Source organism: Prionailurus bengalensis, chromosome F2 (assembly GCF_016509475.1).
Source record: "Prionailurus bengalensis isolate Pbe53 chromosome F2, Fcat_Pben_1.1_paternal_pri, whole genome shotgun sequence".
Taxonomy (NCBI): domain Eukaryota; kingdom Metazoa; phylum Chordata; class Mammalia; order Carnivora; family Felidae; genus Prionailurus; species Prionailurus bengalensis.
In genome coordinates, this window is record NC_057353.1 from 52435784 (window position 1) to 53012499 (window position 576716).

Genomic DNA, 576716 nt, shown 5'->3' on the forward strand with positions numbered 1-576716 from the left:
ATGCTGCTGTGAACATTCATAATTTGTATAAATCTGTATAAATATACACAAGTATTTCTCTAGGATATATGTCTTATGAGTGAACTAGGTATTATAGAGTTAATACAAGTTCATTTCAACATTACTAGGTGAGGCCCAATTATCTTCCAAAGAAATTCACTCTATTAATATATGCAGCCATGTAAAGGGAAATTCCTTTTGCTTTATAATCTCATCAATACTTGGTTGACATTTAAAATTTTTGTAAATCTGGTTCGTGTGAAATTTTATTTCACTATCAGCAAAGTTGAGTGTTTTTTCACATTTCTCTAGGTCACGTATGTTTCCAGTGAAATGTCTGTCCATGTCTTCGGTCATTTTTCTCTCTCAGTTGTCTCTTCCTTATATACTTATAGAAATATTTGCAGCTTGTGTAGATTCTTGTTTAAGAAATTCTTCCCTAGGGGCACATGGGTAGCTCAGTCGGTTGAGCATCTGACTTCAGCTCAGGTCACAATTTCACAGTTTGTGGATTCAAGCCCGTGTTGGGCTCTGTGCTGACAGCTCAGAGCCTGAAGCCTACTTCTGATTCTGTGTCTTTATCTTCCTCTGCCCCTTCCCCACTTGGGCTCTGTTTCTCAAAAATAAATAAACACTGGGGTGCCTAGGTGACTCAGTCAGTTAAGCAACCAACTTTGGCTCAGGTCATGACCTCATGGTTTTCGGGTTTGAGCCCCACGTTGGGCTCCATACTGACAGCTTAGAGTCTGGAGCCTGCTTTGGGTTCTGTGTCTCCCTCTCTCTCTGCCCCTCCCTTGCTGGCTCTCTCTCTCTCTCAAAAATAAATTTAAAAAAACATTAAGTTTTTTTAAATAAAAAAATAATAAATAAATGTTAAAAAAATAAAAAAAGAACTTCTTCCCTAAATACAGCTTATAAAATTATTATTCTAGATATTTTCTAGAATTTTTAAAGTTTTGTCTTTCAGATTTCAGTTATGATTTAATCCATTTGGAATTGTTTTGTGTATATTGACAGGCGGAGATCCATATCCACTTTCCCCACGTAGATATTTGTTTCAGTACAATGTACTGAATAGTAGTCCTTCCTTTTTCCATTTATCTACAGTGTATCTCTGTCCTGCACCCGTTTCCATGGATTTCATGTCATTTTTTAGCCCTCTGTTCGGTTTCATTAGAAAATGTGTACAACGTTCTTTTACTATCACTCTGTCTCATTCACTATAGCTTTCCCTCTAGCTAATTCTTCAGGAAGGTTTTACTTCTTGGCCCTTTTCAAATAAATTTAGCATTCATCAAAGAAAAGTCCCATTAAATTTTAATTGGGTTTTATACAAATTTATAGATTAAATAGAATTGAAATTAATGTCTGTAAGCTACTGTGTCATATTCCATAAGTGTGTTATATCTTTCCACTTATGTAGGCCTTCCTAAAAAAAAGTTTGATAAATTTGTCCAAAATAGTCTTATAGATCATTTAGTAGATTTATCCTAGGGGCTTTATATTTTGTTGTCTAATATTTTCTTTCTGGTGTAAGAAAGTACATCGGACTTCTGTAATAATTGTATATCATTCTTGCTAATATCTCCAATTAATTATTGTAATAATTTGTCCACTTAGAATTTTGGGTTTTCTGTGTGTACAAACTCAGAATCCAAAAAAAAATATATCATTTATTCTTTTCAAATCCTTGTGTATTTAATTTGTTTTATATTCTTGTGTAGTCCAATGATTTTTCTTTGTTACTAAAAAGTGTGTGTGTGTGTGTGTGTGTGTGTGTGTTTGTTTTGTTTGTTTGTTTGTTTTTGGTTTTGTTTGGTAATAATGTGAACCAAAATATCAAGGCTATAGTATTTGGAAGAAAAATTTGAATAACAGATCAAAGTTATCAAATTATCGTAGGATTATTCAAAGTTCTTCTTTTTATATTTATATTTTTATGACAATTTTGGCACTTTTTAAATCTAGGAATTTATTTTACCTCAATTTCCAATATTTTGACTAAAAGTTGTTTTTAATATCTTATGTCTTTGCTTCATCTCTAATTATGCCACCTCTAATTTATTATTATGAAAAAATGACCAGTTTTAAGGACTTTAAATTTTCAATATTATTTCTTCTTGGACACATAAGTACTAATATCTTAAAGATTTATTTCTTGCTTTTCATTTCTAAAACTGGATTTGGATAGACAACTATGTGTATAAAGATGTTTGAAATTTGTTTTGAAATGATATATGGATTTATAAATTATACATAAAAAGTAGTAATTATATATAATTCTTACTATATATATATGTGTGTATATATATATATATATATATATATACACTTTATTTATATTGGCAAGGAATATGTATTTGCAACAGTGAGTCCAGTGGTCTGCATATGTCTATTAAATCAGTCTTGCTAATTGTGTTCAAATTTGTTATAGTCTTAGCAATGTCTTTTATCTGCTTGCATATCAATCCTGAGAACGAAGTAATAAAAGTAGGGGTAAAAGGGGAGAAAATTCTGCACATTCTGTGGCTATTGAAAATGAATTGGAGGGCTCCTGGAGGGCTCAATTAGTTAAGCGTCAGACTTAGGCTCATAGTTTCGTCAGCGCAGAGCCTGCTTCTGATCCTCTGTCCCTTTCTCTCTAAAACAAATAAACATTAAAAAAAATGAATTTGAACACATCATAAATGCCGTTCACAGATGGTGTCAGGTAAACCACAAGTGGAAAACTGTAATATTGCTTGGTAAATTTTGGTTCAGAATCTATTGGTTCAAGATGAAGTTGGGAAAGTTAGATCCAGATGGGCAGAGGAGTGTCAGGTTCAGCTGATGACATTTCCCAACACTTCCTTGAGCAAGCCATACATGTGTGTGCTTAGAGAGGAGCTCGTGGCTTTTCAAAGAAACCTATTTTGGGGGTAGACTTCCAGCTGGCGGAGCAAATAATAATTCACTCTCCACATGCTCGGCTAATGGACATTTTCAAGGCTTTCTGCACTCTGTCGTGCTCTGGAGTTAGGAACCTGGGCTTGAAGATTTGACTGTTGATGTGTGTGGCCATGTAACATATTCCTGGGCTTGTCTCATCTGTTTCTGGCAGAGCTCAGTTGGAAAGCTAGTCTCTAAATTCTAAAGGGAAAGCAATGCAAGAGCTAGCTTTAAGTGTTCTTTGGAGATTTTTTAAAAGGGCATTTATATGTAATTTTCTGTATTGGTAAAATACACATTTCAAATGTAAAAGGGGACAGAGCTAAATTTGTCACTATTTATTGAGATTTTAGTCTAATTTTATGTAAACTTTAGAACATGCCCTGGGGTAGTATTTAGTCCTGATAAAAATGTATTTGACTGTTACTATCTAATTTAAAGGATGCCTAAAAAATATAAGCTAGAACAATAGGCTTCAATACATAATGAGTAAGCAATTTCTTTTTCTATTCTTAATTCATATTTCTTTTTTTGTATACTTGTAGACAACATATAGCTGTCTTGTTTTTCTTTAAGTGTAGTTGACACACAATGTTACATTGGTTTCAGGCGTACAACTTAGTGATTTGACAACTCTATACATTATGCTGTGTTCACCACAAGTATAGCTACCGTCTGTCCCATTACATTGCTATTACAATATCATTGGTTGTATTCCTTATGCTCTGCTTTTTATTTCCATGACTTACTCATTCCACAACTGGAAGCCTGTATCTCCCACTCCCCTTCACCCATTTTTCTCAATTCCCCACTTCCCTCCCCTCTGGAGACCATCGGTTTGTTCTCTGTATTTACAGTTCTGATTCTGCATTTTGTTTATTAATTTTTTAGATGTCATTTATGAGTGGAATCATATGGTATTTGTCTTTCTCAGTCTGAGTTATTTCACCTAGTGCAACTCTCTAAGTCCATCCACGTTATCTCAAATGGCATGATCTCATTCTTTTTATGGCTGAGTAAACAATATTCCATTGTGTGTGTATACCACATTTTCCTTATCCATTCATCTATTGATAGATACTTAGGTTGCTTCCATGTCTCAGCTATTGTAAAAATAATGCTGCAGTAAACATAGGGGTGCATATATCTTTTCAAGTTAGTGTTTTAGTTTTCCCTGGGTAAATACCCAATAGTGGAATTATTGGATCATATAATATTTCTATTTTTAATTTTTTGAGGGAACTCCATACTGTTTTCCACAGTGGCTGTACAATTTACATTCTCACTGATAGTGCACAAGGGTTCCTTTTTTTTCCACATCCTTACCAACATTTGCTATTTCTCCTTGATTTTAGCCATTGTGACAGGTGTGAAGTGATCTCTCATTGTGGCTTTGATTTGCCTGATTAGTAATGATAAACATCTTTTTGAGAATCTCTTAGACATTTGTAGGTCTTCTTTGGAAAAATGCCTTTTTAGATCCTCTGCCCCATTTTTAATTGGATTGGAGGTTTTTTGGTGTTGAGTTGTATAAGTTCTTTATGTATTTTGGATATTACCCCCTTATTGGATATATCATTTGCAAATGTCTTCTCCTATTCAGCGGTTTGCCTTCTTGTTGTGTTGATGGTTTCCTTTGCTGTGCAGGGACTTTTTATTATTTCCTTGTCATCTAATATACAAATCTACATGTTGATGATCTTAAAGATGAATATTTTAAAACCCACTCACTGAAAACAGGATAGGAAAATTAACCAGTGCATGCTATATAATGCTGTCCAGAGTGATTGGTGTTAATGTCCTCAAATATCACTTTTGCCATGTCTCATTTGAACCTCTGAAGTTTAGATCCATCTAATGCTCATAAAAGTATAAGCTTAGGCTTTTAGACTTGAGTTCTTAGCTGACAAATGACCTAAAACATGTGAAACAGCATTCTTTGATATGTGAGCTATGGAATATTAGCATCTAGGAATATTCACACATGTTAACTACTTACAAAAATTTCAGGTTTTAAATAGCTTGGGGAAATTCTGGATTAAACATATCTAAATGGGATTCTTTATTGAAATTCTATAATGTTCTGAAATGTCCTGTGGCTCTAGATAGCATTCAGGCAATATTTTATCCAGTCCCTACTGTGTGCCAGGAACAGCATCATGTTTTGCTCAAAGAAATGTCAGCAAATCAGGCATGGTTTCTGTCCTCACAGAGTTTTTAAAGTAATGGGAAGAGAGAGATTAATAAAGACATAAATATCTAGATTGCAATAAATTGTATTATGCTATGAAGAGAAAGAATAAGATGCCATAAACATCTTGATACCCATGAACAAGGGTATCAATTTAATTGGAGGGTGGATTTAGGAAAGGAAGTGAGATTTAAGATGAAGCACAAATAAGAAAAATTAGCCAGATAAAGAGGGGCATTCCAGGCAGAGTGAACAGCAAATCCAAAGGCTTGAGGCAAAAGAAAATTTGCTACACAGGAGGAAGAAAAGGCCAATGTGGCCAGAGTACAGGAAATAAGAGGCCCAAGGTGAAGCAGAAGAAATAATGAAGGGTAGATTCACATGGAATCTTAGAGGCTGTACAAAAGATGATTTTTATTTTAAGTACAAAGGATTCTGATGAGGGAACTGGTGTTAAAATAGTATTTTCTTAAAGAAAAATATAGCATCATATTTACCTTTCCCCAACTGTATTTGACCACAGAAAACTTTTGATGAGAAATTTCCTGGTAGCAGTATCTTTGGAAAACATATTGCCAATACTTTTAGAAATCCCACCCTAACCAAGGATTGTGTGCTCAGATTGTAAGTATCAGAAAACAGCAAAAGAGACTTTGCCAGTTCAAATACATTTATCAGTATCAGAAACATTCAGAAGTAGGGTCACCAACATGGATGGATTTGGGGCTCAAATGTTAAGAGGACTCAGTTTCTCTATCTTCATCTATCAGACCTTCCTGTCCCTGTTTCGGTTGTATTCTGAGGCCCAATAAAATGACCTCAGAAGCTGCAAGATTTTCCACTGTGGTGGCAAGGTGGCTGAATCATCTCCTTACATGCTCCCAGACTGCATACTAGTGGAAAAGGAGCCTCTTTCACAACATTCCCCTGAAATCCACTGCCTCTCGCTACCTCTCCCTGAAACGCTCCTCTGGGAACCAATGACCAGAGTAACCTTCGTAATATGATATGTGCACAGTTTAGGCCTAGGTAATCTGCAGCCTTGACTATTTGGATTCCCAGACATAAATCTAGTATGGATACTATGGGAAGGGACAATGCTGGGGAGGTGAAGAGCAAAACCCCAGTATGGATTTTTTTTTAATTTATTGTTTTCAATTATGTGGATATAATCATGGTTAAAATAATCATGTTCTATTTCTTGTTAAAAGTACAAAAAGGAAATGCAATCAAGTGTCTAAAAGAGCATGGAAAAAATGTGCTGTTTGTTGTTTCTGGGTGGTTATAAAAAGTAGAAAAATTATGGAATAATGAAATAGGATACTTCTGTTATTACTACTACTGACAATTCACCACTATGACTTGTTTATTTATTTTTCTTTTGGTCCTTTCCATCTACATGAAAATTATTCTACCTAGACTAGTAAATTATTCAATAAATAATGTCATGTACTTCATTTAAATTATTGTCTGTAGCCCTTCCATTGTGTGCTTCTAAGAACTATACCTTTCACTATAAGCACATTCTTATATGTGTATGCATACACACACACACACACACACACACACACTCACACACTCACATATAATATATACGTGTGTACCTATAATATACATGCCTTTACAAAAATATAAATCTTGAGGATCATAAAAGATGATTTTATGGTTAGATTCTTTAATCAAAATGTTCTCTAGAGTACTTTTAAGATAGTAATAACTATTGGAATTTATAAGAGGCAGTCCAACTCCTGAGCATGTAAAATAAATTTTAGGAGTATAAAAGGGAAAAAAATGCTCTTCTATGAGAAGATAATATGGCCTGAGTGATCAAAATAGACTGAGATAAACTGTGGAGCCTGCATAAAAACTACAGGTCACAGAAAAGCTATGACCCTTACGACATCAACTAGGAACATATTTTTAGTCTTACAGATGGTGGTTAACACTTCTGGTCATTTATACTTTGTTCCTCATTTTATGACTATCGTCTAAAAATAGTTGGGGCCATAACGGGGCAGGAATTGTCAAAGAGAGCCTTATGGATGAAATGAGACTTTGGGGGGGTTTTTTAAAAGGAGGTCCTAGAAGTGTGTGGTAGAGAATCCCAGTAGGAAGTCAAATAGAGAGGAAAAGAGTTTGGCAAATACTATCTAACTGTTCCCACATCAGTAACAGGTTCTATTTCCTTCACATCCCAAGAATGATCCCATAAAAAACTCTTAAGCATTTCCAGACTATTAGACAATCAAGGCTAGATTATACTTTCTGATTTCATTCTGGGTATTTGTGTTCCTCTAAATTCTCCTCTCATCCTAGAGAAAGAATAGAACTAAACTGCCTTCAGAAGCAAAGAGAAAGGCAAATAGGCTTTGTAAAGTCCTTTTGAATTTGGTGCTTAGGTACAGCAGTTTGAAAGCATGTGGGTTTTAAGCATAAATATTATATAAATGTACTTTTATACCTAGAAGTCAGTGAGTATTAAAATAGTATATAATATATCCATCAGTTGTCCTGTGACATTTCTTTTTTTTGGTTGATGTACTCTTGTAAAAGTCCAAATTTACAAGAGTTTATCCCTGAAATCCAAAATTTGCAAATGTTAATTCCTAAATCTTTAGATTTAGGAATCTAAAGTATCTTTAGACTTTGTAACTAAAGGGATTAGTTAACAACAATTGTCACATGGCTCCATGAAGTAAATAAAGCATCTTCGCAAATTCTATAAGAATTATTTTATTAATGTAACTTTTGTAATTATTTCCTAAATTATACATTATGCATGATATTCTGCTAATATAATGCAATGCTTGTAAGAATTAAGATATTAATTCAAATTACACATATAAATAAGGGTCTATTTTCTAAGTGATTCCTGAAAAATTAAGTATTATGCCATGTTGGCTTAGTCAGTAGAGCATACAACTTTTGATCTCAGGGTGGTGAGTTCAAGCCCCATGCTGGGAGTAGAGATTACTTAAAAAAGTTTAAAAATTCAAATGATAGATTCTTGCATTCATATATGAAAGAACACTGCCATATATATATGTTCATCAAATTAAATTATGCTAAGGTGTTACATTAGTGTAAAAATGTTGTTTAACAGACATTAGCATATTAAAACTTTGACAATGCCATATACCATAAATAATCAGATATTATTAGCTAATATCAGTGCTAATTTTTTTTAGGGAAGATTTTCCCATTAGGCTAATATCCATGAATCTAGTTGTTTAGAAACATGGCATTTTTTTAGCTTTATTGAGGTATAATTAACAAATAGGCATTGTATATATTTAAGGTCTACAACTTGATTTTTTAAAAATTTGTTTAATGTTTATTTTTGAAGGAGATACAGAGTGCAAGCAGGGGAGGGGCAGAGAGAGAGGGAGACACAGAATCCAAAGCAGGCTCCAGGCTCCAAGCTGTCAGAACAAGCCTGACACAGGGCTCAAACCCACGGACCGCAAGATCATGACCTGAGCAGAAGTTGGACGCTTAACAGACTGAGCCACCCAGGCACCCCTTGATGTTTTGATATATGTATGTATTGTGAAATTAACACTACACTCAAGCAATTAGTATATCTATTACCTCACACATTTACCTTTTTCTTCCTTTCTTTCTTCTATGGTGAGAACATGTAAGTTCTACTCTCTTAGCAAATTTTAAGTATACAATACAGTTATTGTTTATTATAGTCATCATGTGGTATCTTATAAGAAGAAAACAACAGCAATGTTTTGTTTAGTATCCCATTTTGCATTGAACACATACATGAAGATGTTAATCTGCCACATTATATTGTTTGTTTACCTGCTTCTAGATTCTACATATAAGTGAGATCACATAGTCCTTGTCTTTCTCTGACTTATTTCATTTAGCATAATGCCCTCAAGGTCCATCTATGTTGTCATAAGTGCCACATTAATTTGTAAAACATGCAAACTAGGAGGGGATTATGATGAAAGCTGACTTATATGATGGCTAAATTCACATTAAAGTAAAACTCAAGAACTCCAATTTTTTCTCTTAATTTATGTGGTAACGTGGGTAGCCTCTTAAAAACATAGGCTGGGGGCTAGAACATTCCCTTTAGTTCATCTTCCTTGGCTTCACAAATAGGTGAAACAGAAAAGGTGTATCCTTGTCCAGGTTACCTCCTCTACCTTTTAAGATTCTACATGGCATGTTCTATTCAGCTTTCTTCACAATTTCTGTCCCAGCCTGGGCTCTGTCTTCTAATTTCTATCAGCCACGATATAACTAATTCCTCCTACTTTCAGTAAAACACCTTTTCTACACACATGGCATGGAAATGGGCTTACCCACCCATCATCCAGTTCCCAGAGTCCTCAAACTAGCTGTCTTGGTGTGAAATCAAAGGAAACTCAGCAAAGATTGAACAGTGAACTTTGCTTTCAGGGTTGTCACCCCCATCCAGTCTCCAAATGCACTAAATCATGCTACCTTATCACACACAAAAAAATCACAAAACCCCAAGGTAAATTTTATTATTTCTAAGTGCTGATGTTTTTTCTCTTCAGGATCTACATTGCTCATTTCTTCCTCTCCACCTTCATTAATTAAAGTGTGCTTATCTCCCATCTTGATTACTATAGTTTACTTTTTAAAAATTCAAATTCTGGTATCAGCCCATTAAATTTAATTATCAGTCTTTTCATTTTGGAAAACACAACATCCTCCATTTTGGAATCTTGCACTGTTTCCAATTACCCTTTTCAATAAATTCTATTTTTCTAAAATTATGATGGATACACTAAAGAGTGCTTTTATGAGATATAGCTTTGTAAAAGAAGTTTTTACAAAGAATTGGTTAGGATTCTTCCCGCTGTGACAGATAAAAATAATTAAAATTGTCTTAAGTGTAAAAAAAAACTTCTTGCATGGCTAGATCAAGGGGCTCAAATAATAGCAACTGAACTCCATCTTATTCTATTCTAGTTTCACTTTGGCTTTCTTCTGTGTTAGCTCAAGTCTCAGAAAGACTCTCTTCTTGGCAGTTGCTAACAACTTCAACTTACAATTTATCTTTTCAACATTCTACTCAATGATTCCAACAGATGTCTTAAAATTGAGTTTGATTGGCTGCTATTGGGACACATGCTTATTCTTGAGCCCATCACCATGGCCAGGCAACGTCAGTACTCTAATTGGCTATATCTTGGTTACGTGCCACCCCTTGGATCCAAGGATAGAGACATCTTCTATAGAACCTCATGGACTGCAGTAGAAAAGAGGCAGCTTTTAAAAAATTAGAGTATTATTCTGCTAATTCAAAAACAATAAATATGAACTATGAGAGGAGGAAAAAGATACAGGTATTGTGTCAATAGGAAGTAGTATATGTAAAGTATAAATAACTAATCATGAAGCTCAGTACATCATGACATAAATATATCTGATCTTAGACAGTCATCATAGGGTAATCCTTATTTTTTTCAAATACATGATATTTAGGCTTATTTGGAGAATCACCAAAAAGTAGATGAAAGGAGCGGCATTAGGCCCTCTCTACAAGTGTTCTTTTTTTTCCCCTTCAGGAAACTTTCATTGATCTTTTTCTGCCTAGAAATGGGCAAAAGTGGCAAAATATCTCAAAGGCACAGGCAAAGTCATAATAAGTCCCAAACTGTCATCAAACTCTTTATTATTATATATTTTTTGGCTGCCTCCACCTGAAAATATCTTTCAAAAGTGTCATTAATGGGATATTTAGCTTCTTAATATTATGCACTAATAATAAGGAACTTATGAAAGAAAAATGAATAGCAAAGATAAATGATTACAATCTGTAATTTAAATCTCCTTCAGGTAAGATTGTTGCCCCTAAACTAAAAGCAAGTGAAATTCACAGTCATGTGCAGCATCTGCTTTTTCTGAAGTCAGATACAATCAGCAAAGTTATAATCAGGGTGGACTGGTAAAGGTACCTACTCTTATTGAAGAACAGTGCTCCAGACCCAGACACAACTATATCCTGTGGAGAAAGACCTGGATCATGAGTGGTGATGGTGAAAAAGAAATATCCAACTTAGTTTAGGAAGAACATTAGTCTGTAAGTCTAGAAACCTGGCTTCTGATCCTGATTTATTAATTGGCTATGTGATATTAGCTAAGGACTTTGTCTATCTTGGCTTCAGTTTTCTCATTTTTAAAATGCGTGTGTGTGTGTGTGTGTGTGTGTGTGATTTCTGTATTCTAAATTTACTTCTAAGTACCAAAATCCTATAATCCATTAGGATGAGGAGAGATAAAGGTACACGGACCAGATAAGCACTTTTGAGAACCTATAGGTTGTATCAGTGGCAGTTGCTGTGTTGCTAAAAACATATAGCAGAAGGGTTCCACGCCTGGAAATAGAATGGCATCAACAACAATGGCAGCCAGGATGACCAAGAATGACTCAGGGAGAAGGGAGCTCTCCCTCCCCAATACATTTATCCCAACATGAGCAGAGACAGAGGGACAGGGTTGGAGAACGCTGGTGATTTTCATAGCCACCTGTGAAACTCCTTTCCTAGAAACTAAATTAATTGTTCCTTCCTACAACTAATCCCTTCCACCAACAGGATTATAACAAAGAGGAACCTGTCTTCAGTTACTGGACCAGCTATGGGCTCATGAGCCAAACTGGACTAGCAGAGCTTTCCCTCAGAGATTTGGATATGGAATGTAAAGAGGTAAGTAATTTTCCCTTCTTGAATGGCTGACCTTATAACCCTTGGGAGATGTTAATGGTCATAGCATCCACCACATGGCCAAGATAGGGGGAATCAACTAGAGAGGAAGAGAGAAGGATCAAGTGGAGATTCAGAAATGTGAATAGATGCGGGACAGAGAGATTCCTGCTAGCTGTGAAGTTCCTCTTCTAATTCTTCCTGAGACCCAGTGGCATTCTTGTCCTGGGGTTCTGTGAGACACCCCAGTATTATTTTAAATTACTATTAAAAATTGTTTTTTCCCCCTAACTTGAATTAGTTCTGACTCTTACCAGCTTGGGAGGGAGCTAAATATGTGTTTGATTGTAAGTTAAGCCTTTAATATTTCCAGTAACTATTGGGTTTTTCTATTGATGAATTACTAGATATTAGGCATTAAGTATAGATTATCTTCTTTAATGTCCCTAAATTCTTTGAAGTAGGCAATATTATACCCTTTGAATAGATGAATAAACTGAGGGTTAGAAGATATTTCTAACTCACCCTAAGTTAGGCAGCTATTAAGTGGCAAGACTGCTTTCAAAGAGACTTTCATTAGTTGGATTCTAATTCCAATCAGTTTAGCCTCCAGCTCTTGCTTTTAACAATTATTTCATAAGATTAGGTAAGATGTGGGTTGCTAGTAGGAAATCTGAGATAGAGAAATTGTATGAAGTACTAATTTTCCTAATTCTGTCTAATTTCCCAAGAAAGGAAATCAATATGGTTTTGAATCAGGAATGGAGATATGAGGAGAAAATGGTCAGTGTTTAGGGAAGCCTGGTATCAAAGTTTATCTTGTTATGTCAGATTCTGTAATTCTAAAAATTGTAGACTTCATGGAACTGTTAAGGAAAGGAAATTATGTAAGAGTTAGTCATTTAGAAGGGAAGCCTGTGCACCATTGGCTGGTATTTACCAGTGCAAGAGGTCAAAAGCTACCACTTCAAGCATTAATGTGGATTCTCCCTCAATGAATTTCTCCCAGGCTGTAGGACCTTATAATTTTTTTCAAGTCCAGCAATGTTGCCTTCATAAGTATTTTTAATCACAAACATTCAGTTGGCCACAAACACATTCCTGTACAATTCCTTCATCTGTGTCTTCTAAAGAGTGAACTGAACTGTTAACTTACTTTTAAACAAAACTGAATAGTTGAAATGTCTGACTGCTTCCTATCAGTATAAAAATATGAATTTGTACAACAGCTGCAACTCATTTCAGTAGGATTAAGTTTTACCCAAAGAAGGACAAAAAAAAAGTTGTCTGTAACAAGGGAAGACTAATGTTCTCAATGGAAAGAAATGAATATACCCACAGCTTTTTAATGTTGGTTAACATAAAAATGGCTTTGAAGATTAAATGAGAAACATCCTTTCTATTATTATTAATCATATTTCCTGATGATTAGTAGTGTCAGATCATAAAAATTGTAAAATTATTAGGGAGTAGGATTTGAAGTACACTACACAAGTTCAATAGCAGTAACTATAAAGTAGCTGATCAAACTTTATAAAATGTCATGCTGCTTCATAAGGAATGATAAAAATATGCCTTTGAGGTCTTTCTTCACTGAGAGCCTTTGCAGTCTTTCTCCATGAATGAACTAATTGGTATCTTTTCAACCGACCAAAGTTATATGACAATATTAAATAGATGTAAAATATTTTATAAGCGCTCATAATTCACCACTGCAAATTAACAATTCCCAAGCATGCATGGTGCTGTAGCAATTAAAGGAGTGAGGCTGGACCTCTCGCGGCTAATATCTGGGCTGAGTCACAGATTCCATGGTCAATACTTACTTTTTAAAGTCATATCTTGGCATTCTCAGCTCACCTAGAGATGATCAGTTTCTTAGTAGCCAACTTGTTTATCAAATCATTCAATAAGTCATTCAGGAAGCAAGGCACAGAGGCCGAAAGAAATGAATCAAGAACCAGGTGCCAGGTGTGAACCTTACTCAGCTCTTCCACTTGGGCATATGGCTTACCCATCATGTAGCTTAGCTTCATGGTTGGTCAAATGGAGATAATTCTAATTCCAACCTCATGGGATTCTTATGAAAATTAGAAAAAAATAAATAATTATAAAATCTCTAGGACAGTGCCTGGTATAGCAAGCACTATGTAATTTTTGAGCATAAAAATGAAAATCATTGATTACTTCTGCAGTATTTATTAGATGCCTTCCAAAGGTCAGGCACTATGGGTTGCTTAAGACTGATAAGGTACCTGTCCTCATGGAGTTTACATTCTAGTTGGAGGAGCGAGAGAATAAAAAAGTAAGTAAACAACTAAATAGACAAGTCTATTTCAGATACAGATTATTTTCATGAAAAAAATAAAATAAACTGGGTGCTGAAGTAAGATTTGAGGTGGGGACATGGGGAACAGATTTGGTCAGAGAATCTTTCTTTAATATTTGAGCCAGGACCTGAAGGATGAGGAGTGAGCCATGTGAAGCACAGAGAGGAGAGCCAGAAGCATGAGGAGGACAACTTAGTACATGTGGACTTTCATTAGAAAAGGTTAAGAGCACAGGAAGAAGTTGGACAGTCAGGCAAAATGCTGACAATATATCACCTGGCAGGTCATGCTAAGGAGTTTCAATTTGATTTTTACTTTTAAAGAGAATTTATTTCCATTATGGCTCCTTTCATTTCAAGTGAATAAATTTCACTTAAACAATAGAAAAAATATTGCCTACAATCAAGATATATTCAAGGGATAAATCTGATCCAGGCAGAATTGGATCTTCAAGACCTTCAATAATGACTTCAGGAGACTGTTTCTCCATTTCTTTCTTTCTCTGCTTGGGTTCCTCTCTCAAGCAAGGTTTTTGCCTTAACACGGAAGATGGCCATTAGCATCTCCCCTACCAACATCTGCTTTTCAGTAACTGTAATGAAAATACCTCAAGATAACTCACTGTTCTGGATTGTCATGAACTCATTTTGGAACCAATCACTTTGACTCCGATCTGCTGTGCCTGAGTGACTTTCCTACCTCTAGAGCCAGGGGGTGGGTCAGTCTCAGAGAGAGAGAATGAAGACGAGGGCTTTCACAAAGGAAAATTAATGTGCCCTTAGCAGAATAAGAATGTGATGGTAAGGTAAACACAGAGGTAAGCAGGTAAACACAGAAGATCTCTGTCAGATATTTGACTGATGTCACTAAAATGTATTTCATCTCTATTCTTTATGTTTTGGCATCTATCTCCACTGGTATCTGGGGTGAAGTCAAGTTCCCATCTGTTGCTGCAGGTGCAGGGCCGTGCATACTGCATCCTTTTAGCTCCTAAGAGAAGTTGACCTTCTCTGGGACACTTCTGTACCCTTCGGAGGACCAGAAAAACTTTCTGATTCTCTCTGATCCCACAAAAACTTGGAGAAGGCACATCCAGCCCTTCTGCCTAGACACTGTAGTGCTGTCTACACTTCAGCTACAACCGCCCCTGGTGTCAGGGTCACAAGAAGGTTTCATGCCTCCGTAGGCTCCCTCAGAGCCTGGGAATATATGATCTGCCCTGTGATCTTACTAAACCTCTGCTGGAACTGGGACAATATGGAGAAGATGGCATGAAGTGCTCGGCACAGAACTACCCAACCTGTGTTCTTACTGCTCTTTTGCATGCTTTGCTTTTCCTGCCTCAGTCCTGATTTCTCAAAGCAAATTTAGGGTAAAAAACAAACAAACAAACAAACAAACACAACAACGACAACCCAACTCTCATATGCATTCTTTTCAACTCTATCGGTTATATACACCAGTCTGAATTTCATTAATAAAAAGTCAGGGTTTGGGAACTCAAAAATCCTTTATCACACCCTATACCCTTTGCTTAGCATTTTTTTAAAAGTTTATTCCTTTATTTTGAGAGAGAGAGAGAGAGAGAGAGAGAGAGAAAGAGAGCACGAGTCAGGGAGGGGCAGAGAGAGAGGGAGACACAGAATCCCAAGCAGGCTCCACACCATCAGTGCAGAGCCGGATGTGGGGCTCCAACCCATGAACTGTGAGATCACGACCTGAGCCTAAATCAACAGTTGGATGCTTAACTGACTGAGCCACCCAGGTGCCCTAACATTTTTACAAGTTTCCTTTTGTTCTTTGAGAATTGACTTCTCTTTTCCCTGTTGAGTGTGACTTCCCTTTCCCAAGGCAGTGAGCCTAATCCATACATGTGGATGTCTGAATGCTCTTCTATTGATAAAACCACCGTGTGCTCCAAATCCATTGTCAGTCTTCCTGGGAGAGAGATGGATGTACATGGACCGAGTTAGTGTTTCTGAACCCCATTTTCCAGGTGACTACTTACCTTGTTTATATCTTTCCTAAGAATTTCCAAGATCTCTTCCAATAAACAATATAAAATTCAGGTTTTGAATGTAAGCTACAAAAATGTACTGTGGCTATTTTAAGCAAAAGCGTTTACTTGGATCACATCTGGGGCTCACAGATGGAACAGCATACAGCAAGAATTTAGGTAGCTTGTCAATCCTACAGTGGGAAAGAATAACTTCTGGCGATGACTCATATCTTTGCATCATTTACTCAGGTCCAGGGAGAGAGTATCTCATTGGCCTGGCTTAGATCACATTACACCCACTGCATGCACAGGGCCATGGAGAGGGTTTATCGCTTCCCTGTGACTCTTTAATAGAAAGCAGAAGCTACTTCCCACCAAGATTATACACAATGGGGAAAGGACAACTCCTAGAATGGAAATCAAGATGCGATGAAGAATGAGAACTAGGGTGCCTGGGTGGCTAAGTTGGTTAAGCGTCCAACTCTTGATCTTGGCTCAGGTCATGATCTCACTGTTCATGGGATCAAGCCCCACATCGGGCTCTGCATGAGCCTGCTTGGGATTCTCTCTCTGTCTCTCTCTCTCTCTTTCTTTCTCTCTGCCCCTCTCTGGCTTGCAAGCACACATGCTCTCTCTCTTTCTGTCTCTCAAAATAAATACACAAACTTAAAAAAACAAACAAATAAGAATGAGAAGAACTCCTAGTCAGGTACAATAACTAGGCTGTCTGCCACAACTCTATGATTCTATATTTTATATATACTATTACCTAGGGCTAGAGATATCATTAAGGTACTATTAGAGAATACTAATATAGCCTGTTTCTAAAGATCAAAAACAGAAGAACAATCTTTATCCAAATCCTTCCATCCAGAAAGAATTTCTTAGACAATTTACTTTATTCCTCTTCCTATGCAAAGCTTTAGTTGTGCTATATTATTTGCATAGGGGAAGAGAACACAGCATTGATATTCAGCTCCTCTGCCGAACTGGACAATTCCTTTCTACTAACAAATAGAAAATAAATGAACATAAGAAACCTAGTTTAGAGAGAAGTCAAGGGATATAGAAAGAGGAGGGTAAGAGAAGGAGAAAGAGAGTGTGGGGTGTGAGAAGGAAAGGAAAAGAATTCCATTGACAACAATGCTTCAGCAGCAGCTTTAAGAGGAAGACAACACATGAATCATTATCATTAACTGAAGGAATCTCTTTTGTTTTTCCTCATCCTTCTTCATGCCTACCTCCTTCTCCGATTTGCCTCTCTTTACCTCTCTCTCTTCAATTTTATTTTGAGACCAGTACCCACTCTCTGGTATCTGCTATTGGCAAAAGACTCATGAGGTAACTTCTACAATCTTAACTATACTCTCACGGAAACGATTACCACAAAATGACAATTTAACCATTCAACTAAAAATAAAAATACCACATAGGGATTTCTAGGACTTTGTTTTCTCTTTCCCCTAAAACTTCTGGAATCACCTTTAATTTGTTCATTGGAGTCAATTTGTAAGTATTTCCCATACACAGCTGACTTACAGCTTTGGCTTTTTGTCATGGTAGTGTGGAAAAATATAGTTTAGTGTAAATTTAAACTACAGTTCTATGTAAACTTGCCCACAAATGCATTTCCACTAAATCTGGACAGCCTATACCCAATGGTGAGAAACATGTAGAACTCTGTTTCCCTAGCTTTAATGATTTTTTAAACAGAAGATTCCTTTAGATCGTAATTGGATGTAGACCAACAAATTCATTCACCCAGCTCAGTGAATATCAGATAGTTATGGCATTGGATTGGCTACATGTTTTTGATAGGATAAGTTGTATGGCTTCTTGTGATTCAAGTTGTATGACTTTTAATAAAAATAAAAGTAATCACTATTATCATTTATAATTATTGAATACTCTCTTCTAGCAACTGCACTCAGTACTTTAAATGTGGTGTTTCATCTAATTCTTATGACTACCTTATGAGATTATACATTACGATATGTACTGAGATATGTGTTATCATTGTTATTTTATAGGTCTCATAAACAGCTTATAAGTGGTGGGCCAAGCCTTCCAATCAAAGCATGCTTATTCAAGATCCCATTAGGCATTGCATAATCTTGAAAGTGATGAACTGGAATGTTAATTTGGGTAAGGGATGCTTTATCAAATTTAGCTTTGTAACCAGAATGTAAACTCATGAGACTGATGATAGCACTCCAATATATAATGAGTTGTTTTGTTGGAGGAAAGGCTTTTGCTAAGTTCACCAAGACACTCTTAGTGTATGATTGTTTTACTTTCTTCACAGTGTTTTCCAGTTTGAATGTAAGTTGAAGTGAGCAAGGATTTAGCATATATTTTGTAGCTATTTTCAGAGCATCTTAAAGACTGACCCATGAGAAGTGTTCAGTGAATATTCATGGGATGTTTAAGTTACATATTATATCTCAGCCATAAAAATAAGCACTGCATCAGATATCCAGATGAAATGAAAATCAGGCCACGGTCCCCTGGGTACTATAATCTGATTTCCAAGTTCTTTCCTTGATATATTTATTTGTATATTTGTGGACATTGTATCTATGTGTGTGTTTGTGTACTAATGGAGGATTAATGAACTTTTTTTTTTTTTTTTTTTTTTACCTTGGTATATCATACTGGTCTTGTTGCTGTTCCTTCACAGTTAGGTGGTTTTCCATCTTCCCTCCCTTCTCCAAGTCTAGCTACACAGTGCATCCTTGAACCATTACCTTACAGCAGCACTACGCTTATTCCCCATCCCTAACACCATTCATTCACAGGGTCAAAGTTCTGGTCCACAAACCCTTCCCTCTAGGAAGTTCAATGCCTGTGAAAGAACTTGCAATAAACCAGACCTGCTAGGATGGTCAGGTCCAGTAAGATGACAATGGAAAGTAGCAGCTTGTTGGTTGTCACTTTTCTGGACATTGAACGGAGAATCTTTCGACTTTTGCTCAAGTTTTCACTTGTGTTTACAAGCCTACTCTTAGTACGCTCCAATGGATCACATTGCTCACCCAGCTCTTCTATGATTTCTGAGCCAATCTAGTCAGTCTCTGTGGCAATCCGATAAGAACACTCAGTACTCTGGGTGGCCTGGTTCAGGCTATCAGTGCCTTACAGAAGCAATGCCCTTTGAGACTGTAGCTGATTTATATGCTCATTCTCTACAGCGTATGTACCATATTTCATGTCTCCTCAGCCCCCAGGTGTGGCTGTCAGAGGTGTGCTTCTCACTTCCCGATGGAGTTTAGCAAGGTCTTTCCAGTAGGTTCCAAGCTTAGACATCATAGGGTTACAGAAAGACAGAGGTGCATAATGTCGTTCCTCTTCCATCTCTGCCAACATTTCATTTGCTTCCTGTTGCTTTTCATCAAAATCTCTGATCAGCTTTTTCTTTTCTTCTGCCCCTGCTGTCCCCAGGAGCTGCTCTGGCACACCTTGCAGGTCTTCATGGAGGCAGCAGAAGATCTGGTGAAGTTTCTCGAAATGCTCCGAGAAGGCAGCAGAGGTGGCCATGTTGCAGGCCACACTCAAGTATCACCCACCGAGATTTTGGGCACTGGGCCTGCTCCTATCCCGGCGGTCAGCCACGCAGTCTCGCAGGTATCATTGCTGGAGATGAGGTGCTTCTGGGCCACGGCCGGGTCCTCTGAACTTCTATATCTGTGGAGAATACTCAGAGTATTTCCTCCAGCCTTAGTAGCATGAGTCTGAAAATGTGTCACAGACAAATATTTAAAGCCTGAATTGCCTTTGAATATTATTTAAAAGGACAACATGTTAAGGTAATTAAAAATATGAACCCTTAGTCTAGCAGCCTAGGTTAAAATCTCTGTAAATTCTAATTTTATAATTACTTATTATATTATGATTCTCATATGAGCATTAGAAAATTCTTTCCTTGGATTACAATGCTAATATGCTTTGTATCTTTTTCTGTCTTATTGTACTGGCTAGATCCTCCAGCTACTGTTGCATAGAAGCAGTAATAGCTAGAATCTTTGTCCTGTTCTTGATTTTAAAGGGAGTGTTTTAAAATAAATTATAATTGTTACTGTATATTTTTTGTTAGATTTTCATTACTACTTGTGCCGGTTAGCAATTCCTTTTTTCTCAGCTCTAAGCGTACACTTTTTTGCCTGCTCTGTGAAAATGGAGATGGGTCCTTTAAATATTTTTCCTTTGACAATGGTCATGAGTTAAACCTTAACAGTACAGGGCTTTAGAGAGAGATAAGGCAGGAGGTTATCCTTCCTGGCCCTCTTTTCTATCTCCTTGAGCAGCTGTTATGAAATCTCTTTTCATTCTCTCTGCCTTTGCCTTAGATCTCCACCATCTTTAATTTGGGTTCTAACAAAGGATTCTGTCTGGCCTTACCCAAATTGTTTCTTCCCTTAGCCATATAGCTATTCAAGTTAACACCTAAACTTTTTTAAAAATATATTTATTTATTTTTGAGAGACAGAGCGAGACAGAGCACAAGTGGGGGATGGGCAAAGAGAGGTTGGGGGGTGGGGAGGGAGGGAAACAGAATCCAAAGCAGGCTCCAGGCTCTGAGCTGTCAGCACAGAGCTCAACGCAAACTGCAAGATCATGACTTGAGACGACATCCAATGCTTAACTGACTGAGCCACCCAGGAGCCCCTCAAGTTAACATTCTAAAACAATATCTTCAGACAGTCTACTGTTCTCTAACATGATGATATTCTTGAAAATTTACCAAAGTCAAATATGTGCAAGCCACCAATGGAATTATGTATTATAAGGAAAATCTCTCCCTAGAGGACTAAAAATTCATCCCAAATTCCTAATTACAGTTCACCTTCTAGAAAGGGTTGCTATAATTTTATAAATAACATATCATGCATGTCCTTTCACTTTATTTTTTTCCTTCCTAATTATGAATGTAGTCAATAAGCTTAGGTTTAGCCTAATGAGTCCCATCTTTATCTCAAGTTTATTAAGTTGATGAGATCTTTGCTCATTGTCTCTAATCTCAGAACTTTTTTGCGGTAATATTTGCATGTAAAGTAAGAAGTGAAAGGCAATAAAACTACAATTTTGTTTAAATTTCTGTGCTAAGATGCTGACATGAATTCAGTGAGCAAGCACTACCATCAAAAGGTAACATACCAGATGGGGTACAAACATACATTTAGAACATGAAAAAGCAACTTTAGGGTTTTCGAACATACTGTCTGAAAGTGAGTGTTGTTTAAAAATATTAAAATGGTCAAGGGCTCTATTTACAAAAACTCTTGGTGTTTCTTCCTTCCCTTAAAAAGACATCTAAACTTTTAAGCATGCTATTCCATATCACCTAAAATCCCAGCTTATTTTCAAGCTAGAGCACTCACTGTTTCCCCTCTTCTGTTACTCTGTGCGCCCTCACCATTCTCACGTGTGCTTGGTGTTCATGCTATTTCTATAGTCATGTCTTGCTGCCAGTCTGGCTGTACCATCTCATCTTCTCTTTCAAAGTCACACTAATTTTGCCAAACCTCTTGGACAGACTAACTCTGACGTGAATCCTCTCCCTTCTCCCTTAAGCATCCCCAGAACAAATAATTTCTCCTCTATGTTCCCACAATAGTCTGATTTTTTTTTAAACTATCACCTTCTGATTGGCAATAACTATACCAGCAGGGGTATAGTGTAAGTCACATCTCCTTTTCATATTTCAGTTAAATAAAATTAAACAGTTTGAGTCATCCTTTAACCTCTTCCAACAATTTCCTCTTGTTCCCAGGGTCTATATTCTAGAACAATTTTGAGAATACTAAAAGTTCTAATAACCATTGACCCTTAATGTACTACTCACAATGGGCACTCTGCATATATTAATGTATTTGGTTATGACAATATCTATAGGTAGATATTAGTATAATACTTATTTGACACAAAAGGAAACTGAGGTACAGAATGGTCACACAGCTGGCCTTTCATGGCCTGGGTGCATCACTTTGAGCCTTATGGAGAGCAAAGCCATAGGCAAAAGGTGATGAAACTGGTTTTGTGAGTGATTCTGAAAACCAGGGCAGCACAGGCAGCTTTTGGGCACAGGTAACATGGTGAGACACTGCTGAGTGGATCTCATCCTGGCTTCAGTCCAGTGAGGATTCAGGGAAAGGCAGTGGCTCATCTATCTTGGAGCATCCTGTTTGGGCAGCACTAGAAGCCAGCACTCTCAACACGTGTGTAGACCTTGCCCTGGTGTATAGAGCAGCACTGATGGTGTATAGAGCAGGCTTCAGGCTCAGAGGATACTGATGAAGGAAAGCCCTGGGGTGTTAAATATTTGGGGGCGATCTCTCTGGGGACATGAAGAAGTAACTGGGTGAGACTTCGATAAACTGCACATCCTCCCTTATGAGGGGCTGGGCCAGAGCCGCTGAAATCTGTATTGTTATGATTTTTTTAAGTTTATTTATTTATTTTAAGAGAGACAGAGAGAGAGAGAGAGTAGGGGAGGGGCAGAGTGAGAGAAGGACACAGAGAATCCCAAGCAGGCTCTGCACTGTCAGTGCAGACCCCGACAGAGGGCCAAACGCACAAAACCATGAGATCATGACCCAGACGCTCAATCAACTGAGCCACCCAGGCACTTCTGTATTGTTATGATTAATGAGACTCCAAAGTGCTTATGGTTTTGTGAAACCCAGAACCACCTTGCATATACAAGTGATCTTATCTAGCATCCACAATTAACTTTCAAAATATGCATTATTATCATTTCTATCTTAGATGTTTAAGAAACTGGAATTCAGAGATTCTTGTAAGTTGCAGAGCTGGGGTTCAAACTGTTTCAGACTCTAAAGTTCAAGTTGCCCCTACTGTACATCATAACTGTCTTCCTGTTGACGATGAAAAAAGAAAATATTGTTGTGTCTTCTGTTTGACATATACATACAAAGCATTCCTTTTTCAGTGCTTGGCATTTCTCATGACCTAGAAGTTAGAATTCATTGATATTTTTATAAAATGAAATCCCCAGTGACGAGTTTTGTCCTCATCCAAGGTAGATAAACCTCAGTATGCTGCTACAATGTGATGATTCTCAATGTGGTTTTCTTTAGAAAATGTGAGTTCAGATGTAGCCATCACTTTTAATGTATGAAGAAATGCTTACGTATACCACAGTCATTCACTATCAGCTCATATTGCATCCAGATAAAAGCAAGACCTTCCCTTCCCCACAGTACACAGTTCAGCCTCACACAAGTATGTTTTTAATGTTTACGACACAATGTGTTTCCCAAGTCATTTTCTTCCTCATAAATCTGTACATTATCCTACTTAAGCAATTCTTTGAACATCTTCCTTTATTAAAAAAATAAAAATAAAATTGTGTCTCAGTCACAAAAAGGAGAGAGGGTATTATAAATCAGTAGAAATATAACCCAATCAGGGGATTCTGTATTCAGGTAGATTCAATTCTTATCAGTTCTGATGGAATGATACATTTGATTTTTATCATAGGGAATGCGATCATGCAGTAGGTTTAATTCTGAATAATTTGTGATACTCTAATTCAGAGGAAACTTCAATTCATTCCAAAGAAAGGGAGTGTGCCGTTGCTTATAGACAAAGTTAACAGTTTCACTGAGAACCTGAGTTCAATTGTTTGTCGATTCCATGTGACTCAGGGACGCAAATTGATTCATTTGGACACCCCAGCTAAGGCTGTCAGTGTTTCCCAGTGTGGGCAATTTTAATAGCTTGTTTTTCTCTCAGTCTGAATGATGTGTCAAGTTGTGAACTGATGCCCTCCTTCCCTTCTTGTACCTAATTCTGACTGGCTAATAATCAGCAATGTTTCAGAAAATAAAGCCTTGATAGAGTTAAGAATTTAAATCCCCATGCTACACAAGTAAGCTTTTTATTGGAATGCACAAATGTGACACATTTAATTGATTTAATTTATATTAACATATGTGTATTAAAATTTTCTTAAGTTTATTTATTTACTTTGGAAGAAAGAGAGTACAAGCAGGGAAGGGGCAGAAAGAGAGGGAGAGGGAGGATCCCAAGCAGGCTCCGTGCTGTCAGCACAGAGACAGATGCAGGGCTTGAACTCATGGACTGTGAGATCATGAACTGAGCCAAAATCAAGAGTCATCTACTTAACCGATTGAGCCACCCAGGAGCCCCAATTTTTAAACACTGTATGTATAAGCAGGATGTGAGAAACAACCAAAAAAAAAAAAAAAAAAAAACTATGTCTAGGAGTCAGTCCCTTAAAGCTATGCAAAGTTTCCAAACTAACTGCCTGAAGGAAAATCTAGACTATATTTTGCCAAGAATGTTTCCCTCTAGTATTTTAACCCCAATAAATTCTATGTGTCTCAGAAAATGAATCCATTCTTTTCTTGCATCTTTAATTTGTTGATGTTCATGACTTTCTACATTTTAATTTTAATCAAAGTATGAAATAAAACATTAGTTCCAAAAAGATACACTGTGAGTTTTGTACTCGGTTTGAATCCAAATAGGTTGTTTTGAATATTTGAGGTTTTTCTTCCCTTTTAACAATCATGAATAAACTACTGTTCTTGCACAATGTGGAAGATTAAACGATAAAATTTGGAAGTAAACTTCATAATGGAATAACAATGAAAACTCATGAGGGTTGTAGTGATGCTAAGACCATGGTATTTCATTGAAATGGTTGTTCTTAGCAATTGACATGTCACTGCTTTTGAGGCTGGTGTGTGGGCGGCCAACTGACTGCTGAAGACTTAGCCAACAGTTGGAATATCTTAGGCTGGAAAAATGTGTTGAAACTAATCTTCAAGTCAGCATTAGAATCTGAAAACCTTGCAAAATGAATGCCTGTCGTATTCTCTTAGCTAGGAATGCATTACCCTACGATACTCCCACCACTCCTGCCACACACTCATTTCCAGACCGTCGAACTCTTTTTGTATTTCTAAATCCACCTCAAATACCACCATCCCCACAAACTGCGCCCTCATGTTCTTTCTCCTCCTCCGCACTTTAAAGTCAGTTCTCTTCTGTAAATGCTCAGATTATTACCTGTGTCTTTCTTGAGGCAGATTTACTCCTCTTTATTATGGCCATCTGAATCTATGCCTTCTTTCCTCTACTTGATTCTAAAAGCTCTCCCAGTTTAGGTTCATTATCTGATTCATCTCCAACTTCTTCATAGACCTTAGGGAGTGCTCTACACCGGCCAGGAATAACAATGCAGACAGTTTACATTTATTGGGAGTTTATGATGTGCCAATAGGTCTGAAAACTTCCATTTAATCCTTTAAAACACATACAAGACAGGTACTATTATTATTTCTATTTTACAAGTATGAGACTTGAGACTTCAAGAGAATGAATAACTGGTAAATATTTCAACACAGGACCCAAACCCAGGTGGTGTGACCTCAGGGAAGGTGCCCCAAGAAAGGGGAGGGGGCACTAAGTCAGAAAAAAATGAATTTACCAAGTAATTGCCAAAAACAATACAGAGGCAAACATTATGTGTTCCAATCTTCTACCATAAGAACATTCAAATAATCTGATTCCCACCTTTCATGCTCTAGCCCTTTCCAAACAATTACAAAAGCAGAAGTGCATAATTTCCCTCCATCCACAGTTTTCTGGTCAGTTTTATTTTAATCTGGAACAGCCAGGACTTAAATTCAGGAACACTAAAGCCCAAAGCTTGGTATTAGCAATGCTACACTAGGTTCTCTAACCGCTCAAGTGTTTATCTTCCACTTCTTGTGGTCATTAAAACTCATTTTCACTGTGTCCCTCGGCTCCCCTGCTGACCAAGTCCTAGAACCTCTTCCTTTCAAGCCTGTTTCTCCATATTCTTAGGCTTCTGATTACTCTCCCAACCTATTGTTGTCAAGGTCAAACAAGTCACTTTTTCACCTTTTCCCTCAAGGTCAAACTTTTAGGCCCTGCAACATTCTTGCTGCTCCTCTCTGTGCCCTCTTCAAGTTACGCACACATGACATTAATATTAAGTGACTGCTTTGAGTTATTCAATTGTTGATCTAATAACTGTCATGTGCATTTTTCTGAAAACAATAGTTGCAAGATCGCACAGGCTGATTTGGTAACTCTGCTGTCATGTGCATGAATACAAAATAAACATAAGGGAGCAGATGAGAGTGAGGGAAAGCAACTGCCAGCTGGAACTTCAGAAAAGAATGATGTTCCATAACCTCAAGACCCACTGAGCACAATTGAACCGTATCTCTTTTTGGCAATATATTAAAGATACGTGAAATATTGTGGTTTCCCTCTGCCTCCTCCTATACTTTGGGGGTATATGGAACAGATCTAGTGCATAATGGTGAGCAGCCTAGTAACTTTGGTTGCATGGTACTTTGAGTTAGAGTGTAGCTTAGAACTATTTCTGGCATTTTCTTCCTATTGAGATTCATAATGGCATAGCAACAGCCATGCTGGATACACATTTCTTCTTTGTTCCAGTATTTCTGTACTTACTCTATAGAAATGGCCCAACATGATTTGCCTTATACACAGGGCATACAGATTTTATGAGGTTATTGTGTATAGCTTCAGTAGTGATCTCATTTTTTAAGTTAGCCTCTGTTAAAATACATAGGAGTAAAGAATTTCAACATTTTCTTACACACACCATAAAATACAATGCCATTTCCTCCCATACTCTTAAGAGTTTTTCCAACAGAAAGAGTATATAAAAGGAAGCTGAAAAACCATCAAGTAATACAAGTCTTACTGTTATAACTTACTATTATTATCATAGTTATTATTATTATTTTTATTATTAGGCAGAGAAATAGTTATCACTAGCATTGTCTTACCACATTTTGGAATTTGAAAATTTAACCTGCTTATTTGGGTGATGAGTTTTTGTAAGGAGTCTCACCTAATTATGTATTCAAGCCCATCTTTTTTTTTTTTAATTTTTTTTCAACGTTTTTATTTATTTTTGGGACAGAGAGAGACAGAGCATGAACGGGGGAGGGGCAGAGAGAGAGGGAGACACAGAATCGGAAACAGGCTCCAGGCTCTGAGCCATCAGCCCAGAGCCTGACGCGGGGCTCGAACTCACAGACCGTGAGATTGTGACTTGGCTGAAGTCGGACGCTTAACCGACTGCGCCACCCAGGCGCCTCTTCAAGCCCATCTTTAATAGCTTATTATTCTTGATCCATGTATAATTTAAATACGTCCCTGCATTTCCCCCTTTTGGCTTTGATTCTATCCTGCTCTCTTAACTCTGTGTGTCTCTCAGCCCTAAGGCTGCCTCACTTTGCAACACTTCTTAAACTTTAATGTGTATACAAATCACCTAGGGATCTCATTAAAGGCCCCATTCCTTGTGGTCTCAAGATTCTGTGTTTCTAATAAGCTCTCAGGTGATGCTGATGCTGCTGGTTCTGTGGACAACACTGAACAGAGAACAACTTTATGTTTAAAAAGTTCTCAATTAGACCCATATAAGAGGTATCCTTGATTTTTCTCTCTTCCTAAATGCACAACTAATCATTCATTGGTTCAACAAATATTTATTGAAGCCCACTGTGTGCCAGGTAAATCAAACTCTCTTCATTCTAATGCAGAGTAACCTATTTTTTCATGTCCACTGCTACTAGCACTCACATTCAATACTACAATTATCTCTCTTCTGCACTTTTGCAATAGCTGCTGAATACATCTCTACATACATCCTTTATTCCTTTGTCAGTTCATTTCCTTTAACTAGCAAACAAAAAAAAAGATTTAAAAAATCTATTTCTAATGGTAGCATTCCAATGTATCTAATACTTCAAAACCTTCCCAATGATTTTTAAAATCCCAAAGTTTTAAGATAAAAAGTCAGCAAGATCCTGGTTACCTTCATCTGTCATCACTTCCCTTTTGGCTTTTGATGTTCCAGACATTTTGGCACTTTTCACTTGCTAAATTTGCTAAGCTTCTTTCATTCCCAAGTCCTTTGCACATGCTGTTCCTTTGCCTGGAATGCTCTTCCTCTCCTTCTTTATCTAATAACTATATACCCTTCAGAAATTAGAGTAATGTCACTTCATCAAAGAACCCTCATTTGATCTTCCAGCATGTCCGGATATCCTGTTACAAGTTCTTTTAACGCCACCTATTCCTTTGGGTGGGGGCACTTTTCATAGACAGAATTACATAATTAAATATGCAAATTAGCCTGCTTCCTCTGGTAACCAGTTGCACAGGGGCATGGGTCCTGTCTTTTTTAAATTTCTATTCGTCTAGTTCTTAGCACAGTGCCTGGCAAATAGTTGATGTCAACAAATACTTAATAAATGAAATGATAAAAAAAAAAATAGAAAGAACTTGGAACATTCTGGTCCATCTGGATCCCTCTGTTAAAAACAGAAGTAGTTTGCCAATTTTCAAAAAACAGTCTATAACAAAATACACATCATAAAAATGTTATCTAGTTTCTTAGACATATTCATTTGGTGTTTCAGTGTCTTCTAGTGCTTCCATATCATTTATATGGTGTCCAATTTCCTCTAAAGTTCATGAGATGACTAATAGAAAACTTAAATTATTTGCATATGAAAAAAAACCCAACTGTTTATCTATTTGAGAAGTGTTTAATGTACTGCCACATACAACCTCCTACTGCTTCATAAATTGTTTCTGATGACACGCAGTCTTTGGATATGGTGAATTATTATATGTGTTTAAGTATCCTTTGTCAAAAAGGAAGATGGATCTCTGGGAGCTACATCCCAGAAAATCTTTGTAATTACATTATTTGGGTATTTTTAAAAGCTATGGTCTCATCTTTTCTCTGGTTGATAAATTTTGTTTGTACAAATATGTGTGGAATCTATTTCTTGAAGTCCTGCCACCACCTTGGGGCATAAGGGAACAGAAATAGAGGGGTTCCTGATAATGATCCTTGAGTCCTTCATGCCCCTAGATATTTAGGATCATAAACACACTGGTCTAGGAGGTCTCTACAATCTCTTTAGAAAGTGTTATTTTAGAAATATTTTTAGGTCTGGAGAGTCATCCTTAACTTTCTGAAATCAGTGGGGAAGCAAAAATAATTTTGGAAAATCCACCTATCCATCTTTTGCATAGTGAACAGGACAATAATTCAAATTGGTGAACTGGAGTAATAATATAGCTTGTGGCTTAGTTAACATATCTTCTGAAGACATCTCTCTGTTCCTGCCTGACCTTAGACATCTCAAGCAATGATCTCAGCCCTCCCTAGGCTGACACGCTGTGTATGTCAAAAGTGATGAGTCAGCTCTATTTTAAGCCCTGAATGGAGTGGGGCTTATACTTTTCAGGTCCACAGTGGGCTCCAGGCCAGCGGCAGCTGTCTGCTCAGCGGGTTTCAGCCTGCTGCTCAGTGCAGACTGACTTTGAGCCCTTGGCAGGGACGAATGAGATCCCTGTACTTATAGGAAAATGCTTTTGTCTACTCTCTTTTTGTTGCTGTTGTTTTACAGTCCAAGTTGCATTTAATAGACATCAGGAAAAAGCTGTTCCATCCTCAGTAGCAGTGGAAACAGTCATTCTCACTGGTACATTGTACCAACACAGCTTCACAGAAGGTCATGGAACTCCTGAACCAACCCACAGGATGATGGTAGGTGTTCTGTAATTGAGGGGATCTCAGCACACATCACCACAGGGTTATCTCAGCCATATTCTGGCTCGAACTCTTACTCACCTTCTCATATGTACACGTCTAATCTTACCTCATTCCTGAAGGTTTGATAATGTGGATATAATAAGCATTCTTTTCACTGTCTTTTTCTTCTAATAAACTGTGCTCCAGTTTTGTCCTTGATTTTCATTAATCATTTGAGTAAACCCACCTAATCTTGTAGCTGAGTTTCCCAATTTATAAACAGAGTAGATAGTTAAGGTAAACAGTTTATGAGTGAGTCAAGAGGCTTAGTTAGTTCTTACAGAGTATCTGATGACTTTTATTTTTGTGGCATTTTGGACATTCTCCTCTTATTTTCCTTTGCTTCCTTAAGTCAAATCCCATAGTTCTATCCCTAAAGAATCCTGGGATATGCTTATGTCACCTCATCCTGTCTGCTTAGGTTCTGGGAAAAATTAAGGGTTTAAAACGACCCACAGAAAATCAACCTCTCACCCTTATTCTCTCTCCTGTCCTTTACTGTTCCCATTTACTTCTCTTATCTTTTCATTTCACTGTGAAGTCTTCTCTTCATTAACTTATTTAACAACATTATGCTGAGGCTTCCCATGTTTCAGAGGCTATACTAGATACTAGGGATGCAATAATGAACAAGACAGAACTTCTCCCTGACTAGTTTACATTCCAGTGAGGAAAACCAACAGTACACATGTGACAAAAGCCATAATCAAGAGAGTAATGGGTTGCTGTTATATATCCTAATGGAGACAGGTTCCTTTCTAGCTGAAGCAAAAGCACTCTACCTAGTATTCAGGAGAGTTTTCTCTGAAGAGTTGGATTTAAGACAAGATCTAAAGAATGAGACCAACTTGAACATGCAAAGAACTTGGGAGAAACATTTTGGGCAGAGGGAAAGGATGAGAACAGAAAAGAGTTTGTGGTATTTTAGAAATTGACTGAAATCCAGCATAGCTGGAGGGTAACACAGAGTGTCCCCAGTTGAGCTAGATGAAGGAGGCTGGGGTCAGATCACATGAGAGCTCTATAGGTCATAGCAAACTCATGAAGAACAATGTTAGACTCATTGTGATATCTCTCTGTGAGAGCTCTGGAGGTTGCCTGGAAAAACCAGGGGATAATTTCAAGGAAATCATCTGCTTAGTAGATTAGGTATAGACATGTTCAGCCTGGACCTGGAATGAGGGTCAGGGGAGAAACTCAAAAAAGTCCATTTTCAGGACCATAGTCCACAAAGAAGTATCCAGAAGAACCAGTGTTCTCATTTTCAAGAGTACATTGTAATAATGTAATATATACAGTGTTGTATACTTCAGAACTTAGAATGTCTTCTCTCTGTAATTTCCAGGCCATACTTGCATGCACTAGGTTGACTACTTATCTCCACATTCTAGACCTATTTATCAGACATCCAGTTTGGGCAGACCAAATTTCAGGCAAATTTGGCTGAGTACATCCTACTTGAATACAAAAACAACCTCAGGAAACTCCTTTTAGCTTTACATTGTCATGGTTCTTTTCTATGTGGATGCCTACTGAGTTTGTACTTTGTACAATATCCCACATCTGCTAGTATTTTACTTTTTAAAAAATCTTAATAAGCTTTCATCACCCTTCCAGGTTACAGGTTAAAACGTGATCATTTGATTCCTAAATATCCTCTTCTACTTGTTTTTTTGTTGGAGGATTACCATCAAGCTGTAAACTCCTAATACTCTGGTAATAGTTTTAGAAATTTAAAATACAAATGCACTTCTGCATTATTTTCCAACATAGCATTTTTTTCAATGCTACTTAAAATGAACAGTTTAACTGACTTCCTTAGGCTCTTTGAATAATAGGTTGAGCCAAAGGTGAAATAATATCTTATTATTTGCATTATTATATTTCAGAGCACGGGGTAACTCTGTGGAGAAGTAGGAAAGGCCCATATAAAGGACCCAGATGGTGGGATACCATATGTTCTATGTCTTAGTATGAGAAACAGCTCAAGCAAGTAAACTATTCCCAGACATTTATTACATAGCCCAGGTTTGGAATAATTATTATGCTTCTGGCAAGAGACAAAGGTGGAAAATGGAAATTTAAGTAGAGTTACCATTAAAGGAATTATTGCATTCTTTTCTGAACATAATCACCTGTAAGTGGAAAAGTAATGGTTCCATATGTTGTGTTCTTTATTGATTTCTGTTAGATATTTGCACTTACTTGACCCAAGTGTAGGTATAGGATGTTGCTAACCTAGATATTCTTGAGAAGTTAATAAAAATCAAGTGGTTATTGATAATAGAACAGTATGTTTAGACTATGTAGCTCTATTTCAAAATAGGAGCTAATATTTAATATAATAGAAACTAATATTTCAAAAACTATAAATAGAATAATTTTGTTAAAATATCTAAAAACATGTCCTCCCTCTAGTATCTATACAATTTTCAAACAAATTGACACACATTTTGCCCACACAGTACACATGATGGAAACAATTTTGTTTTATCACTTCTGAATGTATATGGCAATCCTCTTTTTCATCGTGTTTCTTTTTTTTTTCTTTTTCTTGAGAGAGAGCATGAGCGAGCAAGGGGAAGAGAGAGAGAGAGGGAGAGAGGGAGAGAGGGAGAGAGGGAGAGAGACTGAGGAGCCCAATGCGGGGCTCCTGCTCACTTGAGCAGGGGCTCGAACTCATGAACTGTGAGATTACGACCTGAGCTGTATGCTTAACTGACTGCACCACCCAGGCACCCCTTTCATGGCATTTCTTAATACAAAGTCACTATTTTTGAGCTGGCATTTCAATATCCCACTGATGTTATTTCTTTATTTACAAAAACTTTTCTTCTCTCACTGAGACCACCTAGTTTGTCTGAATAGATTTTTTATGGCCCAGATGAAGATTGTACAGGATGACAGTCCTTTGATTAATGAAAATATTAGTTTTTTTAAAATTCAGAATTCAGAAATTCTGAAATTAGTAAATGAACCAAGACTGACTCCAGCAAATACCGTATTTTAGTTGAATTTCACCAACAAAGTACAGCTTGCATCTGTTAGCATAAAAATACAGTGACCTAGAAGAGACAGCTACTCACAAGTCCAAAGAAAAAACTGCCACCAAACAACTCTATGCATAAACCAAGGCTCTCTTGGCATTGATATTACAATGCATGATACTTGGAAAGAATCAAATATTTATTCCACATTTTCTGTGTGAATTTTATCTTAATATATACAGCTAGCTAGTGAAGGAAAATTTTTATTTGAGAATAATACAAACTAATCAACTTAAGAAAGAAAATCACCTAAATATATTCTTGAAAAATAAAACAAAAAACAAACAAAAAAACAAACAACAACAACAACAACAAAAGAAAACAATTGGAACTCAGGCCAAAGTGTCAAGATTTATATCCAGCTAATAACTTTAAAACTATTCTCTATGACAATTTCAAACACATTAAGGTCTCCTTGTTTTCAGGATGGAAATTCAGACCCAGACAAGTAAAAGGACCTGGCTCATGTCATGCAGGGATCCAGCGGCTTTTTTCACACTACAATCATAAGCTACATCTCTTAAATCCTAGTCTTTTAAGATAACAAACTGCTTGCTGTTTTGGTGCTCTTCTACGACACTAGAAGAAGAATGTCCCTTTGGGTAACAAGGCCGATGAGTCATTACATGGCTGTTGTCTTTATTTTAATTTTCTTAGGAGAAGGAGCCTGAAAATGAAACAGAGTGAGCAAACACTCTGAGGTCTTCCTCCCAAGACTTTTTTCAAGGGGACATTTACAGAAGTCCATGTTAGCAGTATGTCCAGTGGTCAGAATCATGACTACCCAGTCAGTTTAAGCAAAACCATTGGCTCTTTATAATTAGGGGGGTCTGCGGGAAGAGAGAGTCTCTAACACATTCTTCCCAGGCTTTGCCCCATAACTCTCCATGGCCTAATGCTCAGAAAGGAGGAAAAGTATGAGGAAAACAAACAGAGACAGACCTTCTTTGTGCATTGGCTCTCGGCCTGCCAAATCAGCTGGCTGGACGCAGAGGTAATTTCCTTAGTGTTTGCGGCCTTACGCTGACTTCTGCATGGGGAAGTTGGGCAATATTTATTGTTGAATGGGGCCCTGGGAGATTATTCTTGGAAGGAACAACCTCTGTGAACCTTTGTGTGTTGACTGAAAAATCTCTTCTAGCCAGGGTTTCACAAACTAGATGTGATTCCTTCCTTCCAATACAAAAATGACTAGAAAACAAAAATTTTTCAAGTTTAGAAATCCAGTCATATAGATGTGGTTTTTTCTTACTCAAGGAGATTTACCTCTAGAGTACTGAGTTAGGAAAGTATAGAAACAGGGAGAAACTTTAGGATACCATGAGCTGCTCTCTAGAATTTTGTGAACCTCTGAGATGTAAAAATATCTATTTACTCATTGTTAATTTACAGAGCATTTTTTTTGAGCTTCCTTTACACGTAGAGTCATGGGTCAGTTACTAGAAGGGACACAAAAATGAATGAAACATAGCCTTTGACATTAAGGTGCTTACGTAATTCACCATCTTCCAAAAGATAATAAAGTCAATCAATCACAAGAATAAATGAACCATCTGCTATCAATATTAGTCTTATTTAAATATTCCATTAAGCGTCATAAAATAGTCATTCAAATACTCTTACTCTCCTTAAGTTAGTGTCTGAGAATAGGGAGAAGGAGGGGCTGAACACGAAACCTTAAGTTAATAAGAAGGGCCAGGCCCTCAGGCTCAGTGTTATATGTCATGCTGGGCTCTAGGACAATGCTCCTCATCCAGCTGTGTACCCAGTCCTCTTGTCATTTGCAGCTGAAGTCTGCAGCTGGTAAGATTCATGAGCTGGTCTTTCTCATTGTGGTCAGGGCTGAGAAGCCATCGCTGGCAAATGAGCCTCATACTGACTTGTGCTTATGTACAGACCTTTCAGGGTTTAGCTCATCTGACCTTGAGCCTTGCAGTTTGCTCAGTAAGTCATGTGGTCAAACCAGTATGACAAGCTCCCCAGCCAGAATCTCATTTGCTCTAAAACCCAGGGTTACACCAAAACATTAAACTTTGGAGACTTCTTCCACTTGACCTCCTAGCATTGCCAGCTTGCTGTGGCCACTGCCCATCTTGGTGACTGGGAGATGTTTTAGACGTGATATCTTTCTAGGAGTCTTAATGTAGAGAGAGAAAAGCTCTTCTTTGCCTTCAGTGTTTCCCTCACCTCTATGGAATGTTCTCTCCTTTTCACCACAGAGAGGACATCAGAAGATACCTGTCTGACTAACATCCATTTTCCCCTACTCTTTCCCACAAATTTCCTAGACTTGAAAAGGGCTTGGCATTTCTTTTTTTTTTTTTTTTACATTTATTGATTTATTTTTGAGAGAAAGAGCACAAGAAGAGAAGAGAGAGAGGGAGAGAGAGAGAGAGAGAGAGAGAGAGAGAGAGAGAGAGAGAGAATCCCCAGTAGGCTCTGCTTGGGCTCAAACTCATGAACCATGAGATAATGACCTGAGCCAAAACCAATAGTTGGACACTTAACCCATTGAGCCACTCAGACACCGCACTGGGCATTTCTTCTATTTCCCCCAGATCTTATCTTTTCTTTACATTCATTTGCTTCAGATGGAGCATCCCCTCCACAAAATAGTGAGTCCCTTGAGCATACTTTTTATAACCTCAAAGGGCAAAAAAGGCTCTATGGAACTGGAACATTCTATTCTCATAACAACAGTCTCAGAGGTCAGGTAGCATCCTATTCTTTCTCTTCATAATATCCAAATGAAGGCTGAGGTTAATGGATATTTTGGGTAAGTGAGGCTGGAGCGCTTGTATTCAGAAAGGCAAAAGGAAAAGCATATTGATAATGCTTAAGGCATTACCCTGTTTATGATTATTATACTTATTATTTGGACTTGTCTTAGCCATTTCCCCATACAGTCCCAAAGGACTGATGCGTCGATCCTCATGTGAAGAGCTCTCCAGAATTGAGTAAAACCTAGCTTATTTTCCAGTATAATCTCTATGAAGCAGTGATATCAGAAGCTTTTAACAACTACTTGTGATGATGAGAAGTAGTGTCAGAAACTTCTCTAATGACAGAAGCCACTCTTAGGTACATTCAGTAGAGCCCTTGATGTAAATTAGTTGCCTCAGGACAGATAATACAGGCTGGCAAAGCCTTCCTTTGGTGCCCATCAACCTATGGCCAAACCCCAGAGGAGTGAAGGTGAAGTGCTGCTTTAAGGTTCATTAACCAGGAGAAGGCAGTGAAGAAGGAGAAACTGAGAGAGGCCAGATCCCAGGTTAGGGATCACATGTGTGATACTCTGCCCAGGACTTCCAGTGCTGTTCTGGAAGAATGTGAGAGGGTCTAAGTCCTTAAACATCAGTGACAGATTGGAAAACTTGGAGGTGGGGGAAGAAAATTTCACAGAGTGCTTCTTACCTTTTTCTCTTCTCTTTCCCTTCACTTAGGCCTGGGAAAAGTGATGGACACTTATTAGATCACAATGGAAATGACTACATCCATAACATTACTATTTAAAGCATTTTATTTTCTCAGTTTATATCGCTGGTTTAGCCTCATTTTTTAAGAATTAAGTGTTGTTCATTTTATTATTCTTTTCTTTTATTTGTAAGCATAAAATCATTCATGGGTCAAAGAGTTCTAAAGCTCATCTGGTTTCCCGATAACAGTAAAAGATACTGATAATGCCTCTTAGAGGTATTATCATAATGGTGTTAAAATAGAAGTCTTGCTGTTCCCTCTGCCTAGAAACCTCTTTCCTTCTATTCATTACACATTGCACTTCCTCATATTCTACTTCTCCACTTCTCAAACCCAACAGTTACATTTAAATCAGATCCCTATTATGTTTTCTCACTGCATCTTCTTCTTTTCTTACTTAGCACTTATCTTGATTTGTAATTATAAACTTATTGTGCTATTTATTATTTTTAAAATTTGAAACAATAGTTCATTCTTCAGAGAACCAAGAAGGGAAGGGATAAAGAGACCTTCATCATAGATGGCACGTGGTAGCTAGGGACCTGAGAAGAGCACAAAGACAGTGGTTCACATCTGGCCATTTCAGAACACTTGCCTCTTGGGGTTTACATAGAGGCCCCAGGTTCTTTTCAGCACTTCCTTCCCAGGACTTGCTGAGAGCCTGTATTCATGATCATTACTCTCCCATCCAACTACCAATTTGTTCTTCATCAATATCTCTTGCTTCCTCCACAACATCCTCTGCCTGAGACTCATCCCCAGAGAATTAGATTGGGGCCTGTGTTGGGCGGGGGCGGGGGGGTGGATTTCCAGCTGGTTGGGAAGGAACAGATAATGGAAGAATGGTGGGAAGGACATTATAAGCCACTGAAGAACTGAAGTACCATAGAAAATGTATTTCTGGAGTTCCAACTTGGATCACCAGATGTATACTTTTTCTCTAAACACATGGTTGTGTGGATCTAAAGTAATAGTAGAAAAATTAGAGCCAGTGAGTTTAAAAACATGCCTGTGGTATGCAGCAGATTGGGAATTGAACCTTGGCCAACTGATTCCAAGGTGCATGAGCTTCCTGTTGTATCAGCTGCTTGGTGTTCACAGCTCAGCATCAAGATTGACTTTAATGCAACTGTATTTCTGATACTGTGCTCAGGAGCAACAGTGAGCTCTTTGCTTGTTTTTTGTTTGTTTGTTTGTTTGTTCTTGTTTTCTTATTTTTTGTTTTTTATGACCAAGCCCCTATTCTACCTTTTTTATTTGCTCCAGTACACCTGTGCAATAAGAAGCTTTCCTATCAGTAACAGTGGCCTGTTAAAACAGAGTCGAGGCTGGATGGGGGCAGAGTAATTGTGTAATTTGAAAATGGCTTGTTCTTACTTCAAGCATGTTCTGATCTAGACTTCTGGGGGTGGGAGGGGAGTGATCCCTTACCATTTTGGGGAATGCTTTTAAGGTCCTTTGATTTCAGAAGCAGGGCCACTTGTGCTTTACTCCTGGATTTGTAAGCCTCCTTATTATTCCAGTTTCTCTAGCACCTGCGTTCTTTGTGGTATCAGAGATTTATTTCTGAACCTATCTCCCCTGGTACATGTTATAGCTATACTTTACAGGTCCTGACTGCTTTTCTTCCTATACTTTTGTGGGTTGCTTACTTCACATCCCTTTCCACCACCTTCTTGGTGCTCTGCTTGGCCTCTCCTCTTATAATCCCAGGACATGCTGGCACTGTGATTTCCTCACTAACTGAAATGTCTGCCAGCTGTTTACCATGAATCTTTGGCACATCTGTGTAGATCCCCCTCTCTTTTTTTATTTTTAAATAAGCCTCAGAGGACATCCCTGTGGTCTGTCTGGTCACTGGGTCTCCATCATTCTAACCACACTGCCATTTGTCTGGGCCTCCCCAGATATCCACACAATTGTCTCTTGTTCTCTATTGTTAACTTGAACCTTCTTTTTATAGCTTCACCATGGATGAATGAGCTTTTAAAAAGAGAAGTGTGTCTTCCTTACGTACATTTTTATATGGATTCTTGTTTTATAGTCCCTGAATGGGTTGATTTGTTCAGGAAAACACAATAGAGCACAGATGTTTAGGCCAAGTATGCTTGGTAAGTGGTATTCTCGACAGGATGCTTTTAGGCATATGAGTATTCACAACAAAAGGAGGACATGTTGCCCTTTGGGAAGGTTTTACTTTTTCTCAGTCTTGTCAAAAGTTGTATCCATAAACTAAATTGGTGGAATATTTATTGAAAAATATCACTAGTAAAATGTATGAGTCTACATATTAAAGCTTATAAAGCCACTTTCATAAAAATAATAAACCTTTTCAAGGCTGGTATCACCAAACATTCTCCACTAGGTTAGGACCTGTTGGCTCATATTCTTACTCAGAGGAATCTATATTGTTTTTGTCTCTGAGCCACTGAGAATGGTTCTGTTGTGCTGTTACTGGGTGGGACCTTTGTCAAATACCTACTTGGTGGAATTCACTGAGGATAAAAACATTGTCTGTGAGACTGCTTTTGAGAAATCTTTGTGGTAACTGTGGCCATAGCAATTACCTAAAACAAAACTGGTAACTGATTTCCTTTCCCTTCCTCAAAGTAGATATAGGCTAACAGTATACTCTGAGGATTTTACAATGAGTAATTATGTTTTTTTTTAATTTTTTAATCTTTTAATGATTTTATTTATAAAGGAAAGACTCACATAGAAGCTGATAAAACAGGCAGAACATTTTCATTTAGTACCAAAAAACACTCGTGTTTCATGTGAAGAGGTTTTAAATACCCGAACCTTTGGACTATCGTTTTGCTGACAATACCTGATTATCAGGTATTATATAGATAGTAGAGATAGATAGATAGATAGAAAGATAGATAGATAGATAGATAGATAGATAGATAGATAGATAGACAGATATACTGTCGAGATAGATAATAGATAGATGATGGATGGATGGATGGATGGATAGATAGCTTCAAATTTCAGTGAATTGATAGGGTTAAATACATTCTTTGTGCTCTTTCAGAGAAGTTCAGGATAAGGTCACATCTGAAATATGAGCCCTCTTGCATTTTAGAAAAAATGCCAGTTTGGAATTTCCATATTTAAGACACCCCTACCCCCACCAATAAAATATAGGTTATATGATTCTAAAGTTTTCAGTTAGAAAGTTTTTCTTTCATGGCAGAAGAAAACTACAAGTTATTATAGCCCATGATGTGTATTTAGGGAGAATGTGGGATAACACATAATTTTGACTTATTTCTAGACTAAATTAATATGATCATATATTATTTTATACCACAAGAGAAAAATTATTTTCTTATAAAAGCTGATTTCTCTCTCAAATGAATTGGACTATTAGTTATTTTGACCAATATTTTCTATGAATACCACTACTAGCCAGATATTTTAAAGAAAGAATAAAGTCACATTTGTCACTAGTCCTATCTCAAATTAATAAGTAGGTAACTTGCAGGGTATGTGCTGTGTTTTCATTGCCTGTTGGCTTGAATGGGGGGGGGGCAAATCGACAGTAACTATGCATCTACACAGCTGACTTAGAAGCATGTAGTCATTAGAACACTCTAGGTTAAGTTGTATAGACAGGTCCACCACTAAGGACTAACTAAATATAGCTGCCCTCTTGAAGGAAAGAAGTGGAGGCTTGTGTAGGAGCATTTAAATAGGTGAGAATGTTGTCTCAGAAAGACTCAAGAACTAAGATCCTAAATTAATAACGAAGTATGTGCTTTAGAGGGCACATACAGGTGCCCGCCTACTAAGGAATATTTAAGAGATTAGTCACCATAAACTTACTCAAGATGCATTCAGCTGTTCTCATTCAAACAGGTCAAGTGACTCATTCAAACCCATCAAGTGAATTGAAAGATGTGCATCCTGGATGAAGGAAAATTGAAGTCTCTAATACATAATATCATAGTTCCTAAAGTGTTTTGGTTTATAAAGAAAAAAAGGTGGGGGCAGGGAGGACAGCCCAGCCCAGCCCACTGGAATTAGAATCTTAAGCATAGCTACTTAGGAGAGAGTTTACCAGTAAAAAGTAAATTGATGAGCTACCCACTAATGGGCTCTGCCAGACCTCTAAGGAGAGGTGCATCTTATAGACGGGGTAGTGCTCCCGCAGCCAGTGTGAGGGGAGTCACTCCCCAGGAAGCGCCCCGTGAACCAAAGGGGACTGACAATAATTTTCAGAACTGTGATCTCTAGGATAATTCTCTTTGTTCCTATTTTTTTTTCTTTGTCATATCAAAAACCAAATAGACGCTCTGCTAGTAAATCTGACTATGTATAAATTCTTCAGATAATAAAAAATATGTTTGGCTACAATAAAACAGTGGAAAACACATTAAATACAATTACTTGCAGCAAATATTGACGGCTGTTATATTATATTATGTAAAGGACTCATAAAAATAGTAAGAAAGCCTCAAGAGTCTCAACAGACATATGTACAAAATGTATAATAACCAACATATATTGAGAGAATGGAAATGTTGTCAACATTGGGAATAATAATATAAATGAAGGTGATTATGCAATGCTATTTTCTTCTGGTGGAAAACAAAAGGGATATTCTGGCCCCACTAATTGCAGCACAGAAGAGTGATGAATAAAAAATGTTATCCTAGAAATCAATTTCTCAATTCTTGTCAAGAAAAGTAAAGGAGTAATCTCCTTTGGCCTACTAATTTTACTTCTAGAAACCTGCCTAAAAAGAGAAATAGTAATAAAGGCAAAAAAAAGTTATATGTAACCATATTCACTGAATCTGACAGATCTGTGGTCACCCTAGCCCCTTCCCTGACTATTTCTATGACTTTGAGAGTTATTGCTCTCTGAGTAAGCCTCAGTTTTGTTTTCTATAAAACATGATAAGAAGCTCTACCTCATTCAGTTGTGAGTACTGAGATGGATTATGAAGTTCTGAGTTCATGTGCTCAGTAAATGACAGCAATAAAACATCACTAATACACCTCTAGCCATAGGAAATGACTGTTAAGTTAATTTGATAGATCAAATTGATAGAATAGTATGTGCCTATTAATATTGACATTTATAAAGAATATGGAATAATTCATAAAATTATCTTAGACTGTTAGTAAAATATATCCAACTGCACAAAGGTGGTGATTTCTAATGCTTAAATAAAAAGAAAGGAAGAAGAAAAAGAAAAAAGGACGGAAGGAAGGAAGGGCAAATGTAGGTAATCAAGTCTAGAAAAATGTCCTGGAAAGAGATATATCAAAATGTTAGCAACAGTTATTTGTGTTGGGACAAAGACTTTTTTTCCTTGTAGAGCTGAAAATTATTGAATAAAAGATTTACTTCTAACATGGCATTGTGAGGAGCTCTGCAGATCTGCTCCCCATAGAATGACTATAACTAATGAAAATGATAAAGAGACAACAATTTAAAATCCCTGCAAATATTCCTGAGGGCATAGAGCTAAGGAAAAAAAATTACTCAGGAAAATGTATTAAATTTCTGTAATACAGTGAAGCTCTGTGGTGCTTGAGTATGACTCGCTCCCTCCCCCCTGCCCCAGCTCAATGCAACAGAAGCTCTAGTTTGGGTCAGTGTAGCCAAGAACGTGAATTTCTTGCTTCCTCTCTCCCTGTCCCCCATGTCTCCCTTGAGGGCTATGGTAACTCAAGTCGGGTAGGACAACAACACTTCTCATCCCCTTCAGCTTTGTGTTACAGAGGCCGTATTCTAGGTGAGTGAGGCTGACAGGCTGAGGGGAGGAGGCTTCTCCCCTCATAGGGGTGGAGGCTCTATTCCAGGTACTTCTGGAGAAGTATTGGGGGCCCCGATTCACCACACTTCAGCTCAGCTGTATGGCAGAGGTTCCACTGTGGGAGAGTTGACTGGTTGAAAAGTTGAGAAGACTAGATGCTACTGTCTCTGCTAAGTGACCTGCTCACAAAGCAGACTATAACTCCAGCCCTGGGGGAGAAGCTCAGAGATTCTTCCCAAGGAGGGGAGAGGTAGGTCATTGTAACAATGAGCTTCAAAGCTCTCCCTAAGGAAATGACTTTCTTTAGAATAGACTATGGGAGGTTCAGCCTAATGGCATGCTGGAAAACCATGGAGATTTAGATGGTAAGATCTAAGAGTGGGGTGGTAGCTCCATGAAATCAACAGACTAAATCCTCAGCCACCTAGTTCAAAGAGAGAAGCGGGAAAAAAGAAAAAAGACAACTAAGAAGAGCACTCCTGGGATCCAGAACAAACCTCAAAGCCTGGCCTCAAAATGTACCCCTTCAAAGAGACATCTGAATTTAATTAGGCCAGACTGCAGAGCAGTTTATGACCCAGAGAATTTTTGAAAACAATAGAGCAATCAGATAGCAGTGAGTGGAAGCTAAGAGCTGGGCGTGATACCAAAAGATACCAAAAGAGGCAGGTAGCTTAAAACAAATCAGGGAAAAAGGCAAAGACCTTGCTAAAACTACTGTCATAGTAGGGAGCTGCGTATGATCAAGATTTACCCTCTGAGACGCCAACATCCAGAGATTTCATACTGAGAGGGATATCAACTTCTGTCCAATACGTCACTAAACAAATAAATAAGCAAACAACTACAACAGTAAGCCTGGCAGCAGGGGGGTTGAGGGGTGTAGAATCCAGAGCCATTAATGTAGAAGTTCTAAAACGTCAAATTTTTAACAAAAAAAATTATGAGAAATGCAAAGAAACCAGAAAGTGAAGCAAAAGAAATTGCCTGTAAGAAGGCTCAGGTGTCAGACTTAACAGACAAAGTTTTAAAGCAGCTATTATAAACATTTTCAAGGATTAAAGGGAGTCATGATTAAAGAAAAAAATATGATGTCAATGTCTCATCAAGTAGAGAATATCCATAAAGAGACAGCCATTCTCAAAAGAACCTATGGAAATTCAGACTATAATAGCCGAAATGAAAAATTCACATGAGGGGCTCAATAGTAGATTTGAACGGGCAGAAAAAAGAATCAGAAAACTTGAGGATGAATTGGTAGAGATTATGTAATCTGAAGAAAAAGGAACACACTCTCAGGAGAATGCAGGCTACCACTAAGCTCACTCATGGGTGGAGGGCCAAAATGAGAGGGAGCAGAAAGGTTAGAGAAAAGAATCAAAGAAAACTATCCAAAATCTGATGAAAAACATTAATCTATATACCTAAGAAACTCAAAGAATTCCCAATAAGATACACAGAAAGAGATCCACACTCAGACATGTTATAGAGCAAATAACGAAAGCCAAAGATGAACAGAGAATCTTAAAAGAGAAAAACAACCCATCACATATGACAGAAAGATATCAACAGATGATTTCCTGTTAGAGACAATGGAGGCCAGAAGCAGTAGGATGATATTAAAATTTCTGGAAAAATAAAAGTTACAAGAATCGTATACCCAGCAAACTCTTTAAAAAGTGAGGGCAATATAAAGGCATACCAAGACAAACAAAACCTAAAAAAAATTATTGCTAGCAGACCTACCTTGTAAGAAATACTAATGGAAGTTCTTTGAGCTCAAAGCAAGTGACTCCAGACAGTAAGTAATTCAACCCATGTGAAAAAACAGAGCTCTAATAAAGGTAATTATGTAGCTAATTACAAAAGACAGTAAAAATGACATATTTCCTCCACTGTCTTCTTTTAATTGAGCTAAAAAGCAATCACATAAAAATGTATATAATTGTTATTGGCTTATGGCATAAGGAACCAAAATATATTTTACAATAACAGCAGGAAGAAGGTGGGTAGGAATCAAGGTATAATATAGTAAGGAAATGACATCAGATAAACTGGAATCCATAGAAAGAAGTAAAGAGATAAAGAAATAGTAAATAAGAGAATATAACAAATTACATAAATATACACTAGTTCTACTTTCTTCTCTCAGCTTCTTAAGAAGTCATAAAATAACATAAGGGAATAGGTATGAAAACGTGTTGTTGGCTTACAAAATATAGAGATGGAGGAAATACTAGCACAAAAAAAAGGGGAAGAAGGAAAAGAGCTACCTAGGGTAACAAGGCAGTTATTTATACTAACTTGAATGAAGTTAGTGTAAATCTGAAGTAGATTCTAATAAGTTTAGGTATATACGATTAAGTCCTAAAGTAACCACTAAGAAATAACCACAAAAATAGTGAACATACCATTAAAGTAATTATGAGTAAATCTTTGTGACGTGGGTGAGGCAAAGACTTCTTAGATGTGACACCAAAAAAGTATAGGCAACAAAAGAAAGAATAGATAAATTGGCTTTCATTAAAATTAAAACCTTTTCAAAAATTTATTTATTTATTTTTATTATTTTGTGTAAGTAGGCTCCCAGTGTGGAGCCCAATGCAGGGCTTAAACTCAGGACCCTGAGATCAAGACCTGTGCTGAGATCAAGAGTTGGATGCTTAACTGACTGAGCCACTGAGGTGCCCCTAAAACCTTTTGTTTTTTAAAGTGTACCATCAAGTATGTCAAAAGATAACCCACACAATGCAAGAAAATATTGCATTGATAAATAACTTGTGTTTAGAATACATAAAGAACTCTTACAACTCAATAATAAAAAACAAACTTTTTATCAATCAAAAATGGGCAAAGGAATTGAATAGACTTTTTCCAAAGAAAATATGCAAATAGCCAATAAGTGTATCAAAAGATGCTCAACATCATTAGCCATCATGGAAATGCAGACACAGGCAAAACCATAACGAGATACCACTTCATACCCACTAGGATGGATTTAATTAAAAATTCAAATAATAATAAGTGACGATGAGGATGTGAAGAAATTAGAACACTCATTCATTGCTGTTGGGGATGGAAAACGATGGAAAATAGTCTGGTAGTTCCTCAAACGTTCAAACAGAGTTACTATATCACTCAGCAATTCGATTCCTAGAAATACACCTAAAAGAATGCAAACATATGTCCTCACAAAAACTGCTACGTGAATGTCCCTAGCAGCATTACTCATAATAGCCCCAAAGTAGAAACAACCCAAAAGTCCGTCATCTAATAAATGACAAACAAAATAGGTATACACACACACACACACACACACACACACACACACACACACACGTATGTGTGATATATGATTCAATTTACATGAAATGTCCAGAACAGGCTAATCTACTGAGTCAGAAATTAGATTAATGGTTACCTGGGTTGGGGGCACCGGGGTGGCTCTGTCAGTTAAAAAGCCTAACTCTTGATTTTGGCTCAGGTCATGATCTCACGGTTGTGAGTTCAAGCCCCACATCAGGCTCTGCACTGTGGAGACTGCTTGGGATTCTCCCTCTCCCCCTCTCTCTGACGCTCCCTTGCGCTCACATGCATTCTCTCTCTCTCTCCCTCTCTCTCAAAATAAATAAATAAACTTAAAAAAAGTGGTTACTTGGGATGGTAAAGTTGGTGCAAAATGAGGAGTCCCTGCTAATACCTGTGGGGTTTCCTTTAGGGTATGAAAATGCCCTAAAATTTATTGTGGTGATGGTTGTGCAACTCTGGGTATACTAAAAACCATTGGACTGTACACTTTAAACGGGTGAACTATACGGTATGTGAATGTTACATATCCATAAAACTGTTATATTGAAATTAGCAAATGAAATGTATTGAATAAATGCAGCCCTTATAACAAAATGTACACAAATGCACAAACACACAATACATGTTTCCCTGTTGAAATACACGATTTTATAAGGTTCTTCTAAAGGGTCATACCATATTTCTAGGGGAATATTAAACAAAGAAAAAAATAAAGGTTTTTATAGTGATAAATCGAATATAATCAAGTAGCAAAAAGTGAAGAGACTTTAAGAATGAGGAGTAAGTGGTGAGATCAGGTTTTGCCATGTTTGGGGAAACATTACTCTGGAGAAGATAAAACTTGATAGAATCCTTAATGGAGGGGTATTTTATTAAGTAGCAAATATCCCATGGATAAACACGTTTTGTTTTACAAGGCTCTTTCTCTTTAGTAGCTGCTATTTTGTCAGGCACTTTTCAAGGTGTTTTACATACATCATCATTCATTCTCACACAACAAATTTTACAAATGAGAATATGAGAGCTTTGTAAAGAGGTAACTTCCAATTTTCATACAAGGAGTACAGGATGGAATAAAGACTAGAATTCAGGAATGCTTATATCATTCTATGTTGATGACTGTAACTGAAAACTCTGTGGGTTTTCAAACACATTTTATTAAAATGCTTTTTGCACATTATTTGATTCAAATGAAAAGGAGAGAACTGAAATTTGGGAAGTCATTAATTCATGAATAAATCCTAAGATTCCAAGGAAAATTCCCAAGGCTCTTCAAATATTAAGCCTTAAAACTATAGCACCTTAGGTCACATTAATAACTTTTCCAAGTGAAAGTAATGCATTTTTTTAGTTCTTCTTGGATAGGTATCATCAACAATTTTTTATTGCTCATTCAATTATTTAAAAAATGATTCCTTGAGACCAGTCAATGGAAAACTCTTGTTCATATTTATGAAAATCTTAAGGGATTGTTTCTCTCTCAGACTGGAGAGTATAACATATTAAGTAGTTTGTGAGCTGAATACATTAGAGCAGTGTCCTTTATATAAATGAAATGTCTTAATGTAAACAGTATATATAATGTACTATAATACTGCACTAACCTTTGTATCCTTAAAGAAGAAAAACATCAGGCCGATGAAGATTTTAAAAAATTATTCAAATGTTTATTTTTGTGCAGAAAAAGGATTGTTTTCTCCTGTTGGAGGAGTAAACCAGTAATAGAATTTTGACAAGAAGATTTGTGTGATTCCAATTATAATTTAGGTCCCAAAGTAGTACATGTATTGGTCATAACCTCCTGCTTGTGTGAGCTGGTTAGAATTCCTTCCAGTGGAATTCCTGATGAGGTCGTCCCTCTGCAAACATCTCTTCACCAGCATGTGGTACTAAGATACCTCCAGTTTTATTCAGATAGTTTCAGATTTGGATAGGACCATGCTGATTAGAGGGGAGAGTTGGGTGTGCTCCAGTTAGAATAGCCAAACCTTAAATAGACTAGAACATTACCTTTAGGTATTAATTAATTTAATGTGTTACAAGTTTATAGAATTGGATCCATTCACCTCCCCCCCAAAAGAACCCCAAACAATTCCCAGACAGGCAAAATGCCCAACATGTCTTTGAGAACAGACATGTACATTACATGACAACTGTTTATGTCTTCTGATATAAGGGGGGAGATCATTTGGCTTTGGAATCTGGCAGTGACATGTTCTCTCTGGCCAGCAGAGCAGATATATTGTGGATTAAGATGAAAGGCAAAAAGAGTGAAAGGTAGATCATAGGAAGCAATCACAGGGTGATGATAAATCAGAGCAGGAAATGCTTATTTAGATAAATGAGACACATTAAAGGCTAAAACGTCATTTGTGGGAATCCCCATCCAAAAAAGGATTTTAAACTCTAGAATAGATTGAGATAAAAGCCCAGCTGGCGTTTTAAAATGCATGGTCACATAATTACAGTCCCAAACCTCTTATTTGAAAAAAATCTTATGTAAGAGAGAGAACGTTAATTAAAACCCCTCCCACATCCACACCAAAATAAATGCTATTGAAAAGCCTAACACCGAAGACATCCCTGCATTTGCTTCTTATCTGTAAAAATCACAATAAAAATACTTGCCTGTTTGAACTGTGACCTCTGAGATTTTTTTCCAAGTTAGTTTTTACAATTCTAAGTAAGATATACTTACTGTAAATTCGAGGTGTCACATTTAGCAGGAGCATGTGAATTTTAATAAGTAATTAAGAGGCTTCAATACCCAAAGGGATGAATCTCTAAGGGTTAGCTAACATGCAATCTGACAGGTTTGTAACAGACATACTTGGCGTGTGGTGGGGGGGAAGCCTTCCCACAACCCTTAAATCATACTGCCATTTTCCAAAGCAAATTCTAATAAAGAATTCACAAGCTTAGCTGCCCATTACAATCTGGGGAGCTTTAAACAATCCTGATGTCTAGGTACATCTCAGATCAATTAAATCAAGATCTCTGGTGATGGGACGTGTACTTCAACATATTTTAAAGCTCCTGAGGGGATTTCATTGTGAGTCACGATAAGCACCACTGCCTCTTGCCTTCATGTTGTGGAGGAGAAAAGAGACTCTCCTAAGCTAAATGATTGAGTTTAGCTTAAGGAGACTGATAAAGCCAGGACAAAAGCCTCAGTCTCCCAACTCTCCATCTTATTATTTCCACTACACTCCATCTTTCTGTCTCTCCTTGTTTCACATGGTCACCTCTGATTGACCTGCCTGTGATTTGAATTTCAGAAACTCCATTAGTAGTAACAAGGCTGTGAACAGCCTCTCCCAGGATAATTTTTGTATATTCCTTTCCTTGTTACAGGCATTACTTTCCTAGTAATGCTTGCCAGTTTAGAGGTGACCCAACTTCTTTCATCTTATTGATGAGAAAATTGATCACCAGAGAAGTTGAGTGACTGGCCTGGGGTCATTTAATCCCAGAAAAGAGCAAAGTCCAGAACTGAAATTGCTTAACATTTCATCCAAGTTCTTCCACTCTTCTAAGACTCCAACTTTGAGGATGGAAGTGTCCTGAAGGAAACACTTGTACTCTTCATCGAGAAGCCAACACTTTTGGGAGCACCTGGGTGGCTTAGTCAGTTAAGCCTCAGACTCTTGGTCTTGGCTCAGATCATGATCTTATGGTTTGTGGTTTTGAGCCTTACATTGGGCTCTGCACTGACAGCGCGGGACCTACTCAGGATTCTCTCTCTCCCCCTCTCTCTCAAAATAAACTTAAAAGAAAAAAAAGAAGAAGAAGAAGAAGCTAACACATTTGTCCCAAGAGTAGAGAAGCTGAACGAGGACCAGGAAGGTGATGTATTTGCACAAGCATCTTTTTAGGTGAGAGGAGAGCCCAAGATGCTGCTGCAGCTGCACAGGTGAGTCTTACATCCTGGCTCAGCTGCTCAGGAGCAGCAAGTCAGTCCACAGTTTCCTCCATGTGGGTTTCACATCAACCTTACAGGCTCCAGTTTTTCCTTGCTTTTCCTTGTGTCTGTCCTCCTTACACACGGCCCTATGGTTGAGTTTGCATTTCCACTGTACTCAATACTAACAATACTCAGACTTTCCAGTAACCTTTTCTTGATACCATTTTGACCATTTTTATGATTTGCTATGCCTTTGATTTCCATGATTTTTCCACCTCCTCAAGTCTGTTTATTACTAATGTTTTCATTTGTGCTGTTTCTTCTTCTTTTTTCCTGTGTCACACTTCTTTTTTATTATTAATTTAAATTCAAGTTACTTAATATACAGTGCGGTCTTGGTTTCAGGAGTGGAACCCAGTGATTCATCACTTACTATGACACTTAGTGCTCATCCCAAGTGCCTTTCTTAATGCCCATCACCCCTTTACCCCACCCCAAACTCACCTCCCTTCCATTAACACTCAGCTTGTTCTCTGTATTTAAGTCTCATGGTTTGCCTCCCTGTTTTTATTGTATTTTCCTTCCCTTCCCCTATATTCATCTATTGTGTTTCTCAAATTCCACATATGAGTGTAATCATATAATATCTGTCTTTCATGCTGCTGTTTATTATTTAAGATTTTAACTCTTGGGGCTCCTGGGTGGCTCAGTCGGTTAAGTGACCGGCCTCAGTTCAGGTCATGATCTCAAGGTTTGTGAGTTCGAGTCCCACATCGAGCTCTCTGCTGTCATCACAGAGCCTGTTTTGGATCCTCTATCCCCTCTCTCTCTCTCTGCCCCTCCCCTGCTGCGGGCTCTTTCTCTCTCTCAAAAATAAATAAACATTTAAAAATGAAAGATTTTAATCCCTGAGTTTAGAATGCAACCACTCTTACACCTCTTCTTATCTATATGATTAAGACAGAGTTAGGAATGTAGGAGAATCTCACTTAAAAACTGTCGAAATGAATAGATCTTTAATGAAGGTCCAGTGTTCATATGTTACTGTGCTTGTTCAGTTGGAAGAAGGCTGTCAACTTGCCTTTCTGCATGTGCTTTAAACAGAGCAATAGCATTTTGTATTTAGGTCATCTTCTTAACACCCAGAGACCTGGCTGGTAATTTTGTTAACTAGTTGTAGAAAGACAACTCCCACATATCCACTCTGCAAACTTTTATAGCACAGTATTTCTGAAAAAGAATACTTTATACCAAATGACTGAATATTAAAGAATCATTGTCTTTGAATAATTTATTTTAGTCTTCTATTTTTAGAGCAACATCAGTTATCAGTTTTCAAAAATGTGTATTATGATAATATATTATAGGACATACTTTTGTTAGCCTTGCTTTTGAAGTCTAAGGTGATAGACTTGATTTTAAAAGTCAAAACCTGCAAATGATGGTCTCTTTACACTTACAATCAATGTTTACAGATGCTTATATAATTGCTCTGTATATTTTTAAATAGGGAAATTATGTTACATTTCTGATCATAAAAGAGTATACAAAATTTAAAAACTTGACACTTGAAAAAAATAACTTCCCCTGTAAAGATACAAAAATTTTTATTTCAGTATAAATATATGTATGATTACATGGATAGAGACTTATTCTATATGTAAATTTTTATAATCTGCTCAATTTTTACTAAAAGGTACAAAAATTTTACATTAAAGCATGATTTTTAACACCACATAATATTTTATTCCATGAGTATAACCGATTAATCTCCTATTGTAGGAAATTTGATTACAAGGAATGGTTTAGCAAAGTCTCCTTGTTCATCAGTCTCTTTGCCCATGATTTTAATAATCATCTCAGGGTAAACATTTTAAGGTGAAGGTACTTAAAATAAATGAGCATTTGAAAACTCTTGATACATCCTTCCTGCTTTTTCTTAGAAAGGGTATACCAATTATATTTCCATCAATAATCTATCCTCTTTTTTTATTTTGCCAAGTGGATAAGCCCAAATTATAATTATTATTTTAATTTTTATTTCCTCAAACCTATAGTTGCAAGGACAATACATATTTTTATTCCTTGAGATAACTTCTGGTTTAATGAAAGATGCAATTCTTTTCATTAAACTTTATCAGGTTTCTTTTATATACAAGTAACTAGTGATAGCAAACACTGTTTTCAGAAGAGTAAAAAAGAGCATAATTTTGAAATGAAATGAAACCCAAGGAGGTAGGAAAATAGCAGAACAATTATCCTTTCCCTATCCAAAATCATGGTGGACAGGGAGGAGTGAGATTAGCTTAAGTGGGGATTAAATTGCTCTGGATATCAAATGGAGAGTAAGACTGTGCTAACAGCTTTGGCTGGAACTCTGCAAGTGTTAGATGTTATAATTGACAGGGCAGCAAGCCAAACATTATACATCCAAGACTGATAAAGGATGTTAGAGCAGAAACTGGAGAAGTCAGTCGATATTTTCACAACTTTGTTGAGCTCAAAATGAGATCCCTGAAGACAAAGATGATGATTAACATAAATCCATTATGATAAAAAGGGGGAAGGGCTGGTAAATTACTCAGAAACTATACATCGGTCTATTCTAATCACATTTGGGAGAGATATTGTACAAGTCTTTTGAGCAGTCCAATAGAGCTATACTTAGCAAGCCCAGGGTTTGATGGAGACCAGCCCCATGCTCTCATTCCTTGGCTCATCACAATTCTTTGAGGATATCATTATTTTGAAGGTGCTAAGCTATTTTCAGAAAAGAGGAAGCATAGAGTGTGTGTTCTTATTGCTTTGAATGGAACTCAGCTTGTTTGCTTGGCTTTGGAGCTGATACTGTCTATTGAGAGGAGACTTCCTTTATAATCATATACAAGCTGTGAATGATTTGGTTTCTGCAGGAGTGGTCTGTATGAGGAAATTCTTTTTAACTCTTTAAAATTCTGGTGAGAAAAATCTTCCTCCAACCAAGGGAATTGTTCTTCTATAAAAAAAAAGATTTGAGAACATGACAGTTTTGACAAGAGTGGGCTAATCTGGCAAATGCATAAGGTTGTTTGTGGCCAGTCCAAACCTTCAGCTTCTCCAATATCTCTGGGGACTGCTGAGAGAAAGAATAGGTTGAAGTCTTGATTATTGCCCAAAGTTCAAAGCAGGGGAAAGAAAACACAAGAGAGGGGAAGATTTAAATGGCAGAAGAGAGGTAACATTATAACCAATAACTCTCATAGAAAGGCATCCAAGGACAGTGCTCTCCTACCCACTTTTCACTCTCTGTTTGAGTCTTTCTTACAACTGATGTCCCCTGGGCACACAAAACTGGGCAGAAAATTTCTGTGTCAATTAGTTGCTTGATATTTCTTTTCTGACATACAAGAAAATAACCAGACAACAACCTATCAATTACTGCTTTAGACATGGCCAAAAATAAAGGAGCACAACACATGTAATTAATTATCAAGTATTCAGTCAGAGTGAAGACTTATTATGAAAAGAAATGTTAATAATCTGCCTGAGATAGTAGGTGCACTCTGCTATTCCATGGACCTATGCTTGGCCAATCTAGCAACCCTTTCAGAAACAAAACAAAACAAAACAAAACAAAACAAAACAAAACAAAACAAAACATTATTTAAAGATTTAAGTTACTATCTTTATCCAGGAATCGATCTGGATTGCATCTATTATAGATTTTCTGTCCTAGTTTGGATATAATTCCCTGTAATCCAGACCTCGTGGTTGTGAAATTAAATAGCTATAAAACATTTATAAGTCTGCTGAATAATCCACCCTGTCTGGGAAACTGTTTCCTGCCTTTGGTTGCATCTCTGAAACAATGACCAGGGCATCCTTAGACAGAATCTACTGCCCTGGCTTGACGGGCACCGGTGCATGTCCAGATGGCCACCCCTAATTTATATTTATTTTAGGAAACTAGGGATGATATAATTCCATTTTACTGAGCCACAGTCCCAGTTGTGGGAGATCATTGAGATCAAATGTACTGGCCTAGAACAAGCTTTGGCAAAGCCTCTTGGAAGAACATGTCTTTTCTGTCCTATGTGAGCATGTTTCCAAGATAATTCCTTAGTTCAAATGGGGTCATCCAACCGTAACTCATCATGGTAGTTTCTTTTAATAACCCAAACCTACCTTTTATCTGAATATGCCTAGATCTGAGTTCCTCATGTAGTTTAAATATTTTATAATGGATAAAATAATTATGGTCACTGTGCAAAACCTTATATCAACCACCCTGTGTCATAATGGTCAAGAGGTGACATAGCAGGTAAGAAAGGGGAGAAGAGGATTTGGCAAGATCGCTATACTCCCCATTAAATCAATAATGAAAGACTTGAGGGTCAATTCAGAAGCAGAGGAGCATAGTTCAACAAGAATGTTTCCACAATTAGGCAAAGTAAGCAACTATGCATGTTTAATTGCCACAAACATTCTTCACTATCTCAGCATGGAGAATTGGTTTTCCTATCTTCATACTTTCACATGACATTTCTTCCTATGCTATGTCTTAAACTAAACATTATCTCACTAGATTGTCATGTATTTCTTACAACACTACTGAATTATAACCAATTTGAGGGCAAGCACAAGTCCTCAGAGAGCCTGCCACAGTGCTTTGCAAGTGGCAAACTTTCATTAAAAACTGTTTGCTCTCTCACTGGCAAAATTTAATGGATATCAGATAGCTCATCCTACTCTGGCATGCATTTAAGTATTTTCCAATCTAAATACATTTTCCATCCTCAACACCAGTTAAATCACTTGATTTCCTAACAATAAGGCTTCATTTCATTAGGCTTGGAAGTTTTCTTCATCTTTATATCCCATTAAAAACTAAAACACACCTAGACAGAATGAGCCTAAGCTCTCCCCTATATCAATGGATGCCTGCTTTCTCAAGGTATTTCTCTTTCAGGTCTTTGCTTTCTAGTATATTCTTTATCTTATATCTAGAGAAGGGAACCAGGAGATAATATGGATATTTTATTTACTCTTGCGTGGAACAAAAAACTAGTTGCCAGTTTGTATTAGTTTATTAAGTCAAAGAATTTTATTCCAACTCTTCTTGAATTTCTTAACTTGTTAGAGGCAAGTACCTGTTGATTGAAAACCAAGTTCTACTTAGCCATGTCTAGGTTGAGTCGTTTCACTTAGGCCCAGAGTTGCTTATTAGCATAGCTAGCTTAAATAGTGAGTAGCTGAACCCTACTTTCCCTGAAAGCCTTCACCACTTAAACTACCATGGTGTTCCTTTCTGGTATTTGGGCAAAATGACATTAATTTTTATAAAACCCACGAAGAACAAAAGATTAGACAAAATAGTTATGGTCTATATACCCCTATTATGCATAAATATTCAGTGTTTGAAAGAAAACATAAAATTTCACAATTTTCAAAAATTCAACTCTGTCTTAATCCACAAGGGAAATGTCAGGATTGCAACAGAGGAGGAGACCTGTTTCTAATTGAGGAAGCCCTGCCCTGCTTACCAGCCCTGCTGTCTGTGGATCTGAAGCCTTTTAAAGTTTGGGGAAATTCACTCCCTTGCTCCTCACTTCTTTATGAAGTCTTTGAATGTTCTTCACTCCTTTCTGGCTCTTTCAAGAATAATTAGTACCCTCATCAATTTCCCTGCCCTTGCCCATTTGACAAACAAGTGCCATTTGAGTGAAATGTTTGCATTCTTTACTGAGCAGAATTTGGGGGCAGTTCCTAATTTGATAGATTTCGCAGCAGTGATGCTCCCAAGAGAGTCATAAATGAATCTGTGGTAATTCAAGCAGGTTTTGACGACCAACAGTGTTGTGTTACATCTTTGAATTGGCCTTTCATTTCAGTGATTAACAGGTGTGGTGCAGGAAGGCTTGGTTTCAGCTCCACTTAATTCAACAGGCTGCTTCTGCTTTGCTACTAGTCTAAGAAACAAGAATACCAGACTTCCAGAAGAGTAACTAGACTTCCATATCTAGATTGTTTCAGGAATAACTTAGCTAGAAAAATCTAACACATAGCACCAAGCAGGCACAATTCCCCAGCTCTTTCTTTTTGCAATTTTATAAATAGAGTAACTTCTCTCAAGCTCTGTGTCTAAACTAAAAATCCTTTTTCTATCAGAATTACATAATAAATTATGATTGTTAATCAATAAGATCAATCCTGAATTATCAGCCTAAGGATGAGCCATTTTCCTGAATTTCTTCCCTTTTCTTTCCAAGTGCCTGCCCTTGGGCAATATCATTCCAGATTGTTCCTATTTGGATTGATAATTAGAAAGGAGAGTGGTAGGATGTACCATGTAACAGTAATTCATGTTACTGTTTGTTTTCAACACAAACAGTTGGTTAGGGGATTAACAGAGAATTTGTGAAGGGATAAGGCAACTTTACTAAGAAGTTTTCCCAAATGGATTGATGTCCCCTTGCTCATCAGCATGTGGGAAGCATCTACTGTATACTGAGTATTTCAGTTGGCTGTGGGTGAAATACTCAGGAAAAACCACATTGTTTTTGCCTTTTTGAGAATGACATGTGGGAAAAAAAAAAGTCGTACCAACAGCTAAATGTGTCAGGAAACTAAAAATAAAGGGAATGAGATCTTGGTACTGAAACTGTCAGGAAAAGGTTTTCTGACCTGAGGCAAGTGAAAGGAAGGGCATTGAAGGCAAGGGCACAGAAGCAAGAAAGATCAAGTATGTCCACTGAAAATGTAAGGCTGAGTTCACTGCAAATGCTGAGAACTAGGGCATCATTCAAGGGGCTAGGGAACCAGTTATTCTCAGGTTAGGAATAATGGAATTTGTAGGGAGAGAGAAAATCTAGTTTCTCAATCAGAAAACTGATGCAGAGAAAACTTTTGTGTATGTCATTACTGCAATCTGAATTAGATTTAATAGTCAGTATTAGTTTAAGCTCACTTATGAAAGAACTTGAGACAAACAAGCATTAATAATAATATGAATAATCAAGGAAATGCTGAAAATACACTAACTTTGGTTGGAATTGACATTAGTTAAAACAGATTGAAATTAATGAATTAGCTTGAGTTCTAGGTAACCTCAAATATTATTTCCAAAGTCACTCTAGCTATCCACGTTTCCAAGTGATTCACTTTAAATAATTATGAAGCAAAATTATTACCCGAGATGTGATCAAACCCAGACATCTAAGACAGGAAACCTACAGAGCAGGTTATTAACATATTCCTTATCATGACTCTTAAGACCCTGGAAAAATAAGGGCTTCTTATTCACAAGTTTATGGATTTCCCTGGAACCAAGGATGACCTTGTAATCCCTTCAGTCAGTCTTCAGAGAGATCTCACCAACAACATAAGTGTTTGAAAGCAGACTTGTCATTATAAGATCTGGACTTAAAGTTGAGATTTATGATGAGTACCATATTCATGATATGTACTGCAGTGTGAATTAGGCTTTGATACAGTTTGACATTCACTGGAGGACATTTTAAAGGCAAAACTTGGCTTTAGTTTTAGTCAATGGTTTCTTCGTTATCTAAAACAGAAGAAAGCATTTATCAATGCATCAATCAAAGTTTCAGATGTCTCCAGAACATAAAATTATTTAAGGGGACTCAGGGGAGCCATTGCAAACTGTCTACCTAAAATGACTTCAATGTTATTTTTAATTTTAATGTGAATACTAAAGTTATCTGATTATAGCAACTTTGTGTTATACTTACACAAGAACAGATTCATGACCCTGCTTTCAAGCTGAGTTTAAACCTTAGAGAGATTCCCAAGTATAAATAAAACATTGTAATCAATACCACCCTTTTGACAAAACTCTGGGAAATAAATTAGAAATTCCATTCTTCTAAGATGAAACATAAACTAACAAGATTTTCTAAATGTAGGGTACATGATATATTTTGGCTGCATCCTCAGTGTTGTTTTCAAAACACGGAAATTATAACTATAGCATTTTGAATTAAGAACACTGCATATTTTGGAACCACTAGGAATACTTCCATGTGCTACTACTTTTTACGCATTATTTTCATGTGAATTAATACATTATACCAATATTTATTTAGTACCTATTATGCATCAAAGACCATGATAAATGCTAGAACACAAAAAAGAAAAGGGAGGGAAAACTAACGTTGCAACTGTCTATTCTCCCATCATCTCAAGGTATTCCTTCCAAGTTCTTACAGTGTTTGGCCCATGATTTTTTGTTTTCCCATACAATCTAAAAAGTTCCAGTTAAATGTATCAATGATTAACCTAGGTTCATTATTAGTGGAAAGTTAAAAATAATCAGTATATCTCCCTATCTTTTTAAGATTGGTGTTGCAAGTAGGATGCTTCAGTGAATTCTTGATCTTTGGTGGATAAGCATCTTAAAATAGTTTCTAAACTCAAGAAAAAGTTTGCACTAGACTTCAGATGTCATAAAAGAAAGCATAGCGCTAATAAAGAGAATGAAGGGGTTGAAGGTAACCAATGTTTATCTCGATTCCAGGAGTCCAAAAGAAGAAGACAAAGAATGCAAATAAGGATACACATGTGGCTAACCCTGAAGCCATTCATTTTTTAAAGAGTTTATAAAATCCTGTAGACAAATGGTGTGAACATGTGTGTGAATTAATCATGTTAGAGTCTTTGACAGCCACATTTTGTGTGGACAGAAAAAACAATCCAAATCAAATGGACAAAAGAAAAGGGAGATCAGTATTAGCATAATTCCTCCATGTGGCTAGCAAGGCATGGATTTCACCTTTTATGATAAATGTGGATATTTTGTAAATATTATCGACAAAGTACAGAAGACAAAAATGAACCAAGAGAAATACAGTGACCTCCGCACTGGCTGTCTATGACAATTGCAGGGCTGTGAAGCTCATACTACAAATGAAGACAAGCAAGATAGGAATGTGGCCTTGGGGGAGACAGCAAGCATTATGTTTATCCATATGATGATAGGTTTGCAGGCTGTTAAACATGTGGGCAAAAACATCTGAAAGCTTAAAGTGCAGGTCTGGACAGGAGGAGTAGTAAGGTTGGCTTAGAAAGGTAGATCTGGGAACGATCTGCAAAATGACGCTATTGTAGCTGGGCGAGCGTAGGGGTCTGCCAGGGAGAGGGAGGTCTGGGCGCCACGTAATCCAGGAGCAGAGCCAAGTTGGAGCTGGTCCCAGACACAGATAGAGGGGGGGTCTGAGGTGGGAATGTTGAGGGTACTTTACTCCTGTCTGGAGTTTCAAGATTTTGTATCTGTACTAATCCTGCCTCTCTCTATGATTAGAGGGTTTGCAATTCAGAAGCTTAAAACTACCAAAAAAAAAAAAAAGTTAAAGCAAAGAGAAGAAAAATGTTTGTAAAAATGGGGACAAGCAAACATAATGGTGTAATGATGATGTTTCCATAGAGAAAACACGGTGAGGATGGGCAAATAGAATGTCCACCAAAGACGTTTAGGTTACTTTAATTTTTAAAATTTTAGGTAATTTGCTACAATGCCTTACTGTGCCACTTAAAATGTATGTTTGATTCAGGTTTTAGCTGTACTTGTTTTCATTGACATGGACTGATATTATGGATCAGTACTTGAGAATCTAATTACTCTGTGCAAAGCACCTTGCTGATTTCCTGGGTAGCACAGATGACTTTGAGGAGCTGGGGTTGGCAGTCTGGCTGAAAAGCTAAGATGGATAAAGAAACATTGAGCAGGAGTCGGAAATATGCACAGTTGAGGAGTAAAGTGTGAGTTACAAGTCAATTGCCGTTATCGAACTTCACAATTGGCAGGATCCGTGCAGGCTAGAGAAATACGGGGAGGGTCCAAGGAAGAGGATTCTGAGCTGGGATTTGAAGGATGGGTAGGGTTTGTGACTGGACAGGGATGGAGAAAGGCAGTAGTATTATTGGTATGAAAAATGGCATATTTTTGGAAAGATAACCAGGCTCTCAAACATAAACAAGTTATGTTTAAAGGATGTGGTAACAGAAGTTATCTGGATGAAAAAGAATTTGGAGAGCTGGGATGAGGAGTTCAGATTTTAAGCTACATTTAGGTGACTTTCCTTTATGCTAGATGGTGAGGTCAAATTGAGGCTGCTAAGGATCCTGATATACAGGACCAGTGGAGCCTAGAAGAAGTGAAAGAGAGATACGTGTCCTTTCCCGCACCACAGCTAATGTAGAGCCAGCTGTGCCCAAACTCCATTCGCCGCAGTGGAAATGTTTCTCTGCATCAGCAGCTAAGAGCTGGTCCCAGCACCGCCCAACAATCCTTACCTCTTCTTATCTTTGAGAGGCTATTAGCTGTAATTCTAACACTTGGTCAAACCAAAGCCTTATGCTTAAGACTTGGCAATTGTAGAGTTTAAGTATGTTAAACGAAAGCTAGAAATTTAGCTCCTAGCACACAATGCTCTACAGGATAAATGGCAACAAACGGGGGATGTGGATTCTTATTTCCCTGAAACCAGCATACTCTAATTTCTCTACCCCACCTTGGATTTTCTTTCCACAACTTGAATGCTATTATGTTCTTTATTTTTTAAAACTGTTTCTGGCTATGATCAGCAGCGGTGGTTTACAAAGTGGGATCCTTTGAGCAGCATCACCTGGGAACTTGTTAGAAAAGTACACTCTTGTACCCCACCCCAGGGCTGCTTAATCAGAAATTCTGTAAGTGGGGCCCAGCAATCTGTGTTTTAAATAGCCATCCAGGTGATTCTCCTGATGGTAAAGTAGAGAACTACTCACCTTTAGGATTCAGTGATGGTTCCTTAGAATATCATACAAGGCTCTTTAAGGTCCACTTCTTAACCTACTTCTCCAGCCATGTTCAGCCTTTGCCCTGTCCTGCAACCCAGCACGGACACTGAGCACAAGTGTATTACAGACACATGCATAATTTTCATTCTCCTAACCAAACTCCTTTTTTTTAATGTTTATTTATTATTTTTGAGACAGAGAGAGACAGGGCATCAACGGGGGAGGGTCAGAGAGAGGGAGACACAGAATCTGAAATAGGCTCCAGGCTCTGAGCACAGAGCCAACGCGGGTCTCGAACTCATGGACCGCGAGATCACGACCTGAGCCGAAGTCGACGCTTAACCGACTGAGCCACCCAGGCGCCCCACCCAAACTCCTTCTTAAATGCTTGCTATCACTTCACTCAGTTTGGTAAAGCCTTACTTTTATTTTCTTCTTTTTTTTCTTAATTTTAGAAAGAGCAAGCATGAGCAGGAAGAGGGGCAGAGGGAGCATGGGAAAAAAGGAAAGAGAGAGAGAGAGAGAGAGAGAGAGAGAGAGAGAGAGAGAAAGAGAGAGAGAATCTTAAGCAGACTCCACTTTCAGCTCAGAGCCAGAAACCGGGCTCCATTCCAGGACTCTGGGATCAGGACCTGAGCTCAGATCAAGAGTTGGACACTCAACTGACTGAGCCACCCAGGTGCCCCCAGACCTTTTTTATTTTAGGGAGGGAGAGAGAGAGACAAACCCCACTTTTCAAGTACACCCTCAACATCTTCTGGCTGTGGCCAGCAGTTACTCCCTCCTCTAGTCCTAAAGCCCTTTGTTTACCCTACTAATATAGTAATTATCACAATGAATTGAATGCTCTGCTTATGTGTCTGTCAAGGTTAAGGACAAAATCTTATTTCATTCAACTCTGAATACTTACCCACATCAGAGAGTCAGGACACTCGGATTCTAATCCCAGTTCTGCTGACCAACGAGTGCTGTTGGGCAGAGGGCTTGACCCTCTGTTGTCCTGCCCTGATTTCTGCATCTGTGAAATGAGGGGGCCAGGTTAAATAATCCCCAGGAGGTTTAACATTAGAAACCAGCATTTCTAACAAGCCGTCAGGTGATTGTTATGCACTCTGAAGTTTGAGAACCACTGCTGATTGGCCTCCCTACCTATAAACATTGAAAAACCTCCAGCTGTGTAGTTAAGAAAATTTTTATCTCCCTTTACTTTTGCCACTGAATTCCTACGGGACCAGCACACCATAGAGTAGACCAGCCCAGGTTTTGTCCCTGCCATCAGCTGAGAACTCACCTGCAGGAATTTTCTCCTACTTTTGTCTTTGGAGGCCTAGCAAAGAGCTTAGCTGGAAACTCCTTAAAGTTATGAATCACTTGCAGGGATGCTTGGGTGCCTTGTTGGTTAAGCGTCAGATTTTAGTTCAGGGCATGATCTCGTGGTTTGTGAGTTCGAGCCCCGCATCAGGCTCTGTTGCTGACAGCTCAGAGCCTGGAACCTGCTTCGGATTCTGTGTCTCCTTCTTTCTCTGCCCTTCCCCTGCTCATGCCCTGTCTCTCTCACAAAAAATAAACAAACATTAAAAAAAATTTAAGGAAAAAGTTACCAGCCACTTGGAGAAGCCGCTGAAGTAAGGCCTGGGAAAGAAGCAAGAAATTAAAAAAATAATAATAATAAATACTTTGGACAATTTTCTGTTTGTTTGACTAAACAAATTAAAGAAATGATTTAATAAATCAATAATCATACATTCAAATAATAAAATTAGTTCCCAATTGGAGATAAAATGGCATAGCCTCTCCAGCCCCAGCAGCTCATGAGGCAGTTACATGTTACGGTTTTTGTAAAGTGGTAAACATCCAGGAATGTGTATATATGGACTATAAGTGTATTCTTTTTCTTATCAGCAGTGGCTGCCTCAGTGGCAGAGACAGACCACCCACAGACCCTTGAAGCTGCAGGTTGCTACCAGCAATGATTTGGTTAACCTTTGATTAAACATAGGAATGTAAAGCACGAAAAGGTCTGGAGCCTGACACAACCCTTTGACACCATGCTGTCTGCCATTAATGATAATCCACCATTAGATGTTCAGCTTTGAAAATGAAATTAGACGACTTCAGTTTTCAGCCCTAACCCTGCTGTACTGTCAGCTGAACCCTGCTGTGTTTGGAGACTTCCTGATTTACTGCTTTGCCTTTTAACTATTTTCAGGCAAATGGGAGTTGGGGGCAGGGTAAAAGAGTCCAGGGATCAAGTGAGTACAAACAAGGCATCTCAACTACCATCAAGGGAAGCGACTTTCTGCTTAGATAAGTCACCGGGTCAAAAGAGGTTTATTCCCACAGTTGATTTAATATTCCTTTTTTTTTTTCTTTTTCAAGCTAGGTGTAAGAATTTCCTTGCTGAGACATCATGCAAGAAATATTCAGTATCCTTTTTCACTTCCTTTTAAAAACAAGAGCAATAATGTCAGCGTTCCATGGGATCCCTCCTATGTCTCAAAGGTTCTTTTCCTTGTAACAATATATCGGCGTATCTGAAGGCTTCACATCTCATTTCACATGCAATGTGGTGTTCAGTGCAGAGTACAATGTATGTGTAAGTGCTCATTGAATGAACAAATGACTGAATCTGCCTCTTAGTTCAATAGCTGTGGTTTTCACATAAAAGCAACTTTTAGACAAGAAGTGAAATTATAGGCAGTTGACCCATACCTCTTCCGGTTAACAGCTGACTTGATATTCTTAGGTTCATAGGTTCACCTTTTTTTTTTTTTTTTTTTTTTTTTTGGCTCTTGAGTCTATGGCCATTCCTCTTCGCTTCCCTCTGCCTGCCATAGCTTTTTGCCCAATTGGACTTGGAAAACCCTCTCAGCAACTGCTTTGGTGGACTCCTGGGATTTCAACGTCAAGAGATTCCTACTTCCATCTCCACCTTGTAGAACCCTTCAGGGAGCTGTGCAATCCAACTCCCCTGTTCCCTGAGAGGAGAGAGATTTGGGCATCATCCTGTATCTAAGTAGGTGAAAAGTGTTAGAAATTTTATTTTACATAGCATGTTTACTATGAAACAGGCACACCATTTTATGTACTTCATAAGTATTAATTTATTTAACTTTCAGAGCAACATAAGAGGTAAGTACTATTATTAGCTCTGTTTCAAAATGAGGAAATTGAGACACAGGGAGCTACATGACTTACCCAAGGTCACTCAGGTAATGAATGGCAGAGTTGGGGTTCAAATCCCTTACACTCCAACTGCAAGATCTGTGCTCATAGCCATTGTACTTTGCTGGCTGGCCGCCTAACTCCATCTGGTTTTTCTCAAAGAAACTTAAGTTACAGATAAATGATAATGTAATGATATCATTAAATATCATTAATCATAAAAATAGGATAGTTTTATTAACAATAGTGGGAAAAAAAGAATTTCTCCTATTATTTGAGGGTATGGTCCATGTTCTGGTATATGTTATGCCAGACACAATTTTGATATTCATGTTAGAATGTTATTCCTGTTATTTTTACTATGATACATAGGCACTATAAAATCAATATTTTTTTCTTTTTAATTTTTATATTATATGTATAATATGACATATCATTTTATATTATATGTATAATATAGCATAAAATTTTATCTTCCTTTTTTCATACATTCAATTCTGTGCACAATTCCGTGGCATTTTCACAATGTTTGCAACCATCACTGCTATCTAAGATTTTTCATGACCCCAAATACATACTATGTATCTGTTATGCAATAATTCCCCATTATTCCTTCTGTAACTTCTAATATACTTTCTGTCTCCATGAAATTGCCTACTCTAGATATTTCATGTAAATAGAATCCTTTTGTGTCCTTTTATGTCTGGCCTATTTCAGTTAGCATATTTTCAAAGTTCATCTACAATGTAGCAGAACTTCATTCTTTTTGTGACTGAATAATATTCCATTGTGTGTATATACCACATTTTGTCTATCCATTCATCTGCTGATAGCTACTTGGGGTGTTCTGGCCACTCTTTGGCTATTGTGAATAATGCCTCAATAAACATTGATATATGTGTTTCTGCTGGAGTCTCCGTTTTTTTAATTCTTTTAGAATTGTTAGGTTATATGGTAGTTCTGTTAAGCTTTTTGACTGTTTTCAATATCAGCTGCGCAAGTTTATATCCTCATCAGTAATGTAGAAGGGTTCCAATTTTTCTACATTGTCAGCAACACTTGTTATTTTCTGGATTTTGTTTAATTATAGTCGTCCTAGTAGGTGTGAAGTGCTATCTCATTGCGCTTTTGATTTGCATATCCCTAATGATTAATAGTGTTGAAATCTTTTGAAGTTCTTATTGGTAATTTATACATTGATATGTCTTTCAAGAAATATCTATTCAAGTCTTTTGTATGTTTCTTTAATCACATTGCTTGTCTTTCTGTTGTTGAGTTGTATGTATTCTTTACACCTTCTGGGTATTAAACCTTTGCTAAATTTATGATTTTCAGATATTTCTTTTATTCTGAGGGGTTATCTTTTTACTTCTTCATATTATCTTTTGATGCACAAAAGGTTTTAATTTTAATGAAGTCCAATTTACCTATTTTTTTCTTTTGTTGCCTATATATCCAGAATTATCTTTAAGGAACAATTGCCAAGTCAAAGGTCATGAAGATTTGCCCTATATTTTATTTTTAGAGTTTTAGAGTTTTAGCTCTTGCATTGAGGTTTTAATCCATTTTGGGATAATTTTTTTATATTTGGTAGAAGGTAAGAGTCCAACTCCATTCTTTTACATGTGGACATCCATTTTTCCCAGCCCTATATATTGAAGGGACTATTCTTTCACCATGGCAAACTTTGTAAAAAATTATTTGACCGAATATGCAAGGGTTTATTTCTGGGCTCTCTATTGTATTCTGTTAGTCTATATGTCTATCCTTATGGCAGATCACACTGTTTTCATTAATGTAGAAAATGATATTTATAACTATATTCTAATCAGCCACAGTAAGATTTGGTCAGCAGCTTTGTATAGGTAGATCATTTGTGTTCCATTAAACACAGTTCAATTAATTAGAGCTAATTACTGTAAACATGTAATTCCAATACTAGAGAATTGGATCTAACTAATATCCAGTTTCCTTTTCATTCCAGCAATCTGAAGATTTCAAGGGTTATATGACTCATTCTAGCCAATAGACCCTAAGCAGACCTGATGGGTGTCATCTCTAGGCCAAACATGAAAGAGTAGCCATGAGATTTTGTGGCTCTCTTCCTCTATGACAACCAATGATATATGGGGCAGCTATATGGAGTCCAGCCTGTGTCCTTGAGTGACTATGTGGGCAGAGACCCTCCCGTACCTCTATCCTATCTTAGGTGTCCTGTGATGGACAAGTAGCATGTATGACTTTACCTTGTGATAAAGTACAGGGATTTGGAGGAATGTTTGCTAAAATAGCACAGGTATTCCCAGGGTGTGTTCCCTTGACCAAGAGCATCCGACTTATTAAGGAACTTATCAGAAGTACAAATTCTCAAGCCCCACTCCAGAATACTCGGTCACAATCTCTCAGCCTGGGGCCCAGCAATCTATATACTAAAAATCCCTCCTGGATATTCCTGTGCAAGCTTAAGCTTGAGTACCACTGCAATAGCATAATCTAGCCTCTCCTGTCTAATACTTTGTGATTTTTTTTAACTTGTTGAATAAGTATAGGAAATGTGTATAGGAAATGGTAAAAGTAAAAGTGTAACTGCACGTTTTTTCATCATGATCTACTACCACCTTAGTCAGGGTGTATTGAGTTTAGCTGCAGTATAGGGCATGTGAGGGGAGTAACAGGAAAGAAGCCTTTCCTGGAATGAAAGTTTGGGCCACATCAAGCATGATATAGGCACAATCATTGTTCACTATTTGGTGATTCCCTTCCTCTGCCCTTCAGCTCCTCGGTACCTCTTGATTGGGCCATTGCAGAACCCCCCTAACTCTCTCGTCTGTGTTCAGTATTTCTCTACTCTAGTCCCACTACATTAAATCTGCATTAACCTTTCAGAAGTTCAGGTTTGATTGCATTATTTTTAACAGCTTTCTTGTGATGTAATTCATATCTAGGAACTTGGATTTAAGTGAGGGTTTCCACTATTACCAGAACTGATAATAAAGGTTCACCTTGGCTAAACTGTTTGCACAAAGAATGTGGTTTATGCTAAACTCCTGCTTTCCTTTTGTCTGGTATTTTTTTTTCAATGTTTATTCATTTTTGAGAGAGAGAGACAGAGCGTGAGTGAGGGGGAGACAAAGAGAGAGGGAGACACAGAATCTGAAGCAGCCTCCAGGCCCTGAGCTGTCAGCACAAAGCCTGATGCAGGGCTCGAACCCACAAACCATGAGATCATGACCTGAGCAGAAGTTGGACGCTTAACAGACAGAGCCACCCAGGCGTCTCTCCTGCTTTCCTTTTGGGATTCTGAAATTTTCATCCATGCTAGGCAGAGTGCCCAGGTGACGAGTCTCCGGTAAAAACCAAAGTCTCTAAAGAGCTTCCCTGCTAAACATCTTTTCACATGTCACCACAATCTGCAGTGAAAGGAATAATAAATCCTGTGTGACTCCACTGGGAAAGGACTCTTGGAAACTTACACCTGCTTTCCTCTGGGCCTCACCTCATTCACCTTTTGTTTTGCTGATTTTAATTGGTCACCTTGCACTGAACTATAAATCAAGCCTTGAGTACAACTGTATGCTGAGCCCTTTGATTTGTCGTAGTGAATTGTGGAACTGAGGGCAGTTTTGAGGGCCCCCAACATAACCTCCGAATGGTAGCTCCCACTAATTTCTAAGTAATTGCTCTATTGTTTTTGACAATGCCCTCAGGCATAAATTGTTCCACTGTTTCATCCAACTTCTCAGCCACACCTGCCTGGAGTAGAGCTCCCCTTACGCTGATTAGCAGCAGGAGTAGGTTGTGACTAATATGCCACAGACTCTTACTGTTCTTACTAAGAGCTCATAGAGTTTATTGAATAAATATTTCCCCATTTAATATTTCCAGAGACATGTGGTTTTTAAATTGTTATTTATAATTTTTACAATTTTCATGATTTAAATGGTTGCTTCACTGGGGAAGTATTCCCTGAGCTCCTCGGACCATCATTCTCAAAGCCCCGTTTCTGATCATACCGCTATTATATACAAAATTGTCAAAGGCTCTCTATTTCCTACTAAAATGAAATCTATATTCCTTAGCTTGATTTTCAAGGTCCTGTATGATTTGTGTCCATAGGGTATCACCATCACCATGACAGAAAAGTCTGGTGTTCCTGGGTATATCCCACACTGTTCACTGCCAAAACCTTCATCTCCTTTCATACCATAACATATATTCATGTTCTTCATCATGTCCATATAAATACCCCTTTTTGGATTGTTTTCTAATTTTCCAGCTCAAGTTGCCCCTCCCTAAAAACCTGTGTTAGAATTTAAAGACACCAATCACTTCACCTTTTTCTAATTTTCCATAAGTATTAAGAGATACCACCATTCATTGCAGATAGACAACATCTGCCATGTACTAGGCCCTCTGGAAACATTTCTTGTTCCATGAACAAGTGGCCAAACAAGAACAAGTCATGGTGGAAAGGGTGTCAAATGTCAAGACATTACCATTTAAAGCCTCGGTGGCTCAGTTGTTTGGGCATCCTATTTCAGCTCAGGTCATGATCTAGAGGTTCATGAGTTCGAGCCCCACATCAGGGTCTGTGCTGACAGCTCAGAGCCTGAAGCCTGCTTCGGATTCTGTGTGTCTCTCTCTGTCTTCTTCTCCCTGTCTGAAAAATAAATAAACATTAAAAAACAAACTAAAGAGCGCTTTCTCACACAGATGTCCCATTTGCTAGCCCCAGCAGCAGTTAGTCAAGGTTGTGGCTATTACTCCCATGAGGAAATTAGGGCTTTGAAGTTTAAGATTCCTACCTAAGATCATACTGAGATCCTGAGTAGCCATTGCAGATCTGAGTTTAAAGCCTGTGCTCTTTAAGAACCAAACTCTTTCTGTAATGAAAGGGATCAGGAAAGAAAGTGCCTTCTACCACTGAGCCTGCTTGTTTTTCAATTAGAAAGGAATAAGGGCCATTTAACAATAAGGACAAAAAGATAAAGGAACTCCTTTCTGACATTTTTGCTTAGATATCTAAAATGTAAACTTAAGGCTTCAGTAATGAATGTTGGTTATATAAAAGATAGGAACAAAGTAGGTCTATTCTGCACAAAAATGTTCTGTGCTAACTCAACCACATGGCCATTTTATTACAGTGACTATGTTGTTTTGAAAAATAACTCATTCCACTGGAGATGAAAGATAAGTGACTACAGCATGTGGAGCAAAAAGGGGAACTTTTGTTGTATGTATGAGCAAGGCTAAGGTCGGGCAAGAGGGGCCGGAAGAAAAGAATTTGAGAAGGAATTAACTTCTGGGTGATGGTGCATGCTATTTAAAATGACAATTTGCCACCTTTTTTTTTAGTCACTGAATCACCTGTGTAGTCATTCACTCACAGCTAGTTTACTGCCAAAAATGTCCTGCTTAATTGATGCTCAACAGATTTTGTTCACAACCACACTTGGCATTGTCTGATTCCTCCATTTAGATGGGAAGTTATCAACAGAGAGACTTTTTTTTGGAGGTATTAATTAAGGGGTTGAAAACTGTATCTTTAGCAGGCATGTTGGACAGAACCAATATCAACACAGTACCCTCTACTACAAATCCTGAATCTTCAGCATCACTTTGCCCATCTTTAAAATGGGCATTACATTGCTATGTATGTATTTTCCTAAAGATTAAAAAAAACTATGTATTTCTAGCAAAATGCCTGATGCAATATGTAATCAAGAAGGTTCTTCTTGTCTGCCTTGCTTTTTCATGACCATTGCACTCTAGAGGTGGTCCTAGATCCCCTGGTTGGTTTCACCAAAATAAATAAGAACATATACAAAAGATTATTGATGATGCAACCATATCAAGGGGGCTTGAATTTCCCCATCATTCACTTATTTTAATCATGTCACTATAGTGGTGGTTGGGAGTGGGTGAGTTGTGAAGGAAACCTGAAATAGTGTATTTACAGATCATAAAAATAATAGATGACTTATCCTGTGTATTTTCCAGTTTGAAAAATATTTTCATGTATGTAGTCTCACTTCCTTCTCCCAAGCATGATGATGTAGATGTGCTTATCTTCATTTTACAAATAAAGAGACTGAAGTTCAGAGAGGACCAAAAGTGTGAGAATGAAAATGTTCACAAGGGTGATCAAGTTTTCTATGGAGGAAAAAGAAGTGGTCATCTTATAATATCTTGTAGAAAGAAATATTGCAATAGATAGGTGACTGTAGATTAGGAATGAGGTGTTATATTTATGCTTAGGGGTAATGAACAAAACTTATTTTGGGACTATACTTGTGATTATGTAACTTCTCACCTCTGGTATAAGATATCTTTCTTTTTATTTTTTACTTTTTTCATTTGAGAGAGAGAGAGAGAGAGAGAGAAAGCACATGAGAGGGAGAGAGGGGCAAAGGATGAGAGAGAGAGAGAATCTTCAGCAGGATCCATGCTCAGTATGGAGCCCGACATGGGGTTTGATCCCATGACACTGGATCATGACCTGAGCTGAAATCAAGAGTTGGTCACTCAACAACTGAGCCACCCATGCACCCCAATTATCTTTTTGAAAATAATTTTCATACTCTTTTTGTTCTTGTTTCTTTAGAATGTCTGATGAATATACATCACATTTTGTACTGAAAACATATACACTTTCATTTATCATCCTTATGAAAAGCAATTACTGGAAACAACAAAGAATTTGGAGTGGTATTTAAAACTTGTATTTTATTGACCATTTTCTCAATTTTGCTTCACTTTTTTTTTTTAATGTTTATTTTTGAGAGAGACAGAGCATGAACAGGAAGGGGCAGAGAGAGAGGGAGACACAGAAACGGAAGCAGGCTCCAGGCTCTGAGCTGTCAGCACAGAGCCTGATGTGGGGCTCGAACTCACAGCTGTGAGACCATGACCTGGGCTGAAGTAGGACACTTAACCGACTGAGCCACCCAGACCCCCCAACTTTGTTTCACTTTTAATGAAGAGGTTGAAGAGTCCAATGACTAGGTTGAAATACCATATTTTGTGCATATATTTTTATTCATTTTGTCTTAATTTTAAAGCTCTCAAATATTTTAACTTCCTGATGCATTATTTCCATTCTCTATTATTTGATGATGGCCAATACTCCTGTGACTTCTTTCCAGTCAAAACAAAAGGTGTGTAAAAATAGGTACTTATTTTTAGTAACCAATTTGTTTTCACAAACATAAAAATATTTCAATGAGAAAGTACTTAAGAACCAAAATAGATGAGCTACAGAAAATAAATAAATAAAAACAACTTAGGCATATCTGAGTTTTGGAGAAATAAAATAATGTGAATGGCTTGGATTATAGTCTTCTATACTAATAATTGGATTATTTGGATGAAATGTTTTCTTCACATTATTATTATATTACTATTATTATTATCATTATTTAATTAGCATAAAACACATAATTTTAGAATGCATGGCTATAGACAAAAGAGATTTAACATGAACTTAATAGTTTTATTCTTCCCTGGAAATATACATTAAATTGTAATCCAGGTTCATTTTAGAGAAAATTTAAATCTTGATTTATTTGTAGTTTGATTCTTGCTAAAAGATTGAAACCCTTTTTAAAAAATTGTTGTCTCTGATAACATTGCCCAGAACACTTGCTGAAGATAAACACAATGGAATCAACACCGTAATATGATATTTCCTCATGGAATACCAAGCTTATCCCTCGTGGGACACAAAACCCATAATCAACTGGCAGGGTTGTGAAGGTCTTTCTCACACACTAGATTGATCTGATAATCCATACCATGTTTGGACATATTTTATGCATTACAACTTATATTCTTTTGCTTCCATGGCAACTGATGGCTTTGTAAACTTTCAAAACACTAGGAAAAGAAACATATTGGCAGAATGCTTAGGTTTTCATTTTTTCCATAATATAGAAAAAGTGAGATACTCAGCAACTAACTGTGATGATGTGACAAGAGATTATTTAATTATTCTTGACATGCTCCTATGTAGCCAAGAAGTAATCTTAACTTTGTTAAAGGCCTGCATTGATTTAAAAACAAACTCAAATACAAAAATTTATTTTTCTTATTTAATAAAATAATAGGGTTTTCAACCCAACAGCACGCATGTGAAGTATATATACTGTTTTGGTACAACCTTGGAAATAAAACATTGCAATGTTGAGTATCCAAATGGATTTGAGTTTTCAATCATTGTGTTTTAATGGTAGAAAGTTGGCTATTTAAAAATCTCAAGTTTCTTAAATCTATTTGAGAAAATTTAGTTAAATATTTGCAGGTTTTGGTTAAAACATTTTAGTTTTCTTAATTGGCTAATGATTTCCATTGAGATAGGTCAGGGGTTGGTAAAAACTATGGCGTATGAGCCAAATCCAGCCTTTTGACGTTTTTGTGCTTGTGATCTAAGAATGGTATTTGTATTTTTAAATGGTTGGAAAAATGTTAAAGAATAATATTTCATAATGTGAAAATTATCTGAAATTTACGTTTTGGTGTTTAAAAGTAAAGTTTTATTGGAACATAGTTATGCCCATTTATTTACATATAGTCTAAAGCTTCTTTTGCAGTATAATAGCAGAACTGAGTAATTGGGACAGAGATCATATGGCCCTTATAGCTGAAAATATTCATTATATGGCTCTTTACAGAAAATGTTTGCCGACCCCAGAGATAGTTACCTCTAAATCCCAGATGGCTACTGAAATGCACACATAGACACACACACAGACACACACACAGACACACACAGACACACAATGCACCCTGAGTATGTGCCAAGTGAAAATGTCTTCATTCAAAACACTTTGATTCATGAGAAATATCATTTCAGATTTTAGATAGTCTTTTTAAGTTTAAAAATTATTAGGAAAACTATCTTTACCTTGAAGATGATTAGTTAAAAACAACAACAACAACTAAAGGCAGCATATCGTGCAGATGTAAATCCCATGGATTAAATGTATTTAAATCCTGGGGTCACCAATTGATTGCAGTGGTTTAGGAAGCATTCATATTCTCCTTCCTTATTCCCTATGGACTAAGCATCAACATTAGACTGAAGCATCAGCATAGTCATTATTTGGACATTTGCTGCCCATATAGTTTTTTCAGTGTTGCGTTGGATTATTACTGAAAAATGATAGAATCTAGAGTTGATTTTAATAATTTGTATTATCTTGACTGTAAATCCAAGTTTATGTTACCTAAGAGTCTCATGCCTAATTGACATCATACGTCTATGATGTGATAGAACGTATCCAACATATTTTACACACTGATTTGTATTTCCCAGAGAAAGAGAGGTCAACTAAAGTTTGCTTTCAAACTGTGAAGAATTCTGGGGAGGGCAAGCTGTGGAGGAGATAAAAGGAATAGGCCAAAAGATTTAGGCTCCTTAGTCCTTGCCCCCTTCAGCTAGAGTACTTTTTCCCTTTTTTTCTGATATTGCAGGTCTTTATGAGCATTTATAATGCTTCTACTGTTGCTAAATGCAGTGGCTTTGGACTGTGTCAGTGAAGCTTGACTAGAACTACATTTTCCAGATTCTCCTTCCCTGAGTGGTTCCAGATTAGGGCTGGCTGCAAGAGAAGGTTGGTGTAGATCTGGCAGGTAAATGCAGAGGTATCATCATACTCTGAAGTTCAGTGGAGGGGCCATCACATATATACTGTCACTGATCCACCAGATTACCTTATTCGTAGGGCACAACAACTGGTTCCATAGCTTCTTCAGCTTTTCCATGTTCTCTGTTGGTCCTGATGCAACTCTGCTGTTGCATAGTATATATGCTTCACATGTGGTGCAGTGGGGTGGCTTCTTCTACAGGTCATCCACATCACCACTGCTGGAGGTGGTAAGAAGTGGAGGTGAATTCCACTTTGACCTCATGGGTTTCTGTCGTCCTTGAGGGTCTGTTAGTCCGTGCTCTCCCTGCTTCATGTTTAGGATTCTTCCCAGATGCTGATTCTGCTGACCTACAGCCATTTCAGACCCACTACCCAACAGATGCATTAGCCTTCCATAAACTGCTCTACAACTCACATCTTGGGATATGGTATCATACTGAAAATAAGCCCCTTAGTCCACATCACTCAAAGAGGTTTGCTTCCCTAATGGAACCGTAATAGTTATTCTGAAAGGGTTTGAAAGCTACTCATTATCCATACATATTGTTTCATAAGTGAAGAAACTGCAGTCCAGGGAAAATGGCAGCAGTGGTAGTCATCGTCCTTACAGTGGTAGTAGTAGTAATAGTAGTAAACATTTACCTGGTGCTTATTTATTACATACTTGAACACCTCAGTCCTGAGCCTCATTATAACTCTAACCTAATCTTCATTATGACCCTTTGAGTTAGGGTTACTGTTTTCCCCATTTTAAAGGCAAAGAAAACTGAAGCATTAGAAGATGTAAATGTAAGGCTTGAGGTCACAGGTATTTCAATGGTGGAGTTGGAATTTGAATGAAAGCAGTTTGACTCATTTCAAGTTCTTTTTTTTTTTAATTTTTTTTTAACGTTTTTATTTTTGAGACAGAGAGAGGCAGAGCATGAACGGGGGAAGGTCAGAGAGAGAGGGAGACACAGAATCGGAAGCAGGCTCCAGGCTCTGGGCCATCATCAGCCCAGAGCCCAACGCGGGGCTCGAACTCACGGAACGTGAGATTGTGACCTGAGCTGAAGTCGGACGCTTAACCGACTGAGCCACCCAGGCGCCCCTCATTTCAAGTTCTTAATCATAGTTTATCTTTGATGGTAGAGTTTTATAGAAATGTGATGAAAAAGAAAAATTTTCCAGCTCTATATTTTCCTAAGGAATTGCTTAAATAATTTGCAAATATTTTTTGAGTACTTACCATAGGATTTGTTCTAGCAAGCAAGAGAAATATAGTGCCTGCCCAGATGGAGCCAATATATATTTTGCTATACCTGCATTTGTGATATGGGGATTGTGCTCCTGTTTGAGGACACATTTCTATCTACATCTCTTACTCTCTCTATATCTACGTGTGGTTATATTTCATTTCATTCAAAACATAAATATATTAGAGGGGATTTGAAGAAAAGCATGGGCATTTAGATCAAATGTATGGAAAAGCAAAAAATAAACATTGTAATTTCCAAAATATTTAAAATAGAATTGCTATTCGTAAAATTATAATAATGTGACATGAAAATTACAAAACACATACTTTAGGAAGAAAATTATTTAAGCCCATTTCATAATCCACAAATTAATAGACAGGTCAAATATGTACTGGAGTTGACCATATGTTATGAATACACAACAGTGGTAGAAACTCTTTAGACACTTAGACCTTTTGGAGAACCCTGGTAGTGGTCACTGTAGATTCTTGGTAACATGCATAATTGACTATAAACTAGAGCCAGTAGTAACCCTGGTTCTAGTATGAACTCTGTAATCCAAGAATTGCCTTTCCAGAAAGCTCAAACTTCTGTAACAAGTTGTTACCAAAAGTGTGCCTTTCTTTGCTTGTGAAGAACAAGAAGGACTTATGGCAAAGGCATATCAAGTAACAAAGAGCATTTTTGCCTAACATGTCAAGTGGGTGGGCATCCCTCTGGGGACCAGTGATGGAAAAAGGCATCTAGGCAGGAGGGGGCCACTCCTGGATTCTGGCTATATTACCTTCTTGGCTTGAGAGGTGGTTCTGAAAAAACTGTTAACCTTTTTCTCACAAATAAGTCAGCAGAAGCTCATGGTCAATGTGTCTAGGGATATAAACTCTGGAAAAAAGTGGATTAATCTATTGAATTCTGCTAAACTATTTTTTGTGATACATGACATTCTTAGCTTACAAAGGATCACCATTTAGGTTAACATTGTAACTTCTCTTTTTGAGACCCTTTACTTTCAGGCCTCATTTCTATACTTAGAAAAGTCACCCAATCTTTAGCAATCTTTAGCAATTTTTTTCTTCAGAATCCTATCTTAAAAAGGTTTTGCAGAATATTGGAGTGTCCCAGGCATGGTGTTTGTTTGCTTGGTTCTGTGGCTCTCTGTGGCCTGAATGCTCAGTTCTTTTTGTCTTCTCTTTGCTGGATGTGCTCTGTTGACACAGATGATGATACATTCTCCTCCCTTAGATGGTGGGGGTGGGGGAGAAGTTCTCACTTATCAGGGTTAGTGTTGAAAACTAGCTCCCCTGTTGCATAGCACCATGCAAGGATTTTTGGGTAACACCATTACAGTCAGGTCAGGGGCACCACTGCTAAGCAACTTCACACCCACTATCATGTGGGATTTGGGATTTGGGGACTTGCTTATCTGTATTTCACTCCTATGGCTGTTGAAGGCATTAGAAACAATAAGATAAGCCAAAATATAGCACATCTATGAGGATCAAAATACTGGTTGTACTATAGATAACATATTTCACAATATGTGGCATTTTCTTAAATGTGTTCTAGGGAGCATGAGATTTTAGACTTTTGAATAATAGCTCAATGCAAAAAGAGTTTGATACTGGGAAATGCTGCATGGTTTAACTACCTCCTGGAAAATTACAACTATGCTAGCATATTAAAGGTAAATAATTCTGCAATAAATATGCCTACTTATTTTTTTCCAGTATTTCTAGTATTTACTTGAACATAGACTTCCTTGTACTTATCAAATCCATTTTTCATTTCTAAGGTGACATTGAATGAAAAGCAAAGTGCAGAACTGCATTATTGATTGTGTTCACATGGAAAAAGAAAATGGACATCTGTTTGTACCTAAAAATGTAAGGACAGGAAGGGTCAATGAAGCATTATAACATAGATTCATGCCCCGTTTCATCTCAGGGTTAACAAAGTGCAGCTATTGAAAGTCTTTGCAGACCTCAAAGACTCAGACTCCTTGAGTGTGAGGGATACAATTAAGCATCTCATTGAGTGGTGGCTTAAGACTGTGCTCTGAGGGTCTTTTGGGGCCTCCTTGGTGCTTGTGAAGGAAATTGCTGGGTCTCTTCAGTGACTGCTTCTCCTACTCTGCCAGGCCTGAGCAAGATTGTACTTCACAGTCATCTCACTGTTGGCTGGGCAATGTGACCAGAACAGAAGTGTGAACAGAAGTGACAGACTTCACTTCCGGGTAAAGAATAAACTCTATCCAATTATCTAGTCTCTTTCTTCCCCTGTCCTCACAACCAAGAAGTCAAAGAATTTTTGTAGGTAAATCAGTGAGATGGAAGAGACTCCTTTAACTTGGGTCTCTGAGTGACCAATCCACTACCTCCATTTTCCCACATCTCTTCACCCCCACTTCTGTATCTTAGACATGTAGCATGAGCAAGAAACTCTTGTTGACTGAAGTGACTGAGAATTTGAGACTGCTTGTTACTGCAACATAACGAACCCTCTGTTAAGTGTGTGTGTGTGTGTGTGTGTGTGTGTCTGTGTGTCTGTGTGTCTGTGTGTCTGTGTGTGTTGTAGAAATAAGATAGCCCAGGCCTCCCCATTATGTTTACTCCCTCTTTAAATTTCCTACTCTTCCCTACTATAATCAGAGAAGACATATGATGATTTGTTTACTAGGCTTTTAAAATGTATTTTCTTTTTTAATAAAATGTTTATTTATTTTGAGCAAGAGAGAAAGCATAGTAGGGGAGGGGTAGAGAGAGAGGGAGAGAGAGAATCCAAAGCAGGCTCTGTGCTCAGTGCTGAGCCTGATGTGGGGTGTGATCCCACAAACTGTGAGATCATGACTGGGTGGAAATCCAGAGTGAGACACTTAACCAACTGAGCCACCCAGGTGCCTCCTAAAATGTATTTTCTTAAAGAATTCAATTGTTAGAAATATTGAAAATCACTGTTAAACATCACCCTTATTTTATATATAAGAATACTGAAAAAACACTGAAGTGAACAACTCAATAAAATTACTTTAGACTTGGTGGAAGCAGAAGTAGAACTCGGACTCTTGTTGTGTTTTATTTTATTTTAAGTTTGTTTTACTTGTTTGCACTGTAGAGTTGAGAGTTAATTATTTAAAAAATTAAAAATAACACAGAATAATAGAAGAATAAAAATAGTATCTATCGGCTTACCACCCAAAGGCAAGCACTCTTGTATTTCTTTATGATGTTTTAAATTAATAACAATAGCAATAATCATCTGTATTTATTGAGTCCTCCCAGATGTCAAACACCCAGCAGTTACAGGCAAGGCTTTTGGAGTCTGTCTGGTCAGCATCCACACTCCTACATCTTTCAGTTGTGTGACCTTGCTCAACCCGCTGTATATCAGATTCCTCATCTTTAAAATGAGGAATTTACTATGGTTTTATGAAGATTAATTTTAAAATATATATAAAATATTAACCCTTGGAAGAGTGCCTGGATTATTTTATTCACTCAATAAATGTTAGCCATTTTACTTTTCATTTTCCCCCAGTTAATGCTCAGATCAAGCATACATAATAGGTATTACTATCTTTCTTTTATAGATAATGTAAGGGAAGGCTAGGAAAATTAGTAAAGTTAGTAATTTCTCACAGTCACAGAGCCAACAGGCAGTAAAATCTTATCTCAGAACATACTCTCTTGATTATTATAATACAAAAATATGCCATTTTTGTGCATCATTAGTTAAAGCACATAACAGGTATTTCTGTTTCTGATTTTTTCAGTATTATAAATAATATCCTGTATACAGTGAGTGTTACTATGAATTAAATACCCTCTTAATAAAAAATTTTGTGTGTTTGGATAATTGTTCCTTAAGATAGACAACCAGCAATGAGGTGCATTAGTAAAACAATGTTGTTTCTTTAGATTCTTGATTCATACTCCTAAGATACTGTCTAAAATTGTTTTACCAAGCCTACCTGTTGTAAATAAGGATGTGCTCTTAGAAAAAAATATATATTTGCATTTCAGACTTAAAAAGAGCTGTGAAGGTGGTTAATTACATAGGTTAAAAAAGGGGGATTTCGTTTTAATTTGGAGTGTTTCACTGTGCATTCTTCAACCAGCAACATTTTATTTACAGTGATATTGTATGTGATCAGGTGCTCAAACTGAAGTATTACATGGTCCAGAGCCACTCTTTCATTGAAGCAGACATTTAAACTTTTTTGGAAGTTTATTTATTTTGAGAGAGAAAGAAAAAGAGAGTGAGCGAGGGGCAGAGGAAGAGGGAGAGAGAATCCCAAGTAGGCTCTGCACTGTCAGGGTAGAACCCTCTGGGGGCTGGAAGTCACGAACCATGAGATCATGACCTGAGCCGAAATCAAGAGTTGGGTGCTTAACTGACCGAGCCATTCAGGTGCCCCTAATTGAAGCAGACATTTAAAGTCATGTTTCTCTGTGGCTCTGACCTTTGCCATCTCTTGTCCTCACTACTTTCACTCCAGGAGAAGTCATCCTCCCCTGAGACTTTCCATTGCTATCCTGCTGATATCCACATCACCCTGTCTCCAAGCCTGCAACCTAGATATTTCTTCTGAGCACCACCAAGAATCTACACATGTTCTGAAAAATGCCAGCTGATTATTGCTTGTGCACACTGACCTCAAACTGTCCAATGTCTCATTCATCTCCTTACCTCCAGACCAGTTCCTTTTATTCTGTTCTGTATGTGATGATTTGATGATTGAAAAAACATCTATCAGATTGCTCAAACCTGAGATTAGTATTTTTTTTGAGTTCTCTCTTTTCCTCACACTCCCAGGACTTGGGTTCTGGGATCCTAAACGTCTCTCATTCCATCCCTTCTCTGCACCCCAACTGCAATTGCCACAGGTATCATCCCTTGACCTGAGTCAATAGACTCTGGTCTCTCTGCCTTCTGTATACTTCCCACTCAGCTCAATCTTTGCACTGCTTCCAAAATGACATAATGCCCATCTTACCATACCACCTCCCATTTAAAAATTAATGAGGGGCTCTTGGGTGGCTCAGGCGGTTCAGCATCCGACTTCGGCTCAGGTCATGATCTCACAGTTTAAGAGTTCAAGCCCCGCATCAGGGTCTGTGCTGACAGCTCAGAGCCTGGAGCCTGCTTCAGATTCTCTGTCTCCCTCTCTCTGCCCCTCCCCCCTCTCAAAAATAAATAAACATTAAAAATTAATGAAGAGTTCTCTACTTTGCTTATGTGATGAGACCCAATTTTCATAATCTGTAAGGGAGATGTCCATCTCCAGCATCACTTTTTGCTACCTCTGCACCCCCTTTTCCCTCTCCCACATGCATTTTGCTAGAGCAATAGTTCTGAAATCTGGCTGTACATTAGAATTACCTTAGAAGCTTTAAACGAAGACCAATGCCAAGTCCCCATGCCCAGATCCTGTGATTTAATTGAGTTCAGGTGAAACTTGGACATTGGTATTTTTCTATAACCCATCAAGAGATTCTAATTTACTACCAGAATGAGATCCAGTTCTTATCAATTCTCCCAATTCTCTCTCTCTTTTTTTTTTTCATCTTGTTTTTCTGCCAGGGATAGCCTTGCTTCTCATTTCAATCTTGAAAACTTCTATTCATTTCGAAGTACTTAGTTGAAATTAGTCATGATACTGAGAGGGGAGAGAGACTAAGAGTGATCCCTCATACCTGTCTTGCCTCCTCCATATTTTTTTTCTTGTGAACAAATGACATTTTATCAATTTTGTATGAAGTGCTGTACAAATACAACTTCAAGTCAGCCACTTGTGACCAGATTGTCCTAGGCAGCTATTCCAAAGCCATTGGTTCAGGTGTTACAACCTCAGTGAAATCTTTTCTCTCCCTAGGGTAGAGGGACTGCCCCCTTGCTGTAGGTATACATGGCACCTTGCATTCTGGCAGCTCTTTGATAACTTTTGTTACCATGCTGGACAACAACTCCTCATTTGCATGTTTCTAGAGCCACTGGATGCTACAGAATTCTAAGGTAGCTTAGTTAGGGGTGTCTGGTTGGCTCAGTTGGTTAAGCATCCGACTCTTGATTTCAGCTCGTGTCATGATCTCACAGTTGTGAGATCGAGCCCATGTTGGGCTCTGAGTTGAGCATGGAGCCTGCTTGGGATTCTCATTCTCTGCCCCTCTCTTTCTCATGCTTTCTCTTTCTCTCTCAAAATAAGTAAATAAACATTAAAAAAAAAAAGAAGGATCTTAGTCATCTTCGTGTTTCTATAGTCTGGCGTAGTGTCTGACTATATAATAGGTACTGAATAAGTGTTTATCCAGTGAAAACTTTGATAACCACCCCAGCTGCTGCCAGTCAACTACTACAAGGTCTGCAGATCTCTTGGGAACTTAGGTAGGTGAAGATCGAGTCATAAGGAAATAACTCTCTGACCTCTTGAATCTTGGCTTACCTACCAAGTTCACCTTAGGTCTGTGTTGTATTTGTATTATCAATCTTTATTTGAAAATATTTGCAGTGTATCTGGAAAAAAATCCTTTCCATGTGTTAGTGAAATTGTTTCAACCCTTAAAACATTGATTTCTGCTTCTGAAGTATGGACTATATGCTTACTCCATTCTTTCTGTAGTTCAGGAGTTTTGGATTTATAATAAGTTCAGGATGTGCATCTCTCCAGTTTCTTTACATCTAAATAAATCAAATTAATGAAAAGCCATTATTTACTGTGTGTTTAATAAGGCTTATAGTCTTTAAACTGGGATAGTCAGAAAAATCTAATTTATTTCTGCCTTTCTTAAGGGAAAATGTGATCCTTTGTCTTAGTTAGCTTGTAAGAATGTTTCTGTATTTTATAATTTGAACATGACTGCAAATGTTTGTTTGTTGGTTGACAATCCTTATATTTGACCCAGTGCACTCTGATAAGCCCTGATTAAGCAACAATTTTCATCTTGGGTTGGGGGCGTTAAGAAAAAGAATAGTAATGGTACTAGTAGTCGCATACTAAATGCCTACTATGGACCAAAAAATGAGCTGTGTGTATGCAGTACATTGTCTTATTTAATACTTTACCAGTGGAGTTGAAATAAATGATGTTATTTCTCAGTGTCACATACCTGCTAAGCCATGGAGCTGGTGTTGCATGAATGAACTGGACACAAAGCTGGACTCCCTGAAAGTCTGCCAGATATATGACCAATGCATAGAAGCAAGGTGCTGCACCCTTCTTACCTGTGGGTGTAAGCTGCTGAATATACCCAAGAGGTGGCTCCACAGAGGTCTCAAAGCCACCTCTCCCCCAGTCCCTGTAACCATGAGTCACGCAATGCAAGAAGGTGCCCAGAAGGTGCCCAGAAGGTACCTGAGCTTTTCCACCACCAAAATATTTCCTGGTGCTTTTGTATTGATTATTTGCATAGTAAGAAATAAGATGATAAAGAGATTTTTTTAAGACATTATATGAATCATTGCACCTGATAAGTTTGACTTTTGTATCTTTGCATTCTGAGAAGTGTTCTCTTTCAGCTGAGAATGTGGAGAACTTGTGGTTACCAACTAAGGGCTGTGTTTGTTGAAAGCTCATCCTAAAGGCAGAACATAGAGTGTATAGAAAATTATGAGAGGAAATTTTAGATTCAGAGCTAGTTTCCTTGTAATAAATTATACTTTTAGGGTTTTTGGATATATTATTTAGTTTACTAATTTTTAAAAATACTCTTAATGTGTATCATCTTAATTCCACATGGATGCCTGTCCTGTCATGTCTTGTCCACTTCTGTTCAGGATGTTCAAGAAAAACCATTATTAACATTTTCAAGAAAACTTAAGTTTCTGAGTGTTAGTGATTCTGCAAAATCAGGAATTTGTCTTTGACAGTCACACATTTGGTGGCATTTACTTGCTTTAGCAAATAACATGTCATCTATTATGTTAACACTGGAGAGCTGTGCATGTTTAGTGATTTTCTGATGACTGGGGGCAGGGCTAAAAGCACTGTGTATGGACTCATAGCATGGGCTTTATTTTCATTAAAAGTGGACTCATTCTCCCAAGGGAAATAATTTTATAGCACTCTGTACACAAGAAGATGAAATGCCTTTCATTTATCAAAAAGTTTTCCCCCAAGACAGCTTGATTTCTGTAACTAGTGTAATAATTATTCTTTTGTTTAAACATTACACTATCAAAGAAACTGAACCACATTTCCCAAGGATGAGTAATTGTTTGATAAAGATATTAGTGAAGAATTTTTCTCTCTTCCCCACTTTCCCTCCCTTCTTTCCACTCTCTTCTTTGGGGGGAGGGGTCTAGTGTCTGAAATTCTCATCAAGTGCATTCTATCTATGAACACCTACGAATGCATGAAGCACAATGTATACCCAAAATCATGCTTACTGCCTTACATCCCAAGCTTATAATTTAAAAGAAAATTTAAATTCAGTCCATACCAACAACGATAAGAGCAACAACAAGAAGTAATTGTATTTTGGCAATACAGTATCAGCATATCCTTTATCTGTGTTATTAAACAACTTCAAATCATTCTGTTTCTTGTGGTACTCTCTCCCTCTAAAATTAAACACACATGAAAGACACCTGGGTTTGAATTCTGAAATGCAATGCAAACCAGATGGATTTTATTGAAAATGTGGTCCTCGGCTCTTATGCTGAAGTGGAAAGTTGATTTTTTTAAAAAAATGACATCTACAAATACACACTTAAAAGGCAGCTTTAGTTGGTTAGATGTTAGGGCTTTTGGGGTTTTGGCCTATTCCAAAAAGTTGTCCTATAGAGTATGTGGCCTCTTACATTGGAAAATAATAAATATAGCTCCTATTGAGACATAGCATTTAAAAGTACAAAAAGAATTTACTATTTCCTAAGTTTTGAGAGAGTTTTGAGAGAGAGTTTATGCTTTAGCATAATAATTCAAGTCATAAAGTGGCAGGGAAATGTTGATCTTCACTTTTGTTTTTCAGATTAATTATATAATTAAAGTACTCTAAATTATAATACTGACTTATTTGTCAGTGCCTATTTTGTGCCAAGCCCTGGTATCTAATGGTAAACAACAGATTTGGTTCTTACCTTCATGCAGCTTAGGTGTTGTGAAACTATTTTATTCATTCCTTACAAACAAACAAATAAATCAAGAATCAATGAGTCCAAGACAGGAAAACTAACACATCTCAGATATTAACTGTACCAGGACTGAGCTAGAATTTTCCCTTCTTATTTAAACTTACCAATAATCCTTAACGTAGTTACTATTATCCTCATTTTATAGATGGGAAAATGAAGGCTCAGGGAGGTGAAGTAACTTGCTCAACTAGTAAATCAGTAAATGGCAGACTGAGCACTTGAATCCAGGTCTGATTCTGTCTTTTGACATCTCTGCTGAGTTTAGTGTTCTCTCTGCTTTATAGAATTTTAATTCAGCAGGCCAAATTTCCTTTCCTCAGTGTCACTAAGGGATTTAACTTCATCCAAAGAAATAGTATAGTGCAGTTCACAAAATATCAGAGTGAAAATATGGAAATCGGCACTCCCAATAATATCATAGGCCATTAGATCTTGGATACTTTTTCTTGGACTCTCATCATAGACAAGTGAGTAAATGTACCCAACAGATTTTTTCAAATAAAAGTCCATAATATAGGAGGAACTGGGGTTTTTCTTTTAAATTTAGAAAAGGGGCCAATATTTAACTTTCATTTTCATTGTTTTGACTTGAATATAGTCAGGCTGAGGTCTTTCCTGGGTAAGATGGGACATTGTGAAAGTTTCCAATCATTTCTATTTTTTCCTCCAGAGATATTCTCGGTGGTGGCTCAACTCCTTCCAGGCCAACTAACACATAACTTAAAGCTGTTTTTTCTTTTTCTTTTTTTTCTTTTTCACATACTTCCTAAATTCTCTGTTTAGCCTACTTGCCAAGTCCTTTCTAGGTTTTCTTTTGAATATCTCTAATGATAGGAGTTTCATTATCTTTTGAAAGAGGTCATTCCATCTGTGTTTAGTTCTAATGATCAGGTTATTTTTCCTTAAAATCTGACAATGCACAAGTAGTTCCCAGGTACAGACATATTTAATTCCTATTCTAGGCGACAAGCATTCGGATCTATCCTATATGACACAGCTGATTTGTCTCTCTTGTGACAGCTGTTCATATTGACAGCTGATTAAAACTAACTCTCTAGATCTCTAGATGTTACTCCTGTTGAATATCCCCAGTTTCTTCATTTGCCCCTGGAATAACAGAACTTTGAGTTTCTTCACTTGAAACGATGGTACGAGAACTAAGCCCCACAATCTTAATGTAATTATACCAAATAAATCATATAGCAAATCTAAACCCTTTCCCTTATTGTAATATAGTCACTGGATTTCTATAAATAAGGTCTAAGTTTATATTAGTTTATTCTGGAAGCTGCTTCTTAATTTTGGCTGAGATTGAGTTTACTCTCAACTCAAAAGCCTGTGGTTTTGAAACTTATGCTGTATTTCAATTCACAGCATACCTTCAATGTTGCTCTTTGGTTGTTTACTGTCTAACTTTACTTCCCTTTTATATTGTCTTTTTTCCCTACTTGCTTTTACATTTAAAAAATTTTATTTTAGCTTTCTCTAGCTTTATTATGATAGCCCTAGTTATCAATTTATGGTCTTTCAAAAATTTAAACATTTATATCTATCATTAGTTTTGTAACTTTGTCTTCAAAATTTGCCTCTCCCATACAATCTGAATTTTCTGTTTCTGATTGTTTAATATGACATGTTAGACTACTTCACTGTATCTTCTATGTCTCATTACCTTTCTTTTATATTTGTGTTGTGTTGTATTCTGAGTATTTTATTCAGGTCTGCATTTATTTAAATGAGATTTTTTTAAAAAAAATTAACATTTATTCATTTTTGAGAGACAAAGACAGAGTGTGAACAGGGGAGGACAGAGAGAGAGGGAGACACAGAATCTGAAGCAGGCTCCAGGCTCTGAGCTGTCAGCACAGAGCCCGACACGGGGCTCGAACCCACACCTGAGTTGAGGTTGGACACTTAACCGACAGAGCCACCCAGGTGCCCCAATTGAGATATTTTTAAGATTTGAGCTTGAATATGGACATATCCAGGGATATCTAGGGATACAAGTTTGTAAACTACTGTTTGTACCTTTTGATCCAAGAACTCCACTTTTAAAAGCTCATATAAGTGTGTAAAGATTTGGGTGTAAGAAAGTTTAATTCAGCATTATATATAAACAATCTGAATTTCGATCTATAGAAAATTAGTAAATAGATACTAACTAATGTAATAGATTGTTATGCAACTGCTAACATGAATTAAGTGTGTATACACATTTCTTTTCCTTTCCTTTCCTTTCCTTTCCTTTCCTTTCCTTTCCTTTCCTTCCTTCTATATATAAAAATATATATTCATATTTATAAATATTTGTTGGTATATAACATATCAAGCACTCTGCCAAGCATATTTACTTCTTTTAGACAAATTTAGAATTTGAAATTATTGACACATTCATCCCTTGTGTATTAGAAAATCACCATCATCTTTCCTGCATATCAAAACTGGTCAGATTACTGAATTATAAAATCCTTATTTTGACCATTTCTCAAATTTTTTAAGCATCTCCTTTTATTATGGCAAGATACAAAAGCATTTGTTACTTACTTTTTGCCTTGTGACATTCATCAACATCCAGGTTTAAGAATCAGGGAGGAGACCAACTTGAATTAAGAAAAATTGTTGCTGTGAGCCACATAAAGTCTTTGGTTTGAGGGTTTCCTTCCATTCACACTTCTTCAATGTATCATCAAGAGCTCGAGTTAAAGATAAAATTTAAACTGAGTTTTGCCAAATCTGAAGAGAGAAGTGGAAATGCTTTCTAGGAAATAGGTTTTTTGTAGTGATTAAGTTTGATTTCCCTTAGAACAATGCTGCATCTGACTATACTTCGGTGAGATATCAAAGAGCTGAGAAGGTAAAAAGTGCTTCTTTGGTTACTGTGCATTTTCAGCTATGTCGTGTCTTCCAAAGGTCTCCAAGCCCTGCTGGATATTACTGAAGGTCCCTGGAAGACCATCCAGAAGATATGTATCTCCTAAGCTTTTCTATTAAATTCCTGGAACACAATAGGACCATTGTTTTGCAGTCATTATTTTGGTTCTACTCATTCCTAGATAATATGCAAGGTGTCAGTCTGAAACCACACATCTTTGTATTATATATAACTCTTCACCTTTGGTGGCGCTTCTGCTCCCCCTCTGCATTCCGTGAAGATTAATCATTTCGCTCACCCCAGTTGGATTCCATTGTTTTTGAAAGCTTGGTGTGAGGATATTGTCCTTTGGAGTCTCCTGGATGATATTTAGAAAACAGTGAGCATATTATTTTAGGTAACCTGTGCCTAGGAAGTCCAGAGAGTTTACCTCTTTTTAGAAGTCATCTAATATATAAAAATTTGTGTCTTTTAATATATATGAATTTCTTAAGACATGGGACCCTTTACAATCAATTCATCATTGTTTTAGGTATGTAAACCAATCTGAATAGATAGAAATGAGGGGCCTACATAAAAATTAATGTTATATTATTTTTCTTATAGTTGGTTGGTCTAGGTTTCCTGACTGCTACTGAATTAGGATTCAGAAAAAAAAACAACAAAATTGCGTGATTTCAGAATCAAGTTTACCTGAGGTAATGTTTACAAACAAAATTGGTGCACCCATTCTGACTGATGTGAATGCTGAAACTAAATTCTCATACACTCCACAGACTAAAACTAACTAATGTTTGCCAGGAGGGATTGATAGTTTAGCTAAACTACCCTGTGAAGCAATGGGAATTGTTTATATGGTTGAATATCTGACCCAATACATATAAATAAAATCAGTATTTTTTCCCTTCTAAACTGAGAAGGCTATAAAACTTAATATAATTAGGTCCACTGTGCTTAAACACTTTACATGATTTATTTTATTTTATCCTTGTTATAACCCTAAATGGGAGGAACTAATACTGTTAGCTCCATTTTGCAGATGAGAACTGAGGCGTGGAAAGTTTAACTAACAGGCTCGAGGACACCCAGCTACTACGTAAGAAATCTGTTACTAAAACGGAGATCTCAACCAGTGCTAGAATCCAAGCTCCGAACCATTATAATACCTTTTCAGTATCCTCACCTTTCACACATTAGGTGAGTATGATGCCGTCTGGTCTGGAAACTCAAATTTCCAGAAAGTTACAAAACTTGTCTGGAGAATTCAAGTTTGAAGCTCAATCCTAATCCATCTGAAATAGTAAAGATTTTTTTTTTTTAAGGCAAGCGGCTCATAATAGTGGTTCACAGTAGAAATCATAAGGGTGTCACAGGTCAACAGTGACTGAGGAGAATTTCAGAGATGCTTGTACTAGGTCTGGTTCTAATTTGTAGTTCATTGTGAAGAATACTAAACACAGACAGGCACTCAAGATTAAATGAAAAAAGAAAAGGCCATTTTATCCAATGGAAACCTTTTAAAAATTGTCCTGAATAAATTGTTGCATACCTCACAATTTTCTCCTGGTGTTTATTACAGGATGTTGCCAAAGTTTGCCTATTTGGTGCCCAGCCAAAAGTTTCACAATTTCCCTCTGATCTGAAAACATTCTTGTCATATTTTCTTTTGAGTCATCAACTTTTCCAGACATCACACAGTTGAGTCAATTAAAATAAAGTTAATTGGTATTTTAGTCCTTTGTCAAATTAAATCATTCCATATGGACGGGTTTGCAGATTGCTGGAGATGTGTTTTGGGAAGGTGAGAGTTCAGAGGTGAAGGCCAAGAAACTGTTTTACTCCTTTGGAAATAATAGGTGACCTCTTTTTAAAAATAAGAAATGTCATTTTAAAATAATCTAGATGCCAATCCTTGGAAAAGTAATCTCTTGAGTTTTGCAGGGTTTTACTTAAGAGTGCCCACAGAGGAACACATGTAAAACAGATCATCATAGAGAAATCATCCTGAAAGATTGTTCTCGTTCATAAATGTTTATCATATTATTTTATTCGTTGCATTCCTTATTTAATTCTTAAAATACACATTTGGAACTTGAGCTACTACATGGTGAGTTTATGTAACTTTAGTTAAAAATATTCATATGTTCAAATAACTTCATAACCTTTCTTACAAACCCTCTTGAAGGGTTCTCTGAATTTCTTTAGATGGTTCTGGGACCAGAAATGCTTATAGTTTCACTATGTTCTTTTCTTCATTAAAATAGTAGGCTGCACTGGTAATTGTTATTTTGACAACTTATTAACAGCAAATCTTCCATTTATTATATATACCATGTATGTGGTGCTTGAATGTGAAATAAATTTATATATATATATATATATAACTCAACCTTTATAATAGCTTTATGAGGAAACTGAGGTCCAGACAGTTTAGGTAATTTGCTCAAAGTCCCATAGCTTTAAGTGGAAGGGATTCATTCCTTTCTCTGCATGTGAAAACATTGTCTTACAAAAGCTCATCTATTTACCTTAGATATAGTTCTTAGTATAGGCATAGAAATGATTTAAAAAGAGGATCACTTGGTAGTGAGAATTAACTGGAAGTTTTATCAATATAGAGACATAGCCACGCAAGTGACCCCTATGAAAATAAAAGAAGCTTACAGAATGAGAGGTTTTTTTAAGTTTATTTATTTATTTTGAGAGAGAGGGAGAGAGAAAGAGAGAGAGAGAGAGAGAGAGAGAGAGAGAATGTGGGGGAGTGGCAGACAGAGAGGGAGAAAGTGAATTCCAAGTAGGCTCCATGCTGTCAGCACAGAGCCTGATGTGCGGTTTGATCTCACGAACTATGAGATCATGACCTGAGCAGAAATCAAGAGTTGGATGTTTGACTGAGCCACCCAGCCTCCCTAGAATGGAAGTTTTTCTTTTTTCTTTTTTAAATCATGGTGCCTGTCCTGGTGGCAAATGAGAGGTGTCTCTAGGTGCAATAGGAAATGTGTCAAAAAGGAGGTGGCAGTCGTGAGAGAACACCGAGGAGCAGTTCCTGAATCAAGAAGCATTCATCTTTTGCCAGAATTCCATTCCAATGGATTATTTTTATTCTGATCATCACTTAGGAATTTTTGGCACCATGTTTTTAAAAGAAGTGTAACTCCACTGCTACTAGATTCTGTACCAACAGAAGAACTTTACTATCGTTAGGAACATTTTATGCTTAAAATTTTTTTCTCCATGGAATTCACCTGTAAAGATTGTTTATTTATTTATTTATTTATTTATTTATTAATTGGTTATATATTTTTTTAAATTTTTTTAACGTTTATTTATTTTTGAGACAGAGAAAGACAGCATGAACAGGGGAGGGGCAGAGAGAGAGGGAGACACAGAATCTGAAACAGGCTCCAGGCTCTGAGCTGTCAGCACAGAGCCCGACATGGGGCTCGAACTCACAGGCCGTGAGATCATGACCTGAGCCGAAGTTGGATGCTCAACCGACTGAGCCACCCAGGCGCCCCTATAATTGGTTATATTTTTATTTATTTACCTTTCTAAAATTTTCCTCAGAATGATATGCTGGAGAGAATGTATACCTTTGACTGGTGGACGTTCTGGAATAAGACTTAGGATGATATTTGATGTATGGTCTGTGCCAGAGTGGTGTCAGTGACAGGAAAGAGGTGTAGAGTATCATGATCCAGCAATAGCTCTCATCATAAAGCAAAGAAAAATGAGATAATTTTACAGAATTAAATTAGATTACATTGCTTTCTGCTCAAAACCTTCCACTGCTTCCCACAGCACCTGGAATAAAACCTCAATCCTTAACACACACTATCCACACCTACAGGGTAGGGTGCTACAGACCTCTGCAGCCCAGTGACCTCTCCCAGCCCTCAACAAACTCCATGTTGACCTCTGCTCTTTCCCTAGCATGCTAAGTGCATGCTAGCCTCTGGGCCTTTTTATTTGCAGTCTCCTCATCTAGGACACTCTGTCCTCGGCGCCTTTGCCTAATTCACTGTTCACATTAAAGTCCTCTCTATGTCTGATCACTTTCCAAAATGGCCTCCTCATCCCCTGCCCATTCATTCTGACATCCTACCCTGCTTCATTTTCTTAATAGCATCTTTAGTTATCATTAAATTATTTATGTACTAATTAATCTCCCCCAGAAAAATACAAAGTCAGTGATGTAGAGGATGTATGGGTCTTGTGATCAGCCTAGGATTGTACCAGCTACGCAGCATTTACTTACTGCATTTGTTAATAAACAAAGAAAGAAAGAAATGCTGCAGGAGAGGGCTTCTAACTACTTTTTCACACTTGCATTGGGCTCGCCCTCTCCATCTCCATCTCTGTGCTTTAGATAGGGCCTAAGAGAAAGAAAGATTGCCTCTCAACAACCTAATAATTGCCTTCTAAGTCAGTACTTCCTCTCCAGGGTTTTTGACATGAGACTGTCCTCTGTCCAGAGGAAACATCATCCCAAATAATACATTTTTTTTATTATCCATGACAACTTCCTGAAACTATTTTTCTAACTTATTGCTAGGCTCCTCCAGCTTCACTTCCTACAGTACTGGACTGGGCTTTGCTACTGTTCTGCCTTGTTTATGTTCAGATTTCCTGAAATAATTCAGGGTGGTCTGCTATTTGCCCCGTCTCCACTAAAATGTTAATATGGTTACCTCCTCTCCCCAAGGTCAAAGTCTCCTTGAGTGCCATCCACACACCTATCCAGATATATATATATAGATATATAGATATATAGATATATAGATATATATATATACACACACACACACACACTCGTATTCGAGGCCTTTTTCATTTTTTTTAAAATTTTTGTTAGCATTTGTTCATTTTTTGATAGAGAGACAGTGTGAGTGGGGGAGGGGCAGAGAGATAGACACACAGAATCCGAAGCAGGCTCCAGGCTCGACAGCACAGAGCCTGACGCAGGGCTCGAACTCAAGAACCATGAGATCACGACCTGAGCTGAAGTTGGACGCTTAACCGACTGAGCCACCCAGGCGCCCCAAACGCCTTCTTATAATGCTAGTACAATTATCGATTCTGTTTTTGGAACACATTTAATTAGTGCTTTGGTTCTCAGACAATCTTGTCTTTCTAGACTGAGTATTCCACCAATCCTAGCATGCTTGCTCAGTGATGTATATTAACCTCTGGTTGGGGATGACCCTTTCACTTATCATTGGTTACTCTTAATTTTTGAGGTATCCTCCCAAAAACGTAGGAACAGCGTTTCTTTCTACTTCCTTGTTCGAGAGTTTCAGTCTGCTCTTTGGAAACAGGGCTCTAATTCCCACTCATTAGTGTATGGAGAGGAAGTAAGAGACTGCATGCAAACAGAGCCTAGGAAATTTGCCTCAGCATCCCAGCAACCTTGGATGGAAATGATGGACGAGCTCAGTATGTTGCAATTAGCACTCAGGGTATGAAGGAATCAGGGACAAGACCTCAGTATTGCAGAAAAATAAAAATGCTTGAGTGAATTGAGTGAATTTACTTACTAATGTACCATTCAACTTCATAGCAGAGTGACCAGCATGATATTGAGGGTTTGACACAGGGTGACCGAACTGAATTGTTCATTCCTTGTCATAAAATGTTTACTTTGTTTTTAGCTATCCATGGTGCCACTACAACATTTTCCACACAGTGGGTACTCTATAAATATTGACCGGCTGGAATTTGGAATTTCAAGTGTCATAACGTAGGGGGTTATTGCCTTCTTAAAATTGCATCTGTGAACTGCAAATGTAGCTAATAGCTAAAATTGGATCTCTGCCTTGAAACATTTCCATTCAGCTTCTGGTCCAAGTTACACAGCAAACCCTCAATGTAGAAATTATCCTTTTCTCTCTCTCTCTTTTTTAAATAGCCCCAACTCTATTATTTAAGGCCAATAAATAGTGGTTAATAATAGAGAAGTCTTAAATTTCAGGCATGTTTCTAGAGACTAACCTTAATGATATTATTAAGTGGAGGCAAAGACATATTATTTGTTTTAGTCCTAGTCATTAAATATCCAAGGGAAGCACACATATCATGCCCCAGTAATGGTTTTGTTTGGTTTGATGCTTGTTTCCTTAAATGTAGAAAATGGCACTGAGAATAGTAACATAAGTCTTTTTTTTTTTTTTTTACGGTTACAGTTTACCTTTTAAATATAGCAGATCTTTAACTAAGATTTCAAATGCTTGGATAAAGTCTATTTTTTAAGAATCATGATAAAATATATCTCACCTTAATGAAACTGGTATTATTAATTAAACACTGATAGATCTATAATCAATCTCATTAAAAGGAGAGGGACATGAACTTTAGATAATGAACTAAATGCAGTAAACTAGAGAAAATGTCCTCCTTTGAAAGAGTAAGAATATATGTAGCTTAATCAAAATCTAGTAGTTCAGTTCTTTTTAACTCTACAAACAGTTTTTTAGCTTGTGCCTAACACTGAACTTCAATCTAGGTTTACAAACATGAATATAAGCTGGTCCCCCCTGGGAGCACTTACCGGAGAGAAGATTGGTTTCACAGTAGGAGTCATTTACCAGACTTATCCAAGACAAGCCTTGATTACAGGGAGAAATATTACAACTTCTACTTCTGTTGATAACATTTAAAAATTTGAAAAGAATAAAGAATACATTAGTAAAATACAAAATTCAAAGATATCCAATGTAAGGAAATTAAGACTTACTAATTATCTCCATGGCCTCTGGTGCCTTGCTTGACTCTCACATTTAGTATGAGAAATTTTGGGGGAAATAGTCAGAACATAAAAACAAATATCTATACCTTTGTTTATTGCTTAAAGCTGCGAGACACTCAACCATACTTTGCAAAATTTACTAAATAAAACAATCAATGTTTAAAGGATGTTTTTTTGAGGTTTGTTACTTAATAATGAAAAACAGAAAGCCAAATGCCTTTAAGGATATGCTTATTCTTCCTGCCACAACAAAAATGGCTACAGTAATACACAGAAAATAACATGAAAATGTAGTTACATATTTAAATGCATGCCTTTGTCATAAAATCATCCAAAGATGAACAAGATTGATACAGATGGATAGACTTGAGTATTAGAAAGAAGCCACCCAACTTGGGAATTTTGCAATGCTGTTGGAGGAAAGCACAAATGTTGCTAACATGTCTCAGCTGACAGTATTTTCTAAATTCTAGTTCAATAATGAAATACACAAAGAAATACTTATTTTTGTAAACCACCAAAAGAAAGATGTAGCAAAGATGATGCACTCTCAGCAGAATATTATTTTGTCAATAAAAGCAATGTTTTGTGGAAATAATTGTGAAGTGCAACCACTGATGAAGCAGCTGCTCTCCCGGAATTTCCCAGAAGGATTCCAATGCAATATTGAGCAGAAAACACTTTTTTAAATCCTTCATAGGTAAGCGATTTAGGCAAAAGGGTACATAAACGCAGAAATGTTTGGTACATAAACTCTTAAAGAATACCTTCTATATAAAAGCAAGACATCTGAGATACAGCAGAATCTTCAAAATACTATGTAGTGAGATAGGGAGCGGTCATGAAAATCTTTCTGTATAAGCACGGCACAATTAGAGAGACTTAATACTTTAAAGGAACTTTTCAAGAATGTTGGACTTAAGTGGACTTAAAGCTAATCTACACATTTATCCTACATAAAAGAGTATTCTAAATTTGTTGATGATAAATGGATATCACTAACATAACTAATGGATTATTTTTAAAAATCACACCCTTATTCTAAAAAAGTTGAAATTCAAAGAAAATTTTGTTATGGAAAAATCATTTTATTTTTATTTATTGTTGAGAGAGAGAGAGAGAGAGAGTGAGTTGGGGAGGGGCATAGAGAGAGAGGGAGACACAGAATCTGAAGCAGGGTCCAGGCTCTCAGGTGTCAGCACAGAACCCAACACTGGGCTCAAACTCATGAATTGTGAGATCATGACCTGAGGCAAAGTCAGATGCTTAACAGACTGAGCCACCCAGGTGCTCCGGAAAAATCATTTTAAATAAGGATGCTAAGAGGAGTGCCTGGGTGGCTCAGTTGGTGAGTGTCTGACTCTTGATTTTGGCTCAGGTCATAATCCCAGGGTCACAGGATTGAGCCCCATGTCACGCACTATTCTTAGCATGGAGTCTGCTTGAGATTCTCTCTCTCTCTCACTCTCTCTGCCCCTCTCCCCCACTTGTGCATTGTCTGTCTGTCTGTCTCTCTCTCTCTCTCAAATAAAAAAAATAAAATAAAAAAAATAAAGATGCTAAGAGATTTTTCCAGGTTCAATAATAACAAAATGATATTTTGTTTCTGAAAGTGGTAATTACCAGTGTGTTTACTCTGAAACATTAATATCTGAATTAAAGAAAAATATATTGGAAACTTTTTTCCACCTGTTAAGAATCTTACAAATAAAAAGTTATTGTGGGATTTGAATCCATTTATTAAAATAGTCAAAGGTATTATTTTTTGCCAGAAAAAAATGACCTCATGAGGAAGATGAAAAGTCACTAGCCAAATTTCAACAAAAATATTTGCATAACTTATAAATGGGGTTGAAAATGCGTTTATTAGGTAAGCCTGCTTTTTGATGCCTTTGTAATAACATTGGACTTGCATATCTTTTTAAGATTTCTCTTTAAGGGGCACCTGGGTGGCTTCTTTGGTTAAGCGTCTGACTTTGGCTCAGGTCATGATCTCATGGTCTGTGAGTTCAAGCCCTGCATCAGGCTCTGTGTGGACAGCTCAGAGCCTGGAGTCTGCTTTGGATTCTGTGTCTCCCTCTCTCTCTGCCCCTCCCCCACTTGCACTCTATGTGTGTGTCTCTCTCTCTCACAAAAATAAATAAATGTTAAAAAAAATTAAAAATAACTTAAACAGATTTATCTTTCAAATTTCCCTGATTGTCTTATAAGTTTGTTCATTTCAAAAGGGATCCATCCAGTAGGGGCACCTAGGTGTTAAGGTGCCCAGTTAAGACTTTGACTCTTGATTTTAGCTCAGGTCACCATCTCATGGTTTGTGAGTTTGAGCCCTGCATCGGGCTCTGCTCTGACAGTGCAGAGCCTACTTGGGATTCTCTTTCTCTCTCTCTCTCTCTCTCTCTGCCCCTACTCTGCTTGCATTCTATCTCTCGTTCAACAGAATAAAAATAAATTTTTTAAAAAAATTATAAAATTAAAAAAAGAATCAAAAGGGATCCTGTTAGCTAGTAGTTAGATCTACAGGCTGGATCAGATTCAGGTTTGCCTTTTGGTAAGAATGTTTGATAAACAATATGATTCAATCAGTAGTCACATGATATTTAGTTCTTTATTTTTATAGACATTAACAGCCATTGCTTAGATCTACTAGTTCATTAGGGGATGCAAAATGGTGATATTGTAAGTCTATCATTTTATAAACAGAAGTATTTACATCAACTATTTGGTTATCCTGAGGAAAAGTTTGTTGAAGATAGGCGGGATAAATGCCAGACTCTTTCCCTTCATTTACTAGTTTTCAACATGATGATTTTGCTCCCTAGTATTGCCTGCAGTATCATATACATAAAGCATATGATATACCAAATATATGGATACGCATATACACACAGGCATGTGAACAGAAGAGAACTAGATCAACAGGATGGACTAAAAGTTCAATAGAATTAGAATACAGAGTGTCAGAGAGGGAGAGAAATGCTGAGATTCTTTCAACAAATATATTTTTGGATGTGCAGCAAGGTTAAGCTTTGTGCTAAATTTAAAGAATATGGCAATTAATGAACAAAATTCTTTCTCTCAGGAAGTTCATGATCTAGTGAGGAAGAAAGACAATCACAAGCAAGTAGCTATAATACCTTGTATTAGGTGTTTCTATAGATTTAAAAGTATTATAGACTCATGGGCACAGGGATAAGGTCACTGTGGATCAAAGAAGATATAATAAAATAAGTAATGTTTGAGTAAATTCTTAAAGAATATTTTGGGATTTTTAATAGCCCTGGACACAGGGCAGAAAATGGAAGGCATTCCGGACAGCAGGACCCAAATGCACAAAGATACAGGACTTGGGACAGGGGAAATTTCTGTGTTTGAGGAATCAAATTAAAACAGTTTGGCTGGGATATATTTCTGGTCCAGTTCCCAGCCCTCCAACATCCCAGGACCAGATGAAGACGATTGGGATAGGGAGAATGGGTGCCTCAGGGGTCAATGATATGGAGAGTGACTGGAGATGTGGTCTTCATGAGCTTGGTTCTCCATAAATCTCTTGGACCATTATATCTGCTGGGGTAGGACAGCCCCCAAAATGACTGAACTGATTTTCTTGCTGATCTGATGGGGTTTGAAGATAAAATTAAGGTGATTTAAAACATATAGTGTGTTGTATATTATTACAATATAAACTATTGTGATATTCCTTGCTTGCTTGCAAGTGTGAAATTGAGATTTATACCCGTAATAGATACTTAAATTATCTCATTTGATTCTCACAGTGATACTGCAAAAAAAAAAAAAGCAGATAAAGATTATGATTATCCATGCTTAATAACTGAGGAAATAATTTCAGAGAGGGTAAGAGAATTTCCAGGGAAAATATATCAGTGCGAGGTCACTGGTCTAGATCTTCTGTATATATATACATATATATATATATATGTATATATATATACACACACACACATACATACACACACACGTACACATATGTATATATACATACATACATATACATATATGTATATATACATATAGGTTGAGGCATTTATCTACAGATATGTCATCTGTTGAAGATTGTTTCTTGAGTTATTAACCATATATGACAATGTGTCACTGCACATGAACCATTTCCAAAGGCCTAGATCTTTTTCCTGATAAGCAGAGTATTATTATACCCTTGGTTTATCACAAATGGTAAGCAGAATTCTGTGGTGGCCCCAAAGATTCCCTGTTCTTATTGTACTTACTCTATATAATCTCCCAGACTGTGAATGCGATGGATTTCACTCTTGTCTCTGACATCTAGTACCCGATTTAAAGGGCTCCTGTGATTATGTCAAGCCCATACAGACAATATGCTTTGAGAGCAGCCAGGAGCTGAGTATGGCCTCCAGCTCACATCCAGCAAGGAAACAGAACTTCGGTTCTACAATCTTGAGAACTTAATTCTGCCAACAATGAGCTTGGGAGGGGATCCCCAGCTCTAGATGAGAAAGCAGCTTACGGAAGCCTTGATTTGGACCTGTGAGACTCTGAGCAGAAAGTTCAGTGCAATAATGCAAAAGGATATAACAGTCTGAAATAAATATTTTTATAAAATATTTCTTGGAGAAAATAAATAAGGTCTTTATGTTAGAAAACAATAAAACATACTAAAATATTTTAAGCCAAATAGATGTTTCCCACTGAAAGAGTAATGCTGAAAACCAACTTGGGTTTGCATGTAATCACGTCTCAGAATATGAAAGACTGAGTTATGCGGTTTACAGGACTAAGAATGTGGTGGGTCTATATAGCTGGGAAGGAATAAGGATGGAGCAACAGAAAGTTGGCAGGGAAAGGGGTGGAGCAGTGAGAAATGCTGAAATGGAAGACTAGAGGAATAGGGTGGGCGTAGGCCACTGGCTTGGATCTGGGCTGATGCAACCACTACATATAGGGTACATTTAAATTGAAGACACACTAAAGAAATTGGCTGACTCCCTTAATCTAAATACTCTGAGGTTACAGTAGAGGAAGCATTCTCTCCGGAGGAAGAACAGTAATACTTGGCTATTCTAATTCATTTCCCTTCAGATTCACCTCCCCCTCAGAGAACTTCCCAGTCCCCATAGCCAACCCCAAAGTTGCCTCAGGGAAGATCATTTTTCACTATTCTGCTCTAACACAGAGGGGGCATATATCCTTCTCTCAGTTACTTATAGTATATATTTGATTCTGGCCTGGCATATTTAACAAAACCACACAAAAGGAAGCATAATGGTAACAGAGATAAAATATAACTCATAACTGGTAACTACATGAGAGATCACAAGCTCCATCTGTCCTCATAGAAACTCCTCTGTGATTGCTTTTATTCAAATGGACTTTACCTTGTTGGAGGCATCTGTTTCTCAAGAATGTACCTTGACACATGTAGACTTTGCTTGGTTTTGATTCTGCCAGAGGTAGAGCATGAGAAAAGGATTCAAGGGCAAGTAGTTTATTCAGGAGGGGATTCCAGGAAATACCGGTAAAGGATTAGAGATAAGACATGGAAGAGAATAAGTCCATAAATTGTGTGCTATCAAGCTAGTTGCCTGTGTGAGCAACTGGAGCTCATTTCTACTGGGGAATCTGAGCAGGTGTATTCTACACCTCAGAGTCATTTCAATCGAGGTGAAAAGAAGCGGAGGCATTTATCTGCAAGTACCTATCATCTGTTGAAGTCTGTTTCTTGAGACATTAATTATCCCTTAGTTTTAGCTTGCCGCATCCAGGTGCTGAGCATGCTCTCTTGGCCAGCAAACAAACAAACATGAAAGCAAACAAAACATCTCTTTGCTGGATTGTCACAGTAAACATCTTTTCCTTTGTTGAGGTCAATACGGAGAGGCACCAATAGTGTTTGCTATAAGACTTCTCAGAATCTTAAGGCTCAGTGACAGTCAATAAACAAATTTCTACAGATCCTTGTCTACCCAGGCACCCTCTCCAAGTGGCTCATTCCCACTCCTAACCAGAAGTCTCACAAAAGCACTACATCAAAACAAGAGAGACCACAGGGGAGTCTTCTTTTTGTGTAATAATGGAAATCCCTGAGTCCCTCTCTCCCCCTTTCACAGGCCAAAGAAAGGCTGTCATCCTGCTCTCTGGCTCTTCCCTCCTGGAGGGAAATACTTAGACTGGTATTGCTGCTCTCTGAGCCCTAGACTCACTGTTAATCACTAGTTTGGACATAGGCAGTTCAAAGATTATCAAATGGTTTGTTATGCTAGGATTCAGTGCTTGTTTCCTGGTTTTCCTTAAACTTTAAACAAAATATCTTTAATTTTGAAGAAATGTAATCCACATGATTCTCATTTGTATATAAATAATCTGATGTTCTTTTTACATGAGCTCTTTGATGTTTGGGGAAAAATGTGTCTTCATAATCTTCTTGTTGAAAGCAGGAAAGCATTTTTCTTAAAATATAAACTCTCAGGGAAAAAATGATTTGGTGGATCCTTTTGAATTCCTGCTGTTTTCATTCATGTGTCATGTATCCATCCATCCACCCATCCACCCACCCAATGAACAAACCTTTACTTACAACCAAATAAAATAAGTCACAGAACAAGAACTCAAGGAGTTCATAATCTGGAATGGAAAAAGACCGTGCAAATAACCTGTGCTTAATTGTGATTCAAAAAATATTCTAGGTAGTGTTAGGTCCTACGAACACAAAACTAAGTTTGATACCTGACCCCAAATGCTCTTGATCTGGAGCAAGAACAAGTATGTTAGCAGTTGACTGGAACACAAGTCAAACTGTAAAAATCCTGCAATATAAGTAGAAGTAAGATGCTGTGGCAGCACAGCGGAAGGGTGAGTAATTGAGTTTATGGGAATTTGGGTCGCCTTTAAAGAGGAGGCAATGTTTCCTGGGTGTGAACATTCACAGGCACAAATGGTGTTGGCTGAACTAGACACTAGAAGGTGCAAAGAAACCTGGGTGTGGCAGTGTGAAGGTGTTACACTAAGTGGTGCTATGCATTACACCATTTTTATACATATAGAAATCACTGGAAAGAGTGGATTAGTCTCTTCACATTCATGATTTCCCATCTCAGTTAAGTCTTTAACAGTGCTTGGTAAAGTTGTAACTCTTCTGGACAGTTAGTTCTTCCATTATGTTAAGTGGTTTTTCCAGACCTATCTTCAAACACTATTTAATTGAACTGCCTATACTCTCATAAAGCTTCCTTTTCTTCCACTTCCTTTATAAAACAGGCCATTAGGTGGCTGTTCCTCCTATGGCATTTCATTCCCTCCTCACCTCTTCTCTTAGAAGAAGGAATAATTCTCCTACTCAGATTCAGCTTCCTCTCACCCCTCTGTTCTTCTTCTTAAGTTTATCTGTCTTGAGAAAGAGAGAGAGAGACAGAGAGAGAGAGAATACCAAGCAGGCTCCGCATTGTCAGCCCAGAGCCTGACGTGGGGCTTAATCTTGTGAAACATGAGATCATGACATGAGTTGAGATCAAGAGTCGGATGTTTAGCTGACTGAGCCACCCAGGCACCCCTTACCCCTTCTATTCTTAACTCCAGATCCTTAGCTATCTCAAAGTACTTGCCCCATCAAGGACTTTTCCACTCCTCCTTTCAGCTCCTCCTTTAGCTCTTTTTCCTTAGCCTTAAAATTCTTTCACACACCTCTCATCCTAAAAACCATCCCTATCCTTGTCCTTGTCCTTCTAGTTCCCTCCCTATCTCCTTCCATTTTCATCCATTTCCTTGGAAGTATTTTCTAATCCAAAGTTTCTCAAACTTTAATATCCATAAATCACTTGAGGATCTTGTTAAGATGAAGGTTCTAATTCAGTAGTCTGGGATGGGGCCTGAGATCCTGCACCTCAACCTAGTCCCCAATCTGTAATGCTGCTATAGAGAGGTCATTCTACATAGCAAAGGTCTAAACTCTAGTTCCCCTTATGTCTTTATCTACCATTTATTCAGAACCCTCTTACCCTCTGGCTTCTAACCTCTAAACCTCTAATGCCCCCCATAAAAAATCACCAGTTCACCCTGGAATGCCAAACCCAATGGACACTTTGCAGTCATAGTACCTCCCACCCTCTTTGGGGAGTTAAGCATCCCTGACTGTTAATGCAATCTACTATGATGTTATTCGCTCCTGGTGTCTCTTTTGTCTAACCACAATTTCTCATCTTCTTTTTGAATTCTCCCTGTTTACCTGCTGTTTAAAATGTTTATGTTCCATCCAGTTTATATTTTACTGTATACTCTCTTGAAACAATCTCATCTAGTAATTTTAATTTCTGCCTGGATACTATAGAGTCCCAAATCTTCCTTTTCAGTCCTGATCGACCTCAGACTCATATATCCAATTGCAAAACTTGAATCATTAGCATCTCAAGTTCAACATGTAAAATTAACTCATTAGCTACTCTTCAAAACCTGTGATTCCTCTTTTGGACATCTGTACCACCTTCTATTTAATTAATCAGGACAAAGATATGAAATGACCTTCATCTCTTCCCCACCTTCCATCCAATCATTAAATTTTTTGGATTTTTTTCCTTAGTATCTCTCAAAATCCAACTTCTTCAGTCCATTCCTACTGCCACTGCTGTATAGATCAGGTCTTTCTTCTCAACAGGCTTATAGAATAGCATCTTCACTGATTCAAACTTCTCTGGTCTTACTCCCTTTCAATTCCTACTAATTGCGGCACATTTAGTCTTCCTAAAGTGTGTAAAACCCTGCACTGTCTCCCTTTAACAAGAAAATAAAGCCTAAGCTTAAGAACATGACTTAAAGTCCTTCCTTATCTGGCCCTATCTCCAGCCTCATCTCCTGCTTACCCTTCCCTCAAAGAAACTTTATAGTCCATTCATACTGAACCACTTGGAGTTCCCCATAACTCCGTGCTTTCTGACATTTTTATGCTTTTGTAGTTCCTCTGTCTCTCTGTAAACTCCCAGTAAACTTTCAAAATAAAGCTCAGATGCCATCTTTTGTGAAATCGATTATGTGAATTCAGAGAGGCCTACATGTTTCTTTTAATTTTAAAAACATGTATATATAAAATTTACTATTGAGCTATAGTTACTCATTTTTGTCTTTACACACTAATCATTATTATACACAGCTATCCCACAACACAACCTTCAGTGGACTTAATCACTCCTGTTTCAGTCTTCTTTTTGTAGCTTAATCCTATTAATTAAAATTTTTCTGCCTAATCCTTCATCTGGATGCTAGTAATGATCCAGTATATTTGTTAAATATAATTCCCATTCTATCATTAAATTACAGCTATAAAATAATTTCCCAAAGGAAGAGCTTATATAAGTATAATCCAGCATCTCATTATGACTATTATGGTTGTACCTTTCCTAATGGAAATATTTAAGTTAATTTAGAACCTGAATAATGTCTTCTCTAACCTTTTATACCACTGTTTTGATGCTTACACATTGTATTACAATTCATACAAATGAATATTCCTTGATTATAATTTCTTTTAAATCCATTTTTAACTTAAAATGTTTTAGCACCCCCCCCCCCCACTTTTCTTTTGTTTGATTCTGGTTCTTTACAGCATATCTGGGAAGCCAATGTGTATTTACTAAAAAAAAAAAAAAAAGATTGTATATAAGAGAAACTTAGGGTAGTTGTAGTTCTGTGGCAAAATTAGCTGATAGTGGTACCTTTCTGCTTCCCACCATCACATCATGAACATCAATTCCCCATGGAGGCCAAGATAGAATGGATGGATGGTCAGGAGGCACACTGGTCTTATGAGTGGATGAAGTAGGAGCTTGCCTGTAAAAGAGGATATCAGGAGTCATTCTGCCCTCCATGAAAATAAGATAAAATAAAATATACTTTCACATTTCTCATCAAAATGAGAGTTAATATGGCAGAGTTTGCAATTGTTTTTCCTTGATTAAAAGGCAAAGCCCTGGGAGTTATTAAACCTGAACCATTATCTGTTATTTCAGGTGAGTCTGTTGGTTTCTTTTTTGAAAGAATGCAAGAGATGTAACGACTTAACGTCAATATTTCCTAGGAATTTTTTCATTATGTTTACCTTTATTTGTATGTTCAATTTTAATTTTAACCTCAATGGCTGATATCAAGTAAGAAATCAATACAGTAATGATCAGAAGAATTCATAAGAATGTATTGACCTTAAGTTAGACAAGACAATGCTTATTCAAGGAGCAAAATCCCAAAGGTTAAATCCATATATCTAAATTCAAAATTGTCTTACACTAAAATAACAATAGCAAATGTGTAATAAAGGTAAATAATTACTACTCAATAGCACATTTCTTATATTTACATAATTTAAAGTTAAAAGAAACACATAGACCTCTTTCAATCTACACGATAAAAATGCTCCAGCAAAGTTGGTAATGAAGTAAATTTCTGAGCTGACTAAAATTATAAATTATAAATTTGGACATCTTTTTTTTTTTCTGGAAGAAAATGAGCTAAGTTTAAAGTCTGCAAATGGCTTAAGATCTTAAATGGCTTAAGATAGTGGTCAAATCTACAGGTATTGGATTTTGTATAGATAGAAGGGATTTCTTCATCTTTCAGAGCAATTCAGTTCCATTGAACAAATAACAAGAGTCTAACAGGTACTGTGGGGAATTAAAAAAGTGAGTAGGAGACAGCTTCTTATAAAACAGTAGAAAAGAGAAAACAAAGCTCAAGCAAAATGTGTTAAAAGCTTGGTGAGTGGAGAGAGGGTGATGATTATTAGAAGACATCAGAAAAAGTATCAGGAAGGAACTAAAATTTTGATGCACCATGGAGGACTGTTAGAACATTTGCCCATCTGAAGGAAGAGAACATAATTTTGGGGAGTGGTTCTGAAACCTTAGGATTCACAAAAATCTTGTGTGTCGAGAGGTTGGTTATTTCATTCTGTATTAGTTAGTTATGGCTACAATGATGTTTAATAAAACACCCAAAAATGTAGTGGCTTAAAACCACCATCCCTTAATGTCTCTTATGATTATTCTGGGCAGTTCCGCTCATCTGAGCCGGGTTCAGTTGATCTCACCTGAGATCCCTCACGTATCTGGTGTCATGTGGTGGGTCAGGTGGGGGCTGTTGGGACTAGGGGCAGGGGTCTCCGCTGGTACTTGCTTCCTGTGATCTCCAAATTTCCTTTAAGTTACCCTGGGCTTTTTCACCTTGAGAAGTAGGCTGAAGCTGAATGACTCTTGAGACCTTCCCTCAAAAGTGACATATAGGCACTTCTGCATTCTATGGGCTAGTGCAAGTCTCAAGCCAGCCATTTAGGAAGTAGACTCCACCTTTTTATGGGATGAACTGCAAAGTCACATTGTAAGGGCAGGAGTAGAGAAAGGGGAATGGTAGTGGTCATACTTGTAGTTAGTCTACCACAGAGGCTTCTTCATTTTGATTGAAATATGGAGTAGGTGGAGTGAAGTTATCTGGAGATGTAGGCTCGGGTTAACCTGACATATTTATTTCAAATTTAGGCAGTAGTGAGGAAACACTGAAGGGTTTTGGGCTGGGGAGAAACATTCAGAAGTCTGGCTCTAAGAATAAGCTTATGTGGATATGGGTAAATAGAAGCAGAAAATGGGAGAAAGGATATGTTTTTCAATCATGTAGATGGAAGTTAATAAATGTTCAAATCAGTGTGGTGTTAATGGGTGCAGAATCAAGGGCAAAGTAAGAAACTTCCTTCTAAGGAGACTGACCTTATTAAGACCACTGATAGGATTACAGGCATGATGGGCTGGTAGCACCTCCTTATGCTTTCCCTTTTATTCCATTCTCAAATATTCAACACATCTCCCATTATTCCAGTTCAGAGCTCCCAGAATTTATTGTCAGTTGTTATATGATAATATGGCATTCATAACTGGTAGAACATACAACCATACAGAGATGTGGGACTGAGACCCATTGTTTTGATCTAACATTCTAATGGAGCTAAACTTTCTTATCACATCCCAGACTGGAAGTTTTTCAGAGATTGAGGGATTAGTTAATTTAGTAGTTTTTTTTTTTCTCCCAGTGATTCCATACTTCTATAGATCTCTAATTTTAAAATTTGTAAAACATTTATTGAAAATGAGATGAGGTTGCATGAATACATTTTCAGTTTTATTTAAAATCAAATAAATCTGTGACTGATGTGAGAAAAATGGTCTAGAAACCACATAAAGTTTAATGAGATAAAAACATAAAGACAAGATCCTAATACCTAATTATTTTATCTTGAAATAATTAAAATGTAAAGGATACTCATATTAAATAGTTGCACAGCTGTAAGCATTACACAGTACACATAATGAAGTCATAAAACATTTTATACTGCTTTATTATAAATAATTGGAAACAATATTTCATTTTTTCAAACCCAGATAACAAAACAGTAAATATCATGCTTTCTTTTTTTTTTTCATTATTTCATTTTATTTTTGTAATATGAGTTGGGAAATAGTATTTATCAAAAGACTGGTAACAAAAATTTGTAGGAACACAAAAGAACAAAACACTCACTTTCATTCACTTAAATGAAAACAATCAAGAAGGACTTTAGAGGGAGAGGCTGAACAGTGCTATGAAGGAGTCACCAAGAACTGAACAACTGCATAATATGGAAGAATGTCACTTGTGAGGCAAAACGAGGTTGTTACAGATGCATAAACATGAAGACTTGATGGCAAATTTAAAAAATATTTTCCTAAAAATGGAATAGCTTTATTCTCTCAAATAGAGGAAATCTATATTGTTGCCTTGAACAAGCTTATTTTTCTACGAAAGGACAGTTATATGTATTTCAGTTTTCTTACCTCATAATAACTCACATTTTGATAAAAATGCTTCACTACTGTAACCTTGAACACTTAGAGGCAGTGTTTATTTTTGATAAAATACTGTACTAAATTCAAATTGCCACAAAAACTTGTGCCCCCCAAATTCACTTAAGATAGATTATCCCATAGGAATATTTTCATTGAGAGAATTATAGTAGCTAGAAGTCACAATTTTTTAGATAACTGATTAATTTTCTCTTTTGGGGTGTTTTCCTTATGTTTAATACAGAATTTTGACAATTTTATCCACTAAATAATTTTTTAAAAATCAGAAGTTGCTTATGAAAACAGAGCCTGAGAGAGAAAAACGTGAAGAAATAATGTAAAATAGTATAGTAGATTTCTTTCAAAACTTGTGTTTGTTTGCTTCAATGAAGGACAATCTTGCATATTCCAGATTAAACAGCTATTAGGTTTACCATGGATATAAACATGCTACGTACAATGGTATTTATAATTCTTCTTTTATTTTTATAGACTTCAAAGTGTATCTCTCCTAGAAACTGGAACAGGGTGAATCTGGAAAACATGTTTCACTTAATTAGCAAAAATTAAATTAGCATGAAATAACAGAATGAAGAATTGAAATGGTGATTTTAAAAATAATGAAGTTACACTTAAGTGTACACATGCAAGAAGATATTGTAAAATGAACTGTTCCAGTTTATTTGGTTTTACTCCAACTGAATACACTCTAAAATACTGGTTTCATGTATAATATCAAAGGAAATATTAAATGCATGTATATTATTTTAAGAGCTTGACGGTATATTTCACATTCTTTAAATTTTACTCACGCTATAAATATATTTATATGTCACTCAGTTTTTAAAGCAAATGAAAACTGTAGCATGGGGGGTAATTTTTTGCTTTATATGTCCATACTTGATCATGTCTATTTCTTTTCTGAAAACTGTATCAAAAAATCAGAGTAAATGGAGCATGTTTCTAACTCACACTATTATTCTTCATGCACTACAAGTCATTATGGTTTACCAAAATGGAATTTACATCTGAAGATGGGTTAACTGAAATCAACTAGTAAGTATGACTTAAGAGTTAGGCTTCTGAAATCCATTAACATTTAACCAACTTAGAGGGCAATGCTATTATTCTTAAACTTTTATCAAAATTGTGCAAAAGTATAAACTGATTTTTAGTAGGTTTGCATAGAAATAACACCATTTCACTTGTGTGATACATCTTTTCCAAAGGATTACGGCAGGCCTGTTTGTATTTTTCATGTATATTCTTTCTTTGTTGTTGTTCATTTCCCTCCTTCTCCCTTCTCCTCCTCTTCCTATACCTTCTCTCCTTCTTCTTCTCCTTCTCCTTCTTCCTCTTCCTCCTCCTCCTCTTCCTCTTCTTCTTCTTCTTCTTCTTCTTCTTCTTCTTCTTCTTCTTCTTTTTCTTCAGTTTTTATATGAAATTAACCATATTTATCATCTGGCTACCATAGTTCTAAAATAAGATCCAGTAGTAGTTTGAAGCACAGTGAACTGAGCAGTTTCTTCCCTTTTTAAAACATGATGGTGAGTGGCATTCCCCACAGTCAAGATTTATGAACACGATTAATTCCATCTAGAGACTTCTGTGAACTCTAAAGGCTCCAAGTCCACAGTCAAGAACCTTGGTGACTTCACATAAATGCCACTTGTGGCTGGAAGGGAGACAATATTGTTTGCTTCAGAAGTTTTCAAGCAGTTTCTTATCTGGTAGCTTCAGATTTTTTTTTTTTGTTGTTGTTGCTTTTATGACTCCTTTCGACATTATGCCTTCAAAAGTCCAAAGGTCGAATCATCATAGTTGTGGAACGTAAGGAGTAACTGGGCCCTTTGAAGTAGTGCCACTTTATCCCATTCAGTTTTCCATGGTTTTGTCCAGCAGTATAGAACATTCCATTTAGATTGGATGGGCCACAAGCATCAAACCACCAGCCTGAAAAATTAGTTAATAATGAAAGAGAAAAGAAGGAGAAGAAACAATTATAAATAAATTGAACATCTGGCATTAGTGGAATTAACCAAGGTGGAATTCATTTATACTTTTTATGACCATTTGCAAATACGAGGCATTCAACAAAAAGCTTCTGGGTAGTGCAACTGTTTTAAGCGACATCCAATTTAGGCAATGTATGAGTAGAGAGGAAAGCTTCCATGGAAACCAAGCTTCAGGGTCACTCCATTGGGACTCATTTCCCATTGTAATGATGGGAAACTTCTGGGATTCAAGATAAGATCTATTTCAGACCTAGATTTATATGTAGGGCAAGTAAAATGCAGATACCCTTAGTCATTCCATGTTAAGCTTGTTATTAGGACTAGAACAATAATTAGTGAGGAAGTTCAGAAGCTTTGACAACTGATAGCTACATAGAGTGAAAGAAATGTTCTCCATCTACTTCATATTTTTGCCAACAACTGGCCCTCAGCTGCTTCTGAAACTAATTGGATACTGGGCAATGACTATGATGCACAAATTGAATTTGAATTACTATGTTCTTCCTATATTTTACAGCAATATGGGAAGTGTTCATCAATAGTAGCCATACAGTGTCTATACAGCAGTATTTTTTTTTTCTGTGATTGTTCAAGCTCTTTCAAAACTTATTAAAAAGAAAAACAACTTGATGAGCAACATGGAGATCCTATGCTTGTATAGTTCTCTGTAAGGGTAACTTAGTAATTTATTTTTTTAATGAATTAAGTTCTTAGATTTTTAGATAAAACATAGTACTTTTTCTCTGTCTCCTGAAGTAACACTACTGAAATCTTTAGGGAGAGATCTATGCCAGAGACATTCTGGCATATTTTTATTTGGATACAGCTGACCTCCCTTTGATTACAGAGTTATACCTAAGGGACTAATAGCTAAAGAAAGAGAAAGCTGTACAACTGATGTTTAACTGATGTTAACTTGTGTATAACACAGGCATCATTTTGCAGAAACTTTAGAAAAAGTTAAATTGAGAAAAGCTTGTTCTCATTTTTCAATTTTGGAAGATGAATACAGCAAGGTTGTGTTTATAAAGTCATACTAGAGACATAGCAAGCTGTATTAACCACAGTGCATATTAGAGAAGAATAAGGTATGTCTTGAATTTGGAAATACTGTATTCAATGCTATTTTTCCAACTGTATGCAGACAACATAGATGTTAACGCAGTCAAAACATGAGAAACGAGAAAGTTCTTGTTTGGCAAGGAAGGAAGAACTGTAAAATTCCACATTTTTTTTCTTAAGATTAATTCCTTTAAATTTTTTTGATAAATACAACTAGTAAAAATATGTTATTTGTATTACAAAAAGCATTCTAATATTAGGGAATGCATTTACCCTAAACACTCTCAAAACACCAAATGAAACCCAACTTGATTGCTCCAGTGTTTCAACTTTCTCCTCCTTTTCTCTGACCTTCTTGATGCATTCTTCCATCATGTTAATGATCCTTTCATAGTGTTTCAAATATCCACCATGGTCTCTGAAGGAAAGGCAGCTACTCTATTATTAGGAACTTCTATGAATCATAGAATGATCCTCCAAGTTACATTAGGTATTCGAGGTAAAAGTATGTATTTTTCTTTGGTTTAGAGAAAGTCACAAGAGTTCTGGACAACTGTGGGAAGGCAGAAGTCTGTTTCCAACAGCAGCCTGGCAATAAAGGGCACAGGCTGAAGGGTAGATTCATTAGGAAATTTTGGATGAGTTTAGCAAAGACACAAGAAACAGTAGGGGCATGTGAGAGAATCAGACAAATTGATCTTCTATATTTTTTCTGATGAGTAAAGGAGGGTAATATTTGTGGTAAGGGGAATGGCATTTTGGATATCTTGAAAGAAGACCATATGGCTGGGTCATAGTTAACATGAGAAAATAGCAGCCTCAAGCTGAGAAGGTCAGAAGATCAAATCACAGTCTTTTATCCAATATCCTAAGAACAATGTAAAGGCATGGTCTATTTACAGGCCTACCTCATGTACTTAGCACAATACCTAACAGTTTGCTTAACAAATGACTGGGGGAGTGACTATAAGCTTACTGACAGATTGGCTGTTTTTGACTATTTCTCCTTGTAAATTTTCAGAGTCTGAAGTAGTTTAGTTTACTAAAAAGTTATATTTGATAGACACAATATATAACATCCATGCCTACTGTGTTCGTTCATTCATTCTTTATTTATTCCTTCAATATGTAATTATTGTGACTGTTGTTAACACAATACTCAACAAGACAGAAGTGGTCCCTCCCTTCATGGAACTTACTTCTTATGTGAGGAACAGACAAAAAGCAAGCGAATAAGTAAAATACTTACGATACTTCATGATTTAAAAAAAAGAAGAAGAAAGAAAAGAATCAAGGAGCTATGAAGGAGAATAAAAGGAGACCTACTTGACTTTTCACATTCACAGAACAAGCTGGTATTTAATGAGATCTGAAGGATGAGAGGGAGGCAGCCATGTGAAGATGTGGAAAGACTCTTTTAAGCTGAGTATAGCACATGCCAATGTTCTGAGGAAGAAAGAGAGCTTGACATGTTTAGAAACTAAAAGAACATCAGTGTAGCTTGTTCACTAGAACATAGTGAACACGGGGGAAACTCTCAGGAAATAAAGGTAAAGAAACAGGCAGTCTTGGTGGAAAGTTGAACAACGTTCATGGAAAACTTTAGAGTTTATCCAGTCTACTTGTCCATCATCAGATGAATAAGCAAAACATTCTCTCGAAATAGGAACCAATATTTAACCAAGGGAACCAGATCTATCAGGCTGAATGTTTAATCAAATATTATTGAGAACCTTCATTCTGTAACTATGGTCTGCCAAAGTCATCCTGAGCATATGTGGCAGAATGATGAAGGGGAAAAAAATGATTTTAGAATCAAGTCAACAAATATTAACCAACAGAAAGATATAGAGGTCAGGGTTGAATAAAACAATAAATCCTGTCTTCAAAGACTGCACAGTTTTGTTCATGGGAGAGACAATAAACTGCTTAACAATGAGGTGAGGGTTGTTAAACAGAGAAGAAGGAAATCTACGGATACAGAGGCAGAATGTCCTGTCAGTGGGTCCACAAAGTTGACTTATTTACCACCTGAGCTGTGTCCTGAGAATGAATGTGAATTCACTGAACAGAAAGAAATTCTGAACACAGGATGTACCCTGAGAGAGTAGGAGAGAGTGTCTGTCAGCAGCCTGGCCTGACTGGACTGCCAGTGGGTAAGGGGTTAGACAACAAAAGGCTAGCAAAATAAATAGGAGAGAGAACACAGAGGTTTTTATTTTATTTTCAGAAATTTTCTTGTGGGCAATGGAAAGCCTATAGTGTACCAGACAAGAAATTAGAAGACCCAGACTTTGATGCTGATGGCACCAGTTAATAACCAAGAGATCCTAAGCAGTAATAATAATGATATTTGATATTTATAAAATAGTTAATATACATTAGGGACTATGCTATAGTATTTATATGCATTCTCTTATTTCATCCTTCAAACAACCTGAGTTGATGTGGCAAGTACTGTAATAAAGACACTGATGCCTAGCAGTAAGGAGATGGTTCCAAGGTCATGGTCACTTAGTTCCTCATCCATAAGATGTGGTTTATAATGTCTGGCCAACCATTTTCCCAGCATAGTCGTATGGCCCAAATAAGATGACACATTGACTATTCGGCCCTGTAGAATCCTAAATAAGTGCTTAGTGTAAGTTATGTGGAAAGGAAGATGGAAGGTTTAGGGTAGGAACACAAAGGACTACATCTTGTGGGGCAGGCACCATAATGATTTAATAATAAAGACCAGGTCATCAGTGCCAACATATCTCCTTATTTGCTTGGTAGGGTCTCTACCAAATGAGTAAGTTGTGCAATGTTTGCATTGTAAAAAAAATGGCATTTAAGTAACTAACATGATTTGAACAATTGTTTTCAGTGATTTCTTTTGACATCATGTTGAAACCAAAGACCTTAATGTATTTGACGCTTTATCTTAAGACCAGTGGGCCATGCACATAATGGACTATCACAGAGCAGTTGATGATAATAAAGATGACGGGGGCGCCTGGGTGGCGCAGTCGGTTAAGCGTCCAACTTCAGCCAGGTCACAATCTCGCGGTCCGGGAGTTCGAGCCCCGCGTCAGGCTCTGGGCTGATGGCTCAGAGCCTGGAGCCTGTTCCCGATTCTGTGTCTCCCTCTCTCTCTGCCCCTCCCCCGTTCATGCTCTGTCTCTCTCTGTCCCAAAAATAAATAAACGTTGAAAAAAAATAAAAAAAATAAAAAAAAAATAAAGATGACGAATTAAGATGGCACGACACAAAAAGAAAGGGTGATTATTTCTCAGGACAATTTTTGTTGCAGTGTCCTTTATAAGATATTCTGAACTACAAGGAAACAAAAATAGTTATTTGTGTGCAAGTAAGTATTCCATTTCCTCTGACACATGCAGTAAAACAACAAAGGAATTTCTACTTTCTACTTTTCTTTGAAAAAATTGAACATGGCCAGCTCTTTTAAACATAAATCCTGAAAAGACAAGGTTTTAAAGCATGATTATAGAAAACAGGCAAAAATATAGTGGAGTCCTTGTTACTCATATGTACTCCTTGGCATTCATAGATAATCCTGTGTGCTCCTGGGTAACCAGTACCTATGTAAATTTGCATGGAATGAAGGTGTTCTTTGTGAACATATAGAGAGTATGCCTGGGTTTGCAGTTCCTCTCTGATAAGATACCAAGTAGCTGAATAATATTATATGTGCTTTACAATCTTGGGGAAATATTAACTCTGTGTGCCTAGGAATAACAAATGCGCAATATGCTAAAGAAGTTAATCTAGGAAAGACACTTTAAGCTTTAAAGAACGCAGTGATGCAAGCAAAGGACAGAAGAAACCAGCAGTGTCCATCTGCTGTTGGGACAACTGATAAAATGTCTCAAATGTTTTAAGATTGGCAACTGCTGGGTTGTACGTTGCCAAGCATTTTTCTTTATAACCTGTAACCTCATGTATATTTTAATAAGAAATCTGAGATGCATGTTTCTAATTCATTTACACTTAACTCATTAAAATTTAGCTTTGTCTTAACTATGCCTGGCTCTCCGGCCTTTAAAAATCATTCCAGTCTTTTATCTTTGAAGCAGAAAACTCACATTTTATCACCAATAAATAAAACGTTGCCCAGAAAGTAGGAATTTGATTCTAAACTTTGTACTCAGGAAGTTCAAATTTATTTGAAAATCAGGAAACCTAACTCTCAAATTCTTCTGATCCTAAACAAAATGTCTCTCAACACTTCCTTTCTAAGGTAAAAAGTACAACAAACTGTAAAGATATATCTCTTCTTATGGGTTTCTTTCATTCATTTTCAATGCATACATTCTAGTCAGCAATGCACAAAAGAACTTGCACAGAACATAAGAGTTCCTCTCTTGCTAACTAAGAATGAGGCTGCACAAAACTGATGGTGCCATTTTTCATTATGAAAATCACTTACTGAGTTCACGTGCACAAACTTGGCCTTATCCATAGGTAGCCTCAAGGAGTAGCACGCAAAGGACCTTTCCTAGATGTCTGTGTTCTCTCTGTCACCTCATACTATATCCCTCTCAGGCCAAGGACTTGGCTTTTTTTCCCTTTCTCTTCTTTTTGTTCCAAAGATGAAAAGTTGTTGATCCTGGCCAGTGATCTTGAATTCACTGAAAACCTTTAGGTATTCTCTTACTGTCTCTTCCCTCCCTTGCACCTCATTTCACTTGTAAGGTTTAAATGAGGAAATCCCTGCTAACGCGCTGCAAACAGTAAAATAGAGAGATACCTGTTGCCTTTGAATGCCACTCATTTTAACAAAGGCCGGAGAAGGAGCAGATAAAGTGATGGCTTATCTGGAGGTTGTGTTCAAATCTTACCTCTAGTGCTAATTCTGTGACCTTTGGTAAATTATCTAATGTTTCTGTATCTCACTTCTTGCCAAAAGCATTACTGTGGTGCTGATTTCAAAGGGTTTTTAGAAGTGTCCTGTAAGTTATTAAATATAAACCATTTAAGATAATGCAACAATGCCTGTTCATATGAGTGCAGTAATATTTGCTATATTATTATGAGAGTAAAATAACACAAAAGTCAGCGTTTGATGATTTCTCATGCATTGTCAATTATTAACCTTCGGTGGCAGACTTGTACTATGGGACTATCAGTTCTGGTTCACTTTTTTTTTTTTTTCCAAATTTACCACTTGAAAGACATTTTCTGATATTCTCTGCTTTTCTTTTCCCAATAAGCAAAAATTTCCTTCAGAAAACAGGAATATAAATTTGTACTTAGAAATGTTCATATTTACTTGGAAGACAGGAATCTAACAAATTTTTCCAGTTCTCGAGCTTAGTCTTCTGGGGTTTAGTTATTCTTAAAATTTAGTCCCAATTCTCATATCTTCTATTCATCAAATTGTTTCATGTGTGTGCCTGCAAATACATATGTATACTTATGTATTTTAAACCTCAGTTCAAGCAACAGTCACATTCAGACTCACACTGATTTACTTTTATGCCTTCTCACTGGGATCATTTGTGACTTTGTAATGCCCTTTCAGAGCCTGTGATAAAGTATTCATTCACTCGACCGATATTTATTGAGCACCTACTATGTGCCAGGCACTGTGCTAGGCACTCAGTATACAGTAGTAGACAGCACAGAGTCTCTGCAACACACATTTTGTGGAACATTTTGTGTACTGGATACGTACAAATGAGAAATTGCTTTGAAATAAAGTAATGCAATGTAGATTTCTGTGGTCAACCTTAAATTATCCATATGGATCTTTTCCCTCAACATTTTTGCCTTAAAACCTAGGGAATGCCACTTATCTGGCAATGCTTAGCACATCCTTCCTGGATTATTAAAAACTCTAAGATGATTATATTTTCCCAAAGATCTTGTCACTCAGCGTCATTTGCCAGTTGGAGAAGCTGCTAATTTCTTTCATTTTCTTTGTCTTCAAGATTATATAGCAGGCAATATCAACTCTTTCTGCAAGCATTTATCAACTCTGCTGTTAGCATCTGGGAAGTTGTAGGGTGTACTAAGAAATTTATGTGTATGGCTTTATCCTGTCTTTTAAGGGCTGAACTGAGAAATATCCTTTGTTAGCTTTAGCAAAGTCTTGTCTGTCGTCTGACATAGTTTATGCGTGGGAAAAGAGATCAGAGTTTCTACCACAACAGATTCTTTCTGTAGAAGGTTAGGTCACATTTTTACATAGTTTTTATATTATACACTAAATGTGGAAACTGTGTTGAAAGAAAAGTAAGGTAAGGAACAGAATGTAAAACAATACCATGTTTTGTTTTGTCAGCAACCTTTAGTAATTGTAGTTCCTAATAGTCTTTTAGAAAGACTATTTGAAGAATGCTAATTTAGTACTAAAGACCTCGTTTTCTTGAAATGTAATATTCGCTTTGAATGTGACAATCTAAGTTGTTCCTTTTCAGAATTCTGGAGTCAGAAGATTTTTACATATTTGTTTTTATATACAATAAATCCCTATAAAACAAAAGCATGCATTGAATGAGATTACATTTTCATTTTCTTAATGTTAAATAGTAGATAAAACTGTTAAGTTTAAAAGAAATTGATTCCTTTCTTTGGGCTCAGGAAGGCACAAAACAAACTGTCCTACAGGACTGAAAATATTGCCTACAATCATCTCTTAATTTGGTCCCTCCCAATACTGAAGTATATGGATTTTTCACAATATCCTACATATAGGAGGAAACCTAAGGAGAAAACTTACAAATTTTCCTAAGGTCAGTTCCATCATAGAACAAAGACATTTCTGGCTTATAAATCTGGGCTGATAAATCACCTTTATTTAACTATTAATTAAAAGGGCAGTTGCACAGAAGCAACTGTATGGGGCAATTTTGACCTTGAAATATATATTCTGGTCCCAGAAGAAATCTGTAACAAAACATGAAAAATTTTCAACATTTACATTGGATGGAAAAATTGCTGGCTTTCTGGTAAGGTAGAAACAAGTACATATACTTCTGGGAAAGGAGGTATAAAGCATTGTGGTATCTATTTCTATTGATGTAAATGTACTTTCTCAGCCCATTACACCTCCTTTCCACTCTACACTATACTATGAATCACAACCCATGCACTGAAAAATAATATCACATGGTTTTCCTTACATCAGCCACAGTGAGTACATGGAATAATAGAATCACAGAACCAGAAGAAAGTAGAGACTTTCTTGTCTAGACCCTCAACTGCAGGAACATGCATAAGTAAGCTCTTTTAGATAAAATAGGTTTATATTCTCTTCTTGAAGACATCCACCACTAGAAATGAACAATCCTCCCTGGCAGCATTTGATCCCTGGACACTCCATCTAAAGTTACTTCCCCTTTCTCCAACAATTCCATCACGTTATATTTTGCCTCTGAAACTGGTTATGGTTTGAAATTGTTATTTATTGCTTACTCTTTTGTTGATGGTCTCCCTCAATAGATGCAAGTTCTATTCTGTCTTGCTCATTTCTCTAAGAGTAGTTGATCTGTAATAGTTACTTGTTAAAAATATGTTAAATTGATAGAAGAAAGTTAAGAAGTTAGGATATTGGGAAAGAATAAAGAAAGATCAAAATGTTCTACTTTATGCCTAACTGAAATACCTTCTGCTTTCAATTAAGCTCATCTCTTGTTGTTCAATCTCTGTCATATAAAGGTGGCAATGATACCACATTTGCCAACCCAAATCCCTGCACGTACTTGCACAAAACTATTTAGGACAGTTAGTGGGCGATAAATCTTACTCTACCCTTAATTTCTTTCAGAAGAAACAAAGGAAAAATTTTGTAAATAAACAAGATGAAATAAAACTTTAATTGATGGTGACAGAAAACTATGAATTATTAGCTTCAAAGACTATAAAATCTTATTGCTTAAAGGAAACTATTTAAAATAGGCAGCAAGTTCAAATACAAATTAAAAAAGAAAGGAAAAACCATTAGATGAAGAAAATGGTTCTAAGGGAAACTATGACAGAATAAATACTGGTAGTGGGGAGTAGCTAAGTAGGACCTAAAGTTCCAGGCAATACTCAAGTTACCTGGACTGTCATTGACATTCATCCTTATGCTCTCCAGTTCTTAGCCATCTAAATTCCACATTTTAGCTTTGCAGAGTGAATAGGTTTGCAAGGCCTGGATTCCTTCAAAAGGATATTTGATAGGGTAATGGCGTTTATTACAAAAACACATTTAGTTAGACTATTCCAGCCCAAGCAATAAGTGGAAATTTTCTCTCCCCAACATATGTGTTTATTGGTGAGTAAGAAGCAGGTCCAGGAATGATTATGGATGAAAGAACATGACAAAGTTCAATCATTTGAAGCAGAAATAAAATCATAAATCTGAGCAATGAAATTTTCTCACCAACAACCAAGAGGTGCATTTTCCTCTTTGCTTAGCTCTATATTTCTCATTATTATGACAGAAATATGAACATATTGGAATGCTCTTCTAAGGCAACATTTGAAATATTTTACTGTTGTTCTTTCAGGCATTGCATTTATTTGGTAAGAAAAGCTATCTGTAAAAATAGACATGGAGAAAATGAAGCACATTTCAATATTAAAATGAACAGCAAACTAGACAATCAAAGTCCTTTTGTCTCTGTATAATGTTGTTGACAATTCCATTTATGGGATCAGGGAAGTAATGAAAATTTTTTTTTCTTTCAGGAAAACAGTTTAAAACCTAACCTGTGGGTACCAATCTAAATTTTAACACCTGTTTTCGGGAGGGGGTCATAAAGTTACATATAGAGGACTTTTACCTATTTGATGAGGTTGCATATGATGCCAGAATAGCATTTTAAAGTTTAAGGAGGAGGATATGATAGAAGAAGAATCATAACAGGTTGGCTTTGATAATACTAGAGTTGGTCCCATGTTGAAATGATGTTAATGTAAGTGTGGTGGAGGGGGGGGTCAATGGGATGTGATTTGGTGGTGGTAATAATGGAGGACATGGGGATGGGATGAAGGTGGAAAGATTTCTGTAAAACCACCCCTCCCTATTCTTCCATGCTCTGTTAACTGATGACAAAGTGTCAACCTAATGATCCATTTCACTGGCTTCAAAATTTGAACATGATTTCAAGGGTTACAAAATGTTCATTTATTCATGTGCCATATTTTTAATTGAGTTCCTGTGTGCCACATCTACTGTGCTGGGTGTTAAATATAAAATGGTAAGCATTAACTTGCTTTTATTTTCCTTATGTACAAAGTGGAGATAGAGTTTGTCTCCCTGCTTATCTCACACAGCTGGTTTGGCATTCAACTAAGGGAGTACAATCTATGCAATAACATATACTAATATATAATAATGGATTTCGAGGCTTTTTTTTTTCCTTACTGTCAATGAAAACATGGTTTGTTGTAGATTAACACAGAAGGAGAACCAGGAAAGCTGAGGGTTGGAGTGACTGCTATTCCATTCAGAGAGAGAAAGAACAAAAAAACTGAGAAGAGAAGCACTGGAAAAAGTTTTCCTTTACAGTTTTGCTGGGTGCCAACTCCTTCCTTGCCAGAACCTATAGCTTGACTTGAGCTACCTTGCTTGCCATTGGGTTTCAGTCACATGTTTCTCAAACTTCAGCCAGTCATGCATCAACTTCACAGATTTTTGCTATCATCCATTTATAATTTTTATTAATATTTAATTTTTTCTTTAAATCAATAATTTGTTATAGATCAAATATTGTGAATACTTTAAAAATGCAAAGATTATATAATTCTTTTAAAGAAGAAAACAGTACCACTTGCTACAATAAAAGGGAGATATAAAACCCAATACAATTAACAAGATCACTTTATTCACTTCTAGGTAGGTTCCATTGTCTAACCAAGGCCCTGAGCCTGAGGCCTAAGGGTTTTCTCCTTCTTTGCTCTAAAGATTATTGAATGATTATCGAGTAACTGTTCAAGAAGTATTATAGATACACTAGCACCAAACTGAGAATTTCTCTTTTGACACAATCAGAAGGCTCAAAGACAATGAGAAGGTTAAAAAAGGATTTATCTTTCTTACTCAGTGATATAGTATTATTTAATGGTATCTCTTAGACCAGCTCAAATGTCTTGCAGAAGTCAATACCATACATTGAAAAGCCCTAGTGTTGCTGGTCCGAATTTTATAACTTTAGATCTCAGTACACTTCTTTATTCTTCTTATTCCATTTCAATAGAATGGTCAATGAACTGTACTACATAGTTGCAAAATACTTTGTAAGAAGGTGGTGTTTTTGTTTCTTTGTTTGTTTTTTGTTGGCTTTCCTGTGTATGCTGAATTCCCAAATTGTTACCCATTCCACTATGGGTATCATTATGATTATTTAGAAGGTAGAATAACTGGCACTTTAAGAAGCTAAAGAATTTTTTCAGAACCAAGCTTAGCATGCCCCCTTTACAGACAATGGGGGAGGAGGCAAACTTATAAATATGCTAGCAATGTCTTGCACGAGAACACATGGTAAATTAGTGGGCAAAACAAAATGATCTCTAGGGACTTGCTCTTAAGTTTCCTGACCAGAAGATCACAGTCCTTTCTCATAGATAAGAAACTTCAAGCCTCAAACCAATGAAACATAACTTAGAGAATGGCCCCATAGGACTTACCTCCTGTTAGCATGAGGGCACATTTGCACATACAGTTGTCATTATCTGCATCTTTAGTGCTGAAATCAGCACCATGTAAGATCAGGCTGCTCTGTTTTCCTGCTGTCCCAGTGTGACCCTTTAAATACAACCTGAAGTTAAAAAAAGGAAAAAGATAAGCTATTCAACAGAATTACAGAACCCGTAAGACCAGTTTGTTGAATGTTTGCCTTTTTCATTATTTCCTCCTTTCTTTGCACTCAGCCCTTTTAACAAACTACTGCAAGACCCAATCTAGAAGGGAGGGAGGGAGACAGGGAGGAAGGGAGGGAGGGAGGGAGGGAGACAGAGAGAGAGAAAGAACGAAAGAAAGAAAGAAAGAAAGAAAGAAAGAAAGAGAAAGAAAGAAAAGGGAGGAGAAAGGGGAAGGAGAGAGAAAGAAAGAAAGAAAGAAAGAAAGAAAGAAAGAAAGAAAGAAAATAAAGAGAAAGAAAGGAAGAAAGAAAGAAAGAGGAGGGGGGAGAAAGGGGAAGAAGAAAGAAAGAAAGAAAGAAAGAAAGAAAGAAAGAAAGAAAGAAAGAAAGAAAGAAAAAAAGAAAGAAAGAAAGAAAAGGAAGAAAAGGAAGATTCCAAATGACAGATAGCAAAATTCTTGTGTGTTTGGTGTTTTTTCACAATGCATACTCAAACTCATATGGTTCTGATAGTACAGGATCCACAAAAGGAAAATGGGTTGATTTTACTACAAGTATTAATCTCCAAAGAAAAAAATGCCTTGTAGAGTGCCATTACAGCATACAACTATGTTAATGTTAAGCAGTGATGATGTGTACACATTATTCTTAACAGCAATACTAATAATAATTGTCATTGATTGAGACTTGCTCTGTGCCAAAAAATCTGCTAAATGCTTTCCATTTATTCTTTAATTTACTTTTATATTAAATCTGTGATCTAAGCATCAATATACCAATTTTGCATTCCAAGATTTAGAGAAGATAAATAAGCTGGAATCTGGCTATGTTTGACTTTAAAATCCAAGTTCTTAATCATTATACATTCCCTGAAGAAATGTTTGTTGAGCACATATTACATACCAGGAATTATTCTAAGCACTTAAGATATACCAAAGGGCCATGCCATTAAGGGGCTTATATTCTAGAAGTATCCCTAAAATTAAGTTCAAAATGCCAACTGTTTAACCTCAAATATGGCATTCTTCAAAGAACCTAACCTACCTTACTCTCTAGAAACATTTCTTATATAAAATTTAAATTAACGTATATCCGAGGCTCTGCAACAGTTGTACATATAAAAAATCATCTGGTTATTTGTGAAAAAGGCCTTTTCACTAGGACTGGGAATTTATGTTCTCAATTAGTATCTGATTACTCTTTGCAGACTGAAGAATACTAGCCTATAATTCAAAAACTAGTGGATAAATCACAGTTGATGCCTAATGTAATTAGTTCTCTGATGTCTGGTCATTTCCTACTGACCCTATATATATTGTTTTATATCCATCTGGGCAATTGGAACAAATGCACACTTGCTCAGGTCCTTCAGTGGTTCCTCGGGGCTCAGAATAGCTACACTCAGGTTGTCAGGTTGTCAATTTGATATACAAGGTCTTCTCTAGTTGACCCTCTACCTTCTTTCCAACTCTACCTAACATGGTTCCTCAGTTCTCATTCATCAAAATCATCTAGGAATATTCTTTTCATATCCACGTGTATTACCACTTCTGTACCTGAGTCTTATTTATAAATCTTATCCACTCACAATATAGTTAATATCTCTGTATGAGGGAGACACTACTGGGACTTAGGCCAGCTCTGAACAAATGTTACATTATTATTAAACAGAAATAATATGAGGGGCACCTGGGTGACTTAGTCAGTTAAGCATCTGACTCTTGATTTCGGCTCAGGTCATGCTCTCATGGTTTGTGAAATCGATCCCACATCAGGCTCCCTGCTGACAGCACAGAACCGGTTTGGGATTCTCTCTCTCCTTCTTTCTCTCTGCCCTTCCCCCACTCATGTTTTCTCTCTCTCTCAAAATAAATATTTAAAAAAATAATACAGATCAATTAATATTTGGATTTTCATTCTTTGATACCTATATTTGACTTGGGTTTGCACCTAAGTATATGTAAAGGTCCACTTATTATTTTGCAAGGTTGATATTAATTTTAGAAAATAACAGTAATGTTATATGGTTGTGTGAAAACATTTTACAGATATTCTGCAGAGATGTTTGAGTCAGAGCAAAATATACAATTAAGCCCTACTCAAATTTTGTTGTTTTCAATGATTAATAGAACCTAGTGTTAATAGTAGGTTGGGGGAAGCTTCTAAAGGTAAATTCTCATATATAAGTCTGTATTTTAAAACTCTGAGGGGCCAGCTAAAAATCACTGGTGACAAAAATTGTAGATTTTTTTTAAAATTTATTTTTGAGTAGAGAGAGAGGGAGACAGAGTGTAAGCAGGGGAAGGGCAGAGACAGAGGGAGACACAGAATCTGAAGCAGGCTCCAGGTTCTGAGCTATCAGCACAGAGCCCAACACCGGGCTTGAACTGATGAACCATGAGATCCCAACCCGAGCAGAAGCCAGATGCTTAACCTACTGAGCCACCCAGGCACCCCAAGAATTGTAGAATTTTTTATTAAAAAAATTTTTTTTTCAACGTTTATTTATTTTTTTGGGGACAGAGAGAGACAGAGCATGAACGGGGGAGGGGCAGAGAGAGAGGGAGACACAGAATCAGAAACAGGCTTCAGGCTCTGAGCCATCAGCCCAGAGCCTGACGCGGGGCTCGAACTCCGGGACCGCGAGATCGTGACCTGGCTGAAGTTGGACGCTTAACCGACTGCGCCACCCAGGCGCCCCATGAATTGTAGAATTTTTTAAATGTGGATTTACATTTCAGGTTGTAGACAGCCCACTTGGAGGCGGGTTTCATCAGGGGAAAGTAAGGTTGAGAGGTCACCAGTTGGAGCCTGGGACAAGTTACCTGTGTGAATTCACAACCTTCCAGATTTGATCACTTTCTCAGCCTTTCAGAGATAGCCACGCACTCTCAAAGCTAAGAGAGACTCTTGTTAGCTCACCACTTACACTCAAAATGGGAACATTGTGGAATCCAGGCTCACATTTTTCTTAGAGTTTCACACAGAAAGCCAAAATATAATTGGAAAGTTGCTTGTTTAGTGAACACAGAATCAGTTGGGGGAAGAAGATGAATGATTCCAAAATTATGTGGCTACAACTGCAGGCCTAAAATCTCCTACTCCACTGGGACTGGGTGAGTTTTGCCCACAGGTGCTCTTGGATGAGCCATGCTAAATTCCAACTCTGATTCTTGGCTTCTCTATGATTAGTGATGACTTTCCTTCTTTTTTCAAAAGGTAAGTCAATACCAGTATCCTGTTAGTAGCTCTAAGCTCACCGATGGGGCTAGAGATTCCAGAACATGATAATTTTCTACACTATCATTTGCAGGTAACTTGAGCACCAATGTTCTATTGATATTAAGTAAGTGACTGCTATGTGCTGGATATAGTTTATACTTTTATCCTTTCACAAGAGGGTTGCAGTTTAAGCCTCATAGTTTACAATGGTTTCTTTGTGTTAACATGGCAATAGGAACGCCCAATTATAAATTTAGGAAGTAGAGAAAAGCAAAAAGAAGAAAATAGAAAGTAACACAAATCTCATCTCTGAATATAACTACTCTTGACATTATGGTTTATGTGCATTTAGTCTTTTCCTTGTTTTCCCCTTCCAAATTGAAAATATTTATTTTAAAATATATATGTACTATCTGATCATATTATAAAAATTTTGAACAATGCACATAAAGTTGTTGCCCACAGGCTTGCCTCAACTACCTGTCTAGAAGTAATCACTTACATTAGTTTTGCACCTTCCAAAATAGTTTCTTTTCATGTATAAATACAAACTGTACTCTACATATTTCTTTATACCATGCTTTCCACACATAATTTTATAACCATTTTTTCATGCTATTACATATCCTTCTCCACCTTCATTTGGAGCTATTGTATGACTATACCATCAGTTGTTACAAGTTTAAGGACACCTTCATATATCTCTAAATATGTATGCAAGCATATAAAGGGTAGAATAAACATCAACGATGTCTTCCTGACTTTTGCCTCTACAAACTACATTATTGCTATATGTTAGAGTCTGTAAGTAAAAAGAAACATTTTTGCAGATCCTTTTAATCAACATCAAAAGGTCAGTCTTCTAGTCCTGGCAGTTCTTCTGTATTAGAAAAGTTTTACAACTGGTCTCACTGCCTTGAATCTTGCTCCTTCCCCTTTGCCCTAAAATCCATGCTCTGTAAGGCTCATTCAAAAACCTGCATCTCATTATTCTTCTACTCTGGTTAAAATCCCTCAGTTGTTCTCCCAACACATGAAAGATAATGTCCAAATGCCTTATTGTGGTTTACAAAGGCTTGGAAGATCTTGCCATCCTCTATTTTTTCCCATGCCACCTAACCCCAATTACTTTACCCCTCAAATCAACATATTCTCATTTCTGTGCACATTTCCATGTGTTGACCCCATTCCTAGAAGGCCCATTGTGCATTATACGCATATATTAAATCACTGTGTTATACACCTGAACCTAATATGATGTTATATGTCAATTATATCTCAATGAAAAAGAAATAAAAGTGAAAAGATCAACATTTAGAGGATTTTCACTGTACAAGACTGAGTTAAACCTGCAATTTATATATAGTAGTATTCACTGTGTCTGAGTCTATATCCTTAGCATGTCACAGGGGAAAGTTCTAGGGAAGAGGCACCATGGAGAGTCATTTTCTTGCACTGAGAAACAGGGATGGTGTTTCATAAAAATATGTTTCTCACCACTATTTTAAGAAATTTACAAATGAGGACAACTATGCTTCTGTGGAATCCCACAAGGATTCTGGGAGCAACTGTGTAGTCAAGGGTAGGTCATCTGAACAGTTAAGCGGCTCAATCTTTCTTAGCAACTATTTAGCTAGTACAGAACAGCAATTATTGACCCAAAGCCAACACTCTTAGCTAGTTATCTGATACAGGCAAACTAAGAGCTGGCCATTCACCAACACCAAGTATTTTTTTCTAATTAGATAAGGAAACTTATTTAAATTGAGGTTCAAACAGAATATTTAGGTGGTTCTTTTATACAGTGGTTCTAATTTCTGAAGTCTTTATGTATAGTTTAACTAACCATGGCTTTCTCTTCTATGTTAATGATACTTCACTTTACAAAAGAGAAGTCAATATACAGAAGGGCCAAAGTTGGCCTTGCATATGAATGTAGTGAAAGGAAAATTGAAGTGTGAGTCATTATAAAGAATACTCCCCCAAAATAACACCATGGGAATCCTGGACATTTATTTCTTATGTTCAGCCAGTGTAGATGTGGTTTTCATGAAGGATGATGTGTTAGGAGATAAAAACCAAACATTATTCCAGAGTAAAGTATTTGGCTTAGGGACAGAAATATGGAAGATGAAAAAAAAGCACTAAAAAACCCCCCAAAACCCAAAATGAAAATAAACAAAAACACCTAAAATAACACAAAAACTCCAAAGAACATGATTAGATATGAATAAAACGGTAGCCACTGAGTAAAATGATGGTATTCATCCTTTTAAACCCATTTTTCCTAATTAATGAGGATAAAGCCCCCACATTTCTTAGCATGATTTGGTCAGTGGCTGTACAGAATGTCAGCATTATGATTGTTTTCAATTAGCGTCTTTTTAAATGTTTATTTATTTTGAGAGGGAGACAGGGAGAGAGAGATTGAATGTGCATGACTGTGGAGGGGCAGAGACAGAGGAAAGAGAGAATCAGAGAGAATCCCAAGCAGACACAGGGATTGATCTCATCACCTTGAGATCACAACCTGAGCCAAAACCAAGAGTCGGATGCTTAACCAGCTGAGCCACCCAGGCGGCCCTCAATAAGCATCTGAAGGAAAAATGAAACAGACAGGTGCATGTTGAAATTAGTCACTACTCCCTAGTCATCTGAGATGGTTCTCTAGTCATCCTCAATGAACACATAGTTATCCCTTTTCCTTCACTTATAGAAATTTAAATAACCAGAAAGGCTAAATTGTATTTCTTAATAAATGTAGGACAATAGCAAGTTCTATTATTAAATAAAAGACTTCAAAATATACTTATGGATCATACAAATGATTCTATAACTTACTTTTCTTTAAAATAGGCAGCCCAATGTCATGAAGTTGGTTTCTCACTAATTTTATCTACTTAAGAGACTCCTATGCTTCTTCCATTTTTACATCTTTACGGTATTCAGGAAGTCAAGAGGCTCTTTCATTACCCAAGGCAGTGGGAGTTGTATGTATGACAAATTGAAGTTTGGCCTTGGCTCTTTAAAACAGTAGAAAGACTCTCAGATATCTGAACTCTAAGGTCTTTCGAACTGACAAGCTGAGCAGATCTCATGCAGCAGATTTCTCTGAGCTCTCTCTGCAAGAGCTCAGAGCTCTTGCCCTGCCACCATATGGAACTAGTTTGTCTTCCTCACAATCACTTGAAGAAAATGCAAAATGACCTCCATGGTTTTCTTTCAAAGCCTGGTAACAATGACTCAATCTGACTGAGTTTCCCAACATTGCTCTCTCCCAGTTCCTCCTGCTCCAGGGCTGTCTCAGCTCTAACTTCCCTCCTTTCCTTATGGAAAGAGCTGGGCACCATTAGCAAAGAGACTAGCAGAGCATGTCTTTTAGATGGAGTGTAAATGATACAGGTGGCATCTTCTGCTGAAAATAAAGACAATGTATCTCTCGTCAAAACATATATAGAGAAAAGAGCTTTTGTTTTAGGCTTCTAGCAAGATTAAGCATTTGTTTGGTGTTATGAAGACATCGTTGGGAAGTATACAAATAATTAGTATTGTTGGAAAAAGGGTGAGAGAAAAACTCAGAAGACGCTAAACTGTTCAAAAAATTAGTGGAAGAGATAAGCTTTGGAGGATATGGAGGACATGGACTTTTGGAGAGGATGAAGAGGATATTTTCAGTAAAGGGGTTGTGACGGGTACCTGGGTGGCTCAGTCCAGTAAGTGTCTGACTCTTGGTTTCAGCTCAGGTCATGAACTCACAGTTTTTGGGTTCAAGCCCCACATTGGGCTCTGCGCTGGCAGCAAGGAGTCTGCTTGGGATAATCTCTCTCTTCTCCTCTTTCTCTGCCCCTTCCCTGCTCAAGCTCTCTCTCTCTCTCAAAATACACATTTAGAAATAAATAAATAAATAAATAAATAAATAAATAAATAAATAAATAGGGGTTGTGAAATCCATAGCACAATTTTAACATAAAAAAAAGATAAGAAAGAAAAAGGTTTTCATCAGTCATTTGAATGTGCTGGGAATATCAAGTGAAAAGACAGACAATGAAGTTATTTGGATACTAAACATTTAAGATAGATTTTATTCCTTTTATTATATTAGTATTTGAAGCTGAAACTCTTTATGTTTTAAATGCCCTTTTGTTAAGTATATAAAGTTCTAGTGGAAATTACTAAGTCTGGAAACCCTGAGATACAGGAAAGAATATAAATTTATCTTACCACAAGGGGAGACTTGAGTCCTATATTATATATATACACATATATATGTGTGTGTGTGTGTGTGTGTGTGTGTGTGTGTGTGTGTGTGTATATTCTATCTTTTTTTCAAAATAGTATTTTTGAGATAAACATTTTATTCTGTCTAGTTCAGGACTGTCTAGTGTATCTTGTTCTTTTAAATGATGAGAGCTTTACTGTTTTGGTACCTTTCTCCCTATCTTCACAATTCCAAAATGAGCCAATCTTCAAGACAAGCACAAATATTGCAGAGGATGCTTCCTCTCTTCCTTCTCCTCTAACTTGTCATTCCATAGATAAATTGCTTCTCTTGTGGCACATCTCATTTTGCCTACTGTAGTATTATTACCTACATGTGTGCTTTCTCTTCCTTACCATATTATAAGCCAGCCATCTTTATAAACTCCATATACTATAAACACAACAGGCATACAATAAATATTTGAGTCAATTATGAACTAAGTTAAAATTGTTTAGAATTTAAGTTTTACCCATTCAAGATATGGCTTACATGTAATAACATTTTAACTATAATTTAATTATGTTTTACAATTCAAGCCCCCTGGGCATTTATTTTCTGATGTGAAATTTGCCCAATATTAATGACTTTAATAATCTGATGAAATTATATTGGGATACTGCTATAATGAGGATGTAATTCATTTGTATCTGTTGATATTTGAAGAAATAGCTCATGAAATAACCCATTAAAATAAATACTGGGGAGTCCATATGAGAAATGAGACCATTGAGTTTACAAAGGGACCTATATCTGTACACGTGTCTCTATCACATAATTCCCTCTGGAACCTAGATATTCACTTAGAAATCTGTTTCAAAAGCTTTACCTTAGGGTTCCTGGGTGGCTTAGTCGGCATCCGACTCTTGATTTTGCCTCAGGTTGTGATTTCATGGTTCATGGGTTTGAGCCCTGCATTGGGCTCTGCACTGACAGCACACAGCCTGCCTGCTTGGGATTCTCTCTCTCTCCCTCTCTCTGTCCCTGCCCCACTTGTTCTCTCTCTCTCTCTCTCTCTCTCTCTCTCTCTCATCTCTATCTCTCTACAAATAGATAAATAAACTTAAAAATTAAAAAAAATCTTCACCTTGTTTGTTAGAGGACAGAAGGTTTGTTTTCCAATGTTGGATCTAGGGCTGCAATCTCTGTTGGAGGAGGCTCTATGAAGTCAGTGTCATTATGTACAACACTGTTTTTCAAATGTTGGAGCTATATTGTCTTACTCCATAAGTGAACATAATTATTTATTTGTTTGCAAGAGCCTGTCAAGGAGTATGTGAGACAATGATAGGAAAATATCTAAAAAAAGTCAGTCCACGTATGAAAATATAAGTGAATACATCCTACAATAGACAGCTGCATGGCGATGACCTACATTCATAGATATAAATCTATATGTAGCAGGAAAAGTTCAAAAGAAGTTTCAAAAGAAAAGAGGGTGCAAGTAGGGTGATTAAAAACCTAGTAATGTGAAGTTTGACTCGCCAAAAATGAAGACTATGACAGAGATTTAAATATGCTTAAAAAGACATAAAGATCAAACAGCTATAGGTGGTGTGGTACAAAATATGAATGAAGAAAATGGATAACAATAAAGTCATTAGTAAAAATTCTTTCTTTCCTTTCTCTCCTCATACTCCACACACACACACACACACACACACACACACACACACACACACACACACAAATGGATAAATAAAATATTCGCTTCTGAAGAGTAAGATTATGTCATGTACATGTGTGCCTCCAGAATTAGAATAACAGAATAGAGTTCGGAACTTAACTTTCTGGATTTGCAACCTAGGTAATCTTTGTGATCCTCAGTTGCCTCGTCTGTAAAATGGCTCTAAAAATTATTATGTTCTTTTAATACTGTCCTGAAGATTAAATGAGGTGATACATAGAAAATCCTTAAAGGATTGTTACAACTTAGGGAATCAAACTTCCCTAACCAATAACCATAAAATACACAGTAGCTCAGGAAACATAAGTTATATGAATAAATCTAAATTAAATTAAAATATATATGATATTGATAGATATACATAAACATATGGAGAGTGATGAAAATAACGAGACAGAGATGCAGCTAATTAAAGACGTGCATGTAGGTAGTAAGCTGGAGAAATTAAAATGAAATTTTCTCAAATTCATAAGGTGCCATTTCCTTTGAAAATTATTCTCGTTCTATATAGAGCAAGCAGAATACTAAGTACAAAGGACAAGAAACTTGCTGACTAACTACTTAGTTTAAGGTCTATATTATTTTTTTAACATTTATCTATTTTTGAGAGAGAGAGAGAGAGAGAGAGAGAGAGAGAGAGAGAGAGCATGAGTGGGGAAGGAGCAGAGAGAGAGGGAGACACAGAATCTGAAGCAGGCTCCAGGCTCTGAGCTGTCAGCACAGAGCCCAACGTGGGGTTGAACTCACAAACCATGAGATCATGACCTGAGCCGAAGTCAGACACTTAACCTACTGAGCCACCCCGGCACTCCAGGTCTATATTATTTTTAACCCAGATGCCTGAATAATGATCCTTTAGTTCAAATGTTTATTTATAAATTAAAATTTCAACTTTTTGAGAATCTTATGTTTCTTTTGACATAATAGGGTGCTTTATTGGCTGAATCCAGCATGTGATTTTTTTCCCCTTTCTTTACTCATAATTGATACTGGGGAAAAAATCCCTGAAAATGATCACCCATAGCAACTCATCCTGTAATTGTCAACCTTCCTCCCCAACAGCTCTCTTCATCATATTCAATCTTCCTGAATTGGTGTCATTTGTTCTTAGATGGAATTGGATTATTGAGTAATTGGCAGCATTGCTGTATATCAAACTAACCATTAAGCTAAGAAGGAGTGTGTTATCTTATTTGCTTCTTAAGCCTCAGATGCCCTGAGGTAGCTGTTATTTATTTTTGATCATGTTTAGTGGAAGATGTGTAAGTGAAAAATGTTTGAGATAGTGTTGGTCATGGGAATCTGTGCTCTGATTGAGAACGATAAATTTCCAGTTTTATTTGTTCTCTGTTTCTGATTGGTTTTCATTATACATGCATAAATTGCATGGTAAGTTTCCACCTATTTGTTTTCACAGCATACATTTTAATGTCTCTCCCTTGATTTGCAAATATTAATATAATGCAGAACTCTGTAAAAATGTGTTTATCAGCCACCCAAATCTCCTCAAGGTCTTCACACTGGAAACACTGTTACCAGCTATCCCGGTTCCAAAGTCCAGTAAAATACAGTTTTCAAAGTTTCTCAATGGCATGAAGGTTGCCTGTGTTCAAAACTCAGGAGAAATTCTTCCTGTAAGGAAAATAGAGAACTAGCACACTGTTATTTCTGTGCCTCTTCATAGTGCTGAGAGAGTACACTCTATTCTGTACATGTAAAGATAATTTTCATGAAGTTTGTGACCATGAAACCATACTTTCCAAAGTTCATAAATACACACTGTACTCATTCTCTAGTTTTAGTTCTAAATACAGCAAAGTTCTTCCAGTATTCCTCCCCTTTTCTAAGAATATGTAGAAAAAAATGAGTGCCAAATGAATTATATGGCACTAAGACCTCTCTAAAAAAATACAAACAGTCCCTTAAACATACTTCAATTCCCCTGGGGTCATGTGTGGCTGACAGAGTCAGCTCTCCATGAGTGGATCACTGACTGGACACCCTTCTTGTGCCCAAAAGACCATGGCCATCTAAAAGAGTTTATGGGTTTGCTTTTTTCCCCCCTAAATTAAGTCGAGACCTTGTAAAACTTGTGATTGAAACTGGTGATTTTTTTAGCATAAGCAAGTTCAAGGGAGGTAGGTTTGTTCTCATTTTAATGTCTGTTTAAAGAGCAGCAAGAAACTTTCTTTCCAGCATCCCCTAGGGGAAGACAGAGGGGAAAGGGTGAGTAGAATGCTGAAAGCCATTGAGAGGCATTGTCTGAGGTTTCTTTGCAAAGAGGAAATACTTTCTCTTGTTGTACTTGGATAATGTGTTGCTATAAGTTCTACAAATAAGGCTCCAGTGTGCATAAGCAGATTCTTCTGTTGACCAAAATCATCAGTGTGCTTATTTCTCTTCAAAATTAGTATAAGATAGTATCCAAACTCCTTATCATGGAACATGGCCTTCTGTTTTCTGTAGCACAGTGAACTCCCACATATGAGATACTTGCTATTTTCTAACTGGTGCAGGCTCTCTCCCATCTCTGGGTCTTTGTCCATGTTGCCTCTTTGGCTGGAATCTTATGACCTTTCTGCTTCTGCCATCATCCCCCATACTTTCTCCTTGAACACCTACTCATATTTCACAAATCCCCAAGGATTTCCTCTGTGAAGCCTTTCCTTGTACCCTTTAATCTCCTCCAATGTATCTCATCCATCCTCAACCCCAGCTGAATAGACCACTTTTCTTTATTACCCAACTAGAGTCTAATTCCAAGTGTTCTTACCCCTGGACTTTGAGTGTGGAGTTGAATCACACAGAAATATAAACAAAATTCAGTTTTTTCAGTTATTCTGGGGAGAAGATCCATAGTGCCATCATTTTTTTAAAAAGGTCCATGATTCTTTGATTAAAAAAATAAAGACATGCTACAACATACTGCAGCTGCAACTTTTGTTTGAAGCCAGCTATATCATGTTTTCTTCTATCTTCTAAACTATCAGCACCACAAGACCAGCAAGGATGGTGTCTCCTCTTAGAGTCATTAAAGTTTTAGTTCTGCATCAACATCACCTGGGTGGAGTTGGTAACACTGACAGATCTAAGATCAGAATCTCTGGATATGGAACCCAGAAATCTACACTTTAAACAAACACCCTAGTTGACTATATGCACACCCTAGTTGACTATATGCACACTCTATATGCAACTAAATAGTATCAGGGAAATATTAGCAACATGATAAATTTTTGATGACTAGCTGGCTCGACAAATAAATGAATGCAGACTCTGATTTCAAAATAATTATAGTAACTTTTAAGAGAGTAGTTTTAGTGAAGTTATATAGATTAAAGCAAAATTATACTCAGTTAAGAAATGAACAGAATAATAATGTATATTAGACAACTACATCTTTAAAATTATTGTTTTTAAAGGAAATATTGACTTGATGTTTCTCATAATTAGAGTATCTTCTGGATTAGAAGATGTCAAAGAAACATACACCATTCAGATGTAATTCTTCTGCTAGGAACACAGGGTGTACTTTAAGAATCAGATTATAAATAGGTACCAACTATTCATTTGATCTTTAATCACATCTATTATTTTTAAAGCAGAGTTCATTGAAATAGTTCTTTTATAACAATGATGTGACCTTCAAATTTGTATATAATGATCAGACTTAGAAAGTTCTCTCTACAATTGATTAAGAAGGTATGTGAGGGAAAGGAAGTTGAAGCCTAAATATGAATAAAACTAAAATCTTTATGCAGCTATTTAGTTGAATTTCTAACTGAGCCAGGTAATAAAATAGTACTTTTGATTCTTTCAATAGAGAATAAGCATATCAGCATAAACACTGGCCTTTGTTTGTTAGCACCAAGAGACATATCTAAGCACTTTGCAGATATTTTAAATATTTAGCTGAATACTTTATTTAATATTAAAGCTGAATGTTATGATGCTACTATTAAACAAGATTTGTAGTTGATGCATTTAATGTTGATATTTATTGATACTTGGCATAATTATTTATAATGCTTTTACGATGTTTATGATTGAAATGGGTAAAGACTCTTAGAAAAGAAATAAATCATCTAGAGAGAAAAAATTATAAGTTACAGAGTAATAAATATTTTATACTTTAATTGTCACAATTTTGAAGTTTCTACTCAAAAAGTATAATTAACTAAATCTTGTAATTTTCATTAAGCTCTCATTCATCCATGATGAATTCTATAAAATCAATGTTTACTGACACCTAGTGGCAGTTATCAAAATTGTAGGCAGAGAACCTAGTTCTTGTAGCCAAAAAAACTACCTATCAGTGTCAACAACACAGTATCCTTTTTCAAGATCAGTTGGCCTACAAAACAAGGTACGTTGTCTTTCTATTTTGTTAATATCGTATTTCATTTGCTTGGCATCATGCAATACAGAAATTCTTGCACATCATTTACAGGTAAAGAAAACAAAACAAAACAAAACAGAAGAGCCTAGAGCTGAATAGATCAGGGAAATGAATCTCATCCAAGCAACAAACCAAAACCTAAAGGACATAGCACTTTATGAAAGTCTTACACGGAAATTGGCATATGCCGTCACTCTAAACCATAAACGTCTGAGGGCAGGAATTTTGACTTGTTGATCTCTGATTTCCAGCATCTAGATCAATAAATGCCAAATAGTAGCCAGTTGTCTGTTGAATGAACAACAACCAAAAATCCTTGTTGATATGTCTTTCATATATTTATTAGACAGCGCTTCCTTTCCAGTCACATGTCAAACCTTGTGGAGAGATCCCTGCACTCCTAGAGGGGGCAATCTAGGGAAGAGCCAAATAATAGTCAATTACAATCCAGTGTAATAAGGAGTCTGATAAAGATATGCACAGAGCACAGTGACAGCAGAAAGAAAGGAGTTCTTATCCAATGTAGGAAGCATAGCTCTTCAGATCAAGCTGAGGCTTGAAGGATAATGAAAATCAAGTCAGCCACAGAGTTTTGAAGCTCTTAAAGAATAGGGGTTGAGTTCTGTGGGTTTTGTTTCACTCATAATGCCTTGCATATTGTTGTTGTTCATATTTATTGAATGAAATTGATCAAAACACTGAGTGAAAAAAAAATTGACTGAAATGTGAAAGACCATTTCAAATGAGCTGCCCTCAGAAGCTATCATTAGCTACCAGTCCTAAATCTCTTCCATATTACGAGTTGTGTGGCTATCCTCTTTGCTCTTAGCATTATGCTTTGTTCCTGTCCCCTTATACTCCATGCTTAGGCAAAAGCTAATAACCATTTACATCAATCTAACCATAGACCTAGCAAGACATACCGGGTCTCATTTATGAGGCTTAATATATGCTATTCCCTCTTCTATCTCCAATTTTGACTATTTTTCTAGCTAATTCCAATTTGCCATTTGTATGTCAACTTAGGCTACCCTGTGGAAGTCTTCTCAGCTTCCCAAATTGGTTAGATCCCCCTATTCATGCCATACTTGTCTTTATTGGTGAACTCACTGTGTTCACGGTATTGTAACTGCCTGTTTGTCTATTATCTGCTCCTTCCCCTATCCTCATCACACATGTGTAGGCACATGTGTAAACACACATACATATCTGACTGCTGAAATCCCTGTGGATATTTTATCCTAGGATAGCACATACTAGAACATAACAAATATTTTATTCCTTGAAAACAGAGCTTTCATCTTTTCAGTAGTGGACAGCACTAGGAGGACTCCCAGTAGTGGGATCACAGGTCATCTCTCTAGACTATTTCCTTGAGGCAGAGCTAGCTCTGCTTCTAACAACTCTCACCAACCTAGAAGTTTCTAGAATAGCAATTGTCTGAATCCCAGCATTAGTTTTTCTAGAGCAGGAATCCTCTGGGAATCTTAGACCTAACAGGACTGGAACATTTGTTTTGTTGGCTTAGAAAAATCCAGGACTCTAGAAACTGGCATTAATCTACTTTAATAAAATCAAGGGATTTTCCTGACCATTAGAAGACCTGGAGAGGTACAAAGTGACTTTGTAAGATCATTCCTTTCTCCTTATGAATATTTTGTCTCGGTCAGAGTATAAAATACAAATTATGTTGAGTAAAACATTTTTTTTCTCTGTTTCAGGAAGGAACTATAACAAAAATTGTAGTCTAAATATAGTAAGATAACTCCCACATTGGAGACATTATTTGGAAATACAAATAAAATGACTTAAAGCCTTGAGTTTGCAATCTAGGCTAAAAATTCAAGAGGGTAGAAACAGCCAGAGGATTCCCTATTTTTTTTTCTACCTTGATCAGTCCAGAAGTGCTGTAAAAAATAACTTTCTTCTTGGTATTTCAACACATCTGCTACTGGTTCTAGCCAGGACTGTATAGCCCAGAGGATCAGAGAAATGAAAAACATTTCACTACAGAGAGTAAAACAAGTTTTGCAATACCTACAAAAATGCAGGGCTTAAATTTATGTGGGAGGCTCTAGAGAATTCTTTTCACTCTACACTAATTTGTCCTTGAAATACATACATGACATGGGAGTATTTTAATGATAAAAAAAAATAAGATTTTGGAATTGAAAAGATTTCATTCTTACCTTCTTATTTTACTTCTGAGGACCTGAGACTTGGAAAAGTGAAGTAACTTGTCCAAGGTCATTCAGGAAATAACTACAGATCCAAGGCTAGAATTCATGGCTCTTAATTCCCAATACAAGGCTTTACCCATTACATCAAACTCTTCCCCAATAAAGATGTTGGCCAAAAGTAAATTTTGTGCAGAAAGATATTTAATGGCTAAATTATTTTTAAGGGTTTTTTTTGACAATTTTTTCCCCAAACATTCCATTCATCTCTTCATGTGGAATCTCTTCAGAACAAGGCTTTAACCTGAAGGTATCATTCATCCCCAACAAATTACATGGAGATAATAAAATATGGAGAATATTCTTAAACTGTGCATCAATATTATAGTAAGATTGTAATTATAAGATGAAAATTATAAATGGTTAAACATTATCATTCATACTTTATTAATAGAGATTTTCTGTTGGTTCAAAGAGGGGTTACCTTTAAGCTTGTCATTATACTATCCGTGATAAAGGATTTAATAATCCAGTTAATACCATGGTAAGATAAAAGAATTAACTTTAGGGAACAAAGTGTAACCAAGAGTAGAAAAAAAATTAACATGTAAAATCACTTGTGTAATAAAACATGTTCGATAAACTGTGCCTTTCTAACAAGGCTGAAATTTTTTCATGTAATTTTCTTTTTATTCATATACATTAAAGTAGCACAACTAAATTTTCTCCAATTGGTAAATCTTTACTTTTTTAGCTATAATAATATAATACAACACTTTTTAAACTATGCTTTACAAACATCTGAGGTACTAGCAATGAAAGGGCCAAAAGGATATTGTAGTAGGCCCCCACACTTTAACCAAAATGGATACGCTTTATGGGTTTTATACATTATATTTTGTAAGAATTTTCTTTAAGAGATTACATATTCCATTGCAAAAATGAAAACAAAACCTTAAGTGAATTAAACTTAGCCAAACCAATAATGGGACAAATTAACTCTTTGTACCTTTGGATGTGATAAAATGGGAAGTACATAATATTGTTTATACAGCATTCTCACCAAAAAGATTTAATTTGAATCTCATCAGGAAGAAATAATAAGGTGAATCCAGAAAGAGACATTTCTGAGGAACACTGACTGGGATTTTTTAAAAATATTTATGGTAGGTATGTGGTAGACTATTCTAAGTAAAAGTTGACTGAAGAGATCACAGATGAAATAAGTGAACCTGGACTGGGTCTTGAAGCCAAATTAACAAACAGACAAAAATCCCAATCAGTAAAACATTTCTGGGACAGTGGAATATGGATTTCAATACAGAATATAATTAATTTTCTTATCAAAACCAGTAATAAATTTCTTGGGTGTGATGCAAATTGAAAAAAAAATATGTAAATTTTTTTATAGTTGCATGGCATTTAAATTTGTCCAATACAAAGTATGTTTGCATACTCTTTTTGCTTGGATCTCCATAACAAATGGTGAGGATGATAGGAGAGAGGGCATTATTCCCACTTAAAGATGACAGAACTGAGGTATTAAAGTAACATGTAAATTGCCCGCGTTATATAGCTAGATTAAACTACTGTCAACTTGGTTAATCTGGGAACTATGTTTCCCAGGATATCCCTCCTTGTTCACCAAAAGAGGACTTGGTGTGAGATTTGGAAGGTGGGAGGAAGCAGAGGCCTGAATCTGACCATCAGCCAATATGGAAGAGATGCCTGTCAGTTCCCAGCTTGTCCTTTTCCACTCTGCATCCAGCCTGCCTTCCCATGCTGTCAACAGTCCCAGACCTGTCAACGGATGCTTGATTGGTAGCATAGCTACCCTGAAGTGACATAGTTCCTTAGATCTCCCCCTTTGTGGTCCTCCTCTGGTGGCTGGACATGTTTGTTTTCTTGGATTTCCCTGCAAGCTCCAGCTGGTCCACTGCTATGCTGGGACCTTCACCTTTCAGACCTTCACTATCCCAGTTCATCTCACAGTTGTGCAAGGTGTAATCTGTATAACAAATCTCTTATTTCCACAGTGCTTATCATAGCTCTGTTTTTCTGAACACGGATACAACCAACCTGGTTTTGTGGACATGGAAGCCAGACTTCACTATTTAATAGCTTCCACATCTTCTGATTCCTATTCCAAAACACTTTCCAATAGATCACAGTATCTCGCCACACCCACAATTAATCTGTTATTTAATTTTTTTTAATGTTTATTTATTATTGAGAGACAGAGAGAGGCAGAGCGTGAGCAGGGGAGGGGCAGAGAGAGAGGGAGACACAGAATCTGAAGCAGGTTCCAGGCTCTGAGCTGTCAGCACAGAGCTCGACGTGGGGCTCGAACTCACAAACTGTGAGATCATAACCTGAGCTGAAGTTGGACGCTTAACTAACTGAGCCACCCAGGTGCCCCAATTAATCTGTTATTTTTAAAGCATTTGTTGTGGTGGGGGTAGTTGTGTATTTGCTTTTTAAACTCCGAGTATTAGGGCCATCAAAGTTTTCATGAGAACTAAAAGGTCACTGTAAGCCCTAAACTGATGTTTCCAGCAATTTGATATTTCCTCTTACTGAAGTATTTATTAGAGAGACCAAATTTATCAAAGAAATAAAGGGGCATAAAATAAAAAAGAAATATATACAGAAAAGTAATTCCATTCTAGAAAACAATTTTTGAGCTGCAACTTTACAAAAACTTAATTTATAGGACAGAAAATTGAGAATAAGAGATAAGATAATGCCCATGAACATTCAAATTATTAAAGACAGAAATAGAATCAGAAGAAACAAATTTTATCTGTTAGAATATGTGCTTTGAGTGTATTTAGTTCTAGAAATTGGCTTCTGTATTTCCCTTTATTGAGGGATGGCCATATGGTGCACACTTATGATATTGAACCTCAAATAACTTCTACTCATCTCAGTACCTGTGACCGTGTACCATGCCTATTTTTTTCAAGTGAAAACAAGGTGTCTGATGCATAGTATCTGCTCACCAAATATTAGTTATTAACTATCACTTAACATTTTTGCTAACTTAGATATATTATCTTGAATTTTGATGAAAATGGTTCCTATTCTCAAGAAGCTTAGAAATAGTAGAAAAGGGAAACAAGCACAGTTATTTAATAAATACTTGTTAATGACTTATAATAGAATGTGGATACTGGATAGTTCGTCACAGACCCATTAGGGATCTATGGGAGCACAAAACATCCAAACTGGCCTATGTGAAGATGATGCATTTCTCGAGGAGATCAGTGTAGGGAGATTTATAAAGGAGGGCTCTCAGGATCAATCCCCATGGCAGAATGAAGAAAGCAATACTGAACAGAGAGAGGATGAATTCACACACAGTTACTGTAGAGGGCTTGGCTAATCCCAAGTGGAATTCTGAACCTGGGATGGCCCTTCAGAATTGTCCCAAACTGGGGCAAGGGGTCCTTTATATACTCCTGTATTGACTAGTCATTGGATGCAATCTGTCTGCAGGACAGTGACCTCGGGTGATGTGACTTTCTTCAGCCACAGGCAATGCTCAGGCAGGGGACCCTGGCTACAGGCTGTAAACCCGCAACATTCCTGGAAGGTGAGAGAAGGAGCACTATAGTTCCGAAGGGAGGCTAGGAGTGAGTTCATCACAACACATACCATAACATGTATTGGGGAAAACTTCCTGATATAAAGGAGAATCTTATGGGTTTATAAGATGTATCTAAGTCAAGTTTATATGTGTGGGTGCCAATATAACATAACCAGAGACACAGAAGGTTTAGGGAAATTGCAAGTAGTTTCTGGAACATAATCATAATGAGGAGTATCTGGTCAGGTGAGGTTTCTGGGAGAGTGTATTAGTGAAAGCTGATAGTTGTTGGGAAAGTGTATTACTGACAGACTTTAATCTGTAGATATTTGAACATTGATGAAATATATGAAGGAGGGCAGAAACCAAAGTCAGATTATCTTTTAGAAAAACCATTCCCAACAATAGTGTGGATGATATATTTGAGAGCATCAAGATTGGAGGCAGGAAAGCTGTACAATAGTTTGGGTGTTAGATGATGAGGACCTGAATAATACTACCTCTCTAGAGGAAGTATTTAATAATTTCACATTAATTGTGTGTTATTTTACATGATGTGTTTATCATGACACTCTCACATTATTTTTTCCTTATATATATTCTCCTGGGTTCCATAGATTTTATTTTCTATCTGAGAAAATCATTTGGGAGTTTCCTTAGAGAATAAAAGGAAAGTGTGTGTATTCTATGTACATTTGTAAGCTTATGTATCCATTCAACAACACTTACTTTTATCAGTTTGTGTCCAGAGCATGAGAAAAAAATTTTAAACTTAGATTTATACATTATGACCACAGCTATTATAAGTTTCCAAAATAAAATTTGTTAAGATAGAATACTTAAAAAAAAAACAACTGTCAAAAAATCATCTGAATTTAATTTGGAGGAGGAAGAAATATTGAAAAATTAAAAAAAATAAACCAAAATCCTAATATGAATTCCATAGTTCTGTTTTTAGTTGATATTTACTTGAGTTTGAGCAGGTCAGTTGACCAAAGCCTCGTTTCCTTCATATTTAAAATGTGTCTAGTAATACCTACCTCAAAACTTCAGTGTGAAGACTGAATCCTTAAAGTGTTAAAAACCATTTCATAAATTATAAAACACTACACAAATGGTAGTGTTAATCCTTTTAATGAATTATCACTGAAATTAAGAAATTCCTTCTTAATTCAGAAGAAAGAGAAATAAGTGGATGAGAAGCAGAGGCAAAGTCGGACTTCTGGGCTCTAACTTCAGGCCACACCTGGTGTTATTGGACTTGAGTGAGTGATGACACAGGTGGGGAGGGGAGTCACAAGGGTGTACTCCCTTTTCAGGCTTCTGTCTGATTTTCTTCGAAAGAGTAAATAGGACCATTTCATAGTGTGCTTATATTAAGCAAGCTTTCACCAGAAAAGGCATTACGTTTTAATGAATTCTAATTTCCCATTTGATGCCAATATGAATCTTATACTCAACTGCATGAGAAGGTGATGGTTACAGACTTATTTTCTGCTGGGTCCTGCCGAGAGAGAGGGCCAGAGTCACCAACTTTACTACAGCAGTGTGCCTATCAAGGTTCACAATTCTCTCAAGAAAGAAAAATGGGGATCCCAGAGTGCATGCCTTACTCTATCTGGGAAGACTTGCTTTTCAATCATAAATCTGCATCATATGGATGAAGATCAGAATCATACATCATAGGGACAGGAAATGATCAATGAGGGCAGTGGGGCATTCTAAGAGGAAGTAAGTGCTCCTTCCTCACACAGATGCCAGAATGACATTCATACCATGCACCCTGAAGCCTACTTTGGTTGCTGACAATCTTCCTAAACCTGTCCATGCACTCTTTGTCTTAACACCACCCCAGCCTCACAAGCACATGTGTATGCATGCAAACACACACACACACACACACACACACACACACACACACACACCTACAAAGAACTGAGAGACATTTTGGAAAGGAACCAAAGCAAATTCTCCAGGAGCCTAGAAAAAGACTAGACTAATTATTTGCTAGTCCTATTGTCAAGCTGTCTGACATTAGCCAAGTTCCATATAGTTTCAAGTTTCAGGTCAAAACATTTACATAAGAGTACCCCTGATGTTTTACAGTGGTTTCTCTTGTTATAAAACTCCCCAAATATTGACCTCCTTGGAAACACATCTTCTTACACTCCATTGCATTTTATAAATGTCTCTTCTTTGGTTTCTTGAGTTGTCATTAGGTACACCCTCACTACCCTCCCATGAGATGATGAAAACTCTTTAGATCTATTTCTTATCCCACTGTTGTGACATCATCACTGTTTGTTTAAAAAAAACGATCCTTATGTCTCTAAGGATCCAATCCCCTACATAATCCATTAAAATAAAATGAGATATGTTCATCAAAAGGTTGTGGATTCAAACCCTTAAAGAATAGCATGTCTCAGAAAGACACAAGCAGCAGAAACCGTGGAATTATAAGAGGGCCACACAGGTTGGAAAAACAGCAGAAGGCTTTAGTTGCTATCACTGCATTTTGCTTGAAGCTATGTGCCAACCCTTTAATGCACACAATCACGTTTCCAAGACTGAGGTAGAGTAGCTACAATATGGAGAGTTAAAAATCACTGCAACACTAATTTGCTGATTATGAAACTGTCACACGCAATTATTAAGGGTTTATATGTGCCAAGTATTGCATTAATAGGTAGTGATATAAAAGTAATGGAAATATGTTCCCTGTTGTCAAGGAATGCCAGCCAGTTATTTAGTGACCTAGCTAGTTACAAAGCTGGACTGTGAGGTCTAGGAGACTAGAGACCTTATCACCGAATGCAAAATTACCAGTGCCTGGTAGGGTTCCTAGAACATAGAAGTAACACAATAAGGTTTGGGGAATGAATTTATCATCCTGCATTACTTGCTTAGCCATCTTTTAATTTTTTTTTTTTTTTTTTTTTGGACAGCGTACAAGCTGCTGAAAAAAAAATCAGGATGTTAACAAGAAAGTGTAGAATTTGTCAATTTGTACATCTACAATGATGTATTGTGTACATTGATGCCATTATTTGAATTTATTCTTGCCTTTACATTATTTTCCAAAAAATTCTAAATTATGCCTCACCTTATCTTTTACGTAAGTCATATAAAAACATAAACTTATACCTCCTCTTTGTCACTTTCAAAATAATGTGAAAAAATAACAATTTAAGAAAGGTGAATAAAATGTAAGTAGAAAATCATAGAAAGGAGTACTTATTCCAAGCCACTGACTTTGAGTCAATTCTCTGCCATCAGTTTTATAGGTATGAATTCACTGCACCTATTTCACCACAATAACAGCAATAAAAACCACAACAACAATACTATTGTGCTTGACTTAATTCTTCATCCTCTAGTATCTGAGCCAACATCAAAATAGTCTGTGAAAATTCAAATTTAAAGCTTTTACGAAGCCTTTACTGAGATTTTTGTATCCCTACCAAAGGCCTAGATGACCTAATTCTCATTCTGAAGGATGGCTCTCATCACTCTGTCTTTCACATCTTTCCCCTGAAACTAGTCAGTGGCGAGGCCCAGGACAGTTGGGCCCTAAGTCGAAGGAGGACTTACCTGTAGTTTTGCTTTTCATTTCCTATGTGGAATCGGTCGTATTGTGAATAGGCTCGGTTTCCTTCCCAGTCCATTAGCTCGATTCTTAGTGTGTACTGTCTCTGACTGGTTATGGCAAAAATAAACTCATTCCCCAGCCAGTATTCACCAGAGGGATTTCCAAACCCCTACAAAAGAAGATAGAGATGCAGCGGTTACTTCAGACAAAACCTCTTATCATGTTCAGTGTTAACTATATTCTAAATAATAATAAAACTTTCTTTAAAGGGAAAGACATTTTTCACACTTTTTTCCAATTAGTGACTCAATACTTTTCTGCTACATTTCTCTCCATTGAGCCTTATGTCTAATTCTTATTACAGTAAAGGCTGATATTCAAATCTGTATAGGTCAGATGATTTCAGATTAAATGCATCTGGTTAATAGGTTTCACCAGTAAACACTTCTCAGTCACAGACTGCTTTTGGAAATGTTTCTAAAATACTAGTTAATGGAACATTTTGAACATAATTCAAACGTTTTCAATGAATACTATCAGGATATTCTTGGACAAGATATTTAACAATATTATTATTGTTTTTGTTGTTGTTGCTGTTATTATTTTTCAGGAGTCAAATTATACTCAGATAATAACTTAAACATATTACTAGACCTTTGACTTTTCTAGCTTTAACATTTTCATTTTTAAATGTTAATAAGCAAACCTGTAAACCCAGGACTGGAATCATTTAAATGCTCTCTCGTTATGGATTTGGGTTTTGAGGCAGAAGGTTGACATGTAAGAGCTAGTGAGTGAGCCTAGCTGGCTGCTTTGCACCTGAATCTCAACATGGCTCTTATTTTCGTTAGGGCAATTCCATCCACGGATGTTAAATGTTCAAAAATAGTTTCTTTGTGGGTTAAAAAAAAGAAGTGGTCCCCCAAGGAAAGCCAACTTTCAATGTTGGTGATGTGAAACTACTGACATTCTAGATTAGGATATTCAGTTTTCGAATCCTCAAAAAGTATTCTTTGGCAACGCTTGAAGTTTAATGTAATTCTTGAACTGCATGTTTGTCTTACTGACCAAACCGTGAGCTCCTTGAGGACAGAAGCTGTGCTATATCTGTGAAGCCTCAAAGACTACAGAGTGTTAGCATACACCCAGTACTCCATATGCTTTATTGAAGTTTGAAGAAGGGAGGGAAGGAGGGAGGAAAACACTATAGCATTTAATAATGACATTCAGAGAAGTAATTAAACATAATTCTTGGAGTGGAGGCTCTGAGCACTGCTGTGGAGAGCAGTGGAACTACCAAGGCGAGGGCTGAGCCCCATGCAGAGACCCTGCACATCCAGGAAGAAAGCTCTGTGCTGCAGGCCAAGTTGAAAGGAGAGGCTTTCGCCATTGAGATGAAGGTGGAGCTCCAGTGGGTACAGGAAGTGCGAGAGCTAGAACTGGTCTGTCCCTGGGCCCAGCTGGAGCTGGAGGTGAACAAGGCCCAGCAGACAGCTGAATCGAGGTTAAGTTCAAGCAGATTACAGCGGCCCTGGGCCCCGGCACCATCAGGGACCTTGTTGTGGCTGGGCCAGAGATGCAGGTAAAACTGCTCCAGAGCCTGGGCCTGAAATCAACACTCATCACAGTCAGCTCCACTCGCATCAACCTCTTCAACACAGCCTTGGCTCTTCTGGGGCTAGGGTCTGAAGCCCAGCACCCAGGCCAAAAGGGAGCCTGTATGCCCAGCTCCGAAGAGGGCTTGCTTCTCTGGTATCCTCCTGCCCCTGAAGCTCCTGGAGACAACATGCTGTGCCTTAGCTCGTACTGCACTGACAAAACACTTCTGAGCATTTAAAAACAAAACAAACAAAATAAACAAAAAACAAACAAAAACAACATAATTCTTGTTGTTTAAAGTGCCCACTGAATCATGATCACTGGAGCTCTGGCTGAAAAAAAAAAAATTCCTGGCTGCACAGAGAATCAAAATATTTGAGAACCAGCCCCATGGATCTATGTCCAAACAACCTCCCCATTTGTCCCATGCACGTTGAAATCTGAAAGACAAACCTCCAGGATAGCAGGATATACACCCTGATGTTTCAGAAAGAAACATTCTGTTAACGGAGGCAATCATTTATAAAGGTTTTACTTTTAAGAAGTGTGACGGTAGTACTGAGATAATCACAGCAATTCTCATTTTCCCAATACAGACGATAAAATCTGAAAATCTTGTTTTTTTCTTCAAATTTAATGTATATCAACTTTATAGAATTATAACTATAGTAGAAGTATTCTTAACAGATTTCTCCTTTAACAAACTTAACACACTCCTTCTTTGAAATATATTGATTGCCACACCTGCGGGGCTCAGTTTAAGTGCCAGACTCCTGATTTTGGCTCAGGTCGTGATCTTATGGTTCATGAGTTTGAGCCCTGCATCGGGCTCTATGCGGACAGTGCAGAGACTGTTTGGGATTATCTCTCTCCCTCTCTCTGCCCTTCCCCTGCTTGTGTGTGCTCTCTCTTTCTCTCTCAAAATAAATGAACTTAAAATATATAAGTTTATGTATGCATGTGTGTGTGTGTGTGTGTGTGTGCGCGCGTGTATGCCCAGAGGATACTAAATGCATTAAATGCATTTGTGTGCTACTGTCTCTGCCAATTGAGTTACTTACTAAACGTCAGTAGTGTTGGGTCCCCAAACCATTTATGCCTGTTCTGTTATTGTTCTGATAAGATTTATAATGTTATGTAAATAAGTTCAGTATTAGTGGGAAAAGAGCCATTTGTTTTGTTCTGTTTTGTTTTTGATAAAACCTAATTTAAATATTAGGTTTGCTCAATAAAAGCAAATCACTAAAAAAATGCTTTAGAGTTATGTTTGTTACATTACTCCAAAAGATTAGAAAAATAATAAAACATTAGAAGATTTTAACTTATGTTGCTTTGCAGGTGTCTTATTTGCTCTAGTGAAAACAAAACACAAAACAAAAACAAAAACAAAAAAACAGAAGGTAGCACTTTGATGCATTTAATTATGGGAAAGTTCTAAAAAAGAACCACTGACCCACAATTCCAGACTCTGGCCCTACATTTTCAATAATGTGCAAATGAATATATAATTTTATACTTAAAATTAAAACAAAATTCATTAACATATAGAAGCACACTTTTAAGATTATTCCCAAATTTAACTTAGTTTTTAATTAACTCAACACTCTTCATTCAAGTTGTACTGGTATATGCTCCCCTGAAGCATATATTCTCCCCTGAGGTCCTGTAGCTCAGAGCAAAGATATAGGACCCCCAGAAGTCAGTATTCCAGTACTCCCTTGCTTCTCTGTTTCCGAGATGCACAAGTCATACTTTGCCAAAGTTCCACAGTGGCAGAGAATATCAGAGCAATTTAGGATGTGCTAAGAATTTTACACATTTTCGTGGCAGCAAGGCTACATACCAGAAAGAAGAGTGAAGCTTACCTTCTCCAATGAATAAGCAAAGCAAAAAGCTACAGGGCACTGAAAGTCAAAGAATTAGCACATTCTCAGTTGCAGCAGCCACTGGGAGGAGAAAGAAGACTGCTGGGATTTTTCCTTGCATTTTCTTCTCAGCTTAGACGCGTCAACTCTCTAGCCACTTGAGGATTCCCTCTGGTGCGCAGTTAGAAGGGATTCAGCAATTATACTAAATGTGAATAAGGAAGCTGGGAATGATGAAGTGTTAAGTTTTAGGTCACATATTTCCATGCTGCTGAAAGCACTGCAGGGATAAAACTGCTCAGCTTCCCTAGGGAAAAAGGGCAGTGATCTCCAGTGAGCCTCAAAAACAGATTAGTGTCATTACTATGAGAGCCTCTGTCCCCAGCGTGGCACGCAGTCTTGTACCTCCTCTGAGTGGAGCTTAACATCCCTTCCTAAACAGTTTGCTTTTTCTGAGTGAAAAGAGAAGAAGAAGCAACTGAAAGGAAAACAACAAAATTTGATTTTATAAATAAAAATTCTATTCCATGCACCTTGCCAGATAAACTGTCTAAACATGGTGCATGGTGGGAACAAGATGTTCGGCTACAATGAATCAAAATGACTGTTAGAGAGGGAGGGTAGGGAGGGAACTTTCTAAAAGCTAAGGGCAGCCATGCAGAAAACACTGTTTCATCATGAAGATGAAAAATAAGTCAAAGAAGGGAAAATGGGTTCCCACATTAGTAAACTGTCTATTGCATAGTTTATCAGGCAGACTACAGATCTAATGACTAGAAATAAAGGCTTAGCTTTGATTAAATATCTTCTACTCCCTATCTCTGCTCCAATTTGAAGCACTGCTCTGCCTCATATTTGCTGTGGAACCTCCGATTATTAGTTTTTAGCCTCAGTTTCCTTATCTGCAAAACAGGGATTAAAAATGTTGTTTCCATATATAAGGTTGTGAGAGAGAAATAATATACTGAAAGCATTTAGCTCAATGCTGACACATGAGAACAACAAAAATCTACTTGTTGTTATTATAGTTAAAGGATATATCACAATACATAGTAATGTTCTGTTTACTTGCCTCTCTCCACCAGACTGTGAGCTATTTGAGGAGAAGCAGGTTTCATTCTACTCTGTATGCAAAAGGGAACAAAAACAATCCGGGACTATGTCTTAGCCTGGAAATGAATAAGGGGATACTGAAACAATTATTTAAAAGGTTTTTAGATGCTAGGGACTACTGTATTCTTACAGCAAGTTGAGTGTTAGTTTATATAAATAAGTACTGTCATTTTAGTCCAAGAATTATTAAATAAGAAATTAGGGGTGCCTGGGTGGCTCAGTCAGTTAAGTGTCCGAATCCTGACTTCAGCTCAGGTCATGATCTCATGGTTCATGGGATCAAGCCCCGTTTCAGGCTCCACACTGACAGCACAGAACCTGTATAGGATTCCCTCTCTCCTCTCTCTCTCTCTCTCAGCCCCTCCCCAGTTTGCGTGTGCTCTGTCTCAAAATAAGTAAATAAACATTTTTAAAAATAAAGAAAAAATAAATAAGAAATTAAAACCAACTGGTTGACGCTGGTTGACATAAACCAAAGTGTAGACTACTCTCTTATTTTTACTTCTGCTTCCTAATGGAGAGAGAAGCTGTGTCCTCCAACTGTCCCTTAGTCCTAGTTCTTTTCATCTCTTTCTGTCTATATCTCATAAGTTTTAAGAACTGCAAAAGAGGTAATTTTTGAGATTTTAAACTCATGCCAATAAATTCATAGCTCTGACAGTTGCTTTCAACCAGGAGTGCATATCAGAACCAGCTGTGGAGCTTTTTAAAAATAAAGATGACTTAGTTCCCACATGGAGGTTCTGACTCAATATGTCTGGGGTGTGCTTAGAGATATGTATGCTTTTGAAAGGTTCCATGGATGAGTCTGCTTTGTACCATAGGTGGGGAATCATATAATTATGATGTGGAACAGCTATTCTGAATGCAAATGAGGAAGAATATAGTAACCAGATGAAATTATCTGAGTGGTACACAGGAAAGAGAGAGGCATAAAACCTCATCTTCATATGGAGCTCCACACCAGGAGACACAATTTGATAATGTATTATGGGACTGTCCTTGAAAAAAAAGTATGTTGATCCCTAAAATATAGAGATGGCCACATCCAAAAAAACCAGGCTCATACTTTATCATACACATACCGGATTACCATAGGTCTATATTTTACTCCCAAGAACCTGTAACATCTGTATAAATAAAAATAAAAGCTTATACAAATGTTAGTGCTAACACTAAAAAAGCAGCAAGTCTTTATCAAAAGAATAAAAAATGGTAATAAAAATCCGACAATGCTAGGTCATATCTTTTCATGGAAACTATTATGTTTAGTTACTTCAATCACAATCACATGTAAAATTTCAGATAGATTGTTAATCAATATTCTTCCTCTTTTAGCCCTTTAATGAAAGGCAAAAACAGACACTGGAATTTAACCTAATCTAATACTTAAAGTCGGCCTTAAAAACTGCATATTGTTAAAAAAAAAATACACACAGAGGAAAGATCAATATTCATTAATTTTGGCCAAGACCTGCAGAAATATTCAGTTTTGGTTGTATGTTCCCAAGTTAATAAAATAATTGTCTCTATACTTTGTTGCTTTTTTTTTTTTTTTGTCGGATAATGCTTCTAGGAAGTGTTGACTTTCTATAGCTGAAACACAATTGAAACCAGACACAGTCGATGTATTTTATGGGTTTCATCTTTTTTCCATACAAATGATTAAAGAAAACAGATATGAAGGCAGGGTTACTGATCTATGGCTTTTCAGAGGTGCTTTCATACACAATTCAATCATGTATCTCTTCCTGTAACTGCTGAGACATTCATCCCAAGAAAGATCAAAAGAATGATTTACTTCAACATTTTAAATTTCTTATATATATTTTTCTCTTTTTAATGTGAAGATGTTAAAAAGCAGTTGAAAATATGTTCTTAATTTCTTTCCAGAAACAAAGAGCTCTAAGAAGGTATGGTGCTCAAAGAACTCCCAGAAGGTATGGTGCTCAGACCGAATATTTGTGTCAGTAGGAAGTTCTGTTTATGGGGGTAATTGTTTTCAATACAAAGCCAGGTTGTCTCCAGGGCGTTAGTCACTACCTTCCATAAAGTTAGGCCACTAGAGTACTATTTGGAATTCCAAGCTGACTGGGCTTTATATATGCAAAAGTACTGCTGATAAGTGCCATTGCTGGAGGCCACTGAATGGTATCCTCCTGGCTTGAAAGAGTTAAAATGGTTCCCTAAGTGCCTCATTAAAAAGGCCCACTGCAGACTTCCCTCTCTGCAAACATCTTTACAAATCCATAAACCAGATTTTGCTGAATCCCCTCATAAGGAAGGTTAAGTGAAAACAAAGCTCAGGTAAAAGGCTTTTGTAGGCTTAAAGCCAATGTTAAGAATCAAATAAGTTGCAAATCTTCCCTGGTGAGAGAGGTTTAAAAATAATAAATTACAATATGAATTTGTAATTCATGTGCTGATAATTTTAACATATTGTTCTGGAAACCTTATGAGGCAAAAGGCAGCCCATAGATATCAACCAGAATAAAGGGAAGGAGAGAGGCAAGGCAGAAAGGAAGGCAGGATGAAATTTTATTTCTGTACTCAGCACTCAAGAAAGAGGTGAAGCATCTTAGTGTATAACAGGAGACTCGTGAAGATTGAGGAGGAGGTGGGGCATGCCAAGAAGTTTGTGTTTTCCCAAAGGATCCAACACCCTAGCAGCCAGTTCTTCTGATGTTAGGAACAGAAGTGGGTGTGACTGAGAAGAGTTGGCGGAAGGAACCTACATCCACTCTTGTTGGGAGTCCTTATTTTGTCCAGAGGTAAAAATCTCTGGAGGAAAACAATGGGAACACTTTCTACCATGTGTTTTGGTGAAAGTTAACCAAGTTGTGACATGTGATGAATTCTCTCAATTAAAACAAAAAATCAGTCAGACTCATTTTTGCCAAAATGTTTCAGATTTTGGCACTTCTCTCAATTTTCTGACCATGTTGAATTGACACTCAGCTGATAAATTGTTCTAGTTTGAATGAAATAGGATAGTCTTTGTATTTAAAAAAAGGGGGGGAGGGGTAAACTTCCCCAAAGCTATAATTAAAGAATAATTCAGTCTCAGTCAAACATCAAAAAAACGTTGCTTAAAATACATAAATACTTATAAGACATGAATCATTGCCATACTTCAGGTCAGTCTGTCTTACTTAATGTGTCTAGTTTGCCAAGGCAGCAGGTGCTTACAAATAATAATTCAGCATTATGGAAAGTCACCATGATGATCACTTTATATTCATTTTTCTATTATCATTGATATTAATAATAATGTTTTTCAGATTTGCCTGAACCTGTATCTACAGTCTGATTCTCAGATGACTTCTTCACATTCCGTTTTAGTGGTTTAAATAATCCTGAGATAAGATAGTTTGCAAAATAGTATTTTTGGCAAGTAAAAATTTTGCACTCTTTGATGTCTTATTCTTGGGTACTAACTACTGTTTATTGAAAATGTAGTATGTCAAGTGTTTTATTTATATCTAATCCTCACAACATCCCTGCAAAGCAGGTGAGGTATTATCATTAATGTCCCCTTTTAACTGGTGAGTAAGTTAGGTATAGGTTAAACGATTTGCCAAAAACACTCCATTTGCAAATGGCAGGGTGAAGATTCAAACTGTTGATATAGACATAATGCAAGGCCCCTTTTTTTGAGAATTTAGATGAAATGTTTCCCATATGTTCTTAGAATCACATAAGTAGAAAGAGACCTTGAAGTGGAACTAATATTCTCTGTTATAATCTGGTGATTTACATTCTACTGGAGTGTTTCCACTGAAGAGAGGTCTTCACCACTTAATAGGCAGTCCATTCATGTTGGAAAGAATCATCAGAGACTTTTGTTCATACTCAGTCAAATTTTGCCTCTCTGGAATGTTCTTCCACTCATTATGGGGCTTCCTTCTTTAAAGCAGTGTTAAAATTTAGATTCTAACTCAGGGATGGAGCTTGAGATGCTGCATTTCTCAGAAGCTCCCAGACAATGCTAGTGCTGCTGGTTTCTGGACCACAACACATGGTAAGGAGCAGGCTACCTCCACCCAGTCAATTTAAATAGCTATCAGACAGTTTATACCTAAATGTTTTGCTTTCCCTTCAGGTTACAGCCCCATCCATTCAGTGCTTGCACCTTATAGGATAAGTTCACTTGTTCGAAATCCACAAGAATTTAAAGCATTATTAATGATGTAATCAGGCTACAGTAGACACCAGTGAGTCTGCATTTTTTGAGACTATAAACTATTAAATAGACTGAGCACACTGGTCTTGGTTTTTAATAGCTAGCAACACAAAATGAGCTTATAGTCAGGTAAATCTATCCATCCGTTAAATACCAGGTTCTTAAGCTAATTTGTCACTTTCATCCTATACGCTTACTTAATTTTGTGTATTTTTGGTCTAGGTGGAAGACTACATTTATCTCTGTAGAATTCTATCTTGTTGGCTGTAGCTTTCCTTTCTATCTTGAATTCATGCTTTTTTGAAGACATTAAGGTTCCAACTTTATATAACTCTAAACTTTATTAACCTACATTCAGAGTATTCAACTATGTATCTGATAATAAATATAGTAGACACAGAGACACCACAAGAGATGCCCTTCATTTATTCAAATCATTTTAACTGTCATTTGACCAACTATGAACCTACTAATGTGTACAGTGTGATGTCTATTAGCTACAGTTTTCACACATTTTCTATAAGAATATTAAGACAGAGCTTAGACTCATACATTTCTCTTCACCTTTTCTTTAACCTTCTGAGAGGGGAATTTGTCAAAAGTTAGTCAAAACAAGAATTACCCAGAACATTTAGATGTAAATTATGGAATTAGTCCATAAATGGAAGCCTCTTCCATTATTGCATCTTGACATTCTGTCAGCAGATTTTAATAGTTAATTTAGTAGGCATTGACTCTATGACTATTGGATTGTGCATTATTTAAAGTATCTACTATAGGAGCGCCTGGGTGGCTCAGTTGGTTGAGTGTCTGACTTTGGCTCAGGTCATGATCTCACGGTTCTTGAGTTGGAGCCCCAGATCGGGCTCTGTGCTGACAGTGTAGAGCCTGGAGCCTGCTTTGGATTCTGTGTCTCCCTCTCTCTCTGCTCCTCCCCCCCCCCCCCCCTCTCTCTCTCTCTCTCTCTCTCTCTCTCTCTCTCTCTCAAAAATAAAGATTAAAAAAATATAAACTATTTACTATATTATCTTCAAAAAGTTGATCTCCCAACTTGCTGACTTTCCTCTTAAAATGGAGACAGTTAATAGGTTTGATATAAAAAATGAATAAGAATTTATGTATAGGGCTGTGTCATATTAAGCATTAGAAAGATTAGCTACGATGATAGTGATGGTGACCAGTGATGTCTGCTATAATTCTGGAGACCCCAGTGAACCATGCTTCACAGTTCACACCCTTGTGTACTCCTTGAATCTTGAATGTACACTGGCCCTCTCATTAACTCTAACCAAAGGAAGCAGTAGAAGTGATACAGTACCATTTCTGGGTCTAATAAACCTTAAAAAGATTTATTTTTGTTCTTGAGGGATGCCAACTGTCACATAAGAAGTCTGATAACCCTGGATCACCATACTGGGAGAAGCCCAACCCAGCCACATGGAGGAGCTCTTAGTCAACACCCAGCAACAACTTGCCAGCTACATGAGTGAGGCCACTGGAAGTACCTCTCCATAATCCAGAGCCATGCACACCTCCTTTGACCTGGATCATGTACTCAACCTGGGTCTGAGTTCTAGCTTTCCCCACCCTCATTCAACCAGGAACAAATCCAGATAATACATAACAGTTCACCAAATAATTTCAGTAATACATTTTTCTTTCTGATGCACATATGGAAATCATTTACTGAAAATGATTTATGAGTGTTTTGTGTTTAATAAAAATAATGTGACTAATGTATCATTTTATTTTTAAAATAACTGAAAAAACACCTAAAAGTACAAGGGCTTATCACACAGTGTAGTGAAGGTAACCTCATGATAAAACATCAAAAAACTAAGTTCCTCCATCTTACCATTTTATAATCTTTCCAACCTCTTTGGAAATCCAGACTTCCATCTTCGCGATGTTGTATTACGGTCCAACCTCCCCCATTAAGATCCATATTGCAAAATACCTAATAGAGATAGGGAAAACAAAGTCAAGTGAAAATTATGTCTGCTTTAAAGAAAAGAGCATCAAATATGTTTCAAAACCAGAAATAGGATAGGTAGGCCCACAGATAAATTAAATAAAAATTACTATGTGAAAAATCTTGGTTTAGATATCTTATTGGGTATTTAGTTTTATATTAGAATTGTTTCTGATTACGTTCCATCATATTACTTAAATTGCCTGTAAAAATTTAAATCAGTGAGCTTAAAATTGTCTCAGTGTCAGATTATAAAAAAATTTTTAAGAAGTTTTATCTTGAATGGTAATAGGCACTTATGTATGTTCAATTTTAAAAAATGCTATCTAGGTTTCTAAAATTACAGACCACTTTATTGCCAAAACATAAGACTCAGAATTCTTAAATATTTAATTAATTGAAATGGTAATAATAATAATAATAATAATAATAATTTTGAAAAGATAATTAAAAATCATATATATTTAGCTATTACATATTTCATTGCACATTAACTCCTGTATAGTTACATACTACAATCATTAGTCTTGATGGTTCAGTATTACATTAGAGGCAAAATTTGGTCCACAGCATATGGAGAACATATTATTTGCTTAAACTTTTGTCATGAACAATAATAGGAGAATATGACATACTATATTCCTTTTGAGTGTGACAAGCATTTCTTCCCCCTGTGGAAAGTTAGCCAATGCTATCAAAGACTTATACTCATTTCAATTACTCTAAAACAATAGTATTTATTTAGAAATTGATTCATTTCCCCCAGAGTCCACCCAGGGAGAGAAACATATCTGTAACAGGATTATCTTCAGAGAGTAATCACTGTAATTGATGTAGTAGGGATGTGGCAGTTTGATTATTCAAGGTCCTAGACATGGAGAACACCATTCCCCTGGCAGTTGACTGCTAATGCATTGTGGAGTCTGGCTAAAGGTATAGATATGATGCAACAGTGGCAGACAGGCTGTGTGGGCACAGTGCTAAGTCTGAGTAAAGGAAAAACCTCAAGCGTTTTCCCTGAAGCCCTCAGTCTGGAGCACAAATGGCTAAGGGGTATGAAAACAATGGCAACAACTGTCATTCAAAGGACAAATTGTCCATGTACTTCCTCAGAGTGAAAGGAACTACGAGACAGTTGCCTCTTTGGGAGCATATAAATTAAGCAAACTGCTCTCCAGAGGGTTCTTCCTCTAATTTCACAACAGTCACCCATCAGTGTATCTTTATTGTCCCTAGGAATTGACCCACATCCAAGATTATAAATTGAAATTCCACTCCCTGTCCCAAGGTTCCCCTTCTACTAATCCCTTAACCAATCTGTACCCACTCTTTGGCCTCAACCCAACCTCTAGCTACTCTTTCCTCCTCCCCAATTCTAACTGATTCATTCACTTAGTTTTTACTCAAACAGCATTTTGGGGCATTGATTCTGTGTTACACTTGGGTATACTATGATGAAGAAAAACTGGATCTTGTCCTCAAAATGCCTAGACGTTTCAATAGTGATTGTTCCTGTAGGCTTATGGAGATGTAGGAGTTCATAATTTTCAACTCTAGTGACCTGAAGAAGATACAGACAGTGATATAAATGAACAATTTAAGTGGAGAGCTAACATACAAGAAAAGACACATAGAATTTGAGGTAGCATAGTCACCCAAAGGGAGGGGGTGGTTTAATGAACAGCTGCAAACGATCTAGTGGAGGTTGACCACAAGGATAAGAATATGGATAAGAGACTAAAGGAATAAGAAAGCAATCACCAATAACAATAGCATGCTTGCTGTTTAGTGCTAGATAATTTAAACACTATATACGTATTTTCTAACTTATCTCACAATAATGACATAGATATGATTATTATCTCTATTTTTCAGATGAAAAAAAAACAGTGCTTAGAGTGTTTCACTAACTTACTTATGGCTATTATTAATAAGAAGTACTGGATCTAGGATTTGAACCTCATGTCTACCTAATTCAAAATTATACTGGGAGTAATCTGCTTAAAAGCAGTGGCTAAGAGCATGGAAATGGATTATTTGAAGAAGTAAAAGGTGGAAAAACATGTATATGTGGGGAAGGAGAAGGATCCAAGAATGGGTTGATGGAGGTAAAATACATCAATAACCTTTAGGTAGGCAGGGACTTCATCTTATTTGTCACTGTCTCCACTGCCTAGAACAGGGCCTAGCCTATAGCATGTACTAAATGAGTATCTGTTGAATAAATGAAGATGCAAGAAGGAAAGATAAAATAGGAAAACCTGATCCACAGAATGCAGTGAAAGTTGGGGATAGATTTTGATTCGGGGAAGTGATCCACTTAATCAAAATATTCCAGAGAAGTCAAGAGAAATAAGGATTAAGAAAATGCACACTTAAATTTAAAATGAAGGAGTCATTTGTGACCTTGAGGAGACAACTGCAGGATTCCAATGATAATAAAATCCAGATGGCACAGGTTAAAGAAGGCATAGGTGGTGATTCAAGTGGCCAAGGTGGAATTTTACTGATGATATTTAATAAGAGTAATTGAAAGTGTCAAGGAAACATTTCGCTAGAGGAAACTAGTGTCATTTGTTTCTTTTTTTTTAAATTTTTAATGTTTATTTATTTTTGACAGAGAGAAAGAGTGGGAGAGGGGCAGAGAGAGAGGAAGACACACAATCCGAAGCAAGCTCCAGGCTCTGAGCTGTCAGCACAGAGCCCGACGCGGGGCTCGAACTCACAAACCACGAGATCATGACCTGAGCCGAAGTTGGACACTCAACCGGCTGAGCCACCCAGGCACCCCTAGTGTCATTTGTTTCTTAATTAAAGTTTTACCCTGCCTTAATTGGTTTACCCTGCCAGAATTTTTTCCAGATTTTTATTTTTTAATGGACACTGATTGCCTGGAAGTTTGCTAAACTGTGTTTGCAAACTTGTATACTCAGGGAAAGGAATAACTACATTTGTAAATATATGTTGAGTAGAGAAAACTATTCTTCACAGTTTTGTTATTACTATTATCTATGTTATTAAAAGCCTAGACAAAGTTTTAAAATCATTCACAAATTTTAGACAAAGAAATTTCCTTTTAAACAAATGTATTCAGTAACTTGAGAATGTTAAGATGTTCTACAAGCACTTCTTAGATAAAGACCAGAGAGAGTCAGAGCTACATGGAGAGAGAGAGGTTACTCAGGCAGATTACCAGGTTGGAAGCTGAGGTGCAGAGAAGGTAACAGGTTGGACATATGCTCCACAATTCTTATCCTGACTTAATAATAACAGCAATGATAATAGTTGCCTTTGTGGACTATGATCACAATAGAGATGAATAACATATTGGTTAGGGGCTGGGACCTGGATGCCAAATTGCCTGTGTTCAAATCTCCACTCTTTTCTCTCTATCGCTTAGATCTTTGCAAAGACTAAATGAGTCAGTGCATGTAGAATTTTTCAAATAGTGCCTGGCACATAATAGGCTTTGTCATTACTCTCATCTCATAGATGTATTTTACATAGGAGATAGTATGTGTTTACATTATGCATTATATAATCTGTATAATATCTTACATATTACAGCACATATTTTCTGTAATATCTTACATATTATACTATAGTTTACTATTATAATTACCATTGCATATAATTTGTTTATAATAAGAATAATATGAAATGTACAAAGTCAAACCCATGGCAGTTCAATAAATTGTCCTTATGATTGCCAGCTTAATAATATGTTATATTAATATAGTTTATATATTTTATATACTTATAATATAGTAATATAATATCTAATATAAATACAATCATATTGACACCACTAATTTTTGAGCATGCTACTTTTTATTAAATATCTATTTAAGCAGTTGGATTCACTATAGCCAAAAAAAACCAAAAAAAACACAAAAAAAACCCACCAAACATGTTATTTCTAGTCAGAAGAAAAACAAAAAAGCCTATGCTTAACAGATGAAGGAAGTTTAAGAAAATAGGTGGTTGATTTCAAAAGATTTGACATGAAAGGACTTGAAAAGTTCACTCGCCAATATTGTGTGGTCTGTGCTATCTGGTGGTGTCCTTCCTGGAGACAAGGGCCCTACTACATTTACAATGCCTGTTGTATTTATTGATCATATGACTTGGGCTTAACTCTATCCAAGAAAAGATTGAACTGGCTTCTATCCCAGGCAAGGTCAAAGCTTTCAAGCATTAAATACCTTTTAACATAATACAGAGATTTAAACCCAAACAAAAAAAGGAAATTTGATTCACATAGTTCTTATGGTTTTATGCTCCATACAAGTTGGAATGATTAGGCTTGAGGATGTTAATTATTTTTCCATAAACTTAAATAAAAAAAGGCTCAACACATTTGCTATGGTCCTTTCCCAAGAATTAGGGGACTTATAATTCAGAAACAAATTTTTAATATTTTACAATAAGCAGAGTTATGATTTAATGGTTTGGTTTTTTGGATTAAACTAAACTGGCTATAAAGAATTTAGTTTTAGAAACTCATGAAATGAAAGGAAAAATCCTACTTCCTACTACTATGCATTGAAGATAATTCAGAGAGAAAAATAACCACAGTCATTAGAAACACAAAAGTAAAAAATAAATACATGAATGATCTGATCCTTGTATTTTATCTGCTTGAAAAATTAAATAGTCCTAGGAAACTGCCTTTGACTTCTACATCTCATTTGAAAAGATAATACTGATCTTTGCAGACATTATTTCTTGGAAGGGAGTGATGTCCGAAAAATAACTATAAAACAGTTCTGTATGCTTGCAACTCTTACTCTGCCTAAAAGATGAACACTTTGTAATAGTTTGTGTCAACTGCCTAATAGCTCAATTTTGTTGATTGGTCCATATCCCATATCTTACATATATGAACTTTTTGTTTTATTTTTATAGGCTGGCCTTAAGTTTCTAACCCTTGCTAGAGCTAGAGTTTCTGCAAGCATTACAATAAGCAAAGATTGTGCCAAGCATATCCAAAGGTAGCACTGAATTTTAGATCTACAAAGCACAATCTACTCAGAAGAGTGAACATCTGATGCATTTTCCAAGCATTTTTATAGAGAATTCCAATGATTTATATCAACATAGGAGAAGAAAGTGAGATTATAAGGTAGAAAGGAGCAGGGTGGCTTATAATCAGAACATGAATCAATTTTACGATAATAAACCCTCTCCTGTGTCACTCACATAGGTTCATATTTAAAAAATATAAATGGTGCAACTTTAGTCACCAAGAAAACAAACAAAATTATCTTACTTAGCTCCCTCTCCGCTGTACTCCCCTCCGCCGCCCCCCCCCCCCCCACCGCCCCCAAGAGATACTGTGTGGAGTTGATGCCTTTATTACAAAGCCTGTGTTCGATACTTACTATGTGATTTGGGCAAGTTATTTTTCTAAAATAGGGACAACGGGAGCACCTATCCCATAGAGTTATCAAAAAGAGTCAACAAATGAGTTTTTACATCTAAAGTGCTTAGAATAGACCTGGCAAACTGTGAATGCATTTGAATTCCTGTATTGACCAGCTTCTAAATTATACTAGGGAAAAGTCATACAATAATTTTTCTTACTAATGCCATGCTAAATGAGATTTTAAAAAATTGCTATGTATGAAAAAGCACAGGTTTATCAATCTAAAGTTTCCATAATAGAACTGCATTAGTACTTGTGAGAGGACCTGTGATCATAAAGGGGAAAGAATAAAACAAAGGAAGGAACACCCAAGTCAAGAAGAAAGCCGAAGTCTTTCTCCTTTCTGTTCAGTGATCGCTTTCTCTCACTATGCTCTGCTATTTCCAATAAAACTAAAATCTCATGATAGTCCTGACCAGACAACATGTGAACTTCCTTCCTCTGGGGCTGTCTCCACAGTGATAAAAATTTGCCTCTTATACGTTTATACTGATATTATTGTCAACCTGCTCAGGCTATTATTTTTTCTTAGGCCCAAACCTTAAAGCTTGACTAAGCAGATATTTGGCACTTGTGAATTTAATATTTTAGATGTAATTTATTCAGGAACAACCCTGAAGCTCCATCACATGCAAAATCCACCATTTTGCAGAGGTGTAGGTTGAAATCATGCTATCCTGATGAAACCAACACAGAAGTCAGCCAGTGAACTAGTGAACTGAATTCTCCAACCCACTCTTTTATGTAAATATTAAAAGCAAATTTGTTCAAGATTATGAGTTAAGATAGTATATTTTTCTTCCGTCCTAACAGGAGCAGTGATTCTGAAACAGCCTGTGCATCATTTGTATCTCAAACTGGTGGTAGTTATACATGAATTAAAATACATGAAATGATCAAAACTTTATTTGTAATGTCCTCTCTGCCAAAACCCAGGGCCATGTGACAGTACTGGGTGATAGAGTGAAAAGGATTCTGAAAGTGTGAATGTTAATCTAAAAACCTTAAAACTTGTTTTATTTTTATATTCATTTATGTCATAGAATCATTAGATGTCTAAAGGAAGGTCACTTAATATTTTTAGATAACTTTATTGTTATAGTCAAATTCTATTTTAGTGGAACTGACAATAATTTGGGGATTCTTTCAGGTCTTGGGGAATACTGTAGGTAAATTATAGAGTATTTCTGTTAGCTCCACTCCTCTCTCCCAGGACAGTTTCTGATACACTTAAACACTACTATGGATGGTGTGTGAGTATGTGGGTGTGTATACATGTGTAAATTCAATACCAATTGAATTTACGCTTAAGTATTCTTTTAAGATATCAGCAAGTATAGTAAGAAGGCTTCATTATCATAAGATCCAAAGGATTCAAAATGTTTCCCTTTACAATAAGTTACCCTCTTCTCTTTACTACCAGAGTCACCATTGTACCTTCACAGTTTTTTTCCCCCTTTTAATCCATGGAGCACTTAATTTAAGTGAGGTTTTGCACAGAAGCCCCAAATGAAAAACAGGTGAAACTAAACTTCTTTGGTGGGTGGCCCAGGTAGCAATGTATGGAACTCCCCCCCCCCCACCCTTCCTCATTATAGAACAGCATGAAAGGACTCTTTTAGAAGAATTTTTTTCTGAGGAAATGGAAAAAAAAAACAAAAAACACTGAGCTAACTTAAACCACTAATCCTTACTGAAATGAGGAGAGACAGGATGTTGGGAGAGTCCAGACTCTGCTCTTGACAATGATGTAACATCTGGCACACTGGTCTCTAAGATGCATTTCTTTCACCCATCGAAAGAGACTAATAATCAAGAAGACTAAATTAGACTGACTTACTGTATACTACATGGAAGTGTTGGTATTATCATCAGAAGGTCATTTATTCATTCATTCAAACACATATTTACTGAAGACTTGCTATGTGCCAGACACTGTGCTGGGTCCCAGAAAATCAAAGACACAGTCCTTGCCTTGTAGAACCCTGCTGGTGAGAAAGTCATTCAAAGCTGCTTGAGGGAATTAGGAAAGGCCTTCTAAGAACACTTGCTCAGTATCCACAGGAAATGAGGACATGGGACTGGTAATTTAGGTGGGGCAAAGAGAAGAGGAAAGTTGTTTCATCTTTTGAGCATGGAACATTACAAAGGCAGGTGGTCTTCCTGGAGCTTTGGGTCCCTCTTGGCACCTTGGGCTACATAAAGCTTTTACATGTCAAAGAGCATGGCTCTCCTCAAGGCTCTCCTCAAGGCTCTCCATATATTCTGCTTCAGACTGTCTCAATCCCTACATCTCCACAGTATGTTGTAATTATCTGTGTAACTGTCTGTCTTCACCACTACAGTGGGATCTGTTTGTTCTATATTGTGTCCCTAGGCAGGGACTGATGAATGACACTCACTGAATATGTATTGAGTGAAGGAATGGATGGATGATTTAATGAATAAATAGGGGAAAAGCATATATAAAGGAGATATGACAGCAGGAACATAGTGTTTGCTTCAAAGTTTACTTTGGATCTTATTCAACATACTGATGAATCCTATCATCCAACCTACTCTTTTAGGTAAACATGAAAAGCAAATCCTATCAAGATTGTGAGTTAAGATAGAATACGTTTCTCCCACCCTAATAGGAGCAATGATTCTGCAAACAGTTATATGACCCTGGCTCCCCCTCTACAAGTATCTGGACTGTATATGATATGTGCCATCTGGGTCCTTGGGACTTTGAAGATTGCTCCTAACTCTTCTCCATGTACTTGAAGTGCATACTACTTCAACATGTAATCTATGCAAGGCAAGCATTTATGAGCAATGGGACATCCCAGAAATGAACAGAGGATAAATAGAAAACTTTGTGAAAGAGGGACAGGAGGTGTGGGGTTGGGGGAGGTCTGTACAATAGGGTTTTCATCTTTTATGGACCTGGCAAACAGTATCTTTGGGAGAAAAGAGCTCAGGCATATATATTTTCAGTTTAACAAGCCCACAAATCAATCTGATTATTCAGCAATTCAACTAGGATCTGCTTTACATCTCGTAAACAAACACTTCTGGTTTTACCTTTTTGGGTTCTGGCATATTATTAATATAAATAGTGTAGATTCCACTTTTATTAAAACCAGCTTGATATACATCTGCACAGTCTCTAAATGGTTTCTCTTCCTCTTTTTTTCCTCCCTTTAGTAAAACTGCAAAAAAAAAAAAAATTGCAATATGTGAACAAGAATATCAGTACCATTAGTACCCAAATGGACTCCAACTATAACTAAGCAAGCCTTTATTTCCTCCAAACAAATGTCAATATTGCATTTACTGACAAATAAATCACAAAGACAATAATAGATCTGACCTGACTCACAAAATTACAAAAGTAATGGAAAAATCTGTAGAGCCATTTCTAACTGAACACTTTTTAATATTTTGTTTAATTCCTTAAATCCTGTTTTTCTCTATAACTTCTAAAACATCAATTCAAGGGACAAATGACGTGATCGTGTAACACCTCTAACTGGCAATAATTATGTCAATTTTCTTGCAAAATTTCTAAAATGTTCTCACCTACATTTCATAGGAAACTTTTAAAAAATGCTAGAGCATTTTTGGAGGAGGAAGAGATAAAGATCACAAATTCAAACATAAAAATACAGTATGGAGGTTTAAAATGCTAAAGTAGGCAGTATTGTTTTTCTGTGGCTTTAGACTGATAAGCTCCTAGAAATTTTTATTAAAATTTTTTTTTAAATAATTAGATTTAGAAAGTAGAAAAGAGCCTCTAACTTTATTTACCTAGAAACAAAAGGGAACCGAACTTTGGTTTTTATATAATGCCTGAAGTTAAGCTATCAGGCCAATAAAACACAAATAAAAGAACACAAATGAGTAAGTTTTGAAATGAACTTATATAGGGGAAGAGTTCAGTGAAGGGTGGAAGTCAAATGGAAAAGGAAATTTAATTAGAGACGCTCTCCTGAGAACTTAAGTTTATTCATTGAACTTCATCCATTATGAAGTTCTCATTAGTGAAATAAAAATACAAAAATGACTCATATTTAGTAGTCCTTTGCTAAAGATACACATGGCATATGTATAAAATATTTATAATTAGTATTTTCTAATAAATATATATGTTAGTAATTTGTTGCATTAACCCCTCCAAGAAGTTTTTTTAGGATTATCTTATCATCTTGACCTTAAAGTCTCATGTTATTTAATAAATACCTGCTTTCAATCACTTTGAGTCACGATGGCCTTTTATACTGAGAATATCAAAGGTATATTATTTAACAATGTTTTAAAATTGATTTTACATGCTCTAACAATCTAAAACACTAGCCTGATTTAAATGTAAGATGCATGAGGTTATTAATTGATAGGTAATTTATAGGTAATGTACTAATTTATAGGTAATTATAGGTGATTAATTAGGAAGTCTAAATTGGTGCAAAGAATGACTATCTCAGTATAAATACTTCAAACTTTCAAAAATAATTATATTTAAAGGAAATAAAACATCCACTCAGATACACTACCATAACAAAAATACAGAATTATAACTTTTAATAGTGTCACGGTTTTCTGTATAGCTCATATCTGTGCTAATGGTTTTGCCTACTTACATAAATAATTACAGCTGCAGTATCAACACAGAATAAGTAATCAGAAGACTACACATTCATTTGACAGTGAAGAAGCACTGCACAGAATGTATGCAAATAGCAATTTTAAAATGAATATATAAATGCTTGTTCAAAAGCCCTCTTTAATTGTAATGGGTGTGTTGATGGGTTATGTGAAGGTAATATTCTGAAAAACATCAACACAGTTCATTTGTGCTTGCTTATTTTAAGTTAATGGACTACTAAACAAAACCTTCCTAAATTCTAAATGTTTAATCTGTTGAAAAAAGTTGAAAATAACCAAATTAGATGCAAAAAAAGGGGGGGGATGTAAAGAAATGCCAAAAAAATTTAAGCTCCTTTGTGAAGATGAACACAGGAAGATGTGGTCAAGAGGAATTCAACGGTAAACCCAGTTTTCTTTTTTGGGTAAGAAATGGAGAAAGTCACTTATCTAAGGAGAAAATGCTTCTCTTACTGAATAGACCACTTCCTGCTCTCCCTTATTTAGTTATGCAGTGAGAATATGCACCCTTCCCACTTCTCTGTCATCCACTCCTCTTTTCTTTTCCATTTCAGGAAGATGTTGGTGAAGAGGCCCTTGTGTGGGAAAAGGGAAACCCACACACGTTTTCAATAACAGAGAAAAAAGAAAAACGTTGAGTATTACTTTATTTTTCCGGAAACTAATCGTATAAAAGTGATGTCCAAACCGTGAATATAAGTCTTATAACTGGAAAAATGCTTTGAGTATTCCACCATAAAAGGTACAGATAGTACTATGGTTATACTGTGGAGTTCTTGTTGCAATGGCAACATAACCTTATGAAGATATTTCATTTTCTTGAAATATGGTTTGGCATTTTTGAAAAATAGAAACACATTCTTTGCAGAAGAAATAGTCATTCTTTCCAGAAAAATTGGACTTCTTGTATTTAATTACTTATTAATTAGTAAATATTATGCTTGAAAGCTCGATCCAGGCCATAGTTTAGAGTATTGAAGGATTTAAAATCAGTTTAAAAGCTCTGTTCACAGCTCTCCTTTGACATTTGTACTATATACTATCGTTTGGAAAAGGTCCCTTCTATAAACTACAAAGTGGAGCAGTTATACATGTCTCCGAGGCAAGTGTATGAATTATGTTACTCAGAACAGAGTGACTGAATTATATTAAGAACTCAAGAAGTGGTAGTTATTATTAATGTTACAGTAATAATAATAATATGATTAATGGGCAACACTATATTATTATTCTCTCTTATAGAAGGGACACTAGCAGGCTGGGAAAGGCCACCAAGTCTAGCCAATGGAGTAGTGATCTTCCACCCTCAAATCCAACATTATAGCTGCCCAAGTATTAGGGAGTTACAATTGATTGGTTACATTAGGATTATATTGAACTGGCCTCTCCTTGTCAGAGTTGGCTAACTGGTTTATTTTATTCATCGACTGCATCACATCATACTATTGCTAAAGTCTTAAAAAAAAAAAAAACAGGTAATCTAATCTTGCTGCATATACAAACTTCCTCTGAACAGTTAAAATTTAAAGATTATTTCAGATGAAATGTATTTAATAACCCATTGTTAATAAAGGTTTTAATTCCATAACTTTAATTTGCATGACTAATTATTTTCTTTGTTAATTACTAGAGATGTACAGCTACATATTATAAAACTGGGCACATAGTAAACATTTTAAAACACAGGAAAACAATAAAAAGATGAATTTAATGAACATTACAAGTGTCAGAACTAAGGATACATTTTTATAGGAGATCTTAAGTTTCAAAAAATTAATAAAATTAATAAAAAATAAATTAATAATAAAATTAATAAAAATAGAAGATGATATCTGGAGGAATTCATGGTAAGTGACAAGAGATGGATATGGAAAACATGGTGGCGGAGGATATAACAAGCATCAACTGGACAGAGCCAGGGGGAGTGAACTGGAAACCTTATTGAGGTGTTAATCTATCTGTCAGAGTAGTTTAAATTTTTTATAATAACAGACTGGTTTAAAAGCATGAATTAAAAAATTAATCTTTATATCTAAAAGTTCCCTCTTTGATCACACGCTATTTTCTTTTCCTCTTCCATTCCTTAATTCTTAATGAGTCTGTCTTTCCACTAATTGAGTCTGGAGGCCCACCATTACTATCAGTCCCTACTAAGCCTTCCTTGCTTTCCTTTCTTCCTAACTTCTATCACAAAGTCAGGCATTACAAACAGTTCAGGTGGAATTCATGGTGCTCTCCACCCACTGTCCTCTCCTCTACTAATCCCTTGCATGGATAAATTCCAACTCAAGGAAGGGCATTTTTTCATTCTCTCATCCCTGCTTCCAGATGGCAAACACTAAAATGAGGCTATTTAATGACATCCAAATGCATGTTTTCTAAACGCAGCTATGTTCTCCATGCTGCTCATTCAAACCCTTGGTCCTTTCTAATAGATTTTCTATTATACTTCCTGAAAAGTGTACTTCAGTCCTTTCCACTTTTCCAAGGCTAAATCTTACTTCTATCATCTCTCATTCTTTATATATGACTTTGTTTTATGGTTTACTAAGAAGACCAAAGTCATTTGATATTTCCTCCACCTTATTCACCCATACTACAGAAGCCGGCTTTGCCTATCTTTTCCCTTGCCTTTTGTGTTGATCTCTCTTGGTCCCTTTACTATTCTCTAATTGTCCTTTCCCTTTCATCTTGAGTTCCCTTCCTCTCTTCACCTACCATATAGATATTGACTAAGATTCTACTCTCAGATCTCTATTTCTTATACATTTGCTCTTTTTGTAGCTATCTGTCATGGCTTCAAACTTCTACATAAAAGCTTTCTAAGATACAAGCATTTTGACATTGTATGTTTGCATCTCTCTTGACCTCCAGATCCATATTTCTATTTGTCTATTGGGCAGCTCCTACTGCTACCTCAACTTTCATTTGCTTAATGTTGCTTAATATTTCCTTCCAAATTCTGTGTTCTCTCTTTTCCTTACTAGTCCCACTACTCTCCCTTAGCTGCCATCAGTTAAAAAATAATGAAAGCCTAAATATAAAACAAATAGACTATGGCTTTTTAATTGGTTTTTCGATTTAAAAGCTTGCCTCCTGTCCCCTCTTAGTTTAATCTATGCTATATTAATTTACTCAACAAATATTGATTGAACATCTTCTATGTGCATGACTTTTCCTAGACAGTAAAGATACAAACATAAGAAAACCACAATCTTCTCTTAACGTAATCACAGTGTGATGGGAGAAAGACCCACAAGACCTACTATACATAGTAGGTCTTTCATTAGTAGGTCTTCCATGAAAACTCATGATAGCTGTATCCATGATTAGTACTTTCCATGTGGAGGAGAACTCAATTCAAGCTACCTTAAGCAAAAATTTAATTTATTCAATCATGAACAATCTAGAACCGAGTTTTAGGTAAAGCATAACCAGGTTTCAAAGAATGTGAACAGGAACTGGTTTCGCGCCTTTTTTTTTTCTTTTTGACTCAGTTGATGACTCTCTACCTGGTCACAAGATGACTAGCAACAGCTTCTAGAGCTATAATGTTAGCAGCTTAACTACAGCACCAAAGAGAGATAATGCACAATTTTTATTTTGGATATATGTGTCAAATTCATTGGGAATATTTAGGGAGAATATATTCTATCTGTAAACTTGGGAAAGGCTGTCCAGAAGAGATAACAGTTGAGTGAATAAAACATGTAAAACATTTATCTGAACTTAATTTTAAAAGCCTGGTATGGCAATTCAAAGACTTTATGCACACCAATATCAGCAAATAAATCTAGAAAGTCTCAGGAAAGAATCATTATTCATTCTTTTCATTTAGCCTTATCTCTATAGGCTAATCTCCATGATCTAAAGGGAAAGAATAGGAACACAAGCAGGTGCATGTATGTCTTTCACCAGCCAACATTCAGTCAATAAGACACCTGAGACCGTGATTGTAGCAACTGTTGACTTTATCTGGCTCTGCCTTTTATTTGCCCAATGAATTTCAATCCAGATGGCATGTCTGCCACTGGGCTGACTGGAGGGAAGAACCATAAAGCTTAGGAGGAGGGTCATTTCAATTCAGATGAACCCTCAAGAAAAAACTTCCTGGAATGTGGAATTGGTAATTCTGAGTCACAGGAAACCTAGTACAGAACACAGAAGGCAATTAGCCTTTGCTACCAAAAACAATGTAAAAAGCAGAAGGCCTTGATTCTACTAATTTCCTAATAAGTTGCTTTAAATGGATAAATTCTTTATTCCTTTAAAATCTTAGCTGTGGCTAATGATTCCTACCTCTAGTATTTAGCAAACATCAGAATATATGTGGATCAAGTTATTGGTTTAAGGATAATCCTCATGTTACTTATTAGACCATCATCACTACAGAGAGCACAGTACAGGAACTGACCCTAAATCCATACATTTTCAATGTGACAGGTTACTGAAGTTAACTGAGCATATGGATAAGTAAATCACCATATCTGATAAGGTGCAAACAAGCAAACAACTGATTGATTAGATTCTATTCTTTTCAGCCAGGTGTGTGGGCATCTCATGGAAAAGCCATTTGAAGACGCTCTCTAGATTCCTAACTTATTTGAAAGGACTTTTAGAAATAAGAGAAGATAATATCTTACATTTCTAGGGTGTGGAAAATTAAAAGGTTTACAGGCAATACTCAACATTTCAATATTGTGTGGGTGGGTATGAAGGTGAGCAAAACTTACCAGTGACTCTATAAATACATATCACATGTGTATAGCTACTTAAATACATAAAAGCTTGAGGCTTCTGAACTGAAAATTTCCAAGTTGGCACTTTACTTTATATAAAAGATATGCATATGAACCTAAATATCTGGGGGTTGACATCTCAGCATGATTGTTTAACCTACAAAAATGGCAATTACATACAGTTTAATGTAGAATATTTATATTATATGTATTTATGTGTATATATGTACTATATAGAGTACACCTGAAGTCTTTGGGTAAGTAGCTAAAAGCTTCTTTTTAAAAAAATCTACTATTCTTTTCCCCACAGTCCCTCTAATCCTGGTGTAAGAGAACACTTGAACATCATTCACTTGCTACATTATAATTTTAACTAAAGTTTTTGTTAAAAATTTTTTTCTAAAAAAAAACCCCTATTCTATGTATGTGTATATTTTGTAGATAACTAGCCATCATCTTCTTGGTGGAACTATAATAATCATGATCATAATAAAATCAATTGGCATACTAGTATTAGTAACTAGCCCACTTACTATGTGTTCAACTCTGAATTTTGTGAGCCAAATATGTTTTATATGCTTTGTTTCATTAGTCGTCATAAATACCTCATGCGGTATATTTTTTTTTTGAAAGGAGGAAAGCTAAGTTTACCTCCTTCTTTTTTTTTTTAACGTTTTATTTATTTTTGAGACAGAGAGAGACAGAGCATGAACAGGGAAGGGGCAGAGAGAGAGGGAGGGGAGACACAGAATCAGAAGCAGGCTCCAGGCTCTGAGCCATCAGCCCAGAGCCTGATGCGGGGCTCGAACTCACGGACCGTGAGATCGTGATCTGAGCCGAAGTCGGATGCTTAACCGACTGAGCCACCCAGGCGCCCCCCTCATGCAGTATATTTATCAATATGTTGTATATATGAGGAAACTGAGGCTCAGAGATGCTTTCTAACTTAGCCAAAACTTCTAAGTAGTGAGATTCTTTAACTATAAAGCTAAGAATCTTAACTACTTCTTACTGGCCCCTGGAGTGAAGTCAAACTCAAATAGGACTCCAGTGACTCATCTGTCACAGAGTCCCCAGCAATACCTATCTCAGCTGACAAGGTCATATCCAGGGTCTTGGGTAAATCAGGATAGGCCTTAATTCTGGATGGCTACAGACTCTTCTCATGGAAGCAAGAAGTACTGGAAGAGTGACAGGGGGCAGAAAAGACAAGAAAGAAGAAAAACTGTTGAGAAGAGAAGAAAGGAACAGATAGCAGAATTATCTGTGAGATGGGAATTCTCAGCAGAAATGCGGAGCACTGGTGGCCCACAAATTCAGAAGCTAACAGAGGATTAGGAAATAAGAGTTGCCTGAGCAGTTACATTGGATTTCATAATATCTATATCCTAAAAATTGTGCTGACCAAAGTCTACCTCCATTAGTCTTAGACACTATTCTCACAAGCCTAGTTACTTGATCTTCTAGCCTCTGAACTATTTGCTGAAGTGACAAGTATAAAGGACGCGCTAGTGGGGAAAGGGAGAGTAAGCATATGTGTGGGTGTTTGTGTGGGAGTGTGTTTGTGTTCATCTTCTAGAATAAGGCATGAAGACAACAACAACAAAAATGATAATCAAAAGGGTTTTTGTGTGTAGGAGGAAGAGACAGTAATCTTAAAAGTGGGCAAAAATAAGAAATGAGAAGAGTTTGGGCAGTGTACGAGGGACATACTTTTTCAATGGCATTGTATTATGATGTAAATTAAGTCATGCTGAATATAATGAATTAAATTATTAAAAGCTTTGGTTTTATTCAATTTTTTATGAAAAAGGAGAAGATGAAAACAATGCAGAAAATTTACTATCACAATATTTTTTAATTTTCTTAACATTTTACTACTTAATGAGGTACATTTTAATTATCTGGAGAATATATTACCCATACGTATAATTATAGGCATGTACATTTTTAATAATATTGAGGTGTACGCATAAAGTGCATAAACTGTTAAATCTATGTGGACATGCAAACCACCTTATGCCATAAGTAGATTGCTAATTTTATGGTATTTTTTTAGTGTAGAATAATGAAGCATCAAGCTAATTCTACATATTTGTACTCTAGTTTGATTAGTGTATTTAAAAATTTCCAATGCTCTTCTAATGTGAAATGACTCATATATATATATATATATATATATATGAATGTATATTTAATGCATATACATATGTATATATATACACATACATACACGTGTGTGTGTGTGTGTGTGTGTGTGTGTGTGTATATATATATATATATATATATGAGTGTATATTTAATGCATATTACCCTTAACATATCAAAGAATGGGGAAAAAAAAGAATAGAAATTTGAAAAGGGATTTACACACAACCTTTGTTTAAACAAGCAATACTCATTTTTCACAAAAATTATTTCTGTGTTACCCTTTTGGGCACCCTGATGGGCAGTTATAAGTGCTACATGACCCTTGCCATTTGTTCAGAAGGTCATTCCATTAACAAAAATATGTCAGGTGTTTCATGTGTGTTAATTTCCCATGTAATATTTTTGGCCTGACTGGAATATATTGGTTTTGAACAAAAGATTTCTCATGCATGTGGGAAAGCTTAAAGGGCATCTTTTGTGTTTTGTTTTAAGTAGACAAATAAGTAATTTCAGCAAAAGTCATTAAAAATGGACTGAAAGTCCTTGGGCAATGCTGTAAAATGGAAAGCAGTTGCCAGATGCTTTTGAAAACTGACACACAAAAAAACCCCACGACACAACACCAAAACACTTCAAGTTTTAAACAAATAAAGACTGACTGCCACCAGAGGTATGTCACTTCGATTCTTACTCTTATGGTAAAATATACTTGAAAAATAATACTTGATTGCCATGCTAAGGTTGTATTCTGAAGTTGGGATTTCCCTAGTCATCAGATGTGATACAAAACCAAGAGAAGAAACGGAATGATTGATATGAGTCATAAAATGTGTGGATTTGTCTAGGCCATCAAACACTAAGGTGTGTGGTACTTTTATATGAAGCAACCTGGCAGCAGAGCTGGGGCTAGAACTCAGATGCCCTGATTCCTATTCCTTCTAGACCACCATGCCTTGCCCTCTAAATGTCATATGTCACAGCGGATCCAAGACACTGGTTAGGTAACCATCTCAGTCTAAGGTAACCTAACTCTAGGGAGATGAGCTGGAGGATTAATTATGGTTGGGATTCAGTTTACTTGTGCATTTGTAAGTGTGTATATGAGGCCACAACAACGGGACAAACTTCCTTTAGAACCAAATCTCCACTTAAAATTAAACCCAAAGTTCAAATTCACTACTCTAAAGGAACTCATGCTTGCTATGAAAACAGAATGTTCACAACTTAAAATAATTATGAGTATATGCAAAGACACAAAAAACACACATATTAAAAGAGGTTTGGCTTGGGGCACCTGGGTGGCTCAGTTGGTTAAGCATCCAACTCTTGATTTTGGCTCAGGTCATGATCTCAGGGTCATGAGATCAAGCCCCGTGTCGAGATCTGCACTGATAGCGAGGATTCTGCTTGGGATTCTCTCTCTCCCCCACTCTTTGCCCCTCCCCCACTCATATTTTTTTTCTTTCTCTCTCTCTTTCTGTCTCTCTAAATAAATAAATAAATAAATAAATAAATAAATAAATAAAAAGAAAAAGAGGTCTGGCTTAATTGGTATTTAATTTAATTATTTAACTTTATCATAAGTTCATTAAAAAGATACATGGCTCTTAGTAGGTCACATATTAATGTGATTCGTCACAGGAGATGGTCCCACTCAGAATGTGAACATCCAAGCCAGTAGTAAGATGAGATTCCAGTGTATTTAATTATGATGTTGATATTCTTTAGTTGAAAATAAATGACAAGCTCCAATAGGAAACTAAAAATGTTTTTTATCAATAGTTTTAAAGGTTCTTTAAATGCTAAAAATCAATATTATTTTGTTTATATGTATTTAAGCTTAACTGTATAGTTGTTGTATTTCTCAGGTTTTATTTCATCTTTCTCCCTTCTTAAAGCTGAAGACATTTCATGAGGGTTTCACTGTATGGTTGATGTGATGCATACGTACTAAATTATGTTAATAAATTTTTTTTCTCTCTCTCCAGGTAATTATAGGTATCACTTGTACTCAGCGTTAAGTACCATAGCTTATCTATAAGTAACCACTGCTCTATTACATCCCTAGACTCAGGAAATACTTGTTCAGTTCAACTTGAGTGTGGATGAGTCCAGGAAATGACTTAGTTGGAATTCTATTAAAAATATTTTGTGCTTCGAGGCATCTAGGTTGCTCAGACAGTTAAGCATCTGACTTTTGATTTCAGCTCAGGTCATGATCTCCCAGTCGTGAGTTTGAACCCCACATCGGGCTCTGCACTGACAGTGCAGAGCCTGCTTGGGATTCTCTCTCTCTCTGACCCTCTCCTGATTATGTGCATGTGTGCTCTCTCTCTCTCTCTCTCTTTCAAAATAAATAAACTTAAAAAAATATTTTCTGCTTCTTTGCTTTAATCAATCAGATCATAAAAGCAGAAGAGAAGAAGAAATGGAGTTTACTCAAGTCGAAATGTTGGAACATCAAGGCAACACTTTTGTGCGTGCGTGTGTGTGTGTGATAGTTCAGTTTCTGAAGCTGAAACTCTAATTCCAAAAGAGAATTAACCACAAAATTTCAAGTCTCCCCCAAAAGATGTGGTTTTGAAATGATTCATGGGAGAGGTCAAAGGCTGTACTATTTTTTATTTTGCTATCATGAGTTTCACTATCTGCTATTCACGCAATTTTTTTTTCCACAGAAATTACAACTTTTCAAAAGGCAGATAACATGCTCCATCAAAAAGGAGAAATATACCATTTCCAAAAATAAACAGTCACTTTCCCCTTAAAGCCACTGGGTTTTATGAAAGGAAGTGCTAGAAAGTGTGGTTCATTTTAAGGAAATTGTAAATGTTTGACATATAATTTTCTGTCAAGATAAAGCATTTCCCTCATTAAATGGGAACAAGTGCTCACTGTGGTGTTCAGCAGATGACTTCCTGTATTTTTCTTTCTCTTTCTACCTAATGTTAAATTGTGCATTACAAGTAGTCAACGAAAACCCAAATATTTTACTCAGTCAATGAAAATGATATATTCTATTTTTATCAATGTTTATATAAGTGACATTCAAAAAGTTTTAATTTCCTCCCATTGCTTGTGATGTTTTTAGAATCATTCTTAACTCAAGGGACTTGCAGGAGTTCAAACTATCTCATCCCTTGACTGAATGATTTACTTCACAAACTCAATAGACACTACACGGGAGGTAAATTCCTTTCAGATGGTAGAATTATTCTGTTCTGAGAACAGAACCAAATGTCTCCTCAGCACTGGGAAAGAAATAAATGCCTCATTTCCCCTTTTCAGAAGGCCAGAGGACTGAAAATAATGATCAGAAGTTCCATACCACGGCAATCAGCCTCTGGGAAAGATATTTTAAACAAAATAATTTAGATCACTTAAAAATTTATAGTATCCATCATTATGTCTTTCACATGATGTGAAAGAAGTTTTTTTATATATTTTTATTTTTTATTTTAATGAGCTGCATGAGAAGCTCCTTATAATTTGAAATTTGCGCTTCATATTAGGGACCTAAACAAACATGCGCACGTCTCTCGGTATTTAAGTTTCTTTTACTCCTCTCTGTCCTGTGTACATCCCAACAGACACTGCTCCCTGTCCTTTCACGGGCCAGTCTGCTGGGTGTGGGCAGATAATATTTTTTTGCTTTCACTTCTTCTTGCTCATGTTAATTTATTTTTTAAAGTGTATTTATTTATTTTGAGAGAGAGAAAGAGAGAGAGGGGGAGGAAAAGGGAGAGAGAGGGGAAGGTGAGGAGAGAGAGAATGCTAAGCACATGCAGAACCCAATGTGGGGCTTGAACTCAAAAAACCATGAAATCATGACCTTAGCGCAGGTCAAGAGTCAGACAGCCAAGCATCCCAGGCTCTTGCCCATGCAATTGAGCCATACATGCAACCAAACTCTCCCTATAGGAAGCCACATTCCACATCTCAGTTTAAGTTCACGTCTCAGTCTGCCTTTTTTTTTTTTTTTTTGGCCTTTCTGCTTATTTGCCATTAAGACAAGACATTTCATAGCAGTCTTGTCTCTCTGCCATAACACTGTTCACTACTGTTTTTTTCCTCCCTAATTCTGTTTTCTTTTTGGTCTCTTTTTGGCCATCCCTTACAGAACTCTCAATTTTCTCTCTTTGATTTTACATTCTTATGATTTTAAACTGGGTTCATAATCTTACCATGTAAATTCTCTGAAATTACACATAAGCTTGTGCCTGAGTGTTTGCACTAAGTGAGAAGGAATGGTAGGCTAGTTTTTATCAGATTCTCTAGTGGATCTACAACCCCCCAAATGGTTGAGTCATTGCTTTATATGCACTTTTAATGATTTCATTTGCTGCACGGACTTACCACGTTGTGAGGACACAGCAGTCTATGCAGTCATCCAGATTTCACTCTTGAATTCCATATTCCTATTTCTCTGACTTCCAGATTCTAATTTTCCCATAGTCACCTCAGTCAATATGCCCCAAACTAAACTCATTATGTTTCCCCCTTATACCTGATTCTCTTTACATGTTGCTGATTTTAAGGAATGTCATCAACATCCCATCAGTTACTCAAAGTAGAAAATTAAAAGTTATATTTGACTCTATTTCTAATAGGTCTTTATTTCTTGTTGATTCTGATTCTTTTTGTTCACAAATTTCCCCTCCATCTGTCTTTCCATTTTCCCCCTTTGAATCTGACTTCATTATTTCTCTCCTAGGGGATCCTTTTGAGACTCGGATGAAAACCACTATCAATTCTTTCTCTTCCCTCCCCATCATAGTATATTAGATAACATACAGGCTCGAGAATCAGACTCTGGGTTCAAATCTCAGCTTGCTCGTTTGCTAGCAGTGTGATAATTAGAAATTATTTACCTCTCTATGCTTAGTCTCCTTATCTGTCAAATAAAGCTAATAAGGGCACATGCTTAAAGAGCTGTTACCAGAACTGAATGAGTTAATATATGCAAAGGGCTCAGAAGGTTGTATTTACTCTCCAAATATTTGCTAATATTTAAAAAATGGCAAACACACCTATCTGGTCCTTCTACTTCCAAGCTTACCAACTCTCCAATACATTCTTCCTACAATGTGACTTGGGTAATTTTTCTAAAATGCAAATATCAATATTGTCCTCATATATTAGCATGACCCCCTTTTGCTTTCAGAGAAAAAGAAATGCAGCTTCCTTGATCTCCTTCAGTTTACTTCTCTAATTCCACATTTCACTGTCTTCCTGGCTTTGATTCTGAGATTTAGGCTACGCATTTAGGTATGGGATGAACCATAGTAGTTACCTCATACTGTTATTGTGGGGACTAAGTTAATACACTTAAGAGTTTAAGCAATGCCTGAATCATAGTAAGCACTCAACAACATCTTTAAGACTGTAGATGCTGTATTCTGCCCTCATCATGTCTCTGTCATGATTTTAATGTTTCTCTTGTATATTTCACTAGTGTCCTGGCATGTTGGCCTCACCTCTACCAAACGTTTATGAAATGTCATTCTGTGTTTATCTGTCTCTCTCCCCACCAAATTCTAGTTTCCTTGACGCTAAGGACTGAATTACATCTTTTCTCTCTACCCAGTGGTCCAAACCCCATCTGCTATATAACAAGAACTCAAAAAATATTTGTTAAATAGAAATGGATGAGAGGAATATTCTTATACCCAGAAGGGAATAAGAAACATAACAGTTGCTGTATAACTATTTTTAAGTGAATGGATAAATTTACTAATCGTACCTTGGTATAGCAGAAGTATGCTCCAAGCTGATTTAGACAGTAAGAAAACCAGCCCATGGTGGAGGGTGGAGGCTAAATACTATTTTCTTTTTTACCCTCTTTCTTTTTTAGTGCACTGTTACAAATTAAATTCTTGGTCACATAATATGTTTCCCTTGTGTGTGCTCAATGTATGTGGCGATGGTTTAATCACTTCTGAACAGAAATATGAATGGTGAATGTCTGACAGTCACAGCCCCTGACTATCCTTCCCAAAAGAATGCAAAGCCTTGTTTCCATGCCATTATCAATGTAAACTTTTTAAGTCCAGCAATAACTGTGAATTGCCAAAACCATGAAGCAATCAGCTAAGTTTTGACGCTATGATAACATTGAGGGCAATATTTTTTTAGTGGGTAATGTTTCTAAGAATAAATGTGACCAAATGTCTGCAGACAAAGGTAAGACAAAAAAAAGTATCTTACCCAGAAGACTTACAAAATGGATGCAATTCAGTTTGAAATGATTATTTGCCTAAAACACCACTATTGCCTGTTTGGAAAAAGAAGAGGACAGGTTGGTGAATTATTTAAGAAAATGTGTTTGTCAAAAATTGTACTTAGCTTAAATGCATCTTATGACATTAGATATTTTAGTAGGAAAAGTTCTGTGAAATTAAACAAAAATAATCCCTATGTGCAAAGATGGATTAACAATTCCTGGGCCGAACACGTTTGGGGAAATGATAAATTTCCAGCCGGCACTTCCTAAGAATGTTTTTATCATGCAACTTTAGTGAGTTTTAAGCACTTTAGAAGCCATAAAAATAAAACTAACTATAATTTTTTCAGCATTTACTATGGATGGGCACTGATACTATATGTTTTATAAAAATGTCTTTTAATTTACTATAAACTCATCAGGTATGCATTATGATCCCCTTTTAGACAAGAAAACAAAAGCTAAAAGAAAGAGTTTGGATGATTCTCAACTCTTGAGCATTGTGTTCAGACAATTTCCATGAAAGAAATTTTGCTTATAGATAGCACTTAATAAATTTGTGTTTAACTGAATCTTGTTACTTGGAAGAGAAAGAAAGAACTAAAGTTTAATGAGTCAACTATGTCATGTGCTGTTTGCCTTTACATGCAGTACCTAACTTAATCCTTTCCCTATCACTAAGAAGTACACACAATTATCCTGACTTTACAAAATGATGAAACACCTCATAAAGGTTAAATTAGTTGCCGATGACAGAGAAAATGCACTATAAATTTCTTCTCTTACTTTGTAGTGATATGTTCAGGCCGTCTCCAGAAGTGACTGGGCCAAGTTGGAAACAGAGGACCCTTAAAGTCAATTAAACATTTTGGCTTTTTTATCATTAACACAGCTCATGAGGATTTTGGAAAAGCTTTCAGAATTCTCTTTGAATTTTTAAAATATATATTTTTAAAAATTTATGCATTTATTGTGATATATTGATTTAGATGTACATGCATATATTTAAATTTAAAAGTAGAATATTTGCATATAATCCTTTGATAAATAATAAATCCATTTGATAAATAAGTTGTTGGTCACAAAAGTTGGGAAAGGGTTTACTTATATGTTTTAGAATTAAAATGAAAAAAAAATCATTTTAGTGACTGATATTTAATCCAGTATTATGATATATGCATCATTTAAAATTTTATATTCACCATAACTGAAGACTAAGGCACCAGTGAAAATGAAGATATGCAGAGAATTAAAATATTGATGGATACCTCAATAAGAGGCATTTCCATTTTGTGTCATCTATGAGTCCTTAAATGATCAAATATTTAGTTAGAATGCTTAACTACAGAATTAAAACAAAGATTAGCAAGAAGCAAATAAAACCGATGGTTATAAGAGCACAGAACCCATTGGAAAAATTGGCCAATAGAGTTACATGAGGATCACAAGTCCTATAATTAAATTGGAATTCATTTTAGGATTGTATCATTAAAAGGAAAATAAATATCAAGAAAAGTATTAGACAAGTTGTCTCTATTATTTTTATTTGTTTTGGATATGCTATATGACAAAAGAGATATAGTTACTTTTCTTCTACCCTGAGTGTATGTGATGGGTAGCATCTATTAGGATCATAATTGTTTAATAAATGTTTCTCGAACAGATGTTTGGTTGCCTGACGTTGCACCCAAACTCCAAACCCAGCCAGGAATTTTACTTTTGCAGTCACTCCCACCCATGCCTCTAAAAGTTTAACAACATATTTGTTAGACAAATACTCAGAAAAGAAGTGAAATTATGATAAGCAGGCAGACATATGAGCTCTGTGAGAATCACCAGGGCTTGATATTTCTAACATCATGGAAAAAAAAAGAAAGAAATACTCAACTCCATGTGCTTTAAGTCTCAGGATGATAAGAAAAATATGTTTTCAATGTTCCCCCTAATGTATTCAGTTCAATATGAGAATAGATATGTCTCATATTAATACTTAATTTCTAAATACTCATGAGCTCTATTAAAATTCTCTGGCAAAATCATACCATGCTTTCTTTCCAGTGGACTCTAATTCAAGGTTTTGGCAGGCGCTGACTGATTAGCAGGTTTTTTCCTTCCCAATCACATTTCTGAGTACACCCAAATGGAGCTCTGGGAACTTACTGTTTAAATATATTCCTTACAAAGTATAGGAAGGACTTGTTTAGACTATCTAAAGGAGATAGAATTCAAGGTAATGGAGTGTAATAGAGAAATGTGAAATGTCTTTAAAACAAGATCACTTCAGATGGAATTATCATCTATATTCATATCTATACATGAAAGCATGGAATAGAGCTAATTTTTCATATAACTCAAGCCCACTGTTAAATTAAAGGAGTCTGTGTACTGCATATGCACACTGAACCACCATGTGAATGGTCACATAAGCCACAGTTTAGTGACAGCCATAGCTTTCAGATGGAAGTGGTCTCTTTCACTCATCACTATTTACGATTCTTTGCATCTTCACTCAGGGAAAGGCTGATTAGCGAAGAACCACTACAGAAGATGATTTTAAGCTTCAAACTTTGAAGAGCCCTCCTGAGGCTAGGGAGAGGATCTGCGTGAAGTGGATGAGCACACCCAGAGGCATTCATTCAATAATCGTTGGGTGGGGCTGGGCAAATGGATAAATATTTTCTGAAGACACATAGGCCTAAATATTGTCAATGGTCAAATGGCTCCAGATATTCCAATCATATTAAAAATTTGTATTTCCAACATCTGAAACTAATATAACTATATATGTTAACTATACTGGAATTAAAACAATTGCACTTCCATTGTCACAAAGACACCCCAGAATAAATATGCCTGGATGTTCTGGTTAGGTCTTCTCCACACAGGACTAAACATAAGTTATCTTAATAAAAGCCTTTAACAATAAAGATTCTTTCTCCTTCACAATAGTTATTGGTAACTTTTATATCTCCTTTTCCCTGCAGGCGACTCCTCTTTCTCCCCCTCCACAAAAGAAATATTTAACATTAGCTTTAATATGGGAATCTTCCTGAAACTCTCCCCAGGACTCTGAATCAACCTTGAATATTGGCTAATTTCTGCCCCTATATTTAAATGTCTACCACCATGACATCAAATATTTATCCACGACAGTATTTCAGATTTTATCTAAGAGCAAGCAAGAAAGAAAAAACCAGCACATTCTTTTAGTGAATATATTGTGAATTCACAAATTCGAGCTTATGAATACATTCTCTGAAGTTAAAAAATGAGAAAATTGTGAGTGCAAATTTCATGAAATGCTTCTGAGACTAATGTTCTTTTTACTGCTTTTATACAGCAATCAATACAACCAAGAAAGTTATATTGGATATTTACTTGCTCCATGTTAAATCAAGTATCTACTATGCCACACTGAAGAAATTCTTACCACCTTCTTTAGTGCAAAGGCTGACGAGGTTATGCACAGTATCCATCAGTTCCAGCTGCTGCTTCTGAAGGACACTATTATTGTTGGTGGCTCTGTTCAATTGTTTCTCCAGTTCCTGAATAATGTATGTTTGACGAGTAACCAAGACTTGAAGATTCTCTCTCTCTTCTTTTAAGGTGTCCAACTCTTCCTTGTGCTTTCCCTCCATTTCTAAGATTTTATGTTCTAATAAACTACAAGGAAATAAAGACATGCCAATTTAAAAACAGTATACAGAAATGTGATTCAACTAGTTCCTGAGTTTATTTAAAGTCAGCAATTTTAGTTAGGTACGTCACAGTAGAAATATTTTATAAATGAGAGACTCAGACTATATATAAAATAAATATTTAATGCATATATTAAATTAGGACTTATATATATAACATATCAAATGAAGAATTACTAGACCATTTGTTGTCAGAGTAACGTCAGTTTCTTAAATATAATTCATTTCCTAGGGTATATCTCATATCCAAGGTAGCGGACTTGAACCCAAACGATCAGAGTCTGTAAAAGTTACAGTTCAACATTCATTAAGAAAATAGGTCCAATGAGAAACTGATAGAATAGTTCAGGAAAAAATATGAACAAAATATAGAAACTATTTTTTTAAATTTACTTTTCATTCATCTAGGATTCTCAAAATATTAACAATGATTAAATTTCACAATAGTTCTGTTGGGGCTAGGTAACAGTATATTGATGCAGAAACCACAGGACCAGAAAGTAAGCTATGTAAAATCAAGTGAGTTAGATTTCTTGGGATTTTTGATGCCTGGTCCTGCATCATAACCGCAGCTTATTTTGTCTCTCAACTTAAGTTTCAGAATGAGGCCTAAAAGCACCACAAGTTCACAGATCACTGCATAAATGGTTCTAAAAGGAAGACCACAGGCTGGTGGCATGGTTTTACAAAAAGACTTGGAATTTTGCTCAGGGTGATGTAATCTTCAACTGAGAAACCTCCTCTCACAACTCTTCAAAAGATACTCCCCTTGCATATTGCACATTAAAAATGATAGAAAATGCAGAAGCACTCTTGGATCCTAGCAACCAACTGTAAATAAAAAGTATTTACATTTTATAGAGTGTATAATATACTAAGATTCCTCAGAGGAAATCCTTATTCTTTCTCAGTTCCATAATCAGAAAGTCCAACTAGCCCTTCGTTTACAAGGTGTTATTCAAATGTAACATACCAGACTGGGCACTTATTTACCTTGGAGAAATGTAGCACTGAATCATTCCTATAAGTTTTCAAAAAGGGGACTCCAGGGAATGTTTTACATGTAATACTTAAAATCATAAAACAGAGCCTGTTAGAAGAGCCAAATTTTCCTACTTGATGTTCTAGGGGACAAGTTGGAATATCTGATTAGCCTGTACACAGATTAACAAGTGTGGAGAAAACTGCTCTTGGGCATTCTGGATCATTGCCAACAAACCTGTCTTCCAAGAAAATGTGCCTCAGAATATGACAGGCATGTTGCCTATTATACCAAGCCTGAAAAATACTGGGATGCTTCTATTCATATCACCCTACTAATTTACGACACCTTGGGTAGCATGTCCAGATTCACATGTGAAAATTTCCACTGAGAACCATTTGGGGTAGCTCTGTGACTTGTGCAAGATAAGAAAAGCCGTGTCTCTAGGCTCATTTTCAGTTTACTTTTTAATTATTTTTGTTTATTCTAGGGGTAATGATCAGATACAAGATGCTCATAATATAAAATCAGTTAACTTACAAAAAAAATTGTCTTTTAAATTCACAAAGGTTATAGTATACTGCCAAGAAAACTGTTATAGTATACTGCCAAGAATTGGCTGTTAAAATGATAATAATGTAGGGGTGCTTGGGCGGCTCAGTCGGTTAAGTGTCCGACTTCAACTCAGGTCATGATCTCGCAGTCTGTGAGTTTGAGCCCTGTGTCGGGCTCTGTGCTGACAGCTTGGAGCATGGAGTCTGCTTCAGATTCTTTGTAAACCCCCCTCAAAAATAAACACTAAATTTAAAAAAAGTAAAAGTTAAAATGATAATAATATAAAGATCAAAATTTGGATGATATAGTCATATAATACTGGATAAAAATCTGAATTGCCATTTTGTTTCTAAAAACAGATGAGCATTGGCCTTTCATTTTTCCTAATCAGTAGGTAACATTCAGGTTTAGAAAATATCATGCTATAGTTATAACTTGTATTTATTACTTGTTAAGTGCCAATAGTGTTCTCAGCACGATGTAAAACATAAAATGATGCCATTCCTACTCTAGGGAGTTATTTTTAGAGAGAATACATCAAATAAAACAACAGCAGCTGTAAGAAACTTCCATGTCAGACATAATGTTATTTTGGGGGGGGGGAGTTTTACACCAATGTTTCAATGTTTGTCTACTTCTTTTGATGTGCTCCCTATTTAAGAGAATATATACTTAAAGATGGTTACTAACTGAAATGTCAGTAAAGGAATTTTGTTTGTTTATTTGTTTTGTTTTTCAGGATAGTTCGGAAGGAGCTGAGAATTTAAAGTTGATCAAAGAATTCCTGTTGCCAAAGGAAACAACTCTGGGCACAGGTTTATGGAAGAAAAGGCCTGAATTTTCTGAGTAAAAAGAATATCCACTTAACACATTGGAAAAAAAAACATTCATTTTCACAATTCACTGAACAACCTTTACTGCACCATGACTACCAGGTATCAAAAGAAATCAACATAGCCTGTCATCTTAAAATAGATATTTATGCAAAGTATAGATGGAACTGCTCACAGAAGTAGGAACCCTGTTCTGAATCACAGACACCTCACAGGATTTGGAATGGAATATATGCAGGAAAAAATAATATGCATGAAACTACAGGCAAACTGGAAACATGTCACATTGCTTCAGTTCACCATCTCTTCCAGCCATTTTCTCATCTCATTTCTTCACTTGGAGTTCCTTTAGCAACTTTTACACTGTAGGAATTGCTAATTTTATTAAGTATATCCTTTATGTTAATTATAACTTTTTAGACTTCTTCAGGCAGGACTGATCTCCTCTTGGCCCTTCCGTTTTCTCTGACACTGCTCATCCCTTACTTCCATCTTCTCTTCATGTTTGGCTTCCAAAAAAACCCTATTCTATTTCCTTTGATACTTCTCATCCATTAGTTATTTACTTGGGAAGTCAGCCCCTTCTTCTCATCATTCCAAACTGGTTTGAATCCAAAACTTTCTTGCCAGAAAAATTCACATGCCATCTCTATTTATAAAATTTTTTTTTCAACGTTTATTTATTTTTGGGACAGAGAGAGACAGAGCATGAACGGGGGAGGGGCAGAGAGAGAGGGAGACACAGAATCGGAAACAGGCTCCAGGCTCTGAGCCATCAGCCCAGAGCCTGACGCGGGGCTCGAACTCACAGACCGCGAGATCGTGACCTGGCTGAAGTCGGATGCTTAACCGACTGCGCCACTCAGGCGCCCCGCCATCTCTATTTATTAATCACATTCTTGTAATATACCATTATAACTGGGTAGCACTTTAAAACCCTTCTCCTTTGATTCTTAAAGCAATATAGAGATTCAGACTTAGTAGATATTACAAGTCCCAGTTAGTATGAATCTAAATATCTTATCCAAAAATTGTCCTCTTGTGGTGTCAGAACCAAGATAAAAAGCCATGTCTTATAACTTGTCAGACTAGAAATGTGCCCACGACATCCCAGTGCTATGAACGCTAGCATGAGAGTCGCTCCACTTTGATTTGGTATAATCAAATATATCTAATATACCTGCTTCTTCCACCCATTTATATTTTATCAGGAATCAAGGCATTACTTTAACATCTCCTTAGCTCCATCTGGTTATTCTGGGAGCTTGTCTTTCACAATATTTCAACCTACCAATCTTTTACATGCATAAAAACAAAGTTTCTTTGTCAAGCCAGTTTTTTTTAAATCTGAACTGAGATTTTCTTAAACACCACTCTGCCTTAACCGCTTTGCCATTAAATTTAATTTTATCCAGTTTTGTCCTGAAGATTTTTACTGGTTCTCTTACATTTTCCCTCTCCGTATCAGTTGGGAGAGGTCACTTCAGCTAGATATAGAGACCTCTATAAATGAAGGCTGATGTGAAGGACAACATTACAGCTCTAGTGTCTTAAAATTAAATAGCCAAAGTAGTTATAATTCTCCCTGATGATGGCCTGGGGCAACGAGTTTAGTTTACACACAAAGGCATAATCCGAAACGTGGATGCTGATTCTACACTCCAGTACACTGTGTTCTAGAGTGCATTCAGTATGTTTTTATCAGGTGTTCACTTGTTAAGAATCCCTCTGTCAAGTTTTGGGGAAGCCTAGATTAAATAAACAGTTTTTATCATGACACATGTTTTAGGATGCGTGTTCCACGAAATAACAATTTACGAAACTGTGTACCTAAATCTATACAAATAGAGCTAGAAATCTGAAGACAGAGTTTCTCACAGGATTTTCAGTACTTCCTGTTTCCCATCTTTCTAGAAGCACTTTGAGAAGACACATGCATAAAATTTTGGCACTTAACTTCTAGTTTAAGGCAGAGGTGCACTTTAATGAAGAATAAAATAAACAAAATAATCTAGGTCTTGAACTTCAGTAAAAGGTTCTAATTGAGTATATACAAAACTTTATTTGAAGATTTTGGTTGACTTCTTTCCATTTCCACAGTCGGCCTCCTCCAACATGTCTTATTGGATATATTTCAGATCATTGAACACATCTTGAAACTTTCACAGAAAAAGCTCTCCCTTTCAAATTGTTTCCCACAATAGAGTTCTTAACATAGCAGCCAATGAATTCACAGTGGTGACAGTTGCCTAAGCTCAATGTGTGTAAAGATAGTCCTAAAACAAGGAGGAAGATGTTGAAAATATAGAAACCTTCTCATTTTTATCTGTCTGAAACTGCTCACAGATGTTTCCATTTTTTAATTGTTTTTAATATGTAAGGTGTCAACATGTGTTGCAAATATGGGTTTTAAAGATCAATTTTTTCCCCTTCCAAACAAGAGTACAGTGAGTACAGGTTAAATTTATACTTAAAATTTTTAACTTGAACACAGCACATTTTCTCTTAAAATATAAAGCCAAATGTTGCTGTAATTCAAACGTGGAGCAGAATCATAGATTACTACAAGTAAACATTGGCAAATATTTTTTTTGGGGGGTAAATAAAAATAAACTAAATATGTGTGGAAGTCAGAAAGCAAGATAAAAATACAAATGGATACACTGTAAAATGTAAAAATGTAATACTTCTATAAAAAAATGCCCAATAAGTGACAAACCACAGAAACACATCTTTGCCACATATATGACAAAGTTTTAATATCCATTGAAGGGCTTGCATGAGTTAATGAAACAAAGATAAACAATGAAATAGACAAAAAGGAAACATACATGAATACGCTAGTCATAGAAGAAGAAATGCAAGTGGTCAAAAAACATGAAAAGGTGTACAACCTAACTTTTCAAGTAGGCAAGATTAATAAAATGGTTAGCAAGGCTTGGGAAATTAGAAAGCCCATGCACACTTGGGGAGAATATAAAATTTGGAGATAATTTGTCAATATGTATGAAAATTTTAAATAATCACATAAAAATTCTAATAAATTTTAAATTATAGTGTATCTATACCTAGGAATGAGAGACATGTGTATATAGTTATATGTGTAATATATCCATGATAAATTTTTATAAAGTAGAAATAAACCCAGCATTTAAAAAGTAGTTACAATCTATACACATATGTATTCATCATTTCAGTACGTATTTATGCATGTGTGTGACTGGATATGAGTGTGTGTCTGTGTAAACACACAATAAATATTCACACATGTATATCCTAGTATATTCATAGAAAAAGTCTGGAAGAAAAAGTCCCCAACTTAATCTGTTACTGATGATTCTCTGCAGTAAGTGGTAATGGTGGAGAAGTATGGAATTAGAGAGGCTTGGCCTTTAATTGTATACTTTTGTATATAATTTAATGTTTAGATCAAGTCTGTGTTACTTTTTTATTAATCAGAGAGATGTGTTAAAAAGTCATGAGTCTAGAATGGTCTGGCAAGATGTTATCTAAAAGTTTAAAACTTGGAGGGCACTTGGGTGGCTCAGTCAGCTAAGCATCTGACTTTGGCTCAGGTCATTATCTCACAGTTTGTGAGCTTGAGCCCCATATTGGGCTCTGTGCTGACAGCTCAGAGCCTGGAGCCTGCTTCAGATTCTGTGTCTCCCTCTCTCTCTGCCCTTCCCCTGCTCATGGTCTGTATCTCTCAAAAAGTAAATAAACGTTTAAAAAAAGATATTTAAAACTTGGGCTGAATTAGCAAACGTCAAAATGTGGACTGATAACCTTGGGAGCCGTGCAGTGGGCTTTTGAGGATGCAGAGTAGCAGTGTAAACACCATCTCTATTTTATTTATGTTAAGGACTGTTAATGTATTTACAATATTTAATATAAACTAGGTGGTTTGTGTTTTCCATCAAAAATATTTTTTAGTTTTTGTTTTGTGTGTGTCTGTGTGTGTGTATGTGTGTGTACAGAGATAAATGACATTTGTTGGGATAGAACTACCGGGACATTTGCCAGTTCATCATTCATTCAACGTTCAAAATGCACTTAATACTATATATACAATGTGTAGAGAATTGTGCCTGGGAGCATGAAGACAAAGATAAATAAAATATAATCTCTGTGTTCCAGAAGGTCACAGCCCAATAGTAGAGAGACAGATAAACATACACACACACACACACACACACACACACACACACACACATACAAGCACACATATACACACATATTACAGTGTGATGGGTTAAGTGAAATCATGGGAGAAAACAATGTACAGTGTTATCATATAAGTTGTAATGACTGAATATATCAGGTAGAGTCAGAGAAGGGTTCTTAGGGAAGTTAACATCTGCACTGAGTTTTAAAGGGTGAAAGGGAGTTTGTGAGTTGAATAAAGAACCGCAGAGCATTTCAGACAAATCAAAACATCAGATGAAATAACTTCAAGACTTACAGTGTGATACTAACAACTTGCATGATTAAACACTTGTTATGTGTGTCTGGCACTTCTCAGTGCTTTATATGCATTAACTCAATTAATCCTCACATCAATTCCATGTGCTATTATTATCATCATCCCAGTGTTAGAAATTAGGAAACCAAAGTACAATGAGTTTAAGTAACTTGCCCAAAGTCACAGAAATAGTATGTGGCAGAGTTGGTTATAATACAAAAATGGAAAAACAAAACCTAGGCAGTCTGGCCTCAGAGTTCATGTTTTCAGCCATCCGACCATACTTTCTGAAATATAAGATTTGAATAAGTAAGGCTACAAAATTAGGATAATAATGATCATGGACTGTGTTCAGTGCTAAAAAACTTGAACTCTCTTCAGTTAGTTACAGAGAATCAATATGGGATTAGGTAGATGCTATATAGAGATTAAAAAGTTGGGCTGAATTAGTGTTGGGGACCTAAAAAGAGTGAAAAATCATCTGACTTGCATTTTAGAAAGAAGACTTTGGCAGAGCTCTGTATGATCAATTTGAGAGACATAAGGCTTAAAGCACAGAGGTCTCTGCAATGACCGAGACAAAAAATAATGGGAGTTGGACTTAAGACACAGTCAGTGGCAATAAAATGAACAAGACAGATGAAGAAAAAAATATTTAGGGGATGGGACTGAAAGCATCAACAGTCACTGTGAGTTGTGAGGAATCAGGGAAAGGAAAAAAATAAGATTACCCTTGGATTTTCAGTTTGATTCTGAATTCTATTTCACTCTAAAATCCTAAAATTAATGAAATTGAAGTTTTTAAAAATGCTATATGCCATTAAATTCATTTTCTAAATACATGAATAGACACCTCTCCAAGGAAGACATCCACATGGCTGACACATGAAAAAATGCTCAACATCACTCATCATCAGGGAAATACAAATCAAAACCACAAAGAGATACCACCTCACACCTGTCAGAATGGCTAACATTAACAACGCAGGCAACAACAGATGTTGGTGAGGATGTGGAGAAAGAGGATCTCTTTTGCATTGTTGGTGGCAATGCAGGCTGGAGCAGCCACTCTGGAAAACAGTATGGAGGTTCCTCAAAAAACTAAAAATAGAACCCAGCAATTGCACTACTAGGCATTTATCCAAGGGATACAGGTGTGCTGTTTTGAAGGGACACATGCACCCCCATGTTTATAGCAGCACTATCAACAATAGGCAAAGTATGGAAAGAGCCCAAATGTCCACCAATGGATGAATGAATAAAGAAGATGTGGTGTATATATACAATGGAGATTACTAGGCAATCAAAAAGAATGAAATTTTGCCATTTGCAACTACGTGGATGGAACTGGAGGGTATTATGCTAAGTGAAATTAGTCAGTCAGAGAAAGACAAAAATCATGTCACTTCACTCATATGAGGACTTTAAGAGACAAAGCAGATGAACATAAGGGAAGGGAAACAAAAATAATATAAAAACAGGGAGGGGACAAAAGAGATTCATAAATATGGAGAACAAACTGAGGGTTACTGGAGGGGTTGTGGGAGGAGGGATGGGCTAAATGGGTAAGGGGCATTAAGCAATCTACTCCTGAAATCATTGTTGCACTATATGCTAACTAATTTGGATGTAAATTAAAAAAAAATAAAAAATAAAATTAAAAAAAAAACAGGAGTGGAGGAAAAAAATGTTCCATTCAATCAATCTGTAGGTATTCCATTTACAAGGTACAGAACAGAGTAATATAAATTGAAATGCTTTTTATTGATCCCTACTATACACAACTAATATAATTCAGCCTAATCTAATGCTAGAAGTTAGCAGGATTTTACCTTAGTATTTTGTAAAGAACTTATCAAATGGAAGATGGCTTTAATTTAAAGACTGACTTAACTTTTCATTTCTTTAAGCATCTTCAGGATTAAAATCAATATTTTATTATGCCATGACAGTAGTTTGTTTGTAAGATATAATTTAGTATCTTGAAAGTACACACATTTCAATCACTTAAAATTAGTTAACTTAGTAACTTCCCATAAATTCCAGCTAGAAGATAGATGAGGCTTGTCAAATCAGTTCAGTTAATTCCCAAGGTAAAATAAATACTTTATATTTCCTACTCCAGTATTAGCAGGAATAAATAATGATCTATATAGGAATAGGCCAAAACAACTGGCTTACCCCTTTCTTTAAACTTATATCTGTTTGTATTAAGAGGATACTTGACAGCCACATCAATTAGTCTTGAGGCTGCATCATGTTGAAAAAATATTTTTATAATATTTAAGACAGGAAATCATTATGGACTTGAACCCTAATTTTGCCATAAACTAGCTGTTTGGTCATGGACAAGTAAACCTGACCTTTGTGAACTTCCCTTTCTATATAAAATAGAAATAATAATAGATACTCTGCAGAATTAGTTGGTGGATTAGCAGTAATGTAGGTAAAGCACCTGGCACAGATGTTTGCCTGATATTAGGTAGGTAGCAGATAGTTTTGATAAAATTATCTTGGAGTGTCCATCACATGTGCAGTTTCACGTCACTGGATGGGTGTTACCAGAAATTTCCCTAATATTCACTCTATATATTCAACACAAGTATCAGGAAAGCCCCAGTACTGCATATTTGTGTACATAAGATGCTCCTTTCCCTTCCTATGTACCCTCCTGGTCAGGCAGAATAATTTCTTCTGGAATAACTTTTTGCCTGGCTCTGCTCCCACCTTGGAAAAAGTTGGGGTTAAGACAGAGATGGACAGGTGTCTTGAAACCCAATCAGTTTACCAAACTTCTAGATCAAAATATTCAGTTATATATTTGGTTCAGCTCTAAGGATTTGAACTATGATATCTTTCCCCATCCATCTCTCTTTTCTATGGTCTTGAGTTGACTTGACAGGAAATATACTAGAGGAATCTAATAAAAGTTGACAATTACATGTTCCACTTTGTGATCCAGCCCTCTATGTGCAAGGTAAACATTAATAATTTCTTGGGTTCTTGGTTGATAATTTCAATTACATGGGCCAATTACTCATCTCTTACTTCCAAATGCTCTTTCCTTGAGGTAAGGAACAAAACCATTGTAAGATTAGGATAGCATCCAACAAAAGAAAAAAAAATTCCTAAAGAAAGCAAACTGGAAGCTTTTTGGAGTCACCCCCTACTAGACTGTTAGGAAAACAAACAGTAGAGCAAATGTTGCTAATCCTATTCTTGCTTTGTGCCTTTGGCCATTTAGTGGATAAAGAAGTGAATCTAATGAGCCCCCAAATCCTTTTTCAACCCTACAAGTGATGCATTTAATTTGTCAGGATGTAAATCAGCAGGACCTCTCAGCATGATTGTGTAGTATAATCCCGTCCATAAAATATTCCTCCTTGTTCTGCCAAAGAAGTGGTGGACCCTCATAAGGGCCAGCTCACCGACTTGGCAGCTGAGGCCCCATCACACTCAAAGCTGGTAAGTCACACACCCAGACACAACCCCTGACATTCCATGGGGAGGAAGCAAAGCTTAATTTAGATAATCCCCTTTGCAAAGTGTATTAGCTGATCCAAACCAGACCTGGCCAACTAAAGGCATGTTGTTCCTACATTTCAGACATGCCTAAATGTAGAAATAGCTTTTTGCTACATTTGGAGGATTAAGATTTATTTAAGGAATAGGTAGGGATAATCAATAAGCTTCTTTAAAAATATATAAACAGCTTCACGTATGACTTTGACCTTCAATCCACTTAAATGGTGTTGGGGGGCGGGTAGTAATTCTTTGTTGCTCTAGAAAGTGCTGAGCAGAGTTCCTATAATTTCATTTCACATAGGGAAATAAACAATAACAATAAACACAACAGGGGAAGTATGCTGTACATCACAAAAGGATATTTTTTTAAATAAAGTAAAGCACATTTTACTTTAAGTGGTTCATAGAAGACTATACCTGGTTTAAGAACAAATATTCCACCAACCCTCCGCTAAACACATTTGACCCTTCAACACGAAGACACAGATTACTACAGAGATACAGCAATGTCAGGAGATAGGGCACACTGATAGAAAAATGCCTTCAGGAACCACAGGTGAAGTAATGCTATACTTGAGTGTCAAAGAGAGAGAGAGAGAGAGAGAGAGAGAGAGAGGAGTGCAGAGTAGGAGGAAAGGATGCATGTAAGTTTTTTCAGGCATGAGCACAGAGAAATTTCAAGTTAAAACCTAAATCCCTGAATTCATTGTGAAATAGTTATATTTCTGGAAAAAGGAATTGTTACAACTCTGAGAAAACCATCATTAGCAATAAGTGTTGTGATCTGTAATATAAGAAGGCCTGAATTTTCCTTAGAAATTAGAATTTAATAAGGGGAAAAAATCCATCAGCAGAAGGCAGGTATGTGCTGGGGATAAGGAGCCTCCTCTGAGAGGCTGTGGCCCAGGACAAGCCTCTTTTACTTGGCCTGAAGCAGAGGTCTTTCAAGTGCTTGAACCTTGACTCAGCTTTACCAATGGAATAGAGAGAACAGCTTGTAAGCAGGTTCCCTTCAACAGACAATTTCATGGTGAGAATTCCATAGTAGGAAATGATACTACGTGCCATATCAAGAATTATGATGGAAAAACAAAAAACCCCAAATGATTTGGAAATAAGATAGAAGGGATATATTTAAGAAAAAAGAAAAAGAAAGAAGAAGAAAAGAAAAAGAAGAAGAAAAAGGAAAAGAAAGAATGTATATGAGAAGAAAAGAGGGAAAGAGAAAGAGGCAGAGCCACCTAGAGAGAAGGAGAGGGAGAGAGAGAGAGAGAGCTGAGTACAGTGACACTTAAGGGACAGCAGTTGTTTTTGTAGTTAAGAGTGAGACCTTTTAGTCCTCCTGGGTTTTTTTATGGTATCCTGACAGCTCAAGTGTCAGATGCGGACCAAGAGATAATACACATATCAGCAGGGGAAGAACTGAAGAATGCAGATTCATACTGACAACTTTTTAAAAGATAAATCATATATGGTAACATACTTAGTGAGAGACTGAAAGCACCCTAGGTTACACCTTAAAACGAAATACCATGCAATTATTAAGAATGATACTAGATGAATATTTATTCATGAGAAAAGATATCTGTTTCCAAAGAAAGCAGGCTGAAAAACAGTGTGTATAGCATGACACAGCTTTCCACAAAAAATATATGTTTTTATATAACATATAGCAACATATGCAGCTTTCTCAATGTGTCAGGATTGTGGTTTTTCATTTTATTTTGTGTACTTTCTCCTTTTTCTACATTAAGGGTCTGTTATTTACGTAATTATAAAAACAACTGAAAAATAAGGTAAAAACTTCATTTTACTTATCCATTCCTAGACAAAGCTTTCACAGTAGCATACTGAAATACATGACTATAAGGGGGTTCACTTTTAGCAACCAAATTAAAGCATGGTGGGACCCTAAAACCGAGGGATGGTTGAAGTAAAATATACCTGCTACATGTATATGTCTGGTTACTGTGAAACAGCAGGAGAATAAATGGTACTTTTCAGCAGGATTTTCAATTCCAAAACATTTCATTATGCAACCAGTTCAGGGTCAAGTCCTGTCAAGTTTATTTATAGTTATACAGTTTACCCCGTGACACAGTACAAAGATAAATAAATGTAAAACTTAGAAATACAAGTCATAGAGTATGCATGACCCCTTTCAGACTCTAAATCAACAGCCAGGTTTATCTTCTTCATGTATAAGTTCCACTGTAATTGTTGTCACTAAGGGCTACTTTTAGTGTATAGTTAGGGAATCTTTCAAGGCTGCAGATAGTGGTATTGAAAGACCATGTGCTACAGTGGAAAGAGCAGGGCTAGGAAGAAAGAAACCTGAATTACATTCCCAGCTGTGCCACCAGCAAGCTGTGTAACCTTGGACAAATCACTCACTTCCACTAAGTGTATCCCCTCATCTGTAAAGTAAGAGAACCAGCAGTCCTCGTAGGTAACTTCCTGGTGAGAAACATGATGGAAACTCTAGTTCTAATGACACAAGGTATTGAACTAGTTTCTAGAAATACAATGGTTTTAAACCCAATATAATGGACAAAAACTGAAACGTCTTCAAGCCATCCAAATATCCAGAAGCCACTTAACAAGCAATGCATTTGTCCTACAGAGGTCATTGCTTTGATTGAATTATCCATCATGAATGCCAATAACTTCAAAATGATATAGTCTATATGCCATCCCACCTCTGGGGTGATCTTTAAGTCCCATTTCACTTACCTGAGATGATTCACAGGTTATAAAACACATCTATAAAACTAAATAAATTATTATATCCAGAGTAAATAACTTTAAATGGGGAAAAGGCCGGGGGGTGGGGGGGGGTGGGGGGAGTGGTGAGCAACTCTTAAATCAGCTTTACACGTAAATAATTTTCTGGGAAAAATAAAATCTGCTTCTCTCTAGTGCAAGATCTGTGAATTCAACAATCTTGTAGTTTTATGAAAGTTTAAGGGCAGATAGAGTGACAATTCAAGTTATAGAGTTTCAGAGACTACTTTTTTCCTCTATTGCTACAGATTTCATCCTGCTAAAAACTGTCACTATTTTGTGTCACTGAATTCAATCATAGAATCAATTTTTGTGGATATGGTAGAATTTGCACAACTAAACATTAGATAAATTAGTGCTAAAAGTTATAAAAAGCAAATGTTTCAAGAGTGTAAGCAACAGTATTATTCTTCTTATATTGCCTCTATATTTCCATTTTTGCAAACCACCTCAATCTTTTTTTTTAAGTCTTGACAGAAAGGTGAAGGATAAAAATAAGTACACCTGTAAATATTTGGAATACAACAATCCTCACCTGTTTTTCTCATGAATCTTTAAGATTTCATTTGTCTGTTGAAGAAGCTGCTTCTCTAGCTTGTATGTTGATAATGAATTCTCTAGCAGTTGTATTTCAAGCCGAGAAGTTTGATTTAGTACCTCAAGATAAAAGATAAAAGATAAAAACATTTCAAACTTCAATCACAAAGACTGAAAAGAAGTTTTAGTTTTTCATTTAGCTGTGTTTCCTTTTAAAATGATACTTCTTCCAGAATAATTAATTAAATGGTCTACATTCTACTAATTAATGTTTTACAATGTGTCCTAATCATTGTATTCATTCGAGACTGAGGTTGCAGTTGAATGAGAAAATTGAATTGTTAAATCCATGTTCATATATAAATGTTCATGTCCTGAATCCCTAGGATATTATTCTATTGTGCTGCTTGCCTCCAATATTTATATGATGAGAATTATTATAAAGTCTTAGATATTGTGTACAACAATTAATAGCTAATAGGCAAGTAAAATTTGCCTGCTTCGATCCCTTACCTTAAAAAAATTAATTATAAATGTGTAAACAGCTCTTGACATAGTTTAGACAGATTCATGACTACAAAGTTATTGAATAACTATCATATTAGGTCATGCCAGCCCTTCCAGATATCATGTCATTTTAGGGACATGGGCACATAACACACTAAGGAAGAATTGCTACCTTCACTTTATAAATGAGGAAATTAAGGTTCAGAGAGAGGCCAAAACTGATGTAGGAACCAAGGGAAGGACTGGGTTCTGAACCCAGATAGTGTGACTCTAATTTTAATGTTCTACACAGAACACTAAGAGGTTTAGTTAAACCATCTTGGGTCTTCATCGGAGCAAATGAAGGGACCAGGAACCCAGATTGCACTGAAGACAGACTATAGTATTCTTTTCAACTGCACTACACTGGGTACTCTAGAAAATATAAATGTTCAACTTATCTTGAATCATCAAGACTCATGTTGCTAGTCAGGCTTTAATATAACATGAGTCTGTGAGTCATAAGCCCAAAGGCTTTGGGTTCATTCTCCAAAAAAACACATCACACACTTCAATCCTATAAGATGCCTTCAAAACTGTGCCACTGTCTTTATTCCTCCCTATCTCTGTTGTGTCCACCCCTTCTACCTGAGTCGTCTCTAAGGGAGGTAAACAAAGCAAGGAAAAAAAAAGTATAATTAGCTTAAAAGCTTCCTATGTCATTTGAAAATTTAAAACCATCACACTTTTCTTACTGGGTGGCTCAGTTAGGTAAGCACCCAGGTCTTGGTTTCGGCTCAGGTTATGATCTCACAGTTTGTGGAGGTTTGTGGGTTCAAGTACCATGTCGGGCTCTGCACTAACAGCATGGAGACTGCTTGAGATTCTCTCTTTCCCTCTCTCTCTCTCCCCCTCACCAACTTGTGCTCTCTCTCTCTCTCTCTCTGTCTCTCAGAATTAAAAAAAAAAAAAAAAAAACTTAAAAAAAAAAAAAGAATTACTTTTTGAAAGGGACCTGGAAATCCTTCTGGAGGGTCAATATCAATCTATAGGTCCTCCTCTAAAAATGACACTATTAGAGCTTTCCTCCTTTTCTGTAGCAGGTCTAAACCTGGGATTACATCAGATGCACATAACCTTTTCAAAACATACTGATACGACCAGGGTTAGACTTGGGCTATGAGAGGTTGTGGGGGAAGGGGATGGATTTGCAAGAGAGGAGGACAAGAACTAGGGAGAGATGAGAGAGGCAATTTTCTCAGTTGTAAAATTTAAGCAGATGTCAAGAAATTCAGTAATCAAGATAATATTTTAATGCAACATTTTGAAAGATCAAAATTAGTGCAAAAATATCCATGCTGAACATAGTATAATTTTAAAATAAAGACAGGATCTGCCTCTGCACATGTGTTATTTCATTTTGCATGACTTGATTCCACTCTCCTCACCTAGGTCTCAGTCCCATGGTGGGGGAGGGGTGACATGTTGGATGGTGAAGGAGTGGGCAAGAAAATAGCAAGATGGGGCATTTGTGCTTTAAAAAAGTTCGAAGTTTCAGGGCACCTTGGTGACTCAGTCGATTGAGCAACCAACTTTGGCTCAGGTCATGTTCTCGACGTTCATGAGTCCGAGCCTAGTTGGGCTCGCTGCTGTCAGCATGAAGCTCACTTTGGATCCTCTGTCCCCTCCTCTCTCTGCACCTCCTCCACTTGTGCTCTCTCTCTCTCAAAAATAAATAAACAACAAAAAGTTTGAAGTTTCTATGATTCATTCATAAAATTGTCATAAATATAGATCTGAAAGCCAATCTAAAAGTTACTACTATTAATCAATACTTATGGAGTGTTTTAGAGTTAAAAAAAAAATATTTTCCTCTACTGAGTCACTTCATTTGAGGAAAAACAGGAGCAAGAGGAACTGGGATTTGAGGACAGAGTTCAAAGCAGCCCAGAGGAGAGAATGGTAGAGAATGTAAGGATTGGGGATACACACAATTTAATTTTGAACTGGTAAACATATTTTTTCTATGCAAGTTTTTTGTTTATTAGCTAGAATTAATATATAATATATATTATTATACATATAATTATATATAATACTATATATAGTATAGTAATAATACTATAATACTATGTATAGTATTATATTAATACTATATTATATATAGTAGAGTAATAATTACATAATTTATATATAATGTATATAGTATAGTAATACTATACTATATATTATTATACTATACTATACTATACTAATTATTAGACACAGTATAGTATTATTATTATAATATATTATAATATAATATATAATTATTATATGATATATTATATAATTATATTATTATATATTATAATATATAGTATATAATATATTATATAATATATTATTATATACAGTATAGTATTATTACTGTAATATATTATATATTATAATATATATATACTGAGAGAACACTGAGAAGAGAATTGAGCTATCTAAAATTAAAAATGAAGTTGTCTATACGTAAGTCTGGAGACTATAACAGTTCCTAATTTTTCTCCACTTTGTCCTACCTCCAGTCAGTTTGCTACATAACACCAGAATGAACTTTTTAAAAACGTAAGTCACCTTATGTCATCACCAATGTTAAATCTGTTAATTGCTTCTCTTTGCAATGTGAATAAATTCCGAAGTTCTTAGCCTGGCCCACATGGTCCTATGTGATCAGAATACTACTTACTTCTCAGATCTCATCCTGCCATTCCCTTTCTTGTTTTATTATGCTGTAACCACATTGTCCTTCTTCTTGCCACCCCAACATGCCAAATTCATTGCTACCTCAGGGTCTTTGCATTTGCAGTTGCCCACCATATCCCAGATGCATGGCTGATTTCTTATCAATCAATTCTTCCTTATGGAGGCCCTTCCTGGCAACTGTTTGAAATATAACTCCCCATCATCCTCTATCAAGTCACCCTTGTTTTATTGGCTTTATAAAATCATCACTATTGGAAATTATCTTCTGTTCGCTCATTTGCTGTTTCTCTACCCCCAGGAGGATGTCAGTTACACAGAGACAGGACTACTCCATCTGGAGCCCTCCAAACTGCCAGTGCCCAGCATGGGTGGCATATTGGCACAGTCAGAGCTATTTGTTGGATGATATACTAGACAATGGACAGTGAGTTATTTTTCAAGTTGGGTCATTGTCAGGGAGAGGGTAGCAGGCCATGTGAATGTTAAGTGGGCCTTCAATGATAACAATCTAAAATCTAAATCTAAAGAAGCATCTGAATATAAGAGAAGGAGAGGGACAGATTTCAAATCTCACTTAGTCCAGGCTAGGTGTCAGGTCATCTCAGGTCACTCCTGAGAACAAATGCCAATCCCTTCTCTTATTTTCCCATCACTTTGACCAAATAACCACTTTATTTCAATTCTCTCCACTGATGTATTAACACAGGCCTACAGTTCAAAAACGAGCTACCATGAGAATTGTACAAGAAACTATGATAAATTGGCTACTTTCTTGCCATGTGTCTGTGAAACTTGCTGCTTAGCAATAATCTAAGTGTTCCATTAAAATGACTAAGACATTTCATTTTGTTTAGCCTAAACATATTCCAATGTACATCTAGAAAGAAAGAAAGAAAGAAAGAAAGAAAGAAAGAAAGAAAGAAAGAAAGAAAGAAAGAAGGGAAGGAAGGAAGGAAGGAAGGAAGGAAGGAAGGAAGGAGGGAGGGGTATCTTCCTTATGTAAGACATAAGACTTGAAACTGAGAAGTTATGAACTCTAAAATGTTAGTTCTTTCATTGAAAAATAAAAATTTTTAAATAAAAATTACTAGTTTTGCAACCAAAGTGAGTTAGAGAATTTCAGCCAGCTTCCCTTTAATACTTTTAAGAGTGCCTCTGATCTTGCTTAAAAGGAAAATCTCCCACAAAAGAACATTTCCTTCTTAGCATGTTAGCTTTGAAATCAGCTTTGTTTGTAGTTTATACTTCTTTTTACTTTAATTTTGTTTTTCAAATGAAAAATGTAACACAAAATATGACGTCTTGATAATTAGATTTTTACAATGGAATAAAGGCTGCTATGTGTTCAAGGAATCAGAAGATCACCATTTTAAAACTTGGTGAAAGAATTTATTTGGTCAATAGTGGGCAGTGTGACAAAGTACCCCCTCCAGGTTATCTGCTACTTTCCAAAGGGAAAGTAGACAACTAAGATGGCGAGACATGGATGCTTCTACCCTGAGTTAAAATAGCATCACTGAGAGTGCGGCAAGCTGGCATTTGTGCTTCCAGATAATAGGGAGTGGTGAGTAATTCTACAAAGAACTCCCACCGCAGTGTTCAACTCAATCTGATTGAGCCTTTAGCTTCCAGTTTAAAGGAACCGTTAGAATGAATAAGTTAAAATGCATCACAAAGAAATACTCAGAGAAGTTCAGAATATGGGACACTCTACAAAAACAATGGGCCCGGTGTCTTAAAAACCTGAAGAAAAAAAAATCGAAAGAGTGCTCCAAATTAAAAGGGACTATATTACATCTTAAAAAAAAATAAAACACCTATGAAAATTTTTGTAGAACAATCGAGGAAATTTGAAGGTGAAAATTAGCTAATCTTAGAGAGTTACTGTTACTCTTAGTCATGATAATGTTACTGAATTAATACTATCTAATTGTTATCTGTAATATTTTATATTTTATTTATATTATATATAAATAGCACAAGGAAAATCTCATTGGGTTATGGAGTTTAGTACAGACAGTGCATATATTACAGAGCTAATGCACAGAGGAGTCAGAATGGAACCCAGGTAGTTTGTCTCCGGAGTCTGACTTCTTTCCTACAGGCTCATGTAGCTGTATACAAGCAGCTTCACTCTGGCTAAGAAAGGTACCTTCCCTCAGTCAATAGAGTCATGGCTATTGAAATTGTTTCTTTCAAATCACCATGACATCCACATCTTCTGCTTGTCATGGCTAATGATATCTGATTTCTCTCCTCTCCCCACTCCAACACTAAACTAGCACTATGAAGCAGGAAAGTGGCCAAATTTCTCATGCTTCTTAGAGTATACAGAAAATGCTGTCATCCAATGTTCTTAGTTGGTCAGAGTAACTTTGCAGTAGAGTGCTTCTATTCAAAGTCCTATTCTGACTCATCAGCTATTTATGGGTATAAAGAATAATCAACATATAATCTTTAGGACACTACCTTTGATTTTAGGAGCACTGGGCCGAAATCTACAGAAATTAAGGGACTAGTATTAGTTAATATAATCATTTGACAAGCATTTATTGAGAACCTACTGTGTACCAAGTGATGTTATAAAAAGAGCAGTGAACAAGACAGAGAAAATCCTTGCTCTCTAGAAATTTGTATCCTAGTACAAGGGGTGGTCAGCTTTTTCTATAAAGGGACAGATAATAAATATATTGGTGGGCTATATGGTTTCTGGTACAACTACTCAACTCAAATTTATTGGGAAAGCATCCATACACAACATATACATGAATGAGTGTAGCTGTATTCAATAAAAACTTTATTTATAAAAGGAGCTGGCAACTCAAATTTGACCTGTGGGTCATAGTTCACTGAGACCTCTTCAAATGGGTTATCAAATACTTTTTCCAGACCTTGTGAGAAAGTTAATTACCAGGGTATTTTTCTTGGATGACCCATTAGCAAATTCATTTTACTGCCATTTTAACTAGGCCAAGGTTAAATATTTATTCAACTATCTCTCTTCAGTTGAAGAGATCCAGTGGCTCAACTTTGAGAGCTGCCTTCTCAAACCTATTTCTGTCTAGAGACTGATGCTCATTGACTAATCTGTTCCTGAACTGGCTTAAACTTGCAATTGTACAACTGAAGTCCAAACAACAGGTGTATGACCTCTGACAAGCAGATGACAAAATGAGATTACACATATAAGAAATTTATTAGGGGGAATGCCTGTAAAGGAAAGTTGGGAAGAAGACAGAGGTGTCTAGGAGCACCTTCTGACTAGGATGCAGGTCTAATCACAGTGAAGAAGAAAGGGAAGGAAAGAAGATTGAGTGGAAATCTTGGCCTCCAGGGAAGCTGTGAGAAAGTTCAGCAAGGCTGAGGGAGAGCCCTTAGCCAAAGTCATGTGTCAGTGGAGTCCAACAGCTCCCAGGGGCAGGTCTGACTAAGTATTGCTACTACAGCGTTTCACTGGGAATTGTGCCTTCTGCATCAACATAGTGATGGATTTCAGAGTACAGCAGCTGGGGTCATTGGTCAATGAAACCCCCACAGTAGGAGACTGGAAAGATGCATTTTTATGGCAATAAGAAATGGCTTCATAGCTAACTTATTTGATGGAAAGTTAAGGAAGAAATGGTTTAGACAAGTTTTGCCACATTAACTCAATTAAGCTACCTGAGGATAACGGTTGCTTTACTTATTGTATTCTATACAGTACCTATTAAAACCTCTTGCATTAAGAAGACACTCAAAATATACCTTTTAAAATTTGGTTAAATTCCATTCCTAAGACTATGGTTCCTATATAAATAATTGGAAATTAAAGGAAACATAGGCTAAGTGTCTAAGGAACTGCCCTATAGTTAGTTACACAGCCAGCAAATGGCAAGGATAACACTGGATTCTAGGATCACATGAGACAATGTGCAGGCACAAGGCAAAATGGCAATAATTGGTGGTGCCATCAGCAGCAGCAGAACAGCAACAGCAGCAGTATCCTTATCATTTATAGAAAACTTTCAGCTGCTACTATTAGGTTCACATTACTTTCATCTTTTCTGATTTCCATCTTACCCTCTGCTTGGGCCCATTTAGTTTCTACAACCTTAAAGAGAGAAAGGAACCTTGAGAGAGGCAGAATAGACACAAAGGGAGCCAGTAAGGCATGTAGACTGTGATGCCAGATTTCCTGGGGTAAAATTTTTGCTCTAACATTTACCACTAGTTGTTTCACTCAGGACAAGTTGCTTCACCTCTCTGGATTTCAGTTCCCACATCTTTACTATATTTTTTTCTAATTTTTAAATTTTATTTAAATTTATTTAAATTCTATTTTATTTAAATTTAATTTTTAAATTTAGTTTACATATATTGTAATAATGATTTCAGGAATACAGTTTAGTGATTCATCACTTACATATAAGGGATGATGGTGGTACCTACCCCACAGGATTTTTTTTTAATTATTAAGTAGCTAATATATGTAAAATTGCTTAGAACAGAGCCAAACACCTATTAAGAGAGGTGAATGCTAATACAGTTTGTCTACTAGTGTACCTCTAATCAAAATAGGCCCATGGGAGAAGTCAGAAATAGACTTCCACTACAGGAAGGGACATGAATAATGTCTGAAACTAACTCCTTCATAGTGCACACTTGGAAAGAGGAACTGGAAGTAAAGGAGATATTGGTACAAACTGATAACAGAGTGAGAAAAATACTACAGGCTAGGCTGAAGAGGAAGGTACGGGCATGGTGTTGGCACCTGATTCTCACCACTGTGGCTAGCAGGGTCATTTAGACGTGCTCATTATCTATTTCTTTTCTGATTACGGTGCTTGTTAAACACATAAGTATTTTTAATTGCCATTACAGTAAAACCATGTTTCTGCCACCTTTTGTTAAGTTCTGGAAGGTCTAGACAGCGGACTAGAAAGCAGTAAGTTACTTGTCTTTATACCATTATCATGTAAAAGTTAGAACACTAAAATATGTTGCAAAACCATTGATATAAGTTCCTAAAATAACTGAGAACCTGAAGTCAGTGTAGGAAAAGTAGCACTTACCAATGTGAAACAAAGGAGAATTAACATGGAACAAAAACATAGGAGCATACTTGGATAGCCCAAAGGGTCTATTCGTTTATAAATGCTGATTATTAAAGAATAGAATGCATTTAGATTAAGAAACAATTTAGGATTCATTCTGCAAACTTGCCCCTGCATCTGTACTTCAGTGCACTTGAATGGCTATGTCTAAGTAGAACAAACAAGGCCTGTTGCAAAGGTTCAACAGAGCACCACATGTGTACACATTCACATGAAAACAGCTTTACAGTAGCACAATTAGAAGACATTAAAATGAATATGAAGGGGTACCCAGTTGGCTCAATCAGTTAAGTGTTCAACTCCTGCTCGGGTCAAGATCTCACAGTTTGTGGGTCTGGCTGTGCACTGACAGCATGAAGCCTGCTTGGGATTCTCTATCCCTCCCCCACTCATGTTTCCTCTCTCACAAAATAAATAAATTAATAAATTTAAAAAAATAAACAAAATGCAAATGAAAAGAACTCCCAGGATTTACTTAAGGTAGAACATAGTTGGTCTGAGCTTCTGTCTTCCTTCTCTACCTTTCTCATCACAAGTTCTGATAGATTTGTGATTTTTAAGATATTTTGCAGGTTTTAGCTATCTTGAAATTCTTCTTGGAGTAACTAATAAACTTTAATTGGCCTTTAATGACTCTTTAGTTTTAGCTGTTCCCTGTAAGGCCATTTTTTTCCTACAAATTTTCTGTACTATTTTCCATAAAGTACATATTTTTTAGCCTTAAGGATGCAGAACAAGTTTTTATCTCTTAAAATCTAATGTACAATTTGTACATTAAGATGCTGACAATGGGACTCCCCCCCCCCACACCGCCACCACAACTCCAACTTCTAGGTAGAAAATGAGTAAAAATAACTCAGAAGGATTTGGGGGATGGAAAAAAATAAAACACTGCCATGTAAGTCATTAAAACTCATAAATGTATAAAAATTTCAAATATTCACTCAAGTATGGTTGTGTCAAGTATGGTTGTGTTGTTTCAGTTTCTGAATATACAGAATGCTTTGTAGGAGAAGGTGAGTATTCTGTTCTAAAAAAAAAAGCAAGAGAAAATACTCTCATATTATTTATACCATAAGAAGCCAATGTTCATATCGCCATACTTGTTTAGTATGATAATAAATGATTATATAAAGTCTCATACTTTTTAGTTATAACATGTAGCTTCCCCTTCCCCATCCCCTATAGTTATCTGATAATAGTGTGCAGCAAAAAATACTTTCCAAAGCCCATGTGGTTTACTGCTCCAATGTAATCCACATTTAAGTTCTTATTTAATTAGTTTAATTATTAGTACTACTAATCCAGAGAGATAAAAAAAGGAAAGGAATGAGAGTGCCGATTCAACTCACTAGCTGTATCAGTGTGAAAAAATTGCTCAAAATTTCTGACCTCTTGTCTGCTTTGAATGGTTTTCATAAATATTATTTGTACATGGGAAAGCTGTTTGTATAACATATAATGCTCCATCCAGATAAATTGTCATTGTTATTTATCTTTAAATATCATTATATGATCTGTGATGTCATTAACAGAAACAAAATAAAATGGAAATAAGGTTGCATCTTATTTTTTAATTTATATTGTTAAAATAATTAAATAAGGAGACTATTAGACTGAGGTGGCTCTAATGCCTCAGTAACCTACATTAAGTAAATCAAAGCCTAAGCCAGAGTCAGTGCATCTGAATCGAAGAAAATGAAAATTGAGAACAACCAATCACAAACAGCCAGCTAGGCTTCCTGAAGGCCACTGCTTGGGCTCTCATCAATCAAATAATTTCCTTGATTTGCTTCCACATCTTCTCTGTTACAACCTTTCCTGTAGCTCCCACAGTGGAATGTTCCTAACCACTTTTAGCTAAACGCTGCTCAATTTCAATTGATGTATGCGCAAATAAACTCTTGACAATTCAATGTGCCTCAGTTTATCTTTTAAGAATTTATTTCAGCTTCAATTCCAGAAATCAACTACACTAGGATAGAATCATCCCCTGGGTTTCAGAATAGTAATGGGAACAACTACTTCCATGGTTAAAATGGGACCAAGAAATCATCTTCAAATCATCAAAAAAGATTTTCACTGGGGCGCCTGGGTGGCGCAGTCGGTTGGGCGTCCGACTTCAGCCAGGTCACGATCTCACGGTCCGGGAGTTCGAGCCCCGCGTCAGGCTCTGGGCTGATGGCTCAGAGCCTGGAGCCTGTTTCCGATTCTGTGTCTCCCTCTCTCTCTGCCCCTCCCCCGTTCATGCTCTGTCTCTCTCTGTCCCCAAAAAAATAAATAAACGTTGAAAAAAAAAAAAAAAGATTTTCACTGAACTGTAATAGTAGGTTTGTGACAGTGCTGACTAAAGGGCATTTTACTGATCTGTACTGAAATAAGTATGATTGTACATAAAGAAGTATGTTGTTGTCCATGGCACTATATATATATATATATATATATATATATATATATATATATAACTACACATTGCTGCTAAGTTAATTTTGGTTTTCCTGTGTATCTACTGAACGCATAAATACTCTGCAGGTGCCATATGGCTAGTGTATTATCAGAGGCGAAACAAGACAGGTCAAAAATGTACATCAAAGGCACCAATTTGACCCAAATGGTTATTTTGTTTGACACATATCATATCATAGTTGGTAGCTGCAGTGTTTATTTGAATTTAAATGCTGATTAAGTCCTTTGCCAGTCCTGTTTTTGCAAACACACACAAAGCTACATCTACCAACCTTCATTAAATCAAAAGAAACATGCATAGCATGTCAGGCAGTCATTGTTGTTATTACCAATAAACAAAAATGTGTATGTTTCCCCAATCTCAGTGGTTGAAATGTGCTCTGTGTTTATGGAGTATGCTAAAGGGGAAAAAATTCTGCTCAGTTAAGAGTTTGTCGACTCTGGCCCAGGGGTGTACCTGGGTCTCAACATCTGTCAGCTTTCTGGTCTGTTCTGCGGTCTGAGAGAGAAGGCTGGTTCCTATCTCGAGCATGGTGGCCGTGTGGTTCTGGACTGCATTCTGCTGTATCTGGGCCATCTCCGACTTCATATTTTCCACAATGTAATTCTCAATCTGCAAGAGATAAAGGACAAAACATACTACATTATAAGCAAAGCTTCTCAGTTGGAGCATGTAATATTTACAATGACAAAACAAGACACAGCTGGCAAATCAGCCATCTGGCAGGGATCCTCTGCATTTCTGGGAGTTGGGAAATGGGAGCAGAGTACACAGGGACCCAGTTGCTAACAAACTCCTTATATACTGATACATATATATAATCCTCACAATCATAATGAAAATTTGCACTTGGATAGTGCTTTCTTATTTTCTACAACTCCTTCAATCCTTACTGCAAAGATGTGAGTGAGGTACAGATGGCCTCATTGTTTTGTGTGATTTGTTTTGGTTTGCTTTTATTTATGGCTGAGGAAACAGAATCAGACAAGGTCAATGATGAGCCCAAGGTCACCCAGCAAGAATGCAGCAGCCTTAGCACGATCATTTAAACCTAAATCTTGGTTCTCTGGTCTTTCAATAGACCACATTGACTACCGGTCTCAGAAAAACTCAGCCTCCTGCTTTCATTCATGTAATGAAAAGTAAAAGACCATGCTGGGTTAGGGGAATTACACAAGCAGTGGGAGGAGGGTGGGTGCCCCAAACACAAGCTTTTAAGAGAATAGTCAAGTATAGGCAACAGTATACAAAATGAGCTGCAGAGCCACGGAATGAGCTAAAACCATTCTCAGTGCTCCTTTGAAAGCTAAAAAAATAAAAAATAAAAAAAGCAGAGAAGCACTGAAAGTATAAGCTATAAAGCAGCATTTGCCCTCCTTGCCTTGGGTAACATTTAGTCCTCTATGGTGCCATCTTAGGGAATACAATGGTTGTAAAGTAAATTATACCACAGGGGTCAGGAGGAATTCCTAAGTGACACTCTGAGAGAGGTTGTTAGACACCTGAGAGAATAAAGCTAAGTATAACCACGCTTGAAAAACACAGAAGAGGCCTGCACCTCCCTGTCAGTGCACTTAATTCTCCCCCACCACTGTGTGGTGACTACATTTTATTACCCAATTACACATATGGGGAAACTGCATCCCAGAGAAGTCAGGTCCAAGGCCACACACCACAAAAACAGCCAGACTTGGATTTGAACGCTGAAGTCCTTAACTTTCATACCAACACTCTTAACCACTCGATAGTTCTGCCAAGTTGTTCTTCATAACCCGGGTTCCAAATCATTAACAGCTACGTGATTTTTACTGATTTAGTGAACCATAATGCATCCACTATTTTATAATCCATAGTAATATTATTGTCATGTAATAAATAAAGTCTAAACCTAAATTCCCCTTTGTGCAACTCTGGCAGTTCACTTTCTAACACCGTCTCTTGCTTATTTCTATTTATCAAACATAAATCTGCCCCAAGATAAAGAAAATGAAAGGTTAGAATCAAAGCTCTTATTGTTATTAATAAATTCTGACTATGTTCTTGGTCAATATAAAGTAACTCCCCTTCATCCTTTATTCCCAAAATTAGAGGTAGAGGAAAAAAAAAATTCAACTTACAAACATTTATTATAAAACAAATATAACATTGATAGGTTAGAATAGCTATCCAGAAACTATCTTGACAAAATGTAAGGTCTAAACGAAGCCACATCTAACCTTGGCTTTATTCCAATTGAACTAACATATTTGAACAACAATGGAAAGGTAGTGGAAAGGTAGGTCGGAGTATCAGGCATCTGTTGTCTTGGATTCTGCATCATGTTTTCCTTTTCCTCATAACATCCTTTAACTCTCTTTTTGGAAATTATGAATGAATATACTCTCAAAAATGGCAGGTAAATCTTGATCATGGAGGTGATTACCTGACATTTACAGCTGACATTTATCGATTGTCTACTATGTGGTAGGTATTGAACTAAGTACTTTCTTTTTATAACAGCACTTAAACCTTACAAGTTTATATGGTATGTATTGTTATAGCTGCTTTATAGGTTAGACTATTGAGACCTACAAAATCCACAGCAATTTTCCCAAGAAAAATAATAACTCAACTCCCAACGCCAAAACCCATGTTCTCAATCTCTAACCTATTCAGCTAAGTACTATTTAATTACTCTGCATATTATTGTGTAGTTCTTCGACCTTGTATGTTTATCAAAGCTACATGGGAAGCATTTTTTAAATGCAGATGAAGGTACAAGACAACAGAACACTGAGTCAGAATTTTCATGGGTATATACTAGACAACTATGTATTTTACATGCCTCCCAATGTAATTCTAATTCAGGCAAAGACCAGTGCTTCTCAAAGTGTGGTCCACAGAAGAATTACCTATATGAGATCTGTTTGTGAACAATGTGACGTGAAATGAGGAAACTGTGTCAGAAAGCAAATCACCTATGTTGCTAAGCACACTATTACTACGTGTATGTGTGTATGTGCATATAAATATAGGAGCAAGACTTTCTCAATGAAGAAAGTGATGCTGTAATGCTTTAATTTACATTCTGGAATTCTGGAGCAAGCTTCTTAACTTGTTTGCAAAACGACAACTTCCTTGAGTAGCAGTCATTTAGACTACTGAATTTATTCAATGTCAAATTCCCTGCTTATCAAGAAAGCTCAAATAATAACTTGGTTTCCTATGTAGATTTCTCTACTGAGAGAGAACTCACTCAGCATGAGCTTCAATATAGATCTCTGTGATAATTATACATCAGTTTTTTGGTTGTTTGTTTATTTTAAGTAGCCTCTATGCCCAACATGGGGCTTGAACTCACAACCCCAAGATCAAGAGGTGTTTCCTCTACCAACTGAGCTAGCAGGCATCCCTATACACCAACTTCTTATGCAGTTGGTTAGTGGGAGTTATTTCCCAGAGCTCAACTTGCTCTGGGTGTAATACAGTTATGTGTTTCAGTCTCCAATAAAGGAGGACACCCTCTGGCACATAGTGACTACATCAAGGATCAGCTGCTTTGTGACTCTCTCTATGTTAGCTCTTATCTCTCTATTCTGTACTACTATGCTTTTTTTTTAACTGTAAAAGGTAACACCAGCAAAGCAAAATAACTGCTTTATGTAAGCATTCATCACAGTCTTCAAATTCTGCTGACCCTACTGTAAAAATATGTAAAAAACCTATACTAAAATTCTTATTTGGGCTGCTGTGATGAGTAACATGAATATAACTCTAGTTAATTATTTTTTAATTAAGTGGGGCTGCTTTCTGTAGGAGTAACTGCCTTTTAATACAAACGATAATGGCACATTTAAGTAGCAAAAACCAGATGTAGTTGATTTAAAGGCTGAGGAGGGAGGCAGAAGTCAAATATACAATGTATGATTAATAAGGAGGGCTACTTTCATCTTATCTCTCAACATTCCTCTGTAGATGTATAACTGTGAAATCCATCTTGATGTGTCATATCAGCCAGGTTCTGAAAAAATTTGTAACAAATTTGATTGTCCTCATATTTTCCCTACTGGTTTTAAAAACATGTTCACAGACTATGATGGCTACTTCAAGTTTTAATATTTTAGGAACATCTAAGATGTCAGTTTTAAGCTTACAAGTTGCTGACCGCAAGACCTGATAGATTATAAAGTAGGAGACTCCCAATTTGAATCATAAAATTATTTGACTATACTGCCATTCTCAGTGTCTGACTCTAGGTAAAGTACTGGCCAAAAAGCCAGCATGAGAAGGTACAATGGCATTAGAAATGAGATAATGAACAATAAATAATGTGTAAGCAAATAAATAATGTTACATTTGGTGATTTAGTGTTTACAAAAAGCTTTCATAGACATTGTCTGACTTGATTCTTATGCCAACCCTACATGCAGTGTATTGACTCTATTTTATGGTTTAAGAAATAGGGCTCAGAGGCCTTAGGTGACTTAATGGAGATAAAAGGAACAACTCAACTCTACCTTCTGATGTTCCACTAGCCTCAGAGTTGCGGGAACTGCTCTGTTGTTGGACTGGCTGGTTGACTGATTGGTGAATGAACGATTGATCGCATTTTTAGCCAGCTCACTGAGAATTAATTTACTCATTCCTTTGAGGAAAACATGCATCATGAGAGGGTGATTACTTCACTCCGCTTCACCATATTGGAGGCCAAGTTTATTTGAAGGGAGTTGAGAGGCTCTAGGGCCAGTTATGTGGGAAGTTCACTTTGCTAGCATTTTTAATACAATTGGTCATTAAAAATCCTTTCCTCAGCTCCTACCTTTTTTTCTTAGTATGTAGTTTATAACATATTTGTTTCCTTCCACCCATTACGTTTCTTGCAAGCTATTCTAAAATATAACAAAGAGAATAACAACAACAACAACAACAACATGTTAAGCCCCTACTAAGGTTGGGTATGTACCAGGTTTTTATAAACATGTGGCTCACTGACTCCTTATAACAGTCCAGGCACTGTATTATGTGTCCTTATTTCACTGAAAAGGAAACAAGCTCTGGAAAGTTAAGTCTATGATCACACAATGAGTCAGTGAAATAACTGGTATGTTGCTTTGAAAGAGGCTAGATGACCCCGCAGGTTGTGCCTAATTCTAAAGAATAGTCAGTTATCAAGCACAAGAAAACTACCATCAATGTCATAGGCAAATTCCAGTAACACATAATATTCATTCAGGGAATACATAAAACAGAACAGATGGGGAGAAACTTGTTCAAGGACAGATAATTTTTCATTTTTTTAATTTAATCATTTTCACACGGATTGGTGACTGTAACATTCTGGGAAATGTTATAGGGGGTAAGAAAGCAAATATACAGTCAGCTGTGCGACAAGTTGCATTAATAAACAGAGAAAAATATTTTTAAGAAGTCAAGATTATCAGTCATTTGTAGTTCAGTCATAAATCATTTGCCCATGTCTTTTGCCCAATGACTAGCAGAGAATTAATGCTATTATTTTCCATGATGAGACAGAGTTTTGAGAGAGCTTTCTTACCGGGTCTTCAAAATTCTTGCTGCTTTGTGTTCATGAGAACTAAAATCTGTGTGATATTATGACATGCTTGCATATGAAATTCATTCTCTATCATTTCACTTCAAGGGCTCTCTTAAATAACAGCATATCTTAAAGCACAAAGAATAGAATTTCTCCTTGTAATTCTTAAGGAAAAAAACACATTTTAAGCCCTATAAAAATTGACAAAGTCATTGTTCACTTAAAATATGTTGTTGATTAAGTGGACTCTCATTGAATGTTGGTGCATATGGTATTACTCAGTTATGGCAAAACAACCGTGAAATAAAGTAAAAGGGTAAATATGGAAAAGCAATAAAAAGGTAAAACAATGCAAAAAATGCCTTAAATGTTGATAGTTTTATCTAATATCATTGTTTCATAAATCAGTGGCAATACTGAAAATGCAACTATATCTAGGTTTATGGTTTTATTAAAAAGATGCCTGAGGCCAAATATATTATTTGCAAGAATTTCTATTATTAGATCTCCCAGTATATTGCTTCTTTTACCACATGGCAAAGTATAATTGTCTTTTTAGACAACAGATCTATTTAGCAGCCATTCGAAATAGTTTCTGTGCTGATATGTATGACATGAATCCCATTTCTCATTTTGGTATCTAAAGGAGCTATTTATGGAAGAAAGAAACCATTAGAATCAGTGAGCTGGAAGAGACATTAAATATCATGAACTTCCAAAATCTCATTTTACAGATGTGGTGACTGAGGTTCAAAGAGTTATAGAAAACAAGGTGAAACAACTAATTAATGTCAGATGCCAGGCCATGTCCACTCAATGTGTGGGAAACTTAGACTTACATCATCAGGTTGGGTCAACAATAATGGCTGCCAGTATTATATCACCCCACATTTCCCAATACAGTTGGTAAATACTCTGATGGAATTTACCTCTGACTACATTTCTTCATGTAAATATTATTATCTCTGTTTGACAGGGAGAAGCTCTGAGCTATTGAGAATAATGTGAGGGTATGTTTGTTATATCACCTGCAAAAGAATAGTAGCAATATCCCCACTAAGGTTTAGAGAGAAGCTAAGTTATAAAGGGCACCTCAGAATATCCCATATGAACAAATTCTTCTACAATAATTTTTCTTGGCTCTGATTTTTAAAAAAAAATTTTTTGTAACATTTATTTATTTTTGAGACAGAGAGAGACAGAGCATGAACGGGGGAGGGTCAGAGAGAGAGGGAGACACAGAATCTGAAACAGGCTCCAGGCTCTGAGTGGTCAGCACAGAGCCCAACGCGGGGCTCGAACTCATGGACCACGAGATCATGCCCTGAGCCGAAGTCGGCTGCTTAACCGACTGAGCCACCCAGGCGCCCCAGCTCTGACTTTTTTAAAGACCACATTTTTGTGGTTGCTGCAAGTGGTCAGTCACATATAGGATCCAGAGTTGGGTCAAGAGCCAGGAAAGTCATTCTCTCTTCATATATAAAGAAACGCGATATTTCCTACGCCGAAACACACTTTACTAGCCTGGCATCTCTCTTTTACACTCACCTTCACTTACACTCACCTTACACCCAAAAAAATTCAGAGTGATGAAATTTTAAAAACATTTGTAAGTGTCTACTTAATATTTCCCTTTACATGTTTTTAAAAGTAGTTGGTATATAAAAAGCACACTCAGTCAGGAGTGAGGTTATCTAGATTTTAATCCAGGTACTGTTGTTGATTTACTCCATAAACTTGGGCAAGTTACTTAAATAATTTGAGTTTTAGATCTTCATCTATGAAATGAAAGTCTGGATTAGATTATTTATAATGCTCAAAGCTCTCAAATTACTTGATTTAAAATTTCCCTTATAAAGTAACAGAGTATTCAAGATTTTAATTTTAATTTACCAAAAATTGAAATATGGTTGTATATATCTACATCTATAAAATATATAATACATATCCTTAATGGCAATTAGGAAACAATCATATAGGAACACAATACAAAAGTCTTGGATCATGTCTCTATAGCAGGCACATATGTTTTAATATAAAAAGTTAGAATTTCTGATTTCCTTAATCCCCAGGCACCATTCTGTCTAAAATATTTTCCTTGCTTGTCTTTCACCAAAAAACCTGGCTTTCTTCCTAGGTTTCTTATATTAATGAATGGCACCACTACCACCTACCCATTCATCCAAGCCACAGGGAGTCATCTTTTCTTTTCCTTGCCTTCATTTTCAACAATCAATCAGCACCAGACTGTGTTGCTTCTGTATCCTGAAGAGTGCCTAGATCCACCCCTCTCTCCACTTCCCTTTTTTCCTACCACATCTCTGTATCCTCACAGGCACTAACTCAGGTCAGACTCTTGTCATGTTTCTTCTGGATTTGTTTTGGCCCTATAACTGGTCTCCTGACTCCAGACTTCCTCCAGTCCATCATCCATGGCATAACCAGAGGGATCGATCTAAAACATTAATTTGTCGTCATCACGACACTGCTTAAACTCGATTTCCAACCGTTTCCACTACCTGCAGATAAAGTCACAACCCCTTAATCAGCATAGAAGAATCTGATCTGGATTCGGCTTCCCTCTCCTTTGCACTGTATGCTCCAGACGCATCAAATTATTTTTCCAAGCACACATTTTCTTCTGCTTCCATGCCTTTGCATATGACTTTGCTCTGATTGACATGTTCCTTTTCTACTTCACCTTCCCTTTTCATAGGCTAGGTCTTGTTTTTCAAAACTAAGTTCATGCTTTTCCTCCTCAAGGCAACTTTTCACGACTCTCCTCTCTGTAATATCCTTCCTTTGTATACTTCACTTCTAAAGCATCCTGTGCTTTTTTTTTATATATAATAGCACTGTCTCCAGTACACCACTAGCTCCTTGAGGGCAAACAACTGCTCAGCTTAAATAGAGTAAATTTATTTTAATTTATTTTTAAGTTAGCTCTATGCCCAGGGTCGGGAGTGAACTCATGACTCCAAGAGCTCCATGCTCTACGGACAGAGTCAGCCAGGTGCCTTTAAGTAATTTAAATAAATTCAAATAATGCATGAATGAATGAACTTGTATATGAAAATACTAACAGCCCCCAATTGTGAGCTTAGCCTAGTTACATTTGTTCCTGAAAGTATGAAAATCACATTAACAATTATTAATGATGCCTCTCTGAATATCAATGGGACCAATGTAAATGATGCAAAAGTAGACAGATCTGAAGACATATATCTTCATTTACTGAACCACATAATCCCATCTTTTCTTATTGTTCCTTCCTTACTTTTTCTTTTCTCAATCATCTTGTTATAGGTAATTATTTAAAGTAAGTAAAATCCAGCAAACACAATGGAAACTAAAATGTTTTAATCACTGAGCTATACAATGAAAGCAAAAGAATGTATAAAACTTGATTCTGGTGACTAAGACTAACTATAATACAAGTATGTTACAAGTACTAGAATAAAGGTACAAATGTCCTGCCCACCTGCCTGTCTGATGGGGTAGGATGAAGGAAGAAATGAAACCTCTAAGCGAGGTTTCCTCTAATCAAGGAAATCTTTCCAGAGTCAATCCTATATGAATATGGCAGAGACGGCATACACTTCTTACATCTGCCTTAATACACAAAAATGTGGCCTGAAAAACTTGGAGGATGGAAGATAGAGAGGGAGCCAGGAGGGCTCTGACAGCATACAAGGAGCTATGCTTGCTTAGGCAAGATGGCGTCCCTGACTACCTCCTAGAATGTGCTATTCAGGAGATGAAGAGAGAATGAGCAAAGGCATGCCTTTGAGGCTACACACAGCGCAAAAGCATGCTACTGGATTTCTAATATGACATTCATTTAGTAGACTCAGGCAGATAATTTCTTTGCACTTTACCATATTTTCAAATACACTAAGCATAATGTTCACACCTCTAATAACACATATAGTTGTGTCTGTGTGTGTATGTGTATATATTTACTTGCACACATATGCTCTCATACACATACGTTCTAATACTCCCAACCTATATGTATCAAGTTCTACATTCATATCTTGTGGTTCTGTGCATTTCACTGTAATTTACTTCATTAAAGGTCCATTTAACATACCTCACTTTCCTTTGGATGAGATATATTTTATGTCAAATTTAATCACTATAGATAATGTTTTTTAAACAGTCATGGACAGCTCCAGTATTCTGCCTAACAACCGAGAAACCTTTTTTCCCAAATTCTGAATTTACACTTTAATGACAGAAAAAAATGGAAGAACCACAAAGCAACTTCATACACATTGTTTTTATGTCAATTAAAAGTGATAACTTATAAAATAAAGAAGATACTGTTTGAAACAGAAAATTGCAGGTATATCTTCCTTTAACTGTGTGTGTTTTAGTTTCTTATCTGGAATGAAATTTAACCCCTTGCATGCTCCATAAAATACATTCCGGTTCACTTAAAAAAAGAAAGCTTTGACATCTGAACTAGAGACCACCCCAGCAGATGGTAAGCTCTAGAGGGCTGATGGAGTGTAAGAGCCTCTATAGGATAATTCTGAAAAACATATTTTTCAAACTATATTCTTTTCTCCTATGACAGTGATACAAACAAGTGGCTTATGATACTCATCTTTAAAGAAAACCTCCTGCATTAAATGAAACACTGCAGCATGGATCATGCAATTTAAATACTCAGCAGATGCTATAATAAACACATTAACAGAAGTTTAAAAGCCTTCATAATTAACAACTTTACAGATTTTTCAGGAATACCACCACTAGGTAAAAAATTGCTATCATTTTACTCTGGTATTTCATATGAAATTGCAAGATATTAGCACTTAAAATCTAACCTTTTTCCAATAAAACCCCTCTGTTCAACATTCTGACTTTTTAGGCTATTATCTTTCCATATATACTGCTTCCTTTCTTGAAATAAAGTTGATCTATTTATCTTCCTCCTCTTCTTTAATATCTCTTAAATTTAGGGTTGCTTTTTAAAAATCACCTGCCTTTCATTTGCTTAAACAAGGTAAAACTAATGGTAAAATTACATATATGTGTATGTGTGTGTGTGTGTGTGTGCACATGCACACACATGTGTCTGTGTGTTTTCCTGTACAATGTGGGGTTACTCAATGGAACATACAATAAGTTTGTACAGGCATAAAACTGTCAACATCATTGTATAATAAACATTCCAAAGTATTATGTGTGAGGTCTAACTTTTCCTGAATAATATTTTTTGAGTAGTTCTTATTTAAATTACCCTTGGTCCAAGTACTAGCAAGATTAGAATGGAAACAGTTATTCAAAGCCTAAGAAAGGGACAGTGATTGCTGACAGTGATATGAAATCCTTATTTTTCCTCACTTTCCTCAAAGGACTACATACACCAGACATTGTCTCTTCTTTCACAAAGACCACTTTGGTGCCTTGGCAATGCTTATTATAACTCAAGTGCTATTGGAAGGGAGCCCAAATTACCATTACAGTGAATTAGCCCCTCTTAGAATTAACCACACACAAGAAGAGAGAATGAAACTAAGCATAAGTAACTGTTAAAATACCTGTTCTCATTGCCACATGTATTGCCAGAGAAATTTTGTAAAAGGCCCTTTTAAAGATTCGCTAATCTACTTTTGGGAGCTATAGATCACCTCACAGTGTTCCTTCTGATTTCATCCCCATCCCCAACAAGCAATGACCACTCACAGCCTTCTGTTTTTCACTAACTGGTCTAAAAAGACCAGACACTAACTGGTCTTTCACTAAAAAGGCTGGTCTGATTTATTATAAAGTCTAAAATCTTGGAATCTTAAAAATATTAGATATCATGAAGCTCCCATTAAGATTTAGCAGATGGGGGTGCCTGGGTGGCTCAGTTGACTTTGGCTCAGGTCATGATTTTGCGGTTCAGGAGTTTGAGCCCTGCATCGGGCTCTGTGCTAACAGCTCAGAGCCTGGAGCCTGCTTCAGATTCTGTGTCTCCCTCTCCCTCTGCCCCTCCCCTGCTCACACACTCTCTCTCAAAAATGAATAAACATTAAAAAAAAGATTTAGCATATGTCACATTTTGACATATTTGCTTTGAATTTCCTTTTTAGTAAAAAATAAAATGTTGCAAAGACAACCTAAGCACCCCCTCTACATGCACAGCAGAATCAATCATTATCCTAAAATTGATATGGACTTATGCTACATAGGTATATAAACAAAATAATAAACCATACCATCTAGTATATTTTCAAGATTTCCAAAAGTGTTATCATACTATATGGTTCCTTCAACTCTTTCATTTTTAAATCTGCATCATGTTTTTGAGACTGTGATGTATTAGCAGTGAAGTTTTATTATGAAGTATGGTACTGAATCAGATTTAATAATTTTAACGGCTAATATAACAGTCTTGTACCCCAAGGCCTGACTTACTCTGAAGAGAGGAGTACAAACTATAACCCATTACTCTGAGTTCTAAGAAGGAACAAATTTTTTCTCAGCATCTCACAAAACCCCTAGGATGCTGTTTCTCAGCATCTCACAAAACTCCTCTGAAGAGAGGAGTACAAACTATTACCCATTACTCTGAGTTCTAAGAAGGAACAAATTGTTTCTCAGCATCTCACAAAACCCCTAGGATTTCTTCTCTGAGGAGCGGAAGGAAAGCTGTGTGATGAACCCTCTCCCATTTATAGAATGTATTTCTAGAATCTGTACAAATAATTTTTATCTTTAGCAAATAGTTATTTCCCAGAGAGAGCAATTAGGGGGTTGAGAAAGAAAGGGAAACAAGAAAACAAGTTACCAGAACTAAAAATTAATTCTATAGTCTTTCTCAAATGTAAATTACTATATTAAGATTTAAAAATAACCATGCCCACAGTTATAAAGGCCACCCTCCCAACTTCCTATCTATTGAATAGATTGTATGGTCTAGATTTTAAGGTACAAAATGACTAAAAAGTACCAGTTTTCCATGGCTTGAAACAAACACAACAACTTTCTGCTCAACATAATAAGCAGTATACAAAATGATATATTTATTTAGTATGTTCTCAATTACAGTAAATGTATTCAGACATTTGTATGCATTGGGAAAAGAAAAGAAACACTGAATTGTGAACACTGCCTGTCTCTGGCTGATGGGAATACAGGTGAATTTTATTTTCTTCTTGAAATAGTAAATATTTTCCACTTTATTTAAAAAAATGAGAATATAATTTTATATTCAGAAAAAAAAATAAAGAGAGAAAGACAAAAATGTGCTTACACTGCATTCACTCTGTGGGAAACTTCTAAACACCTGGCAATTTATTAGTGGCTTGGTCAGAGCAAACCTGGGAAACATAGGCTATGATCCACAGACATGTCCCCCTGATTCCACTGGTTTATCTCCTCTAGCACTGTCCCTTACCCCTGGCTTCATGAGAACTAAGGAAAACAAATGAATGAAAATAAAAGAGCAGAAACAGCCACAGATAGTCTCTCCTGAAAAGGAGAGGTTTTGTGGAAAGGCTGTAACAATAGCCATTATTAACTGAGCACTTTCTATATGTCAGCCAATGAGCTAATGTCTTTTTTTAATTTTTAAAAATGTGTATGTATTTATTTTTGAGAGAGAGAGCAAGTGGGAGAGGAGCAGAGGGAGAGACAGAGAATCCTATGCAGGCTGCAGGCGGCCAGCGCAGAGCCCCATGAGGAGTTAGAACTCACAAACCGAGAGATCATGACCGGAGCTGAAATCAAAGGTTGATGTTTAACCAAGTCACCCAGCCACCCTGAGTTAAGGTCTTTAAACACTTACGTTAAATTCCTCACAACAGCCCTTTGGAATAGACATTATTACCATCTAATGCCAATAAGATGTTTAGAAGTACTGAGCAATTAAATAATGTAATCAGGGGTACAGAGCCCAAATGTTGGAGCTGGTATTACAACTTCAGTCTGTCTGATGCCCACGTCCATTCTCTTCCCACTAATGTCTGCCTCAGCTCCTTGGTTAGTGCAAGGACCACAAATGGGCCATTTCATGCCCAAATGTGTCTGGCTACAGTATTTTGTTTGGCTAACATGTCATTTTGAATACAGTTTCAAGCTTTCAGGCAGGACAGATAATCTCCAATTAGCTACTGCTCCTACCTCTCTGGGACTTAAACTCCTGGAACTTTTAGCTCTTACTTTAAGCTGCCTTGATCCTAAAGGCACGGCCACCAGTTTGGAGTGACAGGGTGCAGCGTGAGGAGAAGGCACCAAACATTTGCCTTATTACCTTTCAATGGTTAAAAACAAACAAAAAAACTCTTCATTCACTTGTTATCTCTTTTTAAATACAATGAAAAATCTCCTTCACCACCGTCATGGTCAGGAATATTGAAAGAATGGCTGGGTCAATATGTAGTGGGCCCTTTGAGGCCTTCCCAAACCAAGCATAAAGTAATTACTTTATATGACAAGGTGACTTATTCTTTCCTCAGCTCATGATGATATGCTATTTATGGCCTCATTAATTATCTTTGCTGAAAAGTATTTTCTTTCATTTACTCAACCAAAATGGAGATACCATCTTCATATAGCATAAGGGTTAGTATCATGCTTGTTCTCCTGTTCATTACACCATCATCCTTTCAAACAAACACAGATGTCAAGTGAATAGTTATTCTAATCTTATATACACACACTGAAAACGTTCTCATACAGTGTATTCCAACATTATGACTTAAAAACTTAACAACAAAATTTTATCAATAATCTTCAAACCTTTTCTTCTTCTCAAAACAAATGTTTCCTAGGTTTCTAAATTAAAACACACTGAAGTCTAAATTGAAACTGCTAAACTAATTTTTGCTCAAAAATTTTTTGTTGTCAAAAGTTGTACTTACAGCTAAATATACTTACAAAAATTTTACAGATACACATTTATACAGAATATTGAATTAGAATACAATGTATTCTAGAATACAATGTATACATATATACATATGCATATACATATGGGATAAAACAGTAGACTGTAATTGTTTCCCCTTGAATATGCCATGTTTTATCAAGCAGGTGTAAGATTACAGAATAGTAGATCAGATAAGACATAATGGTAAACACATAGATGTGGGAGTGTAATTACGTATATTTATAGAACATATACATTTATATATTTTCTTATATGGGATGAACACAGTTCAGTAAACATCTACTGAGCCACTTTTATATGTTTTCTGTATTAACAGGCCTTGTGTCATGGAGATATAAAGAGATATAAAGACACAAAAGGTACAGTTCTTGTCTAGTGAGAAAGCTAAGTATATTAATAGACAGTGTCATTTATGCTTGCACAAGACTGTGAAGCATAAACCCTCAGTTTGTAAAATCCATGACAATTTTATTCCATATATTCATAGAGAATAAATAGTTTGGTAGGTCCTCTCAGTTAACTCAACATGACTGAGCACAAACATAATTTGGAGAAAGCCAATACTTAGCAGCTTCTTATCTGTCCTGATATATGTTCCCACCCAGGGCTGGCTGCTCTCAGCATTCAGTTTCATCATGACTTTTTTTTTATATTGAAATTATCAACATTATTATTTTCAGAAAACCAGGAAGCCCAAATTTTATATATCCCAGGATGTCACTTAAGGCTTTTACATTCTTGACCTCTTTAAAGCCAAAACAAACAGTTAAACAGAGCTCACTGCAGAATCAGGATTCTCACCTGCCTTACCTAACGCAGAGTCTATGACCGTGCTACCACAAGCCATGCCCATCAGCTCAGGTGTAAGAACTTCTCTATCATCTACTTGATTTCCTTTAAGTGGGAGAAAAATCTTGGTGAACCCACGGGCAGGCAGAATCTTATGGGATGCTGGGCTATCTTCAGCGTAGCGTTGCAGAGGGCTCCTGGGATGTGTCATTGAAGACTTGAGTGATTTGCTTTTTTCACTTACTGGCCATGTAAACTTTACAGTCTTTTACTTGTCTGAGATAAATATTTCTCATTAGTAAAATCACCCTAATTTGACCTGTCCTAAGTGTCTCATAAGTTCACACTCAAATAGATTGTGAAAACATTTGGCCATCTACAAGATGCTATGCAAATGACAGATACTTATGTTTTGGTCTGGAGCTAGGTTCGGAGAAGCAGTTTGAAAAATCTGTTAAAAGAAGTGTGAATTCTCTGTTGCAGCTTTATATAAAGAGAATTAACAGCTCAAATTAGCCACTGTATTATTTATTTTAAGAGATTCAGATATACAGCCACATGAGAAGTAGCATATGGAAAGAAACCAATGAATAAGAAAAAACAGGAAGCTTTGGACTCTTACAGATTTGGGCTGACAACTGACTAGCTGTGTGATTTTGATCAAGTTGCTTTCCTTCTCTGTGCTTCAGCTTTCTGCATCTAGAAAAGGGGAATAATAATATACTGACATCACAGAATTGTTTAAGGACTAAAGAAAAACCATGAGGGATTTGTTCTTAAAGGTCTGGCTTCCTAACACTAACACTGTGACCATGAAGAAATCACTTAACTATTCTAATCCTCGGTTTCCCCACTTGTAAAGTAAATGCAAAGATACTTATGTCAAAACAATTTTGTAAAGTTAAAATGAAAATATTTTGTAAATCATAACCATATAAAGATAAAGGACTTATTACAGCATATTTTCGATTCCTGATACTACTGTCTGTCTAATGGTAAAGAGGTTTGCAAACCTTCATTCTTAAAGAACTGCAAAGTATCTTTACTATTTATACTCTAAACAATCTATATACTAGATTTAGTATATAAATACTATATAATAAAATATAAATATAGTATACTATTTATACTCTAAACAATCTATATACTATATGGTGGCCAAAATGTCTGGGAACAAATAAGAATGTTTTATTGTATTTTAATGTTTTTTAAATTATATATATATTCATTAATTCTTCCAGACTTTGTAGCCACAGGGTATACAGAAACCTCTTATGCAACATATGCTAGTTGTTTCAGACCCTTAGAAGGAACTTTCTCCTTGAGCAATTTTAACCCAGAAATATCTACAATTGTGATTTTGATGATGATTAGACTCTGAATTACTAGGCCAGCAATGAATAAAGTAAGAGAATGCAGTGAATAAAGTTCCCAGATGTCCTTCATAAAAATACTGTGTGTGGTAGGAAGAGGGGAGGGTGAGACTGGGGGAAGATTGTAAAAGGGGGAAAAAAAAGAGACAGCTTATTTCTTTAACATTTTAAACATTATAGTTAATACAACTAGCTGAACAATCTGACTTAAAAGCAGATAAATTAAAGTATAAAATTATTCACATTATAAAAGTATTCATCACTCTCCTTAGGATAACAGGGACCTGGAAAGTAATAACACTTTTGTTTTCTGGTAACTTGACTGATAAACTGAAGATGAAGCATTTCAAGTCACTGATGATAACTATCAATAAAAATTTAAGACAAAGCAAATATGACATTAAACAGCAAAAAGAAAATTTACTTGTATGGTCCACCACTGGACATTTGGCAAACTTGACAACGAAAGGCCATAAGTGGTTCTTTCCTCCACGAGAAGCAGTACCTCATTATGAGAGATTAATGTTTAGAATTTCAAAAACCTCAGGGACTCAGCACTTCTTCATTTAATCACACAACTAAAAAAAAAATCCTTATGGATGCTTGCTACATAAAAGATTCCAGACAAGTAAGCCTTTTGGGATTTCTGAGCTTCCTGTGTCACTTACCATTAATGGATCTGAAAACCACTGTGCTACTGGGCGTGAGGCAATGAGCCTTGTCCTTGCCTGGGGCATGTCTAACGATAGAACACGGGAAGGTCATGGCACTATGCACTCTAGGACTTCATCTTCAAATGGGATTCTAGACAGGAAGAGATTCTCCAACAAAGAGGCATTAAAATAGTCCAACTTCCAAGACGTTCAGAGAGGCACAATCACAAAAACAGAATAAGGTTGTTTCTGCTGAGGCAAAAACACAAAGTCAGGTAGAATAAGGACATTCTCCTTTTTGTTTTGTTTTGGTTTGGTTTGGTTTTTTAAATTTATTTAAGAGAAAGAGAGAGAGGCAGAGAGAGACAGACAGTCTGAGCAGGGGAGGGGCAGAGACAGAGGGAAAACAGAATCTGAAGCAGGCTCCAGGCTCCAGGCTCTGAGCTGTCAGCACAGAGCCTGACCCAGGGCTTGAACTCACAAACCTCAAGAACATGACCTGAGCCGAAGTTGGACACTTAACCAACTGAGCCACCCAGGTGCCCCTGTTTTGTTTTGTTTTTTACTGTGACCACCAGTAAGAGGAATAGTTTCAATCAGGACAAGAAACAACTACAATACACACACACACACACACACACACACACACAGGGGCTTACATGTGCTCACAAAAAGGAGACAAAAGTATCATGAAACAATATTTACTCTAGTGATACAGTAAAAAGTAGAACCCAGGTTTCTGACCTTATGAGACTTAGATATTTTATTTCATTTGTACAGGAAGATTTGACTCAACCAATTTTTTAGTTTCACAACCTACTAATGATTGTGATGTTCAATTTAAAAACCCTGTATTATTGGGGTGCATGGATGGCTCATTTGGTTAGGTGTCTGACCCTTGGTTTTAGCTTTAGGTCATGATTTCACAGTCTGTGGGTTTGAGCCCTGCCTCAAGCCCTGCATTGAACCCTGCATTGGGCTCTGTGGTAACAGCGCAGAGCCTGCAGGGATTCTCTCTTTCTGCCTCTCTCCCTCTCTCTCAAAAATAAATAAACATTTTAAACACACTAGATTACAAGCTGATATTCATAACTACTATTTATTATAGTCTCATTGTGTGTGAGGCAAAGTGCTGAAAAGTTTGCAGACATCATTGCATTTAGTTCTCAAAATAACCATTAGAGATGAATGCTGTTACCACTATTTCACAGATGAGGTATCCGAGATGAGAACTTGGCTCTGTTTGTGCAGCCAGGAGATGGAACAGTGGGACTAGAAGTCAATCCTTTCCAAACCATACTCAGAATTACACTTGTTACACCATCAAAAAGCCAAAAGTTGGTGGTATAACAGAAAGAATTCTGACTGGATTAGCACACAAAAAGCTATATCTGTACAATAAAAAACTAGCGGAAGTTAACATATGCTTTGTCTTGAAGATCACTGTGCCTGCATACTGCAAACTCGGTGTAGCTCTTCTTGGGACATGGGTTCACTTGTTTTTTTTTTTTCAACAAAGCTTGCTGTCATTATTATAAGTGACCAATTGCAGAGCTTACTGTGTATTGTTATATTTTGACACTCCAGTATGATGAATTCTAAATGATTACTGAATTTAAAGGCAACTTTAGTTTGGTAATCAGCCTCTAAGATGGTCCAATGATCCCTTCCTTCTGGTATTCATATTCTTGCCTAGTCCCCTTCCTGCATTCTACTGGTTTGTTTGTGTGACCAACAGAATATGGCAGAAGAGATGATATGTCACTTCAGATAAAAGACACCACAGTTTCCATCTTGGTCTCTCTCTCTCTCTCTCTAGGGGGAGAAACAATATTATAAGCAGCCTCGTGGAAAGGGCCACATGGTGAGGACATGAAACCTTTGGCCAACAGCCAAGTGAATGACCTTGGCATAGATTCTCTAGCTCCAGTTAGGTCTTTGGAGACTACAGCCCCAGCCAATACCTTGACTGCACCCTCACCAGGAACCCAGAGCCAGAACCACCCAGCTAAGATATCCCCAGACCCCTGATTGTCATTTAACATGAGAAGATAAATGTTTACTATTTTAAGCTACTAAATTCTGGCATAATTTGTTAAGCAACAAAGATAATTAATACAAACAGAGCTTATATTTGCAGGATACTATTTCAACAGAGTTTTTGTCTGCATGTGTTATATAATACCTTTAATGGCAAAAAAAGCAGTCCAAAGGTAACAGAATACTCAGGTTGCAAAAATTAAGAGAATAAACTAAATCATGAATAGTGTAGAAAATAGTTTATTATTAGGTTTTCAAGGCAAACTAGACAGTCTAAAATAAAAGCTAGCGACCCAGTTTACGAATCATTGAGACTCCTAATCTCAAGTTAATATAACAATGTCAATATATTAACTAATCAGCATCTTCTTTACCCTTGTTCTTTCCAATTGTTGATTATTTTAAAAATCACTGGCACATACCACATAAAGCTGAATTAGAAAAAAGAACTGAAATTCATATATGTTGAGTTCTGCTGCTACTTGTAGCTTATGGTAGGGCTAGTCTTTGAAATTTGAAAAGTAGACCAAGTGGGCACCATCATCCCCCTTGCCTCCCCCTTCCTCTGGTGCTTAGGATTCTCCAGCATCCTAACCCCTTTCACCATGGTATTCACCCAGGTCTGCTTTTCCTCACAATGACTTCGCATTGCATTAGTTTACACAAGCGTAAATGAATGACTTCCAACTTAGTGCTCTTCTGGTTAGTTTAATTTTCTAAATGGTACTTGTTTACTCAATTAAATCCTGATCTCTGGGTTCATAAAGATCATTATAAGCTGAAATGAAGATTTCATAATCGAAAATATATATACTTTACCTATGTCATATGGACCAAAATTGAAATTCCTAGGAAAAAAATATAACTAACAAGTTAGATGGTAGAACTGCCATTCAATTATTTATAAATTTACATGCAGTTTCTCAACTTCATTGACATTGAGGGCAGGAAAACATTTTCTTGTGTGTGAGCTTGTGGGAGAACATCCTGTAAATTACAGGATGTCTAGCAGCATTGCTGGTCTCCACCCCCTAGATGCTAGAAGCACTCCAGCCGTGACACACAAAAATGTCTCCTGACATTGCCAAATGCCCACTAGGAGTCAAGGTCATGCCCAATTGAGAACCAGTAATATAAATAATTCCTACATTTCTGTGCAAGTATGCATGTGAGTTTACTAAGAGGATATAAGAAAATATTTCAGGAAATGTTGTGGGCTTATTTAGGAGGTGACACTCTCCTGGTACTTCTAAAATCGCAATCATACCATAAAACCAATGTGCTTTTCTAATTCTTATCCTGCATTCTTGAATAAAAGGCAGAGCTTGAAACCACTAATTTTATTTTAACCTTTTTAATTCTATTATTTAACTCATCAGATAACTGAAATTTGGCCATATTTACAAAACACAGACATTCACACAGTGCAAGGGCTGGAAAGGATCAAATGGCTGTTGTCTCCTGAAATTTCCTCTCTTTAAAGACCATGGCCTAGGGAAAAGAAGGCCTCACAGAGATTCAGTCATTCAGGAAGGACTAGAATCCAAGTCTCTGACCCTCATCTGCTCTTGATTGAGGTGGAAACAACAAAAGATTCTTTCTCCTTGGTTAGTAGCTCACCAACACTACATGTATTTTCTCTGTGTTTCTGTGTTATATACACCTACCTTGGGACACCAACCAGAAGGCATGAGTTTGATTGTGAACTCTGCCAGGTATTTGCACGACCTGGGGGTAAGGTTCAATTTCTCTGCCTCAGTTTCCTCATCTTTTAATATGGGAATAATACCAAAGTATTGTGAAGGCTTTGTAAACTATCACATGTGATTAAAATGTGAATTAGTTTATTGTCATGCTAAAATGCTCAAGATTTTTATTCAAATGGTAATATGAATATACACTAAAGTTTATCTCAGATAGAAAAAGTGACAATTTCAATCCTGTCAAAACTAAATTTACAAAATGCTTATGTTGTTGCTGTGATAAGGTGCTAAAAATGGCCTCTTTGACAAAGGGTAAATCCTTTTCCATTTCCTAACTGTTCTTTTCAGTATCTCAATTCTTTACTCTCTTAAGTGGGAATTAACTTCAACACTATTTTTAGTCAAGTACAAAATAGATTTTCTTCATGAACAAGAGAATTCCTATTTGGGGAGACCTGAAGAAAGTATGTAAATTTTGAAGGAACAAAATTTTTGCCAATGTGTTTGTAAGTTACACATCATATTTAAAATCCAGAGGTTGAATTTTGAAATATACTAGAACATGAAAAATAGACAATTGATCACTCTGGGAATTTCACAGCAGATGCAGGGATGTGTCTGTGTTGAAAGATGAAATGACATATACATTTAAGGGGTGAAACGATGTCGTTCATGAGAGATAATTCATAGAAACATTTCCTCTCCAAAAAGATACTATTTACCACTTGAGTATAAAAAAAAAAGTTTGATATGTTCTACCCTGATTGAAGCTTTCCTTTCCACAGGCTCTCTTAAATATATTCTTTAGTGCATCATTAATTTCTGATGGACTGAAAGACTTAGGTTTCTCTAAGTGCCTCACTTTCTCTTACAAAACAGGCTAGACTTTCTGGAAAAAATCTGATTTACTGTATCTTAGTAGTAGAAGGACCTAATTATGAATAAAGAATTAAATAGATGAACATAATGATGATTCTTTTATGGCCTCTCATTATTCTCTTAAAAGAGATGACCTAGTTAAAGAGAAATTACTTGGAAAGACACTACCAGTGCTTAGCACCCAACTCCTGAAAAGCCTGTCTCTCTAGTGAAAGTAAGCTGTTTGGTTTTCTTCCCAAAGAATTTCTGAACTTCAGTTGGCTGCTTTAGGAACACTGACCTTAATTCCCATTTAAAAAAGTGAAGGGTTAGGATTAATGTTTCTTTTTTATATATGCTGCCTTACAAAACCTTTTCCATTTACTCATTAAAGAAGTTTGCCAGCCTTTTTTTATTGAAAGGATTAAGACCAGGTTATTTCCATCCTAAAAGGGTGAGCAAATATAGCTGTAGAAAGCAAATAGGAGACCAGGAGAGCCAACTGCAATAGACTATAATATAACACTACAGACTAGATTATCAGGTATACTTATCAGGAAATTATTATAAGATTATAAAGTATAATATTTACATTTAATTATAATTTACACAATGGCAGTTCTCATGAGGAAATATACTTTAAAAAAGGACAAACAAATTAAACCAACTGCTCACATGTACTGTATATTCTGGCCTGAGGTCACCACAGTAGTTGTACAGGTTCTGACCTGCCCAAGGGCACTCAGCCATCAGTGTGAGTGGGGGCCAAAATCAATCCATGTTTAGCTGTCTAAATTTTGATGCTTGGTGCAGAACTGGGGCATTTTCTGATGTTCTTGAACACATTATATGGGTTAGTGGTCACTTATGAACTATTTAAGATCCCAAATGGCCTTTCATCCAATGGTGTAGATGCAATTTTTCCTTTTTAACAATACTATCAGAGAAAAAGGAAGCTCATGTCTACAGGCTAAATAATTGACTTGCATTTCCCAACCCAACACTCTGTTACCAAAAGGGACTAGGGAAACCTATTCTTCACTGTTAGAAATTCTGGTAAAAAACTAAGGTGGTAGTAGATGGTATGTGTCTAGGGGAGTAAGAAATCCTTAAATCTTTCTTTTGCCTAGTCCAATCTCTGTCCCCTTGAGGTACCCTAGGAAAATATAATTCAAAGGACAGTGGCACAAAAAAAAAAGCGAGAGAGAAAAGAAAGAGAGCAAGGGAAGGAAAGATCAGAGAAAATTTATAGAAACAACAAAACAAGTAATAAAATGGCAATACATATCTATCAATAATTATTTTGGATGTAAATGGTTCATTCAAAAGTCACAGGGTGACAAAATGGATAGAAATACAAGATGTATCTATATGCTGCCTCCAAGAGACTTGTTTCACACCTAAAGACACCTGCAAATTTGAGAGTGAGGGGATGGAGAAACATTTAGCATGCAGATGGATGGCAAAATAGACTTTGAAACAAAAGACTTTAACAAGAGACAAAGAAGGACACTATAATGATAAAGTGGATAATCTAAGAGAATATAACAATTGTATATATTTATGCACTCAACATGAAAGCACCCAAATACATAAAACAGTTAATAACAAACATAAAGGAGAAAATTTATAGTAAAACAATAATAGGGGACTTTAACATTCGCATCGATGGGAAGATCATACAAACAGGAAGTCAAAAAAGAAACAGTGGCTCTGAATGACACACTGGTCCTGATGGATTTAACAGACATATTCAGAACCTTCCATCCTAAAATAGCAGAATACACATTCTTTCAAATGCACACGGAACAATCTCCAGAATAGATCCCATATTAGGCCTCAAAACTAGCCTCAACAAATTCAAGAATATTGAAGTCATACCATGCATCTTTTCTGAACACAATGCTATGAAACTAGAAGCCAACTACAAGAAAAAATCTGGAAAGATCACAAATACATAGAGGTTAAATAACAAGCTATTGAACAATGAATGGGTTAACCAACAAATCAAATAATAAATGAAAATTTGCATGAAAACAAGTGAAAATTAAAAACACAACAATCCAAAATTTTGGGGATGCAGCAAAAGTTGTTCTAAGAGGAGAGTTTATAGCAATACAAGCTTACATCAGGAAGAAAAAAAATCTGAAGTAAACCACTTAACCTTATACCTAAATGAGCCACATAAAGAAAGATAAAACCAAACCTAGCAAAGGGAAATAAATAATGATTAGAGAAGAAATAAATGATAAGAAAACAAAACAAAACAAGAACAGATAAACAAAATCAGAAGCTGGTTCTTTGAAAACATCAACAAAATTGATAAACCTCTGGTAAGACTTATTGAGAGAGAGAGAGAGAGAGCCCCCAAAACCCCAAAATACAAATTATAATCAAAGAGAATAAATAATAACTGCCACCATAGAAATGCAAACAATTGTAACATAATATTATGAAAACTTACATACCAAAAATTTGGAAAACTTAGAAAAAATGGATAAATTCCTAGAAACACAAAACCTACAAAAACTAAAGCAGGAAGAAACAGAAAATTTGAATAGACCAATTGCCAGTAATGAAAATGAATCAGTAATCAAAATCACCAAAAAACCCACAAAAGTCCAGGACCAAAGAGCTCCACAGGCAAATTCTACCAAACATTTATAGAAGAGTTAATGCCCATTCTAAAAACTGAAAATGGGTTAAAGATTTAAATGTGAGACCTAAAACCATAAAAATTTTGGAAGAGAGAACATGCAGTAATCTAACAGTGTCTATAGCAACATTTTTCTAGGTATGTCTCCTGAGGCAAGGGAAATAAAAGCAAAAATAAACTATTGGGACTATACCAAAATAAAAAGTTTCCGCACAGTGAAGGAAACAATCACCAAGACTAAAAGGCAACCTATCCAATGGGAGAAGATATGTGCAAATGACCTGTCTGATAAAGAGTTAGTATCCAAAATATATAAAGAACTGATACAACTCAATATCCAAAAAACAAGTAATCCAATTAAAAGATGGGCAGAGGAAGTTAATAGACATTTTTCCAAAGAAGACATATAAATAGCCAACGGATACTTGTAAAGATGCTCAACATCACTCAATATCAGGGAAATGCAAATCAACACCATCATGAGATATCACCTTAGACCTGTAAGAATGGCTAAAATAACAGGGGAGCCTGGGTGGCGCAGTCGGTTAAGCGTCCGACTTCAGCCGGGTCACGATCTCGCGGTCCGTGAGTTCGAGCCCCGCGTCAGGCTCTGGGCTGATGGCTCGGAGCCTGGAGCCTGTTTCCGACTCTGTGTCTCCCTCTCTCTTTGCCCCTCCCCCGTTCATGCTCTGTCTCTCTCTGTCCTAAAAATAAATAAACGTTGAAAAAAAAAAAATCTTTAAAAAAAAAAAAAAGAATGGCTAAAATAACAAACACAAGAAGCAACAAGTGTTGGCAAGGATGTAAAGAAAAAGGAACCCTCATGCACTGTAGGTGAGAATGCAAATTAGTACAGCCACTGTGGAAAATATATTATGGAGGTATTAGAGTAGAACTACCCTCTGATCCAGGAATCACACTCCTGAGTACTTACCCAAAACATACAAAAACACTAATTCAAAGACAAACATGCACCACTATGTTTATTGCAGCATTATTTACAGTAGACAAACTATGGAAGCAGCCCAAGTGTCCATCAACAGATGAACGGATAAAGAAAATATTATATATATCTTAGTGTTAGTGTTTTTTTGTATGTATGTATATATATATATATATATACGTGTGTGTGTGTGTGTGTGTGTGTATATATATATATATGGATAAATGGGGATTAAAGAGTATATTTACCATGATGAAAAAATTATATTAAATTAAATAATGACTATAAAGGGGCACCTGGGTGGCTCAGTGGGCTAAGCATCTGACTTCGGCTCAGGTCATGATCTCCTGGTTTGTGGGTTTGAGCCCCACGTCAGGCTCTGTGCTGACAGCTTGGAGCCTGGAGCCTGCTTTGGATTCTGTGTCTCCCTCTCTCTGCCCCTCCCCCACTCATGCTGTGTCTCTCTTTCTCTCAATAATATAATAAATACACGTTAAAAAATTAAAAAATAAGGCCTTCGACAAAATCCAGCACCCTTTCTTAATAAAAACCCTTGAGAAAGTTGGGATAGAAGGAACATACTTAAGGATCATAAAAGCCATTTATGAAAAGCCCACAGCTAACATCATCCTCAACGGGGAAAAACTGAGAGCTTTTTCCCTGAGATCAGGAACACGACAAGGATGCCCACTCTCACCGCTGCTGTTTAACATAGTGCTGGAAGTTCTAGCATCAGCAATCAGACAACAAAAGGAAATCAAAGGCATCAAAATTGGCAAAGATGAAGTCAAGCTTTCGCTTTTTGCAAATGACATGATATTATACATGGAAAATCCGATAGACTCCACCAAAAGTCTGCTAGAACTGATACAGGAATTCAGCAAAGTTGCAGGATACAAAATCAATGTACAGAAATCAGTTGCATTCTTATACACTAACAATGAAGCAACAGAAAGACAAATAAAGAAACTGATCCCATTCACAATTGCACCAAGAAGCATAAAATACCTAGGAATAAATCTAACCAAAGATGTAAAGGATCTGTATGCTGAAAACTATAGAAAGCTTATGAAGGAAATTGAAGAAGATTTAAAGAAATGGAAAGACATTCCCTGCTCATGGATTGGAAAATAAATATTGTCAAAATGTCAATACTACCCAAAGCTATCTACACATTCAATGCAATCCCAATCAAAATTGCACCAGCATTCTTCTCGAAACTAGAACAAGCCATCCTAAAATTCATATGGAACCACAAAAGGCCCCGAATAGCCAAAGGAATTTTGAAGAAGAAGACCAAAGCAGGAGGCATCACAATCCCAGACTTTAGCCTCTACTACAAAGCTGTCATCATCAAGACAGCATGGTATTGGCACCAAAACAGACACATAGACCAATGGAATAGAATAGAAACCCCAGAACTAGACCCACAAACGTATGGCCAACTCATCTTTGACAAAGCAGGAAAGAACATCCAATGGAAAAAAGACAGCCTCTTTAACAAATGGTGCTGGGAGAACTGGACAGCAACATGCAGAAGGTTGAAACTAGACCACTGTCTCACACCATTCACAAAAATAAACTCAAAATGGATAAAGGACCTAAATGTGAGACAGGAAACCATCAAAACCTTAGAGGAGAAAGCAGGAAAAGACCTCTCTGACCTCAGCCGTAGCAATCTCTTACTCGACACATCCCCAAAGGCAAGGGAATTAAAAGCAAAAGTGAATTACTGGGACCTTATGAAGATAAAAAGCTTCTGCACAGCAAAGGAAACAACCAACAAAACTAAAAGGCAACCAACGGAATGGGAAAAGATATTCGCAAATGACATATCGGACAAAGGGCTAGTATCCAAAATCTATCAAGAGCTCACCAAACTCCACACCCGAAAAACAAATAACCCAGTGAAGAAATGGGCAGAAAACATGAATAGACACTTCTCTAAAGAAGACATCCGGATGGCCAACAGGCACATGAAAAGATGTTCAGCGTCGCTCCTTATCAGGGAAATACAAATCAAAACCACACTCAGGTATCACCTCACGCCAGTCAGAGTGGCCAAAATGAACAAATCAGGAGACTATAGATGCTGGAGAGGATGTGGAGAAACGGGAACCCTCTTGCACTGTTGGTGGGAATGCAAATTGGTGCAGCCGCTCTGGAAAGCAGTGTGGAGGTTCCTCAAAAAATTAAAAATAGACCTACCCTATGACCCAGCAATAGCACTGCTAGGAATTTATCCAAGGGATACAGGAACAATGATGCATAGGGCCACTTGTACCCCAATGTTCATAGCAGCACTCTCAACAATAGCCAAATTATGGAAAGAGCCTAAATGTCCATCAACTGATGAATGGATAAAGAAATTGTGGTTTATATACACAATGGAATATTACGTGGCAATGAGAAAAAATGAAATATGGCCTTTTGTAGCAACGTGGATGGAACTGGAGAGTGTGATGCTAAGTGAAATAAGCCATTCAGAGAAAGACAGATACCATATGGTTTCACTCTTATGTGGATCCTGAGAAACTGAACAGGAACCCATGGGGGAGGGGAAGGAAAAAAAAAAAAAGAGGTTAGAATGGGAGAGAGCCAAAGCATAAGAGACTGTTAAAAACTGAGAACAAACTGAGGGTTGATGGGGGGTGGGAGGGAGGAGAGGGTGGGTGTTGGGTATTGAGGAGGGCACCTTTTGGGATGAGCACTGGGTGTTGTATGGAAACCAATTTGTCAATAAATTTCATAAAAAAAAATTAAAAAATAATAAAATAAAATTGTACAACATGCCAACTGTTTTAAGTTAAAGTACTATACATTTAGGGTTGCCTACATGTCATGCTATTAATTACTTTACTATATAATACTAGCTCTAAAATACAGACAATGTAAATACAAAAAACAAAAAGGAAGAACAGAAAGAAACAAAGGGAAGGACAGGCAAACTATGGAGGATATCTAGTATTAGGCCAAGGGGAATCTGAATTTCATCCCCCTGAAAAAGGGAAAATCTGAGGATACAGGCCTTCACATCTGACCTTGGGTCCTCACTAAATGACAAACTTTAAAAAAATCTGTTAAAAAGCTAAGTTTATTTCTAAGCTATCAATATGTGATTTGTGGGTCAGTGCATCAAGGAAAAAAAGTATTTCTAAGATTTTTGAGCTTGGAGTTTAGGCAATTTGCAACTTTGAAGCACATATTCTCTAATGTTCCAAAAGATCAAGTACAATATCTATCTCCCTTCCTCCCTCCCTTCCTCCTTTCCCTTTCCTTCCTTTTTTTCTCCTTCTCTCTCCTTTCTCCCTTCCTTCCTTTTCTCTTTCTAATGCTTAATCTACAACACTCCATTTCAAAACACAGCTCATCACTGACCACACAAATTCTTATAAGCAGGGCTCATTTTTAGTAGGTAATGAACTGTAAGGATGAAGCTTAAATGATGCAATATTCCCAATGTTCTAGCCTTACATAAATAAATAAAGCACCATTTGTTTCATTTCACATCAATACACACTTTTGCAGGGAATGTTCTATTTCTTTTGGCACACATAAAAAATTCTAAGTATACATCAACATCTTTCTAATGTCGAAATATAGCTTTTGTTTGTCGTTTATTCCAAAACAACTATATAATAAACATACTGGAAATTTTTTGGTGCCTTGTTCAAAAATGAACAGGCTGAATTTCCTCACCAGATGCCTCATGACATTGGCATGAGCATAGCAGGAAATTTACAAACTCCCAGTCATAATCCCATCTGGATGAATCTGCTATGTGTGCTAGCCAGCCCAGACCTCACCTGCAGGTACTGAAATGTAATCCATCTAGGGACTTCCTAAAGATAGCAAGCCACTGGAGGTGAAATTTAATGACTACTACTCAGGGAGCTATCTTAAAGTATCTTGGGCTTTGGAGAAATGGGAAAAGTAGAAAGATGTGAGGGAAGAAACTACTATTTTTGAGCACAGATCATAAAAGCAGGGACAAAGCTAGGCTTCATCAATTTAATCCATTTACTCTTCAGAGCATGCCTTGTCATGTGTTATTCAACCTGTTTCCACACTAGGAAACTGAAGCTCACATGTGTGAAAGCCAGTGTTACATAATTCCTTGGGGAGGTAAGATTTGAACTGAAAAATCCTGACTCAAAGTCCAAAGCTTTCAATTACAGTCTTGTCAAGAATATAAAAGCAGATAAGTGGATTTCACAGAAAATAAGACCCAAGGATTAATATTTGTAAACTCAAACTAATATTTTTGTTAATATTTTTAAGTTGTTAAATTGACATAATCCTTAGAGGGTATATCCATCCAAAATGAGCTTTGATGTTGTTGTTTTTAAAAATCACATCTGTTGCCAAAATTGACTCTGTTACATTGGTATACACTGCTGCTTAAGACGTCCCAACTGGCTTAGAAGTCTGGCCAAATGGGTAATTGAGAAATTATCCACTGGACTTCTCTAACTATAACTAGTCCATCTCGATAATTTGCACTATAAAATATGACTTTTCCATATGAAGTTTGAAGCTGAATTGAGATAGATTCACGACTCAATTAAATTAACTTTTATAGGGCTTAAACACCCTTGAATTTTTTTAGTATAAAAAATAATGGAAAGAAGGGCTACTTACTTTTGTTTTTGCTGTTGTTACTATCATTATTGTTATTTTAGGAACTATATGTTTTAACCTGCAACTTCCTCTAAAAATGTCTATGTACTTGTTTTGAAAAGAAAGTATGTGGTAAAGAAACTGCAATTGAAAATTTTACCAAACTCAAATCTCCAGCGTATATCATATGTATAGTATAAAGGCAAAGTGCAGATGCCACTGATGTTAATTATCCTAAGAGAAAAGGTGTGTGCACGCACATGTATATACATACGGAGGTATGTATTATACTATGTACGTATACACATGTATGTGTACATATACACTGTATACATATATGTATAAATTAACTCATTCAAGGCTATCTGAAATTCTAGAGGTTATTCATATTTTTCTTAAATTTTCTAGTTTTACAGACCCTTGTAATTTTATTTTTCTTACTTTAATTATAAAAGCAAGGTTACAAATATGGAGGCCAGTGGGTATTTAGGGATGAGGGATGGGAGTGATCCACCCTGAGAACAGGAGTATGTTATCACTGACATTGTTTAAAATTGTTATTGTCTGATAATGATAAGATGCAAGCCAACTTTTAGTTGGTTTTCTTATTAATTTTAAATTATCTACTAAAAGGCACCTGCAGCAGAGTGCCTCAATTGGCCTCACCTTGGTATGCCACTGACTGGGGGCCTTCTAGGTGAAAATCACTTTGTTGAAATATCTTCTTTCCTCATTTTTAAAGTGGAACTAGAAGTGTTTACTGCATAAACCTGTCATGAAAATTAAATAAGTTACAATTTGGAAAGTGCTTAGAATAGTGATCTGCAGAGAGTGAACATTATATATATGAAAAGTCTGAGTTATAAATTTGCTAATTTTATAGATTAGGAAACAGTCCCAGAGAGGGTTAAAAAATTTATTCAATGTCAATGTGATGAAATCTTGGTTTAAATTAAAGTTTACTGATACTAGACCTGTACTACTCCACCTCTCCCACACACAACAAGGGTTTTATGTTACTCATGCTTCTACCACTGGATCAATCAACTTCTACTGGGTATTGCACATATTTCCATATTTTGCACTTCCCAAATTATTAATGTGCAAACGTATTTTTAATCTAAAATGTTACATTATTGCAGGAACAGGTGCACTGAGGTGTGATAAGGTAAAAACTGATATTTATTAAGGAAAAGTAAATTTTACTCAACCGTTTAAGCTACTAAAAGCATGCAAATTAGGTTGTTATTGTTATTTTAAGAAAAAAAAACATTGTGTATTGAAAAGTGTGCCTTTCTAAGAAACCACTAACCAGATGTTGGGGTCTTGAGTTATCCCAAAGGGATACTGGTAAAAAAAAAATGATGAAAGAACTCCTTCCACACAAAAATCTAAGAAAGTACACACACATTTTATAACTATGAATATTGTTTGCAAAAAATTTAGCAAATGTGCTTTATTGTCATATATCAGAACACTGGAATATCTTAGTTTTGAAAATGTGGTTTGAAAGAGAAGGAAAACACAAATATCTAAGAAAAAATTACGAGGAAATGTTAATACAATAATTAAGTGGAATATAGAGAGGGAATGCCAAATATCTAAAGTCTATTAGACACATGTGTCAGGGACTTAAAGTCTGTATGTAGTAATAAACCATTCAGTCTTTGATTTTGTTTGCAAAAGCAGCATTTAAAGGCTATGTGATATATTCATCAGCCAGTTATTTGTCATCAAATGTTTATTGAGTGCTTATTATGTGCAGAGTACTTTACTATATACATGCAAGCATATACATTTATCATGCATGTCAGAGAGAAAGAAATACATACATATACACACACACTAGAAACTAGATGCCATTTTAACTGTTTTGATTATATTTTCACTCAATTTACCTTTTTGTTTTTTATTTCATTTCTTAATGTGATATCTTTTGGGTTTTTTTTTTGTTTTCTTTTGTTTGCTGTACATTAGATTTCCAAAACTTATTTGGTAATTGTGTGGGGTTTTTTTTTCTGTCTTTCTTTTTTTAATAGCTGATACAGATGTAGTCAGTGTGAGTTTACACTCTATGAACTGTAGCTCCTGTTATAAAGGAGATTATTTTTTTAAACCAACTCTTCTGGTGGCATGCCAATCCTTACTCATTTTATCAAGCAGAAAATGTATCTCAAAAATAGATATATTACTATTCTGAGAGAAAAATCTTTCCATCCCATATTACACCCATCTTATCTACACATCTCCTCTACTAACCTGGGGCTGAGCCAGAGTGCAAAAAATGAGTTTTATTCACCATGGTGATCACTGTGTAAGGCAGAGTGCCTTAATGCACCCCACCATTCACTCATTCATATTTAAGGGGGTTTTGTTTATGTGTGTGTTGGTTAATACTTTATCATTGGCAAAAGAAAAGCAAGCTGGGAAGTGTATTAAGTACTCTTCCAGATGGATTTCACTAATTTTTGGGAAGGCCTGAAGTTTAGATAAGTGGAGACTGTAGAAAAGTTGGATTCTTCCTGTTCCTGGTTTCCTTAGTGTTTTAATTTCATCTCCTAGTGGGCAGCTTTTTGTTTTATGTCACTGGGCAGATGGCCATTGGCTCTCTTTTCTGGTTTTATTGGAAGTTTCTTCAAATGGCTGTGGTAAATTTCAATGAACTTTTTTTATCATGCTCATTTCACTTAATTTGCTGGTTGGGGAGTTCCAAGTCAAACAGAAATTTCAGGCAAAATCCTAAAAGGAAAACTTGAATCCAAATCAGCAGGACTTAAAAGCAACACTGTGTGTGCCGGGAACTTGCCCAGAGATCAACCCAGTTGGATAGTGATAGGCAGCTGTGACATTACCTGTCAATGTTTGCTTCTCCAGAGGTTCCCAAGAATCACTTCATGCTTACTGAAGCTCTACTTCATAGCTTGGAGCCTGAGTAATAGGATATCTTTGAAAGAGAAGATTAGGTACCCTCATGAAGGCTCCTTGCTGGGTCTTGGCAGAAATGCGAGGGCAGCCCTGAAGAGGAATTACACTCACGAAGTCCCCTGAATTCTCTCTTTGTGAAACCCCATCCCCTTTGTTGCTTGCTTCTGGCAAACTGAGAGCATCCTGAGAATGGGTCAAGGATCTTTCAAAGGAATCCCTGCCAGCAAGACAGAATCACATTTCCAAAAGCAAATAGTAGCATTTTTCCATGTCAGACTAGGACGTTATGACAACTGGGTACAGAGACTGTGAACATGACAGGAATGGGACATGGGAAGGTATTTTTCCAAAAGACAGCATATGTCCTATGGGGTATCAATTTTTTAAAATTAGTAAAAGTTTCTTGGTTGTTCCATCATTTTTCTTCCTTCTCTTTTTCTGCTCTACATCTGGGTGGTCAAAAATTTTTTTTTAAGATATATAAGATAGACATTTAGGAGTCCTGAAGTCTGAGGGACAGACTTGATTTATGTCAGGGATTGTTACTCTCAAGTGTTGACTTCATTATTTACTTCTGTCTCTGTATTCTGAATTGGCCCAAACAGGTCAGTTATTATTTCAGACAGACAAAGGAACTTAATTTTTTAGTTGTATAATATGGAAGAAATATATCAATAGGTCATAAATCTAAATAAATTAATAAATTACTAAATAAAAAGGGATTTTGATATATGCTTATAAAACTTTCCCCTCCCTATTGCATTTTTATTATCTTCTTTCAACAAAGTAAATTACAAGAACACAGAACAGTTTAGATAAACCACGTATGACAATTAGGAAAAGACATCCAAATCAAACTAAGGCATCTGTGGATCCCACACCTGTCACAAGTTCTGCTATGATTTTTAATCAGTTGGACACTCTAGCATGTGCTCTACAAGTTATGCATGTGCTCTACAGTACAAGGCTGTTATAGATATGCTCCCACCATGGCAGATTTCAAGCGACCAACTGATGCCACTACACACATAGTTGAGAAAAGACTCAACTCTTGTGAACCTGTACCAGCCAGGGTCAGCACATTATATGTAGATATCCTTGAAGTTAGGAGGTAACAAAGAAATCCTCTACTCCAAATCTCTATTTTTTTTAAGTAGGAAATGGGTTTCAAGATGGAGTAATTTATGTCAAGCCAAGCAAAAGTGGCTACATTTAGAATAGATATTCTACATTATTTCTAGGTCAGGACCCTTTCTACCACACTAAGATATAATGAATGACTCCCCTTGTGCATCTTTATATTTATTTCTTAACAATGATAAAAGAAAAACAATGAGTGGTTATATTTTTAAAAATAGAGATGATAATAGAAGCTAATATACTGAGGCGGGCACCAGGGCTTATACTAAAAACGATCCCCACTTCTTCCCATTATACACCTCTTCCACATCTTCTGTCCATGTCATTTGGAAATTTCTGGGTTCAAATCCATACCATACAGAAACTGCTGCTCAGAGAACTAAACTCTGGACTTCTCTGTCTAATCACAGCACACCACCAGGACTTTTTGCCTTGCCAGTTCTCACATCAGTATGAAGGAGCTCTTTTTAGTGACAACAGACATATGGCCCCTTCACACTTGATCTAGATCAGTGCTTCTGAGGATTCCCTGGGACATTTTCAAGGAGTCTACAAGATCAAAATTATTTTTATAATAATATTAAGATGTTATTGGCCTTTCTCATGATGTTGAGATTTTCCTTGGCGCAAAAGCAGTATGGATGAAACTGCTGGTGCCCTACAGCAAATCAAAGCAATGCTACCCATCAATATCAGTCATCACAGCATTCTTCACCACCACAAATTTACCTTAAAAAAAGTTTCCCTTTATAGGTGTGCTGTTTCCAAGGGGTACATGCACGCCAATGTTTATAGAGTGCTATCGACAGTAGCCAAAAGTATGAAAAAAGCCCACATGTTCATTGACAGATGAATGGATAAAGATGTGATACAGTACAAAGGGAATATTACTCAGTAATCAAAAAGAATTAAATCTTGGGGCACCTGGGTGGCTCAGTCAGTTGAGCGGCTGACTTTGGCTCAGGTCACAATCTCACAGTTCATGGGTTCGAGCCCCACATCGGGCTCTGTGCTGACAGCTCAGAGCCTGGAGCCTGCTTTGGATTCTATATCTCCCTCTCTCTCTCTGCCCCTCCCCAACTCCCCCTCTGTCTCTCTCTCTCTCAAAATTAAATGAACATTAAATTTTTTTTTTTAAAGAATGAAATCTTGCTATTTGCAACTACCATTTGTACACCCCTCCCACTAAAGGGTATTATGGAACTAGAGGGTATTATGCTAAGCGAAATTAGTCAGTTAGAGAAAGACAAATATCATATGACTTAACTCATAAGTGGAATTTAAGATACGAAACAGATGAACATAAGGGAAGGGAAGCAAAAATAATGTAAAAACAGGGAGAGGGACAAAACATAAGAGACTCTTAAATACAGAGAACAAACTGAGGGTTGCTGGAGAGGTTGTGGGTGGGGAGATGGCCTAAATGGGCAAGGGGCATTAAGGAAGACACTTGTTGGGATGAGCACTGGGTATTATACAAAGGGGATGAATCACTGGAATCTACTCCTGAAATCATTACTGCACTATATGTTAACTAACTTGGATGTAAATTCAAAAATTTTTTTAAAAAAAGAGTTTCCCTTAACAATTCACTCAGTGAAACAGTAAAGATTATTAATTTTTATTAAATCTTAACTCTTGAATACACATTTTTAATATTCTGTGTGAATACACAAAGATGTGTATAAAGTACTTACACCACACACTTAAGTGTAATAGTTGTCTCCAAGAAAAGACCTCATAAGTTGTATGATGTTCAGACTGGATCTGCCTCTCTGCTCATGGAGCACCAAGTTCATTTGAGCAACTGACTAACAGACAAGCTATAGTTATTCAGAGTCGGATATCTGGCAGCCACTTTCTCAAAATGAGTGAAATGTGTCAATTAAAGGAAAACAACTGACAATATTTGTTGTGAAAAATAAAATTCAAGAGACAATCAAAATATTGAAAACACTGTATTCACTACTGCAAGCCAGACATCTTTCCATTATATAAAGACTTATAATGAATGCATTGTGTTGATATTAATAAAGGTGATTTTTAAAATATTGTATAATAAAATATATCATTTCATTTGGCCATCTTTTAAATTTAATAATCAGTATCTCCCAAATGTTACAAAATCACATTGATGAATGATCTATTCAAAGTCCAAGAGAGACTGAAGTATTTTCACATAACAGTATAAATATTTGTTGACATGGATTCAGATTCCACATTTGAATGAACATTAAAGAAACTTGCATAAGTTTGGGAGTAGTATCAAAGAAGAATACTCATAATTATTAGAAGAGGTTATAAAAATACTCCTTTTTCCAACATACTTCTGTAAACCTGTATTTTCTTCATATACTTCAACAAAAACAACATATTGCAGAAGGAGATATGGGAAGTCAGCTGTCTTCAATTAAAAAGATTTTCAAAACGTAAAATAATGCCACTCTTTTCTCTGAAAATCTTTGTTTTAAAATGTATAGTTGTTTCTGTTGAAATATATTTATGTTAGCAAATAGTAGCTTTATTGCAGTTATTTTAAAATAAAGTAATATTTTTAAAATGTTTCCATCTTAATTTATAATGTAATTAATATCAATAGATAGTACTAAGCAGACAAATGGGCCTCGATAATTTTTAAGATAGTAAAAGAGCTCCGATCTCAAAAGGTTTCAAAACCTCTGATCTAGATCTACTGTTCCAAAGAGATATGATTTAAGAGTTAAAAAAAAAAAGGTGGTGGGGGGGGCGGTATGATGGAACTGTGTGACAGACATTCATTGATGGTTTCCATTAATCCCCTCTCTCCCTTTAAGTGCATGCTGCTTCTGACATCAAGAGATGGGCATCTGTTCCCTTTCTCCTTTAATCTGGGGTGGCCTTTTGACCTGGTTTTACCAGTACAATGTGGTAGAAGTGACATTCTGGGATTTCCAAGCCAGGTTTTAAGAAGTCTTGCAGTTTCTACCTGAGTATCTAGGAATGTTCATTCTTGAAATACTAGGAAAGCAGCCACATGAACAGTCTGCATGTAGTTTCTCTGGTCATTAGACCTCGGCGAGTCCCCAGCCAATAACTAGCAGCAACAACTGCCAGTCACTCGAGGAGGCTCTCTTAGATGATTATTAATTTATCACAGTCATAATTGTGAAGAACGTATGGTGACCTCAACAACTTTGCAAAGGTTCTTGAAAGAATATTTTATACAAAATGTCTCGATCAATAACCAAAAGACCCTTTGTCAAATGGGTCAAATTCAATGTTGTAAACAGAAATTTATTCTGAGCCTTCTTTTACAAAGCATTCTAGTCCACTATAATTTGAATAAACAAAACTGCCTGATTGTCCCATCCTGTACACCATCCTAATGGACTTTATAAGGCATAATCTCTAGAGTGGGCCTCCTTTATTGCAGAATTTTCGATGCACATCCTTGAATCTGTAAAGAGACTGAGGCAATAACATTCTGTGTCTTGGCAGGAGTTGGTGGTACACCTAAGTTGACCAGTTGAGAGGGTGAGGCATTTCCTACTGCCAAGAACTCTTTCCACATCATATGGATCATATTAGTACTAGAAAGTACTCCTGTAGTGTATTACGAAGAAATAGAAAGTTCCTATATGGTTTAATAAAGAGATTATATGAAGAGTGATAAACACTTCCACTTTAAATCTTTTAAGTGATGCACAGAATTAGTATTTTTATGGAAAAGAGGAAGAGAGAAAAATAGGTAAAAATTATAATGTGTTACTCTTAAGATGTAGGTTACATAAGAACAAGGAGGAAGAAGAGGAGAAAAAAGAGCATGGTGAGGAAGAGAATATTCATTGAGTTCTAACAATGTCTACACACTGTTTTAAGCGATGTACTTAAATTTATTGTTTATAATCATAGTTTTATGAGGTAGCTACTAGTATTATTACCATTTTACAGAGAAACTGAAACAATGAGATAAATTACAGTGGACATAATATATATACTCCAGGTAAAAAGGAAAAAAAAAGAAAGGACTCCTTTAATTTCTAAGATGTGAAATTGTGAAACATAGCAGGTAGAGCATTTTCAAAGGTTATTATAGACTTTGGCTCAGAGGAGGCTGCAATATTCTGTTGTTGAATTTGCAGATACATGTCTCAATGAATGTCCACATAGTGAGAATACATTAATTCACACAATCAAGATAGTCTCTTTTGATTCAGATACGTCAAATATACTTAATATTTAAATTCCATATAGTTTAAGTCATGGTGACCCAGTATTAATAGGACTTCCTAGAATAAAAATGTGGTGACATAAAAATGGAGAATTATTATGCCTAGAAAAGCCAGGTTCTAATCATGACTTTGCCACTACCTAGCACTGTGACTTTGGGTCTTCAGTTTTCTTATGGTAAAATGGTGAAAACATGTCTTCTTCCTACCTCATGGGTTTGTTCTGAACATGGTGAGGGCTATACATGCTGTGTTTGAATGCCCAGCGTCAGTCCTTGGTTTTCATCAGGAATAGCTAAATCTACCATGCATAACATGCTGAAGTTTAGTTATCCAAAGTCAGGTTAGCCTGGGAGTTGGAAAAGGATAATTCTGCAGGGGTCTGGGAGAGGTAAATTTGATATGTAATGCAATTACCCTTCACAATAATGGATGTGGCAGAACCTTGACAGGATAGCAAATTAAAGAGGATCCTTAGTCTACGTTAGTTCCATTGCAAATCCTCCCCTGGAGACTCTTCCATGTCCAGATTTGAGAATTGGCTTAATTTTCCTGGACATCTTTTGTCTGTTTTAGCTTACAGTAAGGCCAAACAGAGGATAACATATAATGAAAACAATTACACACTGCCAAAGTAAACCTCTGTGCAAAAGAGGAGGTTTGTAGCACTTTAGAAACATTTAAAATATAATTAGGAATATATATATATATGTATATACATATATATATATATATATATATATATATATGTAATGTACAGAGCAAATCCAGACAACAGAGCTGTAGAAAATAGTTGTGGCTACTCCCTTCATCTAAAAATAATTTCAACTTAGGAAATGTGGTAAGGGTGCTGTAATATTCTCTTGCACATTTTTTATATGCCAGAAATATTGAAACATAGGTTTTTTTTTCCCTAAAAAAAAGAATTCTTGTTGCAGCAAGCACTTCGAGAGTACAAAACCAGGATCTCATCTTCCTACTTCCTTTTCAAAATGTGTTGTAAATTACATATTTCAAAGGCTTTAAACCTAAATTCAATAACTGCATTCCCTTCAAGGCCAACAGGTCAAATACACTATAAGGTAAACTACCCATAATAAGTTTTACCACATCATCTACTCTTCAGTGATCTCAAGAATTCCTTATTTTAAATCTCATGCTCAGAAAACTTATTTCTATTATCAACTCATCCATTTAATATATATATGGCTATTGGAGAGAGACCTGCAAGTATAGACTTAACTTTTATGAAACTGAGCACACTGGAATTTAACACTGACCCTATAGTAAACAAGAACATGCATTCGCTTATGATTGGAAAGTGGACTTAATTCATTATGGTCAAGAAGGTTTGACAACTCAGTTCAGTTTGGTTCATAACATTGAATTGAATGCTCTGAAGTTTGTCCTGTGCTTAAATTTTTTTTAATGTTTATTTTTGAAACACACGGGTGCACGCACACACACATACACACACACACACACACACACACACACACACACACACACACAGTGTGAGTGGGGGAGGGGCAGAGAGAGAGAGAGGGAGACAAAATCTGAAGCAGGCTCCAGGCTCTGAACTGTCAGCACAGAGCTCAACATGGGGCTCAAACTCAGGAGCTATGAGATCAGGACCTGAGCCGAAGTTGGACCCTTAACCGACTGAGCCTTTCAGGTGCCCCACTTGTCCTGTGCTTAGTACAAAGATACTTTGTGACACCAGTTCCTTATCCCCAAGAAGTTCACAAAATGATCAATATTGTTGCTAGGGTCCAAAGGGGGTAACCAAAATCATGATGTGGGATTAAATCATCAGAGAATCTATAGTTTAAAGATCCTGAAAAGAATCCAGAATAAATCCTGAAAGGATTCCTGAGAAAATGGTGCAGAATGATCAGAAGAATAAAAGGTCTTTAATAAATACATGCATAGAGGGGAGCCTGGGTGACTCAGTTGGTTACACTTCTGACTTCAGCTCAGGTCATGATCTCATGGTTCATGAGTTCAAGCCCCACATTGGGCTCTGTGCTGATAGCTCAGAGCCTGGAGGAGCCTGCTTCAAATTCTGTGTCTCCGTCTCTCTCTGTCCCTCCCCTGCTCACTCTCTGTCTCTCTCCCTCTCTCAAAAATAAATAAGCATCAAAAAAAATAAACACGTGCATAGCAATTCATATTTGCCATCTTTTCAAATGTTTTACAGATAATAACTGATGTAATTCTTAGAATAGCTTTCTAAGATAAGTATATTTATCATGCCCACTTTGCAGATGGAGACCCTAAGGCATAGACAGAGGTTGAGTAATTTGTCCCAAATCACAGATCTAGAAGACACCAACCTAGGTTCTGAATCCAAGAAGTCTGGCTCCAGAATTCATGCTTTGATGCCTCTGCTATTTATTCTCTCCACTATTAAAACAGATGGGCGTAACAAAGAGTTCTTTTTACCTTAAATCCCAATGCATAATACTTGCTGTCATTAAAATTTTTTTAAATGATTGTATTTTAAAATTGGCATATCAGCTGCCAGGACAATTGAAATGAAAATTTAATTTAAAAATTAACCACTATTCCAGAATTATTTTAACTCATAAATATAGTTGCCTGAGCCTTAGCCCAGATTTCTGTCCATGACTATGGCCTCAGATGATGTGTGTCTTCATACCCTTGGGCTCCCATCATAATGTGGGCTTGGTCTCCTGAGCACTGGCGAGCAAGTTTTGCAGTATATGCAGTATATGACAGAGACAGTTAATGTCTCTGGCCCCAGTTCATCTAGAAGACTGGCTCAGTCTTTTTATTTTCTCACTAATTTATTTTTAATTTCAAAATTTTATGTGTTTTTTAATAATAGATACAATACTTGAAAGATTTATTTTCTTTTTTTTTTTAAATTTTTTTTTCAACGTTTATTTATTTTTTTTTGGGACAAAGAGAGACAGAGCATGAACGGGGGAGGGGCAGAGAGAGAGGGAGACACAGAATCGGAAACAGGCTCCAGGCTCTGAGCCATCAGCCCAGAGCCTGACGCGGGGCTCGAACTCACGGACCGCGAGATCGTGACCTGGCTGAAGTCGGACGCCTAACCGACTGCGCCACCCAGGCGCCCCAAGATTTATTTTCTAAAATAAAAATAACAATGATCTCTTCTACTCTGACACTCTTGGGTTAATAGCCTGACATTCTGGTGTGAATAACTTCACAGCTTTCTCTAAGTTCTTATATGTAAATATATGCATATGTATTTGCCTTAAAACATATGCATACCATTTGACAAAAGTGGAATCACATTATATGCATTACTGTACAATGTACTTTCTCAAAAGAAAACCACTATCAATATCCATTTAAGTCAACCAATACATCAAAATCATTCGTTTTAATATCTACATTACATTTAAAAATGTAGATGTGTTGAAATTTATTCAATTATTTTACTCTTGAAAGAAATTCAGCCTGTCTCTAGTCCCTTAGACAAGAATCCAGTAAATATATTTGAAAATAGTCTTGTATATAATTGTATGACTACTGATCCTTTTATTTCAGGAGGAAAGATTTCCAAAATGGTATGTAAAATGTCAATCTTGCCAATTGATTCAGAATGATGGAAGTTATTTGCACCCACTCCAATGTTGGAATATATGTTCTCCCACATCCTCCAAAGTATTGGGTATTATTCTTCCTTAAAATTGCACTAATCTAAAGGAAAAAAAATTACATTTTACTGTCATTTTAATTTTTACTTTGACTAATAATGAAGATAAATACCTTTTTAGTGTATGAGCTATGGCAGTTACAAATTTGCTGATATGTTGTTCTTTTGATTATTTTGTTATCAGTTTTCAAGAAACTTTTGTGTTATCAAAGATATTAACTCACCATCATAAATCAATCTGTGTTTTACCTAGTTTATATCACTTTTTGCCACACAAATATGTCTTTGTTTGATGTGTGTGGCTCTTGGGTTTTCTGTTTCTCCTAGGAATATCTCCTCCACTCCAACTCTTCTCCAAAATTATTTTCTAATATTTTAATAGCATTATTTACATTTATATTTTTCAATCCATTTGGAATTAATTTCATGTGTGGTGTGAGGTAATATTATTCCCTTCCAATAGAAGAGCTGGTTTTGCCAAACTGTCCACTTAATAAAGATCTTTTTCTCATTGGAGCACAATGCCACTTTTGCCTTATATTAAGTTTCCATGTATGTGTGCATCTAGTTCTGGTCTCCTTATTCCATTCCACTGAGCTCTTTGTCCGTTTCTAAGCCAAACTGTATTGTTTTGATTATGGCGGCAGTGTCAGTCTTACTGATCACTGAATAGGGCCTAACACCGGATACTCATTGAATGTTTGAACATGATGTGCACAGTGTAGAAGAAAAAAGTTAGTGTTCACACCAGAAGTTATAACCTGAAATTGTCACACAAGTCATATGTTACTTTTTAATTTCTTCCATCAGAGCTTGCTGATGTCTTAACTTTTTACCTGTAAGTACTTATTACTAGTATTATTTTTTGCACCTGACAGTAAACATTCCCTAAAAGGCAAAACTATATGGAATAAAAATAGATCAGGGCCTACCTAGGGTTTAAGGTGGGGAGAAGGGACTGCCTGCAAAGGAGCACAAGGATACTTCTTGGGACCACGGAAATGTTATGTATCTTGACTGTGGTGGTGGCCACATGACCACATGCATTTGTTGGAGCTCATCAAACAGTATAGTTTTAAAATGTGAATTTCATTGTATGCCAACTATATCTCAATAAATTTGACTTACCACATATAAATGGAAAATATGTCATTTTTCCATATTTTGGGGGTAAAATCTTATCTACTTTCTGTACTACACAAAGCTGGAATGCAGCTGTGACTTTGTTTTAACCCTCTGTAACAAAACAAATGAAGAATCTTAAGTGAAGCCACTGATGTATTTAGACTTTCCATCTTTTAAAGAAATCTATGTTTGACCTGTTTTTAACTCTACAACTTGTGGAGACCATCCATCTTGGGGGAAATGATTCACTTTATTACATAGGTTCATACATTTCACATACATACACAATACAGTCCCCAGCAAGCATTCTGTGACCTGTGAAATATACTGACATTTTTCCTAAAGCTAGGGGTTGGAGATGGAGGTCTGGTTCTCAGAAGCATCGTAGCAGTAAGTTTCCACTTAAGGAAACTGAGGCCAAATGGATTAAGATTGGTAGAGCTATACAGCTACGATGTTCTCATTCCCACTTTCTCTACTTTTGTCAGTGCATTTTAGGGAAAACTCTTGTCCCAGTTGACTCTTACTAAAAACATACAAGCAAGAAACTAGACCATATCTCAGAAACCAGAGGCCAAAAGCAAGAGAAGATTGATGAGCATTTCTGCCGAGAGCTAGCCCCAGTCTCAGTCCCAGACAGAAGGCCAGGAGGTTCAGCATGGTAATCCATTGAAACAGCCCTGATGGTAGCTCCAGATTTAATGTTATCAGGGTTTATCCTAGAGGAGTTAGTTTTCAGAGTCAGAATAAGGAAGAGGGGAGGGGACGAGGGTAGGTTTAAGAGATATCATGACAATGTGCCTGCTTTTTCTCACTTGAAAATGTAGGCTATCTGGAGGTAAACTGATAGAAGCCATCTTGAATTAACAGATTATCACTAATACCTTTTAGCCACTTCTATTAAACTGCAGAATACATTTATGTGATTTTTGTTCCCAGCACCATTCTATTCTTCAGATGATTTTGCTAAGCCTTCCCTTCTGTGTTTATATTTATATGACATTAATTTTTGTATTCATTATTTGGGCAGGATAAGTCAGCATATTAAAACAACATGAAATATCAATAACCACAGCAGATAAAATGGCTCTTCCTAGAGTTTCCTTTTGGATCTTTTTTCCCCTTAAAAAGCTGAAAGGTGATCAAGTTTGGCAAAGTGCCCTTGTATTTCTTTCAAGTGGGGTTTCTCTTTCTACGGATTGGAGACTACCAAGGTGATACTAACAAATAATAAGGTAATAAATGTTATCAAGTAGCATAGAAAAGAGCACTCTAAATGTTGGAAACGTTCAACAGGAGTGAGTCACCTTCAGAAAGGAATTCCTAGAGATGCCCAAGCTGAACCTAGGTACCTGCTTTCTTCTGTTCCTTTATTGAGCACCTGAAATCTCTTACAAGGCAGGTGGTTAAAAGATTTCATGGTGGGAGACAGGTCTGAACTCAATGACCTTTAAGGTTTCTTCTATTTCCATGCTTTTTAATTCTATATTTCTACATTTTCATTCAGAATTTCCAGTGGAAAGTATTAGGCCATGTATAATTTACTGGTTTCATAATTTCACCTTCTATTGCTAAATAATTTCCCACCCACTGTTTGCCAATTAAAAATGACATTAAACACTTTGTTACTACTTTGCACTGATTTATGAAAGTCATAACAAAAATGGCAGATGTAAATATCTATGTTAACATTTTACTTTGGCTTGGACTATAAGTCAGGATATTTTATAATATCTAGAAACAAAAAATATCATCACTTCTATACTTTTGGAAATAAGTAAAAAATACATGGATAATTATTTATGTATGTGTTTCTTTGAAACATATACAAATTTAACTCTATATCAGTGTGTACCATTAAAGGGCATAGAGAATTAGATACTTCTCAGTAGCAGGAAGAGTTGCCAAAAAAAAAAAAAAAAAAAGCAAGGATGTACTTTTTAATTATTGTGTGCCCAGAGCTAGAAACTGAGAATAAAATAATTGGCCTCAAGGAGGATATCAGAGTATTTTGCCTACTCATTCTTTAGCGAGAGATCTCATTCTCCAGTATTGGAACAGAAGCTTCCCTGCTGCTCTGCCCAAAAGTTATTGGGTTATTGGGTGAGAAAGTGCTTTAGCATCTGAATACGATACAGAAGATTTTTGTCTCTGTAGTTAGTATTGGAAAGAGACCATGATCTATCTGGTCATAGTGAGGCAGTGGTAGAACAAACAGGTGAAGGTGACTTGATGACAACATCAGGTAGTAGTAGAAGCTAAGGGGCCCTTGTCTACCTTGGCAACATTACCAGAGGATCAGAGATTGACCAAATGTCATGCTGAGAGGTTCAGGACAGGAATTTGTTGACCTCTGGCATGACTATTTATCCTATCTAATTAGCTGAATTGTTTCTCATTCATCTCTACATTTTTTTCCCCTATAGACCCTGAAGTCTAGATTTTCAAACACAAATAATAATTAAAGATTATTACAATGGGCAAGCCACAATTACCTATACAAATGGGAGATAATGGAGACAGATAAGAAAATTAAATTCACACATAACTAACAATACCCTTTTTAAGATTTTTTTTTCAAACACTGACTAAAAACCGTCTTTGCTTACAGTTTTAACTCCTTCTAAATAGTCTATGAGATGAGCTAAAAGGAGGCCGAAGAGGCTGACTGACAGTTGAGCATCTATCCTACTTTGCAGTGAGGACTGTTGGGCAAGTTGACAAATGCTAGTACCAGAAAGAAGGGACTCTGGCCAGAGAAGAGAACTGCAGACCTGTCCTTGAGAAGCTCAGTGCTCTCCTACCTTAAAGGAGTGCTTAGAAGCTCAATTAGGTAATCTTCATCACTTGCTTTCAACTTCTTCAATAATGACATTAGTTACTTATAGAAGGAATATGTGACTTCTTTGTTGTTTGTTTCTTTTTTAATTTAGCAGGAGAGTACTATAAAACCACGCTTCCTAGAGGAAATGTACATGTATTTATTTGTTTCACACTGCCTTGTCCTCTGGAAATGCCCAGAAGGACAATGGGCCAGGGACATCTGAAATGTCTATGGCAAACAATATGAACATGATGCTAGCTGGAAAATTTTAGGCTCAAACAAAATAAAGCCAGATGCTCCTGACCCATACAAATAATACCTCTGTCTTATTGTGACATGAAAGGTTTCCTCCACCTTAAAAAAAGTTCCCTTTATCCCCTCTTACTGTAAGTTACAAATCTGATAGATAACTCACAAAAAAACCAGGTGTTTCACAAACATGACTTTGTCATTAAAACAGTTCCCAGGGACCACTTCTTTTATAGCTTCCAGATCGTTGAAGCTATGCTACAAAGTCAGGAAGCACTACCCTTTTCCAATCTAAAGTCAGGTCCAGGAATATTGAGGAAGGTGATCAAAGAACTAGTCGGGTCCCAAGACCAATCATTCACAGTGGAAGTTCCTCATTTGTCTTCGTTTTCCCTACTCCATTCCAGTCCTATAATCTTGCTTTGTTGAGGTCATAATACCAGTCCTCAATGGCCACACGCAAGCCCAGTTAGCAGAGTTGTATTTACACACTCAAAACATTTCATTCTGTTCAACAAACATACCAAATGCCCTAACAGACCAACTTGCCCATGCATGGAAGGGCTTCAGTTTCCTATGATTCAAATACTGAAGTTGGAATGAAACTACATTGAATTATTATCAGATTATCAGGGTTTGGCTGACTCTTTGCCCTTCATCAGGAGACAGATAATTCTCCTGAACTGGCTTGCTACCAAATGCTGACAGTAACTCTAACTACTACAGGAGGGATTGAAATGTTGAGCATCCCTGGAGGATCTGTATGCATTTTAAGCATGCAGCTACCTGAATACCCATAGTTTATTAATATGTCCAAAAGAATAGAAATACTTTTCACAAATTTAGTTCTTATTTTATGTCAGGTATTTGATTCCATTTAAGTTTTACAATTGTTTATTGATCATAAGACACGTAGAACATAAAAGCACCACCTGACATACTAATAAGTTGTCATGATTTTAATAATCCATTTTGTTTTCTCATGAACTGACTGAGTTTGAGATGGTAATGGAAATATTTCATTTTATCCAAGTAAATAATTTTAGACTGCCCATGTTTAGTTCTACAAAGTGTCACTTTGTAGTTGTAGTTTTAGTTTATGGGCTAAAATGTAGTTTTGCTCATTTAAATAGCTGTTGAGACTAAGCAATCTGCACATGAAGATTCATTATGCTACGTGTTCTACTTTTGTGTGTGTTTGAAAATTTCCATAAAGTTAAAAATATACTTTAAATCTATTTTATTAATTGCTTTTTTTTAATTTTTAAATTGTTTTTAAACCAAATTATTTCAAGGGGGACATTAGGACTTTACTCAAAGATGAGTTTGATTGCAAAGGCAAGTGGCTTGTAAGCTTTAAGACACTTCACAAGTTTTTTAATTTTTTTGTGTGTGTAATGTTTATTTTTTTTAATTTTTTTTTAACGTTTATTTATTTTTGAGACAGAGAGAGACAGAGCATGAAGGGGGGAGGGGCAGAGAGAGAAGGAGACACAGAATCGGAAGCAGGCTCCAGGCTCTGAGCCATCAGCCCAGAGCCCGACGCGGGGCTCGAACTCACAGACCACAAGATCGTGACCTGAGCTGAAGTCAGACGCCCAACCGATTGCGCCACCCAGGCGCCCCATGTAATGTTTATTTTTGAGAGAGAGAGAGAGAGAGAGAGAGAGAGAGAGAGAATGAGTGGGGGAGGGGCAGAGAGAGAGGGAGACACAAAATCTGAAGCAGACTCCAGGCTCTGAGCTGTCAGAACATAGCCCTATGCAGAGCTCAAACTCACAAAGCATGAGATCATGACCTGAGCCAAAGTTGGATGCTTACCTGACTGAGCCACCCAGAGGCCCCAACACTTCACAAGTTTTAAATTGTGAAAGATTATATATTTTTTGTAGTACTCACAACCATGAGAAGTCTTTTGATGGTGCATATAATCCATTTTTTGGTCTCAAAGCAGATTTAAATAAAAAATGTTCTGGACCGAGTGGTACCTACCTTTTCTTCCCCCTAGTTTTCAAATATTTTTTTAAAACTTCACAGAAAGCTAAATATAATTCATGTATTATTATTAAAAAGTGTTTCTTATTCTGTTTTTCATGTCTATTTTTAGAGGGGTGGGATGGAATAAGGAGAGGAGAGATCACCATTAGAAGTAGTGTAATCTTTATTCCACAAGGAAACAGTCACAGAAGACACTGGGACATTTTCAGTATTCCATAATACTAGCTAGCTGTTCTGGGAAAATCATGAGAAAGATTTTTTCAAAATCTTTCAGAGTTATTTCAGTAGCTGTAATATTTAACCAAATTAGGAAGAAACAAGATCAGATAAAATGTGAAAGGAAATAGAATTTGTATTTAAAACACACAAATTAAAAAGCACACACTTTTTAAAGCCTCCATTGGTGTCCCAAAATATTCAGGTCAATTTTAGTTTGGATTAAATTAATTTAAAAGTTTTGAAAAATATGTAAGAATATGTTAATGTTACATTCAGTAGCTTTAAGTAGGGACCGATATTTGCACAGAACAGTAATTACTTGAGAGAGAGGAAGTGACACAACTTCATGGATAAAGCTCTTATTTCATCTTCTATTCTAGAAGCTTCCATGTTCTCTGACTTTTTCTCTGACCTATACCTTCTCCATCATCGAAGCAACCTTTTAGAAGGTCAGTGACAGAAGGACTGTGATAGGCTTGAGGTAAAATGTTTAAAAAAGGGTAGTATTTGACATTCTAAAAATTTTCCCTGAAAACAAGATTCAATTCCAATGATGTTATACTATGTTAAGCAAAGAAGTTATCAAAACAAATGATCATAATTTTTATTGTATTATAAAAAACCATTTGTTGGGGCGCCTGCGTGGCTCAGTTGGTTAAGCCTCTGGCTCTTCATTTCAGCTCAGGTCATGATCTCAAGGTCATGAGGTGGAGCCCTGTGTCAGGCTCCACACTGAGTGCAGAGCCTTCTCAAGATTCTTTCTCTCTCCCTCTGCCTCTCCCCTTTTTGTGAACACACATGCTCTCTCTCTCAAAAATAAAAACAAACCATTTGTTGCGTTGCATATTAATTAGCATAAAGAAATATGCACGTCTCTCCCAGAATTGTATGTGTTCATCAGGTGCTTAATTCTGTCTCTTTAACAAGTTCACTATTTCAAATATAGGTGATTCATTAACTTACAGAAATGAAACAGTAAAAGGCTTTCAAGATCCTTTGTAGACAAGGAGGGCATGGCTGGCCCGAAAGTCTGTTCCAGATGATTGGCTGAACCAGGTTCCAGCCTCACTAAGTCTCTCTTCACAGGGTTCTAGTTTCAAATCCTTTCCACTGCACCACCATAAGAATGTGAATCCTGGGGCATCTGGGTGGCTTAGTCAGTCGAGCATCCAACTCTTGATTTTGGCTCAGGTCATGGGATCAAGGCCCCACATTAGGCTCCACTTGGAGTCTGCTTAAGATTCTTACTCTCTTCCTCTGCCCCTCCCCCACTCTCTCTCTAAAAAAAAAAAAAAAAAAAAAGTGAATCCTGATAGCCTATATAGAAAAGTGACATGGGTCAACACAGTGGTTAGACACACCAGCAAACACCACCATTGCTTTGAGATGCAATCTCACTGATAACTTAAGATGCCAGGTACCACACTTGCCAGGTAGGAAGGTCTTAGAAAATGTTGGGGGAGATGAAATGTACCCATACCTAGATTGGCCCTCATCAGGGGGGAGTCCACCATAAAAAGTGGGAATTAAATTAGAAGGTCTTTTCTCTCCTTCCAGAATCCAACTTTGCCAGAAACACAGTAGAGCCACTTGCACATCATTAGAGAGAGGGTGGGAGCTTTTTCTGAAACATGTAAATATTTACTAAACACATACCAACTACTGTATATCTACTACACTTATAGTTTATCTATACTTCGTTCTAAGACATTTTCTGAGGTAGGACACTGATATTCTAACCCCCATTTGTATGATGTCAAACTGGGAAAGAGGAGAATTGGTTCCTTTCAAATTTATGCAAACATGTTTCAAAGTATGTTTAATAATTAAGTCCCCATCCCCAAAAGCATGCTGCATGACTATTACTGAACATATTATGATCCCTCAGCCAAATTGATGAATTCAGTAGTACTTTTTAAAAATTTTTTTGGTAATGCTCCATGAAAGCAAGATGCTTTATCTGATTTGTTCCCTGCCCAGCAAATGCAGGTCCTCAATAAGCAGTTAATGAATAAATTAATGAGCTTCTGTTTGTTTTTTACAGAAGTGGACATCAAACATCATAACTGTCTGGAAAACAGTAAATGTTATCTAGAAAATAGATAGGCAAAGGATCAAATCAGAGCTTTCTAAGCAGGGAACAGTATTAATATGCTCACTTGAAATTTCTTTTAAAAATAACTTGAAAGTATACAACTTTACAGTAGATCCTCCTAGAAAATGGCTGATCTTCTTCAAAAACACATGAAGGTATGCCACACCCCCACCCCCAATATGCAAATGATTGATTTTAGCATGAAATGCCAGTTTCTAACCTTTAATCCTTCCATAAAGTATTGCTTTTTAAAATGTGTTTCTGGTGCTCCTGCAAACTGCTTTGTAGCTTGCTGACTGGCACAACCTTCTAAGTCCATAATCTTTGCTTTTGGGGAACCAAGACATAGACAACTTATTCAAAACAGTCTTTATTTTAAGCCCCTGTGGTTCATATGCAATTGTTCTACTGATCAGCAGTTAATTCTGGGTAATCCATTGATATGAACTGATCATCTGTCACTAGAGTAGATGTGAAATATGCATTTCTTTTCCTTTTCTTGGAAAATTCTATTTTTAAAGCTTAATATTCAGATTAAACTTCCCTCTCCTCTTTTTATTCTTTTTCCAAATAAAAAGTCTCACAAAACTGCTAAAACGCAAGAGTTATCAAAGAACCACTTGTAACAATTTTGGCTGTTTCTACAGGTTGGAACAGTCATTTCATTTTGGTAGCCTTATACACTGTTGAGTAGATTAGGGAGATGAGATAATGCACTAAAGATCTGAAGCGACCTGCTTTTAACTCCTCAAAAGGATAATACATAACTGAGGGCAATGAGTGGGTTGATTGATAGTCATTAGCCAAAGGGTAAGATAGTTGGACTTCACATAAAACTTTCATTTAAGTTCAACAGCCCTTTGATGCAGGATTATTCTATGTGCACTTAATAATATGGTGAAATTCACTGTAGAGTTCAGATCTGCATATACACAAAAACTGTAACATACACGTTTACATGTATATAAAATATGTCGTATTTTTGTATGTTCTCATTGTTCATTTTATGGATTCTAGTTCTCTGAAAAATCAGTGTGAAAAGATCTTTTAAAAAAGCAATCTACAATTAATCTTCAAAACTACAATATCCAGGAAATGTGATGTCTTTGTTTTGCCTTAATGCTTATGTTGGATAAAAGAGCATTCCATCAGTGGTTTTCTAACTTGGCTTCTCCTCCATCCTCTCCACCTCCAGGATTTTAAAAGAATGATGGAAAGATTCAATCAGACATTGGGTGATTACTTATCTGGGATGCTATGAAGATCCCACTACTAAGAATTTATCTCAGTAAGACACTTCGGCAGATTTGCAAAATTATATGTTTAACAATGAACATTTCAGTTTTGTTTGAGACGGTGAATAATTGAAAACAATCCTGTATCAGTTGGCTGGCTTTTGGCTATAAGTTACACACTACTTGACTAAGGAGGCTTAAATAATAATAGTTTATTAGCCCCTAAGCATTCCTGAAAAAAAATTTAAAAAAGCTTCTAGCATTAACTCAGCAATTTAGGAATGTCATCAAAGATTCAGAATCTTAATCTTTACAGCCTATTATTCTTGGCATAGTTTTATTGTGAGGCTTCGTTCCTCATGGTTATAAGAAAGCTCCTATAGCTCTAGGCATCCCACCTCACACAATCATATCCAAAGTTAGGGAGAATAATACAAAGCCCAGAAATAAACCCATGCATATATATGGTCAATTAATCTACAACAAAGGAGACAAGAATATATGATGGAGAAAAGATAGTCTCTTCAATAAATGGCATTGACAAAAGTAGACAGCTACATGGAAAAAAAAGAGAGAAAGAAAATAAACTGGACCACTTTCTTACATACACACAAAAATAAACTCAAAATGGATTAAAGACCTAAATATGAGAGCTGAAACCATAAAACATCTGAACGAAAACATAGGCAGTAATCTCTTGGCCATCAATCTTAGCAACATAGTTATGGATAGGTCTCCTCAAGCAAGGGAAACAAAACCAAAAATAAACTTAATGGGACTAAACCAAAATAAAAATCTTTTTCACAGTAAAGGAAGCCATCAACAAAATGAAATAATAATCTACTGAATGGGAGAATATATTTGCAAATGATATATATCGAATAAGGGGTTAATATCCAAAAAATATAAAAAGCTTATACAACACCAAAAAAAAAATATTATTAAAATGGTCAGAGGTCCTGAATAAACATTCCAAAAAAGACATACAAATGGCCAACAGACACATGAAAATTGCTCAATACTACTAATCATCAAATGCAAATCAAAACAAAAAGCTATCACCTCACACCAGTCAGAATGGTTACTAGTATCAAAAGGAGAAGAAATAACAAGTGTTGGAGGGGCTGTAGAGAAAAGGGAAGGAACCCTTACACACTGCTGGTGGGAATGCAAAATGATGCAGCCACTATGGAAAACAGCATGGAAGTTCCTCAAAAAAAATGAAAACAGAAATACTTTATGATCTACTAATTCACTGGGTATTTACCCAAGGAAAACAAAAACACTAATTTAAAAACACATATACTCACCCCTATGTTCATTGCAGCATTATTTGCAGTAGCCAAGACATGGAAGCAACCTAAGTGTCCATTGATACGTGAATAAAGAAGATTGTGTGCGTGTGTGTGTGTGCGTGCACGCATGTGTATAATGAACTATAACTCTGCCATAAAAAAGAATGAGATTGAGGTGCCTACTGGCTCAGTCAGTTAAGCATCCCATTTCAGCTCAGGTCACAATCTTGTGGTTCGTGAGTTCAAGCCCCACATGGGGCTGTCTGCTATCAGCACGGAGCCTGCTTCAGATTCTCTGTCTCCCTTTCTCTCTTTCCCTCCCCTCCCCTCAAAAATAATTAAACATAAAAAAAAAGAATGAGATCTTGCCATTTGCAACAACATGGATGAACCTAGAGGGTATTAACTGGAATAAGTCAAACAGAGAAAGACAAACACCATATGACTTCACATATATGTGGAATCTAAAAAACAAAGCAAACAAAAACAGAAACAGACCCATAAATACAGAGAACAAATTAATGCTTGCCAGAGGAGAGGGAGTGAGAGAATGGGTGAAATAGGTGAAGAAGATTACAAGGTACACACTTCCAGTTATAAAATAAGTCACAGAAATGAAAAGTACAGCATAGGGAATAGAGTCAATAATATTGTATGGTGACAGATGGTAACTACACCTAACATGTGAGCACTAAATAATGTATGGAATTCTTGAATCACTATGTTGTGCACCTGAAACTAATATAACATTGTATGTCAACTATACTTCAATAATAATTTTTTAAGTCAGGAATAGATTTCCCTAAGTATATCTATTTTCTGCCTAGAAAGAAAACCTATTCTAGAAACTCTACTTAGCCTCTGACCAGGTTTGGGCCATGTGCCCTATGCCTTAGCTGAAAGAGGGACTAAAAAACTGAAAAACTGGTATTTTCAGCCTATATTACGGGAGGCAGTATTCGCTAACAAGGAGAGAGATGCTATTGCATTGGCAACAAGTTGGGTCTGCCAGAAACCTCAATGTATAAAAATAGAATATCCATATTGTATAATCCTGTGCTATCATAAATGATAATATGGGTAAGATTCCAAGAGGGAAAAAACCAAGGTGTAAAAAATTTGATGTACACAGCGGATATACACCAAGATGTAAAACCGTGGTTATCTCTTTGTGATAGGAGTAGAGGGGTATTTTTACTTTCTTTGTATTTTTATGTTATTTAATATGTTTAAATTAACATAAATTGTTTTTATAATAATGACTGTTTTCAGTTTTCAAAAATGATATAATCCAAAGAGAAAAATTATTTCTTATCAAAATACTGATGTTCTTTGGCTCAGGTTGGAAACAAAAAAATTGAGCAGTCAAAAATTGAATAAGACATTTTAATCAAAATTTATTTTGCATTACTGTCATAAAGAAGACCAAAAAAAAGACAAAACAGAAATCAGGCAAAATGGTCACTGGAGGACTTTAAAACTGGAAAAATAAAAATATTTTGTTAAGAGATGATAATACAACCAAAAGCATCAAAGAAAAGGCTGCTGCAACTTAATATATTGGAAGCATTGCTCTATGGATTTCTCCTCTTAGGAGAATGACTTTCACTCTTGCCAAGATCAGCTTTGTCCAGGCCACAAAAATTAGAATAGTCTAAGAGAAAAAGGAAAATGCTCTTATTTTGGAGAAAGTAATTCACAGTTTTAACAGCATGCTGGTATCTGCCAATATTTTAATGTTTGGCTAACACAAATGGTAACTGTTTTCCTGGTTCTTTGAACATTTTAAATCATTTTAATCATGTAAGTTTTATAAATAAATACTTCTAAATGCAAAAACTTCAAACCACCAAAAATAAAAGTAAAAAATGAAATTCCTGTTGCCTCCAATAATCCTTGGCTTTTTTTCCCTCCAAAGAAATAACTACTGTTAAATTTAGGATTTATCTCTTTAGATATTGTGTATATACTCAGATTTTTTAAAACCTCAATTAAATCGTACTATACATATTTTTGTGCCATGAGCTTTTTTAAACACGATAATGTCTTATGTATATCTCTATTTAATTGCATATAGATCTCACAATTTTTTTTGTCAGCTACTAAATCTAAACACTCTTCTTTTGATGGACATTTAGATCGTCCTAATACATTGTTTTCATATATATAAAATGCTGCGCTGAACATTTTGTACACCCAATTTTGTTCACTTGGGTGGGTTATTTAGTAGTATCAATTCCTAGGCATAAAATTGCTAACTTTAAATGTATATACATTTTAAATTTAATAGATAGTGACATATTGCCCTCCAAAAAAGCTGCACCAATTTCACACTCTAGCCAGTAGGGTTTGAAAATGTCTGTTCTTTCCATTTCTATCAGCACTGAACATCAACATACATAGGGGAATATCATTGTTACATTGTTTTAATTCATATTTCTGTGAGTAATAGTGAGGATGAATTCTCTCATGTGTTTACTCAAATAAACATTTATACTAACAGCAATACCTTGGATTCATATTGGGTTATTATTTCCTGGATCAACACCATGCGTTGACCCTTAATTATATAAGCCATATTCATCTTTATAGAAATACACTTTCTCGGGGCGCCTGGGTGGCTCGGTCGGTTAAGCAGCCAACTTCGACTCAGGTCATGATCTCGCGGTCCCTGAGTTTGAGCGTCGGGCTCTGTGCTGACAGCTCAGAGCCTGGAGCCTGTTTCAGATTCTGTGTCTCCCTCTCTCTGACCCTCCCCCGTTCATGCTCTGTCTCTCTCTGCCTCAAAAATAAATAACGTTAAAAAAAAAAATTAAAAAAATACAATTTCTCAGCTATTTTGTATTTTTTAATTATAAAAATATTTATATATTAATGGTAGTAAATTTTTAAATGCAGCCACAAAGAACAAGGCAAACATCACCTATAATTCTACCACCTTTAGACAATAGGTTATCCATATTCTGATACACAATTATATACGTATATAATATGTGTATGTATTATATAAAATAGCTACTTATATGTATATCTGTATTGAAGACATTTGCTCTTAAAATTGAGATTGTACTATATATATTTCATATCCTTTGTTTTATACAGTGTATTATAAATACACTATTATGTTTTTATATTAATTAGTCTTCAAATTGTGGCTATCACGTGGTATCACAAATTTATTAGCCAGACCACTGTTTTGTGTTGAGCTTGTAAATTATTTAATTTTTTAAATTTAAAATAATATTTGCTAATTACCCTAATACATAAAATTTTATATTCCTCTCTATTTCCTTCATATATGTTACTACAAGTAAAATTATTGGTTCTAAGGGTATAAACATTTTTAATTCTGGGGATTTGTATTTATATTTTAAACTATGTGTATATGTGTCCATGTTTTAATAGTTTATGCTCCCACTAGTGATGTTTCAAAGTGCTCATATTTATATATCCTTGAAATAATAGGTATAAAACATATTTTAATCTTTTATAACTTAATAGATTAAAATTTTATTATTTAATTGGCATTCCTATAGCTACGACTGATAGTGGACATTTTATTACATTTGTTTGAGTTTAATCATTTGTATATATTCTTCACTGAATACCCCAACCATAATCTCTTGCCCATTTTTCAATTTAGTTGTCATATTGATGCATAAAATCTTTATATAATAAAGATATTGATATTTGTTTCCAGTTTCTTTTATTTTTTAATCTTTACTTCTTAAATAAATCTGCTATACATATAAGGTACAAATTTAACTTAAGCAAAACTATGTGACAATATAAATGGAAAACAAATACTGGGGCAAAAATGGCCTACTTTAGAAGTGCTGAAATATACATGGACATTATTCATGTTTCTAATATACATTCTACTGTGACATTTTCAAGTTACTAGAAATGACCATCAATAGCCAAAATTATATGAAATTCCTTTTTTGAATGTCCCAGAATCAAGTAGTAGGCTCTTTAAGAAGGTTGTCAATATCTTAATGAAATATACAAGTATATGTTCTCTCAAGCCTAATGTTTAAGTTCTAGAGTAAGATAAAGGAAATTCAAATGATGCTTTATGAACTTCAGCAACATATTTAACTTCTGTGTTTCCTTTACCTCAATTATAATACAGATGAATAATAATACCATCTTATAGGGTTTTTAAAAATAATTAAATTATGTAACTTATATAAAGCACTTAGCATTATAAAAAGTTGGAGCAAAACTGTTACTCCATAGATCATAATAATGACTATTTTAGAATTATTTTCATTACTTACAAAGGAGTTTTTCTACCATTAAATTCTATAACAAACAAAAAGCAGTTTTACATAAAGTCTAGCTTCTTTGGGAAACTCGTTTAAGTCAGTTTATCTCCAATGAAAGCTTGCAATGTATTAGACTTTCGAGAAAGCTTGAGCATCTTTGAAGTGTTGGTGACTCAGATTGATGTGTTTCTTCCTCTTTGGTGTTCATTCTTAGCCCTTGGACAATTGAAACAGAAAAGACATGGCCTGAGGGCATTCTTTTCCACAATGGCACTTCCACAGATTTGACCCAGGCCATGCATATGGCTCCCAGTAGGTGGATTTTATTTAAATGAATGACATTGTTCTATGTTTAATTCATGATGCAAGGATTTAAAAGCACACTGATAGGGTAGATCAAAACATAACTCAATGGGGATCATATTTTTAGAAACTAAAGGCTGCCCCTTATACAGGTGATCTATAAAATACCAAAATGGATAATTTTTAAAAATCCTCATATTTAGAGCAATATATAAATGCCAAAGATTAATGAACTGCTTTTGAATTTCTACCACTAATTTGTAACTTTAGTTTCTGTTCATAACTGACAAGGCTTCATGCACAAATTAAAATCTTGTTTTCAGAAGAAAGAAGATGGAAACATCATGCTTGAGCATCCTGAGAATCCGGCAGCCTACCTAGACCTTCAAGTGCTCTGCTCCTCAGCCCATTACATGGAAAAAGGTAGTTAGCTCTTAGAGAGGAAAGAAAACACAACATGAAAGTCTTCTCACAAAAACACATCTGAGAAAGCTCAAATGAGTGAATAATAGAAAACAGCCAACACTCAGCTGCTTGGGGTTGATCACTCGGTTTGTTTTTCTTTCCTCTCCCTCCTACTGCCTGCCTTTTGGTCAGTTCTTTGCTCCTTGGCACCTCTAAGAGAGGGGGTGTGTGTGTAGGGTCAGACAGGGGAAGGGAGAAGATCATCAGTCAATTTTGCATCTTGCTAGTCACTCTAGAGAAAGGTTAGGTTAAAACAGAAGAAGACAATGAGGATTAGGGATTATCTGTAACTTTCAAAGACCATTGTTCCTCCATTATTATGAAAACTCAGCCGTGGGCTTGCAGGCTCACTCTATTTATTCATGCACATGGTGAACAGGAATGCGAATTCAGTAAGCATTCCCATATAGTCCAGCACTCACAGTGCTCTGGAAGTAAAAGTAATGTACAGAAATATTATTCTCTTAATAACAACAAAAAAACAGCAACTTGGGTCAGACACAATTAGGGAAAGCCAAAGTCCAGCTGTTTTCAGGATTTATCCAATATTAGTAACACTGCGATTCTGGAATAACAATATAAAATGTGCATTCAGAGGTGTTTTTCCATTTAATTCACTAACTTCTAAATGTTTGCTAGTTTGCCATATGTTTCTAGTTTGTGTACACTGAATATTTTAAAACTGTCATCTTCCAAGAGCTATTTGATGTTCAAGAAGCCTTTTTTGTTGTTAGAAAGCAGAAACATGATTTGTAGAGGGAAATTTTACAAGTTTGAAAAGATTGCTTTCTAGCTTTTGTTTCACTTCATTCCCCTTGATGTCTTTTAGAGAGAAGAAACGTATTCCTCCATCTGATACTAGAAAAATTCTTCATGTTGAAAATAGAAAAACAGAGTAGGAGATAGGCTTGGGAGGTGAGGGCTTTGCTGTCTTTATGAACAGCTACTGTTCAAAATCAACCCATCCAACTCCTTGAAAGCATAGCTTCAGCAATGAAAGATGTTTAAATAGTGATAATGGATTGCAAATAAAGGGACTCTTATCTTTGGAATTTTGAAGTAGACACCAGGAAGCAGTGCAAATTTAGTTTAAGGCTTACCCCCAAAGCTGAACTTTCATCTTTTATATGTCAGTCTGTGCTTATGTGTTTCAGATATACATAATGGACCTTTAGAAGCTGGTTAATCACATATAAAAATAAAACTTATAGCAGTTTATAGTAAAACCAGGAATTTGAAGTAAGATTATCTCTTTTTTTAAAAAATTTTGCAGGAGCTCAGTGTCAGGTGAATGAGGGAAATATGTGAGAGTAACACATACGTTTATCATGAATAGCAGAATAAATCTTATTCTATCCATTAATTCCTTCATCCACTCACAATTTATTCATTTCTTCATTCATTGCTGTTCCACTATCAGTAGTGGCTCCTCAAATTTGGAAAGATTAAGTAAGATCATAGATAAAGCTCATTTTTATTATAATTTACAAAACTCGGGGCACCTGGCTGGCTCAGTCGGTTGAGCATCCGACTTCGGCTCAGGTCATGATCTCACGGTCAGTGACTTCGAGCCCCGTCTCGGACTCTGTGCTGACAGCTCGAAGCCTGGAGCCTACTTCAGATTCTGTGTCTCCCTCTCTCTCTGACCCTCCCCCATTCATGATCTGTCTCTCTCTGTCTCAAAAATAAATAAACATTAAAAAAAATTTTTAAATATTTAAAAAAACTCCTCTCTCTAATTAACCCAAAGACAGCTGATAATAGAAAATTGAATGGCTTCAGAAGTGGCAAGAAATATTCTAACATGAGCAAAAGAATAGTTTCTTTAAATAGAACAGTTGGGGATGGGTGAAATAGGTGATGGGGATTAAGGAGTGTACTTGCCATGATGAGCTCTGGGTGATGTATGAAATTGTTGAATCACTATATTGTACACCTGAAAGTATGTTAACTATACTGAAATTAAAATATAAATACATACATACATACATTTAAAAAATAAAGAGCCCCAGGTTTTCCTGTTACTAAACCAGTGGCCTAAAGCCAATTCTTTCATTTCTGTTGATATAATATCTCACTTTTCCATAAAAAAAAAAAATCACTCTCTCATGGAGTTCTAACACTTTACACAGTCAGATTTTGTCGCAGGAGCTCGTCTGTTCAGCTTGGATTCCCAGGATGCAGCATCCCACCAACTTTGCCAATGGGACTCTGACCAGTTGGTTCTAGACACCATCCTCTAGGCTCCTTGGTCCCCTAGTCTGGCTCAGAGGCTCTGTCCTAGTTTGCTAAGGCCCTCCTGTTCCAGTCTATACTCAGTTCAGTGCAGCATGGACAGCAATCTGGCATTTTCCTTCCTTGAAATGGGTTTCTCCATCAAGAGTTCCTGATTCTCTTAGTGCTCTATTTTTACTCTTCCATGGGCAAATTCTCTTAACACATAAGCAGGGCCAATGAGAGTACAATATTTCTTCCTGCTAGTATCTTTGCATTTCAACTAGGGCCATTTTTCATATCAGAGATGCCTTCTTTTGAAGACTTTTACAATATCCATGTCCCTTAGCACCCTATTTCCTTCTAAACTTTCAGAACCCCCACTTACAATTGTTGTGCTTATTTTCACCTTCTTTACTGTCTACCTTGGGCCTCATGAAAAATGGAACATACTGATTGTACTTATTTTGAATCCTCTGCATTTTGCATAGTACCTGGCATGAAATAACTACTAAATATATATGTGCTGAATAAATTCATCCATTCATGCATCCATCCATCCATCCATCTATCCATCCAAGAATTATTGAGCCACATGTTATGCTAGGTAATGGAGAAGTTATGACAGGCTCAGGGGAAAATAATTAGGGCCAAGTGGGCCTCTCAATGCCCTTCAAATCACACTTCACTGGCAGCAACTTACATTACTTGTGCAGGCCAGTCCTGGATAAAGGTTAGAGGGGTGAAGCACAAGCAAGGACAGAACTCACAAATCATTGGCTCCTGACACTTGCAACAACTTTGAAAGCCTTTAAAACTGTTACCTTCAATTTCAAGGCTCTAGTACTCACCCTGCTAAGAAGCCTTTTGACACCCTAACCTCGTAACTTCCTCCCCCGTCCATCTCACAGCAATTGGCACATCTCAGGATTGATGGTCTAGAAACAGGGGAGAAAGTCCCTAGGTCAAGATCCTAAAGCTCTGGAATTCCCTCCCTCCCAAGCTCTGCCTTCTTCTACATGAGGCAATATGCCAAAAGAGTCCCCTTTACTCCTGCAGTCCACAAGTGACATAGGAATATACAAAGCTTCACCACTGTCTGAAGTTCTCTTTCCCTCATTCTGCAACTGGGTTGTATTTGCTGTAATTGCTGTAAAGTGTCCTCTCTAAAAACCTAGGTACTAATTTCAACCATAGAACTAGCTAGAAAAAGGAAACTGTGAAAAAAGAGATACATTAAATTCACTGAAATCTTCTCATGTTATGTTAATTATATACAACAATAGCTGTCAGGTTATGTACCAGAATATCAAATGATTTGACACAGTGAACAAACAGAAATTGTGCTAGTTTCTCCTGCTAGTACAAATATATACGTTCAGCATAAAATCAGTTTAACTATTACATATTATTCAAGGAAATACCTTATTTTTTAAGTGAAACTTTAGCAATTTGTGGTTAAATGCCAGTTATCATTTATCTCTTATAAAGTATTATTAAGCTTTAAGCTTTTCAGCTTCATGACATGATATGTAGCTGTTTGCACCAATTAATTCTTATTTTAATTTTTTGTACCCCTACACAACTATTCGCATTTTAGAGATACAATGAGAGAAACAATACTGTTTCAATAGATTTGAAGAAAATTACAGAATATATAAAATTGTAAACAAGGCCTAAGAACCTCAAATCCCGAAGTCTTGATTCAACTATTTACCCAATATTTAAAGATCTACTTTATAACATGCATAATACAACAAAACTCACATAATTCTATCATTTGTTTTTGCCCAAGGAGAAAATGACTAGACACGCCTTCCAGTGACAAAAAAGAAAGGAGGCTAGTCTATAGGTTTCAAACTCTTTTAAAAAAATGGCTTACAGGTGCAGTTTTGATTTGTACGTTGTCTCCAAGCTATTTAAAGTGCTGCCATATGATTTTCAAAAGTCATAAAAACCAACTAAATGTAAGTAATATTGAAAAAAACATCATTTGGTACACATTCCTTCTAAATTCAACAAACATCTCTTTAGTTCCTTATGTATTATTTCACCTAAATATCATTCAATAAAATTGATAGACTTTTAAAAATATGTACTACACATAGTCAGTACAAAATATATAAAACTATGTAAATATAAAGTATATAAAAATACAAAACAAACTAAAATTTCAAAGTATGTAGATAATTTGAATGTAGCTATGCAAGTGAAAGAAAATCTTATAGTTATTAAGATTGGAACAATTTTTTGGATGAAAACCAAAGCACAATGGAATCAGCCACTGGATTCCTATTGATTAATAAAGAAATATGTACCAATAGAGGTTATGATGCTTTTAGTGGCTGTTTCAAAATAATCCAGCTCAAATTGGTATAAACAATTAGTAAAGGCATTGGCTCAAATGACTAAAAGTTCAAAGCCAAAACTAGCTTCAAAATTACTAGTTACAATTACTTGGATATGTAATCAAGAACCCATGATCATTTTCTCTCTTCTTTCTAACATCTACAATTAGATTTCACTCTAAAGCTAGTTTTCCTGTGGTTGTCTGAAGGTAAGAGACACTGAAGGGAGCTACATGCTTCTTTGCATATGTTACAACACTTTCCCCACCCTGACATTATTGACACTAATGACATTTTGGACCAAGTAATTCTTGTGCTGTCCTGTGCCTTGTAGGATGCTTAGCATCACCCACTAGGTGCCAGTAGTATCCCCCAAGCTGTAACAATGAACAGTGTCTCCAGACATGGTCAAACGTCCCCTGGAAGGCAAAATCGCCCACAGTTGAGAATCACTGATATAAGAAAAAGGCCCATTAGGCAAATATGGGGAAATTTTCCCAGAAGCCCTTGGGAAATATTGTCTCAGATTAAACTGACTTAAATTGTACGGTCATACCTAAGCCAGTCATGAAGAAGATCAGACATACTTTCATCAGAATTATATCTCAATAAAACTGGGGGGAAAAAAGAAACAAAACAGAAATATTCTGAACAGGACTAATTGGGTCAAATTCCTATTAATAGAAAAGGGGTCAGCTTCCCTTCAGTCTTGGGGATTACATAAAGGAAGGTGGATTCCTGAACAAAATTGGAGTTCTATTAGGAAGAAACAAAGGATTCAGAGTAGGCGACCAACAACATTCACAAAACAGTTCCTCAGAACAAATAAGACTGACTCTGAAATGTATATATAAAAGATATTACTCAGGTAAATCTTCATAGAGAAAAAACAGAATGTAGTGAATTCATTTATTGACATTTTCATTAAGCATATTCTATATGCCAGGCCACTAGGTGCTAGAGATAAGGTGATAAACAAGATGGCCTCCTGCCTCATGGAACTTATAGAAGGCCCACTTAGAAGAGGTCATTACAAAAACTGTGGTCAGTATTGTCACCATATGCCATGAGATTATAACCTCACCCTGCTGAGAATAAAGGAGGACCTCTCTGAGGTTTGCCTGCCATGTTCACTCTCTATTCCTAGCAATGGAAAAGTGGATAACTCATAGCAGGTTCTTATAAATATTTATTGAATGAATGAATAAATGGATGTGAAAATATTAAGTTCCTACTAGGCATCAAACACTGTTCTAGGTTTTATAGATGAAGCAGTAAGCAAATTAGTGAGAAGAAAGAGACAGCAGTCAAATAAATAGATGTGGCAATAAATAAAACAAGCTTGGTTGGTGACATAACTAAGAACATAAATATTTTTGTTTTGCTCTTTATTTAGTTGAAGGATGACACACCATATGTGTCAGGAATATTCCATTTACTCCTAGGTAATTCAACCTATGGTGGCTTTAAGTTGCAAATACAGTTTTAACCCAGAAACTAAGTGACCAGTTCAAAGTGATTACTGAAACTTTAAATGTGACTCAGCATTAAGTCTTCTCTGCCTCCCTTGGAACAGCTTCAGGTTGAAGGCAAAGTCCTGATCCCTCTGTTTTCCCTACCTCCCATCCTCTAATCCTTTGTAGCTATTTTGTTCTTGACTCAGATAAAAGTAAAAACTACCAAAGCCAAGAAATAAGGGTCTGTGGAATATTATTGGGACTACAGTGAAATGAGTAAGCTACTTGCCTCAGGCACAAAATTTAACCAAAAAACTCAGGAATCAAGATAAATAACACTTAATGAAATCTTAGATATTAATTATAACACCGATACTAAATATTATGCTAATATTAATGGGAAATTATTTTAACAAAATATTTTTAAACCAAAAATAATTTTTAAATATCCACAATGAACAAAATATCAAAATTTTAAATAAAGACAGGATTGATGACAGTGCCTTGGTGAGCCATACTGGAGCCTGTGGTAAAAGGAAAATTATCAGTAATACTAAGTCAGGGCAGTGAGTCTTGTGAATGCTGGATGGATTTTAGACATATCTTGTAGGTAGATTGGTGATTGACTATATGTGACAAGATGCACAGTCACTCCAATTATTGGGAAAGGAACATAGGAGGATAAGTAGGTTTGGTAATTTCTGAAAGTTAATTCAGAAAAAAATAATGGCCAAATTGCAATTATGGCACCTGAAAATGTTTCATCTGATCATGATGTCCAAAACAGCCTTGATATATGGATGTGGAGTTTATGATAACATCCTTAAAAGCATTAATTGCTCTGTTACCCTCAATAGACCCTAAAGGGAGAATATTCAATGGAGGCAATTCTTTGAGATCTGGTGGGAAGAAGTAAGAGGGGCCGCCAAAACAATGGAATCCAATTACAAAGCTTCTGGGAGTCCACTCTGATTCAGACTAAAAAGCAGATTAAAATTCAGATTAAAAAACAGACTAGCTAAAGAAATAAATGCACTACATGTCCTTACAATTATTTCCCATTCACACTGTTTCATTCAGTCAACCTTTTGATGAAAATCAAACAAGAAACAGGTTGAGGTTATCACCTTTGGAACAGGTTGAGAGTTTAGGCATTTGTGTTGCAGATTAAGGGCAGATAAAAATCAACTGACTGGACAGTTTTTTTTGTTTTTTGTTTTTATTTTTTAACATTACAGGAGTCTAACTAAACCTTTTGCCAAGACTCTCCTATTAATAGGTAGTGAGATAGCCATGGCTGTGATACATTGTGCTGCAAAACTTTTAAACAAGATTTCTCTCTCACGACCAAAGAAAAATCTCAATACTCTAACATTATAATACCTTGTTATAAACAGTGCTAACAGGAGCACACCCTTTAGGAGAGTTAGTTACAATGTGCAGTAAAGTACTAAAGGAATTTACTAAATTTATAGACAAGATATATGATAATAGATTAAATTTATGGAAATCGTGTAAAGAATTCTGTTTTACAGAACTTGATTTGAAGCCATTTACCTAATAACTATTAGGTAACAGAAGCTCTCACTCATCGATGATACATCTAGTAAATTACAACAAAAATTCATGCAGAAACCATAAATTAGGGTATACTGGGGAAGAGATATATATTTCAAAATGAGATAAAATCAACATTTTATTTTTTTAATTTTTTCATATGAAATTTATTGTCAAATTGATAAAATCAACATTTTAGAACACCAGTTTCAGAAATTATTTGATATTTGATTTTTCACTTTGCAATTTTTATAGATTATATAAATTAATCTATAAATGATCACAAATTTGCCTTGATGTGTAATGTGTAATCACAGAGCCAAAAATAATTGATAATTTTATCAAAGGCTAATTTTGATCATGGTTTCTTTAAATTCTCATAATTGAGAAGCTGTGACTAACAACTTTTAGTTCTTTGCTCTATATCTCTAGGGATATAAAGTCTCAAAATAATTAAAACAGTCAAATAAAACCTCTTTAAGTATTTTAATTCGTTCTATTAGCATTTGATTTTGAACTATAGATTTTAATTAACCATACACATTAATTAACGAACCACAGAGATGAATTCACTGATGAATTATTTCTTTGGAAACTAACTCTTTTGCTTATATTTCATATACCTGCATTAAAAGCAATTTTCCAAAAGAACCACTAGCTTTTTTGAACAATTTTTCTGTGTTAATCTCTGTATCAAAATGTTTTTTAGATTGTCTTCTGAATTTAAATATTTTCAGGTTATGAATAATAAATGATATGTGAGGCAACTAAAACTGATTCTCATTGATTCAAAAGCAATTTACTTCCCAGTATATATATAAAATATATAAAGGGCACTTTAAGAATGGAAAATTTTCAACTCATAAATATATATAACTAAGATGAAATATTATCACAGGATTGTAGCAAACAGTTGAACTTGAAAAATTCAACACAATCATGTACAAATTACGAAAGATATTAGCATTTAAGAAAAAATTCAACTCCTCTAAAGGAGAATGTTCTAGAAACTTCTTTTTGTAAACAGGAAAGTAAAAAACAAAATCCACACTATCTTAGATATTCTGGCCAGTGAAGTAAGATGTGAAATAGAAATAAGAAGCAGAACTGTTGAATGAGGGAGAAAAAATTATTGTTTGCAAACTATTCAGAAATTCATTAATTCAGTATCTTTATTTTGATAGTTCCAGGTACTGTTCTAGGTGCTGGGAATAAAACGGTAAATCAAACATACAAGTTCTAAGATCCTCCCCATCTTTAAGTTTCTCTATTCAGTGACTTATTATTACTTCTCCACTAAGTGCCACACTGCTCTAAAGGACCTCAGAATGATTAAAGATAACAGTGACCAAAAATAATAGGGGCATAAACAACACTGAACATTATTTGTCTTGCACATAAAAGTCCAGACACATTTGCTTAGGTCTGTAAATGAAATTCTGCTCAACAAAGTCCTAAGAACCCAGATTGTTTCCAGTTTACTGCCTGGTCATCCCCATAAATAACCTTCTTTTTTCATGGTCCTAGAACTCTAGTTATTCACATAAATTTCAAGCAGTAAGATGGAGGAAGAAGGGAAGAAAAAACAGAAAGCACAAGTCTACAGTCTTAAAAAAAAAAAAAAATCCCAGAAGCAGCCACGTCATGTTTCTTGTGAGCTTCCCATTCTTCCCATTCATCAGAATTTAGCTACATGGCTTTGCTTGTCTGAAAAAGAGACTGGAAAATGTAATTTTTCCTTTGTTTTGTATTTCCTTATAGACCAGCTAGGAGTCTACTAAAAAGGAAAAAAAAATGACGATTGTAATTCAGAGAAAGTGGGTTACTGGGGTAGAAAACTAGAGTCTCATTCAAATAAGGCAATCATAAAATCATCTTAACATGGACCTCTGGGATGGAGTACAATGCTTCCCGCCTCCTAATACAACTGAAAATATAAACTAAAATCTCTAAAGTTTTGGGCTGCCCTATTCGTCTGCTAAAGACAGAAGTCTATGAATAGCCACTGGATATGAGAGGAGATGTGAAGAAAGGAAAAGATATTAACAGTCATCTTCCACAAAGCTGTGATTCTTTAAATTTTGTCAAACTAGCTACAGTTAGTATTAGAAACTTCTTTGAACACCCTAAGTAGGTAATCAGAGAATGCAGGTCAAAAATACACTGCTTATAACTTCTGAGTGATTGCTGAACTACATGGTCGTCAAATCTATTTTTCACCACCTTCATAAGGAATGTGGGTTGCATCATTCTAAACTGGCATGATTTAAAAACACCTTGTACAAAAGCAGTAGTACTAAAATGAGTCGCTTGTCTGTGATTCTGTTTACCATGATTACATGGTAAAGTGGATATGGATGTGTTCTACAGGAGGGACTATATCTAAGTGAAATGGTTTTCTCAGAGAGTAAAACTTTAGAACAAGACTATTCATTCTGAATGATCTGGAATGAAAGAACCCAATAACTTCTAACACTATCTAGGCTTGTGTTTAGAGTCAACTAAGATTTCTTTTAGTGACATTCCAGCTTGAGTGCAAACCATTGATAATTTTATAAAATGAACCTGAAACCTTTCAAAGGACAAACTCAAGTTTCCCATCACAGAGTTTTGTATATCAGATCAAGTGTGTGAGTTTATTAAGGTATTTTCCATTGCCAGAAAAGGTTTTCTTTATCCACTAAAACCCCACTCAAATGGGTATCAAATGTCTGGTGTGTCCTGTCACACGATATAATTTAAGTCTGAAAATGTCCATGATTTGTTTTAAGGAAAAAGTTAAAATCTTTCTCAATGGAAGCAACAGAGTATATCACTGATAAGGTGAAGGGGATCCAGTAAAGGGTCATGACTTAGCCCTTTGTGAGCAATGGAAAAAAGAACAACAAAAAAATACCTTGTCTGCTCCCATGTTATATAGCATCAATAATCGAACCTGTTTTAAATTTTTTTTAATTTTTTTTTCAACGTTTATTTATTTTTGGGACAGAGAGAGACAGAGCATGAACGGGGGAGGGGCAGAGAGAGAGGGAGACACAGAATCGGAAACAGGCTCCAGGCTCTGAGCCATCAGCCCAGAGCCCGACGCGGGGCTCGAACTCACAGACCGCGAGATCGTGACCTGGCTGAAGTCGGACGCTTAACCGACTGTGCCACCCAGGCGCCCCGAACCTGTTTTAATTTTAACACGTCAAATTTCAAGCTCTGAAGCCAACCCTTCCATATACACAGTACTGAGTAGCCACGGTGGGCTCTCCCATTCAGTGTAATCATGATAGAGCTATTTAACAATTATGTGCAACCATGTACTAACTACTGAGAGAGACAAAATAAATGTGTAACATATAATCCGTATTTTTTAAAAAAAATTTTTAACGTTTATTTATTTTTGAGACAGAGAGAGACAGAGCATGAACAGGGGAGGGTCAGAGAGAGAGGGAGACACAGAATCTGTAACAGGCTCCAGGCTCTGAGCTGTCAGCACAGAGCCCAATGCGGGGCTCGAACTCACAGACCGCGAGATCGTGACCTGGCTGAAGTCGGACGCTTAACCGACTGTGCCACCCAGGCGCCCCGAACCTGTTTTAATTTTAACACGTCAAATTTCAAGCTCTGAAGCCAACCCTTCCATATACACAGTACTGAGTAGCCACGGTGGGCTCTCCCATTCAGTGTAATCATGATAGAGCTATTTAACAATTATGTGCAACCATGTACTAACTACTGAGAGAGACAAAATAAATGTGTAACATATAATCCGTATTTTTTAAAAAAATTTTTTAACGTTTATTTATTTTTGAGACAGAGAGAGACAGAGCATGAACAGGGGAGGGTCAGAGAGAGAGGGAGACACAGAATCTGTAACAGGCTCCAGGCTCTGAGCTGTCAGCACAGAGCCCAATGCGGGGCTTGAACTCACAGACCGCGAGATCACGACCTGAGCTGAAGTCGGACTTTGAACCGACAGAGCCACCCAGGTGCCCCTAATCCGTATTTTTAAAGAGCTAACAGTTCAGGAGGGGAAGGAGTATAACCAGAATATACTGAATATATACAGTATATTCTATACAGAATATACTTCTGTAAGGTTGTGACCTCAGAAATATAACAATTCTGACTCAAAATCCCTATGACCAATGTAACAGTAAAAAGCTAAAATGAAGGAAAGATCACATTTTAGAAGAAATAAGAAAAGTCATAAGATGAAGGTGGCATTTGAAAAATATCTTGTACACTAGGCAGACACAGTAAGAAGGGCTTTAGGGAGGTGCTGTGAGATGGGGAACTGAGGGCTCTGTTTAAGATATACTAACTTGTTGGGGCACCTGGATGGCTCAGTCGGTTAGGCGTGTGACTCTCGGTTTCAACTCTGGCCATGATCTCCCGGTTTCATGAGTTCAAGCCCCACATCAGGCTCCAGACTGACAGTGCAGAGCCTGCTTGGGATTCTCATTCTCATTCTCTCTCTCTCTCTCTCTCTCCCTGCCCCTCCCCCACATGTGCTATCTCTGTCTCTCTCAAAATAAATGAATAAACTTAAAAAAATTTATAAAAAGCAAAGATATACTAAGTTGTCAGTTGCTTGGCACACACAGTAAGAGTAGCAGCACAGTGAAGAAAGGATGGACAGATGAGGAGTTACCCAAATGTGAAGGGCACTGATGAGGGTGTGAGGAAAGCTACTTAATTTATAATTATGAGGTAGCCATTATAGATTTTTATGAAGAGGAAGTCATGACAGATCTGGACTTTTAGGAGAAAAATCTGGCAGCAGGGTGTCAGGCAGAATGGATAGAAAGGACTCAAAGGCCATTGCCATTAACCACATGCTACAACACCAGGAGCATCCTCGTTATTTATGTAGAACTGAGATAGGTGAGAAAAAGGCAGTACTCGCCTTTGCCAAATCTCTTATCTTTGGGAAGATGGCTTCCAAGCTCTGCATTCTAATTCAAGTTTTCTTCATTAGAAACCTCTCCAGATAAATCTTTTCTAACCTCCATTATTTCTGTTCCTGGGAGGAGAATATAGTATCTGTCCACATTTAAATGTTACATTTCCTAAGAGCAACTAAGATAAAGGGGGCTGTTGGCAGTGAGAGTGCATCTTACCTCATCAAAAAAAAAAATGCTGCAAATGCATTCAGGAGAATCAAGTCTGACCAGGAAATATCTGAAAGGCAAGTTATTTTTTCTATTCAACAAAAAGAGGAACGTTAAGAGATGGAGCAGAAATTTCCGTGACTGTGAATTGGATCAGGTGGTTTAAATTCCAAAGTACTTAAACACAAGCTATTTAAACAACAGCAGCATTTTAAAAATTATGTAATTCTATAGTGAAAAAGGGGGGCCTTGGGGGACAGAGTTTTCCCTTGAGTCTTGCAAAAATGATAAATACATCAAGCAAGGCGAATAGAATTGTTCTGTCTCTGAAAATTGGCATGTAGGTGTTTACCTTCTGTAAGGTTGTGACCTCAGATCATTTACTAGAAATTACAACTTCACAGCATCTTCAAGAGACTGAAACACAATAACACACTTTTCCTTTAAAAAAAAAAGATTTTATTTTTGAGTAATCTCCACAACCAACATAGGGCTAGAACTTACAACCCCGAGATCAAGAGTCAATACACTCTACAGACCGAGCCAGCCAGGTACCCCCACACTTTTCCTTTTTTTATGTGAGATGTGTATGAAACAGATATGTGTTTTGGATATATGAAGGAAAGTTTAGACTTTTTTTTTAAGTCAGAGAACACAAAACAAAATATGCAGCAAGGATTATTAAATCAAATCTGATGGAGAATAATGATTTATTTTATCTTCTCTAGACAACCCACTTTCCAAAATTTTATTACTTTCCATGACAACTGTATTTAGCTGAATGTAATGTAAGCTTTTTCAAGCTAAAAGAATTACAGCTGCTTTCTTTGGACAACATCAACAAATCTGATGGAAGAACTAGAAAAAAAGGGCACATGAGTGTGTGTTGTCTTGTTTGTGATGATACCAAGTTGCTTAGTAATTACATGACAGGCAACTGAATTTGCTATTGGCCTGGGATGAACCAACAATGGATTTGATGACACATTTAACTAATCTGGATTGGTAATTTTCATGTTTCTCTATTTAGTTACTTGAAGAAAATAATAAAAATATAGTGCAATATTTACTGATCATGTCAAAACTACTTGAAAATTTCAGTAAGAAAGATAAGAAAATTAAAAAGGCTAATGGCTTTTGTAGGTTTAAGTAAAAAGGCAGTTCATATGTAAATGACACTGGGAGGAAAAGATGAAACAACATGCGGCTCATGCAACATAAGAACTTTGGATCCAGTCTAGAAGCTTGCGTTTTGTTCTCATAACGACAGTCAGCTGAGGCCAGGCAGGGATAAAATACTGGACTCTGTCACTAGCCATAAAGCTTTTCTTTCAGAGTTCTCGTGCTTCCTTCAGAGTTCCTGAATTAATAGAGCTTTGTTTCTATTCAGACAAAGTTGTAAAACTGCCTGAAGATAACAGTTCTCTCAGAGTGAAAGGAGGAGAATCCTCCTTCTGGAATTACGTGATGTGTTCAATTATTTGTACAAAAGGCAAATACCTATCTTTTACTTCTCTTCTAATATAGAAGGTTAAGAAAGTATCACAAACCAAGAATTAGTTCATAAATTTATTACTAATATTATTTTCTAGGTCTAAAGTCAATCACAACCCCTCTCATTCTGCCATGCACACAACTGAAAAGAGAAAGAGGGAGAGAGAAAAATACATGCACATTGACCCAGGATGGAAACTTCAACACAACCAAAGCTTTGGGTTATTTCACACCTCTTCTTTGGAGTGGAAAAGATCAAATATCTAGGTTTAATTAATTTCAGAGGGTTCATAGGATAATGCTTCTTAGTTGCCATTATGTCATGCATTCCACTTCTATATTGTCAACCATTGTACTAAGTACTTTACATGTGTGACTTCATTTAATCTCTGCAATAACCTTACAAGCTAATGTGCACCCATTTTACAGATTAAGAATATTAGGCTTAGATAGGATAAGACAAGAGCCAAAATTTCAACTTGGATTTATTTGACTCGTATTCCAAATGCCATTAGCCATGACGCTTTCACAGAATGCATACCTTAATCAGTTTTGCATACTGAACATTGCTCATGGCTCCTAGTAGTTTATTTCATCAGCAATTCATTATTCATCTCACTTGCCATCTGAAATTATTTTTCTGTAATTATTCACAGGCAAAAAAAAGAGACTTTTTCCTATGATTGCTAACACTGGACATATTGCCTCTGACCAGCAGTCAAAGGAAAACACCTGGGCTTTGCTTAGCCCCAGTCCAAATGTGAAAAATGTTTTTAATCCCCAGCAGAATTAGTCATAACCATAAATGGCATAGCCCATGAGTTCTTAATGAATGAATCAATAGATAGATAGGTAGATAAAGAAAAAGAAGGAAGGAAGCAAGTGAACAAGTTGCCATTGTTTCATTTAGGGAAAAAATCAGCAAGATTTAATACTGTGATTGCCTCCATCCAATCAAACATCATAGATTCACTGTTAGTCATTTGTGTCTCCTCCATTTACTTGACTTTCCGTTCATACACTGGGTAGAGTGCATCGTTATAGCCATGTACAATGAGATGGAGAAGAAAAGCCTCAGGTTTCACACTCTCTCACATGCATAAAACTTTTCTTGTCAACTCTGGGGAAACTGGGAATTGGCCCAAAACTTTTGTTATCAATCTGTCACTTAGATCATCATTCATATGTGGTCCATGGAGATTGAATCACTAGATATTTAGTTTAGAAATGTCCTTTCATACATAAGAACACACAAGTAGTTCAGAAATTAAGTTTTTATTGTCCTAATACTTTTTAGCTCTGGAAATATTCCCATCAATGTAAAAACATATAGATATGTACCAAGTCCCCATAGAACCAATCATTAAAAGAACAGATCTAATATGGAAATTATTCATTCATATTCCTTCTAACATTTATATTTGTTGATTGATACATAAATTAGAGCATGTGTAAAAAAATAATCCTAGAATGTTTAACTATTTACATTCTACCAGAATATTTCTTCCATTTGGAATTTTTCTAAAGATAGTCATAAATTTTGACACTTCAATTTTGTTAGTGCTTATAGAAATAGCAAGACCATATTTCATTTTATTTTGACAGGGACAATACAATATTATATGTTACGGGATATAATTAATTTTTTTTTCTATTATGTACCAAAAATCTTAGAAGTGCATGTAAAGGTAAAGAGTATATCCTTTATTTATCTCATTGCTGCCAGCATTTCCTTTGTGAGTGAAAAATTGTCTTTTCTTCTCTTGTCAAATAACAATGGAAGCAGTATTAGTCACAGTTTGCATGGAAATCTGCCAATAAAAGAAAGCTAAGTAACATTTCTCTCCAAGTCTAATAAAAATGTCCTGTGGCCTTTTGTGGGGATATAAAGTATGACTCAAGATACCAGCCAAAACAAAGCAAAACTGGAGGAAAGAAAAGAAACAGACAGTAAAGTCTCACTTTTTCTGTACCACTTACAAGTACCTAAAGCTATGCTGAAGAATAAGAGAAATGTTACTTCAGTGTCTCTGTCAATCCTCTCTTGAGCTTGGAAAAGGAAAGAAAACCTCCTTCCCCATCATAAGTGTACAAAAGAGGAGTCTTGCTGGTAAGGTTAGCATCTGTCAATATCAGGCCTGGTACAATAGCCAAGCTGCTCTTTGAATTGTTTGCTTAATGAGATCTCCCAGTGAATAGAGTGTATCTGCAGCTTGGGGTTTCACAAGAGACACAATACTGCATATGGATTATTTTAGATAGGAAGGAGGTTATTTTCAGCAAGCAAGTGAGAAATAGAAAGTGAGAAACAGAAGCTTTATTATTATAATTTGAGTGTTTGCATTGAAAATGATTGAAATAGTTTTCTATACATAGTCTATAGGCTTGAAAATTCATATATTTTATCCCAATCATCTCATTTTTCTCTGGAACATTCTTATTTATACTGGCTTCCATTCATTGTTTGTGTTCCATTTGTGGACCACTGCTATAGAATTTTAATGAGTTCCATGTTAAACACCTATTAAAATTCATTCTTTCAGAGTCATTCTGTAGGGAGCAAGCCCATACGTACTCTCTGAGTTTACTAATATTCCCTACTACAAACGAAAATAATTGATTCTACTTTTTAAGAGTAATTCCAAGAAACATAAAACAACTACTTTGGCCTACTGAAAACTCCATATTCAGTTCCAAATGCTCAACTTCTGCCATTAATTACAACTGCTATAATTTATTATGCACTTGTATGACAGGTAATCTGATGTGCCCCATTTAAACTTGTCAACAACCTGCAAGAGAGGTATTACTTTCTCTTATACAGATGGGAAAACTGGGGACCAGAGAATTTGAGCATTTGCCTAAGGACATGAAGTTATAATTCCAACCTGGATCTCTTTTTCTGTAAAACTCAGGCTCTCTCATTATACTATATCGTAGTTGCTTCACAATGTACATAACATAGCTTTTTTTTCTTCAAATATTTTATTTTATAGAACAGTTTCAGATTCATAGCAAAATGGAGATGAAGGTACAGAGATTTCCCATGTATCCCCTACCCTCTTACCCCCACACATTCACAACCTCTTACGTTATCAATATCCTCCAGCAGAGTGGTATATTTGTTACAACTGATGAACATACTTGACATATCATAATCACCCAAAGTCCCCAGTTTACACTTGGGTTCACTCTCGGTGTAGTACATAAGCTTAGACAGATGTATAATGACATGTATCTATCATTATAGCATCATAGAAAATGTTTTTACTGCCCTAGTTTTACATTTAGAGTTTCCTTAGTCTAATTTAAACTTTTTACTTAATCTAATCTAAAAACCAACTTTAGCTTTTTAAAAATAGCCTTGCACAAAATAATAGACATGATTTTAGGAACCATTAAACCTATTATGGCTGAATTCAGAGAACAGCTAACACTGATCTTGTTTTCTTGGTCAGGCCTCAGAAATTTTGATTCACCACTTCAGAATGTCTTCCAGGAGCTTCTTATAAAAGTTTTTAACACGATCACTTGCATTTGTTAATTTGTTTTCAGTCTCAAAATCTCTAAATGTCACACCTGGACTATGAAAAGGCTTGGACTTTGTGACATAAATTTTACACCCAGAGTTTCCTTAGTCTAATTTAAACCTTTTACTTAACCTCAGCTCAAAGTTGACTTCAGCTCAGAGTTTGTGGGTGTGAGCCCTGCGTCAGTCTGTGCTGACAGCTCAGACCCCCGAGCCTGCTTTGGATTCTGTGTCTCCCTTTTCTCTGACCCCTCCCTGTTCATGCTCTGTCTCTCAAAAATGAATAAACGTTAAAATTTTTTTCATTAAAAAAAAAGAGCCATGCATTTCTCATATGTTCTCCCATTTCACAAATGGAAATAATAGTATTATTTTTACCAAAGGCTTTACAATGATTAAAGTGGATGTTCTGAAGCCTACTAGTACTTCTGTGAGCTGTCTGTATAATCCTTTTCTCAAGTCTGTGTTCACTATCATCAATTGATAACTTGAAATTGGCTGTGGTGGGAGCATTTACACCATGGAAATGGATGATGACTACAAATCTAGTTGGTTCGCCCTGTCCCCTACTACAAGTTGGTAAACATTTACCAATACAACACTGATGAAGTGCAGTTACACTTCATCATCGTCATCAGTGGATATGAAGTGCACCTTCATTCCTCCAGGTACAGGGAGTATTGTCTGTTGATGGCTTTCAGCCATACCCCTCTTTGAACTGCCCTTAGCTACAGGGAGTTGCCCACACAAGATTATGACTCTTCTCCATTGGATAGCCTGGTTGACACGGGGTACAAAGACCTGAGCCTCAAAAAGCCATTCCAGTTCCAGAGCCTCGTGTGGGATCAGCTAAGGCTGCTGGTTCAACTGCATCACAGTGTAGCCTCTCCTTTTGCCCTGGTCCTACTGCCCTCTCTCTCTTACAGGTATTGCTCCTGAGAGTGAGCCCCCAAAACTGCACAAAAATCTCAGTGTCTATTTCACAGAGAATCTGATCTGAGACATCAATGTAACATTACCTGGTACATAGGAAGTGCTCAATAAATGCTGTTAATAATATATTAGTAACCATTCCTTCACTGTAGCTTAGTTCCTAATCTAGTTGTAAGAGATAAAGGAAAATGGTCTTAGGTATCTTTCCTCTTTTTAAGTTTTTTTTTTTATGATTTATTTTATTTTATTATTTTTTTAATGTTTATTTATTATTGAGAGACAGAAACAGAGCATGAGCATGAGCATGAGAGGGGCAGAGAGAGGAGGAGACACAGAATCCCAAGCAGGCTCCAGGCTCCTAGCTGTCAGCACAGAGTCTGACGTGGGGCTCGAACCCATGAACCGTGAGATCATGACCTGAGCCAAAGTCGGACGCTTAACCAACTGAACCACCCAGACGCCCCATCCTCTTTTTAAGTTTTTTAAAAAGAGTCTGCTATGGAGAAACACAAAACAGAAACAAAATAATCATTGTCTATAATCTTAGTTAACTCTTCAAAATGCTGGATCTGAATGAAGCACATACATTTGGGGCAAGTAAACACTTAGAAATTGAATGGATTCCTTAGGGATTTTATATAGTAAAAAATCTCTTCAAGTGTCAGAAAAAAATGGTAACATATGACTAAGCTAATAAAAGGATTTTAGAAGTTCATCAAATTTAGATTGCTAAACGTTAAGCATATGGAACTTCTAAGGTATTGCACTCAGAAGTCTTTAATTGTAATATGAATGCAAATTTCATAACACCACAGTTCCGAGAAGGATTACTAAGGGGTTGTTTCTTCAGTAATCTGATTAACCAATAAAAGCCTTCTTTGGTCAATTTCAAAGACAAAAATGGAATCTGATGGTCACATTATTCCCCTCCTGAGACTGTGCAGGACCAAAGCATAATGTGTCTCTAGGGAGAATTCAATGCAAACCATAGCTCAAAAACATCGGGCAGCCATTCACAGCCAACCAGTAAAATAATATTCTGTGTACATTCTTGGTTATGCATGAATATCATGATGATTACTAAGGGATTAATTATGTTATTTAGAATCATAATATTTCCTAGAACCCTGTGAGGAACTTAACAAAATTAAGTCATAATAATTCACATACTGGTTATATATTAAAATATCTCTATTAGACCATTTTTAAAAATTTCCATGCACTGAGAAATCACATTAAAGGAATATTGTTTGGTATCCGATTTCTAGTATGGAATTCAGGCTCAGTGCTATTATAGGAGGATATAGTCTTGATTTTTTCCTTTTTATTTGTTGACTTATTAATTTACTCAGACAATACATTTACTCTGAACAATACATTACAGAAGGCCCTGAGAATAATGAGATAAATGAGAAAGGTTATCCCTATTAAAGATCCCATAGTTTTATAGAAGACACACATACATAAAATAAATGCAATTCCAAGTAGAGGTAATTTAGTAGATTTCTTCCCATCGTGTTTTACTTGCCTTTTGTAGATAATATCACACTGCTCCCCTAGAACCTTTATCTCCATTAGCCTTCCCTGCCTCCTCTGTTAAGGGGTTTTACAAACTATACCTCCAGACACATTAGTCTCAAACTGAGTCTATCAGAGGCCTAGCATGGATTACCCCAACCAAGGTTTCCTGCCTTGTGGATCTGTAAGGATATGAATGGGAGGCTACAGGCAGTTATTTTCCTAGTATGTGAATAATAAAGTCAAGGCAAAAGGAGATGAAATTGGTCCCATGCTTACGTCCATAAGATGCTAAGAGCTGGTTTCTATTGCTGATCCTGGAAGCAATCTGGGTATCTTTTCAAAATAAACTGGGATCAAGTTTCTTTCAATCTCAGCAAAACTGCTCATTATTCAGGTACCACGAGTGGCTCCAGGTTTTGTGGGGCCTGAAACTTATACCATTTGGGAGTTCTCTTAGAAAAAGAATACAAAGGGCACCTGGGTGGCTCAGTCGGTGAAGTGTCCGACTTCGGTTCAGGTCATGATCTCATGGTTCATGAGTTGAGCCTTGCATCGGGCTCTGTGCTGTCAGCTCAGAGCCTGGAGCCTGCTTTGGATTCCGTGTCTCCCTCTATCTCTGTCCCTTTAACACTCGTGCTCTGTCTCTACCTCAAAAATAAATAAACATTTAAAAAATTAAAAATAAATAAAAAGAATACAAAATTATAAATGCACAACCAGGGGAAAACATGGTTATTCAAATGAGAAGGAAAATACAAAAGTTACTGGCTCCCTGGAAGGCTACCTCTTTGATAATTTACCAGACATTGCTTACACAGAATTGCTTCCTACATGCAAACTGGCCTTCCTTCCCACATAGAACTCTACAACATCTGACAACTCCTAGGACTGAGCCATGTGCAAGTGAGGGGCCCTAAAGTTCAGGCTTCACTAGTTTCAAGGTAAATCTGCCTCTAGCAGCACATGTGTCTAAAGTACAGTGGGATAATAAAGAAAGAAAAGGCAACCCTGGGAACTGGGAAAGCTTTCTCACAGAGGTGAGCATTCACAGGATAATTGGCTTTTTACAGCAAGGGAGGTAGGTGGGGCCAAGGTTGTGTGAATTCTCTGCACTATGTTGTGGTGTCAAGGAATAATAATTGACAGAATCCCTCTCCATATAATCCTAGAATGTGCCTATTATTTGATTTTCCTTCCCCTCTCTGCTCTTCCTCCTCCTCTTTACTTCCTTGGCCTTTGAGCTTCTAGGAGGCAGGGTACTTCAAAGCCCTGCTTTCAGAATTTTTACATACAGCATATGTTTGCTATTTTTGAGATATTTCACCAAATCACAATATTTTGTCCTTGTCTTTAAATTAAACATAACATGGGGCACCTGGGGGGGCTCAGTCGGGTAAGCATCCGATTTCAGCTCAGGTCATGATATCATGGCTTGTGAGTTCGAGCCCTGCGTTGGGCTCTGTGCTGACAGCTCAAAGTCTGAAACCTGCTTCAGATTCTGTGTCTCCCTCTCTCTCTGCCCCTCCCCCTCTCGTGCTCACTCTGTCTCTCAAAAATAAATAAACATTAAAATAAACATCACATTCAAAAAAGGAGAGGAAAAGAGGAGCAGAACAACAGCAAATAACAAGGCTTTTCACTTTTATATCAAGACCCTTAAGACATTAGGAAGCTTAACAAGAATACCAAATGCTATCTTTTCCATAGAGTAACTATGTCACCAAAATTTCATCAAATGGTGCTGGAATGGAGTGGGGTGGAAAGCCAGAGAAAAATTTTTAAGTGGGAGAAAACGACACTCCAATATTTTTTAAAAAATTAAAATCAAGTAAGTTCAACTTTTCACAGAGTTTACACAAGAATTCTAACATGGAAAAAGAATGTGAGTCCAAACTCTGCTAACCATCCACTCTCTTTTCCTGATTCCCCAAAACAAAACAAAACAAAACAAAACAATTTGGATATGCTAAGTCCTGGTGACTATAGTCAGAACCAGCCTGCTTTAGTCAATAATACAGTTAAAACTAAAGAAAAAAGGTTGGTCCCTGGTTCCTAGAATTGTGAAGGGCACTTTTGTGTGTATTCTGGAGGAACGGGGGTTGGGAAGGCAGTCTGTCTAAGGTCCATGGTCAAACTTGGCTTTGAATTTTGTACAGCAGGAGGGTTTAAGATCCTGTAACAATTCCCACAACATCTCATTGTTTAAGTACCCTACCACACATCCTGTCCAATCAAACTGTGATCTCATTTCAAGCATCAGAGCGCCAGCTCTGAGCCATTTGTGAAGCAGAAGCAGAACCTCCTCATCCGTGTTGTACTGTACCAGGCACTTCTTCCTCCCTCCACCTGTAGACACCATCCTGAAGATGCTCTTGTCTGCTCAGGGCGAATGGTCACCTAGCTGGCCTGTTCTTCAAATCAATGCCCAGTGTTCTGTTTCCTCATGCCCTGGTCTATGACATTTCCCTGTTTGATTCTCCCTTGGCTGAGACAAGATTTTCCAGAATAATTATAATCACCAATGAAGACCTCTCTGCTATTGTATTTTTGAAATTGTATGAATGTTGACTTATTTTAGACCGTCTGTTGGTATTGTGCCCAGGTGTGGCCTATGGTAAGGGCAAATCCTTATGTGGAGGAGTCAGCATCTTCTCCCAATAGGAGGATAAGGGGAAATGAGCTATTAGTCCAAATGTCACTTATGGGGAGGAGGCAGTTCCCAAGATAGGACACTAGTATTAGGAAGACAGAAATAAAGCGAGGCATTAAAGCTGCACTGCTGAAAGAGGTCTACCTAGCAAGTATATCCAAGTAAAGAGATCCTCACGTTGCAGATTAAAGAAGTCACATTTTAAAAGCCAACTTGTCCAGTAGGGGAGTTTTTTTTTTTTTTCAACATTTATTTATTTTTTGGACAGAGAGAGACAGAGCATGAACAGGGGAGGGGCAGAGAGAGAGGGAGACACAGAATCGGAAACAAGCTCCAGGCTCTGAGCCATCAGCCCAGAGCCTGACGTGGGGCTCGAACTCATGGACAGCGAGATCATGACCTGGCTGAAGTCGGACGCTTAACCGACTGTGCCACCCAGGCGCCCCAGTAGGGGAGTTTTCAAGGACCATTGAGAACTATACTTTCCATGTTTTCTATTTTTTTTAATGTTTATTATTTATTTTTGAGAGAGACGAAGAGCACTAGTAGGGGAGGGGCAAAGAGAGAGGGAGACACAGGATCTGAAGTGAGCTCTGCGCTGGCAGTGAGAGTCCAATGGGGGGCTCAAACTCACCGCGAGATCAGGACTTGAGCCGAAGTCAGAAGCTTAACTGAGTCACCCAGGTGCCCCTCCATTTGTTTCTTTCATGTGGCCTTTCTCCACTTATTACCAACCATGAAATACCTGGACTTGATGTTTAGGAACCAGGAATGCTTTCTTGCAGACTACAAATAATGATATGTGATATACAGGTTTCTTTCCCAGATGACATTAATCTGTTATGTGGTCATCTACAAACTATCTCAGTATACAAGAATTCAGTTAGTGTGTGTGCAAAGTCTTCTATGTGTTTAGCCCATGTGAAGGTACCTTGAGAAATTACAGAAGACATAGAAGGTCCAGGGCCTGTCATGTGGGAAATAGGATTAACTCTCATGAGACTTTTTAATGCAACAGTAGGGTTTGCAAATTATGATATCCTATACTAAAAGACCAATCAAAATAAAAACAAACAAAATGGTGCCATTATCACATGTGTCAGAGAAAACACAGGTTTACCCAAGATTCCATCTTCAGCTCCTCTTCTTTGGTCACCTCACACCTCTTTTTAAATGACATCATAGTTTTCTTTCTAGTTCACATCTCTCATGGACTTTTTTATTGTGGTGATGCTCGAAGTTGTTTTGTTTTGCTTTTGCTAGTGCTGAGACTGAACAAGAACAACCACAGACACCTGCCAGATACATTTTGAAGCAAGGGCACCCATTTTGACAGTGATTGACAATAGCCATATCGCCAGTAATACCTAACTCTTATAAGAATCACACTTGTCATTTTGACCTCTTAGCTCATTTTTTAATCAAGCTGGAAAAATTCTGAACTTACACAGAGGCATTTTTAAAAGTATTCATCATGTTATTAAGTGTCTGTCTCTAAACCCTCAGATAAAGTAAAGGAATGTTGCCTTTCATGTACTTTGAAAATGTGAATTTCCAAATATGCCAGAAAAGATTCTGATATGAGAATTTTTCCACTTTAAAATATAAGCATCAGGTCATGTTGCATGGTCTTAGAGTTATTACAAACAAAACCAAAAGGCAAAAAAAAAAAAAAACCAATTGTAATATTGAAGCTGTTTTAGAGAATGGATAACTGGGTTAGTTCAGGATAACGGGCTATTTATTACTCTAATTAATAGATGCTTATAAGTTACAACTTCAAGTTGTGAGATTCTATGGTAACTTTTACAGGGCCATGAGAGAAAACAGGGGAAGAATCATTTAAAGCACGAAGGAGCACAGTGAGCTACATATAAGGCACAATTGGTTACTGCCAAGAGTGAAACCAGGACTTACCAGCGAGGCTCTCTAATCAGCATCTCCTCCCTTAACAGTTCAGTTAACAAATCTGGACCAAAAAGCAACTGAAAACTTCATCTCTAATTACCAACCCCCCTTGAAGCTTAAGTTCCCAAAGACTTTGCTAAGAGAATGGGTGTCACTAATCAATAATGACACTAAGTGAGACACTCCCAAGGAGCTCTCTTTCTTAGAGATGTTTGTTAACCCAGCAGGAAGAGTCTGCAATGAAATGCTTCTTACTTCAGGGTTAATTATTTGTCTTTTCTCCCCAAAGCCAATGGGAGCTTGAAGAAGTATGAAAGCCTATTCCTGAATTCCAAGAGTGCAAAAAGAATCAACTCTGCTGGATCCCTAGCAACTAGTTGGTTTTGGATTGTTTTTGTCTTGGTGAGGGAAAAATTGCTGGAGTATGGTCACAGAATAGTCATTGTTTTATAGAGTAAAGGGGTTCTCTATAGATTATATTATTTTTGAAATGCAGGCCTTCACAAATCTTTTGTTTTAGGACACTCTGACAGTATGGTGGTGTGTTAAGGTCTACATAAAAGTGAAAGCAATAAAGAGGTAACACAAAAAACCACACACCTGGGTCAATAACTGGGTTGCATTTCATTTCTGAAAAAAGTATTCATTTTGCATGCAGATTATTTTTCATTTAAAGTAACAGGCTAGGTAGTAACATACATACATATAAATCAACTTCTTGGGTTAGAATCTTGCTTCTGGAATGTACTGAAAGAATTTATGTACCTTTCTTTTTTGTTTTAGAATTAAAATTTTTAACTTCATTTTATAGAAAAAAAGTCCTTGAAGGCATTTGAACTCTTAATACTTTATGTTGGGGAATTTCACAAAAGTCATGAATATAACAATAAGGTAAAAGTAAGTTTACTATTTTTTCAATCGAAAATCAATTTTTTGACCAAAAATTTTTTGACCAAAAATGGTCATTATGGGGTCCTTATAATATTTCAAAGACTGCTATGCGGTTTTGTCTGTAACATTTTCAGGCTAATTGTTAAGCACTCACTGCGCACTCTGTAGTGTCTTGCCCCATTTTACTATCATATTTGACAGGTGTCAGGTTGACATGCCTCAGTTCCCACTAGACTTTGTGCTCCTTGAGGGCAGAGCTCATGCCTATTCACTCTTCCTTATCTGGAATTTAAATATTCTTCTTAGATTGCATCTGTCTTTGTGGCAAACTAAATAATGGCCTCTCCAGGGGCGCCTGGGTGACTCAGTCGGTTAAGCGGCCGACTTCGGCTCAGGTCATGATATAGCGGTCCGTGAGTTCGAGCCCCGCATCGTGCTCTGTGCTGACAGCTCAGATTCTGTGTCTCCCTCTCTCTCTGACCCTCCCCTGTCATGCTCTGTCTCTCTCTGTCTCAAAAATAAATAAACGTTAAAAAAAATTAAAAAAAAATAATGGCCTCTCCAAAGATGTCCACATCTTAAACCTCAGGACCTATGAGTCTATTACCTTATATGGTAAAATGGTAAAATGAATTTTGCAAATGTAATTAGATTAAGGATCTTGGGATGGAGTGGTTATCCTGGATTATCAGGGTGGGCCCAATGTAATCACAGGGGGCTTAAGAAGAGGGAGGCAGGAAGAACAGCATCAGTAGGAAAACATATAACTATAGAAGCAAGAGGATGGAGTGATAAGAGAAAGTAGTAAGAAAGACAAGGATTGCAGGTGGCCTTTGGGAGCTGAAAAACGCAAGAAAACGGATTCTCATCTCAGGGTCTCCACAAGGAACCAGACCAGCTAAAATCTTGACTAGGTTTGTAGTATTTTATTATAGCCACAATATGGAACTAATAGAGTCTGTTATTATTTGGTGCAATACAATCATCTATTCCTGTTTAGTTTTCCTCTGATGAACCTTGTGGTGTCACATCTTCTTAGAACAGGCAGAATGTGAGCAGTGAAAACTCTTGGGCTTTTAAAAGTCAAACTTCCTGGGTTCAAATCTTGGCTCTGTACTAATTAGCTGCCTGACTTCAGTATCCTTTAAACTCTCAAACCCCAGTCTCATTGGTAAAATGGGAATAATAGTAGTTCTTACATCAGATGTATGGTTTTCCTTTGAGAAACAGGTTGGGGGTGTGTGTGTGTGTGTGTGTGTGTGTGTGTGTGTGTGTTTAGCACATCATTAGTATATGGTAATTGGTCAGTGATTTTGTTTTTTAATAGAAAATGTAAGTATAGAAATATTGACTGTCTAAATAAAGCATCTTAGAAAAACATAGATTGTAGTTAGAAGTCACTTGTTGCTTTGTCTACAAAACATATGTGAGGAGGAATTTCCTGAGGGTTTAATTTTCTGACAGGCTTGGTAACTGAGGACAGATCCAGAAAACACTGTTAAGTTAGGCCAAGACGATTGCAACGTTACTCTGGCTGTGTCTGAGTAAATGTGGTTTCCTTCACCTAGCATCTTCTCCGAGGTCTCTGGAGCCTTGCACGTGCCACACCTCTTCTGCCAGCAATGTCTTCCTCCATCCTACAACTGCTAACCTGCAATCTCTATGAAGTCTTTCTGACTCCTCAAGCTCCCAGTTATGAACTCTTAATTCTCCCTATAGGTTCTTCAGGGAAACTGCTGTTTATTTTTTATCTCAGAGTATCATGCTAGGCACCAAGGATATAATTCAAGAAATGCAAAGACTAGATTATCTGATAAATCAGTTTTTGAGGGTGATCTAGTGATTTGAGTTACTTTAAACATAATACACTGCCCCAATTACAATTACCTTATAAATCTGTCTTAAAATCAACTTTCTCAGCCCCTATATTTTTAATTAATTAATTACTTAATTAGAGAGAGAGAGAGAGAAACATCAGGGGAGAGGAGCAGGGAGGGAAAGAGAGAGAGAGTGAAAAAGAGACAGTCCCAAGCTGGCTCCACACTGAGTGTGGAGCCAGAAAGGGGCTTGATCCCATGACCTGAGCTGAAATCAAGAGTCAAACACTTAACCTACTGATCCACCCAGATGCCCCCAATATTTTAATTTAATGAGGAATTATATTGGTACATATTTCAGTAAACTCTAGCAAATCAATCAAGCATAGATGTTGCTTTGAGAAAAAAATCATAGAACCTCTCAAGTAACACAATGAATTACAGTAAAAGCATAGCACTGAAAACTTTTTACTGTGTGATAGATGTAATGATGTTTAAGATTTTTTTTTAATTTATGGAAAGGTTACAGAATTAAAACAATAACTATAAAATCCTTTAAAAACAAATCAATTTCACTTTACCCAGGGACATTATAAGGTATAAATAAATCTTATTCTAAATAAATTATTTTGGGAGAATTCTATAATGATGCTATAATGTAAGTCAGGTGCGACAACAGCATTTACTTGCCTGCTAAATTTTCTGAAATATAGCTTTCTAAGGAAAGCAAGGGGTGTCTGCACAAGTGTTTAACTCACCTGTCAGATTTTAAATAAAGTGTTTAATATGTATTAGACATTTCATAATGCTGTTAATGACATTTATTTCAAGGGAGATACATATTTATACAGAGAGAAAGATGAGAATTGCTATGTCTCACTATCTATGTGCTTTATGGAATCTCCTGCTTTAACTGTACTTTTTATGTATGCATTCGTTTCTGTAAGCATTCCTTACATTTTCCAATTTATAATTCTTGTCTTTACAAAGAAAGGTCTTATAAAAACAATAATGTATTTGTTAAAAAACCTTCAGCTTAACAAATATTAATATTTCACATGTGGAATAGTTCCATATTTTTCTCCATTTTTTAAGATACTTTTTAAGCACTGAACTTTCTTAAATTTCTTTTTTTCAACGTTTATTTATTTTTGGGACAGAGAGAGACAGAGCATGAGCGGGGGAGGGGCAGAGAGAGAGGGAGACACAGAATCCGAAACAGGCTCCAGGTTCTGAGCCATCAGCCCAGAGCCTGACGCAGGGCTCGAACTCCCGGACCGCAAGATCGTGACCTGGCTGAAGTCGGACGCTTAACCGACTACGCCACCCAGGCACCCCTAAGCACTGAACTTTCTTAAATAGTGGTTGAGTATTGCCCAATTTATGAGGATGTAGGGGAAATTAACGTTTTTTTAATGATTTAAAATACAGAGTTGATAAAGGGGGAAAAATAGTCAAAGCGAATTTCAGACCTTTTATTTAGTGCCGTGTGATTTTTTTTTTTATTACCACAAAGCCCAGTGGCCACCAAGTGGCAAATAAATGTTGGGGAAGGAACATTCTATTACAAGTGGGTTGGAAAATGGAGAATTCTTCCCTGAGTTCTTCCCCAAGAAACCAGATCTGCCTTGTGAAATAGTTCTGCGGCTTTCAAAATCCTATGCAGAGAACAGGCATATTCAGGCACAGTGTTTAACTAGGTTATTAATAAAGAGATATAGAGTAAAAGATTAAAAGTAAAAAGATTGCCTCAGTCCCCCGTCATGCGAGATGAAAAAGAAAACTGTACAAATAAAGATAATGGGCAATATTTTTCTCACCTGGAAAACCAGTGGGTTAAAAAAAAAAACTATCTTTTAAGTCCTTTCAGCTATTAGAGTTTATGATTTTAAATGGATGAAACAGTATATTAAATTCCATCATAAGCCAGACTTCTAGGACCAACTCTACAAAAAACAAATCTTACCTTGTTAATGCTTTTTCTTATCTCAAATTGTAAGTTTCAATAGATACATTGGTACAAAAGGGACACACACACACACGCACACAAACACAATACCAAGTACTTCTGACTAAAGAGTTCTAAGTGTATGTTTCATCTAGATGTTAGAGCGATTCCAGGTCCAACAATCTTCAAAGGCAGGTTTTCAAAGATTCCCTTAACCATTCACGAACTCATACACTCTTTATTAAGCTCCTACTATATAACAGATATGGTGAAAGGTGATAGGAACACGTAACTAATTATGACATAGTCATCATCCTTCTATATAATAAATTTGAAGTAAAAATACAATATTAAGTGAGTACAAATGGAAAAAGAGGCAACCTCATTGAGGAAAGGATGCATCTTGGAGAAGGGATCATAGAAGCATTTAAGTTATTGTCCAAATAATAAGATTTCATGTATGAGTAGAGAGAAATGAGATAGCATTACGCAGGGAGGTAACAGACTTAGCAAAGACCTGGATGTGTGATGTGCTTGGAAGATTTTGACAACAGTGAGAGGTGTGGCATGTCTAACAGGCCAGGTGGGAATGTGAGCAGCACAAGCCATGAGATAGAAAAAAACAGGCTGCAAAAAAAAAAAAAAAAAAAATTTAAAAAAAAGAAAGAAAAAAACAGTCTGCACTAAATACATGTTAGAGAGTTTGGACTTCACTATATGAACAGTTTGAAATCATGGAAGGTTTTTAAGCAGAGGATTTGAAATAACTCCTCTTGGAGTTGGGAAGAGAGAATGAAGGAGATGAAGGTATAGAATGATTGGGGCCAATGAGATCATTTATTGGGCAACTCAGAAAGTCCAAGAGAAAGATCTTAAGAACATGAATTTAGTAGAGGAGACGAAAGAGTAAAGAGAGTTCCTCCCCCACATCCCAAAAGTCAACTCAGCTAATACAAACTTCTGAAGAGACACAAAACCTCAAATATCAATCTAAGGTTGCAGGCTGGCCTAGCATTGGCCCTGAGTAGATGGCAGTGATTTGTAATTAGTGTACTAAAGTTAAAAACTAAACTCTTATGGCTTCTGTTTTTGTTAGACTCATAATGTTTAGTTGTAAATATGTGCCCCGTTAGTTTAGAAGATAAACTATTTGCAAACGTTTTGTTCCCCCAAAGTGGTAAACATTTCCCCTGAATCATATTTGAACTCTTAGTTGTTTAGCAAATCCATTTAGTTGTGGCGAATGCCAAGTTAAACCACAATGAAACTCATTCAAGAATCACTTTTACTTACCGAAGTGTGTATGAAAGAGATGTATTTGTTCCCCCTTTATTTACTCTCTATCCACAATGTGGAATGGGAGATGGATATTAAAATAATGTTATAGTGGCTGGGGTTGGAAATGGGAAATGACTGCAAATGGGCAACAGGGATCTTTTGGGAGTGACAGAAAGGTTCTGAAATTAGATTGCAGTGCTGTAGGCGCAACTCTACAAATTTACTAAAAGTCATTGACCTGTACACTTAAAATGGGTGAATTTTATGGCATGCAGATTATATTTCATTAAATCTGTTAAGGATATTATTGAAGTACATTTATTATTGATTTTAAATCTGCTAACTGTGATGGTAAAACCTATAGTCATTTATTTAGTAACAATTCATAGAGAAATTACTAGGAACAGGTAGGTTCCTAGACAAATGTTTCTCAAAATTTAATGTGTTTAAGAATTATCAGTGAATAGTAAATACAGATTCTAATTTGGTAGATCTGGGTCTGGGTCCATAATTCTACTAATTTAACAAACCTCAGGTGATGCCATAAGCTGGCAGAAAAATACATCCTGGTGTCACAGCTCTAGGACCTGGGAATAGAGCAGGGAAAAGGAAGGCAATTCCTTGTTTCCATGGAGCTGGCTTCCTAGGCCAACAGCAAACAAGAAAACAAATAAAAGCTCAAGACAGTTTCTCATTTATATTACACATAACATTGGAAACAACCCTATGATTCAACATCCCTTCAAAATATTTGTAATTGCTGTCTCACAGGTGTCAGGCATTGTGACAGGCAGAGGAGACACAGTTGTGAATAAACCACAGTTTTTGATCTCGTGGAATTTACAATCTAGTGCTAGATTCATTTCACCCTCAAAACAACCCTTAGAGGCGTGTAATAGGATTCTCTTGATTTGACAGAAGCAGAGGCCACACAGCTCATATCAGTGCTTGGTCTCAAAACCAAGACTTCATCTCAATGCCATGTTAAACTATATTCTCCTTAATTTCATTGTTATATTTAAGAAATGAGAAATTTAGATTGCATTTACTATCACAGAATACTATGTTTGTTTGGGCTTTGGTGCCCTTGGTAAGTTGGGTTCTTTGTACAGTCTGTTAACATAGCTCTCTCCTCTTTCTGGGTCTCATGTTATGAAAGCACTCTTGCGCTTATACGGAAGATGGTTGCTTAGGGCCACATTTCTTTCTCTTCTTCGCGACCAGTTTCAGCAACCTTCTGAAAATCTATTTTTATTCTCCTCTCCTGGCAATTTGAAGTTCATCTTCATTTATTATTTGCAGATGTACTTCTCATGCTACTTATTTCCTTTTTTCATCTCACTAATGATGTAATTAAACAAATTAGAATCCAAAAATGACCCACTGAGGACAACTCCTCAGATGCAGTGCTCATTTAATGTTAATCATCCAGTTCTCCAATGGAAGGTCTCAGCTTAATGTGATCATACTGGGGTGCAAGAAAAATCCATTGCCATTTACACAAGGATGTAAATTCCTACATACATATGGGGGAAATATTTGAAATTCAACAACTTATTTGCATGAATATGAACAACGATGAAAATATAAAATGGGAAATTATATGCTAGTATATGTTTGAACATTTAATAATAGCCAACATTTAGTGAACATAAGTCTATAATTTATATCACTTGTATCTCTAATTTAAAAAGTCATCTTTCAGTATAGCTCCATTTTCCACCCTAATCATCACCAGCACCACTATTTTGAAGGCCTGAAACTGAGAGCCAGTGAGGCAAGAGGATATCTCTGTAACTGTCTCTCCAAAGCTCATGTATTTTTCTAATATTATACCCTCCCATTTTATATCACTTTAATTAATACTTTTAATTTTTGGTTGTCATCTTAACTGGCCTATTAATAAACTAATCATGCTACCCTTCTAATTTGGGATATGAAACTTCTCAGTACTCTTCCAAAAATACTCAATTTGGAGAATGTGAACAAGAGGATGTCTCCCCAAGGAACAGTTGACTCTATAAGAACCAGTAATTTGATCTGGCCTATTACAGAGAGATGTTAGTACTTACCTTGAAAAAAAGTTTTGTGAAACAAATTCCAGGTTTTAGTAAGCTGAAGGGGAATAAAAAAAAAAAAGAATAATAAAAAAAAGACTCAAGTATGTAAATGTTCTGTAGTATTTGAATAACTATGGTTTCAAGACAATTATTTTAAATACACAAATCTGGTTTTAATGGCCATGCTTAGAAGATGGGCAGAGTGCTAAATGTGTAAGTAATTATGAACTTGGCACAGTAGCTCTGTTTATTTTAAGCTCTCTTTTGCTGCTTTGGTTGAGGATGTTTACTTAACCAGACTCTATTAAACATGCTAAAAACATTATTGCAGAGTTTGTCTTTGTGAGCACTTTTAATTGACAAGCTACAGAAGCAATAAATCATCAGGCATAGTAGATGATGGCATGGGGCTAGAGCAGAAACAAAGAAGACAGGCAGGTATCTTTTTATCTTGAACCAAAAATAAATAAATAAAAAAGAAAACTCAGTTGAAGTAAGTGTTTCTGAAAAGCAAAGGACTGATAGTACTGGAGACTAATGTCTTCTATTTACCAGACACCAGGCCCTGTGTAGGAAACTGCTGGAGGCAGAAGCTCTCCAGCATGCTTCCACCCACTGGAGGTAGATGATTAAGCCCTCTCTGCTGTCAGGAAAATCCCATGCTGGTAACTACTGCGTGAGATTCAGCCTCTAACTCCCTACTCAACTCAGTTACTTTAAGAGTGTGAAAAGTTCCTAACACCTTAACCATCCACAACGCTAAAGGCTAGGAAAGACGGAAACTCTTGGGTGTGTTTCACAGTGCCGGGACAAGGAGCTGAGAAATCATAGAAACTTTGGTCAATAATGACCCACGTGGAAACCTAGTTTTTTAGCTTTACTACAATTTCTTTTCCTTCCCCTCTTCTCTCTCTCCTCCTTTCTCCTTTTCCTCTTTGTTACCATCTTCATCTTCTTTGTTGTCTCTATCTTTACTCGTCTATCTGGTGGGGGGTGGGGGGAAGGCTTAATTTCATTTAAATAATTTCAGTGGTATTTCCTGATAAAGATTGCTTAGCTGTATAAAAACGTATTTAAAATACTTACTGAAAATAATTTGATCATTTTTATGCGCAATGTTACTATGTCAGGTTCTCACAAATTAAGTTCACAGTAGAGAGGCGGTGGTTTTATTCTAAACATGGGAACTAAAGAATTTTTGCCATATACTGCAATTATTTACCAAAATATTTTTTTAAGTCAGTGAATAGGCAAGCAGGAAAAAAAATGTTTATCTTGACTATTTACATAATTCTCAACCTGATAGAGATTTTAGGCCATGACTACCACAGAAATTATCTAATGTGTTCTTTTGAAGTTTGTTGACAAAAACCACTCCAGACATAAATCTATTTTATGTGGTGTGTGGTCTTGGAGGGAAAAAAAATATGTCTTATTGAGCTGAAAAAATGGGCATCCTAAAATAGCCCTACCAAGTTTATAGCAGGAATATATTGATAAATAAAATAATTAACATGGGAGAATGGTTATAGGCTACATCTTTTTTAAAAGGCAGCATATGGTATTAATTAATGAACAAAATGAACATTTTTTAAATTTCTTTTTATTGAAGTATAGTTGACACAATATTACGTTAGTTTCAGATGTATAGCATAATGATTTGATAAATCTACACATTATGCTATGCTCACCAGACGTATGGCTACCATCTGTCACTATACAAAAAGTGCACATTTTTAAATGAAGTTTAAAATGAAATGAATTTGGGGCGCCTGGGTGGCTCAGTTGGTTAAGCGTCCGACTTCGGCTCAGGTCATGATCTCACAGTCCGTGAGTTTGAGCCCCACATCGGGCTCTGTGCTGACAGCTCGGAGCCTGGAGCCTGTTTCAGATTCTGTGTCTCACTCTCTCTCTGACCCTCCCCCGTTCATGCTCTGTCTCTCTCTGTCTCAAAAATAAACGTTAAAAAAATTTTTTTTTTAAATAAAATGAAATGAATTTTGGGAGGACCCAAATGCAATATATTATTATATAAAAATGTTCACATATATAGGGTCTCTCATGTACCACGAATACTGTTTATAATAGAGTTTAACATTTAAATATAAATTTTTATGTCAGTAACCACAGCACCACTTATTTATGAGAAATAAAGGAATGTCTAGATGCATATTAATCACTTGGTCTTATAGGATGCCATTTAGGAAACTGCTAGGCTCTTCAAATACCAGAATTAACGCCATTAATTTAGAAACAATTAAATATAGATTTCATTATGAGCAATGGAACTAAGAACTAGGGCTTCAGAGTCATACAGACCTTGGGGGAAGTTACTTAACCTCTTCTAACCCTAGGCCTTCATCTGTAAAAAGGTGATAATAATTTCATTGTACAAAATTTTCAAGACTACAGTTAACAATACTATAGTGTGCATCTGAAAGTCGCTAACAGAGTTCGTCTTAAAAGTCCTCACCACACACACACAAGATTGTAACTATGTGCAGTGACAGATGTATTAACTGACCTTATTGTAGTAATCATTTCACAATATATACACATATCAAATCATTATGTTTAAACCTTAAACTTATATAATGTTATATGTCAATTATATCCCAATAAAGCTGGAAAAAAATATCAATACTTAAATGAGATAATTTATGTCATGGCCTATGTCCAGCACCTAAATGTACTCAACAAAAACTAATTTCTTTACCTCAGGAAGTAGGAATACTCTTCCCAAAGATAAGAATCATGTTCCATCTATGTTTATAGCTGTCAAAATGCTTAACAGAGCATCTTACACAAGTAGATATTCAACAAAATCTGTAGGAAGAAGTAAGAAGAGAAGAAAGGTTCTAATCCCAAACCAACTCCTGATTTAGGACGAGAGACAAAACTTACATAAGTAAATATTTATGTTTGAAATTTACATACAAAAATAAATACCACCCTAAAGGCACATACCACTACTAAATTACTGGAGTCAGAAAAGGAGTTTGTCTTGCTGCTCAAAAGGCATTTGAATAAAAGGGATTCTTTGGCTCTTCATAGTGTTCATAAAAAAAAAAAAAAAAAAGGAATGAATACAGGAAGTCAGGCTCACTAGGAGGCCCTTAAAATAACCTGGGTGTACAGGGCATGGGCCAGACTGACGCTGTGGGAATGCAGAACACAGGAATTAAAAAAAAAATGAGTAGGAATCAGCAGAATTTAGACCATCCTGGAGATGGTAAGTAAATGGGAATGGGCAGGGAATGCCCAGGGTTTCTGCCTAGAAATGATACAAAGGGAAAGCAGAATAGATAGGCTAAGGGGAGACCATGAATTCCTTTCTTTTTATTTTTTTAAGCATGTTTAGATTTAGGTGATGGCAGGACATCTAAGTAAAGATGTTCCATAAACAGAAAGAAATCTTGACTGAGAAGAATATAAAAGGTCAGGGAAGAAGAGGAAGATCTGGAAATTGTCTGCATAGAGGTGGGTGGTAAATAAAATTGAGTGCTCAAGCATCCTGACTTGCTTAGAGGACATGAGCTGCAAAACACAGGAGATTATAAAAAACCTTTCTTAATTTAATTACATTAATTTTTCCAAGTATTTCTGGATTCTCCCTGGGGGTTAATATATTACCAAATTTTACATACTTACCACTGAGAGCTAAAAGACACTTGAGAGGGGGGCGCCTGGGTGGCGCAGTCGGTTAAGCGTCCGACTTCAGCCAGGTCATGATCTCGCGGTCTGTGAGTTCAAGCCCCGCGTCAGGCTCTGGGCTGATGGCTCAGAGCCTGGAGCCTGTTTCCGATTCTGTGTCTCCCTCTCTCTGACCCTCCCCCGTTCATGCTCTGTCTCTTTCTGTCCCAAAAATAAATAAACGTTGAAAAAAAATTTAAAAAAATAAATAAATAAAAAATAAAATAAAAAAATAAAATAAAAGACACTTGAGAGATTTCGGATTCAATTCCTTCATTTTACAGAAAGGCAGAAGCCCAGAGGTGTGAGGAGACATGCTCAAGGTAAGTGAGCAAATAAGTTTCCATTTGTTCATTCATTCAGTAAGTAAGTACAAGTATGAGATATAGAGGACTGCAAATATGGGATGATTTAAAATTTTATCTTGATGTGTTCCTATTTACAAATTGTCAATCCTTTATGATTGTAATATAGTCATACTTGTGCTAAGTTAAAGTATGTAAGTGTCAAGTTTACTTTAAATGACTGACCCAAAGGCATATAAGCTACCATAACTGGGAAACCAAAGGTTTTCTCCAAACATTAATATGTCTTTCAAAAAACAATAGGCTAATGGTACTGAAACATAATCACATTTAGAAACACTTTCCCATTCTAGTTGGAGTAAGTCAGAAAAACCCATAGGTAATGTAAGATGCTTTCTAAACTTCTATTTGAGGACATATGAGATCCCCATTTTTTAAATGGGAATCCATTTAATTAATTAATTAATTAATTAATTCCCAGCCATATTATATGCTTAATTTGAAATGTATAAAGTAGCACTTAAAACTAGAGAACAAAAGTAAACATTCCAAGTCACTTTTTATATAATGTATAAAAAACCTAAGGGGAAAAAATGAATAAATATAGCAGAAACCCAGCATGGCTATAATCTAAGCTTTCAGTTGCTTAATCAGAAAATCACTCAATTAATTTCTTGGTAGTTACCCTAACTTCATGCCCCTTTCTCAACTGACAATAGCCAGAATGAAAAACAAACAAACAAACAAAAAAGGTGGCAGTGGGGGCAAAGAATTCATTAAACTCTAAGTTTACATTTGATTGTTTTTCGGTAATAGACAATGAAGTGGTTATAAAGCCTATGACTGAATATGACCAATGAGAGAAAACTGATTAGCTCTGTAGCAAGTGTAGTCTATCTTTATCTCTTTGGAAAATTCTTTCACAGAATGTTTCCTTGCAACTTACACATACATATTAGTTCATATTCTAGCCCTAAAGATCTTTCAAAGCAATTGAAATAGTTCCTGTGCCCTAGTAATCTTTTTAATATTTGAAGAAAGTTACCAAATTCCCTGAGTTTCTTTGTACCCTGGTCATTCCTCTAATGAATTATCCTAAGCATCTTGCTCTATTGTTTTTTCTCCACAGAATCTGCTCCTGTTCACTTTGGACTTTCTTTAACATGGCACAGCATCATAGAGTAGACAGGAAGCCATTTCAGGAGATCTTTATTTAAATCTCTGCTTGTTCACAAGCAGTCTGTTTGACCTTATACAATTTATTTAGCCTCTTGAGCCTCAGTTTTCTTATCTGTCAGATTTGAAATAAGAATAATAATCTCAGAGTCCTGTTGTGATGACAAGATGAGATCATACATGGTCCAATGTCTGGCCTACCTCTCATCAAAACCACACCTCTAATAGGTGTCAGATCTTTTTAGGTAAAAAGAGGAGTCCCATCACCTCTTAGACTTATATATCATATATTAGCTGGAAACCCAGGAGAATTGAAAGTGTACTTAAATACTTGCATGTTGCACATGTGTGAAACCCCTTCAAATATCAAAAAAGTACGAGCTCCTTCTTTTCTGAAAAGATTTCCTTCTGTAAGACAACGGTAGTAGCTCTTAGATAAATTTGATATTTCTTATATAATAACCCTCATTCCATATCTTCTAGCTTCCTTGTTCTCGTATCCCAAATATAGTCATTTCAGCTTATTGCTCTGAACGATGGCAATGATTGCATTTCAACACACACACACACACAGACACACACAGACACACACAGACACACACACACACACACACACACACACACACACACACGGTTTGATATAGAAGTACTGCTGAAACTATGCCTAAATTTCACTGTGTCCCATGAGCCCCAGTAATTGAGCCTGTTAAGCATCTGCCTGTAAGAAGGTGCCACATTTTTTTTTCATAGGGCAAATAAGAAAACATTCTTTCAGCTACACTCATATTTCTGGTAACATCTGCACAATGTCTTCATGTCAGAGACCAGAATTAAATATTCTTTCCCTAATGCAGAGTGCACAGCCCAGTCTTTATTTCAAACTCCTCAAGTCTCATTCTCTATTAAGCATATTCCAATCATCTACCAACATAATAGATCATTTCTTTTTTGTACTCCCATTTTCTATTTCATTGACTTCTATGAGAGCATCTATACAACTTAAAAACTCTAATTTGTTTATCTAGCTCTTTAGACCATGAGCTTTCTGAGGGCAGAGAAAATGTCCTAGTCATCCCAAAGGCTTAGAACAGTATCTAGCTCAACATATTTTCCCCTCTCCAGTGAATCTCTTTGGTTCTTATGGCAAAATTATGTGATGGAAAAACTGGTACTAGAATTTAGGAGGCTTGGGTTTCAGTCCTTGTTCTGTTTCTTAATTAGCTATTAATCAATGTCTTTGAGAAAGGTAATTAACTTCTAGAGGCATCTAAAATAAGACGGCTGGGCTAAGTCATCCTTAACATTTTCCTTGCATTGAAAATTCTGACTCTCAGAACTCAAGTATTGATGATGTAATTTATAATGTGTGAGAATAATAAACAATCTTTGAGAGTACATAAGTACACCATTCTAACCAAGACAAAATGAGATTAGGTCACAAGTATATCATTGAACATGAAGTTACCATATAGAAGAACACAAAATGAACTCTGGTTAAAAGTCTTCTCTCAAATTTAAATACAGATTCGGACTATTTGGGTATAATTTAGTATGCTTGATGGCAATGGCATTCATTAGGAGTCCCCAAGAGTGAGTGTCCTTATAGATTCATTTAAATTGCTCTCAGTATATCCCCTGTGAAGAGAGAATCTGGCTCTGCGTGTCCATGGGTTATGTGTGGGTGCACCATGTCTGAATCACTGGCACCAGTGTCTACTGCCAAACAGAAATTCCTAGACCTCAAACTATTAAGTGTTGAGCAAGATATTTAGCAACACTGGGCATTCTGAAAGTACATATTATTTTGGCTTAGGATACCTAGGGGAAAGAACAGGTTTTTTATTATTAAACTGAACCTTGAACATCATTATCTTTCACATGGAAACTAGACACAGTTAATGAGGAAAAAGCAAATCACTCACTTTCCAAGGATACATTTTCAGATTGAGATAATACGTCAACCTTCTGTTTCTGTCAGTTGGCTCAAGTGTTTGTAGAACAATATTACTGAGCGCTCCAATAGGGTCAACATTCTAGCATTAGGTCTTACTCCTTATTCTCAGTGATAAATGAAACAGCTCTGTAAATATATAAGAATGTTTTGCATAGAGAGGTAAATTTTTATGCGTTTGTCATCAATAATATCTAAAAGAATCTTTAAAATTTGGTTAAGTCAAGCTGATATGGAATAGAAAAAGACATACAAAGACATACAAACTGACAGGGTTTCCTTAATATTTATGAGTTTAACAGTAATACTCCTCAGTCTCAGATTCCAGCATTATTCTTGTTACTTTACAACATTTATGAGAGTGAAAAATCATTTAGCCTGACCATGCACATTAGAACAGTGATTTGTAGAGCAGATGATGGCTATTCATTTATCATGGAAGATAAATTATGCTTCTACTCTCTTTCTGAGGAGCAGAGCAGTCCAGAGACTAAATAACAAACCAAAACCCTGGTGAGTGAACCATAAAGGGGAAATCCAGCATGTCAAAGGGAGATTTACATCAAATTAACATATCTTGAGATGTTATTCTTCTTCCCTGCAGGGGTATTTCTGTCTAGACACCTAGGACTGGTCTTTAGAACCAATGTACTTTCCCCTGAACAGAACTGACAGTACATACTAATTTGCAACCTCTAACTTTGCTTTTTCTACAGCAGTGCTCTCCCTGTACATGCTCTCCATAATGAGTTGCATCATATCCCCTGTCATATCACAATCTTGTTTCTCACAGGCAGAAAGCTTCAGGAAGCAATTTACTGTCTTCTTCATTGGATTATCCATTTTGATGAATTCTGGTTTCATCAGAATCTCACTACTCAGTGGATATTTTTCATTTAAATTTTGTTTCCAAAATCAGGAGTATTTGGACACAATGGGAAGGAGAAAAAAATGAAAATGAAGAAAAAAAAATGTACACTCTTATCCTTATTTTTATCCTTTGGAGATGTCCCTGAGTCCTTAGAATTCCTTCAAACCATGTAATTCTTTACCTTATATAAGTTATGTATTATAATATCTTACTTCTTTCACAATAGATTATGAAGGATAATGGAATATGACTCTCTTTAATAGGCAAATGTCATTAAAATAAAAATTAGTGTAATAAGAATTCACTTGGAAATTTGAAGTTATAAAAAACTAAGAATCCAAATGTCTTTATAAAAATTAAATTGAATATTTTAGTTATAAAAATATGTGATACTATAAATCTTTACTACAAACAATACAATATTTTAATTTGTAATTTGATCCTGACTGTAACTACTTTGAGGAAACAGGTTGAAATAGTGATACAAATATGTGATCAGCTAAAATTTTGGCTGACTTTGGCAAAGTACCTGGGTTTCTTAAATATATACTATGGACCTCCTATAGTTGATTCTTTCTCAAATTCTACTTATGTTCATACAATAGGCAATCTATATGCAGATCAATGTCTGAGGACAAGCATCAATCAGAAATCAATACACTTTTAGTTAACTTTTATTGAGCATGTAGTCAAAATCCTACCAGGTCTTAGCAAGAGTAATCAGATATAATTTCTGTTTCCAAGTTCAGAATCTTTCAAAAAACAGATATGAAATCACACAGCGGTATGCATATTCTAAGGCAGCACTGTCCAATAAAAATCAACTGCAAACCATAAATGAGAATCCATATATATAATATTAAAGTTTCTAGAGGACCACATTTCAAAAGTAAAAATTAAACAAGTGATATTAATTTTAAGAATATGTTTTACTTAGCCTAATATATCTAAAATATTACCATTTCACAAGTATATACATGTTTTGATGGTATGTTTTGTATATTTTTGTACTAAGCCTTGGAGTGACATGTGGATTTTACACTTGCAACACATCTCAATTTGTACTAGCCACACTTCAACTGTACATATAGCTAGTAGCTATCATATGGGACAATACAGGAAAGAGCATACAAGTTCTGAGGGAACATGGAGGAAAAAAAAAATTCTTCCTGGGCTATCAGGAAAATTGAACAATAGAGCTGACGTTTACATTTGGCCTGTAAAGATAAATAGGATTTTATTAGGCAAAGTGAGAATCTGAGTGTAGTCAGATTGTGAAGCTCTATATAAAGTTTGGATTTTGTCTTTAAGGTATGGTACACTCCAAGGCAAGGAGTAACAATCAGAGTTTCATTTTCAAAGCATAAATATTGACAGAATGGAAGATGCATTGGAAAATGGGAAGAGTAGAACCAAATGGCCTCAAGTATGTGATTGTTGCAAAGAACATGAGACATGGATTTAAATATGATCTATATACTTAAGTGTCCCAAATTTAACTTCTTCAACCCAGTGTCCCTCTTAAACTCCAGACCGGATAATTTCATGCTTGACCTCTCCATTCAGATACCTAATAGTCAAGTCTCACGTAAAATAACAAAAACTCAGCTCCTACTCTTCCACGAAGATGTGCTCTACACACAGTCTTCCCCATTTCATTTGATGCCCCTCTTTCCTTCTGATCATCAGCCTGTTAGATTGAAAGCTTTAAAGTAATCTCTCATTCCTCTTTTTCTTGTTCTCTCTCATATCAATCTCTCAGGAAATCCTGTTGATTACCATCAAAACATATCTACAATCTAACACTTCTCTCTAATTCTACTGCTACCACCCTCTTCTGAACCATCATTCCTCACTGAATTGTTTTAATAGCTCCTACCTGGTCTCCTTGCTATTACCCTTGTCCCTGAGAGTATATTTTCAGCACAAAAAAAAAACAGACTGGCGTTTCTGAAATTTAAATCCACTTTTCTCTTGAAATTCTTCAAGGGCTCCACATATTACTCAGAGGCAAAGTACCTGTATAACAGATTAGATTGTTCCCAATTCTCATTAGCTCTCTATAATAGAATTATGCATTCATGCTCTTTGCCATGTGAATTCTAAGCATCTTTCACAAGAGTAGACAGAATTTGCATCCCTGTCCCACTGACTTGGGGCTTGAACAAATGACTTTCTCTGGCCAATGATGTATGTAAAGGAGATCATGTTTCAGTTCTAAGCCAAAGCTTTGAGAGACATCTTATATTTTCACTCACTCCTCTTGCTGTATGCTATTCACTATGAGAAAAGAGTAGCCCAGATAGCTACGACCCAGAATGGGGATATACAGGGGACAGTTTTTTTTTTTTTTATAAATTTTTTTTTTCAACGTTTATTTATTTTTGGGACAGAGAGAGACAGAGCATGAACGGGGGGAGGGGCAGAGAGAGGGAGACACAGAATGGGAAACAGGCTCCAGGCTCCGAGCCATCAACCCAGAGCCCGACGCGGGGCTCGAACTCACGGGCCGCAAGATCGTGACCTGGCTGAAGTCGGACGCTTAATCGACTGCGCCACCCAGGCGCCCCCAGGGGACAGTTTTGATCCCAGCTTGCAACCTGAACCCAAGCCCAAACAATCCAAGCCAAGCTTAGCAGAGTCAAAACTGACCTGCTGACCCAAGTGAGAAATAAATGCTGTTGAAGATAATGAGCTTTGCCATTGTTTGTTATGCATCATTATTATGTTGACAGCTGTCTAACAGAATTTGTGATGGCCTATAACACCCTTCATGATCTGCACACCTCCTTTCCTCCCTTCAACTCTCTTCCTTCTTTCTGGGAACTTTCTGGGGTTATACAAATGTTCCATACAGGGTTATATGTTTTATGATTGCTTATTTTTTTAAGTTTATTTGTTTATTTGGAAAGAGAGAGAGAGAGACAGCACAAGCGGGGATGGGCAGAGAGAAGGAGAAACAGAATCTTAAGCAGGCTCTGCCCCATCAGTGCAGACCCCAGTGTGGGGCTCAAACTCATGAACTGTGAGATCATGATCTAAGCTGAGATCAAGTTGAATGTTCAACCAACAGAGCCACCCAGGTGCCCTTGTTTTATGAGTGTTTATAGAGATAAAATTAATTAATTTTTACATTTAAGATATGTATATATCACTGTATATAAACTTACTACAAAAAGGAAATCAATAAATATTGAAAATATTGAACTCTTAGTAGGTTTGCTTTTTAAAGTGCTATAAGTTATCAATTCTGAAACTATCTTTTTAATATTTGAGTCATAAGCAAATCAGTAAAGATGTTGTGAATAATGAAAAACAAGTTTCTCCTTTTGAAGAAGACATATATATTTGTGTATGTGTACATGTGTATATATATTTCAATGTGTATTTCCTAAGAACACAGACATTTTTAAAGATAACTGCATTACATTAGCAAAACCAGGATATTTAATATTGGTACTGTACTGTTATCTAATCTAGACTTCCTACTCATATTTCATCAGTTGTCCCAATAATGTCCTTTATAGCTTTATATATATATATGTATATATGTATACGTATATACATATATATATACATATATATGTATACATACATATGTATATATACATACATATATATGTATACATATATACACATATATATACATATATATGTATACATATATATGTATACATACATATATACATATATATATGTATACATATATACATATGTATGTATACATATATATGTATATATATGTGTATATATATACAGAGAAAGAGAGAGAAGGAAGATTAGATGGAAAGTACCCTCTAGTATCATAAAAGAATGGGGAGACAGAAATGTTAACTTATGTTTTATAAACACACATACACACACACACATTATACAGACAGACATAGATGTAGATACAGAAATAAACATGTAAAGATATCAAATGGATAGCTATTGAATCCATGAGACAGACATAGATGTAGATACAGAAATAAAAATATAAAGATATCATAGGGATATCTATTGAATCCCTGAACCAATCTGATATAAATAAATAAATGAAAAAAATAAAGAAACGAAGAAGGGAGATGTCTTCCTTAAAGGAGAATGCCAGTCGATAAATATAGATGTAATAATGGATTTAGAAAATCATCAACGGATATAAAAGTAGTAATTTAAAGTGTGATGAGGAAAAGATATTTATATATTCTCAAATTATTTCCTTAAATATACTTACTAAATACAAACTGAAAATGTGGCCTTTACAGCAGAGAAACCTGCTGGATTACTATCAGGAAGTCAAAGCTAAATCACCAACACTGGAAAAAGCCAACATCTTTGACACTTGATATAAAGTACTGGGAAAGACTTAATATCATTTTAGTACTTTTCCTATAAAAAATGCATAATCTTATTCAATTCAAAAACAAAGCAAATCCAAATCAAATGCCAATAGCCTGAACTCTCCAAAAATGTCAAGATCGAGGGTCAAGAAACACAGGACATTGACACACACAAGAAACACAAGAAACTTGATATTAAATTCAATACATGGATAGAGAATAAACTGAGCATTTCTGGAGGGATGTGGGTGAGGGAGGATGGGTTAAATGGGCAATGGGTATTAAAGAGGGCACTTGTGATGAACACTTGTTATATGTAAGTGATGAATCACTAAATTCTACTCCTGAAACTAATATTACACTATTATGTTAACTACCTAGAATTTAAATAAAAACTTGAAACATAGCAACTAAATAAATTAATAAATTAATTAAACACATCATCCTGGATTGAATTCTGGACAAGAAAAAGAAAAGGTATAAAGGACATTATCAGGATAACTGATGAAATCTGAGTAGGAAGTCTAGATTAGATAACAGTACAGTACCAGTATTAAATATCCTGGTTTTGGTAACTGTAATGCAATTATGCTTAAAAATGTCTGTATTCTCAGGAAATATACATTGAAATATTTAGAAGTTAAAGGGCACAATGTCTTTAATGTCCTCCCAAAGTTCAGGGGGAAAAAATCTGTATATATTTGTATATTTGTTGGTAAATAGGTAGGTAGGCAAGTATAAAGAAAAAGAAAGAAAGAAAGAAAGAAAGAAAGAAAGAAAGAAAGAAAGAAAGAAAGAAAGAAAGAAGGAAAGAAAGAAAGAAAGGGAGAGATGGAGGGAAGGAAGAAGGAAGGAAGAAGGAAAGAATGAACAAATGAGCAAATGGGGCAAAATGTAATCAATTGGTATATCTTGGTAAAAGATATGGGAGTGTTCTTTGTACTACTGCAACTCTTCTATAAGTCTGAAACAAGAGCAGTTTTCAAATGTTCACACTGCTCTTAACATACTCAACTTACCCTATCCTACTTTTTCTTCTTCCATAACACTGACTACCACCCTTCAACATGCTATATACATTTATTATTTATCTATATGACCTTCCTAGAACAACTAAAATGCAAATCTATGAGGGCAAGGATCTGTATCTTTTTTGGGTCACTGATATAGTCTAGGGTCCTAGGAAGTGCTTGGCACAAAGTAGGTGCTCAATAAATCTTTGTTGACTGACGAGAGAGATAATCAGGGTGAACTGGGAAAGTAGTGATGATAATAGAAATTAATTACTGCATTGACAATAGCTAACATAATAATAAATATTTATTGACCATTTACTATTTTATTTGTATGTATATTACCCATAGTAATTCCAAGTGCTTTACATATATTACTTATTTATTTATTTTTTTTTTTAACATTTATTTATTTTTGAGACACAGAGAGACAGAGCATGAACAGGGGAGGGGCAGAGAGAGAGGGAGACACAGAATCGGAAACAGGCTCCAGGCTCTGAGCTGTCAGCAAAGAGCCCGACGCGGGGCTCAAACTCACGGACCGCGAGATCGTGACCTGGCTGAAGTCGGACGCTTAACCGACTGCGCCACCCAGGTGCCCCCATATATTACTTATTTAATCTGCCAAAATTTCTGAGATAGGTACTATCATTATATTCACTTTATAAAATGAGAAACCTGAAGCACAGAGAGTAGTAGCTTTTCCAAGGTCACCCAGCGATAAAGTGATGGGACAGAAAGAGAAAGCCAGATATACCGACTCCTACAGTCCTCTGTTGTGCCTTTTGAGCCAAAGGGAGAGGCAGTGTCCAGTAGCACAAAGGCAAACCATTCAGGATCAGACACACCTGGGGTGAGTACTGAGTCTATTAGACATTAGCTGTGCAACTTGAAGACAGTAACTTAACTACTCCGTCACCAAATTTCTTAATTTAAAAAGATGCACATGATATTTACCACATAGGAAGGTGAGGCTTAAGAGATATAAAGTGCCTGAAAGTGATTAGAAAATCATAATCATTATTAGTTGTACCCTCCCTCCTTAAAGTGAGTGATGAATTTTTGTTGTTTGTTTCTCAGGTTGGCTTACTAGATGACGATATTGTTGAATAAGCTAGAGAACAGTTGTTAATTATGGTCAATTCCCATTTTAGGTATTAGCCACTGTTTGGTCTCTGGCATTAATACATAACACTTTCTCCTTTTTTGTTGGACTCAGTATTCCATGTATATTGTCCCTTTATGTGTCAGCAAACTAACCTTCTTAGGATGATCTACATTGGCACCAAAATATGCAGGTGCAGCATAAATGGAACAGAATTTCTCCTGTTCTCTTCTTGAAAAGAGGATGATCTTGGGACCTCTAGAGAGCCTATATGAGTGGGGAATAAAAACAAAGTGATACTTCTTCCCTGAAGTGAGCTGTAAATAGAAAAGAGTGGGAGGAATTGGTATGTGTAATGAATTGCTATAATTTTATGAAATATTTTTAACATTAGTGCTGCTCAGTGTGACAATGAAAATGTCAGTAACGATCATTGTTCTACTTACTGTGTCAACACAGACTCACTTCTTGGTGATGTTTTTGTTCTATTATTTGCATATATGATTTAAATTAATGACCTATTTAGTATTACCATATATTTCAATCTGGAGTGTAGGCAGAGGGTTTTGGTACTTCATAAATCCCTTATTAATAAAACAAAACAACCCCAAACTTCTGATATTCTCAAAGAAAAATGTGTCAGAAGAACAAGACCCTGAATCAGTAGTTTCCCGTGAAATGCTGGGGTCCAAAGATGACAGTACAGGCGAGCACACTGTTTGGAGACTGATCCCTGCACAAAATTTACTCATATTGGGATATACTTTGCCTATTCCACAATATAAATGAGTCCTATTTCTCTACCTTTACATCAAATCATGCAACCAGATACACCTTAGCTTGGAATCAACGTATTTTCACTCTTACGTGGCACTTGCATTAGGCAAACAGCATTTGAATGTAGTCCATGTTGTAATATTTATTGACTTTTTAAATTTGTACAAAGAACTTTCTACAGTTATTCATATATAATAGCTCAATAAGTCTAGTGATATTAGGTATAACTCTTTGCATATTTACCCTGGAGGATGACTAGATATTACATGAAATTTATCCTTTAAATAATTTTCTTTGAGTGAAACAAGCCTCCCTTCTTTCAATTTGTTTTAATGTGGATACACCCACAAAGTTTAGAAGTAGCTAAATATCTGATTTTTTAAAAAATTAATGTTTATTTATCTTTGAGAGAGAGAGAGAGAGTGTGTGTGTGTGAGCAGGTAGGGGGCAGAGAGAGAGGGAGACACAGATTCTGAAGCAGGCTCCAGGCTTTGAGCTGGCAGCCCAGAGCCCGATGTGGGGCTCGAACCCATGAACTGTGAGATCATGACCTAAGCTGAAGACGGACACTTAACCAACTGAATCACCCAGGTGCCCCAAAATACGTGCTTTAAAAATTCAGTCTTTAAGAATGAATCTAACAATCAGGAATTGTTAAAATTTTTTAAATAAAAAAATGCATTTGATTAATCGGTGTTGAGATACCTGGGTGGCTCAGTTGGTTAAGCATCTGACTCCTGGTTTTGGCTCACTCATGCTCTTGCAGTTTGTGAGTTCAAGCCCTGCATTGGGCTCTGTGTTGACAGTGCAGAGCCTGCTTGGGATTCTCTCCCTCTCCCTCTCTCTTTGCCCCACCCCTGCTCATGCTCTCTCTATATCCCAAAATAAATAATTAAACCTAAAAAAAAAAAAAAAAAGATGAATCAGTGTTTTGGTTAAAAGCACAAAATTAAAGGAGTATGGCCAAAGTGTCCTATCCAAATCCAAGTAAAGTTGATACAGAACTAAAATGACTTGAGTTCTTAGGGGAATCATATGGGATATTAGATACTGTTTAAAAGATACCAGTTTTTCAAAAGTGATTTTTAAAGCCATTCTACTAGATAAACTATCTGTATTACTTCTTGTTAGTATCCACATTTCATGGTTCTACAGCTAGTTACACATTCAGAGCATCTGCTAAAGCTCAAATTCTGCTCTAGCTTCCTGTAGAGGAGTTAAGGATTATTTGCTTTTATATGGTTCATTTATGTCTGTGGTATGTGATAAAGGTGGTGATTTCTTGACACAGAAATATAGATGGGTTTTCCCCATTAAAAGCTCTATGGGGGGGAGGGGAGGAAACCCTTATAAATCACTGTGTGGTCTTGTAAATCATGCAGTGTTGTGAGATATTTTCCTCCCAGGTTTGAATCAGAATAACAAGCACACATGAAATTGTCAAGAGCATCCAAAAAGAAAGCAGTATCACCCAAATCAAACAAAACAAAGTCTAATATTATTTTAAGCAAAAATCCTGAAAAATTGCTTGACCCAAATGAAATATTTCCAAGAGTGCTACCAAGAATATGAAAATATTAATAGGTATATATGTATTCCTATTTTAAATCAGGAAATTATAGAAAGATACTAAAGCTACGGTAATAGCAGTAACAATAGAATAAATTCTATTTATTGAGCACTAACTCTGCCTGACATTTTGCTAATGGCTTTCCCCTGATTTACTGTTTAATCCCTGCAATCACACCATGAAGTTAGCATCATGTTACAGAAAAGAAAATTTTTGACTGCTATCTGCATATTTACTAGAATATCCTGTAAATGTACCATGATAATTTTATTTCAAGTCATATCTCATTTAGGGAAATTATTTGACACTATGTAACTGTGTAACTTCTCACTTTTCATGGTCATATTTCTAATTAGGGACAGAGAAGGTCTTCATATGTGCATTTCTCAAATAAAAAAAAAATACTTATGCTTCTAGATTTGCAGTAACTCTTTCCTACCATCTGTTTCCTAAATAATGATTACCAACAGTAGACATCAATTGAGCACTAACTGTTCATGAAGTACAGATATAGAAAAGAGATTAAAAATGAGAGAAAGTATTCTCCCCAAACTGATATACAAATACACAAATACATACAACACACAATATTTTTAACCTTATGATACTAGGCACAATATCTTCCAAGGAATATCCATGCCCTAAAAGAGTTCAGCTTTTACAGATATTGAGTTTTATTTATTATGAGGGGAAAGCTTTTATCAATAGAAGATTCTGGCTTATTTTAATAACATAGATACCTTGGTACTATAAATATAGATCTGTATTTATAAGGTGACATTTATTCATTTCATATTTTCTTAAAGTGACTGAAGTGGGTTACTCCTTTAAATATGGAACTGTTATTTTATAAATCATTTGGACAATAATTTGTGAGATGTTCTATGGGGAAAAAGACAAGAAAATCTCATTATAACAGAGATGATATGGTGGAAGCCATCCAGTACCTATGGTGATCCTTTGTTGAACAACAAAGGTCTTTCTTTTTAGATCACTGACCTGGGAGTATCAAAGAAAATGTGTTTCTTCTGAATTTCTAAATTCTTACACCTGATGTGTTTACCTTTTCCTTTGACTGCTGGAAAATTTAGTCTAAGTTTTGATTCTAAAATTGATTCTATCAATTTTAAAGGACTACATAGTATGTGTATTTTACAATGATGATTCTGTTTTTCTATCTTTATTTTCTGTTAATCTGATTCCCAAGTATTTATTTTATATTTCATATGTGTATGTATGTGTATGCTTACATATGTACATACATGTATGTGTATTAAGTGTGAGTGTGTGTGTGTATATGTGTGTACTTTAGCTACATCAATCTCCTTATAGAATGAATAGAGTAAGACAGGGCAGTAACATTTAGAAAAATAAAACCAACAATCATTCTGACACAATGCCTACCATAATATATCATATTTTTAAAAATATGTATTCTACTACATTCCATACAGACATACGCCAAATTTTCTTACCCCTAAGTAAAAAATGAAATTAAAGAAAATGTAAGCAATGAAACTTGCTCCCATCCTTCACAATGAAGGTCTTGTGGAAAGAACATGGACTAGCAAGCCAAATTGTGGATTCCCACACCATCTTAACTTGGGCTACCTGTTTGAATTTGTATGAACTGCCCACACTCCAAGAGCTTTAGCTTCCTCATCTCAAAAATGAAGAAAATCTTTCCTTTTTTTCCTTTTTTTTTAAAGTTTATTTATATATTTTGAGAGAGAGTGAGTGGGGGAAGAGCAGACAGAGAGAGTCCCAAGCAGGCTCCCCACTGCCAGCAGAGAGCCCAATGCAGGGCTCGAACTCAGCAACCATGAGATCATGACCTCAGCTGAAATCAAGAGTTGGAAACTTAACAGACTGAGCCACCCAGGTGCCCATGAAGAAAGTATTTTCTATTTACCAGATGTTTGTAAGTTTTCATGAGATTAAGTAAATTTGTCACATAGTAGAGACTCAAGAAATGCTCATTCTTAGTCTTCCTCATGGAAATCTCTATTCACTAGATTTTCACTAAACACACATGAGACATTCTGAAAATGTTTTATATATCAATTATAATGAATTAAAGGGACCTATTTTCCTTTACTAGAATGGGCTATATAGGGAAAAATTTACTATAACTTTACGTTCAAAAAAGACATATGTTCAGTGAATTTTTTAAATGATGGTGCCCAATGCTTATAAAAATATACATACGCATGTATTTCTGCTTGTTAGCAATGGTCACTCTCTCATAACGCAAATGGGAGTATACATAAATTATCCACAGACTGTCTCAAGAGTTCTCAGAACTTTTGTATGTTACCTTTGATCTAGAAATTTGACTTCCAAGAACTTTGATGAAAAATAATTAAGGTGGGCCACCTGGATGTCTAGGATGGTTAAGCGTCTGACTTTTGATTTCGGCTCAGGTCATGATCTCATGGTTCATGAGTTCGAGCCAGACGGAAGACTCTGCACTGACAGTGCGGAGCCTCCTTGAGATTCTCTCTCTCTCTGTCCCTCCCCAGCTTGTGCACAGGAGTTCTTGCTTTCAAAATAAACTTTATTTTTATTTTTATTCTTTTCTAAATTTTTTTTCAACGTTTATTTATTTTTGGGACAGAGAGAGACAGAGCATGAATGGGGGAGGGGCAGAGAGAGAGGGAGACACAGAATCGGAAACAAGCTCCAGGCTCTGAGCCATCAGCCCAGAGCCTGACGTGGGGCTCGAACTCATGGACCGCGAGATCGTGACCTGGCTGAAGTCGGACGCTTAACCGACTGCGCCACCCAGGCGCCCCCAAAATAAACTTTAAAAAAAATAAGAGTAGGTACAGAAATTTTACAAAGATGTTCATTGCAATACTATTTATAATATAAAAATTGGTTTAAAATCTATATTCAATAGAAGGTTACTGAGTAAAGTGGAATACATTTAGATAACTGAATTCTGACTATCATATAATGAGATGGCAAAATATATTTCTTCACATGAAAAGATGTATGTAGCATATCATTGAGATAAAAAACAGATCTTGCAATATCATATACCGAATAACCTTATTTTTTGGAATAAATTCATACTTCTGTAAAGGAAAAAATCTAGGGGAGTTTACAAAAAAGATGTGAAAATGGCCATGGTTGTTTCTGCAACATTGCAGGTGATTTTTATTTCTTTTAGCCTAACTGTATTTTCTCATTTTTCTGTGATGAACACCTGGCACCCATGTAATAAGAGACATCAGTTGAAAAACAAAGAAATGCCTAAAGTCCAACTCAACTTCTGTTTTGTGCTTCGCTGGTGGTACATTCCAGGGCAAATGGTTTAGAAGAGAACTGAGCATAGCAAGCTACTTATATGGTGTGGTCCACAATCCTGTCCTTTTTTTTTTTAATTTTTATTTTTTATAAATGTGTTCTAGTGACCTTACACAACCTAAACATAGGATAGTTGAGAAGAAGATTTGTTGAGAGGGTGAATATGCTTGTGAGATGTTATCAGCACCATTTACATTTTATCTCTTTTCTCTTAAGATGTGCTGCTATTGGACAAGACCATTGCATTTGTTACAACAGAAATCAATTACCAGACAAGTAATTTGGAGCAAGTTCTGAGCCAGTTTTCTCTCACTTTTGAGTATTTGGTAGTGTCCTAGACGCTTTGATATAACCCTTCAACTCCTCTTTTTTTTTTTTGTCACTAGAGTAAACTAGTATCTACACATGTCTTGCTATATATAGAGAAATACACTCTTAAGTAGGAACTAGTATATTTTCTGCTCAAAAGAAATATCACATATTTTGTAAGCCAGCCTCAATGACATGCTAATGGACTGAGACATAATGTACAATCCTGAATATCTAATTTACTACTCTGAAGGGGCTTCAATTTGGGATGAATATGTCAGGTTTCTCTTATAAATCTCACCTGCCTAACGTTGTTTCTGTCCCTTTGACTGAATGTAATATTTATTTTCATGTCTTTAAAAAAGAACAATAAACAAACAAGCAAAACAAATAAATCTACACTAGTATTAATGTGCTCTATAAAAATAATTTGTACGTCCTGTTGAGAACACAAAAAATATCACATAGGAGGACCATCTAAGAGGAATAACTGTCTAGGGTATACTTCCCCAAAATGTTGCCTATGCTTGTAAAATGAAATGACTTGGAAATAAGTTCTACCCTCTTCCAGTGACCTTTGGCCCCCATATGTCTTCTTCTCTACCCACCTTCTCAAAATATTCCCTCAGAAGCCTTTTTCTCAACCTAAAAATAGCTCCCAGATGTCTTGCTACCTCACTGTGTAGCCTCCCTCCCTTTTACTGAGATTGTATGATTAGGAAAGATAGCAGGAAGGGTTTAACAACAGGACCCCTTTTTTGGTTCAAAATAAGTTCATGCATAGCATGTCTGTTTCTTTATCTCTGTGTGAATAGTACAGAAATGTAGAACACCCTTTTCTGTAACTTTACTTACAGATAACATTTGGAAGTTGTAGCACACTTCTTTGGTTTACAGTTTAAATTTACATGTCAGTATTTTTCTAATTTTTGGTGAAGCGGTCTCAGAATAAACTAATAGCTGACTTAAACTCTATGTATCAAGTCATTTGCTAAATGTCTTAATGGAAATCTCTGTTTACATTTCTAGCAAGTATCTCCTGTTTTCCCACATTCTATGATTGATAACTATCACTGAATTTCCTGGCAATGTGGGTTAACCCTGGTCTTCTAGTCTAAGAATGAAAATCAAGTAAATACAAAAGGCTTTGCATCATTCTCTTTGGTGAAGCCACTTATGTTTTGAATGGGGCACAATGGTCAAAAGGAGAGTTTATAAATAAGAAAATAGATATTTATGGTAATTTCTGCCCTTTCCTCATGAGTCACTGTGGGTAATGTTTGCAATTTTGCTGTGGCTGTTGTTAAACATCCATTACCTATTGCCAAACCTGCAATAAAATATCTCTAATAAGAGAGGCAGCAGGGCCTGACTGAACTCACAATCAAGGCTTTTGTCTTTAAAGAAGAATCTGGTTGGAGAACCTCCCTCCTCATTAGTCTCTTTTGTCAACAATTTCAAGCATGGAAACAGCCTTAGAAAGACCCATGACTTTGGGATTGGAATGAAGCTGTAAAAAGCATGTTTTTATAAGAACAAGAAGTCAGAAAGTTGTTCTTCATTGGTTTTCTGCCTACCATGTGGAACGTACTCCTGAGACCTGGTGTGTGCACCAGCACTTCAGCTGATGGGAGAACAGGCATCATCGTATTCAAAGTGGGGTTCACTGTGCATTTCTTTCAAGAGAACAAAGTTTTAAAAACATCTTAATACAAGTTCAAAAATGTTCTATGTGCTGTAATAATTAGGTCAACCAAACATTACTTGGTCAACATTAAAACAGAAAGCTGGGTAACAGTTGAAGTCACAAATAGTTTTCCGTGAACTTGGATGTCTTGAGCAAAGCGGAGATGTTTGCATAATCTTTTCTGTAGCAACAACATTCCACATGCATATTTCTCTTTAAAAAGAAACTCCATGCTCAGTGGTATTCTGGGTTCAAGGCCTGAATAAAAAGCATCTCAAGTCAAAAGTCCACTTCTAAAAACTGAGATGTAGGGAAGGTCATAAGTTTTTTTACTACTCTTTTAAATCACTTATGGATGACTAAAAACCACGTTGATTCAAATACACATTCACTTAAATCCTTGAACTTGAACTTTTAGCTATCTAGCCCAATTTCTTCCCCCAAATCATCCCAAATGTTTGAGGTTTATACAAACAAGATAAATCACTATATACAACACCGAGCAGAAAAGGTGAAATGCACAATAAACTTGTTTGCATAATTCTTCTCAAGGCCTGGAAATAAAATGTTAAATGTAGCTTACCATTTTTGGGGCGTTATTCTAAAATATGGGTCTCATAGTGTATATAACACTCATTTTTAAAAAATGGAAATATAAAACTAGAGATCCCAGTCTAAAAAATAAAAAGCAAATCTTTGAATTATACTTATTTTGAACATCTAACTATCCCAGGAGATTGATCAAGACAGCATTTAATAAAGCAGTATTTTCATGATGAAAATTACTTTGCTTTCTGCTTTTAGCCAATGGGAGATGTGTCCAAAATTGTCATTTTTCTTCAATACAGTAAACTTGTATCATTTTATGAATAAAATTTAATTTTATGAATTGAACTATGTGGTTAGATCATAACTTTACTAGCATAACAATAAATTCTACACAATAATATTTTCATACATATTTTTATTATAGATTATACATTGAATTGTTACACATTAATACATACTTATCACCGCACAGAGTTGTAAAAGTAAGCCTGAAACCCCTCTAGAGATGGCAGAAGAAAATAATTGCTACATGTTTATGCCTCATCTTTGTATGGAAATAGTGATAATCACCTTAATAATGATTATGTATAACAGTAATAGCCAACAAAGCTATGGTAAGGGGTGAGGCAGTCAACCAACTAATCAGGCTGCCATTTTTTAAGGAGAATTAAACATCACCAGGATAAATTATAATATGATTATTGGTTAATATAGACTTCCAAATAAGTAGCTTTTGTAGTTGCTGAAGTAAAAATTGATACTAATCACTCCAAATTTGTGCCAGTAAGCAAAATTTAAAATAACAAATACCTCTTTGCCAACCCCAATCTTTTTTGAGAGGTAAGTTTCAAAGTACAACTGCCAGCTTTACCAATAAATCTAAAACCAGCCAGGTTAAGTTGTTTATATCACACTCTTAGTTCACTAAAACTATTAATATGTGGATAAGGCTCTTTACCAGAAGCAAGTAATCTATTTCATTGTCAGCAGTTTAAACCATTCACTATGCCTCCCCAAAATTTTATAATTTAGGAAATCACACACACACAATACACAGACACGCAAAACACATACATACCAAAGAGGAGGAAAATATCTAAAGAAATTCTGGGGGACAATGACTCTGTAGATGGAAGTGAATTAGTAAGTAAAACTATTTTAGCTCCTTCATCTATGAAAGTTTTTTTTTACAGAAAATTATGTTCATATTGAATGTGAAACCAAAAATAAAATGGAGTATTATTTCTGTTCTGACCAATAATTTCATTGAAGTTTCTCCAACTGAAGACCAAGCTGGGATTAGAATAGTTCTTGCCCATGTGTAGATGAAATTGCAGTATATATTGATAAACAAGATTTGACTAATGTTCCTAACATTAATTACAATGGTCTGCTAACTGGGATTTTGGACTTAATTTTCTTTTAATGTTTATTTAATTTTGAGAGAGAGAGACAGACAGACAGAGACAGAGACAGAGCACAAGTGGGGGAGGGGCAGAGAGAGAGGGAGGCACAAAATCTGAAGCAGGCTCCAGGCTCTGAGCTCACAGCTCAGAGGTCTGAATGGGTGCTTGAAACTGCATTGAGTATTTTATGATTATTCTGTAACATGCAGAATGTATACAAAGATAAACAATGAGTTTATTTATCTTTCAGATTCCAATAACTGCTATTTCTGTTTCAATGTATTACAGAAAAACTGCTAATGGAAAATCTGACTTGTGAATTTGGCTTGTAACTTTAATAAACTTTAGTTCATCAAAAATTCTTAGAATTATCTATGTCAAAAGAAAGTCTGACCTAATTACAGGTTGAAAATGCTTGAATCAAAATATAGAAATATCATAAAAACTACAAGGTTTTCTAAACTGAGACAAAGGAAAAAATAATTTTAAAACATTTGAACAAGACTTTGCAAATGCCTAGTAAATAATTTTTATTCTAGTGAGAGAAAATGACTAATTGTATCTAACAAGTGATAAAGTATTTAAAAAATTGAAATGCATCAAAATGTTATGTTTGGTGCAGCAAAATATGCTCTATTATAAAGAAAAAAATGTGAATTTTTCCTATAAAATAGCAGTTTCCCTGCCCTCTCACTAAATAAATATTGATCACATTGAACATGGTCCAGGAGATCTAATATCATATTAATTGCTTTGCATGTATTATCTTATTTAATCTTCCCAAAAACCTCATTAAATAAATTCTATTATCTTCCCTTTACACATGACATATGACAAAATTAAGGCCTAAAAGGGTTAAGTAACTAGCAGAAAATCACATGGTTAGCAAGTTCAAACCCATGACAATCATATTTCCAATCTAGTGCTCATAACTCCATCTAAGACTATCTGAGCTCTGTTCAGTAAGTTCCTATATTTGGCAATGCTTAAGCAGTTAAGCTCTGGATATGTATTACTCTATATCCTGGTTTCTCTCCCCCCCCCCTTTTAAATCTCCTATGGAGTAATCTTTGGCTTCATTTTATATTCAAAGAGCAAACTTGTCCATGTGCCCTGCGACTACCTGAGGATACAGTATGAAACACTTCAATAAATAAAAAATTTTCAGTTGATAAGACAAAATGAGAAGTTGATTGGAATTCAACCCATAGTATGTGGGAACTGGGCATAAATAAGAAATCCACTGTATTCTACTACCAATGTTTACAACAGTTTCAGTGTTCATAACTCAAAGACACCTATTTTCACTGTACATTAACCGTTACAAGTTTTAGACTACTTGGTTGCATTGTCAAACCAGTTTACATAAAATAAGTTATTTCTTATACGTAAGCTTAGACCTTTTAATATATGCTTGATTGCCTTTGCAGAAAGTCACTGTAGTAGGGGAAAAAATGGCAGGCTCCAAAAACACATCAAATAAAACAGGGAATTGAATTATAATATAAATTTACTTTAAAATCCATTTTCAATTTTCTGCCCTCTGCTTTAGAAATAAGTGAAAAGAGAACAAAGGACTGATTGGTGACTAAGTGCTGAAAACTTCGGTCATAAATTTCATGGACTCCGAGTGATTTTTGACAGATTGCCCTATGAAAATGTGCAGAAACCATCACCATGACCTCACTACTTTATTCTGAGCATTCACGTCTCTTGTGTTAGGCCTCCATTCAAGGGGCAAGAATGCATCTGAGTCTTGGACAGTATGAATCTAGTGAAATACTCCAGGTATCCTCCAAGTAGAACTGTTCAACAATTCCAGAATGTGGTGAATTATAAGGTGCTTGGTTTTTTTGTTGTTGTTTATTTATTTATTTGAAAGACAGAGAGAGAGAAGGTGTGTGAGCAGGGGTGGGCCAGAGAGAGGGGGAGAGAAAGAGAGAGAATCTTAACTAGGCTCTATGATGACAGCATAGAGCCCAATTTGGGGCTCAAACCCAAATTAGGTCACGAGATCATGACCTAAGCCAAAATCCCACCTGAGGGTGGGAGAGTTTAAGCAAGAAATGTATATATCAACCATGTCTTTGGATACATAAAAAGGGCTATTAGCTGCCTATTTGGATTTTGTGAATAAAACTAAAGGTAAAATAGGATTGATATCTCATAAAATAGATTGAGCCAGTGAATTAAAACTCAAACATTTGTGCATGCATGAGTGAGTACTTCTCTGCTGTTGAACAAAAGAACTGCAAATCTTAATGTAAGATCTGTTTTCACTTAGAGTCAGTTTAAATCCTTGCTAGAACATTAAAGGCCTTCTAATGGAATATTTCTGCAACACACATACACACACAATATATAGAGAATACTCTGTGCTAGTCAACTTGCTGCCTGATGAACGCAAATGGGAGTAAGGAAGAAAACTAACTTTCAATTTAATTATAGTATATTTTTACGATCAAGGGAGGCAATTCCAGTTTTCTCTTATTTAGATATAATTTTAAGTTAAATATTAATAGACATAACCCTTTACAAGAAGGCATTGCCTAGGTGGAGTCCAATGCAGAAAATCTATATTAATACTCTTTAATGAGACTAAGCTATTTATTTTTGGCCTCTTGTCACATCATTTTGGGGGGCAACCAAAAATCATGAAGATACTTTGCTAAGTCTGCATAGTATCTCTAGTTGCCTGAGTCTCCAAGGACACTTGAAACCTCAGGCATACTGCAGTATGCCTAGGATACACAGAGCCACAGGAAAAATAAGAAACATCTTTTTGAAAGTTAATTTTATATAAAAATGTGTAAATAAAGGAAGAATTTTATATTAAAAATTGATAATTGATACATTGCTAACTCATCATATTTATTGCTATCATAACAATATTTATAAATTTTGTATTGGGCTGGATCATTTAAGGCTATACTTGCAAACTCTTGGGTTTTCATTCTTTCTCTCTCTAGGAGCATTTCATGGGAAAGTTTGAGAAACTTAGGTGATTAATTACAGTAAGACAAACCTAAATTAAATTTTAGTGAAAGGCACCATACTTTTAAAAACCCTAAACAGCAGGCCACTTGTCAGTATTTGCAATAGGTACTTAAACAAAGCAATTCAGTGTTTCCTCTTCCCTTGAATTAATTAGCTATTGATCAGCTTAAGATGTAATCTTATCACATTTAAATTCTCCAAGTCAAGATACATATTACAATCAAAGTGATAAAAATGTACAGTGTCACTGCTGAACTGGCAGTATTTTATTCTTTTGTCTAAAATAATAATGCCACTTACAGTCACTGGTATCCTAGAGTGAATACAATGCATACTAGATAAAAAAAAAAATCATTGCACAACCCCACTCTATTAAGGGTTTAATGTTACTGAGCCTATTCTTCAAAATCCAGTTACTTTTAACTTACATTCATATAGGATACATGCTGTGGCCAAAGTGTACCACAGTCAATAAATTCTATACTAATTATATTTTGCTTGTTGATGGTTTGTTTTCATAAATAAGTGAATGAATAAATACATAAATAAATTTTTTATTGGTGATATATGGGGCTTTCTCTACACACTGAAATATACAAAATGCTTTATATACCATTCTATTTTCAAAACAAGCCAATAGGTATATTATTTATATTCAATTTTTTATTGGAGAACATAGCAAACAAGTGCAGAAAGTGTCAGTTTAAATAACAAATCACTAGTTAAGAACACTTATGTGGTCAACATTTTAGTTATTAGCTGTATAATAACCATATGAGAACTTTGCCTTGGGCTATAAAACTTCAGGAAGACAGATAGTGCAAGACTATTTAGTTCCATTTTCTTGGGGGCTAAATGAACTATCAGCTCTTTATTGTTTATTTGAAAAGTAAGTATATGTTTTTAGATGGTAATGACATACATCAATAATATTGGCAATGATGATGTGAAGAAAGAGAGGAAACAGAGAAAAAAGCTGAAGGCCAAATCTGAAATTGGTCCCATTAGGACTCTGAAACCGTCTCTTAAGCAGAACAGATTGGCTCCAGGTAGCATGAACATTACTTAAGCTTCCCTTGGAAGAACCAACATGACTAGATAATTGGTTCAGCCACATAAAAAATATTGAGTTACAGCATTAGTGTGAAAAATATATACCTACAGATGGACTCTTTAGGGCGGAGAGGACTTTAGAAATTGAGGAATTAAACGTGTAAGATCTTTACAACTGAGGTTGCTGGTACACATGTCCCTATCTCATAGGTGATCATAAGGCTTTCACAGCTTGGGCCCCATATGTAAAGACATAAAATGTGACTCTTGGGTTTAGGGTCATTTAGCAGTAAAAAGGCTTATGAATCACAAATCAGGACACACAAAAATAATTCCTTGCTCCTGTTCAACTATATGTTCGATACAATCCCAATAAAAGGTAAATGCATTTAAAAGGAGCTTTTATTTTTTACAATATGTACATTAATAACAAGCATAAAACAACCAACTAACCAATCAATTAATGCCCCCACACATACAAACAACTCTAAGAAAGAAGGAAATCATAAAGTGAGAGCTGAAAAAGAAACACTAAAATTAATCTTTATTTCCCTCTTATTCTCTTATACTAATAAAAGAAAGGTTGCATTTCTGTCCCTGTGATAGGAAGGCTTCTAAGATGGACCCTAATCTTCCCTGCATCCTAAAATTTACAAACTTGTGTAATTTCTTCTGCTAGAACATGGGCTGGGTTCAGTGGTTTCTAACCAATAAACTATGGCAAAATTTATGGGATGTCACTTATGCAATCAGGTTGCAAGACTGTGACTTCTAGCTTCCTAATAGACTCTGTCTATTGCCTTTTAAATATGCATGCTTCGATGAAGTAGGCTGCATGTGGAAGAGGTCCATGTGGCAATGGAACTATGGCCCTCAGTTCCACCACTCACAAGGAACTGAATCCAAATAAGCTTGGAAGGGAATTCCCAGTCAACACTCAGATAAGACCACAGTCGAGGCCAGTATCTTGATTACAGCCTCACGAGGAACCATGAAGCAGAGGACTCATCTAAACTGTGCCCAGATTGCTGAACAACAAAAATTGTGATTTATAAATGCTGTAAGCTACTAAATTCTGAATAATTTATTATATAGCATAAAAAATGATTACAGTCCCCAAATGCCCTCCTGAAAAGTATAATGCATTCCAGTTCACCTAGGACCAACAAGAAGTCTATTAACAACATCCTTTTAATAATAATACAACTGTCTGCAAATAAATGAAAGGTGGCAACATTGTCATTATGCTATTATCTTTTATTTTTAATTAAAACCAGCATCTGCAGAGCAAATTTTGTTAATCTATTTTGAATGACACAATATTTAAATATTTTACATATATATGTAATATTATATATATGTAATACCTTTCAACTCCTATGTATAGCTGCTGACAATTGACAATTTTGGGGTACTCATAAATAACTCATTTTAAAAATGAAAGTTCTCCAGAATAAATTAAAGAATTGCTTTAAAAACTGCACAAGGATTTCTCTCATTAACACATGTAGACATGTAGAATACAATCTAAAGATCAAGAGACTTTAAAAGCTTGAATAAAATATTAAGTGTATTATAAAATTTAGACAAAGATTCAGATAAATTTTAAAATAAATGTATTTTTTTTTTGAAATATACAAAATAAAGAAAGGTTGGGAATTACCATTCACTTGGTGCTATATCTGGCAGTAATTAGATATACTAATTTAATGTGGTAGGTAAAAGCGTGAGTTCTGAAGTCAGTCAACTTGGGTTCTTTTCCTTACTCTGCTATCTAACAAATATGAGACACTGGACAATCTCTGTATGCCTCAGTTTCCTTATCTCTCAAATAAAAATAATAAGGATATATGTTAGATGAGGATTAGACCGGATAATACATGGAAAAGCATTTAAATTGCTTCTAGATATAGTAGGAGGTTAAAAAAGTGTTAATAAAGTACAAAAGTGATCTTATGCATATGGCTTACCTCTATGGTTTTTTTCAGGTACAAAATAAGAGATTGAAGAAGACAAGTTTTTTTTTTTTAATTTTTTTTTTTTTAACATTTATTCCAGAGAGAGAGCATGAACGGGGGAAGGTCAGAGAGAGAGGGAGACACAGAATCTGAAACAGGCTCCAGGTTCTGAGCTGTCAGCACAGAGCCCGATGCGGGGCTCGAACTCACAGACCACGAGATCATGACCTGAGCCGAAGTCGGATGCCCAACCGACTGAGCCACCCAGGCGCCCCAGAAGACAAGTTTTTAAAGTCCTCTACAGTCTTAAAATCTTGATGATTTTATTTTGTATCAGTCAAAAATACTTAAAATAAGTAGAAAATACGCATTCATTTATTCAATACTTATTTATTTATTAAGTCCCTACTATGTGTTGGGCAGTATATTAGATGTTGATAACACTACGATAAAGGTCTGCTCTGACTTCCTGGAGCTAGAGAAGCCGTCAAAGATAATGGTTATGAACCCAAAGTTGCAATCAGATTCTCTGGGACTTAGAGCTTTACAATTTTAGACCATTTCCTTAACTCTCAACAGCCCAGTTTCCTCCCCTTTGAAATGGAATGATAATGGTCACATTCTCATAATTCTGTGGTGAGGACTGAGTTAATACAGGTAAAACATTGTAAACAGAACTTGGAAATAGCAAGTATTCAATAAATACTAGTATTGTCAGGAGGAGAGTGAGACAGGAAAACAACGAAGTGTATTGAGTATGATAATGGGTTGGGAAGGACAGAACACAAGGAGCTAGAATAGTGAATCAAGAAAGTTTCCCAGAGTCAATATTTGACTTCATATTAAAGAACTAAGACAAGTAGTTTAAGAAGGTACGAGTTCCAGTAAAGACTTCTGTCTAGAACTGTCTAATGCTTAGAACTGCTAAGCCCTCTGGGAGCCTTTCTACTACCCCTCCTGATATTTCCAATCCTGGCACTGAAAGCATTCACATAGACTAAAAACTCATCTATCCAGGGAATTCAAACATGGACTGTGAGAGGTTGGTCTGACTAAGATTTTTGTATAAAGGTAGAAAGTGAACAAAATGACTTCTAAATTTCCACTCAATTCTAAATTGCAATTCAATCAACTTAAATACCCATTTTGCTGAGTACAAAATATGAGTCAGGAATATGATAATTTCCTTTATAGTATTGTTTATGCCTATTGTCCTGGTGAAATTAATAATGGAGCACACTTTGAATCTCAAAAGTATCTACCGCCACTAGAGAATATTAATTCTTCCTAAAGTCACATGCCTCCAAGGAGTCTGTCGTGCAGCTCCATGGAGACTGACAAGCTGGATTCTATGGCTGAAGAAAATAACCTCCTTGGTATTCCTACTAAAGTAGGGTTTTATTCTACTAAAGGCTATTGTCATCTATTGCTCCTCTTAGCTCTGCTCCTAAACCTGCCAAGCCTGATGTGTCCCATATATTCTTTGTAGTTGCAGGTCAGAAAATACTTTTTAAAAAGGAATTATTTCTAAACCCAAAGAAAATCAAAGGATTTCAGCATTTACCTGAATACTGATTGTTAAAAATTATAATTAAGAAACATATCTAAATTCAATCTCTTCTCCAGCCCCACAATTACTACCTTAAATTAAGATTTCATTTCCACTTAATGGATTGTAAATATAATGTTGAAATGCTAATTCTAACCTATGTCTTAGTCAACATCAAGGCCTGACTGAAGATTTAGAACACAGACTTGTCAAATGTTCAAATGACCAAAAGTTATCATTAAAATATAATTTGTCAGACAAGACACTACAGTTTCTTAAAGTTCTTAATAGGCTGAAACAATAAGCACACCTAAAGGAAAACACAATTTAATACAGATAAATTCAAAGTTCTACCTCTAGTTTAAAACAAACAAACAAACAAACAAAAAAGGACAGGTGAAGGAGAACAGATTGAAAAGTTGTTCACGTAAATAAAACTAGGGACTTATGTGGGATAGTATTATCCAATGGCATATAATAAAGCTACTAAAAATGGGTAATGTCTAGGTTGAAATAAATAGAATGTCCAGACCAGTGAACCAAATAGCCCCATGCTTTCTGCACTGTTAGGACCACATGTAGGTACTGTGTTCAGCTCTACAACTTACAGTAAAATTGACCTAAGCCTATTAAGAACAGATGAAGAGGGAAAGAATGCCTTTGCAAAGAATGCAAAAGAAACGTTAGGGAGGTAAAACAGGTGTACAACAACAATACTATAATAATCACGACATTGATGAAGTAGTGCTTTCTATGTGCTGGAGTGTTGGAGACACTTTAAATAAGCTGTTTGCTTTGACTCCTGCATAAATACCAGGAGGTAATAGTATTAGCTTCCTTTTTTTTCAAATAAGGAATCTGATACTCAGAAAAATTAAGTTGTCTAAGATTACTTTCACTCCAAATACTTTAAGGTATTCGTGTAGAAGAGAAAGGCTTGTTTTTTCCACAGGGAAATTAATGGAAGCTACAACTTTATACAGAAGAAAAATTCTTCATATTCATAATTACATTAGAGTGGAATTATCTACCTTCCCAGTAGCAAGATCTTGGCTATAGTTAATCAAGCTGAGGTAAATGGTCAGTGCTGGGTGGGAGGTGAGCTTAGGTAACCTTCAGGTTTCCTTCCAACATTAAAAACCATGACAAGCATTCTGAGAAACGGAGTACTTTTTTTTTCTTTTGTCTTGGTCAAATCAAAACAAAAAAATCATTCAAACCAGTTGTTATGCTGAACAGACAAGTCTCTTCAACAAAAATAGCCATTCGGATTAATTTGTGTACAAATATCCTTTAATATATTTCCGTCACTGGTCACATTTCATTTGGATTTGCTAATTTTTAAAAGCAACTTTATGGATATCACCTATACATAATATTAGTAGCACGAATAACAGCAGGGTCTTTATCCACAAGGTTTGAGAATACAGTTACCTCAAAATCTCTCACGGCCTACATTACGCATTGCAGAAGCTTGATGCTGTGAATGCAGAGAGCCGTTCTATTCTCACTGTCCCATTATCTTTTCTGTATTGTATTAACTTAAAATTATTTGTGTGACCATTTGATTAATACCCATTTTCTCACTAGACCGTATACTCCATGAGTGTAGAGATAATGTCTGTTTTGCTCACCTTTGTCCCCAGTGTTTTAGCACTACGTTTGGGAAAAATAGATGCCAATCAACAGACTAACGGATGCAACCTTGGTTAGAAAATTTTAATTAACCGCAGGCTTTATAAACCATTTGCAGAAGCTCTAGGTCAGACACTATTGCATACAAATAATGTCTCTGCAGAAAAGTTTAAGGCAAAACCACTCTCACACTGTTGGAGAACACTACTATAAGTTATATCATCTATGAAAAAAGCACAATAAATACAGCCCTCAAGTTCGCCTTAAATTGGCCAAAGTCTAGAATGTTTTTCCATCCCTAATTTATGCAATTTTATCACTGCAATCTATTTTTTTTCTGGAAAGCCAAGCCAGATTTCTGGCTTTTCAAATTGCACTTCATAAGCTCCTAGCTAACACACAACAGGTTTGTCATGAGTTACCAAGTAATGAGATTCGACATCAAGCAATATGGATAACACCATACCACATCTTAAAAATACCTTTTTATACAGCATACAAAAGGATAACATGATGCAGATTTTTCTGGCTTGCTTGAGTGGTACCTTCAACCAAATCACTTTCTGTAAGCTAAAATAAATGGAGAATACCTCACAGTTGATCTGTGAACATCCTGTGTGATGCTCATTACAGCTGTTACAGAATAGATGAGTCAAAACCATACCCATATTCAGAAACCAGAATAGTTTACAGATATGATGTAATAAAATAAAAATTTGAAAATATTTTGTTTTACAATATTTCAATTAAGTGATATAGTTTTGATTTCTCATTCTGTTATAACTCGTACCTTGTTTAATGAAAGACAAAGAAAATTAATACACTTTTTGGAAGAAAAATTATATACTAAGCTTTCTTATTCAATGTATAAGCCTATAGCCTCAAGGGCCTAGAATAAAGACATTTACAAAGGCTATAATGTTAAGTATGTGCTATTAGCAAATTTACTAATTTTTTTCATTTGCATTATTGTAGGAGGGTAATAAAATACATTAGGTTGCCCTTAATGCATCCTCAGTGACTTGGAAAATTCATGTTTCTATTCTCATGTAGGACTTTGTCAAAAGTGCAATCTCTCCTGAATATAACTATCATATCACCCATAAACATTAAGATGTATACCAGGTTTTTAGGAAAAGCCTTATTTCTCTTACTTCAGGAAGCTTTAAAAGGATTCTTCATACATGAGAAGTTGAAATCTATTACTTTGTCAATCTTTTTTGTTCTCAAATGGCTCTCAGTAAGGATCAAGCACTGCCCAGCAGGGCTGTTCTCTGATTCTTAGTGAGAACGTTACAACAGAATTCATGTTACAAGAGAATTAGCTAATATGTCTTCTTAACATCTAGAGAAATCCATCATATAACATAATCAAGCATGCCTATTAAATCCAAGGCACTATACATTTTCACTAGGATCTGATTGTGTTTCTTTGTTTATTAACTTTATTAACTAAAGTCCACACTTTGTTCAGATTTCCTTAGTTTTACCTAATGTTGTTTTCTTTTCTTTTCTTTTCTTTTCTTTTCTTTTCTTTTCTTTTCTTTTCTTTTCTTTTCTTTTCTTTTTTTGGTCCAGTATCCCATCCATAACATCACATTTACACATTATATACCCTTAGGCTACTCTTGCTTTTTTTGATGATCTTGACATTTTTGAGGAGTACTCATCAAATTATTTGTTGAATACCCCCTACATTGAGATTTTTCTGATATTTTTGACATGATTAGACAGGGGTTATATACATTAAGGAGGTAAAGTTACTCTCTTTTCTCCCTTCCAACAATGCACTCTTTAGAAAGAAGATACTATGTGCAGCCTATGCTTAAGGAGTTGGGAGTTATACTCCATGTCCTTTATGTGGAACATCTATATAAATTATTTTAAATTCTTCTGCACAAAAGATTTGTTCACTGGGACTTGAATAAGAGAATTTTAAACCAATCCTCCTCTAAACACTAACAAACGAGGCAGCCCTTAGAAAGCCCAACTTAGCTTTGTTGGGTACAGTTTGTAAAGAAAACATTAAAAATTTAAATAGATGTAATTTGTAAACATATGCTATGTTTCAGACTTCATTAGGCGCTTAGTGAATTTTGTCTCGTATCTTCACCATAACAACCTTTTGAAAAAAGCATTACTATTCTCATTTCATAACATGCAGAAATTTGAAGCTCAGAGGGGTAAAATAACCTGCTCAATTCACACCTACAGTCCATCAAATGCTGAAAGCTAAACTATGTACATGCACATGCACACACACACACACACACACACACACACACAGGCATTATGTATTATGAAACAACACCTTCCCATATATAACAAAGGCAGGAAGTATTTCATAGACTATGGTTTGTCTTCTTTTAAAAAAGAGAGTTGGTTAAGTGGATATTTCCAATTCTAATTTTTCCCCATTCATTTTCCTCATCAAGAATGTAAGTGACTTCCCTATCCCTACTACAACTGGCCATCCCCTGGTTTGAGGTGTTCAATTCTCTAGGGGGTGTGGTCATTTGAGTGAATAAGCTTCATGATATAAAGTCATGAGAATGTAAAAGAAATATGTGTCAACTTCCCAATGAGCATATTTTATTTCTAGGCATAAATATGAGTTTGCTTAACTGTCCACATGTTCTATGTTACAAAACCATTATTCTTGCTCAGCAAACATGGAATTTCTATGTTTTTACAGAACAAGACTTTTACTCAAACATTTTACCTGAAACCTGCATGACAAGCAGGGCACACATATTTTTATATTAACCAGGAAGGAATATCTCTGCGTTGTACCATCATGAAATGCACCATAAGGCATCATCCACTTGGTAACTGCTAAAGAGCACTACACATTTTATTATTACAAAATGTACATGCTTACAAATATAAAATGACCCAGTTGAAAACATGAAGTTGAGCTCAGGTCATTTAAGATACACACACACACACACACACGTCAGCAAATCTCTCTCAATATACCTTAATACTTCTCTGATCACATTCTTCACTGAAATGGCTAATGCCCTTATTTTTAAAATGGAACCATGAAATTTTATTTTTTAGTGTGATTTACTTAATTTTCAAAGATCAAACAGACTTACAAGAATCCAATCATTCCTGTATGTAAGTTTGTATATAATACAAATAGAATAGTGTAGTATGTATCCTGCCTAATAGTACAAATGGAGTTTTAAGTGGTTGGAAGCTTCAATGTAAGGCTCATTTACCTTAGGCTTAATAAACAATTTGACTTGACTCCTTAACACATTCTATACTATAAAACCTGTAAATGTGTGGGGTACAAAAAGGAATGGAAAGTAGAATGGGGCTCTTTACCTCTATCTGAATTAAGAAATTTTAAAGCACCCTAGGATTGTCCTTTCCTCCTCTCATTTGAAAAGGTAGAAATGGAGTCAATCATGTCTTATGTGGTACTGAGAATTACTCTTGAGGCACCTGGGTGGTTCAGTCGGTTAAGCATCCAACTCTTGATTTTTGCTCAGATCATGATCTCACAGTTGGGTGAGTTCGAGCCCAGCATAAGGCCCTGTGCTGACAGCAAGGAGCCCACTTGGGATTCTCTCTCTCCACTCTCTCTGTCCCTCCCCTGCTTGACTTTCTCAAAATAAATAAAAATAAACACTAAAAAAGAGAGAAAATTACTCTTAAAGTCATCTGAAGTTAACAGCTCCACATGACACAAATACAGAAACATTTTGTCATAATTTAACATTTTTTCCACAGTACTTAACTGCCTTAATAAAGCATTTTTGTAATGTTCCCAGTTCTAAAATATCAGTGTTATCTTTGATGAAGACTTCTGTTTTATTTTTCTTGACCTAAGTACTATTATGATAGTCCCCTCAGAAGTTCACCTGTTCCCTAATTCTCTAGCTGCTTTCTCCAGCCTTTCATCTGTTTACTTCATCACCTTATTACTTCAGGCAAGTATTAGAGCTGCACAGGCCACTCTCCCTGCAATCCCAACTCTGGTAATTCATCCTTTCATTAAGCAACTGCAGCAGCCAAAACCATTTTCTCACCATTACTGTATTACTATTTATGTCCTTTAAAAATTTGACAGTAAGGTTCTATTACTGTGTCCCTTCCTATCAAATTCCATTGCTTAAGAGTGAGTTGCAGGGTCACAATACTTACCATACTTACTTATTAATAAGTATCACACCTACTTATCAATTTATCCATCCAACCATCCATCTTTACATCTATCCATTTATCTAATACTATATGGAGTATGGGGCAGGAGAGATGCAAGGAATTTGCTAAGGCATAGAACACACAAAGTGAAGGAAGAAGAGTAAATCATGATAGTGTAATATAACTTCTAGGATTTAGATATGGCTGAAACATAGAGAACCATGGAGAAAATTGTGAGAGATGAGATTAAAGGCCAGTTTAAGTAAGCCACAGTGTTTGAACCCCAGTTTGAGGGTATTTTGGAGCCATTGTTGAATTTTAACCATGAGAATGGCATGATTGGGTTTTGACTTCTGGAAAACCTCTGGTGCCCAGTGCAGTTTGTCCTGGGACAGATATTAAAATCTTGCAAAGTAATTTCATATATATCATGCCACATAATTATAACTTCTGTAATCTTTCTTTCATATGTCTTCCTGCTCTCGTTGCTACATCAGATCCTAGAACATTTAATCTTGAGTTTATATTCTACAAAACTAGGTCACCCATTCACCGTCTCTTTTATAACTTACCTTTCTGTAAATAAAAGCCTTTAAAATCTACTACTTCCTCTGAATTAAAAAAAAAAAAATCAGCTGAGGATTATGGACTACTCCAACCCAATTTCTATGTGTAATTCACCATTTTCAGAGCTTTCAACATTAATTTCTTCACAAAAGCAGAGAAAAAAGGGAAGAAAGAAGTGAAAATTGGTATGAAATGAGTAAGTGACCACCCTATGATTAAAGTGGATTCAGAACTGGTCTTATAGGAAGGCAGCTGCTTGGGGTTGAGGGGAGGATGTGAAGTTATTGAAACCCTATCCAAAATATTTCTTGTAGGTTTCCTTTACCTACAGATTCTGCTACTATTTTTAAAGGCCCATCCATATTTATATTGGCCTGAGAACAGTTATTTTGAAAAGTGATGGAAATTTTAACCTGGTTAATTTCCCATCATCTCCACTTCACTTGACTTCAGTCTAGATATACCTATTTTTCTTTAAAAAATAAAACTTACATTACTTTGATGACAAAAGTGGCACATGTTCATATCATACAACAAATACAATATGCATACAAGAGAAAACAAAAATATTCAACTGCACCATTAAAAACAAATCAACACAAATGTTTTGGATGTGTTTCCTGTCAATGGTTTTATACATATACTTACAAGTACACACCCACCTCTCCACCACCCACTCTCATCACACCAAGTCAAGTCTGTAATGTATATGGAGTTTTCCAAAGTGAGGACAATAACAGTGTCTACGTACAGGGTTGCAAGGATCATATAAACTAACACATTTAAACTGTCTGTCCCAGGGTTGGTATATACAAAATGCTAAAAATATTAGCTAATATTTTTCATGGTTATAATTATTCAGGTATACTAATATATTCACTTAAAATTCTGTGGGCATTTTCTCTTGTCAAAATATGATTTTTTAACAGATGTAGTTGTGATGTCACTGAAGACATGGCTTTTCATTAGACAATCCTGGGTTGGGGCGTCTGCTGGTTCTACTCTTTACTGCTTGTGGGAGATAATGCATGATTTCCTCATTTGAAGCTGTGAATAATACTGCTTATCTTTCAAAAAAATTTTTTTAGGGTTAAAGATCATGGGTCCATGAAATCATAGTAAATACCAAATAAATAACAATATTTGTTTGTAATGTTCCTGCTACGATAGCTGTAATGAATATATTCATATATATTGCTCTTTCCTTCTTTTGAATTATTTCCTTGGGAATGATTCCCAGAAGTAGGATTACTGAGTCGAGGGTTATAAACAATAGTTATGTTCTTTATACTTACTGTTATGTTGTTTTCCATAAGTTTCAACCAATATATAATGTAATAAGCAAAGCACTTTATATATTCAAGGAATGTTCCTATACCTGTTTCATTCAAGTCCACATCCTCTGCTCATCAGTTAAGAAGAAGAGAATCTGGGATGGATTTTTATTGCAGGAATTCCAAACCACTGGGAATTGAACAGATGCTGCTAAGTCATTTGACATTTAGGAGACCACCAGTCAGCTGTGCTCAAGAACAGCTTTCAGAAACATCTGGATTTAAACTTACAGCCTAATCATGACAGGTTAAGTAGTAAATAGTTATAAAATAGCTTCATGCCTTGAGTCTCAAAAATCTGAATTCACTGAGATTTTTACAATTTTTAGATGATAGAAAAATTCAAATAATGTAAGCATTAAGACTCACATAAACTATACAGTATATCATTTTGGTATTACGGTTGACTTGGAATTTAGGAAGGCTCAGAGGATTTTTACAAATACTATTTTGAAGGTAAGAAAAATCCTTACAAATAATTATTTTACTCAAAGGAGCACTTTACTCAAAGGAAACTATCTTTGTGCAGTCTTCAAGTTACATTTATTGAATTTTAATTTATGTGAACCTGAAGTAGTTTACAAAAATAGAGAAAGGTAGTAAAAATATTGGCTTAAAAACCAACATTTATGACATTCTACTTATGTCATGAGCCTTAATTAAATGCCAGCCTCTGGAAGGCAGAGCTCATGTCTGATATATTGTTCTTCAATGATTACCATAGAATAAGTACCACAGTAAACCCTTGCATGTATGCCTATGGAAATAGTGACTAATCCAGTCACTATTATTGCATTAATATATTACCTCCAAATTCAGTGGCTTGTAACAACCATTCCATTATACTCATTAGGCTCACAGACTCTATGGGTCAGGATTTCAGACAAGGCACAGTGGGAATGGGTTGTTTCTGCTCCATGATGCCTGGGACTTTAACTTCACATCTGGAGGTAATGGGAGTAAGTAGGGGTTGGAATCACCTGAAGGCTCATTCACTCACATGTCTACAGCCTGAGATGGAATGACTCAAAAATGGTGATCTGTTAACCAGAGCACCTACACATGGCCTCTCTATGTGGCTTGACTTCCTCACAATACAGTGACCTCAAGGTAGTTGGAATTCTAACATGGCAGCCCAAGGCTCCAAGCATGAGTATTACAAAGAACAACATGAAAACTTAATTGCCTTTTATGACCCAGACAGATTCAAAGAGAAGGGAATTAATTCTTTATGAGACAATGACATGCAAGATACTTTACTATTTATATGATATATTACTATATATGCATAAAATACTACTATAACCATTTTTGGAAAACACAACCAATAATTACATTCTAGTGCTGTTTTCCATTTGACTTCTACTCTTCCACTGTGTTAAATCTGTATTTTCTTTGAATAGTTTTAGTACCCAAACATGGTGGGGAGTTTTTGGTTCTAAATTTAAAAACCGTAAGTGGTTTTTCAAACTACACCTTCCTAAAAGATTCTGATACACCCTACTGAATGGACAGGTAGAAATGATTGCCCAGTAATCATAAAAGAACCAATCACACATTAATCTCATTTCCACAGGGGATATTTTGTATCTGAACATAAGAGAAATTCCCAAAATATCTGGTGAATTATTTAAAATACAAGCAATTTAATGGGCTTATAGAGTTTGTTTGAATGTTTTAGTTGCTTCTGATATATTTTTGGCCATGGCTTTAAAATTTAGATACAGTGGAAGATATTTCATAATAGTAGAATAATAAATAGGGATATTTTATGCTTAAGGTAACTAATTTCCATAGTGATTTTTTTCCCCAATAAACTGCATAAGTTTAATTTGTGAACTCAAAGTATGTAAGCTTTGGTCCCATACGAAACAAAATGATCACAAAATAGTTTTCCTTTCTCTCTGACCTGGAGGCTGCTTAGCTCCTATATATACTCAATCCTCAGTTAAGAGTTTTCTTGAGTACTGAGTGTGGGATTTCTACTTTCACTGTCAACTTTAATCATTTATTTGAATTAGTTTCCTTCGTTCATCAGTTTTTCTTGATTGTCAGTAAAAGATAATGACAGTTCTACTTTCACAGTGCTTATTAATTTTCTGTTCTTTTTTCTAAGCACAAATCTTGGATCAAGATTACTTTTATATCCTGAAGAACTAAACTAAACTAAACTAAACTAAAATAAAGACACATATGGCACATGGTCATTTTCCCAAAAATATTATAAAAGAATCTAATTCATTAATGTTGAAGTGTTAAATAATCTCCCTTATTGACTATATTTTTTCCTATTTGGTCTTTAACCAAAAGAAATACAACCTATAGCTACATTGTAGTGTTTGTAAGTAAAAATGCAGATAAACTAGTTTAAAATATCACCTTTATTTGTATACTCATACCTGTGTAACATCAACTGTGTAAGTAACTCATTATTTGAAAAAGAATGTAAAAACAACAATAGTTATTTGCCTCTGACATGTTTTCGGTTTAAATAAAAATTTGCATCTGGTCAGGAAGAGTGCTAAGAAATAATTCTCCTAAGAATACTAGTTTTCTTAGAGCATTTCTTACATATGTTTGGTGAATTATTCCAATCCCTAAAGAAGATTATTTATTCTGAATATATTCTCCAAAAACTTAGAGGAAAACATCATTCATTTGAACCTCTTCCTACTCTCCATCAATCAAAATTTGTTTTAATTTGTGAAGGAAAAGTGAAAGAGGCATGAACAATTAAGAGCTTTAGATATAGCCACTCAGAATTTCTGAGTTCAGATTTTACACTTGTGTCAAAGTAAATATATAACCTTTTAAAAATCATTTGATTTCACTGAACCTCAGTTTATCTATAAAATGGAGATGATGATACCTACTATTTATAAAAATGTGCTTATCTGTTTGGATGATGATACTGCTTAATGAAGGTGGACTTATTAATACCCTATTTGTTACTCAATACCTGTCTTCAAATAGAATGTCATTTTCATACTTGCTATGTGGACACAATATCTGACATCCATTGCCCTCTTTGAGATAAACTGACATATTCCATTCACAAAGCAATCGTAATTTCACTGGCAGGAGATGGGATTATGCTAAATGGATGAGATAAATCACATCATAATCATGTGTCCACCTAAAATACAAACTATATCACTAAATATAGGAGGTCAATTCCCAGCTTCTATTAATATGTATTTGCTATTTTGTCAGCTTTTTTTTCTTTCCTTTTCTTTTTCTTGTCAGCTGACTCTTGAGAGGAGATGAAAAGTATCAAACATGGTAGATGAAATATTATAAATATGGAGGGGATGAAATATTAGAAATACAGAGGGGAGGGGCGCCCGGGTGGCGCAGTCGGTGAAGCGTCCGACTTCAGCCAGGTCACGATCTCGCGGTCCATGAGTTCGAGCCCCGCGTCAGGCTCTGGGCTGATGGCTCGGAGCCTGGAGCCTGTTTCCTATGCTGTGTCTCCCTCTCTCTCTGCCCCTCCCCCATTCATGCTCTGTTTCTCTCTGTCCCAAAAATAAAGAAAAAACGTTGAAAAAAAAATTTTTTTTTTAAATAAAAAAAAGAAATACAGAGGGGATAAAGAAAGAAACCCTTAAAATTAAGAAAGCTTTATACTCCTTAACTTAATAGTTTCCTGCAAATTGGGAAAAGGTCCTTGTTATTAAACATTAACACTAATCTTTCAGACCATTTCACTGACCAAAAGTTGCCCCTAAACAATCTAAGCACCACAGCATGCATTTACTCATGTATATATCCTACCAATAGCTATGGAGCACCAACAACATGGATGTGCCCCACACTGCCGATCGTCATCATTCCATGGAGAACTGAGGTCAAGCAAGTAGATACACAATGAATTTTTTCCTCCTTAATGTGTTTTAATCTCTCCTATTATGCAAAGGTGGATGAAAAGCATACCTGAATTCTACTTTGCCCCCATCCTGTCTTGTCCTCTCTCTTCTTTGGGACTACTTGAAAAAGAATGAACAGAAGGGAGTTAGTCTGGAGTCGTTCTACCTCGTGTGCTTGATAGTTACAAAAAGCTACAACTCTCAAAGCCCAAGCATCTGAGTGGTCAGGCCTCCAAGATCAGGAAAAAAAGAGGAAGAGCCATCACAACTCTCTGCAAGTAGCAGTGTTTTGGCCTTGGACCAAAATACCAGAAATATTTTAATTAATAGGGACAGTGATAAATAAAATAGGAAGTGAGATAAGAGGCCACTGCCTGAGAAAAGAAGGCTTTTCTTCTCATTTTTACAACTCTCTTGAATGACCCACAAAAAAAAGTGCATGCAAATAATATTTTAAGTTCCAGGATGTGCTTTTGCTTTTCCAAGAAGGATTGTCCACAGATAAATCTAAGAGGGAGGTCATTAAATGGAACGGAAGATATATAGAATAGACAGCTTCACCCCATGTAAAGCAATTGTAAGCCCTTCTTTGTGTTTTAAGTTTTTAGATAACTAGTCAGATTCAATTAAGCTCTGTAACTTCAAGAAATGGTGCTTCTAAGGAGATAGGCAGGAGGGACTATAGACGTGGGATTCCTGGTCTGTTAACAGACCTGGGGGAGGCTAGAGAGAATTGGGCTATTGTGCTTCAATCAGCAGCAATAACCTATGTGTCACAGTCAATGTAACCATGGAGCTTTAGAGATAGGATGTGGACAAATGACTGAAACAGTACTTGAGAAAGGGGCGAACACATTTTGTATGAAAGCATTAAGGGTTTAGGTGCAAAGACTACTACAGAAAAAAATTTTTTTAAATAGACTTAAGGTTTGAAGATTGACAAGAAGGGACATGGCAAAAGTTGCTATAGCTAATCCCACAGTTGGTTAAGATCATAGGTCACGGAGCCAAACTGCCTGGAATTGGAGGCTGACCCCCCACCACTTAGCCACTAAGTAAACTTGGACAAGTTACTTCCCTTCACTGTGCCTTAACTTGCTAATTTGCTATGTGGGAAAATTATAATACCATCTACCTCACCCTGGCTTTTGAAGGTATTCAATAGATTAATACATGTAAAGTCCTTCCAAATGGCTTGATAGTTGGTAAAAGGGTTCAACATTTAACTATTACTATAACCCAGAACTGCCCCCAAGGAATAACTAATATTTACTTAACATTTGCCATGTGAGAGAACTTATGCAAGGTAATTTATGTAAATTAACTTTACTCCTAGCAATCAGCCTATAATGTAGGTACTGTTATTACCTCAAGTTTACTAATAATACAAATGAGGCACAGAGAAGTTAAGAAAGTTGCCCAAGGCCACATAGCAAAGAAGTAGTATTGTCAAAATTCAAATCTAGGCAGTCTGGCTTTAGGTACAACACACTTCATCACTGCATAGCTTTCTCTTTGACATAGAAAAAACAGTGGACACAAACAATGCGTTTACTATCTATTTTAGTGGGTTTAGGCTTCTCAACAACAGCGGCTGTAGTAGATTCATCACTGTCTCCCAGTACCCAGCAGACCACCTTGTGGATATTTGATTAGATAACTGGCTAACTGGCTGCCTGTCCTTTGTGAATAGCAGGTGTTTAGTTCTATGACTTATGCCTGTATTCTGAAATCCCACAACAGAACTCACTGCCGTCTCTTATGGAGCAGTCCTCTGGACACTGCTATAGTCCCACGATCCCTCACTGTGCCCCCAACCCCCAATAAAGGCACAGTCACTGGAAACCTTGTTCATTCACCCTCTCTCTTGCCCATCCTCTTTCCTGCACTTCCACGCCATGGCTGCCAGTACAAGCAGCATCACATAGGACTTATGGAAATAATGCCAGAGAAGAGAGGGGGGATGAAAAGGAAAGGCAGGCCAGGAATGAGTTCCTTTGAGCCCTTTTGTCCTTCCTGCTCAAAGGACTGCCCCCATCACATATCTTTTCTGGTTTCAAGTCCCAGAAGTCTCCCCACTACAGAATGAGAAGTAGGAGTTTGGAAAAAAGTAGGCCATTGGAAAGCCAGAAAAAATTATTAGGATTCTCATTTCTAACATAATAAGAAAGTTAATAATAAATTCATATAAGGCTTCACTTTGGAGCCCTCACTCCTCAGTATATCAAATGGCCGTGTATTATTCATCTCCTAAAAAAAGAGAACAAGCTCATCAGGGCCAATACAATTAAAGATGTCACCTTCAGATGATTGTCCTCTCTCAGCACATTGTGGTATGTTGCAGCTTAGGTGTATTTGGAAAGTGGATTTAAGTTTGGTTTTATCTAGTCTTAAGTAAATTAACCTTCTCAGTCAGGATAAATGGCTTAAACAATACCAAATAATCTTACTTGCATTTTATTAATGTTTCAGCACAAATGAATATGAAATTGGCAATTCTGAGATTCCTTTTCCTGCTATCATATACTAGAAGTAAAAACAAAGGTAAGCTAAGTTGACCTAACAGGAATTATTGAAAATTCTGAAAATATGTAAATGCCTACTTAAAATTCAGATCTCCTTTCACTATCCTTAACAATGAATTCTATTCTAAGTGAATATTGTAGCTTGAGATATTAGGTATTTTCAGTGTAATTCATGTTCCGAAATTTAAGATAAGTAAATATAAACTATCATGCATTTGGAAAATTCAGGAAATAGATAAGTTATACAATCTGCTATTAATTGTCCAAGAGTTATCTATTATCTTAACATATTTTGGTCATGTTAGGTATGGGTGGGCCTCAACATTCTCAGAGTCAAGAACAACCTGTATTTTTGTAACTTACACATTAACATTCTTTTTTTAAAATGTTTATTTATTTTGAGAGAGAGAGAGAGGGAGAGACAGAGAGAGAGAGAAAGCAGGGGATGGGCAGAGAGAGAAGGAGAGAGAGAATCCCAAGCAGACTCTGTGCTGTCAGCACAGACACCTGCAGGGGGCTTTATCCCACTAACCACGAGATCATGACCTGAGCTGAAATCAAGAGTCGGACACTAAACCGAATGAGCCACCCAGGCGCCCTCACATTAATAATCTTAACCTGGCTTTGTAGATGGCAGAGTTGGACATTCTTACGCTAACTTGTCAAAAAAGATTCAAACTATCAAACATTATGTTTCTTCCTGTCTGCCAGTAGACTGGTTTTGGCAGCTTTACCTCACTAATATTTGATTATTTGGAAGTTTGATTGCAGTCATTCTGAAACTATATTCCTTTGAACATACAGGATCCCCTGATGAATGCCTCTGGGGGAGGAGCTGAGGAAGAGGGTCCAGGCAGGATCTCACTTTGGTTCCCTTCTAGCCCATCTATTTGCATCTAGATTATATATGAAGCTTCTACCTAATAATTTGCTTGGAAATGGGGTTCCACTGCTAAGAAGTATTTGGAATTTATCAGTTCATTTGTTCAAAAATAGTAAACCTTCAGTATATTATTCACATTTTAAAGTTATATTCAATTTATTCAATAAGTTATTCATTTATTCAATAAGTATTAAAACTAATGATTATTATAGCTCTGTTCTTATTACTTAAAAGCTGGGTAAAATTGGAAAACAAAGAGAAAACTAGTGATTTAGCAATAAGGATACAATTCTCACGTCTTGTATCTGTGCAGTTGAGATAAGGTGGATGCAAAGTCTGCTGGGTGTAGCAAACCTTTAGCCACAATAAATATCCACTGTATTTTAATATAGTCAATTATATATTAACAGTGAAGAGAAGAACAGTGTTAAAATGTTTTACAAAATCTTGGGATTATCTCTAAAGGTTTAGTAGCAAAATGCACTTTGGAGTTTTAAAATATTTATCCATTCTCTGAGAATGGAAACCCTCTAATAATCTTTAGGGTCTAGTACTATGATTCAACTCATTCAGGTTTCATGATCCTAATGAGTTAGAACCATACACATGTAACTAAATTTTCAAACAGACCACCTTTCAAAATTATCATCAGCAATTCCACAGAAATATACAGTAAGTTTACGTATTTGATACCAGTGAGTTTGGTGGCTTCTATGTACACATTACTGTTTCAAGATATTCACATCTTATTTGCATATTACTAGTATTTCAGCTACTGATTTACTTTAGGTACAGCTTGATACTTACGCTAATTTGCATGCTCTCTCAATAATGCAAAACAAACTTAGGAACTACATGCCAATGCAGACCCGTAATAAGTAACCTGTAGCCATGTAGCATGTATATACAAGTAATATTTATTATATTTGCTATACTCTATATTCTCCAGTACTTATCACTAAATATGCAAATGTCCAAATATGTTATTGATTAAATTATTAGCTGCCAGTAGGGTTATGCTGGGCTTTATGTTTTATACCATTTTCTCTGTTAAATATTACCTTTTCATATGTTTGAAGGAAGAAATCAGGTCATTTGGCTAGGTAACCTAGACCAAACAAACTCAAAACCTCTTACTTCTGCTATTTCTGTGTAAGAATTTGAGAAAAGTGTTTGGTACAGAGTCTCAAAATATAAAGAAAAGATAATCCTTGGAGTGCTTCATTCTTTAGAAACCTCTTTGATAAGGGAGGGGGCATATCTTTTGTACACTTTGTAAAGAGATTTAAACACTAAGAGACCCTCCCTTCTATGACCATGGGGCCAGAACCAAAGGAGGTTTGGAACTTCCCAACTTCACAGCAAACGATAATCTTGTATTGGAACAAAAGGGGAGGATGACTCAGAATGTAATTAGGGTTGTGCATCTAAGCAAATGGTATTAAAAAAAGAAAAGAAGACAAGGCTCAGGAAAAGGATGCTGTTTCTACACAGAGACAAGGCCATGGCAGAATGAAAACAAAACCTCCTCAAGTAGCAAGTTACAGCATAGCAGCTGATAAACCTCTGTAAATTGTGCCTGAACAACCCACTTGTTGCTCCTCCCCTCCCATCATCTACACAAATGGGAATACTTGTAATGCTTATACCTAAAGCAAATGATAGAGGGAGGAAAGGTTTCTAAATAAATTGAACCTAAGAGGCTGAGCTGAAGCCCCAGTGCCATGAAAACAGAACGCCTGTGATGTTTTGTCAACATTCTTGCTGATGCCACAACCAACAGGTTGAAACAAGTACATAAAGCAAAGAGCCCTGGCACCAAGGCCTGGTAAACCCAGATGATGGTGATCTGCATTGTTATTCAGGTGCTTTTTCTGTTCCAACATATATTTGCTTTTGGAATATTTCTCTGTCCACATAATGATGGGCAGAGGAAAGGAAAGACATGAAATTTCCTTGCCTGTAACTCCTCTAAAATGTCACGTCACAGCATGTCCAGATACCAAGCCAAGAAATGGCTTACTCAGGCTCTCTGCCAACTGGCATGGACCTAAAGATTATTTGACCTCCTGGAGGGCGATCTTTTTCCCACACAACAAACTTCACAATTTACCTTGCAATGGTCCCAATATTAATACCATATTCCTTTTGTGGTATAGGACAGGGGTCGGGAAACTTTCTGTAAAGGACTGGATATTAAATGTTAGCATCTGTGGTCTCTGTTGCAACCCTCAACTCTGCCTTTGTAAGAAGAAAGCAGCCATAGACGTTACATAAACAAATGGGTGTGGCTCGGTTTCAATAAAATTTTATTTACAAATGCATAGACAATTACAGTAAGGAATGGGTGTGGTTTTATTTCAATAAAACTTTATTTACAAACACAGGTGGCAGTCAGGATTTAGTTCAAGGGCCATAGTTTGCTGATCCTTGATTTAAATGATGGAAATTCAGAAGATTAAAATTTCTCCTAGTACATAGTTAGATGGGTATCACAGGGAATATAGTTGAGTGTTTCATTTTCATACAAATATTTAATTATAGCCCAAATCTACTCATGGAATTCATTCATTTCTCTATTCATTAAAAAAAAAAGTATTCTTTCCAACTATGTTCCAGGTATTGTCCTAGAAAAGTAGATCTACTATAAAAAATAACAGACAAAATAATAAATAAAAACTAGTGAACAAGACAGGCACAGTCTCTACCTCATAGAGTGTAAGGTTCAGGAGAATATCTTTTGCAAATATTTATTGAGGGTCTACTATGTGTTGTGTATATAGGTATACTACAGAGAATAAGACAGACAAGGACCTCTTCTGGCATTTACATTGTAGGTAGAGGGAGAAAAAATAAATAAGGTGACAAACAATAAGCAATAAGAGGTCATGCTGTGCCACAAAGAAATAATACAGCATTATATGACAAAAAGTCACTTAGTAGAATTCAGGAAGGTGGTAGGTAATAGTGCTCAGAAAAGACTTTCCAAGAAGATGACTTCCGAGCAAAGACCTGAATAAAAAGAAAGAGCCATCCATGCCAATATCTGGAGGAAGAATTTTCCTAGATAAGTAAATAGCATGTAAAGTCCCTGAGACAGAAATAAACTGACCTTTTATAGAAATAACAAGAAGGCTAATGTCATTTGAGTAAATGGAATAAGGGAAATGTTGTAAATGATGAATCTAGAGGGGAATATGGGGGCAGATCATATACAGCCTCAATGTAAAGAATTTGCATTTTAGTCTTACATAATGAAAAACTGTAGGAAAATTTTAAGGAAAAGAATGATACATTCATATTCATTTCAGATCACATTGAACCAATAATTCCATATGAGATCAGTGCTACTTAAAAAAGGCTTCTGTGAAATGGCATGGTCAGGGGTAAAGAACAGTTGCAATCACCCATAGTAAAGGACCTACTTGCCCTGGTTCAAAAATCCTGCAATCTGCCAAGACAGACAGTTTGAGAAGAGGCTTGCTTCTTCCTACAGAGAAATCCAAAAGACTATGATAGCTCCAACTGCCTAACTTCTAGGACTCAGAAATGTTTTTCTGTCTTCTTGGATCTTTTGATTCTAAAATATAACAAGCAACAAATAAAACCTAACTATTCATTGAAAAGTTAATACAGGGGAAGACTCCTTACTTGGCTTGAAAACTAAGAGTTGATCTCAGATGAAGTTGGTAGGGACATTTCTACAACTAGATTTAAAAAACAATTATTCCTTTAAACTTTCTTGGCAAGTGCTATTTTTTCCCATCTTAGTGCATAAATTATATATGCATATTTTCTTCAAGTTTAGTGACAGTTTTTTAAAAACATACTTATCAATTGTCCACTCATTTCACACATTCAGGAAGCACCCCTACAAGTGCAAATAAAACACAGAACATCCCCTCTGGCTTATTTTGCATAGTCACGAGCCACCAAAACAATGCACAGATGGGAGGTCATTTCCAATTACATAGATTCCTATGTGCACATATTATACGCAAATATATGTCATTATTGTATGCAGTAAATTGTTGCCTACTGGCCTGGAAGTCCAAAATTATTTTTTCCCCAAAGGAAGGTCCAACTGACCCTCAAGTAAACTAGCACAAAGGACTTAAGCAAACTTTAGCCTCTAAAAGCAGTTACAAGCTCTCCTAATTTTCATTATTTTATTCTAGCACCACACACTGGAGCACCTGATGTCTTTTATTTAACATTATGATGGTAACAGAGATATTGTTCAAACCCTTAAAAAACATTTCAGATATATATGGGTAAAGAACTATTCACTACACTCAAGGGGACTCATACTCTGAGTCGGAAAACAGCCTCAAAACAAATAATGAAAACGACAGGAAGTGCAGTGCTAGCATGACACATGCAATGAACGTATTATGACAACATGGGAGAACTCAGCCTGGGAGGAGAAGTGGAGCACAGGTACATGTCCTAGAGAAACTGGCAACAAAACTGACTCAAAGAATAATTAAGTGGACAAGATGGAGCAAAGGTACAAGTTTTTGAGATCCTAGATCACTGGCTAAATGCAATTTGGATAATTAGTAACCACCTACTCCAGACTCAATATTGTTTTAATATCGAGACAAAAGTAATTGTAGGATGTAGTGCTTGCCTAAATGACAACTTACAATCTAGTTAGGGAGGTAAAGGGTACACCCAAAACAAATTGTTAATAGTACACGGTAAAGTATAGATTGCAACACATAGACAATGCATCCATTTATTCATTCAACAAATATTTACTGTCTGTCTGCAAAGGACTGTATACTGTTTTAGGACCTGGGGATATGGCAGTAGGCGAGCACACAAAGTCTCACGGACGTCACATTCTGGTGGATATTAATATGGGTTAATATTGGTAATATAGGAGTTTCAAAAAGATGATTATAATTCTCGGAAACAAAGAATGTAAGTAGAGGATGTTATTAGTCAAAAATTGCTGTCAATAGAAACATTTAGCCAAGTGTTCCAGTAAAACCTTCGCACTTATTAAAATATTTTGGATGGCAATTCATACCTACATTTTCTACTAATAATCATCAATTCATCAATTTTATCCAATGTAAAATATTTACAGTAGCTAGACCCTTGTTCTCTGTTACAAGGCATTTTTTTTTACTCAATTTATACTTTCAACAACAACAACAAAAAGACATCATTTGGCGAAGGCAAAAGACATATACATATACGTATACATATTAGTGAACTTCTGGGATACAAGAGAAAGAAAACAATAATTCAAGAAGCACAAGACATAGTGACATTAAACAGTAGACATTTCTCTGTCAAAGAAAGGTAGAAAGGAATCAAATGAGAGTGGCAAAGTCACAAAGGCCATTTGTACTTACTGTTAATATCCCAAGACCTGGTCATCTCAGGTATTGGGTACGGTTTGCTCATAATTCTGAAAAGAACTATACAAGTGAAGAGAGTTGAATCTAGATACACAGCCCAGGTGTTTTACCTAATGAAAGGGTGATTTTTGAGCTTATTATTTTTATTGCTCTTCCCCATCTGACAAGTGAAAATAATGCTAGCAACCTAACTCACAATTGGTGTTAATTGACAGGTTACTATGTAAAGTTGATCTCCTTGAATGAAATCCATCATATCAAGAGACAAGTGCCAAAACAGTTCCAACACTTATGGTGAGCGACACATCATTTGCCCCCTCGCATACCTTATTTCTCATCTTGTTCAATGGCAAGACCAGAAATGAGGTGTGAGAATGTAAGTAACAGCCAATGTCTTGTGAAGATTATTTGTAAAAGAATCCAGTTTACCAAACTTCATGGAAGGTATCAGATTAACATAAATTATCATCTGTCTGCATCTAGCATTTGGAACACACATTCTACATCAAAAACTTTCCTGGTAGTGATGCCATGAGCTGCATAATAATCACCATGCTTTGATTAATTATTTTGCTAAATGGATGATTTAATTACATTTACACTGATAACCTCAGTTTCTGCACTGCATTGCTTTTTATCCTAACACAACTATTCGGAATCAAAATAGAAGTAGTACAACTTGCAGTATTAAGCATACTAAATAGTTACAGTAAAAAGATTTCCATTTGAATTATCAAAATAAATACATTACAAGAAATTTAGAACCTGAAGTAAAAAAATCCTCTAATTAAGGGAAACTTGAGAGAGCTTTTTAACAAGTTCTTTGCTGAAAGAATTTATTTGGTTTCTTGATCCTCCTACCAATCGCATTAACAATGACAAAAGATATGCAAATTTAAGCAGACAATAGTCAAGCCAAACGCTCTGACTCATACCGACAGGGACATTTTCAGCATATAATCAGCTCAATTCACGTTAGCAAGGGTCAATGTAACCAAAGAATATTTGCATAGTTATGCTTGGCCATAATCTGAAAACTATGCCGTAATCATTGACCAAGAACAATGCAAACAAAAATCAAATTTATTTCACACAATAAATTAACATACGAAACATGTGCATGACATAAGCCCAATAGAATCACATATTTACCTTATTGCTGCTGAATCATTGCATAGCAACAAAAAATATGCATTACTATGTCTGAATCACCATTTTGACTCTATGTTTTACATAAACAAAATATTACATTTTTGGTAGAATAGCTTGAGTGGGACAATTTGGGACTAAATTTCCCTCCCAGCCCCTTCAAATTATCCAGACTAATTTTAATGATTGAATTCTCATTAAAAACTAGATGGATGCTATAATGAGAATAGTAATAAGCAATTTAACCAAATTAATTTGTTTACTATTAAAATATATTTTGCTAAAGATAAAACAGATATCCTATTACAAACTACTGCTACAATTAGTGCTTGAAATTTAAACTACAATTATCAAAAGGGTGCAGAATTTGGTTTGCTTTCTATTCTTCTGTCCCTATTGATCTTTTTCACCTGTAGTCTACAATAGAAAAATTAACTACAATTCCAGGTTTGGAAACTCTGAAACTACCCAGTTTCAGTTAATTTGTCAAATAAAGTATCGGTGATCTTAGTTCAGTCCCTAGTGGACAAAAGTAGAATAACTATTACTCGCATGATTCAGCAGGCAGTGCTCTAAGTGAGCGTGACAACTCGGGGGGAAAACAGAGCATTTGTCATTTGCCCATCTTCTTAAAGTGTTTGCTCTGTTAAAAGACTAATTTAAAGGAGACCGGACTGGCTATGTTCCTACCTATATGCACCAAATGAATTTTTAGTAAAGATCTCCAGGAGAGAAGAATTTTCACAAATGTGATATTGCCACCCTTCTACTGACATAGTTGAATACTCTTGTTATCTGCTGTTTACCTGTTACACAAACGGAGAGCAAAGAAAGAAGCTGCAGAAAGTATGTTCATATTTTAATAGACATATTTTCAACAAAAACTTCTAAATGGTTTATAGAGAAAAACTGAATAAAATGTGCATTTTGATTTTTATAAATTGGGATTAACTGCATATTCAACATTACCATTCATCTGGATACTTCCTGCATGGCACTGTGGTTACCACAATGTCCTGAGAAAAGAGGTATTTCAGGACTATAGCAAAGCCTACACGTGCTCAGCTCCAATCTGCAGGTGCACGCTCTGAAAACAGCAAACACCAGCTCAATCTCTCCTTTCCCACTGGGCAAACAACCTCTTCCTGAGGAGTTCACATTAAAATATATCTTCAGGATTTTCAGGGATGGAGAAAATATATGACATAAATCTGTCCTCTACTATTCTATTACTTGCTAAAATTAATTGCCTTTATATACTTACACAATTTCTCCAACCAAATATCATACTTTACACTTACTCTCATTTCATATTAACTTTACTAGAGGTTGAGAAAAACAAGTATTTGGTGATGATTCCTCACCCTAGCTGCACAAAATTCCTGGTGTGAAATTGATTTGATTCTAAATTAGTATTGTCATTATTTTCTTTTTTCACCAACTTTCTCAAGACACACAGGATTTTTTTTTTTCTCCAAGTTGGGCTTTGACAGAAAAATCAAGCAAATTTTAAATAAGAGGAAACCAGAAACGTCATAAAATGTGCCACTGCTAGGCACATAAAAGGGTTGCCACCCTACCTTCACAGGCTTGCACAACAAGCCTGAAAACCTTGGCTCACCCATGAAGTCACTGGGAGCCAGCCGGCTTGCATTTGCAAACACTGCCTCCCTCCCACCCCCACCCCTGAGCAAAAGGTAAACACACAAATGCCCCCCTAAGGAACTCTAAGTTAGCTGCAGTGCAGAACGGAAAAGGCTCTGTGCAATTAGAAACTGAAAGCAATCACTTACTTTTTGCAGCCACTGAGTATAATTTTCCATCACATGCTCCAGATGTTGAAGTTTCTGGGAAGAGAAATCCGGTTCCACGTGTGGAGCATCTCTCTGCAGAGCGTTTGTGCTGTACTGGTCTGTCGTACTCTCACGACAGTTCCCGTCGTGTTCTGGAAGAATGAAAGTGTAGGCACACTGCCCATGTTGAATCCGGTTATATCTTCTCCCACCGTTTTCTGGACTTCGCCGCTGGTTGCTGCACCCTATGTGAGTCAGAATGGCAGCGAGGAAAGCAAAGGAAAGGAAAACTGTCATTGTACTGCCAGCTCTCTCCTTCTGTGCCTCTCGCAAAAACTTGCTCCTTTCTTCTGACCTTTAAACTAGTCTTTATTTTAGGTAAAACTGCTTGTTTGTTTGACTTTATCCCCCTCAGAGAAAACTTTTGAAAAAGAATCACAGAAAACTAGCCATTTGTTAGCTTTGTTCTAAAATGTTAGTTTTTTTTTTTATTTCACTATAATGGTAGTTTCCTTGAGATATTTATTGCATAGTAGCTGAGATTTATTGTTTCCTCTCTGTGTGACCGTTCAGCGTGGAGCCTGCCTGAGTCAGCTGCGTGTACATATTCTAGACCCTTTCCCCTACCCTATCTGCAGCAGATCTGCTATTTTCTCCCAGACCTCAGTGAGTTTTATTAAGGTTGCACATCCAAGCCGAGCTGGAAGCAGGCAGCCTTTCACAAGATGACTTGACAGGAATGCATGAGTGTGCCCCTATGCTAAGGGTGGCTGATGGCTTGGAGCAGCGGATCATCTTACAAATTGGCTAGATGCGCACGACCTAGATCATGTACAGCCCTCCCGCCCCCTTCCGCAGACAATTGCCTCCAGCCTTTAGAAGATCCCGGGCAAATCAATAAATAGAGCAGTCCACCTTAATACACTTTTGCTGTGCATGCTGACCTACTAAAACCTGCAAACTAGCACTAGGTTTTTAAAGTTAGTATGTAATGGGGGAACTCTAAGAAGAAACATTAGCATAATGTCCAGTAAAATAATTTTTGATAATGATGTCTGTATAAATATTTTAAAAAATTATCCTTGACTCTGGGAAAAAGAATTTAAAAACATTTTTAGAGATGGTATTCTCTCCTTGTATTCACTCAGACTTTTAGGAGTTGGAGACAATTATCAGGGAGGGTCAAATAAGCAAAACAAATTTTCATAACTTGTCACTCAAAGGAATGTAGATAGCATGTGCATATTAAGCAGAATAATCTAAGTATTTAGATTTCTGAGATAAGAATTTTAAATGAAACTATACTACCCTGATCAGAACTTAGCCCTGTGTGCTCTGTGTATACAAATTGAGCAACTTTCTTACAAAAACAGTGTGGTTACAATTTAAAACAGTGGCCAGAGAATTATTAATTCCTGTGGTACGTCCTAAGCACAGATTTCACAAAGACCTCTTTGGTGTTGCTATGGCTATCTTTAACACTGGTATGGAAGTTCGCCATAAAGTCTCCTGTGACTACACAGAAAAACTATCTGAGAATAAACATATATCAGGTGTGTCAATGGGCCAGCAAAGGGCTGTCTGGGAGAAATATGTTTCCATTAAGAAACAAAAATTATCAGAAGGTAATTTCCCAAATGTAGGGTGTAAACATTTGAACAAAAGGATCAGTAAAACATAAAGAACAGGGTATAATTATAGAATTAAGGTTATGGCACTGAAATCTTTACTAAGTATGTGCAGAAAACAGGAATTACGAGCAGGGCTTTCATCAAGAACTGGGAGGGATTTTCAGGAATGGAGCTTCTCAACGGCTGTCATGGTATAAAAACAGAAGCCACAGATGTTGACTCTTGTGTCCTCAAGGTACAGGTCAGTGGGTAAAGGGCAATAAGATTAGAGATTGGTGTGTAGGGAAAAGTTAGAGGAGAGGGCAAAACAAATTCCAGGGAAAAAATGTGATTTACTTAGGAGAAAAATATCGTGCCCAGATTTATCAGTCTTTCTCATAGCAAATAACAAATTTCTGATCTGACAGAAATGGAAGCAAATAATACCAAATATAGCAATAAAGCCCTTGAACTGCCTTTGCAGCTTCCTCCTTCTGTTGCATGTCTCTTTGTTGGCTGATACGTCACTCATGTGCACTAATAATAATGACATTTATTAAGAGCTTAATATTTTCCAGGTTGGTATTAAGCACTCCTTACATACGATCTCATTTAATTATCCCAATGAATCTGAAACATGGATATTATGTTTAATCCCATTTTACTGATGGGAAACCTAAGTCATAGCAAACCTAATTGGTCACAGCTCACATAGCCAGCCAGGGATGGTGCCAGTATGTCAAATCTAGTGAACTGATTCCAAGCCAGCCAAAAGGCTTCCAAAGGGCTCCAGCTGCACTGATTCACAGCCCTAAAGCAGACTAAGTGATTAAAACAACTGATTAAAAACCAGTTTATAGCACCAAAGTGATTTAATCCTTCTTCTGTACCCAAAAAAAAAACAAGAGTGACGGGTAACCTGTGCAGTAGAGTTTTTAAGGGCCCACAAGGACAAAGTAAACTGGCAGATAGTCTAAAATCATTTTCCAACATTGATGCTTTGAAAATTATTCCTGGAAAAAAGAGAATCCAAAACCAACACCTTAAGAGATTCATTAAGAACTAAATACAGCTGAAAATCAGCAGAAGATACAAGAGTGAGTGGTGAGGCTTCTATTAAAGTGTTCCTGTGTTTTTTAACAGCCAAGACTTAAAATTCTGTTTCTCTATGTAGAGTGTGTGTGTGTGTGTGTGTGTGTGTGTGTGTAAGTTTTTGTGAATCTACACATGCTTGTTCATATACACTTTTCCAATCTGAAGAAATGTAATGAAGGAATGCACAATTTCCTGAGGGAAGAGTAGACAATTAGGAAAGGGAGGCTTGAAAAGCAAGTACTTAAAAGGAGGGAGGAGACAGAGAGACAGAGAAATTGATTTTTTTCCAGAAAAAGAAAGAAAGAAAGAAAGAAAGAAAGAAAGAAAGAAAGAAAGAAAGAAAGAAAGAAAAAGAAAGAACAGACATGACACTGCAAGTAGTAATGTCAATCTGGGGGGTGGGGGGGGAAGGTCTCAAGGTAATTTTAATCAGCTGGAAAACACAGGGACATGTACAATGAACTCACGTTTGGGGACTTCAGTTGAGGAACATTGGGTGCATTTGAGGATCCTTATGAGATGCTAAGGACAATATTCTTCCAAGGACGTGAACCTAACCAACAGCAATACTGTGGGTCGCTGTTGCTGACTATTCAGCCATTTAGGAGACTTCAGAATTTAAGAAGTAATATGAAAAACAACCCATATTAAAAAAAAAATTCCTCTGCCATACCTCCAAAAAGGTTTTAAAAAAAGTTCTAAAGAACTAAATAATTGTATTCAGTTGAATACTGAGGTAGCTTGATCTTGAAAGCTTTGTATCCTTGCATTTTATTTGCATTATTAGAGCTCTAGAATAAGGTTTATGCTTTAAATTTCTGATCTCTTATCTGTAATAGTCCTAGTAAACATTAGCCTCATCCAGAAATTTCCAGTGGGGCAGGGAACACCATTTACATGGAAACTTGATGGCCCTAAATCTGTCCTAACAACTAGTCACCGTTACTTCCTTCGGGAACCTTTCTTAATTTCTCCAGGCTCAATAAGTGATTCTGATGTGTTTCAATAACCTTTTTTCATATCTCTATAATGGCACTTTTTACACAGCTTTCTTTTTTAAAATTTTTTTTTCAACGTTTATTTATTTTTGGGACAGAGAGAGACAGAGCATGAACGAGGGAGGGGCAGAGAGAGAGGGAGACACAGAATCGGAAACAGGCTCCAGGCTCTGAGCCATCAGCCCAGAGCCCGACGCGGGGCTCGAACTCCCGGACCGTGAGATCGTGACCTGGCTGAAGTCGGACGCTTAACCGACTGCGCCACCCAGGCGCCCCCACAGCTTTCTAATTATGTCTTTTTTGGCTTATTCCCCCCTCTAGCTGTGAGCTCATAAAGTAATCTCTTTCATCACTGATTTCCCAGCACTTACTGTGCACTTCGGTTGAAGGAATGAAAGAACAAATGAATGAGTAAATGAGCTAATTCAATTACTTCTGTTGCATTTTGAAGGTGCGGGGTGAGTCTGCCTAGAATTGGGATGAAGCCAAACTTGCTCTAAAGAATGAGTTAGATATAATAACATGGCACAATAATAATGCATAACATTTTTTAATCCATAACAAATTAATTTCTTCATTTAACAATTACAGCACCCCCGTAATTATGTATTATTATTTCCATCTTGCAGATGAGAAAGATTGCGGCACATAGAGGTTAATTACCCAAGATCTATGATCTCTTATATGGCAGAGCAAGATGCTCAATTTGATACTCAATCCATATATCTGGGGTGCACATTCATATCCCACTGAGCTATAATGCCTTCAACCATACTCAGGATTAGGAAACAGGGAAGAAAGCATTTCTTAAATTTAGGGGACAGGAACAACATGGCATTTATAACTGAGATGAGTCTCCTCCTCCTCTTAACCATGGCCATCATGGATTCATGTTATAATCTTCCAAAACAGAGCTAATATTAAGCAAAGATGCACCAGTATGGTTGTCCCATCCACTAACAAGCATCCAATCTGATTGTTCAGATTATACTTAGGATCAATTCTGAATGGTTTGACCTGTGCTATATCATTTGTTATATATATTACCCTAAAATAACATCAAACAATATAAAATAGAGTTTATTCCTCAAAAACACCATTGGGCACCTCTCAAGTTTTCATATAGATCCCTATGATGACAAAACAGGTGGGAAAGCATTCTCCTCCCTTGTATACTTAACACAATGTCATTCAGCACATATTCTGTGGATATATTCTTGAAATATATCCTATATTTGAAGGGCACCATATTTTATGACTCTGCTCTGGCACTTTCAGGGTTCAAGAATATCAACAGAGCTATGGCAGTGGCAGCTATGTCTAAAAGGAAGCACTTGGCTGTAATCCCTGGAGGCAGAGCCAAGACCCCTTCACTCAACTATGTAAGCATCAAAGGTATCCACAACAGATGGAAATACCACAGGGGGCTAAAACAGAAAAACAAGAAGATGGAGAATATCACCTGGTGACTGATGGCACTTCATGAGTACATGTGAAATATCCACTGGTACCTCTCAAACAAATTGGAAAGACTGCAAAGAGATGGAGATACTGCAGTGGATGGGGTGAGGAAGATACTGCGGTGGGTGGAGAAATATAGGTAGGTGAAGAACATAAAAACTATTATGTAAATATTTCCCTGCCTCTGACAAGAGAAATTTCTGGTTTGGTGGGTGTCTTGCTATCTAAATCAGTTTTTACCTGTAGCTACCTATACGTTGGAAAGAGCTCAGAAATGATTAATTTATTCCACATAAGAAAGTAGAGAAGGGACTCAAGGGAAGATCTGGAAATAGAAAACTGGGGGCTAGAGAGGTTTGGAGAAGAGTCAGAAGAAAGAGGAAACCTGTGGCCGTGTGGCTATGAGAAACTTGGGAAGATACATCGAGTACAGAGTTTTACAGTAAAATGATGTTTCCCGTGAGATAAAATCCCTCTTTCTCAGTAAAATGAATGGCTTTTGGGCAAGTGACTTCTTTGGCATGAGCGAGAAGAATCATTGGTCCTTGCTCCATATATGGAGCTAATATCTGGGTTAGACTTTTAATGTGAACACAAATAAAACAATTTATTTCATTTTGGTCTTTCACACTAGATTAGAGCTTTCCCAGAGCCTAGACTGTATGTATCTATCCCCTTTTTCTGGCATACAGAATGCAACTAATAAATATTTGTGATCCAGCCGACTGTCTGACTGACTCATAATTCCTGCTGATGAGATCTGAAGACATACAAGCATCACCCTCCCTTGTAGGTTTTCCTGTGTTCATCTTTACTAGGTTCCAAGACCCCACTTTCTGGAGAGTCACATGAGAGATTCAGGATCCATATATTTCAAAGCAAATTCCAGAAATGAAATCACAGCAAAAACAGTACCCACCAGTCCCAGTCACCCACAGACTATGGTTGAAAACCATTCAAGAAACATTGTAGAAATACCTTCCAGTGTGAGGTTACTTGTTAATTCTACAACAGAGATAACTTCTACAAGTACCCAAGTCATAAAAGAAAACAAACAGCTGGAGACTGTAACAAGTAGAAATACAGATGCCAACATTCCCCTCATACCAGAATGGAGAAAGATTTCCATCGGAGACCCAGTGAGATGAGATTTTATTATGGGAAAAAGCATACAAACCACTTTGTATTTATTAACTGCCTCCTTTCTTCTCTTTTTCCCTATAGAAATCTTGATTCCTAGATGAGAAAAAATGCAAAGGTCTCTCTATCTCAACTTTTACAACTTCAGATAGAACACATATTTTACATCTTCTCAGAAACTCAGAAAGAATATGATTGGAAATGAATGGCTGGAATCACCATGTGATGAATCATGTACCAAATGGCACGTGGATGGTGACTAATCCTTGAAGCCAAAGCTGATAAATGACTTCCAATTGAACAGTGACTGGGAGATACAAGACTTTCTGTGATTCTGTTATTCTGTCTGTGATTAGAGAGTTGTGACAACCTCTGTTCATCAGAGGTTGGATGAACAGTTCTGTAGTGGTTAAGGTGGGAGGCAAATTGCTTTTTTGTTTTTGCTTATTTCCTGTTTATGCTATTTAACTAAATTGAATCACATTGGATAAGACATTTAATTATTCTAAGCTTAATTTCCTTACCCAGAAAATGAGGATAATAATACAGTATCACTTTTATAAGGGAGATGTGAAGATTAAACATAATAATGGATATAAAGTACTCAACACATGTCTAGAGCATATCAAGTGCTCCTAATGTTGTTACTGTTTCTAAATTTGAATTTTCTTCCTTGTGCTCAAAAACGATCCTTTTAAACTTGTTTTGTTGAATGTTATGATTACATTTACCTAACTCCATTCCCTATAATTTCATCTTCTCCATTGTTTTAAATTGCTTCTGAACCTCTTAAAAATCACATTTAAGTGATTCATATGGGACGGTGACCACATTCACAACACATCAACAGCTTTGGTTTCCTTGAGGGCAGGGACTAATGTTTTCTTCCTCACTGCTGCATCATCACCACCTGGAACAGTGAGTGCCTGACACATAACTGGTGTTCAAGAAATATTTGTTGAATGAATGAAACGAGTTGGAAATAATTTAGTAAGACTATACTATTCTACAGAGACATCTAGTAGGGAAGACACACATATAAACCAGTCACTTTGTAGTGTGGTGAGAAGTTTATTCCCTGGGAACCATGGGAGCAATGTGGATGCCATTTAAGGCCTCATCACTAAGACTTGTTATCAGATTCATTTCCAGCCAATTCAACTAGATGACCTTATTTTCATGACTTCTTTTATGACTAGACTTGTGGCATATATCACTCCATTCTGTTTCCTAGGATAAGGAGATAAAGCAGCAAGTGTTTGCCTCTGATAAAATGAAAAAGAACTGAAAAACTCTACTATTAATCTTATAAGAAATATATAGACTGGCATGACTTGTACATAAGCAAAGGAAATCTTTTTTTCTCTATTTTTTCTTCAACACTAATTTTGCTTCCCCTTGGGCTCTAATCAGATTAGGAATTTGGCAATTAAATTAGAAAATAAATTCTAGTGGTATATAAAACTTGTAAAAATAGAATGGCTTAATCAGCCTCTTCAAACATTATAGGCAAAGGCCCATCCTTTCAATGTTAACCTTAAATGAAGTACCCATTAAATCTGAATTGTTTTTCTTTTTCGTTGAATATGTGCCTTGATTCTTTCTTCTTTATCCTCCTCTTACAGTTAGTAAAAATCTTGAAAGAGACAATTGGGGAAAATAAAGAAAGGCTGGATTACCACCAGTAATAACTGAAAAATTGTAAAAGATAGTCATAACCATTTTATTCTCTATAGGTAAGTATTCCTTTTACTTGTGATATATGCAGATGGATCATTTTTAATTCCAGAGGCACAAAACAACCTGAATATTTAGCAAAATGTGTCCCAAATTTGTATCACATTCTCCCTCAGTGTATTTATCAAAAAAGCATACATGCCCTTTGTACTATTATTTACCTAATAGTTTCCTTAACTCAAATTTTAAGTTTTCTGTGTATCCTAGATTTATCTTAAACAAGAGTATCTGGAAAACCAATCACAGGTGCTTTTTCCTAATGTATATTAAAATAAATACAGAATATTAAAATGAATGTCCACAAACCACCTGCCAAATATTTTGTATCCTCAGTGGAATGTGTACCACACTTTGGGAGACATTACTTAGAGCTATCAACAATAGGGTACTCTTTCTTTGTACAATGAATGAAGTAATACCTCCTGTCAAGTGCAGCTACTGCAGTTCCTCAGGATCAGTTTGCATCATGCCCAGAGTGTTTGGGGATTGTTCCCATTTTTCAGCCAAATCTGAAACATGAAAAAGGTTTGGAAACAGAGGCTTCTGTACTTCCACTGCCAGAGAGCACATGAAAGACTTCCCTACATCTCAAGCTGGAAGTCATGGCAAAGGGCTGGCAGCAGCCCTAAATGTGATGCTCTCCACTAACAAAAATGTCCAACTGGAGGCCTGAAATTGAGACTAACGATTGACCAGGAATTTCAACAGCTCTTCTCATGATTCTGTCAAGGGAAAAAATAGTGAGGTTATTTAGTGTCTGAAGAGTAAATCTTCACTCCTTTTTTTGTCTTGTTTTTGGATGAGTGTTGGGGAAATAGTAAACAAATTTCTCCTCAAGAGTTGCATTCCCCTTGAAGAATTTACATTCCTTCCTGACATCCCTTAAGGAGCCATAAAAACACATCAGTTTAAAAGAGGGAAAGGAGAGTTAATATTTAAAGGAGCAGTTAAGAACAGTTAATAATAGCTAACATTTGAATACCTATGATATGTCCAGGACCATGCTAATCATTGTACCTGTATTATCTGTTCTGTTAACAATCACAAAAACTCAGTATGTAGGAACTTTTATTACCATCATTTAACAGAGAACATAACAAGCATGGAAACTTCAATCAGGACTCAATCCTAGGGTTTTCTGATTCCCAAAGTAAAGCTTTTAACCATATATATATCCATATATATATAACCATATATACATATATATACATATATATGGAGATATATATATATCCATATATATAACCATATATCCATATATATATATATATCCATATATATATAAATGCAAACCTTCTGTAAGTCCTTTGAGAGCACCTGCTCATTTGGATTCCCAGATATAATCATCTTCCTGATTTTTAGCATATATTTTTCCCTATTTGCTTTATCAAAAGAAGCACAGAACTTTATAACCAATTACACCATAGGAAAGTTATAATTGTTGAAAATGAAAGCTATTGATAAAAGTTAACAATTGTATTTACTGTAAGTCAATCACTTTACATACATTATCAAATTTAACCCTCAAATTATCTGTGATGTGCTTGTTTTCACATATGAAGAAACTAAAGCTTTAGAAACTAAAGCTTTAGGGGGCGCCTGGGTGGCGCAGTCGGTTAAGCGTCCGACTTCAGCCAGGTCACGATCTCGCGGTCCGTGAGTTCGAGCCCCGCGTCGGGCTCTGGGCTGATGGCTCGGAGCCTGGAGCCTGTTTCCGATTCTGTGTCTCCCTCTCTCTCTGCCCCTCCCCCGTTCATGCTCTGCCTCTCTCTGTCCCAAAAATAAATAAACGTTGAAAAAAAAAATTTTTTTTTAATTAAAAAAAAAAAAGAAACTAAAGCTTTAGAAAATAAGAAACCTGGCCCAGGTTACACAGAAGAAGTGGCATTTTAACCAGTCCATCTGACTTTAGGGCCTAATCATCTTAATATACTAAAAAGAAAAAAAATTAAAATAAGTGGGAAAAAAAAAACATTTACAAGGCATTTATATGGAGGATGTTAGCCAGTTGTATTCTTATCTTCACTGAATAAAAAAGATATTATTAATTCATTGTCCTCAAAGTTGAATTCTGGGCTGGCAGCAACAGCATCACCAGGGATCTTGTTCACAACGCAAAATCCCAGGTCCCATCCAGAGCTATTGAATCAGAAACTGGAGTATGGGACACAGCTTCTTTTTAACAAGCCTCACAGGTAATTCTGGTGCTCATCCACTGGTTTAATTCTTTAATTCCTTACCCTAGCAGAACCTTAGGATCACTTGAGAATTTTATACAAACAAGATACTTGGGCTTGTTCCTAGAGATTCTGATTCACTTGATCTGGGGTACAGCATAGACAAGGACCTTCAGGTGGGGGGCACCTGGGTGGCTCAGTCTATTAAGTTCAGGTCATGATCTCATGGTTTGTGAGTTCGAACCCCATGTCAGGCTCTGTGCTGACAGCTCAGAGCCTGGAGCCTGCTTCAGATTCTGTGTCTCCCTCTCTTTCTGCCTCTCCCCCACTTGCACCCTGTCTTTCCAAAAAATCACATTACAAAAATTAAAGGGAATTTTTTTTTCAATGTAGCAGGTGGTTTAACGTATATAGCCTTGGTGAGAACCAATGGCTTGACTGAAAGAGCTAACGAAGAAAAAAATGCTGGGTTGTTTCCAGACAATAGTAAAATGACTTAGATATGCCTAAAAACATTTCTGGAGGGTTCTTTAATTCTAGGATTATGAAACAATGACCTTGGTGCCTAAAAGTGTTATATATTTAATTTCTGGAGCATTTAAGGACACAAAGATGACCACAGATTAAATAAACCAGAACCAAGAGACTAAGTACCTCCACAGTTCATATTGTTTTGCTGTTTTTGAAGTAATTTATCTCCTAAATTTCTTTTAAAATCTTTAAGGAATAAAATATTTATGTCTTGGTCACTCTTGATCACAATTTTGACCCTTGTCTAATAATTTACAATTGCTGCTATGATGACATTTTGTTTGTTTACACAAAGCATTATTTGTCCCTCCCAAAATAAGCAGTCAATGCCTATATTCTAATCTCTAACTGCTCCAATATCTTATTTTTAATATGGGATGAATGAATATCTGGGAAATCAGCAGTGAGAAGAAATTCTTCCTAAATAAATCACAGAGGGTTTAGAATTACTGGTTGTATCTTGTGATTATACTGCCTGCTTAGATTCTACATCTTCCATAAGAAAACCATGAGCTTTGGGAATAACTATTTTCTTGTATCAAAATGTACATCCTTACAATATTATAAGATTATATTAATATAAATTCTAAATATAAATTTATATTAATATAAATTCCACAAAAAGTAATGAAGCATTGATACATGCTACAACATGGATGAACCTCCAAAACATTATGCTACGTGAAAAATGTCAGAACAAAGGGTCACACGTTGTGATTCCATTTATAGAAAATACCCAAAATAGGTAAATCCACAGTAGAGCAATTAAGGAGATTACTGGTTTTCCAGGGGCTGCAGGTAAGGACAGGTAGGGAGCGACTGTTTAATGAGCATGGGTCTCCTTTCAAATTGATGAAATGTTTCAGACCTAGGTAGGGGTGATAGTGACACAATACTGTGAATGTACTAAATGCCAGTGAGTTGTATAATATATAATGGTTAATTTTAATGCTATGTGATTTCACCTCAATAAAAAAAATATTTTTTTCATGTTTATTTATTTTTGAGAGAGAGAGAGAGACAGACACAGAGACAGAGGGTGATTGGGGAAGGGGCAGAGCGAGAAGGAGACACAGAATCTGAAGTAGGCTCTAGGCTCTGAGCTATCAGCACAGAGCCTGACATGAGGCTCCAATCCACAGACCATGAAATCATGACCAGAGCATAAGTCGGACGCCTAACTGACTGAGCCACCCAGGCGCCCCAATACAAAAATAATTTTAACAATAATTGGCATCACATCCTAAAAAACACTTTTGGCAACCGCATTTTCATTGGATTACCGTGAGATGCATTGAAATAAAACATGTATTTTTTAATTTTTATTTTGAAGTAATTATAAATAGGAAACTAAAAAGGTGGTACAAGAAAGACCCATGTACTTTTCACTGTTTCTCCATTGTTTACATCTTACCAGTAATTATAATTATAGTATAATATAATCAGGAATTGGGCATTAGTACAATGTGCATATATAGTTCTGTATCATTTTATCACATGTATAAAATCATATATCCAACACTACACTCAAGATACAGAAATATTCCACCACCACAAAGATTTCTCTCGTGCTATTCCTTTAAGTCATAGACTCTCTTCTTACCACTAATATGTTTTCCATCTCTAAATTTTTGTTATATGAAGAATGCTATATAGATGGAACTATGTAGTATGCTTTTTCTTGAGACTGGCTCTTTTTCATCCATCATAATGTCCTTGAGATCCATCCAAGTTTGTGTGTTCATTTCTTGTCATTACCAAGTAATATTCCATGGTATGGATGTACCATAGTGTTTAATCATAATCTATCAATGGACAATTTGATTGTATCTACTTTGGGGTTATAACAGATAAAGCTTCTCTGAAAAACTGTGTACAGGCTTTTGTGTAGACACAAATTTCCACATCACGGCCAAAATGCCCAAGAGCATGAATGCTGGATTCTACAGTAAAGGTTTATTTGGTTTTTTTAAGAACCTGCCCAACTGTCTATACTATTTTCCAATTCCATTAGCAGTATGTGAGAAGGTCACTTTTTCCATATCATTGCCAAATGATAATTTGGCATTATCACTATTTCCTATTTTGGCTGTTCTAAGAGATGTGGAGTCATATCATAATCTAAGTTTACATTTCCCTAGTGGCCAGTGATATTAAATATTTCTGCATGTGCTTCTCTGCCATGGTATACCTTTGTCCTTGTCCATGAAATTTCTCTTCATGTCCCGGCCTGTTTTCTAGCTGGATTGTGGTGTTGTTTTTTTTTTTAATATTGATTTTTAAGAGTTTACTATTTGTATTAAGAGTTTTAAAAATATATCCTAGGTATGAGTCCTTTATCAGATAAATGGTTTACAAATATTTTCTCCTAGTCTGTAGTTTGTCTTTAAATTTCTTTCTTAATAAGGTCTTCACAGTACAATAGTTTCTAATTCTAATAAAGGCTAAATTATCTTATTTTTGAATGAATCATGCTTTTGATATATTAAGAAATCTTTACAAAGCTCTAGGTACTAAACATTTTCTCCTCTTACCTTCAATTTATACTTTACATTTAAATGTATTGATGATTTTAAGTTATTTTTTTTCTATAACATATGAGGTATAGGTTGATTTTTGTTTTGTTTTGTTTTATTTTGAGGGGGGTTGCTTATGGAGTGCTTCAGTTCTACTTATTGAAAAGACTATTCTTCATACATTGAATTGCTTTTGCACCCTTAGAAAAATAAATCAATTGGTTGCATTTGTGTGGGTCTATTTCTAAGTTCTTTATTCTATACAATTGATCTATTTATCTCATTTTTCAACAGTACCACCACACAGTCCTGGTTTCTGCAGTATATCATCATTTCCGAAATTCAGATGGAGTGATTCCTTCTACTTTATTCTTCTTTAAAAAAAAAAAAAAGTTTAAGCTAGTCTAGCTCCTCTGCTTTTCTACATAAATTTTAGAGTAATTTTGTCTAAATCTACAAAAAAATCTTGCTAATATATTTACATATGTATGCTAATTTGGGGAGAATTGACATGTTTCCTATTCTTTATCATATTGAGTCTTTCAATCTATGGATGTGATATGCCTCTCCATCTAAGATCTTTGATTTCTTTCATCAGTATTCTGTAGTTTTTCTGTACATACAGCCTGCATAAATTATTAAATTTATACCTATTTCACTTCTGAATGGTTACAAATGCTATTGTTTACTTAATCTTGATTTCTACATTTTTATTCACAGTGAATATAAACATAATTAATTTTTTTAAATGTTTATTTTTGAGAAAGAGACAGAGTGTGAGCAGGGGAAGGGCAGACAGAGGGAGATACAGAATCCAAAGCAGGCTCCAACCTCTGAGCTGTCAGCACAAAGCCTGACGCAGGGCTCAAACCCACGAACCATGAGATCATGACCTGAGCCAAAGTCAGATGCTCAACCAACTGAGCCACCCAGGAGCCCTGAAACATAAATGAGTTTTGAATGCTTATTTATATCCTGCAGACTTCTTTAATTCACTTATTAGTTCTAGAAGGTTTTGTTTTTGTTTTTGTTTTTGTAGATTCCTTGGATTTTGTACATAGGCAATCATATCATCTGCAAACAGGAATGATTTTCTTCCATTTCAATTTATATGTCTTTTACTTTCCTTTCTAGCCTTATTTTCCTGGCTAAAACTTCTCCATAATTTCTTCCATAAATGAAAAGAGAAGGGGCAGTTTTCAACTCAAAAATAAAAACTACGGACAAGTATCACTCATGAATATAGAGGCAAAAAAACTTCTTAGCAAAATGTTAGAAAACAGAATCCATACAAATAACATGAACAAGTGAGGTTTATTTCAAGGATACAAGGCTGATTCAATATTTGAATATCAGTCAATGTAATCCACCATATTAATAGGCTAAAGAAGAAAAATCACCTGATCATATCAACTGATATAGAAAAAAATATATCTGACAAAATGTAACATCCATTCATGATAAAAACCCTCAGAAAAACTAGGAATAGAGGGGATCATATTCCACTTGATAAAATATGAAAATAATAAACTATAGCTCAAATTAAATCAAATGAGGTGTGTTATCTATTCCCTTTTATGTATCACGCACTAATATATGTGTTGAGAATCCACTATGTCACTATACATATGTTAATAACCAGTAAATTTCATTACTTAACACATAGTCAGTAAAGTCCACAAGAAAGATTATGCATTCTACAATGAATCCATGGGCAAACTGATTCAAAATGTGTTTCATCCCTTGATCTGGAAAGTCTACCTTAGAAACAAGGTCAGGTCCTTGTGTTTTTATCTCTACCCTTTCATCCATTCAAAAAATTCAATATTGGGGCGCCTGGGTGGTGCAGTCGGTTAAGCATCCGACTTCAGCCAGGTCACAATCTCGTGGTCCAGGAGTTCGAGCCCCGCGTCAGGCTCTCGGCTGATGGCTCAGAGCCTGGAGCCTGTTTCCGATTCTGTGTCTCCCTCTCTCTCTGACCCTCCCCCGTTCATGCTCTGTCTCTCTCTGTCCCGAAAATAAATAAACGTTGAAAAAAAAAATTTAAAAAAATAAAAAAATAAAAATTAAAAAAAAAATTCAATATCAATATCCAATATACAATTCAACATCCAATATTCAAAAAATATTCATTAAAGCTATACTGTATGACTACACTGCTCTAGGTGTTGGGGGTACAACAGTGAAACAAACCTTCCTGACACTGTGCTAAATTATTAATATATACCACACTACATATTATATAATGATTAATATTATGAAAAAAAAATTAAATAGGAAAGTAAGAGAGGGAATACTGTGATGATGGTGGTAGTGGTGTTAAATAGGGTGGTCAGAAAAGACCTCACTGAAAAGGTGATACATTGGCAAGTATTTAAGGACATGAGTATGTTGGGCAGAAAAATGTCCCTCTCTCAAAGATGTCCACATCCTAATCCCTGGAACTCGTGAATATGTTATCTTACATGGCAAAAGGGACTTTGCAGATATTAGTAAGGTCACCAATCTCTCCATCTGAGATGGAGAGATTATCTGGGTAGGCCTAATCTAATCACATTTAAAAATCAAAACATCACACTTAAAATCAAAGCATCTTTCCCAGTTAGGATCAGAAGGAGATATGACCATAGAAGAAAGGTCACAGGGATACAATCATTTTTGCTCTGAAAAAAACCAGAAAGAGTATCACAAGTCAATGAAGGTGGGTAACCTCTAGAAGCTAGAAAAGGCAAGTAAATAGATTCTCCTCTAGAGCTTTCAAAAAAGAACACAGATCACTGAACACTTTGATTTTAGCCCAATCAGCCTGTGTCTGACTTTTTTTTTTAATTTTTTTAACGTTTATTTATTATTGAGAGACAGAGAGACACAGAGTGTGAGCAGGGGAGGGGTAGAGAGAGGGGAAGACACAGAATCTGAAGCAGGCTCCAGGCTCTGAGCTGTCAGCACAGAGCCCAATGTGGGGCTAGAACTCATGAACTGTGAGATCATGACCCAAGCCGAAGTCAGTCACCTAACCAACTGAGCCACCCAGCTGCCCTGACTTTTGACCTACAAAATGATAATAAATTTGTGTTGCTTTAAACCACTAAGTTTGTGGTAGTCTGTTATAGCAGCAATAGACAACAATACAGCAAGGGAGTGTGCTAATTGGTCAAGGAGCAATGGGGAAGTTGGTGAGTTTGAAAAAGAACAGTAATAAAAGATAGGTCAGAGTGGAAGTAAAAGATCATGGAAGACCTGGTGGCCAGTGTAATGTTTGTTTTTCTTCTGAAACGGGAAGCCACTGTTAATTTTTGAACAGAAGAATTTGATCTCTCTGTAAAGGGGAAGGACAAAATCCTAGAGCCTCTGAGGTCTCTGAGGAGGCTCCTTCAGTAACCTAAATGACAGTGGTTTCAATAAGGGCAGTGGCTATGAAAATGAGAAGCAGTCAGACAAATATTTTGAAGGTAGAGCAAAAAGGATTTCCTGGTGGCTTATACGTTGAGTGTGAGAGATATCTCAAGGTTTTGGCCTAAGTAAATGGAAATATGAGTATTGTTAATGAGAAGATTATGAGATAGAGAAAACTATGAACAGAATAGGACCTTAGTTTCAGACACATGAAACCTGAGATACTTACTGAAGAAACACAGCTAGTAAGCAGTTGGATACATGACTCTAGAGTTAGGGGAATGGTCCAAAATGGAGATATAAATCTAGGTATCTTCAGGGAGCCTGAAGATGGTACTGGAAGTCGTAAGAGTAGGCACAATCACCAAGGGAGTAAGGGTAGATAGGAAAGAGAAAAGTTCTAGCAATTTGACTCTGAAGATCCCTAGTGTTAAGAAATTAGGAATATGGGAAGGACTCAGCAAAGGAGTCCGGAAACCAAGTGAAGTATGTATTTCAAGGAGGAAGGTGATCAATTATGACAAATGTAGCTTTTAGGTCAAATAATATGAGGACTGAGACTTGAGCAATAGTTTAAGCAACATGTCGGTAGTAGATGCCCTTTGAAAAGAGCAGTTTCAGAATGGTGGGGATGTAGGATGCTGATCCTGATCATATTTGGCTTAAGAAAGACTAAAAGGTAAAGAATTAGCACTGGCAAATGATGATGATGACCTTCTCAAGGAGATCTGCTGTACATAGCAACAACATCAATCTCAGAGGAGGCACCCATAAAAGCATATGAAAGGTTTAGCACTGCATTTTCTGCTAATGTTACGGGAAAATGAAAACACAAGATTTAAATCTCCAGCCCCGGTGTGAAACATGCTAACCTGTACACACTGACCTTATATAGATACTGGCTTTGGTCTTTTTTTTATACCTTATTATGCCTGTAGAGTTACTGAAACAATATCTTTGAACTTACCAATAAACTCTCCTATACTCTCTTGCACAAATAAAAAATCTTTAAGAAGCACTGTTGCCAAAAAATAAGTCTAACTATTGACATATGAATACAATATAACTCTTTTTCTTGGCTTGATAAGATTTTTTTTAAGTGAGTTACTTTTTCATGGCAAAATGTTGTAGTTTCTTATTAAAAGGAGCAATGACTAGCAGCAGGAGATTTATGCTTGCAAAGGTATATGTGTTCTTTGTTTCACTTTTTTTCCCCTTAAGTATTGTAAGTTTTTCCCTCTTTGACCACTTGTAGGGGCAAATCTCCTGAGTGGTATGAAATGACTTGGTAATATCTTTAGAAATAAAAGAAAAAATCTGTTGTTTTGGGATTTTCTAGCAATAATATCTAGAGAATTATTTTTCTTCTGGGTTTATATACACCTTTCTTTAAGATTGTTTCCTCTATATGGGAGATAATCACATTTCTTTCCCAATTCCTTCATCCAAACATGGCATAAAAAGGCATTGATGAGGGGTGCCTAGGTGGCTCAGTTGGTTAAGCGGCTGACTTCGGCTCAGGTCATGATCTCGCGGTCCGTGAGTTCGAGCCCCGCGTCAGGCTCTGTGCTGATAGCTCAGAGCCTGGAGCCTGTTTCAGATTCTGTGTCTCCCTCTCTCTGACCCTCCCCCGTTCATGCTCTGTCTCTCTCTGTCTCAAAAATAAATAAACATTTTTTAAAAATTTTTAAAAAAAAGGTATTGATGAGTAAGTCAAAGGTTATTTTTACCTGAGGAGCATGATAGAAGGGAAACATAATCAGACTTGGCACTTTAGGACGTATGGTCTCAAAAAATATTCCTACTTGGACAAATTTAGTATTTGAGCAAGGGGGCTAAATGGATGATGGGCATTAAGGAGGGCACTTGTTGAGGTGAGCACTGGCTGTTATATGTAAGTGATGAATCACTAAATTCTACTTCTGAAACCATTATTACACTATATGTTAACTAAGTGGGATTTAAATAAAATTTTTAAAAAAGGAAAAATAAATTGAATTAGAAATATAAAATCAATATAAGTTTTACATTAAAAAATAAATGAGAAGAAAACATACTTTTAGGTTATGAAAGCCTTTCCTAACTTAAAATCTAGAATCCAGTTTTAAAATTTTTCTTGTTTGTTAAAAACACATTCTTACACCTCTGTCTTCCACTCTGACAAAAAGATCCCTTTTCTTTTCGATCTTTAGCCATTGCTAAAGTGTTACCTATCTGTCCTTGTACTGTTTCCTGGATGCCATATCCTGTAACCTTGTGCTGTGACCTCAGCATGACAGCTGTTGCGATGATTTTGGCTGAGGCTGTTGCAATTACTCACCCAAAGCAGTAGACTGTTGGCTCCTTACACCTACTGTATGCCTGCTGCTCCTGCCTGTTGGCCTTCTGATAGGTTAAGTTGTTCTGTCAACTTTACTAGGTAAAAGGTCCTGTGGGAGGCTTGCTCTGTACAGATCGACTGCATAATGTTACATCTCTGCAGCAAAAGAGCAAATATTACTGTCCTGAACCTCCAAATTTCATTTTGTTGGGTCCATTTTCCACAAATAGCCATCATTCAGTGAGGAGAATTAAATCCATGACATTGTAGGTAAATTATAAATGCAAACTATAGGTTAGGGACCCTTGTACAATTAGTCTAAGATTCAGACAGCCATTAAACTGAAAAACCAAAATGTTCTAACATTTAGAGCATTACTTATTAGAGTCATTTTGGAGGTTCAAAAAACACATGATTCATTTTAAACAAGGAAAATCTTAAATCATAAAGTTCTGGCATTGAATGATCTAAATAAATCCTTTTATTTGGCAGTTAAGAAAACTGTAACTTGGGGCGTATGGGTGGCTCAGTCAGTTAAGCATCCGACCCTTGATTTCAGCTCAGGTCAGAATCTCACAGTTGTGAGATCGAGTCCTGTATCCAGCTCCCCAGTGTACACGGAGCCTGTTTATGATTCACTCTCTTCCTCTGCTCTTCGCCCACTCACGCGTCCTCCCTCTCTCCATTAATCAAGCAATAAACAAATAAATAAACAAAATACAAAATTTAAAAAAAGAAAACTGTAACTCGAGGATTTGCCCCGGGTATGATGGTTTTCAACTAGACACTGGTTAATACACTCTTATAATATTTGCATCATACTTTTATGAGACAGGCTCCAAATCAGGATTTCAGTATCCAAGCACCAAAAGCAAATTGTATTTTTCACTTTTAATTTTTGGCTCTGAAATCTACTCAGTAGAAACTTTTCTCCTTTCTCTTCACATTTTTAACTGATTTTCATAAAAAGTAGCTTCTAATCCCATAGTAGGGTTATGTCACACCTGTAAGATAGTTGGGAGATCTTCAGGATAAATTCCTACGTGGCAGACCAAATAAAACATGACTATACATAATCACAGCCATAAAAGCTAGTCTCTTGCCCAGGGCCTAAGAGAGATCAGAGCAGTAAAAAGAAATTAGGCAGATCAGTATAGTGCTAGGGAAGGGTGAAAAGGACCATGACCTGTTATTCTATTTGCATCCTTCTCTGTCTAGGTGTGTGTGTGTGTGTGTGTGTGTGTGTGTGTGTGTGTGTGTGTGTTTAATTGTGGTTGGGGGAGATGGTGACTCTATTTTCAGCCTGATGGCTGTACTATGCTTACAATTTCTCACATAAATGATTTGATACCTGTTAAAGGACATAAACAATTCATGGACTCTGCCTGTTGTCCCAAACATCTAGGTTCCAATCCCTGTTCTGACACAGTTGCTGTGTGCTTTGGGGAAGGCTCTTACTTGCTTCAAACTTGGGCTTTTTCATTTGTGACAGGGAAAAAACCCTGTCTCCTGCCCAGGGATCATGGTGAAGTTGAAATGAGATATCACAAGCAGAATGCCTGGTATTCACAGAGATCCAATTAGTTTGGTTTTCATTTGTTTTTATAAAGTAAGACTGCATTAATAAATAGGAGGAAAAATACAAGCAGTACAGAAAAACTCAGATTGTTGGTTTTGTTTCTTTGCAAACTAGTGATGTTTAAAAACCCTTTCCAAGAATACTATAAATTCCCCCAGACTCCAAGTAGAATTCTTCCTAATGCCATGTGAAAGTTCACCGGGTTTGAGAAACTCTATCTGGAGATGCCATGTCTGATACAAGAGCCTGGCAAAACATTTTTTGGCCTGGTTCACTTCTGACCCTCTGAGATGTATTTTTCCCCTGTCCCTCTTCTCTTTTCTCTAACTCTGTTTTTCTTCTTCCTAGCACTGCCCCTGATAACTGCCTGGGCAAAAATCCAGTTTTTTGTTTTAATAGTGTGTGCCCTTCTACGACAGGTTTAGTGAGAACTTAAGGGGTTGAGGTACAAATGGAGGAGAGAACATAACCCACACACACTTCTACTCCTCCCAGCCCCAAGAATGCCCTCAGTAACCTCTGTCATGACCCTCCTTTCCTTTCTGGCTCAGCTTGTTCATCTATTCAGGGCAAGGGTGAAAAGTCACTGGGAGGAGCCACACTAATTACACTAGGAAATCTCCTAGTGATGTGAAAACACTGGGGGAAAACCAAGGAAGAAAAATAGAAGCACGAAAGAGAAGCTGCTGCCAAAAATTGTTATTGAATCCCTTCGGATTTATTTAGAGCATATTGCTCTGCATATAAATATGAAAGCAAACACATCTCTAAGCCAGCCTTTTTAGGCCAATTTGACATTTCAATGGAAACTAAAACTGTGCCTCTGTGATGCTATAATATCTGGATGAAAAGTGAAGAACTTTGTCAATAAACACATATCTGTTAAGCTTATTACCCAAGTCCAGCCCTGAGCTTGGACACTGATAAGAGGATAAGAGAAGTAGAAAAACAGCACTCTTCTATTCAAAGAGCTTACAATATGGCAGCAAACATTAATAATTGGGAACACATTGGCTAAAATATTAGCCCATCACTATATATATGCCGACCACTCTTTTTATTTACCTATTATTATTATCACCTATTATTTTTCTTTACAGACTTTATCAACTAAATCTCTATCAGTTCTATCAATCTTGTCATCCATCTATCTCTCAGTCCCTGCATCCATCCATCCATTTATATCTCTATCTCTATTTGTCTATCTAAAGAGAAAAAATATTATCTGTTTACTTAATTTCTCCCTTCTAAAATGTAGGCTCCATGAGAAAGGGAGTTTGGTTTTTTTCACTGCTATACCATGGTCTAAGAACTGAGTCTGACATGTAACTGATATTCAATAAATATTTTTTGAATGAACTAATGGCATAGAACAATGATATATTAACAAGCGATATCAGGAAAATCTTCATGGACAAAACCATCTTTAGCTGAACCATGAAGGACAGACAACATCTGGATAGATAAGAGAAAGACAGCATTCTAGATACAGGCACAGTATGCCCTAAAATGCCAGGGCTAGAAGAGCACAGCTTAGGAAATATGGGGAAAATATTCCCACCCTCTCTAAAAAAAATGTGTAGCCAATGCCTGGCTGCCTAGATTTAGGTAGATAAAATACTAGAATTATTTTTTTTAACTCACAGGTGTTGATATCATTCAAATATAGTCTCCAAGTATTTGTCTTCTCCTTCTAGGAGCTTGCATCCCAGAACCCTCATTCAGGAATGGATCTTCACTGATTACCAGAAAAATTAAAGTGTAAACTTTAGAGACCTCAGAAGAAGAGCAGCTACTGTTGATGACTACCTTGTGTTCTGATTTTCAGTTTGTTCTTTTGTCCTTCCTGCTTTATAGCACTTGTGGTAGTACTCTATAAAGACTTCTTTCCTCCTCTTCCCCAACACCAGCCTAATGTTTCGTTGTATGTGACAACATGACTAAACCTTGAAGACGTTATGCTAAGTAAAATAAACCAGACATGGAAGGATAACTATTGCATGATTCCAGTTATATGAGGTATCTAAAATAATCTAATTCATATAATAAGAGACTAGCAGAGTGGTTGACAGGGAATGAGGGGAGGGTGAAATGAGAGGTTGCTAATCAACAGGCATAAAATCTCGATTACATATGACATAAAAGTTCTAGATATTTGATGTACAACATTGTCCCTATAGTTAACAATACTGTACTATACATATACAAACTTGTTAAGAAGGTAGATCTCATGTTAGGTGTTACTACCACAATAAAACAACATTAAAAATAAAATTAAAATTATTAAATAAATAAACCCCGAGGCTAGAAACCCTGTCTTCTGCTTGTTCTACTGGCCACTTGGCCCTCACATACATGAGGCCACACACTTATTCTTTGGTGATGACCTGAAATCCCAGGTACACATCATGGCCCAGCAGAAGCTATATATATAAGAGAGAGTTAATTCTTAAAGTAACAGATCATTGCTGAAAAAACCCATGAGTTCCGAGAATCATAGATAGTCATTTCTTATTTAAGCAATGGATCTTAGAAATAAAATACTCATTTATTTCCATCTTCAAAAATGCTGACTGCTATTAGTTATACATGTGTAATGTGTCTAGCTATATTCAGCTGTCACTATTATAGGCAGTAAAGTCTAGGTTTAGATTGACTTATGTTAAAAATATATAATAGAAATGGGTGACATGGTTAACAGTGGACTGTTGATAGAAATAAAGTAGTTCAGCTAATCCTGACCTTGGACCATTTAAGCACATTACAAAACACTTTCTCAACTCTTTTGCCACTTAAATAGTTTGGTATTAATTCTGTTGAGGCTGTCATTTTTATATGAATAAATTATTTGCTTAGCAGTATAAAGTTCCATGCTGGTGAAAATTTGGTAGTATCTATAGCTCTTCATTTATCTTTTATGAGCTTCTCTTTTCCCTGCTGTCCCTTAATTCAAAGGTTCACCTTAGTCCTAAATTCTTCTGTTGCTATACAGCTTTCCTCATGGCTCTAGGTCAATTTGTCTATAGACAATTTTCCAATGTATAATTAGCCAAAAGGCAATTTCTTACATGGATAAACCTCTGAAAGCAACTCCCTGAAAGGGATGGCTTTTTGAAAGTTGCTTTTTGGTAAAATTATCCATGTTCCTCCCTAGATCCATTCACAGGGACTGAACTGCCATTGTATACTCATGACTCCCACATCCATATCACTTGTTATATGACATTCAACTCATATGTTCCCTAGGAATATTAAATTGTATATGCCTAAAAGTGCCCTTCTCCATTTTATTAATGCCAAATTATTCCTCCAGTATTTCAGATCTCAATGAAAAGCACCACTTGTCACCCACTTTCCCAAATTAGGAACCCAAGCCATTACAGATTCATTCATTCTCTCATCACCCTCCATGTGCAATCAGTTGCCTTGTCCTGCTGATTTCAACCTCATAATTAAATAGAATAACAAAATCATCATATCTGTGTTTCCCATAGATTCCTAAGTGCTTCTCAATCAATCACCTTCTCTTCGTTATTGTTGCCTACTGATGAAGGTTGGGTCTGCTCCATCCATTTCTCTCTAAGCCACTCCAGGACTATTATAAGGAGATAATAATCTGCCTCCATCTAATTTTTCCCCTTTTACATTCCTCCTCTACCTTGCTACTAGAATAAGCTATATTCTCATATTAAAAATTATTTACAGACTCCCTGTTGTCTACAGCAGTGGTTCCCAAGAGTGCATTCCATGACACACCAATCCTGCAAGATGGTCTGTGTTCAAATAAGTTTAGGAAATGCTGCAAACCCTGTAAGATGAAACATCAATCCTACAAGACGGTCTGTGCTCAAATAAGTTTAAAAAATACTGTGTACAAATCCTCCTCCTGCAAAATCACAAAGGCCATTGGCACAATAAAGGTCCTAAAAAGACTTGAAGTAAACCAATACATAACACTGTCTAACCCAGCATATGCCACATACATTTGACTTATGCTTTCTTTTTTTCCCAAGCAACAGTTATCACTAAGTATCGAGACACATTTTGAAAATGCCAGCATACTGTGATTTGATCATGCTAAGGAACTGAAATAAATGACTTGCCCCAGTTCACTGCCGCTGTCTTATTCCCTGCCCTCCTTACCCCACAGTTCATATTCTGGGCATGTGCTATGACTTGTAGTTCTTCACGAGCCACACCTTCATGGTCTTTGGCATGTTGCTCCCTTTACCTGAAATGCCCTATTCTAACCCCACCACCCGCTTCCACCTTACGACTAACTCCTACTCAACCTTCAAAACATATCTTAAGTTTCATCCCCTCTAGGAAACTTTTTCTGACCTTTCTGATCTACCTTTCATTTCCCTCATAATGTCTTCCTATTCATCATAGCACTGAACATCTTTTAACTAAACCTAGCTTTATTTCCCCATTTGTACAATATCCTCAGGAACCAAGTCACTAGTACAGAGTAAGTGCTCAAGAAATAGCTGTTGAACTGAAATAAACCAGCCCATGGTGAAGATAATGATGATAGTATAGTAAAATTTTTAATAATGTATAAAATACCATAATCCCTCACTGTTTAAAAATATTTTTGAAAAACTGTTTTCTTTTAAAAAGGTAGTTTGTAGCATGCACCTTATTTAATTAATGTCATTCCATTTATTAATGTTGTCAGTGATTCATAATGAAATTTTCCTTCTCACTTGCATCTGCATGTTTTGATCATTCATATCAGATACTCAAATACTTTTTTCTTTACTAAGAAGAGGAAGAACAAGAAACTACTGAAAATGCTCACTACAGCAACATTCTACTGTGGAACTGCACCACCAGTTTCGATCTTGAAATCAACACTACCTAAAGTCAATGTGAGGACACTGAGTCCATGACTTTGCTCAACCTTACTAAACAACAGCTGCTCTTCATTTTATTTGCCTCAAACCTACCAAACCTGTTTAGGCCATGAAGCAGGTCTAGGCCGAGCCTCCTATGTTTAGCTGTAAATAAAGGATGACACTTTTCTTCTAGTAAAATTACCTCATGCCATGTTTCCCCATAAACCTCAACTCACTTATACTCAAGATCTAGGTTTCCAAGAGTGAGCGGAGATCACCCACAAGTTTGATGTCCTTATCAACTTATGTATAAATACAGGTTGTGCCCGTAGGTGTAATGTACAATAAATGTTTTTGAGATGAATATTCACTAATCCTAACTGACTTGTATTAGAGAAGATATCTCCTTCACTTACTCAATTATGAATTTATTTGATAAATATATGCTGAGCACCTATTATATGTCAGGTACACCTATTATGCTGTCAAAAGGATCATAGTGGGATAATAATAGTAAACATAAGTATAAATAATATATTTTAAAAAACTGTAAATATAAATATAAATATAAATGATGGTTGGGGCGCCTGGGTGGCTCAGTCAGTTGAGCATCCGACTTCAGCTCAGGTCATGATCTCGCAGTCTGTGAGTTTGAGCCCCATGTCGGGCTCTATGCTGACTGCTCAGAGCCTGGAGCCTGCTTTGGATTCTGTGTCTCCCTCTTTCTCTGCCCCTCCCCTGCTCATGCTCTCTCTCTCTCTCTCTGTCAAATATAAACCTTAAAAAAATTAAAAAGTATATAAATGATAGCTGCACATATTGAGTATATACAATGTGTAAGGTGCCATGCTAAGTCATGTATGTATATTATTCCATTTGATCTTTCCAACAAACTTGTGAGGTCAGTGCTTTGCTATTCCTTTTCATATAATATGACACTGAGACTTAGAAATGTGGTATAGCACTTGAGATCACAGACCTAGTAAACATCAAAGCCACATTTGAATCCAGACCACCTGTCTACGGAAAAGTTCCTGTGCTAACTGGGTAAAACATCCCAACAGTAGTCACACAATACCACTCTACCATCAAACTTTCCACAAACACGTACCTTGCCCAACTGCTGTTATACTACATCTTAAATAGCATTGATCAGGAACCGTTTCAAGGGTTTTAAACTTAAGGCATAGGAAATCAAATTAAAATGTTTATTTTTTAATCAAGAAAACTTTGGAGCATATGTTGCTAGCAAGTATTTGATGAATATTAACTGATTGTAGTTAATGGTAAACTGTAGTTAATGTGGTTGTACTGTGTGACCTTTGAGGTACCTTTCAACCAAGAGATTCTGTGATTAAAGAAGTGGCTTAATCTAGTTGTTTCTAGATCTCATCTCCAGACTGCCTCTTGAAAATCACATTTAATTCAGGCTATTTTCAAAAGAATGGACTGAACTAAGCAAGTCACTCATCCATATTTATACCAAAAGAAAGAGGTTACCTGCATAGGAATAGCCAGTTAGGGCATATTCTGTCTCAACTTGTATTTGTGAGAAAATAGAACTCAAGATAAAAAAAAACAAAAAACAAAAAACAAAACAAAACAAAACATAGTAAATGTGTTGTATGGCACCATGGAAGAACAAGAACTAATTTATCCAACTGTGTAACAAATGAATTTTCTAGGTAAGTAAGCTATTCTAAAACAGTGATACAAGTTTTTTATAGATCCAACACACTAGAAATTGCTTCATAGGATTTAATCAGTGCAATGAATTACGGCAGATCCTGAATGCACAAAGAATGCAATTCCCTGATGTTCATCATGTAAATTTCCTTCCCTACCCCAGCCCCTGGCTCACTTAACCATATATTCTCCCCATAGGCCAAAAAAACAAGATTGCTTGAACAGTGTATTTCCTGACTAATTTATTAAGATGGCTGCGTGGGTTATACAATATTCCCAACCCAAAGGCCACTCAATGGCAAGAGAAAATAATCCCTTTTTTAATTAAGAAAGAAAAAATATCAGACTGAATTCTAAGCTATTTGACCAGTTTGACCTGGTCTTAGACCTTATTCACATTTCCATGAGCTCAGAGGTGAACTCCAAATCCCACTTTAGGTTCAAGTTTTGTTTAAAGTACTGTTCAGGGGGAAAGAGTCATTTTTCTAGCTGTCCTGGAATTTGAATGTCAGTAAGGTGATAACCAGGTGCCAAAATGATAGGCTGTTATAATATAACATGATCCAAAGCCCATTTATGCACAGAAGTTCTGGGCCTTGTGGTAAGAACTGAAATGTTGTACATCAGTTCCTAACTCCTGAATGTATCTTTTCCCTGTGGGAAGCAGAATTTTCACAGGAATTTTGGAGCTGGGTCAACCAGTGACCTGAAATTACATTTAAATCCAGGGTCCCTACATTCTTTAAGGAGGCATTTGTAGCAAACCAAATAAAATACCTTACGTAAGCCAGGAAAACTTGTAGCAACAAGCTATAATCATTGTCACTTAAAAAAAAAAGTGTGATCAGGATGAGTGTGCACACCAATAATTTAATTCATTATGAAAACACTCCAATTTTAATTTGCTTTATGGCAGCATATCCTGTTATTAAAAGCATTATCCCCAAGAAACACAGATCTTGCTTCAAATCCTGCTTCCTTCATTCACTAGGTGACCTTGAATATGTAACAGAAGCCTCAGTTTCCACAACTGTACTCGTGGACTTATTATGTAGTTTAAATGTGAAAATGCAGTTAGAAGCTCTCATTATACTGTTTGGCACACAAAAAGCACTCAGCAAATACTGGCTTCCAGGATTTACCCATTCAACCAACAACTGTGGAAAGTCTGCAAGGGTCAGGGACTAAGAAAGAACTAAGGGAAACAGATAAAAAAGAACTAAAAGCAGGATGGAAATATGGTTAAACATCATTGCTGTTGTTTTAATTTTTATGTTCTTGGGTATTTTTTCATTGGCCCTGTTTCCTCCAATGGAAACAATGGTAAGCCTCTCTAAAACTGAATGCCATATCTGCAATTTCTTTTGAATGGCTTTTCTAGTATACAATGATTACTTTGTGGGTGGCTAATTTTTCTCTGCCCCAGACCAATTCTGAAAGTTTATGAAGTATATACTTAGCCAATAACATAGTTAAGGCTCAGTCAGACTTTCTTATATATGAGCCTTATCACTGCTAAGATCATATCATAGACACCTGAAGGGGTTGATAGGATTAGAGAACTTTATGAAAGCAAGACCTCTAGAAACTAAATTTGTCTTCCCACTGAGATGCCCTTACCCCAGCAGCGGCAACTTTTTCCGAATTGCTCAAGATATCAGGGGTCAAAAATCCATCAGGATTTAGCTTCTAGCCTGTCCTCACTTACCAAACTTTGCTTCTATGACTCTAAGTACATTGCAAAAGTATCATGGGTTGCTTTAAAAACTGTGTATGCAGGGGCTCCTGGGTGGCTCAGTCTGTTAAGAGCTGACTCTTGATTTTGGCTCAGGTTCATGATCTCACAGTTGTGAAATCGAGCCCCTAGTGGGGTTCTGAGCTACTCATGGAGCCTGCTTAGTATTCTCTCTCTCCCTCGCTCTCTGCCCGTACCCTGTTCACACATGCTTTCTCTCTCTCTCTCTCTCAAAATAAATAAATAAATTTTAAATAAAACTGTGTGTGTGCACATGTGTATGTATGTACTTATGCACATGTGGGAAGTGTGTGTGTTTTGAAAGCTACCTACAGAAACAGTCCATCTGCAAATGACAGAAGTGAGCCTCAAAAAAAAAAAAACTGTATGTAGAGAATTGCTGAATTAAAATGAACTATATATATAATTAAAATTAGTGGTTTTATGGGGCACCTGGGTGCCTCAGTTCATTAAGCCTCCTACTTCAACTCAGGTCATGATCTCGGGGTTCGTGAGTTCAAGCCCTGCATCAGGCTCTGTGCTGACACCTCAGGGCCTGGAGCCTGCTTCAAATTCTGTGTCTCACTCTTCCACCCCTCCCTGGCTCACGCTCTGTTTGTCTGTCTCTCTCTCTCAAAAATAAACATTAAAATTTTTTTTTAAAAATAGTGGTTTAGTAAACCAATGACATAATCCCATTGATAATACCAACTTGATATTTTAATATTAATTATGTGGTTCAACTTGGTGTTTTACCCAAATAAAAGCTCTGAAACTTTTACCATCTTTGGCTCATTAGTTTGATCTCAAAAGAATTCTGAAACTACTTTTATTAAATTTTGAGCTGTAAATCAATTTTCTGTTTTTTTTATTTTGGATAAGACTTACATTAATGTTAACTTTAACACCATGAATACAATCCAGCATTGGCCTCATGAAAACTAACTTGTTAAACTCAACATCAGGTTGAGGATTAAATAGGTTTCTAATACAATTCATCTTAAATTCTTTTTGAAACTGGGTAGGAAAATGCTGGTTCCTGGGTTAGAAGGGTAGTTCTGTCTTGTCACTGACCAGTTTTTAAACTCTATGATTCTTTGTTTCAACTAATAATGTTTAGACTATCTGATGAATGCAAAATAAAATTTTTACTTAAAAATTAATATAAGCCTATTATACTTCAAGAAACTTAACTGTGAAAGAATTGAGTTGAGAGTTAGAAAATTTCCTTTGACATATTTCATACTATTGGGCGCCTGGGTGGCTCAGTCAGTTAAGCCTCTGACTTTGGCTCAGGTCATGATCTTGCACTCTGTGAGTTAGAGCCCCACGTCGGGCTCTGTGCTGACAGCTCAGAGCCTGGAGCCTGCTTCGGATTCTGTGTCTCCTTCTCTCTCTCTCCTCCACCCCTCATGCGCTCTCTCTCTCTCTCTCTCTCTCTCTCTCTCTCTCTGTCTCTCTCTCAAAAATAAACATTAAAAAATAATACAAAATAAAATAAAATACTTTATACTATGAGATAAATTCAAATAACTACTTGGGAAACCTTCATTTGTGAGGAACTGCTTGGAAGAAATAATTGTGCTAAGTACAGGTAGGATGACAAAGAAGATTTTAAAATCAGAAAGATCTAAATTCAAATGCTGTGTTCACAGTATCATTTTGGGTACATTATATAATCTCCAAGGTCTCAGTTTCTTCCTCTGTAAAGGAGGGATAATATGTATCCTAGGGCTGCTATAAAGAGAAATGAGACATAGAAGACATCTAGCATGGTGACTGGTACATGATAAACGCTCAAATACTAACCACTTTTTCTTTTCCTTTTTAAAAGTCTTTGTACTAAGGGCAAGAAATCTGTGTTTCAGTAGAAGCAAGATTGAAATCAATAGGCTGTGAACCCCTTGAGCCTAGGAAGGCAATATTTCATAGCAGTTACCAGTGTACAATTTAGGGCCTTACAGACTTGCATTCAAATTCAAGCTCTGTTACTTATTACCTTTGGGAAAACAGGCAATTTATTTTAAGTTCTCTGAGATGCAGTTTTTCATCTGTAAATTGGTTACCATAAGGCTTAAAAGAGACTATATAGCATAGTATCTATATCACAAGAATTCAATAAATTATGGCTATTTTTATTATGCTTATATTTCCAAATTTGAAACAGTGACTGGAATACAGAAGGAAATCAATGAATATCTCTGAAAGAATGACTGAGCACATGATTGTTCCTTGTTGATGAACAACACTCAGAATCTCTGTGTGTTCTGGGAGCAAGGCAGGGCCTGGAATCCCACAGCTTCCTATGGAAGGCATGTCATTTTCAAAGACATCTTTCTTGACATGGAAACAATGCCATGTAAGCCACTTGTGTTCTTTTTATGAAACCAACTAGAGATTGCTCAATTTTTTTGTCCTCAGTTAGAGGACTATTCCATGACATTTTTTGTGGGTGTGCCACTGATTGTCTCTAGTCAAACACTGGGGAGGTGGGTGGTGGTGGGGGTTTGGGGTGAATATGGCTAAAAACTGGGAAATCAAATAAAGTTAGATCAGCCCCCATTAGATATTCTTGAATTGGTTGCACAAAAAAGATCCAAAAATTGTTTACTCACATAACCATGGGTTAAGAAATACTGGCACTTCATTAGATTTAAACATCAAAATGACAAAATGACATTAGAGTATTTATACTTCAATGGGTAGGTATCTCTAGAATCCAGAAATATCAAGAGTTCTATTATTAGAACATTTAAAATTATGTCATAATTTTAGACTGACATTTAAAAAACAACATGTGGGCTCCCTCTGCTGGATCTTCAGACTGTAAGTGCCAGAAACAGGTTTATTACCTTATAGCTACCTAATCAATTGGTGATGAAATTAACATGGGGATGAGGATCCATCTCCAAATCCATAGTAAAAGAGTTTGCCTAATAAAGAAGCTGAAATTGGTTGGAAATATTTTTTTCTGTTAGTATTACAAATCAGGGACTTTGTTTTGTTTCAAATAGGAGACAGCAGATTTTTTGTTTGGTTTTATGTTTTAAAAAGGAGGCATAGACTTTCTTCCGAGAAGGGTCACATGTGGTCCATGGTGCCTGTTGCCAGGGTAACCATGTCTTCTGTCTATACATGTCAAGGCTGGTTGCTTCGTTTGGAGACAATCAGACTCAAAGGTAATCAGAGTCAGGTCAAAGGAAACAGAAAATGCAAATTATGATGTTCATGCTGCTTTAGAAAAATTACAATGTGGTTTATCCTTTAACTCAACTCAGGATAAGTTTCCACTTTAATAATGAATTTCTTTAAATTGTATTAATAATACTGTCTCCTAAAAAAATATGTTCTGGTGAATACATAAGCACTTCATGCCTTTGCACTGGGGACTTTCTCTATTTACTAAACTTGGAAGGAGATGTGAGGACAAAATGTTCCTCAATAAAATTAGAACTTTTCTCTTCTGAGAGTCATAAAACATTTATCCAAAACCCTATAAAAATATTACCCCTTTTAGTTTATGGAGTATTCTGAATAATGTTCTTCTTCTTTATTTTTTTTAATGCCCAATGATCCTGAATTTAGATGTTGCATTTAAAAACTGTTTGCTGAGGGCAGGCTATAATTAGTATAAGGAATACTGAATTCTACTTTAAGAAGAGCAAGTTATTAGTTTGCTTTGTTTGTTTATATGAAGAACAGAAATAGAACTTGTTGCAGAAAACTGGAGTCTGATCTGTCCCTTAATTTAGTGTAGATTTTTAGAGCGAGATGCACATTTAATTATACAAGTGACTGCTCATATATTCATGAGAAATCACAATTTATTTTGTCAAGTTTCATGGACTTTACACTAGTATTTACTTTTTATTATAAAATTTCCAAACCTATAATTTTTTTTAAAAACCTTACTTCATAAACATTGATAGTGTTCCCCATTTCAAAAATAGCCCAAAATATATCAGTATATGCAAAATTATCTCTCTCATAATATCTCTGGAAAGGTAACCAAAACAAATGTTTAAGTTGAAAAGTCTCACTAAGTTACTAGCTACAAGGATAACTGACATATCTACTTAATTTGCTTGTAAAGGTTAAGCATGTATTTCCTCAAAGTCTTCATTTTTCATTTTCTCTCTTATAGTACATTATGTTACTGAAAATTTAAAAAAATCTTCATCCAAAAGAAGCACATAACTATTGCTTTCTTTTCTCCAGGGTTTCCCTTAGACCCATCTCCCAAGGGAGCTGGAGAAACTAAGGAGAAAATGTATGTGAGGAAAGATATGAATGTACATTGAACTATAGATAGAGTGTCTTACAAACAGAGTGACCATATGCTCCAATTTACTGGGGACAATCTCGGTTGATGCCTGTTCTCCTGGCATAACTATTAAATGTGATATCATTCTCAAAAATGTCTGCTTTCAATGATAAATTATATAACTATCCTATTTACAGTATAAGCACTTCTGACTGCATTACCATTTGTTTTCCAAAACATAATTTCCAAATGTGCAGTTACCTAAACTCTAATCTTTTCAGATATCAGTTCTTCTGTTAATTGTCTGAGAAAGGCTGCATACTATATGCAATAGTCTTCTTAGTGAGACTAAGATACATTCACCTATTTAAGCCTACTCAACTTTGCCTACTCCAAAAACTCTGGAATTTTTAGACTACCAGCCCACTCATTTTTTTTTGCACAATATTTATTAATATAATACAACATGGAGCTATGACTGTCTATATATTCCAACTGGCACAGGATCCATTCACTATCCCTATACTTATACCCTACTGTACCCCATCTGAAGAATTAAAATTGTGGGGAAACAAAGGTACCTATTAGAGTGCCAGCTGTAAGAACTCTGCTAGAGAATATCAAAGATGCTCTAATTTAAAGTAAAAAGTGCTCACAAAATTCATATCTACAATGCTTAGAAATTGGATTGCATTTACCTACACATTTCATTGGGTCCAATTGTTCTTTATTTAGTGCTTATTATGTTCAAAGCACCAGTTACACACTATTTGAAGATGCATAACAGAAACTATTGTATCCAGGTACTTAGAGTGGATAAGAGACATCTCTCCATTCCTGATATCACTTAACTCTGTTCAACTTTTCCCGCATACCATTCATAGGCTTCTACCACACTATGTAATTTTTAGTTGATTGTACTTACTCTTTATTTCCTGTCTTTCAAACTAAAACAGAAATTCCCTAAGAGTAAATGTTTTGTCTCTTTTCTTCAGTAATTTACCTCAAACATTAAACATAGTAACACAAAGTCTATTCTTAATCAATTTTTCTTCAATGAACAAATTAATGAATAAATGCATTCCTTAAGGGAAGATTTAGTCATGGGACCTAGCTCATTATAGGGATGTTTTCTGAAGAATGAAGAAATGAAGGTATAAATGAATGAGAGTACAGGTATGTAGCTGGATCTCAGAGGAGGACACAACATTGGAAAGGTATGTTAAGAATGGAGAACCTCGAATGTCATGTTAATGACCTCGCTACCATTTATTGTGCAATTACTATGGGTCATGCCCTATATGAGGAATAATATCAACAGATTCCTACAACACATCCAAAAGATAAGTATTACTTGCTCCCTATTTTAGATGACAAAACAGAATTTGGGAAAGACTGTCCCAAATCATGTGAAAGTTAGTCAAACAGTGACGTTAGTCAAACAGAATTTTCTGTGACTCCAAGATTTATGTTTATTAGTATGCTTTTCATTAGTCAGTGGAGAACCATAAAGATAAGTGAGTAATGGAGTAAAATCATTGTCTTGTGTTTTTATAGATAACTGCCACCACTACAAGTGATAGAATGTACAAATAAGAAATTAAATATGGGATTTTAGTAGGAGTTGGAATTCCAGCTCTGGAACTAAAAATTCAGGATGAGTTTATAAATTCCAGAGTTGTAATGTCCAAGGCAGTGGCTACTAGCCTCGTGAGACTACTGAGTACCTGAACTAGTACCAGGACTAGTCCAAACTGAGATACATGCTCAGAGTAAAGTACACACTGGATATTAAACAGATGGTACCAAAAAAATGTAAAATATTTCATCACTAAATTTTAGTTTATTACATGTTAAAATGATGATGTTGTAGATACACTGAGTTAAATAAAGTTTATTAAAGTTAAATTATTATGTTTCTTTACTTTTTGTAAGGTGGCTACTAGGAAAATTATACATGTGGCTTGCATTATATCTCTGTTAAACATTGCTCCTTGAATTCTTAATCAATCACAGAAGGAACAGCTTAGAATAAGGAGGCCAAGAAAAGAATCCTGAAAGAAACCTATATTTAGGGGCTAGGTAAAGAAGGAGATAGCAAAGACGACTAGGAAGCAATCCAAGATGACAGTGTCAAGATGTAAACTTGGCCACGTGTTGCAGAAAGGTCAGGGAGGATGACAACAGAGAAGAGTCTGTTAGATTTGCTAATTAGGAGCTTATTTGCCTTTAGGACTTTTCACAGAGTGGTTGTGGTAGAAGCTGGTTTAAAAAAAGGGGTAGAGGTGGGACTCAAAATACATACATATTTAAGGAAATGGGTGATGTGAATATGCTTGTAAGTTTAATGGAGGGAAAGAGATTAAAAATTCAAAGCGGAGCACCTGGAGGTCTCAGTTGGTTGTCAGAGTCTTTGGTTTCGGCTCAGGTCATGATCTCAAAGGCGGGCCCCGCATCAGGCTCTGCACTGACAGTGTGGAGCCTGCTAGGATTCTCTCCCGTTCTGTACCTCATCTCTCTGCGCTTGCAGGGATTCGCATAATTTTATTTCCTACAGACTCTGAGATGGAAGAGATAAGGTTATAGTCTGAGAGTCAGAAGATTGAAGTTGAATTTGAGAGCTTGAGAAGTGTGGAAAAAACACAGTAGCACATTATCACTAAGGAATAATAAAAGATTGGAAAGTGAGCGTGAAGCACAATGGAGTTTGAATAGCATAAATACTCAGAAGCATCTGTTGACACAATGATGTTGCTTTCTCCAGCAGAGCTAAACTTTCTGAGGCTTACCAAGATTATAAATTGACAAAGTAAGAGTGAATGAAGGTCAAAGAGCTTCTTCTGTTGCTTGTGTTAAAGTAAATCCAATGCCCATATTGGATAGAAAAGCTTCCCAAGCCAAGAGGGGAGATTTGAGAGGATGTAAGGGAGTCAATAGCAGTCTTGTTGCACACACATTTTGCTTATCTGCTAACTGATCTCACAGGCATTTATGAGGTCTCAGATCATCCTTGTGGAGTTCCAGCTGGCTGGTGATTTTCTCTTCTTAACTGCTTACCCTATGGACTTCAGGCTAGCACCAGACAGAGAGACAACTTTCAGGGACTTTACCCAGCCCCCACAGGTCAAGTCTCTGTAATTACTCCATCAAATCACAAGACATATCAATAGATCAACAGATAGATGGGTATCTTCCTACTGTTTCTGCATCTCTAGTTAATCCTGTTACAAGATTAAAAGCCTAGGAAAAAGACAGCAAACCCCAGAGTTCAAGAAAAAGGTATTTTTTTTACACAATAATTTATCAACTTGTTCTAGGTGCCAAAATCATATGTCACATAAGACTGAGTCTTGACAAGCTTTCATTAATACAAAAAAGTGAAATTACAACTGTCTGCATGGAGTAGAGAGGGGGCTCAAGGCAGGATGATCATTCTGCTTGGCTGGATTTTAAAGAAATGCTGACTTAAGTGTGTGGTCTATTGTCTAGAAGATACATTTGAGAACAAGAACATAACCAATTTCTTCTGTGGGACCAAGATATTGAATAAGTAAAAGGAGAAACTGATGTTTGGAAGCAATTTTCAGGAAATGGTGTGGACTCCTGAGTTTTAACACTGTAATTCCACTTCAAATATCACCTATTCATTATCTATTACTCCAGATCAGCTCATTCTCTCATATTTCATGAACAGTAAGTTCTCAAGTTCCTCAAACACAAATCTCTACAATAGTCTCTACTTTTCCTCCCTCAATTTCTTCTAGCACCACTACCCATCTTGCTGCCCTCTGCCACTGCCTCCTTAATTGGCCATGAAATCCTGTTATTTCTCCTTCAGTACTCTTACTTGAATATCCTCCTTTGCAACTTGCTGCCACTGCCATTAGTAAGGCCATCATTGTTGCTCAGTTGAGCATTTTCATGAGCCTTGTAATGGGTACTTCTGCTCCCAGAGTTCCCACAAAACAAATCGGATCCACTCATTTTGCTGCATAAATATCCTGAACCCTTTCTAGAGACATTTCAAACTCCTTATCATAGTACCTTCACATGCAAGGCTCTGGCAAGCATTTTCTACATCCCCACTCCCCACTTCTCATCATCTCTACCACTGAACTTCTTCAGTCATTCCTAAATGAGACCTTTCCTTCCAGAACTCTGTGGCTTTTAGTATACCATTCCGTGGCTTAGAATGTTCTCTACAAACCTTCTACTTGTGATAAATGCCGTCTAATTCTTCAAGACAGGTTCAAGTTCTTCATTAGGCAGACCTCTCCTTGTTACCTAGAGTAATGCATGCAAATCATCCTTTTGACACAAATTACGTGTTAAATAATAATTATCAGTTTACATAGAACTTCTCATTTTGGTACTGTCATCTCCTGAGGGCTATGATAGCACGTATTAGTAATGCTCTATCTAGCCCATAGGAAAGGCTCCAGAAAAGTTTATTAAACAAATGAATTAATGGATTAATTAATGGATATCACAGAGAACCATTTTTCAAATGGAGGCTTACAATCATTGTGCAGGTCCCCAGGCTAGTCCATAAAAATCTATTTCATATATACAATACCACAGTATAAATATCTTTCCCAAATACTCTATTCTAGAACTTTAACTGCAAAAAGACAATATTTTACCATTTAATAAGTTAGATCTATATTGAGGGCTTTCTCAGAAAACCAATCAAAATTTATACCATTATTTTTATAGTTAAGAATATTCCTCAGTTTACAGGGAGAAGGGCCACTCCAGAAATGAGAGTTCTCCGGCAACTTCCAGGCCATCTGCTTGGTAAATAGGAAGAAATAAATGAAGGGAAGACTGCCAGAAACAGTTTTTATTTTTGTTATATAAGAAATGGCTGCTGGGCCCTGGCATACAATGAGAAGTTAAGCCCGTGATTTGAGGTATACAACTTACCTCACCATAATCCAGAATACTTTCAGGCTATATCAGAGAAGTTGGAGAAATGGGATTCAAGGAGCAGCTCTTGCTCTCTGGAATATCTCTTTCTGTCCATATATTCCAATGCCAGAATGGATATTTGTAACTTTGGTTATTAATATTTTAAGGAGTCCCTTTGAATGTTAAATTATCAGAGAAATCACTGAACAAAATCCTTCTGAATTATCTTAATAACAGCAGCATTTTCATCTAAGCATTCACTGGACAAACTTTGATTGAATGCCTACCATGTGCTAGCCAATGTCCTAAGCACTGAGGATAGAGGTAATCTATAGTCACATGAACAAATCATTAGTCAACAGAAGTTTACTATACATGAAGTAATATACAGAAGTGACAAAAAGAGACTATTTCTGCCCTCATGAAGCTTATATGCTCGCAGGAGGAAATGTGTATAATTATAATGTGATTGGTATATTCAATAATTGAGTGAGTTTTAAGTATTTTAGAAGCATAGGGAGGGAGTTACTAATCCAGATGTGGGAAAAATGCAGGTAGGAAGGGTACATGTGATGAATAGATTGAAAAAATGACCCGAAGGGATGCCACCAAGATGTTGACATAGGTTTTTCTTGACTTCACCCCTCCAATACAAGAAAAACAACTAACATCTATTCAATATCAAGACACCACTGACAGACTCCTAGAACATGGGAGTGAGGCTGAAGCAAACCCCTGCACCACAGAGACCAAGAGAAATGACATTAGAAGGGTAAAAAAAAAAAATGGCCACACGTTGACCAAGTTGCCCCTCCCCCAGGCCAGTGCACCATCACATGGAAACATCTGCCCTGAACCTTCAGTTCCCCCCAGTGGGAAAAGAGAAGCCACAGGGGATAACCAGCATTCCCAGCATTATGAGTCACTTTGTAGGAGCCTCTATCAGATGTTTTACCATGAAGATTGTAGGGGAATCTACAGGGCTCAATCACTTGGAATTTGACTGTGATGGAGAAGGGGGAGAATGTGTAGCAACCAGCGCATGAATCTTGGCAGACACCTGCAGTACCCAAGCAGTAGTCCCAACCAGCAGTTATGCTCATCTACGGAACCAGGTTGGGGTTGCGCCCTGGCAAGAGAATGCCATGGGATGCAGATCTGCCTGATTTGGATGCTCAAACAAGGAATTTTGCTGAACCTAAAGCCTGATTTGCCCATGCCCAAGGTAAAAAAACTGACTACAGCCCCACCTGCTGCAGACAGTGTCTTCCAGCCCCATCTGACTGGTGACAACTTCTGGAAGCTGTGCAAACCACCAGCACTCAAGCCTAGAAGCAAGCAAGCAGAGCTGACTGTCCCCACACCAAAGCTAGTAACTACCATGGAGCACTCCTGTGCTATACACAGGCAAGAGAATTAATTCATAGCCAAGGCTGAGGGTAGCTCCCAGCCCCTCCCAGCAAGACAGCCTGTTTGGGAAATTGAGAGTAGCCTGAAGAGGCCCCACCCATTCCTCTAAGGCAAGTGGGCTGAGACATAGCCCCACCCACAGCGGAGAATGTCTTCCAGCATCTGACCAGAAGGACTAGAAATAACTCCTGGAAACCTTGATAACCAGTGGCATTCAAGTCATAAGGTGGGCAGGAAGAACCAATAGTTTGCAGAATAAAACCAGGACCCTATTCTATCAGAGAACTTGGGGGTACAGGTCAGCTTGAATTAAGACAACAAAGAGTTTTATTAGCTTTAGAGCTGTTTCTCCCACTGCACCTAGTCAGGGAATCTAATTCATAGCCCAGCTTATCACTGAATACAGACTTCAGCCTGTCTAACCAGGACACCTAACCAGAGCACATGGAAAGCTGCACAGCCCACTCAATAGCTCTATACACAGTAACACTTATATAGACAGCACAGTCTGTGGCTTCTCCCATTTGTAGAACAAAACTGGCCTCACCTAACTAGAGATTTCAGTGCATACTCTAGCCTGATTTGGGTTGTTAATTAACTCACTGTACAGGCCCTGAGTCCTGTCCTGCTACAATGCCAGGCCAGGGAAGCTAATTCATAGCTGCACCTACTAATGAATAGAGTACCTAGTCCTGACTCTTCAGTAAGCCTGAAGAGACAATCTAGACACCTATGAAGCCCATTCTACAGCCTTATATGGGCAGGGAACCAAGCTAGCAGTCCTATCCAACTCAGTGTTCTCAGCCAGTGGAACACTGTCCCTCCCCAATCCCTGTCCTCAAAGCTCAAACAATTGCCTTGCCCAAAAGCAAACTATAATAACAGACCTCACCTGCCCAAGAACATTACCAGCAAACATACGAAGAAACACAGACTGAGCTGACTGGTGAAGAAATGTGTCTACCAAAGCAAACTTGTAAAGTCTGAAAGAGGAGCCCAATTATTTAAACACACAACTACCAATATGAGGAATCCAGAATCCACCACCCCCCCCCACAAAAAAATCAGGTAAATATGACACCACCAAAGGAAACTAATAAAGCTCCAATAACTGACCTTAAAGAAATAGAGATCTATGAACTGTGAGACAAAGAATTCAGAATAATCCTCTTAAAGAGATTCAGTGAACTACAAGAAAACAAAAACAGACAACTAAACAAAATTAGGAAAACAATGCATGAACAAAATGATACATTCAACAAAGAAACAACAACCATCAAAAAAAGAAGGAAAAAGAAATTCTTGAGTTGAGAAATACAACTGAATTGATGAACTCAATAAAAAGTTTCAGAAAGAGACTTGAGTGTGCAGAAGGAAGTATCAGCAACCTGGAGGATAGGACACTGGAAATTACCCAGAGGACCAAAAAGAAAAAAGAATAAACAAACTGAATAAAACCTACAGATATTATGAGACACAGTGAGAAGAAACAATATTTGCATTATAGCAATTCCAAAAGAAGAAAAAGACAAAGCAATAGAAAGTATACTTAAAGCAATGATGGCTAAAAACTTCCTAATCCTGGAAACAAAATGGACATCCAGATGTATGAGGCCAAAATAAGTTGAACCCAAATAGGGATACAGCAGGATACATTATAATTAAATTGTGAAAAGTCAAAGACAAAGAAAGAATTTTAAGATAAGTAAGAGAAAAGAGAGAAGTTACATACAAGGGAAGCCCATAAGACTACAAGTGGATATCTCAACAGAAATTTTTCAGGCCAAAGAGTAGGATGACATATTCAAAATATTGAGAGAAAATAACTGTCAGTCAAGAATTCTATACCTAGTAAAGCTATCCTTCAGAAATTAAGGAACAATAAACGCATTCCCCAACTACAAAAGGTGAGAGAGTTCATTACCACCAAACCTGTCTTGCAAGAAATGCTAAAGGCAGTTCTCTGAATAGAGGTAAAAAAAAAAATGCTAATTAACATTATAAGTACACAAAAAAGTAGTATAAATATCACTGGTAATGGTAAATATATACTCATATTTAGATTCTGAAGTATGGTAATAGTGGTGTAACTCTCGTTTAAGTTTTTTTAAATGAATGTAGTAAAATAACTATAAATGCAATAATCTGTTATTATACACACAAACACACACACACACACACACACACACACAACATGTAAATTGTACAGCAATAACCTAAAATGTAAGGGGAAGGAGAAGTAAAAGTGTAGTGTTTACTAATTCTATTAAAGTTAAGTTGTTATCCGATTAAAATAGGGGGTTACAAGTTTAAGATATTTTATGTAAGTCTAATAGTAGCCACAAGGGAAAATCCTATAGTAATTACACAAAAGAAGTGACAAAAAAGTCTAAGAATACTAATACCAAAAAATATCAAACCACCAAAAAGACAGCAGGAAGAAACAAGGAGCAACAAATCTACAAAACAACCAGGAAACAATTCACAAAATGGCAACAGTAAGTCCTTTCCTATCAATAATTACTTTAAATGTAAATGAATTAAATTCTCCACTTAAAACATAGAGAATGGCTGAATGTATATAAGAACAAGACCCGGGGCACCTGGGTGGCTCAGTTGGTTAAGCACCTGACTTCAGCTCATGTCATGATCTCACAGTTCATGAGTTCAAGCCCCAGCATCAGGCTCTGTGCTGACAGCTTGGAGCCTGGAGCCTGTTTCACATTCTGTGTCTCCTCTGTCTGCCTCTCCCCAGCTCACGCTCTGTCTGTCTCTCTCTCTCTCTCTCGTAAAAATAAACATTAGGGGCACCTGGTTGGCTCAGTCAGTTAAGCATCCGACTTCAGCTCAGGTCATGATCTCACAGTTGGTGGGTTCGAGCCCTGTGTCTGGCTCTGTGCTAACAGCTCAGAGCCTGGAGCCTGCTTCGGATTCTGTGTCTCCCTCTCTCTCTGCTCCTCCCCCACTCACACTATCTCTCTCAAAAATAAATAAACATAAAAAATTTTTAAAAATAAACATTAGAAAAAAAAACACACACACGCAAGATCCAACAATATGCTGCCTATAAAGGACTCACTTTACCCTTAAAGATACACATAGACTGAGAATGAAAGGATGGAAAGAGGCATTTCCAGCAAATGGTAACCAATAAAAAAGAGAGTAACATACTTACATCAGAAAAAATAGACTTTAAATAAAAAATGGTAAAATGAGACAAAGAAAGCCATTATATAATGATAAAGAGTGAATACCTGGAAAAGATATAACTTCTATGTGCACAACATTAAATTTATGTGCCCAACATTAAATTTATGTGCCCAACATTAAACATTTATGTGCCCAACATTTATGTTGGCCGACATTAAATATTTATGTGCCCAACATTAAAGTACCTAAATATATAAAGCAAAAGCTAACAAGGGCTAAAAGTAGAAATAAACAGCTATACAATGATAGCTGAGGACATTAATATCCCACTCTCAACAATGGATAGATCATCCAGACAGAGAATAAATAAGAAAACAGTGGATTTCAAACACCAAATTGACCTAAGAGACATATACAAAATATTATATCCAACAGTAGAAAAGTACATATTCTTCTCAAGTGCACATGGAACATTTTCTACAATTAGGCCACAAAGCAACTCTTAGCAAATTCAAGAAGACTGAAATCATATCAAGTATCTTCTCTATATAACAATGGCATGAAACTAGAAATCAATAACAAGAGGAAACTGGATAACTCACAAACACGTGGAAATTAAACAACACTCTCCTGAAGAAATGATGGATCAAAGAAGAAATAGGGAAATTAAAAAGTTTCTTGAGACAAATAAAAATGAAAACACAACATAGCAGAACTTATGAGATGCAGCAAAAGCAGTTCTAAAAGGGAAGTTCATAGCAATAAATGTCTGCATTAAAAACAAGATCACAAAACAAATAACCTAGCTCTGTGCCTTAAGGAAAAGAAAAACAAACTGAGCCAAAAGTTGGCAGAAGGGAAAAAAAAAAAAGATTAGAGCAGAAATAAATGAACTAGAGAACAGAAAAACAATAGAAAAGATTAACCAAACTAAGTTGGTTCTTTGGAAAGATAAACAAAATTGACAAACCCTTACCTAGACTAACCAGGGGAAAAAGAGAAAGGACTCAAATCAACAAAATTATAAGTGAAAAAAGAAACATTACAACTGATACCACAAAAATTCAAACAATCATGAGAGGCTACTATGAACAACCATGTCAAAAGCTGGAAAACTTAAAAGAAATGCAAAAATTCTTAGAAACATAAAACTTACCAAACAAAATCAGAAATAAATGAAAAATTTGAATTACTAGTAAACAAATTACTAGTAAGGAAAAAAACATGCCAAATCCTGATGAATATAGATAAAAATTCTCAACAAAATACTAGCAAACCTAATTCAGCAGCATATTAAAAGGATCATACATCATAATCAAGTGAGATTTATCCTTGGGACGCAAGGATGGTTCAACACCAATCAATGTGATAGATCACATTAATAGAATGAAAGAAAATAATCATATTACTATCTCAATAGATGCAGAAAAAAGCATTTGACAAAATTTAAACATCCATTCATGATGAAAACTCTTAAAGTCAGGTATAGAACAAACCTGTCTCAATATAATGAAGGCCATATATGACAAACCCACAACTAGCATCACACCCAATGGTGAAAGGTTGAAAGCTTGTCCTCTAAGATCAGAAACAAGACAAAGGTGTCCACTCTCACCACTTCTATTTAACATAATACTAGAACTACTAGCTAGAGGAATCAGGCAGGAAAAAGAAATAAAAGGTATCAGAATTTAAAAGGAAGAAGTAAATCTGTTTGTATTTGCAGATGACATACTTTTAATATATAGAAAATCCTGAAGATTCAACCAAAAAACTGTGAAATCTAATTAATAAATTCAGTAAAGTTTCAGGATGCAAAATTAATAATCAGCAGGATTCCTACACAAAAATAACAAAATTTCTGAAAAAGACATAAAGAAATCTATCCCATTTATAATAGCATCAAAAACAAAATACTTAGGAATACATTTAACTAAGGAGGTGAAAGACCTTTACCTGAAACTGTAAGATAATGACGAGAGAAATCAAAGAGGACAGAAATAAGTGGACAAGTATCCTGTGTTTATGAATTGGAAGAATTATTATTGTTAAAATGCGAATATTACCCAAAGCCATCTATGGATTCAATACAATCCCTATCAAGATTCCAATGTTGTTGTTGTTATTTTTTAATAAAAAAAAGGGAGGGGCACCTGGGTGGCTCAGTTGGTTGAGTGTCCGACTTTGGCTCAGGTCATGTTCTCATGGTTTGTGAGTTCAAGCTCTACATCGGGCTCTGTGCTAATAGCTCGGAGCCTGGAGTCTGCTTTGGATTCTGTGTCTCCCTCTCTCTCTCTCTCTCTGCCCCTCCCCCACTTGTGCTCTGTCTCTCTCTCTCTCTCAAAAATAAATATTTAAAAAAAATTTTTAAAAAAGATTCCAATGGTATTTTTTACAGAAGTAGAAAAAATACTCCTAAAATTTATAGAGAACCACAAAAGACCCTGAATAACCAAGGAATCCTGAGAAAGAAGAACAAGGCAGGAGGCATCACATTCCCTGATTTCAAGCTGTACTAAAATAAGTTACAGCATGGTACTAGTATAAAAACAAAAAGATCAATGGAACAAAATCAAGAGCCTAGAAAGAAATCCAAGAATATATTGTCAGTGAATATTTGACAAGGGAGCCAAGAATACTCAATGGAGAAAAAGTCTTTTTAATAAATGATGCTGGAATAATTGGATATTCACACATGAAAGAATGAAACTGGACTCGTATCTTATACTGGTCACAAAAATTAACTCAAAATGTATTAAATACTTCAATATAAGATATGAAACTCCTAGAAGAAAACAGAAGAATAGAATTCCTTAACATACATCTTGGTAATGATTTGTTGGATACTACACCTAAAGTATAAGCAACAAAATAAAAAATAAACAAGTGGGACTGCACCAAAACAAAAAGCTTCTCCACAGCAAAATAAATCAATAACAAAGTGGGAAAAAACCTCAGAATGGGAAAAATATTAGCAAACCATGTATCTGATAAAGGGCTAATATCCAAAGTATATAAAGAAGTCATACACCAAAAGACAAATAAATAAATAAATAAATAAATAAATAAATAAATAAATAAAGAGCCCAATTAAAAAATGGGCAAAGACCTGAATAAACATTTCTCCAAAGAATATACACTGAAACTTTGGATTGTGAGTAACTTGTTCTGTGAGTGTTCCACAAGAGCAAAAATTTCTAATAAATTTTAACTTGATTAAGGAGCGATGTCTTGCAATATGACTAGTATGTGATGCCAAATGTCACATAATCACAACTGAGCCAATGGTTTTCTCTCCCTCTCACGGCAGGATTGTGGGTGATCATCTTCCATGCTCAGATGCTCAGTCTCAGGCCACAGTGGTTGGCAGAAATCAGTGATTTTTTCAGAACATTGAAGGTGCCCACAACTGGCATTAGTATATTTTTTGTCACTTCAAAGTACCTATGGACAGTCCTTTGCTTTTCCATACAGGAGTAAGCTTATGAATGCTCTGCTTCCTTCTAGGTCAGGCTGCTGGCAGATATAGACCCTTTCCTCTGCTGCCTTGTTGCCAGTTACATTAAATACAGTATATGACAGGAGTTTATTAATACTGTACTGTAGTCAACCTCCGTACAAGCATATACAACGGCCCTCATGCAGAAAAAGATTCCATTGAGCCAATAGATAGCAGTGATTTCATTAGTGATAGTGAAAGGCATCCTACAAAATAACTCTCCTCTCTCTTGTTTCCCCCACACCAGACACAAAGGTTTTCAAAGGTAAGTGCAGGTTAATTTATTTTCTTTGTATTTTGTATTTTCTTTATTATTTGTATTATATTACAGTATTGTAATCACTTTTATATGAATATTTTTGGATTGTAGAACAACTCATGAGTTACCATTATTTCTTACGGGGAAATTCACCTTGATATGTAAGTGCTTTGGATTATAAGCACATTTCTGGAATGAATTATGCTCGCAAACCAAGGTTTTCCATATATGAAAGGCAAACAGGTACATGAAGAGATGCTCAATATCACTAGTCATTAAGGAAACGCAAATTAAAATGACAGTGAGATATCACCTCACACCTGTTAGAATGGCCACCATTGAAAAAACAAGAGATAAGCAGTGCTGGTATGGATTCAGAGTAAAGGGAAGTCTTGTACACTGTGGGTGAGATTGTAAATTGGTGCAGCCACTACAAAAAACAATTTTCTTCAAAAAATTAAAAATAGATTTGCTATATGAGCCATCAATTCCACTTCTGTGAACATATCCACAGGAAATGAAAACACTAACTTGAAAAGTTATCTGCAACTCCATGTTAATAGCAGCATTAGTAACAATAGCCAAGACATGGAAACAACCTATTTGTCCGTGGATGGATGAATGGATAAAGAAGTATATATATACACACACACACACACAATAAGATATTATTCAGCTATAACAATGAGGAAATCCTACCACTTGTGACAACATAGATGGACAGTGAAGGCATTTCACTAAGTGAAGTAAGTCAAATAGAGTGAAACAAATACTGTTATGTCTCACATGTGGAATTTAAAAAGAGAAAACCAAACTTACAGAAAAGGAGACTGGACTTGTGGCTACTGGTGGCTAAAGGTGAAGGGAGTGAAAATTGGTGGAAGGTGGTCACAAGATACAAAATTCCAGTTCCAAAATAAATAAGTACTAGAGATGTAATGTACAATATGATGACTATAGCTAACAGTGCTGTATGATACATAGAAAAGTTAAGAGAGTAAATTCTATGAGTTCTCATCACAAGGAGAACCTTTTTTTTCTATTTTTTTCTTTTTTTTCTCTTTTATTTTTATTGTTTTTAGATAACAAGATGGATGTTAGCTGAAGTTAGCATGGTAATCTTTACATAATATATGTAAAATCAAATCATCATGCTGCACACCTTAAACTTACACAGTGATGTGTGTCAATTATTTCTCAATAAAACTGGGGAGTGTTCCATAATCATTCATAACTTTTGGCATTCATGTCTTTGTATAAACCCCTCCCTATGAGTGTGGGTGGGACATATGGGTTGCTTCTAAGCAATACAAAACGACAAAAGTGATGGGATGTCACTTTCATGATTGTATCATGTAGGATTTTGACTTCCATCTTTCTAGCATACTCCCTCTATTGCATTCTTGGCTTGTACTCTTTGACAATGTAAGAAGTCATGTTGGAAAGACCCATATGTCAAGGAACTAAGGGCTGCCTCTTACCAATGCCTATCTAGGAACTGAGGGTGGCCTCCAGCCAAAAACTAAAAAATAAATGGACCCCCTGTCCAACAGGCCTCAAATAACTGAATTCTGTCAACAATGTAAGCCAATATAAACCAATGTAATCCAGCCACAATGTAAGCTTGGAAGCGGATACTCCCCAAGTCTGTTCAGATGAGACCTCAGACTGATTGACACCTTGATGGTAGCCCCATAAGAGGCAATGAAGCAGCATTCAGCTAAGCAATGCCTGGATTCTTGATGTACAGAAACCATAAATAACAATAATAATAAAAATAAAAAATACCAATACATGTTTTTAAGCCACCAAGTTTGTGGTAATATTGTTACACAGCAGTAGATAACTGGTACAGCAAGTTAGACTTGAAGAAGGAGATTGATGCCTGAGCAAAGTATTACAGAATAAGACAAATGGCAAAAGGTAGTAAAAGCATTCTAGGCAAATGGGACAGCATAACTAAAAGAAAATAGGAAGCAGTAGGATTTGATGACTGCACTACAAGTATCTCTATGTTACTGAGACTACAGGTACAAAGCATTAAGTGGCGGGAGATAAAAAGGGGAGAGGTATTTTAGTAGGGGTTCCACTAGGAAGGATATTTTAGGCTTGTATGTCATATTAATTATTTGGATTTTTCCTATACACAATGGAAAACTACTGAAACATTTAAGAAGGGCAGGAACAATGGAAAGTCTTATGGTTTATATAAGACCATTCTGGAAACTTTATGGACAGGTAACTTTGAGGAGAACAAGGATCAAAACTGCCCTCCAGTTGACAAAGCATTACATGGTAATAAAGAATGAGGATTAGAACCATGTAAAGAATAGAAAGATGGTAACTGATTTAGCAAGTAAAATCAGCAGAACTTGGGTATTAGTTGACAGGCATGAAAGGAAGGAAAAAGTCAAAGGTGACACCTTGATTTATAATCTGGATAATCATCTAGCAATAGTTCCATTAACCAGGACAAAGAATGCAGGAAGACAAAGAGCAATTCAGGAGGAAAAGGTAAATGGAGTTTTTGATTAATCTGAAGCTCAGAAACACAGATCTGAGTCTGGAGCATAGTGATACTAGCTGAAATCAAGAGTCAAGGGTGACTAGAAACAACAGGAAAAATAAGATCTGTGAGCTGAAAACAGAACTAGAGGGACAACAATAGTTAGGGAATGTACAGAAGAGATTATAGCAGTGACAAAGCAGAAAGGATCAGAGAGAAAGGAGAAAAGTTTTAAAAGCTTATTAGAAATTTCATCTTATATTTAAGAAATTCCCTTCTTTATTTAACTTGCTTCAGTTGTTTGGACTTGAGCAGATGGTGGTGAGTGTATATAAAACTCCTCTCCATCTTACTTTTCTTCTCCTTCTATCTATTTTATACTTCCCTTAACCAAATGACTTTCTACACTTTTTTTTTTTAATAGTGGCACCAACTCTTTACAGAGGGTACTGGAGGGGAAGATTCTGGAGATTAATTCTAGAGGGGGTTCTGACACTTTGAAATATGTACAGACTGGGAATAATAATAATTTGCCCTCAAGGAGACTGCTTTTGCTACTGGAAATCATGGAGAAATTAAGGGTAGAGGAACTAAGAATTCTTTTTCAGAAAGTAGTTTGATGATATATTGTTCAGGAGAATTGATTTTATAGAGAAACAGACTGGTATAATAGAATGAACACTGGGGTAAAAAAGACTCTTTGATGTTAGCATTACAAGAGTATTAAAGAACCAAGACTGGGGGTGAGGTAGTAGGGACAGAAAAGAGAAAGAAACACTTTGTAACAAAATATGGCCGAATTCAGTACCTCCCTCTGACTATTAGGAAAGAATTGACTCAGTATCTATGTGCTGTGAAAATGCTGACATGGTTATTGACTGGCAGTATAGCAGCAGCAGGAAAAGCCAATTTTCTAAAAATTTACAAGATGGCTTTAAAGATGGTTTGTTTAAGCCAGTCATAAGATATATAATAGAAATTCATTGTGTATACCAGAGACACAAGCAGTTAGATGAGAGGGTGGGATAACTGATACATATATGAGGCATACCTAAAGAGAAGTGTGGTTGGATCCTTTAGCACTGAAAACACCTTCAGAGTTAGAAAGCAGAGACCATTTTGGAAGCTAGAGAAGGAAATACAAGAGAAAAGCAGTGCTTATAGAGGTAGGAGAGGAGCTAGGATTATATAGTTGAATAAAGCAGTTTGTTCATCCTTTTGTGCCCTTTTGTCTGCTTTCTGACAAAAGAGACATGATTTAGAGTAGATGTCTCATTGCTCAATTCACAGGGAATACTGAGGTTATTTCAGTTCACCACAGGACACAGAACACAAATGTAGCACCAATAAGAGAAGTGATGATAGATTTGAACATGAATTCCCACATGTTACAAGTAAGTTTCCTTTTGAGTACAAATCATGGTGTCTGGTTACAGGAGAAGATTTACTGGCAGCAGTGTAAACCCCTGGAAGGTTACCGTCTTACTCAGCTAATAGGAAAGAAAGCATGGACTCATTTTTAGTTAGACATGCTGAATTTTAAAACCACAAAACAAATTCCCAAAGTTCCTCACACAATGCAAGAAATTTATTTTGTGATTGTTATCAAAGGAGAGTAGTCTTAGCTAATTAAGTTCAGTCATTTTACTTGTAAAATTAACTCTAATTACTGTAATGAAGTAATTTTTATTAGGAAGATGACATTTTAGAATGTTACACTTTATCAGAAAAAAATATAATTGTCTAACCGTTTTGCTTTGACATTTTTCAAAGAATATAATTACCAATTGATATACCCTGATTACATCAGTAAAACAAACTTAGATTCAAGAGTTTCAACAGTCTCCAAACCTTTGGCACATTCTTGTCTTTTTAATTTATTATTTATGTATTTATTTTTAAATATAATTTATTGTTAAATTGGTTTCCATACAATACCCAGTGCTCATCCTTCATCTCTAAGTCTCTATACTCTGCTAGACTAAGACGTATTGGCTAAGCACCTCTATTTGCAAAAATGTGCCATTTCATCATGATGGTTTCTAGAACTAATGATCAAGAATTCCTTTCAATCTAATACATATCACAAAGTATCATGTTTAAAAAAAAAAAAGTACTTATAATTCAGCTCCTAAGAGATCAACCACTATTTTCTACTGTTTTCTACCAAAACTGATATTTAGATGAAATTGGGAAATTATTATAGTCCAAACACACTTTCAGTTAAAATACAGTTTCTTCAACCACTGACATGGACAATCAATTCAGGATAATAATTAAATGGTTAATTCCAAAACTCTGTATGAGATCATGATTAATTTGATGATTATAATATCAGTGATTAGAAAAATAAGGCTTTTATAAGCAACCTTTATAAACTGCCAATTAGGCAGTGTGATCAGAACGGATGTCCTGTTACCATCCTTTTAGTACACTGTGATACTCCATGACTTGGTGGATACAGACACCGACAAGGGCTTCAGTTTAGTTTTCCTTTCTTAAATATATATATTACTGCAGTTTTAATGTCCTATAATGCCTAGGATGGTTCTTTCCATATAGTAATAAATATTCCTGAAATGCTTGTTGAAAGCATCAATTTAGTGAATTTATATTCACTTAGATGTTTCCTGGATGCTAAACACTGTGACTTTGATTCTTAAGCACACAGTAAATACTGCAGTTTAGATTAATGAATCAGTAGGCATTGATACTGTTAATTAATTCAAGGGACATCATGTAATTCAAGCTTAGTCTTAACTATGACCATGTCATTGATGAAATGATAATTTGGAATTTTTTTCTCTATTGTTCCCTTCAATATTTTATTGATAGATATTCTAACAATGCAATACACATAGGAGCCAGTGACTTCTGAGTTGTACCAAAATTAAATATAATTTTCTGCAAGTTTAAATATTTTAAAAGAATACATATTTTCATGAAAGACTAAATTTGAAAGTTTAAAAATTTTAAAATATGTCAAACCAAATGGTTTTGAGGTGTTCTTCATTATGAAAAAAAATCTTAATCACACAAATATTTTTTAAAGTTCTGATAATATATATATTTTAATAGATTATATTTAGTCCTATTAAATCATTTATAGTCACTGTCCACAAAGGGTCTCTTTATAGATAACTAATTTATTCCAAGTAAAATTTAGAACAAACTTTCAATGCAATTTCATAGGCCAACATTTGTGCATATATGTGCTTAGTTTGAGATATATAAACAATGAAGGGAATCACATTTTTAATTTTTTCGATCTTCAAGCAGTCTTGAATTTTTTTTCTTTTTTTTTTTAATTTTTTTTTCAACGTTTATTTTATTTTTGGGACAGAGAGACACAGAGCATGAACGGGGGAGGGGCAGAGAGAGAGGGAGACACAGAATCGGAAACAGGCTCCAGGCTCCAAGCCATCAGCCCAGAGCCTGACGCAGGGCTCGAACTCACGGACTGCGAGATCGTGACCTGGCTGAAGTCGGACGCTTAACTGACTGCACCACCCAGGCACCCCGAATTTTCTTTTTCAAAAGAAGTTATTAATAAGACAGAAAGAAATAAAAAGAAAAGATGGAGGGAAAGAAGGAAGGATGGGAGGAAAAAGAAAGAAGAAAGAAAGAAAGAAAGAAAGAAAAAAAAAAGAAAGAAAGAAAGAAAGAAAGAAGAAAAAAGAAAATCAGTACAATTAAACATGCTTTTTCAAAGGTATTTAAGTCATACTTGTCCATAACATTTATATGAAAAATATAATTTACAAGTTATTCCATGTAAGCTTATTTCACAATAAAGGTATAATTCAATTTGATGAGCTATGATAATGAGTTATATTTCTCATGTCTTTATAACAGACTTGTAATATAACACCAATTGTAATGCTATAATGTAACACACATACACAAAAACTAAAACTACATTAAATGCATACAAATTGCATTAAATTTTGAATGGCAAGTTTGTATTTAATCAATTTAAGTAGTGTTTAAGAAGTAAAAATTCAGCCTGACTGAAAAAAGGACAGAATAGATTCTCTGGTCTATGGTCTCAAACAAAATGTTTCAGAGAAAGTTGAGAGATATGTATGATCCAAAGGGCAGCAAAAATTGGCATTCCATCTTCATTTTTTTTCTAATTTAGTAGATTCAAGAAAACATTGGAAACAGATTTGCAATATTTTGGTGTGACTCAAAAGCCATCAAAACTAAATTTAATTTAAAATATAAGCAACCTAAGACATGAATAAGGAAAGCATATTTAACTTTTTCATTTGAAGTATTCACATGAATATGGCTGAAATTCTATTAATTTTGGAGAAGGATTTTATGAAAATTAGCTGGAGCATCAGACAAAATAAACACAATTACACATATAAAACTAAGATGCAGAAAATTATCAAGTCAGATCATCGCTATGTCTAATTCTCACAATCACTTTGAAACAGAATTTATCATGAACCTAAATGTAGTCTGCTGCTTCCATGAAATGAAAATAACCCCACCCTAAATTTTTAAAATATATGGAAAATAATGAATACGCCTAAAATAGCACTACCTTCAGGTTTGCTTATGTGTTACACACACAAACTTGATATAGAGCTATCTATAGATGGCTAGATATAGATATATAGTCTTTGTTATAAAGCCACAAATAGTAAGGGTCAGATTTGCAGTAATTTATTTTTTGCAATGATCTAACTGGAAAGGCAGAAAAGAATGAAAGGGCCAAGAGAGGAAGGAAGGAAGGACTTTTATCAAAGCCTTAAATATAAACAAAAGGGATCATCAAAGGGGAATATCAGTCCTCTCTATTAAAAAAGGAAATTAAGGCATCAAAACCCAAACTACCAATTATAGTAGATATGCTACCTCCTTAAATTTTGCTTTATGGATACATAACCAGTGAAATCCTGGGTGTATATATGTTTATAAGTTGTTCCTGTTATTACCTCCCTCAAACCTCAGTGGCTTAACTGCACTCTTTTTATGATATCTCACATTTGTGGGTCATATTAGGGCTCAACTGAGTAATTCTCTTTTCCATGAGTTACTGACAGATTGGGCTACTCTGCAAAGTCCAAGACAGCTTCACTGTCACATCTGGTGCCTTGGGAGAGAGATGGCTGGAAGGCTAAGGTCAGCTGGGCCTGGAGCACCTACACATGGCCTCTCCATCATGGAGTCTAAAGGTAGTCAGGTTTCTATAGATGGCAGCTGAGGATCCCAAAGGGCGTATTCCAAGGGAGCCCAGGTGGAAGCTGCAAAACTTCTTAAAACCTAATCTCAGAGTCTGAGAATGTCACTTCTGAAGTCTTCTATCAGTCAAGCTGGACCTGAAGGCCAAATCAGACCCAAAAGGAGAGGATTTCAACATCTTATCTCCATGGGAAACTTAGCAATTTTCAGCCATTTTATATCTTCTACACAAAGTCACATTGGAAGATACACCAGGAGGAAAGACAGATACACAAAAACATACATTAAAAAATATGCACTGCTCAAACATATATATTTTGTTGATTCTTTACCAGTATTATTTTTGGGAAAAAATGGTTGTTTCTAGTTATATGTTCTTTAAAATTGTTTGGGTTTAAATTATTGTAACCAATTTGTGATGTGGAAATTTTAAAGCCTTAAGGTCTCTTTTTTGGTTGTTTTATTATTATTTTTTTAAGATATTTATTTTCCCATTCCATGGAGCCTACTTTCGCCAAGTATCACACAGATGTGAGATGACTTTGTTGTATTCACACCCACTATACAGTCCACTATACTTTGAAGGAAAATATTAGTCCTCCCGTAATTGCCAACTGTTAAGAATATGACTGTGAACATAACTGGTAACATGAAGTGCTCACATTCTAGGTACTTTTTAGAGAATCACTTCACTCATAGCCACTCACAACTTAGCAAAAACCAGCTAAAACAAGTGCTGGTCACAGTGAATTCCTGCGATGATGCAATACTTTCAGTCCTCCAGTTCTTGTTTGCACTTGGATTCATCCAAGCCAGCAATTTAACACCTCATCGTTTTAACAACCTATTGATAATCTCTTACTAAAGTGAACTTCCACATTACACCAAAACCTCCACTGATAGCCTTCACCACTGCCTTTTAAAACTCATTATATCTCTTATGTGAATGTAACTGAAGCTGGGACTCATAACATCACTCTTGCCCCCTTTAGGAGAATCTTCAGGTAAAATTTCTCTCTGGCTAAGTACCACAAATAGTTGAACTTCTCTACAGCAACTAATTTGTCTTTATTTTGAGACCCCAAATCATGTTACTGGTTACCATTTCCTCTTTGCCATGGCTGTTAAAAGTCAAATTTGTTGCCTAACTCTTGGCAACTGAAAGAACATGAACGTGAGTGTCAAATTCATGCTACATGTAACTCACTTTTCATAGCCCTGCTTTCCTTTTTTCTTAAATAACTCATTACTATCTTCTTATATTGTGGTGGTGTTTTTTTTAAACCTTTTTTTTTTTAATTTTTTTTTTCAACATTTATTTATTTTTGGGACAGAGAGAGACAGAGCATGAACGGGGGAGGGGCAGAGAGAGAGGGAGACACAGAATCGGAAACAGGCCCCAGGCTCTGAGCCATCAGCCCAGAGCCCGACGCGGGGCTCGAACTCACGGACCGCGAGATCATGACCTGGCTGAAGTCGGACGCTCAACCGACTGCGCCACCCAGGCGCCCCTAAACCTACCTTTTTTTGAAAAAACCTAAGCAATAAAAGATTAAATAAAAAATAAATACCCAACAATCGTTCATTGAGTGTCTCTATGTGTTATAAAGATCTCATAAGTGGGATGCTATCTTACTAGGCCTTTGGATGCATGTTTTCCACCGATGGAAAACAGGAACATATACTTAATGGGTGATCTCAGCTCAGTCTAATTAGATATTGGGTGTTTGAGACAAGATCTATACCTCCTTGAGTCTATCTGAATTGCAAGGGCTAAAGAATAATTCAGAGTGTTAATACTTAGAATTTAGAAATTTCCAGGCCTGTGTGATAATCATGGTTGGTAAGAAAGGAATGATATTCCCAGAAAAAAATTCACCCTGGAAAAAGACTTTGGCACTTGCCGATATTTTAAATGATCAATCTAAAATAACCTCAAATAGCAGTGCCTGAGTGGCTCAGTCAGTTAAGCATCCAACTTTGGCTCAGGTCATGATCTCGCTCACAGTTGATGAGTTCGAGCCCCGCATAGGACCCTGTGCTGACAGCTCAGAGCCTGTATAGCCTGCTTCGGATTCTGTGTCTCCTCTCTGCCGCTCCCCTGCTTGCTCTCTCTCTCTTTCTCAAAAATGAACAGACATTTAAAAAAATTGGGGTGCCTGGGTGGCTCAGTCAGTTGAGCATCAGACTTCGGCTCAGGTCATGATCTCAAGATTTGTGAGTTTGAGCCCCGCGTTTACGGCTCTGTGCAGACAGCTTGGAGCCTGGAGCCTGCTTTGGATTCTGTGTCTCCCTCTCTCTCTGCCTCTCCCCCACTCACACTCTGTCTCTCTCTCTCCTTCAAAAATAAATAACAATTTTAAAACAATTATAAAAAATAGCCCCAAGTAGTAAATCATGTTTTAGTTTCCTAAATGTACATATTGTAAATGTCATTGGGGGGAGCAGTATCTTACAACTCATTAAATATAAGGCTCAAACTAGTGTCAAGATTTTTGTTACTGTCTTTTGTTTTGTTTGTGAATAAACATATTAACACTTACTTTAAAATATTTTCAGGTTAAAGGCAGTGGTTTTCAACCAAGAGTGATGATCAAAGACACTTTTGCTTGTCACAACTGGGGGTGGTGACAGTATTGGCACCTAATTAATAAAGGACAGGGATACTGTTTTGCACAGCACAGCCCCCCATAACAAACAATTATCTAGTCCAAATTGTCATTAGTGCCGAGATTGAGAAACTCGGGGTTAAAATCACATGCTATCATGTAAAATTCTCAATTCTTAATCAGTAACTAGTATAAGAGTTTAAAACATCATTAAACTTTTTGCAAAAACAATTGTTGGCTTTTGGGAATATTGGAGGCTCTATGTAATTACGTTATATTTACGTCTGCACACTCAACATTTAGCATAAGGCCTGGCCTACAAAGGCTTGTTGAAAGAAGCAGTGAAAGGATGATCAACAGCCATTATGAAGGGATGCTGAAGAGTTGGCCTTCATTCGGTACAGGAGGTAATAGTCTGGCTGTTCAACCATCCCTAGAGAAGGTCCCTTTTGCCTCTTACTTGGTTGTCACTGTAGTCAGCATTATAGACTATCTGCAATTAAGGTGTTTATGAGAGGATCTACTTATAAATTGAATGAAATCCAACACCTGTGAAATCTTAACACCTCTGATATTTCAGAGAGAGAGCCTATGGGATGTATTTGCTATGTCATCATCTAGAGTGTCCCAGTAGTATCCTCACATTATGTAAGTTCAAGGATCCAAGTACCTGGATATGATGCTCTGCTTGTTTGAAGTGTTAATATAAGAACTATTTGGTTAAATAGAATTTCTGTATCTCCTGTGATATTAAAGTCATTGTCTAGTGTATCACATAATATACTTTAGGCAAATCCCATGCTATTAATTCAAACTAGAGATTTGTTCCAGAAAAAATGCCTCAGGATATTTTTCTGTCATCAAAAACACAAAACTATATAATACAATCAACTATTTTTCTTTTTCACTTTAGCTACAAGAAAAATAAGCTGCCTGAAATCATTTGCTAATTCACAATCAGTGTGTATTGTTGAGTAGCTAAAATGACACACTCTGGGGCCAGACCGCCTCGATTCAAATCTCAAAACCATCACTTCCTATGTGGAGACTTCACTTCTCTGTGTCTCACTTTCCCCATAAGCAAAGTGAAGATAATGATTTCACTAACATGGCTATGTTTAGGATTAAAATTGTTAAGTGTTATGTACTTAAAATACTGCCTGGTATATGGGAAGCCCTTGATAAGTATCACCTGTTACTATTTCTGCCTTCTTCAGACAATTCCAAGTCTGCTGTATTTCCCAGCAGCCCTTTGATCAGCCAGAGCCTTATGATCTAACATACAGCATTTCTTTAAAACAATGTGTCTGGGTGGCTCAGTCAGTTAAGCCTCCGACTTTGGCTCAGGTCATGATCTCGTGGTTTACGGGTTTGGGCCCTGGGTCAGGCTCTGTACTGACAGCTCAGAGCCTGGAGCCTGCTTCGGATTCTGTGTCTCCCTCTCTCTCTGCCCCTCCCCCCTCACGCTCTGTCTCTCTCCTTCAAAAATAAATAAACATCAAAAAAAATTTTTTTTAAAGTGTCAAATAAAAAATGGAGGCTTGCACTTTACCAACAGATTAACAAAACATATGAAGCTTGACACTCAGATGTGGAACATGTCCAGAGAACAGAGGTGAACCTAAAAAAAGGTGAGACTAAAAAAATCTAGCCCAGAAATACTGATGAAAGAATATTATACCAACCACATTTAAATATTATGTTAGTGTTTAGAGTCAGATCAGAGAGGATTAAATGACGATTTCCCTTCACATTCACTTTAAAAATGACTTCAGAACAATTTTCACTGCAGGAGGTACAGACTCTGACCCCAGAACAAAAATCTTTGCACTCTATATAATGGATGCAAAGAAAAGTCAGAAACCCTTCCTTCAGAGAGTTTATCATCCAGTATCTATGAGGAATATAGAGTCTAGTTCCTGGGGATTCTTTTAGGTGGTTTTTATATAACCATGTGATAGACAAAATGTTCAACATGTTCTTTTTCTCTAAGAATTTGCTACTTCAGTTTAGAAGCATTTTCATTTGACCACAAGATAGCATGTATCTTGTTTGGATTTTACCTTTCTAATATATCAGTGAGCACCAGGGTAAATTGATGGGATTCCAGGTTGTAAATGAAAAGCCTGTTACCTCAAACCGCACGTCCTCTTAGAGATCTGACATGAGAATGCAACTGTCCAAAACAAAAAATCTAACTTTTTAAAAGCCATCCTTCTACAATATCCAGGCACCACATGAATTATATCTTGCCAAAGGTTTGAAATACAATTTTGGTCCTGTCATAAATAGGTCTAAGAAATCATACAGTGTTTAATTATTTGAAAAACAGATCTCACTTGCTGTACCCCACTTAATCAACTTATAAAGGGAGCAATGTGCTTTGTTGCAGGCTTATTTGCAGAGGTGGGTCCTTACAGGTGGAAATAAAATAGTGAGTAAGGTAATGATGGCAAAACAAGCTGAAAGGATACACTCCTAAAGCTAGCTCTCCAAACAGCTCCAGATATGAAGAAAGTCATCTAGACAACAGAACACTTTCAGCTCTGTGGTAAGAAGGCACTGCAGAGATCTAAAATTCCAGTAACGTCTTTCTAATGTCTATGACATTATGAAACTTGATTACTGCGTTGTGTTACCATGCCCATGTCATATACTAATTTCATTTCTCTCCTTTTGTCTGTCCTAATCATTCCACAAAATTATACAGCTGGAAGGGAAACTGATTTTTCACCATTTAATTAGACTCTGTTAGCATTCCCAATTATGGTGTGATTTTGAGAGTCACTCCAAAGTTAAACACCCATTACCTAACAGCTTTAGATTTCTAAAGTTTATAAAATGTACAATGTTTGTAATTTTTAAACATGTAATGATAATAATTGATAGTTCTGGGTGAATTGTTTTGTTTTATTTTTTACTGAGCCTTCTCTTCCTTTTTACTTAGATGGTTAAGGGCAAATTTTCTTCCCTCCTGGGCCCTTTTTTGGCATTATTTGTTCTTCTCTAAAGAACCTGAAGATTGCTTTAATACATATTGAGAGTTAAATGATGAAGAAAGAAGAACAGGGATACGTATTAAGATTTGGTTAAGGGTCAGGCACTACGCTAAATTCTTTATAATAGATTATGTCATGTAACTGCCACAACAACTTTCTGTGATTTGTACTATTATCCCTAGTTTATAGATTGAGAAATAGGGGCTCAGCGGTATTAGGTAATAAGTAGGCTTCCCTTTCAAACCTACGTCTTCCAACAGTATGTCTAGTGCCTTTCCCACTATATCACACTTGTACCAACAGGTCATTAGGAGATCCTCATCCTGACCTACATTCTGCTAATCTAGCGCTTACCACCAAAGAAATGGTCAGGATTCATCCCACTCAAATATGGTCATCATGCATAAATAACTCTTGCTGAGTTTGTCCTTGACAGCATTCCAGGTGAGCTAACAAGATTCAAATAGGAGAACTGCTTCCAGAAAAGAGAAGGCATATAGACAATGAACACGTATGAAAATTCTCAGATTGGGATCTACAACTGAAAAGGACTTGGAGCAGTACCTCTTGACTAAGGATGGAACACAGAAGAATTCACTATCTCACTGCACATCTCATTTCTGGGTTTAGCTTGAACTATCTGCAGAGTAAACATAATTTGATTCTTCTGAAAGACATATAAGACAGGTACTATGATTATCTGCCTTTGTAAGATTATCTCAAGAAACCAATGTTTAAAAGAATTAAATGCCTTGCCCAGGATCACACAGCTAAACCTCTGTACCATAACATTAAAATCTTTGTGTTCTAGTTCTTTTCCTGGAGTTCCTGAAACAGCTTCTTTCCAACAGCTCATTTCACTCTGTGACCCCTATGAGTCCTTCACCATATTTTGCTACATGCCCCATGAGTTCTTCACCATACTTCACCTCACTTTGCTACTCATCAACTCCACATAAATTCTCCCTCCTGCTCTTAGATCTTCTCTGTCTGTTCAGCAATTCCGCAGGATGTTTCCTCTAGCAGTATTTCCTAATTTAAGAGTTCCTCAAATCCTTCTCTTCCATTAACATTTTCCATGCACTTGAAATAAAAAACAATGTTTCACTTATTTACTGTAATGTACACAGTTAGATTCGCATTCTGATACTAATGGCCACACAAAATGACAATTATGTCTTTGTATATTGATGCAATAAGTGTCTTTAATATTTCATCACTTCACTTTGCTAGTTTTGAGTTCACAAATTCTAGAGACCAATAATGATGCCTGATAAGATAATTTTGTACACAGTCTATCATTAGACCTCTCATATGAGGATGATGATAAATATGCTAAATGACAAACTAGGTCACATTTATTTGCAGGTAGGGTTCCCAATGACATTGATCTATAATTAAACAAACATTTATCTGTGAAACATCGATTAAGCACCACCTAACTACTTGGTTTGGTTCTTCCTAAGTTGAATGTGAATGCCGGAATGCCAGGTGACCCCTCTGCCCCTTGGTTTCTCCTTGTATAGTGAGGGGATGAGATGATTCCCAAAGTCCCTTCAAGTTGTATCTGCCTATGATTCAATGTGGTTATGTCACTCCTTAAATTGAGGTCATATCTCTTAACTTTACAAATTAGATAAGGTTAATCTTCATAGTTATACAACTTAAAGAAAACTCTTAAAATGATGCATGAATGACAAGAATGATCTTGGATGTACTGTAGATTTCTCTTAGCAGTATTTTAAGTGTAAATTAATCATAAACATGAAGATTATATTTCTACAAAAATAAAAATGCCTAAAATCTCAGATGATATTTTCTTGGCAAAATGCATTTAGGATTTTATTACCTAAGACTTCTGAAATGTCAGATGACATGCTTAGAACAGGATATTCACACAAGACCTACACCTATGAAATGAAATAAATGGAGGCAATTTGTTGGGTATTACAGGCTAAGGAGTTCTGTTGCTTTTATACCCTTGATATTAAAGTAAAAGTAAATTTGATACTTACGAGTCTATTTCAAGGCCCAAACCACAAAAATCTTACTACTCCCCTCATTCATTGTATAGGCTTCTTTGCTCAATAATTAAACAAATTCTCCTTCACCTCTTGCCTCTCTATTGATCATTCCTTTCAGATGGGCTTAGCTGGACATGGCTTTTTCCATAGGTTCTCTCTGTCCTTTGAAGTGCAGAAGCTTTTTCTCTACATATCACCTATTTCAGAGTTTCCAAGAGACTCTCAGCTCGTGACTACTCCAACTTCATATAAACAAATAAATAAATCTGTTCCCTTGAAGTTCTTGCTAATTGACTATACATTATTTACATTTATTTTTTTTATTTTAGAGAGAGAGCAAGAGAGTGCAAGCAGGAAAAAGGGGCAGAGGGAGAGAGAGAATCTTAAGCAGGCTCCATGCTCAGTATGGAGCCCCAAGCAGAGCTTGATCCCAAGACCCTGGGATCATGACCTGAGCTGAAATCAAGAGTCAAATGCTCAACTGACTGAGCCACCCAGGCACCCCTACATTCTTTATATGTTTTGACCTTATCTTTTATTATCCTCCTGGTTACTTTCCTTGATTCAATGTAATCTTTGCCACCTACACAAATAATTTATTTCCTGTTATTCTGAGTAATGTCATCATCAACCACACAATTCACTCAAACCTGAATGAAAATAATCTTTGAACCTATCTTCTCCTTTACTCCACTCATTATCCTTCTCATGGACCCACACAGAAATGCTCAGAAATGTCTCCCTCTACTGTGAGACAACAGTTTTCTATCTTTCCTACAAATCTCTTCAATTTCATAAATCCCAATTCACAGGTCTTTCTACTCTCTCCCCCGATTAGCCACTACTTCCTTCTTTCTCCTCTACATCTATGATCCATCACTTCAAAACTCCTTTCATGATACTATTCTTTCAAACATCTCAGTTTTGAATAAAATCAACTAGGGTTGATATTGCTGTTTAGTAAATCACCCAAATGGACATTAAACCAATAGTTGAGTTCTCCCTTTCCTTCCCTAAGTGCTAATGAAAAGCAATTGAATCATATGGCAATATTAACCACTCGTTCTTCAAGCCATGCCTCCCTTACAACCGCAACCCTAATCTATTTTCTCAACAAACAAAAAACAATTCATCAGCAAGGCAGTCCCTCAATTTTTAGAGAAGGGACAGAGAAAAAGACCAGATGATCTTTTTTTTATACTTTCCATCCTTAGAGTAGAGTTGAAATCCCTTCTCCTCTACAGAGAAGTGAGGAATGACATTTTTTATTACCCACCAACTTCCTCAGAAGCCTGTAAGCCCTAAAAGATGGACAAGACTCTCTTGTTCTTTGTAAATTTAGAGCCCAGCACAATGATTAACGCATAGTAGGAGTTCAAAGAATATTCACTGAATGCATGTCAAAATGATTGGGTAATGATCAGGGAATTTCTGACAAACATATTTGTAACTTCAAACCTGCAGCTAATTGCTTCAGTTTCACGCTTGTCATATGTGGAGACCAGGCTTTTGTTTCAGCAAACTATCCCAAGCCATTTTCATGTGTCTTTGGTTTTACTATAACTCAAAATACACTCTGCCAAGTATACTGCTCCATAGATTTTAAATACAAGATTCTTTAGGGGAAATGTAATCCTAATGTTTATGATTCATTTACACTTAAATCATCAAAACATCACTTAAGAATCCCACTTGGATATCTAATTTTGTGCTTCCCTAACTGGATAACTGTTTATATGTTTAAGACAAAATTACTATTTGCCCTTAATTTTTAGATAATTGTCTCAATTATACACTTTGTATCTTGTATGTAGGCAAGCCATAATCAAACGCAAATCAAATACACTCTGAATTCAGGATACTTCAGTCTTTATACTTGGGGATAAAGTTGTGTCTAAGAGAATTAAAACCAGAAATGAGAAGTTAAAAAGTGTTCTTTTAAATAAATCATCTGGTTAATACATAATCCATATAAGTCATCCTTAATACAGAAAAATCTTTTGATCTCTTCAGTCGTATTCACTATCCCTAATCATTTTAAAATAAATCAACTGTCAGTCTCAAGAAAAAACAGAGTCTAGTATCAAAAATAGAAATTTAAGTTGAGATGCTAAAAGTTAAGACCTTGATGGCGAATGAGAGGAAGAAATTAACTTTTCTGAGAATTCAGTTTTTCTTGTCTTTAAGTACTTTCCATGACACTCTTACCTTGTGTCTTTCCTTTCTCCTTTTCACTGACTCTGCTCTAACTTACTGGCCTTGACAGTTCAAATTCATTTTTCTCAGGAATTACACCTATTCTATTTTGTCTCCTTGAAGCTCTTCCCCCATATAAGTCACATGGCTCATCTCAATTTTCTATTCCAAAATTGCAAACGTTACTGATGAAAAAAGAAAAGATAATGCTATGTATAGCATTTACTCTGATTAAAAGGTAGAGCTATCAATTCTGCTTCAATGTATGGTTTCAAATATTCAAAGGCTTGGGATTAGAGAAAGCAAATGTAATTATTTTTGTTGTTTTGATAGAGAAACAATAAAGGTGGATATTTGGACTCCTGGCTATGTAGATAAAGGAATGTTCTGATATGGATACACTAAAATATAAGTAAAAACTGACTTCTTGCTAATTATATTCAATAATACAAACTGTGGTTTTACCAAAATAGTATTTTCACATTTTAGAGTATAAGCAAAAACTATTATTCACTTCTGAAATCACTATCTTATCTTTTTCTTCTTTTTAATGTTTATCTATTTTTGAGAGACAGAGACAGAGGTAGAGCATGAGTGGGGGAGGAGCAGAGAGAGAGGGAGACGCAGAATCTGAAGCAGACTCCAGGCTCTGAGCACAGAGCCCAACATGGGGATTGAACCGTGAGATCATGACCTTAGCTGAAGTCGACGCTTAACCAACTGACCCACCCAGGTGCCCCAATCTCATCTTTTTCTAAATCCCATTAAGATGATGCTAGAAACTGATTCGGGATGGGGTAGGGAGGATATACAGGCTATTTTAAGCTTTTTTTCTTAAAAACTTACCCAATCCTTATTATCCAACTTTCAGTAGCATCGAAATAAACATACAAAATAACAATACCCATCACTCTTGAACATTTACTAGGTTCCATGGACTTTGTGTGCTAAGTGCTTTATGTATACTTACTATTTAATCCTCACATCAAACAAGAAAACTAAGACTCAGAGAGTTTAACTAACTTGCTCAAGGTTATCCTGATGTGTTCTGAGGGAGACTAGTTCCCTTACCATTCTACAGTAACGAAGAATTCAGCCAGCATGAGTACTCCCTTGGGTGTCAGCGCTGCATCTCCATACACAAAGCATGGTGCTAATGTGGCCCAATCTTTACACACTAATCTGAGTATGAATATTTTTTGAAAAGAATTAAGAAAATATTGATAAAAGATATTTCTGTTGGTGTTAGTTCAAGAAATAAAGGAATAAAATGGCATTTGGATTTTTAGCATAAATTTGCAGAACTTTTCCTAAGCAACAGGTATATGAATACAATAAAGACATATGACATAAAGACAAGTGCTATGAAATGTTCTCAACTAGGAGCAGAGATTCATCAGTTCATTTGAGACTCTTATTGAGTACTAATGTCATCTTTGACTGTAGGTGAGACTGTGACTGGCACAGAGACAAACTCACTGTTTGTTGAATGCGTAAATAAGAGAAACACACTTCTCAGAGTCTGTGGTCTAACACATACAAACACATGATTAAGAGGCAATACGCAAAGACCTATGGGGGACATGAGAGGGAGCTGCTAAATCTGAGACGTCCCCTAACTTCAGTAAAATGTAAGATAAAGTTGGTTGTCTGTAAATGGAGTTTATAACTCTAAAATATTCTAATTGGATCCTATTAGGCACTTATGGAAATGCCTGTTATGTGTTCTTTCTCTTTCTACTCACTCCTTCCCTACTATTTAAAGAGAAAATAAGATTTAAATATGTCACAGGTTTACAAGTCAAAATTTAGGATTAATGAAGATTATTTACACCACACTTACCTAAAAACAAATATACCACATTTTTTGGGTGTGTGAAACTTGTAGTGGATAAAGAACAATAAATCTGTTTTCCTGTTTAAAGCTTCTAATTAAAAGAGCACTGGGCTATGCTGATTTGTGTATGTGTGTGATTCTGGTTTGTTTAAACATTGGTTTCTCTGGCTTTGTAAGAAAGCATTCTCTTTATGTACTTTCATACTCATTTACTCAACTGTCAACAAATATTTACTTATCACCTATCGTGTGCCAGGAAAAAACATGATGGAATCTATAGTTTTATATACAAAGTAAAATAAAGATACTCTTTGGCCAGTTTAACATACAAGGACATGGTTTGAAATAAGTCTTGGAGGATTTACTGCCTGTATAAGAAAGATTAACCCAGGAAGACGATATTTAGGAAATAAAGTGAATACACAATTGAATACGGCCTTTTTCTAATTAAATGATGATTCTTAAAAATTTATATCCTTAATACACTGCATTGAGCTACACAAGATACTATAGATACCAACATGGGAGGTAGTTCTGGGCTTACGATATATGCAGGGCAGAAGATATTAGAAGTTAAAAGTGCCCTGTTGTAAGTTTTGTTTGGGCAAATACATAGAATTTGAAACATTTCACACAAACAGAAAAGACAGCCAAATAAATGATTTTGACTGAGATAACCCTCAGAAGATATAAAATAAAAAAATACATCCAGCATAAAGTATTACGGGAGAAAAAGAAATAAAATTAAGTATAGAAATAGAAAACAGAAAGTATTATACAAAAATAAGTCGTATGTAACTCAAGTAGTAATAAGAAATGGGAAAAGTTCATTATCAATACATAGATATGCTGACTAAATTAAAAACAATCCCGTAATGTTACAAAAGGATAAAAAATTTTGGAAAGATGTGTCTGTCCTCAAACTCCCCCCCCCCCCACAATAAGACTGTAATAAAATCAAAGACCCCATATTTTTGGTGTTTGATCACCACAGACAGCTTTCAAGGGTCCAGCTTTTCCTTTACTCCTTTGCCACACATTTGTGCAACAAAACCCCAAACTCCCATCCCAGCTCCATTCACTAACCATAATAAAAACCCAAAGCTACTAGTATCCCTCTTTGTTTCACTCCCAGCTGAATTGGAATTCTCTTTTGGGAATTCTTTTGCTGCTTACTACATGAGCAATAACCTTTGCTTTCTATCTTTTTGGTACCTACATGTCATTCCTCCCATTATGCATAAAGGTCTGAGTGGAGGGAGTGGACAGCAGCTGCCCAGCATCCAGCAGGGGATTCTGGGTACTCAAGTCAAACAGAGGCCTTCCCGACACTATCTAAAATTTCAGCTTACTCCACACAATCCTGTTTCTCCTCCAATTGCTTTATTTTTCAGCATCCTTATCATTGGACATACAATAGACTTTTACTTGTGGTTTTTCTTAATCTCTTATATGTCTTTCCTACTAATGTAGAAGCTTCTGACAAGAAAGATTATCACTTAATCTAGGGCCTAAATCTGTCACTAAATCTAGGGCCTAAACAGTGCCTCACAGCAGAAATTCAGTATTTGTTGAATGCAATAATGAAAAATATATACCAGATCAATATAAACCAAAAGAAAGCCTTGGAAGCAATGTAATGCAATTTTATGATGTAATTAAACATCACAAAATATATGATCTTTATGACAATTTTAAAATATAGGTTAAATAAATACATTTTTGGAAAATACTAGCACAATAAAAAATAGAAAACCTGAGTAGACCAATAATAAAGAATTCAAAACAGAAAACAAAAATCTGTCCTTTTTCCTCACTTCAAGCACCTTCAACTTGAGATGGTTTTATAGGTGAATTCCTCCAAATTCTTAAGGAATAATTTTTATATCATACAAGATATTTCAAAAAAACAACAATAAAGAGGGAAGGTTTCCAGGCTTATGTTATTAGAATATTTTAATCTAATAATGAAATCAGTTGAAGGCAATAGAAAAGGAAATCATATTCCAATAACATTTATTCACATAAATGCAAATTTTCTAAATAAATACTATATCAGGTAATTGAATCCTTCTATAATGTGCTCAGGTAGAATTTAAACCAGAAATGCCAGAGTTCTTCAATAGCAGCATATTTGCAATGAGGTCATTCACTTTATTCATGAACTATAAGAAAAAAGTAACAGATTCAAGGAGAAAAAAAGGAAAATTGAATATTCAATTATGTTAATACTCTAGAAAAATATCTAAAAGGCAATTTCCTTAAAATAATAAAATAAAGTTGCCAATTTTATAGCAAACATTGTACTTAATAGGGAAATTTCAGAAGCATTCTTTTTAACTCTGGAAGTAAGTCAAGGATGATTATTATACGTATGACTGAGCAACATAACCCTAGGAGTCATGGCAAAGTAATCAAACAAGAAAAAAACATCAGGAAAGGATAATACTGATATTTGCATATGCTATAATTTACATAGAAGATCCTAAAGAATCAATAAACAAACTATTGGAAATATATTGGAATTATAAGATATATATAACATATATATATAACATATATATTACCAGCCATACATATATATATTTGTACAAAAATATGCTATATATATCACCAATATTGGAAATATAAGATATATATAACATATATATTAACAGCCATATATATATGATATATATATCACTAATATTTCTCTACTTCACAATAAGTCGAAAATGTTAATAGAAAATACAGATGAAGTTTATAACAGCAAAAAAATAGACTCTCATCAACAGCCAATTCTATTAACGGACAAAAAGGATGCCTTTTTAAATGGAAGGATATACCATGTTCATGCAAAGTTCACCCTACTATTACAGAGTTGTCAGTTCTCTCCAAATAAATCTATATTACTTATAAATGCAATTTCAACTGAAATCCAAGAAGAATTTTTGGAGGAGACTTAGTGACTGATTCTAAAATTTTATGAAAGAATAAATGTATAGTAATATCTAGGACAATTTATGAAAGCGTAAGACCTTACACTGCTCTATCATTTACATTAGTTCCATCTATTATGGTGCTGGTTTACACTTTTGGACCTATCTTTTACTTATATTTTATTCTATTCTATTCTATTCTATTTTATTTTATTTTATTTTATTTTTTAAATTTTTTTTTCAATGTTTATTTATTTTTGGGACAGAGAGAGACAGAGCATGAATGGGGAGGGGCAGAGAGAGAGGGAGACACAGAATCGGAAACAGGCTCCAGGCTCTGAGCCATCAGCCCAGAGCCTGACGCGGGGCTCGAACTCACGGACCGCGAGATCGTGACCTGGCTGAAGTCGGACGCTTAACCGACTGTGCCACCCAGGTGCCCCTATTTTATTTTATTTTAGAGAAAGAAAGCACAAGTGAGGGAGAGGGGCAGAGGAAGAAAGAGAGTCCTAAGCAGGCTCCACACTCAGCACAGAGTCTGACATGGGGCTTGATCCCCTGGGATCATGACCTGTGCCAAAATCACAAGAGCCACCCATGTGCCCCCGCCCCTGGACCTAGGTTTTATTTCCATTACTACACTACTCAAAATTCAACCATCTACTTAAATTCTCTTTTTACATTCCCAGGATTAGGTGTAGAAGAGGCAAGAGACAGTCTATGCTTAGCTGTCTCTCTGATCCTCCCTGTTACAAAACTGTTATAAATATTAATCCATTCATGTATCTATATAGCTTTCATTCTGTAGTTTGTCACTCTCAAGCCTTTTCTTCTTTAATAAAGTATAAAATTTGTAAATATTCTCAGATATTTTTAAAGATAGATAATATAAACTGAGTGGATCCAACTGGATAAGATCCTTGATTCCACCTATGAATCAGATAAACGAATGCTAAATTAATAATAAACATTCAGAGAAATAAGTAAAATCTTCTCTGAGCATGATTTTCTCCTGAGATTCTGAAAGCACAGCACAGTGTCTCACTCTTGTAGCCTGAGTTTTCTGTGTGCCATCTGAAGTGCCTGCCATACAGCAAAGAGAAAGATCCTTTATTAAGCAAACAAAACTCCCTATGACAAAATGTCTGCCTAGTTCTTTCCTTATCTTTTCACTTCCCAAATTTCACTTTATCTCACAGACATAAATACAATGCTGCGGATAGTTCCTGAATCTAATCTGTAAAATGAAAGAGTTTTATTATGTTATTTCAAGCTTCTATAATTCCATATAACTGCATTTGGACAGCACATGAAAATCATGATACTCAGATTGATACTTGATCTTTGTAGCATGGTTTTTAGCTTTATATTTAATCATAAAAATCATAAAAATAATTTTGTGACTATAAACTTATATCTGCTAACTCTTCCTGTCTTCATATTTTGTCTCCATCCAAATAAATTTCAAAAGCGTTTTGCAATATCTTTGTTACAGGACCAGAATATCAAGATGCACACACTATTTAGTGATTGGCAAAGTATTTTAGCACAGCATTAATCTGTAAATGTACTTGCCATGTATTACATAATGTAGCAGCTTCAATATAGCTTTTAAACATTTAATTCAGGTATATAAGAAAGACTTCCATTCTCCATTATTTCTTCCATTCTCTTAATAGTCTACCACTCAGACTTCCTTTATTCAAATTGTTATCACATCTTTCTGTTCTTTCTGGTTCTTAAAGCTGTTTAACGCAGCTTCCCATTTAAACACATAGTCTCTGAAGACAGTCACTAGTTGAACTATGGACACAACTTTTCTTCAGTTTTATTTTTTAAACTTTTAGGTATTTAAATTTTGGAATAGATTTTGACAATATATTATGCATAACTAGTTTTTTTTTAAGACAGAAACAATCAGAGCCTTTCTTGCAGTTATAATACCAGTTTCCAGGTATGTATGCATTTTTGCTTAAAATTTAAAGCTATTAAAAGGAGAACTCAGATCACCACTGTACTTTGAAAGAAAATTCTGGATCAAAACAGGAGATAAAACATGTAACCTCTTTAAATCCTCCATACCAGTACAATAAATTAATATATTATTACTAATAATCAGATAAACAAATGCTAAATTTACAATAAACAGAGAAATAAGTAAAATCAACATGAACTGACATTTAAATTATGCTTTCGTTAGCTATTAAATCTGTAATTTTTGTTATGACAATAAAATTTTTAAAAGGCATCTCATCTTTAATTGCTACCTACTATTAACTTAGGTTTCCCTGGTAGTTCTATGCAAATTTATTTGCATGTAGCTCTCAAGGCTTAAAATAACCTATACTCGGGAATTTTGTAGTAATTTTCCTATGTGTCATGTGCTTTCAATTAGACAAACTGTGTTTTATACTCTTCTTTTAAAAATAATGGCTGCTTCAGTCTTCCCATAAAGTTCTCAAATATAATCTCAGTGATTTATCTATTGGTAAATTTTCTACTTTTCTAGGGCTGCATAAAACATGGTATTTTTTCTCTCTTCTTCTTCCTAATACATACTCTTTTCTGGAGGAAAGGAGAAATTTAAAGCTGAATGATTAAGCTTTTGAAAAAGCAATTCTGATTGGGAATGCAAGCTGGTGCAGCCACTCTGGAAAACAGTATGGAGGCGCCTCAAAAAACTAAAAATAGAACAACCCTACAACCCAGAAATTACACTACTAGGCATTTATCCATGGGATACAGGTGTGCTGTTTCGAAGGGACACATGCACCCCCATGTTTATAGCAGCACTATCAACAATAGCCAAAGTATGGAAAGAGCCCAAATGTCTATCAATGGATGAATGGATAAAGAAGATGTGGTACACACATGCAATGGACTATTAGTCAGCAATCAAAAAGAATGAAATCTTGCCATTTGCAACGACATGGATAGAACTGGAGGGTATTATGCTAAGTGAAATTAGTCAGTCAGAGAAAGACAAAAATCATATGACTTCACTCATATGAGGACTTTAACAGACAAAACAGATGAACATAAGGGAAGGGAAACAAAAATAATATAAAAAAAGGGAGGGGAAAAACAGAAGAGACTCATAAATATGGAGAACAAACTGAGGGTTACTGGAGGGGTTGTGGGAGGGGGGATGGGCTAAATGGGTAAGGGGCACTAAGGAATCTACTCCTAAAATCATTGTTGTACTATATGCTAACTAACTTGGATGTAAATTAAAAAAAAATAAAAAATTAATTTAAAAAAATATTTAGCTATAGTGGTATCTACTATATAATATGGATATATATATATATATATATGTGCATGTATAAGTTTATATGCATATGCATGTACACATACATAATCGTGAACACACATGTGTGTGGGTATATATAAGTACATTTGTAAGCCTGGAGAAAGATATGAATTTATGCTCACCAGGCTTACTAAATTGTTTATTCTGTATATGCATGGTGTGGAAGATAAGAGTAGGGCTCAGAAAGGGCTGTATAAAAATTAACTTTTGCTTCATAAAAGTTTGGATTTTAGAATTTATTATATGTATTAATTCTAATATATAATAGGATGGTGATACTATTAAGAATTTAGAAAAGCATTAAAAAATACTTGATTCCCAATTTTCTAAAGCTATTTCACTTATCAAACTTTCATTAGGGTAGCCAAGAAAATGATTGCAAATGAATAATGTTGCTACAGAAAAATTGAGCTGATCTAATACACTCTATAAAATGTTTTCAACTTATTGACTCTTTAAAAAAATAAAAATAAAAATTAATTGTTAATGAAAGAAAATTAAATATAAAGGAATGACAAAGAACTAAAAATTATCTGATTTCTCTATCTACTGTGTTAAATTTGTATGTACCTTCTTTAATGTATCAAAATAGCACCAGAGATTTTTCTCTCCACTTTGTCCCAAAACATTTCTAAAGAGACAAATATAAATGTAAAATCAACAGTCATAATATTACTCCTATACCCTTAATTATAAGAAAGTGAAAGCTATATGTCTATTTCATAATATTTTATTACTTCTTTTCCCTCTTAAGCCTTGACCTACTTTTACCATTTATTTTTAGCTAGCCGTTTTTGTGGTTCTGATATATTTATATACTTTCCTACTTTTTCATTCTGATACATATTTACAAACAGTAATAAATTATAATGATACGAAAGGATAACTAACAAATTAATGATACCCACACTTTGAAGAAATTTATACAAAATTATTTTTCGGTAATACAAATGTTAGTATACAAAAAATATAATTAAATTTTGGTTTCACTATGAAGTATATGAAAATCTTAAATATCATTTTTGAAATAAAAATATGTCATGAGTTGAAAAGGAAGAAAAATTTCTACTCAGTGAAAAAAGCCAATTAGTGAAGTTCAAATAAATAAATCACAGTTTTTAAAGAATAGGGTTCACAGTAACAATGTAAATAGAATTCTACATGTTAATTGTACTTTCTTGTTCATACATTTGAACTCATTAATTTTAGATATCTTGACATGTTATAATTCTTGATGATGTGAATCTTCTAAGCTAGACCAAACAGTAAAGATGTTGAGTGGGGGAAGGGGGGTTCTGTATTTCTTGGGAGAAATCCATTTTAAGGTGATTTAAAGTATGGTTTTCCAACTGTCTTGTCCTTATGGCATTTATAATAAATGAAACATCTCCTTAAGTTAGAATAAGAATCTAGTATTGTAATCCACTCTACCTGCTTGAGGGAACCTTGTAAGTCTACATTCTCTAAACAGCAATCAAAAAAGATGCCATTTATTCAATTGGTAAGTGTCTACATAATATTTAACATCAGAATGTTTGCAATGTGTATATATTTTAAAACCTGGGGTAATGAAGATATATATATGAAAATAACCAAAGTCAAAATTTTGTTTCATTTAATCTTTTCTATCATAACTGTACACATAAGATATTCATTATAAGCAGATAAATGAAAACTACTATATATTTTTCCAAAAAGTTAGAAAACAAATGGAAGAAGAAAAATATATATAAAGATAGAAACAAGAATGTAACTAGGAATAAACAGGAACTACACAGGGGATATATAAAAATATTTTTTAAAAATCTCAATGTTTATTTATTTGCGGGGGGCGGGGGGGGGAGAAAAACAAAGCACAAACGGGAGGGGCAGAGAGAGAGGGACACACAGAATCTGAAGCAGGCTCCAGGCTCTGTGCTGACAGCACAGAGTTCAATGCGGGACTTGAACTCATGAACCATGAGATTATGACCTGAGTCGAAGTTGGATGCTTAACCAACTGAGCCATCCAGGTGCCCCTAAAAATATTTCTTAAATATTGAGAAAATATTCAATATTATAATCAGAATATGTTTTTCTGAATTAATCTATAAATTTAATATTAATAAAATCTCAAAGTGTATTTTTTCTAAATCTGACAAGCTTATGTTAAAATGTGTATTAAAAATAATTGTAATTATTTCTAAAAATAGGTGGGGAATGCTGAAAAAATAACATAGGATGGGGGACCCACTCTGCTCAATAATAACATTCATTATAAAGCTATAGTATTTTTCATGCCTTGGTACCGGACATAGTTTAATTAGAACAGATCCATTAATACACCCATTTGTATGGCTGAAAATACTAGAAGCTAAAGGTGCTGCTTCAAACATGTGACAGTTGAAAGATGAATTTAATATCCTTTCTTTGTGTTCTGAATTGTTTAACTGAGTATGCACAATTTTAAAAATAGTGTATGTGTGTAATTTTATACATTTATATATTCATATATCATATGTATATATGTATCTATATGTTATATGTATAAACACATTTTCTAATAAATGTATAAAAACTAAGAATATGTATGTCTGCCTCCATACTAATATGGTATATACATATAAATACGCATATATATGTGTGTACCCATATGTATGTGCACATATGCATATATGCACATACCTACAACTACACGTGTGTGTCTAAGAAGAATAAATAAAAGTGCATTAACATATATTAAATATGTTGTTTTGTGGTAATATTTCTAGTTTGGGATTTTTGTCCTTGGTTTTGGTTTTGCCTCAAGAAAATTGCAAATAATAATAATAATAATATAATCTTAAATTCAGGATTTGAATAGGAAAAACTTCCAGGAGGAATAGTATTTTATCCTTTTTCATTTCACTGAAATTACAGCAAAAATGGTGTGAGAAAAGTTTATCAAAAAATTATCAATGAGAAAACTCTATATAAACTTTAGAAATACATAGTAGTATTTAGACACTATAATTAATTTAATCAATAGATTGAATAGTTTTAAAGCATAATTAAAAATTTTAAGTAGATTTAAGATACAATTATTGCAATGATGAGGTATTTTAGAATTATGAAGCAAATAACAATTAAAGAATTTTGATGATGATTTATCTAGCACATCTAACAAAAGGATTCTGATGGGACAATAATGTAATGATAATCCTTTTTAGATGGAGACACTCCACCACAAAATGAGATATTAATAAAATTGAGATGAAAATATAAGCAAATAGATTGACAGCGCTAATATAAAAATACAAATAGGCAAAGAACCTACCCTAATTTCATGCAGTTTAACTTTCAAACAGGATTTAGACCATTGGTCTCCAAGATCATTTACTCTTGGAAAAGCAAAGCTTTCTGTTTTAAAAGAAGGAAGCGTATTTTAAAGACAGGGAGAGAGTCCTCTTACACTACACGTTAATGACTTCAGTATAAACGAATCCATAATATATGGATTGAGTTTCCTTCCCAAAGCATATGGCTTATAAGTTAAAGGAAAAGTCCTTCAGGCCACATGTTTTATCAAACCTAGAACAAACTAAAATAGTTTTAAGATGTAAAAAAATACTCAGACTGTAGCCAAGACTACCCATCCCTGAATTAAACAAAACACCATAACCATAAAATTCTATTTATATTATTCAGAAGAAAATAGCATGAGAAAATCCAACAATTACTAGAAGGCAAAATACACTTCTTCATGAAATTTTGTGTTACCTACTCTCTCTTCCAAAAACTGAAGAAAAAATTTCATTGTCTCACAGAATTTAGGCACACTAAAAGGAATCACTCTGCAACATGATATTCCAATATGAAATATAGTGATAATTTGGCCCTCTGCTTCATTAAGATGCCTTTTTTTATTAATACTTATTCCTTTTTCTCCCTATCCTATACTTACACCACCACTTACACACACACACACACACACACACATTTTTTGCTTCTTCAGGATATGTTCAAGTATTTCAATGATTTAGATGCTGTGGCGATTTTGTAATGGGTTAACTAGCTGAGCTTATCTACATACCTCAGACTTCCTATATCTATATGTTTCTTTAGAGGGTTCACAAAAGAGGTTCTTGTGGGAGGGTCTGAAGAAGGTTGGAAGTAAAGCAGAATTCGTTTTGTTGATTATCTTCTGGCTCATCTATCTCATGGACATTTGTGAGGGATGAGGTCTGCAACTCTCCCATCCTCCTCTGTATTGTCCTTCAGCATTTCCAACTCCTGGGACAGGACTCTGTGTTCAGCTCTATGCTAAAGAGCCCTGGTTTTTATAGGAGACCCACACCACCCAAGTCAGAGGCAATAAAAACTGGGTTTCAGTCCAAACTCATGGGCTTTTTCTTGTTCTCCCCCACTGTGTGTTTGTGTTTCCATCTTGTTCTTGCTTTCCTATACTTTATACCCACCTTTCCTTCCTTAGGACTCCAAGATACATCATCATATGTGAAAATAAAAGCTGTACAGAAGCTGTTTAACTAGCTGCCACAATTATGTTAGGTCAAATCCACAAAGCAAAATGGTTAACATACATACACACACACACACACACACACACACACACACACACACACACCGCACATGCGCATATACCCCCTCCTAGTTCTTCTACTTCTCTAATACAATCTTGACTGGTACAGACACTGAGAACTTAAGTTTCACTAAAGGCAGACAGGCAGTTATTTGGGAACCAGAAAGACCTGCAAAGTGTGCTACCATTTACACAGCTATATACACTGATTTTCAAGTTTAGCTCTGAAAATGTGTAAGCAACAAGTATTTCTTCAGATGCAGATGTCTATTAGAAGTTCTTGATGGGGCGCCTGGGTGGCTCGGTTGGGCATCCGAGGTTGGCTCAGGTGATGATCTCACCGTTCGAGGGTTCAGGCCTTGCGTCAGGCTCTGTGCTGACAGCTCAGGGCCTGGAGCCTGCTAGGGATTCTTTGTCTCCCTTTCTCTCTGGTCCTCCCCGCTCATGCTCTGTCTCTGTCTCAAAAATAAATAAAACATTTTTAAAAATTTACAAAAAAGAAGTTCTTGAAAATTCTAGTCAGTATTCTTTTAGTTAAAGTGACAGACACCTACCTTAAGCTAGGTTAGGTCAAGAGGGAATCTACTGAGTGGTGTAGGCAAATAATAGGAAAGCTAAGAAAACTGTAAACAGGACTTAAGATACTATCTGAACTTTCACTGATCTCTAAATTGACCCTCTCTCTGTTCTAGCTTATGTCTCTCAAACTAACCTTTTTAAACATTTTAGAAGATTTTCAGGCTTTATATGCATACATGTAACCCCAGAAAAGAGAAGGGCTCTTTCAGATTCTCTTTAAATATCTTGGTGGAAGCGGTGGGCTGGGGGCAGACATCAGGTCTGACTGTGGCCCCACCCACCAACACAAGTTATTCAAGACAGCACAGGGGAAGTGCCCCGCAGTCCCGCACCACTCCAGGGACTATCCAAAATGACCAAACGGAAGAATTCCCCTCAAAAAAACCTCCGGAAAATAACGACAGCTAACAAATTGATAAAAAATGATTTAAACAATATAACAGAAAGTGAATTTAGAATAATAGTCATAAAATTAATTGTTGGGCTTGAAAACAGTATAAAGGACAGCAGAGAATCTATTGCTACAGAGATCAAGGGACTAAGGAACAGTCAGGAGGAGCTAAAAAATGCTATTAATGAGCTGCAAAATAGAATGGAGACGACCACAGCTCGGATTGAAGAGGCAGAGGAAAGAATAGGTGAACTAGAAGATAAAATTATGGAAAAAGAAGAAGCTGAGAAAAAGAGAGATTAAAAAATCCAGGAGTATGAGGGGAAAATTAGAGAACTAAGTGATGCACTAGAGAGAAATCTATGCATAATTGGTATTCCAGAGGAGGAAGAGAGAGGGAAAGGTGCTGAAGGGGTACTTGAAGAAATAATAGCTGGGAACTTCCCTGATCTGGGGAAGGAAAAAGGCATTGAAATCCAAGAGGCACAGAGAACTCCCTTCAAACGTAACTTGAATCGATCTTCTGCATGACATATCATAGTGAAACTGGCAAAATACAAGGATAAAGAGAAAATTCTGAAAGCAGTTAGGGATAAACGTGCTCTAACATATAAAGGGAGACCTATAAGACTCGTGACGGATCTCTCTACTGAAACTTGGCAGGCCAGAAAGGAATGGCAGGAAATCTTCAGTGATGAACAGAAAAAATATGCAGCTGAGAATCCTTTATCCAGCAAATCTGTCATTTAGAACAGAAGGAGATAAAGGTCTTCCCAAACAAACAAAAACTGAAGGAATTCGTTACCACTAACCTAGCCCTACAAGAGATCCTAAGGGGGATCCTGTGAGACAAAGTACCAGAGACATCGCTACAAGCATGAAACCTACGGACATCACAATGACTCTAAACCCATATCTTTCTATAATAACACTGAATGTAAATGAACTAAATGCTCCAACCAAAAGACACAGGGTACCAGAATGGATAAAAAAAACAAGACCCATCTATTTGCTGTCTACAAGAGACTCATTTTAGACATGAGGACACTTTCAGATTGAAAGTGAGGGGATGGAGAACTATTTATCATGCTACTGGAAGTCAAAAGAGAGCTGGAGTAGCCATACTTATATCAGACAAACTAAACTTTAAATTAAAGGCTGTAACAAGAGATAAAGAAGGGCATTATATAATAATTACAGGGTCTATCCATCAAGAACAACTAACAATTATAAATGTCTATGCGCCGAATATGGGAGCCCCCAAATATATAAAACAATTACTCACAAACATAAGCAACCTTATTGACAAGAATGTGGTAATTGCAGGGGACTGTAATACCCCACTTACAACAATGGATAGATCATCTAGACACATGATCAATAAAGAAACAAGGGCCCTTAATGATACATTGGATCAGATGGACTTGACAGATATATTTAGAACTCTGCATCCCAAAGCAACAGAATATACTTTCTTCTCGAGTGCACATGGAGCATTCTCCAAGATAGATCACATACTAGGTCACAAAACACCCCTTCATAAGTATACAAGAATTGAGATCATACCATGCATACTTTTGGACCACAATGCTATGAAGCTTGATATCAACCACAGGAAAAAGTCTGGAAAACCTCCAAAAGCATGGAGGTTAAAGAACACCCCACTAAAGAATGAATGGGTCAACCAGGCAATTAGAGAAGAAATTAAAAATATATGGAAACAAACAAAAATGAAAATACAACAATCCAAATGCTATGGGATGCAGCAAACACAGTCCTGAGAGGAAAATACATTGCAATCCAGGCCTATCTCAAGAAACAAGAAAAATCCCAAGTACAAAATCTAATAGCACACCTAAAGGAAACAGAAGCAGAGCAGCAAAGACACCTTAAACACAGCAGAAGAAGAGAAATAATAAAGATCAGAGCAGAAATAAACAATATAGAATCCAAAAAAAAAAAACCTGTAGAGCAGATCAATGAAACCAAGAGTTGGTTTTTTGTAATAAATAAACAAAATTGATAAACCTCTAGCCAGGCTTCTCAAAAAGAAAAGGGAGATGACCCAAATAGATAAAATCATGAATGAAAATGGAATGATTACAACCAATCCCTCAGAAATACAAGCAATTATCAGGGAATACTATGAAAAATTATATGCCAACAAACTGGACAATATGGAAGAAATGGACAAATTCCTAAACACCCACACGCTTCCAAAACTCAAACAGGAGGAAATAGAAAGGTTGAACAGACCCATAACCAGCGAAGAAATTGAATCAGTTATCAAAAATGCCCCAACAAGTAAGAGTCCAGGACCAGATGGCTTCCCAAGGGAGTTCTACCAGATGTTTAAAGCAGAGATAATACCTATCCTTCTCAAGCTATTCCAAAAAAATAGAAAGGGAAGGAAAACTTCCAGACTCATTCTATGAAGCCAGTATTACTTAGATTCCTAAACCAGACAGAGACTTGGTAAAAAAAAAAAAAGAGAACTACAGGTCAATATCCCTGATGAATATGGATGCAAAAATTCTCAATAAGATACTAGCAAATCGAATTCAACAGCATATAAAAAGAATTATTCACCATGATCAAGTGGGATTCATTCCTGGGATGCGGGGCTGGTTCAACATTTGCAAATCAATCAACGTGATACATCAATCACATTAATAAAAGAAGAGATAAGAACCATACGATCCTGTCAATCGATGCAGAAAAAGCATTTGACAAAATTCAGCAAACTTTCTTAATAAAAACCCTCAAGAAAGTCGGGATAGAAGGAACATACTTAAACATCATAAAAGCCATTTATGAAAAGCCCACAGCTAATATCATCCTCAATGGGGAAAAACTGAGAGCTTTCCCCCTGAGATCAGGAACATGAGAGAGATGTCCACTCTCACCACTGTTGTTTAACATAGTGTTGGAAGTTCTAGCATCAGCAATCAGACAACAAAAGGAAATCAAAGGCATCCAAATTGGGAAAGATGAAGTCAAGCTTTCACTTTTTGCAGATGACATAATATACATGGAGAACCCGACAGACTCCACCAAAAGTCTGCTAGAACTGATACATGAATTCAGCAAAGTTGCAGGATACAAAATCAATGTACAGAAATCAGTTGCATTCTTATACACTAACAATGAAGCAACAGAAAGACAAATAAAGAAACTGATCCCATTCACAATTGCACCAAGAAGCATAAAATACCTACGAATAAATCTAACCAAAGATGTACAAGATCTGTATGCTGAAAACTATAGAAAGCTTATGAAGGAAATTAAAGAAAATATAAAGAAAGGGAAAACATTCCGTGCTCATGGGTTGGAAGAATAAATATTGTTAAAATGTCAATACTACCCAAAGCTATCTACACATTCAATGCAATCCCAATCAAAATTGCACCAGCATTCATCTCAAAGCTAGAACAAGCAATCCTAAAATTCATATGGAACCACAAAAGGCCCTGAATAGCCAAAGTAATTTTGAAGAAGACCAAAGCAGGAGGCATCACAATCCCAGACTTTAGCCTCTACTACAAAGCTGTAATCATCAAGACAGCATGGTATTGGCACAAAAACAGACAGAGAGACCAATAGAATAGAATAGAAACCCGAGAACTAGACCCACAAACGTATGGCCAACTAATCTTTGAGAGCTTGTTTGGAGGTTCTAGCAGGGGAGTGCAGCTACTCGTATACCCTTGACCGAAGAACGGTCCTCCTCTATCGGGGAAGGTCGTCCTCTTCTACCGAGCGTGCAGCTTCGGGAGGGATGCACATGGAGTGGTGAGGGAGGAAGGGGACACCCGCCTAGCCAGCCAGATCAGTCGAATCAACCCTGGCGATCAATGGGGTGACAGATGTCGCAGCCAGATCGCCCTCACATCCTGGACAACTAATCTTTGACAAAGCAGGAAAGAACATCCAATGGAAAAAAGACAGTCTCTTTAACAAATGGTGCTGGGAGAACTGGCCAGCAACATGCAGAAGAATGAAACTAGACCACTTTCTCACACCATTCACAAAAATAAATTCAAAATGGATAAAGGACCTGAATGTGAGACAGGAAGCCATCAAAACCCTAGAGGAGAAAGCAGGAAAAGACCTCTCTGACCTCAGCCGCAGCAATTTCTTAATCGACACATCCCCAAAGGCAAGGGAATTAAAAGCAAAAGTGAATTACTGGGACCTTATGAAGATAAAAAGCTTCTGCACAGCAAAGAAAACAACCAACAAAACTAAAAGGCAACCAACGGAATGGGAAAAGATATTTGCAAATGACATATCAGACAAAGGGCTAGGATCCAAAATCTATAAAGAGCTCACCAAACTCCACACCTGAAAAACAAATAACCCAGTGAAGAAATGGGCAGAAAACATGAATAGATACTTCTGTAAAGAAGACATCCGGATGGCCAACAGGCACATGAAAAGTTGCTCAACGTCGCTCCTCATCAGGGAAATACAAATCAAAACCACACTCAGATATCACCTCACGCCAGTCAGAGTGGCCAAAATGAACAAATCAGGAGACTATAGATGCTGGAGAGGATGTGGAGAAACGGGAACCCTCTTGCACTGTTGGTGGGAATGCAAACTGGTGCAGCCGCTCTGGAAAGCAGTGTGGAGGTTCCTCAGAAAATTAAAAATAGACCTACCCTATGACCCAGCAATAGCACTGCTAGGAATTTACCCAAGGGATACAGGAATACTGATGCATAGGGGCACTTGTACCCCAATGTTTATAGCAGCACTCTCAACAATAGCCAAATTGTGGAAAGAGCCTAAATGTCCATCAACTGAGGAATGGATAAAGAAATTGTGGTTTATATACACAATGGAGTACTACGTGGCAATGAGAAAAAATGAAATATGGCCTTTTGTAGCAACGTGGATGGAACTGGAGAGTGTGATGCTAAGTGAAATAAGCCATACAGAGAAAGACAGATACCATATGTTTTCACTCTTATGTGGATCCTGAGAAGCTTAATAGAAACCCATGGGGGAGGGAAAGGAAAAAAAAAAAAAGAGGTTAGAGTGGGAGAGAGCCAAAGCATAAGAGACTCTTAAAAACGGAGAACAAACTGAGGGTTGATGGGGGAGTGGGAAGGAGGGAAGGGTAGGTGATGGGCATTTAAGAGGGCATCTTTTGGGATGAGCACTGGGTGTTGTATGGAAACCAATTTGACAATAAATTCCATATATTAAAAAATAAAAATTAAAAAAAATAAAAATCTTGGTGGAGGCCTCCAATCAGCTCCTATGATTAATACTCAAGCAGGAAGAGGAGAGAAACTAAGTACTACTTGGCAGATTGCAGTAGAATTACAGGATTCAGGAAAGGGATGTATTTCCTCAAGGTATGGCTATCAGAAGAAGAAGGGAAAAGGTACAGAATTCAAAAATAAAACTACAGATATCCATGACACTGGGTTGGTATTAATCATAATGTGTAAGTTTAATCTACTTCCCCTCACATATAAGAATTATTAAAAATGCCTTATACAGAATGGCACAATTATTCATGATAATGCAAATATTTTAAAAAGGGTAATAGCTAGTGAATTAATATCACTTTGACAAAGTTATGCTCTTAGTCTCTGTTGACAGATCCATCTTATACAACATATTTATCAATCATTTGAATGAGACCAAAGATATGTACTTATTAAATTTAACAAGAATCTGGGAGGAAGAGGAAACCTGCTTGATGGACTGAATACAGATCTAAGGGCACATCAACATATGTTGTAGTAATAGAAACAGACATTAATATAACAGGATTCTTTCCATACCTGTGTTTTTTAACTCTTATACACTGTAAATTAAGAAATAATTTTTATAATTTAGTTTCCACATATATTTTCATAAAATCATGGGAGGTGGTAAACAGCCAAATACATTTTCTCTTCATCTATATTGGTTGCATATGGTTTTTAATACACTGTATATAATATATACTACATATGTGAATATATATACTATTTACACACATATATTTGCAGTTACATTTCAGACTTAATTTTTTTTTAATTTTTTAATGTTTATTTATTTTTGAGAGATACAGAGACAGAGACAGAGCAGGAGTGGGGGAAGCGCAAAGAGAGGAGACACAGAACCCGAAGCAGGCTCCAGGCTCCAAGCGTCAGCACACAGCCCAACGCAGGGCTTGAACTCACAAACTGCGAGATCATGACATGAGCCGAAGTTGGACACCCAACCGACTGAGCCACCCATGTGCCCCTCAGACTTCGTTTCTAATCCTATGCTTGATCCACTAGTCCAGTAATCACATTGATTATAATTTGATAACTAAACTCCAGCTAAAAAGTTCATCTGTGACTTTCTCAAATGGGCTTTTTAGAGTATTTATGACTTAATCTGGAAAACATATATATATATATATATATATATATATATGTATGTATAATAAGTGTGATTATAATCTCAACTATGTTGAGAGATAAGAGTGAAAACATTGAGAATCTGTGATATAAAGATGATAAACAACAATTAGAAGGAGAAATCATTTGTCCTCCTGATATATCCTCTAGTTTATAATGATTCTTACACCCCAAAGCATTACCTCATTACCATCTACTCACAAGTTTCAATTCCTACCTCTGACATTGTTCAGTGAGGCAATGGGAACAGGCCTGGACTTTCCAGATCCTGTGAAACTATTATAAAATAGAATCTTGTCTGCAGACATATATTTCAGAGCACAAATCTCACTGGGAAAAGACATAAATTCAGAGTAGATCTTTGGCAGAATTTAAAGAAAAGTCTGGATGAATAGAAGATCAAAGAGTATATTTAAAGTAACAGATCTTGAAAATAAACATGAAATTAAATATTACAATGGAGCATCAGAGATACAGTCACAGAATGATAATGGGATCATTAGAAAAAGCAAAATGTAGACAACGTAATAAGAATTAAGTTCTAATGAAGGAATGAAAGACCTGAATGCCAGTAAAACTAGCCATCGTTATTAATTGATAGAGTTAAGAAGAAAGATAACATGAGATTGTGGAAAGACAAAATCTGCTCCTGAAGTTTCCTACTGTGTTCTTCATTAAATTTGAATGTGATTCATTCATGGCTCACTGATCCATTTGTGCATAAGCATTTAATGTGTATCCATTAGTTACACAGAACCATGCAAGAAACTTGGTGAGAAGCAAAAGAAATATAAAACATAGTCCACATATCCTACAACATCCTACAATCTTGGCATATGCATGAAATAATAATGTAAGATATTATTAATGTAAATGTAAAGAGGAGAAAAACAGACAATAGATACTGTAGGAGTCCAAAGAAAGACCATCACTGTGAACTTGAGCAGTTAGGTAATTAGGTAAATATGTTTGATTTTGTGGTCAAACTTTATACAGGAAGACCTCCAAAAGGAAAAAAAAATACTGTTTATTTACTGAGCAGGAATGTTCCATGTCTCCTTTCTTCTTTACACCCTCTATTCAGTCAATCAAAAAGCCCTGTTGAGTTTATACTATGAACATACCCACCCCCACTTGTCTCCACACCTTTGGTCATCTGCTAATCCATGTCACCATCTTATTTTGTCTAAATCAGTGAACTAGTTTCCTAAGTGTTTATTCTTCCATTTAAAACTGAGTTAATGATGGAGTATCCAGGTGAATATGGCCTATGGTCAAAAGGGATACGGAATCAAAGGCATCGATTTAAAATATCATCATAAAGTGACAATCTATATAGCCAGGGTCAGCAAATTAAGGCCAAAATTGTTTTCATAAATGAAACTTTACTGGAACCAAACCACACCCATGTATGTGCACACTGTCTACAGCTGTTTTCCTACTACAACAGCAGAAATGAACAGTTACTGTAAAGATCAGGTGATCTGGCTTATCAGTTGCAAATATCTTCTCCCATTCAGTAGGTTGACTTTTTTGTTGTTGTGATGTTTTCCTTCACTGTAAAAGCTTTTTTATGTTGATGTATTCCCAACAGTTCATTTTTGCTTGCGTTTCCCCTTGCCTGAGGAGACATATCTAGAAAAATGTTGCTATGGTTGATGTCAAAGAAATTACTGCTGTGCTCTCGCTAAGATTTTTATTGGTTTCAGGTCTCACATTTAGGTCTTTAATTCATTTTCAGTTTCCTTTTGTGAATGGTGTTAGAAAGTGGCCCAGTTTCATTCTTTTGCATGTAGCTATCCAGTTTTCCCAGCACCATTTATTAAAGAGACTGTATTTTTCCCATAGTATATTTCTGCCTACTTTATCATAAACTAATTGACCATATAAGCAATGGGTTTATTTCTGGGCCTTCTATTCTATTCCATTGATCTATGGGTCTATTTCTGTACCAGTACCATACTGTTTTGATTACTACAGCTTTATAGTATATCTTGAAATCTGAAAATGTGATACCTCCAGCTTTGTCCTTCTTTCTTAAGATTGTTTTGGCTATTTGGGGTCTTTTGTGGCTCCATACAAATTTTAATATTATTTGTTCTAGTTCTGTGGAAAAGGCTGTTGGTATTTTGATAAGGATTTCATTGAATCTGTAGACTGCTTTGGGTAGTATGAACATTTTAACAATACGATTTTTTCCAATCCATGAGCATGAAATATCTTTCCATTTGTTTGTCATCTTTAATTTCTTTCATCAGTGTTTGTAAATGGAATTGTTTTCCTAATTCTGCAAACCAAAAGTGTTTACTATCTGGTCCTTAACCAAAACCTTCTTATTTCCAATCTATAATAATGGACTAACTTTAAAAAAGATGGTTTTAATCTTGGGTATAAATAAATAAGTCACATTTATATATATATATGTGTGTGTGTATATATATATACACATATATACACATATACGTATATACACATGTACGTATATATGTATACGTGTATATATGTGTATATATATATACATATATACGTGTACATGTATATACACGTGTATGTATATATGTGTGTGTGTATATATATGTATATATATATATATATATGGGTTAATGTACCAAGATTTACACATATGTGTACATGTGTGTTTTACATGTGTGTATACACACACACATCTATAACTTATTTATGCAAATGTTATAAGTATTTGCAACTATCTAATGAACAGTAGGAGAGAGAGAAAGGAAGAAAACCAAAACACTGATAATCTTTTACCAAAGATGTGGAAATCTAAAAGTTATAGGGTATTATCATTGTTATTATGCTCCTTAAGGAAAAGCAAATTATATTTTTCTCTATTTAAAAAATTGATAGTTGCAAAAATAAAAATAACAAATTAGATCTGAAGTGCCCCTAATTACAATCATGTTCATAATTTTCATCTACTTCGGAGTATAGGTAAGCAAGGCCTTTGGAAGCACAAGAAATCCATGAAGTTATCTTCTTGTCTAAGTTTTATATGCTGGATGGCTATGTACAAGATAAAGCTAGTAGCTGACTTCCATGGAATGCCTACTGCCATTAAATCTATTGTGATAGAAAATGAAGCCTAGCAATCAGCCTTTGAAAAACATCAGGTGTACCAAAATCGCCTAGATAAAGAAAAATGGGAAGCTGAAACAGTAGTATGTTTGGGAATATCAAAAATAGTCATTACTCTCCTTGGGACTTTTGGATATGACTATTATGCACATGTTCAAGTACAATGGAGAGAGGCATTCAATCATGTGTCAGAGATGGAAGTGATCAGGATGCTGGCTGAGAGTGCCAGATGTGCAAGTGGAGCTAGGGTGTGCCAAAAAGGTGAGTTTATTGGCAAATGTAACAAAATTTTGCAAATAAGGGTAGGAACACATTATCAGAGATGACAGATTCATGTACTAAAACCTGTAAGATGATTGATCCCTCTTTCTCTTCACTGGTTTCTCATTTTTGCCTAATTTCATAAAGCACTTTCTCCAAAAGGGAGAATGTAGATGTGGATTATGGATTAAAACTGTGCTCTCCTCTACTTAGTTACAGCTTGAAAAATCCTGAGATCTTAATCTATTCTTTGGTGAAGACAAATACCTCTGATAGGTTGTGGTCAGTGGTGGGAAGTGGATGTGATGTATTATTTTATGAGGAGAGTGACAGAAGCACTAAATACACACACACAAAAATCAGGAGCTACTTTGGCTACCAAATATTTCCTTTCCTGCCATTACCTATGGCCAATTTAGTAATTTGCTAGATATAAAAATTAATATGTTTGTGATGGTAATAAACATCTGATGGAACTTTTCCTATTGTCCCAAAATTTGGTTAAGACCCAAATGAGACTAAATGTGCAAATACTCCACGTTTTGTTTCTATACATCTTCCAATGATTAGAACCAGCCAGTTCCCTTCAGAGCCTCCTGAGAGGTTCCAATTCAGAAATCTTGGCCAAAGCCTACCTTTCTTCCAGTTTCATCTCCAAGTTAATTTAAGGGTGAGACTAGGTAAGACTAGAAAGTATCAACTAAACAGTGGATAGAAAGTATCACTTTTCAGGGGCATGCAGTGTTCAGCAAGAGGGCTATATCCACCGCACACCCTATGTGGATGCTACCCTTCCTGGACTTCTAGGATGTAAGATTCCCAAAAGAATTTCTTCTAATGATAGAGGGTGCCTAAAATGAGGAGACACTAGAGTTTAGATCTCTGGACATCTGCTTAGCCAGCAAAAAGAAAAGCCAGCATACCAAAAAACAGTAAATATTTTAGATAAGACATTTTCTCTAAAACAGCCTAGCTAATTCCTTATAAAATGTAAAAACAGTTTCTGTTTTGATAAATTTCAAGTGTGAGTTCTTAGGCCAATTTTCTCCATATAGATAGTTAGGTACAGCTATTGCTCTTGACCATTGCTACACTCTTTATCGCCATGTCAATTAATCTACAGAAATTTATTTGCAGCCTTTATTAATGTTTTCTTGCCCTTTAACTCTGAAAACAGAGATAGGTCTTAAGATAAGCTATGCAAGCTCAGAGTAGTACCTACAGCTTAACATCAGAATGAAAACCAGAGCTGTCAGAACAGATTTTCCTTTCATGGTGGTAAAATATGCATGCTCTGAAATCTGTTTTCTTTGTATAGTGAAGACTTAAGATCATTTTAGTTGGCCTACTTTCTACTCTACTATAAAGGAGAGAAAAGTTAATATTTTTCTATATGCTGTTGACAAGATTCTTTATTGCTTTATAATCAGAGTTGATTTAGTAGATTGGTACTCTCTCAATACAGTTAATCTGCATACTGTCCAAATGAATGCCTCATATCTAGGCAAAATAATCCAAGCCATCATTTTGGAGAACGTTCCCAAATACTGATTTAAAAAAAGAGAAACCCTTAAATGAGTTCATTTCCTTACCAAGGAGGCATATTTTGCAAAAAGTTTACCATAGAGGGTCCTCAAATTGTTGCATCAATGAATTTGACTTTCTAGAATTTTAATGGCTGTAGTATGTGTTTGGAAACATCCACCTAAAAAATACAAACTAAAAAAAAAAAAAAAAAAAAAAAAAAACAAGCTACAATGATTTCTGCTAGTGCTAGGATGTAGAACTTTGAGGTCTCCAGTGCCCATTTTTGCCAGTGGTTAGCGGGTACAGAGCTGTATGGTGAATAATTAAAACACCCAACTAGGGAGCTCTATTCTGAAGAGGGTGGTTTTTCTATTGAAAACCTCGTTAAAATTCTCAGTTTTCATTAGAAGGTATCATCTGTCTCTTGTGCAAGGCAAAATTTTGGATCTGCCCTTTCATTGGCAGCACAGAATATCTGTACTCCAGATATTACCAGAGAGCAAACCTAAATCTTTTTTGGCCCCCAATGCTAATAAAAATATTCACTGAAATAAATTGTATTGGTTGTGAGTTGCCTGGGGCCTTATAATTCATCTTTTTCTCTTGGCATATTTTTTCAGATTAGATAAAAATATCAGAGAGTTTCATACACATTTTATCATACAATCATCCTGTTAGATTAAGGCATATATGCTAAGGTGAATAATCATCCCCCAAAGATCACCACATCCTAATTACTGAATGTTACTTTACATGGCAAAAGGGATTTACAAATCTTGTGATGGGGAGGGGTGCCTGGATAGCTCAGTTGGTTAAGCGTCTGACTTCGGCTAAGGTCCTGATCTCATGGCTCATGGGTTTGAGGACTACGTTGGGCTCTGTGCTGCCATCTCAGAGCCTGAAGCCTGCTTTGGATTCTGTGTCTCCCCCTCTCTCTCTGCCCCTCCCCCACTCGTACTCTGTTTTTCTCTCTCTCTCTCAAAAATAAAAACATTAAAAAAATTTTTTTTAAGTTTTAAAAAATAAATCTTGTGATGGGGAAATTGTTCTGAGTCCAAGGTAACCATGACAGTCCTTATAAAACAGTGGCAGAAGGGTCAGATGCAAAGGAGATTTAATTACAGAAGCAGATGCTGAAGTGACATGGCCAGGAACCAAAGAATGTGGGTAAACTCTAGAAGCTGAAAATGTAAAAAAAAAAAAAAAACAAACAAAAAAACAAAAACACTTTCCCCAACAGCTTCCAGAATCCCAGCTCTGCTAACACTTTGATCTTGGTATTGTTAGACCCACTTCGGAGCTCTGACCTCCAGAATTATTCCATAATAAACTTGTATTGTTTTAAGTCACTAAGTGTAATTTGTTACAGCACCAATAAGAAATATAGCAAGCTACAAGGAAATAGTATGTAAAATCTCATATGGTTTTCATTGTATTAATATTGTTGACTATGTAACTCCACCACTTTTTAACTTTTTAGAGTTACTTGAGAAAAAATTTTTCAGGTAGTCAGTACACAAATAACTTGTCTTCTCTTGAGCTACTAAAATCTATGGATTATGTCCCTGATTATTCCTTCTCATGAGGTTTCCACTACTAAGAAACTCCAATCCAATCTATTATTATGAACACTAATTTTATCCCTGGCTCAGCTTTACTTTCCTGTTTTTCCTTATTCTTTTTCTTATTTATGTTATATCTCCTTGATTATATATATAAGCCATTTCAAATCATTTTTAATGAGTATAAGTAAAAAATTAAACAAATAAGTGCTTATAAATCTTTTATTAAGGAAGATCTTCATGCTTAATTGAAGTTCTCCCCATTGTATACTAATCTCATTAAAAATTTTGCTTGTAGGGGCGCCTGGGTGGCGCAGTCGGTTAAGCGTCCGACTTCAGCCAGGTCACGATCTCGCGGTCCGTGAGTTCGAGCCCCGCGTCGGGCTCTGGACTGATGGCTCGGAGCCTGGAGCCTGTTTCCAATTCTGTGTCTCCCTCTCTCTCTGCCCCTCGCCCGTTCATGCTCTGTCTCTCTCTGTCCCCAAAATAAATAAACGTTGAAAAAAAAAAAATTTTGCTTGTAAAGAGGAAATCTGGAAAGAAGCCATTTTGGGGGCAGGGAGGAAGAGCTTAAGCTTTCTCATTTTCAACTCAGACTAGCAAATAACATCTTTAATTTCTAACTTTTAAAAATTCATTTATAAAAACCATTACACAGCATCCATTTTAGAACAACTGTATTCCTTTTCTATATATTATACATTTATCATTTTCATGTGTCTTCATATGTGATAATGACAAGCTAATATTGGCCGAGTCCAAATAGGAAATTGATTAAGATTGGTTAACTGTGTTTAAAAAAAAAAAATTGTTCTTTGACTTTTGACAAGAGCTGCTCACTCTTTGATTAAACCTTTGTAACATGTAAGCCCCATGTTTGAAGGGCTCTTGTGTAAGGATGAAGAGCTGGCTTTCTCTGCTCTTTACCCAGTGACTCATGACATTGAAACAACCTAACTTTGTCCTCATTGTGATAGAAATGTTCTCATTTAACAGCTGTCACAGACCACAGCTCATTCAATGAGCTCCACTTAGCTGTAACTCTGCAAATATATTTCCTATAGTTGGTGGTGATATTGGGGAATTAACCTTTCATGCCTCTTTCCATTTGATCCTACCTGTTGACATTTGTATGCCAAAAAAAGAATACGTCAGTGGCATGAGAAAGAATAGATATGAAGTTCCAAAGTGCTTGTCTGCCAAGTAGACAGGTTTAACTGAGGAAGGTGACTGGGAAAAGTTCAAAGATCACGCCAGACATTGGGATATATGTTTAGAAACAGGAAAAAAAAAAAAACTGACTAGTAGGAAAAGCTGGTGGGAACAAAGTCTCTGGGAAGTAAGCAGATGATGGCAGGTGACAAAGTGGACCACAAAGAGGTGAACAGAGGAAGACAATATGCAGAAATGCATGCAGCACTCAACATGAAAACTGGGCAGCCAGTCAAAGAAACATCAGCCTTGACTGGTCAAAAGCACATTTTGATTTGACTTCACATCTTGTTGTTGAGCAAGAATTCCTTGACCATGTGGGAAAGTAGGGAAGGTCAATACCCAAAACACTCACAGAGACTTGGAGAAAGAATAAGAGTGACAGAAAAATGGGAAATTTAAATACTGCATGGCCACATAACAGAATGTTAACTCTGGGTAATGAATATCTGGGTTGTTTTTTTAATAGAAGGAATAGGGGTAAAATGCTTTAAATCTACCCGCATTACAATGACAGGAGCTTATATGCATCTTGCTCATTTATTTTCTATCTTTCTGTAATTACATTTCATCTCTTTTTGTTTAATGATTGTTTTCTTCAATAGAAGAAACTCCAAAGGGGCTGAAATTACATCTATTTTTTCAGTATTCACTATGCAGCAGCAAGTCCAAGGCTCATCACACAGATGGCATTGCCTAGATATTTACCAAATAAATTAATTAATATATGAATAACAAAACTCAATTTACATGGATACTTACTGGTGTATAGCTGATTTGTAAAACTGTGACCACCCAAAACTAGATCTGGTTTCTATGTCAACAAATCATCAGTATATTTGAAATATCTAAATAAGCATTTCTGTGTTTAACTAAATATTTATTATTTTCTAGGCATTATATTTAAAAACTAGGACTTGGCAATACTTTCAATCTGTTTTAGCTCTAGAGGAATGAAAACAACCATAAATACAACTAGAATACTGTTTTGGCTTTGGGTTCTTGTTTTTTTGTATGGAAACCACTAAAAATACTATACATTTAAAAGATGGAAAATTTAAATTCGTTTTAGTATTTAACAATAGGTTCAGTCTTCCCTCCAATTCGTTGTCAATCTCTGTATTCATGTAAGAGGATGTTTGAACCTATTTGTCACCCTATCTGTTTACACTCAGATAGCACTGGTAATCCAATGACTCAATTTAGACACTGCCATATTTTAAGGAGACAGTGATATATATATTCTCCAGAGCTCAAACAACCTCAGTATGCCTAATGTCTAATTTCTTTTTCTGGAAGAGGATCTAAACATAACCTGTTTTGTGGTGTTTTAGGAGGCAGCATGTTCTTGTTCACCAATGATACCAGTAACATATCAGGAAAAACATGTGCCTGGGCATAAAGGTCTCTGAGCTCATAGGGTCCTGCTGAATCCTTTACTTTTCATTGACAATCCATATAGTCCCTGTTGCAAGAGGTGGATTTTGTGGATGAACATCTATCTTCAAACCCAGGAGTAATCAATGGCATGAATAAATATAATTATACCCCCATATGGAACAGTTACTGAAATTAGAGAAAAAGAGTAGTCATATAGGCACTGGCAACTCTATAGTTTCTTTTTGGCAATCCTAAACTGAAGCTCTCATTATAATTTACTTTCAAAACCATGAAACTAGACTTCAACTCATTAAAGGCTGCATGAGGAACTTATTTTCAGAAATGTACAATTGATTACAATCCATACATCCTTATTTATTTATTTTTTATAACTATTGTCTGAATTTTTAAATTAAAAATTTAATTTAAAATTTTTTAATGTTTTATTTATTTTTGAGAGAGATAGACATAGTGCAAGCAGGGGAGGGACAGAGAGAGAGAGGGAGACACAGAATCCAAAGCAGGCTCCAGGCTCTGAGCTGTCAGCACAGAGCCTGATGCAGGGCTCTAACTCATGAACCCTGAGATCATGAGCTGAGCTGAAGTCAGATGCTCAACCAACTGAGCCACCCAGGCAGGTGCCCCAACACTCAATACATCTTTAAAAGAGTCTTACCAAAGTCAAGATTCCTCTGCATAGATTATTACTTTTCTGTGTGGTAGGAACAAATGGAGAGGAGCCTACAAGAAAACATGTTCTTTCCTAAGGAAGCATGCCCTTGGGGCCAATAACAAATCAAAGCTTCAAATTTAGAAGGTATCTGTTTTATTAGATGAAAGTGCCTGCTGGAAACTGATCTCCACTTCATTTATTCTTGCTTTTACTCATTTTTTTTCCTGATAGGTTATACCTATAAACAACAAAAAGATAAAAATATATAGACTGAAGAAACAACAACATAGAAAAAAAAATGTGTAGATCGGTGTACTGCTGCCAAATCTACTTATAAATGCTCTAGAAATACATAAATATGAGATTAACCTCAGGCAAGTAAGTGTTAGTATTGTTTTGTTCTACTGCCTAGAATACATAGGAAGTTTAAACCAAAGGCTAAGATACATTTTACTACCTTCTTGTCCCCCACTCAGCTTTGTGTTGGAAGAAAGGTTTTGTTGTTAGAGGCCAAAGCAGAGGCACAGAGTTCCAGAAAACTTCTCCTGAGACTTGTTGAAAGCAGACTACTCTGCAGGAGGCTCAGATCCTAAGTCAGACTACAGAATTGGGTTCCAGACTCACCAACTGGCAGCTGCTAAAGTAAGCCAGTTATTTAACTTTTCTAAGATTTACCTCAAAATGAGGACCTATTTGTCACATAAGTGTTGAAGATGATTAGTATGTGACTAAGCATCAAAAAAATTAGCCAGTATTATGACAAATGTTACAGATTTCCTATGAATGAGTGTGTTTTAAAATTTGGCAGCAACGTGTAAAGGAAGAAATATGTATATAAATGATTATTTTATTTTGTTTTGTTTTAATACACTTTAAATTTTATAGCTGTTTTAGGTTCACAGCAAAACCAAGGGCAAGGTACAGAGTTGTCATATACTCACTGTCCCTACACATGCACATCCTCTGCTATTATCAACATTCCCACCAAAGAGGTACAGTTGTTACAACTGATGACTCTACACTGTCATATCATTATAACCAAAGTACATAGTTTATGTTAGGGTTCACTTTTGGTGTTGCACATTTTATGGATTTAGATATAAATTATTTCCAAAAATGCCAAATGGTCCATTCTGACTATATTTAATAATTCAGTAATTATTAATAAAACAAATCTTATTTCATCAAAACTATAGTTAACTGGGATGTAACAAAAAAAAGCACTAAAAGGTAAATCTTTGTCTGCAAGGATTTTACTATTTTAATGGAGTAAAAAGTGACACCATAACACAAAATTCTTACCCAAGTGCTTTTTTGAGTGTCTACCTATAAGGCAGTATCTTAGGACCACTGTTATAGGGGAAGAGACAGGGAGATAAAAATGATTTAGTTGTGTATTTTGTTCTGGTAAGCTTTTTATTCTTCTAAGCTTTAAGTTATAAAATAAATAATACATCTAAATAATTACAATTAAAAGATAAAAGTGATAAAACGATGTGATTGAGAATTGTTAGAATATGAAGAGTTGTTGAAACTCACAGAGAGGAGAGATTTTTATTCCAGCTAATCTGATATTGTTTAATGAGGTAGTTGGTTTATTAACAGGTTTTAAACAAAGGCTGAACCTTTATTCAGGCAAGACAAGATATAGGCAGAGTTACAAAGTCAGGGAACATGGGAAAGGGCCGTTTATTCATTCAGCATACATTTATTCAGTGCCTACCAGGAGCCAGCCACTATTGTTGGTGCTGGAGATACAGCAGTAAGCAAACAGACAAAAATCCTATCCTTGAGGAACTTACTCTTTATTGTAGGAAAGCAAAGTTTTCAGTTTGGCAGAAGCAAAGCAAACAGAAAATTGATCACTCAATCAAAAAACACTAGGGAAGGAGGCAGATAATGTTTGAGAAGATAAAACAGGGCCAGGACAGGGACCCCTGAGTGGCTTAGTCAGTTGAGTGACCGACTCTTGGTGTCAGCTCAGGTCATGTTCTTGTGGTTTGTGAGTTAGAGCCCCACACTGGGCTCTGTGCTTCTGGTGTGGAGCCTGCTTGGGATTCTGTCTTCCTCTTTCTCTGCCCCTCCCCTGTTCATTCTCTCTCTCATTTTTTCTCTCTCTCAAATAAATAAAAACTTTAAAAAAGGGGGGGATGGGGAGAAAGAAAACAGGGCCAGGACATAGAAAGTTCTGAAGGTTAAGCCAGAAAGTCAGACTTTTGTTGTTTAGATGAAGGTAAATTATTAAAGTTTACTAAGCAGCAAAATATCCTAATCAGATCTGTACTTTAGGAAGATTAATTAGGTAGCTAATTAGTAAGATAAAGCCAAGAAGAGAGAAGTGGATAGACTCTGCAGCAGTTCTACAAAGAAATAACATAGATAAGCAGGTCAAGGGAAAGATAGGTCAGGTTCTAGAAGAGGACATACAAGTTTTTAGAAGTGAAATTAAGCTATAAGGACACAAAAAATTAAGTGAAGGCAGTGCCTGGCCTGTGCTTCATAATGTAGTTCTGTATAGGAGAGAATAAATTTGTGGTATCCACCTTTTCCTCTGATAGATTATTTCTCTTCAAAGCACTCAATTAACTTGATCTTTACAATTTACAAGCCTTTCCTTTTGCTGAAAACAGTTGACTACTGAGGTAGAAATGCATTGGCTTCAGATAATCAGATGGACCTCCCATCATTAAATGTCCCTATTCTGGAAGGAACACTGAGGAACTGGGATAAAGGGGCCTTTTTGTTCCAGTTTAATTCTATTGTCTTCCTTGCTATTCATCTGTTTAGCAAATGAGGAGAGAAATTAATGACAGTGATGAATGAAAAGCTGAGGGAAATGTGTAGGCATTGTAAACTGAAGCCAATCCACAATTGTCTCCAAAATGAGTTTGATGCTTATTTTCCCAATCTTTAGATTCCTGCCTTTATTCTTTGTTTTTCTTTATTTTTCCATTATTCTCAAAAGCATGTACAAAGTGAGTTCGTGGTCGGCTTGCAAGGAGAGAAATAAAGACATGTCTACATGTTAAATTCCCAGCTCCAATCTACAGGAACTAATACTTTTTAAAATATTACCAATAGAATGCATTACAAGAGAGAGAAATACAAGTATCTCAAGTTGCCAGAATAAAACACAGAAGATTACAGAGAAGGTTTTTGAGGACATGAGAAAACTGAAAAGGAGAAAATACATACATACAAAAAGTACACACACACATCCCCCCCACACACACACACACAAAATACTCCACTGAGGAATACTGAGAAAAAAAGGATTTAACTGGTGCCTAGGTATTTTTTAATATGATCCTTGCCTACCCTGCCAACCACAATCCACCTTTTTTTTCCCCTCCTTTGACAGACTTGTTTTATCAGAATAAAGAAATATAAAGTACAAGATCTCAAGTCATGGGTTCATTGGAGCAAATTCAATTTCACCATTTATGTTCTATTTCGTTAAGTATTTTACTTAAACTTTCTGAGCCTCAATTTTTGCATCTGTAAACAGGACTAACAGTTGTATCTACCTCTAGGTTCTAGTGTGTATTCAGTGAGATCATACAGGTAAATGCTTACAGTGTCAAGTAATTAATAAGCAATCAGTAAATGTTGTCATTGCTTATTTTGTCACTGTCGTTATTATTAACTCTTAGATGAAGGAAGCCACATAAATAAAGGGCCCAATTCCTCGGACATACAGTGCAGTTAAAATCCCAACGTGTGCAAGAATGTCTTGAAAGTGTAAACTCACTTTAAAACCCAGGCATCCTGGGTCACTACTATCACTTCTAAGAACTGAGTGAGATACTTACAACTCCAAAACTTAAAATAGCTCTGAAGTGTTGGCAAAGATATCCTTGTTGTGAAGGTACAATAAGTGCCCTTTGTGAATTTCACTCCCCAAGTGTTAACTGACATACAGCATGCAACACTTGACAGTCTCATTCAAAAGCAGTTTAAAAGAAAGTGCCTGAAATACAGAGAATTTGGCTGCTCATTATAGACACCACTTTGGCAAACATCATGTTGAGGCATCAAAGCTTTTCAAACACTGGAGGACCTAACTCAGACTCAGATAAGCAAAGCTGATAAACAAATTGTCTCTGATTCCAGGGTATATCTGTTTAATATAATTGTTCTTACCAACTGAAACTATAGGCGTAGTATAACTTAACCTAAATTTTCCCAACAGAAAACTATTTTTTAAATGTCTATGTGGTTTCTTTTACTCCTGACTTTTTTGAAGTAGCAAGCATGAGGGTGGCAAGTCTTCCCCTGCAGATCCTAACCCTTCCCTCATGTGAAACCCCCTCTTTCACAGATTCTACATTGCTTTAGGATCCCTTAACTCCCCAGCCTGTTTAAGAAGTTTCCATCTGTAATACTGTGATGAGACAAGGGCTGTCACTTCTCCATGAAACTGTCCATATTCTGTCTACACTACTAAAAGGGAAACAAACTTTAAAAGAAATCTAGGGGCGCCTGGGTGGCTCAGTCGGTTAAGCGTCCAACTTTGGCTCAGGTCATGATCTCGTGGTCCGTGGGTTCGAGCCCCACGTCGGGCTCTGTGCTGACGGCTCAGAGCCTGGAGCCTGTTTCAGATTCTGTGTCTCCCTCGTTCTCTGACCCTCCCCTGTTCATGCTCTCTCTCTGTCTCAAAAATAAATAAATGTTAAAAAAAAATTTTTTTAAAGAAATCTAGATATAAGAAATGCCCTATAGTTGTTTGTACATAATGCAAATGTTGGATACATCAGTTGTGATACATAGTTTTGATATAAAGAGCTACAGAATGTGGATCATTTCATGAATTGGTATGCTGCACCTTCCCCTTTATAAGAGCTTAATGTTACGTGTATCAAAAGCATAAATGTTGTGCCAGAACAGAGATAGCTGCACAGGCTATCAGTCAAACTATTCATTACCTACAGCTGTTTTTTTTTACAGAACTCCCTCCAAGAAGGTCTTTCCTCCTTTTATAAATAATTCAGTTACCTTTAGTTTCACAAACTTCTTGAGCAAATTAATATAGAAAAATTTTCATGAGCATTGACTGTATACCGGCAACACTATGCTGGACCTCGAGACAAAATTATGAAACTATGAATAGACTGTTTCATGCTGTATAATAGATGCTATCATAAAGATTAATTAGAGCAGAGGTTGAATTAAGGGAGTAACAGGAACCCAATTCCAATTCCTGGAGGGGAGGGAGCACTTCCCTCTACCACCACCAAAAGTTCTCTGGATGCCAACTGGGTATTGTACAATTCAAGTCAATTCTAACACTAACACCCAGAGGTAGCATCAGAATCCACAGGTTAAGGGCTCAGTTCTACAAGTCTGCTCCCCAACCCAACTCTGGACGCCAGTTACAAGTCTGTCTATAAATCAGAGGTTCCAATAAGATGCATTTACAAAAGACATCCCCTTTAGGTTCCACTAATTTGTTAGAGTAGCCCATAGATCTCAGGAAATGCATTTACTCACTAGATTACCAGTTTATTATAAATGGATATAATGACAGGAACAGCCAGATGGAAGAGATGCAAAGGTCAAGATACACGGAAAGGGTGCAGAGCTTCCATGCCCTCTTCAGGTGTGTCATTCTCCCAAGCACACCCTGGAAGCTCTTGGAACCCTGTCCTTTTGGGGTTTTATGGAGGCTCCATTATATCAGCATGACTCACGAAGTCATTGGCCACTGGCAACTGAACACAATCTCCAGCACCTTTCCCCTCCCCAGAGGTTGGGATGTGGGGGAAGAGGAGGCTGAAACTTTGAACGCTCTAATCACATGGTTAATTCTCCTGACAACCATATCCCTACCCTTAAGTCACCCAAGGGCTTTACAAAAATAATTTCATAAGCCTAACAAAAAACACCTTCATTGCTCATATTACAGGAAATTCAAGGGGTTTTACAAGCCATGAGCCAGGAACCATGAACAAAAACCAAATATATATTTCCTACAAATCACAGTATCACAGGGAGCATAGAACTGCTTACTGAGGGATAGAAAAAGTACTGGGAAGACTTCCTATAGGAATGAAATCTGAAGTATTGATTATCCTGGCTATAGTATAAGTAGAACCGTGGTTGATATTAGAGATGATATGAGAAAGAATAGGGAAGAAGGCACAGCCTGAGGCAGAGAAAAGCAAGACCAGGAAACAGAGAAGGCAAGAATTTATGCAAACCAACTCTGAGCAATATCATCTTGGTGGAGAGCAAATTATAAAGCATAGAGTTCAGATGTGAGGCAGGCAGTTGAGTGAGATGCAATCTTGAAGGGTCTTAGAGTCAAGGCTGAGGACTTTGGGTTTTATTACAATCATAGTGGGATGCTGTATTAGTCTCCTACTGCTGCTGTAACAAATTATCAAGAATTTAGTGGCTTAAATAAGGTAACATAAATTTATTATCTTATAGTTCTCAAGTCAGAGGTCCAAAATGGGTTACTAGTGTTGTGTTCCATCTGGAGGCTGTAGGAGAGAACCCATCTCCTTTTCTTCTCCAGCTTCTAGAGGTTACCCATATTCACATTTCTTGGCACATGGCCCTCTTACCACTTCAATGTCACATCTCCTCTCCCTTTCACTCTTCTACCTCCCTCTTTCACTTTTGTAAAGTGATTACATTGGGCCCACAAGGATAATCTCGGCATCTCAAGGTCTTCAATTTAATCACACCTGTAAAGTCTCTTTTGTCATGTGAGGTAATATATTCGTAAGATCCTGAGATAAGTATGTGGACATCTTTGGAAGGCCATTATTCTGCCTACACAGAAGCTATTTCAGGTTTTAAGCAAAAGATCTAACACAAAGTTAACTAAGAATCAAGGATATTTCATGAGTTTCTGTATTTTAGCAACATCAGGTAATCGTGCTAATATTTTTTTCTTAGGTATCTTACTTTACTGTCTTATACCCAGTATTTCTCCTTTCTTCTCTCTTCCACACTCAGGGAAAAAATGTGTGTGTGTGTGTGTGTGTGTGTGTGTGTGTGTGTGTGTGTCTGTGTGTCTGTGTATAAGTGTAATTTATAACACCATTTAGCAAGGCAGCAGGGAATATATGAATATGAGGGCCTCTACATCTAAAAGAATTGCATATGTTTAATAAATACATTTGGGTTTGTAGCCAGAAATCAAAACCACATGGCAATCAACATTTTGGGGCCATGAGAAGTCAAGGGCAGCCCATGCAGCAAAGACAGGCTGATCTGGAGATAAGCCCTGGCTTTGCCACTTCACAGGTCTGTGTTCCTTGGACAAACTGCCTGAGTTTTATGTGACCTATATTCCTCATCTACTAAAGGGGCACAAAAATGCCTTCCCAGTAAGTTCTAGCATCAGCAATCAGACAACAAAAGGAAATCAAAGGCATCAAAATTGGCAAAGATGAAGTCAAGCTTTCGCTTTTTGCAGATGACATGATATTATACATGGAAAATCCGATAGACTCCACCAAAAGTCTGCTAGAACTGATACAGGAATTCAGCAAAGTTGCAGGATACAAAATCAATGTACAGAAATCAGTTGCATTCTTATACACTAACAATGAAGCAACAGAAAGACAAATAAAGAAACTGATCCCATTCACAATTGCACCAAGAAGCATAAAATACCTACGAATAAATCTAACCAAAGATGTACAAGATCTGTATGCTGAAAACTATAGAAAGCTTATGAAGGTAGTTGAAGAAGATATAAAGAAATGGAAAGACATTCCCTGCTCATGGATTGGAAGAATAAATATTGTCAAAATGTCAATACTACCCAAAGCTATCTACACATTCAATGCAATCCCAATCAAAATTGCACCAGCATTCTTCTCGAAACTAGAACAAGCAATCCTAAAATTCATATGGAACCACAAAAGGCCCTGAATAGCCAAAGTAATTTTGAGGAAGAAGACCAAAGCAGGAGGCATCACAATCCCAGACTTTAGCCTCTACTACAAAGCTGTCATCATCAAGACAGCATGGTATTGGCACAAAAACAGACAGAGAGACCAATGGAATAGAATAGAAACCCCAGAACTAGATCCACAAACGTATGGCCAACTCATCTTTGACAAAGCAGGAAAGAATATCCAATGGAAAAAAGACAGTCTCTTTAACAAATGGTGCTGGGAGAACTGGCCAGCAACATGCAGAAGAATGAAACTAGACCACTTTCTCACACCATTCACAAAAATAAACTCAAAATGGATAAAGGACCCGAATGTGAGACAGGAAACCATCAAAACCCTAGAGGAGAAAGCAGGAAAAGACCTCTCTGACCTCAGCCGCAGCAATTTCTTAATCGACACATCCCCAAAGGCAAGGGAATTAAAAGCAAAAATGAATTACTGGGACCTTATGAAGATAAAAAGCTTCTGCACAGCAAAGGAAACAACCAACAAAACTAAAAGGCAACCAACGGAATGGGAAAAGATATTTGCAAATGACATATCAGACAAAGGGCTAGGATCCAAAATCTATAAAGAGCTCACCAAACTCCACACCCGAAAAACAAATAACCCAGTGAAGAAATGGGCAGAAAACATGAATAGACACTTCTGTAAAGAAGACATCCAGATGGCCAACAGGCACATGAAAAGATGTTCAACGTCGCTCCTTATCAGGGAAATACAAATCAAAACCACACTCAGATATCACCTCACGCCAGTCAGAGTGGCCAAAATGAACAAATCAGGAGACTATAGATGCTGGAGAGGATGTGGAGAAACGGGAACCCTCTTGCACTGTTGGTGGGAATGCAAATTGGTGCAGCCGCTCTGGAAAGCAGTGTGGAGGTTCCTCAGAAAATTAAAAATAGACCTACCCTATGACCCAGCAACAGCACTGCTAGGAATTTACCCAAGGGATACAGGAGTACTGATGCATAGGGGCACTTGTACCCCAATGTTTATAGCAGCACTCTCAACAATAGCCAAATTGTGGAAAGAGCCTAAATGTCCATCAACTGAGGAATGGATAAAGAAATTGTGGTTTATATACACAATGGAGTACTACGTGGCAATGAGAAAGAATGAAATATGGCCCTTTGTAGCAACGTGGATGGACTGGAGAGTGTGATGCAAGTGAAATAAGCCATACAGAGAAAGACAGATACCATATGTTTTCACTCTTATGTGGATCTTGAGAAACTTAACAGAAACCCATGGGGGAGGGGAAGGAAAAAAATAAAAAAGAGGTTAGAGTGGGAGAGAGCCAAAGCATAAGAGACTGTTAAAAACTGAGAACAAACTGAGGGTTGATGGGGGGTGGGAGAGAGGGGAGGGTGGGTGATGGGTATTGAGGAGGGCACCTTTTGGGATGAGCACTGGGTGTTGTATGGAAACCAATTTGACAATAAATTTCATATATTGAAAAAAAAATGCCTTACCAGTAGCTTTATTATAAGAACTAAATAATATAATACTGGCAGTAACATTTTGATATTTATGGCATTAGGCATTTATAATGGACAGGGTACCATACACCTACACAAATGTTCTACAGCACTTTACTTCTCAAATACAGAAATTAAGCATCACTCATATAAGCTAAATATTGCAAGGTATAAAAAAATACTAGATAGAATCTCTCATATTTAGTCTAACCTGACAAAACAGTATTTAAAAAAAGGTCAATATAACTGTTCTTATAATTATTTATCTATTCAGACACACACAAAAATTGTGATATATTTTCATTGCATACTTTATAAAGACATCTCCAAATCAACATCTCTCTTTGTAGGAACCACAGCAGGCCTGGAACTCTCCATTGCATTTCCATGGGCGCAAGCTGGCAGCCTTAACCTTTTTCTTTGTTATCATTACTCACAACTACTGAAGAACAGAAGCCAGTTAGATTTGTGCTCCTAGGGTTTCAAAGTAATTTCCAATCTTTTTTTTCCCCCTCTAAATTATAGTCACCTTGAGGATGTGAGTGCTCAAAATATTGAGAAATCTAAAAAAGGTTAAAATCACATTTTCTTTGAAATACTGAAATGGTCCTCAAACCTCTTCAATATTCAGTCCATTAGAAGATATATATACAGAGAGATAGATATTTATATATCTATAAATATGCTAGGACAAGAAAAGGAAGGCTCCAATTAATGCTATGTGTTTGTGGATGCTCATCTTAGCCACCATCAGGGCACAGATATAAACTAAATACCCTTCAGCTGACAGACATTGTACAGAAAACAATTTTGGCCTGAAGTCTGAGAGACTTCATTTTAATCCTACAGCTAGAAGGGCATGTACAAATACATTTACTCCAATTGCCTCAAGTTGTTGATTTATTCACTCAGATAATATTTATCCAGGCCATACCATGCGCTGGGCACTTTCCTAGCACCAGGAATAAAATGAACAAAGGAGACAGTGGACATGAAGCTAAGAAGGTATGTGTACAGAAAGCACAGTTGCATGGAGACATTTGTGACATATATGAAGACTGTTCTCTTTTTTTAATAGGGCATTTTATTCTAAGGTTATGAAATAATTAGCTTTTGGAAAATAATTCTAAGAGAAAGGTAAAACATTTGTAGAAATGAGTAACAATTCAATAAATATTGTTTCTCTTTTGCTTTTATGCAAAAAAAAAAAATCCCAATGATTCTGTGTTCAATTACATATTCACATGTAACTTTTTTTTTATAATATTTAATTTTTGGCATTAACTCTTTAATCCATTCCATTTAAATGAATTCTGTTCAACGAGGGAAAAAGCCCAAGACTGCACTAATCAATAATCTATAAATTAATTAGTGATTCTAGTCCTTTTTTAAAAATCACTGTCGACTCTGTTTTAGCTTTTCTTATTACTGTATTATACCCGTTGAGTCAAGTACCATCCCAAATTATTCCAAATATATCAATATTTTAACAAATTTTCACTTGAGATGAAATCTGCCTTTTTGCTCAATTTTCCTATATTTTATTAGCTTTTAGAAGACGTGTTGGATTCCCTAAGAGATTTTCAATTTTGATTACATGAATGCAGATCTTAGAATCAAATGGGTGATGTTTCTTACAACCGATTGTTTTTCGCTTATATAGGACCTACTGAGCAGGATTTGTGGGGAAATGACTGACATCAAGGCCAATACAAGGTATTAACAAGATGAGCCTGAAACACCTTATAGTGCCAGAAAGTAGGAGGAAGTGGTAAAAAAAATAAATAAATAAAAGTAAATTTTAAAAAGATGGGTATATCAAAAGGACACAGGAGACAGAATGAAGATGTTCCCACTGGCCAAATCTGAGACAATTTGAACATCAAATTAATTAAGCTCAGTAATTATAAACCATTGAAAAATAGGAATTATGAATTCCTACCAATAATAACCAGATAAGTAAATAAATGGAGGCAAAGGCAAGGCTTTCCTTACAGGAGAATGACAAATGTTCTTTGAAGGGGACCAGTGGGGGTATAAAAATCATTATTTTGCAACCATTACAATAAAGATTGAACAGGAAAGAAATGTCAGTGGAAGCTAAATCCAGAGGAATGTTTTGCTGAGAAGGATATGTGCATGGTCTTAAAATGTCTTCCCATAGCCTGCTTTGTAGTTATTAGAATTTAATCATGAGGAAAAATCATACAAACTCAAAGTAAGGAACGTTCTTTTGTTAAAAAGGAGGTTCAGATAGAACTGCATTCCTCAAAAATGTCAATATCATAAAAGACAAGGAAAAGCTGTGGAAATGTTATAGGTTAAAAGAAGCTAAAGAACCATGGCAACTAAATGCACTATCTGATCCCAGGTGGGATCCCATACTAGAAAATACAGACACAATGCCACATACAGGACAGCATTAGGTCAACTGACAAAATAGGAATAGAAATACTAGTTTCAATTAACCTATTTCCTCAACATTAATTTTACTCAAGTTGAAAAGTCTGTTGTGGTTATGTAATAGAATATTCTTCCTCTTGGGAAATATCCACTAAACTAATATGGTTAGAGGCCCATGATGGAAGCACACTTAAATGACTCGGAAAAACAAATTATGTAGGACACAGGTACACGGATGGAAAGAGAGATTTAAAGAGTAAATGATAAAGAGAATGCTGTAAAAGATTAGCATTTCATAAATTAGAACAAGTATATACAGACATTCCTTGTACTTATTTTTGAAATTTTTCATAAGTTTTAAATTATTCCAAATAAAAATTTTAAATAATAAAAAAAATAAATGTAAAATAGTGAAACAATAGGGGAAAATGTCAAAAAAACTTTCCTCTGAACCATCTTATCAAGGTAGATTTTCCCATTATTTTCTGTTGCTTCACCTAGCTAATTCCTTTTTGTAGTAATTTTGTAGTTTGAATTATTTATTTGTTCATTATTTGCTGATTCTCTCCCTAGGAAACAATCCTTGAGCACACGGATAATGTTTATTATTGTTTACCACCATCTCCAGCACCTCCCTTAGTGGGTAGCATAATGTAGGTACCAAATAAATATCCTTTCATTAGATGGGGGGAAAACTATTGGTTTTTATATATTTATCTTAATTTCTAGGTACTTTATCTTTTGTTTCTAACTTTTCATAATGAGATACGTGATACCTCCACAATGGGAGACTGAGTGGAGTAGTGAATGCATCTATTAAATTTACTTATATAAGAATCTGTGAAGAGTATTATTAGAGAATTATTATTAAAAGAATGTGATATCTAGGGGTGCCTGGGTGGCTCAGTTGGGTGAGTGTCTGACTTCGGCTCAGGTCATGATCTCGAGATCCATGAGTTCGAACCCTGTATCAGGCTCTGTGCTGACAGCTCAGAGCCTGGAGCCTGCTTCAGATTCTGTGTCTCCCCCTCTCTCTGACCCTCCCCAACTTGCACTCTCTCTTTCTCTCTTTCTTTCTCTCTCTGTCAAAAATAAATAAACATTAAAAAGAATGTGATATCTATATTCAAAGGACTTAAAATTTAGTCAAGAATAAAGCAAATTATTTTATCTCTAGAATTCAAAACTTTGGCCCAAAGATTACACAATATTTACTAATCTCAATAAATGAAAACACTGAAGTAAAATAAAACTTGTATAAACACTTCTGGCTTAGTATCTGTATCCATGTATGTGGATTTTGGAGCACTGTCATGTAATGAATCAATTATATAGCTAAGAAGCTGAAAAATTCTCATTTTCAGAATAAATATTGAAATTATGACAGCCCTTTAAACACTGAAGTGCAATAGTAAATTTGAAACTTTCAAAAGAGAAATATACCATTGAAAAATACCACACTACTCAAGCTGTATTAATAATGACCTCACCTAATTAACAGAAAGTGACTTAAGTATGTGAATATTTTTGGTTATTCATCAATTACTTCTGTCCTTCAAATCTCACAAAATATTCATGAATAGGTACAAAAAATGAAATACATTTTCAGAGTTGTTTTATTTAGCAAAAAATATACAATGTATAGCCCCCTAATTCTTATTTTAAAGTTCTAAACAAAAGTGTAAGAAAAACTTTCTAAGCATAAAATAGCCAACCTTTTAAATACTGAAACTAATTTAGAGAAAAAAATTATATAAAAATAAGTTCTTTCCAACTTTCAATCTGACAGAAAACCAACTATATACTTGGGCAAAATTGCCAAAAACAATTATTTAGTCTTGCTGATTCTGCCAGAACAGGCTCCTTTGAAATGAAGTGTTGACAGTTAAAGTGGTGACCCTGGTGGCAAGCAAAGAGTGACAGACGGCAGCTCTGCTAGTCTGAGGTTATGGTCTTGTTTGAGGCGAGTGATGTACTGGTAAACCAGCCAGAGACTCAGTGGAGAGTATTAGGATGGGAGACAGATAGGGGCTTGAATAATCAAAATTATCACCACTGAACAATATGAAAATGAAAGCAAGAAAACTATTACACATACAATAGCAGCAAAAAATATTTAGGAATATATTTAACAAAAAAAAATACAGATTTGTAAATTGAGAACTGTAACACATTGTTGAAAGAAATTAAGGAAGTCCAAATAATTAGAAAGAAATTCCATTGTTTGTGAATTAGAAGACAGAATATTGTAAAGATTTCAAATCTCCCCAAACTGATCTATAGATTCATCATAATTCTCATTAAAATCCCGCAGTCTTTTATGTAGAAGTTTACATGCTGATTTTTAAATTTATATGGAAACGCAAAGGACTTAGAATAGTTAAAACAATTTTGAAAAAGAATAAATTTGGACATTCAGTTATAATGACTAAAATAACGTAATAATGGTATAATGATAGGCAGATAGATCAACAAAACAAAATTGATAGTTCAGAAATAAACCCTTACATTTATGTCCAACTGGTTTTCTACAACAGTGCCACAAAGTCAGTTCAATGGAGAAAGCATAGTCTTTAAAAAAAAAAAAAATGGTGCTAGAACATTTGGGACAACTGGAAATGCATTTGCAAATAATAAGATAGAAAACAAAACTAAATTTAGACCCTATATCATAACCATATAAAAAAGTAAATCAAAATAGTTCAGAGACTGAAATGTAAGAACTAAAGCTAAAAACCTTCTAAAAGAAAATATGAAAGAAAATCTTCATAATCTTGAATTAGACAGTGTTTTTAGACATGACAGCAGAAACACAATCCATTTTAAAAATCTCTGACAAACTTGGGGGTTCCTGGGTGGATTAACTGGTTAAGTGTCCAACTCCTGATTTCTGTCCTGGTCATGATCTCACGATTTTTGAGATCAAGCCCTGCAGCTCGCTGACAGCACCCAGCCTGCTTGGGATTCTCTCTCCCTCTCTCTCTACCCCTACACACTCTCTCAAAAAAAAAAAATTTTTTTTTTTAATTTAAAAAAATAAAAAATAAAATCTCTGACAACTGGACTTCATTAAAAACTTTTGTTTTTCTAAAGATACTATTAAGTGACTGAAAAGACAAGCCACAGATTGAAATAAACTATTTAAAACTATATATCTGATAGAAAATTTGTACCAAGAAAATATAAAGAAAACATACAATTCAATATTTTTTAAAAACATCCAATTAAAAATTAGCAAAAGACTTGAGTAGACAGCTCACCAGGATAATACATTACCCGGTAATAAGCACATGAAATATGTTCAATATCATTAGTTGTTAAAGAAATACAAATTAAAACCACAATGACAAAAAACAACACGCATACCAAATAACTATAATTAAAAGACATATAATACCAAGTGTTGTCAAAGATGTAAAGAAATTGGAACCCTCCATATATGCTGGTGAGAATGGAAAAAAAGTACTGTCTCTTTGGAAAACAGTCTGGCACTTTCTGAAAATGTTAACTATAAACTTATTACATGAACAAGCAAATCCACTCCTAGAAATCTACCTAAAAGAAATTAAAATTTACACCCATACAGACTTCTATGAGAATGTTCATAGTAGTCTTATTGATCACAGCCAAAAGCTGGAGACAGCTAAAATGCCTATCAATTAATCAATGGATAAACAAAATGTGGTATATCCACAAAATACTATTTCACTGGGATACTAATTCAGCAGTAAAATGGAATGATCCCACTAGGATTGAGTTGAAATGGTCTTTTGAGAATTTAGGGACAGTGATAGAAAAGTTCTAAAACTGGATGGCGGCTATGGTTGCACAGCTACATAAATTTACAAAAAAATATTCAATTGTACCTTTAAAATGGGTAAATTTTATACATAGATTACATCTCAATTAAGTTGTTGAAAAAAATAATCTGCTATGCAATATATTAACAAAGTGAGAAAAATATCCTGAAATAATTGTTTAATAAAATCTAACATGCCCCCTGCATGTGTCCATCACCCACATATACTTTCATTTAATATAGTGGCCCTTCCCCATTAAATTATATCATGAAGCAACCACTTTGTCAGGATAGGGTTATTACAACAAAAGAGTTACTATAAAGAGTAAGTTTACCCTTAACAATTCATTTCTAAAATATCTGGAAGGGATAATAGCTTTCAGAATGTTCTCCCAAAAGGGAACTATACTCTGCACACTCAACCTCACCCTCTACCCTTGGGGCTGAACCATGGGGTGGGGGTAGTGGTAAGATAAAGTAACCAGTAAAATTTTGAGGAATCTAAATGCATAGGAATCTTTGGCTCCTGTATTTGGATAAAGCCCAAAATGTAGACAAAATCTCTGGATTCCTCATAGTCAAAAAGTGAACAGGGCAAAACTATCTGGAGGGAGAATCTGGGCAGAAGGTCTCTGAGATTTCTGTCAAGTTTCCTATAGCTCTAGAGTAGCAGGAAAGGAGCCAATTTTGACCTGTGCACTACAGGGAGGTACAGAAGCAGCTGGGAGAGACCAACTCCAAGGGATCTTGGAATTCAAAGAGTCAATGCCTCAGAACTTTATTATAACATAAGTTCCCTAGCACATAGATAATTCTGGGAATGAGGGGGGTAAGGGCACTGAAACTCTGAATATCTCAGATTACATGTATTCCTTAAAGCACAATGGGAGCATGAAACAAACAAGTTTGCTTACAGAAAAAAAGTAACATGAAATTATATTTATTCCACACAAAATCTGTGTCTGTTATCAACTATGACGTAGTGTTTCTCAACCTTTTTTATATTATCACCCCCTAACAAGCCTTCATAGAAATTTTTTTATTATCCTCTTCGTAATTTTTTTAAATGTTTATTTATTTTAGAGAGACAGACAGACAGGGACACAAAACGTGAGCAGGGGAGGGGCAGAGAAAGAGGGAGACACAGAACCCAAAGCAGGCTCCAGGCTCTGAGCTGTCAGCACAGAGCCTGACGTGGGGCTTTAACTCAGGAGCCAGGAGATCATGACCTGAGCTGAAGTCAGATGCTTAACCGACTGAGTCACCCACAAATTTCCTCATAAAATTTTAACACTACAAATATAACACATATTATATATATGCTGCATTTGTGTATGTGCTGTACATATAAAAAGAGTAAGATTTCTTTTTGCTTCCTCCAAGAATCTATTTTTGCCCCCTTGGTAGCAATACAGCTGTTAAGAAAGCATGCTATAGGGGCGCCTGGGTGGCGCAGTCGGTTAAGCGTCTGACTTCAGCCAGGTCACCATCTCGCGGTCCGGGAGTTCGAGCCCCGCGTCGGGCTCTGGGCTGATGATGGCTCGGAGCCTGGAGCCTGTTTCCGATTCTGTGTCTCCCTCTCTCTCTGCCCCTCCCCCGTTCATGCTCTGTCTCTCTCTGTCCCAAAAATAAATAAACGTTGAAACAAAAAAAATTTAAAAAAAAAAAAAAGAAAGCATGCTATAAAATTCCATTTAATGGGACACAGAAAAGAAACAGGTTAAATAATTGATGATGTTAACTTACAACTAGCACTTTACTAAATACCTTCCTACACAGGATTTCATTTGGCTCCTTCTGTAAACCTGTAAAGTACTATTATCCTAATTTTCACAGACAATTAAATGACTACTCTGATAATAAGCAGTTGAGCTAAAACTGGGACCCAGAAGTTCCAGCTCTAATTATGCTCTTTCTCTTTGACCCCTCGCATCAGGAAACATTCCTTTTCGGAATGGTAGCAACTCTCTCCTTTAAACCATGTAACTATAATAAGATAAATCAGTAGAAAATATAGTAGAGGGAATCACTCTACATGAGAGGGAAACTAGCCAAATGATTATTGGCCTGTTTATCTCTAATTACTAAGATTTTATATAATAGCTGAAGAGATAGTAAGTTATGCAAAATTCAACATAAAAAAGTGATGTGCAGACCATTAGGAATTTGCAATAACTTTGTTCATGCTACAACTACCCTTATCATATGTAACTCTAGATAAGTGCACTGGCATTTTAAATAGTGAGAGGCTAACATAAAAACACATGCAAAAGATTCATTCAAAAATTATTAAAGGGTATTAAATATGCATTTATAAACACAAAGAAAAAAGATTAACATGTACTCACCATATATTAACATATATTCAAAATCAAAACTTTGTTTTTAATTGTTATTAATGAGCTACAGCCTGCCCCAAAGAACTGATTTCAAACCTAAATCCATAATTTATTTATCAGCTATAAAATTATGGAGTAAAATTTGTAAATACTATTATAACTATATGTACAATTCACATTTAGACTCCAGGCATATATACCAAGTATCTTATAATATATTTAATTTAAATATGCCATACAAAATTCTTATGTCAGAATTATTTATAAAGGAATCGTGGCTGTATTGTTTCCATAATCTTACTAGGATCACAAAAGGATGCTTGCTCCAAGGACTACAATTACAAGTTTATAACTGGTGTCTGAGGAGCTTTTCTTGGCAGTGACCATGTGAAATAGCAACTCTCTTTTTTTTTTTCCTGTCTTTTCCCACTGTACATATTTGCCTTATCTTCTGGAAGAATATTTCATATTTTAGAAAACAAGATTGAGAAGCAAACAGCAAATGATCTGAAACAAATCTCCACATACAATCTGGATGTTTGTGCCACAAAGTAAGGAAGAATACACAAGGTTCCTACTCCAGCACTCCAAAACCTCTAGATACAGATTGGGGTGAATATAATCTTAATAATCATGGGTTACTGGATTAATGCCTTGGATTGATCCTATACTTCAGGTCCAAAATGAGAAAATCATTAGAGCAAAGAGTTGGTAAAAGACCATCCTGAAAGAAAGGCAACAAGGTCTCTGCAGAAAGAAGAGTTTTACATGTTTGTAGAATGGAAAGAATTCGAATATGGTATTAAGTCCTCTTTGGGTTTTGCAGGAATATTCTTTCTTCATGGACATCATTTGAAAGGTTTTAGCTTGCTTCAATTACTATGCTATTCCTGGTTCTAAATGGCATAATAAATACCATGAAAGAATAATATAATCAATAGATAAATGATAAGGGTTAAAATAACTCAGGTAGTAACAAGTAGTGAATAAAAGCATATGGGTCATGTTAGACCCGTTTTAAGAATGTTTGAATTATTATGTATACAAAATTGACACACCAAAACACTTTATATCCTAACTCCTTTTATGCTAAAAAGGGATAAGCTATCATGACCCTTCAAATTCAGGAAATTCAGATAGAAGTGCAGTTTTAAAAAGTATTTAAAACTCACTTGATTTTTAAAACAATATTTTTCTTTCATATCCTGAAAAAAACATTTAGATTGGATGATGTCTGTGACTCAACTCTTTCCAAAAATGTATGGTGAAATGCACAAATGTACTGAATATAAGGTGACAGTGTTGAAATATAGCAGTAAGTCAACTTGAAGAAAGTACAATGTTTTGACATGCTACATTATTCCTAGATGAAGATATCAATTTATCTATATACATGTATACTTTGTATATGTATATAAACATTGATAATTTTGACTGAATTGATAAATCAATTTAAGTCAAATGGCATGATATTCCAGTCAAATAAAGTTTTCTTAAATGTAAAATTGTTTATTGAATGCAGCTCTCAGCACAAAGCCTCAAAAATGCCTGAATCAAATGTAGGAAATCAATTTAATGATTTTAATGCAGTCTGTACTCAATTTTTACCCTGCCAAAATGACTGTATCTATTGAGTAGAAGAGCCGACTAGATTTATAAAGCAAGAAAGAAAGGAAAAGCTAATGAGCAGATTATAAGAATCACAGAAAAATTATTGATAATTAAGTGAAATATCTCAAAATGTTAAATATTAATCATATCAATATAAAAAATAATAAATATAAAGTAGTGGGTAAAAGTATAAAATGATAAAAAATATGAAAATACCATACTCAGGTAAAAATGTCACTGGTGAGTGGTTTAGTGAACTCTGGAAAGGACTTCATATTAAATGTTTTAGATTTTGTAGGCCATGAAGGGTGACACGAATTCTTTGTTTTGTTTTGTTTTTTTCAACTCTTTAAAAATGTGAAAACCATTCCTGGCCCAAGGCAAGGGCCAGGTCTTATTTTCATATCCTCACATGGTGCCTTGCTAAATATAGACAGATGAACTGAAAGATGGGCTTAATTATCCACTTATCTGAATTACGAAACTGTCAAATACAAGAGTAGCTTTGCAAAAGATGAAAAAGAAGAACAGTTCCCAGAATTGTCTTTCAAATATGCATGATTGCATGAATTGATTTTTCAGTTCCACGTTTTTGTTAGACCACTATGTCATCAAACACAAATCTTCACGTTATTATTGTGAATAATTATTATTGTCCAGAGTGCCAATGTACTTTGAAAAGGGAGCTAATAAAACTCCAAGGTAAGGCTGTCTCTGAGAATTACATGAACTGAGTGATAGATACGGCTTCAACTTGAGCCATATATTGACCACACTCTCATTCTTTCCTCCATCCCCTCCATGGACCACCAATACGGGGGACAGCTTAAACTACCTGTCTAGAAAGCAACTCACCAGGCAGAAGATTGGGAAAAATATGCAAACCTGAAAATCGAGCATCTTTCTCCAGCTATAAAAAGAGATGAATAGAAAGTGGAAGGGAACTGACAGTGCAATTTGTATTGCCTTACCTATTACCTGGGTGCTTACTGGGGGAAAGAGATGATACCACAAAAATTGCCCTGCCAGGAAATTGGGAAGAGGGCTCGGAATCTAAAAGACGAGCAACCACTCCTTGACTAGAGTTTCTTAACAGAGGAATGTGTAGATTTTTCTGGGGCAGATCACAAGTGATAGGTGCAAAGGCATGCCTAAACTGGAAAAGGCAAGTACCAGCCACAGTTTTCTTTGAAGTTAAATTTGGTATAGAAGAAAATCCTAAAATTTATGTGGGCTTATAAGAGGTTATAAATATTAAGTAGACAAATGACAATCCATCAGCCCCCAACAGGGACCTTGGCGTTAATTATGTGGAAGAGTCTCTGGATTAGAGGTCAAAGGACCACCATGCCATAAAATTATTATTAAGAGACCCAGCTGGGCCCTCCAGCTATGCAGTGTAACACACTATAGTGCCAGCATGTGCTGTGAGGGCAGTAACAACTGGTCACCAAACCCACTGGGATCACTAACAGCTGGAGCCAGTATAAAAACTCTCCTGGACTCTCCTGGGTTACTTCTTAGTACTGACGAGTGGGCAATCATACACACAGACATCCCTATCCCCCTTCCACTAACACCCTATTGTTCTCTGTTATCATAAGAAATTAGAACCAGGAAGAAGGAAAGGGAAAACCCTTGAAAGGAAACGTGATGTGTAAAGTTTCCAAGTGAGCTATAACACCTAAATGTGTTTGAAGAAACTTCAGTGTCAGTCTACTGGTCTAGCTAGGTAAGGCAGCAGGTTTCTTTTTCAGCAAAGTTTGTATAGGTATAAAATGGAAGTTTCATTTTTGTTTTGCTAACTATTGTGAATTATCACAACCATAAAGCATCGTATCAGATATACTGAAAAATAAAATGATCTTTTCCTCAAATTGAATAAAGTTAGAATACAGAAGCTTCAAAATTCCATAAGAAAATATAGACATTTAGAAATGCAGAAACCTAAAGGTAATTAAGAAACATGAATAGAAAATGGGAAAATGATTATTTAAAAATGGCAGTGAAGGGGGGCTTAGGTAGCTCAGTAGTTAAGCAGCCAACTCTTGATTTCAGTTCAGGTCATGATCTCACAATTCATGAGTTCAAGCCCTAGGTCAACAGGTCAGAAGCCTGCTTGAGATTCTGTCTCCCTCTATCTCTGCCCCTTCCCAGCTCATGCACATACATACACACATACACATACACATACACACACACACACATACACACACACTCTCTCTCTCTCTCTCAAAATAAATAAATAAACTTTAAAAAAATGGCAGTGAAAAAAAAAACCTCAATCTAAGATTGCCTCTGAATCTCTCACAGATTAAATTCTAGTTTCTTCTTAAAAAATTAATATCTAGGTTCCTGAGACCATATCAATTTTCCCCTCATACCAAACCTGCAGGTACTGTAAGTACTGAAATGTATGAAATCTTCATAAATATTTTAAACCAACAAAGGATTAATAACTTAAACAAACATTAAACAACAAACATTAAGCTGTATTTACCATAAAATATATAGGCTATATGGCTGACAATAGTTCAAACGTTTCAGCTGTCAGATGAGGACAGCCCAAAACAAATCCAAAATGATAATAAAAATAGGCTATAACTAAGAATATATCTAGAAGTTTATGGATTGCTTCTAGAAGAGACAATCAGGATTATGATACCACAATAAACATGTTTAACAGTTGAAAGAACTGAGAGTCTTTGGTCTGGAAAAACTAAGATGTTGTATAGACAGGACATCTGACATGTCTTCCAATAACTAACAGGCTGTTTCATGAGCATATGGAAGAGAAATCAGGTTTATCCTACATGACTTCATATGCATTTGACAACAGAATTTATTATAGTCAGTGGTAGGTATAGAGGACATATTATATTGTGGGTATATTATTTATCAAATAATAAAGTCCTAACAATAAAACTGCTCAATAAAGCTGTGTTGTGTGGTAAGGAGCTCCCCATTACTCCAAGTACTTACAAAAGAGGTGGTACTCAAATGCAACAACTGAGAAAATTCACACACAGATATAGAGGGTAAGGTTAGATGGCCCTAGACCTCTTTTAATTTTACAAGTCCTTGATTGTATTTATTTTATAGCTTTCCACAGATAAAATAATGAACATGAGATGTTTGAAAATGTTTCTCAAGCCATTTCCTTTGGTCTAAAATTTTAAGAATTTTAGATAAATTCACCTTTCTGAATTTTACGGCTAAATTTCTTTATTCCTGTTACACAGAAGATGACCAAAGGTGAAATTACAGGGCAATTAATGATCTGAAGGGTTTCAATAAGCAAGGAGTCTCAAACTCAAAGGCCTTCAGGCATCAGGTAGGTACTGCAAATTATTGCTGTGGGCAAGTAATTCTACCTTCTACTTGAAACATATTACCCTCTTGAATGCTCTTGTTTTTCCAATGTTGGTAAAAGACATGGTATCTTACCTAAGTTAATGCTAGTTGGTGTCAAATAAATACCAAGGTAACAGTTCAGTGCATTTGTGCTCAGGGGGTGTCTTTTTGCACTCAGGGTCTTTCTGTCCTGTGGCTCTGAAGATCTAGGACATTCCAATTCAGCCTTCAAAAGAAGGAAAAGGGAGAGTAGAGATTATTAAACAAGTTTAAGAATTTATTTAAAAGATCAACAATAATATTGATTTGTTTAAAACATTGTTCCTAAGAACATACAATCTGTCTCATGGTTAGACTTCAGAACATTATCCTCCAAACATGAATATCTGCTTAGGGATAATTTTAGATTCTACTGAGGATGAAAAAATACATAATAAACCAGAACATATTGCTTCCCACTTTAATTTTATGCTGGAGGTATTGGAAAGATAGAAAAAACCAAATGAAATAGAAATAAAGAGTCTGCACAGTGTCCGTGGGCGATTTGACTTTGGCAGGGCTCCTTGGGTCCAGTTCACTAGCTCTTGCTTGTTTGTTTTACCAATGGAGAAAATATCTGGTTTATCGCTGAACATTTTTCACAAGTTAAATGTGACATTTTCTTTTTCCTCTAATGCTGTCTCATCATATTGTTTCTGAACCAGTGGTATCCCTAAGGCTTTTTCCAAAAATGGAAGCTGTGAAACTAATTATTTTAAAAATCAGCCATGTCCTTACTTTGTCACCCAGATGTCTAGCCTTGTGCATTGCACTGAGCTTAGTACTAATCCTATCCTCATTAAGCATTCAAGTTTGGCCAGAATTGGTCTGAACACATAGTTTAGCTACTCTAAAATGTCTAACCAGAGTCTTGTTTTCTTAAACAAACAAACAAACAAACAAAAACAGGCTGGAGCTTTCCAATCACAAGTAAAGAAACTTGCATCTCAAATCAGTTTCTAGGGGCGCCTGGGTGGCTCAGTCGGTTGGGTGTCCGACTTCGGCTCAGGTCGTGATCTCGCGGTCTGTGAGTTTGAGCCCCGCATTGGGCTCTGTGCTGACAGCTCAGAGCCTGGAGCCTGCTTCAGCTTCTGTGTCTCCCTCTCTCTCTGCCCCTCCCCAGCTCATGCTCTGTCTCTCTCTCTGTCTCAAAACTAAATATTAAAAAGAAAAAAATCAGTTTCTAAACAAGGGAAAAATGCACTGTATCATCTAATTTTGAAGGACCCAAGCTACTTTTGCTAAAACACCTACCCGCTTTTCCATTTTCCTAAATGCTAAAGTTTACCCGGGAATCAAAGCAAGGGGTTAGTACGTTCTAATAAGGAATTTATTGCCTTTCAACATTCATTCAACTAGTGCCAATGTGGCTCTACTGATGTGTCAAGAACTGTTCTTGACAGCTCTGTACCCAATACACACAGTTCTTGCCCCACAGTTTGCATATGAGAAAAAGGGACATTAGCAATTTAGAAACTTGCCAAAAACACAGAGGTAGTAGAGGCTAGAACCAGGATTGCAACCCACCCATTTATTTATTTAACAAATATTTATTGAGCATTGTGGTGTTCCAGGCACTGTCTGGGAACTGTTGATATAGTCCAGTCCTCTGCCCTCATGGAGCTTATATTTTGATAGAGGGTCAGCACAATAATTGAAACAAACAAGAATCACTCCATAGTGATAATTTATTTAAACATAAAACAAGGAGGTGACAGATTGACTACATCTGTGAGAAGAGTACTCATGCTAAGGGAACACCTAAAAGTTTCTCAACTTTGACACGATTGCCACTCTGGGACTGATAATTTTTTGTTGTAGGGGAACATCCTGCTTGCTATAGGATGTTTAACAGTATTGGTAGCCTCTACCCACTAGATGCCAGTAGATCTTCTGTTAGTAGGTCTTGACAGCCAAAATTGCTAAATGTCTTCAGGGTGACAAAAATCACACCTAATTGAGAACCACTGACCTAGGGCAGTTTTTCAGGTAGGATCAGGTTTGGTATGTGTTCAAAAGAAGTTCATATTGAGTAAGGAGGAGAGGAGCAAGAGATGTGGTTATAAAGGTAGGTGAAGTTCCCACCAGGCAAGGACTTTTAGGCTAGGGGAAAGAATTCTGACTTTACTTTAGGCCGCCTCTTACTAGGCTGTTGTTGTTGTTGTTCAATAGTCACTGAGATTTTCTCCCTCTTGATTTTTCAAGACCTCTTCACCCTCAAGCTTTTCCAGCCTCTCCTCAAGTCTCACATTATCCAAGTTCTCTAGGCCTCCCTCATCTGTCCTATCCTGCTTTCTCTTATAGGTTCCTGGGTTTTGGCACTTTGGTTGCACGGACCTTTCTCTTTCTTGGTGTCTTTTCCCTGAAACACAGTTGTCTTGCCATTCCTGGAAGAAATGTTATTCAGGCTTTACGAGCCAGTTCAAATATCTGCCTCTCCAAGTTGTCTTCCTCAACTCCTTCCTGCAGACAATACCGTAGCATATATGGTAGTGCTTTTTGTTCTTCACATTTGAATCAAGTTCTTCTCACTCACTGCAGCTTCCCAAAGCATATGAGCCAAATCTCAGTCATCTTTTATTCTCCATTAACTACCAGTGCCTGACATGTATATAGGTTTATTTCTCCACCAAAATCTATGTTACTGTTTTGAACCTTCTTCCAAATATAAGAATACTACCTAAGAAAAATTCTTCCTGTCTTTCCATCATCATTCTTCAATTTTTTCTTTAGTAAATATTGACTGGCACATTTTACAAATAAAATGTACAGAATCTTGGCAGTACACACACACACACACACACACACATACATGTATTCACTCAAAGTTAGCTACTTAGAAAATATATCTTTAAAATTATAGTTGTTATAGGCCATTCTTCTGAAAGAGTTATGTTATATCGGTTGGATCTAAATCAAGGTTTCAAAAGTAACAAATGTGAGGACCCAATTGTTAAGGGAGCTCAGTATACTCCGGTTGTGACTAATACACTTAAAACTTCTCTCACATCACACTACAAGCATCAGGACCTGTCCCACCCTGCAAGGATTAGGATCCAATGATTTGGAGTAAATAGATCAAGGAGTTTATAACCCACAGGTCTTATAAAATTTCCTCTCACAAATGCATTATTTTAATAAATGTCTTCAAAGTCAATGGTGCTGATTTTATGATGTGTACTCATACGGTCAAAGAGAAAGCAGCAGTAAAACCTGCCAGTTGATGAGTCAAATTGTAAGCAATGTGCTGCTTTGTAAACTTGGCTGAGTGAAAGCAAAATGTTGAACTAACAAAAACGATGATTATAATAAGATCAACTCCTGCATTTAGATTTGATCCAAATCAGAACAAGATTCTAAGCTCAGCTGGCACTGTGTTTTGCACACAGTAGGCATTTAATAAATATTTACTAAGTGCATGAGTATGCTTTGCCACTCACCTGTTTTCTTAATATTAAACATCTGATACATTTAGTTATAGCCTTTTCACATGATTGAACTTTGTCAAAAACAACAAATCTATAAACAGCAGTCTGAATTAATTCTAGGGGGAAAAAATGCAGCCCAAGTGTGTGGTGAGCTTAGCCTTGCAATGAAACCATTAAAGACACTTCTCAATCCCCCTCTCCTTCATTCTTCTGCTTTAAGATACTGCGTGAACCAAGAACTCACATGGACAAGGCAGAGCTGGATGTGAACCCCTCTTCTGGAGTGTTTGCCAATGAGATAAGAGTCCAAAGGAACCAGAACATTGTTCTCTTAGCTACTACTCATCACAGGCATCATCATAACATAATATTTATTGCAACTGACCCCATAACTACCAGAGAGGTCATTTTTCACAATGATTCCAGCTGCCCTTTTTTATCCGCCCCCCCCCCCCCCCCCCCCCCCCCGCCCCCAACAACTGATAAGTTTACCTAAGACAAGGAGGTGGTTCCACTGGGCCTATTTTTGTATTACCACCATGGAAGCATATAATTTAAGATTAAAGTTAAGTCAGGAAATTCCCTGTATCAATCCCTTAAAATAGTAACAGTGGGCTGGAAGAAGTGGCTTCCTGTTTTCTTTTGTTTTCATATTTCTCCTAACCTTACCAGTCGTTTGAGTTGTGTACATTCACTCAAGTAACAGGACACACGTGTGAAAACAGCCTAGCTATCAAAGGTTTCCAAAAGCTTTTAGAAAATTATCACCCTTCCAGAAGGATTATCCAGTGTCCAGATCCAATGTATGTTCTGAACAAAGCAAATGAAACACACTACTGTAGGCTTTAAGAGCATGTATTAGTATTTCCTGCAGCCCTAGCTAGTGATAACATTACGTACTTAACTTTTGGTAATAATCCAAATAAGCATTATCTTTAAAGCTGCTTTTACTTAAATCACCTTTGCCCTTCCTTCTTCGTTGTTTTCATCGTCCCCTTCCAATTAGACCCCAAGACGGAGGCCGACCATGGCCCAAACTGGCCACCAGCATATCTCCCAGCCCAGACCTCTTCTAAAACCTTGCCAATCCCATCAAGATAATGGCGGCCGCGTCCTCTTCCAGGTTAGCCTTTGTGACCGCCTCAGCCAATAACGCAAGTGACGCTGTGCGACTTACGATGGAACTGAAAACGCAATCCTTCTAGGAACGCGCTCTCTCGGAATGCAGCCACCGTGTGGTAAGGCAGCAAAGCCCTCAGCGACGACCAGGGCAGCGTGCGCACTGAGCCGCAGCCGCCGGCGGAAGCCTCGCCGCCGGCGGAAGCCTCTCCTCCGGGAAACGCAACAACAAGTAGCAAGATGGCGACCACCGACCGCAGCCGCGGCTCGCCCTCCACAAGGCGCGCCTGAGAGGCCTGCGCCGGCGGAAGGCCAAGCGGCAGAAGGCGGCCCCTGAGGACATGGAGCCGCACCTCAGGGAGTAGCAGGGACAACTCAGGGAGGAGCGCCACCAGGAACACTGAAGACGCTGACAGAGAGAGTCGCAGGAGGCCGACGAAGTGCGCTGTGGAGATGGTGGAGACAGCGGGCGCCATGTGCCCCTCCCCCCAACCACACAGTCACCGGCTGCTCGGACTCCCCCCGCCTGACCTAGGGCCCCGGGCGTCCACCAAAGGGGAGAAGCCGACCAGAGCCTGAGGGGGCAGTCCACCACCCCCTGCTCTCCGAGTCCATGTCCTCTCGCGCCTCCCTGCACGAACACAGCCGCCCCCAAGTCCAGGGCAAACCTGCCAGCCCCGCGGAGCCCTCCTGAAGCCCCCGGCTTGCATGTCCCAAACGCCAGACCCGGCCACGTCGCCGGCCGCCAGTGACAGGCCGGGCACAGGACCGACCGAGAGGGGCCAACGCCGGCAGGACTCAGCGCGCTGACCCCGTCACCCGGCCTCCATCGAGGGGATGACCCCACCGCCCAAGGCTGGGATGCCAGGAACTCTCTGGCCTGGGACTTGAACCCCTGAAGGAGCAGGCACTGAGAGCTGGCCTTCCTGCGGAGGAGCCTTCTGAGCCAAGACTGGCACGTCTTCCCAAAAGTATACCCCACTCGGCCCTCGTCAGATTTATGAAAATTAAAAACAAAACAAAACAAAACTCTAAGCTTCAGCCCTTGCTAAGCCTCAAAGTTGACAGCCAACCCCAATCTGACAGACGTGAGTAACCCATCTTAAAAGTACATCTTTCAGACTAGAGCCATCTCACTGATACCACATGGTGCAGATAGGCCATTCCCGCGGAGCCTAACTAAATGGCAGATTTATAAGCCAAATAAATCACTGTTGCTTTTTTGAGGCCACTAAATTGGGGGGGGGGGGTTGTTGCCCAACAATAGATAACTTGATACATCCTGCCTCCTGTCTGTATAATCTGTTATCCTTCTACTCCTTGTCACCTGCGTCCTAAATTCAGATTCTCATCACTTGCCCAGAGTATTGCAATAGCTGACTCCTTTCCTTCCCTCTAGTCTCTCCCTGGTTGACTTTCATTTCCACAATTCTCTATCTTGCTAACTTACATCTTGTTTATATTACTTCCCCAAAACACAGAAAAGAATTTGAACCGTAATCTGAGAAGTTCTCGGTATCTTTCTGCGGTTCTCAATTCTGGCTGTCCATCAGAATTACCCACGGAATTTTTTAAACCAATGCTTGAGCCTCAACTCAGAGAGTCCTATTTAACTGGTATAAGCTGGAAACTAGCCCAACGTTGGTATTTTCTTAAAGGTCTCCACATATTCTAAATGGCAGTCAAAATGAGAACCACTGAAGCCATCGTGGGCAGAAAAGAAGATGCAGGGATAGGGAGGAGGAGAACATGGCCAACACCAATATTCAAGGTATCAGTAAAGGATGGAGATGAAGACTGATCCAGAGTTTCAGAGTAAGAGGAAAAGCAGGGGATTAAAGTATGAAGAAAAGTAAATGATTGGGAGTAGAAATAGAAATGTTAGGAGGACATTGAAGATAGTTCAGAATGTTCATGAATTCCTTATGTTGTTTTATTATAATAGGACGATTAATACAGTTGTGATAGGCAAAGGTAACTCCCGAGTTGAAACAAAACTTACCGATATTCAATAGGACATGATTTCATTTCACATTTTAGCATATTCCCCAGTCCTATCATAATTCATGAATTTGTTCAAGAAACATGTATTGAATGCCTACTATTTGCCACACATTTTTCTAGGGATATAACAGTGAACAACACAAGCATCTTTGCCCTCAAGGAGCTTACATTCAAGTTGGGTGTAGCAGGCAGTTACAAAATAAACAAGAGTATAATATGTCAAAGATTGGTAAATGATATAAAGAAAAATAAGGGAAAGGGGAAAAGGAACACTAGGGCAGATGGAATGGGGGGAGTATTTTTTTAAGAGGTCAGAAAAAGCTTCACCAGTAAAGTTTCCTTGAGCAGAGGCCTGAAAGAAATGAAGGAGCGAGTCATGTGAATGGGTGCCTGTGGAAGTGGTACAAGAACAAAGAGCGAGTGAGAACATCGCTGAGGTTTGTAGGGCACAGCAAGGAAGTTCGTGTGGCCAGTAGAAGATGAAGTCTAAGAGATAAGAGGGGCAAAGAGAAGGGCTTTCAGGAGTGAGGAGGAAAAATTGCGACTGACAGCAGTTCTTCATCTTAGAGTAGTATCTTAGAATCACCCTACCCTTGCCCAGTCTGCACCCTTGGAAATTCTGCTGGAATTTATCTAGGATGAACCAGACAGCAGCAGTTTTTAAATACCCCCAGTTTATTCAGAACCATTGCTGTAATGATTTAAATGGATTACAGGCCACTGTATTCTATGGATTTGCTCTGAGAGAGATAGAAATTCTGAAGGATTCTAATGAGAGAAGACCCAAAATCAGTATTTTAACTAGTTCATTCCAGTTGCTCTGTGGAGAATAGACTTTACAGGGCAAGGACCAGTTTAGACCACCTATCTGTTTTTAACATTGTCCATAATGAACATGTGTAGCTTTTGTATTAATAATAGAAATCTCTCATTAAAAAAAAATTTTTTTTAAACAGATTGAGAGCTAACTGGGTGATTGGTATTAAGGAGGGCACTTGTTATGGTGAGCACTGGGCATTGTATGTAAGTGATGAATCACTAAATTCTACTCCTGAAACCAATATTACACTGTATATTAACGAACTAGAATTTAAATCAACACTTAAAATAAGCATATCTTTTAATGAGAAACAGAGCATTATATTCTCTATTATTCATCTATTCTTCCAGATGTGTTTCTCAAAGAAAGATTTTCACCATGGCAACAGATTGTGTATTATTTTATAGCTACCATAATAAAGCACCATAAATTGGGTGGCTTAAAATTCCCAAATCCAGGTGTCAGCAGGACTATGCTTCTCTGGGACACTGGGTAGAATCCTTCCTTGCCTCTAACTAGCTTCTGGTGGTGGGCAGCAATCCTTGGCATCCCTTGGCTTCCAGCTGCATCAGTCCAATCTCTGCCTCTGCCATCAAAAGGCCATCACCACATCATCTTCCCTGTGCCTTTGTCCAAATTTTGCTTTTATAAGGATACAAGTTGTATTGCATTAGAGCCCATCCTAATCACTTCATCTTAATTTGGTTAAATCTGCAAACACCCTATTTCCAAATAACATCACATTCCGAGGTATTGAAGTTTAGGACTTCAACATATTTTTGGGGGGGACACAATTCAACACATGCAGATGGATTCTCATTAAATCTTTAATAATAAATAGTAGAATTGGAATCGTGTACCAGTTTCTCTATCAAGACAAAATTCTACAAAGGAAAAAAAAAAAGAGCTATTTCCAAAAGTTGATAAAATTCTTGAATAAAGGATGACTGCCCTGAAAAGGAAAGTGTGTGATATGTTTTTTGATTCTCTAACTTTTGTACTCCAGCAGTCGTTTCTCAGAGAAATGACTGAAAACCTATGAAAAGATTTGGTTGTTCCTGGTGGCTTTCAATCATGGAACATAAATTTTCAGTGCTTTGGTGGGTTGATAGTTAGGGCTGGATCCTTTAGCCTTTATGGTCATATAGCTGCTCCAATTTATGGAAATTAGAGAATCACCCACACCTTTCAAATTGTTTTCACAGTTCCAGAGTAGTGGGAATTAGAATCTTAATTAACATTAATCTGAGAGGGTGCTTAAAACCAGTCTAACCTGCTGAACAACTTCATTTTACCCACTGAAGCCTTTTGTTTTCAGCTTTAGAATGAAAATTGTTAGGCTGACAGATGAACTTTATAGGGTGGCTGAACCTTGTTGCATGCTGGCTTTGAGAGCCAACAACAAGCTTCATGAAGAAAAATTCAAGCAACGCATAATGCTTAGCCTCAAGATACCCGGAGGCAAAGCAAATCCTTATCAAAAAGCCACTGGTGACGCAAGTAACCAGGTTGAGCTGAAATTAATGTATTGGCACACATGCTGTACAAGGAAAATAAGTGAGCATTCTCTCACAGGACAGAGAGCAAAAGATGATGAAGAACAAACACCTACTTCTCGATATATTATCAAACATCATGTTTGGAATTACTCTAAAAGTACACACTGTGAAGTATAAACTGTGTTTGACCCATCTATTATCTGGAAGTGAAATAACTCCAAATTCATTTATTTCCACTAATCAGCTGCTACACATTTTTCTCCAGCTTCTGCCATCTGCTTTTAATTACCAAAAGAGTTTGCAATCCAAATTTAAATGATAAAAAGTTAATTATCACAGGCTTTCAGCATACAGGTGTAATCAATAAGAAAAGAAATAAGCAGATTTATTCAGTTTCAAAGAGAAACTTACATGAATCCAGAACATTGCCAAAATTACCTTATTTCTTGGACATTTTGAGAGTTCATAAACGAAATCCACCCCAAGTAAACAGCTATAAAGTAAATTTGGATTAACAATACTAACAAATAGTGTTATTTTGGGAAGGATGGTTGAAATAAAGTTAAAAAGACCCAAACAGATTTCATGGAGAAAAGTATGACTATGAAGAAAAATAGCACTCTCTCCAACAGCAACAATTAAAACTGAACATCTGAAGTTAAATAGCATAAATGTTTCGACACCTGGTAAGTTGTCGAAATGTTTCGAAATGTTTCGACACCTTTAAGTCATATTTACATAAGTTTTTTTAAATTTTTTTTGGAAAAGAAAACCAAATGCCTAGTTTTCCTTTTCAAACAACAGAAAATCAAGGTAAGAAAGAGAAATGAAATTAAGGTTGCTGAGTGTCTACCATGTATTCGTATGTCACAAATTCAGTCTTGCAGACAATCCTATGGAGATTATTTCTCCCACTTTAATGATAAGAAAACTGAGCCTCAGAGATAAATTTAAGTTGAAAGTCAAACTTAGGGCACTCTGTAATTGATGGTTACCTTCCACTGCCTGATTAACACATGATGAACAGCAAAAAACTTGATAAAAGAAAGTTTAGCTGTATTTTTTGAAGGACCCCACTGGATTGACAAGTGTTAGTGTTCAAAAAAAATAAACAGTTCATTTTCCAGTACTACATCTCATCAAGGCTCGAGTCCAAATAATTACATATATAAATTTATTTATGTATTTATTTATTCATTTATACTTACATATAAGGTATATACTATTATTTTGATTATAATATATACTTTTATATGTATATTACAAAACATGACAATAATTTAACATTCTGGTGTTTTTCAAGCTTAGCAATGAGCTATATAACTCTTAAGGATACATTTTGGAGAAGACAAAAGAATTGAAAAGGAAAAGAATAGATGGACCTAGATGAAATGGAAATGAGAGAAGTCTGAAGTGGGTTGTCAAAAGGGAGGTATGGAAAAGAAGATGAAAGTAATCAAAGGAAAGGCACAGAGAGAAATGAGAGATGTGACAGATGCCGTATGAGCGAAAGACTTTCGAGAAAGAGAAAGAATGCTTACAGAGATATTTTAGGAAGACTTTGTTGTGATGTCAAATAAAAATCCTTTTTGGTCTCCCTATGACATCATCAGTAAAAGCCCTTACTTGTAAAAGCAGTACTGCAGACCACCTCCGCCGATACCCAAATGCCAATATTTTTTCCCTCTCAAGAGCCAACCAGGGGTTGGTTATTTGGCCAAGCATAACATCCCAAAGTGACAGCAGTAGTTGCTGCTTAGCCTCTCACCACAGCCACCATGCAGAGAAGCTTCTGTAAGACAGCCAAAATCCCCTTAGGATTCTCAGTAGGGGAGGCATCAGTTGGAACCCAGAGATGGATCCACTAGAGGTGGCAGATCACTAACACTATCTTATTTACCTGTAATGTGAGAAGGTTTGTTGACTTGAGGAAGAATTTCTACGTACCTGAATAGGATGCACCCCTCTCCACCTTTCTGATACACATCTTTGAAAGGTACATGTAAAATGAACCAGAGGATAACAAAATAAACTTTCCTCAGTCTCACCTACTTTCTTGTCCCTGAGACATGCCCATTACATCAGTTTATTAAGAAACTTAGATGCTAGGAGAGACAGGAGAAGAGAAGAGAGGGAGAAACAAGCATGCATTGCCTGGTATCATTCTTGTTCATGGAACCTGGCCCTATCCCCTCCAACATGATTGAATGTTGTCCTTTGGTTGGTTACACATTGGGTCAAATACATAGAGGTACCCAATTAATAAGTATGATAGGACTTCTGGCATTTACTAAGTCAACCAACAACTTGAGTGGGATCTTGGAATTCTCTTAACTTGTCAGGAACTTAGGGTCTCATGTCCTTTACCCTGAAATTTGGATTAAGTAATATCAACATTAATCTCAGATGTTGAATTCAGGGAATAAACAGAGGTAGGCTGAACTAGCTGGGATGAAATAATCAGGGAAAGATTGGTGAAACTAAAGTTATGAATTTTTTTTTTTTGTTTGTTTAATGAAGGAAAGGGAAGTGGCTTCCTCCCTACTCTCCCATTCTTAGGATATCTCCTTAAAACATAATAGGCCCAGGAAGAGGCCTAACCTTTCGATTTTAAAATGTAAGGTCACAGGCCTTCTGACCTTTGGAATTGTAAACACCTAGCTCCAAAATGAACACAGGAGTCTTTAAGGAGGTAGCAATCACATATACATCATTCATCTCTTGAGGAGATAAGAGAAGTTAACTGTTCTTTTTTCTACTTTTCTGTGTTAATTGATGTGAAATTCTGTCTGGACTTTGTAGTCACTTTCATACTACCTTAAATGCAAATCTGTTAGTAGTTTTCCAATAATAAGTTGTGCCTTCTCTGTGTTCTATATTGATGCAAAGGAGACTTCTGTTGTTGGTGGCTGCCAGGAAACAGTAATCCATGCACGCAGAAGGCAAAAACAGACAAATAACTTACTGGGATGAGGCTGAACAGTTGGGTAGCTGGTGGTATCATTTAATGTGAACAGCCACAAAAGAAGGGGCAGTTCTTTCACAGAGAGCAGAACTTCAGTATTGGCGGAGTACTTAACTACCAAACTTTTATCTCTTATTTCAGTCTCTTCTAACACATCTTGAATTTCTCCCACATCCAATCAATCAGAAGACCCGATTTTTCATCCTTTCAAAATCTCTTTGAAATCCATCTGATTCTCTCCATTCACAGAGCCATTACATCAGACCATGTGGCCATTACCTCTCCCCTAGCAAATTTAATCACCTTCAATTTTGCTGCCTCTCAAACCACTTCTCCACACAGCTATGAGTCATATTTCTAAAACACAATATCTCTGCTTAAAACTGTGGTATATAAAGATCTCTTTCTTCTTGCTTCTGCTTACTCCACCAGCTTGATTTCTCATGACTCCAAAACTCTTTGCCCATTTATTCAATGTGTGGTCCCACCATAGTAAATTCCTCAATGTTACTTGACAGCCTTACTCTGGTCTCTAGGGTTTTGCATAGGCTAATTTCTTCAGACCATTCACAGCCATCCCTTCCTTTAGTCACCATCCTCCAAACACTACTCTCTGCTCTTCATTTAGGAGTCAACTAGAATAGATCACCTCCCTCTGAATTTCTTCTCTGACCCTTTCAAGGTATCCCTAATTTCCCCTATAGCACTCTGCTTTGACTAATCTACTGTTTGTCATAGTATACTGTATTTGGCAATTTGTACTGTCTTTTATATTATAAAGTCTTTGAAAGAATTCTTAATAAGTATTTAGTAATCAAGTCAACAGGTTATTGTTCAGGAGTAGGGTTGGTTTGCATACCAGCTTGAACCAGTGCTTTAAATGAGTCACGAGAACCCAACTACATTTCAGTCTTGACTCTGTTTCCTTGCATCTTGACTTCACTGTCAACTGCTTCTGGTGTCACACATGACTGACAACAGCTGAAGGTCTATGTTCTCTCCAGCCCAGTGGGAAAGAGTACCTTTCTCTCCCTGAAGTCACAGCAAAATTCTTATTGAATGCCATTAGTTTTGACTGGGACACATGCCCATTGCTGAAGCAATCACTCTGGCCAAGGAAGCTAAGGTGCTCTAACTGGGCTTGAATAACATGCTCATACTCGGAGCCAGAGATGGAATTCACGCTAAGAGAGCCACATGGAGTATAGGGGTGGTTCTTGAGAAAATAATAGAGATACTGGTAACAAAAGAAAAAATTAATGCAAACTGGGAAACAAAAACAAAACTTTCCACTACAATAAATAAATTACATGGCTGTGTAAATCAATATATTCAGTGGCAGGTTAAGAAATTATAGCTTAAGAAGAAAATCCAGCTACAGACACTTGAAATCTCATTTATATGATGATTTAGCTAACCTTTCCCTATAAGGTAGATTTCTTTGGGAGCTAAATTAAATCCACTTAAGTTTTTAGTTTTCTGCATAATAATGGAAACTTATTTCTGAGTTGCATGCTACACATTCCAAAAAGATTTATGATTATGTAGATTTTCACTTAACCTTTAGTTTGAATATGACATTTTAAATTTGATGATTGGATTTCCTCAATAAGTTGGAAACATGGAAAAAGTTTGTGGAGGAATTACTAATTCTGGGTAATAAAGGCAAGAAATAGCACTTTTACTGTAATTCTAATTCTTTTTTTTAATTTTTTTAAGTGTATTTATTTTGAGAGAAACAGAGCACACAAGCAGGGGAGGGGCAGAGAGAGAGAGAGAGAGAGAGAGAGAGAGAGAGAGAGAGATCCCAAGCAGGCTCTAAATGGCCAGCACAGAGCCTGATGTGGGGCTTGAACTCACAAACTGTGAGATCGTGACCTGGGCTGAAGTCAAGAGACAGATGTTTAACCAACTTAGCCACCCAGGTGCCCCTGTAATTGCAATGCTTAATGATTAGTAATAATTTAAACATACATACATAGTTTATTATGTGTGATTCAACTGGGAGATTCAATTGTACTAAAAAGTTAGGTAACATGACAGACCAGGGCAGGAAGGGTAGAAAGAGCTAATTTATATTCAGCAAAAGGTTTCCAGTTATTTAACAACTAAGAAAAGCTTTAAACACACTTTTCCCCCTCTGAAAATTTTAGTACAACTTGGCTGCTCAGAGAAAAATCAGCTTCTCACAACACCTTTTTGTGATGAGAGCAAGCTGCCAAGAAAGCTCCCACCTGATAGAAACAAGTCTGAGGAATGTCTATCTTGAATCAGGTGTTATAATTAGTTTTGACACCACTTTCACAGTAAGACTCCTTAATCCTCCTGAAATTTTATAGAGGGATAAATCAAGCACCTCCTATATTATTTACAGTATTCCAGTGGTGTCTTTAATCTCTCCTGTTCATACTTCAGGAGATATTTGAGTTAGGGACATGTGGACTGCCCTAGAAGTATCAGAAGATTTTTTTCATGCTTAAAATAAATGCTTTCCTAAATAGAAAGACTCTGTTCACAGTTTATACAGCCGTATGATAAAAGAGATTCTGTTCCCAGAGGCAGCATGATAAATCAGAAAAAGCACTGAATTTGGAGGTCAGATGCTTTTAGCAGAAGTCCGCAGTCTTTGCCTTAAAGTTTTTGTGACCTTTAAGAGTTTCCTCATCTCCAATGGGGGGAGAAAAAGTATCTTGTATCTGACAGTTATTATGTGAATCAAAAGGAAACCAATAACATATGCAAAAGAGGTCTACAAACTACACAATCATACAATCTCAGCCTCAATACTTCCCTATGAGGAAATACTTGAAAATCGTAGGAACTGAATATATTACAGTGGAGTCAAGACAGATTTGTGATATGTATATATACATATGTATAACTGCTAAATTGCAGTGCAATGATAGCTAACATTGATTAAGCACTATTTATATGCAAGGTACTTTGCAAGGCTTCTCCTTCCAAATCTGGCTACAATCCCATGAGTTGGCTAATATTGTTATTTCTATCTTATATAAAAACCAAGGCCAAAAAAAGATTAAATAACTTCCGTAACTCCACACAACTAGAAACTGTGGTCCTTTGACTCAACATAGGCCAATTTATTCAAAGTCAATATTCTTAGCTCTACATAACTTCTCCATCCATATAGGTCTATGTGATGGAAGACATGGTCCTGGTATACTCCCTAGTAAAAATAATGTAATTGATTCATGATAAAGAAGCATCATCAACTTATGGGAAAGTAGTTGATCATTTAATAAAGAATTTCAGGAAAATCAACTTCTTTTGGTTTTATCATAGCCTCATAACACCAGAATATTTAAAAGCTGAAATAAGCCAATCACTTTTTAAAGCCTTTTAAATAAGCCTTTTAAAGCTTTTGTTTTAAGTCTTTAAGTCTCAAGCCTTTTTAAGGCTGAATAATATTCCATCATATGTACATATCACATTTTGTATATCCATTCATCTGTTAATGGATAGTTGAATTGTTTCCACTTTTTGGCTATTGTCAAAAATGCTGCATGAACACTGGTGTACAAATATCTTTGTGAGTTCCTGCTTTAAATTCTTTTGAGGTATATACCCAGAACTGGAACTTCTGAATAATATGGTAATTCTATTTTTAATTTCCTGAGGAACCTCCCTACTGTTTTTCATAAAGGCTGTACCATTTTACATTCCCAACCAACAATGCACAAGAGTTCTGATTTCTCCACATCCTCACCAATAATTACTAATTTTTGTATTTTTATAATAGCATCCTTGAATTTTATAGGTTGTTTTATAATACACATGTATTTTTTCAACTTTCAGGAGTAAATACCTTCAAACACTATAAAAGAAAATCAAGAATGACACAGTGAGATCTTGTTGAATATGAAAAGGTGGAATTTCATGTCCCTAATTATTGAATTAGTGTCTTTATCTTGAGACTTCCTTATAATGAAAATTGTCAGAAAGCCTTTCTTCTTCCTATATTCTGCATCTCACTTGAGGAGATTGCCCCACTATTAATTGATATACAGCCTCACCTTGATCCTTTCCATTATCCCTTATATCTATATGATAACTAAGTGTCCTTACATATATTTCTAAAGTCATTTTTCTCTTCTTCATCACCACTGTCATTGTCTTGGTATGGCCCTCATCAATTCTAGTCTGATTTAGAGCATTTTCTTCTTCTCTCTCTGTCCCTCCAATATTACTATTCAAAGAGGCAAATATAATTATACCATTGCTTTGCCTCTTCCGCCACCAATATCTTCAGCTAAACTTCTCAAACATAGAGTACTTTGTCACATTTGTATGAAGCATAAAAATCATTCTAAAATGTTGATTTTCTTAAATGAGAAAGAACTTAAATAATAATTTACATATTACAATAAGCACAACTGTATTATGTAATTTTCCTAAATTTTAAGCAAAACCATAGGCTTCAAAAGTTTTTTCCACATTAGGACTTTGGACTATGTGAACTACAGTGCCACAACATCAGAGTTTATTTCTCTCTCTGTCTATAAGGGTACACTGAAGGGGAACCTTGAGAAATACTGATTCACAGGATAAAATATAATCTCCTTAGCATGTCATCTGATGTTCCCTGTGAATTGTCACTTGCCTATATCTCTAGACTCACTTCTTTCACCTTCCTCCATATTGATGCCTTATGTTTCAGAAATGCCATATCATTTGTGGTTTTCAGAACATCACTCTACCATTCATTTCATATGCTATTCTTCTCTCCTAGAAGTTTCCCCATCCCATCCCCCTATCCAAACTGTTCTATGTGGTGAACTCCATTTCCACCTTTGTATATCTACCCAAATACTTCTTTGAAGCCTCCCCAACAATCTCCTCTATCCTCCGCTCCTTCACAGTGTTACCTAATCTGTCTCTCACCTTAATATGTCAATATTTTGAGAGAGCCTATGATTAAAGGCATAGTTTCTAAAGATAGTCTACATGGATTTGAAACCCAGTACCATTTTCTACCTGTGCGACTTTAAGCAAGTTAACTGACTTTGCTGCACCCAGATGTTCTCTGTAAAATAGGGTCAATACTAGTGCTTACCTTATGGGGTTGTTGTTAGGCTTTTATAGAATAATATATGTACAGGACTTAGAAGATCTCCTGGAAAACAATCAGCATTCACAAAATGTCACCTACTTTTGTCTTAATCATTTTAGCATCCTCACGACCTGCCACAGAGTAGGGGCTTGGAAAATGTTTATTGGAGCAAATTAAATTTCCTTCTTACTAAATACATGCTTTTGGCCTTCAGTTGCTTCTCTTTGGCCAAAAGAAAAGCATTCTTTTTTTAAAAAACTGAAAGAAATCTTGGTGACTGAGAAACCCCAAATGTGCTGCTTACATCCCTGGTGTCTCAAATTATTTTGTGTACCCTGCCCTAGAATTGGCCATGGTGGTAACATGTCACAACAGCTAAATTGAGAAAGAAATAAAAACACTGATGGTTTGAGAGGGAGTTCATTTTCCCTTCTGCTATCAGAAAGTGGTCCAAACCTCCGCACAGGACATGAAAAGCAAACCTATACTTGGAGACTCATCTTTCAGAGTTATGAAAACCCATTAGATATTTGTTGAAAGGAAAACGTTTGTGCATTTGGACGCTAACTCCACGTAGAGGGAGAAGACTGCCAGAATGCTTGTATAATTGCCTGGACTGCTAGGGGTTTTGTGCAGGGTCTTGAGACTGGTGATAGATGAGCCTAAAAGGACTGCTTTAAATAAACCAAACGTCTTGGATTAGTGTCACTGGACTTAGAGCCCCCTGGGAAAGGCCTGTCTCCCGTGATTTCCAGTATACTCCACTTCCAACGAGCTGGAAATGCCACAAGAAAACTGCTGTTCTCACGGTATTTTTGCCTTTTCCATTTCTAGTTTTAGCTAAGAAAAAAAAAATGGCATGTGTACATGATAGAAAAATCAGAGCATCCAAATGTTTGATCTTTAAACTAAATAGAATTCACCATGAGTTTCAAATAAATTCAAATAAAATAACTTTGGGCACATTCTCATAAATTTCATTTAGGCGGATATATGCCTACAAGTAAGCCAGATTTATTAAACATTGACTATCCTGAAATTGTATTCCATATACATTGATTGAAGGCAAAGTGGCAGAATAACTAAAATTGGTTAATGTCTCTGAATTTTTGTTTAGGGATACTTACTTAAACTACTTCCAAAAATGTGCTATAAATAGGTAAGCATATTTAAGTAAATATTTGGGTGTTTCTCTATAAGAGATTGACTTTTGTCTATTTACAAATTAGTAGAAGGGTTTAATTCCATGTTTTAAATTATGCTTCAGTAAAATGCAGCAAATATTTGAGTCACTAACTATGTGCCAGGCAGAGTGCTAATAGCTGGGGACCTACTTAAGGGCACATTGACATATGCTAGTTGTTTTTAAATATGTGCAGTTACGAATACTGGGGCACCTGGGTGGCTCAGTTGGTTAAGCATCTGACTTTGGCTCAGGTCATGATCTCACAATTCGTGAGTTTGAGCCCTACATCGGGCTCTGTGCTGACAGCTCAGAGCCTGGAGCCTGCTTTGGATTCTGTCTCCCTCTCTCTCTTGCCCCTTCCCCACTTGTGCTCTGTTTCCTCTCAAAAATAAATAAACAGTAAAAAAGTAAAATAAAATGTAATAAAATAAAGAATATTTAGATAAGGTCACTGAAGAAATCTGAAGAAAGAGGAGAAAAAATACAATGCAAATTGTCATAGAACAGTTTAAGAGTGATCTTCAACAGTGTGCTTTATGTGTTTCTATTAGTAGCATAAAACAATGACTAAAACTTGAGTGAAAATTAGTGTTTTTTAATTCTACAAAATCTTGATTTTTGCATACAAGTTAATATTTAAATTTACCTATAAAAAAATAGAATGATCACTGTTTAAATATTCTTAGTGGGGGGCACCTGGGTAGTTCAGTCGGTTGGGTGTCCGACTTCGGCACAGGTCATGAGCTCTCAGTTTGTGAGTTTGAGCCCGCATCGGGCTCTGTGCTGACAGCTCACAGCCTGGAGCCTGCTTCAGACTCTGTGTCTCCCTCTCTCTCTCTCTCTGCTCCTCCTCTGCTTACACACTGTCTCTCTGTCTCAAAAATAAACATTAAAAAAAATTTTTTTTAAATTTTTTCTTAGTGGCAAATGTTCATAAACCAATTAAGCAGATCATAGTACCAAGGTGATAAGAAATATTATTCATATATGTACATACTAATAGATGTGTTTAGATTAATTGAATCTGTTAATTTTTACATACATACTATGTACATAATATATATGGGTAAGAGCTCAAAAACATGGAGATGGTCAGATATACTTGGGTCTGAATTTTTGTTCTACCTCTTCATAGCTATGTGGTCATAACTGCTTAATGTCTCTGCATGGCAGAGTCCACATCTATAAAATAAGTGTTATAATAGTAACTACCTGAGAAAGTGATTGAGAGAATGAAGTGAGGATGCACATAAACTGTTTAGCTGAACGCATAGTGAGCATGCAATGAATGTCTGTAGTAATACTAACAAGGTTAATGAAAAATGCTGTTAATAAACTACAAAGAGAAAGAAAATTGAGAACAACTGGGGAAAGCTAATGATGTTAACATAATTTTAATAAGACTAGAAATTATAATAACTATGAGTAATGAAACCATGTGTATATTTCATGTTGTAACTCAAATATATGATAATATTTGAATGTTTTTGACACTGAACCCAGAGCATATTCAATTCCAGGAGTTTGAATTATCCATATCCAAAGAATATTTCTCTGCAATTCAGTGAATGTGCCTAGGAATAGCTAACATATAAGCACAGCTTGCCGACCATGTCTTTGTTTCTCGTTCTGAGTTCTGTGAGCTGTGAATAGTGTAGTGATATGTGAGCTGCTACTGGAGTTTCTGCTATAAGCATGGAGCAGCATTTCCAGTCTACAAACAACCCCACTGCTAGCGTAGTATTGGAAATATAGTGTTTCCTGTTACTTAAGAACATTAGGAAAACAGGGCTCTTTAGACAATCAGTGACATCTCTATTAGAGAAATTTTCTCTTAGCTGGAGTAAATACTTTTCTTGCCTCAAAGAGAAATAGCAGGCTAGTATCAAAACAACAGCCTTAACCCCAGGAATGTATTCAGATAGAGGGGGTGGGGAGGAGGAAAATTGGCAGTTTTCAGGGGGCTCCTGGATCCTACCATCGGTGGGAAGGAATATAGACTGTCTGCTTGAGGGTGCTGCACAGTTTTATCTGAGCACAGCAAGTTAACTTCTCCAGAGACTTCCTCTATATGCTATAGCAAGAGAAGGAATCTACACTTGCCCAGATGAAACGAAAGATGAGGAGGGTATCTTGGCTTCATCCTTGGGCTTGCCCCAGAGGCAGCAGCAGTACTGTGGTAAAGAGTCCTCCTCTTTATAGTGGTAATCATTTTGCAGTACATACACATATCAAACCATTATGTTGTATATGTGAAACTAATATAATATGTCAATTAAGTCTCAAAAAAATGAGCTCTGAAACAGCAAAAAAAAAAAAAAAAAAGTTTTTTTCAAAGCTTTATCTGAAGTACAGTCCAGGAAACCAACACTCAAGAACTGTAACAGAGTATTGTTCACCATGGAAAATAATTTAGTATGACAAGGAGCTCTCATTCACTGAGTCTAAGGTTTAGATAGTGGAAACAATGTTATAAAGGGTTCATAGTTGAGAGACAGATGAGCTAATCACAGAAGTTTACATTAATGGAAAATAATTAAGGATCAACCCTTTGTCATATGCCCTCATGAAGGGCATTCAGAGTTGACTTACCACATAACATCAATAAAAGCTTCTTCTCTCACGATATAAACCCAGATTTACCATTTGTCAGGTTAGTTTCTTTAGGCACTAGTTGTACCAGCTTAAAAGTAGAAAGTTGTTTCCTGTTTGCCCATATAACTATTTTAGCTAAATAGTGGTCTGGACGCAGGATTAATAACCAAGTAAAATGTCTCCAGTTTATCAGAGATCTAGCAATTTTAAAGCCTCCCAAAAATGTCTTGTTCCCAACCAGTCTCTGTCTCTATTGGGACAGCACATAGAAACCAATTATGATGCCTTTACATGGGGCTGGGATGTGCCTATTAAAAAGTGACTCATCTCTCTTCATTTAATATAGTTGTCAGATCTTAAAATCAGTATCAAACTCCAAATAAAACTCTTAAGAGTTCTACTACGTCCTTACTCAGAAGTGTATTATATACCTTTCCATGAGGGGGGAAAAAAGTCAGGCAAGAACAAGAATGCCAGTGGTAGAAATGAAGAAGCCTTCCAGCTGTGCAAGGGGATCTCTGTAACAGCCTCAGAATTTAAGAGGATGTTGGATTGTGGCATGTGGTCTCTCTGAGCATAAGCTGGAAACCAAGATTAATTAGGATCACCTAATAGCTAGAAGCAAATAAGACCCTACATAAGGGCACCCATTTCTCCTGAGATTTGGCAGGAGGCTGAGAGAGTTTTCTCTGTACTGCTCCGTATAATAGACTTATGATTATTTCGTATCCTAAGTTTCTAGGCTTAATTGGCCCGGAGAAGTACCCATGACATAAGTGACTCTGAATTCTCCAAATCAATGTTTTCCTGTAGTTAAAACAATTAGTGAGTAGAGAAAAACATTAAAACAGATCATATTTCTCTTTCTGGGGAAAACCAGAGATTTATTTGCTTTTGAATCATGAAAAAGATCAGAATACTTTTTTCTACTCCTAGTAAGTCATTAATGCCTGTCATCTGAAATGTTGCTTTTGCCAAAGATTGTTTATAAATGAGCAATTAGAACTTACTGAAGCATTTTAGATGAAGGTTATTTAATTGATGAGTGAACTAGCACCATATATCAAGTTGTGATTTTTCTTCCTTAGCAAAAGCATGTGACATTAGGAGACATAATGCAGAGCTTCTGTGTATGAAAGTCATATGCCAAGATTGAGAGTATTTACCACAGAAATAAAATGGGGAAAACTACTGGATATAAATAAAATAATAGCCATTTTATACTCACGGCAATAACTTACCTATATATTTTTGTATTGTGTGTGTGTGTGTGTGTGTGTGTGTGTATGAGAGAGGGAGAGGGAGAGAAAGAGAGAGAGGAAGAGAGAGCGGGGGGGGGGGCGGGGAGGAACCAAGCAGGATAAAGGGTGACATGTGTTTTGGGAAAAAGGTAGCACTATTTTGATCCCTAGTGGTGGTTATCATAAACATGAAAATCTTGTCTCTTTATTGGGTAAGATTCAGGAAAAAAATAAGATATCAGGAAAAGATAGAGATAAAACTCTATCATTTCAATCATTATGCAAGAAATTGAAGGGAAAAAACTGCATTTCAAGTCAAAATGATCAGGGTTTCTCTCCTCTATATAGCATGTAATATAGATTGTAAATAATTGTAAAGATTAGAATTTAGCTTCTAAATCCTATACTTTAATTTGGTACAAAATGATGTATCACAGTAATATTTATATTTTTCTTATTTGGTCCTCAGGGGATAGAAATAATACACATATTATTCTTGCGTGATAGATATTCCTAAATCTCCAAATTTAAAGATTAGAGCTTCACAAAGGAAAATTACAAATAATCCCCTATCAAAACACTGTTTTTTTTTCTTGTTTCTTATTAAAACACTTTTTTAGGATTAATAACTTCCTTATACAGTATCGGTGTTGGAACATGATTCAGGTAAAGCTGAAGTCAGATGGCTCAACAGAGAAGCAATTTCTTGACAAACTTCTTTTCTCCACAATAGAACTGATTTGCAATCCATTGGTATCAACTGCTTAAGCAGAGTGAACTGTGTAAAAGCTTCAAACATTGAAATTGGCAGGTTTTAAGCCTTTATATCTTTTTGTCTTCTTTTTAAAAGAGTTGTGCGAAACAGAAATGCTATCTTCATTTGCAGAGGGGAAAAAAAAACACATGCTCTTTCTTGAAAGTTCTCAATGAATGTGAAAGAGAGTGAGAGGTCCCCTCCAATGTCAAGGGAAAGCCCTGAAAGCAGGGGAATGTTTTGTTAAAATTAGCTATTTCCCTCCTGAAGGGACAACCAAAGACAAATTCCTCTATCTCTATCCTTTGCCATATCCTCTTTTTTTCAAGAATAAAATCACTTTAAAGTCACTCTGCTCTGTGTTATTGAGTGCTCTATCTAGAGCTGAGGGAAAAGGAGAAAAAAAAAAAACAGGACCCTGACTCAAGGGACATAATATGGAGGGACATGGGTTCATGCAACCACCCAATGTGACAAGAACTCATCACTCTCTGATTCTGAAAGGTGATGTATTCCATGAACTGTAGAAAACTCTTTGGGGAGGGAAGGACAATTATTCCATGTTCCTTCTGTTTCCATGTAGAAGAACTCTACCTAGATGAATATTGTCTTTCCTACCTCCTACTCCTCCCCCAGGGGAAGGAGAAATTAAATATCTGAATGGAGAATTAAAAAAAACCCTCTGATCTTAGCATGTTCCATGGCACCCATTCCTCCTGAGATTTGGCAGGAGGCTGAAAGAGTTTTCTCTGTACAGTTCCATCTGTGCACTTGAAAGTCTCCTCTAGTAAGGGAATCCTATGATTGTCCAGTGTGCCAGTACTGGGGTAGGGGCTAAGTTTAATCATAGGATAAAGGATTATTAACAAGCTCATTCCCTTCTATACTTACAGGCATAATTTGAAATCAACTTTGTCAATCTAACAAAACAAGTAATATTTTGACCTTCATTCTTCTTACTTCTGCACTTCGCTCTAAATGTGTTCCACAATTGGTTGGGAAAGAATGGATTTTATTTACTGACTCACTAAAATCCTAAAAGCTTCCAGCTGTGTAAATAAATTAATGCTCATCAATAAATGGCTAGCTTTCAAAGACATTTTATTTTATTACCATCAATGTTCTTACTCTATTAAGCAACTAAAGGCAAGAAAAAATGATTAATATAAATGGAGGGGAATGTGAAATCATGAACATAGAAAGGAATCATGAAAGCAAGTACATCTATAGCCGTAGATACCACCTTAGTACTTAGGGACCCATGAGTGTAAGGACCTCCCCATACTTCCATTTGAAGGACATTTTGGGCATGGTAAATTAAAGGGAAATTCCAGTGAAGTTCACTGAAGGCCTTGATTGGTTTCCAGTTTCATAGACATGGGAATGGACTGTATCATTTTGGGACAGGAAGTGGTTTGTGAGATGTAAAGAGAAATATTGAATATCCCACCTACATTATTTCATTTAATCTTCACAATAACTGGGAAAAAGAGATACTAGCCTTTTCTCATATATAGATGAAGAAACAAGGCTTAGACACATAAAGCTTTTTGCCCCAAACCTCAACGACTAGAAATAACTGATCCAGGGTTCAATGCCAAATCTGCAAAAATCAAAGCTCTTGCTTTTAACCACTCTGCCATTCTGCTTTATTCATCTTACTACTACCAATGTCAGTCAACTTGAAACGAATAAGTAAATGCTTATTGAATTGAATAAAATTGAGAGTGGAGTTAAAAATAAGCATTAAAAATTGCTATCTTCACTGAATTTTCATGTGCATAAACATTGCATTTGATAAGTCACCTAGAACTAGAATAATACTAGAGAATCAGAACAACTATGAGATTAAAAATCTAAAAGGACTAACTCACTCAAGAAAAAAAACTGAGAATCCTGAATATGAAGTTTATTTAACAAAGTGGTGACTAAAGGCATGGTAATAGCCAACAAATATTTTTCAAGTATAAACATGAATAGTGAAAGGATGAATTTAATTAAATATATCAATTTGAGGAAATGGAAATTTAGGTCTAATTTAACAGAAAGCATTTTAACCATGGGAACTCAAATGTCACAGAATAACCTCAAGGGAATAGATCTTCTACTTCAGACATTTAAAAATAGATTGTGTTTACCCAAGATAAACGGAAGAATATGTCCACTCAAAGAGTTATGCATAAATGTTTAACTGCAAACAATCTAAATGTCCATCAACAGATAAACAAATTGTGGTATAACCATACAATGGAGTACTATTCGTCAATAAAAAGGAATGAGCAGTTAATACATGCAGTAAAATGAATGAACCTCAAAATAATGATGGTGAGTAAAAGAAGCAAGGCCATAATAGAGTACATACTGTCTGATTCCATTGATATGTAAGTCTATATGATGATTAGTGGTTGCACAGGGTGAAAGGTAGAAGGGAGAGAGGAATAACAAAGGAATATAAGGAAACTTTGGGGGCTAATGTATATATTCGCGAGGTGATTCTGGTGATTTCATGGGAATATATATATACATGTCAAATATATATGTACACTTTAAATATATAAGGTTTATTTTATATCAATTATACCTCACTAAAGCTGTTTGAAAAGTAACAAATGAATAAACATCTTTTTAAAAACAGACTGTGGAACATACTACAGCATAAGGCTCTAAGGCATTGCTCCAAAAACCAAAATAACAGAATGGCTATACCTTACTCCTTTTCCTTCACAATATACCTCCTAACTAACCACTTCTTTCATGGTCAATCTCTTTTCCTACATTCTTAATCCAAGCAATACATTGCTATTTGAAGCAAAGAATAAAGAAAACAAAAGTCACTCACAATCCTACCATGCAGAGATCATGTTTATTAACACTTGAGGGTATTTCTTTCCAGTTTTTGAATATCAGGATAATACTCTCAGTATTTGGATTTAGTTTTAATATCAGTTCATAAAAAGGAACCCTCTTGCACTGTTGTAGGAATGCAAACTGCTGCAGCCACTATGGAAAACAGTATGGCAGGTCCTCGAAAACTTAAAAATAAAATTACCCTACAAACCAGTAATTGCACTATTGGGTATTTACTCCCAAAATACAAAAACACTAATTCAAAGGGATACATGCATCCCTATGTCTATAGCAGCATTATTTACAGTAGCCAGATTATGGAAACAGCCCAACTATCCATCAATAGATGAATGGATAAAGAAGGTGTGATATATACACGATGGAATATTATTCAGCTATAAAAGAGAATGAAATCTTGCCATTTGCAACAAAATGGATGGAGCTAGAGAGTATAATGCTAAGTGAAATAAGTCAGTCAGAGAAAGACAAATACCATATGATTTCACTCATATGTGGAAGTTAAGAAATAAAACAAATGAGCAAAGTTAAAAGGAGAGAGAGAGAGAGACAAGCCAAGAAACAGACTCTTAACTATAGAGAACAAACTGATGGTTACCAGAAGGGGGATGGGTGGGAGGATGGGTGAAATAGGTGATGGGATTAAGGAGTGCACTTGTCATGGTGAGAATTGGGTGATGTATGGAATTGTTGAGTCACTATATTATATACCTGAAATTAACATAACACTATGTTAAGTATACTGACAATCAAATCAAATCAAATCAAAACAAAAGGTAAAAGTAAAGAAGACCAAAAATATCAGGTTCATACTATTTGTATTGTATTTTATTTAAACTTTCTATTCCTCAAACTTTTTAAATATGTAGAAGAGTTAAAAGTCCAACATTTATGTAATCATTCCTTGACTTCATTTTTTTCTTCAATTTATTTTCTTTTAAAGAAACAAACAGTTTAAAGTCATACTCTCCATTTCTTCCCTCTTTCAGAAATAACCAAAATCCTGAAATTGGCATATATCATTGTCATAGATGTATTTTGCTTTATTATATATGTATGCATATACAAATACATACAGTGTTTTGTGCTTTGAACAGTTACATAAATTGTATCATGAGAAGCATAATTTTGCATCTTCCTTTTTTCCATTCAGTATGTTTTTGAGATTCATCCATGTTGATGCACGTCAACCCACTATATTTCTTTTGACCATGTCCTATTATACATATAAATCAGTTTAGCATACCTGTTTCACTTAATATTATATCATGATTTTTCTTCAAGCCCTTGTGGTTTTCCTTTTTTGAAAGGCTCTTCTCCTAGCTTTTTCTGGCTGGCTTTCTTCTCCCTCAGGTCACAACTGGGTGAAGGCTCCTAGACTACCCTACCTAAAGTAACTTCCATCCTTGCCCACACCCAACAAATTGTTCTTGTCTTTTTCATGTCACCTGTTAATTTCTTTTATAGCATTTACTTTTCATTTTCTCCATTTGTTTATTGTATGACTCCTCCAAGGGATGGTAGTTCCCCCAAGGTCAGGAACATTGTCTTTATTGTTCACCTTTATATTTTAAAGAGGAATACCACATTAGCACAGTGCATTTCACATGAATAGGACTCAAGTAATGCTTAGAAAAGGAATAAATAGGTAAATGAATGGATAATGGGTGGCAGGAGTAATAGTTAGATAGTTGGATGCTGACTATGTCATTTCTGGTTCGAATCCCATGAGGCTCTGTCAACCAGGAAAAGAGGCAGAACTGAAAACAAAAACATTTATTTGGGGTCTTGGAATTGTAATTCAGATGGCACAAATTCAGGAAGCAATCCAAACTGTGTCCCACTAGGGAACAAAAATCAGAGGTTTCTAATGACAAAAGGGAATACTTACGTACATTGTTTACAAAGAATTTTGGTTGGTGTCAGTGGCAGAAAACTAATCTTAGCTAAACATAATTGGTTGCTAAGGCTAACACTAAACAAAAGTATGTTACCATAGCAAGTTTCAGGTGTTCCTACAGTGTCTTTGGTGTGTTTGCGGTTTGGCCCAGTTCAAAAGTTCATCGTTCTATCCTGGGAAGAGGTACATAAGACATATCTTTTTAATGGCCTCCTGGCTTCATTTTAAAACCCCTGACATAAGTGACTCCATTTTACTTTACTCTTCACACCTGTTTCTACCATCAACAACAAACCCAGGAGAACTTAAATTTCATAACTTATCCCTCAGCCACATTTGAGCCTATCTACTCTGGATGGCCATATTGCTAGGTCTACTCTAAAAATAATGAACTTCTAAATGCTCTGCTTGCAGAGTGTGAAAGCTACAGTGTAATCCCTTCAACTTATCTTTTCAAATTATCAATTCAAACAGAAACTAAAATTCTGGCCATTCAGCTAGATTACCAGAACATATCCTTTATTTTATTATCCTGAGGAGTATTCATGATAGACCACAAATGATCTATGGCTAGTTTCATGAGTTGTTCATGACTTATATAGCACATAGATTACTTTTTCATATCTAAATAGAGATTTTCTAAAGTTTTGGAAATTTGAAAAGATTTGTATGCCTACATGTTTCTACAGCTACTTTGTAAATTTTTTAGAGTTGGCTGTGCAATATAATGAAAAATCGAAAATTTTAGATAGTAACTTTAACTTTTCATAATATCTATTATTAAGGAGCACACATGTATACAAGCATACATTCTTAGATGGTATAAAAATTGTCTTAAGTTTGAAAAATTGGCTTAGAATTATTTAAAGATGCATATACTTCTGAATTAAAGTGGTTATTTTTATTCTTTAGATATCACCCAAATTAAAAATATTCATTGCATTTGAGGATTTTTAAATGGTAAATATTTTGCAAATGTAATAACCTGTTTTAGTAAAAAACATAATAAAACTAGGCAGCATTTGTTTTGCACTTAACTGTATGCAAAGCACAGCCCTAAGCACTTCTACTTATATCTCACTGAGGCATCACAACAACCCTACAATGTAGATATTACTTTCTCCATTTTACATGTAAGGAAAAGAGGATTTAAGAGGTTATTTAACTCATCCAGTTGAGTGGCAGGACTAAGACTTAAATCTAAGCTATCTTTGAACCACTACACAGTAAAGGAAATGAAGTGTAATATACTTTTTTTTTCTTAATGTTTATTTATTTTTGAGGGAGAGAGAGACCGAGTGTGAGCAGGCAAGGGGCAGAGAGAGAGGAAGACACAGACTCTGAAGCAGGTTGCAGGCTCCAAGCTTTCAGCACAGAGACTGACGTGGGACTCAAACTCAAGAGCTGTGAGATCATGACCTGAGCTGAAGTTATACACTTAACCAACTAAGCCACCCAGGTGCCCCAGAAATGAGGTGTAATATAAATGAGAAAACAAAAATCACCCTCATCTCATAACCCAGAGATCACAATTGTTAACATTCTACTTTATTTTTGTCCAATTTTTAGAACCTGTGATTTTATTATATATATTCTGTATTCATCTTAAACTTAATCTTGTAAGTATTTTTGAAGATGCTAAATATTTTTTATAGGATTCCTTGTTACTGAAGTTCAATGCTTTAACAATTCTCTTTCCTGTAACTGCTTGCACTCTCCACAATTCCTAACCCCTCACAATCTACTAATTGAAATGTGCTAATTTAAATCGTTCTATCTTCTAAACCATGTATTTTAATTAAGAAAATATTAAAAAGCCATAAGCGTACCCTGAAAGTATTAATTGGCTAATATAAAGAAAAAATGATTGTGTCAGTGTTTTTAAAAGCTAACTATTCTTCTTCAATATTAAAATTCCTTAAATGGTTTTCAACTGAACATGATGAATATGTTGGTTACAATTCTAAAGATTCTCCCCAAAGAATAAGCCTTGGCACGTGTCTCCTAAAGGTGAGGTTGGTATAGTAGAAATGTTTTATGCTTATGATTTTGTATGACTGAAAAGGCATTGATAGGTACTATCCAGAGCAATGAAATATATGCCTCAAAAGTACAGGTTAGCCTTGAGCATCTCAGAAGGTCATCACTATGATACATCTGACTGTCTCCAAGTCCTAAGATTGTCTGCACCCAGGCTCTACGTCACTGTAAATGTGATTTAAGAAATCTGCTCCAAGCCCGGACTTACAAAACCTTTCAGCAAAAAGATAAGATACAGGTATCATGATCATTTTAAGAAAGGGCACTGATAAGTATATGCTAATGAAACATTTTACTGATGTATTAAATGACACTACTTAAGTGAGATGTTTTAGATTGGCCTCACTCAAAAGCCACCAGGTTAAAATAAAAATATCAACCTATTTGTTCTTAAACTCAGAGATTTTGGAAAGCTATCAATACAAGAGGTGCATATTGAATTTCCTAGGAAAAATGTATTGGCATCAATAACTAACCAGCACATCCTCTCAAGTCTATGCAGATGATGATCATTTTAAATAGCCACTTGCCCATTTCCTCTAACATCAAAGAACTTTTGCTGTGTGCATAATAAATGAATAACAAATAAATGAGGATTTTAATTTCTGTGCAAGACACTTTTGCATGTTGTGAGTAAAATGGAAGACATTACTCTAGAAATTTGTATACCCCATTTTTAAGCTATTTATGCTCATGACAAATGGTCGTGATTATTTTAAAGACTCTTTGGATTCAATTAGTTTCTAACCTTACAAATAAGTTCTTTATAAACTGCTAAATGTGCAGAGCTTTTTAGCTTAACTTTTCATTGAAACAAAATTTTATTATTAGTTAATATATGAAGTGATTCTTACAGCTATTTTCTTGTGCTTACAAGAGACCTTTATAAAGTAAATTGTAGTATTTAGAGAAATAAATAAAATCTGTTTAACATTATCTTCTTGTTATAACTATTTTTGAAACTGGTTATAAGGATATAAATACCTTTTGTTTCTGGGATCTAATTTCCATTATAGAAGTGAAGCCTGAAAGATCTGGTTAACTTAGTAAAATAACATGCCGTAAGGAATGTTGATCAAATAAATTGTAACTGCTTTTGCAGGAGTCGGAAATTCAGGTAAGTTCCTTATAGTTTTTGGTTCACTATTATGTATCCTTTCAATTGGCAATATTTCTATATCACTAATAGAGGACATATTGTCATCTTAACTACACAAATTGGATTTGCCTTTTTAAATGTAACCTACAGGCATACAACTTGAGACTTAAGTCATTACAAAGAGGTATCAATATATTTCCAAGATTTTATAATTACTGAAATAAATGTCTCTGTTTTACCCAAAATATTGACCACCTCCTCACTTACTCCTTATTTGCCTTAGATTCAAAATATTCTTGTTTAATCAAGGACAGGCTTAATGTTCTTTCTTAATTTTCAAACATGAAAATTCATCTGCTTTTCAAAGGTGGATTTCTACTTAGTGTACAATTTTCTAGTCCATTTAGTGAGCCAGTGACAGCTTTTATTTGGTTAAACTAACCTAATTTTGTTACTCAACTGTATTGTGTAAACCTAAAATGAATAGGAAGAGGGGAAGCTTTACTTCATGAAAATGCTACCTTAATATGTAACCAAAGTCCTTAGGAAATCTTTCTATTTTGGAGTGATCAAGAGTAATGTAAAAGGTATCTATCTCATCCTTATGACAGGAGACTGCTGGTTTCTGTGTGGACAAGGTCATTTCAATGATAAAACCTGAGTCAGTGAAGGGAAATTCTGACCAAAGATAAGTATCTTTATAATTGTTTACAGAGAACTCACTCAGAGTAATTTACTTAAGAAAAAAGGGCTGGCAGTATAACAATTGGAAGTGGGCTGTAACTAATCATTTTCTATGCCAGCATTTTAAAATGCTTTAAAAAAAGAGAAGAGAAGAGAAGAGAAGAGAAGAGAAGAGAAGAGAAGAGAAGAGAAGAGAGAGAGGGAAAGAGAGAAAGTTAAGTGTTGAGTTTAGGTTGTTGGAGTTAGGGTTTGAGGAAAAGCTTTTTCATCATATTATCTTTTTTGCTCTATGTCAATGAGCTCTACAGATGTGCCCTAACAATCTAGGAAACTTCTTATCTGATAATGCCTAAAAAGTTGAGTTTTTATCCATAATAACCAAAGACAGTGTCAATATTGTGCTTTAGATATTAATCCTCTATTGCACCGGTTGAAAATGCACACCCATTCCACAGTTGGGTGTTTTTTTGTTTTTTTGTTGTTTTTTTTTACAATTGATTTCATCCAAATGTTGCCTGAGTAGAGAATTACAGCCTCTTTCCCAATTCAATTTATCCTTGTCAATTAAATAAAACAAACAAAATGGCAAGAAGTCTCAAGAAAAAAGGATTGAGTAAGGCCCACTTTATTGTCTTTGGTCCAGGGTGAAGGGTAATTTAAATTGCACAACTGAAACATGCTAGGAAAGCTATAGAATCATAATGCTTTCCTAGAGGACAGAAGGTACTTTTCATCTTGCAATTGAATTAATATAATGGATTGCTAGTTTGTTTCAAGTAACTAGTTTTTTTTCATAACCATTGAATGGCCATAAATTATATGCCTTAATTCTATTTCTCTTTGTTATTGTTAAAGCAAGATTTGCTTTATGGTAAAGACATTTGTTCTCCAAGTACATCTTTAGGAAGTTAAAGTTACATACCTGAAATTGGCTTTCAGGATAAGCAGAATCAGTATGAGCTACTCCAGAAAGGTGCTATGACAAATGACTCCAGTGTGTGAAGGTCAGAAGTACAGCCAGTGTCCATGATCTCTCTTCTCTGAGATGGCTAAGGACCTGGGGAGAGCTCTTCTTCATGCTGGGTTGCCTAACATTGTAAAAATTACAAAATGGCAAGTTGTTCAATGCCACTTATATTGAAGAATTATGTTCTTTGTGTTTTTGTCTGTTTAATTCATAGCTGTATCCTCTTGGCCTAGAATAGTGACTAATAAATCTTAGTGTCTAATAAATATTTCTGAAATCAATCTTTCCAAAACCTGATCAAGGTGCCAAAAGCTGACTCTTCTTTACATGCGTAAGATAAAAGCCACTATTTAATGATAACATACTGTTAACCATTTTATATCTATCATCTAATTTAATCTTTAAAAAATTGTTTAAAGTTTTGTTTATTTATTTTGAGAGAGAGAACATGCACGAGCAGGGGAGGGGCAGAGAGAGGGAGAGAGGGAGAGAGAGAGAATCCCAAGCAGGCTCCATACTGCCAGTGCAGACAATGTGGGGATTGAACTCACAAACCATGGGTCATGACCTGAGCCAAAATCAAGAGTCAGACACTTAACTGACTGAGCTCCCTAGGCACTTCTCATTTAATGTTTTTAAAAGCTCTTGGGAAAAATTTTCATTATCCTAACTTAAAAATAACCGCAACAACAATACTTTTGTAAAGAGAACACTAGTGTTATGGACTGAATGTTAGTGTCTCTCCAAAATTCATATGTTGAAACCCTATTCCTCAAGGTGATAGTATTAGGCAGTGGGGCTTTTAGGAGATTTAGATAAGTTCATGGGAGTGGGGCCCTCATGAATGTGATTAGTCCCTTTATAAGAATGGCAAGGGAACTTGCTCCCTTTTTCTGCTGTCAGCCCTATGAGGATACAGGAAATGTATAATTTGCAACCCAGGAGACAGCCTTCACCAGAACCCATTCATGCCGGCACACTGATCTCAGACTTCCAACCTCCAGAACTGTGAAAAATAAATTTCTGTTGTTTATAACCCACCCAGTCTGTGGTACCTTGTTTTAGCAGCCTGAACTAAGATCACTAAGAAACTTGTCCAGATTTTACAGACCAAGTGGCAGAGTCAAAATGATAAGTGGCATAGGAAAGACTTACATCCTTCTGTCAGCCTGGTCATTTACTCCCTACTTCATTTTCTCATGTGCAAGTTGAAGGCAATAATTCAGGCTCTAGAATGAAGTATATCTAAAGTCAACCAAGCCAATCAAGATCTGTACAAAAAACAGTTAATCCCTCATCAGTGTTAATCAGCAAAAATATTTATGGAAAGCTTTTTATTCTAGATATATAAAAATATTCGGTTTAAAAAAATACGTTTGAAATTCAGTTGTTGAATACATAATCCATTCACTTGATTCAAAGTTCACAAAGTGTAACATAATGTAATAGTGTCCCTCAGCTACCCTAACCATGAAGCTCAGGAAGCATGAATTTTTAGCTATATTCAGTAGGTCTAATATGTAGTATTTTCTTTATCATTCTTTTCTATATATTTCACAGTTTCTGCTTGATTATTTTCTTAATAGTTTTAAGATAAAGTTTTTGTATTTTATTTTCTTTCTTGGATGCTTTTCCCCCTCCTTTTTAAAAAGATTTTCTTAGTTATAACTTTTTTTAATTTTTTTAATGTTTATTTATTTTTGAGAGAGAGACAGAGAGAGACAGAGCATGAGCAGGGGAGGGGCAGAGAGAGAAGGAGATGCAGAATCTGAAGCAGCTCCCGGCTCTGAGCTGTCAGCACAGAGCCCAACGTGGGGCCCGAACTCAGGTACCATGAGATCATGACCTGAACTGAAGCCAGATGCCCAACTGACTGAGCCAGGCACCCCTTAGTTTGTTATAATTTTTACTTGTATTACACTGGGATCACAGAATGCTGTTTGTGCTGTTTCCACTTTTTAGAATTTATTTAGGTTTTCCTTATGACCTGGTGTATGCTTAAATTTTTTTTGGAATACAGAAACATTTGGAAATAGAGCATGTTCTGAGTAGCTGAATGTGTGTGTATGTGAGTATGCAAGTATATAGTTTACTTAGGGGTTCTAAACCATTACCCTTTTTCATGTCCAATCAACTTCATGAGTTATAAAATAGTAACTATGTCTCTCACTGAAAATCTCTTCTACTTTTCTTATACTTCCTATGTTGTCTTTTTTACTCTGTGAATACTGATGCTATATTATTTGATGTACAGGTATTCATAACTGTTATGAGTTGGACATTTTAGCATTAAAATGTACTCTTCTTTATTTAATATGTTTGAAGTCTGAGTTCAGTGTGTCAGATAGTGAAATTACAACCCCTGATTTCTTTTGTTTACACTGGCCTAGCATATGTTTATCAATTCTTTTATCTTCAGTTTTTATGATTCGTTTGTTTTAGGTGTGGCTCTTATATACAACATAAAATGGGGTATTAATATGTGATCTGATCTGAAAGCCTTTTTTAATAAGTGAGTTTACTGACATGACAATATGATTAATTGTAGTGTGTCACTATTCATTTACCTAGTTTCTATTAATTTCTTACTGTATGCAATTCCCTTCTTTCCTTCTCTCTGTTATACCATCTGATTTTAATAATTATATTGTCTTTCTTAGTATTTAAATTTGTGTTCTTACATATATGAAACCTACTAATTGATTTGTCACTTTGACATCATCCACCAGTTATTTAACATGAGGAGAAATAATTTACCCAAACTTATTTGCTCCTCCCACTCCTCTAATTTTTGTTGTAATTTTTCCATACCAGGAGGGTATATAATACTCACTCTGTTCTGTCGTCTTAATCTCCACCCTTATTTCAGTGTTTTCGGTAGACCTAATTAAAGAGTCAGTGCTCATCAACAGTGCTCTTTTTTTTCTAATTTTTTTAAATGTTTATTTTTTAGAGAGGGAGATAGACTGCAAGTAGAGGAGGAGTAGAGAGAGGGGGGAGACACAGAATCTGAAGCAGGACCCAGGCTCTGAGCTATTGGCACAGAGCCTGTCATGGGGCTTGAACCCATGAACCATGAGATCATGACCTGAGTTGAAGTCGGACGCTTAGCCGACTGAGTCACCCAGGTGCCCCCTCAACAGTGCTCTTAATATTCATTCTTCACAATTTTTCCAGTTGAAGTTCTTTATGAGAATCATCAAGAAGTCTCATGGAAACAATATTCCCTATGAAATTGATGTCTAATGTGTCAAAATGTCTCACACTGAACATCACTTTGAGGAAGTATAAAATCCTTGGTCATGCTTTCTTTCTTTGATTTTTTGGTTGATATTCCTCCACTTTCCCTCAGCATTGACTTTTGCTGTGGAGAAGTCTGAGGACAGCCTCATGTTTTACCTCTAACAGGTAATTATATTTTTCTTCACTCCTCAAATATTTCTTCTTTTATGTTCAAAGTTAAGCATGCTTACTTGATTATAACTCTGCTGTCTTTCCTGGATCAATTTTCCCTGGAACATGATATATACTTAGGCAGACTCAAAGTTCTTTTATTGCAATAAAGTTAATTACAAATGTTTTCTCTGATCCATTATTTTGTTTTTCTCTATTAGGAATTGCAAACTCTCTCTTTGCCTGTCTTCCATATCTACCCATTTTTCTTTGATATTTCTTTCTTTCATCACCATTTCATATTTTATACTTCACAGTGTTTTCAACAGTGTTCCCTTGCAACCAAAACAAAAAAATATAAAAGGAGATGCAAAGGTGGAGAAGAGGAAGAAATACAAATAAAATAAAAATACAACACCATATATAAATACAAATAAGAGCATATTTGTTTTCAATAGTCTCTTTTGTCTACTCTCCCTTGTTTCCCTTCTGTTATCACTACCATTTTTCTGTTTTTGTTTTTTTCCCCAGGATCCCTGACCTTCACCAATTTACACTTCATTTCTTTCCATCATTTTACCATCTCCTAGAGCTCTTGCATTTCTGTCCAATGTTCTTGTTTCATGGAAGCAATTTCCTTATCATGTGTTTTTAATTCACTTTGCAATTTTTTTTTCTTAAAATAGATTTAACTCTGCTCTTTCTTTTTCCTGGCCTTCCTCCACTTTCTCCTTCTCCTGCTCCTTCTCCTTCTCTTCTACCTCCTTCTTCTCTCTTTTTTTTCTCTCATTTTTTCTCTTCCTCACTCCAACTTGGATCTCTTTTTATATGCTTTTGGTGGTGGTGGGAGGGTTTGATAAGGGGAACAAAATGGATTAATTTGTTAACACTGATCCATGACTGAATCACTGATCCATGAATGGACATCTTTAATTTTGTATCACTTACTGTTTTCCATATTAGTAATAGAATAACACCATAAAACCACCACTCAATATTAGACTGGAATATTAAATATATCACAACTCTTTGCCCCCCCCCGTTTCTGACTCCTACCTTCACCCAAACTAATCAGTATCATGAAACTTAGTTTTATCAATCTTCTGCCTTTCAAATCAGAATTCCATCACATATTATATGATATATGTATATATTTTATATACACACATACACATATATTCCTAAAATATGTTTTTTTACTTTAATGGCTTTCAAGCTTATAAAAAACAAACATACAACACATGATACACAAAGAGATTTAATAATTATAAATTTGGTCAGATAAATAAAGATGAAGACTAAAATGGGATAATGTTTTATACCCATTCTATTGGCAAAAATTAAGTGTGATAATATGCCTTTGAGATATCTTTTACATAATTATTCTTGTTTCTTTTTTTTTTTTCTGTTGTAGAAACTTTTTAGGAACTTACAAGCTGCGATGCTTTTTTTGTCACTCACTTTTGAGGGAGTTGGGTTTTGGTGTCTGAGATACATTATTTACAGAAAAAAATTAATATAGAGTGTGAGTGATATTCCTAGATACCTGAAAATTTTTTTTATACTGCAGGATTTTGGATGTGAGTTAGATTACCTCTTAATTTTTCCCAGAAAGTGAGTCATGAGTTAGATCTACCCCCTGTGTTTGTCACAGTGAAACTAGTTCCAGGTAACTCTAGGCACTAACTGTTTTCTCTTGTTTCTGTTGCACAACACTAAGTAAGTAGGATTTCAGAATTGCATTTCAGGTTATATCTCTCATCTCCCAAGATTATATACTCATGTTTAAAAATATTAATTTTGAGGCCATAATGGGGCAATAGGAACTGGAGTTATCTTCTATTTAAAGTCACTTAAAACACAGATAGAATATATGAAATAACAGTTGTCAGATGCTGATCCATGAAAGAGAGGAAACAAATGAGGCAAGCCCTCCACGTGTGTCAGCTGAATTCCTAAAGAAAGTTTCCAGGCTTCTTAGCCATATAAGGGAACCCAGGAAGAGCCCCACAATCTATCTGAGGAGATAGAAGTGAGCATCCAAGAGTACCAAAGTAGTTAGAATTTACAGAGCAGGTACATTTTGAATATTCTACTGGGTACTGATCAGTATGTTTATATTTTTAAAAAAAGCTATTAGAGATCAAGTTAAAAACAAACAAAAAGAATCAAATGGAGCAGGTAGAAAATCCCTGGAGCTCAAACAGGGAAAGAATAGTCCATGTCTCTACCAGCTAGAGTAGAATATTGCAATACATGTGATACCTAAGTACTAAAGGGTATTTTCACAAGAGTAGAAAAAAATTAGTTCTAAAACAACTTCTGGGGGTGCCTGGGTGGCTCAGTCAGTTAAGCATCTGACTTGATTTCAGCTCAGGTCATGATCTCATGGTTCATGAGTTTTCTCTCTCTCTCTCTCTCTCTCTGCATATATCTCAAAATAAATAAACTTTAAAAATAAAATAAAACAACTTCTGTTCTCCTCATGCCAAACATACCTTAAAAGCAGGACTCAAAGAATCTTTTTCCAATTTCCACTATCCATGAACAGAGTTTGAATACGCTTTGAAATATATGAACAACCAAGAAGAAAACTTACAATGTCTGGTATCTAATGGATAATTGTCAGACATATAGTGAAGCAAGTTCTGAGATCCATAAACAGGAGAAAAAAACTCAATCAAAACAATCTAGAATTAACAGATGATGGAATTAATATACAAAGATATCAAAAACAGTTTTATACCTGTTTTGCACATGCTCCAGAATATAGAACAAAATATGAATACGTTAAGAACATAGTAGATCTAAAAAAGATCCAAAATGTAATTTTAGACATGGAGAGTACAACGTCAGATAAAAATTACACTTGATGAGATTAACAGATTATACACTGCATAGTAAAGGTTAATTTAAGACGATGTAATACAAACTATCCAAATTCAAACACAGAAAGAAAAAAGGACAAAAATTAAAAGTAGATCAGTGAATTCTGGGATTACTTTAAGCAGCCTTATATAAGTTTAATTGGAGTCTCAAATAAGGGGAGAATGGAAATAGGATAGAAAGATATTTGAAGAAATAATAGCCAAAACTTTCCACATTTCATGAGTACCATAAATCGACAGACCCAAGAAGTTCTAAAAATCTCAAGCAAAAGAAACTTGAAGTAAACAACACAAAGTCACATTACAACTTCTTACAATAAATAATAAATAAACAAATTTTAAAGCCTCCAAAGTAAAAAGACGTACACAAAAAAGCAAAGATAATAAAGGTAGACTTCTCTTCAGATACAATACAAGCCCAAAGATAATAGAACATATTTAAAGTACTGAATGAAAACACTGTCAACCTACAATTCTAATCTCAGTCAAATGTCTTTTTTTTAATGCAAGGAAATCTTTTCTAGACATCCTAAAGCAATGGAACTCATTACCAGCAGACATATACTGCAAGAAATGTTAAAGGAGGTAATTTGGGGTGAAGGAAAATGATATCAGGTGAAAGTTTGGATCTTTATAAAGCAATGAAGAGCACCAGAAATGGTAACTATTAAATAATTGTCTCTTATCTTTAAATTACAATAAAATATACTTGACTGTTTAAAGCAAAAATATTGTAATGAATTTTAGGGTTTTTAAAACATATAGAAGTAGGGGTGCCTGGGTGGCGCAGTCGGTTAAGCGTCCGACTGTAGCCAGGTCACAATCTCGCGTCCGTGAGTTCGAGCCCCGCATCAGGCTCTGGGCTGATGGCTCAGAGCCTGGAGCCTGTTTCCGATTCTGTGTCTCCCTCTCTCTCTGACCCTCCCCCATTCATGCTCTGTCTCTCTCTATCCCAAAAATAAATAAAAAACGTTGAAAAAAAATTTAAAAAAAAAATAAAAGTAAAAAAATATGATAATAATAGTGCAAAGGCCAGCATTACCATAATACTAAAATGGGGAAAAGATATTAGAAGGGAAAAACTATAGACCAATATCCCTCATGAACAGACACAAACCTTCCTAACAATATTTTAGAAATTCAAATTAAACAATATTTGAAAAAATAATATATCATGGGTCAAGTGAGATTTATCTTAAGATACAAAGTATGTTAAATAATTTTAATGTTTTAAAATATAAAATATACACTAATGTAAAATATTAATATTTTTTTTAAATATCAGTATAATTCATTATACCAAAAACTTTAAAAGGAAAAGCCATAGCTCATCTTAAAGAAATGTGGGGAAAACATTATAATAGCCAACATCCATTTATTATTCAAACTCTCAGCAAAGTGGAATAAAAAGACTTCAACTTCATAAGGATAACCTATAAAAAGCCTATAGTTAATATACCAATGATGAAGGACTTAATTTTTCCTCCTAAGAGTGAGAAAAAACCGAGGGTATTTTCTGTAATCACTTCTGTTCAACAACCAGTACAATCAAGCAAGAAAAAGAAAAAAGTATACAGATTTGAGAGGAAGAAAAAAAACTATGTTCACAAAAGATATGATCGTCTATGTATAAAATCTAACAAATCTAGAGGACTTCCAAGGCAGATGGCAGTGTAGGAGGATCGTCCTGTGGATATACCTAGATAACATCCACATCAACGTAAATAACCCAGAAAATGACGTGAAGACTGACAGCACAGACTGTCCACAGCTAAATGTAGAGAAGAGGTCAAATCTAAGAGGATAGGAAGGGCAGAGAGGTGGTCAGGAACAAAATGGACCTGTGGGACTGTCCTCACAAGGGAGGGATGGAAGGATGCCATAGGCATGGATAAGGGAGAGGAGCAGACCCTACACCAGGCTAACATCATGACTTCTTAAAATCAGTGAGGCTTAACATCTGGACCTTTAAAAATCAGTGGGTTTTGCTCTGGGAGAGCCAGAGGATGATAAGAAACTGAGTCCCTGCTCTTAAAGAGACAGCACAGCAAACAGCCCTGCTGAGAGACAGCATAAAAGCAGCAGTTTGAAAAATGCCTGGGGAATAGGAGATTTATTTACTAATTTATTTACTAATCTCAGAGTATGTACTAGAGGGGCAGGAATTTTTGGGAGACTTCTCCAAGAACAAAGGAGCTGGTGGGTGCCAATTCCCTCCTCTAGCCCTCAGCCTGAATGCACTGATACCTGTGGGAACCAGTGCAGCTTGGGCACTCTCCACCTAGCTTGCTAATAGCATGCCCACCTGTACTCTCTTCTACAGACCTACCCCTCTGCATCCCAGTCTGGTCAGGAGTTTTCCCAGGTCCCCTCCCACACAGACCTGCATGGACCTTGCTGGGACTGTACTCTGTCCCCACATCCTCCTGTGGACCCTCTCACTAACAAATAGGGACCAAACCCTGCACACAATAGGCAGAGAGCCAATGTAGATGACTATATTGAAGGTAAACACAGCTCAGCCACAATAGTGGGGTGCACACAACACATCTAGGAGACGTCCCCTGAAGTGCCAGATTCTAGTGAGCAGGGGACATTGCACTGCAGGGCACTACAGGACATCTTCATAAGACCACTATTTTTTTTTGTCTTTTGTTGTTGTTTTAATTTTTTAATGTTTATTTATTTTTTTTTTTTGAGAGACAGAGAGACAGAGTCCAAGTAGGGGAGGGGCAGAGAGAGAGGGAGACACAGAATCAAAGCTGGCTCCAGGCTCTGAGCTGTCAGCACAGAGCTCGATGCAGGGCCCAAACTCACGAGATCATGACCTGAACCGAAGTCAGACGCTTAACCAACTGAGCCACCCGGGTGCCCCGGGCCACTACTTTTAAGAGAAGGAGACATAGCTGACTTTCTTCATACATAGGGACAGACACAGAGTCAAAATGAGGAAATAGAGGAATATGTCCCAAATGAAAGAACAGGACAAAATTCCAGCAGGAAAGCTAAATAAACTGAAGATAAGTAATATGCCTGAGAATTTAAGGTAACGGTCACAAAGATACTCGTAGGATTTGAGAAGAGTGGAGGACTTTAGTGAGACTCTCAATAAAGAGGAAGAAAACATAAAAAAGAACCAATCAGGATAAAGAACTCAATAACTGAAATTAAAAATACACTCAAGGGAATAAATAGTAGACTACAGGAAGCAGAAAAGCATGTCAATGACCTGGGGACAGAGTAATGGAAAATAATCAAGCTTAACAGGATACAGAAAAAATAATAAATGAAATTAAATTAAGGGAACTCAGCAACACCATGAAGCTCAATAACATTTGCATTATAGGGAACTGAAAAAACAAGAGAGAAAAGGGGGTAGAAAATGTATTTGAAGCGATAATAGCTGAAAACTTCCTGAATCTGGGGAAGGAAACAAAAATCCAGATCCAAGAGGTACAGAGAGACCCAAGAAAATCAATCCAAGGAGCTCCATACCAGGATACATAGTAATTAAAATGACAAAAAGTATTGATGAAGAGAGAATTTTAAAAAATAGCAAGAGAAAAGAAAACAGTTACATACAAGAGAAACCCCAAAAGGCTATCAATTAATGTTTCAGCAGAAACTTTGCCAGCCAGAAGAGAGTGGCATGATATAGGCAAACAAGAATACTGTATACTGTTAGGATGTTCTTGGAACCACAGTAGAGGGGACGGCCATCTTGCCAGAGCAACTCAATGAAAAGCCCCTAGTAGTGTGCCAGAACGAATTGGAGGTCAACCAATCACGAGCGACAGCATGACCTGACGCAGAAAAGGCCCACCCGGACCTAAACCCGGAACCAATGCAGCTTAAAAACCCCACTCCACCACACCTGGGTGCGACTTCCCTGACTCCTCTCTCTCTCTTTCCCTGAGTCACGGAACCTCGCCCGAGACCTTAGTTCCCAAATAAAGCCTTTGACTGCTAAAATTTTTTAGCCTCTGACTCCTATCTTTACCCTGCCTTACGCCTGACCCTAACATATCCAGCAAGACCCTAACATATCCCCATTCAGAATAGGGGAGTTAAAGAGTTTCTTAGACAAAAAAAAGTTAAAGGAATTCATCACTATTAAGCAGCCTTACAAGAAATGTTAAAGGGAACTATTTGACTAGAAAGGAAAGATCATAAGCAAGAATGATAAAAGTAGGAAGCACAAAGCAGTAAAATTAAGTATATATATAAAATAAGTCAAGGGATACACAAAATAAAAAGATGTAAAGTATAACACCATATACGTATAAATTTAGTATTTTTAGAATGGTTCAAACTTAAGTGACAATCAACTTAATATAGACAGCTATATGCAGAAGATATTATATATAAAACTGATGGTAACCACAAATCAAAAGCCAGTAATAGATTTGCAAAAAAATAAAGAGAAAGGAATCCAAGTATGTCACTAAAGAAAGCCAGCAAACTGAAAGAGAAGAGAGCAACAAAAGAAAGGAACAGAGAAGAACTACAAAAACAACTTTAAAACAAGTAACAAAAGGGCAATAAATAGACTATCAATAATTACTTTGAATGTAAATGAATTAAATGCTCCAATCAAAAGGCATAAGGTGATTGAATGAATAAAAAAGAAAGACCCATGTATATGCTGACTATAATAGACTCCATTCAAACCTAAAGACACATACATATTGAAAGTGAAGGAATGAAAAAGCATTTATCATGCAAATGGAAGTGAAAAGAAAGTCAGGGTTGAATACTTATATTGCACAAAATAGACTTTAAAACAAAGATTGTAACAAGAGACAAAGAATGGCACTATGTAATCACAAAGGGAATAATTCAATAAGAAGATGTAGCAATTATAAATATTTGTGCATCCAACATGGAAGCACCCAAGTACATAAAACAGTTAATAACAAACATAAAGGAACTACTTGATAATAATAAAATAATAGTAGGGGACTTTAACACCTTACTTACATCAATGGATAGATCATCCAAACAGAAAATCAACAGGGAAAGAGAGGCTTTGATTGACACATTGGACCAGATGGATCTAACAGATACATTCAGAACATTCCATCCTAAAATAACAAAATACGTATTCTTTGCAAGTGCTCATGAAACATTCTCCAGAATAGGTCACATTAGGCCACAAAACAAGTCTCAACAAATTCAAAAAGATTGAAGTCATATCATGTGTCTTTTCCAAAGGTGATGCTATGAAACTAGAAATCAATCATAAGAAAAAAGAAAAAATCTGGAAATAACACATATATATGGAGGTTAAATAGCATGGTAATAAACAATAAATGGGTCAACCAAGAAATTAAAGAACAAATTAAAAAATACATAGAGGAAAAGGAAATGAAAATACAACAATCCAAATCTTTGGGATATAGCAAAAGCTGTTCTAAGAGGGAAGTTTATAGCAATACAGGTGTACCTCAAGAAGTAAGGGAAAAATCTCAAATAAAACTAAACTTGCACCTAAAACATCTACAGAACAAGAACAAACAAAACCCCAAACCAGTAAATGGAAGGAAACAATAATGATTGGAGCAGAAATAAAATAGAAACAACAACAGCAATAATAATAAAATGGATCAATGAAACCAGGAGCTGGTTCTTTGAAAAGATTAACAAAACTGATAAACCTTTAGCCAGACCCATAAAAAATAGAGAGAGGGGGAGGAGAGAGAGAGATTGAGAGAGGACTCAAATAAACAAAATCAGAAATGAGGAGAAATAACAACTAACACCACAGAAATACAAAGAATTATAGCAAAATATTACATGCCAACAAATTGCACAACCTAGAAGAAATGGATAAATTCTTCAACCATATAACCTCCCAAAGCTGAATCAGGTAGAAAAGAAAATTTGAACAGACTAACACCAGCAATGAAATTGAATCAGTAATCAAAAAACTCCAAACAAACAAAAAGTCCAGGACCAGACAACATCACAGGTGAATTCTACCAAACATTTAAAGAAAAATTCATACCTATTCTTTTCAAACTATTCTAAAAAAACAAAGGGACACCTGGATGACTCAGTTGGTTGAGCTTCCAACTCTTGATTTCAGCTCAAGTCATGATCCAAGGGTTGTGGATCAAGCCATGCATTGGGGTTATGCACAGCATGGAGCCTACTTAAGATTCATTCTCTCTCTCTCTCTCTCTCTCTCTCTCTCTCTCTCTCTCTCTCTCTCCCCCTCTCTTCCTCTCTCCCTCTCTCCCTCTCTCCTTCCCTCCCCCCCTGCTTCTCTTCCCTCTCTCTCTCTCTAAAATAAAATTAAAAATTAAAAAAAAATAGAAAACTGACAAATTCATTCTATGAGGCCAGCATTACCCTGATAACAAAACCAGATAAAGACACTACAAAAAAAGAGAACTAAAGGCCAATGTTTCTGGTAAACATAGATGCAAAAGTCTTCAACAAAATATTAGCAAACCAAATCCAACAATACATTAAAAAATCATTCACTACCATCAAGTGGGATTTATTACCAGGATGTAAGGATGGCTCAGTATTTGTAAGTCGATCAAAGTGATACATGACATCAACAATAGAAAGGATAAAAACTATATGATTACTTCAGTAGATTCAGGAAAAGTATTCGACAAAATACAACATCCATTCATGATAAAACCTTCAACAAAGTAGGCTTAGAGGGCACATACCTCAACATAATAAAAGCCATATATGAAAAACCCACAGCAAACATAATAATGGTGAATAAATGAGAGACTTTCCCCTAAGATTAGGAATAAGACAAGGATGTTCACTCTTACCACTTTTATTCAACACAGAACTGGAAGTCCTAGCCACAGCAATCCTACAAGAAATAAAAGGCATCCAAATTGGTAAGGAAAAAGTAAAACTTTCACTATTTGCAGAAGACATGATATTATACGTAGAAAACCTTAAAGACCACCAAAAGACTACTAGAACTGATAAATGAATTCAGTAAGGTCACAGGATACAAAATCAATACACAAATATCCATTGCATTTCTATACACTAATAATGAAGTAGCAGAAAGGGAAGTTAAGATAACAGTCCCAATTTAAATTTGCACCATAAATAATAAAATACCTAGGGATAAACTTAACCAAGGAGGTGAAAGACCTGTACTGTAATAATTATAAAACAGTGATGAAAGAAATTGAAGAAGACACACAAAAAAATGGAAAGATATCCCATGCTCATGGATTGAGAGAACAAATATTGTTAAAATGTCCATACTAGCCAAAGCAATCTACAGATTTAATGCAGTCCCTATCGACATACCAATAGCATTTTTCACAGAACTAGAACAAATAATCAAATAATCCTAAAATTTGTATGGAACCACAAAAGACCCCAAATAGTCAAAGCAATCCTGGAAAAGGACAAACCTGGAGGTATCACAATCCCAGATTTTAAGATTTACTACAAAGCTTCAGTGATCAAAACATTTGATATTGGCACAAAAAATAGACCTATAGGTCAATGAAACCAAATGGAAAGCTCTGAAATAAAACCATGGTCATATGGCCAATTAATCTATGATAAAGGAAGCAAGAACATACAATGAGAAAAAGACAGTCTTTCAGCAAATGGTGTTGGGAAAACAGGACAGTTACATGCAAAAGAAGGAAACTAGACCACTTTCTTACACTACACACAATAAAAAACATAAATGTGAGACCTGAAACCATAAAAATCCTAGAATAAAGCACAGGCAGTAATTTTTTTTAACATCTTCCATAGAAACATCTTTCTAGATATGTACACTGAGGTGAGGAAAACAAGAGCAAAAACAAATTATTGGGGCTTTATCAAAATAAAAGCCTTCTGTACAACAAAGAAAACAAACTAAAACAAACAAAACAAAAAGACAACCTACTGAGTGGGAGAAGATATTTGCAAATGATATATCTGATAAGGGATTAGTGTCCAAAATATAAAGAACTCCTAGAACTCAACACCAAATTAGAATAGAATAGAATAGAATAGAATAGAATAGAATAGAATAGAATAGAATAATTAATAATAGAAGATGTGAACAGACATTTCTCTGAAGAAAACCTACAAATGTCCAACACACACATGACAAGATGCTCAATATAACCTATTATCGGGAAAGTGCAAATGAAATCCACAATGAGATATCACCTCACGCTGTCATAAGGGCTAAAAATCAAAACCACAAGAGACAAGTGTTGGTGAAGATGTGGAGAAAAAGGAGCCCTCTTGCACTATTGGTGTGAATACAAACTGGTACAGCCAATTTGGAAAGCAGTATGGAGGGTACTCAAAAAATTAAAGATAGAATTACTATATGATCCAATGAGTCCACCACTGGGTATTTTTTCCGGAATGTTTATATATGGCTAAGGAATATTCCTTAGCCATAAAAAAAAGAATAAAATCTTGCCATTTGCAACAACATGGATGAATCTAGAGAGCATAACGCTAAGTTAAGTAAGTCAGAGAAAGATAAATACTGCATGGTTTCATTCATATGTAGAATTTAAGAAACAAAAAGAAAAAATGAGACAAAAAACAAAACAAAACAGACTCTTAAATATAGAGAACAAACTAAGGGTTACCAGAGGGCTGGGGGTGGGGAAGGGTGAAAGAAGGGAAAGGGATTAACAGTACACTTATGGTGATAAGTACTGAGTAATATATAGAATTGTTGAATCACTGTATTGTACACCTGAAATTAATATAACACTGTAATTTAATTATACTGGAATTAAAATAAAAAAGTAAATAAAGTGCAGGGACAGAAAAAGCAAAACAAAACAAGAATTCTAAGAAATATGCACACACACACACACACAAAGCCTTTGGAAATAAATGAGTTTAGCAATAATACATGATAAAAAGTCACTATACACAATTCTATTAAATCTATATATGAGCAACAAGGAATCTGAAACTAAAATTTTTAAAATATAATTTGTAACATTAACATGAAATACTGAAAGATAAATTTGATGAAAAATGTGCAACACCTATACACTAAAAAGGAAAAATGTTTCTGAGAAAAATTAAACAAGATTTAAAAAACTGAAGAAACATAACATGTTCATGGATTTGAAAACTCAACACTGTTATTATGTTGATTCTCCCCAAATTAATATCCAATGCAATCCTAATCAAAATCTATCTAAGATGGGTTTTTTTTTGTAGAAATTGACAAGCAGATTCTAAAATTTATATGGAAATGCAGAGGACCTTGAAAACTAAAATAAATGAAAAATAAAAAGTCAGAACTTATGCAATTTGTTACCAAAGCTCAAAACGCTAGAGCAGTCAAGACAGTGTAGTATTTGATATTGATATGAAAAATAAAGAAATAAACCTGGACCCCAACTTTACCCCTTATGCAAAAGTTAACTCAAAATTAATCAGAGATCTAAATGTAAGAGCTAATATTATAAAATTTCTAGAAAAGAACATAAGACAAAAGATCAGTTTCCTTGAGTTTGGCCGAGTTCTTTAACAGGATACAGAGCACAAAATATGAAAGAAAAAATCAATATATTTAACTTTTTCAAAATTGGAAGCTTCTGTTCTTCAAAAGATACTTATAAAGAGAAAGGCAAGCCTTAGACTTTAGGAAGTATTTGTAAATTATATTTGACAAATAATTTATATTTAGGATGTGTAAGGAACAATTACATCCCACTCATAATACAAACAATCTAATAAAAGTCAAGTGGAATATTTGAACACACAGCTTACCATATACCGATGTCAAGTGAGGACAAAGATACTAAATATTCATTAAGGAAATTCAATTTATAACAATAATATTTTACCATACACTCAATAGAATAGCTAAAATTAAAATGACTGACTGTAGCAAGTGTTGACAAAGATGTGTAGTAACTGGAATTCTCATACATTGCTGGTTGGAATGTAAAATAACACAACCACCTTGGAAAACAGTTTTCAGTGTCCTATGATGTTAAATGTATGTTTACCATACTTCTCAGCCCTTCTACTTCTAGGTATTTTCCAAGAAGAAACAAAAATGTATGCCCATACAAAGAGTTGTACATTAATGTTCATAACAGCTTTATTTTTAAAACCCCAAAACTAAAACAAAACCTTAACTTTTCATCAACAAGTGAATGGGTTAAAAAATGATTATATATCTACACCAATGGTATACAATCTTTTTCTGTAAAGAGACAAATAAAACATATTTTCAGCATTCGGGGCCATATAGTCTCTACTCAGTTCTACTGTTGTAGCATGAAAGTGACCATAAACAATATATAAGCAGATAAGGATGGTCAGATTTGGCCAACAACAAGCTGAAGTTGGCCAACTGAATTGCCAAAGCTTGATCTATATACAATGAACTACTACTCAGCAATAAAAAGAAACACACTATTGATGCATGTAATAACATGGATGAATCTTAATTATGCTGAATAAAAAAGAAAATACTATATAATTTCATTTATAAAAGCCTAGACTTTGTAAACCAGTCTATACTGACATAAGGTTTATCAATGGTATTTGTGGCTTGGTTAAAAAATTACTTAGATATGGTTCCTTTAGTTATCTCAACATATTTATAATATTTGGTTTAAAGTGTTTGGTAAATCCAACATCTGGGACAGTTCTATTTACTTTTTTTTTTTTTTTGTTTTAGTGCCTATGGGCCATATTTTCCTATGTATTTATTTGACTCATGACTTTTTTTGTTGAAAAGTAAATATTTTAAATAATGTAATGTGGCAATTCTGGAAATTAGAGTCCCTCTCCCAGTTTTTTGTTGTTATAGTTTGTTGTTTTTGTTGCTGCTACTGTTTGTTTATTTAGTGAGTTTCCTGGACTAATTCTTATTGGTCTGTATTCTTTGTCATGTTCACCCCCTGAAGTGTCTGCTTGGTTAGCTTAGTGGTCTACTAATGGTTAGACAAACATTCCCTTAAATTCCAGTTCAAAAGAAGTTCCAAGGGTGATTTCAATGGGCACAAGTAGAGTTCTGTGTCAATACCTAGAGAGGAGAGGCCTTCAATTGTTAATTCTCACTAGAACCACACAGGGAGACTGGCAGTTTCTCAAAAATAGGAAGAAGAAAGTAAAACCTTAGTGTCTATTCAGTAGCCCTTCCCAGGATATACCATTATTTCTGGATATTCCTAGGCCCACTTCAAGCAAAATCAAGCCTAGTTACCATGTGATCCAACTCTGAGTGACCCTTTCTTTCTTTTTTTTTTTTTAATTTTTTTTCAACGTTTATTTATTTTTGGGACAGAGAGAGACAGAGCATGAATGGGGGAGGGTCAGAGAGAGAGGGAGACACAGAATCGGAAACAGGCTCCAGGCTCTGAGCCATCAGCCCAGAGCTAGACACGGGGCTCGAACTCACGGACCGCGAGATTGTGACCTGGCTGAAGTCAGACGCTTAACCGACTGCGCCACCCAGGCGCCCCTCTGAGTGACCCTTTCAAGACCAAGATTGGTCAGGAATGAATTTAGCTATAGGGAATCCTTCAAATAATACATTTCTTTATCCCCTAACTACTTATAGTCTGATTTTGTGTTCCAGTTTTTGAAAATACTAGTCCAGGCCTAAATATCCCATCTCAATCTAAATTATTCTGACTTTGGGTTTGTGTTTATTTAGTTCTATTTCTTTAGGAGGAGTCACCTGAATTTATATGAAAAGTTTTTGTGTGAAAATTTTACTCCCATTGCTAATTAGGGAAAAGAAATGCCAACTCAGAAAGATAAAGGTACTGTTTGTTGATTGATTTCCAGGTAGAAAGCCAGAAGTTAGACCTCTAGCAACATGCTCAATTGAAAGGGAAATATGGCCAAGGGTAGATCTGATACAAATTAGCAGGTTTGTGTCTTTGGTTTGGTGCCTGTGCAATGAAATGGTAAGACCAGAGGCACCTGGGTGGGTCTGTGAGTTAGGCGTTCCTCTTTTGATTTCAGCTCAGGTCATGATCTCACTGTTTGTGAGTTTGAGCCCAGTGTCCGGCTCTGCACTGACAGTGTGGAGCCTGCTTGGGATTCTGTCTCCCTCTCTCTCTGCCTTCTCTCTCTCTCTCTCTCTCTCTCTCTCTCAAAAATAAATAAAAAAACATTTTTTTTTAAACTGTAAGACCAGATTTGAGTTACAAATATTAAAAGGATCCTCCAACTGGACCTTTTGTCAACAGATGTTCACAATTCATGTTAATACATAGCAATAAGCAAAATTATCAGTGGAGTCCTATGTTAAATAATGCCTGTGACAAAGACAATGAACTAATCTATACATTTTCTGTATTTACAATTGTTTAATGAGTAGAAGTTCCTAGATGAAAAAAATATATATATATCTGATTTCCAGAAGATCCTGGGAAGCATTCCAAAGAGAACCAGATTAAAAAAGGAAGTGTCAGAGTGTATCATATATTTACTACATTGAGGCAGTTAAACTTTAGGAAATTAAACAATACTAGCTCAAAAAAACCCACAGTTTCCTAAATAATAGCAGGTTAATTGTGGTGAAAAAGTTTATCCAAACATACCTACCCCAAAGGAATTAGAAGAAATGTCTTTTGTTGTAAATTAAATTGTAAGTGACTAAGATAGTCTTTTAACTTGTACTATTTTGTCACATCTATTCCCATCAGTCACATTAACTCTACATTAAACAAAACTAATTGTGCACACATATCTTCTTGCTGAAAGCACAGCGGTTTCTTACACAGGCTCTTCTATCTTGCTTCTGCCTGATTTGTCTAGGTACCAAAGTATATCAGTTTTTTTCATATAAATTTTAAAGAAAGATGCAATTCAGTACTATCATACCCGAATTTAACACCTTCTTTTAAATTTTAAAACCTCTTTTAAATTAAAACCTCCTAGACTTTGGTCAAAGATAATTTATTTTTGTTAAGAATCCCAAATAATCTTCCTAGGAACTAGTGTGTAATTCATTATATACCCCAATATTTAATAGTAAGTAGAACATATTTCTTCTCTGAAAACTTGACCTATTCCTTGGCTCTCAGGTTTTATGGACAACTGCAAATGAATAGTTAAAGATGATTGATAAAATCTAATGGATATGTTTGTGTTACTCATGATATACTACATTTTAAAAATATACTTTTGGGGCATTTTGTTATTTTAAAATTCAAGTAATGCAAAACCATTGTTAAAAATGTTTAGAGCCATTCTACTGTTTCATAAACAGTTATACACAGTCACAATATCAAGATACCACATCAGTTTAAAAATAAACACTTTTCTTGTACCATTTTTATAGCAGTAACTTGGTGATAGAAAAAAAATATATTTGTAATAGAAATTACAATGCATATGTTTAAAAGTATGTATATGTATCTACAACCAGGTTTTTGGAGTTTAAGTTTTATTAAGTTTGTCACATATAGTATATTTTATGCTAGAAAAGTCTCCAAAACATGAGTTTTTTTTTTAATAAATAGGAATTCTTCCAAATATGTAGTTGGGAACTAATCCATCTCCCTTTAGCCATGAAGGTGGTGCCTCTCCTGCTCCCCAGGTTAAGCTAAAGCCAGAGTAATGAAGGATAAATCCATTAAAATACTTGTTAATTATCCATAACTATCTTCCAAACAACTAGAGCCCACTTAGACTTCTAGGTCAGAATTCAAGCCATAGTACCTGGTCTATGGTTTCAGAAAACTATTCGGGTGTGTTTCTCCCCTCCTCATCACTTAAAAATGAATACACAGCAGATTTTTTTTATATAGTGGTCAAGAAAACATGTGTATCCCCATGTCTGTGCTGGCTCAAATCCAGTGGTTCCAACTACTCAAGCCTCTTCTCATTCTCTTGAGAAAATCTACTTGCACCAAACATATTTGGAAGAGGGGCAGATTTTAATAAAGACTTAGTAGAGGAGGAAAAATATTTCACATCAACCTCTGCCATATACCCTGCAGCATATAATAGGTATTTCATAAATACCCATCCAACTTGAATCTTTGTAACCCTTCTGGCAGTTCTATCAGCTGCCAACTCAGGAAGGCCTTAGTTTTCTTTTTCCTTCTTGTATCACTCAAAACCTGGATTTTGCCACCACAATGCAGGAAATTAATCAAAATGTTATTTCAACCAAAGTGGCTTTCCCTGAAAAGTAAATTTCTTACCAACTGCAAAAAAGTTAAAAATATTCATATGCTTACGTATTTCTTACATATTTGCTGCACTTAACAATGATTCTTTACAAAATCTGTAGTAATTCATGAGAGCCATTGGTTTTATATTGAAGACAACCCACTTTTTTGTTCCTGTATTCACCTAGAACTCAAGCACCTACACATAGAAAATCTTATTAGCATTCTATTGGTAGCTGATATTACCAGACTCCTCCAAAATGAAAAGGCATTCATTTACTTGGTTTTCATACTGAAACAACCAACATAAAATATATGATGTCCCCAATGTATTTAGCAAAGATAAATGAAGGGACGTCTAGTGTGACCCTGTAGTGTCACTATGAACTCACATGAGTTTGGCAATCCCTGCACCATAAGTATTTATTATAATATTCCACAAAAGGGGCCTACCAGACAAAGCCTTTCTTGCTTTTGGGCATGTATGAGCATCTTGGATTCTGTCTGCTACATTCTTTTAGAGAATCACCGAGAGCAAATTCATCCTGAAAGATACTTGGTGATTTGAAATGCCTCCAAACCATTTATTTCCAAGGGTCAATCTACCCCTTCCAACTCATTTAAAGTTCTATAGATTCTTAGTTCACATATTGGAAGAGTATTTTCCTTCACTGAATTAACTTAATAATACTTATTTTGTAAATACTTATGGAGTACCTACTGTGTCCCAAGCACTGTAGTAGGTAGTATACCACAAAAATGATTTCCCACCTGTGCTGATTATTCTCCATTTATACATCAAAATCCATCTCTGCCCCTCTCTACCCTACCTTCAGCCCTGGGAGGCTGAACTCTAGTCATGAAAACTATGCCTGCCCTCTGATTCCCTGTTGGGTTTGCCCAATGGGAGGTACTCCCAGGAGTGAGGAAAGAGGTTAAGACATTTATTCTCCTTGATCCATAAGCCCCAGGCTATGAATAGGCTCAGGCTGAATCCTTCTACCCAAAGCCCCAACTCCTGCTGCTTTAGCTCTCACCCTGTAAGCAGTTGATTTTCTGGCCCCTTTAGGCTTTGGGTAATAATTGCTGCCCTCTATTGGTAATCTCGGGGTGTTTCACTCTCTTTTTCCCATAATCCTGTCCACACCTTTGTAAGTAGTTCCCTCTTTAAACTCTTTTCAAGTACCCATTTTGTATGCCATTCTTTTCCTGCAGAGGCCCTGACTTGTATACTGCCCTCAAGAATAGTCTCACAGAAAGCCAGCTCTAGATGTAATCAATCTTTTCTGTCCAGTATTGTAATCAATATAAAGGTGCAATGGATACACCGATGGATATTCCTAGTTGCTTACTCAAAATGTATCTTCCTTTTCTTCCTTACTTACAGAACTCTAATTCAGTTAAAAATACTCAATCTTCCAGGTCCCCTGGATGCTAGTTTGACCTTTGAGGATGTACACAGAAGTCTCCAAGGTAGAGGTCTGACAAAAACTGGTCAGTTCAGCTAGTACACAGACTTTCCTTTTTTTTTTTTTTTTATTTCTTCCCTCCTGGAATTCAGATTCACTGTCTGAAAGCACAGTAGTCATCCTGACACCATGTGATGTAAGCCTTCACAAGCTGTAATGGAACAGGAAGCTGGAAGGAGCTTTGGTAATTCCCAGAACTGATATTCTGGCTCTCAACTGCCTACATCTCAACTTCTTATTATGGGGAGGTAAGGCAGGGGGGAGTAAGTCCTATTTACTTAACTCAGTATGGTCCATTCCTGATACATGTAGGTGACCAACCCCCAGATAATATAAGTTAGTAAAAAATAACTCTGTACAAAGACATGATCCAGCATTGTATACAAGGAAAAGGAGTTCTGAATGTCTAGACCTAAATGTAGTAGAATGGTGCAGGGCAGGAGAGTAGGGGAAGAAATGAAGTTGGAAGATAGGTAGCTGGATCATAAAGCACCTTATCTACTGTGTCAAAGGAGTTTAGATTTTATTCTGCCAATAAGAATGTGTATGCTCATTTCAGTGCTTTTAGCATTAAGAGAATACTCAATAAAGATGATTTTAGCAATACAGGCATTTATTTGTACACATTTAATGAAAGGCCCATATGTAGGGGGTTACAAGGTAGATTCAGAGACAAAGACTTCATCTGCTTAGAGTCTTCTATGGTTGATTTTTCTGTGATTCTCTTAACTTTCGCATTACTGGGAACATTTTAGCAACCATGCTCCAGGCGTCACATCCAAACGATAAAAAAAAAGGGTGGGCTGCTAACTAGACATCTCTCTTCTCTCTCTCTCTCTCTCTCTCTCTCTCTCTCTCAAAGAGGAAGGTCTTTCCTAGAAGCCTCCATCAAACTTCCTTACAGGTCTCACTGTAATGTAAAACCATTGTTAAAAATGTTTAGAACCATTCTACTGTTTCATAAACAGTTACCACAGTCACAATATCAAGATACCACATCAGTTTTAAAATAAACACTTTTCTGGGGCACCTGGGTGGCTCAGTTGGTTAGGCGTCTGACTTGGGCTCAGGTCATGATCTCGCAGTCCATGGGTTCGAGCCCCGTACTGGGCTCTGTGCTGACAGCTTGGAGCCTGGAGCCTCTTTGGGGTTCTGTGTCTGCCTCTCTCTCTGCCCCTCCCCTGCTTGTGCTCGCTCTCTCTCTCTCTCTCTCTCTCAAAAATAAATAAATGGTAAAAAATTTTAAAAAATAAACACTTTTCCTATACCATTTTTATAGCAGTAACTTGGTGATAGAAATAAAAATATATTTGTAGGGGCGCCTGGGTGGCACAGTCGGTTAAGCATCCGACTTCAGCCAGGTCATGATCTCGCGGTCCGTGAGTTCGAGCCCCGTGTCAGGCCCTGGGCTGATGGCTCAGAGCCTGGAGCCTGTTTCCGATTCTGTGTCTCCCTCTCTCTCTGCCCCTCCCCCGTTCATGCTCTGTCTCTCTCTGTCCCAAAAATAAAATAAAAACATTGAAAAAAATATATATTTGTAATAGAAATTACAATGCATATGTGAAAAAGTATGTATTACTTATCTACAACCAGGTTTTTGGAATATATATATATATATATGTATATATATATATACATATATATATATATATATATCTCCCTAAATTCTTCTTAAGCAAGGGGGAATGATGTCACCAAAGGGGTTTAGAGAATGTTACCCCTAAATATGCCACTCTGAAATAAAGATTATTTTCAGCTGAAGGCAATTGAGGAAAAACAGACATAGGATGAGCTCTCTGGCTTCCTCCAATCTTGCTGAAAGCAGAACATAAATTCCTCTTATCAAGTTGTGTTCCCCTTTCCCATACCAGGAAGGTTATAACAACCTTATCACCAGAGACAACTACACGATGGCAGCTAGATGCACATGCACAAACTTTACTAAGAAATCCTTATCTTCCATTGGTTTCCCCAATATATTTACTTTCCAACAGTTAGCTGCCCCTAAAAACCTAAAACCTCTTTTCCTTTGTCTTGTCACATTTCTACAAATCTTTTGTTCTTTGTTCAGATGCTATATAAGCCCCATTTATAGAATATAAGCTATTCTAACCACCCCTTTGAGTTACTCATGACCTGGCATAGAGTAGGAGTTCAATAGTGCTCTTGAGGCCATGATATGATCACACAGAGTCATAAAATGGGACAGTAATATGTGGTTTGGGGTTCAAGTATTTTGGGGGCACAAAGGAGAAAAATGATAGTTGTAAGTAAACAATGAAGGATTCATTAAGTGCTAACAGTTGACCTCTTTTTAGCTTAACTCAGCTCATCTCTTGTCTTCACTATTTTTTTTCTCTGCTTATTTTGTTCAAGTTTTTTAAACTCATTTCAAGCAATCTTAAAATATTTTTATTTAGATTTGAATTGCCAGTGAGCTACATATTGATGCTAACCTAAACTCATTTTGAATTTTTTTGGTTAATATAGATTCATTACATCAGCTCCAATTTATTATGCTCCCATCATGCACCATAATTGCAATAGTAATTTTTATATACAATATTTTATTTAACATTCCTAATAAACTATAAGGCAGGTATATTGTCAAGATTAAGTTCAGCTATGAATAACCGAGTTCAATTAGATATCAATCTACTTTTCTATTATACAAAAGTCTGGAAACTGATATATTAACTCTGCCTTATAAAGTTCTTACGGAATCAGGCTCCTATCAGGCTCATTGCTCTGACATCCTTAAGATGTGGCCCTGTCCTCTTTGCCCAAGAAAGCAGCTGGAGCTTCAGCCATCATATCTACATTCCAAACAGCATGACAAGGAAAGATTTGAAGAACAAAGGGAGGAGATGGGCTCACATCAGTCATCTTTTAAGAAAAGTTGCTTAAAGTTGCCACATGACACTTCTAATTACAGATCTTCCTTGACTTACAATGGAGTCATGTCCCAACAAACCCATTGTGGATTGAAAATATCATAACTCAAAAAATGCGTTTAATATACCTAACCTGCTGAACATTATACCTTAGTCTACCCTAGCCTACCTTACACGTGCTCAGAACAATTACATTAGCCTACAATTGGGCAAAATTATCTAGCACAAAACATATTTTACAGTAAAGTGTTGAATATCTCATGTAATTTATTGAAACTATACTGAAAGTGAAAAACAGAATGTTTGTATATACAGCATGAGTATTGGATGTTTACTCTTAGGATTATGTGGCTGACTGGGAGCTGTGGCTCCCTACTACTGCCCAACATCAAGAGAATATTGTAACTCATATCACCAGTCCAGGAAAAGATCAAAATTCAAATTCTAAGTATGGTTTCTATTGAGTGCATATTTTATTCATGCCGTCAGAAAGTCAAAAAACTTGTAAATTGAACCATTATAAGTTGGGGACCATCTATACATTTAGAACTTAATTAAATGGGCACACCTATTTACAAGGGAGAATAGAAAATGCTATTTTATTTGGGACAATATTTTCCAGGATCAAAATTGTGACTTTTTCTCCCATAGAAGAAGGGAGTGGGTATTGATGAATAACAGCATTCTGTGCCACACTTATAACTCTCTTTTTTACATATGAGGAAATAAACACTAAGAGGGTAACTTGTCCTTGATGACACATCCAGCTCATGTCAAAGCCAGAATATGAATCCCTTTCTTCTTCATCCAACTTCAACACTGATTTCACTATATAACAACAGCCTCCATCAGTTAAAATGTGAAATGGATGCTTTTTCACAGTGATTTTGTTTTTCCTTAGAACTGACATGGTATCACAAGCATAAGCATAAACATTTGTTGATAAATCAATACAGTGAATAATTCATAACATCAAGCATTATTGTAGACCTTGATTTTCTGTATTTACCTTTCTGTATTAAAATCTTAATATTAATTTCTAGGTTGGTTCTGTATGCTTTGTTTTTGGTCTTCCCTCTATTCTAAAAGATATCAATGCATTTTTTTTGTTTATTTTCTTTACTGTCTATAATGCACACCTCATACCTGGTGTTTCTGTATAAAATTACACAATTGTCCTGAAGCATCCCTTAATGTTTTCCTCCTGCATTATATATCCTATAGACAAAACACCCATCATGTTGGTTTTACATGACTCACATTTACCCTTTTGCATCATCCCCACTTCTGCTGACCTTTTTTTAAAATGTTTATTTATTTCTGAGAGAGAGAGAGAGAGAGAGAGAGAGCAAATAGGGGAGAGACACAGAGAGAGGGAGACACAGAATCTGAAGCAGACTCCAGACTCTGAGCTGTCAGCACAGAGCCCAACGCAGGGCTCGAACTCACAAACCGTGAGATCATGACCTGAGCCGAAGTCGGACACTTAACCTACTGAGCCACTCAGGCACCCCTACTGAACTTTTTGAAAGACTTTCTTGTATTACTGCAATGAGTCTTTTCAGTGGCTACCAAATCCAAGGACTCGATGCTTCTGAATCCTTACAAAATAGGCTATTTGTTTCCTCAGATGTATGAAGATCTAGTTTCCCAGTAATTTTAAGATCCACTTTAAATAACTTTCTTTCCAATAGTCTCTATAATATAATCTCTTTATCTGCTACATCAAAGTTATAATACTTTGCACCATTCTCAGAGTATCTAATGCCTGAACTCCTTCTAAAGTCATCAGATACTCTTGCTGCTCTCCTTGTCACAGTCATCTTCGCTGCAACTCCTGACATCTGGACCGATCTCCTGTGACTCTCAGACACTCCATCAATTTTCCAATCTCATAACAATAAAAATATCTTGCCCGCCAAATGACTCCAATTTCTCTCCTTCATATTTGAAATGTTCTCTTATCTAATGTTCAAAAATAATGGGTAATGCAAAATTTCCATTCTATTGTTTAGTGATTTAATTTGTCAACTAGCAAAGCACTTAGATCTGAATGCAGGCATTTCTCAACAAATTGTTTTGGGGATTTGGAGGGTGGGGGGTAGGACCAGCATGATCCTCTTCTTCAATGACTCCTGGTAACATAGTAATGTAAACTGATACTTACATATCTTTGCTATTATTAAAGAGAGAGGAATGAATACAACAAAAGTTTGGCATTGACTGTACTTGACACAGAGAATAATGGAGCACCTCCAAGCAAACTGGGAGTTGTAATATACAAGAGGTGTTCTGCTGAAAATATAAAATATGAGATCACAGATCAAGTGGTTTATGAACAGCAGCAGGTCTCAAGAGAATGTTTCCCCTATAGACATATATTAGTACTTTAATGACAGCGCTTTTGACATTTTAAGCCTTATAAATGACTTCATATGATCCGCCTCCCTGGAAAAATACTTTCGGAGACTAAAGATTGGATAAAGACATCTACTTAGTAGGAAAGGAACAAAATGATACAATCATTTATTATTTTTATTAAACCTATTGGAGTAAAATTTATTTTGTCTTGGCAAGGTCACTGAAAATACTTCAATGGAAAACAATTGGAAAGAAGTCGTTGGGTCCTTTCCTCTAAGCATTTTTATCTAAGACATTCCCTTGATGTTGTGGGAAAATATCAGATTTCAGATTGGGGGATCTTTTAAAGGAGTTATAAAGCCTTCAAAATTTGGCTCTCAAAGCCAAATATATAATTAAGGTGACCTGAAAATTAGCTCTATCCTTAATCTTAGCATGGGTTTGTTGTTGACTTTAAATACTTTTCTTATTACATCCAACTATTTAATTTTCTTCTAACGTTATACAGTTCTTTAAATTACTGAGTACTCCTATGGGAAATATAAGGATATTCTATCACAATTTCTGTCCAAAAATTTAAATGTTTTATAATATCCTTGTTTTGTCTATCAAGTGACGTGCATAAAAACAATCAGTTTTTCTTTTAGACCCATTTTTCTCTAATTATTTAAATTAGTTAACAAAATTAAAAATTGAAAATAATTGCTGGGGTGGCTGGGTGGCTCAGTGGGTTAAGCGTCTGACTTTGGTCTCAGAGTCCTTGAGTTCAAGCCCCACATTGGGCTCTGTGCTGACAGCTCGGAGCCTGGAGCCTGCTTTGAATTCTGTGTGTCTTCTCTCTCTCTGCCCCTTCCCTGCTCACACTCTGTCTGCCTCTTTCAAAAATGAATAAATGTGAAAAAAAAAAAGAAAATAATTGCTAACAAGATGTCCCTAATCACCTTTTCATTTTCAGTAAAAAGAAAATCTAACAATCCTGGCTTATAAGGTATGATTTCCACAAGTAATTATGTCTCTAGTTTTATTTTAATATGATTTTAACTCGAAGACATTCAATATATCCTTTTTTTTTGGTAACACAAAGGAAAATGCAAATGTTTTAAGTGAAAATGTAACTCTTATTTCCTTTAAGTCACAATATAATTCATAATATTTGAAAATTTACCCTAGAAATAGTTTTAGCTAAATCTTAAAATGATTTCAGGCAAACAATTATTAGTGCTGCTCACCAAATGTTTCTCTCTCTCTGCCTTGTGGCTTATAGTAAGATTCTACTCTCTTTTACATGTGTTTTGGGACCATGTGACTAGCTCTGGCCAATGAGTTGTGAGTACAAGTAAACTGTGTCACTTCCCTGCCGAGTATTTAACAGCTGGTAAGATATCCTTCTGAGCTCTTCTATTTCAGCAACGTGATTCACAAAGTTTGAGATGGTGGTGTCTCTGTCAATCCAGGCCCCTGAGTGGCTGTGATGTTTTGAGTCCCCTGCTGACTCAAGATGGACATGTAATGTGAGCCAGCAAAAAGCTTTATCACAAAACACTTCATGTAAATTTTTTTTCTTTTACCACAGTATAATCTATTCAGATTAAAACAGAAGGCTTAGGGTCTTTTAATTTAGGGTCTCTATTTTTTCAGCCTCTACATACATTTACTTAATCATGACACTTATTTTGGTCTACTTTAAGAAAAGTTAGTAAAGACATAAGAAAAAAATAGATACAGAGAGCAGTAAATTACAAACTCAGGAAAAACATTTTGACTGTAACAATATATGAAAGCACAGAAATAGATGATTGCAAATTTTCTTTTCTTAGCCACTTCTTCATTTTTTTAATTTCAAGAGAAGAATTGCACATTAAAGAAATAAAATTATATATAGAAAGATAGAAAGAAAACAGAGTAATCACACTCCAGACATGTTCACATAATTGTATTAACATTTTGATGTCTCCTGCTGATCTCTTCCTATGTGTATTCAGTGTGTGCATGCATTTGCAAATTTAATAATGCACTGTGTGAATTGAAGAATTAAGGTAATAAAACATAAGACATAGAAGAAAATGCATTTAAATATTCAACTGAGTTTATGGAAATATGAAAACAATTGACAAAATAATTACATTAAACTTTAAACTCATCACTATCTGGGGCGCCTGGGTGGCTCAGTCGGTTGAGCGGCCGACTTCGGCTCAGGTCACGATCTCGCGGTCCGTGAGTTCGAGCCCCGCTCCGGGCTCTGTGCTGACAGCTCAGAGCCTGGAGCCTGTTTGGGATTCTGTGTCTCCCTCTCTCTGACCCTCCCCCATTCATGCTCTGTCTCTCTCTGTCTCAAAAATAAATAAACGTTAAAAAAAAAATTTAGACTCCTTACTATCAAAAACATCCTAAAAAGGATATGACAAAATGTACTTGCATACCCTAAAGTTAAATTTGTGTTCATAAAAAGAAAAAAAAAAGAAAAAAAAAGACACCAGGCAAGAAAAATAATTAAATTTTTAAAATTTTGAAACTCATTTGATGTTTTATATTTTGTTACACTCAGAGTATATGACCAATAAAAGTATGTCATTAAGACTTCATAATCTAGTTGTCAAAAAAAATTAATTCACGCAAAAAATTTCACAAAAGGAGTATGTGATCAATTGAATATTTAAGGACTGAATTTTGTAATATAGACTGAAAATACTTTAAAAAGAGTTCAAAGATAGAAAACATTTATGAGAAAGTAATCAGAATACTTCTTAGAAAAAACAGGAATTGAACTTACCTTTTATTTTCCATAATAAGATAAGAATTTCTTCTCTTTGCATGGACCATACAATGAGCTGTATTGACATTTGTTGCCATGGAACACATTATTAGGGCAAGAGCAGTAAGTGGATGGGGCAGAACAAGTACAAAGGGCCTAGTTAGATTTGGGGCTAGCCTGGAGGGGTAGACTCAAGGTCTAAATTATAATGCCTAAGTGTGTTGATTCAGGCTGGCATTCAGTCATAAGACATCTGATTTTATGATGGCAAGTGTCTTAGTCAATCTGGGCTGCTATAACAGAATACCATAAACTGGATGGCTTAAACAATGAACATTTATTCTTCACATTTTTGGAAACTAAAAGTCCTAGATCAGAATGACAGTATGGTTTGGTTGTTGGTAAAGGCCCTCTTCCTGGATTGCATGGCCACCTCCTTTTGTTGTGTCCCACTTGGTTGAGAAAAAAAGAGAACTAGCTCTCTTCTTCTTCTTAACTGACTGTGCCCAAGCGCCCTTCTCTTCTTCTTCTTATAAAGACTAATCCCATTGTGGGGGGTCTCTATTTTCATGATCTAATTACCTCCCAAAGGACCCATCTCCATATGCCATCACATTAGGGCCACAGCATCTGAATTTAGAGGGAATACAGACATTCAGTCCATAGCATCATCAGAAGTCATCAAAAGGTAGAACCATGTCAGGGGCTGTCATGATGAGGATAGACCTCCAATTTAAAGCAGAGTCCTCACACTTGATGAGCATCCAAGGATAGGCTCTAGCCCCCTGGGGGTAGGGGCTAGCAAGTATTGAATAGGGTACCAGGGAATGCCCTAAATCAAGTAGGATTGTTGTTTGGAGCAGGGTTGAATTTCTAACAATGACGTTGAATATAAAATAAAAAATAAGGCTGAAACCAAACAATAAAGATTGGACCATGATTGTAAGAAACTCTAAAGAGGAGATGCAAATGCCCAAGGAGTTTACCCTGAGCCATTAGATAGAGAGCTTTAGTCACAAAACTAACTCCATGTTCTACCTGCTGGTAGGGTTTCTCAAACACGGGCTCTAAATTAAGGAGAGTATAGTTGAGCATGTAGGTTGAAGACTGAAGATCTTTGACTTGCAGCTGAACAGAGTTTGGAAAGCAAGAAGTTGACTTTCCCCATTTTGCAAATGTGTCCATCATGCATCATCTTATCTGATCCTCCCAAAACCTGTAGGCCTTTGAAGTGGTATAATTATCCTCATTTTGGAGGGGAACATGACATGTCCAAATCTTGAGGACAGTTAAAGAAGTCTCTGTCTCTTGCTCAGTGTTCTTCCTTTTGAACTGTGGGGAATCATGGGAGCTTTTATAATGAGATAATGAAACAGAGAAAAGAGAAATTGCGATTACAAGAAAATAGTGGTTTTGATTTAGCCAGATGACTAAAACCCAAGTTATCTTTAGAGAGAAATGTTGTAAAACTATGTGGAGTTCTATGTTATGGGTGTTACATTAGTTTACTAGGGCTGCCATAACAAAATACCACAAAACTGTTTTCTCACAGTTCTGGAGACTACAAGTCTAAGATCAAGGTGTCAGCAAGGTTAGTTTTTTCAGAGGCCTCTCTCCTTGGATTATAGATGGCTGTCCTCTTCCTCTGTTTATAAATGGTCTTCCCTCTGTGCATGTCCGTATCCAAATTTTCTCATAGAAGGACACAATCTTATCAGATTAGGGTCCATCCCAATGACCTCATTTTAACTTAATTATCTTTTTAAAAACCCTATGTCTAAATACAGTTGCATTCTGAGGTTCTGGGGGTTAAGGACATCAACATGAAATTTTCAGGGATATAATTTAGACTACAACAGAAGCTTTAAAATCACACTTTTGGAGATTGGCATGACATAAAAGAAACAGGAAGCCATTTAAAACTTTTGAAATGTGTGGCATAATGAAAGCAATGTTTGAGAAAGATTCTTTTGGTGGTGGATTATAAAATGGATCTGGGAAAAGATTAGAAACAAAGACACCATCTAGAAGACTGTTAAAATAGTCTAGAATGGGAAACATGAGTATGGTGATTTTCCAAATATATGAAATTTTTATAGTATGATGGCAGTCTCTCCTTTTTTTGAAAAAAACTTTGAATAGAAGTATGTAATACAACACATTTCTGTAAATGTTGCCACAAGCATTCCGGTTAATGCTATAATATAACAGGAAAAACACATAAAAGGAGATAAAAAGTGGTAACAAAAATATATTCTAGATGTTGTGTTAATGTTATATAATATGATAATTATCATGTACTATGCAACTGTCAGAGTAACTTCTGCCCATTTATCATGCATTTATTCAGCAAGCATATATTGGGTAGTGACTATCTGCTCTGTACAGAAAATAAAAGATATAATCCTCCCCTAGAGGAGCCTGCTATATTCTTTATGTTCCCTAAAAGTGGGTGTGTTAATTTTTTTCAAACAATTTAAACTTTTTCATTGTCTTTGCCAAAAAATATCTTCCTCTAGGGCTTAAGCTCCATGAAGAATCATGAATTTACCCACCCACAAACCACTGAGAAGTCATCAAACTCCTTTTCCAATGAGAAGCATGGTATTTTTTATATAAGGAAAAAGTCCTAAACATGCCAGAGAACACTCTCTCATTCCTACAGCCTCCTTTAAGTGCCTTCAATCACCCTAATTCCCATTGACTTCAAAGAGAGCTCAGTGAAGATATGGCAGAGAAACAAGAAGTTGGCAGGAATTGTACCAACACATCCGCAAACCACAGTGTGTTAAAAACATGAACCTTTCATGAAGCTAAGTGCCAACAAATGATACTTAGCATTTTCAAAGAGCTTTCCAATGGCCTAATTAAATGTTATGAGGTCAATCAGTATTATTAGCCTCATTGTGTAGATAAGAAAATAGAAACACAGTAAGGTTAAGTGATGTGCCCAGGCATTCACAATAAAAGTGTTCACATTAGTGTTTGACCTCAGAGGGCTTGACAACCAAGGAATGCTTCAACTCATCTTCCAGTTCCCTTCAAACATATTCTAGCTTATATAATTTATCAATTGACATTTATGAACATTTTTAATAGCTATTAGATGTTCTATTTAGATTCCAAAGGTGAAAGCACTAATTCCACATAAAAAATAACCAAAATTTCTCATCAAATAGCTCCAAATTCAAATAAATGTGTTACAGACAAATAATGATTCTGATAAATGTGGAGTTCTCTTAATAGGAAACTATATACAATTATCAGTAATTTTTATATGCTCATATATGTTTTCTGTATATCTGTGAGGTGATGAATTTTAATTGTGATTAACTCAGTGAAAATCTTTGAAGTTCCCATAAACTATCATAAATTTTCTAGTACCTTATCACTGCAAGAGGGGATTGAGAATGCTTTTAAATCAAAGTTTGGCACATTTACATGACGTAACCAAACTTGTAGTCTTATAATAAATTGTCAAATAACTCTCACCACATTGAATGTTAAGTATTGGCTTAAATAGCACCCTCTTAATAAAGAGATTGATATAAGGCACAATTTAGACTGTTTCTTCAACTACCACTAATAATAACTTTATTGCAAGTTCATACAGGAACCACCATTGGTGGATTCAACTTATACCTATATACACTAATCTTTAAATCTCTGGTATATACTTTTTTAAATAGTATATACTTTTTAAATTAAAACTTTGTGGGTTTTTTTTTAATCTAGCTTTCTTTCATCCCTGCTTAAGTCAAAATCCATGTTTATATTTTCCCCTGCTCCAGTATTGTGTTATAAAATTGTTTATGTTTCTAATAGTCTGATTTAAGGCAATGCATTGCTTAATGTGTTTTTAATCAATATAAATGAAATCAATCTTTCTCTCATTACTGAACTTATGTTTCAAGAAGAAGAAGTGAGAGGATAAGAAGAAGAAGAGACGAAAGGAGAATAAGGAGGAGGATAGTGAAATTGAATTATTAATTTACCCATATTCGGTGTCTTTGCCCCTAGGAAGTTCGATGTTGCATTGTGAAATGATACTAAAGTTAAAGCTTGCCCCCAACCCTCCTTCATTGTGTCACAGACAGTCCTTCAGTGTTGGCTTATAAAAGATGTGCAATATTAGTTAATATAATGGATATACGTCCATTAACCCACAAACCAGCTTTTCTTTTCTAAGGCAAATTATTTTTTATAAGTTTTTCTTCCTAAATCTTGGGGACTTTCTTTTTGACACTCTGTCCGAGTTATTATTAAGGTAGACGTGTATGCAGTATGAGGTGGTGGTTAAATTCTGGAGTTCACTCTGCTTACGGTTTAAATCCTGAATTAGCTGTTAGTCAAGGGCATGATCTTGGGCAAGCTGTTTACCCTCTCTATGCCCCAATTTCATCACATGTAAAATTGGAGTAATAGAATTATATGCTTAATAGGCTTGTGTAAGTTAAAAGGAGATAAGACAGATAAAGCACTTAGTATAGTACTTGGAATAAAACAAGTACTCAATAAGAGTCCATTATTGTGTGAGGTGCCTGGGTGGCTCAGTTGGTTAAGCCTCCGACTTCAGCTCAGGTCATGATCTCGTGGTTTGTGAGTTTGAGCCCCACACCAGGATCTGTGCTGACAGCTCAGAGCCTGGAGCCTGCTTCAAGTTCTGTGTCTCCCTCTCTCTCTCTGACCCCCTGCAGCTTGCACTCTATCTCTCTCAAAATTAAATAAACATTTTTAAAAAGCTTTAAAAAAAGGTCAGTTATTGTTGGAATTAAAACAATGGAACTTATACGTTGGTCCATTTACCCTTACTGATTTATTTGCAAATATCCACTCACCAAGTATTTTTGAGTGTCTACATGGACTATGGACTAGGAATTCCACATAAAATCCTAGTTAGTGTATTGAATAAAAGAACAAAAGGAAGATTTTGTTCCTATTTGAGGTATTAAGAGTCTAGTGGACCACACAAAAACTTGCATACAGATGTTTATAACACATTCCTTCATAACTGCCAAGACTTGAAAGTAATTAAGATGTCCTTCAGTAGGTGAGTGGATAAATAAACTGTGATACAATCCAGACAATGAAATATTATTCAGCACTAAAAAGAAAAAAGCTATCAAGTCATGACAATAATTTAATAAAAGAAGCCAATCTGAGAAGGCTACATACTAAATGATTCCAACTATAAGACATTTTGGAAAAGACAAAACTATGGAGACAATAAAGATCAGTGGTTCCAGAAGATGGAGGGAGGGGGAAAGTGATGAATAGGTGATGCACAGAAGATTTTCAGGGTATGATACTATAATGATGGAAATTTTCCATATGATACTCCAGTGCTGGAACATGCCATTGCACATTTTCTCAAACCCATAGATTATACACACAAAAGTTGAACTCTAATGTAAACTACAGCATTAATGCTAACAGAGTAGTACCCTTAAGGAAAATTATCATGATGAAGAATTGTTGTGTTGGTGACAATTAGCATTTTTTGACTTTTTGACATTTTTTGACATCTCTTATAAGAGAAAAAAATTGAATTCATTTTCCCATACACCTTTGCACAATCAGAGGGTCATATGGCCTTGACTCCACCCATTAGTTACCCACACAACAGTTCTGCTCAGAACTGCCTCCCACTGGTTTTTTATTGAAACATAATTAACATGCAGTGTTATATTAGTTTCAGGTATCCAATACAATGATTCTAAAGTTCTATATATGACTCAGTGCTTATAGGATATGTGTACTCTTAATTTCCTTTATCTGTTTCACACATCTCCCCACTCACCTCTGCTCTGACAACCACAGATTTAAAATTTTGTCTCTTTTTTTCTTTGTTCATTTGTTTTGGTTCTTAAATTCCACAGGTGAGTAAAGTCATATGGTATATGTCTTTCTCTGTCTGGATTATTCTAGTTAGTGTAATACTCTCTGAGTCCATGCTGTTGCAAATGGCGAGATCTCATTCTATTTTATGGTTGAGTAATATTCTATTATGTGTGTGTGTGTGTGTGTGTGTGATATCACATCTTCTTTATCCATCTATTGATGGACACTTGGGTTCCTTCTATATCTTGGCTATTGCAAATAAGGCTGCAATAATCATAGGGGTGCATAAATCATTTTAAATTATTGTTTTTATTTTCTTTGGGTAGATACTCAGTAGTGGAATTACCAAATCATATGGTAATTCTACTCTTAATTTTTTTGAGGAAACTCCATACTGTTTTTCACAGTGGCTGTAACAATTTTAATTCCCCCCAACAATGTCTATGAGTTCCTTTCTCTCCACATTTTCACCAACACTTGCTATTTTCTGTCTTTTTGATTCTAGCCATTCTGACAGGTGTAATGTGATATCTCATTGTGGTTTGATTTGCATTTCCCTGATGATTCGTGATGTTGAGCATATTTTTATGTGTCTGTTGACCATTTGTTTGTCTTCTCTGGGAAAATGTCTATTCAGGTCCCCTGCCCATTTTTTAATCAGATTATTTGTTTTTTCATGTTGAGTTGTAGAAGTTCTTTATATATTTTGTATATGAATACTTTTTCAGATGTATCATTTGCAAATATCTTCTCCGATTCAGTAGATTTCCTTGTCTGTTTGTTGAGTTTCCTTTGCTGTACAAAAGCTTTTTATTATGGTGTAGTAGCAATTGTTTAATTTTGCTTTTGCTTCCCTTGCCTGAAGAGGCATACCTAGGAAAAATGTTTCTATGGCCAATGTCAAAGAAATTATTGCCTATGTTTTCTTCTAGGAGTTTTGTAGTTTCAGGTCTCACATTTAGGTCTTTAATCCATTGTGAGTTTATTTTTGTTTTTCATGTAAGAAAGTGGTCCAGTTTCATTTTTTGCATGTAGCTGACCAGTTTTCCCAGCACGATTTGTTGAAGAGATTGTCTTTTCCCCAATGTATATTCTTGCCTCCTTTGTCATACATTAATTGATCACATAAGCATGGGTTTACTTCTGGGCTGTTTATGCTGTCCCATTAATCTATGTTTCTTATTTTTGTACCAGTATCATACTGTTTTGAACACTGCAACTTTGTAGTATACCTTGAAATCTGAAGTTATATATATTCTTTCCAGGTAAAGCCATTTAATTTCCACTTCTCTACTCTCTGCCTCTCTCCTCCTTTGCTGAGGCTGTCATGGATGTGTATGCTGTTATGGAGGTAAGAATGTTGAACCACCACAGGGAGTACAGCTACCCCATAGAATGACCAAGATCTGCAGAGAATTTTCATGTTAAAGAAGAAAACTGCTATTTAAGCCACTGAAATTTGGAGTTGTTAACTACCGCAGCATAACTTTTGCTACCCTGACTAGAACAGGCACATTAGGGTTTGCAGAAGCATTATATATGCTCACATTATTTTGTAAATAAATTAAAATGATGACTTAACCCAGCAATTGAAACTTGCATACAATCTGAACTGATTCTATAATAATATATCTGGAAATGTTTAAATCCCATGAGTCCTTCCTCTTCCCCTCCGCTGCCTTTTTCCTCTTCTTCTTCTTTTCTTCTTCTTCTTCTTCTTCTTCTTCTTCTTCTTCTATTATTATTATTATTATTATTATTATTATATTTTAAATTTTTTTAACGTTTATTTATTTTTGAGACAGGGAGAGACAGAGCATGAATGGGGGAGGGTCAGAGAGAGAGGGAGACACAGAATCTGAAACAGGCTCCAGGCTCTGAGCTGTCAGCACAGAGCCCGACGCGAGGCTCACACCCACAAACCGCGAGATCATGACCTGAGCCAAAGTCGGACGCCTAACCGACTGAGCCACCCAGGCACCCCTATTATTATTATATTTTAAATTTACACTTACAAACACTATGGTTTTGGGTCATTATGGACTTTTTTTGAGCTCCTCAATGGTGTAATCTAACCTCAAAGAGATAGAATTAACCCCAAGTAGGTTTTGTAGAAATATAGAACTGTTTCATTGATAATCTATACATTTCTTACCTATTTTTTAGTTATTTGGGATATTTTCTAATGATAAAATTGAAATCCTTGAAAAATAAAGTTAGCAAAGGCAGAAAACATAAGTCTACTATCAAAAATTACTAGTTAGTAAATAACGTCTCCACCATAGAATCTGAGAATATATATACCTGAGATGATAAAATAAGTTTCATTAAGTATGCCCACTAGGATTGATTATTAGTAACTGTTTGAAGGCTATGTAGAGTAAGAAGTCTGAAGCTAAATTTTTCAGAAAGAGAGCCATGGTTGAATTGAATATCTGCAGTGGGCATGGACGGGACTGTAAAAATACATGTCATATATCAGCCCTCTCCACCTTATGCTATAATGTCTGCTTATATGTGTGATGTAAATTTGGCTTGGGTTTGAAATACTGAACACTTTCATTCAATCTTAAAGCAAACAGAATAAAAGAACCTAAATGGAAATGTGTTATTTTAGACAGTCTATTGCACAACACCCCCATCTTGCCAAAAATAACTCCATAATAAGATTAAAATTTCTGGCTACTCCTACTTCCACCAAGACATTTGATGAGATTACTACTGGGTCCTGTCTCAAACACATTTCGCTAACATACTACTTATGAAATTATATCATACTTAGATTGGAAACTCTTCTCACCTTCCTTCCTCTACATGATTGTGAAGTATCTGGAAGTAAGGTCTATGGCTGGTTCACCTTTATATCACCAGAAGTAGTTTAGACCTTGATGTCTCATACATCTATAATAAATGATTGTTGAGTATAAGCACTGCAAAAGGAATCAACTGCATGGAAAAGATTTTGTTAATTATGTAGCAGAGCTATAGGATCTCTCTCAATGCTGCAATTTTGCATATGTATTAGCTGGCCACAGGGTTGACTATCTTCTTGGAGTACATGGTCAAGTTCTTCAATGGTAAATCTAAATCAAACTGGGAATTTCTAATAAACCTAGAAGTTGTCTCAGCTGGTAAAAATGTCTGGAGATGTTAGAAAAATTAGATTATTAAATGGGCTCTTATAATCAATGGAACACCATCAACAGTGGTTGCACATCAATTTTGGTCTCAGATTAAATCCTGGACAGTTTCATTCTTAAACCTCCTTTCATCCTGGCCTGCTTCTGACTACTCACATGTTCTCTTCAAAGGGCAACACCCTCCTGGGTGAAGTGCTATATAAGTCAATGGGAGATGACAGGTCCATGTGACGGAGGACCCATCAAGGGACTGGCTCTGGTCTGTTTGTGTTCCTGCTGTTTCTTATGCCCAGTGTCTCAGTGGGGCTGGCTCAGAGTAGCTTTTAAAGCAAAAAAGGATGAGTTCATTCAAGACTAGCTTGTCGCCTGCCTCATTTGCAGACTACAACTCAATAACTCACTGGAAAAGAATGTTGCGTATTAACAATTTCTCACATAAAATACTTATTGGATCTGAGGTCTTGTATACCAGCATCTCTGGAAATGTGAGAGGGAAAATATATTGCTGCAGCTGAAGCAGACTGTTTATGTTTCACCAAGGCTTAGTCTCTAAGCAGATTTTCCTTTCAGTCTCCAATATATTTAGGAAAACAGAGTTGCCAGAAAACACCCTCTTTTCTTTTAACCAGGCTCAAAGCCTGAGAAAAGCCGAGCACAAAACAATAACTCAGTTATATTTATAATCTTAAACACCATCCAGAAGAGCATTTCAAAAATTATATGCTAGGAAAGATAAGACTCTGCACCATAATTTCAGGAACAACTGTATGTCAGGCTGCCAGATAAATATTTACAGCACATTCAAATTTAGCTGAACTTATATGACTTCAATCAGTGAAACCGTTTCCAGACCCCAAGGTCACAACAGCTGTTATCAGGTTTCCCGAGCCCGCTGCCTCATTCGTGTCGGAAACAAAACGCCACACACTCTAGGCTTCCTCCCGTCCTGAAAAGCTGATACGATGATGATAGTCTTCTCGTCCCTTCTTCCTGTCCATGGAGAAAACACCTTTTCACCCCTTCTTTTCCCAGCTATCAAATCTTCCTACTTTGAACAGGTGAAGGGGCCAGCCACCCCTCTGAGGCGACCACATCTTTCTACCCTGGAATGTAATTTGCAAAATGTTTAGGCTGGAATTTCAAGGATATAAACTGAGGTGACCACTGAGGGTGGATGTAAAGACATCCCACACCAGCAGGCTCTCAGCCAAATTTGCAGTGTCAAGTTATCTGTCTGCAAAAAAAAAAAGGCTTCAAGGGCCATGGAGGTGCCCAGAGTGGGAGCCTGCCAATTAAAAAGGGTGTGAATGAGACTTGCGGGGCTGACCAGGGTGACAGGGCCACAGCCATCCTTTGGCAGGAGGCAGTTTAATGATAGGTGTCTGACAGTGTAGCCTGGGTTCTTGGGAGCTTATGTAAGGTTCTTGGACCTGCACTCTGTCTTGTAAATTGCTGTGCTCAGATTAAAAGTGCCTGCTCCACCCCAGTTACTGAATTGTAACAAGCACTTTTGTTTCCGTAAGTAACCAGCACTTGCAAAGTTTACTCAACTCTTTGTAGAGATGTGGGATAGAGAAGCAGGAGAAAAAAACACCAGATTTCCAAGTTTTTTACCTATATAACAGGAGGGGAAATTTATAACAATACAGAGAAAAATAACAAAATAAGAATCAAAATCAACACTACACTTTAATGATAACATTACTGACATCATGAGTTATACTTTATTAACCTAAAGATTTGCAAAGTAATGTAGAATCTTTCCAAACAATTTTAACAGGATTAGACATTTTTAAAAAGGATAATGAGATTGGTAGAGCAGGGTGATAAATGTATTACAAATTAAAAAAGAGAAATTAGACTCTATTGTAAGCAGTGATCCTGTGTATGATTATGAAATGGATGCAAATATGGAATTAGTCACCCCCAAGTGATGAATTTACAAGATGTGTTTTGACCACATGTAATAGCTAAGGTGGAAACTGTCACACTTTAGAGAAAAAGCTGTATGGAAATATGCTATTTTCAGGGCTCTGGGTATATGCATCTTTCAAGGGCACATTGACAAGGATTAACATTAGGATAGCTAGGGGAAAACTTAACAGACCACAAATCATTCACAAGATAAATGGGCAAAACAAAACAAATTCCAAGATGAGCTTCAGTAGAATTAACTTCAGTTTTTGGTTTTCTCCACTATGAAATAACACATTTAGCTAAAACCAAGAACTATTGGTCTAGTGCTCTCTCTGGGCCAGTTTCAATGTGTTCTGAGTGCAGTTATGGATTAATTCATCTACTTCTTGAAACCCATCTTGTGAGGTAGGTACTATTATGATCCCCCTCTTACAGAGGAGTAAATGGAGGCAAGAGAGGTTGCCTGGCCCAAGGTTATAGATCTATTCTAAGTGCCTGAAGCAGGATTCAAATCAAGTAGCCTGGCTCCAAAGCTCACACTAAAGACCTCTCTGGCTATAAAATCATAAGATCAGCATTATGATTAGTCATACACACATGCAAAACTTGGATTTTCTTTGGTTGAGATGAGTCAGAGGGGTAGAGAGAAAAGTCAAGGAATATGGGCACAACTTTGAGCACCTTCTCTTCCATATTACCTGTAGGAATAGAATTCATAGACTAACTCCAAGCTATATTTATGTCAAAAATATTTCCTAACATAGGAAAAGAAATATATGAGACATAATTACTTTCCATTGAAATGTCTTAATCATTTAGGTTTTAAATTGTATTTACTTTTGCAAAACAACTACTGTAATGGCATCTTAATGTGGTGAGTTACATTTTTTGTTGTTGTCAGTGCTCAGAAAGTTAACTGACTGATAAAACAAATCTGTCCTTATCTTAGGGGAGTTCACAGACTGGAGTGATTGGAAGGTCTTACTTCTGGGTGGCCTAAGCAATTCATAGTGGTGTTAACAAAATGATAGCAGCTTTTTTTTAATAGCACAAAAAGATAATTGTTGTTCCTGGATCATTAGCTGTATTTTTAACACACAGTGGGAGTATCTTGAAGCTCATCCTTAGCATCTAGGTGACTGATTAGTTTTACTAAGGCATTTGCATCTCAGATATCCTTCCAGCTGAAAAAGCTACTCGAGACTTTCCAAAGCAAAGTTTCTATTGCTTTTTGCATGTTTTTTCTCCTTTCTCCCTAAGATCGGTACTGATATTTGGCAATGTGTAGACACAGCTGCAATTCTATTAATTCTCAGTGATTTTTAGTGCTATGGTTAGAACCTGTGGTCCTTGTTACACGAAATGCTAAAAATGCTAGTGTTCAATTCAAGAATTAAGCAGAAGCTGACTGGGAGGAAAATAGCTTGTGAGAAATGAAAACTAGAAAATAGAGGTGCTATTACCTATGTTCTCATACCTTAGGCATTTCATTCCTTTTGATCTGTCAAAATTTCACCCAATTCCCTGTATTTCCACTTGAAAAAAATTAAATTAATCACTATTCCCTTTTTCCTGATAGTTGAAGAAATTCCTTAATTGTATGATGGTCTCAACACATATATACCTGCTCTTCCTCCAAATCACTGGAAGACCACCCTAGGCTTCTCCCTTTGGTCCCTCAGGTAGACTGATACCAGTAAGCTGCCCTGAGCTGCAAAAGGAGATTGAAAACAAAGGATAAATCATTAAACAAGGAGAATCTACTGCTTTCTTATCCCTTTGGATCCTAAGCTATTCCAAATGTCAGGGCACATTAGAAATTTAAAGTTCAAGGATGATGTATTAGTCCTGATTCTGTACTTAGGAAAACTGGCAGCTTCAAAGCAGGGAGAGCTGCACACAATCTGCTTTGGCAGAAACTTTCTCTGTCTCCATTTGGGAGGGAGAAGATTGGGACAGCTATGGGAATTTGGCTCTCTCCCTTTTTGTAGAGGAAAAGAGAAGTAAATAACCAATGATGACTAGCTTTGGCTTTGAGTGCCCAGCAATTATTAAATGCACTCAGGCTTTCAGTAAATTAAGAGATCTGATGACCCACAGGGCTATGCAAACCATTTATGGTGCTGAAATACTTGAAAGTGAAACATTATGGTCAAGAGCATGTGTAAGAATAGAGATGGGGATTTAGACCATGTACTTACTGGAGACCATGTTTCTAACTTATGGAAATTCCACTCCTTATAAAAATGCTGATTAAATATTCCACTCAGTAAGGAGCAAGATTAACACATTCCCCTGTGAAGGTAAAAAGCAGAACTTAGCCTAATGAAAGTCTTGTTTGCACTAGGTGTTTCCTAGCTCAGATCCCCCAAGCCCAGCAGCCATTGAATGGCTTAAGCACACCGAGTCTCTAAAAGAGCCACTTTAAAATGCATGTGATGCTATCACTAGGAGGTTTCTGCACCTGAAAGAAACTTCATTTAGTTAGCTATATTGACTTGAAAATGGTTCTATTTTTGATTCAATCTGATAGGCTACACAGTTTTAGCTAGAGCAAAACAAGAGCCTGAGCAAAAACTATTACACCCCATATGTTACAAAATAATAGATTTTTCAACATGTATGCCTGAGGATCCAGAACAGGTAATTGGCACCAATTGTTTCTTTGCTCTGTTTCTGGTATTTGGTTCATTCATTGTCCTTCTTTACCTTTTTTCCAATGAAGACAAGACACCTGTAAGTTGGAATCCTCATAAACCTGAGTAATTTATTTTTATCAAGTTAGGATTTCCTGGTGAGGGAGGACAGAGGCTGCTAGCTCTTTCTGTGCCTAGTAGATTTTGAAACTGACTCTTCTGAAACCTTGGTGGTGCATCTGTAAGGAGCATAGTTCTACTTTGCTCTCTCAGGGCCCTTTTGGGTTATTTCCCTAAAACCCTGGGGACAGGTGGGAAAATTTTTCTAAGGACCCAGGAGCACTAGGGTGGTTTGGGAACAAGAACCGAGTGTATGAGGGCATATCTTCTGCAGCCTATGCAGACATACAAGCCAGCAGGCATTGCAGGACAACAGAAAATGAGAGCAGGAGTTGAGAAAACTCTTGCTATTCCAACTGCTGGAGTTTGTAGATTTTCCCTCCTAGGGAATGTGATTCGGTATCCATTTTTCCAGTCTTTGTGTCTCACTCATTTGGAATCCTTGAAAGAGAACGTTTTTAGTACAGCCAGGGCAGGTGTCCACATTTAGGCCGCTCAGATATGACCAGGAAGTGAGGCCAGCTTCCAGAAGTCTGCAAAGATTAAGGCAGGTAGCACTTTATAGAAGCCAGAGAAATACCTCAGTATGAATCTACTGCTCCAGCCAGCCTTTTTCATCTTTACTGTGTAGACAGACACCCAGGGATCTTGTTAAAATGCAGACAGTAGGTCTGGAGTGGGACCAGAAATTTTGCATCTAACAAACTTCCAGGTGATGTAAATGCTGCTGATCCACAGACCATACATTTATAAGTAGCAAGGCACTACGCTACTATGTGCTACAAGTTTGTGTCTTAATACTAAAAACTCTTATAGAACAGTAAACATGCAGAAGGCACTAATTGAAGTGTATTACAGTTTCACTTCATTTAAACTGTATAACAATTGTAGAAGTGGATATACTGATCCGCACTTTATCAATGAGGAAACTGGGACGTAGAAATTTTAGGTTACTTGTCCAAGGTTTGAGATTTTTATGCAAATTCCATATGGATATTTCTTGCTACTCTGAGCAAATGACTGGAGCAGCCTCTGCTATTTTTTCTGAACTCCAAGGACCTGTTCAGTATCTGGATATGGACCACTACTTAGGAGTTTTGTCTGGCCACATAGCATCAAAACTTTTCTAGATGGAATCAGCTTAGTAACTGTACTTAAGAATTCTCAGAATCACACTATTTAAGTGTTTCAAGCTCAGTAATACACAGGAAAATCCAAAAGGTAAAATAACAAGCTTACTTCTCGTAATATTCTACTCTGCAATACCTAAGTATTATGCTTTCTTTTTCAACCAGAACACTATCTCTCACCAAAAAATGAATACACAATGATTTGCTTTCAACAGTTAGTCTAAGTCCAGATTATTTTTATCTTGTCAGCACTTTACAGATGTTACAGTGAACAAAGGAACATAAAATACTCTTGAAATGTTCCTTCTGTATTATAAGCTACATGAGGTAGCAGTTCCAGCAAGTTAGGACATAACTGTATTAAATGAATTTCTCCTTTATTATTGAAACTGCCTGTCTGTAGAGGCCACAAATGCTTTATGGACAAAGCTCCAGATAAAAGTTTCACATACTCAATTCTATCAGGTAAATGAATAATATTATACAATCACCATCTACTTAGCTGGCTTGTGTCTCTTCATTATTAAGAGTTTCTATTGTTTATTCTTTCTAAGAGATTGATTAGATTTCTTTCTAAGAGATTGATTAAATTGTTGAAAATATTTTGAATTAGAATACAAATTGGCAGTACAAATTTTGTGCTATTGTAATATAGTAAGTAACTTTTTAGTATCTTGTGTGGTTTTTTTTTTGACAGTTTTATATGATTCAACTAAGTTTTTTTTCCTTTCATCTCATAATCAGTGGCTAACAGAAACTGATTGTGCCTACATAAGTTTCTCCACATCCTCACCAGCATTTTATGTTAGCAGTTTTTAAGAATTTTAGCCATTCTTATAGGTGTGTTTTGGTATCATATTGTAGTTTCAATTAACACTTCCCTAATGGCTAATAATGCTGAATATCTTTTCACACATTATTCTGTCTATATGGAAAAACTTTTTGAAAGACACTTTTAAGAGGAATTTAAATTCCAGCCAGGGCCTTTCAAGTTGAAACTTAACTTGCATTATCTTAAAAACATGACTAATTAATTTTTCCTGTTACATTATTGGTAAAATAGTATTTGGGGTACTTGCCAATCACTATGTAAAACATGAGTCTGTGGGAAATTCTGATTTCCAAACAACCATCTTGTAAATGAATAATTGGAAAAAAAAAAAAAACCAACCCTAACTTTACCTACTTTTTTTTGTATGTGTTCCTATTCCCTAATCATTCTTCAAAGAATTTCAGACAGTTCAATTTGTTCACATTTTAGTAACTGCCTGTGTAATAAGGTGTTTGTTTATTTGTTTGTTTGGGGTTTTTTTTATTGTTTGCTTTTTGCTTTGCTCAGTTCCTAGGAGTTTTATTTCTTTGTTTATTCAATCATTCAGTGAGTACATAGTGAGTACATGCTAATGTGCTAAGTGCAATGCTAGGACCTGGGAATAAAAAGTCAAGTAAGGCAAGCAAAATTTTTGTCCACAAAGAGTTTACAGTCAGGAAGAGTTTTAAAATAAACAAAGGTACACCTGTAACTAATATAACACTATGTGTTAACTAACTGGAATTAAAATAAAAACTTAAAACAAAATAAAATATAATAAAGTGAAATAAAACAAAGTTAATCATTTGATATTATGTCTCTTAAGTGATCATTGCCTGCTTAGTTTCAAGTTTACTTTTAGGTCATTATATTCACATTAAGTTTGTGACTGGGTGAAAAATAACCAAGTTGAGTGCTCCTAGATTTCATGGTGCCTTTCCAGTTTCTTTCTTTCCTCTTCCCTTTTGCAGTGGACCCTGGAGAGGAGAAGGTAGGGCCACTGGGATCCTCTCTTCTGCCTACAGATTTGCCTTTCCCTCCTACTTCTGGCCAGCTGAATAATAAGCAGAAGAGGGCTCTTTCTCATCTGTCCCTTTCAAAACTCACTGTTTAGAGCTTTGTGTCAAAGACTAGATGTCCAAAACCTTTGAAATCAACAGGAGATGCTATTCCTGAAATACAACTTAAAACACACACACACACACACACACACACACACACACACACAGAGAGAGAGAGAGAGAGAGAGAGAGAGAGAAAAGAACAGTTTATTTTACAAATTCAGCTGTTAGGAAAAGCACTTTCCATCATAAAGAGGTATTGCATGCAATATTGTGCAATGTGAAGCAAGCTGTAAAATGGAGTTCTAGTTCTCTTTTAATCCATTTAATGAACTTTTATTGTATATGGGTGCTGTTATTATGTTGTGTGTACCTTTCAAGGTGCTGGAAACATAAGGTGAATCATATGCTATCCCTTTCCTCCAAGAGCTCACCTTCAAGTGAGAAACAGAAAGGCAAATGGAGAATTAAGTAAAATATCCCAAATGTTTCTCACTTCTGATGGGGACAAAGAAGGAAGAAAATAACTCTGTAGCTGGTGACAGCATGAGAGATTGGTGAGGAGGGATTTCATTATGCCAATTTTAAGCTATTAATATTTAGAATATGGGTCAAAATTGTTTTTCTTATGTTCCCTTTCACATGTATTTTTGGGTGGTTTTATTTCTTTGTTTTGTTCTTTTAGAAAATTCCCTTCAATTTACCTCTATTTGCCTTGAATTCCAGTTTCTGCTCTTACTAAGTTATTTTTCAAATATACATATCGGTTAGTATTCCCCATAAAAGACATTTGAGGCACACATTTACGTACAAGCATTCCCCATTATCTTTAACTTTTATTCGTGTCTTTTAGCCAGTTCTACATTTAAAGCAAATATTTCTTTAAATCCAATGGCAACCTGATTTTGTTTGTTTTTATCAGTCTTTGGTGTGGAACCTTGTCAAATGCCTTGTAAGACTCTAAGTAAATTAGGTACACTGATTTCTGTAGTCCAAATGCGTACTTACCCCCTCAGAGAACTTTGGTTGGGAAATATTGCCAAGAGTTATGTTTCACTGCATATTATAGTCCGTCACTGGCCTGTCTCCTTTCTATTCTTAGATTGGAGGAAAAAAAATCCCCAAAGCTTTTCTTGGTCCATGTGCATCTTTCTTAATGGTGCATTATTTTAATGAGATAAAATCAAAAGCATAAGTATTTTTAACATCTCAATTTCTTACAGTGAAACATGTAATAGAATTTTGATAATGGCCTGAATTTAGTATCTTCCTTCCAAAATATTTTAATCCAACTATACATAATTGCCAAATCTGAGAGCACAGTTGTGTGTAGGCTTTTGCATTTGCAAATCAACATATAGAATATCTGAAGGCATGCTTAGGTATTTAATTTAATATAAGGTTAAACCCTAGATTTTAATCCAAAGTCATGAGTATGAATACATCATTTAAGACATATAATTTTAGGGTCACCTGGCTGGCTCAGTCCGTTAAGTGTCTCTTGATTTCCGGCTCAGGTCATGATCTCACAGCTGTCAGATAGTGACTGTGTGGAGCCTGCTTGGGATTCTCTCTTTCCATCCCTCTGCCTCCCCGCACTGTGGGCATGCACACCCTCTCTCCTCTCTCTCTCTCTTAAAATAAATAAATAAACTTTTTCTAAAAAAGAAAAAAGATATATAAATTTACATTTTAAAATTAATGCAGGGTGCCTGGGTGGCTCAGTTCATTGAGCATCTGACTTCGGCTCAGGTCATGATCTCTTGGTTTGTGAGTTCGAGCCCTGCATCAGGCTCTGTGCTGACAGCTCAGAGCCTGAAGCCTGCTTCAGATTCTGTGTGTGTGTCTCTCTCTGCCCCTCCCCCAATCACACTCTGTCTCTCTCTCCTTCAAAAATAAATAAACATTAAAAAATTTTTTAAATAAAATTAATGCAGATATGAGGTTATTTTATTACCAACATATCAATGTTTTTTTCATATAAGATTGCCTAAAAACACACACATAAACAGAAATTCCATTGTTGATTTTTAATTTTAAAAAATCACACGCGTTGATGAGTGAATTGTTTTTGTTGTACTATTTTTAATGCTGCATTTTTATTATGGTAGGAAAAGGACAAGCCTTGTGGCTTTTTTTCAATGTGTTCGTTATTACTCATGAAGAGTTTTATGTCTTGCTGTTTGGCTGTGTTCTGCTTTCTGAGCATGAGTGAATTTATGAAAAATATTACATGTTCAACCCCCTTTGTATTCCCTCTAATGAAACATTCTTTCCTATCTATTTTTTCAACATTTATCTGAAGTCACATCCCATTATGTAAAAGAGGGAAGTATTTGGCTTATTTTCACAGAATTGTTTGACACTTAAAGGATTAGAGAAAATCTGATTTATGGTCTGTAACATGAACCCAAAGTACAGAAATGAACAATATACTGATATCTAAATTCAACTACCGATATGAGAATTCAGTTGATTTCCTTTGGTGATTTGAAATTCCTCCTCATCAAAAACAATCTGAAACTATTCATGTATGTGTGATTTATAGATTATGACATCAATATTTAAAAGGTAAATTATATGTGATATCTTCTAACAAATATGTATCAAATGCCTATTATGTCCCATTTCCATCATGTTTTAATTATTAGCTTCATGCCATGCTTATGGAAACAAAAGGTAGTATTTCCAACATAAAGAAATTAATAAAAATCCAAATACTTTAAAAATACATTTTAGGGGCACCTGGGTGGCCCAGTCGGTTAAGCGTCCGACTTCAGCCAGGTCACGATCTCGCGGTCCGGGAGTTCGAGCCCGGCGTCAGGCTCTGGGCTGATGGCTCAGAGCCTGGAGCCTGTTTCCGATTCTGTATCTCCCTCTCTCTCTGCCCCTCCCCCGCTCATGCTCTGTCTCTCTCTGTCCCAAAAATAAATAAACGTTGAAAAAAAAAATAAAAAAAATACATTAAAAAAAAATGGATGAAATACACTGAATACTTTTTTTTAAAATAAATATAGACATGCCAGATGCCAAAAAAACTGAGAGTGAAGATTATATATCTGCTTAATTGATATGTTAATGATGCTGGTATAATGACATCTGGGAATAATTCCAAGAGTAAATAATAAAATACTACTAGGTAAGAGGCTGCAGTAGTAGATAATGTTATTAGGCTTTTCTCTAAGAATATGCTTTCTTATCCTCACAACAACTATGCCTGAGAATGCAGTGAAGTTTAATTTGCTCATTCCCCCTACACAGTATGTTAATATGATTCCTTTAAAAAGAGGGCTGAGGAAAAGTCAATGTAAAATTAAGATGATAAAATGGTAAGTATGAAACATCCATAATCCTGACACATAACCTCAAACACCCTTCCCAGCTTTCTGTAAGATGCAAGAAAGACAACTAAGAGTTTTCTATTTTGTTGCCTTTTGGTGGTGACATATTTACATCATTCAGAAAAAAAAAATAGAATACATTTCTTTCTCTAAAAAAAATGTATTCATTCTCTTTTTAGTCAATAAAAAAATAGCCCAAATAATGAGATAACCGGTACTTCTTGTCTACTTTGTAGCAAGTTTAAAGAGGTGAACTAACATCTCAAGATGAAATGTTAGGATGAAATGAAACCCAGTCAGTCAGACTCCAGGGACAATATCCCTAATCTCATTATATTAGCTAGAGCTATAAAAATTAACAGATTGCCAAGAAACTATTTCTTCCATGAGGAAGAAATAGGGGAGTGAAAAAGACGCAGAAAAGCAAATAATTGCAGCAGCCTTATAAATGGTAGAATAGAGATGGTAAATGCTCTAGGGGAGATAGGAAAGAGTCTCTGGTATCTGGGAAGGTAAGAGTGGAACAAAGTCAGATGGATGGGAGTTGGCTAAGTCAGCATGATTTTGAGAGAAAGAACCAGAGGAGAACAGATTACTCTGGGAAGAGATAAAAGCATGACCACAGCTAAAAGGAAGGAAACATGAGTGACATACTCAGGGAACATGTTCTGGCTGGAGATGTGGTATTTGGGGTGAGACTAGAGAGGGGTTTGAAGGGATACACAGACACCCTAATGAGCCTTCTTAATAGAGCCAAACTTTAGCAATTGGAGCCATTGAAGTTAAAGAAAACAAAATGGCCATGCTTACATTTTAGGGGAAATTCTCTGATGGCCATATATAGAGTATGAATTGCATAGATTGAAAATCATAAGGAGGTTATTGTAGCAATGAAGGCAAGATAAAATAAGAGCCCTAACCAAAGCAATGAGATGATAATGGGCAAGAGGACAGATTTGGAAAAGGTTATAGAGCCTGAGTCAACCAAACTTATGATAGGAAAGGAGGTAATGAAGAAAAAAGACTCAATAGCTTAAGCTTCAGGCTGGTTTGAATAGGTGAATGGTGGCATCAATAACAAAGCTAGAACACAAAAGGAGGTAAAGGTTATGAGGAGTCATCAATGACTCAAGGGGAGGACATGTTGAGTTAGAAGTGTCTGTGGTATATCCTAGTGTCAATGAGAAAATGGATATGCAGAAAAGTGGCTTTGAGGAAATTTGACCAGTCCAGTTAATCTCAATAAGAAAATGTATGTGGAAAGTCAATCTATAAAGAGGAGGTCGTTTATAAGCATGAAATCAAACAGGTCTGTTTACGTCTCTATGTTGTTGATGGCTGACTTGTTCTCCCTACACCCAAATTTATATGCTGAAGCCCTAACCTTTAGTACCTCAGCGTATGACTATATTTGGAGATAAACACTTTTTTTTTTCAACGTTTTATTTATATTTGGGACAGAGAGATACAGAGCATGAACGGGGGAGGGGCAGAGAGAGAGAGGGAGACACAGAATCGGAAACAGGCTCCAGGCTCTGAGCCATCAGCCCAGAGCCCGACGTGGGGCTCGAACTCACGGACCGCGAGATCGTGACCTGGCTGAAGTCGGACGCTTAACCGACTGCGCCACCCAGGCGCCCCTGGAGATAAACACTTTAATGAGGGGCTTAGGTTAAAATGAAGCCATTAGGGTGGGCCTAATCCAAGCTGATTTGTGTCTTTATAGGAAGAGGAAATTTGGACACAGAGAGACACTGGCAAAAGCACATGCATAGAGGAGAGACTTTATGAGGACACAGTAGGAAGACAGCCATCCACAAGCCAAGAAAAGAGGCTTCAGGAGAAACCAAACCTGCTAACACCTTGATCTTGAACTTCCAGCCTCCAGAACTACGAAAAATAAATTTATGTTGTTTAATCCAGTGAGTTCATAGTATTTTGTTATGGCAGCCCTAGCAAACCAATGGAGACCTTTCGCTAGCCTTATACACCACCTCCATGACATGGATATGTTTGCCAGGAGAGCTAACCTCTAAAAACACATGTCAACAGCTTGCTCATTGGGTTTCATTTTTCTTTGCTCTATTCTGTCCACCCTGTAATCTCTATATAGAACATTAACTAAAATGAGATTTCGTAGTCACATTTACATTCTAGATTTCTTCTTGAGGACTGTACCCAGGATACTTTTACTGAACTTTTAAGTGCTCATAAAATTGCCTGAGACTTTTGTTTATCCCCGAGCGTGTATTATTCCTACACCTGAGTAATCCCATTGCTATTTCATAACTTCCTTGTCAAAAGGTAAACTTATCTTCACAGAATTCTACAAAATTGCTTCCGTTACCACCCACGTTTATATCCGTATCCTTATAATGATCTGGAGCACTAATTTCCATTCAAAAAAAAAAAAGCATCTACTTGTTCAAGTCATTTGCTGGAAAGAATTTTAGAGGCATAATTTATTATTTTTTTAACGTTTATTTATTTTGTTGAGACTGAGAGAGACAGAGCATGAATGAGGGAGGGTCAGAGAGAGAGGGAGACACAGAATCCAAAACAGGCTCCAGGCTCTGAGCTGTAGGCATAGAGCCCGACATGGGGCTCAAACTCACGGACCATGAGATCATGACCCGAGCCGAAGTCGGAAGCTCAACTGACTGAGCCACCCAGGCGCCCCGAAGCATAATTTAAGATGTTGAAATAAATCTATCCAAAATTAATCACTTTTTAATTTCTGCAGATTTAATTTAATTTGATTTCTGTAGATTCATATCAGGTGATATCATTTAAACATGAATATATTAATAAGCTTAAAATAAAACTTCCTCCAATAAACCATACTTATAATAGCTTATTAACCACTTTGAAGATTCTATCTTTGTTTTATGATTTATAATTGCCTATTACTAGAAAAATCATTAATGTATTCATCCAATAAATAAATACTTATTAATTACCTACTCTGAGTCTCGCACTGTGCTAGTTACTGGGGATGCAGACAAATGTGGACTTCACCCCTTGAGCCCTTATAAGCTAGTTGGGGTGAAAGTAAAGAAAATCATCAAAACATTTTCGGGAGATACGTGTCCCTATTTACTTTAGTTCCATGTATTACTTTAGCAAAAAATGTATACCTGCTTACTGCGTCTTTAATCTAATCTCAAACATACAGTGCAGAAAAAGTAGCTATGGGAAGGTAAAGGTGTTCTTATAGCTCATGATTCTAGGAGTGTGCTGGTGATTATATTTATAAAAGCTATTTTGTACTGTAGCTTTCATGCTGGAGATTCAAAATGTCGGTATTTGGAAACAAACATCTCTGGTATTAAATGTTGAATTGTGTCCCCATAGTATTCATAGTTTGAAATCTTCACCTCCAGTATTTCAGAATGTGACTGTATCTGAAGATAAGGCATTTACAGAGATGATTGGGTTAAAATGAGGTCATTAAGGTGGGCCCTGACTGGTGTCCTTATTAGAAGAGGAAATTTGGACACCCAAAGACATCATGCATTCACAGAGGGCCAACCATGTGAAGACATAGCAAGAGGGTGGGCACCTGCAAGCCAAGAAGAGGCAACCTTGCCAGCACCTTGATCTTAAACTTCTGGCCTCCAGGACTGTGAGAAAATAAATTTCACTTCTTTAAGCCACCCAGTCTATGGTATTTTGGCTATGGCAAAAATCTATGGTTGTCTATGGCTATCTATGGCAGCCCAAGCTGACTCAGATGACACTCATCTAAAGGCAAAGCATGGCAACATCCATAAAATGAAAACCAATCTGATAATTCAGCCCCTATGTAATTAATTCAGGCATTGCCATATGTAAGATATTCAGATAATTCAAACCAATCCATGGATTTTTTTTTTACACTGCTAAATACAAATGAGCACAGCACACTTTCTTATAGTTTTGGCCTGCTGTTTAAATAATAACTTGTAAAGAGCATAAAAATGTTTTTTTCACTAGATGCTCTTATCAGTACAAAATCTGTAACATTTAATGTATCAGTTCCTGTTACTGTGGCCCTTAATTTCAATCCTTACAGCTTTATTCAGCAACCTTCCCTTTAGTCTTCTCATTGAACCACAATTATTTCTGGCACATATGCAGAACAGAGCAAACTTTCTTGTATTAATAAAATCAAGTCTGTCAGATTTAGGCCAGTTGGGTATTAAATTCAAACTAGACCAAATACTGGCTGAACATAGTTGCAGCGTGTATAGATCAGATTTGGCATAAAATTCAGTTTGTGATGTAATATAAATTGTCAAAGTGATACTGCTTCGAACTTCATGTGGTTTATTTTAAAAGAGATATATCATGCAAAAAAATAAAGCTTCACTTAATGTGAAAATAACTACTTTTAGAAGAACAATAGAATGAGAATGTAAGTTGAGCATTTATTAAGAATTGGCTTATGAGTTTGCATCATAACCCAGGACTTCATCGTTTCCATTTAGACTGAACAGAAAAAGAGAGAAGGCCCAGTAAAATGCTACCTTTGTGTGTGGGTTTTTTTTTTTTTATGTGGAAGTTTGTTTTTTTTTTTTAATTTGTTCACCTTAGGAATAGACACCCTTACTTTTTAAGTGTAAAATGTCCATTGCATTTTGGGTAATGAAAAACATCCTGATATGACCACCATAATAGCGACTGTCCAAATAAGCTCAATTAACTTCACATTGTTAAAACAGACATGCCTTTTTCTGACAAATTCAATTTTGGAGTTTTAAACATCAAATCATGTCATAGCCACCATTTCAATGAATTAAGATTCTTGTCAAAATCAAAAACCTAAATTCCAAATGTTCTATAGGGTGATTTTAAAGTACATATTATAAAGGGACAACTAAATGAGTAAAATATTTTTGGTCCTAAACTTTTTTTTTTTTTTAAGTAGGCTCTATGCCAAACGTGGAGCCCAATACAGAGCTTAAACTCAGGACCTTCAGATCAAGACCTGAGCTGAGATCAAGAGTCAGATGTTTAACCAACCAAGCCACCCAGGCACACCTGGTCCTAAACTTCTAATTAACTTCTTTCAAATTACCACACTATTAGCTCATTCATTCATTTATTCATTCAGCAAATGAGTTCAGCATGTTTATTATCTGCTGGGTACATTGGTTCACAAGCAGGCATGGTCACTACTGACAGAGCTTACAGTATAATGAGAAAGATAAAGATTCCATAATTAAACACAAATGCCAAATAGATAAAAAATTGATATGCCAGGGTAATATGCAATGTTCTTAAATATAGTCTCTCATTTAATCCTCATAATACCCATGAGGTCATTACTATTTTTAGCACCACTTTACTCATAAAGAAACTGAGGGGGCAAGAAGTGATGTCACAGGCCAAGGTCCTACAGCCTCTTCGTGGCATAGCTGGGGTCTGAACTGATGCAGCCTGGCTCCAGAGCTTGTATTCTTAACTAATATACTGCAAATACTTTCAAATATAACATTGTAAATTGTGATAAATGATAGAAAGAAAAACTTCATCTACAAAAAAAAAATGTATTCACAAAGCCAAATCTAACTTGAGGTTCTCCAGGGAATCTTCTCAATAGCATTGATTTTGAAGCCGTCTTCAAGAACAAGCGAAGATAGGGAAAAGACAGTGGTGCAGAAGGCGGGGCAGTATTTCAGCAGAATAAATAGCATGTCCCAATGTCCTGGTATTTAAAAAAAAGAGATTTCTTGGTTTAGCATCTCCCTCCCCAATCTTTGTATTTTAAAAGCCAAGATGTACTTTATATTTCATTTAAAAAAATAAATTCAAACTTTTACCCAGAAAAAAAAGAAACTGAAAAAAAATTTTTTAAAAGAATAATCAAAAATTCTTAAAAACACAATACATTGCAAAATTGCTTTGCAGGATACTAGTACTTCTGATACTTGAAAAACTAGTGGCAAATGGTCATTTTCACCAAAAAGGCATTTTGAACCAAAGTTTATCTTACCAAATTGTATGTTTTCAATTACGTCTCTGCAGTAAGGAGAGGCCACCAGGCAGAAGAATCAGCGTAAGCAAAAAAATAAAAGCATAAAACAGCATAACTTGTTCTCAACGCTGCACAGAACTCAGATTTACTGAGGTGTATGGTGAGGTGTGGGGAAAAGAAGCTCTCAGGGATAAACATAAGGTTAGACAGGGAAGTAGAAACCAGATTGCAGAGGGAATTATAAGTCACACTAATAGTTTTCTCCTTTAGGTAATGGAAAACTATCAGAAAGTTTCAAGTGGAGACTTGCATTTTAGGAAGCTCTACCTAAGAGAAGTGGAAGCTGAGAGAAACATGAAAACCAGAAAAAAAATATGGGCTGTCCAACATGCTAGCATTTAAAATTATGTTAATTGATAAAACAGTAAGTTCAGAATGTTATGGGTGGCAAAATGAAGTATGAGGGGAGAAAGATAAAAACATGTGTATTGTAGTCTTGATATCAAGTATATTTTTTTATTATATCTTTTAAAGGTAATCAACATAGACTCTGTGTGGTAACATCAATGAACTGATGAGCTAACATATGTAAAATCACCTAGCACACGCCTGAAATATAATAGGGGCTCAATAAATGTTGTACCATTTCATTTAAGAAGTTCCATTTCCAACCATGTCCTGAACTGTAGTAGCATTTACACTTTCTCTTTGGAGACACCCACCATTACAAGTCAAAGCGATAAACTCAAGGGAAAAACACTTTATTTTGTAATTTGAAATTTACAAGCATTTATGCATTATTTGTATTTAGCGATAAGAAGGCAAGAGTCACCATTTAAAGCCATCTCTTAACCATTTCTCCTCTTCAGAGCAAAAATGATGTGTGTAACTTCTAGGGTATGTCTTTAAAGGGGAGAGGTATGACCTTTCTCCCACTTTCTCCATTTTGCTTCCTGGAATATAAATATGCTGGAGCACCATCTTGGACCATAAAGATGAAGACAATAGCACCTGTGATATAGATGATAGCACATTAAGACAGAAGGAGCCTGGGTCCAGTCCTGTAGCTAAGTAGCCATGCCAGGCCTACACTGCTTACCTTCATACTATTAGGTGGGAGAAACATAAGCTTCTATCTTGCATAAACCAGTTCCCCAAGGTCCCTGTTACATGTCACTGAGCCCAAATACTCATTAACACCAACGGAGCCCATGATGGCAGGATTCTTTCGGACTAGCTCATTTTCTTTTCCAATGTCACCATCTCCTTCTTCCTAAGAAGACAGAAGTCAGGAAAAGAATTCACTGGGAATCAGAAATCAGCTTACATCTTTAACTGGGCAAGATGACTGAAGTTCACTGAAACATTTCTCTTCAAAAACTAGAATGTAACTTTAGTTGAATGGCTTTTTTTCTCCTCAAAATGTGACAAAAACAAAAATGCCAAAATATATATATCACATTGGGCTCTTCTCTTTTATAGAGAATGGAATCCAAAGGCATATCTGCATCTGTGAGGCCTGCTCTCTTTTTTATTTTAAATCTCTATAGAAGACTCATGACACTGTGAACTAAGTTGGCTGATGTCAAAACAGTTTTTAAGCTAGGAAAAAAGTTTTAAATAAGCCACTTTGCAAATGACCAGAGGATAGGTACATCCAATGTCCTAGGTCATATGGGTTGTTTTTACATATTTTTTAAATTTTGCTTTCGTTTCTGCTCTAAGCCTTATATATACTAAACTTTTTAGTAGAAGTAAAACTCAGTTACATGCTGAAATTTCTAACTTATGGGAATTTTGCCTGCTATTTGAAAGGGTATGAATTTTTTAAAGTTCAGAAAAATAACTCTCAGCCATGTCTCTTTGTTACAATACGGGAGCAGCTTATGCATTGCAGCGTACAAATTGTGTGACCTTAAGCAACTCACTTAACCTCATTAATGCTTGTTTTTTTCTCACCTATAAAGTGGGGATAGTGCTTGTACTTGGATTTAGATTGAGGCATGAAACACCAATCAAGTAGAGTGCCTGGCACATTAGAGGAGCTACATAAATATCAGCTGTTATTCAAATTATTATTGCGATTGTTATTTGCCACATTTGCAGTTTCTATGCTCTAAAAATTAACCTCCTTCCTATAGGAAGACGATACTCCTTGACCATTATCTGCACACCATCTGCTTTAGTTATTTAGGACAAATGAGTTTTTGCTGAGGAATCTATATTTGCAAATTAGATGATCGAAAATTAGACTACGTGCATGAAACAGAATAAACTAATGGTGCAAAGTAAACTCCTCAGTCAGTTCTTTTATTTTAACTTCTTGAAATTCACAACAAATCCATGTGGGCCTTTTTAATTTTTTTTTTCAACGTTTATTTATTTTTGGGACAGAGAGAGACAGAGCATGAACGGGGGAGGGGCAGAGAGAGGGAGACACAGAATCGGAAACAGGCTCCAGGCTCTGAGCCATCAGCCCAGAGCCTGACGCGGGGCTCGAACTCACGGACCACGAGATCGTGACCTGGCTGAAGTCGGACGCTTAACCGACTGCGCCACCCAGGCGCCCCCATGTGGGCCTTTTTGTACAACAAATGTCAAATCATTACCCTAGATTACTGTTTGTTCATTAACAAAATACCTTTATTAATAGAATATCATTGCTACTTTATTTACTTTGCATGATTCTAAAAGACGATGCAGGGAATATTTTAATTCTTTGCGGCTTTTCATAATAAATATAGGGTAAATGTGTGTGTGTGTGTGTGTGTGTGTGCATATGACATCTAGTAAAATAAAGGTTTCTAGTCAATAGTATAACTTGGGAGGAGAAACAAGAATATTCATTCTTTGCATCATGGACAGCTATGAGCCCAAAACAAAATTAAGAAATTACATAATGTTAACATTTACTGGAACTGCACTTTTAAAAGCATATGCCAAATAAGAATGAGAAGCTAGTATAAGGCAGAAATACACATTGTAAAACAAATACTGTCATGCAACACATTTAATAATTGTACACTCTTAAAGGAACTCTGGGGTCAAATATTCCCAAATGTAACTCAAGGGTTAGAAATTGTTTTCAACTAGATGATAATGCTCCTTCATTCAATGCCTATAAAAAAATGTATAGGAATTACTCTGAAGATTATCCACATTTATTTAACACTCCCCAGTTCCCCTGGCCCAATTCTTCTACCTTTCCCACCCTATCCAAAACAAACCAAGAAAAGAAAAAATTCCTCTGATTGAAATAAAAACAAGATAAAATGTAATCTTATGTCCTGATTGTTTCTTTTAAAGTAATGAACTACAGCCATTTTGCTTAATTTCTTTTCGAATCATTTGTATTTGAGTGTGGCTAACACATGGTACTTACAATATAAAACGACTTAAAATATCAGATTTTAATAATCCTTAGGTGGCTCTATGCAAAGCAGATGTTCTGTTATACTTTCCAGATGCTAGCTGTAAGCACAATTAATTAAAGGCAGTGCTTACATATCATTTTAGTAAATTTCAGTACATAGTTAAAATTACGTTAGAGAAAAGAGAGAATGAGCAAAAGCCAGGACTACTTAACTGCAGAGAATTGCCAAGAAAGATCAAGTTCACATATGTTACGCCAACAATAAGCAAAACTAAAAAGGAACTGTACCCAACATAGAAGGTGAACTATGACAACACTACGAACTAACTATATACCTACTCTGCTCACAGCTTTCCGCTTTGGGTGAGTCTTCAACCTAATTATTAGTTACTCCAGAAATGTTCAGACAACCTACGACGCAAACATACACTTTCAGAATTCAACAGCCCGATAAAACTCAGACTGAGTAGCTCTTATCCAGTTTGCTAGAGAAGTCAATTTTTACATTTCAAACAATGCTAATTTTCTTCTATGTTCACTTTACTCTTCAGTATATTGCATGATAATCAGTCCCTTTATTGAATGCTGCCTTGTCTTTGGTGTGCGCTACAAATTATCTCTAATCTTAGTTCAACTCAGTGAGCACTAAGCACCTATTATGTTCAAAGGCCTTCCTGAGGGAAACAAGAAAAAACTAGCCAGGGTTTCCTGCTCAGAGGTAGTTTTCATTTGGAGACTATCAAAACAGCAGCATCAAATTCAGTTCCCAACTTAGCAGTAACTCTGGTTACATGACCCAAGCAAACTTGAGGTTGAATCCACTATACTGCATCTACCTTAGTTGCCCAACCCCTATTACACTCAGCTTCCAGTAGCATTTTCTTAAGGCAGAAAACACAGATAAGTTGTTAATGCATAAGCAAAAATACCTCCTACAGATCAACCAAGTGGATATATATGGATCATTCATTGTCTGTAAATCACAGTGCTAGCTCCTGCTGAACAAAAGTGAGGTAATCAGAAATGGAAAGCCTAATATGTGAAATGACCCACTAATCCTCTATTCTCTGGATTTCATTCTCGGGCTTCCCTAGTTATACACTACACTTACTTTCTAAATGGCAACAGAGGTAGAAGCCCATTCGTTTTTATTTTAAACACAACTTACAGAGATTTCTATTTATTTTGCTTTACTGGGTCAATTACAACTGTGTTAGTCTATGTAAAAATTGAATAAAATTGAAAACTTACCTTAGCTTGTCTGATTAATGTTGAATGCTATTACATTGCTAGCATTTAACAGTTTTTAACCTACGAAATAACAATTTCACACGGTTCGGCCTATCCAACTCTGCTTTGTAACTTGAACTTAGTACATCAGTAATCTGAAACATTTACATTTAATTCAGTGGGATTTGAATATTCACACAGTGATTTGATAACCTTCAAATGAAATGTCATTTAAAAAAAAAAGCAAGAGACAGAAAGATGGAAAATAACAAAAAGTAAGGAGGTTGTACTCTCCTCTAAAGTGAAAGTAAACACATGTGATGCATTGAAGAAAGCATCCTCTTTCCAAGATACAGGCTGGTATTACTGATACTACTACAGATGTGTTTTTTAACAGATGCCTTTCAGAAGAGTTTCCTTTTGTCCATGGTCCAAGGGGTGGGAGGAAGCAATACAATAGATAGAAAATGTTGTGTGCTGACCTCTCACCTCTTACAGGCCAAATTTCAACTGAGTCCATGGATTCATTCCCTCTTAAGTCAATTACTATGAAAAGTGGCCACACAAGACACACACAATAATAGTCACTCGAAGAGAACCGAAGTCTCAGAACTACATAGGCATAGAAATGAATTTGCCTTTTAAGTTTACAGGACATCATCCTCCCTACCCCTGCCCCCATCCACCAGACATCAGGGTCCCAAAGTGCATCTGACACATTACACCTACCTTGCTGTACCTGCAATTTGAAGATAAAAAGATGATTAGTCAGAAGAACAATAAAACTTTCTCTGGAATAGATGAAGGGGGGAAAATGAGCACATTTTTCTGGCAAGAACATAGAGAAATGACCATGTTACTGATCAGGCTTCCTTAACTGATTGGGTTGTGCTCAGAGGTAGTAGTGGCAGCTCACAGGTACCATTGAGGTAGCACTACTGAGTTCAGCACCTTTGCCTTTAATAAAAACAAAATCAAGTCATTCTATTAGTGCCCACACATTAAGGAACCTTCAGCCCTCTAAAGTACTTTGCAAAAATAGACTATTATTGTTACATAGTTCTCTGATTATAAAGAAACTTATTCAAGATTCTCTATAGCAACACAGCTAACATTTTTGTACCAAGAGCAACACTTCACCAGTAAGTGTCCAATTGTCTTTTAGGATCAGCAAAATGAACCATGAGGACTGGCTTAATCCCATTCCAAACTAAATCCTTTCAGTAAACCCATTAGCACTCATCAATACCAGAGTTTCTCTTGTTCATTTGTTCATTTCACTTGTTACTGTCTTTCTCTCCTCCCTTCTAAAAAGGTAAATACCGCGATGGCCCTGGTCTGTCTCATTCATGGCTGGCTCTATCTATAATGCCTAAATCATAAGAATGACTTAGGAAAGAATATAGCACATATTGCAGAATTAATAATTAAGTGATAGAAAGTATAGTACTAACACTAGTAATAGCATGAATACATGAAAACACTAAAATAAGAATGATTTCTTGTTTGTGTCTCCTCAGTACTGTTTCCACAAACTTTACAAATTTTGTAGATACTTGTCCCAACTTCATAACATCTGGGTTATGAGTAATAAAACATTTATAAAGCAAATTGAATTTCTGCCACAAAGCATTATATGTAAATAAAAGAGGACCTGAATGATTGGCAAAATATGCACTATGTATTCATTCACTTACAAATCGAACATTTACTGGGTATCCACAGGGTAATAACTTACTTTCACACACATTATCATTATTAATCCTCATTAGATCCTGTAATGGACAGCATGCTTCCAGGTTTATAAATGAGGAACAATGCTCATGTTGATTGAGCCTATTAAGTAGCTAGAATTTGAACATACTCTAACCCAGTATTTTGTCATAATCTTGTGTTTCTGTTTTTTATTTTTCCATTTTAGCAGACACTTCAAGTCTGTGTTCTTTTCCCATCTGCACAGGGAACGTGCCTTGGCAATAGGGAAGGCTCATTCACATAAAGGTCTACTCTGGGAGGCAGCAAAGGGTGATGGCTAAGCACCGAGGCTCTGGATATGGACTGTTCACAACTGGCTTTGTCACTTAAAGGCAGAGTGACTTTGGGCTTAAAGTCTCATTTCTCAGTTTCCTCATGTGCAAAACAAAGATAATAAACAAGAAATATCAACCATTTTTAATAACAGAGTAGACTGATGTGGTTGTCAGTAACATACTACGCAACTTTCTCCATTTTTTTTTCTTTTTCTTCCTTATTTTTTATTTTTTTGGCAAGACACTTTATTGCTTCCATTTGGTCCACTTCTTGGGAGAGGGCTCCAGAGTGGCTGAAAGCTGCCTAGTGATTACCTGGATAGGCTCTGACAGAAGCCCTGACACCAGCAGTGATGCAGCACAGTGTCCCTCAGTGTCTCCTGGGCTCCGAGGCTCCTAGTCATACTCGAGGCTGAGCCTTTAAGAGACACAGTTGCTAGCCAGCCTGGGAGGTCAGAGGTGATTGCCCATCTTCTTGATGAGTTTCACCTCCTCATCTAGGAAGTGGCTCTCCAGGAAGTCATAGAGATGGGGTCTGAGCGGGCAGAATCCAGGCCGTGCATATCCCAAAGGGCCTGATTTAGGATTTTCTTTGGGGCCAGGGCAGCTCTGTGGAGTCCACAGCTTTACTCCCCCTCCCCTTGGGAGGGCTCTTGCAGGTCCTGGCAGAGGGTGCTGCCACCTGGCGGTTCGCTCCGCGCCCTCCTGCTGTTCCTCCATCAACTCTCTGAAGAAGCGGCCAGCACCCTGCACAGCCACCTCTTGCAGTGCAAGTAGACACCCAGAGAGAGGTAAGTGTAGCAGGCCTGCACACGCAGGTTGACCAGGTTGCTGACCACGGTCTCCGTCTTGGTGGATACTGCTGACGAATCTAGAAGCTCATGGTTCGTAGAAGACAATAAGGAGCTAACCACAGAAAATGGTTTTGGCTGGTCTCTAGGCAAGGAAAGGTGGAATGGCAACTGGGGGAGGTTGGGGTATGGGAACAGGGGGAAGGAGGGGAGTCCCCGGGTCTGTTGCATTCAAATACTATTGAAGCCAGAGACTCAGGACCGCGGGTGCACTGCCTCCATTTCTTCAGCATGTTTTTAAATAGGACACCAAGCCTTCCATCTTAACTGATAAATCCATTTTTAAGAAAAGTCTTCTGTATATGGAAATGGTTTGGAATTTAGAAATAAAATCTTCCCAGAAGTAGAACAAGATTGAGCATGGTTCATATACATCTATGAGCAAGGGAAATGGAGGAGACAACGATTATGAGTTTTTCTGTAAAGATGTTCATGACTTCAAATTCCCCTTTATATTCTGTAAGTTATCACAGGTCATGGAGACAGATCTATCAGTCTCTACATCCAAACATTGAAATGTCTTGCATGTGTATCACTCTAGCCTTTATCAAATGAGATTGTTTTCAATAACAATCAACAATATGTTGAGTATTTTTCACATACTCAACACTCAGCAATTTGTTGAGTATATTTCAACACTCAACAATTTGTTGAGTATATTTCACATACCCTATAACTCACTCAGGTAAAATGTGTGGTTCAGTCATTTTTAGTATATTTACACAATTGTGCAACCACCACCACAATCAATTTTGGAATATGTTCATCACCCCATAAAGAAACCCCGCCCCCTTTAGCAATCACTCTCCATTTTCCCCAATTCTCCAATTTATGTTATGTCTCTATGAGAAGTTTTTAAAATGATGGATTCAAAAGTTAAGTCAATGGATGAGTTATTGATGAAGGAGCACAGGTGAAGTGTCAGGCAAGAAGACCAGGCCATGAGTTCTATGGGCATCAGAGAAGAAGGGGGTCTCTAGTGACTGAGATAGTCAATGAAAAGAAAATTCACACCAGGCAGCAAGGGACTGGCAGGATTTAGATTAACAAAGAGAAGTGGAGCAGGAATTTTAATTTTCAACTGCAGGTAAAGCCTGTGTTGTCTTTATAATGCAGATTCCAAAAGGAGTCACGCAAAACATTCTTGGGTTATCAGTTTCTAATATATTCTAATGAGTATTAAATGGATCCATCCTTCAAGTTTTCTTAAAACAGTCTGAGAAAGGAATTTCTTAAAGTAAAAGAAGATGTGTGACAGCTTGTTTTTTCTCAATATAAAATGTCTAATTTTGCTATAAGGATCAGATTGCTATCTAGACCAAGGAAGGTAAAGAAGGAAAAACTGAAGAAAGAAACAAAAAACACAACTTTTTTATATTGCAAAGAGACAGATGGGTTCTTTTGACATAGTAGTTGTGTTAAGACTGTGAGAATCACACTGGTTTAAACTTAAGCTTCATATAAATCTATCTCCTCTGCTGGATCCTGAATTTCATTAGGGCCCTCAAAGGGGTCCACTGAACACCTTCCCTCTTCCCTGCCTGGTTTCCAAATCAGCTGAAAAGGCAGGGAATCCTGTTGTTAAAAGCCATAATATTATCTTTCTTACTAAGAGTACAGGTTGCTCTACCTGCTGAGAGGCAGTAGAGTGGCTCAAGTATCAAACTTGAGCACCCAACAGAATCATCTGGAGGGCTTGTTACAACACAGATTGCTGGGCTCCACACACAGCATTATTGATTTGCATTTCTGACAAGTGCCCAGGTAATGCTGCTGCTGGTGGTTTAGGGGATGGGAGAGTGGGGAGAATAGGACTCGCCATGCTTTGAAAACTGCTGCCACAGAAAGCATCACATTCCATCAGGGTGAGAAAGAAGTGTGCCCCACAACAACTTCCACGATGGCTGTTGCCTGTCTTGGGTATATCCCGTTCCCTTCTTCCATCAGCAATAGACACAGGGACTGGCACACAGTGGCATCAAGTTGTTTGGTGGGTTGGACTGAAGATGAATATGTTGCCTGGTTTCTGTTCCAACTAGCATGTGAAACCAACCTTTGAAACAAATTTTTAAAGTCAGTCTTGAACTTTCACCCATTTTTAAAACAACTTCATATCATCTTCATTTGAAGTCCTTGATTCTAATACTTGCCTGATTCCCCTGGGGGTGCAAACTGGATACAAATTAGGCGTCACTTGACGCTGCAGTCCTGTAAACATGCCAAGTTCCATACAGTTCTCTTCTGCGAGGACCAGAAATCCTCCCCGAAGGGGCATTAGGTAAGGGGAATTAAAACCAAGAGTTCAAATTTTTTGATATGACTCTAAACAGTAGAAGGTTAATGTATCTTTCTTTATCTTTATGTATCTTTCTTTATCCAATTCAACTCACACTCTATAAATACTTCATTCAACATTTCTAAATTTAGATTTTTGACAGATACAGGGAAAAAAATGGTCATTTTCTGTTCTACAGTGAGTCTTTTGAAAAACAGCGTAGGCCACATTAAGTTAAAGATAGGAGCAATATTTCACAAATTTCAGATCCTAAATAATTTGAAGGAAGACAATACTTTGTTGGGGGGAAAAAAGCATTGTTATAAGTATAATGTAAATTCAGAACCCAGAAGTGATATAATGAAGACACAGGATTTTTAAAGAGTTAGGGATGCTTGCTTACTTGAAGCAATTCTTCAAGAACTGTGTATAGAGCCTGGATTAAGTTAAATTCTATGAGTCACTCTTTGACTGCCCCCTACTGGCTAAATTTCAGAATGCTGATCAGAGTATAGTACTTGGTTTTAAGATTATACCAGAAACATTTGCAGTGAGATTTTTATAGGTTTTCAGATTTTATAGAAGGCTGTGTGATCCCAGTTTTCCCAAATCACAGAAGTGGTTTCTTTCATTTATTTTTAATCCTTGCTGATACATATCTTGATTTTTAAAAACTTTTTAAAAAATGTTTTTATTTAGTTTTGAGACAGAGACAGAGCATGAGCAGGGGAGGGGAAGAGAGAGAGGGAAACACAGAATATGAAGCAGGCTCCAGGCTCTGAGCTATCATCACAGAGACCGACGTAGGGCTCAAACTCATGGACTGTGAGATTATGACCTGAGCCAAAGTCAGACGCTTAACCGACTGAGCCACCCAGGCACCCCTCTTGAGTTTTTATTTGTGCTGGTCACCTTTTATCCAAAGGTTTTCAATAAAGATAATAAAAGTATTGCCTTCAAGGATGAACACAGATGAAGAATTGCATCTTCAGTGAGAGAAACTTATCTTCTTATAGTTTAGATTCTCTGAATTTAGGTGCTATGGAGATGATTTTTGTAACTAAAGTTTTGCATATCATTTCACCACTTAATTGACACTTATTGATAGCAACCAAGTACAGACTTACAACAATTTTTTATTGGAAACTTATAAGTTGCTCTTTTAATATCAAAGAATTGAGTATCAGTGAAAAGACAAAGAGCAAAGAATATCAGTGAGAAGACAAGTCTTAAAAATTTGGGGGCCAGTTGTGGGAGTTAAGTTTGTTAATATGGATTTCGTTTTTAAAGGTCTTAAGTGGAAAACTGTAATTTTTTTTAAGTGGAAAAATGCAATTCTTGCATCCCAAGTTTCTTAGTCTGTGAGCTGAGGCTGTGGATGGGAATGGTTTGGGTACAGATAATGTCTCAAAGCCAGGCCTATTTGTTTCCTGTGTTCACTTGTCACAAGAATTAAAATAGAAGGACGCTCAGTGACTGGTAGGAGCACCTGTTCCTTCACTGACCACCCCAGGGAGGGATGAAAAATATCTTTACTTTGCATCAAGAGAAGAAGTTGCTAGAACAGAGTTGCAACCCTACCCGTTATGAGACAAGTTGTTTCTGCAGAACCAAAATCCAAGATTGTACACAGGGTAGAACTTGCACTGTAAGCTTGAAAGTCTAAGATAATGTCATTGAACTTTATTTTCTCTGAATCTAAATAAATCTGAGACTCGAGCACATATCACATTGTGTTATCAAGACATTCAGTCTTCATTTCAGTCCCATTATTCAGGGACTTCTCCTACACTAGGTTCAGATGAAGATCCCAATAATATTGTGTAGCACAAAACATGGCCTCGGCATCCCCAGTTATCCATCCTCCCCGATTGCTTCGACACTTATCCAAAACCCACCCGTGTATTTTGCCTTCACTCAGCCACACCATGGGGAAGAGACTGCAGGTGCCTACTGCTCCTAGGACCTGCAATCCCTTTCCCCACCAGTCCTGACAAATCACTACTCTCTGCATCTTCTACTCACCTCTCTCCCACCTTTTCTGGGCCACCCATTGTAATCTCCTTAATGAGTTCAGCTTTTCATTATAGCCAGGGTGAAGGATTGTCTTTCACTAATATTGCTACATCAGCAAATTATTCTGCAAAATAACGTAGATAGGAATGAAATAGGAAAGATAGGAATTGGGAAACTGAAAGATTTAGATAAAGGGCACCATTTCTCTGAGTCTTTGTAATACACTCTTTAGCTGAGTTTATTTATTTTTGCTGCCACCTGCTGGTGTGCAATGGTTCATAGTGTACGGAGGCTGAGGGAGAAACCTCACACTTGAATTCCTTGCCACCTGTACAGACTGGTAAGGTTCAAGGACAAGCCCATTCAGGGATTCATAATCAAAAGGTTAACAATAGAATATTGACAATTTCTTAAATACAAATCAAATTGTAGTATACTGAAGGAGAGGGCTATAGAAACAGAAAATAGATAAAGAAGTCAATATTTTACAATACTGGGAGTCAGTAGGTTGGAGCTAGAATGTTTCCAGTAGGAGAAAGATTTTAAATTCTGTGTACATCAATATTTTTAATAAGGTCTTCTGGGCTCCTGTAGTTATTTCTGAAGTTACAGAAGAGAAAGTCATCCCAGAATGTATTTAAACTGCTAAACACAGGTTCCACTGAAGGCTAGCTCATCTCCTACCGATTTTGCTATTTATCTAAAACAGCATCATCTAGAGTTGATGGAATCTTTTTTTGTTTAAGTTGGACGACAAGAGGCTGTGTAAAACTCACTCTTACATGCCACAAGGGAACACAATAATATATTCTACAGTCTGACAATTAAGCAGACTCCATGCTACACACAATGGTCTGAATACACAGTATTGCCTTGATGTCAATCAGTGTATAGTCTGGAAATAATATAGTAGGAGGCTTTCATTTAAAATCAAAACAAAGAATAAAGGATTCTGCATAAAGGCATGTTGTATGTTCTTAATTATTTATGGAGCTAAAACCTAGGCTATGGAAAGATTTCTCCAGATCCTGGATTCAGCAAGGGCTGAAATATTTACTAATAGGATGGCATCCTGGAAGGCCACCTGCCCAAGAGCACCAGAAGTCACTCTTAAGAGATATTAGTTCCTCAAGAGAAACCGGATGCTACTGAAGACACTGCTTGCTATTTGTATTATAGGTTAGGCAACTGTCTCAACATCACAGATTGAGAGATCTCTGGGATCATGATGGAGTCATGGATATAGAGTTGATAATAAGCTTATTTAGCATTGTTCCTTGAGTGTACTACATATGGTATTTCAAGAATATAACCAATGAACTATGGATACTTTTATTCACAAATAACTTCTAACTTGAACTAGCTTAGTAAAAAAAAAAATGAGAATTTGATGGTTGACAGAATTCAACTGAAGTTCATAGAGACAAATCACAAGAAGAGCAGGGATCTGGTTGGGCCTTAGAAACAGCTAAAATGAGGGTCTTGAATGCTTCTGGTGTTCATCAACTGTGCTTCCTAATTCGTGATACCTTCATCTCTAGTGCAAGAAGCCTTCATAAGGAAGCATTATACCCTCTAAAACCTGTCTAGCTTCCCATGCCCACCGTTCCTGTCATTTAAAGTTCCGAGAGAAGATTATCGATTGGCTCAGGTCAGGGCCCAGGCCTGAACAACTGAGGGCAAGGTAACATGGAGGAGAAGTTAATAGCAGGAGCGCTGAATCCTGACTTCCCAGGTGTGATTCTGATACTAACTCCGCAAGCTTGGGCAACGTACTCAACTTCTCTGTGTATCAGTTTTCTGATCTGTCAAGTGGGGATGTAATAGTACCTAACTCAGGAGTTTACTGTGGCAATTAAAAGACACATTATATGTAGAGTGCTTAAAACTATGCCTGACACAAAACAAGAACCATTTAAGTGGTTGTTTTTCCACTAGAATGGCAATTCTCAATCTTGGTCATAAAGCAGAATCATTTGGGGAACTTTAACAAATACTTGATGCCTTGGTCTCACCCATAGATAATTGATTTGGGGGTAGAGTGTGGCATCAGGATTTTTAATGTACTTCTCAGAAAATTTTATGTGCACCCAGGATTGAGAACTATTGCACTAGACCATAAGATCCATAGATGAAAGGATTTTGTGTCTACCATTCAATCTTAAGTCCTTAAAACCATGCCTCGCACACAAAAGGTGCTCAAAAGTATTTGTTGAATGAGATAACAAAGCAGCTAGAGAAGCTACTATATCTAGTTGAATGAGGGTATGTGTGTGTGCATACGTGCCCATGAACTACAGTTAGAATACTGGGCCCACTACAGATTGCAATACTCTGTATAACAAAACTTTAAATCTAAATGCTATTTGAAACATGCAGTTTGACAACTCTTGCCTGTGTCTTCAAAATGGGCACAGACATGCACATTAATGCTATAGAGCACATATCCTGCTTTAAACCTTTCAGTGACTTCCCATTGTATTTGGAAAAAAAAGTTACAAGCGGGGCACCTGGGTGGCTCAGTCAGTTAAGCCTCCGACTTTGGCTCAGGTCATGATCTCCCGGTTCGTGAGTTCGAGCCCCGCGTCAGGCTGTGTGCTGACAGCTCAGAGCCTGCAGCCTGCTTCGGATTCTGTGTCCCCCCACCCTCTCTTTGCCCCTCCCCTGCCTGCACTCTGTCTCTCTCTCAAAAATAAATAAGCATTAAAAAAATTTTTTTAGAAAAAAAGTTATAAGCAATTCTTATCAGTCATGATAGATAATGTTCTGTGAAGTTACCAGGCACGATGAATTAGTGAATATGGAAGCATTCCTTGTAGGAGATACACAGGATTAGGTTCTGTTAGGCCTCTGGTCACAGAATTGTCATCAGTTGACCAATATGTAATCTTGTATGTATGATTTTCTTTAAAAACATCTTATTTAGGGGCAACTGGGTGGCTCAGTCAGTTGGGCATCTGACTCTTGATTTCTGCACAGATCATGATCTCACAAGATTGAGCCCTGCATTGTGCTCTGTGCTGACAGCAAGGAGCCTGCTTGAGACTTTCTCTCTCCCTCTATTTCTGCTCCTCCCCCATGCCCCCCTCTCAAAATGAATAAATAAACATTTTTTTAAAAAAAATCATCTTATTTAATATATACATTGTTGATTCATTAACATTAAACTTATAACAGCACAGTAACTGATGCCTAAACAAAGCTTACTGAACACTATCTAACACATGTATTTTCTCCATAAGTCACACCGTAGATTTCTTGCCTGTACGTACTCTAGATAGTACCCCAGCACTATTCTTGGGGGCCATTTTAAACAGTGAAATCACCAACAAAAAGCACAAAAAATACGCAAACCATGGCACTAGATATACTATGAAAGGATCCAAAAATTAAAACAGATGACGTATAGTCTATGTGTGTTTTGACAATTCTAAGACCAGTTTACAATCTGAGAAACAAGAAAGTAAAGCTTCAGCTTGTTCTGGGGACTCAATTTTTTTGCCCTTCTATGTATGTCTCATTATGACTGCAAAGACCATATTGATTTGGCAGGGGGCGGGGGGTATAAATGAATTTTATCTAAGAAGCAGATTTGAAAATACATAATCCATGAATAATGAGGATCAACTATATTTAACATGATACAGCCTAAAATCCTTGAATCAGATCTCTCCATGAGCTGGCTACATTTTTCTTTTCCAACTTTAATGTCAGCCCTCCCCATATCTCCCCCTCCTTACTCTCCGCTCCCATGTCAATCTGAACCTTTCCCCCCTTACCCTGAATAGCCACACATTCTTCTCTTCCCTGCTTCTGTTGACTTAAGCCAAAATTTATCAGAAACATGAATATATCATAAACTGCATGGGGCAGAAGAGAAAGGCTCTTCTCAATAAATGCATATATTGGGATAACACACACTCCCAAACCTTTTTGTATTAATTACCTGCATTAAAAGCACCTTACTGCAATGAATTCAGTCAAACCAGAGGGATCCATATGGCAGAGACAGTGGAGAGAATGCTATTACATGACAAAGTGGCTAAAAAGCATCAGATGCTGTGGTTGGGCCAGATTTGATATGAATAAGTTTACCACGGCTTTGGAAAGTTCACGGTCAAATATTTCTCCACTTCCCATGAGGTAAGCTCATGGTTGAGAAGAACAGCTCTGAATTATGCTTTTTCTCTATGAAATAAACTGTAGGCTAGAATTACATAGAAGTTGTATGATAAAATTCAATTCCAAGGATTGATTTCCAACTTTCTGAAAAAGCAAAGCACGTACAGGGGTCTGTTTTAAACGACAGTATTATTGCTCTGACAACTTGGTTATGCTTCACATAACTTGTTCATACACATTTGAGATATACATTATATTTTATATCTGAGATATATATGTATAGGCATGTATTTATATAAATATATGTATAAATATGTGTATATGTTAATACATAGTTTCTATATTTTTAAGGCTAGCTATAATGCCCCATTGTGTGAATCATTTTACAGGTTGAAGAAAACCAAAAATTAAAACAAAAGACTTATAGTCCATAGGTGTGTGTTTTTACAATTTTAAGAAGAAATGCAAACAATGAATCTGGCTTTTACTTTCTTCAGTAAGCTATTTGGGTATCAAAGTGTGTGCTTTCCTTATTAATTCATTATTGTCCTTAGCTTCTATTTTGGAATCTGCTTCCAGGAAATGGATTTTTCATTACCTTTGTGACCAAAAAGGAAAAGTTTAGAAAACTAGAATGAGTTTCAGCACAAAGAGCATAAGTAAGGGGCGCCTGGGTGGCGCAGTCGGTTAAGCGTCCGACTTCAGCCAGGTCACGATCTCGCGGTCCGTGAGTTCGAGCCCCGCGTCAGGCTCTGGGCTGATGGCTCGGAGCCTGGAGCCTGTTTCCGATTCTGTGTCTCCCTCTCTCTCTGCCCCTCCCCCGTTCATGCTCTGTCTCTCTCTGTCCCAAAAATAAATAAACATTGAAAAAAAAATAAAAAAAAAAAAACAAAGAGCATAAGTAAAAAGATGGATTTTTCAAGTTTTCACCTAGTCCATAATCAAATGAAATCATGTAAATGTTTCCTCAGTTAATGTGCACTTCATTGCTTTGGGTGCTGTGGAAAGTGCTACCTTAGTCAATCTTACTCTGAGATGACATAGCAGGCTGTCCATATTCCAAAAGCCCTTGGATATTCCCAACCAAATACTCTATAGCTTGCCTCTGCCTTATATTATTCTTACATTAGGAAATAATATAGGGGATCATGACATCAGAGAATGTCTACCAACATGTTCTTATGGGATCTAAGTCGTTCTCTCTCCCATTCTAGGTCTCAAAGGCAGACTATGGTCAAGGGTTCATAAGAGGCGAAAGCTTGATCCTACTCCTTTTCAGCAGGACTGAACACAAAACAGACAGACACAGGACAGAAAAGCTAGAGGGTGTGGAAGAGGCTGGGATGCATCTCTGCTCTATTTCTTGATATAAATCTTCACAACCTAACTTCATAGGTACTCAAGTAATAAATTTGTTTCTAAGACCTCAGTAGACAAACAGTAAAGTACTCTGGTCCAGTATTCTGGTACCAGTACTCTGGTAGTTGGGCTCATTATCCAGTGGAGTAGCCTAAAGGCAAAAAACTAGAAAGCTCTTCACTGGCACAAAAGTTCATTGAGAGGGCAGATCGTGAAATACACATCAACAAGTGTCTGAACAACTTCATTCTGTTGACATTTCATCTCTGCATTCAGGTGTGCTTTGTCTATCCTAAGTAGTTAAAGAGAGTGGACAGGAGACCCAGAGTTATATGCCATGCTGGATAAACATACTGGAGTGAGATAAATGTTGATGAATTTAAAGTAAAACCAGGAAACGTAAGACTGAAGTTTTTTAAGAAGTTAGAAAACAGAGACATGATTGCTGATGAACAAAACCAAAAATTACTTTCCTAATAAAAATAATAAATAGCTAATGGATTGGCAAGTATAATCAAGAAAAAGAAAAAAGCGGAGAAAGAAAAATACACATGCAAAAGAACATTAAGAACAGGAAAGGAGGCATAGTTGTAGATACGAATGAGACATTTATGAATGATAGTTCAGTCATCAGCAAGTACTTTTTGAGCAGCATCTTTATGTCAAGACCTATTCTATGCACTAGAAATAGAGCAGAAAATATGACTAAGCCCCTGCACTCATGGATCTTACATTCAAGAGAGAGGAGTCAGACAAACCCAAAGAAATAGCCTAATTTTAGCTAGTGGTGAGTGCATGCAGATGATAAAATAAACTATGTAAGAGAGAGGGTCCTCATGCCTGCTTTAATTAGAATGGTCAGTGAAGACATTTCTGTGGAGGTGACATGTAAACTGAGACTTCGGTACTAGGAAGAGTCTCACAGACAGATACCTGTGGAAAGAAGCTTCTAAGAAGAAGAAAGAGCAAGTACAAAGTCTCTAAACTTGGATCAGACTTGCATGTTGAAGGGATGAAGAAGGCCAGTGTGTCTAGAGCACATGAACAAGGGGGAGAATGGAAGGAGTGGACATTGAAGAGGAAGCAGTAGCCAGATCAGGTAGGGCTTTCTAGACCACAGTTAGGAGTCTGAATGTCACTGTAGCCCTAGGAGAAAGCCACTGGAATTAGATGATTTGACTTATCTTTAGAGAGACTCTCTAAAAGTCAGCCTGAGGAGGCACAAGAGAGGAAGTAAGATGATATCTTAAGACTGTGAGGCAGTAGTCCTTGCAAGAGAAGGTGGTGGTCACACCAGGTTGTAGCAGTGGGCATGGATATATACAAACCCAGAGCAATTGGAGCACTAGATAAGTTGGACAGTTTCTAAAAAGAAGGAAGAGGAGGAGGAAGAAGATGAACATGTATTGAGTATATTAAGTACTAATTACGTGCCCAGACTGTATTTGGTCCTGGGAAAAATACAAAAAACTGTTAAGACAAGTTCCTGCCCTCCAAATCCTTATAGTGTGGTTGGAGTACAAACTAACTAATGCCTGTGGAACTAAAGTGATATGTGATGGTGAAGCCATATATCCTCCTCTCTAGGAATCAACAACCAGAGCCACACTCTGGAAAGAAAGAGAGAGAGGGAAAGGAAAGGGAGAGAGGGAGAGAGGGATGGAGAGGGAGCGAGAGAGGAAGAGAAGGAGAAACAAAGGGAAGGAGGAATGGGAGGGAGAAAAAGAAAGAAAAAATAAACTAAAACCCCACACTGTCCATGATAGAAACATGGAGCCTGACACTTCCCAGAAGGATCTCTGAAATCTCCCCTTTTCCTTCAACTGCCCCCCAGTCTATGTAAAAGTAGGTTGAGGAGTGTTACCTCAGATGGATTCTCTGGAAGCAGATGATCAGATGGAATATGGAGAGCAAGATGTTTCTTAGCAAAAAGCACCTGTGACAGGATGGGGGAGGAAGCAGGATCAAGCAGAGGGAGGAGTTGACCTATGGTGCAGGATACGAAAGCCACCACCAACCCAACAAGGTACACTGGAGTGAGCTGTGCTCCCTGGAGTTCCCCACATGGGGCAGAGATGGCCAAGCCTCTTCCTTCCATCCCTTGGTTATCAGAGCAGATAGAAGTCGTCCTGAGAGGGTGTAATTCTGGAAGGGGGAGCTCTCTGCAGCTGAGCCATCCCTGAAGGAGCTGACTGCTAGAGCAGAAAGCGCTGGGTCTGGGCCACACATCCCATACCCCTGTTTCTATTTAGGGGGGCAGCAGAGGGTGGATAAGAAGTTCTGTTTAAGAGAAACCATTTGGGGGCAAACTGTCATCCTTCTCCATTTTCCTCAATCTGTTCCTACAAAAATTGGTGTACCTACAGTCATTTTCTGCTAAGTTAAAAACTGGTGATCTTCTATGAAATTTTCTGAGCTCAGAACTAACCTGATGCTTCTGTAAAGAGAGATGTAAATGCTAAGAAATGGAATATGTCAAGGGCCATGCAGTTCCCACCATTTGGCTTCCCCACATGAGTCAAGAAGAGTTCCCGGCTGGTCAAAAAGTGGACTGGTGCTCGGTCCTCAGCATTCTAATTGGTTCACAGAGGGCTACTTGCTTGGTGATGAGTCCTGACAACAGTAGTGTGAGGTGGCCCACCTTCAGTCATTGCAGAGGTGAGGAGAAAGGCTCAGCTAGACTTTCTGCACCATGATATCTTGTAGGGCCTGTAGGACCCTCTCAAGAACTGACAAATGTGCCCATGTCAGTTGAGCCAGTGTCTGGATGACTTCCACAATGAGGACTTCACATTCCAGGAGCATGGCAATTATGATCCTGACAATTTTGAAAGAAGACATGAAGGAAAGTGAATTGCTCTTACACTATAAAATTTCAAATGATAAATTTAACATAGCCAGAAAACAAATATTGTTCACATTTGCCTGGTTAAACTGGATAAAACTTTCATACGTTATCAACAACAAAATAAAGTAATAACCTTTGTCCCTGGAAACCACTGCCCACAGGATAATGCAGCCTCATGGGTCATAATACAACCAGCATTAAGTCAATGGTGTTAGGGAACTTCAAAGACAAACATCAATATTGTTTCTACAGGGCCGCCTGGATGGCTCAGTTGGTTAAACGTCCAACTCTTGGTTTTGGCTCAGGTCATGATCTCACGGCTTCATGGGTTCGAGCCCCACATTGGGCTCCATGCTGACAATGCAGAGCCTGCTTGGAATTCTCTCTCTCCCTCTCTCTCCCCTTCTCCCCCACTGGTGCTATCTCTGTCTCTCTCAAAACAAATAAATAAACTTTAAAAAAAGTACTGTTTCTATAAAAACAAGTTCTAAGGAGCCATGACATTGTGAATAATATTAGCATTTCTACCTTTATCCTGCAGTGGAAGATATAAAATTACCTGGGAACAGCACATTTGACAATAACACAAAAAGATGGTTCCTGAACTTCAACAGAAAGAGATGGGATTTGGCTACTATGAAGAATTTTTACTTATGCTGATTAGACACTAAATAAATATGTAAATACCTTTTCTCTATCCATTATTCTAAATGTCCATTGATAAATCATTCCATGTTACATGGTCCATGAATTTCGTAGTATATTTTTAATCTAATTGTTTGTTAGCGAGGAGCCACACAAAAATACATTTTCCCAGGATCCTACACACCTTAGAGGCAGTCCTTGATGTGATTTTTTGACCAACAAATGAATAGAGACTCTACCTTTCATGAGCTGTCACCTAAGGGAATGTCATTTGCCTCTACCTACTCCCCAGGGCAGCACCAGAGTTGCAGGTAACAGACCAGACCCTCTGACACACCATTTAAGCCTTGGACCTACAGATCTAACCTGAGACAAAGTGACTGAGAAATCATGAAATTCAACTAGGATGTAGTTCAAGTAGATTGCTACCCTGGGGGAGAAAATGCTAGCCGTTACTGGAAAATTAAATCACTCAATACTACCTCAATTCTAGCATCTGTAATCTCAGAGGAGATTCCTTGGGATTGCAAATTCAATTTTTTATTCCATAAATTAAGTACCTAATTTAATGAATAGCCAACATAAATTTGAATGACTAATCCAAATGAAATCTAAAGTTTGTTTTGGACATCCACTTTTAGCCCCCACAATAAAAAAAATAAATAAAATAAAATAAAATAAAATAAAATAAAATAAAATAAAATAAAATAAAATAGATGGGTAGCTAGTGGGCACATGAGAGCTAAAAACACCTATTTGGAAGACTAAAATTTTAAAGAGAAACTGAAATCTTAAGGCAATTATGAGATATATAATTAGTATAATCCTTGTTATGATTTATCTTTGTATTTCTCACCATACTTGGCAAAATTAAGGAAATGCTGAAGACTGTTGCACTCAGTGGCTTATAAACATGAATATTTAAAAGAGTTTGATACCAATATCCTTCATGACTTATTACATCATTCTTTAATGTGGAAAGTGCTGGTGATTCAGAATAAAATGTTGATTATAATAGACTTTCATATTTCATGTCTATAAATATTTCTTCTCTTCCATTATGTCCACAAGCACACTTACAAGAAATCATTCAAAAACAAAAAAACACTAATGTAAAAGCAGAAA

The 576716-nt window shown here is 36.3% G+C and overlaps 1 protein-coding gene and 2 pseudogenes across 4 annotated transcripts; all 3 read right to left on the reverse strand.

Moving 5' to 3' along the window:
* Positions 1-18762: 18762 nt before the first annotated feature.
* Positions 18763-20020, reverse strand: LOC122496082 (annotated as a pseudogene).
* Positions 20021-104738: 84718 nt separating this feature from the next.
* On the reverse strand, positions 104739-466956 carry ANGPT1 (angiopoietin 1). Of its 4 annotated transcripts, XM_043601601.1 has the most exons (10): positions 466827-466956; positions 350269-350513; positions 205068-205223; positions 193828-193949; positions 179884-180116; positions 161760-161887; positions 153149-153250; positions 142536-142702; positions 119440-119570; positions 107110-107692 (listed from the first exon to the last, which is right to left on the reverse strand). In XM_043601601.1, the coding sequence occupies exons 2-10, from the start codon at positions 350296-350298 to the stop codon at positions 107532-107534; spliced, it is 1230 nt and encodes a 409-aa protein (XP_043457536.1). In that variant the 5' UTR covers positions 350299-350513; positions 466827-466956; the 3' UTR covers positions 107110-107531. The 4 variants fall into 4 exon arrangements, with proteins under 4 accessions (XP_043457534.1, XP_043457536.1, XP_043457533.1 ...); XM_043601599.1 differs by lacking the exon at positions 466827-466956 and having other exon boundaries at positions 104739-107692; positions 179887-180116; positions 350269-353324; XM_043601598.1 differs by lacking the exon at positions 466827-466956 and having other exon boundaries at positions 350269-353324.
* A 94972-nt stretch (positions 466957-561928) lies between these two features.
* Positions 561929-562497, reverse strand: LOC122495991 (annotated as a pseudogene).
* Between the last annotated feature and the right edge of the window lie 14219 nt (positions 562498-576716).

Bases quoted from the DNA above. Each gene is read 5' to 3' on its own strand.
- ANGPT1 (XM_043601598.1), bottom strand. From the start codon at position 350,565: ATGACAGTTTTCCTTTCCTTTGCTTTCCTCGCTGCCATTCTGACTCAC. The intron at 193,950-205,067 runs GTACACCCCTGG...TTTTATCTTGAG, and splicing joins TGACAGATGTTGAGACCCAG to GTACTAAATCAAACTTCTCG. The intron at 142,703-153,148 runs GTAAGATGGAGG...CTTCTTTTGTAG, and splicing joins GTTGGAAAGATTATAAAATG to GGGTTTGGAAATCCCTCTGG.